Source organism: Canis aureus, chromosome 1 (genome assembly GCF_053574225.1).
Source record: "Canis aureus isolate CA01 chromosome 1, VMU_Caureus_v.1.0, whole genome shotgun sequence".
NCBI lineage: Eukaryota > Metazoa > Chordata > Mammalia > Carnivora > Canidae > Canis > Canis aureus.
Genome location: NC_135611.1, coordinates 113,497,071 through 113,940,390, shown reverse-complemented (window position 1 = coordinate 113,940,390; position 443,320 = coordinate 113,497,071). Strand labels below are relative to the sequence as shown.

Below are 443,320 nucleotides of genomic sequence, written 5' to 3'. Positions count from 1 at the left end.
CACCGGGCCTTCGCCTCAGTTGTCAATCTTGCCCCTCACACCAGCCCCCTGGCCCCTCTATGGACCTGTACCCCACCCTACACCGAGAGCTGGGAGCTACTCCCGAGGACATCAGGGACCAGGCGCAGGTTGGCAGGATCCCAGAATGCTAGGGACCTCCCCCCTTCTCTCCAAAATGCCCCCTGCCCACTCTCAGCCGCCATGGAAGGCAGGAATGTGCTGAGCTCTGGGAAATACCTTCCAGGCCTGGCAGCCACCAAGGGTTGGGGTGTGGCCAGGACCCCGCCAGAACCCTTCTCCTGGGAAGGGTAGAAGGAACAGCATGATGAGGGCTGCTGACGGACCTGAGACCCTCACCCCAGTGCATTCTCTCTCTCTCTCTCTCATTGATTCATTCAACCATTCATCTGTTCATTTATTCATTCAATAAACACTCATGAGCCCTTGGTGGCAACCCCTTTGCTGGGCATTGGCAACACTGCCAGACCTAAATTTACCTTGGAGGGTAGGCTCAGGGAAGGATTTCTGGAAGACATGACATCGAAGTTAGACTGGTTGGTTGAGAAGGAGGGAGCCAGGTAAAAGTGCAGAAAAGGCTTCCAGGGACAGGGACAAATGCAGGCAAAGTACCAGAAGGGAGAAAGGGAGCAGGCTTTAACCAAGGTCAGCAGTCCGTGAGCACCTGGTCTTGTGTCCAACCCTGTGCTGGACGGTACCGAGGACACAGTGTGACTTAGATAGCCTGGGCCTGCTTTCACAGAGTTCATAGTCCAACAGGGAGATAGATCCAGAACGGCCAGGATTGTGATGAGAGAGTCACAGGCAGAAAGGTCAGGGCCTTGATGGGGGAGCCCAGGAAAGGTGCCTGCTCCAGCCTTAGCAAGGGAGGTCAGAGAAGTCTTCCTGGAGGGGGAAACATGTGAACTGAGACTAGAAGACCCACAGGAACTAGGCAAGAGAAGAGGGAGACCAGTTTTATGGGCAGAGGGACCAGCCTGTGCAGGGGACCTGAATTCAGACAGCGCCCAGCACATGTGGAATTTTTAGAAGTTGAGAACCATGTCTTTAAAAAAAAAAATATATATATATATATATATATATATAATTTATTTATTCATGAGACACACACACACACACACACACAGAGGCAGAGACACAGGCAGAGGGAGAAGCAGGCTCCATGCAGGGAGCCCGATGTGGGACTCGATCCCAGATCCCAGGACCACGACCGGAGCTGAAGGCAACTGCTCAACCACTGAGCCACCCAGGCATCCCGAGAACTGTGTCCTTGTTCGTGGCTGTGTCCCCATGGCCCAAACATCCCTTTTCCTTATATCTGCTCCTCATTTATACATTTATTCAGCAGTATTCACAGACACTTCTGTATCCATCCCTGAGCTGGGTAGTGCTGAGGACACAGCAGTCACCATGATTCGGGCCTCATGAGACTCACAGTTGGGGGCTGGGGTATGGGGGCAGACATTCAAGAAGTGATCGGTGACATGAGTGTACAATTCACACTGAGCTAAGCAGTACGAGGGACAGATCTAGGTCTGTGAGAGGGGCCTGGCTCTCTGGTACTATCACAAAGGGCAGGGAGGGCTTCCTGGAGGAAGTGACATTTGAGCTGGCACCTGAAAGATACATAGGCGTCCGTGCACGGCTGCTCAGCCGGTAGTGGATCAGTGAGAGTGGGTTTCAGGTAGAGGGCGTTTCTCAAAGGGGCCCCTTGAGAACTCAGTGAATGTGAAAGTGTGGGGAAGCAGAGGGGAGGCCCGTGGTCAGCCAGAGGAGGGCCCGAGACTTGTCCTAAGGGCCTTGCAGGCTTTGTGCGTGCTATTCTGTCTCTGTCTGCGTCTGGAGCGCAGATACCCTGAGACTGGGAGCAAGCATTCGGCCTTTGGCCTTGTCAGCTCTAAGTGTTTTGTGGTCGCCCTTCAGCCGGTGAAGGAAGCTTCTTTTCCTAGCTGGCTGTGTTTTGTCACGAAGGGTGTGTCTCCCCCTGTGTCTCTCTACCTCTCTGTTCCTCTCTTTGTCTCTGTCCTCATTCCTTGTCTGTCTCTCCCCACACGTCTCTCTGTCTCTCTCTTTCTCTGTCTCTCTCTGTGTCTTTTGCTTTCTCTCACTTGAGAGGGTGTGGCCATGGGAAGTTGAGTTCAGGGGGTGGCACCAGTGTCCCGTTCCGGCCAAGGTCACCTCAGTAAACACAGGACATCCTGTGGGGCTGGGGAAGGAGGTGGAAGCTTGTCCTCAGGGACCACCCTCTCCAACCCACCCTGAGCCAAGTGGCAGCCGGGTCCCCAGCAGTGCAGCCAGTATGTCCCTCACTCCCATCCTCTCTGCCGGCTCCTGCCTCTCACCTCCCCACTAAGCTCCAGCCACGGGCCCAGCAATCGGGATGCCTTCTCCTGGGTGTGCCCCCCTGAACCCCTCACACCCACTGTGTCCCTATCTGGCCTCAGCGTCAGCCCCAGAGCTGCTTGTCCTCCCAGCCACCATGGGACCACCAGTGGGACCAGGGCAATCCCACTGTCCCCCCCGAGTTCCCCAGTCAGAGCCTGGGCCTCGCCCTAGGCCCCTGCCCCATCAAGGCTCATCCACCCCAGAGCCTGTCCCCGCGCTTGCTAAGCGCCTCTCCCTTTCTTCCCCACCACCCTGCCATGGGTGCGACGCCCCTTCCCAGCTTCTCCCTCAGGGCTCCCAGCCTTTAGGGTCACCTCTGCACCACCACATCCACGAGGCAGTCCAGGGGATTCCTTCACCTGGTGACTAGCACCCTAGCAGTAAAGTCTTCCTCCCAGGGCCCCTTGTGTGCTGGTGCCCGCAGACCCCTCAAGCCCCATCACTCACCTCACTTCTGCTGCCTCTTTCTAGCCAAACCCGGAGCTTCCAGATCCCTGAAAACATTGTAGGGTCCCTCACAGTCCTAGCCCTCACCTGTGCTGTTCCTTCCGCCTAGAACACTCCCCTTCCCTGGGACAACAGCCCTGCGAGGTGGGCACTGTTACTGTTCCAGTTTACAGATGAGCTCCCTGAGGCCCAGAGAAGTGAAGTACCCTGCCCTGGGTCACACAGCCACAGAATGGCAAAGCCGAGGCTCAAATGCAGGCGGCCTGGCTTTCAAGCACAGCCTCTGCTCAGTGGCTTATTGTGTCGATAATAACGACTAAGCATCATTAGATTCTACACGGGACAGCACTGTAGGTGCTCAGTAAAATGTTCATTAAATGTTCGAACGGGGCAGGGGTAGAAGGTGAGCCTCGGAAGGGACAGAGCTCAGACCTCGGAGGACCGAGATAAATCCTGAGGCCCAGAAGCAGAGGAGAGAACTATCGGGTTTGCCTTTTACAGAGGGCCAGGCACACAGCAGTTACTCATAAATCTTTGCTGAATGAGAGAAGGAATGAAGGAGGGAGGGAGGAAGGGAAGGAGGAGGACAAGGATAGCCCTCCCAGGTGTCCAAGGAGGGAAATGTGTGTGTCATGGCGCTGGGGGGGTCCCTGTGGATGCCCCTGGAGGGGAGCTAGGCTGGGGAGTTTCCAGAAGGGAACACACAGAGGCCCTGTGAAAAGCCACAGTCGCGCCAGGGCTGGCAGCTCCGCTAGGAATGGTGTGGGCCCTGGAATCTGCTGGCTGAGGTAGTGTGGCCTCTTGGGGTTGAGCCGAGGGCGGAGGGGCGCGCTAGAACCAGGGAGCCTGCACAATCATCTGGGGGTCAGACATGGGGAGCCTGGGGTAGGTCCTCAGGCATGAGCTGCTCATAAACCTGAAGGCACCAGAGGGAAGGGAATAGCGCTGATCTAGCCCATATGGTGCTTTTATGCAAAAGGCATGCCCCTTCCCCAAGGCACTTGACCTCCATCTGCTGGGAAACTGTTGTAGCAAATATGTCAATGAATGGTGCCTGAAATACGCACGGTAGCCCCTTAGATAGGGAGTCTGCGTGCAGTGCACAACCTGTGCAACTGTCTGCGGAGGCTCTGGGGAGAGGGGGCATCGCCGAGCGAGCAGGCACAGGGGCAGATGGGAGCATCGTCGACAGATGGGTAGGCTGTCTGCACCAGTATGTATCACAGATTATTTCCCCGATTTGGCACCCAGAGACATCAGAAACAGGCTCCCAGAGTGCTGTAAACAGAGGGCAGTGCTGGCCCCACACGGGGACTCCCTGACCCCCCCCACCCCCACCCCAGGGCAGATTTCAAGGAAATGTGAGGCAGCGGCATCTCAGACCCCCAGACTGAGCACCAGGGGGCATTGCTGAGCTCAGCACCCAAACTCCCGAGGTCTGGGTCTGGGTCAAAACCGAGTCTGAGTCCCACTGCCCAGAGCTGGGAGTCACCAGGTGCTGGAGTCCGGCACCCGAGGACCCTCGGCCTCCGCACCGGCTCCGCTCGGGCCACCCCCGCTCCCCCGGGGCCGCCTCATCCACTTCCAGAAATGGGCACGACTTCCTCTCCTGCTCCAGGAAGCTCGGCTCTGCCCGCCCCTTCCCGGCCCGAGGGCCACCGCAGCCGCCCGCCTCCCCCCGGTTCCACCCCAGCCTCAGCCTCCCCGGAGCTTCCGGCCGGAGGGGAGGCCCCGGGGCCCAGCGATTTTGGTGTCCTGGGGCCGGCGACCCCGCGATCGAGGCCCAGCTGGGCCCCGGGCCGCCGTCCGGCCCTCTGCCCCTCCCCGGCCCCCGCCCCCGCCCCCGCCGCGCCCCTCCCCCGCCCGCACCGGGCGCTGCCCTGCCCCCAGCGCCAGGAAGGACGCCGCCTGGGTCCCGTGCCAGGCCTCTGAGTGTGCGGCCCCTCCCAGCCGGGCCAGGAATGCGGCTGGACGGCGGGGGCGGCGCAGACACCCGGCGCTCGGGCCAGCCCTATCGCACAAGCAGTCTGGCAGGTGGCCTCGGCCCGGGCCTGGGTTTCTTCTAGAAGGAAAAGCAGGACCGCCGGCCTGGCGGTCAAGCCACTAAGCCCGGTGGCTTTATTTCAGAGTCACCCTCCAAGGTGCCCTATCCCCTGCTCAAAGACAGATGTGAGATCCCGAGTGGATTTTTTTTTTTTTTTTAACTTGCTGGAGTCTCGTTATCTTTCCCCATTTTCCTGCTCTCCGTGTTCTTTGGAGAGGCTCCATCCAGCTTCCACCTTTGGGCTTTTATTTCTGGCTCATTCTGAAAGCTCCCTTTTGCCCACCTCCACCCCCCACCCCCCACCCCTCGCCAGCTCCAAGACACACAGGTACACTCCAAGCAAGGAAGGACACGACTTCAAGGGGCCCAGGTTCCTCCATGGCCACCACCACCATTATGTACACACACAGGTGCATCAGGGAAACCTGGCTGGGTATGTTCTGGGGAGTTTTCTAGAGGGCCAGTTACCAGAGCTAATTGATCTGCTTATCAAACCAATAAAGCAGTAAAGCTCACGATTTGAAACCCACCTCCGCACGTGATGACCTCTCAGAGCTTCTGGGCTGTAAAGTGAGGATAGTAATAATGCCCACCTTGTTCAGCTGATGGGAAGAGTTAACACACGTCCAGTGCTAAGCACTGTGCCAGGTACACACAGTCCATGCTCACTAAATGTTGGAGAACATCATGATACCCTTGCCTTAGCCCAGAGACAAAGCACACAGACTTGAAATTTCCCAGGACTGGTTTTTAATTTCCATAAAATGGTGCGGTCTCTTCCCACATCAGGGAAAGAGTATCCCAGGCTATAACCCCTGGGGATTCGTGATCATGGTATCTCCCCTGCCAGGTAAGTATCCCCTGGGGATTCAGTCCAGTACAGGGCCCGGTCCAAATCACATTCCAGCCACCAGGCCCTGTGATCCCATCCCAAGGGCCAATCCCAGACTCCCCTCATTAGTCCTAGACAAGAGGACAGAGGTGAAGTTGCTCAGGACTGGATTCTGTCTCTCCAAAGGCCCTCTCTCTGCTCTAAGGAAGCCAGCTGTGTCTTTCCAAGGAGAGTTGGTCCAGCCACCAGGCTCAGTTTGGACACCAGACCACCATCCCAGTTGTGGGGATCAGCGCCCTGGACCCGGTGGCCGCTCCAGTGCCTGTGTGCCCACCAACACGTCCAGGAGGTAGTCCAGCTCAGCCTCATCCAGTTCCAGAGCCTCCTCCTTGCCAGGCCCATCCTCAGGGCCAGGTTTGAGGCCCTCGGAGGCTGGTGCCCAAAGTTCACTGTCATACATAGAGGTGTCGATGTCCTCAAACAGACCCTCAAGCTCATCGTCCAGCAGACAGCCAGTGGCTGGGCCCAGCAGGTCCAAGGCACCCAGGTTGGGTGGGGATCCTCCAGTGGGGCGGCCCGGTGGCCCCTCGTCCACCAAGGGCTGGGGGGCCTGGCTCAGGCCCTCGATATGGCTGAGGTCCTCCAGAAGGCTGGCCATGGAGGCTGAGAGGGCAGCGTCTGAGCTGGCCAGCAGATTGTCAGCCACACAAGGGGCCGCAGGCGGGCTGGGCACAGGTGGCAGGGTAGGTTCAGGTGCCATGGATGCCTGGATGCGCCGCAGCGTGTTCACTACCAGTACCAGGTGCCGCAGGTCCGGCTCACTCTGCCGCAGGCTGTGGTGGAGCTTGAGCACAGAAAGGTCCAAGAGGGAACTGGAGGCCACGGCCGGGGGGGCCTGTGCCACTGCTGGGAGGCTGGGATCCAGCCACCAGGAGTCCACTGCCAGGGCTTCCTTCTCCCGCTCCTCCTCCCGCTTGCGCTTCAGACCTTTGCTCAGCATCATCTGCAGGGAGGGAGGAGTCATTCAGTTATGGAAAGTCAATGTTAAGTTAAAAACCCTGTCTCTGATAACTTATGTCTGGTGTGATCTTGAGCAGGCCATTTAATTTCTTGAACCTGTGCTTTCTTAGGGAAACCTGAAGATATGAGTGATCATAGTATCTACCTCATGGAGCTGTTATATAGAGTAAATGTGGTAACGTACAAAAAAGCACTTACAACAGTGCCTAGTACATTGTAACGATTCTTATTAACAAATACTCTTAAAAGCTATTATTATGTATTTCTTCAGTGAACCATGTGAAATGCCCAAAATTCAATCTTCTTTTTAACTCATGAAAGCAGCTGTTTTACATAGTTCCATCCGACACTTACTGTCTACTACCCATCAGACAAATAAATAAATAAATACAGGAAATGTAGAGGTGTGCTAGGAAGATATTCAAAGGTTCTGGGGAGTGGTCACGGAAGGCTCCTCCGAGGTGACATTTTAGCTGACCCTTCCTCAAGCAGGAGGAGCCACCCACAGAAGGACCAGGGGAAAGCATTCCGGGAAGAGAGAACAACAAGGGCAAAGAAAGACCTGGAGGCTGGATGAGCATGAACTGAAAAAAAACAAAACAAAACAAAACAAAATAAAACACCAGTGTGGTCAGCGCAGAGTGACACGGAAGGGGACCGGGTTTGGAGAGCAAGCAGAGGCAAGGAGTTTGGATTTTACTGTGAGTGTCATTGAAGGATTTTGAGCAGGGAACAGGGTGGTGTTGTGAACTGATTAGATTTCCAGAAGATCCCCCCTCGGCTGCTTCGAGTTAGATGAGGGTGAAAGGAAGGGAAACGGGGAAGAGCGCGGTCCTGAGCTCCATTCAGAGGCCACCGCGCTCTGGGGCGGGTGATGGTGGGGGCCTGAAGTGGAAGGTGGAGGGCAGTGGACATGGAAAGAAGTTGGTTGCTTCCGGATTTCTTTGGGAGGCAGAGTAGACATGGCTCGCTGGGAAATCCTGACCGGCACCGGGGGGTCACCAAGAGAACTTTGAGGACCCACACTCTCCCCGAGATAGGGGCCCCTGGCGTTCTGGACGCCAGGCCCAACTTACTTTCTTGAGCCTGGAAGCTTGAAGGCTCCAATCCCCTTGCCCAACAGGACCTTAAAAGCGACTCCTCACACTTCTCAAAACGGTCCTCGCCTCCTTCCCCGAAGACCCGGGAGTCCAGAACCGCAGGAATTCAGGCGCCCCCCCCCCCCGGACTCAGCCCCCCCGTCCCGGCGCCCCCTAGCGGCGCCAGAACGGCTTTCCCCGGGGATTCCGGCCCCTCGGACCCCGGGATCCTCGATACGGCCCCACGTCCTGGCTGTCGTTCCTGCCCGCAGCGCAGGGCCGTGCGGGCCGGGAACCCCGAGGGCTGTTCTGCTCTCTCGGCCTGTGCTCGCTTCCGGCAGGCAGTGGAGGCGGCTCCTCCCGAAGCGGCGGCGGCGGCGGGGGCGGGTGAGTCACGCAGCCGGAGCCAGAGAGCCGGCGCCTCCGCCCCCTTCCCGGGCTGCGGCGTGATTCACCCAGCCCGGCCGGGCGACACTCGGGGGCCCGCGCATCTCGATCCCGGGCAGCCCCGGCGCGCACCGGCCGGACCCGGGGATCGAACCTGCCAAACGACCCCCTCGCGGGTTTCCCTTCTCGCCTCGGCCCCCTTCACTTCATTTACATACCTAGCTCACCCGCTGCCAATCAGAACGAAGAGGGATCCACGCGCAGCCAATCAGGGAGCGGCGACGGCAGCATCGCTCGCTCGCTCTCCTTCAGCAGCCGGCGCCTGGGTCGGTAGACGCAGTTCTGACTCGGGCGCACGACTCCAGGCTCCTGACTCCCCTTAACTACCGCCCACTCCCGCGGTGGCCCCGCCCTCGGCCCGCGATTGGCCTTGGGCGGTGATGGGCGGGGCCTGGAGAAGGAAGGTTCGAAGGGAGGGGAGGGTGGCTTCAGGGCGCATGCCTGGCGACTGTGTAAGGAGCCGAGGCCAGGTGGGGTGGCTGTGTTCACTGCGGGGCAGTGGCTGGGAGGGGTTTCTTCCTTCTCAAGGTGTGAGCCCCTCACACCTGCCCGTACATTTGCCAAACCCAGCAATTGAGCAACTTACAGACCCAGTCCTAACAGAGGTCTGCACTCTAAGCCAGATAAGCATGGGTTCAAATTCTGACCACTTACTCAACGTGCGATCAAGGGAAAAAAAAATCCTTGGACCTCTCTGAGCCACACACAAAGTCTGTTAAATGGACAGCTTCTTGCCTACCTCTTGAGAGTCGGGAAAATTAAAATAAGGTTGTGTCTTTAAGAGCACCATAGCGCACTAAGCAAATGCTGAGCAGTTGGACTCAATAGTGGTTACAGGAGGGGGAGGGGGAGCCGGTGGGGATAGGAATAGAGCCACTGGAGTCACATCCTGGGCTCCATTCCCTAAGTAGCTGTGTGACCTTGGGCAAGTATTTTAATCCCAAAGGTCTCAGTTTCCTCACCTTTTTAAAATGAGAGTATTTTGAGGATTAAAAAGAATAATCACACAGGGGCCCGAGGCAGGCTCAGTCGAGGAGCATGTGACTCTTGACCTCTAAGTTATGAGTTCAAGGCCCCCGCGCTGGGGGCAGAGATTCTTTTTTTTTTTTTTTTTTTTTAAGATTTTATTTATTTACTCATGAGAGACACAGGCAGAGGGAGAGGCAGGCTCCCTGGTGGGAGCCCAAACAAGATTCAATTCTAGATCCCAGGATCATGACCTGAGGCAAAGGCAGATAGATGCTCAACCGCTGACCCACCCAGGCGTCCCAGGTGTAGACATTTCATAAAAATAAGATCTAAAAGAAAAAAAGAGGGGCGTGTGGGTGGCTCAGGTCATGATCCTAGGGTTCTGGGATCAAGTCCCACATCTGGCTCCCTACTCAGCAGGGAGTCTGCTTCTCCATCTCCCTCTACCCCTCCCCCTTGCTCATGCTCTCTCTCAAATAAATAAAAAAAGAAAAAAATAATCCCACAAAGTGCTCAGAATGGTGCACAACATGTCCTTTTGTTGGTAGTAATAGCTGTTGTGGTTATAGCACAGGTGCTTAGTTCAAGGCAGGACACCTGGGGTCGGGTATGGGTAGACAGGAAGTTAACGCTTGTCTGGTAAACTGACAAGGGGACTTAACTTCTCCAAGTAGCTCATTTGCTAACTCTTTTTGAATTGTGGGAAGAACTGTTGTGAATAGAGTTCCTGGCCAAAGTAAGCTCTAGAAAATGCTAACTAAACTAGTTGATTCAGGTAGCAATTATCAATGGATGTTCAAACCTTAGGGTGAAAGGTTAACCGGATCTTGGCAGGCTCCCACACATACCTCTACTAGGGTTACCTAAAAACTGCAAAGGGGGAAATAGTCTTTTATGATGTGGAGATGTGATGCTCACCACCTTAACCATGCAATAAAACTCTACATCCACCATAATGGGACACCCTGACACTGGGTGCCACCTGACATGATGCATTAGGAAGTACATGACATTCCCTATGGAGTCTCCCTGTTAACTTTCACAAACTGAATCTCATGGAGCCTCTAGACCTAATCTTCAGCTTACAGGAAACAGAGAGGAACAAATTTTACAGGAACACAAATACAGAATGTGGGACATCTGCAAGCACAACTAGGCTGTTCCACCAAAAATTCAATTTTGAGAAAACAGAGAAAGGGACTGGTGGGGTTGGTGGTGGAGAATTTTCCAGAATGAAAGTTACTATATGATTTCTTTATTACAACCAAATAAGCATAGGAACTCTTACTAAATCCTGATTTGGGAAGTGGTAGGGGGGATAGCTACATGCCCCCCCCCATGTTTAATATATGCTTAAAATTTTTCATAATAAAAACAGAGTAAAATGCTAATTAGAACCAGGCCCCTGCCAGGCAAATTCACAGAACTTTCTCCCTAACCTATCTTCATGACCTGGGAAAAAAAGGTGGCTCTGAGTCTCCAAGTGGCTTGCTCCGGATCACATGCTGGAGAGCTCACAGGAGTCTCAAGAGCTTGATTAACATGTATTTATTGAGCATCTACTGTATTCTAGGCACCGTGGTAGACACTAGGGGTACAGTACTGGATAAGCCTCACACGGTCTCTCTGTTCATGGATCAGGAGAGGGGTAAGCAGAGGAAAGAAGTGTGAAAACAAAAACACTCATGGATGGAACACCTTCTGTGTGCCAGGCACTCTGGCAGGTATTGATGATAGGGCAGCAATATTATAGACAAAAATCCCTGATGTGAGGAGGTGGACCATACACTTTATAATAAAGAAATAATTTAGTATCTTGGAAGGTGACCAGTGAAAAGGAAAGGAATAAAGCAGAGCAGGAGAGGAAAGTGTGTGTGGTGTGCGGTGTCTGTAGATAGGGTGCTGGTGCTGGTGCTGGTAGAAAGTTCCCTGAGGAGGTGACATTGAGTAGACCCGGTGAAATGAGAGAGGTAGTAAAGCTCTGGAAGAAGAATCTTCCAGCCAGAGGGCAGGGCCAAAGCAAAGGCCGCGAAGCCCGAGCGGGCCGGGAGCGGGGCCAGTGTCCCCGGGCTGCAGGCTGCCTGGCGGGGTCGGAGAAGCTTTCAGGCCGTTTAGAGCCCTCGGCGGAACGTTAGGTTTTTATTCCGAGCGGGACGAGACCCTGCGAGATGAATGAGGAAGAAGAGAATTTCGGTCTCCGCTCAGTGCCTCGAAGAAAACAAAATAGGGGCGGAGACTAGGGAGGCCTGTGCCAGGGTGGTCCAGGGGAGCGTCCCTGAGGAGGCGACCCCGGAGCTGAGACCAGAAAGCGCAGAAGGAGCCAGGAATTCAAAGGGCTGGGGGAAGGGAAAGGGAGAGAGGTCAGGCCTTGGGAAATGAAACCAGAAGCCAGAAGCCAGCCGGCGTGCCCGGCAGGCCCGGGGAGGAGCCTCCGCCCGCGGGGAGGGGGAGGGGCGCGCCCGCCCCCGGCCGGCCGCCGCACCCGGCCTCTGGGGAGCCAGCAGGCGCCGGGCCGGCTCCCGCCGCCGCCGCCGCCCGCGGGGCATTCGGCCGCGCCGCCAGCTCCGGGGGGAGGGGCGGGTGGGCGGGGCCCGGCGCGGCCACGCCCCCGAGGCGGCCGCGCCCCCTCCCTCCTGCCGCCCCCGCCCCCTCCCTCGCCGCGGGCGGGAGGCGGGCGGTTTGGGGAGGGTGGACTCTGCCCTCAGACCCGGTCACTGTGCGGGCCAGGCCTCTCCACTGCTCTCAGTTCTTCAACCCGGCAAGAGCTGGGCCTCTCCGAGCCTCAGTTTATCTGGAAAGTGGGGGTGCTCCTTAAGCTGCCCCCCACTGTGCTGCTAGCAAGCTACACGATGCCTTTTCACTCGGTTATCTGTGGGGCAAAGAGGGCCTATTAAAAGGTGAGTGAGGTCTCGTCCCTCCTCTGCTCAGCAGCCTTCCATGGATTCATCTCATTCGGTAAGGCTCAGTCCTTCCTGTGGGACACCCGTAAGACCCTACATCTCATTCATCTCATCTCCTAGGATGCCCCCTTCCTGTACACTCTGCTCCAGCCACACTGACCTCTTCAGGGTCCGGCAAACACTCTATTTGTGCTCCGACCTCAGGGCCTTTGCACTCACTGTTACCTATGCCAGGATTATTCCTCTACAGACTGACGTTGACTCATTTCTCACCTCCTTCAGGTCTTTACTCAAATGTCACCTTGTCAGTGAGGCCTTCTTTGGCCATCTCATTTAAGTAGCAACACCCCCATCCATCACTTTTCTGCTTTCTTTTTCGGTATAGCATTTATCAGATTGCATATTTTACTTATTTTTGTGTCTATTTCAGCCTTCCCCCACTACGATGCTGTATGAAAGCAAGAGCTGTGTGTTTTCTTCCCACGCCTGGAAGAGGACTAGGCCCATAGTAGGAACTTAATACATTCGAGTGACAGTTGGAATCCTTGGGGTACATCAGGTCCTCCTTTTCCTGGCTTACGCAATTGCTCAGTGAGGCAGGTATTACTGCAGGCTTGAGGTTGGGACATGCTGGGGTGTCTGAAGAACTGTAGAGAATGTTATAAGCTGGAGCACAGGAGTGGTGGGGTGGGGGTTGGTGTGAGGATGAATTCAGAGAGGTAAGAGGGAGAGAGTTGACGGTTGTAAAGTCAGGAGTTCATTTTTTCAACGATAGCAAAAATAATTGTTTTTGAGTGCACACCTGTACTGAGCATAGTTCTAGGCACTGGGCATACAGCTAGGCTAAGACCAGCAAAACTCCTCTCTCTCAGAGTTGCTAATAGACCAGGAGGCTAGTCATAAATAGGTAATAAATAACTTGAGATAGGATAGCTGCTACTAGAAAATCAGAGTGTGGTGTGTGTGGGGGGGTACACCTGGACATGTTGAGATACTCAGGGTAGGGAAGGCCACTCTGAGAAGGGGGCATTTGATTTGGTGAAGCTATAGGGGAAATGTCCTCTGGGCCACTAACAAGTGCAAAGGCCCTGGGGCAGATGAACTTGGGGTCAAATGAGACCAATGTGACTGGAGGTGAGGCAGAGTGGGAGATTAAATTGCAAAGTTAGGAGCAAGGTTATGTCTTACACGCCCTGGTGAGGTTGGGGTTTTGAAGTCACTGAGACTTTTAAGTAGGGATAAGACATAATCCAACAGGCATCCATATTGAAACATATGCACCTTGAGGTTCTCATGACCGTCTCTTCTGCTTGGCATCCATCTGTCAGCTACCCAAGGGCTTTTAGACTTCGACGCAAAGCCCCTCTCAGGGCAAGAATCTTGGCTTTGGACCTGAAAGCACAGGCAAAAATCCCCCTTTCCTGGCCTGCGGACTCCACCCTGGCATGGTTCCTCTTTGCAGACCTTCCAGAAAAAGTCCCTAATGCTGTGTAAACTCACCTGCTAAGGCTTCAAAGGTCTCTGCAGAGACTTAGCCAGTGCAAGGATGTATCACATTGCATCTCCCTGGGCCTCCCTCTCTTCTCCACTCACCAGCCTGGGCTTGTACCTCCCAAGTAAATCCTTAGCACTGTAACTTGTCTGGTCAACATTTTTCTAGAAAAATTTACTTTTTTAAAAAGTAATTTGTTTAAAAATTTTTTTTCTTGAGAGAGAGCAAGCATAAGCCGGGGGAGTGGCAGAGGGAGAGGCAGGCTCCCTGCTCAGCAGGGTGCTCAACATGGGGCTCCATCCCAGGACTCTGAGATTCTGACCTGAGCCAAAGGCAGACGCTTAATTGAGCCACCCAGGGGCCCTTAGAAAGCTCTCTTAATGCTGGCTATCTCTGGGCCTTTTTTTTTTTTTAAGATTTTATTTATTCAAGAGAGACAGAGAAGAGCAGAGATACACAGGCAGAGGGAGAAGCAGGCTCCATGCAGGGTCTCCAGGATTACGCCCTGGGCTGAAGGCGGTGCTAAACCGCTGGGCCACCAGGGATGCCCTGAGCCTTTTCTTTCCACTCCGGACTCTAGCAATACATTGCATACAATGAAAGGAATGACTTTTTAAGTGCTAAAAGTGACCTATCCTTTTGGTTAATGCATGGGACTCAGTTTCTCCCTCCTGTGTGCATCCACGTGGCTAGGAACTCTAAGTTTGCCAAGAAGAAAAAACAAATAGTGAAGAACCAGTCTCTGGAAGACAACTTAAGAGTCCAAACTCCCTGGTCCTTGTTTTTCTTGCAGTGTGACCCAGAGCAACGATTTGGCCCCTCTGAGCTTGAGGTTCCTCCCATGTAAAACCAGGTAACAGAAATATTATCACGAAGATTAAGTGACTTAATTAAAACAAAGTGGATAGAATAGTACTCTTAAAAGGACTCAGCAAATATTATGTTTAATAATATGTCTGCCCTCACTTCGGCAGGTAAAGGGTACAGGTGTCCAGAGAGCTTGCCAGGTCCCTCCCACTGACCCAATGAAAGTTTAGAAACTTTTAGGCAACACCATCCCTCCCAAAATACTTTTATTAAAAAAAAAAAGTAATTACAAACAACTGAAAAACAAAAACAAAACCCACCACAAAACCCGCCTTTCTTTTAAATAACGCGGCATGGAGCGGTTTGGTTTCCACCCTATTGCACGTGGTCCGGCCTGGTTATGAATCAGGAGACTGCTGGGACTGGGGTCTTGCCAAAGAGGTGGGGGCTTGACCTTTGGGGGGAGGAGGCCAGCCCCTCCTGCTCCCTTGAGGTGCAAGAGGCAAAATCTGAGTTCCCATAGCAACCAGGCAGCATATCCCAGTCATCATCTGTCAGGCCCAGCTTTATCTTCCCTGAGGCCCCAGTGGTCACAAGGGGAGTAGGAACTGGAAGGAAGGGCAGAAGAGATGTGGGAAGTGGGAAATCAGACTCCCTGAAACAGAGTCGCGTTAAGGCATTTGGAACAGATAAATTACTTCAGGAAAACCCACCTTCACAGAAGGCTGTGGTAACCAGACACACACACATGCAAGATGGTTTGTGGAACCCTGAAATGGGAAGAAAGGAGGCCAGAGTCACGGTGTAGAGCCCCCACCAAGACACACACACACACACACACACACACACGGAGTTGCATCCAGGAATCCAGCCCACTGAGGCTAGGATGAGGAAAAGAGCCCCCCAGTCAAAGTTTCAGGACCCCAGAATGATTTCCATAATGTGATCTAGTTCATTCCACTCCCAGGACCCTGGGGCACAGAAGAGGTTGTGAGGCTCTGGTGGGGCCGGTGCAGGCTCCTTCTCCACTGCAGATGTGTCAATGTCCAGAAAGAAGTCATCCAGACCAGAGTCCCCCAGGTACCGGGAGCTCAGGGCTTCTAAGAAGACTGGATCAGGCTGGGGCAGCACTTCGTTCTGGGGGCCTGGGGGAGCCACTGGATTCTGAGGGGGCTCTGTCTCATCCATGGACGTCTCCAGTTCCCTGAGAATAGAGCCGATGGTGGCTGACAGGGAGAAGTCCTCTTCGCCCAGGAAGAGGGGCTCAGGGGGCAAGGCAGGTGCTGGAGCCAGGCAGAGTGCGGCCTGGAGCTGCTGGAGGGTATTGTGGATGAGGACATGCCTGCGTAGGCTGGGTGCTCGGGGGCCCAGGCTTCTCTGGACTTTGTCTAAGGAGATTCGAAGCAGGGCTTGCTGGTAGCTCCGCAGGCCTGCTGGACCCCAGTCCCATTTCTCATCCTCCTCTTCCTCCTCTAAATCTGAGTGTTTCCTCTTCAAGCCTCCTACCATGATGCCCTGTAGAGAGAAGAGGGGGCAAGTCAGACGCAGCGGGGCTAGTTCAAATCCCAAATCTATAAAATGGGCATAATGTGAATCCTGGAGGGCTGCAGAGGAGATTAAAAGGACTAGAAGAAAATGATGAAGAGAACAAGATCTGGACTGAAACATAGCTGGGTTGCCTGTGTGGTGGTGAACTGTGAATTTGCCTCCTTGGGGCTCAATTACCTCATCTCCAAGACAAGGATCCTGATTCAAGTCACAAAGCTGTTCTTTCTACAATACTCCTCTCTTCCAAAGTGTCACACAAGGACAGATGTGGAGTACGCGGACCTGGACTGGAGGCAGGGAAACCTGGGTTTGAATTCTGCCCTTGACACTGCCCCACTGCTTGATCTTTGTAAGTTACAGACATCACCTCTCTGGGTCTGTTTCCTTCGGTAAAATGAGGATTGTAAAAATTCTCCCCGTATTCTCAAGGAGATCCCACGTGTAATATGCACGGGGCCCATCTACAGTTAACCTTAACCAACATATTCATTCAATATTTTTATCGATTAACTGCCTATTATACTCCAGTCACCTGGAGCCCTGTAGGACACGTATTTGTCCAGACTCTTTTCACAGGGAGGATATTTCTTCTTTGTAAAAAAAGGTTTTATTTATTTGAGAGAGCGAGCGTGGGGGATGGGGAGAGAGGGATGGGAGAAGCAGACTCCCCATAGACCGCGGAGCTGGAACCAGGGCTCCATCCCAGGACCGAGATCTTGACCTGAGCCGAAGTCACTTAACGGACTGAGCCACTCGGGCGCTACAGGGAGGCTATTTCTTCCCTTGTCCCGTTCCTAACCGACTGGAAGCACTCCCAAGAGCTGCGAAGGAGCCTCCCTCCTCTCGACCGCTCCTTCGGCTTCCCCCAAAGCGCGCCCCACAGGAAAACTTGCTAAAACTCGACTCACGCCAGGCTCCGCCCCCCTCCACGGATCTCCATTCAGCATCCCGGCCCGCAACCATTTAGCCCAGGGGCTTCTGGGAAATGTGGGCCCAGAGCCGGCCGGCACGTGCGGGGACACGGAGCGTGCACTACAATCCCCAGAGGGCTCCGCACGCCACAGGGCGGACTCTCCCCCGCCCTCCCTCAGGGCATGCGCACAAGGGCCCGGGGCAGGTGGGGGAAGGGAACCCGGACGTCCAGCTGCCCGGCGCCTGCCGAGCCCCGCCCTCCGCTGCCTCCAGGGCGGCGGGTCTGAGCTCCACGCCCGGAGCGCCCCTCCCCCACTCCAGTCTCCGGCCCTAAAACTGCTTTCTCCCGGTCCTTCGAACCCCAAGAAGGCCCTAGATTCTTCCCCCAAACTGCTCTCGGGTCCAGAGACCCAAGGCCCCAACACGTCGCTCAAAAACTACAAGTGCTCTCCGACCTACTCCGTTCGGGGGACTAATTTTGATACCTTCACCCGTCCACTTTCCCCTATTCTCCCGTCTTTCAAACGCCTTTCGACTTCACCTCCAAACTCTCCCTCTGACTCTAAGACCTGAACGCGGGATTCTCAGCACCTCCTCTCCGCCACTGCGTCTCCCTCACCCAGATTCCTTGCACGTAGTTCTCTCGCTTTTCCAAAGGTCCGGGATCCCAGCCCCAACCCCTCACCCTTTTTCCAGAGCACTCGAGCCCCGAATTCAACCCGCCCGGGGGACCCGAATTGTCCTAATCTTCAGATTTCCTGCCCCAGAAGTTCCTTCCTTGGCTCTCTCGCTTCTCCAAACACCCTGGGTCCCAGCTTCAAAGTCCCTCCACTTGAAGATACTGCCCCCAACAACTTCGCCTTCAGGCCAGGATCTCGAATTCAGTCTCCAGCCCCCAAACCCCACCAACCCGCTCAGTCACCCTCATCTGCACCCCCCGACCCACGCCCAGACCCCGCCCTCACAACTCTCGGGGGCGCGTCTCCACCTCCCCTAACCCAAGGCGAATCTCAAGCCGGGTGGCCTTTCTCTCTCTCACCTTAGCCACCAGGTTCGCAATGACCAAGTCCCGGACCGACCGCAGCACCACCAGTGCTGAGTAGCAGCCTCGCTCACCTCCCCAGGGCCTCTCGGTCTGGCCTCCGGCCCACCCAGCCCCGCCCCGGACCCGAACCGCGAGCCGCGATTGGCTGGAGTCCTGCCCGCCGCGGGGCGAGGATTGGCTGGGCGGAGCCACCGGCCGGTCGCCAGGAGACGCCCGCCCCGCCCTCCCTTTTCCTTCCACCCGGGACCTTTTAAAGGATTCCGACTGGCCCGGGGGGGCGGGGCCTCGTCTCTAGGGCGGAGGGCGGCGAGGACGTCAGAGCCGCTTCCTTCACCGCAGTCACGCTCCTCGCTCCAAAATCGTCAGCCTTCTCCCAGCGGTCCCTTTAGAGCAGGTGAGGACCCCCGTCCGAGGGCGAGGCTGCTTGGCACACCCCTCCCCTCCCCTCCCCTCCCCGCTGGCGGAGGCCGCGCCCCCGGGGCTCCGAGGGCGGACGCTGCGGGGCGGAGGATGACGCAGCTCAAGACCAGCCAATAGTTCGGCGCGGCCTACGTTGCCTGGGCGATCGCAGCCGGGTTCCCGTCTCCCTGCCCCCCCAACAGTTTGCCCCGCGGCCTTTCTTCAGCCTCAGGACTTCGCCGCACGTCCTGCGGTCGTCTCTCCTGCCGCCTCCCCTCCCACCCCCGGCGCCCCATCCTTCCTCGCTCAGGAGGGATGGCACCTCCACGGCTGGGAACTCGTTCCTTGCTCGCCACTGCCCTGGGGACAAAGTCCCAGCTCCTCCCTTTTTCCACAAAGCCCTTCACGGACTGGCCTGATGCACACTCCTCCTCGCTCCTCGCCTCCTGCGATGCGGCCCCAGTGATTGAGTTTCCATTTTTCCAAAATGACTTCAAGGGCCCGCCACCACCGTAAACCCTGAGATTTTTGTCCATTTTCTTCCCTGCCTTATCCCCAGTGTTTTAGGTACCATAGCAAGTCCTCAAAAATGGCAATAAAGGGCCTCTGGATCTTTAAGCTTGCTTCCCACATCCTTCAATTCCCAGGCCGCCGCCTCTCCCCAGAACTCCTCTCAAAAGTTTCCTCCTCCCAGAAGCCCTCCTTTGATGCTCCAGAGTGGGTTAGGCCCTCCCATTCTGGGCTGCTCCCGTGTCCCGGGCTTCCCCCGTCCTGGCCCTGTCCCCTCTGCCCATGCCTTCCATTCCTGGACCTGGGCGCCCACCGTGGGGACTGTGGGCCCTGCAGGCACCAAGGTTGTATCTGGGTCGCCCAGCGCTTGGTCCATAGCACCACCTAGCACATGGCTGGACACAAAGAAGGCACATTAAATGCCTAATGTGACAGAAAGAGAAAGAGGGCAGGAAAAAAACAGCGCTAGTGCCCTGAAAGCCTGAACCAGTCAGTAATGCCCCACCCCCATGTTTCACCAAGAGGAGGGAGGAAGGCTGTTTTCTCCAGGCTACCCCTGTGACGGGAGTTAGGCTTCTCAGACCAGTTATTACCGGTTGGAATTTGTCAACCAGTCATCCTGCTGCTTGCAGAAGCAATATAGGATTGGAATGGAATTACTATTTTTTTTGAGGAGAAGGGAAAAGATGTTGGGTGGGTAGGTGGGGGAAGCTGGAAATAGGGAGAGAGGACTGGCTCACTCAGACCAGGGAAAGGTGTCTCTGGGGAACATGGGCAGGGGACAGTAGATTCCAAAAAAGGACAGGATGAAGAAGGGATCATTCTTTCCCCTCCCCCTCCCAAACCTGCCCCTCTTCCAGGGCTCCCCTTCTCACCATGGCCCCACTCTAACCCTGTCTCCAGGTTCCAGCTCTATGCTTCTTTCTGGGTGTCTCTCTCCTTTCCATCATGGACTGTCCAGTCTGCTCATGCCCACCCTCGGGCCCCACTCAAGGCCTCCGTCTTGGTACCCTGGGGCTCCAGCCCTTACTCTTGCACTCCTCTGATCCACATTCACATGGCAGCCAAGGGCAGCTTTATAAAACACAAACCTGGCTGTGCCCCCCACCCCACCTCTCTCCTGCTCCACTCCTTGCACAGAACCTCAGAATAAAGCTCAGGCTTTTTACAATGATTCTGCACAGGTTAGCTTCCATGTAACAGCCTCTTGGGGATGACCACTCCTCCCCTTGGAGCAAAGTATTATTAACTTGTTGGCTCCTCAAGCTGGGTCAGGTAGCTCCCTCACCCCTCTGGGCTTCCTCCTTCGGAGCTGTGGCCACTCTGGGTTGTCACTGTCATGGGCTGGGGTGTCTTCCTTGCAGGACCGTGAGATCTGTGAAGGTAAGGTTGCCCCCTGGGTCCTCACAGTCCTCCCTTGATTTCTAGCACAGGGCCAGACGAGGAAATGAGTGCAAATCTTACACAGAGGCAGATAGAAACACTGAATCACCCAGACAAAACTGGACAGAGGAAAGAGTCACAGAGTTGGGGCTTCTAGAATAATTTGAAGCTCTTGACTCAAGATTTATTGCTTCTTTCCTCTGTTCTCCATTTGCCAGAATGCTGTCCTCCTGGACAGGGTCAGAGCCCCTAGTCGTACTGGTGGGAGGGGTAGGTGCAGTGCCCGTTGTACTTATCGGTGGTGAGGCAGCTCAGCATGAAGTGGCCCAGGTCATGTTTGGAGATGACCCTAGAGGGCCCGCGTCCATCCAGGGTTACTGTGTAGGCCCCAGTCAGCGGCTGGTCTCCTGAAAGTGTAAAGACACTGGGTGAAGCTGAGGTCCTAAGACACTGGGTGAAGCTGAGGCCCTTTCCCCTTCCCACAACACGTGGTCGCTCCAGGGTGCTTACAATGTGCCCAGCCCAGAGGGCATAAGAGTCCACAATGTGGGACACCTGAGTGGCTTAGGGGTTGAGCGTCTGCCTTTGGCTCAAGGTGTGATCCCGGGATCTGGGATCAAGTCCCCCATCGGGCTCCTTGCGAGGAGCCTGCTTCTCCCTCTACCTGTGTCTGTGCCTCTCTCTCTGTCTCTCTCATGAATAAAATCAATCTTAAAAAAAAAAAAAAGTCCATGATGTATGAAACTCTTCCCATGTGCAGGACGCCAGTCTATACCCCTTATTTGATCCGTTTGACAAATCCTTATTGACAGCTGTTATGTGTCAGGGGCTGGGCACCCAGCAAGGAACCAAATGAACAAGAATCCCTGCCCTTTGCATGCAGACACTAGCTGGGAAAAGGCAACAAATAAAGAGAGTGAAATAGACAGTATGTTACAGGGAGAGAAATAAAGCAGGGAATAGGAACTATTATTAATTCAATTTTACAGATGGGCAAACTGAATCTGGAAGAGTCACTTCCCAGGGTTGCAAAGGATGACTTCCCAGTAGCAAAGGCTAGATTTTCTCTGGGTCCTTCGGTCTGGAGGCATAAGTTGGCCAGTAGGAGGGCATCTGTTGGCTTCATTATGATAATTAAAAATCTCTGACTGTGACCAACTTAGAATCGTTTGGAGCCTACTGGTACAGGTGTCCCTATTTTATTATTTTTAAAAAGATTTTATTTATTTATTTGACAGAGAGAGAGCACAAGCAAGGGGAGCAGCAGAGGGAGAGGGAGAAGCAGACTTCCTGCTGAGCAGGGAGCCCTAGGTGGGGCTCAGTCCCAGGACCCCAAGACCATGACTGGAGCTGAAGGCAGACACTTAACTGAGCCACCCAGGCACTCCTATGAGACATATTTTTTAAAAATGAGATGGAAGATTGTTCTAGATTCAAGGTGACATGGCAACTAAACACATGATCATGATTTTGCGGGGAGGGGACGTTGAAATAAATAAATAAATAAATATACACACACTATAAAAATATATATACTACACATGTATTCACATATAAACATTGGATGCATGCATAAATGATAAAGCAAACAGGGCAAAATGTTAATTGATTCTAGATGAAGGATTTATGGATATTCATAAACCTTTAATTTCTTCAAATTTCCTGGAGATCTCAGTTCTTACACACATACTACCAAAAAAAAAGAAAAGAAAAGAAAAAGAAAAACTGGGATGCCTGAGTGGCTCAGTGGTTGAGCATCTGCCTTCAGCTCAGGACTTGATCTTGGAGTCCCCAGATCGAGTCGTGCATCGGGCTCCTTGCATGGAGCCTGCTTCTCCTTCCTCTGCCTATGTCTCTGCCTCTCTCTCTCTCTCATGAGTAATTAAATAAAATCTTTAAAAAAAAAAAAAAGGAAAAAAAAAACTAAAGAAAGGTACTCTCTGTTAAATAATTTTTAGGCATGATGTATCTGGGCTTCACTTCAAACCCAGGAGGTCAGGGATCCCTGGGTGGCGCAGCGATTTGGCGCCTGCCTTTGGCCCAGGGCGCGATCCTGGAGACCCGGGATCGAATCCCACGTCGGGCTCCCGGTGCATGGAGCCTGCTTCTCCCTCTGCCTGTGTCTCTGCCTCTCTCTCTCTCTCTCTCTCTCTCTCTCTGTGAGACTATCATAAATAAATAAAAAATAAAACAAACCCAGGAGGTCAAGAAATAATATCACTTATCTGTTCAGAGATAAGAAAAACAAGGCTCAGAGGCCACAGGCCTGAAGTCCACACGATGCTGGGGCTGGGATTCCCACCCAGCTTCTCCACCACGGGGCCTCACTGCTGTCGATTCAAAGCTGAGGATTCTAGTCCCAATAGGGCCCTGAACTGAACCTTCTTTGACCCTCTAGAAGGTGTAATGCCTCTTCCTGTCAGGTCAGGGGCCCCAGGAGGCAGAGGGCAAAGCAGGGGCACCTGGGTGGCTCAGTGGGTTTGACATCTGCCTTCACTTCAGGTCATGATCTCGGGGTCCTGGGATAGAGCCCCAGTGTCGGGCTCCCTGCTCAGTGGGAAGTCTGCTTCTCCCTCTCTGTTCCTACCCCTACCCCACTGGTATTCTCTGTCTGTCTGTCTCTCTGTCTCTCCTTTCAAATAAATCAACAAAATCTTAAAAAAAAAAAAAAAAAAGAACTGCTCTTGCAGTGAGCAGACAAATGTGAAGGAGATACAAGTGTCTGGCCTTTGGGCTTCCACGCTGCTGTTCCCTTATCGCAGTTCACCCTCATCTGTCTCCTTCCCTCAGTGTGTGAGACCATCTCTTTAGGGAATCTGTGCTTCATAAATGGCTCCCCATTATTCCCTTCTCTGTGCTTTATAGTTTCTCCATTCCCCGCAGCAGACCTAACAGAAAGAACATCTAGCTTCCTTGTCTCCCTGGCAGAAATGTGAGCCTCATGAGAATACACTGTGTCACCAGTGCCTGTAAGGGCACACACTCCCTATTCAGGAGACATTGTTGAATGAATGAATGAACAAATGAACGTCTCCTTGCGTCTGACTCTGTGTCTCTCTCCAGAACGGATTCCAGACGGAGAGAAGAGGGTGTAGGTGTAGTTTACTGCTTCTCTTCACGATGCCACTGTGAAGCATGGTCCCTGGGATCCCTGGGTGGCGCAGCGGTTTGGCGCCTGCCTTTGGCCCAGGGCGTGATCCTGGAGACCCGGGATCGAATCCCACATCGGGCTCCCGGTGCATGGAGCCTGCTTCTCCCTCTGCCTGTGTCTCTGCCTCTCTCTCTCTCTCTCTCTGTGACTATCATAAATAAATAAAAATTAAAAAAAAAAAAAAAGAAGCATGGTCCCCCTGGATTCGTTCATCCGACAAATATTTACTGAGCATCTACTCTATGCTAAGCCCTGTTCTGGGCACTGGGAAACATAGTTGTGATCAAAAACAAGACAAAATCCGTGCCTTCAAAGAGTTGACATTCTAGTGATAAAACACCCACTAAATAAAATGGAGAATGATATGCTCCATGTGGTGAAAGGTGAGTCCCCTTCCCTTGAATATGGGCTAGCTCCACGAACTTAATAATAATAATAATAATTAATAATAATAATAATAAATAGGTTGTGGTTTTACATTTCTCAATTTGGGGTGGTTGGCTCAACAGAGAGAGCTGAAAGGGTGTTAGAAAGGGGATAAAAATCAAGCAGGAAAGAGGATAGAAAGTGTAAGACGAACATCTGCGATTTTACACTGGCCAGGATAGGCCTGGCAGGTCTCCCCAGCACACAGGAGGGGGCTGGCTGTTGGTGACCCTGCTGCAAGTCCCAGTCCCACTCACCTATGTGTGGTGGCATCACAGCCACGTACTTCAGGCCCGATTCCTGCAGCACCTTGTGCATCCGGATGTGGTCATCGGTCACAGCCTGAAGTCGTGGGGGCACCTTGGACGGGTCCCACAGAAGGAAGGCTGGGGGGGGACACAGGGCACAGTGAGCCAATGCTTGAGGACAGATGGCCAGGCAACACACCCTGCTGGGCTTATGCCAGGACAAAACCCTATATGGGCTATCCATTGCCTTCCAATGGATAGGCCTCCCAGCCTGTCCCAGCCTCCTGTCTGATGGCCATAGAAGGGCTCACCCCTTCTCTCCCCACCTGCTCCTGTCTGGTTACCTTCTATCAGGATGGTGACAGCAGCCTCCTCCCTGGACTGCCTGTCTCTGCCCCCCCAGTCTGCTCCCCACGTGCAGCCAGATGGAGCCTGTGCACATCCAGAGGGTCAGAGCTGTGTCTGTGGCTGTGTCTCACTCAGGGTGAAAGCAGAGTCCCCACCAGAGCCTCTAAGGCCCCACAAGATCTGGTGCCATCAGCCTGCTGACCTCAGCACCCAACATTCTCCCCTTCGCACGCTGCCCCAGCCTCACTCCCACCTCCGAGTCTTCACAACTGCTGATCCCTCTGCCCTCCCTCAGGTTGTTTCCCTTCCTGGGGAGGATGAGACACAGGGGCAAGGCGTGGAGACTGTAGAGACAAGACAGCCTGGTTTCACAGCCTGCTGTGCCAGCCACAAGCTGTGTGAACTCAGGTCAGCTGGTGGGCCTCCTTGCACCTCCATGGCCTTCCATCCAAGGGAGGCATAAGAACAGCTACTATTGGGATGCCTGGATGGCTCAGTGGTTGAGCATCTGCCTTCAGCCCAGGGTGTGGTCCTGGGCTCCCCTTGAGGAGTCTGCTTCTCCCTCTTCCTATGTCTCGCCTCTCTCTGTATGTGTCTCTCATTAGTAAATAAATAAAAATCTTAAAAAAAAGAACAGCTACTATTAACTGAGCACCTGCCATGTGCCACTAGGAGCATAAACACTCAGAATTTTGTGAGGATTCAGTGGCATTCATCCCTAGGCACTCAGATGGCACCTAGCACATCATAAGTACTAGTAAATGCTGTTAGCCTTAACTGTTCCTGTATGAACCCTGTACCCCATCTTGGGTTATTCGAGGCAGCTAGTTGTTTAATGCCCATCTCCTCGTAAATGGGGAGCTCTGTGAGGGTAGAGACCTGGCTGTGTATGCCCGGCTCTGTCATTTCCTCTAGAAGGCTCTCCCTTCCCCCTCGGGCTGGGTCCGGTGCCGCTGCTGGGCTTCTCTGCTTAGGACCCTGATCCCTCTGCCTGTGCCCCTGCATCTTGGCCCTGACTATTCTGGCCTGTCATGTGAAATGATGGGCGTGTTCACTACTTCTGTCCCATCTATGAGACCCCTGAGTGCAGGGCGCAGGGCTGTACTGGTCACCACTGTGTCTCTGGCATCACCTGGGAAGGTTCATGTACACAGTTAGTGCTCAGTAAATCCTCAACTTGGGATGGCTCTGATGCCACTTGGCAGAAGCCCTTTGGCTGCCTGTCCACTGGCTACCCCCCCTTCAGTCCCATCCCTATGACCCGCCACCCACCCGAGGTGCAGGCCACGACCTTGTCCACGCCATGGGCCTTCATGGCCATCACAATGTTCCGGGTGCCCTCCGACATAACTGTGGTAGGACCTTAGAGGGGATAGAGAGTGGCTGTCACTAGCAGGTGGTGGTGGTGGCAAGGGTGGCAGGGGCGGGGCCGGGGGCGGGGGTGGTGCTGGGGGCCGAGGCACGGGGGTGGGCCGTGGGCAGAGAGGGGGCCCAGTACTGAGGTCATTGCGGGTGCCCAGCAGTACGATGACAGCATCCTGTCCGGCCACAGTCTTGTCTACATCGGCCGCATTCAGAACGTCACCCACTACCACGTGGGCCGGCTGGGGCCCCTCTGGGGGCAGCCTGGAGGCGTCCCGCACCAGCACTGTCACCTCGTAACCTGTGGGCAAAGAAGGCAGAGAGGCAGGTCAGTGGGCTTGTGGGCTGGCACCCCCAGGCTCCAGGAGCTGGGTCTGGGAGGGTGCCACAAACCCTCAAATCCATTCCCCAGGTCCCCGGTGATGGGGCAATACCCTTCATGCTGGGTCATAAATACCCTGCCACTAAGGACCCCCCTGCCAGCATGCCCCAGACTTCTCCACTCTCCAGCAAGTAAAAGGTTAAAGCCTGGCATCACACTGATCTATGCCCCCCATCCATGGTCCTGGAGGAAACTGAGGTACAGTAGAAGATGTGAGTTGCCCAAAGATTGCCCAATGCTGGGACTGGACCCCAGGCCTACTTTTGAAGGGTTGGGCCGGGTTAAAGTGGTCATTAAGGATTTTGAACATCTTCTCCCCAAAGAATTTTGAGTAACTCTGTGTCCCACACATACACACCCATTTTAAGGTTTACAACCAACATGTTTCTTCCTTTGTTCTAAACAATGGCAAAAGATGTTAATGTTTGAGTGTATGGAAATGATGATGTAAAAAAATTGTTAGGGGATACATGGGTGGCTCAAGTGCTTAAGCATCTGCCTATGGCTCAGGTCATGATCTCAGGGTCCTGGGATAGAGCCCGGCATTTGGTTCTCTGCTGAGCGGGGAGTCTGCTTCTCCCTCTCACTCTGCCTTCAGCTCTGCCTACTTCTTCTTCTCCTCTCTCTCTCTCTCTGTCAAGTAAATAAATAATTCTTTTTCTTTAAGATTTTATTTATTTATTCATGAGAGACCAAGAGAGAGGCAGAGGCACAGGCAGAGGGAGAAACAGGCTCCACCCAGGGAGCCCGATGTGGGACTCGATCCCAGGACCCTGGGATCATGCCCTGAACCAAAGGTAGATGCTCAACCACTGAGCCACCCAGGTGTCCCTGAATAAATAATTATTAAAAAAAGAAAAAAATGATTAATTGTCTCTGTTATGGACTAAATGTTTATGCCTCCCCAACCCCACCAAATTCATATACTAAAGCCCTAACTTCCAATGTGAGGGTATTTGGAGATGGGGCCTTTGGGAGGTAATTAGGTTTTGATGAGGTCATGAAGGTGGGGCCCATGAAGGGGTTAGTGTCTTTTACAAGAAGAGGAAGAAGGGCATCTGAGTGGCCTGGTCAGTTAAGCCTCTGACTCTTTTTTTTTTTTTAAGATTGATACCTTATCTTGGACTTCTCAGTCTCCAGTACAATGAGAAACAAATGTCTATTGTTTAAGCCACCAGTCTATGCTATTTTGTCATAGCAGCCCAAGCTCACTAAGACAGCCTCTACATATCACCCTTGTGGTAAGTGAACCAGAGCTCCTTTGAGAAAGGGCTGATTGCTGGCCTGCGACAGGGAAAGGACAAGATGAGCCTGGAAAAAAAAAAAAAAAAAAAATATATATATATATATATATATTCCAGTGCCCCAAGCCTGGAATATCTTGTACTGTCAGCTGCTAAGGCCGCGCTTAACGAATGATGAGGCCATACTGAAAGGACACAGGAGCCACTTGAAGGGGTTCTCATTGGAAAAATCAGGGACAATATGATTTGTCCAAAAGAATATTGATGACAAAGAATCAAAACACATGAAATACTTTAAAATCTGTGAGTTCATAATAAACTAACAAAGAAACCTCATGGGACATCACAGCTATCAGAGGATTGATTCATATTCAGAAAATGAGAGAAGGAAAAACAAAATTGTTTCACTTCTGTCATCATGTATTTCAAAAACAAATAAGGGGGGGCACCGGGGTGGCTCAGTGGTTGAGCATCTGCCTTTGGCTCAGTTCATGATCCTGGGGTCCTTGGGGTCAAGTCCTGCATCGGGTTCCCTGCAGGGAGCCTGCTTCTCTCTCTGCCTATGTCTCTGCTCTCTCTGTGTGTCTCTCATGAATAAATACATGAAATCTTAAAAAAAAAAAAATGGGCTAGGGTCCCACGTTGGAGAGTGGAGCCCCCATACCAATGCCATGCCGGGCAGCTTGGACAAGGACATGTATGCACCCCAAGCCCCAATGCCACATGCTGGTGCCTCACCGCAGGCCTTCACTCCCCATATTTGATGAAGGCCTTTGACCTCCTTCCGAACCGCCCAGAACCCTAGTGAGAGTTTATACAGCAGTAGCATGCAAAGAACAGGTATTACTACTACCACCAGGAGTTCCACCAGGATGCGACACATCACAGGATGCCAGGAATTGGATGTTCTGCACATGTTAGAAGCAGAAATGCAATGGAGAAGAGACTATGAAGTTGATCAAGAAAATTGTCAACTGGGGATCCCTGGGTGGCTCAGCGGTTTAGCACCTGCCTTTGGCCCAGGGTGTGATCCTGGAGTCCCAGGATCCAGTCCTGCGTCGGGCTCCTGGCATGGGGCCTGCTTCTCCTTCTGCCTGTGTCTCTGCCTCTCTCTCTCTCTCTGTCTATCATGAATAAATAAAATATTTTTAAAAAATTGTCAACTTATTCAGAAAAGGTTGAAGGCCTGTCAACAGAGGGAATGTGAGAACTGAGGACAGGACTGTGCCAAGTAGCTGGAGCAGTTCACCCAGGTAGCCAAGGCCTACCAGAACCCCGTATCACAACCGGGGTGGGGGTGGGGAAGGCATTACTCTTCCAGGAAGTGCCTGGCAAAACAGAAGTAGCATATGCCAGCAGATAGAAAGGCTGCGAAAGAAGCCACCACTGTCTAAGGCAGTACCCAGAGCTCCTTCACATGACTATTATTAAAATAAAGAGTAATATTAAACCTGTTTCTGGTATCGCCTTCAGCTCCCAACCTTGAGATACTGATGAGCTTTTTTTGTTTATTTTTTTTTAATTCATCTCATTGACTATCTCCCTTCAAATCCAGCTACTGCTGAACTTGTAAGAGAAATAAACAAAAGGCAATATTAAAAAACAAATGATGGGTTATGTGAACACTCTGGAACAATGATGATGATAATAAGGATCATGTTTACACACTTTACATATATTAACTCATTTAATGCTCAAAGTAACCCTGGGTTTGAATTACAGCCCCACCACTACCTAGCTGTATGACAATGGGCAAGTCACTTAGCCTCTCTTGGCCTTAGGACCTTCATTTATAAAGTGACACTAGTAGTTGTCTACCTTACAAGGTCAATGTAGGTTTAAATAATGTATCTAAGTGTTTAAGGCAGTCAGTTGACTTTTGGAAAGGGTGCCAGGACAATTCTATGGGGGAAAGAATAGTCTTTTCAACAAATTGTGCTGGGACAACTGGATACGCATTTGTAAAAAGAATGAGGTCAGATCCTTACCTCACACCAATATGAAAATAAACTCAAAACGATCAAAGACCTAAATGCAAGAGCTAAAACTATTTTTATTTTTTTTTTTAATATTTTATTTTATTTTTTTTAAATTTTATTTATTTATGATAGTCACAGAGAGAGAGAGAGAGAGGCAGAGACACAGGCAGAGGGAGAAGCAGACTCCACGCACCGGGAGCCCGACGTGGGATTCGATCCCGGGTCTCCAGGATCGCGCCCCGGGCCAAAGGCAGGCGCCAAACCGCTGCGCCACCCAGGGATCCCCTAAAACTATTTTTAAAATCTTAGAAAAAAATGGGATCCCTGGGTGGCGCAGCGGTTTGGCGCCTGCCTTTGGCCCGGGGCGCGATCCTGGAGACCCGGGATCGAATCCCACGTCGGGCTCCCGGTGCGTGGAGTCTGCTTCTCCCTCTGCCTGTGTCTCTGCCTCTCTCTCTCTCTCTCTGTGACTATCATAAATTTAAAAAAATAAAAATAAATAAATAAATAAATAAATCTTAGAAAAAACGTAAGTATAAATCTTTGTGAGTTTGAATTAGGCAACAGTTTCCTGGCTATGGCATGAAAAACACAAGCAACAAAAGAAAACACAGACACACTGATATCATCAAAATTAAGAACTTGTGTGCTTCAAGGACACCATCGAGAAAGTGAAAAGATAATCCACAGAATGGGAGAAAATTTCTGCAAGTCATATATCTGTATTTAGACTATATAAAGAACTACAACTCAGTAATAAAAAGATGACTAACCCAATTAAAAATTGGGCAAAATAATTGAATAGACTTCTTCAAAGGGGATACACAAATGGCCAATGAATACTCAGAAATATACAACATCATTGGTCATTAGGGAAATACAAACCGAAACCACAATGAGAGGGACACCTGGGTGGCTCAGGGGTCCTGGGATCCCTCCTTTCCACATTCTAGGGCAAGCCGCTGAATTGGCCAAGGGGTCATGGTGTCCAGACAAATTGTACCCATGTCATGATTGTCCACAACAGATTAGGGAAGCTGAGGCCCTGAGCCTGGGAAGAACATGCTCTGGTGTGGTGGGACTGGAACCAGCCTTTTCTGCCAGAGACACATGTTCACTCACAAGCCTTGCCTGCCACACATACACACCCATACACATGGGGGGACCCAGCCCCACCCCCACAGCCAGAAACCCACCAGTTCTACCCAATGGCAACATTAGTTGAGCACTTCCTGTATACCTAGGATTGTTCTCGGTGCTTTCCAAGAAGCCATTTAATATTCAGTGAGCCTGGGACACCTGGGTGGCTCAGTGGTTGAGTGTCTGCCTTTGAATCAGGTCCTGACCCCAGGGTCCTGGATTGAGTCCTGCATCAGGCTCCCCACAGGGAGCCTGCTTCTCCCTCTGCCTATGTTTGCCTCTCTCTGTGTGTCTCACATGAATAAATAAATTAAATAATAAAAAAAAAACCATAGCAAGATACAAGTTCAAACCCACTAGAATAGACAGACAATAAATGTTGGTGCACATGTGGAGAAATTGAAACCCTCATACACTACTGATGGGTGTATTGAATGATGCAGCTGCTTTGGAAAACCGTCTGGTAGTTCCTCAAAGGGATAAACATAGAGTTACCATATGACTCAGCCTTTCCACTCCTAGGTATATGCTCAAAAGAAATGAAAACATACGTTCACACAAAACTTGGACATTTAAGTCCATAGGGGCATTATTATTCATAATGGCCCCAAATAGAAACAATCCAATGTCCATCAGCTGCATGGATAAGGGATGCCTGGGTGGCTCAGCGGTTGGGCATCTGCCTTCAGCTCAGGGCGTGATCCTGGGGTCCCGGGATCGTGTCCCGCATCAGGCTCCCTGCATGGAGCCTGCTTCTCCCTCTGCCTGTGTCTCTGCCTCTCTCTCTCTGTGTGTCTCTCATGCATAAGTAAATAATGCCCAGTGCCCCCATCCTGTGTGACCAACTTTCATAAGGGAATGACACAAAGCCTGTGTTGTACTCACACATCAGGGAACGGTGGGGGCTTCCAGGATGCCAGTGTGGGCATCGGTTAACTGCCCATGGTTAAAGTGGGCCCTAGTAAGTTGTGGGTATTCTGGGGGAGAAAAATGTTCTCCTAGAGAGTAAGAGCTTTGACACAAGCTCTGTAAAAGGGTGCCATTAGTGTTCTATTTTTGCTGATTAGTGACATTTATTGAGAAACTTATATGCCAAGTGCTGTGCTAAGCTCTTTCTACTGATGAATGGTATTTTTTTTCCAAGATTTTTTTAACACAATCCACATTTAAATGTAAAATTCAATAACCAGATGTGCATGTACCTAGTGGCTACCATCCCAAACAATAGTGGTTTAGAATTCACAGATTTTAACCTTTAGAAAAAAGAGTGTCTTTAAGGTACTTCCAAAAATCCCTTACTTTATATTTTTCTGTCAATTTTTCATTTTGAAATAAATTCACACATATAGGAAAGTTGTAAGACTTCAATTCTCATGCTTGCTTTTGTTTTATCTTTGTGTGTGTATAATATATAACATACATAATTGTATACATGTGTATATAAATACATTTATACACAAACATGTTATATATGTGTGTGTGTGTGTATATATATATATGTTTATTCTTAACTATTTGAGAGTAAGTTGCAGAGATCATGCCCCTTAAAAGCTTTTTTTTATCTCAACCCATGGTACAAAATGGATTTCAAAGCCTAACCTAGTACATAAAAATCCATGCATATATAATTGAAAGAAGTTTCATAAAACCAATATTCAACATGCAATACACTCTGACACTTTTATGACCAATTAAGTATATCTCAGAACTCACTATGACCCACAGTTTGAAAAGCCCGCCCCAAATTGCAATAAGCCTAAAAGGTATTATTACATGCCTATTTTGAAGATGGAGAAATTGGGGCAATTTTAGGCAACTAAGCCATGGCTATGAGTTCACTTAGTCAAAAGAAGGCTTATTGGGCACCAACTATGTACTGGACACGGTTCCATGAATTTCCCATATATTATCTCACTTAATCATCGCTAGCACCCCTCAGGAAGTACTACTAGTTTTAGCTCCACTTTCCAGCTATCTAGGCACACAAATGACAAGAGATTTGACAACGTAGTAAATGGTAAGTGGTAGAGCTGGGATTTGAATGCAGGCAGGCTGGTACCAGCCTATAGAATCACTGAGGTAAATAAAACTCTAGCTCAATGAAGCTAGAGTTTCCTTTTTCTGATGGGGACAGGGAAGCTCAGAGGTTCACTGTGGATCTGAAGAGACTTGTCAGAGCCACAGGGAGAAGGTAAGGGCCTCCCCCAGGCCTCAACACTCAATTCCCTGGGGTGCAGTCCCACTGGTGACCAGCAGGGTGGACAAGTGCAATTCAGTGGAATTCAGGATTAAGGTTAAGGTAGTAACATGGGAATCCACATCCTCAGGGTGACTCAGCATCTCTCAACTTCTCCCTCTTACTTCCTCCTCCAGAAATGCTTATCCACAAATTTCTTTCTCCTCCCACCCCCTCCCCCAACAAATCAAGATCCTAACTAGGTCTTCTTGGAGAAGGGGAGAGTAGTGGGCGGGATGAGGAACTGTTAGGCAAGTTCGAAGAGGGTGGGCTGGGCTACAAGACTACAGAGAGTGGGATCCTGGAACCCTCCACCCTGTTGGGGCACCCAGATAGTCGAAATCTTCAGAGTCACTGAGACTAGCAAGGGTGGGGCCCTATATCTGGAAGTCACAGGCCCCAAGAAGGGTTGGTGAAGTCTGAATGGCAGAGGCAGGAGGGGAGGCTGCGGGATGTTCATCCCCTCTCCTGAGACAACTGAGAATTTCCAGCTCTCATCCACTTTCCCAAGACCAGCGCCCAAGTCTTCACCAATGTCTCCGCTCGCTGTCCTCTTTCCATTAGGTGCTCACAGCAACTCCTCCCCCAGCCTTCTCAATTTCCAGCCTTGGCACCCAGGCCTGGAGCCGGTGGACTTTGGGCAGTTAAGAGCGCAGGCTGGGTTCAAATCCCAACATCACCACTTTCCAGCTGTCTGATAGTGGGGAAGTCAGTTTCTGGGCCTCAGTTTCCTCTTCTGTCAAGTGAGGCGATCCTCCTTCTCACCGCACATGAGCGCTCTGAGGATTTAATACCGGTGAAGAGCGGTAGGTGCTAGGAGGCAAGCCGCTCCCCGGCTTAGTAAGCCCTCGCTGGGTGCGCTAACCACCACCCCAATTACAACAACGTTTCATAAGAGCACGGTATTTAAACCTGTCACTGGAGTCCCCCTGCCTCCCAAGGCCAATCCCTAGTCCTTGGACTCACATAAAATTGGATCTCACAGCGTCCCCCACTTCTGTCCCCGTCGCCACCTGCCTTGCCCCTAGGTCACAAACCAAAGCACTGATGGCCCAACCAGCCTCACCCGGGTCCCAGGGTGCCCCTTCCTAATGCGCTGCCTGTGCACCCCGTGACATCCCCCGCCCGCCCCAGCTCATGCCTGCTTGCACCGCCTGCGCCAGGGTGGTGAGCCCGGTCCTGCCCGTGGCACCGAAGATGGCAATCTTCTTGACAGCCATTCTGCGGAGTCGTGGGGGTGCGAGGCCACGGAGTTGCACGACGCGCGGGAACCAACTGGCTGCTGGGCCGCCTTCTCAGTCCCTCTCGCGCGGGAGGGACGGGGCGGGCCAAGCAAGAAGGCCACGCCCCCACCGCCTGCGGGCCCAGCAGGCCACGCCTCCAGCCGGGGAGAACGCGGGGGGCGGGACAGCAGGCTGCCCGCCTCCGCCGGCCGCCCAGCACCGCCCCCTCTGCCGGCCGCTCGGCCTGGGAGGCGTGGCCGCACCGGCCAGCTGGGAGGGGCGTGGGTGGGCCCGATGCCCCGCCTCTGCGCTCGAGCCGGGGGCGGGCCGAAGCCCGGGCCACGCCCACCGACCTCTCCCAGCTCACGCCCCCTCTCCCAGGGCCTGACGCTGACCGGGGACTCACGCTGTGCCCCAAGGCTTTCCGGAAGCTACTAGGGTAGAAAGTGAGGCAGGGTGTGACACTGTAACCGTGTGTGCCCCTGTGCCTCTGTGGGACTGTGTGAGTAACCCCGAGGGAGAACAAGATTGTGGATGACACCATGTGCCATTCTCTGTGTAGCACTATGTTAATACAATAGGAGACGGTGTGTGACACCCCGTGTGGCAAGCATTGATGCTGTTCCTTTGTGACCTTGGGGTGCCACTGTGGGTGACACTGTCAGTCTGTGATGCTGTATGCATTCATGAAGCTGGGGAATATGGTGTGGGACATGTGTGAGATGTGTTTTATGGGAGTGGGCGACTGTTAGACAGTGACAGTGTATGACACCCATGTGTCATGTAAGGATGTGTGACTGGTTCCCTATTTGAGTGTGTGGTAGTGGGTATTAACTGTTGTTGTGATGCTGTTTGTGACCTCTTGTGACTGGATGACGTATGAGAGTGTGACAGCACAGGACGTGTGACATGTGAGTGTGTGACTGATGTGACAAGTTTGAGTGTGTAAAAAAGTGTGTGACCTGTGCGATTGCGAAGCTGCGTGTGACCTGTGGGTATATGACACTCTCTGTGACCCCACGGGAGTGTGCGACAGTGTATGACATCCGCGTGCTTGTGTGTGACACGGCGTGGGTGGTGGTGGCACTATTTGAGTGTGCCACTACGTGTGATGCTGTCGGGCACTGTGCCAGTGTGGGAGCCCATGTGAGCGTGTGACTGCGTGTCAGTCTGAATGTTTGACTCTGCGTGACCCTGTGGGGGGTGATACTGCGTGAGTGTGTGGCTGTGGGTGATGTTTGCGACGCTGCATGTGACCCTGGTGTGTGTGTGTGCCCGTGTGGGAGTGTGTGACCCCGGGAGAGTGCGTGGCCGTGGGTGACGCTGCCTCCGGCCCCGCGAGCGCCGTGGCTCGGAGTGTCACCGCGCGTGGGCCAGCGCTGCGGGCGGCCGAGGCGGCGGGGGACCGCGGGCGGGAGGGGGTCCCGGGGGCGCGCCGAGCGCGGCGGCCGCGCGAGCGGGGGAGGCGCGGCGGCGGCGGCGGCGGCGGCGGCGCATGCGGATCTGGTCGAGCGGCGGGGCCGGCGGGGCCGAACGGAGCCGGACCGGGCCGGGCCGGGCCCCGGACGCCGACACGCAGGGCGGTCGTCGCTGCGAGCAGCGGGGACGGCGGCACCGGCGGCCGCGGGCCCAGGTGAGCGGCGTTGGGGGATGGCCCCTCCCTGCAGCATCTCCCCACCTGCCCGAGCATCCCTCCCCCGCGCGCTGTGGGCTTGGCCTGAGCCCCGAGGGTCTCCCGGGCTGGAGGAGGGGAGCGGTCCAGGGCAGAACGAGCCCCCCACCCCTCAGCCCTTCAGCCTCCGCGCCATGCGTGGGTCTTCCACCCAGGCCTTGTCCTGCCCGGGCCCCCTCCTTGCGGAGCAGTGACTAGACTGCAGGGAGAGAAAGGCGCGGCCCTGGAAGGGTTAAAGCATTGATTTCCACCCCCAGCCTCGAGCCTTTGCTGGGGCCGCAGGACACCTCTTTCCACCTCCTCCATCTCCTTCTCCTCCCTTCCTTCTCCATTCAACCGCGTAATGGCCAGTCCCTTCCCGGACTGACTGCTTACCAAGTGCTAAGTGCCTCCCCATCCCTAAGTATCCTTCACTGAGGAAACAGTTGTGATCATCTCTTAACAGGGAGGGAAACTGAGGCAGAGAAGCCAAGTGAAAGATGGATTAAAAATACCGCGAGAATAAAGCAGAGCTTGAACTTACTTCTGTCTGACTCCAGCATAGGCACTTTGATTTGCTAAGATAGGTGGCCAGAGGATGAATAATAATAGCAAGGACCATATATCAAGGGCTTGTATGTACTAGATACCATGTACCCTGCATTATTAACTCATTTCCTCTATAAACATCTGTAGGCAATGGGCACTGTTATCATTACCATTTTACAGATGAACAAACTGAGGCCTAGAGAGAGGGTGACTGGCCAAGGTCACACAGGTGGTAAGTAGCCATGCACTCACTTATAGCTTTCCATGGAAGGAGAGAAGAATAGCAGTGGATTTTGGAGTGTCCACCCAAAGGGATAGTCTCCACTACACTGACCAAGACTGGACCCTGCTTTCCTACAATCTGGTGGGTTATCAACTGTCGGAATCTTTGTGAAGAACACTGATCTTCCCGCAATTCCCCCCTTTCTTAGTTTTGGAATCAGGGGGCCTGGAGGGAGGAGGAGATGAATCTGATGTCGCCCACCCCCTTAAATTTCATATTTGCAATCCGGCAGTGTTCTAGAGCCTAGCTCTGGATCAGACAATATGTCAGCTAGCTGTTGCCACAATAATGCTGCATAAGGAACCAGCCCTAAACTCAGTGTCTTAAAACACTGAGCATTTATTTAATTATCGAGTTTAAAGTCAGTGACTGAGACTGGGCTCAGCTGGGCAGTTTTGCTGATCTGAGCTGGGTTTATTCACATGTTGGGATGCGGGGGTTGGGAGTGGTGTTGACTATTGGCTCCTGGACCTGGCCTTGGCTTTGGTGACTGGAGCCTTACACCTGGACTGTGCTGACACTATTTTTCTCATGGTCCCAATCAAGCACAAGCAAAAACATGCAAAGTCTCTTGAGTTTCAGGTTCAGAATTCACCAGTACTTCCACCTGATTCTGTTGGTCAAAGCTAGTCATGTGACCAAACCCGGAGTCAAGGTTGCGAGGAGATGCTCTTCCACTTTTCTCGTCCCTACGGTAGAAGAACACTCAGGAGTTATATGGCAAAGGGTGTGGTTATAAGGATGAAGAACTGAGGCTGTTTAATGCAATCATTTGATCAGAGTACTTGCATTTGAACTCTGGCTACCCACGAGCTTTGCAACTTTGGGCTTGACTTTCTTCCTCTAGTGCTCAATATGTGTTTATTCCTGTTCTTACTGTGTTGGAGAGTTTTACTGATAACAGTGTCATCATTCTAACAATAATACAGGGACAATGTACACTAGACACTACTCTGTGCCAAGTGCTAGGCTGGATGCTTTAGCACAGTCCTATGAAATGGTCAGGGCCAATGTTACTGTCAGTGGTATTATGTCCATTTGAAAGACAGGGAAAACTGAGGATAAGGGAGTGGACAGGACTCACAGTCAGTCACTGTTAGAAGTGGGACCTCTGTGCTCAGGCTGTGTCTCTAGTCTAACATGCCTCTGCTCCTCCCCAGGTCTCACCTTCCCCGATGGCGCAGATACCAGGGGAAGTGGACAACATGGAGGGCCTCCCGGCCACTAACAACAACAACCCTGCAGCCCGCTGGGAGAGCCCTGATCGGGGCTGGGAGCGGGAGCAGCCAGCAGCCTCCACGGCAGCCGCCTCGCTCTTTGAGTGCTCCCGGATCAAGGCCTTGGCAGGTACCTGGAGGAGGGCTGGGGTGGGAGGAAGAAGAGAGGGAAAGAAGAAGGCTGCTGGGGTGTCAGTGCTTGAGAATCTTGGTGGCCTAGAGGATGGGAAGAGAGTCACAGGCACTGCACGTGAATCTGTAGACTAGCACGGTCCAGTGGAACTTTCCATGGTGATGGGAAAATGCTATCTGGGATGGATGTCCAATATCTTAACCACTAACCACTAGTACTTGAGGCTGTAAGCACTTGAAATGTGGCTAGTGCTTCTTGAGGGACTGACTTTTTCATTGTATTTAGTTTTCATTCATTTAAATTTAAATAGCCACATGTGGCTTGTGGATACTGTATGAGGCAGTGCTGCCTTAGAACCTTAGAAATGTAGAGTCTCAGAAATGTGGGATTTTATAATTTCAAGATGCTCAAATATTGGATTTTTGGACCTTGGAATGTCATATTCAGAGATTCTTCAAACTTGAGGCCTTAAAATGACACTCTTAGAGCATAAAACTTTATAATCACAAATCTTAGAATTTTTTTTTTTTCAAATCTTAGAAATTTTAATCATTGATATCCATTGCCAGGATCTTAGACCCTTAGAAACCTAAACTCTAATACACATAGATCCTTAGGGCTTTCTAATCCTAAAACTTTGGAATTTAAGATAGAAATGCAGATCCTGAGAATTTTGAGATAGAATGACCACACCTTCCAGTTTTTAGCACTGAAACCCTCAGTCTGGGACCAACCAGGATGGTTGTTCACCCTACTTCAATGTTTTAGAACAATATAAGCCAAGACTAGAGAACTGTATAGACACAGAATCTTAGAACCTTAGACCTTTGGAACTGTAGACCATTGAAGTTGAGGACTTCATATCCAGAAGGATTTAGAACCTCAGAAGTATTTAATTATCATCATTGAAACTATGAGCAAGGGGGATCCCTGGGTGGCTCAGTGGTTGGGCGTCTGCCTTCGGCCCAGGGCGTGATCCTGGAGACTCTGGATCGAGTCCCGTATCGGACTCCCTGCATAGAGCCTGCTTCTCCCTCTGCCTGTGTCTCTGCCTTTCTCTCTTTCTCTGTCTCTCATGAATAAATAAATAAAATCTTAAAAAAAAGAAAGAAAGAAACTATGAGCAAAAGGGCACCTGCATGCCCCAGTCACTTAAGCATCCAACTGTTAGTTTTGGCTCAGATCATGATCTCAGGGTCATGGGATCAAGTCTCGAGTCAGGCTTCATGTTTGGCATGGAATCTGCTTGAGAGTCTCTCCCTCTGCTCCTCCCTAACCCCCTGCTCATGCTCTCTCTCTCTCTCTCAAATCAATACATAAATCTTTAAAAAAAAGAAAAGCAAAAAATAAAACTATGAGCAAAGACCCTAAGAACCTTCAGAGACATGTAACTTCATAATCATAAGGCTTTTTAAAAAAAGATTTTATTTATTTATTCATGAGAGACACAGAGAGAGAAAGAGAGACAGAGAGAGGTAGAGACACAGGCAGAGGGAAAAGCAGGCTCCTTGCAGGGAGCCAGATGTGGGACTCGATCCCGGGACTCCGGGATCACACCCTGGGCAAAAGTGGTAAACTGCTGAGCCACCCAGGGATCCCCAGTCATAAGCCTTATTAAGCCTTTAAAACACTAGACCCTTGGGACCTTTGTTATCTCGGGAACACGAAATGTTATAAACTATAGATTGTGGTAATCATGAAATCTTAACCTAAGGTTAGAAACCCTAAGATCAGAAGCAGTTCCCTCAGAATCTGAGAATTTTAATAACTCAACATTTGACAATTGTGGGATCTTTGATACTAAGATTCTTGGAACTTTATAATTATAAGATGTTGAGGAGTAGTGTCAAACCCAAGGGCCTCTGGGAAGCAGGCGACATAAATGAGAGAATAGGGTAGACAGGGGGCCGTGGTCAACTGTAGAGCATTGTTTTGGTCATCAGCTCCAGCCATGGGGAAATGTGAGTCTAAAATTACTAGTTCTGATGTTACTTTGCAATTTCCCAATTCTAAAAAAAATTATCTGTATGTGCCACAAAGGATGAACCAGAATGAACTCACAGATTGCCAGCCTCCTCTGATTTAGAAATTAGAATGGTATAAAATATACTCTTGGAAACTTAAAATCATACTTTCAGACTCTTAGAACCATAAACACTTGGGATCATATCAACTTGGAATTCTAGAATTTATTATTCCATCCACAAAATATTTATTCAGTGCTTGCTTTGTGCTTGACCTGTGCTGGACAATACAAGGGATGTGAGAGTGACTGAGCCAGCCCACAGGGTTCCCAGGCCACTGGGAGAGTTAGATCGAGCCAGAGTCATGACCCAGAGTGGTCAGGGTCCAGATAGTGAGGCAGAGGCAGAGGACTGGGATGGGGAAGCCCAGGGACTATAGGAGCTCAGATGATGTGCTTGATTCAGTCCAGAGGGTCAGAATGCTTCCTGGAGGGGGAGATACCTAAGCTGAGCTCAGAAGGATGAATAATAGTAAACCTTGGGGTGGAGAGGAGAAGAATATTCCAGGCAGAGGGACCAGCATATGCAAGACCTCCAAAAGCTGGGAGTGGCTAGATTGAAGTAGGGAGCAAATGACAATGCAAAAGGAGGCAGTAGGAGTCAGATCCTGAAGGGCACCATAAACCACCATGAAGGGCGTAAGGGCACTGGGGAGCTAAGGCAAGATTTTAAGCAGAGGTAGATTGTGATAGTGTGGGGATCGAGGACTCTTCTCATCTGAGAACCACTGACTCCCAGAACATCAGTGCTGAATACCACAGACAGATGAACACCTAGACCAGAGAAATGTAGGGATCCCCCATAAGAAAAAAAAAATCTCATAGGCTCCCTATGTCTACTTAAATGATTATATCTATAATAAATAAATAAATTAATTAATTAATTAATTACTGTATCTACGATTTTCCTAAATGCAGCACACCCACAACTCTGTGTATATCTCTTATGCCTACAGTTTTCTAAAGCTAAAGCATGTTTTATTGGACTCCAGAACCATGCAAAAGCAGTTAACATTCAGCTTAACAGTAACTTTAAAATGCTGTTGATGCTGGTCTAACGATGTTGCAGCTTGAAAACCTAACATGGTAGACCGCTAGGGTGCATTTTCTTTTGCATCCCTTTGCTTACTTCCCTCACCCTTTTTCTCTTTTCAAACTAAGGCCAACCCTTTGAGCAGAGTCCTGCGTAACATGCTTTCCTATGAACATCTTTGAAAAAGCTGTCTGGACCCCATGCTCAAGAGAGTGCCCTTAATTATGCTCTTCAGTTTATGGCTCACCGTCCTCCTCTTTCTATGTGAGGACCCTCTCCTCCTCTTTATCTATTCATCTACTCTGTTTGCTTTTTAACATTTTAAAAAATTAATCTCTACGCCCAACACAGGGCTTGACCTCAAAACCCCAAGATCAAGAGTCACATGCTCTACCAACTGAGCCAGCCAGGCACTCCTATTTGCTTCTTCTCTTTTATTCCCACATCTCACACCAATGCCTTCCTGTGGATAACCATTCTGATAGTTTGTTTGTTTTAAAGAACAGATTATTTCTTTTAGAGAGTGTGCATCTACATGGGCAGGGTTGGAGGAGGGGCAGAGGAGGAGAGAATCCCAAGCAGGCTCCACATTCAAACATGGTGACTATCATGGAGCTCAATTCCAAGACCCTGAGATCAAGACCTGAGTTGAAATCAAAAGTCTGACCCTTAATGGACTGAGCTACCCAGGCTCCATTTGATAGTTTTATTTATTTTTTTTTTAATTTTTATTTATTTATGATAGTCATAAGGAGAGAGAGAGAGAGAGAGAGGCAGAGACATGGGCAGAGGGAGAAGCAGGCTCCATGCACCGGGAGCCTGATGTGGGATTCGATCCCGGGTCTCCAGGATCGCGCCTTGGGCCAAAGACAGGCGCTAAACCGCTGCGTCACCCAGAGATCCCATTTGATAGTTTTAATGCAAATTATTTTCTTTGCATGCCAATGATTTTGCAAAACGTGCATTGCTGATTAGTGTGCATGTATACATATATTTTAACCGCTTATGAAAATATTACATGCACACTAAAAGGCAGATAAATCGTGAGAGTCCAGTGTTTCCACAAGTGAGCACCCCCGGTAACCAGTCTCCATATAAGGAAACAGAATATGACAACCCCAGAGAAGCCCCCCTCAGGCTGCCTCTCTTGCTATACCCCAAAAGTAAACACTATCCTAAGTTATAACAGCACACGTTTGTTTTGCTGGTGTTTGAACTTCATATAAATATAGTATCCTGAAGCATGTACCCCTTTGTGTCTGACTTCATTCACTCAACACTGTGCTTATGAGGGTCATCCATGTCTACCTGTATTTGTAGAATGTTCCTTTTCATCACTGTATAGTATTCCACAGTGTGAATATGCCATAGTTTATCCATTCACCTGTTGATGAGCATTTGGGTTACTCTTCATTTGTGGCTATTACAAGCTAGACTATTGCATACTAGTAATTACTGATATTTCAAACTGTTACGAACTGTTGTTGCTTTAAACTTTCTAGCACCTGTTTTTTGGTGGGCCTAAGCACTGATTTCCATGGGGAGAAAAGTGCTGGGTCATAGGGGTAGGTGTATATCTAACTTTAGTGGAAACTACCAGTTTGTATCATTTTATATTTCTGTATATGAGGGATTCAGTTACTGTACATCGAACCCTTAGTATGGTCAGTCTTTTTAGTTTTAGTCATTCTGATGGGTGTGCATTTTATTGTGGTTTTAATTTACATTTTCCTGGTGACTAATAACAACTAATGAGGTGGAGCACCTTTTCAGGTGTCTAGTGACTATTTGGATAGCTTCCTGTGAAGTGCCTGTTCGGGTGCTTTGCCTATTTGCTTATTAATTTTCCTGCCTTTTTCTGATTGTTTTGTAGGAGTTCTTATATATCCTGATACAAGTCCAGGATCTGTCAGATCTGTGTGTTGGGAATGTTTTCTCCTACTATGTGGCTTGTCTTTTTATTCTTTTAAAGTTGCCTTTTGAGGGAACCCTGGGTGGCGCAGCGGTTTGGCGCCTGCCTTCAGCCCAGGGCACGATCCTGGAGACACGGGATCGAATCCCACGTCGGGCTCCTGGTGCATGGAGCCTGCTTCTCCCTCTGCCTATGTCTCTGCCTCTCTCTCTCTCCATGTGTGACTATCATAAATAAAAAAAAATAAAAAGAGAGAGAGAGAGAGAAGGTGCATGAGCAGGGGGAGGGGCAGAGGAAGAGGGAGAAGCAGACTCCCTGCTGAGCAGGGAGCCTGAACTGGGGGTCTGTCTCAGGACCCCTAGATCACAACCCAAGTTGAAGTCTTAACCGACTGAGCCACCCAGGTACCCTGATGAACAGTATTTCGTAATTTAAATGTAGTCTAATTGGATAATTTTTTTTTAAAAAAGATTTTATTTATTTATTCATGAGAGACACACAGAGAGAGAGAGACAGGCAGAGGGAGAAGCAGGTTCCATGCAGGAAGCCCAATTCAGGACTTGAACCCAGGACTCCAGGATCATGCCCTGAGCCAAAGGCAGACAGACGCTCAAACCCTGAGCCACCCAGGTGTCCCTAATTTGATCGTAATAATTATTTCCTGTGTGACTAACACTTGGTGTCTTAAGAAATCTTTGCTGGGGCACCTGGGTGGCTCAGTGGTTGAGTGTCTGCCTTTGGCTCAAGTCAGGTTGTGATCCTGAGGTCGAGGGATTGAGTCCCGCATCGGGCTCCCTACATGGAGTCTGCTTCTCCCTCTGCCTGTGTCTCTGCCTCTCTCTCTGTGTCTCTCATGAATAAATAAAAATAAAATATTAAAAAAAGAGAAATCTTTGCCTACTTCAAGGTCATGGAGATTTTTTGGTTTTCTTCTAAAAGTCATATTTATTCCTTTCACATTTAGATTTATAAGCCAGATGACATTTACTATATTTATTACTGTGTACAATGTGGAATGTCGTCAGGGTTTGTTTTCTTTTTCCACATGAATATCCAGTTGACTCAGTTCCATTTATTGGAAAGGCTTTCTTTTCCCTACTGAACTGCAATTTCACTTTGTTATAAATCTGAGAGCCCTGTATGGGCTTGTGCATGCAAGTATTGCTAGTTGATGCAGGTTAGCATATTCTAGATTGCAGGTTTTTGTTTGTGTTTTTACATAAGCTCTAGGCCCAACATGGGGCTTGACCTCACAACCCTGAGATCAACCCTGCTCTGCCCACTGAGCCAGCCAGGTGGGCCTAAGTTTGAGTTTTTGCATTGTTCTTATTCAGCACTATGCCTTAAGACTCAGCCATGTGGGGGTGCCTGGGTGGCTCAGTCAGTTAAGCATCTGACTCGATTTCAGCTCCAGTTCATGATCTCAGGGTTGTGGGATCGAGCCAAGGGCTCCCTGTTGAGCATGGCGTCTGCTTGGGATTCTCTCTTCCTTCTCCCTCTGCCCCTCCCTACTTGTGCCCTCTTTCTCTCTCTCCCTCTAAAATAAAATTTTAGGGATCCCTGGGTGGCACAGCGGTTTGGCGCCTGCCTTTGGCCCAGGGCACGATCCTGGAGACCCAGGATCGAGTCCCACATCGGGCTCCCGGTGCATGGAGCCTGCTTCTCCCTCTGCCTGTGTCTCTGTGCCTCTCTCTCTCTGTGACTATCATAAATAAATAAAAAATAAAATAAAATAAAATAAAATAAAATTTTAAAAATCTAAAAAAAAAAAAAAAAAGAAAGAAAAAAGACTCAGCTGCTGCTCCTAACTGCTGCATGGAGTCTATTGCGTGAACTCACCATATTCGATTTTCCTAACAATGGACAATGAGGCTGTCTCCAACCCCCAACCTGCCTGTACCCCTTACCCCCCAGTAGCATTGGATGGAACACCTTCATACATGCTCCTTATGTGTAGAAGAGTTTATGGGACATATGCACAGAGAAAGAACTTCTGTGTCATGGGGGTATGCCCTAATTTGACTCTGATCACTTCCCAGTTAGCTGCCCTAGTCTATAACTCCCACCAGTAGGCTTGAGGGGCAGTTATGAGGTCCCCACATTTCCTCTACTTGGTATCCTCCAGCTTCCTAACTTTCCTCAGACCAGGAGCCAAGCATCATTAACATACTAAATGTCACTATATCCTTTCCCCTTAGCCAACAATGGATAAGAGTTAGTTATTTTTCAGCTTTACAAAGGTCTCCGTGTATTAAAGATACAAATACATTGAAATCTTATTCTAAGGAAATGTATTTTGCTTGTGACTGGTGATTTCCACAGTGGAGAAGAATATATAAATGACAACTCAATGTGAGCACAATGGCAGAGGTAGGACAGTTGTCATTTGGCTTGGAGCCTTGACAACCCAAAGGTATGGGTGCCAGCTAGAGTCCCAGCAGGAAGCAGATGGCTCTCCTCAAGGGGGTAAAATTGAGGAGAACTAAATGAAGGGACTAATTACAGAGGTGTGGCCAGGGCTACGGGAACCTACAAACTACGAGGCCAGTGGACACCCCAGGGACTGGAGCAGGTCAGGGAGTGGTGAGAGGGCCGAGGCCTCCCGAGCTGGGGATGTAGGGAGAGAATAAGGCACTGCTGACAGCTTTCAGTTCATGTAGAGAGGTATTAAATTCCTCAGCCCTTCTTTCTCCTCTTTTTCCCCCTATTTATTTATTTATTTATTTATTTGAGAGAGAGAACGTGGAGGGAGGAACAGAGGGATAGGGAGAAAGAATCTCAAGCAGACTCTGACCTGAGCACATAGCCCAACTTGGGGCTCCGGGCTCGATCCTAGGACCCTAAGATCATGACCTGAGCTGAAATCAAGAGTCAGACACTCAACCCATAGAGCCACCCGGGTGTCCCATTCCTTTCTCCTCTGATCTCTTTCTAGTCAAACCCAACAGAAAGTCTGAGGCCTTTGAGGGCCGTGGAGCCCATTCATAGAGTCTGCACCAGCAGCCTCCCTGGGCCCAGAGCTCGAGCAGAACAGTAGGGGTGGTGCCAGAGGGGCAACGGAAGACACCCTACATGGTAGCCAAACACACTCCCCAGCACAGTAAACATTCAGTGTCATCTTAGGTCAGAAGTGGCACTCTGGGACATATCTGGTTTCACCTCCACTGTGTGGTTTTTTTTTTCTTTTTTTAAAGATTTGTTTATTTATTTTAGAGAGAGAGCAAGGGAGAGTGCATGCACATGGGAGTGCGGGGAGGGGCAGAGGAAGAGAATCTTCCAGCAGACTCCCTGCTGAGTGTGGAGCCCAACAGAGGGCTGATGTCACAACACATGAGATCACAAGCTGAGCTGAAACCAAGAGTGTGAGACTGAGCCACCCAGGCGCCCCACTCCCACTGTGTTTTCTACAAACACAAATCGGTTGCCAGTTTTTAAAAATAGGGAGATTTTTGGGGCACCTGGGTAACTCAGTGGTTGAGTGTCTGCCTTCAGCTCAGGTCATGATCCAGGGGTCCTGGGATCGAGTCCCTCATCAGGCTTTCTGCAGGGAGCCTGCTTCTCCCTCTGCCTATGTCTCTGCCTCTCTCTGTGTGTCTCTCATGAATAAATAAATAAAATCTTTGGGACACCTGGGTGGTTCAGTGGTTGGGCGCCTGCCTTTGGCTCAGGTTGTGATCCCGGGATCCAGGATCGAGTCCCACATCGGGCTCCCTGAAAGGAGCCTGCTTCCCCCTTTGCCTATGTCTCTGCCTCTTTCTCTCTCTCTCAGTCTGTGTCTCTCATGAATAAATAAATCTTAAAAAAATAAAATATTTAATAAATAGATAAAAAATAAGGAGACTTTGTCTTTAAAAATCCAGATTTGGGAGATCCCTGGGTGGCTCAGCAGTTTAGCGCCTGCCTTTGGTCCAGGGCACGATCCTGGAGTCCCGGGATCGAGTCCCGTGTCGGGCTCCCTGCATGGAGCCTGCTTCTCCCTCTGCCTGTGTCTCTGCCTCTCTCTGTCTCTATGTCTATCATGAATAAAGAAAAAAGAAAATCTTTTAAAAAATCCATATTTGGGGCTCCTCGTGGAATATCAAATGATACAGCAACTCAGGGATACAGTTCCTGGGAGGCTGCAGTCACAGGGGCTGTGTGTGGCCACTGCCCCTGATCTAGGGCCTAGTTTTCTCAATTTCAGGGCCTGCCTGGCCTGTGTGGGTGTTTCCACTCTGGACCCCTGTTCCATGCTAGCAAGACTATAGTCACAAGACCCAAAATTTCATGGTATCCTGCTTTATGAAGTCACCATCCGGATGGTCCAGGAAATGTTTCTATTAGTTTTCTTTGGATATCATCAAAATGAAATTACAAAATAAAAAAAATATTCTCATGGATCTCTGTCTTCCAAGTATGAGTTCCCAAACACTCAGGATCCCTCAGAATCCATTGACTTAGTCCAGACCCCTCGTTTTGAAAATGGAGGCCCAAAGAGGAGACGTGTTCACTTGAAGTCAAACAGTGCCTTATCAATAGAGGCAGAATTGAATGCACTTGTCCTCACTCAGCGCCACACTTGGGGGGGGGGGGCGGTGCACAGAAGGTCCACTTTGGCTTCAGCATTGGCCAAAATCTGTTATTTGGCTAGGGCACCAGTGATTGGAAGGCAGCATAACCCAAAACTTAATTCAGCGTCTATTCTGTTACCACTTCCTGGTGTGTGATTGATGTTCAGGTGCTCACACGAGTCCCCATCCTCTCCACACAGCACAAAACGTGCATTTAAACAAACAAGATATCTCACATGGATTTACTATTCATTTCTGCATATTCACTTTCAAATTACAGGTAAACATTCAAGATCTGGTTTCAAGTAAAAAAAAAAAAATACAGGTCCCTCAGTGGATATTTTTTAACAATGTATATATATTTTCACTGCCAGATTCAAATGCAATATTTAATATTACAAAAGAGGATGCCTAAAAAAACAAAAAACAAAAAACAAAAACAAAAACAAAAAACAAAAGAGGATGCCTGGCTGGCTCAGTCGGTAGAGCATGAGACTCTTGATCTTGGGGTCATGAGTTTGAGCCCCATGTTGGGGGTAGAGTTTATTTAATACAAAATAATAATACTACGGGGCGCCTGGGGTGGTTCAGTTGGTTAAGCGTCTGACTCTTGATTTTGGCTGAGATGATGATCTCCGGGTCATGGGATCAAGCCCCTTGTTGGGCTCTGTGCTCAGAGGGGAGTCTGCTTGAAATTCTCTCTCCCTCTACTCTTCTCCCTCACTACTCGCTAGCTCATGCTCTCTCTCTCATAAATGAATAAATAAATAAAATCTTTATAAAAACAATATTACAAAAGGTAAATTTTATGCAAAAAATTGTTGAGAGATTTTTAAATGGTTAAAAAGGGAAAGAGACTGGCTCTACAAATCTTGCTTCCTGCACTCATAGGAAACTTAAAAGCATGATAGCTAAGTTATTTAGTAATGAAATGCTAAGCATATGGTGCAGCTGAACTGCTGCAACAAACCGACCCAGCGATGCAGTGGCTTAAAGGAGACAGAAGCTTACTTCTCCCTCCTGCATAATCCTGACAGGAGCAGCCTCGTGGGTTAGGGAGGCTCTGCTCTGAGCAATGAGTATGGCTTCCAGCTTTCTTCTTCTACTCTGTGCCCTCTGGACCTTGTGTTCAAGCTTGTGCGAGTTAGGGAAAGAGAAAGGAAGGCCAGGCATTAGTTTACTGTTCTGGTAACACTTTATTTTTTAAAAAATATTTTATTTATTTATTCATGAGAGACACAGAGAGAGAAGCAGAGACACAGACAGAGGGAGAGGCAGGTTCTTTGCATGGAGCTCAATGTGGGATTTGATCCCAATGTGGGATCATGCCCTGAGCCAAAGGCAGAAGCTCAACCGCTGAGCCACCCCAGGCGTCCCTGGTAATACTTTAAATTAAGAAATAATGATAGATTCACATGAAGTTGCAAAGGAAGTACAGATGATAAAAAGACTCACCCAGGGGATCCCTGGGTGGCTCAATGGTTTAGCACCTGCCTTTGGCCCAGGATGTGACCCTGGAGTTCCGGAATCGAGTCCCACATCGGGCTCCCTGCATGGAGCCTGCTTCTCCTTCTGCCTGTGTCTCTCTGTCTCATGAAAAAATAGATAAAATCCTAAAAAAAAAAAAAAAAAAAAAAGACTCACCCAGGGTGCCTGGGTCGCTCAGTGGGTTAAGCATCTGGCTTTTGGTTTCAGCTCAGGTCATGATCTCATGGGTCATGGAATCGAGCCCCACGTTGGGCTCCATGCTCAGTGTAGAGTCTGTTTGTCTCTCTCTCTCTGCTCCTCTCTGGCTTGTGCTTTCTCTCTCTCATACTCTCTCTCAAATAAATAAAATCTTCTTTAAAAAATTGAAAGACTTGCCTAATTTAAACTTTTTATTTTATTTTTTTTAAAGATTTTATTTATTCATTTATGAGAGACACACACACAGAGAGAGAGAGAGAAAGAGAGAGAGAGAGAGAGAGAGAGAGGCAGAGACACAGGCAGAGGGAGAAGCAGGCTCCATACCGGGAGCCCGATGCAGGACTCAATCCCGGGACTCCAAGATCACGTCCTGGGCCAAAGGCAGACTTAGACCACCAAGCCACCCAGGGATCTCCTAAACTTTTTTTTTTTTAAAGATCTACTTGATTTGGGATCCCTGGGTGGCGCAGCGGTTTAGCGCCTGCCTTTGGCCCAGGGCGCGATCCTGGAGACCCGGGATCGAATCCCATGTCGGGCTCCCGGTGCATGGAGCCTGCTTCTCCCTCTGCCTGTGTCTCTGCCTCTCTCTCTCTGTGTGTGTGTGTGTGTGTGTGTGACTATCATAAAAAAAAATCTACTTGATTTATTCATGAGAGACACACAGAGAGAGGCAGAGACATAGGCAGAGGGAGAAGCAGACTCCCTGCGGAGAATCTAATACGGGACCTGATCCCAGGACCTCAGGACCATGACCTGAGCTGAAAGCAGATGTTCATCCACTGAGCCACCCAGGTATCCCTAAACTTTTTTAAAAAATATTTTATTTACTTATTCATGAGAGACACACAGAGAGAGGCATAGACATAGGGAGAGGGAGAAGTAGGCTCCCTGTGGGGAGCCTGATGCAGGACTCTATCCCAGGACTTTGGGATCACAACCTGAGCCAAAGGCAGATGCTCGACTACTGAGCCACCCAGATGCCCAAGACTCACCTAATTTAAGAACAGGCGAGGGATTTGCATAGATGTCTCTCCCAGGAGGATACACAAATGGCCAATAAACACATGGGAAGATACTCACCATTATAGGTCACCAGGGAAATGCAAATCAGAACCGCATTGAGACACCACTTCATACCACTGGAATGGCTGTGATCAAATGGGAAATAGCAAGGAGTGTTGAGGACATGGGGACACTGGGACCCTCATACCTCACTGGTGGGAATGTAAGATGGTGCAGCCACTTTGGAAAACAGTCGGCAGTTCCTCAAAAGGTTAATCATAGGGGCACCCAGGTGGCTCAGCCGATTGAGTGTCTGACTCAATTTCAGCTTAGGTCATGATTTCAGGGTTGTCATATCGAGCCCTGCATCAGGCTTTGCGCTGAGTGGGGAGACTGCTTGCGATTCTCTCTATCCCTCTCCCTCTGCCCCTCTCCCTCCTTGTGCACTCCTCTCTCTCTCTCAAATAAATATTTTTTTCTAAAAAAAGGTTAATCATACAGTTGCCATTGAATCCAACCATTTCACTCCCCAGCATATAGTCAAGATTGTTGAAAACACAAAGACTTGGGGATCCCTGGGTGGCGCAGCGGTTTGGCGCCTGCCTTTGGCCCAGGGTGTGATCCTGGAGACCCGGGATCAAATCCCACGTCGGGCTCCCGGTGCATGGAGCCTGCTTCTCCCTCTGCCTGTGTCTCTGCCTCTCTCTCTCTCTGTGACTATCGTAAATAAATAAAAAAAAAAAAATTAAAAAAAAAAGAAAACACAAAGACTTGTATGTACATAAATGTTCACAGCTGCATTATTCATAACAGCCACAAAGTGGAAACAACCCCACTGTCCACTGGTGAACAGATGAGTAAAATGTAGGATGTCCAGAGAATAGAATATTATGTAGCCATAAAAAATAAAGTACTGATACATGCCACAATGTGGATAAACCTTGAAAACATGCTAAGCTAAATAAGCCAGACACCCAAAAAGCTCATATAATGTATGATTTCATTCATATGAAATGTCCAGAATAGGTAAATCCATAGAAACAGAGAGTAAGTTAATAGCTTCCTAGGGCAGGATGCCTGGGTGGCTCAGCAGTTGAGCGTCTGCCTTCGGCCCAGGGTGTAATCCTGGAGTCCTGGGATTGAGTCCCACATTGGGCTCCCTGCATGGAGCCTGCTTCTCCCTCTGCCTGTGTCTCTGCCTCTCTCTCTGTGTGTCTCTCATGAATAAATAAATCAAATCTTAAAAATAATAGTTTCCTAGGGCTGGGAGAAGGGGGAGTGGGGGAGTGACTGCTCGTGGGCACAGGGTTTTTTCTTGGAGGGTTGAGCATGTTCTGGTATTAGATGGTGATGTGAAAATACTAAAAATCAGTGAATTTATACTTTGAAAGGGTGAATTTTATAGTATGTGAATTATAGCTCATAGTAAAGCTGTTATAAAAGAGAGAGAGAGAGAGAGAGGGCAGCCCAGGTGGCTCAGCAGTTTAGCGCTGCCTTCGGCCCAGGGCGTGGTCCTGGAATCCCGAGTAGGGCTCCCTGCATGGAGCCTGCTTCTCCCTCTGCCTGTGTCTCTGCATCTCTCTCTCTGTCTCTCATTAATAAATAAATAAATACATACATACATAAATCTTTAAAAAAATAAATAAGAGAGAGAGAGAAGCCCCTGGATGGCTCAGTTGGTTAAGCATCCCGCACTGCACTTGATCTCAGCTCAGGTCTTGATCTCAGGGTGGTGAGTGGTGAGTTCGAGCCCCACCTTGGCCTCCATGCTGGTTGTGGAGCCTACTTAAAAAAAAAAAAAAAAAAAAAAAAAAAAAAAGATAGTAGGAGCGGCTTCCAAGCAATGTTTTTGTCAGTGAGGCAGCAGTTGAGGAGTTGTACACATTCTCCCCCCACCCCCGTTGGCAGTCACATGCCTACTACTATGCACCCTAGGGATGTGGGAGACTCAGGATCTAGCTGGCAGTCTAACTACCGCAGAGTGGGGAGTTCGAGGGTGTGTGTGACATGGTCCCTTGTCATGGAGGGGGCATTCCTTCTAGCATATTCCTTCCTCTTCATCCCCCACACCTCGTCAGTGCCATGTCTAATTTTTTCATCAGTGACTAACTCTCCATTGTGTCCCCTTCCCCCATCTCCAGCTTCTGCCCTGATTTGTCCTCTCTTTCGAGAGTCACTTCCCCAGTGTCCCCCGAGCTGCCATTCTTGCCCTCTCTGACCTACCCTCCCCACAGTAGCCAGAGGTGTTCCTGAAACACAACTCTCATTCTGTCCTGCCCCCCTCCTTAGCTTTCCACAGCCCCCTAGTGTATTATCTGGGTCCCACTAAACTGAGCTCTGGGAGGGAAGGCCTCTGTCTATACTCAGAGCCTAGAACAGTGCGGAGCACATACTAGGTGGTCAAATATTTATTGATTGCATGAATAGGGCCAACTGGGATGAGGATCAAGGAAGGCTGGGGGGCCTGGGGGGCTCAGTCGGTTAAGCGTCTGCCTTTGGCTCAGGTCATGATCACCAGGTGCTGGGATCTAGTGTTAGGATCCGAGTCCCTGCTCAGCGGGGAGTCTGCTTCTCCCTCTCCCTCTGCCCCTCCCCGCTGCTTGTGTTTTCTCTCTTAAGTAAATAAATAAAATCTCTGGGGGGAAAAGAGAGAGAGAGAGAGAGAGAATCAGGGAAGGCTTTTTGTGGAAGTGATATCTCAGGAAAGCTCTAAGACCTGTCTCCAGGTGCGCAGGGAAGGGTAGGCAGGGCGTCCCAGGTAGGAGGAGCCGTCCGTCGGTGCCAAGCCCTGACTGTTGTTGCAGAGCTGGGGTCTGGGCGGGAGTGGAGGGCTGGGGAGAAGCTGCGGGGGGCGGGTACAGGGGTGCGGGGGCTCATCAGAGCCTGTCTTTCAGACGAGCGCGAGGCCGTGCAGAAGAAGACCTTCACCAAGTGGGTGAACTCGCACCTCGCCCGCGTTGGCTGCCACATCGCGGACCTCTACGCCGACCTCCGGGACGGCTTTGTGCTCACGCGGCTCCTGGAAGTGCTGTCCGGGGAGCAGCTGGTGAGGGGACCCGGGGCCCGGCGGCGGGGGGCGGCCCTGGGATCCCGGGCAGGGCTGTGACCCCGGGCGGCTAACTTCCCAGAAGGGCGGGTGGGCTAGCGCCCCCGTTATCCAGGGGGCGGGGCTAAGGCGCGGGGCGGGGCCTGGTGAGCCTGGGGGCGTGGCTGGGAACTGCCGCGGGTAACAGGGACCGTGAAGGCCGCGGTTCCTGCGGACTCGGGGCTTGGGATGGGGAGTAGTGCTGTTGCAAGACGTCTGGCTATAAAATAGGGGCAGGACCCTGTTGCAGGGGGTCTATGGATGAGGGTGCCGTGGTCATCGGGAGGGGAGGCCCGGGTCATGGAACTATGGGGAACGAAACAGGACCCTGGTATGAGTCTGGCTTGTGTGGGTTGCAGCTGTATTTCTGGGCTTGGGTGAGGCTTCATCGCAAAGGGTGGGATTCTGAGGGAGCTAGAGATTTATTAAAGGAGCTCAGAAACCGTGAGTGGCACGGCTATAGAACAGAAACAAACGCCCCTGGAAGTAATAGTGCAATAAACGAGGGGAGACCTGGGGGAATGGGCGTGGCTCCAAGCAAGGGCCCGGCGGGGAGGCAGGGGGTGTGTGGCCATGGAACTGGGGGCCACGCCGAGGGGGCCTGGACAGAGATCCAGGGGGAGGGACGAGTTGCAGCAGATTGCTGAGGCTTCTTAAGAGGTGTGGCTACCAGGTCGGAGGCGGAGCTTCAGTAGAGTGGGTGGGGTCAGGAACTAGAATAAGCCTAGAAGGGACGGACCCTTGAAAGGGGTCTGGCTCTGGGAAGGGGCAGGGCTCCTTCAAAAGGATTGGGTCCTAGGTCTTTGAAAAGACGGGGGGGGGGGGGGGGGGGCGTGGCTTGGGCTTGGCCATCCAGGAGGCTTGGCCGTGAGGGGCGGCGTCTTTGGAAGGGGTGAGGCCTGGGGCACAGGGGACTTGGCCAGGCTGTCCACCTCCCAACGCGCCTGCCACCCTAGCCGAGGCCCACGCGCGGTCGCATGAGGATCCACTCGCTGGAAAACGTGGACAAGGCGCTGCAGTTCCTGAAGGAGCAGCGCGTGCACCTGGAAAACGTGGGCTCGCATGACATCGTGGATGGAAACCACCGGCTGACTTTGGGGCTAGTCTGGACCATCATCCTGCGCTTCCAGGTGATCCCCAAGTGACCCCTGCCCGGCCTTCCCCCCACAAGGTGTGGCCTTAGGAGGGCATCTCCCACTCTCATTCATTCATCTCAAAAATTTTCCCAGTATGATGCGGGAATCCTATTCCAGGTGGTGGGGGTGAAAATTATGATAAAAATAACAATCATTATCACTACCGTCACTATGATAATTTATTTATACGTTTTTTTACTCCATTCCAGGCACTGTTCTAAGCACTTGGCATTTAATACACACAACAACCCCATAAATTAGGTACCGTTTATTACATTTTATGGTAAGGAAAGTGAAGCCAGAGAGGAGAAATAATATGTTCAAGGTCATACAGCTGGATAGTGGAGCTGGAATTCAAATCCAGGCAATTTTACTGTTCAGAAGCAAAATGGACAAATTTTCTTCTCTTTACTTTCTTTTTTTTTAATCAACAAGCTTTCTGCCTTTATGGAGCTTACGTTGTGGTGGGTGAGACAGACAATAAACCAACCCTTAAGTAATTAAACTGGAGGTATATGAGAAAGGCATCAGCTCTAGGTAAGAGCTTTGCAAAAAAGAATACATTATGATAAGGCAGTAAAAGGAATACAAAATATCAGGTTGACGAGATTTTAGACTTGGTTGGAGAAGGGCTCTCTGAGAAGCTGGTGGTTGCATAACATGAAGATGAAGGGAGAAAGTATCCCAGGCAGGAGGCACAGCATATGCAAAGGCCCTGACTGGGGCAGGAAGGAGCTGGAATATTGGAGTTATAGAATGACCACTATGGCTAGAGAATAGGAAGCAAGGGGGAACCTGGGAGGAGATGAGGTCAGAGGAGTTGACAGGGTCTAGGTGATCTGCGATTAGCAGATTTTATTCTGTTTGAGATGGGGAGAAATTAGAGAGTTTTATCAAGAGGATGGCATAATCAGATTTAGACAGATCTCTTTGCATTGGGGGTGGTCGTCAAAATTGGGGGCTGGGAGGCCAGGGAAGAGACTGGAACTGGACTGGGAGATGCTGGGGCCACCCTGAGACAGTCCAAGGAGGAGGAATGGGTTTGAGGGACAACTCGGGACATGATGGTGGTAAAGGGTCTAGGACATCAGGATGAACATTTAGCAGTTCATTGGATCATGGGAATAGAGCTCAAGGGACGGGTGGGGGCTGGAGACAGACATGGGTATTGCCAAAACAAAATCAGGGAACAAGACTGGGGGTGAGGGATCACTGCTGGTGGCTGGAGCCCTTCCCTAGAGGTTGGGACCTCCTGGGAACCTAGTTTTTTTCCCTTAGAATCCAAATGCCAAACTCAGCTCTTGAGTCCAGGACCAAAGTCTCAAATACCCATTTGAGGCTCTTGAACCTGCTTTAGATTCTGGGTCACTAAGGACTTTATTAACACCTACTAAGTGCAATATAGCAGGAAACAAACATCCTGTGGTCCTGGAGCTTTTTTTTTTTTTTTTTTTTAAGATTTTATTTATTTATTCATGAGAGACACAGAGAGAGGCAGAGACAGGCAGAGGGAGAAGCAGGCTCCCTGCGGGGAGCCCAATGGGGAACTTGATCCTAGGACCCCGGGACCATGACTTGAGCTGAAGGCAGACACTCAACCACTGAGCCTCTCAGGTGCTCCTAGTCCTGGAGCTTTTACAGGTTAGTGAGAGCATTAGTTGGCTAGGGCTCCTGTAACAAAATACCAGACTCAGTGGCTTAAACAAACAGAAATTTATTTTCTCAAGTTCTAAAAACTGGAAGTTCAAGATCAAGCTGCCAGCAGGGTCAGTTCCTACTGAGGCCTCTCTTCTTGGCTCACAGATGGCGACCTTCTCTGCATCCTCACATGGCCTCTTCCCTGTGTGTGCACATTTCTTGGGGTCTCTTCCTCTTCTTATAAGGACACCAGTCATTTTGGAGCTCCACCTGTATGGCCTTACTTAACCTTAATTATCTCCATAAAGGCCTAATTTTCAAATATAGTGATGTTTGGGGGTCAGAGCTTCCACTTATAAATTTTGAGGGGGGCACAATTCAGTCCACAATGAGGAGACAGTAAATCAGATGAATAAAGAAAATGTAGAGATGATGATAGATGCCAAGGAGATAATAAGGCAGAAAAGGAGGACGTGAAATTTGAGTAGACATACTTTGATTTAAAATCAAGTGGTTGGGGGGATTCCTGGGTGGCTCGGCAGTTTAGTGCCTGCCTTTGGCTTGGGCGCGACCCTGGAGTCCCGGGATCAAGTCCCATGTCAGGTTCCCAGCATGGAGCCTGCTTCTTCCTCTGCCTGTGTCTCTGCCTCTCTCTCTCTATATATATATCTATCATGAATAAATAAATAAAATCTTTTAAAAAATAAAATAAAATAAAGTGGTTGGGGCTCAATCAGTTAAGCAGCTGCCTTTGGCTCAGGTCATGATCTCAGGGTCATAGGATTGAGTCCCACGTCTGGCTCCCTGCTCAATGGGGAGCCTGCTTCTCCCTCTCCCTCCGCTGCTCCCCCTGCTTGTGCTCTCTCTGTCAAATAAATAAATAAAACTTAAAAAAAAATAAATAAGGGCCCCTGGGTGCCTCAGTGGTTGACGGTCTGCCTTTGGCTCAGGTCATGATCCCAGGGTCCTGGGATCCAGTACCGCATCAGACTCCCTGCAGGGAGCCTGCTTCTCCTTCCGCCTATGTCTCTGCCTCTCTCTATGTGTCTCTCATGAATAAATAAATAAAATATTTTTTTTAAAAATAAATAATAAAATAAAATAAAGTGGTTGGCAAAGCCCTCACTGAGAGGTGACAAGTGAATCAAGACATCAAGTTGGGGTGGAGCCATGTGGGCCCCTGAGGGAAGGAATGGCCAGTGCAAAGGCCCTGAGGCAGGAGGATGCTAGTGATTTAATGAAGAGGACAGCAGGTCTCTAGAGCAGAGTAGGCTGCTCCAGAGTAGGTTGAAGATGAGGTCAAAAACTTCCTGAGGGGAAATTGACTTTTGCCATGAGTGAGATGGACACCCTGAGGGTCTTGAGGCTGAGAGGCATGTGATCTGATCCAGGTGGTCACAGGGTTCCTCTCTGCTATTAGAATAGACTGTAGGGGCAGGAGCAGGGAGACCAGCCTGGAGGTGACTGCACTAGCCCAGGCTGGAAATGATGGTGGCTTGAATCAGGGAAGTGGCCCAGAAACCAAAGTATGGAGGCCTCCCTAGAAACTGAGACCCTAGTCCACAACTACCTCCCCTAATTGTAAACATTGCAAAACACTCCAGATCCCACTCTCCTCCTCCTGAACCCCCAACCCCAGCCCAAAGCTGCCTCCCTCATCTCCTCTGTCACCTACCACCCTCCCTGGCCGCAGGGTACGCCCGTGGCCCCCAGGCTCGTGTCCTCCAGGTCCCGGCAGCCATGTTGTGTCTCCTCACAGATTCAAGTCATCAAAATCGAGACTGAGGACAACAGAGAGACCCGCTCAGCCAAGGATGCACTGCTCCTGTGGTGTCAGATGAAGACAGCTGGGTAAGCACACATTCCCCCTGCCCCACCAGGCCCCTAACCTAATCTTGAGGGTTCCTTCTGGGACTGGAGTATAGGGGACAGCCCAAGCCCTCAGGGTCAAAAGTTACATCTGAAGTTAGTGAACTGGTAACTCTTCTGACCTTGACAAATAAACCCCTGTAACAATCTGGAAGGTCTGGTTCAAATGTCCAACTTGGGCTCCTCGGAGCACCATGCTGGATAGTAGTGGACTGTCCCCATCCTGCCCCCTTCGGTCCCCCCACCTCAGGAGGCCTCATGTGCACCTATGTGGACACCCCAGCCCTATTCCTGAGCTGTGGCCGACCCCCACTCCGAAAGCAGCCACCTCTCAGCCTAAGAGTGTGCACAATGGGGCTCGGGCAGCTCCCGTGAGGAGTTCAGGCTTCTGGTACCTTCAGTGGGGCTGAGAAGGGAGCTGTGTAGCTCTGCTGGGGAGTCCCCAAGAGCCCCAGCTCTCCACCCTCTGCCCTGGGGGGGGCCGTGGCCTGGAACTCAAGGGCTCCTGGAGAGCTGCCCCTGGGAGGAAGAGGGGGCAGGTATGGATGGAGACTGGGCTCTCTGGTGCTCAGCCTTCTGGGGGCCGGCTGGCTGGCTCTTTCACTGTGTCTTGTGTTTACTTCTATGTCTGCTTTCCCTTGTTCCTATCTCTCCCTCCCCCTACCCTCTCCCCCCTTCTCTCTCCCTTCTCATCTCCTCCCTTCCCTTCTTTCTTTCCCCATCTCTGTCTGTATCCTGTTTTCTCTCCGTCTCTCTTTCTATCTCCCTGCCATCTCCCTGCCTCAATTGATCTATCTATCTATCTATCTATCTATCTATCTATCATCTATCATCATCATCATCTATCCACCCTCCCATCCATCCATCCCTGTCTATCTCTCTCTCTCTCTCCCTTCCTCCCTCTTTTTCCTCCCAACTATCTCCATCTCTGCCTCTGTCTCTCCTTTCTATGCTTCCAGTTACCCTGAGGTAAACATCCAGAATTTCACCACCAGCTGGAGGGATGGCTTGGCCTTCAACGCGCTCATTCACCGGCACAGGTACCCACTGACCTGGCGCAGCCCTGCCCTGCCCTGCACCCCCACTCCGGGTCCCTTGGGTACACACATGCCTGTACATGTGTGCATGCAGATGACACACATAGATGCGAGGACCCATCCCTTCATACGCACGCCCTTCACACTTATACAAGGCACACACCCCTGCAGAACCCCATCCAGGCCATGTACTCTGTGTGTGCATGGAAACACATGTACGTACCATCATGCAAATGTGTATACACACTTATACTCATGCACATACACAGCCCATGCCTGCTACTTCCAGGCCCCCAGGGCAGAGAGCTCACTCCCCCTGGACTGTCCTCTCTGGTGTGGGCACAGTGCCCCCTCTCATCAGAAAGTCTTTCTTCTAGGGGAGCCCCAGAGCCCCCCTTCTGTTTCCCTACACACCTACCTTTCACACCTGACGGCCTGCCGCTGAATTGGCTGAGGGGTGGGTATCCAGACAAATTGCCCCCATGTCATGATCATCCACATGACAGATTAGGGAAACTGAGGCCCCAAGCCTGGGAAAAACATGCTCTAGTGTGGTGGGAGTGGAACCCAGCCTTTTCTGCCAGAGACACATGTTCACTCACAAGCCTTGCCTGTCATGCATACGCACCCATACACTTGGGGAGACCCAGCCCGACCCCCACAGCCAGAAACCCACCAGCTCTACCCAATGGCAAGATTGGTTGAGCGCTTCCTGTATGCCTGGGATTGTTCTCGGTGCTTTCAATAAGTCATTTAATATTCAGTGAGCCTGAGGCACCTGGGTGGCTCAGTGGTTGAACGTCTGCCTTTGAATCAGGGACTGATCCTAGAGTCCTGGGATAGAGTCCTGGGATCGAGTCCTGCATCAGGCTCCCCACAGGGAGCCTACTTCTCCCTCTGCCTATGTTTGCCTCTCTCTATGTGTCTCTCATGAATAAATAAATAAAATCTTAAAAAAATATATTCAGTGAGCCTGTGAGACAGATGCTAGTAGTCTAGTAGTATTATCTCCACTTTACAGATGAGAAAACTGAGGCATGGAGAGACAAAATAGCTTACCCAGTGTGACAGCCAGGAAGTAGTCGAGCTGCAGTGTGAGCCCCATGGGCTGGCTGTAGACCTCACACTTTGAACTGCTGTGTAATAATACTGTTTAGAAACATGCTCAAGTAGACATGTGTGTTGTAAAGTCATTGTACACATGCCCTCATGCAGTTGTCACAGCCACAGAGGAATGCACAGACATGTACTGGCACACACCTTTCCCCTGGGCCAGGTGGCACCCCTCCTGCCCCTCGTCATGGTGGGGGGCGGCGCTCAGACAAGGATGGTGGCTCTCTGCCTGCTTGCCCACTGGCCCTGGAGCCTGCCTGCTGCCTGCCCACTCTGTGTCCCCACCCAGGCCCGATCTCGTGGACTTCAGCAAACTCACCAAGTCCAATGCCAACTACAACCTGCAGAGAGCCTTCCGCACAGCTGAGCAGCACCTGGGGCTGACGCGTCTGCTGGACCCTGAGGGTAAGCCCTGCACAACCCCAGCCCGACTAACTCTTGGGGGGACTTCTGACTCCAATGCCCACATCTACTCCATCCTGCTGCAACCCCATCCCAAACCCAAGGCGCTTGAAGTCCCAGCTCCTAGCCCCTCCCCTTCCTCATCTCCAATGCCTCCTCCTCCCTGGCTTCCAGTCCCTTCCTTGGCATCTCCATCTCCAACCTGAATCCCACCTTAACCCTCTCCCCTTCCCACGCCCACTCCCATCCCCAGTGAGCTCCCCCAAGCCCAACCCCCTTCCCTCCCTAGCCCCACCCCCAAGATTATCCCCCATCCCCATCCCCTGACTTCAGCCTCCCTCCTAATCCATGATCATGCCAACACCAATCTCCCCAGTCTCTGGAATAACAGCTGTTCCCTTTCTCTGAGCATCTGATGTGCCAAGCACATGGCCAGGGATTTTATTGAAACTTCTCCCCTTCATCCTCACGCTGACCTGGTTGGATAGAACTTATCTATCCTGTTTTTTTTTTTTTTAATTTTTATTTATTTATGATAGTCCCAGAGAGAGAGAGAGAGAGAGAGGCAGAGACACGGGCAGAGGGAGAAGCAGGCTCCATGCACCGGGAGCCTGATATGGGATTCGATCCCGGGTCTCCAGGATCGCGCCCTGGGCCAAAGGCAGGCGCCAAGCCACTGCGCCACCCAGAGATCCCTCTAGCCTGTTTTAAAGTGATAGAGATGAAAGGCTCAGAGATATGAAGTCACTTGCCCAGCATCACACTGCAAACCAGCAAATGGGACTTCTGTAGTCTGTGCTCAGTGCCTGCCTGGCACATAGTGTTTGGTGGCTGTCAGTTTCATGAGTTGGTGAAGAGTAAAAGGCCAAGTGTAACACTGTGCATTCAGTGGGCAGATCAAAATGATCATTGGAATTCATTGAGTTTCTCCTCTGGGCCCAGGGTATTCTTTCTAATACTTATAGGGCTCCCAGGTGGCAGGTACTGTCCTTACTGTTATAATGGAGAAACTGAGGCTTAGAGAAGTTAGGCCTATTTCCTAAGGACATGCAGTGAGTAAGTGGTTGAACAGGGATTCAAGCACATGCTTCCTCCAAAGCCCATGTCCTTGACCTCTGACCTCATACACCATTAATACATTTAACAAATATTTATTGAACTCTTACAGTGTGCTGGGCATGGCTAGAACAATGGTGAAAAAAGATAGGCACAGGGAGGCCTGGGTGGCTCAGTCGGTTAAGTAGCTGCCTTCTGGCTCAGGTCATTATCCCAGAGTCCTGAGATTAAGCACCCCCCCTCCCCCAGTCAGGCTTCCTGCTCAATGGGGAGTCTGCTTCTCCCTCTCCCTCTGCTGCTCCCCCCTCCCCCCGCTGTGCTCTATCTTGCTCTCTCTCTGTCAAATAAATAAATAAAATTTTTACAAAGATAAATAAAAAAAATATTTTAAAAAAGAAAAAGACAGGCACAGCCTTTGTGCTCATGAAGCTTGAACTCAAGATAAGGGCATGATCGCATAAATGAATATTTAATTGAAAATTATAAGTTCCAGGAGGAGTTCCAGGATAAGATGCCATGAGGAAGACTAACGGGGGGGGGGGGCAACTCTTCACAGGCTGAACAGGGAGGCTTATCTGAGGAAATGTGAGTTGAGCCCTGAAGGATGAGTGGGAGTTAGGCACACAGAAGAGGGAACATTGTTCTATATAGTGAAAACAGCATGTGCGGGCAGCCTGGGTGGCTCAGTGGCTTAGCGCTGCCTTCAGCCCAGGGTGTGATCCTGGAGTCCCGGGATCGAGTCCCACGTCTGGCTCCCTGCATGGAGCCTGCTTCTCCCTCTGCCTGTGTGTGTCTCTGCCTTTCTCTGTATCTCTCATGAATAAATAAATAAAATCTTAAAAAGAAAAGCATGTGCAAAGGGCCTGAGGTGGAAGGTAGAGTGGTATGAAATAACTATGGCTAGTTTCTCTATGGTGGTTTGCATATGTTGGGTACTGTTTAATCTCATGAGGTAGATCCCTATTTGGCAGATACAAAAATTAAGGAACAGAGAGTTTAGTTATCTTGCCCAAGGTCACACAGCTAGTAAGAGTGGGCTCTCCCTCCCTCCTCCCAGTCCCTGTCAGAATGCTCACCGACATGCTTCCCCGCTCTCCTTTCCCCCCAGATGTGAACATGGAAGCTCCAGATGAGAAGTCCATCATCACCTATGTGGTGTCTTTCTACCACTATTTCTCCAAGATGAAGGCTCTGGCTGTCGAGGGGAAGCGGATCGGGAAGGTTTGGGGAGCCAGGGGAAGGGGTGGATGGGAGCTTGGGAACCACCTGGGGGCACATCTGGGATGAAGCTGACCCCATCTTCCTTCGCCGGGCCAGGTCCTGGACCAAGTGTTGGAGGTGGGGAAGATCATTGAGCGCTATGAGGAGCTGGCCGCCGAGCTGCTGGCCTGGATCCACCGCACCGTGGGCCTCATCAGCAACCAGAAGTTTGCCAACTCATTGAGTGGGGTGCAGCAGCAGCTCCAGGCTTTCACGGCCTATTGCACACTGGAGAAGCCAGTCAAGTGAGGCCCAGCTGAGGAGGGAGGGCAGCAAGTGGAGGTGTGGAGGCGGGGTTCCTGAGCTCAAGCCCCTTCAGGTTTCAGGAGAAGGGGAACCTGGAGGTGCTGCTCTTCAGCATCCAGAGCAAACTACGTGCCTGCAATCGTCGCCTCTTTGTGCCTCGGGAGGGCTGTGGCATCTGGGATATCGACAAGGTGAAGTTGAGAGTATGGGGAAGAGGCAGGGTGACTCTGTGCGGTTGTGTAGGTTGTGCACTGCTCAAGGGAGCCATTTATATTGTAGACGCCATGGATTGGGTATTTGTCCTGACAGCCTTCCAGCAGGAAAGTGTCATGAAGGAGCAATACATTTTTCCCCCAGTTTACACGAAGGTGCTGTGAATGCTAGGAGTCACCTCTGACAGAGAAGCCAGGGCCATCAAAGTGGGGGGCGTTGTTGGGGTCTGACTGCCTCCTCCCATCTCCCTAGGCCTGGGGCCAGCTGGAGAAGGCAGAGCACGAACGGGAGGCTGCTCTGCGGGCTGAGCTGATCCGGCAGGAGAAGCTGGAACTGCTGGCTCAGAGGTTTGACCACAAGGTGGCTATGAGGGAGAGCTGGCTGAATGAGAACCAGCGCCTGGTCTCCCAGGTACGGCATTCAGGGCTCGGCTCTGGGGGCAAAGGAGGGAGGGGCAGGGCTGGTGGCCCTGGGACCAGAGAGGGAGTCTCCCTCTCCTAAGCGAGACAGAAGTGTTGGATTAGTCTCCTAGGTGGCAAGTGAGGGTGGGAAGGGAGAGCTGGTCTCCTAAGTGAGCGGTGGGGGAGGGGTGCGGGCCAGATCTCCAAGGTAACAGGAGAGTGAGGTTGGTCTCCAGGGTAACTAGAGAGGACAGAATTAGTCTCTTCAGGGATAGGGAGACTATTTAATTAGACTAAGTGACTGAGGAGGTTGTATCTGGTGTCCAGGGTAACTTGGGAGGATAGACTTGGTCTCCTAAGTAACAGGGAAGGGTAGGCCTGGTCCCCAGGCTCTAGGGCAGTGGTAGGATGGGGACCGTTTCCTGGGTGATGAGTTTAAGGTTAGAGATGTGATGAAGAAGTGCAGGGCTGGTCTCCAGGGTAACCGAGGAAGATGGAGCTGGTCTCCAAGGTAACCTGGGCTGGTGCAGCAGGGGCAGGGTAACAGGTGCATGGCTGGGGCAACATGGGTGAGCACCCGTGGCCTGCCCTGCCCTGCCCTGCCCCAGGACAACTTCGGGTATGAGCTGCCAGCAGTCGAGGCAGCCATGAAGAAGCACGAAGCCATCGAGGCGGACATTGCGGCCTATGAGGAGCGGGTGCAGGGCGTGGCCGAGCTGGCCCAGGCACTGGCAGCTGAAGGCTACTACGATGCCCGGCGCGTGGCGGCCCAGCGTGACAGCGTCCTGCGCCAGTGGGCCCTGCTGACCGGGCTGGTGGGCGCCCGGCGGACACGGCTCGAGCAGAACCTGGCCCTACAGAAGATCTTCCAGGAGATGGTGTACATGGTGGACTGGATGGAGGAGATGCAGGTGGGCAGGACCTGGAGCCCAGGGCTGTAGACACTGAGTGTTGTCGGGGAGCTGAAGAGGGTTGGGGAGAGAGATGGGAAGAGATGGAGACAGAAAGGCATAGGTGAGAAAGAGGTGGAGTCAGAGGGAGGGAGATGCTAGAGCCCAGGAACATGGAGAGAGGGGAGGTGGAACACTCAGAGAGAGAGAGAGAGAGAGAGAGAGAGAGAGATGCTGACAGGGACAAGGCGATTGAGACAGAGATCAGAGTTCAAGGGATGGGTTGGAGGAGCTGAAGAGTAGTCCAGACAGGGACAGTGCGGAGTGGGCCTGGCCTGAGGGCCAAGGCCAAACATGTGCTCAGTGCTGCCCCCTCTTGTAGGCTCAGCTGCTCTCCCGCGAGTGTGGGCAGCACCTGGTGGAGGCCGAGGACCTGTTGCAGAAGCACGGACTGTTGGAGGGGGACATCGCGGCCCAGAGTGAGCGGGTGGAGGCACTCAACGCTGCTGCCCTGCGTTTCTCTCAGCTGCAGGGTGAGTTTAGGGTGGAGACTTTCAGGGCTGGAGCTAATAGAAACAGAACGACTCTGTAAGAGACAGTAAGAAGGAGTGAGCTCCCTGTCTTTGGAGGCATCCAAGCACAAAATATATTCACATTCCAGCAGGGATATCATGGGGGAAATTATTGCCTTGGGTGGAGGTTAGACCACATGACTCCTTCCTGCTTTGAGATTCTGCAGTAACATTTACATTTTTATCAAGCACTTGTGTAAAACGAAGCCCTTCACAGCCAAATCTCAGTGAATGCTGTAAAACGTCTGTGTAAGGTAATATATAGTCAGGGCCTGTTTGGCAGCAAATAATAGAAACTTGGTTCCGTTAGCTTCTGGGGAAAGGGGGAGTGTCTTGGCCAATGTAACTAAAAGTCCAGCCAGGGAGGGGCAATTCGGCTTCAGGCATGGCTGGATCCAGGGATTGTCCAATAATGCTTTGAAGACTCCATCTCTCTGATTGTCGTATCTATGTTTGTATCACTCATGGGCGGTCCCTCCCCTTATGTAAATCTGGGATTATTCAGCCCCATGTTTACATCCTAGCAACTTAGTGGACCGAACAGGAGACAAGCCCCTTTGCCCCAATATTTCTGACAAATGGTTCAAGGAGAGCTTTCATTTCCCCACTGGGGGTTCCATCCCCTCCACTCAGCCAAGCATTGTAACTCCAAGCCCTACAGTGAGCTAATTGGCCACATCTATGTGACATGCCCACCCCAGCGCCAAGAGTGGGGTCGGCTCTTTCCAAAGACTTGGACTGAGGAAGAGGAGGGTGGAAGCCATTACCAGCAGCAGGGGGTGGATGCTGATAGGCAAAACCAAGACTCGCTCTAAAAAGGTTGTCATTGTACTGATGTCAACTTCCAGTCACAGTCCACCAGGAATCCCCCTGTTGTCAGACTGAGTTGGGGTTGTTGGCTCTTTGCACACACCCTGGGGAACCATGGGGCCTCTCAGCAGGAGGATGTCAGGATGGGCTTGTTACAGGTTGTGGGCTTGTGTTAGGTGATTTGGGGAATATTTATGCGGTGTGTTTTGCTGCGGATTGAATACTTCTAGGAGGTGGGAATAACTAGGTGATGGCTCATCTTAGTCATCGTTGTCCAGGTGGGGGGTGGGAGGAGAGGAATTGGCAGCCATCATTCACCTGAGCTGGGGCGGGGGGATGGGTGGTGGCTTCTGTGGCTTGCACAGTGACCTCTTTTCTGTGTGTGCTCAGACACAGTTATGGGAGGGTCTCGTTTCCATGCCACTCCCTCGTGGTCACAGAGTGGCCTTGCCTGAAGTTGCTGTCCTGCGAAACCGTGTATGCAAGCTGTGAGTGCAGACAAGACTGCTTTTTGCTTTCTTGCAAAAGAAAAGGAAAGGAAAGGCCCAGAGCCATCGAGCTAAGAGGCTTCCAGGCACCTGTTGCACTCCTGTGTCTGGAGCCACAGCCCTTTGGAATCCTGAAGCATCAGTAGAAAAGGCAGGGCCTGTCTGGCTTGCAGACAGGGGGTGGTTCTCACTCTTACAGGCTGGGTCAAGTGTTGGAGTTTCCTTCCACGCCCCATAGGACATGCCCACCCTGGCTCAGCCCATGTCCCAACCTCAGGAGAGGCTGTTGGGACCCTCTCCTTCTCCTTAGGGATGTTGTCTTAGAAGGCTCCCTCTGTCTTCTCCTTGTGAGATCTCGATGCCTGGTGGCAGCCAGTGGCACCATACCAACAGCAAAGAGGCTGGGGAGGGGGGTATGTTATGGTGATGAGAAGCAGCGCTGCCTGACATGTGGTTTAGAGGGTGGCCTCCCTGATCTGTCACTTCTCAGCTGATCCTGTGCAAGTGGCTTCCTTCCCAGAACCTCAGTTTCTTCATCTGTAAGATGGGGCTAATAAGGATACTGCCCCACAGCGTGGTTGTGAGGATGAGATGACGTTATGCCAGAGTCAGGCCTGGATACACGAATGCCTTGTTGCTGTTGATTTTTCAGTTGGATGCTTTGGTATTTGGGTCAGTTTCAGTGAATGTCCAGAAATCTGGAAATGGCACATCCCATCTAGGGCAGTGGCTCTCACAGTGTTTTGACCCACTAAGAAATACGTTTACCTCCTGACCCAGAGTTCACACGCACATGTGCATACACAGGCACAAAGGTTTTATGAAACAATGCTTCCCCTTGCCTTCTGTGTTGCATCCTGATATTTTCTTTTCTTTTTTTTTTTAAGACTTTATTTATTTGAAAGAGAGCAATCACAAGCAGGGGGAGCAGCAGAGGGAGAGGGAGAAGTAGGCTCCTCACTGAGCAAGGAGCCTGATGTGGGACTCGATCTCAGGATTCTGGGATCATGACCTGAGCCAAAGGCAGATGCTTAGCTGACTGAGTCACCTAGGTGCCCCACATCCTGATATTTTCTGTTCATTCTATTCTTATTCCATTAAAGAAATGCTGGCTGTGAGCCATTAAGTTATTTTCATAATTCTCTGGTCACAAACCAGAATTCTAGGAGGAAGGTGAACTCTTTGAATAAAAAAGGGAGTTCAGGTCATCACTGGAGTTAAGAGATAAGGCAACAAAGGATAAAAGGGGGAACCCAGAAAATGACTCAAGAATAGAGATATTTCCGGTTGCTTGGCTGGCTCAGAGGGTAGTAAGTTTGAGCCCTAAATTTGGTGTAGAGATTACTTAAAATAAAAATAATAGAGATGTTTCATTTGGTCCAGTCCTGGAGGAATACAATTAACCCTAAAATATACAGATTTTAGGATTCTCTGAATCTCAGTTTCCACCCATCATTCAATCAGTACTAAGTCACTGTTTTTTTTTTTTCTTTCTTTTTTTTTTTAAGATTTTATTTTATTTAATCATGAGAGATACAGAGCAGGAGAGAGAGAGGCAGAGACACAGGCAGAGAGAGAAGCAGGCTCCATGCAGGGAGCCCGATGTGGGACTCGATCCAGGCAGGGTCTCCAGGATCACGCCCTGGGCTGCAGGCGGCGCTAAACCGCTGCGCCACCCGGGCTGCCCTAAGTCACTGTTTTAATCAGGCCACACTGTGCTGGGCAATGATGGGGACACAGTGTGACGGAGACCCTGCCCTCATGGGCTCCTGCCTTGTGGGGCTCCCAGTCCAGGTCCTGCCCTCATGCGACTCCCAGTCCAGTGGGGGTGACAAAACAGGCAGTGATAGCCAGAGGGGTCAGGGCTGGGATGGTGGGGAGGACACAGGCAGAGGGGTCAGGGCTGGGGTGGAGGAAGAGGAGAGGCCTGGGGGAGCCAGAGAAGGCGCCTGCTCCAGACAGCCTGTCTAGGGCTGCGGGGCCGCGCAACCTCGCACCCCATGAGGCCTACCTAGCCAAGGACAGGGCAGGTAGCCTGCGCCTCCGTCTCGGCGCCCCCTGCCGGTGGCCAACCCGGGATCCTCCCCTTCTCCTGGCCCAGGCTACCAGCCCTGCGATCCGCAGGTCATCTGCAACCGCGTGAACCACGTGCACGGCTGCCTGGCGGAGCTGCAGGAGCAGGCGGCGCGACGGCGCGCCGAGCTGGAGGCCTCGCGGAGCCTGTGGGCGCTGCTGCAGGAGCTGGAGGAGGCCGAGAGCTGGGCCCGCGACAAGGAGCGCCTCCTGGAGGCGGCGGGCGGCGGCGGCGGCGGCGGGGCGGCGGGCCCGGGGGGCTCGGCGGGCGGCGCGCACGACCTGTCCAGCACCGCGCGCCTCCTGGCGCAGCACAAGATCCTGCAGGGCGAGCTGGGCGGGCGGCGGGCGCTGCTGCAGCAGGCCCTGCGGCGCGGCGAGGAGCTGGCTGCGGCCGGCGGCGCCGTGGGCCCGGGCGCCGACACGGTGCACCTGGCGGGGCTGGCGGAGCGCGCGGCGAGCGCCCGGCGGCGCTGGCAGCGGCTGGAAGAGGCGGCGGCGCGGCGCGAGCGGCGGCTGCAGGAGGCGCGGGCGCTGCACCAGTTCGGCGCCGACCTCGACGGGCTCCTGGACTGGCTTCGCGACGCCTACCGCCTAGCAGCCGCGGGCGACTTCGGCCACGACGAGGCGTCCAGCCGCCGCCTGGCCCGCCAGCACCGCGCGCTCACCGGGGAGGTGGAGGCGCATCGCGGGCCCGTGGGCGGCCTGCGGCGTCAGCTGGCGACACTGGGGGGCGCCAGCGGGGCCGGGCCGCTGGTGGTGGCACTGCAGGTGCGCGTGGTGGAGGCGGAGCAGCTGTTCACCGAGGTGACCGAGGTGGCTGCGCTGCGGCGCCAGTGGCTGCGAGATGCCCTGGCGGTCTACCGCATGTTTGGCGAAGTGCACGCGTGCGAGCTGTGGATCGGTGAGAAGGAGCAGTGGCTGCTGGCCATGCGCGTGCCCGATTCGCTGGACGACGTCGAGGTGGTGCAGCACCGGTGAGCGCGCCCTTGCGGGACCCCCGGGGCCCCTTCCTCGTGCACGCAAGTCTCGCCTCCCTTAGTTCAACCGGCCTCACCTCTGCTCAGCTGGGGCCAGGGTTCCAGGGAAATGGGACCGGTAGTAAGTAGTTCCCACCTCGTGGGTGCCGAGGGATGAGTGCTTGTAGGACACTTAGCAAAAGCCTGGGCGCAGGGAGCGTTTCAGGAGCGTTTGCTGTTATTATGAAGCTTATGTTCACCTGGTGGGAAATTAACTGAAGCTTCTCCAGAGACACCCCAGCCTGGCCCCTCCCCTGGGACTGCCACAGCTCCTGCACAACTGTCACCTCCCTGGCTAGTGTAATAGTTCCGACCGTGTCATTTTCTCTTCCATCACCCTGCTTGACATTTCTTCATAGCACTTACTATCCTGTGACCCATGAGATACTGATGCCTCTGTTGGCTAAGTTAGTAACAGTTGTGAGATGAACGGATGTCCCCTTTTATGGATCCACTCATTCATTCGGTTGGTGCTTAATTACCCAAGTCACAGTTTTGGGCATTGCTTTAAAAAGGGGAGGACTGTACCCAGCTTTAAAAAGATCTCCCTGGCTGCCATGTAGAAGGTGTGTTAGAGGGGTTGAGGATGGTGACTGGGAGCCTAGAGAGGCAGCTGGGGTGGGGACCCAGGTAGGAGGGGACAGGAGTTGGCCAGGCTAGGAGGCCAAGTGGCTAGACCATGGGGGCGAATGGTCTGGGGAGAAGCGTTGTCCAAAACGGAGCCCAGAACTGTGACCTTGAGGATAGTGGGGCTGCCCCTGAGATGGGGGCCAGAGGAAAACCAGATTTGGGGTAAGATGCTGATGCTGGTTTGAATCACAGAGGCTGTGAGGAGCCCCAAGGAGGTGTACGGCAGCTTTGAGGTTGCAGACATGTTCAAAAGGAATGAAGTTGAGGCCGCAGAGTGAGATGTGGGGGTTATGAGACCAGGGTCACAAGAATTGAGACTGGGGATTGATAGGATGGCTCAGGCAGGGTGGGAGAGAAAGCTAAGGGGGCCCAAGACAGAGCCTTGAGGAATATAACATTTAGGGGGCAGGTGGAAGGAGGAGGAGCTGGCACAGGGTCCTAAGAGTTAGAAGGAAATCCAGGAGAAGGCTGAGAAGTGGGCAGGTCCCCAGGGCTCAGGCTGCCTGAGCACGACCATCCTCCTACAGATTTGAGAGTCTGGACCAGGAGATGAACAGTCTGATGGGCCGTGTCCTGGATGTGAACCACACAGTCCAGGAGCTGGTGGAAGGAGGCCACCCCAGTTCAGATGAGGTGCGCTCCTGCCAGGACCACCTCAACAGCAGGTAAGCGAGCCTGAGGCCTCATATCGGTCCTCACGGGTTTTTTCCATCATTCTTTTCCTCATTTACTCAACTGTTGAAATCAAGAATGTGCAATTTTGACCCCCTGAGGTGATAATGGCCACCCAGGAAATTGGCAAAATCTTGAGGGGGAAATGGTAATACCCGCTGCTAGTGATGATGTGGTAAAATGAGGATACAGTATATTTTAGTGGATTATTGATTTATTTGTATAAAAACTAAGTATCTACTATCTGCCAGGAATTTTTCTAAGCAGTTTATATGCCTGGTTTTATCTTCCGATATCCCAATTCCATACTAAAATCTCCAGAATTCAGAAATAAATTTTAAAAAATAGTAACAAATTAATATCTTTCCCCCTACCAGCCATTCTTCCAATGTGGGTAGGGTTAATGGAAGAAGACACAGATACAGGGAGGTGAAATCCTTAACATGATTACTCAATTCAGTAAATAGGAGCCAAACCCAGTTCTGTCTGAATCCAGAGCTGGGGCTCGTAAGCACTTAGAGCGTCTTCTCAGCCACCCTATGGGGCAGAAATTGCCGCATGTTAGAGAAGGGCAAGCTGGGACTCAGAGATGTGAAGACACTGGCCCAAAGTCACACAGCAAGTTAGGGGGTCAAGCCTGGGTCTGAAGTTGAATTTGACTCCTAAGACTGTAGTCTAAGATTTTAAAGCCTTTGTAGCCTTGACAAGCATCAGGGCCTCAAATGATAAGAACAATAGTGATTTACAGTGCTTAGTAAGAATATACACCGAGTGCTATAGCCACATGATATCATTAAATACTCAGTGAAATGGACACTATTTTCCCCACCTTCCAGATGAGAAAACTGAGAATCAGAGGGAAAGTTTGCCCAAGGTCACATGGTGAATCCAGCCAAAGCAGAACTTGAACTTGGGTCCTTTTAAAAGAGAGAGAGAGAGCATGCACAAGCATGGGGCAGGAGCAAAGGGAGAGAGAGAATCTTAAGCAGGCTCTATACCCAGCATGGAGCCAATGTGGGGTTTAATCCATGACCCTGAGATCATGACCTGAGCCAAAGTCAAGAGTCAGAGACTTAACCACCTGAGCCACCCAGGTGCCCCTGAACTTGGGTCCTTCCGATTTCAGAGTTCTAATCTCTGCTCTGTGGTATGTCCATTCTAGGGGGACAGAGAGACAGTGAACAAGTAAACTAATAAATGAACAAGATCTTTAGAGAATTATCCTGACCCAGTAGAACATAACCGAGGGCTGAAGGTGATTTTAGATCTTGTGGTCAGCCATGACATTTGAGCAGGGCCCTCAAAGGGGATGAGAAGGAGCCAGCCATGGGAAGGGATGGGAAGGTACAGAGCACTCCAGGCAGGGAGCACAGTGGAGGCAGAAAGGAGCTTGGTATGTTCCCTCAAATTGTCCCCACTCAATAATAGCAAACAAGTACTGTTGGACCCACTTCATAAATCATAACTCATTGGACTCTCACAACACTCCTGTGAGGTAGGTGCTGTGCTAGGATCATGTCCATTTTACTGATAGGGAAACTGAGGCACAGAGAGGGTTACTTGCCAAAGGACAGACAGGTTAGACTTGACTCCAGGACATCCAGCTTGGGCCACACACAGCCTATGAAGGGGAACTGAGGCACAGAGAAGTATTATCAATTGTCTGAGGGCACAGAACAATATATAATTTTTCCCCATTAATTTATTTTGCTATTGAACACATTTGCCTTTACACCATTTGATCCTCAGCACCTGGCCAGTGGAACATGCTCAGTTTCTATTTGCTGGACCCAACACAGCATCTAATGTTGTAAGCCAGCACTTCTTTCACTCTGGCTTCAGTATTCCTTTGCACTCTTAAAAACTGCTGCGGGGGATCCCTGGATGGCTCAGCGGTTTAGTGCCTGCCTTCCGCCTGAGGCAATGGTCCTGGGGTCCTGGGATGAAGTCCCACACGGGGCTCCCTGCAGGGAGCCTGCTTCTCTCTCTGCCTGTGTCTCTGCCTCTCTCTCTCTCTCTGTCTCTCATGAATAAATAAAATATTTAAAAAAAAACTGTTAGGGACCCCCAAAGAGCTTGTTTTTGTGCATTGTTGCTATCAATATTTACTACGTTGGAAGTTGATATGAGAAATTTATTTTTTTTAGATTTTATTTATTTATTCACGAAAGACACAGAGAGGCAGACATGTAGGTAGAGGGAGGAGCAGGGCTTGATCCCAAGACCCTGGATCATGACCTGAGCCAAAAGTAGACGCTCAACCACTGAGCCACCCAGGTGCCCCGATCCGAGACATTTAAAATCATTAAGTGGTTTTAAAATTACAATAATAAACCCATGATGTTAACATAACATCTTTTCTTATTTATGATAGTCACACACACAGAGAGAGAGAGAGAGAGAGAAGCAGAGACACAGGCAGGTTCCATGCACCAGGAGCCTGAAGTGGGATTTGATCCCGGGTCTCCAGGATCGCGCCCTGGGCCAAAGGCAGGCGCTAAACCGCTGCGCCACCCAGGGATCCCAACATAACATCTTTTTTTTTTAATGGAATATAACTACTTTTCAAAACAAAACAAAACAAAATGTGAGAAGAGTGGTTTTGGTTTTGCATTTTTGTAGATCTCTTTGCTGTCTGGTTGAGGAGAAGGCAGCTGAGTTCTCGAGTCTGCTCCTGCCTCCGGTCTTGGTCACAAAGACTCAGAACTATGGACTCTGGGGACAGACTAGGAGTGAGAAGGCAAATGGCATCTTAGCGTTATTATAAAGATAGTTTTGACCTCGCTCAGATTACATTTTGAGAACCGCTGCTCTAAGCAAGTGTGCCTTGTAGGGTTTTATTTTACACAGGCAGAAGCCGGGGCTCGATGAGGCAGAGTGACTTTCCAAAGTCACACAGTGGCCCGGTCCTATCCCAGGACCCTGGGCCTTCTAGGCCCAGGAGGAGTCCCTGTCGTCGTCCTCAAGTCGCCCTCCTTCCCCTGGGCAGGTGGAACCGCATCGTGGAGCTGGTGGAACAGCGCAAAGAGGAGGTGAGCGCAGTGCTGCTGGTGGAGAACCACGTGCTGGAGGTGGCCGAGGTGCGCGCCCAGGTGCGCGAGAAGCGGAGGGCGGTGGAGAGCGCGCCCCGAGCCGGCGGCGCCCTGCAGTGGCGCCTCAGCGGCCTGGAGGCGGCTCTGCAAGCGCTCGAGCCCCGCCAGGCGGCCCTCCAGGAGGAGGCCGCCCTGCTGGCTGTGCGCTTCCCGACGCAGGCGGCGCGGCTGCACCAGGGTGCGGAAGAACTGGGCGCCGAGTGGGGCGCGCTGGCGAGCGCGGCTCAGGCCTGCGGCGAGGCGGTGGCCGCGGCCGGGCGCCTGCAGCGCTTCCTGCACGACCTGGACGCTTTCTTGGACTGGCTGGTGCGCGCTCAGGAGGCGGCGGGCGGCGTCGAGGGGCCCCTGCCCGGCAGCCTGGAGGAGGCGGACGCGCTGCTGGCTCGCCACGCCGCGCTCAAGGAGGAAGTGGACCAGCGCGAGGAGGACTACGCGCGCATCGTGGCAGCCAGCGAGGCGCTGCTGGCATCCGACGGCGCCGAGCTGGGCCCCGGCCTGGCGCTCGACGAGTGGCTGCCGCACCTCGAACTGGGCTGGCACAAGCTGCTCGGCTTGTGGGAGGCGCGCAGGGACGCCCTGGTGCAGGCGCACGTCTACCAACTCTTTCTGCGCGACCTCCGCCAGGCTCGCGCGGTGCTCCGCAACCAGGTGGCCGCTTCGGGGCTCACGGTGGGGGCTTGAGGCCACGGGGGATCGTGGGGACAGGGAAACGTACGCACGAGTGTGTTTGCAGGGACCACTGGGTTCGTGGCTTATCCGAGGGCAGCGGGAGTGGCGAGGGTATCTGGTATGGAGCGCTGGTTTGTGGATCATCTGGAGTGAACACGTGTGGGCGTGCTGCCAGGATCTGAGGAGGATGACGGGTGGATCGGTGATTTATCTAAGGTGGCTGACACTTTGTGGACTATCCCAAGCGAGTAACGCACTTGGATATACATTGCAGTGACTTCCCGGGTGCGTGTCTGGAAGGAAGTTGAGACCTCGAGGGTTGATTGGTGATGGTTAATGGAGTTCAAAGATCTTGGGGTGGATGACGGGAGGATAAAGATTATGGAAATAGGTAATTCAGGCTGAGAGGTTATCTGGATCAGCAATTGATTGTGGATTACATGGTTGTGGGTGCCCAAATTAGCAGATAATCTTCTTATTGGGAGTGGTAATTTGCATGCCCTCTGCAGAGGGGAAATGTTTATGGTTTGAGAAATCAACTGGCTTGCCATGGTTATCTGGGAAGAGCTGATCCATTTGGAGATCATTCTAGGAGGGCAAGCAAGATTGAGGATTTGGACAAGATAGAAGATTCCGTTTCCCCCCAGTTGTCCAAGAGTAGCTACCAAGCTTTGGAGATCATTTTAGAAAGGGCCCCTGCCTATGCTAGTTATCTTAGAGAAAGCTGACCCAGTTTGAGGATTATCTGGGGGGACAGACAGGGAGCCCCAGGAATTCTGAATATGGATGCTGAGGGAGCCTTTAGAGAACCTTTCTGACCTCGCTGTTTTACAGTTAGAAAACTAACCCCAGAGAGGGAAAGAACTTCCTGGAGGCCACCCAGCTCCCAGTTCAGGCTTAATGGATTAACCAAATATTTACCGAATGCCTCCTCTGTGCCACGCACTATTCTGGGACTGACCAGACTTTAGAAAACAGAACACAAAAATCCCACTCTCCTGCAGCTGGCCTCTGTGTGTGTGTGTGTGTGTGTGTGTGTGTGAAGATGATAAACAAGTAAATGCATACAAAAATAATATGTCAGGTATACGCTATGAAAAATAATAAAGCAAGGCAAAGGGACGTAGCTGGGGCAGCAGGTGGTATTTCTGGCAGATGGTCAGAGGACCTGAAGAAAGTGAAGGAGCCGACCATGGAGGTATCTGGAGGGAGGGACTGCCAGGCAGAGGGCCTAGCATAGGCAAAGGCCCGGAGGTTGGGTCATACCTGGCATGTTCCATGTTAGAATGAGGTGAACAAAGAGAGAGGACATAGAGGGGAGGTGGCAAGCCAGGCCAGCAGCCTCTCCCAGGTCCTGGCACCAAGCTGACCTGAACACCCCCATCCAAACTCCTCCCCTCCCCAGGAGATGGCACTGTCGGGTCCCGAGCTCCCAGGCACAGTGGAGTCCGTAGAGGAGGCACTGAAAAGGCACCGGGATTTTCTCACCACGATGGAGCTGAACCAGCAGAAGATGCAGGTGGCTGTGCAGGCTGCTGAGGGCCTACTGAGGCAGGGCAACGCCTATGGCGAGCAGGCCCAGGAGGCTGTGACCCGGCTGTTGGAGAAGTAGGTCCCTCACACCCCAGGGGCACAGAGGGAGGGACGAAGAGGCCAGGGCTCCCCTCTCCTTTCCATCCCGATTTCTGCTGCTCTGCCCCTCTCTGATTTCTATTTAATTCCATACTGTTTCAGATTTGACTGAACTTGATATTTTGTGAAAAGGTAACCAACTGGTGGTCGGAAACCCAAAAGATACGGAAAGGATATACAGTGAAGTTTCTCTGCCAAGCCTGCTCTCAGCAGCCTGGGGTAGCTGGACTGGTTGTTAAAATGTTAACTTCTTTTTCTAGATGCCCGGCGTCTGCCCTGTTTTCTGGGCCCCAGAATCCAGCAGCTGAAGGCCAGACACAGGTTCCGGTCTGGCTTTCCAGATGGGATACTGTCCCCTGCCATACTGGGTTTTGGATATTGTGAATGAGCACCTCCAGCAGGCCCTGAAGGCCCAGTTCCCTAGGAGGCACGCAGAGTGTGTGCATGTGTCGGTGTCTCTATCATGCTTCTCTTGCACACCATCAGTCACCATCTGTCTCTCGCCACTACCCCGTCTCTTGTCTGCCCTTGCACTAATTGAGCAAAGACATTTACTGAATATCCAGTGTGTGCCAGGCATTCTTCTAGGCCCTGAATGAAACACTATCCCCTACTCCCCCCTGCTGCCCACCCAAAATCCCATCCCTCAAGTTGAGTCTTTTATAGGGGCTCCTCCAGCCTGATTTCTATCATCATTGCTGTTTCTGCCCCTTATGGTGAGCCATGAGGACCCAGTGCCCCTCCCTCTGTCTTTCCACTGTCTGATGGAAAGCATGCCTGGTCACTCCACCACCATCGACAACCCAGAGACCCCAGCCCTTCCTCTGTCTGGGGCTCCCCTAAATTCATCTGGGACAAGGCTGAAATTTTCTAAGGGAAGCTTTCATGGGGATTCTGGTCCTAAGGGTATAAACTCATGATCTAGCACTCCCAGTGGCATGCTGGGACCCACCCTCCCTTTTCCACCCATTTCTTAAACACCTGCTATATGCCGGGCTCTGCAGAATGACAAGGATGGAACCTAGGGGACTCCTCATTCTGTGATTCCTTCTTCCTTCCTCCCTTCCTTTTTGGTCATTAATTGCTCCTTTCATTCTATCATTTACTCAGCTAATTAAAACAGCTACTGAGTCCATCCCCTGTTCCAAGGCCCTGTGTGGGGCGATGCTGGGCACACAGTAGTGACCAGGACAGCACACGATTCCTGCCCTCACAGAGCTCACATGCTGTCTGACAAGGATGGCCCGGAATGGTCAGGACCGGGATGGAAGAAATACAGGGGTTTGTGGGAGCCCCCAGGCTTGTGCTGGGTGAGGCTGGGAACACAGCAGGAACCCAGACAGTCCGGGTGCCTGTCTTCCTACCAACCCCTGCACCTTCACAGTTCGTTTGTCTAGGGACAGGTTTCCTACCTGCTGGAAGTCATAAAATATCCACTCTCTGGGGACCTTGGAGAGGGTTTTCCACACCCACAACAGGGGATAGAATGGTGCAGAGCTGGGGGCTGCGGTCCTGGAGTCAGGCAGTCAGATGCTAGTCCCAGCTCTACCCCTTAATCTGAGAGATTCAAGGTGAGACACTTTGCTCCTCTGTGTCTGGCCTCACCTGGAACCTGCCCCATCCTGTGTCCTGTGTCCTGTGTCCTGTGTCCTGTGTGTGAAGTGTTCTTCTTATCTGCATTTTGCAATCTAGAGACTCAGTTAGGGGAAGTGACTTACCCAAGATCACAGCCAGGAAGTGACCCAGCTGGGATAGGAAGGATGTGAACATTGTTGTTGTCTCGATCTCTGGGAAAAGAGGGATTTTCCTCATTCCTAGCACTGATGCTGGCAAATTGGCTGGTGAAGACCTGGAGGAATTATTTAAGTTCAATTTCAGAGGCATTTCCTATTTCCTGGCTCCTGAGCTGGGTCTAGGCAGAAGGGAATTGGTACTTTGGTTGTTGGTCTCTGGCTTGTCCTGTTCCTTCTTCCAGTCATGCCCCTGGTTCTCTGTGACTTTTCTTTGCCCCTTTGCCTCCACTTGGGTGTAGATCTCTGAGTCTCTGCTTCCTTTTGTGTTTCTCCCTGTTTTTCTCTCCCTCCATCTGCATCTCTCTGATTTTGTGTTCTCTTCTGCTCCTCTGTCTTTCTCACTTTACCTTTGTTTCTGTCATCTCTCTCTCTCTGCTTTATGTCTCATTCATTCATTCATTCATTCAGGAAATGTATATTGAGCACCTGATGTGTGCGAGGCTCTTTTTCTAGGCATTTGGGATATATCTGTGATGAAAACAAAGATTCCTACCCTTGTGGAATGAAATCCTAGTGGGGGAGATGGCCAAGATAAATAAATAACATATAGTGTGTTAGTGCTAAGTGCAAGTGAAAATTAAAAAAGAAAAGAAAGCCAGAAAGTCTTGGAGAGCCATCAGAAGGGGCTTCACTAAGAAGGTGGTATTTAGATAGTAGATATTGGGGGTGGGGGGAGCATTCCGGGCAGAGGGAACAGCCGGTGCCAAGGCCCTGAGGTGGGAATGGCTTGTGCAAGACAAAGGAAAATGGGATGTCCCAGCCCCCCTCCAGACTCTTGGGCACTCTGTACTGTGGGCAGGAGGCCAGGCTGCCTGGGGCTGTGGTCTGGGCTGGCTCCGGGGTGCTGGGGCTTGGATCCAGCCCGGCCAGTTCACCTAGGCCAAAGGTCTGGCCTTGCTTGCCAGTGCACCTGCCCACACTCTGTGTGGCTGCAGCCCCATCTTTGCCCACACCCCACTCTCTTCCCTTTCTCTAGCTCTGCTGCACCCTCCTCCCATCTGGCTAGCTGCATCTTTTACTGGTGTCATCTTGCCACTTCTCTGCCTTTTCCTCTCCCTGTGTCCCTGCCCTGACCCCATCACTTTCCCTCTCTCTGCCTCTTTCTCTCTCTCCTTGTCTACTGCTCTTGGTCTCTCTCTCTCTGCCTCACTACCCTGCTGCATTTCTTTCCTTGTCTTTCCTCATTTTTTTTTTTCTCCCCGGGGTTTCCTTCTCTTTGTCAATCACTTCCTCTTGAAGTCTGCTTCTCCCTGTCTCTGGTCTTGTGTCAGTGTGTTTATTTCTCTCTAGGCCTCTGCATCTCTCTCTCTCTCTCTCTCTCTCTCTCTCTCTCTCTCTCTGAGTCTATCTCCCCCTCCTGGTGTCTTTTTCTCTCCAGGTGTCTCTTCATCTCTAAATTACTATCTCTCTATATTTTTTACTCTGCATGTCTCTTATCTCTCTGGGCTTGTGTCTCTCTTTCTTTTTCTAAGTGTCTGTATTTCTTTCCAGGTCTCTGTCTATCTCTGTCCCTCTCTCCCCCATTCTCTCCTTCCCTCTCCCTCTGCCCCTCCCCAGCTCACTGGCTCTGCCCTCACTGATGTTTCTTTGCTCCCCGCCCCACACTCCCACTTTGTTCCCGTCTCTTCCTCGCTCTTACATATGCCCCGGGTTCCTAGCCCTGCCAAGCCTGATGCCCTCACAGCCCTACTGCTGGTGTCGCCCCACAGACTTGCCCCAGCCCCTATCTCCCCATCCCCAGGAGCCAAGAAAACCAACTACGGGCCCGGCAATGGATGCAGAAGCTACACGACCAACTCGGGCTGCAGCACTTCCTCCGAGATTGCCACGAGGTAGGAACTCCAGCTGTGCTGGGCACAGTGACTTCTTTCCTAGGGAGGGAAATGCTCCAGGGCTGAGTCGCCATGGGGGCGGGGACGCCCCGTCTAAGTGGGTCGCGGAGCTATGTTCACTCGGAGCCGCCAGGGGGCGCGCGGGTTCCAGCCTCAGTGCGCAAGCTCCGCAGCTTCCACCTCCCGTCCCGCCGGGGGGAAAGGGAGGGGCCCTGGGCGCCCCTGGCAACGGCGCGCGTTCGGGCCTACGGGTCCCGCGGGGACGCGCGGTGATCTCACCTTTCTCTCGGGAGATTTGTGAGAAGCGCTTTGCTGGGGAGAGTGGTGGGAGACCGGCAGGGACAGGAGGGGGTAGACCAGCTGTCCAGAGCGCAACTTCGCTCAGAGAGACGGCCTGGAAACAAGCTTTCACCCCTTTAAAAGTGTCCAGGAATCAAGCTCTATCCCCTTTAGGGATGATCTACACATCTGTAAGGATCGCCCCAATCAGAGATAGTTCAGGTCCCCTGCCCCCTTAGAAACAGTTCAGGAGGCAAGCTATCTCCCCTCCCTTCCCCTGCATTCCATAGAAGCAGTTCTGGACCACATAAAAGGTCGCTCCCATTAGAGATGGCCCCATAAACATCTCCTAACCCCCAGAGATGATCCCGGCCTCATCCAACTATCCAGGATCATCACCACCCCTCTCCTAATAATCCAGTGCCTAAGTTTAACCCAGACAAGGATGGTTCAGGAACCAGGCCCTAATTCCTCTTATTAAAAGATGGTTTGACACCCTCCGCGGTGAACCCCCACGGGAGAGTGTTCTCCCCACATATGAAATGGACAAGGGCCTCCGTACCTCCCACCCCCTCATAACTCAAGTCCATTAGAGGTGGGTCTGGGACTCAGTCCCACGCGAGACGGCTCTGGGAACCCCTGTCTCCCTCCTTCCCGATGGAGATCATTCTGGCAGTCCCTGTTAGAAGTCCATCTGGCCAACATCTTCTGAGATGTTCCGGGACTCCTCCCATATCGCCTGTCTATATTCCTGAGATAGCCGGGAATCGGAATCCCTTCTCGTTCGAGATGGTTCAGGAGCCCACCCCACCCCCACCCCACCCCATACTTCACGTAGCTGAGGGAGCCCGGGCCTCAGGCCCCCCCCTCCTGTCCTTCGATTAGGTCCGGGAGCTCCTTCTCCCTCCCGTGGGATCGTTCTGGACCAAGTAGCAGTAATCTGAGATGGCGCAGAACCACCCCCACTCCAGGCCCCCCATGCTTTAGGGAGGTGGTGAATCCTCCGCCACCCCCCGACTGAGGCCCGGCAAGGAGGCGGGCACGGAGGCAGGCAGGGGGCGCGCGCGGGCGGGCGCGCTGCCGCGGCGCGGGGGCGGGGGCGGGGGCGCGCGTCCGCCGGAGTCTCAGCCGTCGCCACCGCTGCCACCGCCGTCGCAGTGGAGGGGCGAGAGCCCGCCCGCCGCAGGGACGCTCCGCCAACGCCGCTGCCACTTCAGGTCCCCGGGGCGCCCGGGGGAGGGGGCTGGCGCGCGTCCCCGCCGACGCGTGCGGGGGAGGGGGCTCGGGCGCGTGCTCGCCCGCGGAGGCCGCGGGAAGGAGGGGCGCGGGCGGCGCGGGGACCCCAGCCCTGGGGAGGGACGGTGCAGCTGGGAGCTGTCCGCGGTGCTGGTGCGGGCGGGACTGAGGGGCCGGGTCCCAGGGGAGGGAAGCGGCACAGGGAGGACTTCTAAGGCTACTCCGGGGGTAGTCTGGATCTGCCCTGGGGCTGAAGGAGGTCTCATCCTCTCTAGGGGGCTCTCCTCTGGGTTTTGGGGGAGCTGATTTTTGCCCTGGGGCTGGGGAGCTCTCCGCCTTTTGAACGGTTTCTTCCTTGGTTCTTGGGCGATCTGTGTTAGCCTTAAATGATGGGAGCAAATCACTTTTCCGGGGAGGGGGGGTTCTGCTTTGGGCAATGAGGGACTTGCATCCGCTCTGGGTTTGGGGGCTCTGATTTTGAGGGCCATTTCCTTGGTTGTTCGGGACTCTAGTTTGGCCCTGGATGATGGGGGTCAATCACTTTTGGGGGACTTTACCTTGATGACGAAGTACCATCTCCTTTAGGGCTTTGCCTTCACTGTGTGGCTGCCATTGGCGAGCTCTTCCTTGTGTGTCAGAAACCTGTGAATTGAGTTGGAGGGTTCAGTGTTTGACTTGGCTCTAGTGTGTGTGTGTATGACGGAGTCTGAAGCTGACCCGGACCCCTAGGGAGCACATGCTCCGGGGACACGGGGTGGGGTTTGGCTGGCTCGGGATTTGTCCTTGGCTTTGACTGCATTTGCCTCCCAGGCAGGGCTAGTCTGTATTTTTTTTTTAATTTTTTTTTTTTTTTTTTTTTTGCGGGGAGGGAAGAGGAGGATCTTGTGACGGGGGTGGGGGGGGAGGGAAAGGGGGAGGAGCAAAATGTCCCAGGTGCTAGGTTTGGTCATGAGTGGGTGGGGAGATTCCGGTTTGGGGGACAGATCTTATTTGGGGGACTTCAGAAAGCAGCTTTGCAATTGGTCCTGCTCAGGATAATGAGGGGGGCCCTATTCTGTGCTTGCATTTTGGATGACTGGTCTTTCTGGTGAGTGGGGGAGGGAGTAGAAATGGCTTTAGTTTGGGAGGGGGCTGGCTTAGGAAGTTCTGTCTGATTCTCTTGGGGAGTCTGGGACTAGATTTTGGGGTAGGCTCATTTGGGGAGCCAGCAGGCAGCCCTGTTGCTTACATTTGGGAGGCTGGCTTTGCCTAGGGGCTGGAACTAGTCATGGTTTGGGGGAATTGCAGTCTTGGTGTCCTGGGGCTGAATATGGGAAGTCCTGTGGGCTCATTAGGAAAGCTGGATTTGGGTTGTGGGGAATGGGTTTATCCCAGATTGGAGGGCTGGTCTGGAGGGTACTAGACTTGGCTCTAATTGGGAAGTTGCTTAAGAGTTCATCCGGCCATATTGGGAGGTTAAGGCTAGGTACCTTCTTCATTTGATACCCTTGGGAATGGGTTGAGAATCTTGAATTGGTGGTTATTAGAGGCGGTTAAGACTAAACGGTAGGGTCAAAGTGTTGCTATTGGGAAGATGGCGCGGGAAGCTGAGGCTAAATTGGAAGTTGGTTAAATTAGGTGGAGATCTAGTTTTGGAGGGTTTCTTTGCCCCTGGGTGGGAGGAGGCTGACTGGCTCAGAAGCTGTACCTTTGGGGGCTTATGAGGAGTTGTGAAGGGCTGCCCTGAGGTCAGGGCAACTAGAGACTGGGCATTCTGGGGATGCCAATCCATCTTCCACCTGTAGGAAAGAGCTTGAACTGTGCCCCCAAACACCCCCAATAAAGGCCTTACTTGCAAAGTTTCTTCCATCCCTTCCTCCCTCCCTACCCCTAAATCTAGCAGTCTAGGTTTTGAATCTGGGACCTTTGGAGGAGATAGGGGTACTGTGCCAAGTTGGGGGATTCAGCTGAGCTCCTCCCCCTGTCCTGCACAGCTGGATGGCTGGATCCATGAGAAGATGCTAATGGCGCGGGATGGCACGAGGGAAGACGGCCACAAGCTGCATAAGAGATGGCTCCGGCACCAGGCATTCATGGCCGAACTGGCTCAGAATAAGGAGTGGCTGGAGAAGATCGAGAGGGTGAGGATGTAGAAGGTCCCTCTGCCTGTGCCAGGTGCTGGAGGCCTCCAGGGGGACCCACATCTCAGTTCCTGAACCCTCCACTGCCGCCCTGCCATTCCTACGCCCTCTGAACCCCTTCAGGTCATTTGCACATCTGCTCCTAGCAGTATGGCCTTGAGCGATTCACATAACCTCTTAGAGCTTCGGTTTTGCCATCTGTAAAATGGCTAGCATCTCTTCTGCATGGTGCCCTTACTCTCCTGTAACCTCTCCCACCAAGCTTTCTCCCACTCCACTTGAAGCATCTAAGATGGGAGGTCAAGTAGACAGGCTGGTGGAGCAGTCCAGGGAAGCCCAGGGTTAATGGGAACTTTGGATTCCTACAACCTTGGGTTCCAATTGTGTCTTTGCCTCTTACCAGCTGTGAGCCTTGGTGAATTGTGCTAACCCCTTTGAGCCTCAATTTTCTCCGCTTTAAACTAGGGGTGCCTGGCTGACTCAGTCAGAAGAGCATGTGACTCTTGATCTTGGGGTTGGGAATTTGAGCCCCACATTGGGTGTAGAGATTACTTAAGCAAATAAAACTTTAAAAAAGAAAAGAAAAGAAGAAAATAATAAACATTGCTACTTCCCTGTGCTCTAGTGCATGTAAAGTCCTTAATAGAAGGCCAAGCACCCAGGTGCATAATTGCTATGGCGTTGTTATTCTTAATATGTACTGTACCCTATGTAGCTCTAGGCTGCCAAGGAGCTTGACTCCAGTCTTGGAGGAACCCAACCTCAACCCCCAAAACTGATTCCTACTCTTGTTGAACCCCTAGCCCTATAGGCCTCAGTACCCCCACTCCTCTAACTCAAAGGGGGACACTCAGGTCAGCCTTAAACCCAATGGTGCCCCATAAATGGTGGCATGGGGCAAAGCCACTCTTTGAGTTTAATGGAAGTTCACTCTCTCTACTTCTTTTGCTCTTTCTGTATCTCTTCTATCTCTGTCTCTGTCTCTGTCTCATCTGTCTTTCTTATGGTCCTCTTCCCATGTTTCTGACTTTACGTGCATATCCTTGTGTCCATCACTCTATATCTGTCTGTCTCTTGGCTCATCTTTCTTCCCTTGCGTTGGTCCCTTCCATCTCTGGGCCTGTCTCTGTCTCCATGTCTCTGTGTCCCATTGCCCCCATACTTCTCTGTCCCTCCCCACCACCTGCCCCCTCCCTTTCACTTCCTGTCTCCCACTCCTCTGGGACAGGAGGGCCAGCAACTGATGCAGGAGAAGCCGGAGCTGGCGGCCTCAGTGCGGAAAAAGCTGGGTGAGATCCGGCAGTGCTGGGCCGAGCTGGAGAGTACCACCCAGGCCAAGGCGCGGCAGCTCTTTGAGGCCAGCAAGGCTGACCAGCTGGTCCAGAGCTTCGCCGAGCTGGACAAGAAGCTCCTTCACATGGAAAGCCAGCTGCAAGACGTAGATCCTGGAGGGGACCTAGCCACCGTCAACAGCCAGCTCAAGAAGCTACAGGTATGGCCTGGCTGACCCAGATAGGGACTCCTGATGCCATGGGGTGGCCTGAGTCAGGATCAGACTGCACTCAAGGTATTCCACACAGAAGAGATTTAATACAAGGATTTATTTCAAATGTGTCTAGAAGGAAGAGCAGAAAGGGAATACTGAGAGAATCCAGTTAATAGTCACTCACGCCTTCCAGCAACCCTAAGGGATTGGTACCATTATTATTCCTCATTCTACCATTGGGGAAAGCAAGGCACAGAAGGTAAAGCACCTGGCCGAAGGACACACAGCTAGCCAGCATCTCCCTTAGCAAGTGGGGAGGGCTCAGGGAACAGACACGGTGTCTACATTATCTCTGCTCCTAGCTGGCAGCCAGTCAGTGATCAGTATCTGATCACTTGACACGAATGAATGGCTGGAGGTGCGAAAGTGGGTGTTGCTTTTCGCCTCTTAAGATGTAACAGCTCCTGCCTTTAGGTGCCAGGAACAATGCCTGACCATGACCCATGGGAAACTGAGCCTCCAAGAGGCGAACCTGCTGGCCCAGAGTAGCAAGTGAGGAGCTTGGATTCAAATCCAGAACCCTTGGCTCTTCACCATTCCTTTTGATATACCTCCTGCATAGTTATGCTGCTAAAGGGCTTGGCATAGGGCCTGGCAAAAAGAAAGAAAGAGAGAGAGAGAGAGAGAGAGAGAGAGAGAAAGAAAGAAAGAAAGAAAGAAAGAAAGAAAGAAAGAAAGAAAGAAAGAAAACTAATAATAAAAGCATAAAAACACTAATTAAAATCCATTCATCTATGCAGCAAAACTTTATTGAGCACCTGCTGTATGCCAACTGCTTTTCTTGGTGCTGGAATACAGCAGTGGGCAAAACTGACTCAAAACCACAACCTTCATGGGGCTCACGTTCTGTCAGGGACATAGTCAAAGGAGCAAAGAGACAAACAGATCTGAATCTGATGCCAGTGATGTCATTGCTTTATGCGCAGCAGCGGCCTCAGATGACTTGGTCTCTTTACACTCTTAGAAATCGTGGAGATCCCCAAACAGCTTTTGTTCGGGTGAATTACACGTACTGATATTTACTGCACTAAAAAATAAACGATTAAACTAAAAGCAACAATAACGGGATGCCTGGGTGGCTCAGTGGTTGAGCGTCTGCCTTTGGCTCAGGTCGTGATCCTGCAGTCCTGGGATCAAGTCCTGCATCAGGCTCCCTACAGGGAGCCTGCTTCTCCCTCTGCCTGTGTCTCTGTCTCTCTCTGTGTGTCTCTCGTGAATAAATAAATAAAATCTTTAAAAAAAAAAAACAACGATAACAAATCAATCACATATTAACCCCAAAGCATTCCTTTATGAAGAATAACTTTATTTTCCAAGCTGAAAAAAAATATTAGAGGATTGGCACTGTTTTCAATGCCACAGCTCTTTCACGTCTGGCTTAATATAAGATTCTCACCTTTGCTTCTGCGGCCATTCTGTTTTCTGTGGCAAAAGCACGGGTCATATGGTCCCTGCAAAACCACCCTACACTCTTGGGAGAGAATGAGAATAAAGGCAAGTGGCGGGGCAGCCCCAATGGTCCAGCGGTTTGGCGCTGCCTTCAGCCCAGGGTGTGATCCTGGAGACCCGGGATCGAGTCCCACGAAGGGCTCCCTGCATGGAGCCTGCTTCTCCCTCTGCCTGTGTCTCTGCCTCTTTCTCTCTCTGTGTCTGTCATGAATAAATGAATGAAATATTTTTTTTTAAAGGCAAATAACGCCTTAGTATTTTTATAAAATAGTTGTAACCTCTCAGACCCCTTGAAAAGATGTTGGCGATGTGGTAAGCTCTCAAGAAACAGGGATCTGTGACTGTCAGGGCACCAGCCAGAAACAGAAGGCATGCTCTGCTGAGGACAGCTTGAGGAAGTTGGTGTAATGGTCATATGCTCTGCCATCACTGTCTTGAAGTTCTTAATAATATTTGAGTGAGGGGCTGCATTTTCATTTTGTACCAGGCCCCATGAATTCGGCAGCTAGTCCTGAGCCTAACCCATCTGGAAGCCAGAAGGCAGGGGGCAGGGGGGCGGATCGGGGCAGTCTGGACTGGGCAGCCCCCTGGGCCACAGAGCAGGGTGGAGAAGCTTAGACCATGGATCAGGAGGGGGAAAAGAAGGCATCCGGTGCCCCAGCAGCTATCACCAGCATTGTCAGTGGTCTCACCACGATTGCTAACGCCTCCCTGGCAGCACATCGCAGTGGGTAAAGGCACAGACTCAGGAATCAGACGGGTCTGGGTTTGAATCCTAACTCTGTGTCTTACCAGTCCGGTGATGTTAGGCAAGTGGCTTTGCCTCTGGCTTTGAACCTCAGGTCTGCAAACGGGAAGCACCATCATACTAAGTCACTTGGCAGCGGGACTGTGGGAGGCAATGTGGCACCATGGTCAAGGCCATGGATGTGGGAGCCTGGCTGCCTGGGGTCAAGCCTGGCTCTCTGACGTACCAACTCGGTGACCTAGAAATTACTTCTCTCTTTGTGCCTCATTTTCTCCTTCAGTAAAATGGGCATAATGATAGTACTGTCCTCATGTGGATATTGTAAAGCTTAAAAGACATACTTTACCAAGTAGTTTCAGAATTACTGACTCAACAGATCTGAGTTTCAGTATTTGTTTAGAGGTTTTTAACATTTTTATTTTATTTATTTATTTTTTAAAGATTTATTTATTTATTTATGAGAGACACAGAGAGAATGGCAGAGACACAGGCAGAGGGAGAAGCAGGCTCCCTGCGGGGAGCCCGATGTGGGACTCAATCCTGAGACTCCAAGATCACGCCCTGGGCCCAAGGCAGATGCTCAACCACTGAGCTACCCAGGTGTCCCAACATTTTCATTTTAATTGTCTTCAACTGGAGGATGTATATCATCACTGTGCTGTGTTCAAAGTTACTTGGGTCATTATTTCCTGACCTTCAGTGTGGTTCTTATTTATGTGAAGTTGTTTCCACTCAGGGCATTCCCCTCACACACACTCATTTTGCAGTTTAAAAATGTATTTTGGAAGGTTATATATGGAATGTTAATATAGTGCCAAAAGTTAGAACGGTCTTCAGTTCACGTGATCTTGCCAAATAGCTTGCCTGAAGCCTGCTGCCAGTTAATGCTCTCTCCGCAGCAGCGAATGAGAGTTCCTGTTTCTGCCCATACTCACCAGCACCTGGTATTGTCAGACTTTTTAGATTTTTTCCCAATCTGATGGATAGATGTTTGCGTTTGTATTTTTTCTGGTAACTGGCGAGCTTGATCATCCCTGTCCTTCTTCCGGCCATTCAGGTTTTGGAGGGAGGATCTGGGGCCTCGTGCTCTTCCCTCCCCATGAAAGGGAGAGGTGTTGAAGCACTGTTCCAGGGAGAGAGGCTGAGGCCCAGCAGAGACATGGGTCTGGCTGGAGTTCACAGAGAGACTGGGAGGCAGGGCCAGGCCCCCTCGTAGGACTTTCCCCAGCAGAGGGAGCCCGAGGCGGTGGGGAGTGGCTCAGGAGGCCACGGCCCCCAGATGGAGCCCAGCTGGGCCTCAGGAGCTGCCCAAGGCCCCCGCTTGTCCCCTGGGGCCGCCTGAGAGCTCAGACACTGGGCACACGCTGGAGGGCGGGCGGCTGCCATCCAGCCGGCAAATTTCCTGGCTGCCGCACCCTCAGGCCCTGGGGCCAGGCAGGGCTGGAGCAGGCTGGTTCGGGCGGAGGGGGTGCGGACATGTGAGCGGTCTGCCCCCTTGGCCTCTCTCCCCGCGCCTGTCTCAGTCCTGCTCCCCGAGTTCCTCTGAGGGCAAATTCTGGGAGTTGCTATCTCCAGTGTCCGTGTCTTTTTATTTCTCTTACTTTCTCATTCTCTTTTCTTTCTGTTTCCATTCTGCATCGCTGCCTCTATCCCTTGATTCCTACGTCCTCCAGCGTTGTCCCCCCTGCCCTCCCCCTCACCCCGCATATGCTGCAGCTGGCTTCCAGGGAGCCCACCTGGGGTGTAGGCCATGTGACCCCCCAGTCCTCACTCAGAGCCTCCTGTCCAACTGTCCTTCCTGGCCCGGGGGCCAGATGGCAGAGTTCCAAGCCCCCGCTTGCCAGTCCTCAGGGGCTGACCAGCTGGTCTGGCTCAGCCACGGGGCTCCTGCCTGGGGAGGGTGGGGGTGGCTGGTCTCCTGCCATCTGAGGGGGACCGGCCAGGGGAAAATGCACTGGAGGCTTTGCAGCTGCTGGGCTGGGTCCCTGGGGACTCCTTACCACCCACTCCACCCCTGCACCCCACCCCCAAGCAAGGCTCTTTCTCTGGCAGAGGAAACACAACACCCCCCACCCCCCATTCTTTGTCTCACATTTCTTCATGAGCTCAGCACAGCCTAGGGGGAGAGTCAGGATACAGAAGCAGCACATCCAGGGACATCCAGGGTTTGAAGCCCTGTTCCATTACCACATGACCCAGGGCAGGTGACTCCACCTTTCTCAGCCTCCATTACGGAGAATTGGGGTGATGGAGAACCACTGGGATTTTGTGGTGCCACGGCACAGCCCCAGGCTCAAATTCGGGCTCTGGTGGTCTTTACTCTGGACCAAGGACTGCTCCTCTGAGTCTCAGTCCACTCAGCTGGGAAATGGGAAGGCAGCAAAGTGGATCCAAGTGGGGATCAGGTCGATGGGTGGGGAGGGGGGGTGTCAAGAGCTCATGAGCTCTTAATATGAGCTCATGTTATGTGTCACTACCTACCACATGGCTAGCGCCTGAGGCTTTTCTGGAAGTAGGCCCTGCTGGTTTCTCCTTTTTGGTTTTGTTTTGTTTTACATTTAATGTCTTTTTAAAAATTAAGGTTTAATTCCATACCATTAAATGCACCCTTTTAATGTGTACAGGTCAGTGGTATCCATGAGTATTTGCAAATCACCCCCAAAAGAGATTCCATTCCCATTAGCTCCCTCTACCAATGTACTCCCTCTACTCATGTTCTCTTTGACTCTATAGATTTGACTATTTTGGACAATTCATATAAATGGAATCACACAATATGTGGTCCTTGGTGTCTGGCTTCTCTCACTTAGCAACGTTTTCAAGAGGAATCCTTGTGGTGGCGTGTATCAGTACCTCATGGCTCCTCTGATTTTGATGTGTAAAGCTGGTTGACTTTTTAAAATTTTTAATTTTGGGGGTGCCTGGTGGCTCAGTCCGTTAAGCATCTGCCTTTGGCTCAGGTCATGATCCCTGAGTCCTGGGATCAAGCCCCACATCGGGCTCCCTGCTCAGCCAGGAGTCTGCTTCTCCCTCTCCCTCTGCCCCTCTTCCCCGCTTGGGCTCTCTTTTTCTCTCTCAAATAAATAAATACAATCTTAAAAAAAGAGAGAAAGAAAATAAAAGTCTTAATATTTAATATGGCCCAGCATCATAGCCTGGTGTTCAGTCCAACAACGAAGTTAGCACACATTTACAGAGACCTACTCTGTGCCAGGCACAGGGCCAGGTGCTGGGATCCAGCAGTGAGCAAAGCAAACATCCCCATCTTCCCCCAGCCCCTTATGCTGTCAGGATTACAGAAATTAATCCTGGTCCAGTGCTCAGAGCAGTGCCTGGCATGGGGCAGGCATCAGAATGTGTTACCTATTATGGCTGTTACGGTAGGAAGTATAATGTGAAAAGTGAAAAGGCTTTCTTCCTCCTCTCCCTACACATGGTCCCACCCCCCTCCGGGGGTGTCACTCTTGTCACGGTTTCTGCTGTGTCCTGGAAATCTTCTATGCATACACACACATGCACATGGCATAGAGGCAGACCATACCGAAGCTTGCGCTTTTCACTTGACAAAACACCCCAGGTGTCCTTTCTTGTCGAAGAATGTATGGATATCCTGGTTGCGTGGTATTCCATGGGGTGGTTCAACAATCTATCTTTAACCAGCCCTCTGTTGAGAGACCTCTGGGCTGTTTCTAATCTTCTGCTAATATAAATAGCACTGTAGGAGACATCCTTGTCCATACCCATTTAAGCCTATGTGCAAACATTTCTGTAGAAAAGAGTCCTCAAAGTAAAATTTCTAGGCCAAAAGGTGTATGCATGAAACTTTGGGAGGGATATGGCCAAGTATCCCCATGAAAAGGCAGTGGACACACCTGCAAGTGACAGCTCTCTTCTCCCTGTCGTCACCATCATTAGGCATCATTAAGCTTTCTCATTCTTTGCTAATCTGAGAAGCGAAAGATACTGTCTTACAGTTATTTTAATTTGCATTTCCCTTAACATTGAAGGTGGCTGAACATCTTTTGTGTGTTGAATGGCCTCTGTACTTCTGTATCCTTTGCTCATGCCTGCAGGGAAGGATCCACAGCAAATGGGTGTTCAAAATATGTGGCATTCTTGCAGAAGTAGAAAAGTGTTAGTCCTGGGATGATTCCATTTCGGGTCATACGGCCTCTTGGTGGGCAGGTTATGGAGAGGTTTTCATCTAGTGGAGAACTGGAACTTATTAGCATTTCAGATTATATTTTAAGAGTTTCCAGAATTTGAATGCATTTAGATTTTCTACGCATTGCTGCAGTGATGTTCTTAGTGAAAAAAAGGTTTTGGAGTGACTGTTTTACTTTTCTTTGATTTCTGCAGCTTGTAATTGCGCCTTTTGAACATTTCCTTTTATGTGCTTTTGGCTTGTTAACAACGTTTGATTTTTATCCATTTTTATGACTCCTACAGATTGTGAACTGCATCAGCTGGGGCTCTTTGGGGTGCAGTTCATAGAACTTCAACCCACATTGACTTAGGCTAAAGGGGGAGGCTCTTGGCTCACACATTGCTGAAAAACTCTGGGGGCAGGCAGCTTCAGGCGTGGCTGGATCAGCTACTCAAATTATGTCCTCAGCAATCTGTCTCCATTTCTGGGTCCTGCTTTCCTCTGTGGTGGCCTCATTATCAGGGAGCCTATTTCTGCCTGGTGGCAAGTTGGCCCCCCAATACCCCAGGCCTGTGTCCTACCAACCGAGGAACTGCATGGGAATCAGAGCACCCTCCTGAGCTCACACACTTTTCCTGCAAACGTGGGAAGAATTTCGGGTGCCTGGGTGGCTCAGTGGGTTAAATGTACCACTCTTGATCTCAGCTCAGGTCTTGAGCTCTGGTCGGGAGTTCAAACACCAGATTGGGCTCCATGCTGGGTGTAGCACTTATTAAAAAAAAAAAAAAAAAAAAGCTGCTTTTTCTTTTAGAACTTTATTTATTTAAGAGAGAGAGAGCACAAGCAGAGGGGGCAGCAGGCAGAGGGAGAGGGAGAAGCAGGCTCCCCGCAGAGCAGGAAGCCTGAGGCGGGGCTCCATCCTCAGACTCTGGGATTATGATCTGAGCCAAAGGCAGACCCTAACCAGGCTGAACTACCCAGGCACCTAAAAAAAAAAAAAAAAAAAAAAAAAAAAAAAAAAAAAAAAAAAGTTTAAAAAGTGGGAAGAGTTTTCATTGGCTGATCCTAGGTCACATGCCATCTCTTACCCAATCCCCACAGCCAGGGTGGTTTTCAGTGTTCTGATTGGCTAGCTTGGCCCCTGAGGCCTCTTGGCGCTCTAGGTTTTTTTTCAGTCGGAGCTCAGGCCTCAGGCCTGAGCTATAGCCTCTCTGCGTACAGAACTTTGGAACAAAAGTCTTCACTTGGTTCTTGGGTTTTGACTATTGAGTTGCAATCCTTTGCTCTAATCTGTTACCACTTGACTTCATTGCTGTAATACTGAATTCTTTCATGGCTTTCCCCCATCTGTTCAGAGTCACACAAGTAATACATAAGTATATTCTTTTGGTTAAAGATCTTACTAACGTAGAGGTCTTCAGTGAAACATAATGTCTCCCTTAACCGTACCACCCATTCACGCACCCCAAAGAAACCTCAGTTGTGATTTGGCGTGCAGGATCCCTCTGGACCTTTTTCTGTGCATTTACTGACTACCTGTATGGATTTTTAATATTTTAAGATTTTAATTCAAAATTTTTACAAATTACACTTTATGGTTCAGACATCAAAAGCTATATAAAAAAATCCTATGTGACAAGTCTCTCCTTCACCCCAGTCTCATCCCCCCTGATAGGTACCATCTGTGATTAATTTCTTGTTTATCCCCGAGAATTTTTATGAATGTGCAACCCATGACAAATATATTCAAATGTGTGTTCTAAGTTGCTTTTTTCTCTTAACAGCAACTCTTGGTCATTATTCCATACTGATGTGGATTTGTTTAACCGTTTCACTCTTGTTGGGCATCATGTTTGTTTCCAATTTTTTGCCATTATAAACTCTGCAACAGTGTGATCCTTGGACACACATCTCAGCTACAGTGAACATCCTTGGGCAAACATCTTTGTGCACATGTGCCAGTATTTCTTTAGTTGTATTCCTAGAAGTGGAAGTGCAAGCGCTGGGTCAAAGCATATAAATATTTTTGCATTTTGATAGGATCTGCCAAGTTGCCTTCCAAAAAGGCTCCACTAATTTACACCACCACCGGCCGACAGTGGCTGAACATGCCCATCTCCCTGCATCTTTGCCAATAGTAGATATTATCCATCTTTTACATGTCTGCCAATCTGGCGAATAGGAGAGGGTACCTTGTTTTAGTTTGCATTTTCCTGCTGATTAGTGAGACTAGGCATCTCTTCCATGTGCTTATTTTTATTTCTTCTTTTTTTTTAAGGTTTTATTTATTCATTTGAGAGAGGTAGAGAAAACACGAGTGGGGAATGGGGGAGAGAGGGAGAAGCAGGTTCCCCACTGAGCAGGGAGCCCCATGCCAGGACCCTGGGATCATGACCTGAGCTGGGCCACCCAGGTGCCCCTGTGTGCTTATTTCTACTTCTCTGTGTTGCCTATTCACTGGGAGTGGTGCCTATTCGAATTGGGGCAGTCTTTTTCTTTGCCAGTGACATTCATTTGTGCATTGAACAAATCGCAACTGAAGACCTGTTACATGCCAGAGACTGTTCTAGGCGCTCAGAAATACAGAAGTCAATTGACATAAACCCTTCCCTCATGAAGCTCCCATTCTAGAAGAAGGAGGCCAATAAAAAAGCCACAAGTAAAGACAGAATTGTCTGATGGTGCTAAGTGGATACGAAGGAAGCAGGATAAAGGGAATTCTTTGTCAAAGAAACTAGTTCCTTGTTCTATTACGTGTTATGTTAAATTTTTTTTTCAGGTTGCCATTTGCCTTCTAACTACATCTAGAAATGTGGGTTGCTGCAAAAGTATTTTATGTGGCCAAATTTATAAATCTTTCCCTTTATGATTTTTTCTTTGCCTTTTTTTTTTCTTGGAAAGATTTTCTCCATCCTAAGATTATAAAAGCATTTGCCCAGGTTTTCTTCTGCGCCTTATGGATTTACTTATTCCATTTAAGTCTTTAATCCATCTGGAATTGTTTTCAGCATAAAGAGCAAGGAAGGGATCCAGCTAAATTGGTTAGCCAGTTGGCCCGTGACCACTCATTGAATAATCCATCCTTTCCTTGGGGATTTGAAATGGCATCTATAAAATGTATGAATTCTCCAGGGTGTTTGGGTCTGCTTTTGCACTTTCTGTCTATCCCTATAGCATACCAACCATTTAAATCACTATCACTTTATATTTATGACATTTGGGAAAGTTGGCTCTTTGGACAAATTACCTAACTTCTCTGGGCCTCAGCTTCCACCTCTGTAAAAAGAGGATATCACCAAATTTGAAGGGTGGTCCTGAGAATTAATGAATTAATGGCCTTTACCCCAGGGGGGCAGGTAAGTCTCTTTGAGAAGGTAACGTTTGAGCTGAAATCTAACTGACTTGGAAGAGCATGCCCGGTAGAGGGAATAACAGAGGCAAAGGCCTGGAGGCAAGAACTAGGTTAGTGTGTGGCAGTTATCAAGAGAGGAGCACAGCGCTAACGGCGGGATTGAGCAGGGGCCGAGTGAAATGGGGGCGTCTTGGCGGTCACCCTAAAGGTACTGGAGAGCCACAGCAGCATTGGGAGGGAGGGTGGAGCCCGTTGACTCCGCGCTGCCCCTGTCCCCACAGTCGATGGAGTCGCAGGTGGAGGAGTGGTACCGCGAGGTGGGAGAGTTGCAGGCGCAGACCGCCGCGCTGCCGCTGGAGCCGGCCAGCAAGGAGCTGGTGGGCGAGCGGCAGAACGCGGTGGGCGAGCGCCTGGTGCGCCTGCTCGAGCCGTTGCAGGAGCGCCGCCGCCTGCTGCTCGCCTCTAAGGAGCTGCACCAGGTGGCGCACGACCTCGACGACGAGCTGGTGAGGACCTGCGCGGGGACTGGGGCGGGGCCGCGGGATGGGCTGGGGAGGGATGGTTGCGGGCGGCGGCGGCGGCGGGACCGGACCCCGCAGGGGAGCCCGCGGCCGGCGGGGGCGTGGAGGCCACGAGTGGGGGCGGGGCCGGGGGGCCTTGGCGAGTTCACCGGCGGCTCTGGCTGGGAGACCTCCCACTGACCCGCTGCCGGACTAGTCACCCATTCACGCCTTCACTTCTCCATTCATTCATTCATTCATTCATTCATTCATTCATTCACCTTTCCGCGTTTACTCATTTGCATTCATTCGTTGATTTATTCATGAAGTCATTTAGTTATTCATTGACTCATCTTTTATTCTTTCCTCCACTGATTTATTGCTATTCATTTATTCACTCACCCCTCATTCATTCCTTTTTCTCATTCAGTTCCTGGCTTCCTGACTTGCTCATTCATTCTTCCGCTCATTAATTTGCTCATACACTTGATCATTAGGGGCCCAGCTCTGTACTTGAATGATGCAGGGGTCACAGGGGGGACCCAGCAGACCCCATTTCCCCCATAGAGGGCTCAAGAGTCCTAGGGAGAAAACAGACTTATCTCCAGACAATGACAACTCAGGGTGGTTAGGGCTCTTATGAGGGAGTTTAGGAAGCTGTGGGAGCCCAGAGGAGGCAACTGGCCAAGGTCCAAAGTCAGGGAGTGTTTCCTAGAGGAGGGGATGCCTGAGTTGAGACATGAAGGGAGAGTCTCCGTGAGCCAGAGCGGGAAGGGAATTGCAGGATGCAAGACCTGTCTGTGCAAAGGACAGAGGTAAGTGAGCATGAACCTGGCTTGAGTGCAGAGTAAAACAGAGCATGTCGAGAGAGAGGAGGCCAGGCAAGTGACCAGGCTCTTTAATGAGGAAGGGCCTTAGATGCTGTGCAGGTGGCTTACAGTTTAATTGGGATGCAGGGGTCCTTGGGTGTATTCTCCCCTTGACTTTCTCCCTGTATCATCTCCAGGCATGGGTCCAGGAGCGACTGCCATTGGCCATGCAGACGGAGCGAGGCAATGGTTTGCAGGCTGTCCAGCAGTACATCAAAAAGAACCAGGTGAGCAGAGCCAGGGTGAGGGTCTGGGTTAGGATACATTGGGATACAAATGAAAGAAACAGCTCAAAGTGGTTAAAGCCAAAAACAAAGGAGGGGGAGGGGAATCTGTTTGCTCTTGTCATTGAGAAGACTGTGGACAGCAGGTATAGATGCATTCAGGTACTTCCATGATGTCATGAATCTCTCAACTCCCCTGTGTGTGTGTGTGTGTGTTTCTGTGTTAGCTTTGTTGTCAGGCCAATTATCCTTTCTTGATGGTAAAAGACCTTCAATAGATTCCAGTGTACATCCCATCAGTGGGAGTGAAAAGGATTTCTCTCAATAATTTCAGCAATAGTCCCAGGGATAACTCTTATTGGCTCAGCTTGAGTCACATGCCCATCTCTGAACTGATCGTGGTGGCCAGGGATTTAGACTGCTGTGTCGGCCCGGTCTGGACTCAGGCCCACTCTTGGAATCTGCAGGTAGAGTCAGTCTAACTTAATTACCTGGGCTGAGATGGAGACACTGAGGGTTCCCCAGAGGAAAGTCAGGGTCCCATGAGTAACAGTAGGAGAATGGCTATTGGACAAGGAGAAATAAAAGCAACAAGAAGAAAGAACCCAAACCACCCACAGGGAGAAAGGATAGAGATGATCAGCGAGAGAGCTCTGACTCCTGCTGGTGTCTACTTCACTCATTGTGGGGGGAGCTTTTGAGCCTCTAAGATCTCTGGATCTCTGTTCATCTCCCTGGGCCTCAGTTCTACATCTAAATAAGTAGAGCATTGGTCTAGAGCAGTGGTTTTCAAATCACTTAGCAGAGGAACTTTTTGGTCAAAGCAACTCATTCACCAAAACCTAGTGTAAGACACACGAGAAATACTACCACTACTAATTACACATTGATTAAAGACTTGCTGTATACTAAGTACAGTCCTAGGGTATTATACGTGGGTTTAAAAAACAATTTAATCCCCACAACCCTATCAGATAGGTATTCTCATTATTCCCCTTTACCAAAAAACAGGAATTGGGAGAATGGGCCCTGAAAGATGGGGAGGTGGCTTTACAAATTATTCTCAAAAGATTTGTGACCATCCAGCCCCAGCTAGGGTTCTTTAAGAGGCTGGAGGGTTTTGTTTTCGTTTTTCTATTTTGATGAAAACACTCTTGGCTGGTGTTTTTTGTTTGTTTGTTTTGTTTTTTGTTTTTTAAGATTTTTTTTTGAGAGCCTGTGCACCTGTGCATGGGGATGGGGGGGCCAGAGGGAGAGGGAGAAACAGACTCCCTGCTGAGTTGGGAGCCCAAGTAGGAAGGCAGATGCTTAACTGACTGAGCCACACAGGAGCCCAAAAAAACACTCTTGGCTGTTGACTGTTTGGGGACAAGAAGAACTGGTCCATCCCTTTTACAGTTGAAGGAAAGAACCAAGTGCACTTCATGCTTAAGGCAGGGGGAGCTCCCCTGTGCGTGTGCAGGAGTGCTGGATGCTCCAGGGCCGGCAGAGGAGTAACAGAATCTAGTATTGATTGAGCACCTACTGTGTGCCAGGCACAGTTCTGAGTGCTCCAGGGTACAGCAACCCCCTGCGGTGGACATTAAGCACGCCACCACCAGCCATGGGAAGTTGGCAAGTTCCTTAACCTCTCTGTGCCTCAGTTTCCTAGAGAACTGGAGCTGCACTGAGGACTAGATGAGTGGCGGCATCACGCAAGGCCCCTGCATAGCAAAGTGCCTGGCAGGTGGCAGGAGCTCAGGGTTGCCTATTATCACCTCCGTTTGCAAGTCAAGGAAACTGAGGCACAGGAGAAGCTAAGTAAGGTGTGCGCCAAGTACAGAGCTGATTGAGGGAACCTTCTGGGCTGATAGAAGTGTCCCATATTCTGACCTGGGTATGCGTGTACCCACGTGTAAATACGTGTTGAACTCTACCCAGATTTGCACGCCTCATTGCACGTGAATTACACACCCACTGTCCCCAGCAGCCTGATTCTCAGCCCGATTCGGCCATGAGTGGGTATTTTACACCACCAGGGTCTTGGTTAAGAGCAGTGTCTGGAGCCTGCGTCCTGTGTTCAAATCCTGTTGCCCCCTTCTAGCTGCTTGCTCTCAGGCGATGAACTGCGCCTCTCAGTCCTGTTTTCCCACCTGCAACATGGGGGTTTGAGTGAGCGAGGAACAGTAAACTGCCTGGGGGTGCCTGGCGCAAGGGGGGCGCTCTGCGGGGGTTTCTGATTCCCTCCGTGGGGCCGTGCCAGTCTCCCGGGGTGCGGGCAGTGCCGGGCCTGGGAAGGCCCCTCTCCACCCACGCCCCAACCTCTGCCCCCAGGGCCTGCGGCGGGAGATCCAGGCGCACGGGCCGCGGCTGGAGGAGGTGCTGGAGCGCGCGGGCGCGCTGGCGTCGCTGCGCAGCCCCGAGGCGGAGGCCGTGCGCCGCGGCCACGAGCAGCTGCAGGGCGCCTGGGCCGGGCTGCGGGAGGCGGCCGAGCGGCGGCAGCAGGTGCTGGACGCCGCCTTCCAGGTGGAGCAGTACTACTTCGACGTGGCCGAGGTGGAGGCGTGGCTGGGCGAGCAGGAGCTGCTCATGATGAGTGAGGATAAGGGCAAGGTGCGCCCGGGCTGGGGGTGCGGGGGGCCTGGGGGCACTGGAGCCCGGGGCCGGCCGCTGCAGCCTCATCGCGGGCGCCGTGTGCCCCCAGGACGAACAGAGCACCCTGCAGCTGCTCAAGAAGCACCTGCAGCTGGAGCAGGGCGTGGAGAACTACGAGGAAAGCATCGCGCAGCTGTCGCGCCAGTGCCGGGCGCTGCTGGAGATGGGGCACCCCGACAGGTGGGCGGGGCCCGTTCTTAAGGAATGATTCAGAAGGATCTGAAACTTCGCTCTTGGAAATTGCGATAGGGCTCCACTTGGACTTTAGGGTGGGAGGGGCCCTCACTGCCTACGAGCTGGAGCCCTCGGATTTCAGCATGTGGTTGGAGCCCCAAGTGGCCCGGCAATGCCCCAGGGATGGTTAAGAGGGTGATCCACCAGGGGTACTGGGATTTGAGTGTAGGGGTGAGAGGTGATGTCTCAGGCTCAGGAAAGAAGGAAGAGCTCAAGGGATCCCTGGGTGGCGCAGCGGTTTGGCGCCTGCCTTTGGCCCAGGGCGCGATCCTGGAGACCCGGGATCGAATCCCACGTCGGGCTCCCGGTGCATGGAGCCTGCTTCTCCCTCTGCCTGTGTCTCTGCCTCTCTCTCTCTCTCTGTGACTATCATAAATAAATAAAAATTAAAAAAAAAAAAAAAGAAGGAAGAGCTCAGGACAAGGAAGGGTCCTCTTCCCACCCAGTGTCTGGGCAGCTTCTGGAAGGACAGAAAAGCTTGGAGTGCCGTGACTGGGGATAGCCCCAGACCTCCTGGGTGGCCAGGCGTGGGGTCTCCCTGAGGCCAGAAGTAGGGGTCACATCTGGGAGGCCTGGACTAGGGGTGAGACCTGAGAGGGGGCACAGGGCTAGACCTCTGTCCTCCAGAGCTGGAGGTGAGATGGGTTGGCCAGGGATTCAAGTAGGGAGTTAGGAGCCCCACTCAGGTCCCTGGAGAGTTAAGCACTGGGACCACGGAGAGGCTGAGGGAAGTGGGAGCAGTGAGCTTGTGAAGCTTAGGGAAGCAAAGCTTTCACTGAGTGCTAGGATGCAAGTACTGGATTCACTGAATCCAAGCCTTGTGGAAGAGAGGCTCCCCACGAAGGAGTCTGAGTAGATGCTACCCTGGCTGAAGGTTCAGAGGAAACACAGCCTTGCCCTGAGAGAGGATGGCAGGGGGTCACAGCTCTGTCCTGGAAGTCTCCATCCCTGCCCCCTCCCTGTCTTCCATCAGCGAGCAGATCAGCCGTCGGCAATCGCAGGTGGACCGCCTGTACGTGGCCCTCAAGGAGCTGGGTGAGGAGCGCAGGGTGGGCCTGGAGCAGCAGTACTGGCTGTACCAGCTCAGCCGCCAGGTGGACGAGCTCGAGCACTGGATTGCAGAGAAGGAGGTGGTGGCTGGCTCGCCTGAGCTTGGCCAGGACTTTGAGCACGTCACGGTGAGCATCATTAGTAATAACATCAATACCCATGGCTCCTGTGTATGCTACTAGGGTTCTCTGGTCCTCAATTTCCCCAGCTGTCAGATGAGGATAATAAATAGCCCCCACCTCCTGACTCTTTGTGCGCCCAAAGAATTGCCATAGCGTAAAGCACTTAGGATAATACTCCGCGCACACAGCGCCTAACATAGGAAGTGGTAGTTACTGTCACCTGATTATTTTTCTTGTTGTTGTTACTGTTATTGCTACAGAGAAAGTGCTCCATAAGTGTGAGATACTACTTTTCTTAGCATGACTGTCATCATCATCATCATCGTTACGATTATTACTCTTACCTGCTACAAGATGGTGGGCCGGGGTGGCGGGGCTCGTGTGTGCAGGACCTTTGCTCAAGCCGTGTTCCCCGGGGGCAGGTGTTGCAGGAGAAATTCTCAGAGTTCGCCAATGAGACGGGCACTGCAGGGCGGGAGCGGCTGGCGGCCGTGAACCAGATGGTGGATGAGCTGATTGAGTGCGGCCACACGGCGGCGGCCACCATGGCCGAGTGGAAGGACGGCCTGAACGAGGCCTGGGCCGAGCTGCTGGAGCTTATGGGCACTCGGGCCCAGCTGCTGGCTGCCTCCCGGGAGCTGCATAAGTTCTTCAGCGATGCCCGAGAGCTTCAGGGACAGATCGAGGAGAAGCGGAGGCGACTGCCCCGCCTGACCGCCCCGCCTGAGCCGAGACCCAGCGCCAGCTCCATGCAGCGGACCCTGCGCGCCTTTGAGCATGACCTGCAGCTCCTCGTGTCCCAGGTGGGGTGCCGGCGGCCAAGAGGGGAGGTGGGAGGGTCTGCAGTGTGGCCAAGGGGCGTTGGGCAGCAGGGCAGGCAAAACTCAGGCTACAGAGCAGGCGGAGATTTGACAGTGGAACAGGTGAAAACAGACCAGAGAACAGAGAGAAGGGAGATGAGGGGGGCAGGTAAAAACCCACTGACTGCATGGTGCCTGGAAGTCAGACAGTGCCTGAGAACGCTGGTAGAGTGTGTCTAAAAGAGATGAGACGAGGTTTCCAGTGGAGACTGGGCAGGGGGTCTCCTAGAGGCTGTGAAGGGAATCTTACCCAAATCCAGATGGAGAGCCTAAGAGAAATTTCAGAGGGTTCTGAGAAATCTGGCTGCGGGGCAGATGGAAATTAGATAGCAGGTCTCTGATGGAAATCGTATGATTTTCCTGAAAAGACATTTGATGGGGGTGGATTTCATGGACATGGCAACAGAGCTAACAGAAATCAGGCTGTGGAGCTCACAGGAATTGGGAGGCAGATCTGAGAAATCAGATGGAAACAAAGCTGTGGGCCTAATAGAGCTCGCATGGCCAACTGGAGAAATTGGGCTACCAGTCCAGTGGAAGGTAGAAACTGAACAGTCATCGTCATATGAACCATAGAGATGACTGTTAGAAGTCAGGCAGAAAGTGGGCATGTCAACCAGAAATCAGGTGGCGGGTAAGAGGGAGACCCCGCTGTGGGGTTGCAAGGGTGCAGGGTCCTGGCACCCAGCCAGCACGTGGGGGCAGGAGGGCAGGGCTGGGACCCCATGGAGGGCCGGTGCTGGAGCTAGCATGCCCCTCAGGTACGGCAGCTACAGGAAGGGGCGGCCCAGCTGCGGACGGTGTACGCGGGTGAGCACGCAGAGGCCATCGCCAGCCGGGAGCAGGAAGTACTACAGGGCTGGAAAGAGCTGCTGGCCGCCTGTGAGGACGCCCGCCTGCACGTCAGCTCCACGGCCGACGCCCTGCGATTCCACAGCCAGGCCCGGGACCTGCTCTCCTGGATGGATGGCATCGCCAGCCAGATTGGGGCCGCTGACAAGCCCAGGTGCCCCTCATCCCACCTCGGGCTTCCTACCTGCTTCTGGGCGCCCACCCCCAACCCATCAGAGTCCCCTTCCCATAGGAAATCACAACAGCCAACACCTGGGTGGCAGGCACTGTACTAAAACCTTCATGTGTATTATGACCCCTTGTCAGGCCTGGCCTTGGCGACTCAGAGCACAGGGCATCCTCCTGCCTTCGGGCCTTCCCAGTTGTGGGAGGGTCACAGCATGGGATAGGCCACAGCCGGGATAGGGACAGCGATGTGTGGCACTGTATTAGCGGCTCAACCCAGAGGGTAGCGGGCACTGATTTATTGCTGATGTGAGGGTCCAGCCGAAGCCTGTGTCTTGGTGATTGGGACCCACGGTCTTTCCATCTCTCAGCCCTGGGAGTTACATTCAGCTGCAGAGGAGGAAAAAATCACATGGGAACTTTCAGGGACTAAACCTCCGCCCAGTAGTCCCAACCTGTCTGCCAACGAGGCTGGGAGACAGTCCAATGGTGTGTCCGGAAGACAGGGATTTCGAGTGTGGTGGACACACAGCATTATTTCTACGACTGTGAGGCCTTGCCTATGTTCATTTGCCCAGCAAATATTTATCAACTGCTTACCAGGCGCTGGATGGTGAGCAAGGGCAAGCTGCTGCCCTGATGCAGCTTACATTCTGAGGGTGGAGACAGGCAACACATAAATTGAAAAGCATCTACTATTATTTCAGATAGCAGTAAGTGCTCTGAAGACAAATAGAGTAAGGGAAGGGGGTGAGGGGTTGGCTGGCAAGGCCTCTCCGAGGATGGGATGTTTGTGTGAAGACCTAGGTGAAGTGATGGTGAGGTGGGTAAAGACTGCGGGGCAGGGTTTTCCAGGTGGAGGGATCAACAAGTGCAAAGACCCCGCGGTAGGTTGTGGTTATGTGTGTCAGAGGCAGAGGTAGACAATCATTATGTCTGGATGGAGTGAGTGATGTGGGTGAGAGGCAGAAGATCACCCCAGATGTTGCGGGAAAGAATATGGAGGGCAAGGTAGAAACAGGTGGACCAGCCAGGAGGCTGCTGCTATAATGCAGATGAGAGGTGGGGGTGGCTTGGTCCAGTGTGGAGGTTGTACAGATGGGGAGAAGTGATTCGTTTTAGGAGTTAACATCTTTTTATTATGAAAAAATTCAGATATACACAGAGGTAGCAATACCAGTATAGGGACCCCACATGTGGAGGGTGGACACCCATCAACATTTGGCCCATCCTGTTTCATCTGTACACTTCCCCACCTCTCGCTGAGTTCTCTTAAAACCCAGTCTCAGGCTTCACTCATTTCACAGGGTATGTTTTAAAATTATAAATGTCCAGTGTAACTGCATTAGCTTCAGGGGCTGAGAGAAAAAAAAAAAAAAAAAGAGGAGTTATGGATGAATGATGGGTGAATTTACTGAGGTGGAGAACTTCAGGGGAGGCACTTCTGGGAGATAGAGAATCAGAGATCATTCTAGATACACTAAGTCTTAGGTAGGCATCATTATAATGTGGGAGCTTCAAAAATAAGTTTGGACCAAAAAAAAGAAAGAAAGAAAAGTTTGGACATATTAAGTCTTATAAAGCTATACTTGCTGACTGTTGGGACCTTCAGAAATTTGGGATTTGTTTCAGACCTATGATAGCTGAGAACAGTCCAATGGTTATATAATGCAAGCTATGAATGTGAGCCACATATAGAATTTAAGATCTTCTTGTAATCACATCAAAAAAATACAAAGAAGCAAGTGAAAATTAATCTTAGTAATTCATTCTATGTAACCCCATAGACCCCAAATATGATCACTTTAACAAGAATTATTGAGGGGGGCCAGGCTGGCTCAGTCAGGAGAACATGTGACTCTTGATCATGAGCTCAAGCCCCACACTGGGGATAGAGTTTACTTTAAAAAGAATTAAAAATATTATTAAAAAATAAATAAAAGTACTGAGATATTTTACATTCCTCAAAATATGGTGTGTACTTTACACTTCAACACATCTCAGTTCAGACTGGCCGCATTTCTAGGGCTCCATGGCTTACCCATGTTTAGTGGCTACCTACCGTTTGGATAGCACAGACTTAGAATGTTCAGATCGCTGACTAGTGGAGCCTTCAGAAGCATAGCTGGAAAAAATCAGGAAGAAAATGGACCTTGAAATCTGAGGTTAGAATCATCAAAGTGTGATATTCTAACCCCTTGGAAAAAGTTGGAATCACTGAGTGAAGAGCCTTGGCCTCTCAGAACCTGGTCTGAGAAGGTGGGTGCCCCAACATGCTCAGCGATTTAGGCTCCTCAGGAGTCGTATCTGTCATGGGGGCTGGGGGAGGCTACCTGAGACTCAGATTCCTGCCCCCTGCCCCGAACACTGTAGGGACGTGTCATCAGTGGAGGTGCTCATGAACTACCACCAGGGCCTGAAGACTGAGCTGGAGGCACGGGGGCCAGAGCTGACAGCCTGCCAGGAGCTGGGGCGCTCTCTGCTGCTCAACAAGAGTGCCATGGCTGATGAGGTGGGAAGGGGTGCAGGGGCTCCCCCTCCGCCATCCAGGCCCATTGTGGTGGGAGTCATCCTTGACGCCTTTCCTACCCATCTGCCACTCCCAGATCCAGGCACAACTGGACAAGCTGGGAACCAGGAAGGAAGAGGTGTCAGACAAGTGGGACCGCCATTGGGAATGGCTGCAGCAGAGTGAGTGGGGGCCCAGACACATGGGGCTCAAGGGCACAGGGACCTGCTCCGGCACATTTGGAAAGGGCCAGAGGAAAAAAAAAAAAAAAAAGGGCCAGAGGGTGACACAGCAGGTTTTGGACACCACTCATGGGTGCCCAGCAACATGAAGGCCTGGGAGGGTGGACAAGAGGACTGCCTTGCCATTGAACCCCTGCTGCCAGTCACCTAGAGGAGAAGCTGGTGCCCTCAGAGAGGCCCCCAAGCCCTCTCATTCTTGCAGAGCCCAGAGTGGTCAGGGCTGGGATACAGGAAGCCAGAGGGTGTGGAGGGTCAGAGAAAACAGCCCGTGCCCGTGAAGGCCCCACAGGCGCCCCCATCCCTCTGACCCCCAATGTCTCCCCTCAGTGCTGGAAGTGCACCAATTTGCCCAGGAGGCGGTGGTGGCCGACGCCTGGCTGACAGCCCAAGAGCCACTCCTGCAGAGCCGGGAGCTGGGCAGCAGCGTGGATGAGGTGGAGCAGCTTATCCGGCGACACGAGGCCTTCCGCAAAGCGGCCGCAGCCTGGGAAGAAAGGTTCAGCTCCCTGCGGCGCCTGACCACGGTCAGCACCCCACACCCTGCCCGGGCCACCCCCCCACCCCCACCAGCCATCCCTCTATGTGAGACAGACACAGATCCTGATGGGACTCCCAATCCAGTGGGGGACGAGGGAACAGAGCCTGTCACCTGACAGTGACAGCCCAGGGCTGGGATGGGGGGGAAACACAAGGGGCTGTGGGAGCCCAGAAGCACTTGTCCTGGCTTAGGGGGTTCGGAGCCCATCTGAGACTTGAAGAATGAGAGACTATTGTGTTAAGGTCCTGGGTTGGGAGGACATTCCGGAAGGAGGCTACAGGGGTCAGAAAGGCAGCTAGAGAAAGTGATGATTTAGCCCAGTCTTAACACTAAATGTTTGCCAAGGAAAATAGGAATTAAGTTCCCGGCAGGGAAAAGCATGGGCCCAGGCCTGCACAAACTTGCTTTTTCAATAATAGAAACTGCTAAACTGCGTGGGGAGGCGTGGGGAGGCCGACAACCCAGAGGCGGGGTTCAGACTACCCCCAGCCCCCCAGGCCCCCCTACCTGACCCTGGCCCCTCCCTTCCCAGATAGAGAAACTCAAGGCGGAACAGAGCAAGCAGCCCCCCACCCCCCTGCTGGGGCGCAAGTTCTTTGGAGACCCCACGGAACTGGCGGCCAAGGCAGCGCCCCTCCTGCGGCCAGGGGGGTACGACAGGGGCTTGGAGCCCCTGGCTCGCCGGGCCTCGGACACACTGTCGGCGGAGGTGCGGACCCGGGTGGGGTACGTGCGCCAGGAACTCAAGCCCGAGCGCCTCCAGCCGCGCATCGACCGGCTGCCGGAGATCCCGGGGAGGGTGGAGCCCCCGGCCCCGCCGGCCGCACCGGAGAATGTGGTGGAGACCCCCGGGGCCCTCGCCGCGGTGGCGGCGGTGGCGGAGCAGGTGCGGCCGCGGCCGGAGCGCCAGGAATCAGCTGATCGCGCGGAGGAGCTGCCCAGGAGGCGGCGGCCAGAGCGGCAGGAGTCCGCCGATCAATCCGAGGAGGCTGCGCGGAGGCGACGGCCCGAGCGGCAGGAGTCGGCCGAGCACGAGACAGCGCATAGCCTCACCCTGGGCCGCTACGAGCAGATGGAGCGGCGGCGCGAGCGGCGTGAGCGGCGGTTGGAGAGACAGGAGTCCAGCGAGCAGGAGATGCCCACCCGAGGAGAGCTGGCCAAGGGGTGAGGCCCCAGTGTGCCCGGGGAGTGAGGGAAAGCGGGCTCGAAGGGCTCCTGGAGCCACACAGGCCCAGTGGGGGAGGGCTTCCGGGGCTCAGGACTGCTTAAGATACTGTCCTGGCACCCGTTTTGTGGAGGGGTAAGCTGAGGCTGAAAGAGGTTAGGAGGGATGCCCATTGTCCCACAGCTAGGTGGCCTGGGTGGGGATTTTGTGCCTTTGCACCTTAGTTTCTCTGTTGGGTTAGTGGTAGAACCATATTCTCCCTAATAGGACATAAGACCCTTTATCACAGTTTCAGCCTGATAAATGGGGGGTGGGGGGTTACCATCATCTCCTTTTTGTGGATAGGGCCCCTGTGGCTCAGAGAGGGCAAGTCACTCAGTTTGGATCAAGTAGGCCTGGAACCCAGGCCTTTCAGACCCGTGTGAGCCAGAGTGTGAGGAGCAGATAGATCCAATCAGCGGCATCTCCAGAAAGAGGCCTTTGGCCAAATACATTTTGGAGACAATGACTTCTTCGTTTTAATTTTATATATCACGAACAGTTGCCGAGTCCTCAATCAGCGTGTGGTTTGTGCTGGGGAGAGCAGTGACCAAACCAGCCTCAGCCCTGCTTTCATGGAGATGGCAGTCTGGTGGGGGAAACAGACTTGTCACCGGATAGTGATGACCCAGAATGATCAGGGCAGGGATGGGGCAAGTCCAGGGGTCTTGGGAACTCAGGGGATGAATAGAAAAAAGGCAACACAATGTTCAGAGGCTTAAAGGCACCAGTTTGCATTTTCCTCTGGTTAAAACTCAAAGAGGAGGCTCTGTCCTCCGTTCAACAGACATGTCCCAAGTACCCGTGGTGTATAAGGCAAGCATCTGAGAAAGGCAGAGTGGACAGGGGCCTGGCACCTCAGGCTAAGAGGTGGAGGCTCCTCCAGCCAACCAGGCTGGTCCCTGGGAGAGGGCATCCCAGTTCCATTGGGTCTTTCCGCCTCCCTCCTCCCAGGAAGGCCACCCTGGCTGACATTGTGGAGCAGCTGCAGGAGAAAGAAGCAGGCCCAGGGCTCCCTGTTGGGGTAAGTTGAGCCTTAGGACCGGTTGGCGGTATGGGGGGAACCCCCTCCTCGGAGCAAGAATCAGGACCCAGAAACACCAATGCCTAGCCCTCCTTCCCCCGGATCTGAACCCTGCAGTTTCTCAGGGGATGATAGAGAGGGCCCCCAGGTGCCTCCCACAGTCTGAAAATTTCTCCTTTAGAAAGATGAGGCCGCCAGCCTAAGGAGACTCCTACCCCCCTCTACACACACTTCCCACATCTGTCGTGGGGTCTCAGATATCCTCACAGACAGCCGCGCGCACACACCCTGCCTGCACCCCCACCTCCATAGGGCTAGGGCTTTCCTCCCCAAGATCGAGAGCGATTCCAAACCCAGGAGTCCTGACAGTCTCACTCCCAACACCGATGGGGCCCCTAAGAGTTAAGCCTCCAGCCCTGAGGTCTTCCTTCCGGTCCTCGCCTCCAAGACAGATGGGACCCCCCCACCCCCGACCCGTGAGTCCCCCAGACAGAGGGCCCCAACACCCCCCCATGGACAGCACCCCTCTTCCCCCTCCCTTCACACAGCCGTCGCTGCCTCAGCCTCGCGAGCTTCCCCCAGGCCGCCTGCCCAACGGGCTTGAGCCGCCCGAGCGGACACCTCGGCCGGACCGGCCGCGGGCGCGGGACCGGCCCAAGCCGCGCCGGCGGCCGCGGCCCAGAGAGGGTGGTGAGGGCGGGGGAAGCCGGCGCTCGCGCTCCGCCCCGGCCCAGGGCGGCTCCGCCCCCGCGCCTCCGCCACCGCCCACTCACACAGTGCAGCACGAGGGCTTCCTGCTGCGCAAGCGCGAGCTCGACGCTAACCGCAAGTCGTCCAACCGGTGAGCGCGTGGGCGGGGCTTTGGAAGGCGGGTCCCAAGCTCAGTGTCCAATGAGTGAATAGACGGGGCTGAGGAGGGGGGTGGTACTAACCGTCCGGGAATCCGGAGGGTGGCGGGAGTAGGCGGGGCCTGGAGAGGGGCGGGGCTTAATGTCAAGAACTCAAACCTACTAACGGGACGTGAACTTAGCGTGTCGGATGGGCGAGGGGGTGGGGCCTAGGTGGGAGCCGGAATCGAAGAAAGTATTCCCGGCGCAGATAAGCTGAGATCCAAGCTCATAGCGATCAATTCAAGAGTCAAGTAGCGCTAATAGCAAGTTGGACTTGGGGTCCGGCCTACAGGGTTCCAATGGCTTGTGAGGTGGAGCCTGGAGAGGTCATCCAGCCAGGGAATGGGGTGGGTCCACCCTCGAAGTTGCGCATCGTGGCTGGGGTGGGCGGAGAGGTCTGAAAAAGGGGCGGAGACACTGTTCTGAGGTCTGAGGTGGGGGGCACATCTAGGGGTCCAGATAGTGATGTGCTTACTCTTGGTAGTCCAACCCTTAATTGTCCAGTTGGACGGTAGAATCTAGGGAGAGGTGGAGTCAAAAAGGGAAGCGCTGGCCAACCAACAGAGTGAGGCAGAACAGGTTGAGATTATGCCCTGAGGCAGTCTTTCTTCCTTGTGGTGAGGCCAAGGTGCTAATAAAGGGGCGCCTTTGGTGTATTTTACTCTTGAGGGACTTCCTCCTCCGTTGAGGCTTTGGCCAAATGGGGAGATAGGAATTCCACATTCCAGACAGTGGACCAGTCCATATATTCTTTCAGGGGATTCCATGGTGGGTGGAGGAGTGCCAGGGAACATGCCCGAGCAAAGGCTTATGGAGAAGACAGCTTAAGTCTTGCCTTCAGGAAATTCAGCGTGGGAGGGGATGTGGCAGGGTAACCCCAGCAGGGGCCAGCATCAGGCTTGGAACTGAGAGTCTTAGATTCTCCCCTCAGCCTAGAAACAGCCATAAGGAAGAGGACCCCGGACATAGGACCCAAGCAGAGCAAAGGCCCAGAGGAAGGAAGGGGCAGGCATTTTCAGGGTATTCATGAAGAGTTCCCAGGCAGAGTGCTGTAACTCTGCCTTGAGCCCCGTGTCGTCGCCCCAGGTCGTGGGTGAGCCTGTACTGCGTGCTCAGCAAGGGGGAGCTGGGCTTCTACAAGGACGCCAAGGGCCCGGCGTCTGGGGGCACACACGGCGGGGAGCCACTGCTCAGCCTGCACAAGGCCACCAGCGAGGTGGCTAGTGACTACAAGAAAAAGAAGCACGTCTTCAAGCTCCAGTGAGCCCCCAAATGGGCCAGAGGGAGGGATCCAAGGCCCACCTTCCCCCTCCCAGCAATACCCTGCTTCCCCCAGAGGAGAGTTGGTGGATGGGTGGGCCGGGCCCCTGCCCCAGATTCCCCAAGTCCTGTCTCCCCTTCTACAGGACCCAGGATGGCAGCGAGTTTTTGCTCCAGGCTAAAGATGAGGTGAGATCTGGTCCTTTCTCTCCCCCATCTAGACCTCAAGAACTACCTTGGCTTGCTGGTTCCTGGCCCAGAGCAATGGAGCTGTGAGCCAGAAACACAAGCCAGAGTCACCAGGCTGTGATGGGAAAGCCCACTAGCAGTGAGAGCCTAGAGGAAACCCCTAACCTATGGTGGGGGGGGGGGGGAAGCAGGGATCAGGAGGGCTGCCTGGAGGCTCCAGGACAAAGTCCAGCTTCCTTGCCTTGGCCACAGAGATGACACAGGAAAGATAAGAGGTGGAAGTTAGTTAAAAAGGAATGATTCAGGCAGAGAGAACTGCCAAGTGCAGAGAACCAGAGGTGCAGAAATGCAGAGCATTGACTGTGCTGGTGGAGGGTTCAAGGAGAGAAGATCCCAGAAAGGTTTCCAGGGGCTAGATCTCACAGAGCATTGTGGGCCATTTGGAGGAGGTTGGAGTTTGTCCTAAAGGCACTGGGGATCCATGGCAGACTTTTAAGCAAGATTGGGGAGGGGGGTCACAGCAATATATAAGAAAGATCTTTTGTCAATAGGGTAGATTGGGAAGGGGGAGAGGGGAGGTGTGGAGCCAGGAGGCAACCAGGACAGGGACCCAGGTGGGAGGACACAAGGCTGGACACCAGCTGACTTGTGGGAGGGGCATGGAGGTGGTTTAACGAGATGTTGAAAATAATAATACTTGTTATCTCCTTCCTTTTTACAAAGGGCTCTGGAGTATTCCTCGGAGTATACTCAGGGAGTATTCTCTCCCTGCCTCCTTATTTTTAAAATGGGGATAAAAATAGTTTTCCATTTTAGGGTTCTTGTGAGAATTAAGTTGATACACACAGAGCCACATATATGACCTGGCGAATATCAGTGCTCTATAAATCTCTGCTGATGTTGTTGGTTGTTATGTTTATCTCTATAGTGGGAATTTGATATAATGCTATTGCACAGGATTAAGAGAATTAATCCACAGAAGCACTTAGAACAGAGCCTGGCACATATTAGGGGCTATGTAACTGTTTGGGTTATTATTATTAACCCATTTAATAGATTGGAAAACTGAAGTTCAGAGGGCAGTCGGATTCCAGGGTCATCTACTGCGCGGTCTCCCTTCTTCCAAAAGCGGACTCTGTTGCCCTGTTTCTCTCTCCAGGAGGAGATGAACGGCTGGCTGGAGGCCGTGGCCGCTTCCGTGGGCGAGCACGCTGAGATCGCCCGCTGGGGACAGACACTACCCACCACGTCCTCCACGGACGAAGGCAACCCCAAGCGAGAGGCGGGGGAGCGGAGGGCCAGCGGGCGCAGGAAGTGACTTCCCACCTTCTGGGCCTGACACACATCCCCGCCCCTCTCGCCACACTGTGGGCAAAAAGACACTTTCTCTTCCGCAGGGGCGGGCGCCTCTAGTTCCACCAACACTGCGGACGCGCCAAGATGGGCACTGGAAAGGAGGGGACTTCTCCTGCACTCCAGGAAGTGGTGGGGGGATTGCTGCCCCTATAGCCATATCTCGGCCCCTTCCTGCTCGCCACCCCACCCCAGGTGCTGGGGCTCCATTATTTTTATGCAATAACTGAGTTGGAGGGGGCGGGTAAAGGGGCCAGTTGAGCCAAGCCCCCTGCCCGGATCTCCAGATCCTGCCCCAAGAAGCTGGGGTGGTAGGGGGCGATAATTCCTGCCCCCCTCTCCGCCCTAGGGATGGGCATGGGGCCGCTGGTGAGGTCCCCTGGACCATCCAGGGTGCTAGGGGGTGGGGAGGGGACGCCTCCTCCCCGCCTTTACCTCACTTCCAATGCTGCCTTGATCTCTGTCTGGGAAGGGGGAGTGAAGGGGCTTTGGCCCCTGCACTCCGCCGTCTCAGAGCCATGCGGTTAATTCCTGACTTAGTTTATTTTTGCAAAACGTCGACCTCCTCCTCCCCCCCCCCCCCCGCCCCGCATCCGCGAAGGCTTTTTAATGGGAGGGGCGTCAAAGCTCAAAACTGTCTTCCTCTCTCCTCCCCCCTCCAGCTGTAAATGCCACTTGGTGAGGGGAGGGGCGAGAGGAAGCCCTCCCCCCTGCATGCTTCTGGCCGGAGCACCTCCCTAGGGAGTGGGGGAACAGGGTTGTGGCAGCCCCCATGGTCGCCTGGAGGAGCCGCTGGGGCCTGGGGGTGTGGGGCGGTGTGGCAGGCGCACACTGTATGTACCTATAATAAATCCTTTGGCTTTGACGGTCTATGCCGGTTTGTTCGCGTTTAATGGGCCGCGCCTGCGAGGATGTGTGGGGCGGGGGAGAGGGGGGCGGCGCAGGGAAAGACTAATGGCAGCAGAGAACTTTTAGATGTTCTCTTGATGTGTACTAATTTCGGGATTTAAACACACGTCCCTCACGAAACACCTAGATTCTAAAATTGGGAACCAGAAGGCTAGAGGAATGTTTTGCTGGCCCTTCTATCTAAACTTCCCCAAAGGGGCCTTGCGGTACGCCCCGTCCAGCACAGGAAAGGCGGGGCCCTTTAAGGAGGCGGAGAATTAACTGCTACGAGTGGGCGCTTTGTCCAATCGCCGGCGGCTCCGGGAGGCTCCAGGCCAATGAGCAGGCAGTGGGGGCGGGGCCCAAGTACAGACCCGGAAGCGGGTGCTGGCCGGCCGGCTCGCCCCGGGGCCATGGCAGCCGCGGCGCCTGCAGCCGACGGAGTCCCAGGTCGGGGGCCTCCCGGGGAGGTGATTCATCTGAACGTGGGAGGCAAGAGGTGAGTGTAGGAGATTCCTGAGGCCCCCACCTCGGGGGCGGGGAGCGGAGTGGGAGTACCCGCCTCTCCCGCGGGGAATCCTTGTCCATCAAGGATTGCTCCGCCTCCTGCTGAAGGCGCGAGTGCCCGGACTGACGCCCGAGGAGGGCCGGGTGGGGGGGGAGTGGGGGAGGGTAGGGGGCCGCGTTCCTTACTCTTCCTCCAACCCTTCGCGTCCGCTCACTTTCCCCCCGTAGATTCAGTACCTCTCGCCAGACTCTCACCTGGATCCCAGACTCCTTCTTCTCCAGGTGACCGGGAGAGCGAATTTGGGGCGGGCTGTGGGTGGCGGGAAGAGACGGTATGGGGAGACTTAATCCCCCCACTCACCCTCCCCCCGACCCCCCGTGCGCCCACACACACCCTGGCCCGTGACACCTGCTCTGTGTCCCCTCCCTGCAGTCTTCTGAGCGGACGCATCTCAACACTGAAAGATGAGACTGGAGCCGTGAGTAGGGCATAGAGCTTAAATAGGGCAGTGGGTAGGAGGAGGGACTGGAGCCTCACTCAGCCCCGCTCTGCCCCATCCATCCTCGGCCTCCCTCCCCGCAGATCTTCATCGACAGGGACCCCACCGTCTTCGCCCCCATCCTCAACTTCCTGCGCACCAAAGAGTTGGATCCCAGGTCTGCATGGGGATAGAGGGACCCCACCGTCTTCATCTTCTTACCCTCAGAATGTTCCCTTAAGCCCCTCAATCCGATTTGAATTGTGTCCTTAGAGTTTAACCCAAACACACACACACGTTTTCATTGCCCATCTATTTCATCGCTCCTTAGAATCTTGATCCAGTCAAAATTTGCTACCTCTTGCAATTCTCTGTGCAGTTTTGAAAGCTTCCTCCTCAGAATTCTCGACCAACTCCCACTCCCCAAACTCTAACCCCTGGTGAATTCTGCTACTCAGGGGTGTTCATGGTTCCAGCCTCCTCCACGAAGCCCAGTTCTATGGGCTCACTCCTCTGGGTAAGTGGGGGGCCCCATTAGCTTCCTCATTGCATAGAAAACGAACTCCTGCTCTCCTGATGCTTCTCTCCTGAAAGAAGTTAGGGGTAGCGCTGAGAGCACTGGATTTGGTCCTGGGTCTCAAGGGGGATGGGTGTAGAATGAGCTGGGGAGGGGGATAGGATGTGCCTCAGTACTCCCCAAGTCCCAGCCTTCGAGTTATTCCGCCTCAGTTCGCCGCCTGCAGCTGCGGGAGGAGTTGGACCGATCTTCTTGTGGAAACGTTCTCTTCAATGGTTACCTGCCTCCACCAGGTGGGCACAACTAAGGGATGGAGGGGAGGGAGGGCTGATGGAAGACTACATTTCCCATAAGGTCGAGGCCCTTGGTCGCCTGTGCTGTGAGCCCTGAGACACTATGGGAGTTGTAGTTCTATATCAGAGGCTGGATTGAGGGAAAGGAAGTAGGAGACTGCATTTCCAATGAGGCAGTCAGTGGGCCAGCTACCTGCCCTGAGGCTCAGAAGTGTGCCCTAGAGCCTGAAGGGGGTCTCAGTCCAGGTTTGATTTCCTTGTGGGGAAGCTTAGGAAGAACTGGGGTCCTTTGCAGGGAGGGGAGAAATATAAAGGGGGGGTTATTGACTAGAATCTTCATGGGACGTTAGATCAGCAACCCCCGCAACCCCAGCTGGCCATGGACAATATACCCCAGTGGTTATTGGGAACTGTAGTCTATGAGGCTTTGCTGATGAGAAAAAAGAATAAAATGGGGAAATTCGACTTACAACTACTTCCCTAACCTTGCTCAATACCTTCATGATGTTTGTCAAATATGGAGATCTGTGCTTTTGTTTTCTTAGTTTTACTGTGTTGGGTTTTTTTTAAGTCTTTTTTTTTTTAATAAAAGTAAATTTTTAAATAAAGATTTTATTTATCGATTCATGAGCTCGTGGGGCTTTGGGGGAGCATGACACACACAGAGGCAGAGGGAGAAGCAGACTCCCTGCGGGAAGCCTGATGCAGGACTCATCCCAGGACCCCAGGACTATGACCCAAGCCAAAGGCAGGCATTCAAACACTGAGCCACCCAGGTGCCCCTAAAAAGTCATTTTTTAAAGTTTACTTTTGTAAGTAATCTTTATAATCCATGTGGGGCTCAAAATTCACAACCTCAAGGTCAGGAGTTTCAGGTTCTTCCAACTGAGCCAGCCAGGTGCCCTGTACAAAAGTCATTTTAAATAGAAGCTTTTTATCACTACCTTTATACCTTGAATAAGTAAACGTGAATATAAAATCCCCAGGGCTCCTGGGTGGCCCAGTTGGTTGAGCATCTGCCTTCAGCTTGCGTCAGGCTCCTTGCTCAGCAGGAAGTCTGCTTCTTCCTCTCTTCTGTACTTGTGCACGCTCTCTCTGCCTTTCAAATAAATAAATCTTTCAAAAAAAGAAAAGAAAATCTCCAAATACAAGTGTTGGGATGCTGCTGCCTGCCAACGAGGTAGGCTTCCATTTCTTAAAGCAAATACTGAAAAGGGAGCACTGTTTTGGCAGCACCAAGCTGATTTGTCCTTTGTGTGCAGCTCAGAGGAATAGAAAAGGGAGTAGCTTGCTGTGTGATTCAGTGTCGTTCGTTGCCCGCCGTGTCCCCACACCACCTAAAATCTTTTTGGCAGGAGACTGTGCCCCACATGTGGGCAAGTCAGTATCTGGCATATTTTAGGTGCTTGTGACGTGGCAATTGCTACAGTTATTACAATCATTGTCACTCTGCTCCTTCTCCCTGCCATAGTGTTTCCAGCAAAGCGGCGGAACCGGCACAGCCTGGTGGGGCCCCAGCAGTTAGGGGGACGCCCAGCCCCCGTTCGACGCAGCAACACAATGCCCCCCAACCTGGGCAATGCAGGGCTGCTGGGCCGAATGCTGGATGAAAGAGCCCCTCCCTCTCCCTCCGGTAGGCTTCGGTCCCCTGGGAAGCTGGAGCAGCCAGCCTGGGGGAGGGGGTGCTGTGACCCTGCCCTGATCATTCTTCTTCCCCCCACCACCCCAGGGCTACCGGAGGAGCCGGGAATGGTACGCCTGGTGTGCGGACACCACAACTGGATCGCTGTGGCCTATACCCAGTTTCTTGTCTGCTATAGGTGCTCAGGGAGGGTGGTGGCCGGAGGCTGGAGCCCTGTTGATGGGAAGGGCTCACACTGAGGGTTGATGATATTGCCCCAATCCCCAGGTTAAAGGAAGCCTCTGGCTGGCAGCTGGTGTTTTCAAGCCCCCGCCTGGACTGGCCCATTGAGCGACTGGCACTAACAGCTCGGGTGCTCGGTGGGGCTTTGGGGGAGCATGACAAGATGGTGGCAGCGGCCACAGGTAGCGAGATCCTGCTATGGGCTCTGCAGGCAGAAGGTGGTGGCTCCGAGATAGGTATGGTACCAGAACTTTTCCAGAACCTTCTGCCCTTTATTTTTATTATTTTTTTTTTTTAGATTTTTTTTTTAATTTATTCATGATAGAGAGAGAGAGGGAGAGAGAGAGAGGCAGGCAGAGACACAGGCTCCATGCAGGGATCCTGATGTGGGACTCAATCCAGGGTCTCCAGGATCACACCCCCGGCCAAAGGTGGCGCCAAACCACTGGGCCACCAGGGCTGCCCCCTTCTGCCCTTTAGAATGATGCTTCAACCCTGTTGTCTGTTGGAATTCTCTACCCCATTGGAATTCCTTGGTCTGTTAAAGTAACCCACCCTATATACAGTTCTCACACTTTTGAAGATTCTTTGCATTATTAAGATGTTCCAACCCTTTAGAATTCCGTATCCTGTTAGATTCTTTGGCTTGTAGAAAAATCCACCCACATAACGATTCTCCCCTCCATCAGAATTCCCTGCCCTGTTAGATCTCCCTGCCAGTAGAATCCCAAAACCTGTTAGAATCTGTATTCCCATTAGAAATCTCTGTTTGCCTTGAAAATCTCTACTGGAGTCCCACACCCCATCTGGAATCTGAGCCACGTAATCCTCTGTAATTCCTCCTGGATTCCTCTATCCTGTAAAGATTTTACGGCCCAACTGAATGAATCCTCTGGCCCTTGGAGTTCTTCCTGCCACCTCTCTTCTGCCCCATGAAGTGGGGTCCTGGCTGAGTTCTCCTCGCTCTCTGCAGGAGTCTTCCATCTGGGGGTGCCCGTGGAGGCCCTCTTCTTCGTTGGGAACCAGCTCATCGCCACAAGCCACACGGGGCGCATCGGGGTCTGGAACGCCGTCACCAAGCACTGGCAGGTCAGAGCGCTGGCCAGCCTAGCTCCTTCTTTCCCAGGTGTCCCAGGGGGGCTTCCTCTCTGCCCCACCCTCTGGCCAAAGCCAGAGACCCTAGCTAGCACTGGGCCAGATCCCTCTTGGGGCGCTGCGGTTATAAAGGCCTAAGGACATCAGATCAGGGACACCTTCTGGAAGGTCTGCTGAGCTGGGGGCTGCTGAGCTGGCAGGAAAGGTGTGGGCCTGCAAAGGACAAGAGAGGATTCTCTAGGCACTGGACGGGGGAGAGGGTGAGTGGAGCTGCTATAGGAGGCTGAAACCCAGAGAGAAACACGCAGATGTCTGTCGTTCCCCCTCCACCCTCCTGGGCCATGTCCAAAATGGGAAGAAACATATATCTGCAGTGTTGCTTCCTCCTGCAAAGTGCATTTGGGAGAGTCAGGCAGGGGTGGAGGGAAACAGACAAATAGGAACAGAGGAAGTCAGGATGGGGGCACCGAGGGAAGGATGGGTAGAGACAGAGGCCAGGCCGAAAGGTGGTGGTGCATGCAGGGATGCAGAGAGGCAGACAGAGGTGAAGAGAAACAGCTAGAAATCCAGACTCAAAAGAGAGGCCGAGAAACAGAACCGCTGACCCTGAGATTTCCTAAGATGGAGAGACACAGGTAGAGATAGGCCTGGAGCAGGCAAGGCTGGAGAAGTAGGCCTAGAAACCCCGGGTGGGTTCTGGAGTTGGGGCTGCTGGGGAGGCCCTGAGGGGAGCTGCTGAGGCGGACGCAGGGTCCTGCCCCTACCACAGCCCGTCCCGCCGGCCCCCAGGTCCAGGAGGTGCAGCCCATCACCAGCTACGATGCGGCGGGCTCCTTCCTTCTCCTGGGCTGTGACAACGGCTCCATCTACTATGTGGGTGAGCAGCCCCTGGCACCCCTTGAGCCCGAGAACCTCCCCCAGGAAATGGGAGCCATGGGGAAAGGCTAGAGGCCTAGAACAAGCCCGCTTTACCCTCCCCACCCATCGCAGATGTCCAGAAGTTTCCCCTGCGCATGAAGGACAATGATCTCCTTGTCAGCGAGCTCTACCGGGACCCAGCAGAGGATGGGGTCACCGCCCTCAGTGTCTACCTCACCCCCAAGACCAGTAAGCTGTGACCGGCTACCCTGATGCTGCATCAGCCCCAGCCCCCAGTGGGGCTCCCTGCCACTCGCCATTCGTGTAGCTTGACCTAGTGACATTTAGTGGCGGCAATGGGGGAGAGGGGGTTCAACTCTCATTTAGTCATTCAACAAACACTGGGCCCCCCCTTGTGTGTGAGCACTGTTCCAGGGTCTGCGCTGTGGCAGGCCTCTCCAGCCAGGGGCAGAATTGGCCACTAGCTGGTCACCTTTTTGTTTCTTTTCCACCTCTGCATTTAGGGCATGATGCTTGCAGGCTTGTAAAACAAAGAGAGTGTGTCCTTTTTCCGCTTGGGACAGTTTTTTAATTTGGTTTCTTGACTTTAAATGCAGAGAAATAGGCTCCTCTGTTTGTTTGTTTTTTATAAATGTATTTTAAATTTAATGAGCAAATCTTTTTTTATTATGTTATTTATTTATTCATGAGACACACAGAGAGAGAGAGAGAGAGAGAGGCAGAGACACAGGCAGAGGGAGAAGCAGGCTCCATGCAGGCAGCCCGATGTGGGACTCGATCCCGGGTCTCCAGGATCACGCCCTGGGCCAAAGGCAGGCGCTAAACCGCTGAGCCACACAGGGATCCCCCTGTTTGTTTTTACTGAGGTGTAATTCACATACCAGAGCATTCACTGTTTTAAAACATACAATTCAAAAAAAAAACCAAAACATACAATTCAGTGATTTTTAGGAAACTCACAAGATTGCACAACCATCACTACTGTGTAGTTCCAGAACAGGATTTTTATCGCCCTAAAAAGGAACCCTGAACTCGTTAGCCATCATACCCTATTCTCTCTTCTGACAACCCCTGGAAACCTAATCTACTTTCTGTCTCTGGGGATTTGCCAATTCTGGACACTTCACGTAAATGGGGCCATAATAATACTTGGCATTTTGTGTCTGGCTTTTTCACTGAGCATAATGGCTCTTTTTTAAGTTTATTTTTTCTTTTCTCTTTTTTCTTTCCTTTTTTTTTTTTTTTTTTTAATGGTTAGTGCTTTCTAGATCTTAAGATGTCCTTGCCTACTCCCAGGTTGCAATGATTTGCCCTGTGCTTTCTCCTAGAGGCTTTGCAGTTTTAGCTTTTTTTTTTTTTTTTTTATGATAGTCAGAGAGAGAGGGAGAGAAAGAGAGACAGGCAGAGGGAGAAGCAGGCTCCATGCACCGGGAGCCCGATGTGGGATTCGATCCCGGGTCTCCAGGATCGCGCCCTGGGCCAAAGGCAGGCGCCAAACCGCTGCGCCACCCAGGGATCCCAGTTTTAGCTTTTATTTGTACATCTCTGCCGCTTTTCACATTACCTTTTATGTATGGTGTGAGGTAAGGCTCAGGGTACAGTTTTCTCCCAGCAGCCGTGAATTAAGTAACATACCTACCCTCACACCTCTCTTCACCTTTCCTCCACGGAAGGCCCCTTGCTGATTTCATATAGTTATTCCTCTCTTACCCCCACCCCTACCCCTCCCCACCACCACGCTGTCATGTTTACCATTTCTCTCTGTATTTGTCCCTGTCCTTACAAAATGAATGCACACAAATGGTCCTGGGCGTATATGTCAATTATCCCCTTACTTGTGCCCACCCTGCCCTCAGTTTCGTGTCCTTCTGTTTTGCTGTGCACAACCCTAACCCACTGCTTTGAACCACTGTACAAACTATGAAAACCATGCTTTACCTACCCACATTCCTTAAGATGGCCCATTAAGTTTCTGACAGTTGCAAAACAATTTTTCCCCCGCTCTGGAAGGTTGGCGAGGGTGAGAAGTCCCTTAGATGCGGGTTACATTTTCTTTCTTCTTTTTGGGGTGGGGGGTTACATTTTCTTATCTTGTCGTGTGTTCATATGTCTTCATGTGTTTCAGCCTTTTGCTCTGTCATCCCACCTCCCTCTATGTCTGTCTGTCATTATATCCTTGCAGAGATCCAGTTTCTTGGCTCCCTTTGCCTCCCTGTTTTTCTATTATTATTTTTTTTTTTTGTCTCTGTCCTCTGTCTTATTACTGCTTTCTCTCTCTCTCAGTCTTATTTTCTGTCTCTGTTTCTCTCTCTCCGATCTGTCCCTCTCTCTTTTCTTTTTTCTTTTTTAAGGAATGTAGTTTAGGGCAACCCGGATGGCTCAGCGGTTTAGCGCCGCCTTCAGTCCAGGGCGTGATCCTGGAGACCGGGGAGCAGATCGAGTCCCACATCAGGCTCCCTGCAGGGAGCCTCCTTCTCCCTCTGCCTGTGTCTCTGCCTCTCTCTCTCTTTCTCTGTGTCTCTATGAATAAATAAATAAAATGTTTTTTAAAAAGGAATGTAGTTTAATTTTTTTTAAGATTTTATTTATTCATGAGACACAGAGAGGCAGAGGGAGAAGCAGGCTCCCTGCGGAAAGCCCAATGCGGGACTCAATCCCAGGACCCCGGATCACACCTTGAGCCGAAGGCAGATGCTCAACCACTGAGCCACCTGGGTGCCCCTGATCTGTCCATCTCTTCATCCTTGGCCCCTCCCTAGGTGACAGTGGGAACTGGATTGAGATTGCCTATGGCACCAGCTCAGGGGGCGTGCGGGTCATCGTGCAGCACCCCGAGACCGTGGGCTCGGGGCCCCAGCTCTTCCAGACCTTCACCGTGCACCGCAGCCCCGTCACCAAGATCATGCTCTCGGAGAAGCACCTCATCTCAGGTGGGCCTCGCTGTGCTGCCCCAGCTGCCTGTCTCCCTACAGGACGATGACCCAGATGGGAACGTGGGACCGAGGCATGAGGGTGTCCCCTGGGGAGAGAATTTTAACCTGGGCGGTAATTGCAGAAGTGGGAGAATGCTGTAAGGGGACCCATCCAGCCAAGAGTGAGCGATTTATCAGTTCTGCAAGCATCGACTGAGCACCTACTGTGTGCCCAGCACAGGGGGTAAGGTGATGGACAAGACAGGCCAAGTCCCTACCCCTGTGGAGCTGGTGTTCTGCTGGGGATGGCAGATGAGAAATAAATCAGAATAGAAGTCACCAAGAGGCATGATGAAGACCATGGATAAACACAGAGCTGTGTGAGCGGCTAGAGAGTGGTGGGGTCACTGGGGAAAGAGCTTTGAACTGAAATGAAGGAATGAGCAGTGCAGCATGGTGGGGACAAGCCTTCCAGCAGACAGAACAGGCATTGCAAAGGCTCTGAGCAGGGAGGATGATTGGTGCCCACCCCTGGAGTAGGGTGGGCAAGGGAGAGCGTGGAACTTTGTAAGCCACACAGAAGATTCTGTCCTTGACCCTGATTGGGATGGAATCTCAGGAAGGAGTGCTGTGAGCCGAGGAGGGCCTTGACCTGACACAGGTGTGCACAGGATCCCTCTGGCTGTGTGTGGGGATAGACTGAGGGGGCAGGATGGGAGCAGGGAGTCTAGATAGGAGGTGATGACAGGCAGGACCAGGGTGGGGACCGTGACAGGGTTGGGTGGAATAAGGCCCTGAAATGATTTTGGAGGCAGAGCCAGTAGGGTTTTTAACCATGTCGAGTTCTGGGGAAGAGCGAAATTGTCTGAAAGGGAAGAATTCAGAGGGGCCTGAATCCTGCCACCTTTGCAGGGGTCATCGTGGGGCTCAGGAGGGTTGGGCAGTGGGGATGCTGCGGCTGGCCTGACCTGCTGCTGCCCATGTGCTCCTCAGTCTGTGCCGACAACAACCATGTGCGCACGTGGTCCGTGACTCGCTTCCGAGGCATGATTTCCACCCAGCCCGGCTCCACCCCGCTCGCCTCCTTCAAGATCCTGGCACTGGAATCGGCCGATGGGCATGGTGGCTGCAGCGCTGGCAACGACATCGGTGCCTACTAGCCCCTGGACCCCTGCCCCATGCACCCTGCCTGACCCCTGGCCCTTCACCCGACCCACCCAGCTGACCTCCTTGACGTCCATTCACTCCCAGCTGCCCCACCCCACCATTGAATTCTGTTACCCCATCAATTCCTCTGACTGCCACCTGACCCAGGACCCCCACCCCACATCCCTGAACTCCGCTGACCGGTGGCTGACCCCCAATCTTCTTGGAGCTCGCCCAATTCCAGAAACCTGGGAATGGGGACGTAGGGTCCTGAGAGGGATTCATCCGTGGGGAAGGAGGCAGAGCCTTGGGGCCCAGAGTCGCAGGCTACCCAGGTGGCCCTGACTCCCACCCCCAACACTGTCCTGGCCCAGGCCCATACGGCGAGCGGGATGACCAGCAAGTGTTCATTCAGAAGGTGGTGCCAAGCGCCAGCCAGCTCTTTGTACGCCTTTCATCCACTGGTCAGCGGTGAGGACGGTCCCATCCAGCAGGGGGGCCAAGGTGGGGGGTGGCAGTGGTCAGAGGAAGAAGGCACGATACCAGCTGGGTCATGTCCTGGAGGCCAAAAGAGGGTCCTAGCCAAGGGCCATTGGAAGGAGCAAAGGCTAGGAAGGAGCATGAGGATCCTAGGTTTGGTGCCCCAAGGAATCAAAGGGATGACACATGGGGGTGGCAGTGAAGCTGGAGAAACCCCAGATGCCCATGCTGGATCCCAGGGTGGTCAGGCCCCAAGGTGGGGCAGGAGGCATGGGCACAGGCATTGGTGCCAGGGGGTGAGGACACAGGCACCTGTGGGGGCCTAGCGGAGAGGCTGGCTGCAGGCCTCTGAGGATTTTCTTGAGGAGGGACCCCCCCCCCCCCCGAGGTTCCCAAGGTTGGAAATGACCAAATAGGACATCAGTGAAGCGCCCATGGTCTGGGGCTTGGAGCACTGGCTAGGGCATCAGTGGGGGGCGGGGCCTGTCGGTCGATCACGTGATTGTGGGAAGCACTGAGATCCCCTGAGCCTGCTGGGGGGCCGTGGCCACTGTGGGAGCTGGACCTGGAGTTGGACAGGAGTCCAAGAGCCCAGGGAGGAGGCTGGGGGTGGGGGTTGGGGTGTCCCTGGGAGAGACCCCACCAGAGGCTGAGGGGAGGTGCCCAGGATGACACACACAGGCCTTCCCTGAGCCAGGCCTTCCCTGAGCCGGGACCAGGGGACAGCAGATGTGGGGGAGCATCCCACTGGGGACATGTTGCGGGGTGCCGGGCAGGAGCGTGCCCTGGGGCAGGAGAGGGAAGCCTGTGGTGGTGGTTGCAGCGGCAGGACCCAAAGCCATGGCTGTGGGGTCTGCGGCCCGGGAAGGGTGTTGGGGTGACCCGGCTCCCCTCGGTCTCAGGGTGTGCTCCGTGCGCTCCGTGGACGGCTCCCCCACCACGGCGTTCACGGTGCTGGAGTGCGAGGGCTCCCGGCGGCTCGGCTCGCGGCCACGGCGTTACCTGCTCACCGGCCAGGCCAACGGCAGCCTGGCCATGTGGGACCTGACCACCGCCATGGACGGCCTCGGCCAGGCCCCCGGTACGCCCTGCCCGCCTCGGGGTCCCCCCTGCCCCCAACCCCTGCCCCTGCCCTCTGCGCCCTTCATCTGTCCCCCTGCCCCCCCCAGTCCCTTGCCCAGTGATCCTCGTCTTGACCCCCTGACCCCCTTCCTCGCCCCCCAGCCGGTGGCCTGACAGAGGAAGAGCTGATGGAGCAGCTGGAGCAGTGTGATCTGGCCCCCCTGTCTTCCTCCAGGGGCTCCCTCCCCAGTCCCTCTCCCCGCACTTCCCTCACCAGGTAGGCACAACTCCACTTCCCCCTCTGTGCAATGGGAGAGGGGGCAGGATGTGGTTGCGGGGCTGGGGGTGCTGCTCGCCTGCCCGGGATGACCCACACCGACCCCCATCACCCCTCCTAGTCTTCACTCCAGCAACACCTCCCTGGCTGGCCGGCGTGGGAGCCCGAGCCCCCCACAGGCTGAGGCCCGGCGCCGCGGGGGAGGCAGCTTCGTGGAACGCTGCCAGGAACTGGTGCGGGGTGGGCCAGAGCCCCTTCGGCCGCCGACACCAGCCCCTCGGCCCCCCACGGGTCTCGGAGCTCCCCTCGTGCCCCCCAAGGTGAAGCTCAATGAAACTTCCTTCTGAACATAACTGCCATGGTGCCTTTGGATACCCAGGTCCTGGGGGTCTCTGGTGCCTCCCTGCTTCCTGTCAGAGCCCCGGATTCAGGGCCAGGGCCTCCTTGGAGTGGTCACTGTTACTAGGCCCCCACTGTCCCCTCTTGTGGAACCAAAGTCACCCTCCCCTAATAAAGTTCTCACTGCCAACACCTTGCTGACATTCTTAGAGGTTTCGGGGGACCCCCAGGGAAAGGGTAGGAAAGATGTGGGGACCAACCAGATGTCTGGCTGTAGATTCAGGAACATCTGGCTCTCGGTTCAAGCAAAGAAGGGGAACGGAATGATTTACCCCTGGCTTCAGGGATAGTTGGATCCAGGGATTCAAAAACTCTTCCAGAATGTCTTTCCATCTTCTGGGTTTGCCCGCCTCTGGGATGCATCATTCTCAGTCAGGTTTTCCCTTCTGGGTGCCAAGATGACTCCAGGTACCTCCTTAGCAACTTCTTTTTTTTTCTCTTTCTCTAGCAGCAGCAGCAGCAAAAAATAATAATAATAATAATAAAAATCACATGACTGATTCTTAGTGGCTTGAATTTAGTCAGATGGCTGTCCCCTGAACCAATCACTGTAGCGCATGTGATGGAGGCCTTCCACTGTTCCAAGGGTCACCTGCCCTCACACGCCAGGAGGTGAAATCAGCCCCATGTTGACAGACTGGAGGAGTTTCTGGAAGGCGAATCAGGGTACTGTTACCACAAGCAGGGATGAATGGCTACCTGTCAACAGAGACACAGATGTTGGCTCTGTGATCACCACATCCTTAACATTTGTACCCTAAACTTCACCATGCCAAACACCTTGCCTACATCCCTGGCTGCCCAGTCTCATCCCTTTCTGTCTTTTCCTTGGGCCAATGAAGAGGAGAGAAAGAGGGCCAGACTAAAAACAAGGGGTCTTAGAATCTGTTCATTTGAGAATTCCAGGGTTTCCGGAATGCCAGGGTTTCTAACATAGTGGAAAGGGGTCCAGAATGTTAGGGAATCTAGAACACAGAACCATTCCAGAATGCTACTGGATGGATGACATTAAGGTTCTTTGCATTTCAAATAATCCAGACTGCAGAAGTTTCTTGACAAAAGGGCCTGGAAGTCAATGATTCTAGAACAGAGGAGTGTTCTAGAATATATGTGACTCTACATTAGTAGGAATATTTTGCATGCCAGAAATTCTGGAATGCTGAGAATTACAGGACACAGAAAGCAATCTGAAGTACTAGAATATCTAGAGCATAGGGTATTCTGGGGTGTCAGCTCCTCTAGATCACTAGAGGGTTTGCTTGCATTCCAAGAAATCCATAATGGCCGGGGGTCTGGATTGTCAGAGAATCCAGAACATAATTGGGAGATAAGGGATCCTAAAACATGAGTGTTCTGGAATACCTATGAATCTCAAGCCCTGGAAATATTTCTACATGCTAGGACATTCAGAACCCGGGGGATATTTGAATGTTAGGAAGTCTAGAACAGGGGATCCCTGGGTGGCTCAGCGGTTTGGCGCCTGCCTTTGGCCCAGGGCGCAATCCTGGAGTCCCCGGATCGAGTCCCGCGTTGGGCTCCCGGCCTGGAGCCTGCTTCTCCCTCCTCCTCTGCCTCTCTCTCTCTCTATGTCTATCATAAATAAATAAAATAAATATTTAAAAAAAAGGAAGTCTAGAACATAGGAGGGGGTGTCTGGGATGTCTGGGAATCTAGAATGTGGGATGTTTTATAATTCTCACAGATCTAAAATATTGAGATAGTTTTTCCTTGCCAGGGAATCCAGAACACTTGTGTTATTGGAATGCTGGTGATTCTGGAACTGAGAGAATGTCAGAAAATCTGGAACACTAAAGAGATTTGTCTGTTTGTTAATACTGGTGGTAATACCCTGTGTGTGAGCACAGGATGGGAGGAAGCTTCCAGAATGCCACAGCTCTAGAACTCTGAGGGATTCTGAAGGGTTGAGATCAGAACAGGATCCAAAAGATGACATAGAAACGACCCTGGAAGATACTGGCACTGATGGGGAGAAATTGGGAGCTGGGGACTCCAAAGTGAAGGGGGATGGGAAGCCGATACCATCCCCGGAAGTTGTAGTGGTGAGCCAGAGGCTGTTGCCTAGCAACGAGCATTGAAGATGCCCCGGATCCCTGGCAGAAAGGAGAAATTTCGGCAGCGCCCCCAGCAAATGCTCCAGCCACAGGGTAGGAGGTGAGGAGGAGGGCAATGGGGGTAGGGATGGGGGTGTCAGGACACGCTGTCCTGCAGGGCCATGTAAACCGGGTTGCGGGGGGCCTCACAAAAACAGGGATACAGAGCACATTCAGTGGGCAGCAGGCACTCCATATCATCAAGCTAGGACAGCCCACGAATGCCCGTGAGTGGGGCTTGAGTGTCATCGTTACTGCTCTAAGGGGCTGCATGTCCCTGGGTGGTGGGTGGGCCCAGATTCTAGGTGTCAGTGTGGGAGGGAGGCGTGGATTGCTGGAGGTGGCAGTAATAGTGTGAGTGTGGCTGTGTGAGTTACCCGATGATGCCTCTCTGTAACGGGGGAGGCTGAAGGGGTCGCCCATCCACCCTGCACACCCTCCACGGGAAGAAAGCGCAGGAGTAGGGGACGAGGATGAAGCTGGATCGGTTGATATTCTTAGCCTAGGGTGGGGCCCTATGGTCGGGGCAGGTGGCTTAGTATCCTGTGGGGGTGGAGCCTGTGATTTGCTGAGGGCGGAGCTAAGGATCCAGAACTGGAAGTCTTGAGATCCCTCACTCTGCCTCCAGGGATGGGGCCTGGAACCCGGAGGCGGGGCGAACACAAAGGGGTGGGGCTTGAAACCCCAGAGGCGGGGCGAACATGAAAGGGGTGGGGCCTGGAACCTGGAGGCCGGGCTAGCGTGAAAGGGCTGGGGCTTGGGATCCTAAGTAGGGGTCTGGACCGGCGTTCGCTGTGGAAAGGCGAGTGACCTGAAACTCAGAGAATCGTGCAAGTAGGAAGCCAGTTCTGAAGCTCAGGGGGCGGTGACTTTGGGAGAAGTGCAATGGGAGAGGGGGCAGGATATGGTTTTAGGAGTCTGGAACTCCCTAAAGAGTGCAGGTGACCCCCTAAGGGGGCCTCCCCCGTGGCTTGGCGCTCCCGAAGGATGGTAGAGGGCCCTACGCAGGGAGGGGACTGGAATTCCCTAAAGAGAGAGTCTGTAACTGTCAGTGGAGGGGTGCTGTTGGGAATCTTTAACGATTCTGGCTAGGGAAGGGGAGTCTGGTAAGCTCCAGGGGCAGCAGTGGATGGAGAGGAGTGTGAGAACAGCTCTTTGAGAACCCCCCCCCCGCCGGGAGCAAAATCTGTGGGTCAGAGGCTACAGCCTTCTGAGGAGCAAACTTTTGCTAGTTGGACCCGGAACCCCTGAAGCATAGGCCCTCGAGAAGGGGAAATCCTTTGGGACGTTAGAGGCCCTCTAACGCCTGGGGCCTTAGAGGTGCCAGACCTGGGGCTTACTGTAGGATTAGCGCTCCTCCCCCAGAGTCCTGAGTCTCTTGCGTGAGAAGTGGATACCTCTAGAGGCTTCCAGCGTTTACACCAGTTGGGCAGCAAATTCTAATCAAATTCTCCCACAACGGTGAGCAAGGGATGAGGCCTGTGAGAGTCCAGTTCAGGGGACCCTGCCCGCTGCCTACGCATCCTTCCCAGCCGCGGGAGGGGTCCCAGCACCTCCACCCTCCGGCGTCTCCTTCCCACGTCGGTCCCCGACTCCCCGATCTACCCGCCGGCACCGAGACCTCCAGGCCCCGGCGCCCCCCGCCCGGCACCTGTCCCTCTAGCCCCTCCCCTGCCGCCTTCCGATTGGCCGCGCGGGCAGCGCCCCCTGGCGGCGCCGGGCTCTGATTGGCGGGAAGTTCGCAGCCGCTAGGACTGTGGAGAAAATGAGTCGGCCTCGGGCGGGGGCGGGAGGCGGGGCCGCGCCGAGCCGGACCCGCTGGACACACCGCCCGCCTGGAGCGGGACTCCACGCCGGACACGATGCGGCGGCCTGGCCCCAGCGGCCGCCGCCCCCTTCTGCTGGTGCTGCTGCTGCCGCTCTTCGCAGCCGCCGCCTCCGCTGCCAGCCCCAGCCCCAGCCCCGGCCCCAGCGAGGCCGTCGAGGTCGCGGGGATCCCGGGCCGCCGGGCCGGGTAAGCCCCGCTGCGACCCCTTCTTCCCTGTGCCCCCTCCACCCAGTAAGCCTGGTGGCCCGGAAGGACAAGGACTCGCGGGTTTAGGGGAATACGAACCCAGTGCTTCGGGGTAGGGATGGAAGAGCCAGAGCCCTCGGGTTTACTAGGACCCTCTATTTTTGCAGGGGTTAGAATCCGGGGAGTCCTGAAATTTTGAGGCGAGGGATTCGCCGCCGGTGTGGTAGATGGATACCATGGCCGCAGGGAATTCTAGGGTTTTTTTTGGGAGAAAGGTCCCAGCCTATATGGGGATGGGGCTTTGAGTTTTCCTACGCTGATAGATGGGTGGGGCCCTCCAGCTGGGATGGGGTTCCCAAGCTTCTTGGGTGCTTAAGGAGGAGGAGTATCGGAGGTTACGAAGGGATTCTATGGTGGGGCTGAGACGTCCTGGTTTTCTAGGGTTTGGGAATAGGCCTGGATGAATTAAAAGGGACACTTGGATTTTCCTAATGACTAAGGAAGACGTGGACTTCGGGCTTGATGGCGGAGGGGCTTGCAGGGGGTTGTGCGGGGGCGGGGGGTTCCTCAGATTTCATGAGGGCTGAGGATGCTCTGGTTTCCTAGAATTAGGATTCCAGGCTTGAATGAAGGACCAGTGATTTCGCGGCAAGAGATCCCAAATTTCCTATAGATTTGGGGGGTTATAGCTACCCTTCCTGTCTGCGGGTGACGAGTTCCAAGGAAGCAGTCTGCCCAGCACCCCCCCCCCCCCCCGCGGCCCAGCGCTCCGTTACAAAGGCCCCGGGCTCCGCTCCCGCCTCGGTCTCTGCGAATGCGTTTAGTAACCCGAGCCGCGCCGGGGGCGGGGCCGGGAAGGGGTTAACCCGGAGAAAAGGCGGGAGGGAATACGGTAAGATCGGGGGTCCCGGGGGCTCCCATCCGGGCAGCCTCCCCTCCCACTGGGCCCCACCCGTCTGGAAAGAGTCCAGGCGCCCGACGTCCCCTCCGCAGCATCTCCCCACTGCCCTTCTCTCGGGGCCAGAGCGCGCGTCCTCGTCCCTCGCCCCCCTTAGCCTGCGGATAATGGATTTGTCTGGGGGGCCCCCTCGTTGCGACGCACTTGCGCTGGAGCTGAGGACTCCGCTCTCCAGAATCTGAGACCCTCTGGGCGCGGAGATTTCTCGAAGAACGACTCCTTCCTCCTGGTCAGGCGGGGAACTGAGGCCCAAAGACCAGGAGATGCTGGCTCCAGGACGCAGCGCGTGGAAGGGCAGGAACGGGCTAGACCTCAGGCCTTGGGATTCCCAGTTCTGGGCTGTGGCTCCTTCGGTATCCCCCTCCACCTCAGCACCCTGCTGGACCCACAGTCAAAAGAGGACCTCCCTCCCCAGCTGCTGAGGCCTGTGGAAGTGGCGCCACCTGCCGGCCACGCTCGGGATGACGGCTGAGTCAAGGACAGGGACGTGCGGGGAGGGCGGGTTCTAGATTCCCAGACAGTCGGGGCTTGGAAATGCGCTTAGAAATCCTCTTTGCGTCTTTAAAAAAAAAAAAAAAAAAAAAAACCGTTTAAAGAAAGACTTTAAGATGCCCTTACCAATAAGACTTTACCACTAAACACCAGTAAATAAATAAAAGTAGGGTTGCTGTGACCTTCATCCCCAGAGAGTCTAAGCCAATTTGCCTCTCACTGTTTAGATGGGGAAACTGAGGCATCCAGCTTAGCGCCTCCGATTGATCAAACATCCATTTCGAGTGCTCCCAAGCCTTCTCTTGGCTCTCCCACCCCTATCCCCCATTGCCCTCTTTGGGGAGTCCTAGGGGGCTAGGGGCCTGAGTGACTTCCACCCCTGTTTATAGTCTTGCTGTTTGTCGGTGCTGCCCAGGCCGATCGCCCAGGAGAAGTCGCTGCTTCAGAGGTGGGTTCTTCTAGGTGGGGTACGGGTAGGGAGTGAGAGAGGGTAAGAGCAGAGGGGTCGGGCTCCCTTCCTCACGCCTCATCCCAGCTGGAATGCCAGATGCACTTGGTGGAAAGACAGACTCAGTCCCTTCCTTCTCCACTTAGTCCCTGGCTGTCTCCGAAGCCTCCTGCAGGGTCGAGAGCTGCCCGCCCGAAAAGTGTGCCGGCCCACAGCAGTGCCTGACCTCAGTGCCCCTGGTGGTGCCGAGCCCCAGCCCCAGTGTGAGGAAGAGACAGGTGTCCCTCAACTGGCAGCCACTGACGTGAGTGTGCGATCCCTCCCCTACCAGACGCGCAGGAGCTCCCAGCTCTGCCTCCGTCCCGCACACCTTTCTCTCTGCTCCCTGCGTCTCCTCCCTTCTTCTCTATCTATCTGTGTCTCTCAACTTCTATCTCTGTTTCTACGTCTCCTTTGCATGCCTATCCCATCCTCTGGCTTTTCCGTCTCCATCTCTCTGCCCTCTCTCCATGTCCCCTCCCTGTATTTGTTCTTTGCCATTTCTGTCTGTTTCTCCCATCATTACCTGTCTCTAGTCCTCTGTGTCTCTCTTTTTCTCTTTCTCTCCCTTCCTCATCTGTTTCTCCCCCATCTTTGTCTCTGTTTCTCCCAAGCCTGTGAAGAACCCTCAAGGTCTGGCCCCCGGAAAGGGATTGGGAGGAGGGAGGGGGTGTTGGGAGAGCTGCTACCGGGAGATCCCCTGGCAGGGAAGGGCCCTTCTAGCTGCGGTGGGCGTGGGGGGAGGGGGCGTCCGTCTAACCGCGTTTGTCTCCTCGGTCCTCTGCTCCCCAGGCTGCAGGAGGCCCGAGCTCTGCTGAGACGCAGGCGGCCCCGCGGGCCGGGGGGCCGGGCACTGCTGAGGAGGAGGCCCCCACAGCGCGCCCCTGCCGGCCAGACCCGGGGTAAGAACATCCGCCTTTCCTCTGCCGGGGGGCAGGGGGTGGGTTCCGGGCCAGATAAAGCCGTCTGGTTCCCACGGTCCAGCCGCCGCCTAGCTGCCCCCCGTTGTAGTTCAGCCCACCCCCCAGCCCCTCAGGACACGGACCCTCTAGGGACCCTGGCGTCCGGCCGCGAGAGGTGAGCCCGGGACAGGGCCAGACGCCGGCCAGAGGCGCTGACCCGCGGGGGTGTGGCCGGGAAGCCAGGCGTCCGGGCTCCCTGCGGCCGAAGAGGGGGGCGCTGTCCCGGCAGAGAGCGCAGCCGAACTAGCCCAGACAACAAAAGCGATTGTGCGGGTTGGCGCCTGCCCGGTCACCGAATGCCCAAAATTGCGGGGCGGCTGGGAGCCAAAGGCCTCCCCCTGCTTCCCCGACCCTCCCCCTGCCCTCCTCCCACTCCAGCTCCCGGCCCCTGGGTTAGCACACCCCCTAGTCTCCACCACCCTCTAAAGTCCCCCTCCTGCTGTGGCCTTCAGCCCAGATGTGTCCCCTTCTCCCTAAAGTCTTCCAGATGTGGGCATCCGGCCAGATGTGAGGACCCCCGCCCACAGCCTCAATCCGCCGTTTGCTCTTATCCAATTCTGACTTCTCCTACCAGGTGTGGGGGGTCCTGGCCAGATGTGACTGCATCCCCAATTGTGCCCCCGCCCCAGCGTCCTGCCCACATTCAGACCCCCAATTCCTTCATGGGCCCAGGTGCACCGACCCTTCTCTCCCCCAGATGTGCCACCTGGCCGCCCAGATGTGCATGACAGCCCCCTATCCAGACGAAGCCTCTTTCTGTGTCTAGGGCGGTGGAGAATCAGCCTTTACCGGCCTCCCCAAATGTGGCCCCCACTCCTCTTTCCTCTTTATGGAGTCAGCCCCGTCTGGGGGGAAACCGGCCCGCCCCCACCTGTTCCCTTCCCCGCTGCTCCCCTGCGGGCCCCATTCACTTGTTGGTGCGAGGCGGGGGCAGACGGGGCGCCCCCCTCCCCCCTGCGAGTCTAGCGCCCAGCCTGCGCGCCTCTGGCTGCGCGCCCAGCCCCACGCGCCCCCGCGCGGCCGCCGGGGAGGGAGTGGTGGGGAGGGGGGGCCTGAGCGGGGGCGCGGCCGCCCTCCCCCGCAGGCGGGCGGGCGCGGCCGGGCCCCTCGGGCGGGCTGGGGCGGCGGCGCGGCGGAGCGCGGCGCTGCAGCCATGGCGGGCGGCGCGCGGGTGTCGCTATTGGTGCTGCTGGCGCTGCTCGGGCCGCAGCCCGTGCTGGGCCGGCCCCGAGAGCGCCTCCGCGTGCGCTTCACCCCGGCCGTGTGCGGCCTGCGCTGCGTCCATGGGCCAACCGGCTCCCGCTGTACCCCGACCTGCGCGCCCCGCAACGCCACCAGCGTGGACAGCGGCGCGCCCGGCGGGGCGGCCCCGGGGGGACCCGGCTTCCGCGCCTGTGAGTGCGGGGTGGTGGTCCCGAGGGAGGGGCTCCCCGGGGGAGGAGGGTCCCCGGGGACGGGAGAGACAGTCCCCCGGGGAGAGGGAGCCCAGATGCGGTGTGCAGGAGTGCTGGGGAATCCCTGGGGTATTTAAGGCAGGGGGACTTCAATTCCTGGCTTTGGGGGTTGAGTCCTGAGGGCCCCGATTTTGCAAGCGACGAGGCTTCTCAGTGACCTGTGGCGTCCCACGTGAGGGGATTGGGGCCGGCTTTCATGCCTCTGAGTCCAAGTGGGAGATACCAGAGTGGAGGGACCGGGAGCTCTGGCGAAGGGGACCCCAATTCTGAGATTGTAAGGAGTCCCTGGAGACCAAGGGAGACTTTCAGGGCCCCGAGGGGTGTCCCAGTTTCTGTATCTTGGGTGGGAGGGATTAGGAAAGCCCAGGATGAGAGTGCCTGTGAGGAGGGGGATTGGGGTGAGAAAAGTGGATCCCAAGAGCTGAGCGGGAAGGGGTCCCTAGGAGGGTCTCTGCAGGCCCCTGAGTTGCAAAGGTCGCACGTGGGAGAGAAATCCACATAGGAGGCCTAGGGGGAGGGGCGCCCCCTGGGGGCCGAGGGTACAGGAGGGTGCGCACCAGGCACCCCTGCAGTAGGGAGCCCCCCGCGGGCTCAGGTGAGGTGGGGAGGGTGGGCCACCTGTTGGCCCCAGGGTGCAGGGATGGGCGGGCCCTCCGGGTCGGGGCCTACCTGCCCCCAACCCCAGAGGCCCTCTGGAGTGGGGAGTGGGGGCCCCTGGCTCTGAGAACTCGCCCAGCCTGGCCCCCAGCCAATCCAGCCCTGGCCGGCGTGAGCTCATCTCCCGCCTGAGCCCCCGCCCGCTGCCACTCCCTCTCTCCTCCCCTCCCTCCCTCCTTCCTACACTCCCTCCCGGCCCAGCCCCAACGCGCCCGTGCCAGGCGCCGTGCCCAGGCGGGTGCCAAGCCCCTGGAGGCACAGGAGGGGACTGTGGAGGAGGGTTGACCCCGGCAGGACCCCGATGTCCTCAGCTCCTTATTCATCCAGAGGCGTGGGGCATGGAGTTGGCTGTGCCCAAGTAGCGATCCGTCGCGGGTGTGGGAGCCCCAAGGGAGCTGGGTGGGGGGCCGGCAGTCAGACCGAGAGAAGGTGGAGAAATGCCCGTGGAGGCTGAGAAATGCCCTGAGACCTAGCTGGATTACCCTGACCGCCGGCAGAGACCCTTCCTATTTTGGAATCCTGACTCCTAGTTAAGCCTCTCCTGCTACTCAATTAAGGACCCTTATTAGGACACTCTGGAGTCCTGGCCTGACTCCCCTAAGTAGGGGAGCCCAGAATCTCAGCCATCAGACCCTAAGCCTCCTCCCCACCCCTATCAACAGACTCCAGAGACCAGCCCCTCCAGTGAAGTTCCCTCCCATTCTTCTGATGTAATCCCCCCAAACTGTGCCCCTCACCAGAGAACTCTGTAGTATTGTCCCTCAGCTACTCCTCCCTACTTTCCAGAGAAACCCCAGATTACAAACCCTATATAGTGATAACTCCCCTCCCTAGCTGAATTCTCTTTCCACAAAAGACTACCATTCTCTTATATTTCCAACTGAGTGCCATCAGATTCCTGATTCCTGTCTTTCCAAGCCTTGCTTTTCCAGCTGACCCCCTCCCCAGGAACTTCTGATTTATCTATCTTCAGAGAAGCCCAGAGTTGGTCTTGATCAGCTGATTCTCACAAGAAGACTCTCCAGACACTGTGCTCCCCCTACGTAGCCATTAATCCAAAGACTCGAGCACCTAATCCCTTAGCTGGGAGGGGACGGGGATCCACAGTATCCTAGAATCTTCCCAGAGGATTGAGGCTCTTGTGTGCTGGGGACTCCCAGGGAAACCCATTTCTCCACCTAAGCCCTGTTCTCAGCACCTTCAATCTAGCTGTCCCCTAGAAGGCACTAGAGTCCTGTTTTCTAGGTAACTCTCCCCAAAATAATTTAGCAGACTTCTGTTGAAAGGGAGCTTCGGTTTCCTGTGAGCTAGGCTCTCTTTCCATTCTAGAAACCTTGAGCCGTCTTTGAATCCCAGAGTACTGCACTCTATGTGATCTCCTTCCAGGAGTCCAGTCCCTTCACCCTTCTAAACTGAAGGGGCTCCCTCTATGCTTTCCCTCTCTCCAGTGTGTGGCTCAGAATCCCACACACGCCTTCCTGGACGGCCCCAGCCTCCTGCCCCCTTCCTCCCCTCCGCACAGCTGTCTCCAGCTGTTCCCTGCAGCCCCGGGGGAGAGAGGGAGGGGGTGCCCTCGCAGGATACGTCCGGCCTTCTTTGGCTCAGAGGGCTCGGGGCTCCCCAAGGGTCCGGAATGCGGAGCCGCCGCCCTACCCCCGCCGCACCCCTCTCTTTGTTTACCCCGCCGCACAGCTGGCAGTGCCCCGCCCAGAGGTGGCCGGGGGCCCAGCGAGGGCGCGCAGCGGGGAGAGGAGGCGCGTTCCCGTCGCGGCCCCGCCCCGGGGCTACAGGAGGCGGGAAGGCAGGGCTGGAGCTCCGCAGCCGGAGCCGGAGCGGAGGTGGGCGGAGACAAAGCGCGGTGGGTGGAGCCAGGGCACCCGGAGAGCCAAGGAGGTGGGGCCGGAGGAGCGCCCGCCGGGGGGGGGGGGGGATCCGCGTGAGGGAAGGAAGGTGGGCGGGGCTAAAGGCGCAGGTTAAACACCTTGACAGGCGAGGTTTAGAATCCGGCGGATAGAGGGTACCGTGCGCGAGGACCTCAGCAGGGGGACGCACAACTAGGGGGCAGAGCTTGAGTGTCGCGGACCCGGCCAGACGGGGATGTGCGTGTACCTAGAACGGTAAAGAGACAGAGCTGGGAGAGGGGAGTGGTGCCCGGGGCGGGGCGGGGGGCAAAATGTCGATTTAGTCCATGGAAGAGACCAGCGCCGGGTCTGCGTAGCTAGAACAGCATGCGACCCAGCCAGATGATAGATGGGCGGGGCTAGATGCTAAGGAAAGAGCTAGAGTGGTCGGGCTGAGCCAATGGGCGGAGACAGCGCCGTCGGGGTGGGGCTGGAACGCCTGGACTCGGCCTCGAAGTGGGACGGGGAGGAAGGGCGGAGCGACCTGAAAGTGAATGAAGAGCCCGAGGGCGTAGTGAGCGGACCCAGGGGGCGGAGCTATACCGGAGGGCTGTACGACAGGACCCTGCCAATGCAGGTGTCCAGGGTTGGCGGGGGTGACACAAGACGGCTCAAGGCGGAGCGACTTACAGGGAGGCGATACTTGTATAACGTTAGGGTCTGAGCTAGCCTCTCTCTCCCCCCAGTCCTGTGTCCCTTGATCTGTCACAACGGCGGGGTGTGCGTGAAGCCTGACCGCTGCCTCTGTCCCCCGGACTTCGCTGGCAAGTTCTGCCAGCTGCATTCCTCGGGCGCCCGGCCACCGGCCCCGGCCATGCCAGGCCTCACCCGCTCGGTGTACACCATGCCACTGGCCAACCACCGCGACGACGAGCACGGTGAGGAGAGTGCGGCCGGGGTCCCCTCTGACCCATCTTTCCACTATCTCGCTGTTTCTCCGACCCTCATCTTTCCTGCCTTCCCCTGGGTACCCTTCTCCCGTGCGCCCTTCCCCCATTCCTAGTCCCAGTCCGTAAGGACCCGTGTAGACACGCCTCTGCCCTGCCGTGCCTCCCTCCAGGCGTGGCGTCCATGGTGAGCGTCCACGTGGAGCACCCGCAGGAGGCGTCCGTGGTGGTGCACCAGGTGGAGCGCGTGTCGGGCTCCTGGGAGGAGGCGGACGCCGCGGCGGTGGCGCGGGCGGAGGCGGCGGCGCGGGCGGAGGCGGCGGCGCCCTACACCGTGCTGGCCCAGAGCGCGCCGCGCGAGGACAGCTATTCGGATGCCTCCGGCTTCGGTTACTGCTTTCGGGAGCTGCGCGGAGGCGAAGTGAGTCGAGGCGGGTGGGGAGGGGCCCCGGAGCGTGCCACCACGCGGGGGCGCGCTCACCCAACGCTTCTCCGCAGTGTGCGTCCCCGCTGCCCGGGCTCCGGACTCAGGAGGTGTGCTGCCGAGGGGCAGGCTTGGCCTGGGGCGTGCACGACTGTCAGTCCTGTTCGGAGCACCTGGGTAAGCCCCAGGACGTCCCTGAGGTGCTCGGAGCTGGGGAGAGGTGATAACCCCGTGGCTCCTGGTACCCGGCCCGTAGACCAACCGTGTTCGCAGGTTCTAGCCACACCTACCCCGTTGTGGGGATCATTTCCACTCTGGAGCTATCCATGCCGCTCTGGGACCGCCCACTCTACTTTCGGACTTGGCTACTCTGTTCTCACCCCACCATTACGCCCAGACCGTACTCGTGCGTTTCCGGAACCTCCCACTTTGCCTTCTCTCCCACCGCCTAAGGTTCCTCCTGCACTCAAGCCACACCCAACATCTTTTAATCTCTCCCATCCCTCTTTTGTCCCCACCCATCTATTGTCCGCTCCGCCCGCCCCTGGCCCACCCCTCTCTTCTCTCTGCAGGGATTTCCGACCGAGTAGGGACCCCAGATGGACCGTGTCCAACCGGCTTTGAAAGGGTTAATGGGTCCTGCCAAGGTGAGGGGGTGGCAGGAGTGGGAAGGGCTCGCTTGGCTTTGCCCGCTGGGCTGGCAGAGAGCTCATCCCTGACGCCCCTGAGACCACTGCGTTCCTCACAGATGTGGATGAATGCGCGACCGGCGGACGTTGCCAGCACGGGGAGTGTGCGAACACGCACGGCGGGTACACCTGCGTGTGCCCCGACGGCTTCCTGCACGACTCCTCCCGCAGCAGCTGCATCTGTGAGCCATTGGGAGGGGGCCGAGGCTGGATCCCGCGTCTGCGCCCCCAGCCCTCAGGCCCATTCCAGAGCATCCCTGGGCCTTAATTCCCTAAGACTCCCCAGATCCTCCCAGATTTCCCCCCATCACTCTTATTAGACCCCCCTCAGAACGTCTCAGACTGACACACCCTCAGACTCCCTAGTCCTGCTTCGGTCCCTCTTAGAACGCTTCAAACTTTTAGATCTTTATCCCTTCAGATCTTCTTTCTTCAACTCTTCTCAGACCCCCGAATCTCTTCAACTCCCTCGACCACCAGACCTTCTGCAGACCCTAAGATCCTTCCCAGAATTCTCTCATTCCCTTCTCAGGCCCCAAACCTTTCTCAGACCTCCAGACCCCTCACCTCTCCTTCAGACCCTCTCCGACCTCTTCCGAATGGCTTTTACACCCACCAAGACCCCCCCCCGCCCCGCCCCGGGACCATCCTCCGGTCTCCCAGACCCCCTAGTTCCGTCACACTCCCAAGGCCGCCCTGAATAATCGACTCCCCCACCCCCAGCCCAGCACGTGATCTCAGAAGCCAAAGGGCCCTGCTTCCGCGTGCTCCGCGACGGTGGCTGCTCGCTGCCCATTTTGCGCAACATCACCAAGCAGATCTGCTGCTGTAGCCGCGTGGGCAAAGCCTGGGGTCGAGGCTGCCAGCTCTGCCCACCCTTCGGCTCAGGTGAGCGCCCCCTGCCTGGTCTATCTCTAGACTCGACTGCCGCGGCGCCCGCTCTAGGCCCCGCCCCCGGGCCGCGGGACTCCAGGCCCTCAAACCAGACTGGGCCCTAGCCTTGGCCACGCCCCCAGCCCGAGACGCTCAGGCCGCCTCCGGCCCGGCCCACCCCACCTTTGGCCACGCCCACCGAGACACACCCCCTGAGTCGCCATCCGCCTTGACTACCGCTAGCCCTTGAGAGACGCTGCCTGCCCAATCTTGTCTCCCAGCTTTGGCCAAGTCTGGAGTTCCTGAGACCCTGCCTTCAGCTTAGGCTCCTTCTTGGGCACCACCCCAGATGCCCCCCTTTCCTGAGACACTTCCCTGGCAGTCCAACTTCTGCCTAACACTAGACCCTTCAACAGACTAAACCACACCCACCCTCAACGCCTGTCCCTATCCTTATCCCTACCCAAATTAGGAAAAACACCCTTGGTCCCCCCCTTAGCCTTTAGCCCATTCTTTGGCCGGGGTACTACCTCAAGCCAGAGTCCAACCCAAACCTCTGACCCACACCCAAAGTCAAGCCCTGCTCCCCAGTCAAAGCCAGATTCTAGACTCCTCTTCTCTCATTGCCTCCTGCTTTCTCTCATTCTCTCTGCTTCTCTCCCTCCCTTTCTCGTTCCCAGAGGGTTTTCGAGAGATCTGCCCTGCTGGCCCTGGCTACCACTACTCAGCCTCTGACCTCCGCTACAACACCAGGCCCCTGGGCCAGGAGCCACCCCGAGTGTCCCTCAGCCACCGGGCTCCACCCTCCACCCCTAGGCCACCCACAGGTGAGCTGGCTTCTGGAGGAGGATATGTCATCTCCAAGGGGCTGGCCTAGCCTTATAAGGAAAAGAGGAGAGAGGAGGGGGGACACCCAAATCCAGGTCTCTGTTCACTGATACCTCTTCTTTGCCAGGCTTTCTGCCCACCCATCGTCCAGAACCCCCACCTGAGCCCAGGCCGGGCCCTGAGCTTCCCCTGCCCAGCATCCCTGCCTGGTCTGGTCCTGAGATCTCTGAATCAGGTGCAGTAGAGGGAATCATGGGCATTGGTGGAGGTATTACAGGTGGGGATTCTAGGAGGTAGCTCCAAGGTGAAGATTCCAGGATAGGGATGTTAAGGAATGAGTGGGAAGAGAGAAAAGTTTGGAGAGCCAAGTGTTGGGTAACATTAGGAGCTGATGTCAGGAGGCCTGGGTTCAAGTTCTCTGTCAATTGGGCAAGTCATTTAACCTCTCTGAACCTCAGTTTCCTCATTTGTAAAATGAGGATCATTGTGAGGATTCGTCGAACCATCTCTGAAGACTCTGCCACTTAGTAAGTGCACAGTTAAAGTTAGACAATTTTCATGCAGAGGATACTAAGACTATATCTCGGGCAGATGGTTGGAGAGCAAAATAATCAGAAGTAGAGACTTTGGGGTGGCCATAAAGGGAATTCAGGTGGAGCATCTGATGAGTACATCCCAGAATAAAGGAAAGGAGGATCAGACTGGGCTGGGGGGTGGGGGACATCCATAAGGGTGTCTTAGGCAGAGGGGATTGTACTGGGATGAAAGGGACAGAGGATTCAGAGATGGGGGAACCCTGGCTGTCTGGACCCCCCAGGTCCTTCTGCGGGCGTGTGTCAGCGCAGTCCCCAGGTCTGCGGCCCGGGACGCTGCATCCCACGGCCCAGTGGCTACACCTGCGCGTGCGACTCTGGCTTCCGACTCAGCCCGCAGGGCACACACTGCATCGGTGAGCCTGGCAGAGGGGGTGGGCGGAGGCGGGGCGGTCGGGGGGGCTTTGCCAGTCACCTCCTGACCGGCCCCCTCCGTGCCCTCAGACGTGGACGAATGTCGCCGCGTGCCCCCGCCCTGTGCCCCCGGGCGCTGTGAAAACACGCCGGGAAGCTTCCGTTGCGTGTGCGGCCAGGGCTTCCGAGCGGGCCTGCGGGCTTCGGAGTGCCTGGGTGAGAAGTCCGGCCCCGCAGCTGCGGGCCCCACCCCTGCCCCGGTCCGGCTCCAGCAGCCCCCCCCCCCAGCTTCCCCGCGCCCCTGCTCCCGCCCCGAGACCTGCTCCCGCTCTCCCTTCGGCCCCACCACTGTCTCTGCCGCGCCCGCCAGCGCCTCCCGTCGGGGCGCGTCCCCGCTGCACCACCGCCCGGCTGCTCTCGGCCCGCGCTCGGCTCCGCTCCTCCCCTGGCCCCGCCTCCTCCGTATTCGGGACCGGCTCCCGCGCTCCCCAGGCACCGCCCGGGTCCTACGGTCCTACCCAGGCCGCGACCTCTCACCTGACCGCGCGCGACCCCAGATCCCGCCCCGCCGCGCCCGAGCCCCGTCCTCACCCCGCACCGCCCCTTCCCTTGCTCCTGCCTTCCTTTTGTTCGGTCCGCGTAGCTGCCCTTCCCGCCCTGCCCCTGCCCAGGTCCTGCCCTCCCCAGATTGACCCCCTCGCGGTCCTCTCCCCGCCTCCGCCCTGGCCGAGTCCCCAGTCCTCGTCGGGTCCTCCTCTTTCACCTGCCCGCCCTCCAGCCCTCCCTCCGGCCCTCCCGCCTACGCCTTAAACCTAACCGCTCTGGGCCCTCCTACTGCCCCTGGCTCCCGCCCCAGTCTGGCCCGGGCCCGAGTTTGGCTCCACCCCCGCCTCCCCACCTCCCATCCTCCCTGAGTCCGCCGAGGGCGGGCGTGGAGGGGAGTGAGGGGGAGTGTCTGCCCCAGTCTCACCCTCCGGGTTGGTGCCTGCAGACGTGGACGAGTGCCACCGCGTGCCCCCGCCGTGTGACCGCGGGCGGTGCGAGAACACGCCGGGCAGCTTCCTGTGCGTGTGCCCCGCTGGGTACCAGGCTGCTCCCCACGGAGCCGGCTGCCAGGGTGAGGAACTGGGAGAGACAGAGGGGAGGGGTTTGGGGGAGTAGGGGAAAGCGGCAGTGAGGAGGGGTGGAGAGACTGAGCAATGAGGCAGGGGGAGGCTGATTGCTGGGAGAGGAGGGGGGGCGCCACAGGTTCTAAGAACCAGACACACAGCCTGATGGTCGTAGAGACCGAGTGACAGGGGGATGGAGAGGCCAAGTGATGGGAAACAGAAAAGCTGAGTCATGGAGGATGGAGCTGTCAGTTACGGAGAACAGGAGAACAGTGCGGAAAGAGGCCGATTGATGGGGACTAGCGTTCCAGGAGGCCAACTGGAAGCTTAGGGATTGAGGAGGTGGAGGGATGGATGGCACGTTTGAATAATGGGGAAGGGGGGGTGTTGAATGAGGCAGACAAGGAGGCTGAGTGATGGGGACAGGGAGGCAGAATGATGAGGAGGGGAAGTCAAAGTGATGGAGGTCAGGGAGGCGAAGCAGAGGACAGGGGTGTGGGGCAGCATAAACGTGTGACTCTGGGCCCCTTGCCCCGGGCAGATGTGGACGAGTGCACGCAGAGCCCAGGCCTTTGTGGCAGAGGGGTCTGTGAGAACCTGTCCGGCTCTTTCCGCTGTGTTTGCCCGGCTGGCTTCCGGGGCTCGGCGTGTGAAGAAGATGTGGATGAGTGTGCCCAAGAGCCACCGCCCTGCGGGCCAGGCCGCTGTGACAACACGGCTGGCTCCTTCCACTGTGCCTGCCCGGCTGGCTTCCGCTCCCGAGGGCCGGGGGCCCCGTGCCAAGGTGAGGGTACTGAGTCTAAGCTCATGCCATCCCCATTGGCTGTGGGGATGGGAGAGGGACATGGCTGGGGGGCAGAGAGACAGGGTGATGGGACTGGGTGATGGAGAACAGAGGCAGAGGAGTGGAGGTACTGAGAGGGTGGGGAGGGTCTGACTCCAGAGTCTTCTCGCCTTTCTCCACCTATGAGGATGCTCTCCATTCTGCATTCCTTTTGGAATGATATTCTTGTGCTCATGGCAGCCCGGGGTGGGGGACAACTCTGAGCTGGGGAGGGCAACGTGCAGGAGGTGGTACCCTAGCTTCACCCTGGCAGCTGGACAGACCATTAGTGGGGGAACAGAGAAGGAGTCTGTACTCCCGGGAGGTGGGATGAGCCTGGCCCAAGAGACTGCCTCCAGACTGGAATGTTGGGGTAGATGGTGATAGCAGTGGGGATGATTGGGTCCAGGCCCCTTTCTCAGCCCCACTGGTTCCCTCTTCCCCAGATGTGGATGAGTGTGCCCGAACCCCCCCGCCCTGCGCCTATGGCCGGTGTGAGAACACAGAAGGTGGCTTCCAGTGCGTCTGCCCCACAGGCTTCCAACCCAACACGGCTGGCTCCGAGTGCGAGGGTGAGGCCGGGGAGGGAGGGAGGAGTGTGGATGGGTGAGGGAGGCTTTGGGCTGCTCCTTCAAAGCCACCTTTTCCCCTGCTCCCCAGATGTGGATGAGTGTGAGAATCACCTGGCATGTCCTGGGCAGGAGTGTGTGAACTCGCCCGGCTCCTTCCAGTGCAGGGCCTGTCCTGCTGGCCACCACCTGCAGCATGGCCGGTGCACTGGTGAGACCAAGCCCTGGCTATGACCTTAGACCCGCATCATGACCCCTGACCTGGCCCTCAATCCCCTGGACCATGACCCCCAGCATCTGACTGTGACTCGACTTAGATTATGGGTCCATGACCCATATTGCAATCCCTAATCTGGACCTTGAATCTTGACCCTGAATGTGACTTCTGATTCTGTGACCCTCAACTTGACAGTGACATTTGACCCTATTTCTCCTGCTGATAAACCCTCCCCACAACCCTGAAAGCAATTGTAAACCTTCTGATCCTAACTGTCCCTTGACCTTGAATGTGACCTGTGACCCCTGAACCTGACTGACATTTGACCTAGCCATAACTCCTGCTATAACCCCTGACTCTCTGTGACCTTTGATCCTGTCTCTCTCACTGCCCCTACCCATTCTCAGAATAACCATCTCTGGGGCCTGAGTGGGTTCATGACCCCTGGCCCTGACCCCCAACTTGAGGCAGAATTCTGGACCCTGTTACCCATGACCCAAATTGGCCTCAGATGCCAGTCATCGACTCTAATCATTCTCCTGATTTGGCAGAATGCCACAATATCCTGGTTTATAACACCTGACTTGTTACCCTGATTAATTTCTGACCCCAGTGCTAGTCCAGAGGCCCTTCACTGATTCCAGGATCCTGGCATAGGGAGTTCCCAGAAATCCGGACCCACAGGACACCCAGTTATGGTCCCTAGAATCAGGGACTCTTGGTCTCCCCCACTCACTTCTGCCACGGAGCCCAATATCCAACCCAAGACACTACCCACTCACTTCTCCAGACCCCTCAGCCCCAGGGGAGAATCCTTGCCGTGTCCCTAGACCGGACCCCTTCTGAAAGCCCGGTACCCACAGATGTGGACGAGTGCAGTTCGGGTGCCTCTTGCGGCCCCCATGGCCACTGCATCAACACGGAGGGCTCCTTCCGCTGCAGCTGTGCACCGGGCTACCGGGCGCCGGCGGGTCGGCCTGGGCCCTGCGCAGGTGAGCAGGAGGGGAGAGGTGGGCAGGGCGGGGTGGGGGTCGGGGAGCCTGGGAGTGGGGTCTGGGTTCTCGGGCAGAGCCTGCTGGGGTGATGGAAGCGAGACCAACAGGCTATGGGTGGGGCTTGCGGGCGGAGCTGCCCTTTGGGCGACGACCCCGACCACTCCTGCACCCTAGACGTGAACGAGTGCCTGGAGGGCGATTTCTGTTTCCCCCACGGCGAGTGCCTCAACACCGACGGCTCCTTTGCCTGCACCTGCGCCCCGGGCTACCGGCCCGGACCCCGCGGAGCCTCTTGCCTCGGTCGGTACCCGAGCTGAGCCTGGAGCGGGAAAGCGTGGGCTTACCCCAAGAAAATCCGGACTGGGAGAGGGCGGCGGGCGGAGTCTGAATTCTTGGACGGAGGTCTCAAAGCCACGGGGTCTAAGCCGGGCTGGTGGAGCCTCCTGGCGGCGGCCGGGGAGGGGCGGGGCCTGGGCCGCCTGGGGCGGGGCTTGAGGGGAAGGCGGGGCCTGCGGTGGGCGGGGAAACGGGGGGCGGCCTCAGCCAGGGGGCGGGAGGGGGAGGGGCGGGGGAGGGCGGCGGAGGGGCTCGGCCTGCAAGGCTGAGCGGCGGCGGGGCACCGCGGTCTCGGACGCTGTCCCGCAGACGTGGACGAGTGCAGCGAGGAGGACCTCTGCCAGAGCGGCATCTGTACCAACACCGACGGCTCCTTCGAGTGCGTCTGTCCTCCGGGACATCGCGCCGGCCCCGACCTGGCCTCCTGCCTCGGTGAGGCCCCCGCCGCGGGATCCCTGCCCTCGGCCTCCCCTTCTCTCGCACTCATCTGCCCTCCGCTGCCTGCCCCCTTCCCCCCTTCCGACTCTCCACTCCCTTCCTTAACTCCCTCAACTTGTTCTCCTTTGCCTCCCAGCCTCCCCGGCTTCCCCCATTTGACTGCTCTGCCTCCTTCCTCAGACGTGGACGAATGTCGCGAGCGGGGCCCGGCCCTGTGCGGCTCCCAGCGTTGTGAGAATTCCCCCGGCTCCTACCGCTGTGTCCGAGACTGCGAGCCCGGCTACCACGCGGGCCCCGAGGGCACCTGTGACGGTGAGACTCTTCTCCTCCCTCTCCCCTGCCCCTGGGACAAGTGGCTGGAGCCAGCTCCCTGAGGGGTGGAGGAGGAGCACCCTGCCTTCCGGCCTTGAGGGGAGGGAAGGAGCCCCCAACTGACGCTCTTAACCGTGTCCCCCTCTCTGTGGTGCAAATAAGCCACCATTGTGCCCTTGCATCCCCCCCGGGGAGGTGAGCTGGGAGGAGAGGAGGAAGACCTTTCCAGAGCAGCCCATGCGCCTCTGCTGCTCTAGCACGGTCTGCATTTTAGGCTATACCCGAGTAAGACATCCCCAGGCAGAGCAGTTAGTTAGCATTCTGTGCTTTCCCCAGTTTTCAGACTTCTCCAGCCCTTGGGAACGGGTACAGTAGGGGTGGCCAGTGTCCTTGCTTCACACCCACCCTTGTCTGGTCCTCTTGTTCCTCACACCTTCCCATTCCAATCAACGCAGGGCACCCCACCCCACCCCGGCACCCTAATCTCTTGCCTGATTTCTCCACCAGGCTCCCAAAGACTACTGATGAGACAGGAGGCTGGGGCTAATCTAAGATTTGTTTTTGCCTAGTGTGTGGGTCAGTGTGGGTCAGCATTTTGGGGAACAAATGAAATGACTGTGGGCTGGCTATCTTTGGCTCTCTAGCTGCCAGACCTCTGATCCATGGAAGCCCCGTTTCAAGGGACCTCATTCATTAATTCCACAAGAATTTGTTAATCACCTACTGTGTGCCAGACACTGGGGGGTACTATAGGCAAGGGGTCAAACAAAATCCCGCTCTCATGGAGCCAATGGTGGGGAAGGGAGACAGGTGGGAAGAGATAGACAATAAACATGTAAATAAACTCAAGGTTCATTCAGCAGTTTGGAGGCACCTACTGTGTGTCAAGCACAGTTCTATACCCTGGGGATACGGGGTGGGGGGGGGGACGGACAAGATAGACACATGTCCCTGCATTGTGGAGGGGGATGGTGGTGTACCAAGAAATACATGGATAATATAATATCAAGTTTAGGAAGGAAAATAGAGCAGGATAAATGGACAGAGATGACAGGGCAGTGGGGGGAAGGGGTGCTGGGAGGGCTTTACCTAGACACTAGTGAAGTGAGAGAGGGAGCCACGCAGATAGCTGCAGGAAGAGTGATCCTGACAGAGGCAACAGCAAGTATAAAGGCCCTGAGGAGGGACCACATTTAGACTATGTGAGAAATGGCAGGGAGACTTTAAGCGTCTCAACACTTTAGAAGCTCAGACTCCTAGAATATCAGGTTTATAGACTTCTCAGGCATGGGAACTGGAAGCAGCCTCAGGAACTTGTGAATCCAGCCCTGCGACTCCCCTCCCCTCCCTCACCCCACTCTTTTGCAGATGTGGATGAGTGCCAAGAATATGGCTCAGCGATTTGTGGAGCCCAGCGCTGTGAGAACACCCCTGGCTCCTACCGCTGCACACCGGCCTGTGACCCTGGCTATCAGCCCACGCCAGGGGGCGGCTGCCAGGGTAGGTGTCCATCAGGCTTTGGGTGAGATGTGGAGGGGATAGAAGGCTCAGCAATGGCCTGACTGTCTGGTGGTTGCAGATGTGGACGAGTGCCGGAATCGATCCTTCTGCGGGGCCCATGCCGTGTGCCAGAACCTGCCTGGCTCCTTCCAGTGCCTCTGTGACCAGGGATACGAGGGGGCCAGGGACGGGCGTCACTGCGTGGGTACGGGGCTCCCCGGGGTGGGTTTGGCTGGAGGGTGGGGAAGAGGTTGGTCAGGCCCTGTTCCTCTCCAAAGCCCTGAACAAATGTGAATTGACATTTGGTGTGAACAAATGTGAACACACACAGTAGCCTATGGAATTTAGACCTTACATCATTTCCATATCAGTCAGGAATCTCTTGTTTGCAAGCAAGAGAAACCCTATTCATTCAGATCTTGTTTGGGGGAGAGCTTAAAAAAATACATGCATAAAATGTAGAAAATGCACACTAATCTTTTTTTTTGAATGCACACTAATTTTAAGTGTACATAAACATTTTCTTTTTCCCCAATGTTTTTTTTTTTTTAAGATTTTATTTATTTATTCATGAGAATACACAGAGAGGAGAGAGAGAGAGGCAGAGACACAGGCAGAGAGAGAAGCAGGCTCCATGCAGGGAGCCCATTGTGGGACTCAATCCCCGGTCTCCAGGATCACGCCCTGGGCTGAAGGCGGCGCTAAACCGCTGAGCCACCTGGGCTGCCCCTTCCCCAATGTTTTGTGATGAAAGTTTCTAAACATACAGCAAATTGAAAGACAATACAATGAATGTCCACACACCCATGATCTATATTCCATTATCATTATTTTATTATACTTATCTCACATAGCTGTCTGTAATCCACCTTATTTCTGGGATCGGCTTAAATTTAAGTTGTAGGCATCAGTACACTTCTCTCTAAATTCTTCAGTCTACATAGTATTAACTAGAGTCCAGTAGGTGTTTTCTATTTTCATTTGAGGTTCAATTTACCTACAGTGAGCTGTATGAATCTTAGTTATACATACATATATTTTTTAAGTAGGCTCCACACCCATCTTGGAGCCCAACACAAGGCTTGAACTCAAGACCCTGAGATCCAGACCTGAACTGAGATCAAGAGTCAGATGCTTAACCGACTGAGCCACCAAGGAGCCCCAGTTATATATTCTTTTAATTTTGACAAATTCCAACACAACAGGCTTTGTTTCCTTGAAAAGAATTAAAACAGTGACATGCTGGAATGTGTTTGAACTTAGGCATACTTGGATCCAGGGATTCCAACAAGGCTAGCTGTCTCCCTCTCTCAGCTCTGCTTTCCTCTGTTGTATTTATTTTCAGGCAGACTCTTTTCACATGACAAAGAAGGCCCTAGCACTTGCGGACTAACATCCTTAGCCTGGCAACCCTTGAACTAAAAAGGGAGGCTCTTTGATATTTCTAGCAAAAGTGCCAGGCCTGGCTTTGGCCCAGCTTGGTCACCACCTGTCTCTCAGAGCCAGAGAAATACAGTAATCTGGTTGGCCATGCCTGGGACTTGTGTCCACCCCTCGAAGTAGATTTAGCCCTACTCAAAAATACACGAGTTGAAAATGGAAGATCAAAGAGCTCCCAAGGGAAATTCAGGGTTTGTCACCAAAAGATAGTGAATGATGGGGTCTAGGTGACTAAAAATACCCATTATTTTTGGATATTTCAGACTTTTAGAGTTTTAGGATCACAGACATTTGCAACCATTGACTTTCCCTCCCCTTTGTCTCTTGCTCACAGATGTGAATGAATGTGAAACGCTACAGGGTGTGTGTGGAGCTGCCCTGTGTGAGAATGTCGAAGGCTCCTTCCTCTGTGTCTGCCCCACCAGCCCTGAGGAGTTTGACCCCATGACTGGACGTTGTGTTCCCCCACGAACTTCTCCTGGTAAGACTCATGTGTCTATTTAACTTATGGCTGCAGGGCTTACAGGAAAATGATGTGGTCTAACCATTCTGGGCTTGGACAGCTGCCATCAGTTAAATGTTGTTGTTTTAAATAGCAATAAACAGGGGATTCCTGGGTGGCGCAGCGGTTTGGCGCCTGCCTTTGGCCCAGGGTGCGATCCTGGGGACCCGGGATCGAGTCCCACATCGGGCTCCTGGTGCATGGAGCCTGCTTCTCCCTCTGCCTGTGTCTCTGCCTCTCTCTCTCTCTGTGACTATCATAAATAAATGAAAAATTAAAAAAAAATAAATAGCAATAAACAATAGAGAACACATGGGTGGTAGGACTCCGTGTCAGCCCTGTCCCTGACTCTACCAGATTCTTTTATTCAGCAGATGTTCACAGGGCATCCACTATGTTTAGGCCCTGGGTACTAGGGACACAGTGGTGACCAGGAGAGACCACTGTCTTTAAGGGGCTCACAGTCCAGAAGGGGGCAGGCAGAGATATCACCAGATAGCGACAACCAGAGAAATCAGGGCTGGAAGGAGGAAATCCAGGCGAGAGGGAACAAGGCCGTGATGGGGGAGAAGACAGAGAGAGAGATGCAGAAATGGCAAGAGGTGAGAATGGGAGAGACAAGGATAGATGGTGAGAGGTGTGGAGTCTGGTTCTGCCTCAGTTTCCCCATGTATAACATGGGGGTGGGAGGCTCAGCCCACACTGGGCTAAAGCCCCTTGCTTCCCCAGGCACATTCCCCGGCTCACAGCCCCAGGCACCTGCCAGCCCAGGTCTGCCTGCCCGGCCACCTCCACCATCCCCACCCCGCCGGCCCAGCCCACCCAGACAGGGCCCTGTGGGCAGTGGGCGCCGGGAGTGCTACTTTGACACGGCGGCTCCGGATGCATGTGACAACATCCTGGCACGGAATGTGACATGGCAAGAGTGCTGCTGCACCGTGGGTGAGGGCTGGGGCAGCGGCTGCCGCATCCAGCAGTGCCCCAGCACCGAGACAGGTGGGCATGGGCTACTGGGTGGACAGAGGGCTGAGGGTTTGGGTAGAAAGAGGTGAGCATGGGACTGGGACAGGGGACACATTTGGACATGAGCTGGGGTCCTGGGTACTGCAAGGGCAAGATCAAGCTGCCAGTCAGGTGGGTATGAGGCTGAGAGGTGGACACAAACAGGCAGGGGGCCCGAAAACTTGGGTGATGAAGGGTAAGTGGTCAGGGGGCAAGAGTAAGGCCAGGGCGGGGGCCGGTTGTTGAGGGTGTCTGGGCTTAGCCTTGTGTCTGTGTGCAGCCGAGTACCAGTCACTGTGCCCCCACGGCCGGGGCTACCTGGCACCGAGCGGAGACCTGAGCCTCCGGAGGGGTAAGGCCAGACTTCGAGCCCCACTGCTCCTCAGGCCCCAGGCCCAGCTCCATCTCACCCTTGGCCCTGTTTTCTCTCTCACCCTCTTTCGGTCTCCCCCATTCCTCCCACCCGCTCTGTCTCTCTACCGCCACCTCTCCCTATCTCTCCACCTCTGGGTCTCTGTCACCACCTTTGGGGTCCCTCTCTTCTCTGGTCAAGCCCTGGAGCCACACATTCCCCCCATCCGGCCGCCCCACACCCTGGCCCGCCCCCCTCTCTTGGTGTGGGGCGCCCTTCTGACCATCCTTCCCGCAGACGTGGACGAGTGCCAGCTCTTCCGAGACCAGGTGTGCAAGAGCGGCGTGTGCGTGAACACGGCCCCAGGCTACTCATGTTATTGCAGCAACGGCTACTACTACCATGCCCAGCGACTGGAGTGCGTCGGTAGGAGCCTCCCTCCACTTCCTTGTTTACCCCGCCCCCCACGCTCTACCCCGCCAGCCCCGCTCCGGAATGCGGCCACCGCCAGCAGGAAGTCCTCCTGGAGTCTAGACTCCATCCATCACACTGTTAACGCGCTGGGGAAGTGGGAAAGGATAGAGGGCTGCCTCCTAACCGCTCCCTCCTCGCCTCCCTAGATAATGACGAGTGCGCGGACGAGGAGCCGGCGTGTGAGGGCGGCAGCTGCGTCAACACCGTGGGCTCCTATCACTGCACGTGCGAGCCCCCGCTGGTGCTGGACGGCTCCCGGCGCCGCTGCGTCTCCAACGAGAGCCAGAGCCTCGGTAGCCCCGCCCCCGGGCCCGCCCCGCCCCCGCCCCGGGCCGGCCCCGCCCCCGGGGCCCTACCCTGCACAAGGCTCGGCCCCGCCCCCTCACGCCCCGTTTCCTCGCCGAGTCTGAAGCTCAGGGGCGGCCGGGCCTGGTGGGCAGGGTTCTCCCGGAGGAAAGGTTCCAGAGGAGCCTGCCGCTTGCTGGCCGTGCGTCCCTGCACGTGGCGGATAGCCTCTGGGCCCCCGGCTTCCGTTCGGCACACTGGGTGCGCTGGCGATTGCCTCTTACAGGGTGGCCCAGGGGGATTTTATTTCAGGACCCTATGGGACCTGGTCTTACTAAGTTCTAAAGCTGTGCTTCCTGCTATTATTTCCCTGTGTGTCTCTGTCTCTTACCACCTCTCTGGGATGTCTGTCTTTAGGTTTGTTCTCTGAATTTCTGCCACCCTCTGAGTCCTTGTTTCTAGGTCTGTTTTTTTTTTTTGTTGTTGTTGTTGTTTATTTGTTGTTGTTTTGGTCTCTCTGAATCATTGGTTTCCTGTTTTTCATGGAGTCTCTTGACTCTTGGGATGTGTTTGTCTCTATCTCTTTGGGTCTTTTCTTTTTGCCCACTGGCCCAAACTCCTTTGTTTTTCCACTTTCTGTTCTTACACACACACACACACACACACACCCCAAACACCCTGAGACTTCATTCAAACAATGCTCAGAGAAGAAAAAGCGACTGCCCCAGGTCCCAGAGCCCTTCAGAGGCTGGGCGTGGAGAGAACCCTTTCAGACCCTCTCTCCCAGCCACTGGACCCCTTCTGTTTTCTCCTCCTATATGACAGCCTCATGCCAGACCAAGCTCACACTTACCTGGCACTACCTCAGAGGGCTCCTGGGAGTCAGATCACAGCTGAGGAGAAGCACCTGGTGTTAGGCATCAGGTGGCTGGACTGCTCTCAGCATTTGGGAGGACCCGATCCCACTTGTCCCACCCTGATGCATGCTGTCTCTGCCCTCAGATGACAATCTGGGAGTGTGCTGGCAGGAAGTAGGAGCTGACCTCGTGTGTAGCCGCCCCCGGCTGGACCGCCAGGCCACCTATACAGAGTGCTGCTGCCTCTACGGAGAGGCCTGGGGAATGGACTGTGCCCTCTGCCCTGCCCAGGACTCAGGTACTGCCATCTGCCTGGGCCACACTCAGGCTTAGATAGCTCCCTTAGGAGCCCATAACTCCTCCCAAATCCTGGACCCTTAGACTTCAAATACCAGTTGCTCAGACCCCACCGTCCTGGCCCACAGATCTCCAAATCCCAGTGTATTAGACACTCACTTCCAGGTGCCTAAGACCCCAAAGCATAACCCCAGAGATCCCCAAAAGCTTGGCTCTTAAAACCCTTGAGTCCACCTTGGGAACTCAGCCCCAGGCCTTAAACCCTGGTCCTTGGTCCTCAGACCTCCAGGTCCTCTGTCTCAGATTCCCTCCTGTGCATCCTGGCCCCTTAGGCCCCCAGTAGCAGTTCCTGGTACTCCCCAGCTCTGGTCCCTAAAACACCCCCATCTTATTTCTCTAGGTCCCTAGTCTAAGATTCTATGGTTCCCCCAAATTCCAGCACTTAGGAGTTTCAGTCTCAGCCCTCGGCCTCCTAATCCTTGCTCCAGAACCCCTGATCCTGACCCCACCATCCCAGCCCCTCTCTTTGAAGCCCCTCCCATGCTTCAGCCCAAGCCCCTCCTCACTCCTCTGGGAGCCGTTCCCCACACAACAGACACGAGTGGTGGGTGCTGAGGCAAGCCAGGGCTAACCATGAGGCTCTGCTCCTATTTACAGATGACTTTGAGGCCCTGTGCAACGTGCTACGCCCACCAGCATATGGTCCCCCGAGACCAGGTGGCTTTGGACTCCCTTATGAATATGGCCCTGACCTGGGTCCACCCTACCAGGGCCTTCCCTATGGGCCTGAGTTGTACCCACCACCTGTGCTACCCTACGACCCCTACCCACCACCTCCTGGGCCCTTTGCCCGCCGGGAGGCCCCATACGGAGCACCACCCTATGACATGCCAGACTTTGAAGACGACGGTGGCCCCTATGGTGAATCTGAGGCTGCGGCGCCACCTGGCCCAGGAACCCGCTGGCGCTATCGGTCCCGCGACACCCGGGGCTCCTTCCCAGAACCCGAGGAGTCACCTGAAGGGGGAAGCTATCCTGGTGAGCACTGCGGGCAAGCCGATGTAGGCTGAGATGAAGAGTTAGGGGTGCACAGGGGTGGAGACAGGGAAGAGGGGGAGGGAAAGAGAGTGAGACCCAGAAACAAAAAGAAACCAGGGGTGAAGATTGGCTCAGAAAGACGGGAAAACACAGATACAGTCAGAGTGAGCGACGAAGCAGCACAGAAACACACCTGCAGACCGAGAAAGAGGACAGGGAGAAGAGCAGAGCCAGGGAAACCTGGCCGCATAGCGCCCCCGACAGCCCCGGAGCGGGCCGCACAGTTTAGGAGAGGTTACAGGCCAGGGGCAACCCCACGGTGGGGGTTTAAGCCATGGAAGGCAGAGACCCTGAACCATGGAGTCCCCGCATTCTCCGCAGGCACCCTGTCCGGGCCCTATGAGGGACTGGAGGCGGAGGAGTGCGGGATCCTGGACGGCTGTGCCCACGGCCGCTGCGTGCGCGTCCCCGAGGGCTTCACCTGCGACTGCTTCACCGGCTACCGCCTGGACATGACCCGCATGGCCTGCGTCGGTGAGGGGTGACCAGAGCCTGCCTGCACCGGCAGAGGGTGGAAGCCCTGACTGAGTGGTGGGGGTGGGGGTGGGGGGGTTAGAGGGGCTGGTCAGAGACGTTGAGGGGTGTCCAGGGGTCCGGCCAGACCAGAGGGAACAGGAAATAACTCCTGCACAGGGACGGGGCTTGCCAGCAAAGAGTGAGGCCAGGGTGAGAGCTTGACCCCAGGGACCCGGGCTGGGCTTGAAGCAGAGCTGAGGAATCCTGTAGAATCCTGCGGTGCTGATGTCTAAGGACCCCGTGCTACCTGGGGCAATTTGCTTGACCGCTTTGGGGAGCCTCAGTCTTCTCGTCTGTAGAATGGGAATATGTGTCATGCTGCCTAGTTTAGACAGTAGTAAAGCAAAGTGGCTACGATCAAAGACTCTGGGGGAGTTGGACAGACCTCAGGCTCAGTCTAGCAACGTGCTGTGCGACCCTGGACAGGTCACTGTGCCTTTAGTTAATCTCATCCAAAAAAAATGAGCCGAGTTGGAGAACTCAGTCCATAGAGTTGTGACCATCATCGATACTGGTTTACAATGACACTGAGGCCTCCGTATAAATAAACCAAGGCTCGGAAAAGAGAACGAGTTTCCCAAGGACCCACAGCCAGGAAAGAGCAGGGGAGTGGGCACTCAGAGACCCCGAGAGCTGGTCTGGGAACTCACTGGGCTGAAGAGGCGCTTGTGGGATGTTGCACTGGTCCTCAGTTTGCCCATATGTAAATGGGATCACGGTACCTACTGCCTAGGAGGATAAATACACGTGGTGTGCTTTAAATAACGCCTGGTACAGAGAAAGCATTGGTTGTGATAGCATCATCGGTGTTATTTTCCTAACAAAACCCTAGCCACCTAGGGGCTACCATCCCCACCTCACAGAACACAGCTGCGGCACAGAGAGGCCAAGCCACCTGCCCGGGCTCACACAGCCAGCAGGGGGTGGCCGCGGGGCTGGATTGACTCCAAGCAGGAGGCTCAGCGTTCGCACCCTTCGGCCCCGGAGGCCCCAGGGGTCAGAAGGGGGGGGCTCCAGGGCCCCCAGGCCTGAGCAGCGCCCCCTGTACCTCCTAATGCAGACATCAACGAGTGTGACGAGGCCGAGGCCGCCTCGCCGCTCTGTGTCAACGCACGCTGCGTCAACACCGACGGCTCCTTCCGCTGCGTCTGCCGCCCGGGGTTCGCACCGTCGCACCAGCCGCACCACTGCACGCCCGCCCGGCCGCGGGCCTGAGCCTCGGCGGCCCCAGGCTCTTTGCTCGGTGCCTGCGCCCGCGGGTCCCCGCCGCCGCGCACCCTCCCGTCCGCTTGCGCCCAGGAGCGCCGGGTGCCTGCGGGGCAGAGAGGAGGGACCCGAACCATGGAAGGGGCGAGGCCCCTCGCTGCCCCTGCCGCCCTGGCCCGTCCTGCCGACGCCGCGGGGCCCCGGGACTAGCCCACCGCCCCTTCACGTTCCCTCTCCTTTTTATAAAAAATTTCAATTAAAAAACACCTATTTTGTACCTTCTGCCTCTGTCTGCCTGTGTTTCTCAAAGTCTGGCTCCAGAGTTTGTTCTTGGAGCCACTAAATTACATCCTCTTTGCACCCTTGACTCAACCCCTGCCTGTGTCGCTTAGCCTGCCTCGGTTTCTGCCCTTTCCCTTCTATGTCCGTTTTTCTCTTTGTCTTTCTGTTTTCTCCCTCTTGTCTTTCTGCTTCCTTTTCTCGGCCCAGAGCTCTATGACACGGGGACATACTTTCTGTTTCTATGCCTTTAGTTTTTTCCTATCTCTCTTGTTTGCTTGGCTTGCTTTGTTTTTGAATTTTATTTATTTATTTGAAAGTGAGAGAGAGCACAAGCAGGAGGGGCACCAGAGGGGGAGGGACAAGCAGGCTCCCCGCTGAGCAGGGAGCCAGATGCAGGGCTCCATCCCAGGACCCTAGGATCTTAGCCCCAGCGGATGGCAGATGCTTAACTGACTCAGGCACGCAGGCGCCTCTTATCTGTTTTATTATCTCTCTAATCTCTGGAGAGATCCCCCCCTTGTGGAGACCTGCTTCCTCTTTTCTCAGCTAGAGGGGACCCTAGATTCCCCTTACTCCCCAAGGTCAAAAGCTATCCTGGGACAAGTGGGAGGTGGTGGGAGAAGGAGTCCCTGGAGAGATGGCCAGAGATCTGGATCTCCAGTTAGGAGTTGGCTGTGGCAGAGCAGGGAGTGGCAGTCCTGGTGGGTGGCCTGGTGTGCTAGGACATGTGGAAACAAAAGTGAGCTGTGTGCGTGTGATGTTCAAGTATCAAGCACAGACTTCCCTACCGCAGTGACCCCTGCCTACTTCCTGGCCATGGTGGTGGTGGTGGTCGGATGGAGTCCAAAAGAACAAAAAACAGCCTGGAAAGGCATAAGTTCAGGGTATAGGGAATGGGTGGGAGTGGAAGGGCTCATTGGGACTGAAACAAAACAACAAAATTCTCTACCTGAGTCTTTCTTCACCCACCTGTTAGTGTTAGGACCTCAAAGTCAAATGCTTCAGGCAAATGATGTTAAAGGGGAGCAGGTGCAGGATAAAACTGAAGTGCAAAGGTGAGGGACATTCTCCTCTAAGGGCTGGGGTGGATGGGTGGACAAGAAAGGGAAACATTCCTGTTTAAAATTATATCTTTTAGGGATCCCTGGGTGGCGCAGCGGTTTGGCGCCTGCCTTTGGCCCAGGGCGTGATCCTGGAGACCCGGGATCGAGTCCCACGTCGGGCTCCCGGTGCATGGAGCCTGCTTCTCCCTCTGCCTGTGTCTCTGCCTCTCTCTCTCTCTCTCTCTGTGTGACTATCATAAATAAATAAAAAATTAAAAAAATAAAATTATATCTTTTAAAAAAATTTTTTTTAGAGATTTTATTTATTTATTCATGAGATAGAGAGAGAGAGGCAGAGACACAGACACGGGCAGAGGGAGAAACAGGCTCCATGCAGGGAACCTGACGTGGAACTCGATCCCAGGACTCCAGGATCACTCCCTGGGCTGAAGGGAGGCGCCAAACCACTGAGCCACTCAGGGATTCCCCCCCATAAAAGATTTTATTTATTTATTCATGAGAGACACACAGAGAGAGGCAGAGACACAGGCAGAGGGAGAAGCAGACTCCCTGTGGGGAGCCCGATGAGGGACTCTATCCTGGGACCCCAGGATCATGCCCTGAGCCAAAAGCAGACGCCCAACTGTTGAACCACCCAGGCATTCCTTAACTTATATCTATATCTATATTTTATCCACCCCATGGGACATATCTAGCCCATGAGCCACCAGCAGTAGCACAGCACATACACTTCAAGCAGTGTCAGTGGGGGACAGGGGCTCCTTGACCTGAGCCCCCACTACCTACGGCTGGAGCTTCAGAAGGATCCAGTTCCCAAGAGCCCCTGGTGCCACATGGAGGATCACACTAATAGTGTCTGCTCTACAGAAGTGTCAGTGGCAGTTACATAAATCGTTCTGTCAAGTGCTTAGAACGGCACCTGGCACATAGCAAGTGCTCAGTGACTGTTACAACTGTGGGCCTCTGGAGAAATGCTGAGCATCGAGGCTGGTCAGCTGGTGAGGGCAGGCGGCTAGATCTTTACCTGCCCTGCCCCCTGGGTGACAGAGGAGGGCAGACTCTATCCCCTTCATAGGACAGTGAGGACCACCTACCAGAGCGCCTGGAAGAAAGCGAGCTCAGATCACAAGGGGCTCAAATCTCCACCAACTGGGAGATGGCTGCACAAATCCATACTAACACCATTGAATCGTATAGTTTGTTTATTTATTTATTTATTTATTTATTTATTTATTTATTTATTCATGAGAGACAGAGAGAGAGAGAGAGGCAGACACAGGCAGAGGCAGAAGCAGACTCCTCCAAGGGAAACCGATGCAGGACTTGATCCCAGATCCTGGGATCACACCCTGAGTTGAAGGCAGACACTCAATTTGGGACACCTGCTGAGCCACCCAGGTGTCCCAAATTGTACACTTTTTTTAAAAATTTTTATTTATTTATGATAGTCACACAGAGAGAGAGAGAGGCAGAGACATAGGCAGAAAGAGAAGCAGGCTCCATGCAGGCTCCATGCACCAGGAGCCCGACGTGGGATTCGATCCCGGGTCTCCAGGATCGCGCCCTGGGCCAAAGGCAGGCGCTAAACCGTTGCGCCACCCAGGGATCCCCCAAATTGTACACTTTAATGAGTTAGTTGAATTGTAGCTCAAAAGCCATTAAAAAGGGGGGGGCATCCCGGGTGCCTCAGAGGTTTAGCGCCACATTTGGCCCAGGGTGGGATCCTGGAGATCCAAGTTTGAGTCCTGCGTTGGGCTCCCTGCATGGGGCCTGCTTCTCCCCTTTGCCTGTGTCTCTGCCTCTCTCTCTGTGTCTTTTATGAATAAATAAATAAAATATTTAAAAAGGGGGGGAACCTCTACAAAAGGGGTCAGGAAGTGATCCTCTAGTTCATACAGGTAACCCCACCCAAGAAGTGACCTTTATTTCATTTGTTCATTCAACAAATATTTTCTGTGGAATATCTACTTTGTTTTTTTTTTATTTTTTTTTTATTTTTTTTTTAATTTTTATTTATTTATGATAGTCACAGAGAGAGAGAGAGAGAGAGAGAGGCAGAGACACAGGCAGAGGGAGAAGCAGGCTCCATGCACCGGGAGCCTGATGTGGGATTCGATCCCGGGTCTCTAGGATCGCGCCCTGGGCCAAAGGCAGGCGCCAAACCGCTGCGCTACCCAGGGATCCCTGTTTTTTTTTTTTTTATTTAAGATTTATTTATTTATTCATTCAGAGAGAGTGAGAAAGAGGCAGAGACACAGGCAGAGGAAGAAGCAGGCTCCATGCAGAGCCTGACATGGGACTCGACCCTGGGTCTCCAGGATCGCACCCTGGACTGCAGGCAGCGCTAAACCGCTGCGCCACCGGGGCTGCCCGGAATATCTACTTTGTAATAAGTTGGGGTCACAAGCAAACTTTAACCCAGCCTTAGGGGGTGGGAGCTAGGAAGGGCTCTTGGAGGAGGCGATGTGTGAGCTGAGACCTAGGTGATGTGGGGAAATGAGCCAGATAAAGCAGTAGAGTGTTTGGGTGGTGAGGACATCTGTAAAGGTCTACAGGTAAGGAAGGCAGGTATCTTTTAACTGCCTCCTCCCCCCTCCCGCAGGTGTTTCAGTTCCTGTGCTGGACAGTGCTGGTGACGTTTTTGGTGCCAAAGAAATCCTGGTCCCCTGCCTGCATGGAGCTCCAGTGAGGGACAGAGACATTGCCAGACATGACAATCTATTCTTTTTTTTTTTTTTTTTTAAGATCTTATTTTTTAAAAATTATTTTATTTTTCTAAGATTTTTATTTATTTGACGCTGCAGAGTAGCAGGCAGGCAGGGGGAGAGGGAGAAGCAGGCTTCCTACCCAACAGACAACAGAGCCCTGGGATCGTGACCCGATTGGAAGGCAGACAACCAAGGACCCTGAGATTTTATTTATTTATTTGAGAGAGAGAAGGAGAGCACAAGCGGGGGGGGGGGGGGGGGGGGGGGGGGGGGAAGAAGCAAACTCTCCGCTGAGCAGGGACTCGATTCCAGGACCCTTGGATGATAACCCCAGCCAAAGGCAGTCACCTAACAGACTGAGCCACCCAGGTGCCCCGACAATCTTTTCTGGGGTAACAGAGGGCTCAGGACCCAGATGGGGAAGATCAGAGGCGGTGGATGCCCAGAGAAGGCACCTGACCCAGTCTGAGAGAACATCAGGGAAGGCTTCCTGGAAGAAGAGACAGGGTTCCAAACAGTCTGTGTTTGGGGTCGTAGGTCCCTTTGAGAATCTGTTGAAGCTTTGGACGTTCATGGAAGAAAAACACACAAGCAAACTAGGAACCCCATAATTCTCGTTCCCTCAAGCACCGCTGCCTGGAAGCCCACGTTCACCCCACCTAACCCTCACCCTCCCACGACCACCTTGCTGTTATAAAAGTCCGAGGAATGGGGACGGGGTGGGGGGCGGGCAACAGTGCGGGAAAACTTTGAGGTCAAATTCCGGCACCCCTCTCACCCCTCCCCTGAGGCCTGGAAGGTGTTCCAAGGCTCTAGCCTTTATCCTGCCTACATCCCCCGCACTAATCCTCGGCCCCGGCGCTGTGAGGCCCTTGGCACAAGTCGGGGACCAACGCATTCTCCTCTGGAATGTCCAGAGGGCAACAGTCCAAGCGGCCACCGCGCTCCCGGGACGAGCGCCACAGCGCCCCCTGACGGTCACCGCGCGCCGGCGCGCCCCAAGCCGCTCGTGCCCCCTGGCGGCCGGTGCTCGCACGGTCATCGGAGACTCCCCGTCATCAGGGACTCCCCGCCCTCCGGTCTGCACAGTGGGGTCACGATCCAAGCAGGGCCGGGTATAATGGTTACACTCTTAATTAAACCTCAGATTTGATTTTTTTAAAGTGTGCCTGAATTGCAAGGATTGCAATCCGCTGCCATCCAAAATTTCAAGGATTACTACTAAAAAAAGTACAAACGATGCATAGATTGGAAGCTAGTGGAGGGAAAAGAAAGGGTAAAAAAGCCTAAAACAAATCCAAACCAAATATGCAGCCGCTTCAAAAAACCTAAATGAGGGCAGCCCTGGTGGCTTAACGGTTTGGCGCTGCCTTGGGCCCAGGGTGTGATCCCAGAGACCCAGGATGGAGTCCCCCATCGGGATCCCTGCATGGAGCCTGCTTCTCCCTCTGCCTGTGTTTCTGCCTCTCTCTCTGTGTGTCTCTCATGAATAAATAAATAAAATAAAAACCCTAAATGTGAGGGGGTGGGATGCATAGCAAAAGTGGGAGCAACAGAATCACAAAGTTAAAGGTAGAAGTCAGGGATGACTGAGCCCAGGTGGCTCAGTGGTTGAGCGTCTGCCTTTAGCGGGATCCAGGGGTCCTTTGATCGAGACCCACATCGGGCTCCCCGCAGGGAGTCTGCTTCTCCCTCTGCCTATGTCTCTGCCTCTCTCTGTGTGTCTCTCATGAATAAATAAATAAAATCTTAAAAATAAGAAGGTAGAAGTTAATAAGGTATATCCTAATCACAAACACAAAAGTGTATTCCGAGTCTAAACTCTTCTGATTGCCTCCACTGCTTCTACCTACCCCTCTGCCCCCCCCCCCTTAGGCTTCTCACTCCTGCCCCTGGGACTCCCAATACCCAAGTCAGATCAGATCCCTCCCCTGCTCAGAAACTGGCTCGATTTCACTCAGAGTAAAAGCCAGACTCACCACTGTGCCCCTAAGACTGCACCATCTGCTTCTTTTTCCCTGTCTGACCTCATTCTCCACGCCCCTCACCCCCACCCCCAGTTGCTCCTCTCTAGCCACACAGATCCTCTTGTTTAAAATACCAGACATGTTCTCCCTCAGGACCTTTGCACTGACTGTTCCGTCTGCCCAGAGGACTCTTTCCATTTGGCACACTCCCTCATTACCAATGGAGAACGGACAAATAAACTGGGTACAGTCACACAACAGGTTCTGCAGTGAGAATTACCTCTGACTACCCGCGTTAATGAGACTGAATTTCACACGGTGTTGAGTGGAAAAAGCCCGACACTAAAGAGAGTGTATTTTCTGACTCCATTTACATGAAGCTCGAGGCAGGAAAGACCCATCAATTCAGCCAGACGTCACAATGATGGTGGCCTTGAGGGGAGGGGGCATGGCCTGAAAAGAGCCAGGAAGGAACTTCTTGGGGACTGGAGATGTTTCTTGGTCTGGAAGCCGATGGCACGAGTGTATTCAGTTGGTGAAAACTCACCCTGCTGTACACTGATGGTTTGGACTGTTTTGTATGTGTGTCTACTTCGATAACCAGTCAAAAAAAAAAAAGAAAAAAGAAAAAAAAAGAAAAGAAAAAAGAACCTCCACCTTTCTCTCCTGCAACAGAAGCACATTTCCCCAGGGCTGATCCAGGCAGGCCCCACAGAGAACTCAGGGGCGGGTAGGGGCTCAGCCAGCTCAGCACTGGGGGTGCGAAGGGGAGGGATTGAGTTTCCAGAGGGATCCAGGGCCAGGGAGGTAAGGTTTCTGTGATGCTCTTGTCCTAAGTCCTGGGGTGGGGGTGGAGGCTTTGGAGAGTGCCTCCCCCTATAAGTGCTCAGAGCCCAGTGTCTGGAAGATGGGACTCAAAGGTGAGCCTTTCCTGTAAAGCAGCCATTGGAAATGCAACCTGTATTCTCTGCATGCACACACTCTCTCTGGTCTCTGTATTTCTTTCTTTCTTTTTGAGATTTTATTTATTCGTGAGAGACACACAGAGAGAGGCAGAGACATAGGCAGAGGGAGGAGAGCCCAATGCAGGACTTGATCCCAGAACCCCAGGATCATGACCTGAGCCAAAGGCAGACTCTCAACCACTGAGCCACTCAGGCGTCCCGCTGTCTGTGTTTCTGTCTCTCTCCCTCCCTCCCAGTCTCGCTCTCCTCAAGAAGAAAAAAACCCTCACAATTATTTCCATAAAGCTTTATTACATCAGACTGTAACCAAAAGACCCAAGTTCAAACTTTGAATCTTGCCATAAACTTTGAATAAACAGTAGTGTTTTTTTTTTCTTTTTTGTACTGTAATGTTTATTTTTAAATTCTTTTTTACTGGCATGATTTTATATATATGAGGTTCAAGAAAAGAAAATGTCCACTCTGCATTTTTTTGGTGGCCATTAATATTGTTCGTTTCATTTTCTGATTCTTACTGGAAATAATTTTGTCATATAGGGCATGAGGGCACTTGGCAGGCCTCTGTGATATCCCGTTGGACACGGAAGGGTGTGGTGTGATTTAGGAAGGGAGGGAGGGGAACTGGGTTGCAGGTGAAACAAAGGAAGCCTAGAGGCCAGGCAGGGACCCAGGTGGGCCAGCCCCTGGGGTCTCTGCTTGCTGGGAGTCTCACTGAAGAAACCACAGAACATAGTGTCTGGATGGCTTTGGGGAGAGAGGTGGGAGGGGCCCAGGAGTGCTGGGTGCTCTGCGCAGGTGCAGTGCCTGGATCAGGTGAGTTAGTCTAGGGTGCTGTAAATAAAGGAGGGGGACCTGGACGGCTCAGTGGTTGAGCGTCTGAATTCAGCTCAGGTCATGATCCTAGCGTCCTGGGATGGACTTGGCACATTGGATTCCCTGCAGGGAGCCTGCCTCTCCCTCTGCCTATGTCTCTGCCTCTCTCTGTATCTCTCATGAATAAATAAATGAAATCTTTAAATTAAAAAAAAAAAATAAAGAAGGAAAGGCAGGTCAGGGCCCACCCTCCCCCCATATCACTGAGAGCTTCCTGAGCACCTTCCTAACTCACTGGATCTTCATAGCCTCCACTTTATACATGGGAAACTGAGGCTCAGAGAGAGGAAGGCCCCAAGCTGGAGAGAGTGTACCTGGAGCCCAAGTCTCCTACCTAACCCAGTGCTTGGTAATCTTAAATAAGCTCAGGCCTTAAATCACCTCTGATTATTGCTTTCTCTCCCATTAGGGAAAGAAAATATGTACAGAAACATAAAAACCAAACATATTGACTACAAAGCCCAAGGGCATTTTGGGAGTGATTGAACTCCATGAATCCTGCTTCTGATGGTCATTAACATGACTCTGGATTTGTCAAAACTCATAGAACTGTACACATACCTACACACACACACACACACACACACACACACTTGACTTTCACTGTAAATAAGAATGTTAAAAAACTGAGAACAAGTGTGTCTGACTGGCTCAGTCGGTAGATCATGTGACCCTTGATCATGGGATCCTTTGACTGAGCCCCACTTTGGGAGTAGAGATTACAACAAATAAATAAACCTAAAAAAAAAGAGAGAAAGAAATGTGTTAATTTCGTTAGATGTGATTAGGCATTGTAGTTATGTAAAGAAATATATCCCCTCTTTAATTATTTATTTTTTCAATTTTTAGAGATTTTTATTTATTTATTCATAGAGACACAGAGAGAGAGGCGGAGACACAGACAGAGGGAGAAGCAGGCTCCATGCAGGCAGCCTGATGTGGGACTCGATCCCAGATCTCTGGGATCAGGCCCTGGGCTGAAGGCGGCTCTAAACCACTGAGCCACCTGGGCTGCCCAATATATCACCCCCTTTTAGATGCTCTTTGTATTAAATAAGTGATGTCTGTCACTTGTATTTTTTTTTTTTTTTAAGTATTGAAACAATAGGGAGGGGAAAGAGGATGAAATGGCCAGAACCGTTGATGATTCTTGAAGCTGGGTGATGGGCCCGTGTGGGTTTACTGTCTCTCCGTTTTTTGTTTTTGTATCTGGAAATGTTCATGATCTCAGTTACAATTTTTGAAAATAAAAGAGTTTCCAGACACTCAGCTGGCTCAGGGGAGAGTGCAACTCTTGATCTTGGGATTGTGAATTTGAGCCCCATGTTGGGTGTAGAGATTACTTAAAACTAAAATCTTGAAAAATACTAATAGTAGTTAACATTGCTTTAAAACAAAACAAAGCAAAACGCTTGTTGTCTGTTAAGCAAAATTTGGAAAATACAGAAAACTAGAAAGACAAAGATGCTTTGCCTGCAAATTGCACGTCACTACTGTAGTTAATATTTTGATGTATTTCCATTGAGTCTTTTGTATTTTATGCAGGCTTTAAGAAAATGTGTGTGTGTCTGTATTTTACATAACTGTGTGAGCAAATTGTTTATACAGCCCTACTTTTTCCCTTCTTAAAACGTAAGCTGTTCCCCTGTTAAAACATCTTTGTGTAAACACAATTTCTAATGTTTGCATGATGTTTACTCAACGAGGCAGCGTTGCCAGACATTGAAGCTGTTTCCAATTTCCTCCCATTATAAATAATGCCCCGATCCACATCCTCGGACGTCCCAGAAGCGGGACTCCTGGGCCAAAGGGTGCGGACCCTGGCAGTTCAGTCAAAATCTCCGTAGAGTTTCCGCCTGACCCAAAGCTGAAATGACCTCATTCGGTTAAAGTGAGATCTCACTGCTATTTGTTATTTCCTAAAGGTTTGAGTCATGACTCAGGTTCATGAAAGGATGTCTTTTTTTTTTTTTTTTTTTTTTCCACTTGCAGGAAACAGAAATCCATTCACACTAGCTTGTGTCAAAAGGAGGTTGCATCAGTCAGCAAGTAAAGCGAACATTCAGCCTGGACTATTGTGCTATGAACATTGTTGAGATGTTAGGTTATTTGTTATGATATTTTTAAAAAGATATATGCTCATGAGAGACACAGAGAGGGAGAGACACGGGCAGAGGGAGAAGCAGGCTCCTCGCAGGGAGCCCGACGCGGGACTCGATCCCAGGGCCCCGGGATCGTGACCTGAGCCGAAGGCAGATGCTCGACCACGGAGCCACCCGGGCGTCCCTAAAATATCTGTTTTGGTGAACCACGCGGCCTCAAGGCCCGCCAATGCCCCTCACCGTGACCACTCCAACTGCCCTGGTGTCCCCCGCAGGACTTCCCAGGCCTCCCCCACAAAGCAGCAAGAAAAATGTCACTGTCGGGCACAGCAATGCACCCAGAGTGCTGCTGGTCAAACATTCTGATTAGTCTCATGCGCATCACAGAAAAGCTGCCTCAAATGGCTCATGCTAGAAGGGGAGATTTGTAACTGGAAAATCCACCCTCGGCTGGCTACAGCTGAAGTTGATTACGCCAGGTCAGCAACGGCCCTATTCCTTTCCTGCCCGCTGCAGGATGGGCATCATTCGGATGCAGCAGCTCCCAAGATGGCGGCCACCAGCCTTCCGGTCACGGGGTAAATCCGAAGGTAAAGGAGTGCGCCTCTGGCTCAGAGTTCCCCGCCCCAGGAACGAGGCCGACGCTGATTGGCTGGCCCAGGTCACATGACCCCACCAGGTCTAGTCACATGCCCACCTCCGAGCCAATCACCGTGGCCTGGGAGAGGCGGGGAGCCGACTGCCCAGAATGGCTGAGCCACGTCACATGCTCCTCATTGGCAAGGTGAGTGGTCAACGCCGGCTGCTGCAGCTACGGCCTGGGTTCAAATTCCGTTGTTTTTTTTAGCCAATTCCGGTTGTCTTCCCTGCCACGTTTCCCGTCTGTAAAACGGGGGTAATTATGACGCTCTCCTCCTAGGGTTGCTGTGCAGGTTAAATTAGCTAGTTAATGCCAAGCACTTAAAATGGTGCCCAGACACAGAAAGCACTTTCGTGTTATCTGCTGTTGCTGTCATTATATGATCATCCCCAGCGCTGGAGGCTGCAATTCTCCGCAAGCTGCTTATTTTCTGCACTCCACCCTTTCTAGTTACTATTGCTGGGTAACAAATCACTCCAAAACATAGTGGCTTAAAACAATAGCCTATTATCTCTCACCATGTCTGTGGTCAGAGTTTGGGGAAGGATCCAGCTGGGCAGTTCTGGCTTGGGATCTCATGTGGTTGCAATCAGTTGGTGGCTGAAGCTGGGACAGAGAAGCAGCTGGGGGCCCGGTGCGCAGCTCTCTCTCCCGTGTTGTTTCAGGGCTGCTCCACGTGGTCTCTCCACCTGCACTGGGTTGGGCTTCCTCACATGGCAGTGGCCTCAGGGCAGTTGGATTTCTGTCTGACCCAGCAGCTCAGGCCATCCACCGTGAGTGTTTCACAAAAGAATCAGAAGCAGCTTCCAAAGAGCACACAAGCCTCACTTCTCAACGAGAGGCCTGTTGGGGCTCTCGGAAAATGTGCGTGATGGGAAACCTTGTTACAGCCATATCTGGACATTGCAGTTTGGCTATCTTGGTACAAACTTAAAACCCACTTGTGTACAACCAGTGCCCAGTACCATCCACCGAGGTCATGGCCTCCACTTCCCGATTCTGAATGGAAATAGTTTACTGAGAAGTTTCTTTTTTTCTTTTCTAAGGTTTTATTTATTCATGAGAGATACAGAGAGAGGTAGAGACAGAAGCAAACACCCTGTGGGGAACCCAATGCGGAACTTGATTCCAGGACCCCAGAATCACGACCTGAGCCAAAGACAGACACTCAACCACTGAGCCACACAGGCATCCCTATTGAGAAGTTTGAATTCCTTAGAATCAAAACATGACAGTTTCCTTTTGTTATTTAGCTACTATCCCCACCTGAACTCTATGTTAATTTCTTTCTTCCCTGTTGGTTAAAGGCTGTAGACTTTTTTTAAATAAGATTTTATTTATTTATTCATGAGAACCACAGGCAGAGGGAGAAGCAGGCCCTCCTCAGGGAGCCTGATGTGGGACTCCATCCCAGAACTCTAAGATCACAACCTGAGCTGAAGCAGATGATCAACTGCTGAGCCACCCAGGAGTCCCTTATTCATTTTTTTTATTACATTTTTTCTTGAGTATGGTTGACACACAATGTTCCACTAATTTCAGGTACACAACACAGTGATTCAGCATCTGTGTATGTTGTACTATGCTGACCACAAGTGTAGCTACCATCTGTCACCATACAATGCTATTACAGTATCATTGGCTATATCCCCAATGCTATATCTTTTATCTCCTGTGACTTTTTCACTCCCTAACTGGAAGTCTGTATCTTCCACTCCCCTTCACCCATTTGCCCATTCCTCCACCCTCCTCCCCTCTGTTTTTCCCCATCAGTCTGTTCTTTGTTTCTACTTTTTGTTTGTTCGTTTTGCTTTTTATATTCCACATGAGTGAAATCATATGGTATTTGTCTTTATCAGTCAGTTTTATTTCATTTTTATTTATTTTATTATATTTTTTAAAGATTTTATTTATTTATTCATGCGAGACACACACAGAGAGAGAGGCAGAGACACAGACAGAGGGAGAAGCAGGCTCCATTCAGGGAGCCTGACGTGGGACTCCATCCTGAGACTCCAGGATCACGCCCTGGGCCGAAGACAGGTGCTAAACCCCTGAGCCACCCAGGGATCCCTCATTTTCATTCATTTTAAAACAGAAGCTGGGATACTATATCTTTGTATGGAATGATTGCTCAGGTTTTTAGGTGTGATAATGGTATTCTCATTCTGTGAGCAAATACCCTTATTCTTAGAGAATATCTGAAAGAAAATACATAAAGTTTTAGGAGCCAAGACTCAGGATGGTTCAGCAAAGATCACATATGTAAGCATGTGTGGGTATTTATTGAGAGAGAGTGGAAACAAATAGCATGCAATGTTAGCAACTGCTGACTCTAGGTAGAGGATATGAGGGAGTTTGTATTCTCTCAACTTTTCCATAGATTTAAATTTTTTTAAAATATATGTATTTATTTTAGAGAGAGGAGCAGGGGCAGAGGGAGAGAGAAAGAGAATCTCCAGCAGACTTCTTACCAAGCATGGAGCCTGAAGCAGGGCTTGATCCCACGACCCTGAGATCATGACCTGAGCCAAAACCAAGAGTCAGCAGCTTAACTGACTGAGCCACCCAGGCGCCCCTAAACTTTTTCATAACAAATATTTGAGGGAAAAACAACCCAAAAAATTTCTGCTGAAACCTGATTCAGAGTCCACAAAAGAGAGAAAGATCTTGTTAACTGTAGGGAACTGTTTTCCTTTCCTTTCCTTCCAAACAGGCTGGCACTTCCTTACTCTGCTTCATCTTTTTTAGCGGGAAGTGGGGGTTGCTGGAAGTTGGTCAGCCTTGTGACCTTTCAGTGAATTCTTTGGGCAGGTGGCTGGTTCCAATTGTGGAGACCTTGAACTTAAGCTATGGGGTAGTTAGCCACTTTGGGGCCTCCAGCTTTGGGGGTTAGTAGCAATTTGGCAGTCCTGGAAAAATCCAATTCAACATCCTTTTTTTTTTTTTTAATTTTTTTTTATTTATTTATGATAGTCACAGAGAGACTGAGAGAGAGAGGCAGAGACATAGGCAGAGGGAGAAGCAGGCTCCATGCACCGGGAGCCTGATGTGGGATTCGATCCCGGGTCTCCAGGATCGCGCCCTGGGCCAAAGGCAGGCGCCAAACCGCTGCGCCACCCAGGGATCCCTTTTTTTTTTTTTTAAAGGAAAGTTACCTTTTTATTTATTTTTTTAAATTTTTATTTATTTATGATAGTCACACAGAGAGAGAGGCAGAGACATAGGCAGAGGGAGAAGCAGGCTCCATGCACCAGGAGCCCGACGTGGGATTCGATCCCGGGTCTCCAGGATCACGCCCTGGGCCAAAGGCAGGCGCTAAACCGCTGCGCCACCCAGGGATCCCCAACATCCTTTTACAGAAGTAAGAGAAAAAGGACAGAGACTGCAGTTGATTTTCTGCTGCTGATGGTTGTGATTTGCACCCAGGGCATTGGCTGGGCAACATTTGGAAATTTGTAGGATCCTTTGGTGACTGTCACAGTGACTTGGTAAAGGTTTGCTGTGGGCAGGTGTTCTGGAAGTTTCTCATCTCAGGATCCTTTTCTTAAAAGTATTGAGGACACCAAAGAGCTTTTATTTATGTGGGCTACAACTACTGATATTTACTATATTAGAACTAAAAAACAGAGAATTTTATTTCTGAGTGGCAGACACTCAACCCAGGCGTCCCCAAACAGATAATTTTAAAATATAAGAACCTGGTGTGGGCACCCAGCTGGCTCAGTTGGTAGAGCATGGAACTCTTGATCTTGGGCTCATGAGTTCAAGCCCCATATTGAGTATAGAGATTACTTAAAAAAATAGATTAATAAAAATAGGGGCACCTGGGTGGCTGTCAGTTAAGCATCTGCTTTCGGCTTAGGGTCCCTGCTGGACAGGGAGTCTACGCCTCTCTCCCCCTCCCCACCATTCATGCTCTCTCTCTCTCTCTCTTTTTTTTTTAAAGAGAAAGCTAGCTTTCTTTCTTTCTTTCTTCTTTCTTTCTTTCTTTCTTTCTTTCTTTCTTTCTTTCTTTCTTTCTTTCTTTCTTTCTTTCTTTCTTAGATTTTATTTATTTATTCATGAGAGACACACACACACAGAGAGGCAGAGACACAGGCAGAGGGAGAAGCAGGCTCCATGCAGGGAGCCCCATGCGGGACATGATCCTGGGGCCTCAGGATCATGCCCTGGGCCAAAGGCAGGTGCTAAACTGCTGGGCCACTGGGGCTGCCCTCTCTCTCTTAAATAAATAAAGCCTTAAAAAAAATGAAATCCTACTTATAAATAAATAAATAAAATACAGGAACCCACAAGCACACATTCCATGAGTGAAATAAGCAAAAAAACCATATTAATATTATGGAGATAGTTTTAACTCTGCAATCATAATGTCTCAGGGTCCTCCCCAGGGGACCCTGAAGCAAACTCTGGGATGGCTAGGAATGCTGAATGTGCTGCAGCATGTGGGGACAGTGCTGCCCCAATGACAAAAGTGCCCCTTTGGATGGTATCCCTTTGGCCCAGTTATCTGTGGTCTGGAGGGGGTCTTTTACGTACAAACAGAACTGGGGAGTGGATGTGGTGGGAAAGTATCTAAACTTGAAACAGTCCCCAAATTACGATTTTTTTGAAAATTTTTTTTCTTTAGTTTTTATTTATTTATGATAGTCACACACAGAGAGAGAGAGAGGCAGAGACATAGGCAGAGGGAGAAGCAGGCTCCATGCACCGGGAGCCCGACGTGGGATTTGATCCCGGGTCTCCAGGATCGCGCCCTGGGCCAAAGGCAGGCGCTAAACCACTTGGCCACCCCAGGGATCCCATTTTTTTCATTTTTCAATGGTACAAAAGTAATATGCATTCAATAGAGACAATACTTCAAATTTTGAATTTTGATCTTTTTCTGGATTTGTTTATATGTGGTACAGGATGCTGTCTTTATGCTGGGCAGTGATAGTGAAGTGCCCAGTCAGCCCCATGATCATGAGAGTAAAAACTTGACTCACTTTTAACCACTATGTACTCAAATAACCATCTATTTTTCACTTTCAGCACAGTATTCAAGAAATTACGTGAGTTTTTCAACACTTTATTATAAAATAGGTCAGGTCACTTATCAAATGTTTACTTCTCAGAGACATGCTCCCTGAACACCTTGTCTAAAATTACACCCCATCACTTTTTTTTTTTAAAGATTTATTTATTTTAGAGAGTGAGTGCAAGAGCTCAGTGTGGGAGAGGGAGAGGGAGTGGGAGAGGGAGTCTTTTTTTTTTTTTTAAAGATTTTATTTATTTATTCATGAGAGAGATAGAGAGAGAGGCAGAGACACAGACAGAGGGAGAAGCAGGCTCCCTGCAGGGAGCCTGACATGGGACTGGATCCCGGGTCTCCAGGATCAGGCCCTGGGCTGAAGGCACTAAACTGCTGAGCCACCCGGGCTGCCCGGAGATGGAGTCTTAAGCAGACCCTGTGCAGAGCATGGAAGCCAAGGCAGCTGGATCAGGACCCTGAGCTCATAGCCTGAGCCAAAACCAAGAATCCAACACTTAACCAACTGAGCCACCCAGGCACCCCTCACCCCATCACTTTCTATCCCTTCCACTGGTTTATTTCTCTTTATAACACTTAACTAGCTATTGTTTCACACATCTTCTTGTTTCTTTCTTTCTTTTTTTAAAGACTTTATTTATTTATTTATTCATGAGAGACACACAGAGAGGCAGAGACACAGACAGGGAGAAGCAGGCTCCATGCAGGGAGCCCGACATGGGACTTGATCCTGGGTCTCCAGGATCACGCCCTGGGCTGAAGGCGGCACTAAACTGCTGAGCCACCCAGGCTGCCCTCCCCCCACTTTTTAATGGCTTTTGAGCTACAATTAAACTAACTCATTAAAGTGTACAATTTGGGACACCTGGGTGGCTCAGCAGTTGAGTGTCTGCCTTCGCCTTTGACTCAGAGTGTGATCCCAGGATCTGGGATAGAGTCCTGCATCGGTTTCCCTTCGAGGAGTCTGCTTCTGCCTCTGCCTGTGTCTGCCTCGCTCTCTCTCTGTCTCTCATGAATAAATAAATAAATCTTAAATAAATAAATAAATAAGCCACTTGGGCTGCCCTATTTCTTTCTTTTTATCCTCTCATTAAAATATCAACTCCAGCAGAGCAGGATTTTTGCATCCCCCCACCCCCACTGCTCTATCCCTAGATCCTCAGGCAGTACCTGGCACATGGAAGCCACTCAATAAACATCAAATACTTTTGAATGAATGACTGAGCAAGTGAACATATTTTACCATTAGCCATTGCCCTAGCCAGACTTTGACTTCCCTGAGGGCAGAGCCTGTGTGGGTCATTGTGTATTCTCAGCACCTAATATCTGATGGAAGGAAGTATCCAGCAAATGCATGTAAAATGTACAAAAGAATACATACATGAGGAAATGTAGATCAGTGGTTGCCTGGGGCTGGGTGTGGGAATGGGAAGTGACTGCAATGGGCACCAAAAAATCTTTTTAGGGGATCCCTAGGTGGCGCAGCGGTTTGGCGCCTGCCTTTGGCCCAGGGCGCGATCCTGGAGACCTGGGATCGAATCCCACATCGGGCTCCCGGTGCATGGAGCCTGCTTCTCCCTCTGCTTGTGTCTCTGCCTCTCTCTCTCTCTCTCTGTGACTATCATAAATTAAAAAAAAAAAATCTTTTTAGGGTGATAGAAATGTTCTAAAATTGGATTGTGGTGATGGCTATACAACTCTGTAAAATCAACCCCACAATATTAAAGCACTTAAAATGGGTGAATTTGGGACACCTGGGTGGCTCAGTCAGGCATCTGCCTTCGACTCAGGTCATGATCTCAGAGTCCTGGGATAGAGCCCAGTGTCAAGCTTCCTGCTCAGTGGGAGTTGGCTTCTCTCTCCCTCCCTTTACCTCTGTGCGCTCTCTCTCTCTCTCTCTCTCCCTCCCTCCCTCTCTCTCTCAAAAGATTTTATTTATTCATGAGAGACAGAGAGAGAAGGCAGAGATATAGGCAGAGGGAGAAGCAGGCTCCCAGTAGGGAGCCCGATGCAGGAACCCCGAGATCACGCCCTGAGCCAATGGCAGTGGCCCAACTGCTGAGCCACCCAGGCATCCCTCCCCTCTCCCTCAGATAAATAAGTAAAATTTTTTTTAAAAAATCTGAATTTTATGATACGTAGATTTTACTTCAATAAAACTATTAAACAAAACAAAGCAAAATGTGTATTGGGGGAGTAAGTGAATGCTCCCTAAGAGATACCTTGCTGGTCATCAGAGCCTTACTCTGTGCCCTGATTGTGGGGGCTCAGTGGTGACTGAGACGGCCCTTGTGTCTGCCTTCACAGGCCGGCAGTGACAGCCCAGGAGTTGATGTAGAAAAGGTGTTAGGGTTCAAGTTCGACATCCAAGAAAGAGTTCTTGAGATGTCTTTGGTGCAAAAAGCTGATTTTCTGAAAGCATAGGGACAGGATCCGTGGGCAGAAAGAGCTGCACCAGGGTCATGAGGAGGGGCCCATTGTATACTTTCATGTTGGGAGGAGGTTAAGGGAGGGACAGCATAACTCTCTGAGGAATTTTGGAAGCAAGCTGTCCAGGACCTTGAGGGGCTAGCTATTTTTGGGAAAAGGTTACTCATTACTGTATAATAAAACCTTAGTCATGACACCCTTCAGATGTATGTCGGTGGGCCATGTGCTTGGGGATGATTGCCAGTTTATACCTTGGGGGGTAGAGATAAAGGAAATTTTTAAAGGAATTTCTATTTTTTTAAAATTTTTATTTATTTATGATAGTCACAGAGAGAGAGAGAGAGAGAGAGGCAGAGAAGCAGGCTCCATGCACCGGATCAGAGAGAGAGAGAGAGAGAGAGAGAGAGAGGCAGAGAAGCAGGCTCCATGCACCGGGAGCCCGACGTGGGATTTGATCCCAGGTCTCTAGGATCGCACCCTGGGCCAAAGGCAGGCGCTAAACCGCTGCGCCACCCAGGGTTCCCTAAAGGAATTTTTATATGTTAAAGTAGACTCACAGGATCCTGGGGGTTGGGCTTAGGTTGCCTTTTGCCTGTAGTAAACTGTGAACATCGAGGCAGTTGAGTCCGTAGAGGAATGTCCCTCTGCCTGTTTCATGGACTTGTCAGTGTGCTGTAGGGAGTAAGGAAATGTCATAATTTCTCTTCTGCCTCTGTTTCCCACATCAGGGGCCAGGATGGGGAGGGACTGGCAGGGTGGTCAGGGATGAGATGGAGGAAGCCCAGGAGACTCCGGATCCGGATGGGACGAGTCAGGGAGCACTACCTAAAGGAGCAAAGGGCTGAACCAGAGAATGTTGTTCATGACCAATTTCTTGCTCTTTTTCCTTTTTCTTTTTTGTCTTCTTTCTTTCTTTCTTTCTTTCTTTCTTTCTTTCTTTCTTTCTTTCTTTCTTTCTTTCTTTCTTTCTTTCTTTCTTCCATCCATCCATCTCTATCCATCCAACCATCCATCCATTCATTTTAACACTCATTCACCTATTCATCCACCCACCCACCCACTTTTTCTGCCTTAGCATCTGTCCTGAGGTCTCTCCTGCGAGCCCAGGATCCGGCCCGGTCCCCAGGACACGGCCACAAGGGGGAGCTGCTCTCCCGCGCTCGCTCTGATCCACGCGGCTTTGGGGGGGGGGGCTCTGGCAGGGGGTGTGGAGGGCGGGGGTGCCCTGGGCGGGGGGAACGTTTCCGCAGAGACCCGGGCCGCCCGCCCGGCGCCGCGCGGTAGGGTCTGTCCCCCGGCCTCGGGGGCGGAGCGCCCCTCGGCTGCGGCGCGGGCGGAGCTTTCCAGAGAGCGCGGGGGCGGGGGGGGGGGGGGGCGCTTGGCACTACCAGGCGTGGAACGGTCCCGAAGGGTCCTCACCGCCTCCCGGGTGCCTGGAGGGAAGGTGTCTCGAGGGGCGGAGCCCGGGGAGGATCGCACGTGGCCTGGGCCCCCCAGGGGCGCGCGGCGGGGCCCCGCTGTGAGGGTGGGCAGGGCTTTCCCGGCAGACCTGGAGAGGAGGCGCCGACCCAGCGTGGGCCGGAGGATCCCCGCAAAATGACCTTGGTGACGGTGGGGATGCAGCGCGCGGCGTCAGGTGGGAGGCGGCTCCCGGAGAGGGCGGGGGCGTTGCCCCGGCGTCTCGGCATCTCAAGGTCTATTCTGAGAGCCCGAGCTCCGGGGGAGTGGGGAGTGGGAGGCGACCCCCACATCTGTGGTCTCGTGGAGAGGGCAGCACCGGGAAGGGCCAGGCGCGTCGGCTGTGGGAGGCCGGGGAAACGGGCCAAGAGGAGCCCGCGGGACGTGCTCGGAGATCATGGGCCTGCGGGGCCCTGGGGACCAGAACATCTGAATCTCTGGGGACCGCTGGGAAGGGGGGCAGTGGAGGAAGACTGCCCCGGGCGCAGGAGCCTGCCACAGGGAAGAGGGTTTTTTGACTCTGTCCCTGATTTTCTGGGTGCTGCGCGGCCTGTTTCCCCATCAGTCTGAAAGCTCACATCATCCCCGTCCCAGTGCTGGGCCCTTCATGCCTCCCTCCCTAGCCGCGGCTTGCGGAGTCAATTGCTGAGGTCGCCTCCGCTGTGCCCACCCTATGCTGTAACGCTTAAGTGAAGGAGACTCACCCCTCACCACAGTCCAGTGGGGGCCCAGATAGGGACAGCCCAGAATGGGCCAGGGCTAGGACTGAATTAGCTCCGGGGGAAGGGGGGCAGGAGGCCCATGTGGGGAGGGGTGCTCCTGACTCAGCCTGAAGGGTCAGACTTTGAAAGGATTGCAAGGCGGTGGGTGGGAAGAGGAAGAGGCTACCTTTCTAGGAAGAGGTGATATTTGAACCGAGGCTCAAGGCTCGACAATTAAGGAGTAGCACTCTCTGGGCAAAGGTGCTGTCAGGAAAGGTGTTTTAGGCGCAAGGAATTTGCAAAGTGTGGCTCATTTCCAGCAGAGTCCTTTGCTCCATCCCTGGGGATCCCTAGTGCCCTGGAAGAGCCACCTGGCCCAGGTGCCCTAGTTCATGGTCCACACCTGGTTGCTGGGCTGTAAACTCTTGAGGGCGGACCTTAAGCTTATTCCCTTGCAGCTGATGGTTTAATGATTGGCCTTGAGGTTGGCCAGGAGCTGGTGGTTCACCCCAACTCCCCCACGCATCAGGTGTGCGTCCTTGGCCACCTGGCTGAACTTCCCAGTCCATCAACCGGGCATATGATATTGGGTTTCACAAAACCAATCACCTCATTTTCAAGGGCTATAAAGAATTAAATGTCTAATTTTGTCTGTTACGTATTTCAAAATATATAACCTGTCGATTATATCAAGGGACCCAAGAAACAAGAGACTTAAAAAACATGCTGCCAAGTCCGAGGATACTGTGGCCTCAGTTACAGAAAATGCAATCGGCCAAACGAGACTTTTCCAGCTCAAAGATACTACTATTCCAAACCTGGTTATTGAAAATTTCCGTATTGAACTAAAAAATTAAAAAAAAAATACAATTTCAATACTGAACTTACAAGAAGCAGATTTTAAGTTGTTTAATTCCTTGGTTTGAAATCTGTAAGAATTAGAAATGGAGGGTGGTTAGTTTTGGAGCCCCTTCACTACCCGCCTCTCAAAATGCTGGATCAGCGTTCCCTGCTACTATGTTAGGACTCAGAGGTTATTGTGCGGGGAGACCCTTTCCATTCCCACGTTTTAGATGATTCTCGGGAGGAAGGGCTCTGCTGTTGCACCCCACCCCCCCCCGACACATCTCGCTGTTCCGAGGGGCATTATTATAGTCTTCCTTTATTGGCTGTCCTTGTATAATACAAATCTGTAAGTTTAGATACAAAAAAATCTGGAAATAAAAGATAGAAAAGTACCCGCTAGGCGCCCCCCATTCGTCCCGGACCCCTCCCCAGCGGGCACTGACGTGAGGTAACTGAGCATCTCCTTCCCCTTCCCCCTACCCCACCTCCTGGGCCCCCAACTTGGCCCCCGCCCCCATGAGACCTTGGCCCAAGGAAGATGTGGGCCCCCAAGCGGGGGGAGTGGGGTGACGGGGGTGGGCACAGCATTGGCAGTGAACGCAGCAGATGGGCAGAGGGAAGCCCTTTGCTTGTGCTGTGTATGGGAGGGGATGACCAGACCTGGGGTGGGCCCTCATATGGGGCTCAGAAGGGCCCCTAAGCAGGCATCCCTTTTATATCCCACCCAACACCGGAAGGTGGAAGGTCAACAACAGAAACTGGGAAATGTCGCTTGAACAGAGGACATTCCACTGGAGGGAGGGAGAGGGGACTGTGGCCATCCCGCTGTGTCTGGGGTGCCGAGTGGGGGAAGGGCATGGCCAGCCAAAGTCTGGCAGTGAAATGGGTCCCTTAGCCAGGCCAGGTCCATCCCTGAATTCCATCCTGTTGCAATCTGGGCGCACGTCGGTTCTGTAGTGGTTGTGTGTGGGGGTGGTCAAAAGAAGGGGCTAGAGGGGGTGTTGAGGGGGCGCAGCCCCAGGGAGCGGGACTAGGGAGAGGTTGGGCCTCCACTCCCAGGTGCGGGGCACCTGGAGATGCTGAGGTGGGCAGGGCGGCTCGGGCTACAGTTCAATCTCGAAGGTCTTCTGCAGGTCGCCCGAGAAGGGGTTGGAAGGTTTCTCTACGGCCGGTTTGCCTTCTAATGCTGCCCACTGGGCCTCAAAGGGGTCCAATTCAGGGGCCGGGGCTGGGGCCGGCTCTGGAGGCCAGGGGGCCCCATTGGGGCGCGGGCGGACCTGGGCCCCTGGAGCAGTGGGCATGGCCGGTGGTGGGAAGGCTCCAGCTTTCCCGAGCAGGGTGGCGGGCTGGGGCTGGAGCTGGGCAGCTGAGCAGAAGGCGTTGGCCACCATCTGTGAGGGCGTGATGCCCACCACGGGCACGCGGGGCATGGGCGGGTAGCCCAGGCCCGGGTAGGCGGGCACAAATGGGGGCTGCATGTGTGGGGGCGGCAGGAACACGGCCACCTGGGCAGGTGTCGCATCGAAGGGCCCCACGGGGGCGGGGAAGGGCTGCAGGGCAGGAGCCACGGGGGCCACCGCAGCTGCTTGCTGCTGCTGTTGCTGTTGCTGCTGCTGCTGCTGCGCTTTGGCCACCTGGGACACCTCCTCTAGCCACCTCTCGGCCTCTGAAGGGGTCCGCTTGTGCCCAGGCTGGAAGGCAGCTGCAGGGGGCACAGAGGACTCACCCCAGGCAGAAGTCCCTAGAGAGAAGAGAGGGGCAGTTGAGGTGCATGGGCTGCAGCAGAGAACCCTAGGCTGGAGTGGGGGTCAGACGATGCAGCCAGGCCAAGCGCCATGTCTGCGGCTCTGCTCCTCACCAGCTGTGCCAACTCTGGGGCAAACAGCTTAACCCCCCTGGACCACTGAATGGTTCCGAAGTGCTAAGAAAATACCGTTCTGAGCTTCTGAGGTCCTAAGATGGAAAAGCACAGGTGAGGCTGACCCTCACCAGCCTGGCTTCCCTTCTCATTGGGCAGTACCCACCCTGTTACTAAATATTTTTAACACCACCCTTGGTTTCTGATATTTTGACCACATTTGCTTTGGGAGGCTAAGATTCTAAGATTGCATGGGTCTTTCTCAGAGTGTACGATTTGAACACAGTGAGTGAGGTTCAATGGTTTTAAGGTTGTGCTTTCGAAGATTCAAGAGCTCTAAATTTCTGCTGCGGTTCCCAGTGCTTCCAGGGTCCTAGGACAAGCTCATGACTCCAAGGTGATTCCAAGGTTTCATGGTTCCAAATCTGGAGGGGCTAATATCCTGTGATTCGACGGCTGTAGGTTTCTAAATTTTATGATTCTGAGACAGGAAGTTGTAATATTGATCCAGTGGTTCTAAGTTGACCCCATAATTCTAATGTTACCTCGTGGTTCTAGGATGAACCCTTGGCTCTGAGACGACCCTAGGATTCTAAGATGATCCAAGGCTCTCAACTGATTCCAGTGTGCAAGGACGGGCCCATAGCCCTTAAGTGATCCATAGTTCTAAGCCCGTGGGATCCCAAGGTTCCTGGTCGTCTTGGAGGTAGCCCTGAGTGAAGCAGGGGACTGCAGGAGGGGCACTGCAGGGTGGCTTATGCAGTAGACGGGCTGAATTTACCTGCTGAGGCTGCTGGTGGCCCTGGCGCTGGCGCCCCAGCACTGGCGAAAGACGAACTGATCTGTGTGCACAGGGCATTGATGCCGTCACTGTCACTGGCCCCAGGAGGCTCCATCTCAGGCACTGGAAGTCAGGGAAGGGTGGAGGTCAGCGAAGAGACCCAGGCGCTGCCCTTGACCCTGTACCCTCAGGTGGCCCCCTCTTACGATTTGGCATATGGACACAGGAGGGTGTGTGCAGCCAAGAGCACTGCCTGGTCAGGATGGATGTTGGCCACATTGCTGTGTGCTGCCTGGGGATCATTTGTCCTATTCGGGGCGGAGAAGTGGGGCCCTGTCCACCACACCTGGTCTGGCCAACAGCATACATCATGAGGGCAGAGATGCACCTGTGCCAGCAAGACCGGAAATGCTGAGCAGGTATGGAGACCTCACAAGCACTTGGGATTAACAAAAGTGCCATCCAGATAAACAAGAGAGAGATGCAAGTGTAGCGTGACATCTCGGCAAGTGGCTATCTCCAAGGGAACATGTGTGATGCTCCAGTGAGCATGAGAAAGAAATTGACTATAGGGCTTAGCAGGTGTGACGTGGGGGTGTCCACATGGGTGGGTAAGTGGTCTCCAAGTCAATTCTATGATGACTCTGTTTATTAGTCCAAATAGGTGTGACATCTAAGCATGACCAAAAGCCAGGCATGTGGCACCTGGTTTGTGATTCCCAAGTGTGAGCCAATCCAGTCACCATGAGTGACATATGAACATTTTTGCAGGTGCGCATAAATCTGCAGAGGTGACTTCCAAGTTTGCGTGAATCCAGGTATGTGGCTTGTGAGTGTGTGGAAATCTGCGTGGGATATCTGGAAACGTGCCTAAGTGTGTGTTCATGGAAACATCTGCTTCTGTGACTTCCAAGGGTGTGTAATTTTTGAGTCACGCCGAGTGTGTGACTCCTGTGTGTGGCGCCTGAGGCAGAGCATGACACCCATGGATCTGGAGGTTCTGAGTGGCAAGGCACATCCAAGCAAGTGTGTAACGGGCTACAGGCACATGAAGCTTCCAAATCAAGGCTAGGGAGCCTGCTACCTCTCAGGGAGGGCGTGTGACAACCCCAGGGTGTGCTTCATGTCGGGGTGCATGAGGACAGCAGACATGAGGGTGTGTGACAGCCAAGGGACGCTGCAGGACATGAACCACGTGTGCATCACCTTCAACAAGCACTGGTATCTGCTCAGCAGTCACCTTTGGGAGCAGCCCGGCCTTCTGGACACAGATCAACACCTCCCACGCCAATTCCCGAGGCCATAAGAGGTGGGTGTCTCTGATTTGGCATATGGACGCGGGAGAGCGGGCCAGACCATGTGACCTCACTGGCAGCTGGGAGGAAAGGCAGCCCTCTTGCCTGTCTCCCTCGGGCAGAACATGGTACCATGTTCCCCCTTTCCCATGACAGACGTTGCTTTTAGATCACGATCTATGCCACCTCTCTCCTTTCTGGTCCATGGCAGACATTAGTGATCAAACACGATGCTCCCCCCAAACCCCCCAAACTCTTTGCTCACCTTCCCACTCACCTGGCCAGACCTCATGGCTGACCGGCCAAATGCTAGGAGAGAGCACTGGTCCTTGTAATTCCATCTCCCCTCTAAGGGAACAGGGCAGCTACACTGCCTCTCCCATCAGCACCCAGGGCAGACACTGCTAATCGATGATGATGTGCCGCCTCTGTCCTTGGCACTGTCCCTGGAAGACATGGCTACTCGATGATGGGTGCTGCCTCTGCTGATCCTTTGCCCGCCAGCGACATCGCAGGTCCATCACTATGCTCCTTGACCCCTGACCCCTGCGCTCATGTGTGCTCTTCGCCTCATGTCCCCACGGGCCAAATTCTGGGAGCCTCTCCTTGGGTTAACATAACTTCCGCTGCTCTGTCTTCTCCCTTATCCATGGCAGCCTTCACTAATTAATCACCTGGGGTGCCACCCCGCTCCTCTTTCTTCCTCATGGCAGACCCTGTAAGGAGACAGTGTCATGTGCCACCGTTCTGTTCTCCTGCCCTAGGCGGCCTGGTAACCCATCACAATCCTCCCTCCCTCTGAGCCTGTTTCCTTCGCCTAGCTGGATCTCATGGTGCCACAGGCCCAACGCTTGGAGTCTCGGCCTCCTCCTGAGCAAACAATGGCACCTAGGCAGCTTCTCTCCTCTCCGGAGCCCAGAGCCCGTGGCTGACTTTGCTCATCAGTCATGATGCATGTCACCTCTCTTGTTTCCCTAACTACAGCAGACATTACTAACAGATGGTGGCTTGCACCACCTTCCTGCTTTACCTTACCAATAGCAGACATTGCTAATCGATTGGATCATGATTTCTGCTACCTCTCTCCGCCTTGCTGCCGGCAGACACTGCTAATTGACCACGATGTATTCCACCTCTCCTTTCCCAGGGCACAGGGTGCTAATCAATCAAGGTGTGTACCACCTCTTCTCTATCTGGTGACAGTGGTATGGTATTGATCCTGACGTTCCTTCCCACTGAGCCCACAACTCACCTGTGCCCTTCACCTGGAAGTCAGTGCGGCGCTGCAGCGTGGATGGCAGCTCGTTCAGCCGGAGACTCAGCTGCCGTTTGAAAGGTGAGTTCTTCTGGCTGAGTGCAGGGAACCCACGGAAGGAGCCCTGGCGAACCAGCTGTTCCAGGGGGGCATGGCGTCGGGGGATGGCGGCTGCACTGGTGCCTGCGGCCACCGGGGTGCCTGCCTCACCCTTCTCACCAGGGGATGTGGTGGCCGGTGTCGGGGACACGTGCCCAGGCTGCGCAGGGCCGGGAGCTGCAGTTGGGGCAGCTGCTGCCTCTGCTGGAGACATAGGGGAGACAGGTGGTTAGAAACCCCACCTAGGCATGTGCTCCCCCTCCCCCAGACCCCTTGATCACCTCTCAGTGCTGCCTTCCTCACCCAGTGTGTCCTATCCTCACAACAGGCTGGTCAGAGCCCTGAAATGTCTCCCATCCCCCCACGCCAGTAGCGCCTGCCCCAGGAGGCCCTCGGAGATTCCTCCCCCTGCCTGACCTGTGTCTCCCTAGCTTTCTGTCCCCAGTCTGGCTTTCTTCGCTGCTTCTGCTGTTTTCCCTTCTGAGACTTTCTGTCTCCCTTTCTGATTAATTTGATGCACACGTGTTTGGTGCATCATGCATGTATCAGGCATCGTTCCAAGTGCCTTGCAAGTATTAAGTCATTCGATCCTCACAACTACCCAGTGAGGCTGAAATGACCATTAGCCCCATTTTGCAGATGTGGAAACCGAACCCCAGCAATGGTAAGTGACTCTGCGGAAGCCAGGCTGCTAGGAAGGGGCACGCTGACCCCAGTCGATGTCCCCAACGAATACCCTCACCTGCCTCTCCCTCTGGCCTGCTCTCTCCACATCATGCTGCCTTCCTGTCATTCCATCTGCTCTTCTATTTCCCACCATTCTTCCCAGCTCAGGTGCTTCGCTCCTTCCTCCAGTTGCTACTTATCGCTCTAGACCCAGCCTGGCACACTTCTTCCTCTGGGGGATTTTCCAGATTGTTCCAGCTGCTCCACTCCAGGACTGCCCTCTGCCCTCTGGTGGGACCTGGTCTCCCCACCCAGCACAATATGTGGGCTCTCCAAAGGCAGGGTCCCCCCAGCCCTGCCAAAACACAAATACACACCCATCCTCCAGTCGGCACTTTACCATAGCTGCTGCTCAAATATGAGGTAAAAACGGGCTCGGAGAGGATAGGGAGGCCCCCGAGCACTGCTTCTCACGTTTTCCAGGTGGACACGGTGAGGCTCTCAGCCAGGCCTGGCTGGGGGCAGCTCGAACAGCCCGGGACAAGTTAGAACCAAGAAACCACCTGTCCCCACCTCATCGTGTGACCTCAGGAAGCCCTTTCCCCTCTCTGGGCTCAGTCTCTCGACTCAGCCTGGGGTAAATGCCCCTGTGCCGCCTCCTCAGGCCTCCTGACAGGATCAGTTGAGGCAGTGAATGTTCAATGCTTTGGAATCCGACAAAAGCTCTGTGGACAACTTTGTGGAAAGTGCACTGCTCTGTCACTCCTAAATTGGAAGGAGTGCTTTGTCAAAGGGCAAGCGTGGTACCTTAGACTGTCAATCAGTGCATCTATAGCAAAATGCTGGGTGGTGTGTTCAGCAAATCATACCACATGCTGTAAACTCTCACTTTCCTGTGCAAGCTGTAAAGTGCCTCCTATATCACAAAGTACCTAGAAATTACCACATTCCTTTGGAAAGAGCAAAATCCTTTGCAAACTCTAAAGCAAATGACATCTTTGTAAATTCCAACAGTCTCTATAAACGGTAAAGGAATATCTGTACACTGTGAAGAACTAACTGTGGACCCAACGTGTTCTTTCGTAAACAAGAAAACATCATATACTTGCTCAGGCCCTCTGTTAACTTCATTTCATAATCTGCTTTGTGGATGGGAAAATCCTTTACAAATTCAAATAGATGATGTTAAGAGAAATACTTTGCAAACTGTGAAGAACTTGTGAGTTGGTCAAGAGGGATGTAAATGGTCATGTAATTCACAAAAAGAAATGTACTCTGTATGCTCTAATATTCTAGTAAGTGATAAAAATTTCTGTGTTCCTAAATTTTAGTTAGAAATATTTTTTACTTTTTACTTTTCTTCATTAAAAATGTTATAAACTTACAGATAAGATGTAGTAATGGAACACTGAGTGCACATGTTCTCTTAACCTATGCTCCCCAAGGTTAACTTATTTGATCTCTCTTCCCTTCCATAATTTTTTTTTGTACTATTTAGGTGTAAATTGCAGGCAACATACTCGAAACCCTAAAACCTCCAGCATACACCTCTGAAGAACAAGGCCAGCCTCCTTCAGAACCACAGCACAATTAAATTTAATGTGTGTATAAGACGATTAGCTAATCTACAGTCTGTGTTCCAGTTTCCCCAACTGTCCTGATCATGTCCCTTAGAGATGTTCTTTATACATGGAGATAATCTAAGATCCAGTTCAGGATCATACCTTGCATTTATTACTACTTGCCAAATCTCTTTAGTCTCCTTTAATCTGGGTCAGTTCCCCACGGTAAATTCCTTGTAAATTCTAAGCAGTGTTTTCCAAAAATTTAAAACTAGAATCCACAATATAATTAATTAATTAAAAAAACAAACAAACTGTGACTCGGAACACAGTAGACTTGTATCTTAAAAAACACACTGTTTTTTAAATGTGTTTATACAGCTGTGTCAATATATGGCGCAGTCAATCACCTGACTCTTGATTTTGGCTCAGATCATAATCTCAGGGTTGTGAGATCGAGCCCCATGTTGGGCTCCAAGCTGGGCATGGAGCCTGCTTTGGATTCAATTGCTGAGCCACCCAGGTGTCCCTCTCTCTCTCTTAAATAAATAAAATATTAAAAAAGAAAAAGAAGAAGAAGAAGAAGAAAAGAAGAAGAAGAAGAAGAAGAAGAAGAAGAAAAGAAGAAGAAAAGAAGAAGAAGGAGAAGAAGAAGAAGAAAAGAAGAAGAAGGAGAAGAAAAGAAGAAGAAAAGAAGAAGAAGAAGAAAAGAAGAAGAAGAAGAAAAGAAGAAGAAGAAGAAGAAGAAGAAGAAGAAGAAGAAGAAGAAGAAGAAGAAGAAGAAAAGAAGAAGAAGAAAAGAAGGGGATCCCTGGGTGGCGCAGCGGTTTGGCGCCTGCCTTTGGCCCAGGGCACGATCCTGGAGACCCCGGATCGAATCCCACGTCGGGCTCCCGGTGCATGGAGCCTGCTTCTCCCTCTGCCTCTGTCTCTGCCTCTCTCTCTCTCTCTGTATGACTATCATCAATAAATTTAAAAAATTAAAAAAAAAAGAAGAAGAAGAAAAGAAGAAGAAGAAGAGGAAGAGGAAGAAGAGGAGAGTAGCCCGGGTGGCTCAGCGGTTTAGCACCGCCTTCGGCTCAGGACGTGATCCTGGAGACCTGGGATCAAGTCCCATGTCGGGTTCCTTGCATGGAACCTGCTTCTCCCTGTGCCTGTATCTCTGCCTCTCTCTCTCTCTCATGAATAAATAAATAAAAATATTTTTTAAAAAAACATGAAAGAGGGATCCCTGGGTGGCGCAGCGGTTTGGCGCCTGCCTTTGGCCCAGGGCGCGATCCTGGAGACCCGGGATCGAATCCCACGTCGGGCTCCCGGTGCATGGAGCCTGCTTCTCCCTCTGCCTGTGTCTCTGCCTCTCTCTCTCTGTGTGATTATCATAAAAAAAAAATTAAAAAATATTAAAAAAAAACATGAAAGAGAGCAAATGTGCATAAGCTGGGGGAGGGGCAGAGGGAGAGGGAGAAGAAGACTCCCGGCTGAGCTGGGAGCCCACCCAACACGGGGCTCGATCCCAGGACCCTGGGATCAGGACCTGAGCCATAGTTGGATGCTTACCTGACCGAGCCACCCAGGCTCCCCCTGCTTGAGATTCTGCTTCTTCATCTGCCCCCCTCACGCTCGCTCTCTCTCTCTCAAAAATAATAATAAAATAAACACACTGTTTTAGAACTTACATAGCACTTGCCACTTACCTAGAATGTTACTTAGAATTTTTCTTGATGGCAACCCAGAGTAAGAAATCCGTCTTACATAGTAACCTGTCCCCCACTGCCCACTGACATATGCACACGCACATACATACGCTGAAATAAAAGTACCAGTAAACTACACTTACCTTTACTACATTCAGCTAATCTGATATTTTCTATTCCTTCCTATTCCATTCTTTTCAGCACCAGCCACAATCCACCAAGCTGCCTTCACAAGCCCTTAACTGGCCTGGATGCACAATCCGAAATGCCTCCCAGCCTCCCTGAGTTAGCAGATAATGAAGCTCTGGTGAGCTCTGCTGTGATCTGCGGCCTGCAGAATATTCCCCAAAGAACTCCTCACACCGAAGTGAGCTTTATAAACTATAATCCAACCTCGTGCCTGGTGCTCTGCTTTGTAAGCTGCCCAGTCCCCGTGTCTCTGCACCTCTCTTCCTAGACGGGATCCCCAGTCCCGCTGGGGGCCGCTCTGTGCCCAGCCCTGCCCTCTGGGTTGCACCCACCTTTCTTTTTCTCGGGCGCCTCTCGCTCAGTGGGCCGCCCACCCCCCGACAGACGGAAGGAGCCCTCACGGGCGAAGCTGGTGCGGCTGGCATCGAAGGCGGCTGTGACCCCACATTCCTTCTCCCGGCGCTGTTTCCGCTCCAGGCAGGCCGCGAAGGCACAGCCCACAGCGTGGCTCAGCCTCTCGCCCTGTGGGAAGAAGAGGTCAGGCTGGGCTTGGAGAGGCTGTGTCATGCAGGCCGGACGCCAGAAGCCCTGGGTGCCAGCAGCTCAATGTTGGGTGATCCTAGACAAGTCCCCCACCCCCACGGCTGGGCCTCAGTGTGCATCAGGAAGCAAACAAATGACAGCTTGGAGTGAAAAAAGCCAGAAACAAGAAGGCAGTGCTGTATGGCTCCATTTGTATGAAGTTCTAGAAGCAGCAAAACAAATCTATGGTGAAGAAAGTCGGAGGAGTGGCTGTTTCTTAGTGGGTGGGGGTGGGGACTAACGAGGAAGGGGCAGGGGGCTGGCTGGGGTGCAGGTAATGTTCTAGGTCTTGATGGGGGCTGGGGTTACACGGAGATATGCAGTTGTTAACATACGTGGGTCTGCGCATGGCACTTATTTTAACTTGAAAGAAAATGAGCTGAAGCGGATTAATTCTACTTCATGGTATGCACACTGAAATGTCTGGGGGAAACATCTGATATCTGCAACTCAGAAATGCATCAAAAGTGAGATGGACAGATAACTGACAGAGTAAGTGCAGACAAACCTAATGGCAGGAGCGGGGCGGTGGGCATGCAGGTGACTGGTTCTGTACAAGTCGGCTTTGCTGCGTGCTTGAAAACATTTGTTATAAAATGCTGGGGATGAAAACGGCGGCACCTGTTTCTTCTTGAGTGCCTACTTCAGAGGATCCAAGGTCACACTGATGCTGGCCACTACTCCCCAGCTGTGTGTTCTCCAGAAATCCACTTTGCCTCTTGGTGTCTAAGCCTTCTTGTAAAATGTGGGCCCTAACAACTTCACTTAACAGGGTTGTTGCAAGAATTAGTAAATTTGGAGCACCTGGGTGGCTCAGTCAGTTAAGCAGCTGGCTTTGGCTCAGGTCACCATCCCAGGATCCTGGGATCGAGCCCCAAATCTGGCTTCTGTTTCCTACCAAGATGCTCAGCCACCTTTTAAAGAGAAACTTGGAGACAAAAGTCCTCAACAAAATACTAACAAGCTGAACTCACCACAGGAAAAGGGTTATGCACCATAATCAAGTGAGATTTATCCCAGGAATGCAAGGTTGGCTCAACATATGAGAATCAATCAGTTGTTATATGCCACATTAACAGAAAGATGGAAAAAAAGCCACACGATCATCTTCACGAATGCCAAAAAAGTACTTGACAAAATCCAGCTCCCTTTCATGATAAAAGAAAGTTTAGCAAATATGGAATAGAAGGGAACTTCCTCAATGTGATAAAGAAGTTGATAAAAAAAAACTCATGGCTAACATCATACTCTATGGTGAAGGAGTGGAAGCCTTTCCCTAAGAAAAGGAACAAGATAAGGATGCTCATTTTCATCACTTCTATTCTGTACCGGAAGTTCTTGCTAGAGTAATTAAAACAAGAAAACTAAATAAAGGCATACAAATTGGAAGTAATAACATCTCTATTTGCAAATAACATAATCATAGTCTTATAGATAGAAAATCGTAAAGAATCCACAAAGGAGGGGCACCTGCATGGCTCAGTCAGTTAAGCATCTGCTTTAGGCTCAGGTCATGATCCCAGGGTCCTGGGATTGAGCCCCATGTCAGCAGGGAGCCTGCTTGTCCCTCTCCGTCTGCTGCTCTCCCTGCTTGTGCTTGCTTGCTTGCTTGCTCTCTCTGTGTCAAATAAATAAAATATTTTTAAAAAAAGAATCCTCAAAGGAACTACTAGTGGTAATAAATGAAATTGACAAAGTTGCAAGATCTAAGATCAACAGAAAAATCAGTTATACCTATCTACACTGACAACAGACAATCCAGAAATGAAGTTACAACAATTTCATTTACAATAGCATCTAAAATAGTAAAATGGGGGCGCCTGGGTAGCTCAGTTGGTTAAGCATATGATTCTTGATTTTGGCTCAGATCATGATCTCAAGGTCGTGAGATCGAGCCCGGTGTCAGACTCTGTGCCGAGTGTGGAGCCTGCTTAAAATTCTCTCCCTCCCCTTCCCTCTGCCCCTCCCACTCCCCCACTCCCTGCCGTGTGCACCCTCTCTCTTTCTCTCTCTGTCTCAAAAAAATAAATAAAATGAAATGAAGTAACAAAATGGCTAGGAATAAATTTAACCAAGGAAGTGAAAGACACCTATGCCAAAAGCTACCAAGCACTGCTGAAAAAAAATTAAATCTTTTTTTTTTTTTTAAGATTTTATTTGGGGCACCTGGGTGGCTTAGTGGTTGAGTGTCTGCCTTTGGTTCAGGTCTTCCCGAGGTCCCAGGATTGAGTCCTGCATGGGGCTCCCCGCAGGGAGCCTTCTCTCTCTGCCTGTGTCTTTGCCTCTCTGTGTCTCTCATGAATAAATAAAATCTTAAAACAAAAACAAAAAAAAGGGCAGCCCCGGTGGCGCAGCGATTTAGCGCTGCCTTCAGCTGGGGGCGTGATCCTGGGGACCCTGGATCAAGTCCCACGTCGGGCTCGCTGCATGGTGCCTGCTTCTCCCTCTGCCTGTGTCTTTGCCTCTCTCTCTCTGTGTCTCTCATGAATAAAAAAATAAAGCAGAGAGAGAAGCAGGCTCCATGCAGGGAGCCTGACGTGGGTCTCGATCCTGGGTCTCCAGGATCAGGCTGTGGGCTGAAGGCTGCGCTAAACCACTGAGCCAGCCGGGCTGCTCCTTTTTAAATCTTCTTTTTTTTTTTTAAGATTTTATTTATTTGTTGAAAGAAATTAAAGAAGACCTAAATAAATGGAAATACAGCTCATGGATTGGGAGATTTAATATTGTTAACAGCAATATTTCCAAAGTGGTCTACAGATTCAATGCAATCCCTATCAAAATCCCAACAGACTCTTGCAGAAATAGAAAAGTGACCCTAAAATTCACATGGAATTGCAAAGGACCCAGAACAGCCAGAGTAATTCAGAAAAAGAGCAAAATAAAAGAACTCACACTTTCTGACCTAAAATAGTACTCCAAAGCTACAGTAATCAAAATAATGTGAAACTGCCATAAGTATAACATAAATCAATGAAATAGAATTGAGAGCCATTGTGAGATGACCACACATCTATGGTCAATTGATTTTCATTTCAGTAAGGGTACCAAAACTATTCAATGGAGAAAGAACAGTCCTATTAAAAAATGGTGCTGGGACAACTGGATATCCACATGGAAAAAATGAAGTTGGACCTGTACTTCATATCACTTACAAAAATTAACTCAGAATGGATAAAAGGCATTTTGAAATGTAAGAGCTAAAACTATAAAACTCTTAGAATAAAACATGGAGTAAATCTTCTCAACCTTAGATTTGACAATGGATTCCTAGATATGACACCGAATGCACAAACAACAACAACAAACAAAAAAAATAGAGAAATTGAACTTCATCAAAACTAACTTCAAAAGATACTACCAAGAAAGTGAAAAGATAACCCATAAAATGGGGGGGGGGGTGTTTTTGCAAATCATATAACTGATAAAAATCTAGTATCCAGCATATATAAAAAGTTCTTACAACTCAACAATAAATGGACAACCCAATTTTAAAAATGGGTAGGGCAGCCTGGGTGGCTCTGTGGTTTAGCACCGCCTTTGGCCCAGGGTGTGATCCTGGAGACCCAGGATCGAGTCCCGCATCAGGCTCCCTGCATGGGGCCTGCTTCTCCCTCTGCCTGTGTCTCTGCCTCTTTCTGTCTGTGTGTCTCTCATGAATAAATAAATAAATAATAAAATAAATAAATAAAATAAAAAATAAATTAAAAATGGGTAAAGGGGGATCCCTGGGTGGCGCAGCAGTTTGGCGCCTGCCTTTGGCCCAGGGCGCGATCCTGGAGACCCGGGATCGAATCCCACATCGGGCTCCCGGTGCATGGAGCCTGCTTCTCCCTCTGCCTATGTTTCTGCCTCTCTCTCTTTCTCTCTCTGTGACTATCATAAATAAATAAAAATTTTAAAAAAATGGGTAAAGGATTTGAACAGACATTTCTTCAAAGAAGATATACAAATGGCCAATAAATACAGAAAAAGAGGCTCAACATCATGAGCCATCAGGGAAATACAAATCAAAACCACAGTGAAATACCACTTCACCCCTATAGGGTGGCTATAATTCCAAAAAAAAAAAAAAAAAGAAAAAGAAAAGGGGGAAAGTAGTAAGTGTTGGCCAGGATGTGGAGAAATTGGAACCCTTGTACTTTGCTAGTGGGAATGTAAACTCCTGCAGCCGTGGTGGAGAACAGTTCAATTCCTCAAAAAAGCTTATAGATTTACTATATGATCTAGCAATCTAGCTTCTAGGTCTAGACCCTAAAGTATTAAAAATACGTATTCAAACAAATACTGGCACACCAATGTCGATAGCAGCGCTATTCACAATAACCAAAAGGTAGAGACAAACCCAAATGTCCATCAGTAAATGAAAAGATAAACAAAATGTAATACAGCCACACACTGGACTATTATTCAGCTCTGAGTACTGAGACATGCTATGACATGGGTGAACCTTGAAAAGATTTTGCTAACTGAAAAGCCAGTGGCAAAAGACCACATACCGTATGATTCATTTTGTATGAACTATCTAGAGGAGTTAACTCCACAGAGACAGATAACAGACTAGTGGTTGCCAGGCTTGGGGAGGAGGGTGTGGGGAACAGGGAGTGATGGCTTAATGGGTCTGAGGTCCCTTTGGGGTGTGATGAGAATTTTTTTTAAAGATTTTTATTTATTTATTCATGAAAGACACACAGAGAGAGGCAGAGACATAGGCAGAGGGAGAAGCAGGCTCCCTGCGGGGAGCCAGATGCAAGACTCGATCCCAGGGTCCCGGGCTCACGACCTGAGCCGAAGGCTGATGCTCAACAATTGAGCCACCCAGGTGCTCCTGGCGTGATGAGAATATTGGGAACTAGAGAGAGGTGATGAACAAGCAAGGCTGAGAGCATACTAAATGCCACTGAATTGTATGCTTTAATGTGATGAATTTTGTGTGAATTGCACCTCAAAAAATAAAGTTACACTTGGGGAATCCTGGGAGTTCTACTGCTTAATGTTTAAAACCTGAGGCTCAGAAGTGGAAGGGAATTCAGAGAAGGTCACACTCTTGCCCCAGAGGGGATGGCCTTGCTCTTTTCTTGCTTTGATTCTCACCCCCAAGTACTTTTCAAATGATAGCAACTGGGATCCCTGGGTGGCGCAGCGGTTTGGCGCCTGCCTTTGGCCCAGGGTGCAATCCTGGAGACCCGGGATCGAATCCCACATCGGGCTCCCGGTGCATGGAGCCTGCTTCTCCCTCTGCCTGTGTCTCTGCGCCTCTCTCTCTCTCTCTGTGACTATCATAAATAAATAAAAATTAAAAAAAAATTATTCAAATGATAGCAACTGGTCCTAGTGACTGAACATGTGTTAGGGGACTCTGTGTAGAACTTTCTCCAGGTTTCTGCGACACACCTGTGAGCAGCCACTGCTAACACCCCCGTTCCATGGGGGAGGAAACTGAGTCCCAGAGAGGAAAGTCACTTGTGCCTAATGTCCCACAGCTAGGTGGTGTGACACTGAATCCACGCTGACCATGTGGCAGCGTGTCTTCCAAAAATAACCGCAACAAATTTCTGGCAACCGCACACTCTTTCAGAATTTTGTCACTCCCCTGTCAGAGGTGGAGTCTGTGTTCTCTCCCCTTAGCCTGGGAAGACCTCTGTGACTGCCTAGACCAAGAGAATAACCACAGAAGCAATGCTGTGTGGTTTCCAAGACCAAGTGCACGCAGGTGACACAGCTTCCTACTGGTGCGAGCTCTGTCACTGTCTCTCTCCCAACTCACTTTGGAACCCGGCACCACTATGTAGGCAGTCCAGCTCTCCTGAAGCCCCCCTTGCTGGAGAGACCTTGAAGAGAGGTCCCAAGATACATGAAGAGTGGGGATATCTGGCCGGTCTCCTGGGGTTACAGCTCCAGACACCATCAGATTGGAATAACGTAAGAGACCCTGGATCCAGCTCTACCCAGCTGAGCCTCGTCCAAATTCCTGACCTACAAAAGTCCTGAGAGATAATAAATGATTGTCATTTTGAGCCACTAAATGTTGGAGCAATTTGTTATGCAGCAACAGATAACTGATACAGTATAGCATGCTGTGCTCAGGAAATAAGCCGTTGCTAGGGGCTCTGGGTTTCTAACATCTCCATGCTAGCCCCTGGGGGGCACTAATCAGAACTGACTAATCAATCCTGACACCCTCACATTTGTTTTCCACCCCTGATTGAGGTCTGAGACTGTGTGTATGAGTGAGGAAGTAGGAGGTCCTGATCAGTTTTGGGAGTTCAGAGCTCTTGGGGTGGGGATTCCTGAAACAGGACGGAATCCTGTTAAAATCTGGGAAGGACACATGTCGTTTTACCTGCCCAGCATCCATTCCCCCTGCTTTTGATAACAGCACCCCAAATTCCCTTTGGGGAGCTCCTCTTCAATGTTGAATAAGTCAGTCTGTGTGCTCTACCCTCCCCAGACTAAGGGGAGGCCTGACCCCCCAGCCAGGCCAATCCCATGCCCTCTTGTCAGAATTTTAACCCGGGCCACTGGGAGGCTGGATTTATCTCTGCAGCAGTGAAGAGGGGACCTGTCCCCTCGTGTGGCATCTCCAGGCTGCTGAGCTCCCTGACCTTTCTGTTGCTTAATGCTCTGGTTGCCCTTTGATTCCTGAGATCCCTTCTGTATAACATTTTGGAGTTAAGTTAGCCAGACTGGTTTCTGTTCCCAGCCACCAAGAAACACTGGCTGAGGCAGGGAGCTGAGACTGTGCCTTCCTACCAAGTTGAATGAGGTCTGATGTCAGGGTCCAAAGGATAGGATAGAATAAAGATATTTTCCAACATTTTTTGCAACAAGCGATGTCCATGGACTACGTTCTGGCCAGTGGGATATTATTGTTACATGGCTCTTCATGCCTCCCTCTTGTATGTAGCTGGAATGAAGATGTGATGGCTGGAGCATGTGCACCCATTTTGGATGATGGAGTGAAGACCACACTCCAGTTTGGCAACAAGGTAAAGGAGCTGCAGCTCTCGATGAGCAGAGAGGAGCCACACTGATCCTGCACTGCCCGCCTCTGGATGTCTTTCACATGAAACAGGAACAGTCTTCTATCTCACTGAAATGACTGGCAGCTGTGGGCTTTCTGTCACAGCCTCAGAATCCTTTTTTTTAAAGATTTTATTTATTTATTCATGAGAACATGGAGAGAGAGGCAGAGACAGAGGCAGAGGGAGAAGCAGACTCCTGCAGGGGGCCCGACATGGGACTCGATCCTGGGACTCTGGGATCACGCCCTGAGCTGAAGGCAGATGCTCAACCACTGAGCCACGCAGTTATCCCACAGCCTCAGAATTCTAACTATGAGAATGTTTCTGAGAAGACAGGCCATTTATGGCTTTCATCAGATTCTCAGAGGGGACCTTGATGCCCCAAATGTAAAGAACCACAGACATAGTGAATCGAGGCTAAAAAAAGAATGGGTACCCTGGGGGTATCACTGAGAAGGGCCTGAGAGAGCCGGCTGGGGGCAGAAAAGTCTACAACTTGACCCAGGTGGGATTTTTATATAAGCAAGAATTTATAGAGCTGTGCCCAGACTACCTCTGCATATTACTATACGCATAATGACCCTCATAAAAAAGAAAAATAAGAGAAACATGTAGAACTATGTATGGAGGGCAGCTTGGGTAGCTCAGCAGTTCAGCGCCGCCTTCAGCCCAGGGCATGATCCTGGAGACCCAGGATCGAGTCCCACATCAGTCTCCCTGCATGGAGCCTGCCTCTCCCTCTGCCTGTGTCTCTGCCCCTCTCTGTCTCTCTCTGTGTCTCTCATGCATAAATAAATAAAATCTTAAAAAAAAAAAAAGCTGTGTATGGAAAATGAGGAGGATGATAATTAATGTTTTCCTGAGCGCTTTTGATGTGCCAGCCATCGTTCCAAATACTTTGTATTAACCCACTCAAGCTTCCCCGTGACCCTAAGTTAGGAGCTGTGAGGACACAGGGCACAGAGAGGAGAGGTGAGTGGCTGGCCCAACCCCGCAGGACAGAAGAGTCAGCCAGCTTCCTCCCGGCTTTGGTGATACTCACAGAGTCCTTGAGTGCCAGGAAACAGTGGCAGATCCAGCGACGGGTGGTCCCATCACGGCAGATGTAGGAGAAAGCCTTGTCGAGGTTGCGGTCAGGGGCACAAAAAGAGACCTTTTCGATGGTCTGGTCTACCAGCAGGTCCTGGGAGGTGGCCGGGGAAACCAGGAAAGGGACTTGACTTATCTTTCACGGATTCATCCAGGACTCCCTTAGTGTCTGCTCTCTGTCCTGTCCTGAATGGGGTGGGGACCCTGACTCACTGAAACAGCAGTGGGTCCTGCTCACATGGGGCTTCTGGGTTAGTGTGCGAATCAGGCCCATCAGCAGAGAGGCACAGGCACGGGGTCAGGCCCAGAAGTGGGGGAGGCACAGGGACCCGTGGGAGCCACAAGAGGTGCCTGACTCAACCTGGTGAGGAGATGGCTAGAGCTTCCTGGAAGAGGTATTAACTAGGCAAAAAGGCAGGGAACAGTCTTTCGGGGTGAGGGAACTGCCTGTGCAAAGTTGTCAATCCTGTTTAGTTGTTAACCTAACTCTTGTCCTGTGCTGCTGCCTCCTTGGGCAGTCTCTGGGCGGGGAAATCAATGGTGAGCAAATAGCTACTCAGATCCGGGCCGCATGATGCTCCCTGCTGGCCGGGCACCCCGACAATAAACACAGAACAGCAACATCTACTGATCTGAGCACTTAAGCTGCACCTGGCAGTGTTACATGGCGTGAATGTACCTTCTCATTTATGGGGAGAGTCCATGTTTATCCACATTTTACAGATGAGGCAACTGAGGCATGGAGGGGTTAAGTCTCATACTCTGGGTCACCCAGCAGATCTGTGGGTGAGCTGGGATCTGAGCTAAGGCGGCTGCTCCACAGCCTGTGCTCTCACCCACTATCTGTGCCAGCTCATAATAACTGCAGGACTCACTTCTGAATTGTGACTACGAGGTGTGCCAAGATGTTGCAGGAGCACACAATCTAGGAGGCCTGGGCGGGAGGGACATCCTGGAGGTGGGTGAGAAGGCGTCCTGACCCCCAATTCAAGCAAGGGGTTAGAGAGGGGCCCGCTGGTGCCGCCTCCCACCCCCCACAGGCCTCCTACCTTGGTCTTGTCATCCACCACTCGGAGCCCATCAGCCGACACCCAAAGGACAGACTTCACGGACTTCCGGCCCATCTGGGATGGAGGAGGAGGACACAGGGCCTGGTCAGAAGGCTGCCTCTTCTGGTCTGAGCCCCTCCCAGCCTCACCCCTCACTCACCGCCTTCAGCTTCTTCACAGCATCTTCACACACATGCATCCCCCGGGACTCCTCCACCTCCACATGGCCCAGGTACTTGGCGGGGGAGGAGATGGGAGGACAGAAAATAAGCATGGTAATCAATACCTTCCCAGTGTCCCCGGAGCAGCTGCGATGGGTCACACAAGGTCCCTAGCCCATGATACATATTCATTCACTCTGCGCCTCAGCTCTGTGAGGTAGGGACTCTGATATACAGATGGGGACACTGAAGCAAGCGAGTAGTACTGATTCCCATCTTGCCTCTCTTCCTGGGCCTTAACTCATTACTTTCTTCCTTCTGGGCATCAGTGCATCTCTGGGCCTCAGGACTGGCCCATCAATGACTAGGGGGAACTGAGGGATGCTCACCCCAGCTCGCTCACCCCGTGGGTGTGATGGCTCATTTGCCAGCATTTTCCCCAGGGGCACCAAGTTCCAGTATCCATAGCTGCAGGCCAGTGACACACCCTTTACTGGCTGCCTTCCCTGCCTCAGCCCCACCAGCATTTCCCACACCTCCAGATGGACCCCTTCATGCTCTATGCATGCTTCTGGGGGAAGGAGAAAAAAAAAACACACAAAAAATGGAGGGGTTGTGACCATCCGCTGAGGTCACTCACTCAGCCAGGCAGGGGCAGTGTTGGGATTTGAACCTGAATCCTGCTGTCTCCCTCACGGAAGTGCAGCATGTGTTGTAAAGAGGCGTGGTGGTTTTAACCAGATGGGACTGAACAGTAGAGAGGTGTCCAAATGCTACAGACTTTTGTGACCCTCCAGTACCTTTTGGAAGTTGTGAGCTCCTGCAGAATAGGGTGACTCCAGGAGAAAGATAACCGGGTACAGGAGAATGTGTGTTGGGGTTTTTTTTGTTGTTGTTTTGCTTTCTAAAGATTTTAATCTATTTATTCATGAGAGAGACACACAGAGAGAGGCAGAGGGTGAAGCAGGCTCCATGCAGGGAGCCCGACGCGGGACTCGATCCCGGGACTCCAGGATCACGGCCTGGACTGAGGGCGGCGCTAAACCGCTGAGCCACCCGAGCAGCCCCTTGTGTTGGCTTTTGATCCCACCTTTGAAGGGCCCAGGGCGTGGGGTCCTGCTCCAGCAGGATCCACGGTTCTTTGGGAATGTGACGTCTCCTCCACACAGAACGTGGCCTCAGCCACCTGGCCCGGCACCAGGGACCCGCAAGCACACAGCGGAAGCCGGTGCCCCGCCCCCAGCCCCGCCCAAGCCCCGCCCCCGCCCGCTCAAGCCCCGCCCACTCACCCTGACCGGGAAGCTGCACGTGCCCTTGCGCACCGCGTCCTCGTCCGCTTGCCACTGGTGGGGGCGCGACGCCTCGGGCACGTAGGCTGGTTTCCGCCGCCGCAGGCTCTGCCGTAACTTATTCATGGTGCCCGCCCCTTCTGGTAACACAGGACAGGGGCCAGATAACGTGGGATTTGGGTTACAGGGTTAGGAGAGGTCACTGGGCCAGAGCACATGGCAGTCGGGGGATACCTGGGAAAGGGGACAAGGGCAGGCAGGGAAATGCCAGAGTCGGCGGTGGGGATCCAGAAGAAAAAGTTGGGGCAAAGGTGCCTGGAGGTCTGGGAGGGATCACAGTTTTTAGCGGCCTGGAGACTGGGAATGTGACAGTCAAGAGGTAGGAGGATCTAAACTAATGGGAAGTCAAGACATAGGACAGTGCACAGGGGTTAGAAGGCATAGGGGACACGGGTTTTTAGGGGTAAGAGGTCAGGGGATGAGACGGTCAGCACAAGAGTTGGGAGTTGCATGGGCTGATGTGGGGGGTACTCAGAAAGTCCAGGGATTGAGGTCCAGAACCCAAGCCAGAGGGTATAGGGGCTGAGGGCTCATCTCCGTGAGGTACGCCCCTCTGACAACCGCGTCCAGTCTAAGGCAGGAGCCCCTGGGGCAGTGTGCACCTGTGACCATCAGAGGAAGGAGGGGGAAGTGGGGTGGCCACAATGGAGATGGGAACAGTCTTCATTGACTAAGACAGTCTCCACTGATTGATAGGCCATACTGACAGTCCCGGGAGGAGCATGAGGGGACAACCAGGATAGAGCACCGCCAGCAGATAGGGACTCTGTGTGTGTGTGTGTGTGTGTGTGTGCGTGTGTACAATTGGTATATTCCTGAACAGTGTCTAGATCTGAGCATGCAACAGTTGTCTATGAGTGTGTGTATTTCTGAAGACTGTATGTACAGAAGGACACAAGTCTGAGAATGGTTGTCTGTAAAAGTGTGTGTCTGGGAATGCTGTCTGTGAGGGGGTCTGTATCCAAGAGTGTGGTTGTTGTCTATAAGTGAAGGTCCCTGACAGTTGCTGCTGAAGAGTATCCAAGTGTGAGAGTAGTTGTGGAATGTGTGTCAGGGAACATTGCCTATGAGGTTGTGTCTGAGGGTAAAGCTGTTGTCTTTGAGGCTGTGCATCTGTGTGAGGGTGTGGCTATTGTCTTTCATGGCTGTCACCTATGACAGTACGTGATGGTGCGTTACCCAAGAGCCCATGCCACTGTTGGAGGTGAGGCTGTGTGGCTGTGGCTTTTGTTTGAGAGGATGTGTCTATGTCAGAGCATGTGGTTGTTGTCCAGAGTGTGAGTTCATGAGCGTTGTTCTGAGGGTTTGTATATGCAGCCAAGTGTCTGGGCAGATGTGTGAGAACATGAGATTGTGTCTGTGAGAGTGTGTTCACACGTATTATCTGTGACTGATGGTCACTGAGTGTGCAGGGAAGATGTTTGAGGGCATCCCCTCGTGAGTGTGATTAAGCCTGTGTGAGCACAGGGACAGTTCCTCTCGTCGTCCTGGGCAGACCCACGCACTCACTCAGCCCTTGCCTTGGCCCCAGCTGGTCACTCACCTGGCTCCGTCCTGGAGGTTTCGGGGGGCCCCGGGGCCCCACGGGGGGCTGGGGGCAGATGCTGCTCAGGCCTCCTGGGTCCGCCCTGCCCAAGGAAGGGAGGAGAAGGTGAGAAACTGGCTTGGGTTGGGGCTCAGTCCCCTACTTCACCCCCTCTTTGGCCAACAGCCAACACCCCCCTCCATCTCAGGCTCCCTGGGGAGAGCCCCGGTTGTCATAGCAACTGTTACTAGGGAGACCAGCCACCTGGTAGCAGGGGCCCAGGAATGAGTAGGTGTGTTTCCTGGCACATGTGTGGGGATGCCCTGGCCTCAGGAGGTCCTCAGTACCCAAGGGGATGGTGGGAGGAGGGAGTGGCCTTGACCTCTAGACACTTGTCCAGGCTCCACAGAAACATACAGTCACATGCATGCATGCACGTGGCTCATGTCTACAGTTGTCCCTGGCACCTGGTCACAGCTTTGCACGTGTGGTTATACACAGACACCACCACAGCTGCACACACCAGATCACACAGATACACATCCACAGTGGCAGCCACTATAACCACCTGGTCACATATCCATGTTCACAGACACAGGCATTTGTCCGCTTGAATACCAAGTCCCAGCCCCGCTAGGCACTGCCACAAACATCTGGTCACATCAGCTACTGGGTATTTGGTCACTTCTATTTTCTCCACATACCCAGAGCTGGGTCCAGGCACACCCGCCAGAGCGACACGCGTACAACCGCTCCCAATGATGTTTCCCCAGGCCCCTGCCCAAGGTACTCCTGTCGCAGCACCTAGAATCACACCTAGAATGTCACCTCCCCAAGTCAGAGGTCGCCCACCAGCACAGAGTCACACACAGACACAGTCACAGCCACACACACTTGTCACACACAGCTCCACTGGTGTATGTTGACATCTGGTCATGGGTGCATGCAGACGACACCGACACACATTTGGTTCCACGCTGCCACACCCGGTCACAGCCACATGTGCTTAATCATCTCCAGGCACAAGGCTGCACGTGGATACTCAGCCCCAACCATAGCAGCCACACCAACACACTGTTTTGGTCACATGCTGTCACAGTCACACACACCCAGTCATGGGGACACACATGTGGTCACAGTATCAGCCACACTTACATGGATAGTCTCCCCTAACCAATCACCAGGGACACAGATGGCCGTGGCCTATGAGTTATAGAGAAACAGGCACGCACACTGAAGACGTGCACAGAACCACCCAGAGACAACTGTCCCTAAGGATGGCCACACTCAGGTACAGCCAGATGGTTGCTGGCTCAGAGTCACAGCCATACACCATTTCAGAAATGGCTGTGTGTGTGAAGTCACACAGCATCAGTGTCCACATTACCCAGCCATACACCATGGCCATTATACAGTCACCCAATGTCCCATACCTGGCGGCACCACGTCACCCCACTGTAAACACATAGTCTTTTCTCATGCAAATGCACAGGTCACAGGGATAAGCATGTGGCCACGTACAATCACAGTCCCATGTGGACAGACACACAGTATCTCACAGAGAGACATCAGCACACAGTTTCTATGTCACACAGAATTTCTAGCTGCGTTTACACAGAAGACACGGTTCCTAGTAGAGCCATATACGCAGTCAGGATAGTCACCCCGTCACCAAATCACACAGATGGAAACACATGCAGCCCATCGTGCACATAGGGACACACACACACACACACACACACACACACACACACCAGGCAGCCACACGGCTATAGACACACACACTCTCATAGGCCATGACACAGACACAGTACATATATTCACCCAGGGTCACAGACATGCAGGTCAAGCACAAATATAGAAGCCACAATCACACATACCCCCACCCCCACAACACAGTTACCTGGTGCCATCTCACATAAACACAACTAGAGCTTGAGTCACACGCGATGAAATAACCCTCTAAAATAATCAGTCAGGGGTTCAGACCCCTACTCTGATATTTAACCCAAACCACACACAGACACAACTATAAAACCGCACAGTCACTTAGTATCAAAACACAGAGCTAGATGGAGACATTTATACCTGGTCACGTACCTAGATGTGGTCGTGAACACACAACTACTGTCATACAAGTCACAGTGCCATCACACAACCAGGCACAATGTGACTCCATATGCAATGGCAGGCACTACCCAGAGTTGCAGGGACAGTTGTGTGTCATACAGACACGTGTGACCCACATATACAATCAGTTAGAGACGCAACCACAAACATTCACAAGTCATTAGGAGAGAGGCACATGGACATAGAGTCAGAGACACAACTCTACATACACAGTCCCAACTCCACCTATAGAGTGTCAGCCACACACTTGCCCAACCCCAAACCCAACACACACACTGTCACAATCCAGATATAGTTACCGAAGCACATGCCAGGGTCACAAAAGGTGTAATCACAGACACAACCACACAGTCACAACCATGCACACACACACTCAAATACAGACTAAAAAGTACAGGGTTCTGCACAAGGAGCAGCTGTCACACACACATATAGTCACACAAATGCTAGGGTCACATACAGACACAATCGCACGCATTATTAGACACAACCACAAGCACAAAACACACGCACAGGATTCCTCAGCTCCAGCACACATGAGCGCGCACACAGAGCCACAGTCACATAAACACCGGGTCACACTCCTAGCCACCTCCCCATCGCTTGCTTCCCCCCTTCCCCCCAGGTACCACACACAAAGCCGCCGACACCCGCAGACGCTGCAGACAGATAGGGCTTCGCTCCATCCCTGGGGAGCCACCCCCCACCCCCAGCCTGAATGGTGGAGCCTGGGGGGCCATACCCAGGAGGGGGAGGCGGCGCATTGTCTGTGGGGGGAGGGGGGCGCTCCCAGGCAGCTGGGCAGCCCCAGGGACACTTGACAAGCCTTTGGGGGTTGCCTGAAATTTCCCTATTTTATTCAGGCTGGGTGGGGGGTGAAGTCCCAGGCACAGGGACCTTGCTTCGAGAAGGGCTATCCCTGGGACACCGCCCAAGGACTGGGGGAGATGCTGTGGCCAGGACGTCTCTGAGGCCTGGGCACAGACTATGCCCGGAATCCCCCCACCCTGGCCTTGGCTTGGTGGGGAAGCTGTGCCCAGGGACCCCATCCTCAAGACCTTGTCTAGAGGGCTGTGCTCAGAGACCACCTCAGGCAGGGAGGGGTAGGGATTGCGTCTGCTCTGGAATGGCCTCCTGGAGGCCTTGGCTTGATGTGGGGGTTGTGTCCTGGACCCCTATCCCCAAAACCTTGCCCAGGGAGTTGTACCTAGAATCTGTCCCCCTGTCCTTGATTTTTTTGAGGGCCAGGTCTACATCCACGAGCCCTATCTCCAGGGCCTGGGCAAGAGGGGGCCTGTGCCCCGGACCCCCGTCTCTCAAGCTTTTGCTTGGTGGGGACCCGTTCTGGACCCCCACCCGGGCCCACCCTCCCCAGCCTTGGCACCCTAGCTCCATCCGGGCGCCGCGGCCGCCTCCCACCCTCCGCCACATCAGCAGCGGCGCCGCCCCCCACCCGAGTCCCCCTCTCCCGCCCTTCTCACGCTGGCCGCCGCGCTGCGGGACATCCAGGGCCCGGGCGCCCCCGCCTCCCGCGGCCCCGGCTGGGCCCGGATCCCCGAGCGCTGCTGCTGCGGCGGCGGCGGCGGCGGCAGCTCGATCTGACGCGGGCCGGGCCGGGGGCCGGGGGATGGTGCGGGATGCACGCGCGCGAGCCTGCTCCGCTCCCCGGAGGATTCCGTTCCGGGGGCGGGGGAGCGCCCCTCCCGCCTCGGCTCCCCGCCCCAGCCCCGCCCATTGGCCCGCCGCCTGCGGGATCTGCAAGAAGGCCCCGCCCCGGCCCGGCGCCCGGCCGGCCCAGGCCCCACCCCCTGGGCCGCAGGCCCCGCCCACACGCAGATTCGGCCCCGCCCTCCCTGGTGCGGCCACCGCCCCGCCACGCCCATTGGCCAGTCCCGGGCTGAGCCAGCATGTGAGCCTCGCCGAGACCTTCCCCCAGGCCCATCCAGGCGTGGGCTCTCTTCCCCTCGGTGACCCTTGACCCCAGGTCCCCTTCTGTTCCACGTCCGTGAAAGAGTTGCTTCGGGAAGCTCTTTGCCGCCCCACATACCCAAATCTTCCAGCTAACCCCACGATTTCTCCCAGCCCAGCGGGGGCGGGCAGAAGCGGTGACGAGGCACTTTTTGCAAGGAAGGGGAGAGGAACGAGGAGACCCCGGCGTCCTAGCGCGCGAGCGTTTCGGCTTTGGGGGCGGGAGCACCAGGCTGGGACCCGGGCGCGGTTCTGGCCGCCACCGCACCCCCGCTCCCACTCAGTCCTGTGGGTTTGGCAAAGCAGCTGGCAGGGGCATTACGGCCCATTAGCAAAGGCGAGGTTGCTGGGAGCCGAGGGGAGGGAGCGCGGAGCCTGGGGTGGGGGGGTGGGCAGGCCTTCTCAGCTGCCACAGCCACAGCCCTCCGAGCAGGTGGTCAGCACGTGCGGGAGGGGCGGGAGGGTGGGAGGGAAAGGGTAGAAGGAGGTTCCCGGCAACAGATGGCCCAGGCTGGGCTGGGGCTTTCAGACCAGAGGATGGGAGGGGGCTGGCCATCTGCACCTGGAGGCAGGCTGAGAGCTCCTCCCCCCACCCCCCACCCCCACCAGCGCAGAGAAAAGAGCCGGGAAGGGGAGGGCCGCTTTTATTCCGTCTGAAGTTTCAAGCACCCTCCCTACCCCCTCCCCGACACACAGAAGGGATGGAGCCACGGAGAACTGCGAGAACGCAGCTGGCGGAGGGCTGAGGGCAGCAAAGGTGAGGGCTGCCTCCACCAACCACCGTCCCTCCCCTTTCATTGGCCAGATCCCTGGGAGACCTGAGGCAGAGGTGAGGGGCCTACATCTAGATGAGTCTGGATCTGCACATCAGCGGGCAGGGGACCTAAGGCTCTTCATGTTGGCAAAAATAAGTTAATCCCTGGCGCAGAGTTCCTGGATGCCCACTTTGGAGTGTGAAGAGCAAGATATGGGAGTTCCCTAGCCTGAGGGTTCCCCAGCCCCCAGGAAGGGAGCTAGGGCAAGACTGGGAAGCCCAAGTGGGTGGTCCCCGACCTGCAGGAGAATGGAAAGAAGGCATCCCAGCAGGGGATGGCCGGCTTTGGGGCCGGAATCCGGGGATGGAGGTGGTCTAAGGGGTCTGATCAGATGTCTCTTTTGGTCCGGAGGCTGCAGGCAGTGGCTATGCCTGGCGACTGGCCCAGTAGTGGTGGTAGGTGTCCTGGAAGAGGTCCCGGCAGGCGATGTGGGCACGGAGGCGGGCACAGGCCAGGAAAGCCCCTGCCAGCTTGCGGTGCAGGGCATAGGTCTCCTCCGGTGGTGGGCGCAGCCGATGCTGCAGCAGCACGGGGATGAGGCCCTGCACTCGGCGGGCAGTGTCACCTGCCCCAAAGTCATAGGGGCCCTGGGTGGCAAAGGGCTCCCCCAGGATCATCACTGCCTCCACGTGGGCATCCGAGAATGCCTATGGACAGGACAGAGCAAGAGGCACGCGGTATGGAGGTACAGCCCTCCACTTAACCCAGAGGGACCCTCGTTTCCCTCATACTCTCAAGTATAAACACAAGCCCCCTGCTCCCTGAGGAGTAATAAGCAACCTCCACTTTCTTCAGAGCCCCTAGACCTCCCCAAAATGTCCCTTTATTTCCTTTCAGAGCCTCCAGTGGACAAATAACCCTCTCTCTAGAACTAACAGCCTCCACTTCCCCACCCCCAGTACCCACTAGGAGTCCCCCACTCCCTCCCTCTAGAGTAGATAAATGGGGCCCATTTCCCCAGGGTCTCTCAGTAGCCAAGCAGTCTCCACTCCTCCCCAGTCCTCGGAGCCCCCCAGTAAAAATAAGCAGCCCCGCCAAGCCCTGCAGTGTTTCCAACCTTGGTTTCAAAGCCTGTGAGGAATTTAAGGTCTCGGGATTTCTTCAGGACCCGGTCTCTGTCTCCATTGGCTGCTGCCATCACCACCTGGGGAAATGGGTGTTTGACAGAGGTCAAAGGCTAAGGGAGTAGGGTTCAAGGAGGGGTCTTGAAAACTGGCCTGGCCCTTGCTACATTCTCTTCTACTTAGGCCCTCTCCCCTAAAAGCCTCTCCCTCCCCACCTTGCCCCTGTCTATATCTCCCTCAGGACTGTTCCAGAGCCTGGGGTATGGAGGGGAGGTAAGAGGGTGGTCTGGAGTTCTGCCCACCTGGCCTAGAATGTAGAGCCTGCCTAGAAACCAGCACAGTGAAACAGCCAGAGGAAAATAAATGTCAAGTGCTATTTGTGGGTGGTCCAAACACTCAACTGTACAAGGATGTGACCCTGGCCCGGAACTGCATCTGAGGTTGCCACTGTGCATCTCTGTAAATGCCTGGTGGACATCTGTCTCCTACACTGGGCTTGGAGCCCCAAGACAGCAGGGATCCCCACTGGCTTTAGTCCCAGCTGGACTTGTGGCACAGGGTCTGGCATTCAGGAGACCCTTGGTGAACCTGTTTGGCAAATCAGCTGTGGAGCGACGCCCCTCTCCAACCACGGGTGCATTTAGTGAGAGCAGGAATCAGGTTGAGGGCAGATAGAATCAGAGGCAGCCTCCTGGGGCTCTGTCCCAGCTCTGCCACTTGCGGGCTGAGAGATTCTGGGTAAGGTGCTTTGCCTTGGGCCGCCTCTTTGCTTATCTGTGAAGCAGGGGTGGTGAGAGTCTCTTGCTTTTGGATGGCTGTAGGGAGGCAGGAGGAGCTATCTGCCTGCATGTAGGGAGAGCCATAACCATGATGAGCTACCATTATTAGGAGATGGATGGGAAGATCCCTGCTTCACAGGAAAGTAAAAAGGCTGAGTGAGTGGGGAATGGCAAACGAGAAGTGAAAACCTTAACCACTTTCTTCGGAGGAAGGGGAATACGGGATTCAATCTGGCAGTTCTAGTCTGTCTCGGCTCCCCCTGCCCGAGCCTGTCTGGCCATCTGTCAGGCCTGCGGTCCTCAGGGACTGGTGTGATGGGGCTTTTTTAAACTGGAAAAGGCTGGGGAGCCCAGAGGACAGCCATGCCAAATAGGCCTGGGGAGGGAGGGACACACAAAATGCTCCAGCTACCCAGAGACTGGGGCCCTGGCTTTGTGCCTCAAGTGGCCTGGAGGGAGGGCCCAAGGAGCCTGTGCGGATGTGTGTGTGTGGGTAGAGGGGCTGCCAGCTCCTCTTTCCTGTCTCTATGTCAGGGGTGGCCCCACCATCCCCCAGTCCCCAAGTGAGAGCCCTGAGCTTTGTCTTCTCTTCTCTTCTCTGGGCTCCCAGCCCCCAGTCTCAAAGGCTACTTGCTATCCTGAGAGTTGTCTAACTCTCTGTCCCACCCGTGGGTCTTCACAGCACCTGGAGAAAGTATAAAGCGCAAAGCATGGCTTTTCAGACTCAGAGTGATTTGGCTGCTGGGTCCTGCCCCATCCCTCACCTGCTGGCCCAGTCAGAAATGAATTTCCTTTTGGTCCTCTAGGACCGACTACTCAGTGTGGTCCCTGTACCAGTAGCTTTGGCATCACCTTGGAGTGTGTTAGAAACGCAGCATCTTATGCCGGATTCCAGACCACATTTAGTAGGACCATGCCGGTAGTGGGGGTGGTAGGTGTCTCATAGACACTAAAGTTTGAGAAGCGCTGCCCTACTGGGACTATCCCTTTTCTCTTCTTGGCCTTTGTATGTTTATCAGTCTGGAATACCCACCTTGCCTCTTCCTAATTGGTCTCCTCATCCCTTGGGTCTCAACTATACCTCTTCCTCTAGGAAGCTCTCCCTGACCCCCTAGGCTGGCTCAGGCTCCACCTCTGGGCTTCCACAGTCTGCTGTGCTTCCCTGATCCAGCCCTGACCACTCTGGGTCCTTACAGTCTATCCCCGTCCTGGTCTGTAAGATCTGTAAAGGCAGAGACTGGGTTGCGTTGCTCACTGGGTTGGTACTGCCCAGAACAGGGCTGGGCACAGAGGGGTGTCAGAGAATTCTGGAAGTGATGAGTAAATGAGTAGAAGACCCAGGTCAAATAGCCAGACTCAATAAATTAATGCGATGCCTTAGGCAGGTGGGTGGGAAGGATGGGTAACAGACGTTCCTGAGGGGAGAGCTGCCCCCCAGGGAGCAGTTGGCCAGGGAGGTATGTGAGTGTAAGGCCAAACACCAAGGCCCAGGGCAGCCTGGGGTGTGGGGAGGTGGCAGGATGGCCACTCTGGGCCATCAGGGGCCAGTGAGAGTTTGGGAGCATGGCTTCTGGACCTAAGCTCCCTGAGTCTGGATCCTAGGTCTGCTGTGACCTAGGGCAAATGACTGAACTTATCTGAGCTCCAGTAACTTCATCTGTAAAATGGCACCAAAGATGTTCCTAACCTGGGGCACCTGGGTGGCTCAGTTGGTGAAGCATCTGCCTTCAGCTCAGGTCATGATCTCGGGGTCCTGGGATTGGGCCCCAAGTTGGGCTCCCTGCTCAGTGGGGAGTCTGCTTCTCCCTCTGCCCCTCCTTCCCTTCCACTCGTGTCTCTCTCAAATAAATAAATAAATAAATAAATAAATAAATAAATAAATAAATTTAAATGCTTAAAAATGGTCCTGGCCCCACAGAGTTGCTCTATAGTTTAGCTCAGTTACCACATGGATAGCACCTAGAGGAGTACCTGACATCATATTGAGAGCTTTTGTTTTTAAATTTGTTTTTAAAGATTTTATTTATTTATTCATGAGAGACACAGAGAGAGAGGCAGAGACACAGGCAGAGGGAAGAGAAGCAGGCTCCATGCAGGAGCCTGATGTGGGACTCCATCCCGGAATCCCGGGATCACCTCCTGAGCCAAAGGCAGATGCTCAACCGCTGAGCTACCCAGGTGTCCCGAGAGCTTTGCATTTATTAGCTATTACTATTACTATTATTTATGATCTCTTGCTTCCAGATACTATATTTCCCCTTCTCACCCTCACCTCAGTATCAGGGTTGAGGCCCTTCAAAAACCCCAGGGTTGGAAGGACTCACCTCGATGTAATGGTCTGTGAATTCGGTCCCAAATTCCCGGCTTGCACCAAAGTCCAACAGGGTCACCTGGGACGAAGGATGGTGAAAGGGATGCTGGTAGTCCACCAACAGTCCCCACTGTCTGAGGTGAGGATGCCCGGTCCATCCCTACACCCTACCCCTCTTGACAGAGTCCCTGCCTGGCTGCCTGCCTGGGTTCCTGGCTTCCGGTCTGCACACTTCCCATCCACCCCCACATGAAACTAAAGGGACCTGACTTTTATATGTTTGGCCCTAATTATTTTTATAATAGCATGTTCTAGGCATAGAAAACATCTAAAGGATAATAAAAAATATGTGGAAAAGTAAAACGAACACTCACAAATCCCACCACCCAGCTTAATTTTAAATATGACCAATCCGAGTGGAGCCTCCCGCAGACCCCGGCCTGATCCGACCTCCCCAATGTCCCCATCCTCTCTTCCAGGGTCATCACTCTCCTGAGATTGTCAATACTCAGGTATTATTTCCCGAAATTCCCATGTGTGCATTTCTACATTTTCTACATACGTGTGCACCTGGGAACAACAAATAGTAATACTCTGTGTGTTTTAAAACTTCACATAAATGATATTTATGTTATCCTATGGCTTGTCTTTTGTGCTTGACATGGTTTTGCAATTAATTCCCATTGCTCTGCGCAGCCCTCGCTCATTCATGTTTTCACTGCTGTGTAAGGACTTCATCGTGTGAATACATCACAGTGTGTTTATCTGGCCGATGGACACTGGTTGTTTGCTATTTAAAACAGTACCCAATGGGCAGGTGTTTAAGAGTTTCTCTAGGGCAGTGGAGTTCACACTATTGATCACAAACCGCAGTAAGAAATACAGATTGAACTGGGTGCCAGTGCCCAGCCACACACAAATATAAGGTCAAACAAAAGCGTCCCGAAATAATGTGGATCTCTCCCATCTGTGACACACTGATATCTTCTATTTTATGGCTTTAAAACAAAAAATGCCATTGAGACCCAATAAATTGATGTCAGGACTCCTATAATCACCCCCCTCACCCTGAGTTAGAAAAATACTTCCTAGTGATGTGAGCCCAGCAGGGACACAGGCTATCTATGTACTTGGCACGGAGGGGGTGGCAAGAGGCTGAGGCTGGAGACTCAGTGAGACCACATTGTGCTCAGCAGAGGACTCAGACCTGCTCCTGAGGTGCATGGGGAGCTGTGGAAGGGACAGCTTGGCCAGATTTGTGTTTTCAAAAGATTCTTCTGGGGACGGAATGGGTATAGACCTCTTTGGAGAGCCACCTGGCAGCCAGGCTCACTGAGTCTTTCTTACCCCAGGCCTTTGGCCACCCTGTGCCCTCTGCCGGGGACATTCTTCCCTGCTCTTCAGGTAGCTGACCCCTTCTCATCTTTCTGGTTTCAACTTTAATGGCACTTTCTTCCAGAAGTCTTCCTTGACTTCACCTATCCTGTGCTGAGTCAGGCATGTTTCCTGGGTCCCCACAGCCTGCCTATGTCCCCCCTCCCCATCACCGCCCACTCTGGCCTATGCTTGCCCGTCATGGTACTATAACTACTTGGTCATCACCATCTGGTCATGGGTCCCTCTCCTGGACTGGGAACTCTGAGAAGGTGAGGATCAGGGTTGTCCTGGCATTACTGTCAAGGGGCAGCAGATGCTTGGTGTGTTAAATCAATGCAGAGTGCGACAGTGATGACTAACTGCCTTCCAAAAATTGTGCCGCTAGGGTACCCATTTCCCAGCAGATTCCATTTTCCAGCATCCCTTGCATCTAGACAGGCCTTGTGACCAGTTCTTATCAATGAAACAGTACAGAATGATGTGTCACTTCTAGCCAAAGCAATTAGACAGGGTGCTACCCTCTTGACCTCTCTTCCCCCTTTCACTGGAAGAAGAACCGTGCAAGACCTAGGGGATGATGCAATCACAGAAGGGAAGGATCCTGGGTCCCTGAGTCACATGTAGAGGACAGCCACTCTAGCCTGTTAAGTGGGTTATAACTACTACTGTGTTGAACTACTGAATTATGGGGAACTTATCTGTTAAAGCATCTCCTATGTACCACGATACACATCACAAGGAACCAACCTGGTGGCTGGAGGCATCATACAGGAAGTTGGCCCAGTTGGGGTCTGTCTGCATGAATCGGAACTCAAACAGCTCCCGCAGACACAGCCTCAGGAGCTGGAAGCAGATCTGGAGTGGGGAGGAGTAACAGACATCTCAGAGTCATCTGCCCCTATAGAGCTCTCTCTGGCTTGGAGAGGGACTGTGGGTCTATCCACCCTACTAGACCTGCCCTCCCATCCTGAGACCCCATACCTGGTTCCGGATGTCCTGGCTCAAGCCTTGGCACTGGTCCAGGGGGACCCCTCCAGCCAGCTCCATGCCCAGCACCCGCGTTGTGCACAGCTCCTTAATCACAGCAGGCACCCGGAAGAAGGGGTCATTTGCCAACAACTGCCTGGGGCAAAAGGGGTGGGACTTCATGCGTCAGGCCTCAGTGGCCCACTCAAGGCCTCCTCCTCTTCCTTTGAGAAGTACTCTGAAAAGTCTAGGTCTTGCCTTCCCTCCTTGTGCATGTCTGTCCCAAGCGATGGTCAATATCTAGCCAGACTGACATTAATTCAGACATTTCAATCATTCATCAAATATCTCCTTAGAACCTACTCTGTGCCCACCCCTAAGGTGGGTGCTACTGGAGCCCCAGTTACCACTTCCCTACCGGAAACATTTCTATGACTTCCGGTTGCCCCCAGGATAGAGCTCAATGTATTAAGCCTGATGAGCATTACTTTTTCATCAATTAATTATGTAATCCATCCAAAAAAAGAGTGGCCGATATACAAATCTCCAAGTCCATAGTGATACTCCTTGGCTACTCCTTGGCGTCATTACTCTGAACACTGTTAATACTGACTCCTTGGGGGCAGCCCGGGTGGCTCAGTGTTTAGCACCGCCTTCAACCCAGGGCCGGATCCTGGAGACCCGAGATCGAGTCCCGCATCGGGCTCCCTGCATGGGGCCTGCTTCTCCCTCTGCCTGTGTCTGTGTCTCTGCCTCTGTGTGTGTGTGTCTCATTAATAAATAAATAAAATCTTTAAAAAAAATACTGATTCCTTGGTGTCTATCTCTGTGCTAGATGATGCTGGGTGACAGAGCAGTGGATGAGCTCTGGGCCTGCATCCCCTAGACACAGAGACCATATTCTAACAAATATACAAATGGACCAATAATAGATTGAGTGAAGTGTGTCAATATGAGATTTGGGAGGCAAAGAATATGAGCAAGACCCATGGTTGGGAGCTGTGGGATGGCTGGGGGGGCCAGGGGGCAGGGAGATGTGCAGGGCCTGGGGAACGATAGGAGTTTTATTCTAAGGGCACTGGGAAATCCTGGAAGGGGCTTCCATACCCCACACAGGAGTGCCCTGGCCCAGCCCACTTCATACCCTTCAGGGTCCCACTTGGGGGCGTATATTTTTGTCCTTGTTTATAAAATCTCTGATATTTGAACCGCTCCGCCTGGGCCAGGCTCTGTGCCAAGCATTTAATCGACACAATCCCCTTTTTTCCCTCACTCCCATATAAGAAGGATGCTCTCCCGAGTGAAGATTCAGGCCACCCAGCCAACTGAGGGCTGACCTGGGACTGGATCCCACATCTGAGTCCAGGGCTCATGCCCTGAACCACTGCTTTCTACTGCCCCTTCTCTCATTCTGCATCTACAGACCTTGGCTCCGTACACCCGTGGGCCATGCCGTGGAGGGTCTCACTGGGTGTAATTAACTGCTGCATGTCACGATGCTTCTAAGATACAAACACATTGTTCTCTATAGCTGAGTCCTGCATTTTCGCTGCTGTATCATAGTCTGCTGTGAATATACGGTAATTTATTTATCTATGTTGCTGGATGAATTTGATAGATTTGGGTTGTGTCCAGTTTGGGGTGATTGCTGCTCCAAGCATTCTGGAAAAGGCTGATGTATATACCAGCCTAAGTGTCCCTAGAACATTTGTTTGCAAGGAGGGCGGTTATGAGGTTTTATGTGAATACTGGGCCTTGATGAGGCCAGACTGTTCTCCAAAATGCTTATCTCAATGTCTCCTCCTGCCCAGTGTATAAGGGATGACCTGGAGCCCCGTTCTTTCCCCCTCATGACACTGTCACGCTGCTTATGCTTTGTCCATCCAACAGTGGGGGTACCTCACTGCATAATTAAGTACCTGCTGACAAATCCATCTCCCCCACCAGACCATGGTGGTTGTGCATCCCATTTAACAGATGAGAAAACTGACAGAGAGGAAGTGATGGGCCCAAGCTCACGGAGGACACGGAAGATAACTCACGTCAGGAGTAAACAGAGGGATGGATGAGCAAATGAAGAGAAAAAGAGTTTGCCAGCCCCAGCCCAGGCCTTCAGCTGCCAGGCCTTCAACTTCCCCTTCCTCCTGGGAGCGACGCAAGGGATCCTGGGGGAGCCTGCAGAGGGCTCAGCTCACCTGAAGTTCTGGGCACAAGCTGCCTCACGACGGTAGTCACACTCCCAAGCCAGCTCCTGCTGTAAGGCCTGCAAGCTCTGCTCAGCAAACAGGCCTGAGGGGGCAGCTGCATCAGCCAGGGGAGGCCAAGCCTGTCCCCATAGGACAGCCACCCCCCAGGCTTCCACTCAGCGATGTCTTCTCTTGCTAATCAGGTCTCTCCCTGTCTGTCTGTCACAGGTCCTCACACCTCTGCTCTTTTGTAGGTCTTTTACTACATTGTCCATCCAAACGCACCTCCCCTCTGTCCTTCATATAGCTACAGCCTCTCCGGAAGTCTCTCTCCGGGGGTCTCCTTCTCAGGCACACATGCCAGTCCCCAGGCATCTCATTCATGGTCACACACACCATCTCTCACACTGTTCTCACGGCCTCAAAATCTTACTTCCAGACCTAACACATGCACACACACGTGCACACACACACACACACACACACACACACACACACACGGGGTCCCGCTTACCCCCACCTCCTGCTTCTGTGGCTCTTTTCCAGACCTCCAATCCCTCTCTGAGCACCCTGTGTGTCTGTTTCTGAACTTCAGGGTGGGCTTCTGTCCCTGGGACTGTTAGATCTCTAAGTTTGTCTTTTTCTGACCCATTCAAACTCTGGGCTCTCCCTGCCATAGCACCCCTGCTTTCTGTCTCAGACTCATGGACTTACACACTTGCCCACACTCATACATATGGGCATTCCCCACCCCGAGCTGGCCTCTCTCCCTCCATCCAGCCCCACTTTCTCCTTTTGGGGCATCCCTCCCACAGCCAAGGGTAGACCGGCACCTCACCCTCTGGCAGGGCCACGCTCATCCTGAGCACCGCCAGCAGGTTCTGGATATCACTCTGGATGCTCTGGGCCACACCTGGGTACTACGAGCAGGAAGGGACAGGGGGTACAAGTCACTTGGCTGGGATAGCAGGGTGCCCACTCCTACCCCTGCCCTGCCTCCCCGCTCACCTGGATCTTCACGGCCACCTCCGTCCCATCCCTCAGCGTGCCCTGGTGCACCTGCCCGATCGAGGCAGCAGCAAAGGGCACCTCCTCCAAAGAGGCCACCTTGGCCCGCCAGTCCCTGCCGAGCTCCTCTTCGAGAACTTTCTGGGGACAGTGGTTGAAATGATCATTACTGGAATTACGGGCAGCTGAGTTCACTACCTGTGCTGAGTGCTTCATCACATGCTGAGCTCTGGGCTAAGCTCCTGGCTACTATTCAACTTTACAGATGAGGAGACTGAGGCTCTGCCAGAAGTTTCTTGGCCAAGGCGACAAGCCAGGCGCCAGTGGATTGGGAGGCCTGGCCTAAGCCTGTACTCCCAAGGCGATGTGGGCTATTGTGGGGATTGCTATTATGTATATTTGAGACTGATATAATCCTTTGTTATACTCCTAGATTATATTATCAACTCGAAGTGAATGTGATAAAGAAGAACTAAAATGTACAGAGGGCTTCCTGTGGGCCGGGACCTGTCCAGAGTGGCTTGGAGAGAGGCACTAATGACCCAGGGACACATGGCAAGTGAGCAGAGCAGAGATCAGAAGGAAGGTAGGCAGGCAGCTGGATCCGGATTCCACACCCTTACCTAGTAATTAGAAGTTACTAATTGCCAGGTGCTGTGCCAACCTATTTCCATATACAGTCTCCTTTAATTAAAAAACTAGTACTGAGGTGCCAGGGTGGCTCAGTCAGTTGGGTGTCTGACTCTTGATTTCAGCTCAGGTCATGATCTCGGGGTCCTAAGATGGAGCCCCTTATCAGGCTCCATGCTTAGCATGGAGTATGCTTGAGATTTTCTCTCCTCTGGTCCTGCCCCACTCCCCACGCTCACATGCACGCTCTCTTTCTCAAGTAAATAAATCTTAAAAAACAAAAACAAAAAAAAACCCAACTAGTACTAATAATATCAAGAACTTGCATGTCACTCATGGTGTGTCAGGGGCCCTTTCTAAGTGCTTTACGTACACTAATTTATGCAATCCTATGATGTGGGTGTTACTATCACCATGGCCATTTCACAGGTGAGGTAACTGAGGCACAGAGAGGTCTGAGATCACACAGGCAGTACCTGGCAGAGCTAGGATTTGAACTGATAAAGTCTGGCCCCTATCCATTGTACTTCCCTGCCTCTTTAGTAGCCATGACAGGGCCCAGAGCCTGCCAGGAGCTGGACTTAGCACTGTGCACCATTCTCTCATGTAATCCTCTCAACAATCCTCTGAAATATGTGCCTTAGTGATCCCCATTTTACAGATGGGAAAACTGAGGCTCAGAGTCAGACAGGGGGATCAGGCAGGTGGAGCACGCCTCCCTCACGAGTCTTCCTTGGCCAGGCACTCACCAGCATCTGCCAGCGGGGCATGAAGTCGGCGCTCTGGCGGACCCGCTCAAAGATGCGTTGTAGCTGAGGGCTGATGAAGCTGTTGTCTTGGGAGACAGGGGGACAAGGGAAGTAGTGAGGGAGGAGGCGAGGTGGGGTCCCTGTGGGAGTATCTGTGGGTGGGTGGGTGGGGTGGGGAAGAAGTAAGGTCGAGGGTCAGGAGTTGAGGGTCATGCTGTACCCTGGATGCTGAGCATTTGGCCAACTTTGAGGGCGGCCCCCCGAACTGTACACAAGGTCTGCACAATCCGCTCGGCATTGGCCTCTGACAGGAAAGGGCTGGAGCCTGGCCGGGAGCTGCTCTCTGGGGTGGAGAGAATAATCATAAGTATTATGATCACACAAAAAATCATGATAGCACCACTGCATAATGGCTAAGATGAAACAGACAATACTAAGTGTTGACAAGGATGTAGAGCAGCCTAATACCCATATTGCCGATGAGAGTCATGGCACAAGCCCTTTGGGAAGCTTCCAGAAGGCACACACCTACAGCCAATGTAATTTCTCTCCTAGGTATATATGGCATATGGGTGTCCACTGACAGTTATTCCAAGACGGTTCACAGCAGCACTATTCATAACTATCCCCAAATGGAAATAACCCAAATGACTGTCAAGAGAATGAACAAAGGGATGATAGACAGTGACTCCTACAGCATTGACTGAACAACCTACATCCATGCACAGCAACATGGAGGCATCCCTCAAACAGAATGTTGAGCAAAAGCAGCCAGACATGCATGAGACTATGCTGTCTGGTTACATTGGTGTAAGGGGGAAAAACAGTCAAAACTGATCTTGGGGGTCTGAAGCCAAGATAATGGTTTCCCTTGGTGGGATGAGTAGCCAAAACAGGGCAGATCGGAGCTTCTGGAGAATGAGGCCAGTCATTCTCAAACTGTGGTTCTGGGAACACTGAGGGTCCCTTGAGACCCTTCAGGAGGCTCTGTGAGATCAAAATTATTTTCATGATAATATTAATGTTATTTGCCCCCTTTTTACTCTCATTCTCCCATAAATGTCTAGTGGAGTTTTCCAGAAACTCCATGACCTCTGATGATGCCATTGCTTTGATGGCTGATGGAATCACCTGTGTGTATATCCTTGTGTTTTAAAAATTTGTTTTCGGGATGCCTGGGTGGCTCAGCCATTGAGCGTCTGCCTTTGGCTCAGGGTGATTCTGGTCTAGTCCAGTTCCCTGCAGGGAGCCTGCCTCTCTCTGTGTGTCTCATGAATAAATAAATAAATAGGGATCCCTGGGTGGCTCAGCAGTTTAGCACCTGCCTTTGGACCAGGGCTTGATCCTGGAGTCCCAGAATCGAGTCCTGCATCAGGCTCCCTGTATGGAGCCTGCTTCTTCTCCCTCTGCCTGTGTCTCTGCTTCTCTCATTCTGTGTCTCTCATGAATAAATAAATTAAAAAGTAAAATAAATAAGATAGATAAAATCTTTAAAAAAATAAAAAATAGAAATTTGTTTCTACTGAAATTAATACATTACAGTATATGTTAACTAACTGAATTTAAATAACAACTTGAAACATTAAAAATATTCTATTTGGGAACCCTGGTGGCTCAGCGGTTTAGCGCCTGCCTTTGGCCCAGGGCCCAATCCTAGAGACCTGGGATCAAGTTCCACGTCGGGTTCCCTGCATGGAGCCTGCTTCTCCCTCTGCCTGTGTCTCTACCTCTCTCTATATATATGTCTATCATGAATAAATAAATAAAATCTTTAAAAAATAAAAATAAGGGATCCCTGGGTGGCGCAGCGGTTTGGCGCCTGCCTTTGGCCCAGAGCACGATCCTGGAGACCCGGGATCGAATCCCACGTCGGGCTCCCGGTGCATGGAGCCTGCTTCTCCCTCTGCCTGTGTCTATGCCTCTCTCTCTCTCTCTGTGTGTGACTATCATAAATAAATAAATTAATTTAAAAAAATAATAAAATAAAAATAAAAATAAAATAAAAATAAAATAAAAATATTCTATTTTAATCTCTAATGCAGTAAATATCCATAAATATAACCACAAAATATAGTCCATAAACAGGTTCTTTGGGGTCCTTATTCTATTTTTTATTGAGATAGAATTCACAAATCGTGTAACTCACCCATTTAAGGTAAATAATTCAAGTTGTACAACTATCACCACAAGCAATTTTGGAACATTTTCACAGCCCAAAAAGAAACCCCATACCTATTAGCAGTCATCCCCCATTTCTCCCAACCACCTCAACCCGAGGCCCCAGAAATTACTGATCTGTGGTATCTATGCATTTACTTATTCTGGACATTCATATGAATGGAATCATACAATATGTGACTTGCTGCGTATGGCTTCTTTCACTTAGGATAGTTTTCAAGATTCATCCACACTGTAGCATGGATCAGTACTTCATTCCCTTTTATAGCTGGATAATATCCCATCAGGTGAATATAACATATTTTGTTTATCCATTCCTAAGTTGTAAGGGTGTGCAGGGATCCGGAGACTGAAAAGTTTGAGAACTGCTGTCTTAAGGTTTCTTTTTTTTTTTTTTTTAAAGATTTTTTTTTTTTAAGATTTAATTTATTTATTCATGAGAGACAGAGAGAGAGAGGCAGAGACATAGGAAGAGGGAAGAGAAGCAGGCTCCATGCAAAGAGCCGGATGCGGGACTCGATCCCAGGACTCCGGGATCATGCCCTGAGCCAAAGGCAGACGCTCAACCACTGAGCCACCCAGGAGTCCCAAGATTTTATTTATTTATTCCTGAGAGACACACAGAGAGAAGCAGAGATATAGATAGAAGGAGAAGCAGGCTCCTCACAGGGAGCCTGATGCAGGACTCGATCCCGGATCCTGGGATCACGCCCTGAGCCAAAGGCAGATGCTCAACTGCTAAGCCACCCAGGTGTCCCTGTCTTAGGGTTTCTTGATCGGGGTACACAGATGTATCTACTTTGTGAAAATGGACCAAGCTATACGTTTAGGATATGTGTATAGCTCCGTATACAAATTATATGCTTATTCAATATAGCATTTATTAAGCTTTTATTTATTTGATAAAATATTTATTGAGCTCTTTGGGGTGCCTGGGTCGTTCAGTTGGTTAAGCCTCTGCTCAGCTCATGATCCTGGGGTTTGGGATTGAGTCCTGCATCAGGCTCCCTGCTCATCCCTGCTCCCTGCCTGCTTCTCCCTTTGCCCCTCCCCCCTGTTTGTGCTCTCTCTTACTTGCACTCTCTCTCAAATAAATAAATAAAATCTTTAAAAAAATTTTTTATTAGCTCTTTATCTAGCTAGGGCTCACTCTATGCCAGGCAGAGTTCCAAGTGTCTCTGTGGATTCTCTGGCTGAATCCCCACAATTAGCCCAGAAGGAAGAACTACCAGTGCCTCAATTTTCAAGGTGAGGAAGAAAGACATTCTTCCAGTACCTGGCCCTGAGTCACACAGCACAGAAGTGGCAGAGCTGGAGCTGGGTATAGACCCAGTTTGGCTTTACCTAAAGCCTAATCCTCCACTTAAACCCACCTTTTAATTTAATTTTTTCTTTTGTAAAAACTTGTAGGAACTCAAACTCTAATTGTTTTTCTCACACTATAGGCTTCTGCCCATCATGACCCTGCTGGCAGCTTCATGAAGACCCTGAGAAGTGGGTACTTTTTTTTTTTTAAAGATTTTATTTATTCATGAGAAATAAAGAGAGAGAGAGACAGAGACAGAGACAGGCAGAGGGAGAAGCAAGCTCCCGTGGGGACCTCGATGCAGAACTCAATCCCAGGACCCCAGGATCACGCCCTCAGCCAAAGGCAGACGCTCAACTACTGTGCCACCCAGGCACCCAGAGAGGTGGGTACATTATCAGCCATTTTCTTCAGGAGAAAACTGGGCTCGGAGAGATGAAGTCACTTGCCTCAGGTCACACAGCAAGGCCAGGATCTGAACCCAGGCAGTGTGGATCACTCACCTGCTGGTAGACGTCCTCCTGGCAGGGACTTCTTGGCCACCTCAGTCAGCACTCCCAGCCCCAAGCCCACAGCCAGTCCTGCAGAGTAAGACAAGAGCCTGGGTGCCTGCCTGCCCACCCCTGGGCCTTGTCCCCCGACCCCGTGTGCTCTCAGTTTCTCCCTAAGCAACCTGACCACCAGCTCTCTGTCGGCAACTCTCTGCTTATCTCTTATCAGTCTCTTACTCTCTCTCTGCTTGGGGCTCCCTTGGAGGTACAGCTACCTCTTTCTCCATCATTCTGTCCACGTCTGTCTCCCGGGCTGACGGATCTCACCCCTGGCTGCACATCTGAGTCCTCTGGGGGACTTTGGTCAATATGAGGCCCAGGCCCCTCCACTGAAGTTCTCCCTAAATGTGACCTGAGATGAGCCTTGGAATTCATGTATGTATTTTAAGCATCCCAGATGATTTTAGCATGCAGCCAAGGGTAAGTAGGCCCTGAAATGACCCTCCTGGGTCTCTCTGTGTTCCTATTACTTCCATTTCTCTGTCTACAGTTCATCTTCTTCAGGCCCACCTCTCCTCATATAAGTTGGTTTTTCTGTCTCTCCCCCTCCCCCTCCCTCCACCTGGCACAGCTGTTCAGGCTTCTCTGTGTCCCTCCTTTTGATGTTATCTCTCTGGCTTTGCTTTCCTCTGCCTCCTCTCTCTCCTTGTCCCTAAAGACACCTTGAGTTTCTCTGCCTTTTTTTTTTAAGATTTTATTTATTCATGAGAGACACAAAGAGAAAGGCAGAGACATAGGCAGAGGGAGAAGCAGGTTCCCTGCTGGGAGCCTGATGCAGGACTCAATCCCAGGACTCAGGGATCATGCCCTAAGTTGAAGGCAGATGTTCAACAACCGAGCCACCCAGGGGTCCCCTCTCTGCCTCTTTCACCATCACCATCTCTGTAAATCATTGTAGCTGGCCTTTTCTGAGCGCTTGCTATTGCTTGGATCCATTCCTGGGGTCTTATATGCATTAACTCATTTTATCCTCACAGAAAAGGAAATCTTAAGGCTCAGAAAAGTTAGGTAACGTGTCCAGAGTCACGAAGTGAGAATGCCGCAGAATCATCCCTTGAACCCTGAGCAGTCTGGTATCAAAACTCTAACCAGTGCATTTAACTCCCTCTTTATACTGTCAACCAGTACATTTAAAATTTGAACCATGATCCATACTAAAGACATATGCCATTAAATAAGAATGTCCTTTACTTGGGACACCTGGGTGGCTCAATGCTTGAGTCTCTGCCTTCAGCTCAGCGTGTGATCCAGGGCCAGGGATCGAGCCTCGAATCGGGCTCCCTGCGAGGAGACTCCTCCCTCTGCCTATGTCTCTGCCCCTGTCTCTGTGTCTCTCATGAATAAATGAATGAAATCTTAAAAAAAAAAAAAAAAAAAAGAATTTCCTTTACATGTGCACCTATATTTTCCATTCTTCTTCTTCTTCTTTTTTTTTTTAAGAGTTTTTTAATTTGAGGGGCGCCTGGGTGGCTCAGTTGGTTAAGCGTTTGCCTTCAGCTCAGGTCATGATCCCAGGGTCCTAGGATGGAGTCCTGCATCCATTGGGCCCCATGCTCAGTGGGGAGCCTGCTTCTCCCTCTCCCTCTGCCTGCTGCCCTCCTGCTTGTGCATACTCTTTCTCTGTCAAATAAATAAAATCTTAACAAAAAAAAAAAATTAAAAAAAAAATCCCAGAGTCCCTCAGATCATGACCTGAGCCGAAGTTGCTTAACCAACAGCCACCCAGGCATCCACCATTCTATTCTTTTTAATGCTGGTTCCAACCCACTAAACTATTTCATGCAGACTGTGACCTGAAGTTTGAATAATCCTGCTGCATAATTTAAGGTCAAGTAACTTTGGTTCCCTTCACCTCCATTTCCTCATATATAGAGTGGAAATTAACACTCATTAATTCAGTGCAGAGATATCAAGTATACATGGGGCCTTGTACATGCCAAACACTCAATAAATGTTTCCTTCCTCTCTTTCTCTTTGCTTTGTAGGCCTCTGCTTTCCTTCTCTTTCCATCTCTCACTACTCCCCCTGTCTCTGATTCACCCTCTCCCCCCTTGCTTTATTCTGTAAATGTGGCCTCCTCTGATCTAGGTCACAATTTTCCACAGTCACACCTACCCCCAAAGTTGGCCAAGCGGCTGATACGGGAAGCGGGCACCTTGCGTTCTCGAGAGCGGTCGCTCAGCTGGGAAATGGGGAGAAGGTCTGAGGCTGGAAAGGTAAGCATAGTGCCCAGGGAGTCCAAGCAACCTGCCCCGATACCCTTCCCCAAGCTTGGGAGATCAGCTGCCTTGACGGGGTGCTGCGGGGTGGGTGGGAGCCAATGATACCTGGGGCCGGGATGTCTTCCTGACCCGGGCCTCCCGTATCCTGCGAATGTCCTCCTCACCCAGGCCTCTACCAGGCCCATCCTTATGAAGCATTTGGGCCCGCGAACCCCCATATGGCCCCTGCAAGAAAAGTGGATATCGGTAAGGAGTGGAGGACATAGGATCCGCCTGGCCCTTTGGGGCCCCTCCCTGTCACTTTAAGGCCTAACACCTCCCTCAGCCTCCTCCCCTAGGAGACCGCTCCCCCTCTTACCCACCAGTGGGGCCCAGGCCCCAGGGCCCCACAAGGCAGACCAACAGTCCGGCCCAGCTGTCCACAGGTCCCCCGCAGTAAGCCCCCCACCTCCAGCCACATCGCCTGTGGGAGAACGGGAGGGATTACTCGAGTAGGAGTTGGCACTGACCTCCCTGCTTTGCCCTTGTCTCCGCTAAGCCCTCACATTCCTCCGCGTCCACTCTAAGATTCCCACCCACCAAAGACTTCCTTTCCTGCTACTAGTTCCCCCAGTTTCTCCTGGTTTCCTCTCCGGTTGCTAGGAACCCATAGCTCTTCCTGCGCACCTCCCAAAACCCACTTTCCCCTTGTCCCACTCCCCGCCGTTGCTAGGGTCCTCCCCCGTTGCTAGACACCCACAGATTCTCCGGGGCTACCTCTCCACTCCTCGGGGCCCCCCTCGTTGCTAGGCACCGCCTTCCTCTCTGTTGCTAGGCACCCACAATTCCTCCCCCCCACCTCGCCCGTTACTGGGCACCTCCCCCCGTTGCTAAGCACCCACTGTTCCCGGGATCCGGGTCCGCTACTAGCGGGAGCCTCCAGCGCTTCCGGGAGTGTCTGCACGCCCGCCCCCTCCGGTCAGCTAGCCAATGGCGGAGCAGCAGCTCACTCCCGGGCGCGTAGCACGCTCCGCTGTGCGTCGGGGGCGGGGCTGGGGGCGGGGCCTACGGGGGCGTTGGGGCCTGCTGGGATTGTTGGGGCGCACACGTGCCCTTTTATGCCCCTCCGCGCACTTGAGTGCCGCGTGCGTGGCAGACCTTTCTTTCCCCCACGCTTTTTTGCAAACGCCCCATACAACCTCCGCATCTCTTCCCTGCGCGAACATCTTGCCGGCCTGCTTTCTTATTTTGACCCCCTCAGCGGACTGGACGCCTCTCCTTTGAACCCACATCTCCCCAGCAAACGCTTCCCTTGCACTGGGAGCCCCTCCACTTTGCACATCCACCCGCTGTTTCAGGCACCCACACCCTGGCACCCAGCCTCTTCTCTTGCACATATAAACCCTTTGCTTTGCTTGCCAACTGTCTCCCTCTCATACTCTCAACCCCCCCCCCCCATATAAACTCCCTCTTGCTCAGCCCCTTGCACACTGGCCTCCTGTTCTCTCATACACCCTGCTCTCTCTCCACTCCCCGCCCACCTGCGGGATAGTGTGAGTGGGAGCCCTCTGTTTCCTGTAGGCCTGACATTTCCCAGAACACGCTCAGCCAAGATTCCCAGTGCTGAGTCAGGAGCCCTGGCATCCCAGAAAACCAGCTCCCAGTCCATCTGGGTGTGTGTTTGGGGGGCGGGGGGGGGGGAGGCAGGCCGGCTTATAGCCCGCTCCCCCCACAACAGGCTGACTCACCCCTCCTCACAGTCTGGAATAGAAGCAGCTGGCTGGGGCATCTCTCCCACCGCTGGGAGAAGGAGGGATGTGACGCTTTCGTCGCAGAAATCCCCCCGCCCACTGTCTAACTCCTTTTGTTGGAAATCAGACCTCCCTGTCTCCCTCCCTGTGCTATGACCTCAGAAGAGCCCCAACTCTTTCTGCACTTTATCTTCCCAGCCTGTGTGATTTATTAGGGGGCTCTCGCTATGATTTCTTACTGGTCTGTGAAGAGATGACTCATTTTAGAGCCCTGGGCCTGTGCGCAATGCCCTACCCCCAGATGACTCAATTTCAAGACAAAACACCCCCTGTCACCCTCCAGAGTAAAGGTGTGACTCAGGAGCTGGGTGACAGCTCACCCTTGGGGGCAAAAATATATAAAAAACACCTATGACGATAATTAACCCTACAGGACTGTGGCTGATAGTGCCAAGCCCAATGCCACATGCTGCACCTTTCTGAGGTCATACCAAAGGCTACAAGCAAGGCTAGAGACTGGAAGATTTCTGAGCCTCAGTGTACTATCTGTAAAATGGAGCTGTGGCATCCTATCTTGCTCAGTGCTAATGAAAGAAAGAGATGTAGTGAAACAGTGTCTGTAATGAGCTCAGCACAGGACCTGGTACAGGACAAGAGCTCTATACATGAGAGAATTTTTTTTTTCTCATGAGAGAAATTTCTTATGGAAAAGTCACACTTTCCAAATTTCCTGTTAAGCACTTATTTCTAAGCATTTTTAAAAATATATTTTATTTATTTATTCATGAGAGAGAGAGAGAGGCAGAGACATAGGCAGAGGGAGGAGAAGCAGGCTCCATGCAGGGATCCCCATGTGGGACTTGATCCCGGGACTCTGGGATCATGTCCTGAGCCGAAAGCAGACACTCAACCACTGAGCCACCCAGGCATCCCTCTAGGCTTTTCTAGGGGACACAACAAGGAGTAATTCAGCCAAAAATATTTGCTCTTTTGGCAAATGTGCTGGCTTCCAATGGGGGGGGGGGGATAAGTAAGTATATTTAAAACAATGACATGTGTTAAAGAGAAAAATAAACCAGGGAAGGGGGGCAAGGAGTAGAGATCTTGCGTTTAAACAGATTTTGAGTGGTCAGGGAAGACCTCACTGAAGAGGTATTTGAGAGGGTAACATTTGAACAAAGATCTAAAAGAGGCAAGGGGAGGAGCTATTGGAATATCTGAGGGAAAAATATTCCAGGCAGAAAGAACAACCAGTGCAAAGGCCCTGTGGTGGAAAATATGTCAGAGAAATAGCAAAGAGACTGATGGACATACTTAGTGAGGGGGAAAGACAGGAGGTCTGGGATGTAACTAGGGGCAGATCACTTAGGGGATGGTGAGGCACAGTGAAGACTATCGTTTTTACCCTGTGGGATGGGGACCATGGACGGTTCTGAGCAGAGGATATGATCTGATTTAGAGAAAATACTCTTTTAACCTCTGACTCTTTCTCTAACACAAATGTAAATGCTGTTATAAATAAATAAAAACTCCCATAGTGGTCCTGTGAGGAAATTATCCCTGCTATCCCCTTTTTACAGATGAGAAAACAGGCTCAGAGAAGAAGCGAGTGCTGGAGTCAAGATTTAAAGCTAGGCATCCTCACTTCAGGGTTAAGGTTCTGGCTTGCCCCTCATCTAACCTCACTTTGTCTCTATTTTTTTTAAGATTCTATTTATTTATTTGAGAGAGAGAGAGAACAAGCAGGGAAGCAGCAGATGGAGAGGGAGAAGCAGGCTCCCTGCTGATGATAGTATCCTCTCCCCTCCCCATAGATATGGGGCTTGATCCAGGGACACTAGGACCATGACCTGGGCCAAAGGCAGATGCTCAACTGACTGAGCCACCCAGGTGCCCCTCATTTTGCCTTTTTTTTTTAAATTTTATTTATTTATTCATGAGAGACAGAGAAAGAGAGACAGATCGAGGCAGAGACACAGGCAGAGGGAGAAGCAGGCTCCACCCAGGGAGCCCGACGTGGGACTCGATCCCGGGTCTCCAGGATCACACCGTGGGCCGAAGGCGGCGCTAAACCGCTGAGCCACTTAGGGATGCCCTCATTTTGCCTTTGGACAAATTCTTTCACCGCTCTGGGACTCAAGATCCCTGTTGGTAAAAATACTTGGCTCTTGTAGCATCCAGCACACATTTTCTGAAACAATAAGTAATATTATGTATCCTCGTTTTACAGGTGAGAAAATTGAGCCCTGGGACTGGGGCAGGTGGGAGGGAAAGAAAGCCACACACTGCAGGTAAAAGTGGCAGAGGCAGGTCTTGAACCCAGGTCAGTAGGATTTCCAAGTCTTTGCAAGCCAGTCCATGCTCCATCTGAAGAATGGGCGCGCTGCTGGACTCGTCACCGAGGGCTACGGGGAGGCTAAGTTGGTCACTCGAGGGTGCAGGTAGGTCGGATTAGTTGCGGGGTCTAGGAAGGGGCCACACCGCCCCGCAGCCGGGAGCCCGGTGGCCCATATCCAAGCTGGACCAGCTCCGAGCGCTCGGAGCCCCGCCCCTCTCATTGGAGCGGGCGGGACCAGGCGAGGCCCGCCCCCTTGCGTCACGTCCGGTGGGGCGGGGCTTCGGGGCTTTCCCGGCGGGGCGGGGGAGAGTATCGGTTAACCCCTGCGTGGCCGATCGGGCAGGACTCCGCCGGCCGGAACCCGCGAGTCGGGGCTCCCCAGCCACACCCCTCGCGGGATTTAAAGGGGCCGGAGGGGCCGGGTCGGTGGAAGCCCGAAGCTAGGGAGCGGGCATGCGGCGCTGCCCGTGCCGGGGGAGCCTGAGCGAGGCAGAGGCCGGGGCGCTGCCGGGAGCGGCCCGCATGGGGCTGGAGGCGCCGCGAGGGGGGCGGCGGCGGCAGCCCGGGCAGCAGCGCCCTGGGCCCGGCGCAGGGGGCCCGGCGGGGCGGCCGGACGGGGGCGGGCCCTGGGCCGGGACCGAGGGGTGCAGCCTCCACACGGAGCCCGAGAGGGTCGGCCTCGGGCCTGAGCCGGGGACAGACGGACAGGGTGAGCCTGAAGCAGCTGGCCTCGGAGGGGACACAGAACGGCCCGGCCGAAAGACGGAGCCAGACAAATCCAGCCTCCGGACGTGTCCAGAAAGGAGCAGCCACTGGTCAGAGCAGGAGACAGCCGGTCCCTGGACGGAAACGGGGACAGATGGCTTTTGGACGGATCCACACAGGTCTGACCTCCAGTCTCAGTCAGAGAGGGCCAGCCTCTGGACGCAGCGCGGTGTTTCGGGGCCGTGGACAGAGACAGAAATTCATGGGTCACAGACCCAACCAGAGAGGGCCAAGACCTGGGCGCATAACCTCTGGACCCATAATAACAGGTCCAACCTCCGGACTCAGCCAGAGGGGGGCCGTACCTCAACAGAGCCAAATGCTGGGGGCTCTTGGAAAGAACTGTACACTGATGGCTCCCAGATACAACGGGATACTGGAACAGCCCGCACACAGGTTGGCACTGATGGTTTCCCAACACAGCAAGATACTGTTGGCTCCTGGACACGGCCTGGCACTGATGGTCCCCAGACAGAACCTGGGACAGACTGTTTTTTGGGCGAATCCAAGCAGGATGGCCCATTAGAGGAACCAGAACCTGGGGAGTTGGGGACGCACCTGTACTCTCACCTGGAGTGTAGCCTCCTGACCTCTGTACCCCGCCTTATCATCACTCCTGAAACACCAGAGCCCGAGGCTCAGCCAGTGGGACCCCCCTCCCGTGCTGAGGGGGGCAATGGCGGCTTCTCCTCTGCCTCCTCTTTCGACGAGTCTGAGGATGATGTGGTGGCCGGGGGCGGAGGTGCCAGCGACCCCGAAGACAGGTCTGGGGTGAGTGGGGACCATCCTGCCCTTAAGCCACATCCCCCCAGACCCCTTACCCTCCCCCCCCCCCCCCCCCCCCCCCCCCGCTTTGGCTTTGAGAAGTTTTCTAGCAGCCACCAACAATTTCATCTCCCGGGTACCGCTTCCACCTGTCGACCTCCTCCCTCTGACAACCGGATTACCAGCCCACTCCAGGCACCCTCCTAATCCTTTCCTTTTCTCCTCCTCCACGCCTCTGGTCCTAGGGCCTAAAATGGGCAGCCACTGGCTGACTTAATGGTGCCCAGGAACTCCTGAAATTGTGTGATCGTGTGAGTCTGTGTGCATACACACATAGATTTTTGCAGCAAGTGTGCATGACTTCTGTTGGATCTTCTAGAAAGTATGTAACCTCAAAATCTGAAGAGCTCTAGTGTAGGAAGACAGAAAGGGTACACCTTTTACCCCAAATTTTTTAGTCTAGGGCCTGTGGCTGTCTTAAGGGGTCATGAACCTTTGCTACCCTTGAGCCATTCACTTTTGTAGGGAGTAAGCCCGCCCCCCCCCCCCTGCTTTTATCAGATTCTTAAAGGGCTGTGTGAGCCCAAAATGCTAAGGACCCCCAGCTTAACCAAGGACCTTCCTGGTCTCCCCCACACCCCCCAGCTCCCCAGAGGGCCCTCTGCAGATTCTTGTTTACATCCTCCACCTTCACTCCCAGCTTGGGTGCGGTTCTTCCCTGGTGAATCAGGAGGGCTGGCAGGGCAGGTTCAGGGAGGGTCAGCACAGAGGCAGGTGTGAGAACCTCAAGTGGGTTGGCCTACTGGGTTCTCCCATTCTCCTGGGGCCTCTGGCTGGCGTCTGCCCTGAGCCCCCCTCACCCCATAGGCCTCCCTTAGGAACATGCTCACACATGTATGTGGCCATGGGTAGAGACAGACCTGCCTCAACCTGCCTGTGCCAGAGGAGAGGAGCTAACTCTCTGGTCTTTCTGCCTTAACTATTCCCTCCACCTACTCTCTCACGTTCTTGGCATTTCAAAACAGCTGATCTGGAAGTGAATGGGGAAAAAAATAGCAGCTAGCTCTCACTTATGCCCAGCTCTATATACTAAGCTCCTCACTCGAATTAACTCACTTAATCCTCATGGCAGCCCTATGAGGTGGATACTATTATTATTCCCATTTCATAGATGGGGAAACTGAGGTCCAGATAGGTCATGACGCCTGTCCAAGGTCACACATGTTGAAAGGCACAGACCTGGGATTCAAACCCTTGGAACACCAGGCACTTTTCTAAGTGTCGTGTATGTGTTAATCCTGAGTCCTCATACCAGCACTATGAGATCGGGATTATGATCGTGTGTCTTTCTTTCTTTCTTTCTTTCTTTCTTTCTTTCTTTCTTTCTTTCTTTCTTTCTTTCTTTCTTTTTTGTTTTGATCGTGTGTATTTCATAGATGAGGAAGCTGGTTCAGAGAGGTTTGGTCACTTGCTCAGGGTCGGCCAAGGCTGGTTGGAGCCAAGATTCTAACTCAGTTTTGGCTTGGCTGAGTTTAAAACCCTGTTATTTCAGCCTCTGGGGTGTATGGATGGATCCGTCCCTAACTTGCTTTCCTCCCAGACCTCCCTGTCTCCAGTTTTTCTTCATCCTTCCAGAATCTGCCTCAAGACCCACTTCTGATCAACTTGTGAACTTTCCCTGCTTTCCGTGCCTTCTGTGGTTCCCCAGAGCCTTCCAGATAGTGATCAGAAGTTCAGTCCTGTGTTCAGAGCTTCCTGTCTCCAGGCGGCTTCCCGGCCTCCCCTCCTGTCCCTTTCCACTGCCACAAAGCCGAAGGCCACACTGTTCCTTGAACACCCTGCCACCGTCCTGCCTCCCCTCTTTGCTCAAGCTGTTCCCACTGCCCAGAAAACAAACTCTTGCTTCCTTCCTGCTTAATTTTGAAATCCCATCCAACCTGAAAGTCCCACTACTTTCTTCCTTTCCTCCCTGCTTCCCTTCCTTCTCACATCCCTCCTGTCCTCCTAATCAGACAACCAACAGTCCTTGAGCCTCTGTTATGTGTCTGGCCCTGTGTTGGCTTTGCGGGGGACACAGTGGGGACAGAGACATTACCCTCCTGGGGCGCCCAGGCCAGTGGAGAAGACAGACCCATCACCATACAGAGTGGTCAGGGCTGGGAAGGGAGAAGCTGAGTGTTGTGGCAGACCATGGGGTGAGTGTGTGTGGGGGGGTGTGATTGGCTGCACCTGGAGTATCAGAGAGGGCTTCCAGGAGGAGGGGGCCACAGTGGTGATGAGACCACTGTGAAACCATCAGAGAAAGCCTGGATTAACCATCAGGTCCAAGAAAGAGACAAGATACTGAGTCTGCTTACGATTAAAAAAAAAAAAAAAAGACCATTATAACTAACCTCTTTCAATCCAAACAAGGTTTTGGAGTGGCTATTGTGTGCTAGGCCTTGGGATGGAGACACAGGCATAACCATGATAACCCCAATCCCTGCCTTCAGAGTTCATAGTCCAGCCAGGGGTATAGTGTGTAAGCCCAGGGCAGTGGGTTCTAAGTTAGAACCCTAGCACTGTACTGTGTGACTTAGGCAAGTGACTTCATCTCTCTGAGCCTCTGTTTCCTCTGTAACACATAGTCAACAATCCTCCTGGAGTTGTGTTTTTAGGATTAAGTAGGTTATGGCTCACCGAGTCTTTGTCATTGTGCCTGGAATGTTCCAGGTGCTTAGTAAACAGGAACTTTTATTAATCACCTCCTCTCCACGGCTGGCAGTTGGAGGGTAGAAGGAATAGCCCTTCCTGAATCCTACATTTCCAACACCCTGCCTCTGCTTGACCTTCCCACCATCAGTTCGATGTCTGCTAGGTAGCTGGGCTCTGAGCAGATGGGAGAGAACATGGCCGATGCCAGGGTAGTGGGGTCTCCTCCTAACGCTTGCCTAAGGGGCTGTCATGTGTTTGGAGCCAAGAATATATTCTTGTATGTGCATGTGTGCTCATGCATGTGAATCAGACACTGACCCTTTTCAAGAACCTCTTGACTGAGTCAACATGATACAACCGAATCTTTGTTTTCAGTTTGCTTTACTGGTTTTCTGTTGCTTGTTTGCTCTCTTTCTTTGCTTCTATTTATCTTTTTCTGTTATTTTGTATCCCTGTCTCCCTTTCTGGGTTTTTATATTTTCTTTCTTTGTCTTTTGGTAACCCTGTCTCTGTATTAGTCAGGCTCGGTCAGGGTTTGCTATAGCAACAAAGAACCCCCAAATTTATTGACTTAGAAAGCACAGGATTATTTCATATTGCACATGGACCATGGGCCACTGGTGGGTGAGGAGGCTCTACTCCATGCTGTCTTTACTCAAGGCCCAGACTGAGGAAGCTTCTATTTCTCTTTCCACGGTCCCTACCCCCTTCTATAGCAGGGCAAAGGACACAGAGAATCATGTACTGGCTTTAACGCTTCTGCTCACATTTCACTGGCCACAGCAAGTCAGTAGCCTAAGTTCAAGATGGCAGGGACATCCTGGCAGGTGGGGACTGGGGCTTTTTGGTGAGCAGCTCCCATGACTATCCCCATTTCCATCTCTGCCCATCTCTGTCATCACCTTGTCATCTGCTTCTGTTTTTGTCTTTCTCTGTGGTTCAGCCTCCCCTCATCAACTCCTGCTTCTGTTATCACCTCTAGAAGGTTTGACTTGGTTTTGGGACAGAAGTGAGGTTTCTAAGTGTTTGGTGTGTGTCTGTGGAGGGGAAGACTTGGGGGCTGCTTGTTACTACAGCAAGACCTGACCTATTTGTACTCATTTGAGAAGGACAGAGAAAAACAGACAGACTCTTCCCCATCTTCGCTGAGGCTTTTGGGTGATCTCTAGATGATTGAAGTAGTGGGCCTTGCTCACCCCAGTGAGCTTGGGAACAGTGATCTCCTGGCCCTGGAAAGCCCCCTGGTCCACCTGGTTTCCCTTAGTGCAGCATCTCCACCCCCTTCCTTCCCCAGCCCTGGCATTGATCCTACCCTGCTTTGCCTCACACAGAATAAACCGTGGAAGAAGCTGAAGACGGTTTTGAAATATTCGCCCTTCGTGGTTTCCTTCCGAAAACACTACCCTTGGGTCCAGCTGTCGGGACATGCTGGTGAGAGCAGGGGTGCAGGGGATGGTGGTGGGGGCAGGTGGCAGACTGTCTGGGCAGAGACACCCAGGCCAGGGAAAGAAAGTTCTAAAGTCATTCTCTGGAGTTCAGCTTGCCCCGTATGTCAGATGGGTGGAGAGCGTCCACCTTATGAGTCTGTTATGGGAAGTGCTTAGGGCTGGGCCGAGCCATCCTTACACCAGGGCTGAGGGCTGCTCCCTGTTGTCTCAGTGCCAGGGGGATGGGGGAGCAAATCCTCAACCCTGGGGAAAAATGGTCCTGGGCTCAATTCCTCATGCTGCACTTTATATATGGATGATCCCAGGCAATTTACTTTCTCTCACTGGGCCTTAGTTTTCTCACCATACCTCCCTTGCAGGCTTAACTGAAGGGTTAAAATAAAAATGTATATGAATGGGTTGCCTGGCTGGCTCGGTTGATAGAGCATGTGAGTTTTTTTTTTTTTTTTTTTTAAGATTTTATTTATTTATTCATGAGAAACACAGAGAGAGAGAGGCAGAGACATAGGCAGAGGGAGAAGCAGGCCCCCTGAGGGGAGGCTGATGTGGGACTTAATCCCGAGACTCCAGGATTACAACCTGAGCCAAAGGCAGACGCTCAACCATGGAGCCACCCAGGTGCCCCAAGCATGTGACGCTTAATCTCAGGGTTGGGAGTTCAAGCCCCACATTGGGTATGGAGCCTACTTAAAAATAAAATATCTTTAAAAAATAATTAAAAAACCCAAAATGTATATGAAGATTGAGACATGGGCCCCTCGTAAATATAAACAATCATTCTTTGTTCTCTCCTCATGTCCAAAGTATAGTAGGCTCTCAATAAACAGCAGCTCTAATGGCTTTCCCCAGAACCTAGCATGATGTCTCAGACACAAAGTAGCACCGTGCCCATCATCATATAGCATTTTCTGTAAAGGGTTAGATAGTAAATACTCTAGGCTTTGTGGGCCATACAGTCTTTGTCACAACTACTCAACTCTGTTGTTGCAGCACGAAAGCAGCCATAGATAATACAGAAACACACAAATGTGTCTGTGTTCCAATAAAACTTTATTTACAAAAACAGTACTGGTGGCAACTAGACAAATTGGGCCCACCAGGAAAGAAAGACAAGAAGGGAATTTACCTAACTTGTTTGTCCCTAGATCTGAGTCATTGAAAAGGCCAGCTCCCCTGCTACCGAAAACACAGGGCTGCCATCTCTATGCGTTCTAATTATTCTAACTGGGTTAAGATACCAAAACAAAACAAAACAAAACAAAACAAAAAAACCCCTCATAAGTTAGTGGTGGTTAAACAAAAACTTAGTGGAATAAAAAAAAAAACACTTTATTACCCTTATAGGTTTTGGGTCAGGATCCAGACAGGGCATGGCAGGGGTCGCTTCTTGCTGCTTCATGGTATCTGAGAACTCAGCTAGGACAGCTTGAATGCTGCAGGGAAGAAACTTTCGAGATTTATTCACTCATGGGCCTCATGATCAATTGTTGGCTAGGTCTCAGGGCCACTGGCTGGAAAGCTTTTTTTTTTTTTTCATTTTATTTACTTATTTATTCATGAGAGAGAGAAAGAGGCAGAGATATAGGCAGAGGGAGAAGCAGGTTCCATGCAGGGAGCCCGATGTAGGACTTGACCCTGGGACACCAGGATCATGCCCTGGGCTGAAGGCAGGTGCTCAATCACTGAGCCACCCAGGCGTCCCCAAGTAGTCCGCTTTCTTACGTGGCTGCTCAGGACCACGAAGCAAACATCTCTGCCAATAAAGTGGAAATCACATCTCTTGTGGCCTAGACTCTGAAGTCACAGTATCGCTTCTGCCATCAGCCCTTCCAGATTTAAGGGGAGAAGAATTAGATTCCACTTCTTGATGGGGAGTGGTGAAATTCTAGAAGAACATATGGGGCAGGAGCTATTGCTGCAGCCCATCTTTGGAGAATATAACCTGAAAATACAATTTGCCTCAATAAGAATTTGTAATTCTGGGCAGCCCGAGTGGCTCAGCAATTTAGTGCCATCTTCGGCCCAGGGTGTCATCCTGGGGACCTGGGATCGAGTCCCACGTCGGGTTTCCTGCAAGGAGCCTACTTCTCCCTCTGCCTGTGTCTCTGCCCCCCACCCCGTCTCTTATGAATAAATAAATAAAATCTTTAAAAAAAAAGAATTTGTAATTCTAATCTACACAGTCTGCATGGTCCAGGAAATGCCAGAATTATCATTTAACTTAAATGGGCCCCAGTTAGCATTGTGGGACTCCAGGCAGAAACAAATGCAAATCTGCTCTAGAGCGTCATGCTCTCGACTCAAATCACGAAAAATTCCCACAGCTGATCATGAGCTCACAATCTGAAATGACAAAACAAATGAAAAAAAACAAACAAAATAAAAAAACAAATGAAGACATTAGGTGCTATGAACAGGACTCTTTAAACAAGGAGCAGCAGTATGGTCATTCCCTTGGCACATCCTGGCCGAGACTGTGAGAGTTGTAGGGAGGGAGAGAAAGCCTTTCAGAAGGGTCAGGCAAGATGAGGGCAACCAGGATCTGATGAATGGGGAGAGAAGATTCTCTGGCTGATCCAGCTTCTGACCCTCTTGTTGGCTGTGCTGCTTCTAGGGAATTTCCAAGCAGGAGAGGATGGTCGGATCCTAAAGCGTTTCTGTCAGTGTGAGCAACGCAGCCTGGAACAGCTGATGAATGACTCCCTGCGGCCTTTTGTGCCCACCTACTATGGTATGGTACAGCGGGATGGCCAGGCCTTCAACCAGATGGAAGATCTCCTGGCGGATTTTGAGGGCCCTTCCATTATGGACTGCAAGATGGGCAGCAGGTAGTAGGTTCAAGGGCAGCCATGGGGCAGAGGTGGAGGGTCAGGAAAGGGCATTTTTGAAGATGGTACTACTCAGTCTTCAAAGTGGTTGTACCAACATACATTCCCACGAGCAGTGTGTGAGAGTTCCAGTTGTTTTATCTTCTCATCAATATTTGGTATTGCCTATTTTATTAATTTTAATCATTCTGGTGAGTGTCTCATTAGGATTTTAATATCTCTTTATCTGATGACCAAAGAAGTTGAATGTTGGTTGGTTGGCCATTTGGAAATCCTCTTTTGAAAAGTGCTGCTTTGAATATTTTGCCCATTTTTCTATTGGGCTGTTTTTTTTTAAATTTATTTTTATTTTTTTATGACTCTACATATTCTGGATACAATTTTTTAAAAAGATTTATTTATTTATTTATGATAGACATAGAGAGAGAGAGAGAGGGGCAGAGACAGGAGGAGGGAGAAGCAGGCTCCATGCCGGGAGCCCGACGCGGGACTCGATCCTGGGACTCCAGGATCGCACCCTGGGCCAAAGGCAGGCGCTAAACCGCTGAGCCACCCAGGGATCCCGATACAAGTCTTTTATTGGAGATTCACACACACATTCTCCAGCTTTCCTATATCAATCTTTTTTTTTTTTTTTTAGAGAGAGAGAGAGAGAGAAAGATAGAGGATGGAGGTGGGTATTGGCAGAGGGAGAGGAAGGGAGAATATCCCAAGCAGTCTCCATGCCCAGCACACTGAGATCATGACCTAAGCAAAGATCAAGAGGTGGATGCTCAACCAGCTGATCCATCCAGGCATTCCCCATTTCACTCCTTAATAACAGAAGCATTTTTAGTTTAGGTCCGTTTGTCATTTTTCATTATGATTGGTAGCTTTGTATTTAAGAAATCTGCCTACTCCAAGATTGTAAAGATCTCCTATGTTTTCTTTTATAAGCTTTATTGTTTAAACTTTCACATCTAGATTTGAAATCCATCTAAAATTAATTTTTGTACATGGTGTGAGGTAGGTATTGAAGTTTCCCCCACCTCCTCCATATGGCAATCCTATTGACTCAGCACCATTTATTGAGAAGACTTCCCTTTTCCCATTTTTTTTTTTTAAAGACTCCATTTATTTATTCATGAGAGACACAGAGAGAGAGAGAGGCAGAGACACAGGCAGAGGGAGAAGCAGGCTCCATGCCGGGAGCCCTGAGGGACTGAATCCCGGGTCTCCAGGGTCACACCCTGGGCTGCAGGCGGCGCTAAACTGCTGCACCACCGGGGCTAACCCCCTTTTCCCATTGAATTGCTTGGCCTTCTTTGTCATAATTTGGGTGAATGTACGTGTGTGTGTCTGTTTTTAGACTCTCTTCTGGTCCATCGATCTGATTGTCTATTCTTGCATCATGCTGTAGTTTTATAACTTGTCTCGATATCAGGGAGTATGTCCTCCATCTTTGTTTCTCATAGTGTTCTTTGTCACATCCTCTGTGTCCCAGGACCTACCTGGAGGAGGAGCTAGTGAAGGCACGAGAAAGGCCCCGGCCCCGGAAGGACATGTATGAGAAGATGGTGGCTGTGGACCCCGGGGCCCCCACCCCTGAGGAACATACCCAGGGTGCTGTCACCAAGCCCCGCTACATGCAGTGGAGGGAGACCGTGAGCTCAACTTCCACCCTGGGCTTCCGGATTGAGGGCATCAAGGTGGGGGCCAGGAGCCACTAGCCTGTTGCCAGAAGGCTGAGAACTAGATCAGAGGCTGGGCTTCTCGGGGAGCATGGTTGTCAGGGAAAGCTGGAAAGAACCGGACATGGAGAAAGAGCAGAAGACTGTCAAAGATGAGTAGACAGGGGCTCAGGAGGTCCTGCTTCTCTGTCACCCCCATCAGTGACCAAGATTTGTTTATCTGTCTCTCTGAGCAGCTCCTGAGTCCATCTGCTCCCCCTCCCCATGACCCTGCCCTAGTCTGCCCATCTCTCCCACCCTGACCTCCCTGGCCTCTCCCGCCCTAGTCTCCCTGGGCTCCTGGGTCCTGGTCTCACCCCCTCTGATCCTTATCCAACACAGCAGCTGGAGGGATCCTTTTTCCCCCGTATGGAGAAAGATTTTTTTTTTTCTTTCCTTTCTCCTTTCTCTCCTTTGTTATAAATTACATCTAATTGCTTGAAGAGGAATTTGCACAGTTCAAAAGTCAAAATAATAAGAAAGGGTATAATGTCTCTCCCAGCCCCACTGCGGTCCTTTCCAATCTCTCCCTCTACCCCCGCCTGCTCCTGGAGAACCACTTTAGGCTTTCTCCTGGTTCTTCCCGCAAATACAAACCAATGCAATTGCATATCCTCAATTTTCTTCCTCCCATTCTTACACAAAAAGTAGCAGAACCCTGGAGAGTTTTTCATATTGTTCCATAGAAAATATGCCTGCCTTTCTTTCTCTTCCTTCCTCTGTTCCTATCTTTCTTAGCTGTGTAATAGCTTTCTGTGGGTGAGAAACAGTCCCCTACAGATGGCCACCTGGGTTTCCATTTTTTGCCATTACAAATAGTGCCTCAGTGAATCACTTTGTACATAAGACACTTTGTTAAGTGTGTATAGTTGGCTGTAGACGAGATTCTCAGAAGCAAGATGAGGTGCAATGGGAGTTTTGCGAGAGATTGTCAGACTCCTTTCACAAGGGTGGAAACATTGTGCACCCCACCATGGGGTGCCTGTTTTCCCACAGCCCCATGAACCATCTTTCCGAATTGTACATCTGACTCATTCTTCTCTTCAAAATCCTTCCATGGCTCCCTAGTCCTTTCGGGAGAAGTTTCCTGGCCTAGGGGGCCCTCCGGGGTCTAGCCTAATCTTTTCCCCCTCTCTTCCTCCTTATCTACCTTCAGGCCACTGTGAAGCACTTTCATTTCCTTGAAAGAGCCCTGCTCTTTTCTGCCACAGAGCCTCTGCACATGCTGTTCCCTCTGCCAGGATTGTTCTTCCCACTACTGTTCCCCTGATTGACTCCCAGTCATTTTCCTGTCTCCTTTCAAATTTCACTTCCTCCAGGAAGCCTGTCTTGACTTCTATCCTTCTACATCAGGGTCCTCTCTTTACTTCTTATTCCATACCCGCCTTGTTCACCTGTCTGTCTTGTTACCTCCGTGTTATCAGTGCACACATGGCACCTGGCACACTTAACTGTGTGCCAGGCACTGTGCCATGTATCCCACACATCCAGTCTCTTCTAATCCTTGTACCAGCTTGAGGTAGTAAATATCAACGTAATCCCCATTTTCCAGATGTGGGAACTGAGGCTGAGGCCGGTGAAGTGGCTTGTTTAAGGCCGCCAGCTAGGAAGTAGCAGAGTCACTGTTCAAAGCCAGACCCACCCCTCTCCAAAGTCCATTTGGCTAGACTGGCTAGACCAGGGGGTTCAAGGTTAGACTGGGAAGGACCGGTTGCTCTGGAGTGTGCCTTAGGGCTGGGTGGAGCTGGGCTGGCAGGTGGGCTGGCTCCTCCTGAACAGCCAGGAATGCTGGGACAGGCAGGTGGTCCTGGGAGGTGCCTGAGGCTGCTTGGTGTCAGGCATAAGAAGGAAAAGGTATGACACTCTGCCTTCCCGCCTTGCCCTGCAGAAAGCCAACGGGATCTGCAACACCAATTTTAAGAAGACAAAGGAGCTAGAGCAGGTGACAAAGGTGTTGGAGGACTTTGTGGACGGGAATCGTGGAATCCTGGTGAGCAGGATACCCATGCCCTGAATTTGAGCAGCTTAAGATCACCACAGTCATTGTTCCTAAGGCAATGGCCTGCTTTAGGCTGAGGTTGGCCTCTACTGGCCTGCATTGTGTACCATCTGTGGTCAGCTGGTGTCTTGGCTGGAGCAGACTGGTCTAGGAGGGGCCTGCGCTCATATGTCTGGTGATGGGCTCACCATCTTGCCTCACAACTTGGCCACTTGTGTCTCATGATCCAGCAGGCTAGCCAGGGCTTGTTCCCAGGGTGGAAGCAGGTGGCCCAGAGAACAAATGAAAATGTAAGATGTCTTGATGGCTCAGAATGGCCACCATCATTTCTGCCCTGTTTTATCAGCCAGAGCACGTCCTTTGACCAAGCTGAGATTAAAGGGACTCGGACTCCACCTCTTGGTGGGAGGAGCTTCTAGGAATTATGGCTCTTCCTGTAATCTCCCAACCAGGCTCTGTTGCACCCAGAGGCAACCAAGCCTCCACCCACCTCCCAGTGTCCCCGGGGTGGCTCCCCTGATCCCATGCCGTTGGGGGTATAAGATGTCAGATCTCAAGGAGGGTAAGGACCCACGAAGCCCCTGTGCTAACCAAGAAATGCTCCCTCTCACACAGAGAAAGTACGTGGCACGCCTGGAAGAACTCCGAGAAGCTCTGGAGAACTCCCCCTTCTTCAAGACCCACGAGGTGCGAGCCCCAGCTGCCATTTGAGCAGAAGGCCCTGTGTGTTTGGGGGTCGAGGGGGGGATGTCAGCATCCAGGTGACACTGAAGAGAAACCACTCACAGAGTTACAGGGCAAAGCTGAACTCCCAAGTCTTGGGGTTTGCTCTTTTAGGGTAGGCAGCAAAGGGGATTTCAGGGAGATGGGACAGTTAGGAACATGGGCTTGAGCCAGGTGGTCTGCAATGAAGGATGTTCAACACTGGGCACATGACTTACCTTCTAGGGCCTTGGCCTCCTTCTCGCACGGGGAAGAACAACGGTATCTTCCTCACGGGGCTGCTGAGGTGTTAGACCAGCAGACTTCAAGTGCCATTTGGAGCACAGAAGTGCATGTAACTCCTTGCACCTAAAATTACTTTGTAATAATAATTATATCCAATTATGGGAACTGCCTTCCTGTTTGGTGGCTCTCCCCCCTCCCCTCCTCCGTCCCCTCTGCAGTCTGTGTCTCATTTTCTGGGCTGTCGCAGGAAGTCTGTGAAGTGGTGACCTCACTCATGTGTCTTCTCCCTCCTCTCTCCTAGCTCCTCTACCTCTCCTCTTAGGCCCCCCTCACTTCTTTTTCCTGGCATCCCTGACTTCTGATAGATTCCTGAAATGGGAGTTGGGCCTCTAGGTTCGAGTCCCAGTCTGTACCCCCCAGCTACCTGGGCCTGCGACCTGCCTCCTGGGGATGGTGAGGACAGAGTGGATTAATACGTGGAAGCACGGCCCATATAGTAAACCCTTAGGTGCCAGCTGCTACTGTCATGTTGATTGCCATCAAACGTCATCCTCATCGTCCTTGTCACTACCTTTGGGCTTTACACGCACGTCACAAAGAGGAGGCCTCGGGACCTCATCCCTTTTGAATTCATGTTTCACTCACCTGGTGACTTGGCATTTTAAAAAATAAGTTGCCAACGTCTATAACATAAGACTTGACACCAAAATTGGGACTTCTGGTTTCCCTGGCCTGCTGGCAATAACTGGGTTGCTCACCGTACACCAACCGCCAGAGTGGGGCGGCAGCTGCCCCTCCTGACAGCCACCTGCTCACCTTCCCAGTCACCTGGGTTCTCTGGGAGCAGTGGGGTTTGAAACCTGACTAGAAAAGGAGAGGAGCTTGCGCATTTGGAGTTCCATAAAGGCCACGAAAGTACTATTTCTAATTATAAACACCCCCCTCCCCCCTGCCCAAGCCAGCATCTACTGAGAGCTGTGTGTCAAGCACCACAAGGCACTTCAAGAGTGTGTGGGTTGTGGATTGCTGCCAACGGCCTTAGCGGGTAGAGGCAGTCACCTTTCTCGGCCGGAGCTGAGCAGTTCTTCCACGGGGAAGGCATTATCCACTTCATAGTGCCCGCTGGGCTCCCTTGATCCATGTAAGATCCCGCAGGCATTTGAGTTTATACCCCGGCTTGTAAAAGGGTGATGGTGGGACTCCTGGGTGGCTCAGCGGTTTAGTGCCGCCTTCAGCCCAGGGCGTGATCCTGGAGACCCAGGATCGAGTCCCACGTCGGGCCCCCTGCGTGGAGCCTGCTTCTTCCTCTGTCTGTGTCTCTGCCTCTCTCTGTGTCTCTCATGAATAAATAAAAAAGTCTTAAGGAAAAAGGGTGATGGTTAACATTTGCCGTCCACTCGCTATACTGGCAGCTACCCTCAGAGCTGTATGTGGATGAATTCCCACACGTAACACGCACAGCAATCTTTGAGGCAAAGGGTACTGTTATGCCATGATTCCCACTTTGTATATGAGCAAGTAGAGGCACAGGAAGGGTAAGTCACCTGCTCAAGGCCACCTAGCCCCAGTAGTGGCAGAGCCAGGATTTGAACCCAGACAAGCCTGGCTCCAGAGTTCATGGTCAGCTGCTCTGCTCAGCCACTTGCTGGGTGGGGAGGGCCCTGAGCCAGTGCTTGCTCCTCCCCCTAACCTCCTACCTCTCTCCCTGCAGGTGGTGGGCAGCTCGCTTCTCTTTGTGCATGACCACACTGGCCTGGCCAGGGTCTGGATGATTGACTTCGGCAAGACAGTGGCCCTGCCTGACCACCAGACGCTCAGCCACCGATTGCCCTGGGCAGAGGGCAACCGCGAGGATGGGTACCTCTGGGGTCTGGACAACTTGATCCACCTCCTTCAGGGGCTGGCCCAGGGTTGACCCACTTGCCCACTGCCAGGTTTACTTATTGGATGGTGCCCATCTGGCTGGTGGTGCCCCGGGATTGGCCACGGGGTGGACCTTGGGGATGGCAAAGGTGGTGTTGTACACCACCACAAGACCAGAGCGGAAGGTCTTTTTAAGGGTCTTGGAGACCACGTAGTGCCCGGAGGTTTTAGACTGGAGAGGGGGTGTGACATGGCCGCATCTCATGGTGAATCAGAACCAGACTGGGTCCTCCCACCAGCCAGGAAAGTTTCTGAGGGGCTGCTGGAGATCATAACTAGCCGTGGGCCTCAACAGAACACAATTCAGAAGCCACAGGGTGTGGGTGTGAGATGGTGCCTCTCACTGTAGGAATGACTATAGTCACTGCCTCCTTGCCAGCCTGCTTCCAGGCTCAAGCTGGCTCCTAGAGGCCAGGGGAGGGTCAGTTTCATCATTGGTGCCCCAGAGAACCAGCCCTCACCTGCGAACAGACGTAGGAGTGCCTGCCTGGGGGAGCTAGGACCCCAGGAGCACCTGCCTGCCTGGGAGAATTAGGGCCCCATCTGTTCATCTGGGAGCCATCCCAGGGCTGAAGGACTCTGGGGAGGGTGTGACACCATGGGGGCTGGTCTGAGAGCTGCTGCTGTTGGGTGGGACCCAGTTCCCCCAGTCCTGCCCTCCCCTGGCCCCATGAGATCTTCCCCACTCCTGAAAGAACTATGCTGATCGCCTGCAGACCTAAACCACAGCCACATCCCATGTCAGCACTGTGACTAGCACAACCTCATTCCTCGGGCACCAGCCTCAGCCTTGGGACTTTCTCCTTTCCCCCCACCCCCTTGCCCTTGCTCCAAGCCAGCTGGTGGCAGGAAGGGCTTTCAGACGTGGAAAAGCGGGTTTGGGAATCAGAGGTGCAGACTAGGTAGGTGGGGCCGCTGGCTGTGACATGGGGTTTGCAGCCTGGTCCAAACCAAAGACCTTAGCACCCTCAAGCATGGGTGATGCTCCTCCATCCCCCTCCTCCTGCACCTGTCCCTTCAGCTTCCTAGCCTGAGCCTGGGAACCAGGCACCTCCCTCTTCCCTAAGCTGAAGCTCTAATGTGTCTTCCAGACCTGAGGAGGTGTGCTCCTTTTCTACTGATCATCTTTATACTTATTTATATGAAAGAGATAGTTGTTAGCTGGGGCAGCATTGGGGAACAGGAGGCAAAAATCGCTTCACATCCTTTCCTCCTGTGGTGATGCTCCAATAAATCACACATTCAAAGTCAACTTTGTGGACTTTTTTCAAAACTCGCCACTAGTGCTGGGTGGGGTCATGTGATAATGACTAGTTTGGGATATAGATGCAGAAACAGAGCAGGCTGGTTCATCCATTCAGCATTCACCGAGCTGCTGCTCTTGTGCCTGGCTCTGTTGGACAACATGGGGAACATACTACTGACCAAGGTAGTTCCACACTGTGCCCTCAGAGGCTCCTAGGATGGTGCACTAGACACTGCCAACCAGGTGCCAGGGCTGGGATGCTTTGGCGCACAGGTGACTGGGGTGTGTGTGTGTGTGTGTGTGTGTGTGTGCATGCGCGTGTACACACACTCCTCTTTAGGGGAGAAACACCACACGGTACAGCATCTCCAAATCAGACCCTTCGCTGGGCACTGGGTACACAAGTGACCAAGACAGACCTTTTCTTCCCCTTTCACAGTGGAAGTGACAGGTATTTATTCAGTTAATAACCTCTTCCTCCATGTCTGCATAGGTACTAACTGCTGGGTTTGAGTCCTGGCCTGCCACTGGCCAGCTCTGTGACCTTAGGCCAGTGAGTGCACTTCTCCAGGCCTTGGTCTCTCCATCTCTAAAATGGAAGGTCTAGTACCTTCCTTATTACCTGGCTGGAGAATCTGAGGAGTTAAAACAGGCAAACGGGGGATCCCTGGGTGGTGCAGCGGTTTAGCGCCTGCCTTTGGCCCGGGGCACGATCCTGGAGACCCGGGATCGAATCCCACGTCAGGCTCCCGGTGCATGGAGCCTGCTTCTCCCTCTGCCTGTGTCTCTGCCTCTCTCTCTCTCTGTGTGACTATCATAAATAAATAAAAAATTAAAAAAAAAATAAAACAGGCAAACGGGGTTGGCACATAGACCTGCTTTCAGAGGCACTTACTGTGGGTTTCTAAATCAGAACACAGAGAGGTTGGGAAGCAGCTGTGCCTGGGGCTGGGGAGTCTTCCCTGAGGAAGATGAGCCAAACAAAGAAGGAGTTATCCTTAGCAGAGGATTGGGTACAGGGGAATATGACACTTTAGGGACTTGAAGGGCCAGTATGGCTCGTGGCAGAAATCCCGGTGAGCTGGAGCTGGGAGAGTTTAATCCCTGTCCTGTGGACAAGGACCTGCTGGAAGCTTCTCTGGAGATGAGTGGTTAAGACCTGGTTTGCATTTTGAAAGGCAAGGCTCCCTAGGCTCCATGGAAACAGACATGGGGGCAGAAAGGGGTCCAGAGAGGAGTGTGCTGTAGAAGATGGTGGTCACCAGTGGGAAATGGCTGGATGCAACACTCAGGTGTGGCAGGCGGGACCTGCGGGCTGAGCTGTGGTCAGTTCCCTCCCTAGAGAGGGAGCTTGTCTCGCTGGCTCCTGGCTTTAACCCCAGCCACACAGCAAGAGCCCAATACTGGGGGGTGGGCGTGTTGGAAGGGGATTGGACTGGATGGACTGGGGTGGGAGGCGGCCTCCACATGGAGGATCTCTGGCTGGAGGTTCCCCAGAACAGTCCACACCCATGGGCCGTCGCAAAGGGAGAAAATGGTGCATTGTTCAAAAGGTGAAAGAGCCAAGTGGTGGCCGGGGCCCTGTCACCCCCGCTCAGGGCTGCAGCAGGCTAGCGGCTGAAGTCCTGTGGTGTGAGGAGCAGGGCCTGACCACAAAGGCCGGCCTGCACCCCACCCGCAGGCACTACGTACGCCCTGCCGTCGGTGGCCCTTGAGGGCGAGAAGTCCGTCAGCTGCAGGTTGCTGTCCCGGACCTGGTCGTAGTCCCACAGCTGGTAATGCCAACTCTTGCCTTGCTTGGAGAGAAGGTAGACGGCTCCCGAGGACCCGTCCTCTGGCAGGGACGGTGGCTGGTGGAGAGTGCTGGGCGCCGGGTGGAACAGACCTGGCAGTTCGGGGTCCTCAGCATAGCCTGGGCTTGGCACAGCCTGCACACCCAGCAGAACCCCTGGGAGGAGAGGGGAGGCTATGAGTGGGAGTGAGCCCTGACTCGGTGCTGGGGCTAACCAAGCTCCCCACAGCCCTTCAGGGCAGGTGTGGGTGCTGCCTCCACACTGCGTCTTGGAACAGTCAGCAGGGCTGTGGGCCCACAGCTGGGCTGGGAGGTGACCCTGGGTGTCTGGTTCCAGGGCTGCAGGCCTTTAAGTCTTGCCTCCAACAGTCTGGCAGCACAGGGAGGGGAGATGGCATTAAGCAGAGCAGGCATGGTTACCCGGTTGTTTCCTGCTCTCTAGCAAAAAAATGCTCAGAGGATCCCTCGAGGCCACAGACCTGGGCACGAGGGAGCCTCATCCAGGCCCCCCAACATGCAAATCAGCCTTCGTGCAGGTGGGATGGATGACGACAAGGCTGATCGAAGCTACCACTTACTGACATGTGCAACGTGCCTGCGCATTCAGACTTGTATACATTTTGCCCGTTGTCACCCCAATTTCCAGACAGAGGAAGGAAAGCCCAGATTCACAGAGCCAGGAAGTGGCTGGGCCAGATCTGGAGCCCACACTGATCCTAAACTCAGTGTTATGAGCTTGTCTGTGGAAATCCCGATTAGCAGATACTGAGGCACCTGCTGCCTGCCAGGTCCCTACTAAGTACCCTGTGGGGACAGGGAAAGTCCAGCCCTGGTCCCTGCCTCGAGTACAGGAGAAGCGTCAGGGTCAGGTTGAGAATGTGGAGGGTGGTGAGGGTAATGGGACAAACAGGGTGAGCACACAGGGGTATGGGAGGGAAGACCCACCTGCGCTCACTGCCCAGTGGGCCTTGTGACCCTTCCTCTGACATGGCTCGTGGTTGAAGTCCTCGTCGTAGCTGGTGCTGGGGTTAAGGCCAAAGCTGCGGTGTGGCCCTGGTACCCACCCTTCTGTCCCCACCCAGCTCCCTCCTGGGCCCCGGGATACGGGATTAGCAAGGGATGTCCGGAGACAAGGTGCTGCAGGACACGGGCTCTGTTGGGACCGCCCAGGCCACCGCAAAGATGCTCAACCTGGCAGCCCAATGCCTCCTGGGCCAGCTTGCCCATGTCGGCCACTGCAGGGGTGACACAGACAGAAGGATCACTGTGTGCCTGGCTCCAAGCCATGGGCTAACTGGGGATCGGCTCCTCTAATCATCACTGCAGCCTTGACGTCTTTGTACAAACACATAAAATGAGGCACAGAGAGGGTAAGCTGCTTGTCACAGCCACCCAGCAGAGGGTAGGGTGGCAGAGCTGGGCTCAGAATGAAGACAACCCGGACGCCTGGGTGGCTCAGCGGTTGAGCGTCTGCCTTCAGCCCAGGGTGTGATCCTGGAGACTTGGGATCGAGTGCCACATCAGGCTCCCTTGCGTGGAGCCTGCTTCTCCCTCTGCCTGTGTCTCTGCCTCTCTACCCCTCCATGTCTCTCATGAATAAATAAAATCTTAAAAAAAAAAAAAAAAAAAAAAAGAATGAAGACAACCCACCCCATACTCTACTGGGTGGGGAGAAAAGGGTTCCCTCACACATGTGGCTTGAGACCTTTCTGCACCCAACTCACCGGAGAACATCTCTCCCTGGGCCGTGTAGCCTCTCTCCATGGCCACCTGCACAAGTTTCTCCAGCGGGATGCCACTGGGTGGTGCCAGGAGCGTGCCTGCCATCCATAGAGCCACGAGCCCGCACCTGGGGAGACACAGGCCCAGTCCCCCAACCCCTAAGTCATGTCTTTACGGGGTACCCTCTGCCCCCGAAGCTGGAGTGTGGGGAACAGGTCTGCTGCACTGGGTGAATTTCCCTCCCTCCCATGCCTGACAGGGAAGAGGGTGACCTTGGCCTGAGGCTAGGGCTGCAGGGAGAGTGGGAGAGTAGGGAGAGGTCACCTGAGCTTCTAGGAGGAGGAGATACCAAAGCAGGGTCAGAGCTGAAGACTGTTCCCCTGCTTACTCGCTTGCTCATGCATTCCAACAGTTCACTGCGTATGCACCCAGGACCCCACTCTCCACTCCCCTGCTTCCCCTCCCCTCCACCTCCTCTTAAGCTGCCTGGGATGTACCCACACCTCCCACCCTACAGATGGGTCCTCAGGAAGCACAGCAAAGTTCAGGGTCCCAGATCAGGGCACGTACTGAGGGCCTTCCTGGATGAGGGAGGGCAGGTCGGCACAGAAGAGGATCCATTGCAAGTCACTTCTGAAACTGAATCACAGGGTGCTCAGGTCACGTGGACACCAGCTCCTAGATCCCCCCCTTGAGGTGTGACTGGTAGTGTAGCGTTGAGGGAAGGGGAAAGGAACCCAGGCCTAGCTGTCCTAAGGCCTGAGGGCATCTCCAGGCTCTGATGCAACTGTATTCTCCCCAATGAGGCTTATTTTCCTTCTCCAGACTTCAGAGTCCTTATCTGCTCAGTGGGGATCATCCTCCTACCTGCTGCTCCCTGTGCCTTCTTTGTTACTGAAGGGGCAAAGAGCAGATGTGCAAAAGCTCTGCAACTTGGAGCCAGAAAAATGGATTAGGGGAAATTTCTCGAAGGGCTGTCTCTATATCCAAACCCTTCCTGTGATTTCCTTCCCTTCTCAAGCCTGTTAAATAGGGATGAAAATCCCGTAACTCAGCCTAGAGAAGAACCAGGTAACAACATGCTCCAGGGCTAAGAGATCACCTGCATGATGAGCCCCTGCAGGCCTGCTCAGCCCCACCCTTGGGGAAGTCACTCAGAAAATTTTGATCTCTGCCCTGCTGCCCCAGGGCTCAGGAGGGGCTGGGAAACTTGCTTATCCAGTATTTCTTTCCAAGACCAGTTAAAGAGCAAGGCTGGGGGGAAAAATGTTCCTAGTTCCCAGCTTGGGGCAGCATTCTGATGGAAGATACCACACGACAGTGATTAAAAGCACGAAGCCCTGTGCAAATCGAGCTCTTTCTAAGTGCTGTGGCTAAGTGACTTCACCTCCATGAGCCTCAGTTTCCTTGTCTGTAAAATGATGTAATAATAGTTCTTATTATTAGAATCACCAAGAGAATGAAATAAATACCTAAAAACACTTAGAATAATGTTTGATATACAATAGACGTGCACTATTGGGTGATGGTCAATATTTGCATTCAATTTTCCTCACTTGGGTTAGGAAAAATATTCTAACCAAACAGATTATAAACTTGTCTGGAGAGTTGAAAGTTTCTTCTGAGTCTGGGCAATCCACTTATTGTTAAACTGGGTCGCCCCTGCCGGAGTCTAGCCCCTTCCGGCCTGGGTCTCTGGGTGCTCCAGCTTCCCCCTGGGCTGTCAACTGTGTCACCACCTCCACTCCCCACAGGGAGCCCTGCTGTCTGTGCAAAGCCCTCCCACAGCTCCCGGGCGCCCCAGGATAGACCACCTCCCTCCACATGGTGCCCATGCCCTGTGTGATCTGGCTCCTGTCCACCTGTGAAACCCCATGTTTACCAACCGCCCCCGCCCCCAGCCCCGACCTGTTAAAGAAATATTTGCAGAGCCTTGAGAAGAACAACTCTTCATTTCAGCCTGGGCCTCTACACAGGCTGTTGACTCTTCTCAACACGGGGGACTTCTCAGGGGTCCCGTTCTCCAGGCAGGCCCCACTAACCCCCAGCCTTGGCCAGGCACGCCCTCATCACAGCTCTGATGCTCTGGGCTGCCACTGCTGAGGGAGGGATGGGTCTCTGCCACCAGGGTAGGTGCCCGTGAGGTCAGGCTCTTTGCTGAAGGCGCATCCTGAACAGGCCTAAGTAGGGGGCTGAGGCATGCAGGCTCCTTGACCTTGAGGAAACAGGAAACCCCAGGATGCAATGACTGTCCCCAGGGACAGGTGGTTCAGGGAGACCCTACCGGTCCTTGTGCAGCTTCAGGAGCCTCTTGACGTCATCTCTGCTGCTGGGGACTGGGCCAGCTTTCTCTAAGGCTTCCTTCAGGAGCTGGCTCTTCTCCAGGCCAAAGACATGAGGGGGAGCCAGCCCCCTGACAGGGGGTGGAGGTGGCAGAGGAGGGGGTGGGATAGGGGCCTGGAGACTTGCCTGGGGTGGAGGAGGAAGTGGAGTGATGGGGGCTTGGGGAGCAGGGGTCTGAGGAGCGGCTGGGGGCTCTTCAGGAGGAGGGCACGGAGAAATCATTTTGGGGGTCTACAGCATGCAAGTGCTGGGAGGTCAAGAATGGGAGACGGTTGGAGCCTCTAAAATAGGTTTGTCGCTGGGATGGACGTTCTGAGGGTTTTAGAGCGAAGTTCCAGAACTTGACTGCTGAGCGGTGGGACTCAAATCATCAGGGGATTTAAGAAGTTAACAGGGCGGGTCCTTTATCCGCAACTAGATCTTGGTGTGGGGTTGGGCTGCAAGGCTCAAGGTGGGGGGGAGGGTAGTTAAGAGTTACTGTATTATCCGGAACGAGGTTTGGAAACTCGCGAGTCAGTTTTGGGAAAAGGCAGGCCCCGCTCGGGTGGGATTCGGGGGCCGGGGCTACAGACTAGGGAATTTAGGCTCTGAAAACCCTCACATCCCGGGCCCCAGTTCGGAACCTTGGAGCTGACCTTTGAATCAGCGCTCAAGAGATCAAAAAACACCCGGCAAGGAGAATGACTTAGTCGTGGAGAAGGTGCTGGAATCAGCGCAAAAGGAAAAGTCCTCTGGGTTGGGGAAGGCACAGAGACGGGAGGGCGCTGGCAGCCGCGACACCGCTGGGAGCCGCAGGCGAGCCGGAAGATAAAGCCCGCCTCCCCTTCCACCAAAATGGCGGCCGCAGCACACATTTTTCCCGTATCACGTGGCGGGGCCCGCGGCTCGTGCCCTTGGAGGGTCACGTGACGAGAGAAGGCGGGGCGGGAGAGGAGAGGCTTTCAAAGGACTGCCCCCGGAAGAGACTGAAGCGCGAGCGGCTTCCCCATTGGCAGGAAGCGCGTGAGGGGGCGCGGCCTTCGCTGATTGGTCCGTAGACCCTCGGTGCAGCGTCGGGCGGGGCTTTCCTACCGAGGCGGGAACCCAAATGTCGTTTTGATTGGCAACCTTTGGACCCAGGGGCGAGGCTGGCTCTGATTGGTCAGGCTACTGAGTTTCCGCGCGGGATTGGCCTGCAGAAAGCTAAAGGCGGGACCAAGAGAGGAAGCTTTTGTAGTCGGCTCTCAGAAGCGCAGGAGGCGACGCTTGCGGGAGCTGCGACTCTGTTGGTGAGTAGTCCTCGGGCGCACGCGGCCGTGGACGCCGGGCGGGCGGAGCGCTTGCCGCCTGGGCTTTCTCGTGCCTCGTGTGGGGAAATTCACTTGCCGCTGCGCGAAGTTAGGGCGCCAGAGCCGTCTCCTGAACTGGCTCATGTATCCGGGTTTTTTCTCCTGGGCCGCCCTTTGAGCTCGTGAACCAATGAGAGTCTCCGCTTAGGACGCTCCGCCTACTGGGCCCCGTAGAGCATCCTGGGACTCGTAGTAAGCCTCTCGAGATTTCCTTCTGGTAACCACGCGGGGAGCAGCAGCGGTGTCCTGCTTTCGCTTTGTTTCCTAGCTGTACTTCCTTCCCTGCTCTCCGGACTTCCTCCTGGAAGGAAGATCCCCATCCCCGAGCAGCTCGTTAAGCCTGCTTTAGGGCAGAGGATTTGGAGAAACCCGGGGCTGAAGTTAACCTTTTCCCCCTTCTTTCAGCTCTACTTCGGCACCTCTCTCCATGGCAGTTCCCGAGACCCGCCCCAACCACACTATTTATATCAACAACCTCAACGAGAAGATCAAGAAGGATGGTGAGTTGGGATAGTCCAGACTCCAGGTTGCCTCGCACGAGCCGCCCCCCTCTTCCATCCCTCGAATTAACTTCTCTTCCTTTTCTCCAAACTGTCGAGTTAATCCTGAATTCAGCCTTTGCACACGCTGCTTCCTGTGTCTTTAACGCTCTTCCAGCCCGTCGTCTACTCTGGCCATTAGCCTGGTCGCTTTTGTTCATCCTTCAGGGTTTCAACTCACAGGACTCCTCCAAGAATCCTTCGCCGGCCTCTTTCCCCCCAGGTGCCTTGCCCCTGACTTCCCATAGGCCCTGGATATCTCCCGCTCAAACCCTCAATTGTTTTGGGCTGTTGTGGGGCTGTCTGCACAAGTCTGTGAGCTCCACGACGGTAAGCGCCTGGACGGCCTTGTGTTCTCAATGATCAGCGCACAGTGGAGGTGTTTCATTTCAAAAAGAAAATGAAATGATAATACGATGGCTAACATTGTCCTTAGGCACTGATACATACGACTTTATTACATTGAATTCTCGACAATTCTTCAGTAAGGAGCTATTACTCCCTATTTCTCAGGCGGGGGTGATGTGAGTTGCCCAAAAGTCACACAGCAAGGTAAAGTGGTTGAGGCCACCAGCGTGGAAATACTGCTTAAGAACTCGATTCTTAACGTTCATTGGACATATTTTTTCGTTTCATTTATCATCTCATTGAATTTCATTTTTTATATTTGAAAGTTGAACAAATCCCCGGTATTTCTGTGCGTGAATGCTTTGTGGATTAAATTAGCTGAATATCTGTCTGTTAGTTAAGTTTGGATAAAATTTGTCTTTTTTTGTCACCTTAAGAAAATTCTCAGGAGAACCAAAGGAAGGAGTTTGCTGGGATTAATTTTGAGGTTACCAATAAAGTTAACTGTTGAGGAAAATGGACCAAGCTATGTAAATCCCCATGTGCTCTTAGAGTATCATGTGCAGCCAGTACCATGTGGTGCTGGAGAAACACTGGTGATGGACAGTCCTGGTCCTGCCTTCATGGAGCCACAGTCCAGTGGGGGAGACTGACCTTCCAGTGATTGCCCAGAGTAGCCAGGGCCATGATGGGGAAAGCACAAGCAGAGTGGTCAGGAGGGATTTGGCACCTAGACAGAGGAGTTTGGACTCTTTCATAGAAAAGGAGACATTTAGGGGCACCTGGGTGGCTCAGGTTGTGTTCCTGGGGTCCTGGGATCGAGTTCCATATCAGGCTTCCCACAGGGAGCCTGCTTCTCCCTCTGCCTATGTCTGCGCCTCTCTCTCTCTCTTTTTTTTTATGTCTGCCTCTCTTTGTCTCTCATGGATGAATAAAAAAATCTTTACAAAAAAAAAAAAAAGGAAAAGGAGACATTTCAGAAAGCGTTTCCAGATAGAGGAAGGAGTATATATATTGTGCAGAAGAAGAGTGTTCCGAACCCAGATCTATGTGTCCAGGTGCCTAGGGGCAAAAGAGAGCCTGGGGCATTCTGGAAAATACAAGTAGTTTTGTGTGACTGAGGCTTGTGACACAGGCAGCACCTTCTAGTGAGCAGTGCACTGATGGTTCATGGGATCCTGTGGGCAGGTAGGCCATTAGACTTTGTCATGAGGCCATCAAGGAGCCAGGTAAGGGACCCTCTGGTGTGAGGACAACATCAGGAGGGTGAACTTGAGTGGGCAAGAGGGGAGGAGGGAGAGAGGCCCAGGGGAATGTCGAGGGCCAAACAGATCATGTGGGTGGAGGAGGGAGAGAAATACCAGAAATGGAATCAGGAGGGTGCCTGACTGGTTCAGGTGGTCGAACATACCTTTCGGTATGTCCTGGGATCCAGCCCTTATCAAGACTCCCTGCTCAGTGGAGAGCCTGCTTCTCCCTGTTCCCCTCATCCTGCTCATGTGCATGTGTACTTCTTTTCTCTTCTCTTCTCTTCTCTCCTTTCCTTTCCTTTCCTTTCCTTTCCTTTCCTTTCCTTTCCTTTCCTTTCCTTTCCTTTCCTTTCCTTTCCTTTCTTTTCCTTCTTTCTTTTCTTTCAAGATTTTATTTATTCATGAGAGAGAGAAGAGCAGAGACATAGGCAGAGGGAGAAGCAGGCTCCTCACGGGAGCCTGATCTGGGACTTGATCCCGGGACTCCAGGATCACACCCTGAGCCAAAGGCAGACGGTCAACCACTGAGCCACCCAAATATCCCAAGAAATAAAATCTTTTTTTTTTTTTTAATTTTTTTTAAATTTATTTGTGATAGTCACAGAGAGAGAGAGAGAATGAGGCAGAGACACAGGCAGAGGGAGAAGCAGGCTCCATGCACCAGGAGCCCGACGTGGGATTTGATCCCGGGTCTCCAGGATCGCGCCCTGGGCCAAAGGCAGGCGCCAAACCGCTGCGCCACCCAGGGATCCCAAGAAATAAAATCTTAATTAAAAAATAAGGCAACAGAATTTTTGGCAAATCTCGCCAAAACACCTTTGGCCTCCTTCTTTACCCCACCTTTTTTTTTTTCTTCCCTCACCTAGTCTTTCAGCAAGCGTCTTCAGCTCAGGTGCCGCCTTTTCTTTGAAGAAGATTGGGATTCTTGTCTGTCAGGGGTGGCAGTTTGTTAGTGAGATATGGTGGTGTAGGGTTCAAATGGAGGTGGGTCCTGGTCCCAGTCCCAGCTCTGTTGGTTCTTTTTTTTTTTTTTTTTTTAAAGATTTTATTTATTTATTCATGAGAGACACACAGAGAGGCACAGACATAGGCAGAGGGAGAAGCAGGCTCCAGCAGGGAGCCCAATGTGGGGCTTGATCTGGTGACTCAGGACTCATGCCCCGAGTGGAAGGCAGATGCTTAACCGCTGAGGCACCCAGGTGTCCCTCTGTTGGTTCTTTCTAAGAAGTACCTTCTGAGCCAGTTACGAATCCTCTGAGAGCCTGTTTGCATGTTAGTAAAATTAAGACCGTTACAGTTGCTGCCTTGTGAAGTCATTGTGGGAATTTAGTGAAGTCTTTTCCGTAAAAGACATTTCCCCCCAAAGATTTTATTTACTTCTTGTTGAGAGAGAGGCAGAGGGAGAAGCAGACTCCTCGCTGAGCAGAGATCCCTAGGTGGGACTTGATCCCAGACCCCAAAATCATGACCCAAGCTGAAGGCAGATGCTTAAGGACTGAGCCACCCAGGCACCCTGAAATGTCTCCTTTTCTATGAAAGGGACCAAACTTTTCTGTCTACATTTAATGGTATCTTTAGGGTGCCTGGGTGGCTCAGTTGGTTGAGTATCTGCCTTTGGCTCAGGTCAAGATCCCAGTGTCCTGGGATCGAGTCCTGTATTGGGCTCCCTGCTCAGTGAGGAGCCTGCTTCTGTGCCTCCCCCCCCCCCCCCCCAGTTTCCCCCGTGAGTAAATAAGTCTTTTTTTTTTTTTTTTTTTTTTAAGTATCTTTAGTTGTGTAAATGTGTTTGAAGAAACGTGGGTGCTAGAATCTGCACTGAGCCTGGGAATACTGCAGTAAATTGGAGAGGCTTGTAGTTGAGGATAGCTAAATAAGTCAGCAACTCTGGAGTTTGGAGGTGGGAAATACCGTGAAGGAAAAAGAATGGGGTTGAGGAGTGGGAAGAGTGATGATGGGAGACCTTTATTTAGACAGGGTGATCAGAGCAGGCCTCTGAAGCGGGCACACTTTGCTGAGACCCGGTGACTAGAAGGAGGCAGCCGGGTCCACATCTGGAGGAAGGTCCTTCTGGTGGAGGTAGCAGCCAGGGCAAAGGTCCTGAGGCAGCTTCTGTGTACTGGCCTGAGAAAGGGCTATGAGGCCACTGTGACTGGAGACGGGAGTGGGGTGGAGTGTGGGGAGACCGGGTTGGAGAAGCTGGCCGGGGCCACATCACACAGGCCTGGGTCAAGGTGCTGGTGACAAGGAAAAGCATACTCATTTATTGAGTATTTGCCATGTGCTGTTGTTCAGTATGCGTCCTGTTCGTCCTGTTCTTCATCTGGCAGCCCTGGGGAGTTGGGGTGGGCAGGTACCTGTGCCTTCTGTGCTTAGGAGGAGTGCGCATAGCCCGGCCCACCCCAGTGGTGCTCAGCTGTCACTGGTATTGCCGGCTCTTGAGGGATTCCTGACCTGTAGCAGTTGTGTCAGGTGGCCGATGGTTTCCCTTCTGGGCGTCACTTGGCTCCAGAAAAGAAGCTCCGACCCCAGGAGCAGGTACCAAGAGCTCTAGTCACCCATGGGCCTTCCCTTCCTCCCCCTGCAGAGCTGAAGAAGTCCCTCTACGCCATCTTCTCCCAGTTTGGCCAGATCCTGGATATCCTGGTATCTCGAAGCTTGAAGATGAGGGGCCAGGCCTTTGTCATCTTCAAGGAGGTCAGCAGCGCCACCAATGCCCTGCGCTCCATGCAGGGTTTCCCCTTCTATGACAAGCCTATGGTGAGCACTGTGGGTGTGGAGGGTGTGCGCTGCAGAGCGCTGGGCGGGCTAGCTGGGTCCGGACCTGTCTCACCCCTAGTGCAGTCCCCTGAAGTCGCAAGGCTTTCTTTGTTCCTTTATCAGCATCCACTGTTCTTTGTACTGGGGGCGGGGGATGAGGGATACAGTGACTGAGGGACCCCCCCGCAGCCCTGCTCTTTCAGACCCCAGATGGTGATGAGGGGTCAGGGCCAGGATAGGGGAAGTGCACAGAGTTCGGGGAGCTTAGGGGAGACACCTCACCCAGTCTAGGAGTTCGGGGAAGGCTCTCTGAATGTGAGGCTCACGGGAGGAGTAGCTGGGGGAGGCAGGGGAGAAAGTGTTAGGTAACTGAGAGCATTTGTCTTTGAGGAAGTGAGTCAAGTCTGGCTGGAGTGAAGGGTGGGGGTGGGGTGGGGTGCTGGGGAGCCATGGGAGGGTTTAGGGAGATGCCTCTAGCCATTGGGGAGAGTGGATTAGAGCAGGTAGGTTACAGGAGTCTGGGTTGGGCTCTCAGATGTGAGGGCTTGTGCCAGGCCTGGGGCAGGGCCGAGGAATGGGTAGAGATGGTGGGTTGCAGGGGTTCAAGAGGCCAAGTGGACAGCTGAGGGGGCTGTGTTCTGGGAGGTGAGGAGTAGCTTAAAGTGCCTGCCCTGAACTAGCATTCCTGCCGGATCACTGGCAGCTGTCTTTGGTTCTTGGGGTCTTTTTTTTCCCTCATCCCCCTGTCAGCTGACTTTCCCCTGATTGGAATATTCTTCCTGAACCAACTCTTTTTTTTTTTTTTTTTTTTAATTTTTTATTTATTTATGATAGTCACAGAGAGAGAGAGAGAGAGGCAGAGACACAGGCAGAGGGAGAAGCAGGCTCCATGCACCGGGAGCCCGATGTAGGATTCGATCCCGGGTCTCCAGGATCGCGCCCTGGGCCAAAGGCAGGCGCCAAACCGCTGCGCCACCCAGGGATCCCCCTGAACCAACTCTTTTGGGGAGGGAACAGCAAATGCTGGTGTGTTCAGGTCCCAGGCGGGTCACTTGCTGTCGGAGACAGTGGACCTGGGGGCCGTGGGGTGCCCTGGGACCCTCCGTGTAGCAGGGGAACTCATCTGCCTGCTGTCACCTCTAGATGGTGTGAGCCCAGACTTGCCACATCTCCCATTGCTTTTCTGGAGCAGCAGGAATTAGGTTTTGAATTGAAGCATAAAGACCATGATCTTACTGTGTTGATCCTCCCTCCCCTCTACTCCCCAAATCACCGCTCAGACCATTTCAGACACTCAAGCATGAGTGAGTTCTATCAGGGACAGTGGGGACCCTGCCTTGGAGACATCCACCACTGCCTGTTTCCCCCTCCTCCCCTGTGGCTTCCCGGTCTCTGCTTGGACCCCTGCTCCCCGTGGGCTATTCTCCACACACAGCCCCAGGGCTGCTTCTGGCACACCAGTGAAATCTCACTCTGCGTAAGATACTCCATGGCTCCCAGCTATCTCAGGAAAAAAACCCAAGTTGGACCACCCTTCCCTCTGTGATCTTGTCTCCTCCCTCCTCATCCCCATTGATCTTGAACACACACTGCACACCTTAGTTCTACTGTTCCCTTTACTGAAATGCTTTTCTCTTAACAGGCCTTCCTCCCTCTGTCTCTATGCCAGTGTCACTTCACTGAGGCCTGCCTTAGCCACACTCTGAAATTTTCAATTCTGGGGTTATGTTTTATTTTTTTTTATTTTAAGATTTTATTTATTTGAGAGAGTGAGCAAGCGAGAGAACATGAGCAGGGGGAGGAGCAGAGAGGGGAGAAGCCATCTCCCCATTGAGCAGGGAGCCCAATGCAGGACTCGATCCTGGGACTCTGAGATCATGAGCTGAGCCGAAGGCAGACACTGAGCCACCCAGGCGCCTCTGAAATTTTCCATCCCCTTTTCCAGTTTTGTTTTTAATCTTTTTCATCATATCTTTCTCACCAAGGAGATCATGAGGGCAGGGACCTTTGATACACTCGTTGCTGTACCCCAGAGTATAGGTTCTCCGTAGACCACTGAGAATCAGCTTTCGCCTGGGAATCTAAACTCCTGTGTGACTAGAACCCCCCTGCATAGTGTTCCTCTCCTAGCCTTGTTTCTTCAGGCATCTGCCTTTGGCCTGATGCTCGGGACTGTCCCATCTTCCCTTCAAAATCCCAACAACTTACTGACTGAATGCCTAGTTTGTGCCAGCTACTGTTCAGAGCACTTAAGCTTATTTAGTTCTTACAGTCCTCCTTTCCAGTGGAAAATCTCAGTTACCATTTTACAGATGAGGATATTGAGGCCAAGTGATTTCCATAACATTGCTCACTGAGCTTCTGGTAAGATCTGCTTTTGTACCCAGGCGATTGGGCCTTGATACACTCCTTAACCTTCTGCTCTTTGTTTGGCAGCGCATTCAGTATGCCAAGACTGACTCGGATATTATTGCCAAGATGAAGGGTACCTTCGTGGAGCGGGACCGCAAGCGGGAGAAGAGGAAGCCCAAAAGCCAGGAGACCCCAGCAGCCAAGAAGGCTGTGCAGGGTGGGGCCGCCGCCCCTGTGGTGGGGGCTGTCCAGGGCCCTGTCCCGGTAAGCCAGGGCCGAGAGACCCTGCCCTCTCTCCCATCAGGCCTTCCTCAGCTGTGTGGCCTGGCGTGTGGGCATGGTGGAGGGTGGAGGTGGTCTCCCCAGGGGTTTGGGCACTCTCCCCTTCCATTTTCTGATGGAAATTGTGCACCTCACTGTGAGGGATTATGCACCTGCGTGATGGAGTCTACATTTGGAAATGCCTTTGTGGTTGCCTGTTTTTCAGATCTTTCTTTCTGTCTCTCTGTTCCTTAGTTTTTTTCTTCCCTTGACTTTGATCCTGTTGTCTGTGTTTTTTAAGTTAATGTCTATGCGGAAAACCCAGAAGAAGCCATGAACCAACTTTTTGGGATTAATTAGTGAATTTAATTTAGCAGGGTCATCAGAGAGAAGGTCAGTGTGGAAGAAGTCAGTTTTATTTCTGTGTGCTAGCAGCAAACAGTAGCCTCCAAATTTAAAAATGGCTCAGGAGTAAATCCCATGAAGGGTAAGCAAAATATACTCACTGAAAGTACAGAGCATCTCTGAGAGAAATGGGAGGTGAATTCAGCAAATGGATGGGAGACTCAAAACTTATTAGGAGGGGAAAAATTAAAGAGGAAGACAAACCATGAGAGACTCCTAGCTTTGGAAAATAAAGGGTTCCAGGAGAGGAGGTGGAGGGGGATGGGGTAGCTGGGTGATGAGCTTTAAGGAAGGCACATGATAAGATGAGCACTGGGTGTTATACTATATATTGGCAAATTGGATTTAAATTTTATTTATTTATTCATGAGAGACACAGAGGTAGAGACACAGGCAGAGGGAGAGCTGCAGGACTCCATCCCCAGATCCTGGGATCACGACCTGAGCCAAAGGCAGATGCTCAACCGCTGAGCCACCCAGGTGTCCCTGAATTTAAATTTTTAAGAAATACTTACTTACTTATTTATTTATTTATTTATTTATTCATGATAAACACAGAGAGAGAGGCAGAGGGAGAAGTAGGCTCCATGCAGGGAGCACGATGTGTGGGACTTGATCCTGGGACTCCAGGATCACGCCCTGGGCCTCAGGCAGGCGCCCAACCACCCAGGGATCCCCCCTGAATTTAAATTTTAAAACAAACTTGTTAGGATGTCAGTCCTCCAAACTGGCCTAACCCTCAGCACAATTCCAATCAAAATGCCGACAGGAATTCTGGGCATGCTGGCAGTCTTTCCACAGGTATGTGGAAAGGCAAGGAGAATGAAGCAGGGAGGCTGCTGTAGTCATCAAGATGGTGAGATGTTGGCCTGAGGGGAAGAAGAGGGACCAGGTGGCAGAAGAGAGTCCAGAAGTCAGTCCGGTCCACACAGGCATGTTTGTCAGCCAGTGAAGGCACCATTGCGTTCCCGTGGTGAAAGGACTTTATCTTGCTAATAAATGGTGCTGGACGAATCAGATGTCTTTAAGGCAAAGTGTTAGTCCTACCTCAACCATAGAAGTTAGTTTGAGATGAATAGTAGACCTCAGTGTGGCCGTTGAAACAATAAAGATTCTAGAAGGAAACAGGAAAATCTCTTCAGGAACTTTGTGAGGGCATGAGAAGTAGAAACATCCTGTTTTGTAAAACAGAATCGAGAAAGCACGAAGTACTTAAGATAGATGAATTGCCTCTACTCATTTCTGAGTCCCCACAGTGGCTCTGCTGACCGGATCACACCGTACTTGTCCTTTCACTGATACCAGTTCTCACTCTTTGGTGTCAGCAGTGATGTCGGGGTTTCCCTCTGTCTAGTTTCCCTCTTCTTCCCCACTCTCCTCCGCTGCACCCAGCTATATGTGCACCTTTGAGTCCTTAGCGGTGGCTCCAGCTCCAATGGCCCTGTCTCCCTTGGGTGCATGACCTTGTGCCCTTTGGCTGGCTCCCACCTCCCTGCCACCCCTCCATTGCTTTCTCCATCTGTCCTGACTGTCCCTGTCCATCTCTGCCTTCCACTGTCTGCTCCTTTTTTCTCTGTAGGTCTCTTCCCACCCCCCCCCCCACCCCCAAGTGTATTTTTGGAAGTAAAACTCCAGCATACTCATTATAGTGTTTATTTTCGCTCTTTTTGTTGACTGTTGTTAGCATTCGATTTTTTCCAGTGTTGTTTTCTTTCTTCTATGTCAACAGAGCTGGACCACACTGATTAGTTTTTCTTTGTTAGAAAAATTTTTAAGTTTCTGGTTTGATGTCTCCCTCGAGCCTGAGTTGGGTCTGTTTTGCTCCATCCATTTTCTTTTGGATGACCTTTGTCTCCATGGGTGCCTTTTTTTCCACCTTGCAAGTCTGAATCTCTCCCTGGGTCTTCTGACACTCTCTTCTGTCTGCTGACACCAGACTCGATCCCTCCTGTCTGCTGGGTGCCCCACTCAACCCTGTCTTCCCTCTCTCTGCAGGGTATGCCCCCAATGACTCAAGCCCCCCGCATCATGCATCACATGCCAGGCCAGCCTCCCTACATGCCGCCTCCTGGCATGATCCCGCCTCCAGGCCTGGCACCTGGACAAATCCCACCAGGGGCTATGCCCCCACAGCAGCTTATGCCGGGGCAGATGCCACCAGCCCAGCCTGTAAGTACCTACTGCTCCTGGGGTCTCCTATGAACAGTCAGAACATGGGAATAGAAAGGGATGGGTGGGGGTGCTGTTTTAGAGCCAGAGAGGGATTATATGTATGTCGGAGGAGCTTCAAAAGGTCGGGGTGAGGCTGGAGCAGTGACCAGAGCCCAGCTTGATTCAGTGAACTTCTGTGCAGCATCTGATGAAAACAGCAGTGTTCTCTATGGTTCTTAGTCTGGTGGGTGCAAGGTGGTGTAGACAGGCAACATCAGGCGTGTCAGGTGAAGGGGCCAGAAGGAACTTACGAAGGGACAGGGGTAGAAAATAGGAAGGCAGTAGGTTCTCCCACTAGACTCACAGGCTCTGTCACTTCCTTGCAGCTTTCAGAAAATCCACCAAATCACATCTTATTCCTCACCAACCTGCCTGAGGAGACCAATGAGCTCATGCTGTCCATGCTTTTCAACCAGTAAGTGGGGCCAGTAGCTGGGCAGGGTCCAGAGGGTGATGGCCCAGGAGTCGGCACCGTGGAGACAGGCCTTGGAGTTCTGCTGGTGGAGTCTTGAGTCTGCTTAGGATTTGCAGGCAGAACAGTGGCTTGGAGGCATAAAGGGTGGAGGCTGAGGCTCACAGCCTGAGGAGGTGTGGCAGTGGCAAGCCTCAGACATAGCATGGCCAAGGGAGCATTGGACCTTCCTTGACTTCGTGGGAGGTGCAGGGGTCCCTGGGCCTCTTCTTTCCAGCCTCTAAATCAGAAAAATGCCAGGTGTGTATAAAACAACAGTGCAGTGGCATCGAGCACTGGCTAGGCTGGTCAGAATCGGCACACTCAAACTGCACAGTAGGAGGTTAGGGATGTTGGCAACCCCAGTGCTGGTGACGGGGTGTACACCACTATGGCTATTGCACAGGGTAACACATTCACTGTTCAGTGAAGGAAGGGTTGTGTGCTCACCTGGTGGCTCTGCCTTCTGGTCTTCTAAAAGTTTTTTTTTTTTAAGATTTTATTTAATTATTTATTTGATAGCCAGAGAAAGCTAGAGAGCACAAGTTGGGGGAATGGCAGAGAGTGAGGGAGAGGAAGAAACAGACTCCCCACTGAGCAGGGAGCCTAATGCAGGACTGGATCCCAGGACCCTGGGATCATGACCTGAGGCGAAGGCAGATGCTTAACTGGCTGAGCTTAACCCCTCCTAAAGCCATTGTTAACAGAAGTCCCAAGGGGTGTGGATGGACATGATTCCTCTGGGTGGTAGGGAGTTGGAGGCAGCCCCAGGGGAAGAAGCCAGAGGTCAGAAGGGCTGCTCACTGTGGCCTGCTCTGTGGCAGTTGGGGAACAGTGCAGTGCCGATGGTTCTCTGTAACAGTGCTGGGAGGGAATTTTGAGAAACTCCGTAAGAGGGAAAATACAGTATCATACGCATATCTTTCTGTGAAACAATACAGACTCCGTAAGAATAGGTGCAGAAGAAAGTGTACCCAGCAAACATGAGGATGGTTGCCTAATGGGGAAGGAAGTTGGGGAAGAGGGAGCGGAAATGAGAGAAACAGCAGATCATAAAAAGTCAGGGTAGTGTTTATTTCTGGAACCCGGTGGTGGGTATGATCAGGGAGGGACATGGGGGCAGTGTCCTATTCCTTGATCTAACTTATGGCTGCATAGGTGTTCACGTTAAAATATTTCCTTAAATGACATGTTTACATCGTGTGTACTCGTTTGTGTCCGGGCTCTTCAGCTTAGGACTGTATACACTTGGGCCTGGATGATCCTCTCTTACTATGCATTGTAGTGGATGTTTAGCAGCATCCCTGGTGGCTTCTACACTTCAGATGCCAGAACATTCGGGGGAGATGCCAAGTCTGGATCCCTGAGGTCTCTTCCCTTCTCCCCAGGTTCCCTGGCTTCAAGGAGGTACGACTGGTCCCCGGGCGGCACGACATTGCCTTTGTGGAGTTTGACAATGAGGTACAGGCAGGGGCCGCTCGCGATGCACTGCAGGGCTTCAAGATCACCCAGAACAATGCCATGAAGATCTCTTTTGCCAAGAAGTAGCACCTTTTTCCCCCTGCCTGCCCCTGCCCCCTGCTCTGGGGCCACCCCTTTCCCCCTTGGCTCAGCCCCCTGAAGGTAAGTCCCCCTCAGGGGCCTTCTCAGAGCCGTGTGTGAGTGAGTGGTCGCCACACAGCATTGTACCCAGAGTCTGTCCCCAGACATTGCACCTGGCGCTGTTAGGCCGGAATTAAAGTGTTTTTTTTGAGGTTTGGTTTTTCACAACCAATTGTCGTTTTTATTTTTCATTTTTTGTCTTCTATGCTGCATTTTCTTGCGTATCGGAACATTCTGGGTATTTGGACCTGTTAGCGTGTTGGGCTTTGCAACTTTGGGGAAACACAGAATAGTGTAGTAACTTTCTCTAAGCCTCAGGCATCTTTATTTAATCCTTTGGAAAAATTTCTGTTTTGTCTCAATCAGCATTCAGCAGGAAATTAAAACCCATGCTGCCATGTAATCTTGGACAGGTTTTGTACTAAATAAGGATGCCACCTTTAAGGGCATGCCATTCACTTTGTAGATTCATATGTTTTTTTTTCAAACATAATGGAATGTTAGAGGTTTTTTGTCTTTTTTGAATCTTCACAAAAATTGTTCCATCCTAGCAACAGTCCCCAGAATCCATGCTAGATACTTCAGGAAGAAAAGAAAGGGAACTGAGTGCTCAGGAACTCATTGGAAGAAGAGAAGGAGTGGTAGCCTGGGCTTGAGACACTTGAGTTGAAGTTTGCAATCTCCTCCCTCTGCCTGTGTCTCTGCCTTTCTCTCTCTCTCTCTCTCTCTGTGACTATCATAAATAAATAAAAAAATTAAAAAAAAAATTTAAAAGAAAGAATGGGGATCCCTGGGTGGCGCAGCTGTTTGGCGCCTGCCTTTGGCCCAGGGCGCGATCCTGGAGACCAGGGATTGAATCCCACATCAGGCTCCCGGTGCATGGAGCCTGCTTCTCCCTCTGCCTGTGTCTCTGCCTCTCTCTCTCTCTCTGTGACTATCATAAATAAATTAAAAATTAAAAAAAAAATTAAAAAAAAGTTTGCAATCTCTGATTGAGCTGTAGTCTGGACTAGAGGAAGGTGCCACTGCTGCTGATGGAAGTGCCCCATCCCACATGGAGAGCTGCTGACCGGGCACAACGGGTGTAGCCACTTCAAACACTGCTAATCTTCCCTTCTGGCCACCTGCTATTCAGCCAGGAGCCTCGGGCAGGTGGCTGAACCACGTTCCTTCCCCTCCAGTGCTCTGGCTGCAGGGGAGTCTAGGAAATGGAGTTCTGGTTGGACAGTCATGAAATAACAGCTGAAGCTATGGATAAGAAGGGAGATGGAAGGAGGAACCTTTTTCAGTCTCATACACATCTGATCTGGAACAAAAATTTTTAAAAAGATTTTATTTATTTGAGAGAGAAGGGAGCAGACTCCCCACTGAGCAGGGAGTCTGATGCGGAACTTGATCCCAGGACCCTGAAATCATGACCTGGGCTGAAATTAGATGCTTAACCAATTGGGCCCCCCTGGAAATTTTATTAGTTAACTTAAAAAACATGTATATATTGCTTAAGATCTTTCTCAGGCCTTGAACATGATACCCCTGAGATCATTTGCCAGAAGTAGAATATAGAAAACAAAAAAATAAATACAAGAAGACAAGAGTGTTGGGATGCCTGGGTGGCTCAGCGGTTGAGTGTCTGCCTTCGACCCTGGGTGTTACCCTGGAGCCCCAGGATCGAGTCCCACATCGGACTCCCCACAGGGAGCCTGCTTCTCCTTCTGCCTGTGTCTCAGCCTGCCTCTCTGTCTCATGAATAAATAAAATCTTCAAAAAAATAAAAAGACGAGTGTTGAGTAGTGTCTATCTTTTGTGAAGGCTCTAAGCTAAGCCTACTCTGGCTCTGCTCTTTTCTGTTAAAAAGGAAGATAAGTGTTTGCAATGATAAAGACTTACGGCACCAAATAGTCTTCCTTCTTGTAGGATCTGAAAGACTTCACTAAGAGGCAAGTATTATTGCAGATGGCAAATGGAAACATCTCACCCAGCACACCAGGTTCTGTGGTCAGTGGGTCCTGGTTTTTATTGTCTGCCTGGTGGACCTCCTATGTTCCCTATGAGCAATTGACATGCCCACTCCGAGCTACATTTTATTCCTGTGTAGGGAAAGAATTCCTGTTACGTTTGGGTGTTTTTTAAAGAATTTATTTGAGAGAGTGAGCACAAGGAGGGAAGGGGCAGAGGGAGAAGCAGAAAGCTTCTGGCAGGAAGCCTGCCACTGGGCAGAAAGCCTGATGTGGGGCTTGATCCCAGGACCCCTGGAATCATGACCTGAGCCAAAGGCAGATGCTTAACTGACAGCCACCTGAGCGCCCCAGAATTCTGGTATATTCATACTGTGGTACCATTGGTGTAGGTCACTATCCCCAACGGCACTCAGTAAGCCTATAAATTCAGCAAATACTTGCCAAGTACCCATTATGCTAAATACTGCTCTTTGCATAGGACACACAGTGGTGAATAAAGCTAATTGCAAATACCGTGTTCTGATACAACAGGTGGCCCAGCTGGGGAATGGTCCCCGGTGATCAAGGAAAGCCAGTCATTGGTGACTTGAGCAGAGCTGACTTGAGCATCTCCCAGCCATGATGGTGCTGGGTAATTGGGTGCGTAGAGATGGCTGAGGTCCAGGCTTTGCCCTGATGAATTCTTTCCCAATCCCCAAGCCCATGTGTGCCTGATCCACTTCCCCTGCACAAAAGTTTGGACTTGAGGCCAGAGGTGAGAATGTCCTATGACGGAGATGGCCACGCAGGCGAATGATCTTGGCACGTGGAGCTATAGGAAACAGTTTTATTTTTAAGGTTTTATTTATTCATGAGAGACAGAGAGGAGCAGAGACATGGGGCAACCCCAAGTATATATAGGCAGAGGGAGTAGCAGGTTCCATGCAGGGAGCCTGATGTGGGACCCCAGGACCCCAGGATCATGCCCTGTGCCAAAGGCAGGTGCTCAACTGCTGAGCCATGCAGGTATCCCAGGAAACACAGTTTTAGAGTTTGAGAATTGAGTTCACATCCCTCCCCGCACCTCCACTTTCTCCTGACCTGCAGCTGCCAACTCCATGCTCAGTGAGTGACAGGTGTGGGCCTGGAGCCAAATCTGGCCCCTCTGCTTCCTGGCTCTAGACTTCAAGTTTCTGAAGGCTCTCCCCTACCATTTCTATGTTCAGTGGGGTTATAACAGCCCCCTTGAGGTGATGCAGTCCATTTGAAATTATGTGCCGAGTGCTCTTTAAATAACTGTTGGCTTTCATTTCATGGTCCCTATTTTACAGAGGAGAAAGGCGAGGCTCTCAGAAAAGAAATAGCTTAGCCAGGTCACCCAGTCAGGAAGTGGCTTGTGAAGATAAATAGTGATTATGGTAGAGCCTTGCTAGCCTTAAGACCCAGCATATAATACTTGGTCCTTGAGAGTGAGGGCTGTTCCTGGCGATCAAAAGGCCGCCTTGTTCTGTCCTTGAACACAGGAAATTCCAAGATAGTTTTCTGTACTAGCTGCCTGTTTCTGTTCTTGGAGGGGCCCAGGTACCCAAACAGCCTAGAATTGACAAAGATGGAATTGAATATCTCAACCTGCCTATCTGGGCCTCTGATGGTTGAGGTGGGGGCAGGAGGTAGGGGTTGCTGTCACTTGGAGCGGCCTGGGCTGCTTTGGGCCTATTTGGCGCCACCCGGGGATCCCTTATTTGGGCATTTTCTTGGGCAGGCTGCCCTCACCCTGTCTTTGAAATGGTTCTGGCTGGGCAGCAGCCTCTAGGTATTGTGGGTGAAATTTGGGACCGGTTAAGGGTGGAGACAGGATGGAGAACACAGGTTTCCTTGTGTTGCTGGAGAGAGGGAGGGCAGAAGGAAATTGGAGACCCCATTTCCCCCTCAGTCACTCCCTTGCTCAGTCCATGATGGCTGGGTCGCCAGTGTTCCTCGGTATCATTGTTTTGCTGTCTGCCTTCCTAGCGCCTAGTGTCGGGGGCCGTGCCATGCCCAAGCTGGCTGACCGCAAGCTGTGTGCTGATGAGGAATGCAGCTGTAAGACTTGGGGGCTGGGGGGCCTTGGGAGCTTGGGTTGCCAGCCTGTGTGGAGGGTGGTCATTCCCTTCTGTTCCTTCCCCAGACCCCATCTCCATGGCTGTGGCCCTTCAGGACTACGTGGCCCCCGACTGCCGTTTCCTGACCATACACAGGGGCCAAGTTGTGTATGTCTTCTCCAAGCTGAAGGGCCGGGGGCGGCTCTTCTGGGGAGGCAGTGTGAGTCTTGGGAGAACAGAAAAAGAAAGGATACGGGGCTAGGGTGGGAGTGCATCCTAGTTTTCCACCCAAAGGGAAAGTTTGAGGGTGTAGACTGAAATAGTTTGGCCGGGGGAGAGGGTATTGTACTCTTTTTTGTTTATTCATGAGAGACATAAGCAGAGGGAGAAGCAGGGTCCCCATGGGGAGCCTGATTCGGAACCCAGGAGCCTGATGCCCAGGACCCCAGGATCATGACCCAAGCCAAAGGTAGTCTCTCAATTACTGCAAGCCATCAAAAAATAATAAGCAAATCCGTGCTCCTTTGAGAATTTTTTTTTTTTTAAAGACTTTACTTTTTGGGATCCTTGGGTGGCTCAGCAGTTTAGCACCTGCCTTCATTCGGCCTGGGGTCCCACCTGATGTGGGACCCGGGATCGAGTCTCATCAGGTTGCCGGCATGGAGCCTGCTTCTCCCTCTACCTGTGTCTCTGCCTCTCTCTCTCTCTCTCTGTGCCTCTCATAAATAACTTTAAAAAAATAAAGATTTTACTCTTTTCATGAAAGACATGGAGAGAGAGAGGCAGAGACAGAGGCGGAGGGAAAAGCAGGTTCCCTGTGGGAAGCCTGATGTGGGACTCAATCCCAGGACCCCAGGATCATGACCTGCACCAAAGGCAGATGCTCAACCACTGAACCACCCAGGGGCCCCTCCTTTGAGAATTAATACCCATTGAGTGGTTGGCTACTTCAGGTGGTCAGGCAGGGCCTCCACACAGTGACTGTAAGAGAGTTGAGTGACAAGCATGGAGCTAGTCCTCTAGAAATCAGGAAGAGGAAAAGTGCCATGGTCTTCAGCAGGAACAAGTTTGCCATCCTCCCAGAACCCTGGCTTTGAATTCTTCCTCTCCAGGTTCAGGGAGATTACTATGGAGATCTAGCTGCTCGCCTGGGCTATTTCCCCAGTAGTGTTGTACGTGAGGACCAGACCCTGAAACCTGGCAAAATCGATGTGAAGACAGATGTGAGTGTCTTGGGGGGCTGGCAGGGATCCGGAGGGAGGACCCTGAGGTTGTGATGATGGGCAAAGATGCTCCTGCCCTTGGCTCCCTGGCAGTGTAGCTGTGTGCACTGGGACAAATTCCCTGCCTCGGTTTTCTTATCTGTAAAATGGGGGAGTGATTTTTTTTTGAAGTCCCTGTTAGATTGAGAGGTGCAAAGATTGGAGGACTCTGGACTAATTTGCATAGCACATGTTTGGCCAAACCTGGCCCCTGCCACAACAAAAACCACTAGATCCTTTGTGGTGTGACCGCTGGTTTTCTCCCCACTGTTTACCCTTTCTCTTTTTCAGAAATGGGATTTCTACTGCCAGTGAGCTCAGCCTACCACTGTCCCTGCTGTTTTTTTTTTTTTTTTTTCCTTCTGGCTTTATGCAAATATATCAGCCAAGTGCAAAATGCAGGTCTCCGTGGTCTTTTTTTTGGGGGGGGCGGTGTAACAAAGGAAATGTTTCCCCAGGTTCCTGAATTTAGCCAGTCAACTCATTGACTCTCGTGACGTCAGTGGTTGCTAGGCAGACTTCCACTAAATGCTCTGCTCCGAGCTGGGTACCAGAGGTGGGCTAAACTTAGATACACAAGCAAATGAGAAGGCGGAATAGCCTGAACAGACCGGTTGCGGGTTTTTTAGTGTCCTCTCTAGACCAAGGGGAGGGAGTTGAACTGTTGGGAAGGAGCCAATAAGGCCACGAGAAAGACATAAATCACAGAATAACAGAATAAGAGGTTATCGTGGAAGACCATCTGCAAAGGGAAGGGGGAGGTTAGCCAGCGCGTACCCCCCACCCCTCCAGTTTTCGTCTTTCTTGTCTTTGAGGTCTGAGAAAGCGCTCCCCAGCTCGATACCCGCTCCTTTTCGGGTCTTTCTGTCAATCCTGTCCATGCCTCCTTCTTTGCAGCCGTGCCCCCGCCCCCAGGTCCGCTCCTACCCAATCCGGAGTCTCGACTCTGCACCCGTACTCCTGACCAAATCCGTTTCTCAGCGGGGCTAAAGCATCTCCGTACGGTCCCTTCCCACCTGCTCCGCCAATCGCTCGTCTTGGTCCCGCCCCCCTTGGCCCGTCCCCTCTCGCGCGGCCAATCCGCGCCCTTTGTCCCGCCTCCCGGCCTCCGAGTTCACCAATCCCTGCCCTCGGGAAGCGTGGCCTGGTATCCCGCAGCCCTAGCGGGTCGCGCTGTGGGGGGTGGAGGCGGAAGTGGCGGCGCCGGTCCCGGGAGTAGGAAGGAGCCGGGGCTGCAGCCGGAGTGGAGCGGCTGCCAGCCGAGGAGCAGGCGCGGCCGCGGCGCCATATTGCGGCCCCGAGCGGCCGCGACCGAGTCATGGCCGAGACTTACGGTGAGGGTGGTGGGCCGGAGCCAGGGTCTGGGGTCTGGGCCCAGGGAGGATGCGGCCTTTGGGGAGTGGGGCGGGGCCTTATGTGCCAGGGGGCGGGGTCTGGCATGGGGCAGGGCCTAGTGGCTGCTGGGAGGGGTTTAATGGGTACGAGGCTGGGCTTCATGGATTTGGGCGGAGCCTGAGGGTCTGGTGTGTGGGTTAAATAGATCTGGGGCGGGATTTGAGGGAGCCAGTCTTGATGGACTTGGGCAGGCCTTGAAGGAAAGGATGGTTCTTACTGTGTCGGGGCGGAGTCTGGATGGATGGGGTGGGGCTGACCGTGTGAATGGCAGGGCTTGGGGATGGTGGGCTGGGAGAACCCCGAGGGGTTGCTGTGGATCCTGGGATTGCTCTGGCTGGAGAGGGCTGCAGTGGGGTTGGGGATGCGTCGTCCTTGAATTAGGTGGTGGGAGGGACTAGTGGCAAGGGGTAGGTGGGGCTTAAACTTGAGAGGGCCTCGGGCCGAGGAAGGGATGGAGGGACTGAGAATTGGAGAATCCGGATGGATGGATGAATAGGAGGTGGGAGGACAGGGTGCCGTAGAAACAGCACTGGTGTAAGAATCAGAAGGAGCTATATTCCTTCAACGAGTAGAGAAAAGCCGAGGGAACAAGTGCAAAGATCCTGAGGTGAGAACCAGCTTGCCATTTTCAGGGAATAGACTGAAGGCCCCAGGCTAGAATAGAGTGAATGAGAACGTGGTAGGAGGTGAGGTCGTGATGGGCAAGGGCAAGGCTGTCACCCTGGGTAACATGGATCTTGAGAGGCTTTAACAACATCATAGCTAAGCTTTTGAGCTCTGGAGCCAGTTGAGCTGGGTTCGAATCCCAGCTATGCCCAGCTATGGGGTCTTGGGTAGACCAGTTAACCTTTCTGGCCTCAGTTTCCTCATCTGGAAGATGGAGATACTTGTTGGTATACCTCCCTTGTAGTGTTTTTCTGAGGATTAAGTGAGCTTGCCGTAGTAAAGAGCTAGAACTGTGCCTGTTATGGGTAAGCACTGTATATGAATCGTCTGTTGTTACTGTTGCTCTGTTTCTGCCTGTGTCTGTTTGTCCCCTTGTAACTGTGATGGTCTCTTGGTTTCCATCTTTTGCCCTGTATCATTCTCTCCATATGGGTTTCCCTGATTTTGGCTCCATCTGCTCAGACTTCCTCTTCAAATTCCTGGTGATTGGCAGTGCAGGAACTGGCAAATCATGTCTCCTTCATCAGTTCATTGAGAATAAGTGTGAGTTTCTGGGAGTGGTCCCGGGAGCACTGAACTGTGGGTGTGGGCATAGCGTGGGCAGGGGCAGGGCTGGCCGTAGGTACAATTTCAGTGCTGGCTGCCTGGCCCTCGCCTTTGCTAGATCCTCCTTGAGGATCTCAGTCACCCCAGCAATGAGAATGGTTTTGTATAGGCTGAGGAGGCTTGGGAGGACAGGGAAGCTTCTGAGCCCCTGCACTGCCTCTTCTCTCCTTCCCACTCCCAGTCAAACAGGACTCCAACCACACAATCGGCGTGGAGTTTGGATCTCGGGTAGTCAACGTGGGTGGGAAGACTGTGAAGCTCCAGATTTGGGACACAGCCGGCCAAGAGCGGTTTCGGTAGGTGGGCCGGGCTCCCAAGGGAGGGGGACAGAGGAAAGAGGAGACAAAATGAGATAGAGGGACAGAGAGAGAGGTGTGTGCAGTCACTTGGAGGTATGACGGAAGCACAGAGACAATGAGAGGGCAGGCGAGGCTGCGGGAGAAAGGCAGAGACTCAGTACAGGTGCCTATTATAGCCAGAGCTAGCAGGGGTCCTGGAGAGAGAGCAAGGATTGCAAGGGAGAATGAGGCTGAGAAAGAAGCATAATGAAAGGAGAGACCCACAGACCCTAGAGAGACTGCAGTAGATCGAGCCATAAGGCTGGAGAGATGGAGATTTGTGCCTGGGGAAAGGCGCTTGGGGTGGGGGCCAGGGGTAGAGGTGGAAAGAGAGAGATTGAAAGAGAAGGAAACTGCGAAAGAGATACACTCAGAATTAGACAGAGAAAGACAGAGACTGAGAAGAAGAGCAAGGGAAGGATGATAAAGAGACACAAAGAGAAATAGGTCCAAGCCGGAGACAGGGAGGGTGGGACAGGAGGAGCCAGAGAGGTGGAGAAATGGATGTTGTGTGGCGGGGGAGAGAGAATGGCGGAGGGCTCAGCATACAGTGTGTCTTCAAGAAATGGCTGCGGACAAGGTGGTTGGTGCACAGAAACCCTGAGTTTAAGAGACAGAGAGGAGGGACATGAGGGAATCGAGTCCATGGAGAAGTGTGGTCCCTAGCCAGCATGGCGTCGTAGCTGCTAAGTTAATATTGGTGATATTGTTGATATCACCATGTGAGAGAGACAGAGAGAAGGCGAAGGGTGAGTGGCTGGCGCTGGGTTTGTGCTAAGTGCTTAGTGAGTGCTTGTGGAATGGTTGAATTTGAGGAGGACCCAGACAGGTGACACGGAGATGCAGGCAGATGCAGCCACCCTGGGAAGAGGGCCTCCCCAAGATGCAGCAGGAGAGGGACAAGCCAGTGTAGTTGCAGAGCACTTGGCCAGGAATGGGCAAAGGGAAGAAGGCGAAATGAGGCATGAGTGAATGCATGAGAAACCAAGAGTGAAGAAGAGGGACTCCTAGGTGGCTCAGCGGTTGAGTGTCTGCCTTTGGCTCAGGGCCCAAGGGGTCCTGGGATCGAGTCCCACATCAGGCTTCCCGCAGGGAAGACTGCTTCTCCCTCTGCCTATGTCTCTGCCTTTCTCTCTGTGTCTCTAAAGAATAAATAAAATCTTAAAAAAAAAAAAAGGATGAGAGAACCAGAGCCAGAGAGACACACAGAGATAGAGAGACATAAGGGAGTGAGAGAGACACACATGTAAGAGAGATGGACGGAAAGACACAGACCACTGAAGAGAAAGGGAACACAGGGACACAGAGTCAAAGACAGGGAGAGCCTCTGAGGCCGATGGACAGACAGCTAAGGGAGATTGAGGGAGACAAGGAGAGAGACCAGCAGAGAAGGAAATTGTGGTGAGACCAGAACACCGCTAGCTTCTGGGGGATAGGTCAGCAGTAAAGGCCAGGGAGGGGGGGCCCTCTGAACCACCAGCATCAGTCTCTCTTCGCAGAGGGGGGCAGTCTCAGGGCAGACCCCAGCCTTGGGGGTGACTGGGTCCCCCTGGCCCCACAGGTCGGTGACACGGAGTTACTACCGAGGGGCGGCTGGAGCCCTGCTGGTGTACGACATCACCAGGTGGGTGCACGGAGAGGGTGGGGCAGGGCTGGGGTGGGGGCCCCCTATCCTGTGCCTGCCCTCCTCCTCTCTCCCTTCTTCATAGCCGGGAGACATACAACTCGTTGGCTGCCTGGCTGACGGACGCCCGCACGCTGGCTAGCCCCAACATCGTGGTCATCCTCTGTGGCAACAAGAAAGACCTGGACCCTGAGCGCGAGGTCACTTTCCTGGAGGCCTCCCGCTTTGCCCAGGAGAATGGTGAGGACCTGCTGGTGGGCCAGTGGGGGAGGGATTGGGCTGAGGAGCAGGGGGTGTCCCCTGGGGCCCATGGCTCCTGGCCTCTGTGGCTCTCCCTAGCAGGGGAATGCGGAGATTTAGAGGTCTGGGTTCAAATTCGAGTGTTGGCCACATGTGAGCTGTGTGACCACTCTGGTCCTGTCTCCCCATCTGGAAAAGAGGAGTCACGATGTTTCTGCCTCACATAGCGTGTGATGCTTAAGGGAGTTGGTCACGGAGAGCCCTTGGCACTGCCTGGACACAGTAGCGGGCGCTTGATGAATGTTGGCTGCTAAGAGGGTTTCGGCCAGTGCTGGGTATTGGTGTAATGTGGAGGTTGCAAACTCCGATGGCTCGAGGGGACAGGCCTGTTTTGTGATTAAGGGAGACAGGATAGGGTGGACCCCAAGTTAGCAGGCACCAGCATTCGGGGTGTAGACAGGCCCCACAGCCACGTCAAAAGGTGTGCAAATATAAACTCATTTGAAAAGTTCGTGTTGGCCAAACATCTACTGGCTCGGGGTCTGTCCATGTTCCTCCAGCTTGTAACCTCCAAGTTGAGACGATGTTTTGCCATCAGAAAGATATGGCTTTGAGGCTAAAGGTTTGTCTGTGGTGGGCCTGGGCCTGTCCCAGATGGTGGTGGGGACATAGCGTTAAAGACACCCTAGGCCCAGCTCTCACAGGCTCACAGTCCAGTGGGTAGGGAAGGGAGACACCACCGTTTCCAGTGATAGCCCAGAGAGGTCAGGGCTGGGATAGGGGAAGCTCTCGGGGCTGTGGGAGCCTGAAGAGGGGGGAGCACCTGATCCATGCTGGGAGGTCAGGGAGGCCTTTCTGGAGGAGGAGGCGTATTAGCGGGAACCACCTGGGGAGGGGGTCCCTTGGTGGCAGACCAATGGTAAGCGCAAAGGCCTGAAGTAGTAAGGGCAGAGGTGGTAGGTCAGAGTCAAGGGAAGGGCAGGGACTCACCGAGGCCCTGCCCCCCAGAGCTAATGTTCCTGGAGACTAGTGCTCTCACGGGTGAGAACGTGGAAGAGGCTTTCCTGAAGTGTGCCCGCACCATCCTGAACAAGATCGACTCAGGTGAGGCCCCTGACTGCCCAGAGTGGGAGTGGGAGTGGAAGGCAGGGCCCGGAAGTCTTCAGGACACTAGTCCTGACCTCTCTCCTGTCCCCCTCCCCTCAACCCCCAGGTGAGCTGGACCCCGAGAGGATGGGCTCAGGCATTCAGTACGGGGATGCTTCCCTCCGCCAGCTGCGGCAGCCTCGGAGTGCCCAGGCCGTGGCCCCCCAGCCCTGTGGCTGCTGAGACATGTGGAGCCAGGTGGGAGCCCAGGTGGGAGCCTGGGCCCGGGGATGGCAGGGGTGGGGTCCCAGCAAGGGGGAATGTGGAGCAGAGACAGAGACACAGAAAGGGAGAGGTGACAAGAGAAAGGGTGAGAAAGAACGATGCAGAAACAGTTGCATGAAAGGAGCCATCGTCCTGGCCTCGGGGACGTCCTTTCCATCTTGCCACCAGCTCCCTGCCCCGGATCTCTGACCCACCCATTCATAATTCAGCAAATATTGAGCTTGTGTCTGTTGTGTGCCAGATCCTGTTCAGGCAGTGGGCCAAACAATCCCTGCCCTCATGGAGCCAACATGCTCTTGGGAGGAGGCAGGCAATAAACAAGACACATAAGAAAATGATACAGTAGTTAAGAAGATAAGAGTTATGGAGAAAAATAAAGGAAAGTGAGGGGTAGGGAGGTGAGGAGTGGAATTTTCCATGATGAGGGAATCCCTCCCTGAAAAGGTGACATTGGAGCAAAGACCTGAAGCTAGGGGAATGAGGTGGGGGGTGTCATATGGGTCCCTGGGGGCTAGTGTTCTAGGCAGAGAGAACAGCCAATGCAAAGGCCCTGAGGTAGAAGCATGCCTGAGCTGGGTGAGGAGGTCCAGGGAGGCCAGCATGGCTGGAGTGGAGTACATGTGTGTATTGGGGGGTAGGGGAGGTAAGGAAGAGATGAGGTCAGGGGTGGGGGGGAAGATCAGATAGGGCTTTGTTGTCCGTGAGGAGGCTCTGGGTTATATACCCCAGTTGGGATGGGAGCCATGGGAGGGCTCTGAGCAGAGAAGGGACAGGACCCGACGCAGGTGTTCCCAGGATCCCTCTGGCTGCATATAGAGGAGAGGAGGGTGTGGGCAAGGGTGGTTGCTGAGAGACCAGTGAGAGACTACTGCAGAGTCAGGCTGAGAGACCATGGTGGACAGGACGTGGGGTGGGGGTGCCCGTAGAGGACGGACTGAGTCTTGTCCCTCTTGATGTAGCCACTGGGTCTTTCTAAAGCACAAATCTATTCTGTCCCTCCCCCGTTTAAAACCACCCATGGCTCCCAGGGTCCATGGGACACAGCCGGAGGCTCCTAGCCTGGTTTTTGCCCCTGCCAGCCTCACCTGTCTCAACTCACACACCCCTCCTGACCTCTCAGGCTGCTGTAGCCACCCTGAAGTTCTCCCCGTTTCTCTGGGTCTTTGTTTACGCTGTTCCCTCTGCCAGGAACACTGTTCCTTCCCTCTCTTCCCTCCTCTGCCTCCTCCTGGAAGCCTTGCTTCCCCTATGCTTGGTCCACACTCCTTTCTGGGCTTGCAAGGTCCTGCAGGATGAGGTCCCCTCCCCACCTCTTTGAGAGCGTGTGTGTCTTGCCAATTCTCCTGTGTGCTTCACGCCCCCGGCCTCCCCTGCTTCCAGCCCTTGGCGGCTCCAGGGTGGCTGTGGGGAAAAGTGCTTAGACCTTGGATACACTTTGAAGGCAGAGCCAACATGATTTCCTGATGAATGGACATGGCATTTGAGAGAGAGGAGTCAAGGGTGAGTGTGTCAGGCATCCCTCTTTTCCTCCCGTGCCTCTGCATCTGCTGTGCCCCGGCCTCTTTTCTTATGCCAGCTGCCACTCCTCATCTGGTCTTCACTAAAATGACTTTTCCTGCAGGACACCTTTATCAGCTTCCCGGATGGGGGGGTCACTGCCTCCAACTGGGTGGTCTCACAGCTGCCCCTTACTCTTTAAAGCATCCAGCTCTGCACACTTGGTCGTGATCAAGTTTGTCTTCCCCATCTGGGAAGGGAAGGATCGGTGATAGGTCGAAAATTGCAGAGCCAGGCTGCCTGGATTTCAAATCTGACTCTGTCACTTCCTACCTGCACAACCCTGGGCAAATTATTTAACCACTCTGGGACTTGTTCTTTTTCACCTGTAAAATGGGGTTAATAATAGGGCCTACCCTCCTGTGGGTGTTGAGAAGATTAATGATATCAAGTCATGTGAAGTCCTTAGCACAGAGCCTGATGCTTAGTAAAGACTTGATAGATGAGAGCTGTTTATTATTTTTCTTTTTACTATCCATTTTAACGAATCTGGGCTGTGGAGAAATGGATGGGTGGGTATTCTTCACCCGAGGGCTTAGTATATAGCATCCGTTTCAGAGTTTGCCCTCAGTGAATCAAATGTAGTAAGACAGTGCTTTTTCAAACATTGTTGACTACAATCTTCAGGATAAAATACATTAAATTAAATCAGTTAATTTATTTCAGATTTTTATTTATTTGAGAGAGAGCCAGTGAGAGAGAGCAGGAGCTGGAGGAGGGGCAGAGGGAGAAGCAGTCTCCCCACTGAGCAGGGAGCCCCATGCAAGACTCGGTCCAGGACGCTGCCATCATGACCTAAGCTGAAGGCAGCTGCTCAACCCACTGAGCCACCCAGGTGCCCCAAGAAAATACATTTTATGTCTCGATCTGATGCAGTTACATGCACATAAAGCTGAAACATATTTTTCTAGCACTAATATTCTTTGCTTTTTTTTTTTTATTGAGATGAAATTCACAACGGCATACATTTAGCCATGAAAATGTTCCAAAACATTTTCACAGTCACTCCCCATTCCCCCTGCCAGCCTCTGACACCCACCAATCTTGCCTGCTATGTCTGTGGAGCAACATTCTTCTTACATATGATGCCACTCTGATATTTTCTATTCTATTTTATTCTATCTCATTGGAAAAGTGGCCAGGGCCCACCAAACTGATTTCCCAACCCACTAATGCAGTGCTGCACACTGAAATCACCTGGAGAGCTTTAAAAGAGTCTGATGCCTGGGCCTCACCCCAGAGATTCTGAAGGGATTTCCGGATTTCTAGAAGCTCCCAGGTAATGCTATTGTAGCTGAAGCAACAACTACTAACCAAAGGTGTCTCCTCAGTTTGGAAAACATTGGAATGAGCTGGGGTGATCCAGGAACATAGAGGGACACAGAGATACAAAGGTGGGAGTGTGAAATTTAGATATTGAAATATCCTGCTGCAGACTCACTGGGTCAGCTCTCTGAGACAAACAGGGAGATGTAAGTACCCTCAGAGAGACAGCCACAAATTGCAGACAAGAAATAGAAAATCAGACAATGTAGAAACTCTGGAAGAAAGAGAAAAGATACGGACAGACACAGATAGGAAGACAGGAAGATACCCAGAAATGAGACAGAGACACCGGCTGGACAGACCCAGGATCTCTCTAGTTCACTACACACTTTTCTTTCAGCTCACCTGTTCTCCAGGACCAGCCCTGCCCTTCTGGCCGGGGCCCAGACCCAGGCCCTGGGAGGCCGAGCCCCTCACCTGTCCTGGCCCCAGAGAAGCTGCCCCGCCACCTGTTCCCCTTCCCTGGCCTGGTGGGGCCTGGCTGAGGGGCAAGACTGAGCCACGGGGGAAGGGGGAATCCGTACCTGCTGCTGCTTCCTCTGTCTTGGCTAACCCCTATCCCCCCGGAACCCCTAACCATACTCGAAGAGTTCCCAAAGCCTGAGACCTGGGCATTTGGCCCCAGCTCCCCGCCATTGCGAGTACGTGTTATTTATTGCCTGGAGGCCTGTCCAGTCCCCACTCCACCCCCATAAAGCATTGTTTACACCTGTGTCTTGGCCTCTGTTATTTTGGGGTGATGGGGAGGGAGGGGAGATGGAAGAGGTCCCTGATGGAAGAACCATGTGTCATGGTGTTTGGGGGCCATGTTTTTGGATTGGATATGGTGTGGGGGTACACCATGACTCCAGTGGTCTTGTGGAGGGAATTTTTAACTGCACATGTTGTGACCAGGCATGCTGGAAGTCCACCTGTGGGGCGCTGATGTCCTGTGTTTGTGACCTGTATGATGGTACCTGTAGGAATATGTGCTGATTGTGTGTGATACTGTTGCCTGTGACTACTTTGTGTCCTTAGTGATTGTAACCATGAGGCTGGTGTTGTTTGGGACCAAGGCCAGGGAATGAAAATTAAGGCCAGGAGATAATACCCATGCATGTTTGATGCTAGAAAGTCCCAGGCCGTGTCTGACTGTTGTGTGTGTGACACTGTGTGTATGCCCCTGAGGTCTGTGTGTGTCTTGTGTGAATTTGGCACCCTTGACACGCCTGCGTGTGACCATGAACCCTGAGTATGCTCCCGAAGACTCTGTGGGCCTTTGTGCAACTTGCGCATATTTGAGACTTGTGCATACTTGATACTGGTGTATATCTCTTGTGTCCTGGTGAACTGACATACTTGCAAGTACTCTGCCAGGGACAGGTGCAGCCCCCCCCTCAGGACACTTCCAGCTTCTCTGCCATCCCCAAGTCAGCACCAAACCACTCACAAGGTAGGCCTGATCCCTGAGCCTGCGGCCTCTTCCCCGCACCCCCCCTCCGCCCTGGCGATGGTGGAGGGGGCAGGGCATTTAGATAACCTCATCTGCATAGTCCTTCCAGGCTAGGTCACCTAAGATGTTCCGAGACCCGAGGCTGTCAGACAAATGTCCTGTCTGCGAACTCTGAGTAGCTTTCCTAGGTTGCTTTATAGATTCTCACAATTGTCCCGACAGGGCAGGGTGGAGCTGGTCTTACTGTGGCACATCCCTTCCAGTCTTTCTCCCTTAGGGACCTTCCACGGTTTCTTTCCCTCCTTTATAAAAAGTACTTAAGTAAATGACTAATGTGCACGTTTCTATACGTTTCTCTACCAAATGCGCAGACATTTTCTTTTTTTTTTTTTGACATTTCTCTATCACAGTCCTATTCTGGGGCTGGGAGAAGGCGGGACTGCCCATGTAAATAATATTATTTGCATGTCACTTTCCACCGCTCGGTGCTCCGAGGGGTGGGCCGGCCCATGCAAATAACGCTATTTGCATGCCCCTCCCACGTCGTTTGGCCTAACCGTTGAACTCCCTCAGGCCTTCCCGCTCCTCGCCCGTAAGGGGCGGAGCGCAGCACGCAAATGAGCCTCCCGTTGGCGACCGACCCATTTCCCCTCTCTCGGGGGGCGGGGGGGTTGTCCTGCGCTACCTTGCTCCGCCCCGCGCGGCTCGCGCCTGCGCACGCGCGGTGTCCTCCGCGGGCGCGGTCACGTGCCCACCGGGCGAGGCGGGGGCGGAGCGTCGCGGGAGGTGGGGGCGGGGTATGGCGCGCTGTGCGGCGCTGGGCGGCTGGCACAAACGGCGGCGCCGAGGCCGGAGGAAAAAGCTCGGTGAGGAGAGCTCGGGGAGGGAAGGGAGCGGGGAGCGAAGGGAGCGAAGGAGGCTCTCGGGGCGGGGCGCCGGCGCGAGCCGGGCGGGGTGTGGGGACGCGCGGCGGCCCGGCGTGGCGGAGCGCGGCGAGCCGGGGGAGGGAGGGAGGAGAGAGGGGGGAGGGCGTGGGGGAGGGAGCGCGCCCGGCTCGCTGAGTGCCGGCCGTTGGAGCGTAGGGGTGGGGGCGGAGGGCGCGTGCCGGCGGACGGGAGGGGGGAGGGGAGCGGGCGCGGGGGCCCAGCGGTCCCCCGGCCCGGCCGCGATCGCCTCCAGCGCCCCGAGCGGGGAGGCCCGCACCGAAGGCGGCTGGGAAGGGGGCTGGGAGGGGCCGCCTTCCCCCGTCCTGTCCCCGAGTGCGTGAACCCTCCCCCGCCCTTCCCCCGCGTCGCCGTGGACCCTCCTCCCGCGGCTGCCTTCCGTCTGTCTGTCTGTCTTAGGCCCTCCCTTCCGTCTGGGTGTGTGTGAGCCGCCGGCAGGCTTCCTCTCGTTGGGCTCAGGTTGACCCCTCCGCCCCGTTCTGTCCCGCTGTCTCAGGCCCGCCCTCCCAGCTTCTCCCCGGTCGGCTTTTCCGCTTCTGGGCCCCCCATTCTCTTTGTCTCTGGACTCCCCGGTTTGCTGTGTGTGTGGAGCCCCCCGTTCCCGCCGTGCGTGTCTGGAATCCCCAGGCCGATCTCCTGCTCCCCACTGCTCCCCCACTGCTCCAGCATTCTTTTTCTACTTTAGGTCTTCTCTGTCCTTTCTGTTTTTCTCTCTCTCTCTTCTCAGGATGCTCTCCCGCAGCCCCCACCACAGTTCTGTGTCTCTGGGTCATCTCCCCAGCCTCACTCCTCTCTCCGTGATTGTCACCCCCCTCCCCAATTCCCATGGTTTTCTCTCCAATGTGGCCTCGGGTTTGGGGTGTCTGTGTAGCCAAGTCTGCCTTCCTCTCTATTGCCCCTGCTACCCTTCACCTCTACCCCAGCTGGAGTGCCTCTAGCTCTTCTCACATTCCTTTTTCTCTTTTGCCCTTCAGCCACCCTGACGGGTCCTTTCCCAAGCCCCTAGGGGCAGCAGAGGACTTGGGGACCAGCAAGCACCCTCAGGGCCCGAGAAGAGCCTCTGCTGCCTGCCCTGCCTCACCCTGTCGTACACCAGGCTCAGCTGCCCCGGCCCCCGGCTGCATCAAGTGGAGGAGGCGGAGGCGGAGGAGGGTGGCACCATGGGCCCGGGCCGTGCCCTCCATGCCCGGGGGATGAAGACACTGCTGCCATGGACAGCCCGTGCCAGCCACAGCCCTTGAGTCAGGCTCTTCCTCAGTTGCCGGGTTCTGTGTCAGAGCCCTTGGAGCCTGGCCGGGCCAGGATGGGGGTGGAGAGTTACCTGCCCTGTCCACTGCTACCCTCCTACCACCGCCCAGGAGCACCTGGTGAGGCCTCGGCGGGGAGTGGGACCCCCAGGGCCACAGCCACCTCCACAACAGCCAGCCCCCTGCGGGAGGGCTTCGGCGGGCAGGATGGTGGCGAGCTGCGCCCGCTGCAGAGTGAGGGCGCTGCAGCACTGGTCACCAAGGGGTGCCAGCGACTGGCCGCCCAGGGTGCCCGGCCTGAGGCCCCCAAACGGAAGTGGGCAGAGGATGGTGGGGATGCCCCAGCACCCAGCAAGCGGTCCTGGGCCAGGCAGGAGAACCGGGAGGCAGAAGCCGAAGGGGAGGGCGGCATGGGCTGCAGCAGTGGCAATGGAGAGGCCAGCGTGGGGCCGCGGGAGGAGGTGCTGCCCGCCGCACCAGAGCGCCTGGCCCTGGACTATATTGTGCCCTGCATGCGGTACTATGGCATCTGTGTCAAGGACAGCTTCTTGGGGGCGGCATTGGGTGGCTGCGTGCTGGCTGAGGTGGAGGCCCTGAAGCGGAGCGGGCGCCTGCGTGACGGGCAGCTGGTGAGCCAGCGGGCTATCCCGCCACGCAGCATTCGTGGGGACCAGATTGCCTGGGTGGAAGGCCATGAGCCGGGCTGCCGAAGCATTGGGGTCCTCATGGCCCATGTGGATGCTGTGATTCGCCACTGCGCTGGGCGCCTAGGTGGCTATGTCATCAACGGGCGCACCAAGGTAAGACTTGGAGGGCCTTGTGTGGAGGGGGGCCCCCCAGTACTTGTTTGTTGGAGACCTGGTGCTTTGAGCATCAGTGCCCTTGAAGATAGGCTTCTGGGGTCACAAAAGGATTTAGGCAGCTCTAGTGGAGTGAATGTTGGTGTTGGAGTTTGATTTGGGCTCTCCCTCCCTGGGAGGATTTTGGGGGTTGTGCACTTATTCTTTCTCCTATCCCCTATCTTTTCATCCATCCCTGTCTCATCTCTCCTTTCAGTCGTTTCTGGTCTGTCCTCTGGTCTGTCTGTTCTGTCTCCCAGGAGGAGTGGGGGGGGGGGTGGCGGTGGTGAGGCCAGTGCCAGGCTGAGGGAGGAGGTGCTGCCTGCTGCACTTGTGCTGGACTACATTGTACCCCATGTGCCGTACTGTGGCATCTGTGGCAAGGACAGCTTCCCGAGGGTGGCACTGGCTGCCTGTATGCTGGCCTAGGGGAGGAGGGAGGGTCCTGTCTTCCATCTTTCTTATGCTTCCCATCCTAATGCTTGTCTTGTATCCTTCCCATCTTGTCTGTCCGTCACTTTATTATTTTTGGTTCTGATTTGTTCTCTTGATTTTTTGTTTTTTTGTCTTGGTACCTTTTCCTTGTTTTGGAGTAGTTATTAATCTTTTCTTTTTTTGAACTCGGCTTTTTTGAGAATTTGCCAAAACCACAGACCCTGTTTTAGAAAAAATGCTTATTTGTCTATTTATGAGCAGTTGTCAGCACCTCCTGAATCTCCAGCTGCCCATTTGAGAACTGAGGGTCAGGAGCTCTGCACAAGACAGTGGTCTATTGGGCCTTTCTGGCCTCCTGATACAATAATTCTCTTCATAGAGGGGTGAGAGGGCTCTGGCCTTGAGTCCAAGGCCAGTATTATTTGGCCAAGGCCCTGTAGGGAATGCCTGCTGCACACCAGCGATGCCTGGCTGATGGCAGGGCTGTTTGCTTCCCAGCAGGCATGAGGCTGTGCTCCTGATTCGCCTCCCTCCTCCCTCTGGTCCCATCTTGGGTTCTGCCTCTGTGCAGCTTCTGTCTCCAGCTGGAGCTGGCTCAGGGACCCATGCTTCCTCAGTCCGGGGCCAGCATCCTCTCCACGCAGCTAGAACTTGTCCTACTTCCCTCTTCCTCCCATTTGTTGATAGCTTGAGAGCCAGAAGAGGCCCTTTCCTGGTCTTTGCTCCTGTGCAGGCAGGAGAGATGAATGGGAGTTTCCCTGGCCACCAGGTGCTCAGCATCTTCACCTCAGGTCACCCAGCCTCATAGGAGGGAGTTTGAGGGGAGACTGAGAACTGAAGCACACTTTCCTGAGCCTGTTTGCTAATCCACCAGATGGGAAAATCGGTTAAGTCCCCAGCTAGTCTTAGCAGTTTAGGAGGTGAATGGAAAGTAAAGCATACAGATCTCTTCCCCTTTGGTGCCTTGGATGTGGTTGGGGACAAGACCCTGGCTAAGATTGGGGGCTGAGAGTGTTGGGACAATTTTAGCTTTGGGTGACTTCTGTTGCCCTGGGAGGTTAAGAGCAAACCAGCCTAAACTGAGAAAGGAAGGGAGGAGCGAACCCAATCACTGGAGTTCCTCTCAGTGCCCCTGCCCCAGTGAGATGCCCACTCCTTCAACGGCCAACATCTGGACTCTCTCCCCACGCTCTGAAATGAGAGTGTGGGGTGCTGAGGTGTGGGTGGAGCGGGCACAGATCACCAGTGTGGCTCAGGCCAGCAACAACCTGTCTCTTGGTCATTCCTGAATGTCTGAATGGAGCTGCTTTTTTAATTTTTTTTTAAGATTGATTTTTTTACCCATGGGAGAGGCCGAGACATAGGCAGACGTACCGCTCCCTTCAGGGAGCCTGATGCGGGACTCAATCCCGAGACCCTAGATCACAGACCCTGAGCCAAAGGCAGACGCTCAACTGCTGAGCCACCCAGGTATCCCCTAGATTGGAGCTTGTATGTTCTGTTCTCCCAACTCTCTAGTTCCTCTGCTGATGGGACTGCAGGTGGGAGAGAGTGGACTCCTACTGCCATCAAGGACAACCATAGGGAACCGCAAGGAGGGCCTGGCTGGCTTGGTTACCCCTTTAAGAGCAGCTCGGAGGTGGGGCCTGCTGTCATTGGCTCAGTCCGCAGTTTCTGGTGTGTGTGTGGGGGGGGGGGGGGGGTTTGGCACCGTGTCACCAATAGCTTTTAATTCTGTAGTCTCTCGGTGCTCTGACACTAGCTGCCCCTTTCCTGAGATGGGTGAGGAGCAGGCTTCCATGTCACTCTGCTTGTTATCCCTTTCCCTCATGTGGGCAGGAAGTAAGTGTTTTTTGGGGGCCAGAGGATGCTCCCCTTCCCTCCCAAAGCCTGTATGTAGGGAGATTAGTGGAGTTTAAAGGGTCTCTGTCTGTGCCTAGCCTTCATGCACGATTCCCATTCCAGGCCAGAATACAGACGCTGTCCCTGCCTGCATGGCGGGAGACCCCGTGTGAGGGTGAGCAGGACAGGACTCCACGGAGCTCTGAGACCTAGAGGAAGGAGGATTTTCAGTAAGCAGCTACTGCTTGGGCACTAGGGAGACACGCCTGGCCCCAGGGGCTTCCACACGGCTGCTCTGCTCGTTGGGCCAGAACTAAGTAAACAAGTACCTGGACTGATTTCCTTTCGGGAGGGGTGGAATGGAAGATCAGCCCGGATGCCTTCAGCTGGAATACTCAAGGTGCTCTTTGACCTGAGACATCAAAAACAAGGGAGGACCAGGGGAAGTATTTCAGACAGGGAAGAGGCCTTGTGGATGAACGTGGCCTGGTCAGAGAGCAGTCAGGTGGCCTAGAGAAGCTGGAGCGGAGTGAAGGGAGTAATAGTTGAGATTGGTGGCCTTGGAGGCTGGGGCTGTGAAAATATGAAATGTGTGTTTTGTATTTTCTCCTGATGCAATGGAGTCTTGAAGCAGGTTGAACAGTGAAGAGCTGGAGGAATGGGTCTGTGGCTGCTGTGTGGAGATGGACTGGCGGGGAGAGGCTGCAGCATGGGACCCCTCTCCCCACCACATCCTTGTGCAGAACCAGCAAAATCTGCTTGGATTCGATCCGGGGAGGGCTTCAGTGATTCACTGATGGCAGGCCACCCGGGCATAACCACGTTCTTTCCTCCCAGTGAGATGGTTGCTCAGAGCACTGACCCATTTATAGAGAGTAAGCAGTGCGAAGAAGGTTCTCCTGAACCCAGGGGATGTGGGGGTCAGGGTCTTGCCCTGTTCCTGCCAGAGAGAAGCATGGCTTTCCAATGCTGGCTGGCCTTACCTAGCTGCGGCCCTACTGGCCTCTCCTTTTCCAGGGCAGGTACTGTGGAGCTTTGGGTACACATGTTTGATGGAGAGCTGCTGACCGTTCATGCCCGTGTGAGCCCTGGGAATAATGTGTTGGAAGAAGGCTGAGAAGTCAGTCTGGCCTGTTCTGGAGTGCTAGGCAAGCTTCCTGTTTGGGCAGTAAATGCCCATCTTTTTGATGTGGAATGTTTATCTCAGGGCTGTGACCCACAGATGTAGCTGAGTGTTAATGAGGAGCAGCAGCCGGCTGTCTCTGGCCTGGAATGGGTCACGGTGTCAAGACAGATGGTCCAAGGAGCTGGAGGGTCTGCATGCCAGGACTCCCCCTTTGGCCTTATGCAGCCCTCCCAAGTGGCTTAGACAAAGAGTAGAACAAGGACTTTTTTTTTTTTTTTTAAACATCATTTCAGCCTGCGCTTTGGCTTTCAGTCACGTGGCAGGCACTGTGCTTGGTGCCTTCCCAAACGTTTGTCGTACTCAATTCCCACAACTGCCTGGGAAATAGTTTATCAGCTCCATTTCACAGATGAGGAACCGGAGACCGGAAGCAAAGTCTCCAGCATGATGTTACAGCTGATGTGGCTGCCCTGGGCCTTGAACCTGGGAGTTAGGGCTGAAGGAACGCCTGGACCCTTTCCCTCACCCCACATCCACTTTTCTGTTGGCTCCCCGATGAAAAACAGGCCCCATGAGCAGCTGAGGCCCAGGCCTCCACATAGTCCAGGGGGATGGCAGCCAGCAGGGAGAGGAAGTCAGAACCCTGGGGCTAGACCTGTACACACACTGGCCAAGGTCTGGGGGAGTCAGGAATCTCCAGAGGGCTGTTCTCAGAGGAGGTGTTTATTAGTCTATTTAATGGATGAGGCGTTTGCGGCCCATTCAGGTGATGGGACGGTCAAGAACTACCCAGCAGTTATCCTTGGAGTGGGGGCTAGAGGGTCAGGTTTTAGTCACATTCACGGTTTTGGTACTTGTTTGTAGGATTCACAGAAGTTATTTAGTGGGGATTCTTTGTAGTCAAGGGCAACAGTTCTCAGCATTGCTGCACATTAGAATTATTTGGGGAATCTTTAAAAATTCCAGGTTCTACCTTAGATCAGGTATTTCTGAATGTGAGATGGGCCTGGGCATCAGCATCCCAGGTGATCCCATACTGAAGCCAGGGTGAAGAACCCCTGGTGCAGGGCTATGAGGCCACATCCCTCCTTACCAGAAAATATGTACACTGGTTTTATTCTGATGGGTCTGAAGTAGGGGGAGGTTGGGTTATCTTTAAAAAATAAAACCCTGAGTTACTCATTGAGCCCCATCTGGGTGCCAGGATCTGGGGTGCAATGTGCACGGGTGTGTGTGTGTATGTGTGTGTGTGTGTGTGTAATGACCACCACCTTTTCTTTGGTGATGACAATTTGAAAATACAAAAGTGTCCTCATGTGCAGTCATGTAGTGGGCTATCAAGGCCCAAGAGCTGTTTCTGGTAGATGGTGGCTTGGCTGATGAAGGTCTGGCCCCTGGAGAAGCCTTTGGCAGTGTCCAGGGAGAGAGAAGGGGCTGGGAGGGGTGAGAGAGGAGGTAATGGCTGCTTCCCCAAACGTCCTTGCCTAGCCCCGTAAACCCATTCCCATCTGTCTCTGCCAGGCTATGGTGGCGTGTTACCCAGGCAACGGGCTGGGGTACGTGAGGCATGTTGACAATCCCCACGGCGATGGGCGCTGCATCACCTGTATCTATTACCTGAATCAGAACTGGGACGTCAAGGTAGGGGGTGGGAGTGGGAGTGAGGGTGGGGATCAGGGTGAGGTGGTTGCATGCACTCCTTTTTGCACTCCCAGCTCAGTTTCTAGCATTCTCCCATTCCTGTTCTCAGCCACAGCGGGGCAGTGCAGCCAGCCTGCTGGCTGGTTCTTCCTGGGAAGTGGGCCTCCTTGTCTCCAGCTGACCGGCTGGTGGCAGCACCCCCCAATCCCTTTTCCTGTCTCTAGTAGCTTCCTACCCTGCTCCTTGGTGATGCAGACTCTGGGCTGTCACTCACTATTAAGAGCCTGAGTGGTGGGAGGGAGTGATATGAGCAGCTGCGGCATCCAGAGCATGGGCTCCAGAGGGCAAGGCAGAAGCTCCAGGCTGGACCAGCCAGCTTCCTGCCTCATCCTCTGGCCTGCCCTCAGGTGCATGGCGGCCTGCTGCAGATCTTCCCTGAGGGCCGGCCTGTGGTTGCCAACATCGAACCACTCTTTGATCGGTTGCTCATTTTCTGGTCTGATCGGCGGAACCCTCATGAGGTGAAACCAGCCTATGCCACCAGGTATGACGGATACTTGTGGGGATGTGCTCAGGTGTCCTGCTCTGTGCCAACAAAGTCTTGTCAGACCCCAGGAGTGGCTAGGAAGTGAAGTGCTGAGAGGGGCCTAGGCGGGAATAGAACCAAGCTCAGAAGGGTGGACTGCAGTGTCATCGTGGAGGTGGTGGCTGGAATTGAACAGTGATCCCTAACTGCCCTTTGGGGCTGCTCTGGTCCCCAGGTACGCCATCACTGTCTGGTATTTTGATGCTAAGGAGCGGGCAGCGGCCAAAGACAAGTATCAGCTAGGTACCTGCTTCCCAAATGGCATCCCTTCTCTCAGGCCCTTCCTAGTCTGTGTACCTCACAAGGCCTCAAGTCCCTTTATTCGCTTTATCATTCTCTTCCTACATTTTGTGAGTCTTTTTTTTTTTTTCCTCCCCTCTGCCCATCTCCCCTAGACAGCCCTTTCTCCTGGGACCCCTGGCATGAGCCCCATCCCTTGTGGTCCTCTTCATATTTCCATGTTTTTCTTGGCCTCTGTGTCCCTTCCCTCATGACTGTCTCCTCGTCTCACCCCTAGCATCTGGACAGAAAGGTGTGCAAGTACCCGTGTCACAGCCGACCACACCCACCTAGGGGCCAGCCCCAGAGCTGCATGGACAGACAGCTTGCCCTGACTTCGGGAGAGCCTTTGGCCCCGTGCTGCAGGCCCAGCAGCCCACCAGTCTTGGTGCCTGCTCCTTTTCTGCCACCGCTGCTGCTTCCAGCTTTGCCTCTGTCCTGCCTGGTGTGGAGGGCTCCGTCTGACGCTGAGGACCAAGGAGGAGGAGAAACCTCTGCTGCCCTGGGTTGGGGGCTGAGGTGGTGACCCGGGCAGGGGCCGGTGTCGGGAGCTGCCATCACTGGAGCTGGGGCCCTGTGGCTTGCCCTGTCTGGTTGTGCTCCTCTTATGTGGAGAGTTGGAAGGAGGCATTGCCACCTCCCACCAGGATGCAGGATTGGGGGTTGGGGGTGTCATGGCCTCTTGCTGGCAAAGGTTTGTTGGGGGGACAGTAGCCCCAAGCCCCCCACTCCTCCAGCCTGGAATGTGAAGTGACTCCCCAACCCCTGTGGCCATGGCACCTGTGGACTAGGCTGCCACTGTGTGGGCAGGAGAAAAGGTGCCAGGAGGAGCATGGGCGTGAAGAGTCCTGTCAGCCAAGAAAGAAATAAAAGTTTACCTCAGAGCTGCAATCCTCTGATTCTCCTGCTTCCACTTACTGGTAAGGAGACCCGTCCATCTGCAGTTAAGGGCCTTTATTGACCAGACGGGGTAAGGAGGTCTGGGAGCCAGTGAACAGAGGGCAGCTAAGCCTGCCCTCAGCGGGCCACCAGACGGAGCTGGAAGGCTGGGGGGATGTTGCCCAGGCCAGTGCACTGTGGGCTGAGGTCGATGTTGGCAGGGTTCCCCACTGGGAGCAAACAGAACCGCTGCAGGATGGCGGTAAAGAAGAGGAAGATCTCCGATCGCGCCAGGCCTGCTCCCAGGCACATCCTCTTTCCTGAGGACACAGGGATGCAGGGTGGGAACCAGGCACCCTGGGGTCTGCCCAGCCTTGTCCCCTCCCTCCTGGCCCAGACCTGGGGCAAAGGGCATGAAGGCATCATTGGTCTGAAACTCGCCCTTGTCGTCCAGGAAATTCGTGGGGTTGAAGCAGTCTGGGTCTTTGAATTGGGTGGGGTCCCGATGTGAAGACACAAGCAGAGGAATCACAAAGGTACCCTGGGGGGTGGTGCACAGGGGTTACCCCAAGGACTTGGTTAGCCACTGCCTTTTATCCACCCAAGCCCCCATTTAAAAGCCATGGGAAGGTGGGCCTTCTCTCCTGCTCCCACGGTTGTGACTTAACATTGCACATGCTCAGAGCTGACAATTTCAATTATAGGTGCTCCCCAGCCCCCCGCAGAATCCCCATGCTGAGTAGGCACCTTGGGCAGGAAGTAGCCATGCAGGTGGGTGTCACGCGTGAGGGCACGTGGCAGCCCCAATGGCAGCACACTGATGAAGCGCTGAATCTCATGCAGCACGGCGTTGGTGTAGGGCAGGTGCTCACGGTCCCCCAGCCTTGGGGTGCGCGACTGACCTACCACAGCATCCAGCTCGGCCTGCACTTTGGCTGGGGTGGGCAGAGGGTGTGAGCTGGGTGGGCCCTGGCCCCCAGCCACCCCCAAACGCCAGCCCCCTCACCCCTTAACCGCAGGCTTTCCAGCTCACCGACCTGCCACCTCTGGGTACTTAAGCAGAATGAGGAGCCCGTAGCGCAGAGTGGTGCTCGTGGTCTCTGTGCCACCGAAGAAAAGGTTGTGCGTCGTCATTACCAGCGTCTCTTCCTGGAAATGGCTCTCCGGGTCATTCTGCTCCTGTGGACAGAGATGGGTGCTGTGGCATGCCGGGCTCCTCCTGGTGGGCAGCATGGGTAGAGTTTAGGGTCGCAGGGGCCTGAACCTTATCCATCTGATCGAGGAAACAGTCGATGAAATCGCGGGGCTTCCCAGGCTGTCGCGTCTGCTGGTGCCGCTGGATTTGCTCAGAGATGAAGACACGAAGTTCCGTGAAGTTTTGAAAGATTCGGTGGTGTGGGCCCGGGAGCCAGTCAAGGAGGGTGGGGAAAACGTTGTACATCTAGGGGGACACGACCTAATGATCCAAGGTCGGTAGGTCTATGTACTCTGGGTTTGGCATAGGTCGGGCACAAGAGGGAGGGCCTGGGGCTAGCCCTCTCACCTCGCCCCATCTGGAACTCATGATGCGGAAGTTGTCATTGAAGAGGTCCAGGAGTCTCTGGAACTCTGGGTCCTCATAGCCATAGCGGTTCCCAAAGACCACGGAACAGATAACGTTAGATACAGCATTACCTAGCAGCCGCCGGGGGTCGAACGGTGCTCCTGGGGGTGGGAACAGCACGGGATCTTAACGCTGTGGTTTGGCAAATGCCAAGAAAGCAAATACCTCCCTGTGCCCCGCGCCCCAGCTCCCCACTTATTAAGATTTGAAAGATTTTATTTTTAAGTGATCTCTATACCAAGCCCGGGGCTCGAACCTACAACCCTGATGGAGAGTCGCTTGCTCCACTGACTGAACCAGCCAGGAGCCCACCCTGCCCCTTCTTGATCATTGGCCACATCCACAAAAGTCCCCACTCCTTTTCCGACCAGGCCGCACCAGTGGTGGCTTGAAATTCGCCAAGCAGACAAGCCGCCTCCTCCAGGATGCGCTCCTCTATGGTCCGCGTTCCCAGTCCGAACTCCTTAAGTGCTCCCAGAGCAAAATTGCGCAGCGTCCGCCAGCGCGGCCCGTTGGAAAACACGATGCCTGGGGGTGGGGCAGGGGAGGGGCGGGCCGCGGGGTGGGCCACGCCCCATCCGGGAAGCGTCCAGTTGGGGGGCCGGCTTCCTCGCAACCCCTCTACTGCTTTCCAGACTCGTTGGTTGCAACCCCAGCCTTCGCGGCCCTACCCGCACCTCGGCCTCACCCCTGCAGGTCTCCTTCCGCCCCCACCCCAATTCGGCCCCTACGCTTTAGCTCCGCCCCGCCTCTCGCTCTTTGCCCTCATTGGCCGCCTCATTAGGCTCCGCCCCTCCCGGCCCCGCCCCTTATCTCTCGAGCTGGGTGGTCCCGGCCAGCGCTTCCGCCGCCTGGGACTCACCGTTTCCGTGAGTGAAGCGCTCGAAGACCGCCATGGCCCCGCGGCCGGAGAAGGCGTCCGCCTGCAGCACTAGTGCGTCCCGCAGCGCCGAGTAGCCGCACAGCACCACTGCAGGGCGCGGGCCCAGCCGCACGGTGAACACTGGGCCCCAGCGGCCAGAGAGCTACGCGGAGCCGGGGCTCAGCGCTGCGGGTCGGGGCTCCCGACCTCCCTCTGCAGCCCGGAGCCCCGACCCCAGCTCCCTCAGTACTGGCGGAGGAGAGATCAGATCCCCACTTCCTCCCTCCCTCCCTCCCTCCTTCCTCTGCAGGAGTCCAGGCTCCCAGCTCCCTCTTCTCTCGGGATCTAAACACCAGGTCCCGAGCCCTCCGCACCCTCAGAACTAGGCGTCTGGGCCCTCGGTACTCTCCTCTCCACTGAACCAGGGGAGCGGACCCGACTTCCCACTCTAGGCTCCTCCTCCCTCAGGACCCGGGAGCGGGGGCGCGGGATGGGGCGGGAGGGAGGGATCCCAGGGCCATTCCGCCAGGCCCACTGTCCTCTCCTCTCTCAAGCAGATGTCCAGGCTCCCAGCTTCCACCTCTAGCCTACTTCCCTGGGACACAGGCCTCCAGACCCCTCCACCCTCCTCAGAACTCATGGGGTCAGAGCCCTCAGCTGTCTTCATTCAGAGAACCAGGAGTTCCAGACCCCTCCCCCCAAAAAAATCAGGGCTACCTCCATGAGCGCACGGTCCAGGCGTCGAGACTCCAGCTGCAGCAAGTTCCCAAGCAGTGGGAGAGGCATCGGCCCCGGGGGTAGGGCCCCCTGAGTCCGAGTGCCCTGGGCACCCCAACTCCGCCTGGCTAGGGCCAGCAGCAGGAGCAGCAGCAGCAGCAGCAGCAGCGCGGTGAACATCATGACCTCTATCTTCCCTGCCTGCCCTCTTTGCCTTTATTTGATTCCCTTTGGGTCCTTGGGTGGAGCAGGGCGGATACTGGGAGTGGGAGAGGTGGGTGTCGCCAGGCTGCTCATTTTGCAGATTCCCCAACCCAAGGTCTCCACCCAGTCCCCCAGCTCTGTCACTCTTGTGCCAGGCTCAGCCTGCCCTATTTTTTAAAAAAATGTATATTTTATTTAAATTCAATTTGCCAACATATATAACACGCAGGGTTCATCTCATTACGTGCCCCCTTTAGTGCCCGTCACCCAGTCACCCCATCCCCCCCACCTCCCCTTCTGCAACTTTGTGTTTCCTAGAGTTAGAAGTCTCTAGAAGTCTCTCGTGGTTTGTCTTCCTCTTTAATTTTTCCCCATTTTTTCCCCCTTAAGGTCCCTTTCACCATTTCTTATATTCCACATATGAGTGAAACTGTATACTAATTGTCTTTCTCCAATTGACTTATTTCATTCTGCAGAACACCCTCCAGTTCCGGCCACCTTGAAGTAAATGGTAGGTATTCATCCTTTCTGATTCAGTCTGCCCCATTTGGCGTCGTTGTTGCACTAGCATCTCCATGTCAATACACCTGACCAACAGGTGCACCCTACTGAGCCTTTGGGTCCTTTGCATCCATCATCCTTGGCCTGTAGGTGTGCATTTATGAATCCCCTGGCCACCTTCGGGCCTGTGACACCCTGAATGCTGTACTCTATACTTTTGATTCCTAAACACATTCCTCACTTCCAGTTACACTTCAGAAACACTCCTGTGCCCTGTGTTCGTGATTCCTGGTGGCTCTTGCCTGAGCCCTTGTCACTTTCATGCCCCTGCCCTTGGAACCGTGTATGCTGTACCCGTAAAGTGCTCAGGAAGGCGGCCCACCCTCCTGCAGGCCCCTGCCTGGCCGGATCCAGCCTTCCGCCAGGTGCCTGGCACAGGGCCCAGACCTGGGAAGAGGGTAGGGGCTGCACAGCTTCTAGGGAATGGCCTTGTCCCTGGGAGTGTCTCTCAGGGTCTCTATCTTTATTTCATCTTTCAGTGTCTTCCTCTGTGTTTCTTTGTTCATTTCTCTCTCTCTGTCTCTTTTTAAAAATATTTTATTTATTTATTCATGAGAGACACACAGAGAGGCAGAGACATAGGCAGAGGGAGAAGCAGGCGCCACGCAGGAAGCCCGATGTAGGACTCAATCCCAGGACCCCAGGATCATGCCCTGAGTCAAAGGCAAACACGCAATCTTTGAGCCACCCAGGCGTCCCCCCCCCACTTTTTTTTTAAGATTTGTATTTATTTACTTGACAGCGCAGGCTGGCAGAGGGGCAGAGGGAGTGGGAGAAATAGACTGCCTGCTGAGCGGAGAGCCTGACGGGCTTGATCCCAGGATCCTGGGATCATGACTTGAGCCGAAGGCAGATGCTCAAACAACTGAGCCACCCAGGAGTCCCTAGTTGTTTTTTAAAAAATGATTCATGTGTTTATTTGAGAGGGAGAAAAAGTACGTGCCTGTGAGCAAGGGGATGGGGATAAGGAGGTGCAGAGGGAAGAGGGGGAAGCAGAGGCACCCCCACCCCCCACCCCCAGCTGAGCAGGGAGCACCCAGCAGGGCTCGATCCCAGGACCTCAACATCATGACCTGAGCGGAAGGTAGACACTTAACGGACTGAGCCACCCAGGCGCCCCTGTCTCTCCCTTCTTGTCAGTGCCTCCTTGTCTCTCTGTCTCACTCCCAGTTTTTAGTCTTCGGGATCTCTCCTGTCTCTCTCCTTTTTTTTTTTTTTTTTTTGTACTTCCATGTATTCCCGTTTGCTGTCTCTTCATTGTTCTTCCTCGGGCCCTCTGAATCTCTCCCTCTCACTCTCCACCCCTGCAGCCCTGCAATGGCCCCTGGAGCAGACTCTGGTTGGCCTGTGGTGGGAACAGCATGGGGATTAAGGAGCCAACGCCTGGCGTGGGGACCGCCTATAAGTCTCAGCAGAGCATGTCCCAGCTTCTGGATGGCCTGGGGGAGACCCTGTTTAGGGCAGGATCACGCAGGCCGCCTCTGCCCATGGCTGGGAGGCCACCACTGCTCTGCCTGACTCTGGCTCCATAGAATTTAAGACGCCTATTCGTCTATTCACCTGTTTGTTGAGAAAAGCTGTCAGCAGGATGTCAGGCTGACAAGCCCAGCCCCAGGTTGGGAGGCCTTGTGCCTGGGACTGCTTTCCGCACCCCAAAGGGAGTGCGAGACAAAGGAATAGTCTTCCATCTTCTAGTGCCTTACTTCTCTCCATTCATCGTTCTTCCTCTTTGGCCTTCTCTGGCCATTTCTGTTTCTTTCTTTGTCTCTCCTTTCTCTTTTGTCTCCCCATTTCTCCATCCCTGTACCCCTTTGCTTTCCTCTGCGCCTCTGACTTGTGAGGTGGACGGGGGCAGTGTCGGAGTCTGCATTCTGTTCCCAACCTTGCCCTGCTCCCCCTGCCCTGCTCCTGGCTGGCTCTTGGCCAAGTCCTTTCAGCCCTCTGAGTTTCTAAACGTGTGTAATGCTGCTTTGTCTTATAGGGAGCTTTATTCTTTTTTAATTTCTATTTTTCTAATTTTATGTATTTATTCATGAGAGACACAGGCAGAGACATAGGCTGAGGGAGAAGCAGACTCGCCATGGGAGCCCAATATGGAACTTGATCCCAGGACTGTGGGATCATGATCTGAGCCAAAGGCAGACACCCAGCCAGAGCCATCCAGGTGTTCCTTATAAGGAGCTTTAAATGGGGGGTGTTTGGAGTGAATGGGAAGCGCTGTGCATTAGTGTTATTTCTCAGTCTCTGTGGCTGTCTCCCAGCTGTCACATTCTCTCTGCTTCCATCTCCATCTTTGCACAGCACCCTGCGTCTATTGCAGACCTATTCTGTCTACCTCTGGGCTTTTTCTCTGCTTCTCTGTCATCAGGCCCTCACAGCCCTTACCCCAGGAAACAATGTCTCCCAATTTCTAGCCACTCTAGAGGTTGGGAGTAAGACTGATCAGTACAGTGACTCCTTTCTCTGCAGCCAGACATCCCTTCTCCTGATCCGGGGTGTGTGTGTGTCCTCCTCCCTGTCATTCAGCCCAGGCAGGTTTGAATCTTTTTTTTTAAATTTTTAAAAATATTTTATTTATTCATGAGAGACACAGAAAACAGAGGCAGAGACATAGGCAGAGGGAGAAGCAGGCTCCATGCAGGGACCCCGATGTGGGACTTGATCCCGGGACCCCTGGACCACGACCTGAGCCGAAGGCAGACGCTCAACCACTGAGCCGCCCAGGCGTCCTAGGTTTGAATCTTTTATAAAGACACTTTATTAGAAAATGATACAAATAGCCCCCCCCCCCCCCAAAGGGCGCCCAGTAGAACGAGGCAAGCTCTCCTCCTTTCCCCTTGCGTTTCTCCGCTTCTGGGGGCGCAGAGCAGGTCAAGATGGGGGATGGAGGATGACGGGGGGCGGCAGGCACGGGTGCGGGGAAGCGGTGTGTGCGCGAGAGGGGCGGGGGCACAGGGTAACGGGCCGGGGGACCCAGCCCCGCACAAGGCGGGCCTCCCCGGGAAGGGCGGCGGGGGTCAGCGCGTGCGCAGGCGCAGCTGGAAAGGCCGCGGGAGGTTGCCGAGCCCGGAGCTGAGCGGCGTCAGGTCGATGTCCTCGGGCGCCCCCAGCGGCTGCAGCGAGAAGCTCTGCAGGATGGCGGTGAGGTAGAGGAAGAGCTCCATGCGCGCCAGCGACTCGCCCAGGCACAGCCGGCGACCTGCGGGGGCGTGGGAGGGTGCGGAGGAGCGGCCAGGTAAAGATGGGGTGAGCGGCTCCGGTCCCGGACTCTCGGAAAAAACTGATTGGGTCACAGAGCCACTCCTCTAAAGGTCTGGGAAAGATGCTTAAGTAAATCCTCCAAGGAGGGTCTGGCCCATACAAGGACAAGTTCATGGGTTCGAATTGCAGCTCTGTCGTTACTAGTTCTGTGATCTTGGGCAAGCCAGTTTCCGAGTATTTAAAATGGGGATGGGGACGCCTGGGTGGCTCAGCGGTTGAGCGTCTGCCTTTGGCTCAGGGCGTGATCTTGGAGACCCAGGCTCGAGTCCCACATTCGGGCTCCCTGCATGGAGCCTGCTTCTCCCTCTCCCTGTGTCTCTGCCTCTATCTCTCTCTCTGTGTGACTCTCATGAATAAATAAATAAATGACATCTTAAAAATAAAAATAAGATGGGGATGATGGGCAGCCCGGGTGGTTCAGCGGTTTAGCGCCACCTTCAGCCCAGAGTGTGATCCTGGAGACCTGGGATCGAGTCCCACGTTGGGCTCCCTACATGGAGCCTGCTTCTCCCTCTGCCTCTCTCTCTTTCTGTGTCTCTCATGAACAAATGAAATCTTTTTTTTTTTTAAAAGATTTTGTTTATTCATGAGAGACACAGGGAAAGAGAGAGGCAGAGACACAGGCAGAGAGAGAAGCAGGCTCCATGCAGGGAGCCCTACGTGGGACTCGATCCCAGGTCGCCAGGATCAGGCCCCGGGCTGAAGGCGGCGCTAAACCACTGAGCCACCCGGGCTGCCCCACAAATAAAATCTTTTTAAAAAAATAGAATGGGGATGATGAAAAATAAAATTTAAAAAATGGAGATGATAGTAGTGCCTTAGTAATTGTGAATGGTACATACAGGTAAAGAAATGAGAATATGATGCTATGTAGGTCATACTGCGTGTCATATGTTAGTCTAGGCACTATATTGATAGTCATTAATTTAATCCTAATTCCAAGAGGTGGGCCTTATCATTCTCCATTTTATAGATGTGGAAGTTGAGGCTCATAGAGGTGAAGTAACATATTCAAGGCCGTTATAGCTAGGAGATGACAGAGCTAGGTTCTGGCTGGAAAACCCAAACTCTTAGCCACTAATAGCTCTAATAGCTCTTCTTAAAAGTAGCGCCTGGAGCACAGTAGGCAGTAAGGTAAGTGGCTTATTATCTCCCCACCCCACCCCCGCCTCCCGCCTTTTAAAATTTCTGCCCCTGGGTTAAACAGGAACGATTTTTTTTTCCCCAGCGGGATCAAGACCACAGGCATGGAAAACTAGAACTGCTCACCTGCGCCACCCAGTGGGGAGACTGATGGTGACCACTTCCAAGTTGAATTTTTCTTTTTTCCAATTTGAATTAACATCCTGCCTCCCCACTTCCCTCCGTAAGGATTTTAGCCATTATCTATCAGTCTATATAGGAGCAGAGATGAGAGGGAGAACAAATGTCTCCGCACACCCAAAGCTGAGGATTCGGTGGGATGAAGAAGCGAGAGGGTTTGGACAGTGGAATTAGGACTGAGGAATGCAGATAGGAATGGGGCCCCAAAGACCCTGACTTGTCGCCATGGCTCTCACCAGCTGAGAAAGGCATGAAGGCTGGGCTCTTCTTGAAAGACTGATTGGCATCCAGAAAATGCTCGGGGTTGAATTCCTGGGGCGTCAGGAACTGGTTGGGGTCATAGTGGACTGTGTTAAGAAGGGTGATGATATCTGTGCCCTGTGTGGGTGGGGAGGCAGGATCAGTACGGTAGAAGATCTAGGAGATTCTCAAGCTGAAATCTCCACCCCACAGGGCTGGAGGTCCTAGGGACTTGATAATGAATGGGGCATGGAGCATAGGACTCCAGCGGGGATTCAGGAAACGTGTGTCCCTGTCTGGGGTCCCAAGTGATGGGTGCTGGAAGCTGTGTTGACAGGGATGGGAGCTACCTCTCTTGTCAGAGCAGATTTGGGGTTTCTGGGAATAGGGAGTGTTCTTTCAGAACAGTGTTTAGGCACAGGGGTTCCCCAGGATGAAGTCTTGGGGATGCTGGAGAGAGATCCTGGGAAGTGGAACTGTCATGAGGAAGGGGTCTGGGGTTCAGGTCAGGATCCAGTCCATTATAGTACTGAATAGGGTCCTGGGAAGGGGCTGCGGTTCTGGATTTAAGAGCCTCAGATGTTTGTTGCTAGGGGCTTGGGATGCCGATCACTAAGGCCCGGGGTACTGATTGCTAGGGCCGGGGATCCTCCTTGCTAGAGACGCGCATGCCATTCGCCAGTCTGGGATGCCTCTTCCTAGTGCCCCAGACGTCCGTTGCCAGGTGCCCAGCACACCTTGGGTAGCAGGAAGCCGCGAAAGGGTGTGTCCCGAATGACGCGGTGCGGCAAGTTCATGGGGATGACGTCGGCGAAGCGCTGCACCTCGTGGATCACCGCATCCGTGTAAGGCATGGCCGCTCGGTCCTCCAGCGCCGGCAGCCGCGCGCGTCCCACCACGCGGTCGATCTCCTCCTGGACGCGGGCTGCAGGTGGAGGAGGGACGGGGCAGCGCAGTCAAGGGCACCCAAGGGCTCGACTGGGCTGGGGAGAGGCATGTGTGGGCGGGGGTCCAGCCAGCGCTTCCCAGTAGGGGCGCCGCCGCTGAGATGCCCGTGATGGTTAGCGGAAGCCTCGAAGGGAAGGGTTGGTTTGAGAGACGTAGGTGAGGGCGAAAATTTGGTTGGTGCAAGGGCTCCTAGGGGCAGGTTGTGCTGGGGGTGGGGGGCCTAGGGGCTGCCTGGAGTCAGGTCCCGGATGGGGCTGCGGGGGAAGCTGAAGGACCAGGTGGGATGGAGGGTGGGTCGAGTGCGTGGGCTTGCGAAAGCCCCGGGAGACTGGGGGTGATGCAGGCGGCGTGAACTCCGATAGACCGTGCGGAAGGCCAGGGTTCCACGATCCGCCCACAGGCTGGGTTTGGGGAGCTGGGGTCCCAGACCATGCTGTGTGGGCGGTGGTCAGGCTGACGGTTCCTGGCTGGCCCTGCGGCGGAGGCTCGGGCCCAGGCTCTAGCCGACTGTGAGATCGGGGCTCGAGGCTGGATGCGTGCTGTGTGGACCCGGTCAGAGGTGGGCCGCAAAGCAAGACCACGAGGGCGGGGTGCGGGTTCCCCCAGGCTGTGCGGGCCACGGGGCGGGGGAGGGGGATGGGGTCGGCCTTCGTGTGGGCTTGGGAGTTTGGCTGGGGGTCTCAGGCTACCCAGGAGGCCTGGGCTAAGTGGCATGCGGGGCGGGGCCGTGCTCTTTGGTTGTGGGCAGGGCTTAGAGGTAGGTGAGTGCCAAGCAGGTGTGCCCCGCGGCGCTGGGTGCAGGCTATCCGGGTCAGGCTTGGGGCGCGCGCACCTTGCACTTTCGGGTACTTCATGAGCACAAGGAAGGCGTGGCGCAGCGTGGTGCCCACGGTCTCGGTGCCGCCGAAGATCAGGTTATGTGTGGTCATCAGCAGGGTATCCATGTGGAAGTGGCTGTGCGGGTCCTGCTTCTCCTGCGGGGGGAGAGGAGTGGGGATCTGAGCCCTGAGAGATCCCGCCCGGATGCTGACCCCAGGCTCGGAGTCTGTGCGACCCGCTTTCCACAGCCCTGCACGACACCTGCTGGGTCTCACTTCAGTCCCTCCTTGGTTTAACTTTCTTTCCTCGGGGAAGCTGGGGAGCGCGGAAGGGCTGGGTAGAGACACTCTTAGCCGCAAGGCCCACAATTAACAGATCCTTAAGGACTTCTTAATGAGCTGTTAATTGGCAGTGGCCCCCAGTGGCTCCGGGGCTCCATCCGGGCAGAGCTAAGTGTTTCAACTTCACTCCCCAAGATGCAGGGAGATCATTCTCAAACCTGCTCAGCTCGGGATCCGCGTTGGTTTGAGGCGGGGGCAGCAGGTCAGACCAGAGACGACACTTCCAGGCCAGGCTTACTTGTGCCATTTTGTTGAGGAAACAATCAATGAAGTCCCGGGGACAGCGGGGATCGAGGGAGTCCTGGTGGTCGCGGACGCTGCGGGCGATGAGGTCTTTCATGCACCCAAAGTTCTGGAAAAGGCGCCGGTGTGGCCCAGGTATCCAGTCCAGGAGGCTCGGAAAGATGTTGTACAACTGGGGATGAGGGAGAGTGGGAGGGGCTTGGGGGATCAGGCAAGGGGTGTGTGTGCGTGTGGCTGCCAGTGAGGTCAGGTGGCGCAGGTAGGCACGGGCGGGATCTTGTGGGTCAGCTGGGTTCCGGAGAGACCGAGGTGGGACGCGGGCTCTGGGCGTCTACGGCAACGTGGTGGGGAGACCGAGCTTGGCAGGACCCGGTGGTGCGGCGCGGGGGGCGGAGCCAGACGGGAAGGGGCGGGGCCAGACAGTCCATCACATCGTCTCCCAGCCCCTGTTTCCCCTTTCCCAGGACAAGATGAACCCCAACCCCCAACTCCGTCCCGCCAGAGCTAGGCCTCCTGACCTCTCCCCAGGGGCCGCTCATGATTTGGAAGTTGTCATTAATGAGGCGGATAATGGTGAGCAGACGCTCATCATCGTAGTCAAAGCGGCTGCCGAAGATCACCGAGCAGATGATGTTGGACACGGAGCGGCTGAGCACAAACGTGGGGTCGAAGGGCTTGCCTGAGAGCGAGGGGCAGAGTGGGTCAGAGGGTGCATTGGGCAACACACCAGACCCCGTGCGGCAACAGCGCTAGAGGGCACAACACCCTGCCCAACAATGACAGTGTGACTTGCAGCACAGATGGTCACCGCCATCTAACATCTAACACCCCAGGTGCTACTGCATGTTAGATGTACTTGGCAACACGCCAGGCAGGACAGAACCCACAACATCCTGTCCTGGTGGACAACACCACTGAACAACAGAACAGACTGTTCTTTACTGTAGGACACACAGCACACACCAAACAATGTGCACGCAACATACAACACAATATAATATCCCATCAGCGCCTGATAACACTACAACCTCACCCAGTAATGGCACAGCAACACAACATCTAACACCCAATGATCTGAAGACTGAACAGACCACAGAAAATAACAAGTTAGCCATTATAAGGACAGCTTGGGCCAGGAAACTGAGTCTGGAATTAGAGAGACGTAGTTTGGATTTTGGCTTGGCCTCTCAGTCTCACTGTGGACCTGATGAACTGACTTCCCTTCTCTGAGCCTCATTTTTCCTGTCTGTAAAGTGGGCTTGATGACAGTCTTCTCGTGGAGCTGTTATAAGGCGTCAGGGAAAGTGTGGCTGGCTCGGATACCTGGGTGGCTTAGTGGTTGAGCATCTGCCTTCGGCTCAGGTGGTGGTGATCCCAGGGTCCTGGGATCGAGTCCTGCATCAGGCTCCCCATGGGGAGCCTGCTTCTCCCTCTGCCTGCCTCTGCCTCTCTGTGTCTCTCAAGAATAAATAAATAAAATCTTTTTTTTTAATAAAATATTTTTAAAAGAGAGAGAGAAAAGAAAGAAAGAAAAGAAAAGAAAAGAAAAGAAAGAAAGAAAGAAAGAAAGAAAGAAAGAAAGAAAGAAAGAAAGAAAAAGAAAGTAGCTGGCTAAGGGCCTGGCTCATCCAGAGCCTGTATAAATCAGGGTGGTGTGGTAGACTGAATAATGCCCCCCCCCCCAATATCCTTGTCCTCAACTCCAAGGACCTGTGAACACGTGATTAAGTTAAGGATTTTGAGATGGGGAAATTATTATTCGAGTGGGCCTAATGTAATCACAAGGGAGGCAGAAGGGTCTGAGTAACGAAAGGTGATGTGATGGAGAGAAGGAGAGAAGAGAGGGAGAGATTTTGGAAGATGCTATGTTGCTGGCTTTGAAGATGGAGGAAGGGACCACGAGGCAGGGATGCAGAGAGCCTCTTAGAGCCTGGAAAAAGCAAGGAAATGGATTCTCCCCTAGATCTTCCAGAAGGAGCCAGCCCTACCAACCATTTTAGTTTTATGGACTTCTAGAACTATATGAGAATAAATTTGTGTTGCTTTAAGTCAGTAAGTTTGTAGCTTTTTTTTTAAAATAGCAGTCATTGGAAACTAACTTAGGCAGTCATTATTCCTTTATTTATTTATTATTTTAAGATTTTATTTATTTATTCATGAGAGACCCAGAGAGGGAGAGATTGAGAGGCAGAGACACAGGCATAGGGAGAAGCAGGCTCCATGCAGGGAGCCCAACGTGGGACTCGATCCCGGGTCTCCAGGATCAGGCCCTGGGCTGAAGGCGGCGCTAAACCACTGAGCCACCTGGGCTGCCCTATTCCTTTATTTATATTGTATCATTTAATCCTGCAGCATCACTGGCCACATTTTCTCCCCCACCCTCCCAAAGCCAGCAAGATTTGGAGATCAGGGTAGAGAGCTGTTTACCTCTCTGCTTCAGTTTCTTCTCCTGTAAATTGGGGTTTATAAGAGGATCTCCTTCTTAGGTTTGGGTGATTGTTCAAGGAGGTAGTATGCACAAAGTCCTTAGAACAATGCTGGCATATGGTAGGCACCATGTAAGTGTTGGCTATTTTCATTTTTTTAAGTAAGCTCCAAGCCCAGCATGGAGTCCAATGTGGGGCTTGAGCTCATGACCCTGAGATCAAGATCTGAGCTGAGGTCAAGAGTTGGATGCTTAATCAAGTGGGCCTCAGGTTCATTGCTTGTAATAACTTCCCAGGATTTTGGGGGGAGGTGACATGTGTTCATACATATGAAGAGTTTAGTATAGTGCCTGGTATCTAGGAAGCGCTCAGTAAATGGGCATTAGTGTGTTGAGGGTGGACCTTAGTGTCAGTAAGACACAGGTTTAAATCTTGGCTCCTCCACTGGCTAGTTTTATTATTTCAAGCCAGTTAGTTGACCTCTCTGTGCCTCAGTTTCCTTATCTGGAAAAAGGATCGCTCAGAGGCTTTAGGGGGTTATGCATGTAAGTGTGCTTAACACAGGGCCCCACAAGTGTGCATTCTCAAGAGTGTCATCATCATCATCATCACCACCACCCACCACAATGATACACACTGCATTCAAAATACCACACAGAGGGGGCACCTGAGTGGCTCAGTGGGTTAACTGGTGGACTCTGGGTTTCCACTCAGGTCAGGTCACGATCTCAGGGTAGTGAGATCGAGCCGCGGGGTAGATTGCCACACTCAATAGGGAGTCCGTTTGAAGATTCTCTCCCTTTGCACCTCCCTGCCCACTCTCCCCCCACCCTCTTCATGATAAATAAATCTTTAAACCAGAATACTTTGCAGAGACAGCACAGCAGAGCGGCTACCATATAACCTATCCTGTCGCTATACATCAAGGAACACAGCACCTGAAACCGATCCACCTGCAGGGGTCACCACTCTTATTGCGCGCCAAGTGAGGAGCCTCCAGGAGTTTTGAGTTCATGCCTACGCTATCTGGCAGTCCTGACCACTGAGGAGGATGGATGTGAGTTAGGGGTATCCTACTATGTTCGGGGACCCCAACCTTCAGTTTTCCTTAGCTCTGCCAGCAGGAAGCTGCCTTCCTCCAGGATCCGCTCCTCAATGCTTCTCTTCCCCATCCCGAAGTTCCTCAGAATCTGGACGGAGAACCTCCTCAGGACTTTCCACCGGTCCCCGTTGGAGAAGGCGATCCCTGGGGAGAAAGGGAGGGGCCAACTCAACTGATGACTTGTCCCCAAGACTACTGCCATCCGAGTCTCCTTTCCTGGTGACTGCTGGGAGAGAGGCTGAGAACTTGGAATCAACCCCCTATGTCCACCCTGGGAAGTCCTACCTAACCCTCCAGCCTGGGTCAAGTGCCACCTCTGAGCTTCCAGAGGGTCCTGGGCTTCCTCACCATGGTCCTGATCACTCTGCCTCTGTTTCCTTCATCACAGACCTGATCTTTCTGAACTATCACCATCTAGCCATGGGGCTATCTCCTTCCATAAGCTGTGAAGGTGGGGGTGAGAATGGAGGGAGGAAGGGGGTGTCTTGGTCATCACTGTGTCCCTAGCATTGTCCACAGTGTAGGGCTTACCACACCGGAGGTGCTGGTGGTGATTGCTTAAAAATTAATGAAAGCACAAATAAGGGAGAAAAACAAGGGAAATAAACACTGAGGCATTGGGACCTCATTCAGGAACAAGACAGATCCTCTTCGCTTCTTTCCCTGGACTCAGGGTCTTTGCACAGGCTGGTCCTTCTTCCAGAACACTCTTCACTCTTTGCTCCTGACTAGTGATCTTCATCTTTTAGGTCTCAACTTAGAGGTCCCTTTCTCCAGAAGGCTCTTGCTGGCTCTCCCTCCCTGGCTGGCTCAGGTGCTTCCTCTGGGCTCCCACAGTTCCCCTGGCATCCCGCATTCCACTGTATGTGCCATAGTCTGGTGGTGGGGCTAACAGTAGGATAAGGTCTCTGATGTGTTTGTTTCTGATTGTCCTAGAGCAAGCAGAGAACTAGATGCTAAAGAAGAAAAAACCTCAGTGATTGTCTTGGATTGCCTGTATTATCTCATTGATTTGTAACAACTTTCTCATGCTAGCGGACTCAGGGTCAGAGAGGGGAAGCCACTTATCCAAAGCTACACAACCAGTAAGCAGCAGAACCCTGTTGTTTCTTATCCTCTGTGGTATGTATTGAATTAGATGGTAGTTATTTTTAGTAACAGGTAACATATGTATCCAGATGTCCTCTGTGTGAAAGTAGCAAGGTGACTTTCTCAAATGCTCTGTGTCCACCTCCTTGCATTTGGTGTACCTGGACAGGTGAGGTCATAAGGTCAAGTCCAGGAAGGGGACATGAAGGTGGAAAGTGTATTCAATACACAATAGGTGGATTTTTGTTTTTAACCAGAGCTCTTTACTTCCAAATCCTGGAGCAGCTGGGACCCATCTAGTGAAGGGGACGGGGGAGCCCTAGGTCTTCTTTAGGGGGAGAAGAATAGTCCAAGGTACAAGTCTCCAGGATCTCCTTTCCAATCAGAGAAACGTTCTGTCAACTTACTCTTTCTTTATCTCCTTTGTCATTTATTGGTCCCTGTCACATGGCTTTCTTTGAATAAAAGATTAATGTTAAAAAAAGAAAGAGGAGATCCCTGGGTGGCTCAGCTCAGTTTAGTGCCTGCCTTTGGCCCAGGGCGTGATCCTGGAGTCTCGAGATCAGGTCCCACATCGGGCTCCCTGCATGGAGCCTGCTTCTCCCTCTGCCTGTGTCTCTGCCTCTCTCTCTCTCTCTCTCTTTCTCTCTCTCTGTCTGTCTCTCATGAGTAAATAAATAAAGAAAACCCACAAGACAAGGTGATTTCCAAACCTAAGGAGGACAGGATATTGAGATAGAAGAGGTTTGGGGTTGATATGAGTTGCTGGATGGGTGGATCTGGGTTTGGATCAGGAAAGGGGTGACAATGGGGGATGAGAGGTGATTATGGGACTCATGATAAACTGAGTGAGGTTGCTGATGGGAATGGAGTTGTGTAGATTGGGAAGCAATGGTAGATGGGGTGGAGATAGAGCTTGGGCTTGGGTAGATATGTGCCAGGGTTGGTTTTGGTGATGGTAGTTTGATTGGGGTTGAAAATGCAACTGGGAACTGAAAACTTCAATAGGTGATGAAGATAGAATATAGGGCTGCAGAGAAAAGTGATGGTGGAGTTCAGTTTGAAGGGTTAGGATGGGATTGATAACAGATTTTAATGTGGGTACTGGGAGAGGGTTCATAATGGGAATGGAGGGAGGGAGATGAATCAGTGTTGCAGATAAAGATGAAATTGAAGATGGAATGGGGAACATGGAGGTAGGGTTGATGAGGACCGGGTTGAGGTGGGCAACGTGGGCTGGGCCAGATAATTTGGCCACTTGACTGAGATGGAAATTTGATCATGTGGTTAGGCTGGAGGTAGGGATTGGAATGAGAATGGGATTGGAGTTGGATGGGGATGGGGATAGGGATTGATATAGAAGTGCATTTCAGGGACGCCTGGGTGGCTCAGCATTTGGGTGGTTGCTTTTGGCTCAGGTTGTGATCCCGGGATCCGGGATTGAGTCCTGCACTGGGCTCCCCACAGGGAGCCGGCTTCTCCCTCTGCCTGTGTCTCTGCCTCTCTCATGAATAAACAAATAAATCTTAAAAAAAAAAAAGAAGAAGAAGTGCATTTCAAGATGGTGGTGGGATGTGGGGATGGAGAAGGTGGAACAGACAGACTCTAGACTAGCGCTGTCTGGCTCCACCCAGCTGGTGTCATCGGTGAGACCAATAGCCCTGAGTATCACTAAAATTGGGAGGACATTCTCCTACCCTTGTCCCTTCCCTCAGTGTAGAATGAGTTGGGGTGGAGAAGATGGGGAGCAGGCTTACCATTGCCCTTAGTGAAGTTGAAAAAGACAGGGTAGTCACCACGGCCACTAAAATCCTCCCCTTGGTCCACAAGGGCCTCCTTCACGGCTTGGTACCCACTGAGGACCACCACGCGTCTCGGCCCCAGGTGCACTGTGTACACCGAGCCATACTCCTTGCTCAGCTGGGGGTAGGAAGACAGACGTCACAGGGGTGTTTGGGGCCCTGAGACCCCTCCCCCAGTTCCTCCCTCCTCTTCCAAGCCTAGATCCTTGCACCTTGGTGAGAGAGGTCAGCATGTCTTGGGAGCGAAGCTGCAGCAGGTTTCCCAGGAATGGGAGGGGTCTGGGGCCTGGGGGCAGCTGGCTCTTGCCCCTTGAATTGAGGATCAGGAACAGAAAGGCGAGAGCCAGGAGCCCGAGCAAGATGGCTGTGCTCACACCATCCATGGTGAAAGCAGCTGCAGGTATCTGGGGGTGGGGCAGAAGAGGAGAGGGTAGGATTAGGGAGAGAGTGAGACCCCCTCACTCCACATCTCCTGGGACTTGCCTTCCCCAGGCCCTAGAAGTGATGGCAGGCAAAGAGAAGAAAGGAGGTAGAGAGAGGTAGGGATGGAGAAAGGCTAGGGGATGAGGGAAGGGAAGTGGGGAGGTGGGGAGGGAGAGAGGGAGCACGCACAGAGACAATAGAGGTAGAGACAGTCAAAATACAGAGAGATTGACAGCAAGAGAGACAGCAACAGAACGGAGACAGACTGAGAGACAGAGCGAGACACATGGAGATAATGAGGGATACAGGGAAAACCAAGTGAGTTATCTGAGTATCTATAGATGTCTGCCAACCATCTAGCTATCTGCCTGCCTATCATCATCTATCATCTATCATGAGACCGAAACTTATGCAGAGACAGTGATAAGAGATATAGACACACAGGGGGCAGAGACAGACAAATGAAAACACAAAGCTAGAGGAAGAAGAGGGAGATAGAGAGACACACACTTCCCGGGAGACATAAAGACAGACACGGAAAGAGAAAGGACAGGAAAGAGAGACAGAGCTATACTGAGACTGAAGGGGAGAAAGTGACAGAAAAGGGAGATGCACAGATAGACAGACAGACAGGCACATGGAACATTAGACAGAGACGCACAGAGACAGAGAAAGAGGCAGAAGCAGAAGCGGAGGGAAAAGAATCGGAGTCCAGAGAGACATACCACCTGCTGGGTAAAGCACAGTCCCTGGAAGTGCCGGTGCTCAGCCCCGCTGAGAGCTCTAAAACGTGGCAGATGAACGAACAGAGAGCCAGGAAAAAACCCGGAAAGACAGGCCCAGAGACCTCGAGACCCCTCGGAAGAGGTGATAGGGAAGATCCCGGCCAGTCTTAGCGACGGAGATGAAGCCGGTGACCCCTCTCTTGAGAGCCATCCTCCTCTGTGACCTGCACCAGGTCCTTTACCTGCTGAATTTTGGGGGGCAGCTGAGGTGTGATCTGCTCCAGATCTGTGCCCTGCAGCTCTGGGTATGCCTAGGGGGTGGGGGCTGCTCTTAAATCATCTCTGTCCACACCCCTTGCCCCCCGCCCCTAGGTTTTCCAGTGACTTTTAATCCCTTCCATTTTCTTGCCTTACCTTTCCAGTGGCCCAGGGCTCGGGGCTCTCAGCCAGCTGGAGTGATGCCTCGGTGGGTGCCACCCCTTGGGAGCCCTCCAGTGGCCTCTTTGGGGCTGACCTAATCTCTCCTTTACTGTGATCAATAGTAGCCATTTGCCCTACAGTAGGGCGAAATCTTTTCCATTTATTTCTTTAAAGATTTTACTTATTTATTTTGAAGAGAGGGGGGGGTGCAAGTGGGGAGAGGGGCAGAAGGAGAGGGAGAGGGAGCATCTGAAGCTGGCTTCATGCGGGCTCACACTGGGCCGGATCTCACCACCCCAAGACTGTGACCTGAGCCTAAATCAAGAGTTGGAGGCTTAACCAACTGAGCCACTCAAGTACCCCAAACTTTTCCTTTTTTTTGCCATTTGGGGCCCTGGGTCTCATTTTGGGTTGGATCTGGGGTTTCGGGCTTGGCAGAATGAGCCAGGGATTGGGGCAGGATCTGTTCGGTGTTTTGGGCACTTGGTCTGTTTCTCTCGGTTCAAGTTCTTTCCTGCCCCTGACTGGTCATGTGACCCAGGCAAGTTTCTTTCTGTTCTGGAGTTCTCCCACTCTCTGGCACCTGTTCACAGCTCTTCTGGCCATCCTCTGTCTCTCACGGTTGGTCTCTGAAATTCTGTGTGTGTCTCACTTTGCTTCTGCTTCTGAATCCTTTGGTCTCTCTTTATGTCTCTCTCATTCTTGCACCCTGTGTGTTTCTGGGTCTCTCATCTCTGTTCTATTTTTTAAAAATTATTTATTTGACAGAAAGAGAGAGAGAGAGAGAGAGAGAGAGAGAGATTGAGAATAAGCAGGTGGAGCAGCAGAGGCAGAGAGAGAAGCAAGCTCATCCCTGAATGGGGAGTCCGATGCGGGGCTTGATCCTAGGACTCTGGGATCATGACCTGAAAGGCAGATGCTTAACTGACTGAGCCACCCAGGTGCCCCTCTCATCTTTGTTTTGTCTCTAATTCTCTCTGTGATTTTTCTTTTTCTCTCTGCTTCCCTCTCCCTGTAAGTCTTTCTCAGTCACTGTCTCTTCCTTGACCCTCTGGGTATCTTTCTCTTTCTGTCTCTCATGCCTCCATGAATCCGATTGCAGTGGGCAGTATTGAAGTGGGCTGAGATTGAGGGAGGATTTGGAGGAAGTGGAGAACAGACCTCAGATTTGTTTGCTTTAAGCTTTTATTTTATTTTAGAGAGAGAGTGAGAGCGGGCTAGGAGGGGCAGAGGGAGTGGGGGAAAAAGAATCCCAAGTAGACTCCACACTTAGCATGGAGCCCGATGTAGGGCTCCATCTCATGACCCTGAGATCATGATCTGAGGCAAAATCAAGAGTGGGGCAATTAACCAACTGAGCCACCCAGGTGCCCCTAAAGATTTTATTTTATTTTTTTTATTAAATATCTTTTTAAATTTATTCATTCATGAGAAAGAGAGAGAGAGAGAAGCAGAGACACAGGCAGAGGGAGAAACAGGCTCCACGCAGAGAGCCTGATGTGGGACTCGATCCTGGGTCTCCAGGATCATGCCCTGGGCTGAAAGCAGGCACCAAACCGCTGAGCCACCCAGGGATCCCAAGATTTTATTTTAAATCCCGAGATCAAGAGTCTCATGTTCTCCCAATTGAGCCAGTAGGTTCGACCTCATACTTGAATGATTCCCCTGCAGCCTTCTGCCTACACTGTCTCCCCCCACTCTCCTCAGCCCCCACCAGCGGTGCCTGCTCTGGGTTCCTGCCCCAGAAACTGGCAAGGTCAGGAGGGCAGGCTGCAAAACATGGATCTAGGCTAGGACTCCAGTGCTAGGAGTTAGGGTGGGGAAGAGAGCCCCTGAGGTTAAGAGTCTGGGAGGCCAGGTGGTATGTGGGTGCCCCCACAGGTCTGTGGGTATACACAATGTTTGCCTTTCCCATGAAGATGAGGAAGTGCTTGAAGGTCCTGAGAAACTTGACACCTGAGGTCTCAGGCACATGGCAGGATGGAGGTGGGGCCCATGCTGTTGTTTAAGTTCCAGAGAGGCTGGTTAGGGCAAGCCCTGGAAGAAGGGTGAAGGCTAAATTATGGGATTATATATCTCCAGTTTCCCTTGGCATCTACTCCTACTTCTGGGGCAAGGGGCAGGACTGGATCCATCTGAAGCCTATAAATTACTTTTCCCTGACCCTAAAAGTGAGTTGAGAGGGTCCAGATGGGACTGCCTCACTGGGGAACATGGCACTCATAAGAAGGGATTTTAAGGGGCTTTGAGTTCTTATAGTCTGACTTGCTCTCCTGCTACAGAGAAAATGTGGGATAGGGGGGCTGTGTTGTAGGGTTTCTCAACCCTGGTACTATTGACATTTGGGCTGGATAATTATTTGTGTGTGTGTGTATGTGTAGGGGGGAGCTATCCTGTGCATGGTAGGATGTTTAGCTGTATGTCTGGTCCCTGCCTATCTCTCTGATGCCGAAAGTGAAATTAGAGGTTGACCTACATGCAAGCTAGATGGTTCTAAGAGGTTCCAAAAGTGGCCTCACATTTTGCCTATAAGCCATCCTACTATGAAGGGGGCTCAGGGGAAGGTTACACAAGACTGGTCAATAACTATGATACAGAAGAGCTGTGGTTTAGGGTAATTAATGAGGGAAATTATGTTAAAGTGTTTCAGAAGTCCCTTTTATTATCTGATTAAAGCTTTCATGCAGTGGAAAGATACCGAGGAAGATTAAAAAATGGCAAGTATTCGAAGAGTCTTAAAAAATTATAAATTTTGGAATGCCTGGGTGGTTCAGTGCCTAAGCGTCTGGCACAGTACCTTTGGCTCAAGACATGATCCCAGAGTCCTGGGATTGAGTTCCATGTTGGGCTCCCCTCAGGGAGCCTTCTTCTCCCTCTGCCAATGTCTCTGGCTCTGTGTGTCTCATGAATAAATAAATAAATAAATAAATCTTTAAAAAAATAAAAAATTATAAATTTTGAAATACTTTCAGAAGTGCAGAGAAGTTGGAGAGTACAGAAAAGTTTTGCTTACCCTTCATCTAACTTTCTCTCATGAGAACATATTGCAAAATCATGGTACAGTGAGCAAAATTAAGAAATTAGCATTGAAAAAAAAAAGAAATTAGCATTGATACAATACTACTGACTCAGATTTTATTCAGACTTATCAGTTCTTCCATGAATGTCCATTTTCTATTCCAAGATGTCATCTAGAATTTCACATTGTGTTTAGTTTTTGTGTCTCCTGAGGCTCTTCCAATTTATGAATATTTATAAATTCCCCATTGTATATTCTTAGAATGAGGATTTTTTGAAGTTTATTAAGTAATCTCTATACCAAACATGAGGCTCGAACTGACAACTCCGATATCAAGAGTCACACATCAAAAAAAAAAAAAAAAAAAAAAAGAGTCAATGGTGAAAAGATACTCTCTTTAATAAATGGTGCTAGAAAGACTGGACAGCTGCATGCAAAAGAATGAAACTGGACCACTTTCTTACACCATACATGAAAATAAACTCAAAATAGGTTAAAGACCTAAAGTTAAGACCCCAAATCATAAAACTCTTAGAAGAAAACATAGGCAGTAATCTCTTTGATATCTGCCTTAGCAATATGTTTCTGAATATATCATCTGAGATAAGAGAAACAAAAGCAAAAATAAAGGGACGCCTGCGTGGCTCAGGGTGTGATCCCGGGGTCTAGGGATTGAGTCCCGCATCGGGCTCCCTGTGTGGAGCCTGCTTCTCCCTCTGCCTGTGTCTCTGTCTCTCTCTGTTTCTCATGAATAAATAAATAAAATCTTAAAAAGAAAGCTAAAATAAACTATTGAGACTATACCAAAATAAAAGCTTTTGCACAGCAAAGAAAACCATCAGCAAAAAGGCAACCTACTGTATAGGAAAATATATTTTCAAATTATATATCTGATAAGGGGTTAATATAAAAAATATATAAAGTGCTTATACAACTGAATGCTAAAAAGGAAACAATCTGATAAAAAATGGGTCGAGGACCTGAACAGACATTTTTCCAAAGAATACATCCAGATGGCCAATAGACACATGGAAAGATGCTCAACATCACTCATTATCAGGGAAATGCAAATCAAAACCACAATGAGGGGCAGCTGGCTGGATCAGTTGGAAGAACATGTGACTCTTCACCTCAGGGTGGTGAGCCCCACGTTGGGTGTAGAGATTACTGAAATAAAACCTAAAAAAACATAATAGGTTATCACTTCACACCTTTCAGAATGACTAGTATCAAAAAGATAAGAAATAGGAGTACCTGCGTGGCTCAGTTGGTTAAGTGTCTGCCTCCTGCTCAGGTTGTGATCCTGGGATCCTGGGTTTGAGCCCTGAGTCATCCTGGGATCCTGTTTGAGCCCTGAGTTGGGCTCCCTGCTCAGTGGGGAGTCTGCCTCTTCTCCTCTGCCTCTCCCCGCCCTCCACTCAGGTTCAGTCTCTCTCTTTCTCAAAATAAATAAATAAAATACCTTTTTTTTTAAGACAAGAAATAACAAGTGTTGGGGAGGATGTGGAGAAAAAGGAGCCCTCATGTGCCATTGATGAGAATGAAAATTGGTGCAGCCACTGTGGACAACATTATGGAGGTTGCTCAAAAGATTAAAAATAGAATCGCCATATGATCCATCAATTCCAGTACCAGGTATTTACCCCACAGAAAATGAAAACACGAATTAAAAAAGATATATATACCATTGTAGCATTATTTACAAGGCCAACATATGGAAGCAGCCCCAGTGTCCATCAATGGATGAATGGATAAAGAAGATATGGTATATATAAAATGGAATATTAGTCACAAAAAAGAATGGGATCTTGCCATTTGTGACAATATGGATGGACCCAGAGGGTATTATGCTAGCTGAAGTAAGTCAGACAGAAAGACAAATACCATAGGATTTCACTTATATGTGGAATCTAAAAAACACAACAAAGAAACAAAAAAAAGCAGAAACAGACCCATAAAGACAGAGAACTAATGGTTTATGGAGGGAGAAGGGCAAAATGAGAGAGGGGCAGTGGGAGGTACAGGTTTCCAGTTATAAGTCATGGGGATGAAAGGTACAGCATAGGGCATATGGTCAAAGGTATATTTGTGCTCTGCACTCTTCTGTGCAGAGCAGCCTGCTGGTTTCCAATGCTGAATGGCTCTGTCCAGGTGTGAGGTTCTGGAAAAAAGTCTCATGATAGCATAATAGCATTGTTTGGTGACACACGGGAGCTACACTTGCGGTGAACATAGCATCACATATAGAGTTGTCCAATCACTATGTTGTATACCTGAACTAATGTAACATTGTGTGTCACCTGTGCTTCAATTAAAAAAATAATCTGCATGCTGGGTTTAGCTTCACAGACTGCCTTCTCTATTTTTTTTTTAAAGATTTATTTCTTTATTCATGAGAGACAGAGATAGAGAGAGAGGCAGAGACACAGGCAGAGGGAGAAGCAGGCTCCACGCAGGGAGCCCAATGTGGGACTGGATCCCGGGACTCCAGGATCACGCCCTGGGCCAAAGGCAGACGCTAAACCGCTGAGCCACCCAGAGATCCCCCGCCTTCCCTATTCTTTAACTCATCTGCATGGTTCACTCCTTCATTCAGATCTCAAATCAAATTCTCTTCCTCATGGAAACCTTTCCATCCACCTTGTGGAAACCAGGCAACTTCATTCCTCTGCAGCTATTAACTGCTGTATCTTCTTGAGACACTCACCGCTCCCTGATGTTAGAATATATGTGTGTGTGTGTGTATGTGTGTGTGTGTGTATTCACAGCCTCTGCCCTCCTAGAAAGTGGCAAGAGGACAGGACTTGAGCTGTCTGCTACTATGTCCACAATGCTTGACTCATAGTAGGTGCTCAAGGAATGTTTGACGAATCAACAGACATTATAGAGGTTTGGACTCTGGAATCCGATAGACATGGGCATGAATCCCAGCTCTACCTTGTCCTTTCAGTATGTCCTGGGTAAGTGAGCCACAGTGACCTCATCTGACAAATGGGGGGTATTTGTCTCTGCACCACTGGGCTTTTGAGAGGGCTCTGGAACTCAAGCATGTCACATGCTTAGCAGGGCACCTACAGTGTAAAAACCTGGTACCTGAGAACTGTTCTTTTTTTAATTTTTTTATTTTTATTTATTTATGATAGTCACAGAGAGAGAGAGAGAGAGAGAGAGAGAGAGAGAGAGGCAGAGACACAGGCAGAGGGAGAAGCAGGCTCCATGCACCGGGAGCCCGATGTGGGATTTGATCCCAGGTCTCCAGGATCGCGCCCTGGGCCAAAGGCAGGCACTAAACTGCTGTGCCACCCAGGGATCCCTGAGAACTGTTCTTAATGTCCTTCCTGGATCTCCTAAAGCCCATGGTAAAGGCACCCTGATATCTTCTTCCCAGCTGGGGTACTGATGAAAAGGGAGGAAGAGGGACGCCTGGGTAGCTCAGTGGTTGGTCGTTTGCCTTTGGCTCTGGCGTCGGGCTTCCTGCAGGAAGCCTGCTTCTCCCTCTGCCTGTGTCTCTGCCTCTCTCATGAATAAATAAATAAAATCTTAAAGAAAAAAAGGGAGAGAGAATCCCAAACAAGAGGCTGAAGGTGGTTTGTAGCATTGTTGGCTTACAGTTGGGTTGTGCCCAGTCCTGACCCTTTCCTGAGTTAGTGGTAGGTGAGAGAAAGGGACGGCGGTGGAGCAAAATGAAAAGCTCCTGTTCTACCAAGGGCCAATCCAGTTCTGAGAGCCCTTGCCATTCCAGGAAAGATTAAGAAGGGGTTTGAATCATTGTGTTCGAGAGCCTGAGAATCTCAAACCCACTCTCTTAGCATTAATACCTGGATTCCTGCAGAAGTGAAAGAGAAGAAATTGCCCCCACTTCCACCAAGTCCTTTGAGGAGACTATTTCCTATCTGTCTGCATGTTGGAATGCTTGGTGGTGCTCTCTCCTCCTTTGCTCTTGAGCACATCACTCACATCCCTACAGAACCTTCTCCATGTCAACCCTGGGAACTCAGAGACACTCCCCCTCATTATCCCTTCAGTCTCCCTTTGGCATGCAAAGCATCAAGGGCAGTGGGAACATGATTTCCTTATTGAGTCAAAGACCTGGAGAGTTGACCTGGGGTTCGAAGCAAAGATGGGGGAGCTGAGGAGGTAAAGATAGACTTAAGAAACTGGGGATTTGAGAGTAGAGCAGAAGGGGACGAACCCTCTCTCCTCCCCCAGGCACATCAATGCAGGTGAGAGCACTGCATGAATCAGGTCCCTTAGACAAAGCAGTTAGCGGAGAAGAAGCAAGAGTTTGGAGAATAAGCAAAAGAGAAACTGAGAGGAGGACACCTGTGGAAGAAAGTTACAAGCAGAATCAAACAACCACAGACATTCCGTGTTAGTGGAATAGATACCATTGGGGGAGGGGAGAAAGCTTCAAGGGCTTCTAGGAGAGGCTGGTTTTATAGGAGAAAACACTGAGAAGCTGCAAGCACAGGAGCTCTGGAGAGGAGCTGCCTGGGAAGAAGGGCCACAGTCAGGGAAACACAGCTGGAAGACATTGGGAAGGGAGTTCTCCCAGGAATGGGATATGGGAGGCAGGCAGACATATACTCCTGGTGGGGTGTGTGTGTGTGTGTGTGTGTGTGTGTGTGTGTGTGTAAGATCCCAGAGGTGAGAGTGACAGAGCAGGTCAGGAGGACTGTCTCACTGTCTGCTGGGCTGGCGGTGGCTGCCCACTTCAGATGGGGCACCTGCTCTCAGCCCCCAGTCCCCTCCCAGCCCAAATCACTTGCTGGTGGCCCATCAGGCCCCTGGGGGCATTTGAGTGTAGGGAATGATAGGTATTAAAGGGTATTAAATGCCAGGCTGAGGAACTCGGACTTTGTTTCCTAGGTCCTGGAACACGGTTGCTGAATGATGAGACCCATTGCACACAATGCTTGACTCTCGGTTTACTAAAGAAGAATTTACGAATCTCCTGACTGAGGTCTAAGGCAGAGACCCTCAGGCTGTCTGTGAGAAGAGGAGGAAGGAGATGAGCTTACCAGGGAATAATTGAGTGTGCAACTGGGACAGTCACTCTGTCTGAATTGGTCTTCATGATAGAGGACACTGTCACTTTCCACCTATAGCATTGTACCTCTCTCCTCCTGCCTCTAGTCTCCACCTCCTTGATGGAGCTTGGAGCAATCTTCCCCAATATCACCATGTCTTTAGTTCATTCATTAATCAAGTCAACAAATGTTAACCAAACATCAACTAAGCATAAGCACTGGAGATAGAGCAAAGAATAAAACAGACAAAAATGCCGTGCTCTCAGGGCGTGGACATTTTAGCCGGGCTACCTCATGTGCGTGGCTGTGGGTGTTTCTCTGGGGTCCATCACTAGAGGTAGAACTGCTGGCTTGGACTTGGCATTGCCGAATTGCTCTGCAAAGCAGTTGAACTAATGTATACTCCCACCAACAGTGGATAAAAAAAAAAAGATTTCTGGGGCACCTGGGTGGCTCAGTCTGGTAAGCAGTTAAGCGCCTGCCTTCAGCTCAGGTCATGATCCTAGGACCCTGGGATTGCCCCACTTCGTGTCAGGGCTCCCTGCTCAGCGAGGAACCTGCTTCTCCTCCCTCTGATCCTCCCCCCTTGCTCGTGCTCTCCCTCTTCTCTGTCAAATAAATAAATAAAATCTTTAAAAACAAGATTCCTGTGTTGTCATTCAATACTCGATCCTGTCAGTTATAAAATTTTGCTAATCCAATGAGTGTGAAATTCTATCTTGCTTTCATTTACTTTTCTCCAATTGGCGGGCTGCTGAGTTGAGTCTGTGTGTTGGCCAATTTCCTGCCTTGCGACTGCCTCTGAATATCTTTTGTGGTTTTTTTCCTTATTGGTTTATAGGAGTTTATTATTTAGTCTAATCACAAATTCTTGGTTGGAAGGTCCCCTTTGAAGGACTCAACCCCTGGCTGGGTCAGGCCCCCCCTAGGATGATCTTACTTTATGATTAACCTCAAGAGCAATGCATTTGGTACTCTAATTACATCTGTAAAATCCCTTTTGTCATATAATGTAACATAGTCATGGGAGTGACATCCTATCCTATTCACACGTCCCACCCACACTCAAGGGAATGGGATTATATGAAGGTGTGTCCTTGGGGATCATTTTTAGAATTCTGCTTACCACACATATTATAAGAAGTTTAACAATTTTTTTTCTTCTTAAAGGAGTAGTATTTGATTTCTAGATCCCCTCCACTGTTTTTGTTGTTGTTTTGTGCTTCATTCATTGCCGCTATGATATTTATTATTTCTTTCCCTTCCCCTTTTAGAATGGATTGGTCTGTTATTTTTTTAATTTCCCTATATTGGATGCTAAACTCTTTAATTTGCAGTTTTCCTATTTTCACATATAAGCACTTCCCTTGAAAGTCTGCTTTACCTACTTCCTCTAAGTATTGAGATGTAGATTCATCTGTAAACATTTCTGATTTCCAATATGATTTCTATTTGGTCCATCCATTATAGAGCAGCATGCTTTAACATTTTAAAGCATTTTGGTGTGTGGTCTTCTCTCTCTCTTTAAAAGATTTTATTCGTCTGTTTGATAGAGCATGAGTGAGTGAACACAAGCAGGGGGAGCAGCAGGCAGAGGGAGAGGGAGAAGCAAGCTCCCTTCTGAGCAAGGATCCTCAGGACTCCATCCCATGACCTGAGCTGAAGGCAGACTCTCAACCAACTGAGCCACCCAGGCACCCGTGGTCTTCTCTTTATTGTTAATGATTTCTTTCTTTCTTTCTGTATTGTGAGTAGACTCTATTGTCTATAATATTTCCTCAACATTTATGAAGGTTTATGTCCTGGCCTTGTTTGTGGCTAATATTTGTAAAACCTCAAATGTGATTGAAAGGAATGAGGACGGGACGTCTAGGTGGCTCAGCGGTTGGTCATCTGCCTTCGGCTCAGGGCATGATCTCAGAGTTCTGGGATTGAGTCCCACATCAGGCTCCCTGCGAAGAGCCTGCTTCTCCCTCTCCCTGTGTCTCTGCCTTCTCTCTGTGTCTCTCATGAATAAATAAATAAAATCTTAAAAAAAAAGAAAGGAATGAGGATTCACAAATGAAGAGGAATCTATAGGTGTTAATTGAGTCAACCTAATTATCTTTTTCAAATATTCTAACCTTTATTAATTTTTTATCTGTTTGATTTCTCAATGACTGATAGCATTAAGATCTTGTAATTTAGAGCTATATTGTTATATGTCAGGATTTGTATATTTTCATGGTGCATTGTTCCTTTTAACACAATATTCCTGTTTTTCCTAATAATTCTGCTAAAATAAAAAAACAGGGATCCCTGGGTGGCGCAGCGGTTTGGTGCCTGCCTTTGGCCCAGGGCGCGATCCTGGAGACCCGGGATCGAATCCCACGTCGGGCTCCCTGCATAGAGCCTGCTTCTCCCTCTGCCTATGTCTCTCTCTCTCTCTGTGTGTGTGACTACCATAAATAAATAAAAATTAAAAAATAAAATAAAATAAAATAAAAAAACAGAGACCAGCCCTGAAAACACCTTGACCAGTCAAAACCAGTGCAGTCATTAAAAACTAAGCTTCATGCAGCTTATTTTGCAATATCAACTTGACCTGGGTTATTCCTTGCTTATGCTTCTGGAAATCATGTGTAGAACTTGACCTGTCGCCCAAGGTTGATATAAGGTAACCACTGACCAAGGATTAAGAAAATCTTGTGACGGTCACTGAGGGGGGCATTTGACGGGATGAGCACTGGGTGTTATTCTATATGTTGGCAAATTGAACACCAATAAAAAATAAATTTATATTAAAAAAAAATCTTCAGGAGGGGATCCCTGGGTGGCTCAGCGGTTTGGTGCCTGCTTTCGGTCAGGCTCCTTGCAAGGAGCCTGCTTCTCCCTCTGCCTGTGTTTCTGCCTCTCTCTCTCTCTCTGTCCCTCATGAATAAATGAATAAAACCTTTAAAAAAAAGAGAGAGAGAAAATCTTCAGGGGCACCTTGGTTGACATCTGACTTCGGCTTAGGTCATAATCCCAAATCCTGGGATAGAGCTGCCCCACCCCAGTCTGACTCCTTGCTCAGCGGGGAGCCTCCCTCTGCCCCTCCCGCTGCTTGTGCTCTTTGTCTCTCTCTCAGATAAATAAAATCTTAAAAAAACTTTCAGTCCTTTAAGAAAATTCCAATATTATAACCAATCACTGTGAAGAATAAACAGTCACTGCTGTCTCTTTTTATTATTATTATTATTATTTTAGATTTTATTTATTTATTCGAGAGAGAGAGAGAGAGAGAGAGAGAGAGAGAGGGAGGCAGAGACACAGGCAGAGGGAGAAGTAGGCTCTGTGCAGGGAGCCCAATGTGGGACTCAATCCTGGGACTCCAGGATCAGGCTGAAGGCGGCGCTAAACCACTGAGCCACCAGGGCTGCCCTGCTGTCTTACTTTATAAGCTGCTTTTCAGCAATATACCCCTGAGCTTCATTCCATATTTGTTTTGGATGCTCTTGGTTTGCAAACTCTTTCTGGTGTGTGCACAATAAACTTCTATCAATTGCTACTTCAGCAATTTATTGGTTTTACTTCTTTCATTCCTGCACTTTTGACATTCCCTTTTGCCATAATGTCAACTTTATATTATATAGAAGTATAGTCACACTCTCTTTCAGGGGACATTAGGCTGTTATGTCTTCTCCTACTTACTGATATTTATCCTTTCTGTGCCCTGTGAGTTTTATTTTTTAAATAAAATAATATAATAAAATATATTAATTAAAATAGCTTTATTTATTTATTTTAAGGATTTTATTTATTTATTTATAGCACAAGCCGGGGGAGGAGCAGAGGAAGACTGAGAGAGAGAGAATCTCAAGTATATTCCCCGCTGAGCACAGAGCCTGACCTGGGACTTGATCTCAGAATCCTGAGATCATGACCTGAGCTGAAATCAAGAGTCGGACACTTAACTGACTGAGCCACCCAGGAGACCATTTTATTCTGTCTATAAAGGGGATCATGCAGAACGTACTTTATGGCTGATTTCTTTGGCTCAATATTATCCCAGGGCAGTGCAGTGAATAAGAGTGTGGGATCTGGAGCCAGTCTGCACTGGCCCGAGTTATTAAATTTCTCTGTGCCTCAGTTTACTCATCTGTACAATAAAGATAATAGCAGCAACTAACTCTTAGGGTTGTTGTAGGGATTCAATCAACTGAAAATTTAAAAGCACTTAGAACAGTGCTTAACATGTAGGGACACTTTCAAGGGAGGGAGAAACAGCCATCATCATATGCAAGATTACATAGGGACTTGTGGCAAAGCCTGGGCAAGATCCGTACACCCCTGCCTTCCCTAACTATTCTTTTCCCTAAACCCCAGAGATGCCTGAGATTTCAGTTGAGAGCTGAGCTGGTTTAGCTGCTAAGTGGAGAGTAGCACTTCCAAAGTGTAGATGGAGGTTGATTCCTTTCATGGCCTCAATACTATTTGCAGTCACATCCATGTTCTCTGTTTGCTTTCAGATTTGGGGCTTAATCTTCATTCCTTCTTCTCTGTTGTCTCTCCATGTGTAATGGCAGTCAGCCAACCTCAAAACCTTCTCCTTCAGGAGCTCTTCCTTAGCAAACCAAGCTGGTTCCAGCCATCCTCTTTCTCACAAGCAGGGACTAGGAAGGATTTATGATGACTGGTGGAAAGAAATATCATTTTTTTAAGAAGAGATTTGCTACCAAGGAGAAGCTACGGATGTCATTTGTAAAGATGGATGCAGAATAATCTTGGAGTCTAAATTTTTGGGTCCCTCATGATTCTAAGATTTGGGAAGTTTGAGATTCTCTGATGCTTCTTCTAGGACTAAAATTTGTTTCTAAGTGTCAAGGGATGTCTCATCTTGAAGAATTATAAAATGAACAATTTGTGAATTGTCGAGGGTGAAAGTGCACTGATGTCTGCCACTTATTTTGAAATGTATCAAAACACAGATGAATTAGTGGAAGGATCAGAGTATGTATAGATGGATAGGTGTGTGATAAAGCAAGTATAGTAATACTGACTATAGAATCTAGGTAGTAGTTTACTGTATGATTCTTTCAACTTTTCTGAGTATTTCCAAACTATCATAAGAAAATGTTAGGAGAATATGATGCTATTCACTTCTGACTCTTAGTAAAGAGACAGCTGATTGCCTTGGAAGAGTTAATTATTTGAGATTTTCTTTCTTTCTTTTCTTTCTTTCTTCTTTCTTTCTTTCTTTCTTTCTTTCTTTCCATTTTTTTTTTTTTGAGAGAGAAAGTACAAGCAGGGAGTGGAGGAGCAGAGAGAGGGGGAAAGGTAGATTCCCTGTTGAGCAGAGAGCCCGATGCCGGGCTTGATCCCAGGACCCTATGATCATGATCTGAGCTGAAGGCAGGTGCCCAACTGACTAAGCTACCCAGGTGCCCTGATTTGAGATTTTCAAATGGGAGTTGAGCCAGCACTCAAGTCTGCTGGAAGGATGTAATGGAGCTTGACAAAGGCTTTTCTCCCCAAAGATCTGGGGTTAGGGCTTCTTTTTTTGGGGGGGGGGTTAGGACTTCTGTTGCCAGTGGTGAAAATCTAACTCAAGCTAGTTTAAACAAAAATGGGCATCTATTTTGGGAGCTCTGGATTCAGGCTTTCTGTGATGCCTTCAGGATTCTGTTTTTCTTAATCTCTTTGTACTCTGTTTGTTTGTTTGTTTATATTAAGTAGTCTCCACGCCTAGCATGGAGCCCAATGCAGGGCTTGAATTCACAACCCTGAGCCGAAATCAATAGTCAGATGCTTACCCGACTAAGCCACCCAAATGCTCCATTTCTTTCTAACTTTACTGTCTGATAGGTATTATCTCTGCCATGAGAAGAGAGGTACTGGAAGTATGAGGCTTACCTTGTCTTTGGTAGATTGTTTCGTTTTCAAAATGTCTTCTTCCTTCCCACTGGCCTTTTCCTTAGGAGAGGATTACACTTTCCTGTCCCTGCTGACACGCTTGGTCATGTAACTCACTTTGACCATGTCTCATGTTGGCCCTCTTTGTGCCTATAGGTCTTGTCAGGTTCCAGCAACTATTCCTTCCCTTTGTACCTTCAAGGATACAATACAGCCTCACTGTGGCTAGTTTACAGGTATTCCACTATGCCTTGCTGGATTTCCCTCAATTTTGTTAATAGTCCTTTTATTAAACTCTAATGACCCCATTGGTGTGTGACTCACCTTTCCTGCTGGGGTCTTGACTGACACAGCATTCCATTGTATGGCTGCTCCATAATTTGTATGGTTGGTCATCTGAGTACAGTTATTTCCACTCTTTCTCTATTACACAAAGCTGCAACACATAAACTTGCACAAAGGTCATTTTGCACACATTCGTGTAAAACTGTAGGATAAACTATTAGATGAGGACTTGTTGAGTCAAATAATACATATCTTTATAATTTTGGATGATATTGTTAAATCACACTCAGGGGTTGTACCAACCCACAACTCCACAAGCAGTGGATAAAAGTGAGGGTTGCTGGTTTAGACTAAGTCTTTAACCCTAAATGTTTTGAAAACTGTCGTGGAGGCTACTAAGAATTCTCAAGATAGGGATACCAGATTTCTGGTTAATAATAGACAGGTATCTGGAATAAACTGAATAAATGAGGTGTGTGAATGTATTTGTTTTCCATCTTGGAATCTCTGATCACAGTAGTTAAGAGAAATTTTTGAAGGTTCATATTAGAACATTTTTATTTATTTTTTAAAAAAGATTTTATTTATTTATTTGAGAGAGAGAGAGAGAGAGAGAGAGAGAGAGAGCCAGAGAGAGCACAAGCAAGGGGAGCAGCAGCGGGAGAAGGAGAAGCAAGCTCCTGACATGGGGCTATATCCCAGGATCCCAGGATCATGACCTGGGCCAAAGGCAGATGCTCAACCAACTGAGCCACCCAGACACCCCAGACATTTTTATTTTTAAGGGACTATGATTTTGTGTACAATGATTATAATATTTCAAGTCTCTGGTACTGAGACCATGGTTCCCAGATTTCATGAATCTTTATGCCATCTATCGAAGATTGTGAAAGGGAGTTTGTGAGTCAAAGGTTTTCAGCTTCTTCCCAAGAGACAGTGCACATGGATGATTATGGTCCGAACAGGCACTTGTTATTAATGTGTTTGTTATGAAACAAGACATGTGGATTTTGGGTTTCCTCCTATTCTCCCACCTTCCCCCATGGAAAACATCTGAAACTGGAACCTGAGCTGTTCACACAAATCTGAAAATGTTTGGAACCGGATAACTATGGTGTAATATGAAACACACAGGGCTCTGGAGGTTAAGTTACTACTTTACACTTGACTTTTCTTTTGCCTGTGTATAGAATGAGAAAGGGCAAGAAAGAGCCAAAAAGATCTAGTTGAAGTCTGGGTATGGCTACTTTTTAGCTGTGTAATCATGGCTATGTTATTCAATGGCTCTCAGACTCCATTTCTTCACCAACAAAATAAAAAGAGGGACATCTGGGTGGCTCAGTGGTTGGACGCCTGCCTTTGGCTCAGGTTGTGACCCCAGGATCCGGGATTGAGTCCTACATTAGGCTCCTGTGAGGAGCCTGCTTCTCCTTCTGCCTCTGTCTCTGCCTCTCTCTCTCTTATATGTCTCTCATGAATAAATAAATAGATCTTTAAAAAATAGTCATAGAGAATCAAGAACCCCAAAGTCATCGATTTGCCTGCCCCACCATATGTTTTGCTATCCCAAGTAGGTCTCCCCAGCATGGCACTCCTGTCATCTCAGAAACTTCTCAACCAAGTTTGGTAAAATTTGGCCCTTTCCCTATGTATGGAAACCATGGTGCCTTGGCACATTATCCTTACCACCATATCCTCCTGGCTCTGATATTTATATTTCCTTCTACCACTACCAAATTGCATGGTTCTTTTTCCCTCAACCAAGACCTTAGCTGGTTTGGGTCATTTATGGGTGATGTGACCTTAAATTTTGTATCTGAATTATCTAAATCTTCAATAGCTTGATTTTTTTTGCAATTATTGTAATTTTCCATGAATGTTTCCAGTTGGACATACAAGTCTTGAGGAGTACCCAGAGACTCATCTAAGTGACAGATATGTTTCTTCATGCCCCACTTGTGTATCAGCAATCCAATCTTTCCTTCCTAATCAGATCACCCATCCCATCTAATAGTGTTTTTTTGCCCATTGGTATAGTAGGATGAGAAGCCCAAAATGTTGAGATATAATTTCAACCTCCCCTTTTTAAAAAAAGATTTTACTTATTTATTTGAGATAGAAAGAGAGAAAACATGAGTTGAGGGGGGCAGAGGGAGAAGCAGGCTCCCCACTAAGCAGGGAGCCTGATGGGGGGCTCGATCCCAGGACCCTGTGATCACCACCTGAGCTGAAGGCAGACACTTAATTGACTGAGCCACCCAGGTGTTCCTCAACTTCCTTTTCAGTTGAATCAATGCCAGGTGCTCTGTTGAAAGCTTTCCTCTTTTGGGAAGTAAGCTCTCTCAAACTGCAGAGCTTAAGATTTCAGGGGGTAAAAACCTGCAAGTGAGTTATTAATGAAAGGTACTATGCTCCATTCCACCACTGATTCTTGAATCCTGTAGGAGAAATAGGATCATATATCAGTCACTTATTCAAAGTATCTACTTGGTCTCTGCTGGTGGCAGGCTAGGCTCTCAACACTGGAAGTAAGGAGGTTAGCTTCACTGAGGTTAAATCCATGTTGTTCAGTTCATGCGTAGTCCTCACTCTTGACACTGTCTGTTTTGATGTGGGCCTACTAAGGAAGCACTTAGGTGGCTGGAGGCAGAGGCTGAGTGAAATCCACAGTATGGATCACCCTGTACATCTGATTACTGAGCATAAACTACACTGGATGTACTTTACTGAGCATTCATATCAGGAAAAAAAACAAAAACAAAAACAAAACTTCATATTCTAAGGCCATTCTGAGAGTTCTGTCCAAATGCCTCTTCCCCAGATCTGCTTTTCATCAATCTTTTTGTTTGTTTGTTTGTTTGTTTGAAGTCCCTGAGCATTTGGTTAAATGATCCACAGCTTCCCACTAATTACTATATATTCATACTTCTGCCCATCTCCCAGTCAGGTCAAATATACTGCTCAAAGTTCTCACTTCCTCGCTTCCTTTCAGGAGCAGCTCTAACTGAATTTTAATGCTTTGGCAAGCAGTCCATTTTCAGTTGGTATCAACATATCATTTAGAAACATATTTAAACCAGGTTTAAGGTGTTTTTCTTTTGTGTGTGTGTGTGTGTGTGTGTGTGTGTGTCTTTGATCAACTGATTGTAAGAAATCTCCCCATGAAGCCAAAGTTATAGATGAAAAGAGAAGACAATTCACTAGGAGTTGGTGTCAACCAAACTGGAGCCAACTGCTCCTACAGCTACCTTGTTCATATATCCATATGTCATTTCCACTTGACAATAGATTATTGCTGCATACATCCAACTTTGTGGTTTGAGAGATTAGATAATACTCATCTTTGAACACCTGGGTGGCTCAGCTGGTTAAGCATCTGACTCAATTTTGGCTAAGGGCATGATCTCAGGGTCCTGGGATCGAGTGCCATATAGGGCTACCCACTCAGCAGGGAGTCTGCTTGTCTCTCTCTTCCTCTGCCCCTCCTTCTGCTCACTCTCTCCCTAAAATAAAGAAGTAAATCTTTTTTTAAAGTTTTAAAAATTTTTTATTTATTTATGATAGGCACACAGTGAGAGAGAGAGGCAGAGACACAGGCAGAGGGAGAAGCAGGCTCCATGCACTGGGAGCCCGATGTGGGATTCGATCCCGGGTCTCCAGGATCGCGCCCTGGGCCAAAGGCAGGCGCTAAACCGCTGTGCCACCCAGGGATCCCTAAAGAAGTAGATCTTAAAAAAAAAAGATAATACTCAGTTTATGATAGCACAGATTATGTGGTCATTTAATGTTCCAAAATCAGGCCTTCAGTCTTCATTAGGGGTCACTAGCAAGCTAGGGACTGTTTCTCCAGGGAATAAATCTGCTAATTCCTCCTAGTGGATAATCTTTATGGATTATCTCTAGTCCAAGGGGGAACCCAGCTTAGAGAGATAGTAGAGGACAGTGATGAAGAGTCTGGCTTTGGGACACCTGGGTGGCTTAGTGGTTGAGTGTCTGTCTTTAGCGTAGGGCCTGACCCTGGAGACCTGGGATTGAGTCTTGCATTGGGCTCCCACAGGGAGCCTGCTTCTCCCTCTGCCTGTGTCTCTGCTCTCTCTCTCTGTGTCTCTCATGAATTAATAAACAACATCTTAAAAAGAAAAAGCCTTACTTTTTCTTGTTGTAAAATGAACATAAACCAGTGGTGTGCTGGAACTGGCCAGTACCAACTCCCGAGAGCCACTGTGCATCTTTTCTCAATTCCACTGTTTAGTGACTTTATGTTGAGTCAATAGCTTGAAATCAGCCAGAAGACAGAGCATCTCCCTGCCCCGACTGCTGAAAGTCAGCTATTAGACACTTCCCAGTAGATCACTGATATGGTCCATTCCTTTCACATTTGTTGTAAAGATACGATGATACCACGCAAGAGATATGGTTATCATGTCTACTGACATGCTCAATAAATGTTAACCCTTATCATTATTATTATATGGATAAGACAAAACAGTCACCCCCAAATTTTTATTATTATTATTTGATTGCTATATTTTAGGACAGCCTCAGATGGCATTTGAGTCTCAGGCCTCAGGATGCCTGAGGGCTCAGGATGGCGGAACCTGGGTTGATGAGACATATATGACTCAACAGATAAACCGGTGTTGAGCCTGAGCCCCTAAGATGTGTAATGCACAAGAGCAAACACCCAGAGGCCAGACTGCCCATGTGACTCGGCAAGTTACTTAACCTCTTTTTGCTTTGTGTTATTCATGTTGTCGTAAAATGAGGGTAATCACAACATCTCCTTTGGGTGTTGTAAGGATTAAATAAATGAATTGAGAGGGCAGTGCTTGACAGGAGGCGCTCAGCACGTGTTAATGGTTCTTTTATCGCTCCTGTCACTGGCAGTTTTCCAAGCTTTTACCATCTGGTTTCCATTTTGACCTAAAAGTGAGACTTTTGAATGAGGAGATAGAAGTCATTATCATCCCCACTTCACAGAAGGGGAAACAGTGACCAACTGTGGGAGCTAGGATAGTATAGGGTGTGGTGACAGATCCTGGGCTAGAAGCCAGCACTTTTGCCTCCCTGACAGCTAGGCCTCTTAGAGCTACTTAGCCTTCCAACTAGTATCATGAATTGAGATTTTCATTAAGTGGGGAGTAGCTTTTCGAAATTCTGGAGCTGGGCACGGGCAACAGTTTGGTCAAAGAAGAGCAGGACTGTTGACTCAGAAGGTGATTCAGCTCAGCACCTCTGCTGAAATCTGGTCACACCTACTTTCTCTGTTAGCTCTGCCATTATAGGATTAATTGTTTCTCTCTCTTCCCATCCATCCTCTCCCACCTACTAATCAGCCAGTCACACATCCTTCTCTGGGATGAGCCCTGGGCTTACAGAACCAAGCTGAATTTAGAATAGCCTCCTCCTTCTTTATAAGCAGTGGTGGGAAGGATTTTTGATGGGTGTTGGGAAGAAATACCAACCTCTTCGGATAGAAATCTGCCATTCTAGGGGATCTTCTAATGTAGTGTCTAGATATGAGTGAGAAAGAATTCCTGATTCTAAAATTCAGTGTTCCTGATGCTAAGATTTAGAGGTAGTGGTTCTTTTTTTTTTTTTTTTAAAGATTTTATTTATTTATTCATAGAGACAGAGAGAGAGAGAGAGGCAGAGACACAGGCAGAGGGAGAAGCAGGCTCCATGTACCAGGAGCCCAACGTGGGACCCGATCCCGGGTCTCCAGGATCGTGCCCTGGGCCAAAGGCAGGCGCCAAACCGCTGCGCCACCCAGGGATCCCCTGGCTCATTAGAGAGAATGAAGAAGAGAGGTTGTTTGCTTCTAGGTGTCTTAGTGGTCATGTTAACATAGATTCTAATTTGAGTTGAATTATCACTCAAATCTGTGGTAGAGGTATAGGTGTAGGTCAGGGATAGACAAAAGCCTCTCAGATAGCCCTGGGTCAGGACTCTTCTGTTGCAAGTGGTAGAAATTAGATTCAAACCAACTTTAGCAAAAATTGTAATTTGTTAACTCACACTGAGTTTGAATTCAGGGGCTCAGATGAGTCTTCTGGACGCTGTCCATAACTGCATTTTCTGGATCTACTGGTCTATGTATGACTTTGTTCTCTTCTAGGGGTTCCCCAAGTGGTTGTAAGATGGACTTTTACAGTCTTAGGCCTACATTGTCTTTGGCAGATTATATTCCTTCCCTACTGAGCCTTACCCTATGGGCAGATTATATTTCTCACCCTCCTACTTCAGGTTTGCCCATTTAACTTGCTTTGGGTGATAAATTGTGAGTGAAAATGAGCTGGTAAGCATACACTTTAAGGATTATCTCATTGCTTTGATTTTTCTTCCCTCACATAGTACTGGCCTGTCCCAGGCAAATGCTCCATCTTCAGCATTGGTCCAGCAACGAAGGGGATATGAAGCAAATCCATAGCTAATCAGCAACAAGTATGACTTTGTGAGTACTGTACCCTTGTTGAGTCATTTGTTGGTGCTGGATAACTTAGTCTAAGCTGACTGATACATTGTATTCATGGTTCTAGTTTTCAGAAAAGCAGCAACTCTTTCCCCAGCAGCTGAAGCGAACATTTCAGAAAGAAACCTGAGTAGATCATGTGGCCATCTCTTATGAAAGAGTGGTGGCAGGGAGTGGTGTACTGTGATTGGTCATGTCTGCATTATGATCCCACCACTACCTTCTCCATCCCAAACCACACATGAACTTGAGCAAGTTCCCAATGGAATAAGGGAAGCACTGTTCTCAAAGGAAGGGATATTGATAGACTGTGTCCAGTGCAGATCTCTTCTTCAGTGGAGAGCTGGTTTCCAGGTTAGAATGAGATAAATTTGCCTAGGGATCAAGGAATCTGCTAGGACACTCTAACCTTTCCCCTTTAGAAACTCATTTTTCTTAGAACCCCTCTCATAGATTGGGATGTGTCTGGTTTAAGTCTGATGCCACAAAAAAGACTCCAAGGACCCGAGAGGGAATCTCACTTTGAGGGCAGAAGGGACCTGTAGTAGATAACTTTGCACACATGTTGATGGAAAAGGACTGGTCCAGGCAGGTGCAAGGTAAAAGCTAGAAGAGCCTTCAACTTCACTCATCATGACTTGGGAACTACATCTGAACATGTGATATGTAGTGGAAGAGCCATACTCCTAGAAGCTCATTTTTGGGATTGTAAATATACGTTGCTTGTCAAGAGAGGCAGCCCAACACCATGGTTGAGTGCACAGCTCTGAGATCAAGCTGTCAGGCTCAAATTCCAGGTCTGCCTCTTGCTCTCTGCTCTCTCTTGGCAAATGACTCAGCCTGGCTAGGATGTAGTCTAATTATCTGTGAGATGGATGTAATAACTGTATCTACTTCAAAGGATTGTTGAGAGGATTAAGTGAATCACTAAATGTGAAGCCCTTCAAATAGAACCTAGAGACCGTTAGAAACCTGTGACCATTACTTGTGATTATATCAACCAGGCTAAGGCCCCACCAGTTCTCTTGGGCTGATGGCCCAATCATTTTTCTTTCCTTCATTTGGAAACAGACACACCCTCTGCTCAGACTTGTTAACTTATTCTTTTTTTTTTAAAGATTTATTTATTTATTCATGATAGACATAGAGAGAGAGAGGGAGAGAGAGAGAGAGAGAGAGAGAGAGAGAAAGGCAGAGACACAGGAGGAGGGAGAAGCAGGCTCCATGCCGGGAGCCTGACGCGGGACTCGATCCTGGGACTCCAGGATCGCACCCTGGGCCAAAGGCAGGCGCTAAACCGCTGGGCCACCCAGGGATCCCTAACTTATTCTTTTGAACAAGTAACTCACTTGATTTCAAATTCAAAATGGATATAAAGTGAAATTACCTTGCTCCAACCTATCCTCCTACCCTTGACACCCCTCAGCCAAAGGAAACTACTTTAAAAGAGAAAGATTTTATTTATTTATTCATGAGAGATGCACAGAGAGAGGCAGAGATGTAGGCGGGCGGGGGGGGGTGGGGTGGAGCAGGCTTATGGGGAGCCCAATGCAGGACTTGATACCAGGACCCCCCCAACAAGATCACGCCCTGAGCTGAAGGCAGATGTTTAACCGCTGTGTCATCCAGGCATCCCTAAAGGAAACTACTTTAAAAAAATATTTATTTATTTTAGGTAGGCTCCATGCCCAACTCACGATCTGAGATCAAAAGTCGCATGCTCTACTGACTGAGCCAGTTAGGTGACCCTAAAGGAAGCTACTTTAAATAAACTATTATTCTTGTATATATTTTGCTATTTCTGCTCAATTTTTTTCCTTTTTTCTTTGATAACTATAAATTACATGCAGTAATGGGCATGGATATTGAATGAATGGGCTTGAAGAATTTCTACACTTGTATAGACCATGTAGATACTACTCAGAATGTTTCTAATACTTTGAAAGATTCTTCTGTGTCCCATCCAGTCATTTTCACCCCTGTCCTGACCTTCACAAATTTGTTTTGCCCATTATTTTTGAAATTCACATAAATGGAATCACAGAGTGAGTATGTTTTCATTTTTGTATGTTTGCTTTTTTCACTTAACATATCTATGATAATAATTCACATTGTTGCAGGTACCAGCACATTGTAGTGGGTACTTTTTAAAATTGCTATGCAGAATATCATTGTATGAATAGGCTATTATTTCTTATCTACTCTACAATTGATGGACATTTGGGTTGTTTCCAATGTTTGGCCATTTTGAACAACTCTGCCGTGAACATCCTAGTACTTATCTTTTGCGGGACATGTGCACGCATCACTCCTGGGTTTATACCAAGGCTTTGCTTCCACGCTGGTTAAGCATATGTTTAGTTTTAGTAAACGGCCAGTTTCCTAAAGGATTGTATGACTATACATCCCCAACAACAAGGTATGAATCTTCTTATTTCTCCACATCAATGGCAAATCTTGGACTTGCCTGCTCATTCTAGTTTAGCTCCTCTGTTGGTGTAAAGTGGCATTTATTCCTGCAGTAAACCCATTTGTCTTTGAAATATTCCATTTATATATTGCAGTATTAGATTTAATATATTGTTTAGGTTTTTTTGTGTCTATTATCATGACTGATATTCACTTGAAATTTCCCTTTCTTGTAAGCCTTTGTCAAGCTTTTGTCAATAACTTGAGAAGTATTACCTCCTTTTGTATTTTCTGTAAGAGTATTTTTCTCCAAAAATTGTTATTATATATTTCTTAAATGTTTGGACAAATTGTTATTCTTATTTATTTTAAAATTTATTTTAAAATTCCAGTATAGTTAATATACAGTGTTATATTAGTTTCAGGTGTACAATATAGTGATGCAACAATTCTGTACATTACTCAGTGTTCATCATAGTAAGTGTACTCTTGATCTCCTTCACCTGTTTTCCCCATCCCCCCACCTTCCATCCCTCTGCTAACCACCAGTGTGTTCTCTATACTTAAGAGTCTGTTTTTTTGGTTGGCTCTTTTTTTTCTTTGTTGATTTGTTTCTTAAATTCCACATATGAGTGAAATCATATGGTATTTGCCTTTCTCTAACTTTCTGACTGACTTATTTCACTTAGCATTATACCCTCTAGATCCATTCATGTTGTTGCAAATAGCAAGATTTCATTTTTTTACAGCTAAGTAATATTCCAACATACATATACATATAAAATTTACAGCAGCCAAGATATGGGATATATATATATATATATATATACACACACACACACACATTCCAATATAAATATATATTTAAATATATGTAGTATATACATACACCACATATATAAATATATATTTATATTTATTAGTACCTATATATACATATATACCAAATATATATGTACCACACATATATTTAAATATGTGTGGTGTATATATATTTATACCACATCTTTTTTTTTTTTATGGTAGTCACACAGAGAGAGAGAGGGGCAGAGACATAGGCAGAGGGAGAAGCAGGCTCCATGCACCGGGAGCCCGACGTGGGATTCGATCCCAGGTCCCCGGGATCACGCCCTGGGCCAAAGGCAGGCACCAAATCACTGCGCCACCCAGGGATCCCTATACCACATCTTTTTTATTCATTTATCTGTCAGTGGCACTTTGGTTGTTTCCATTTCTTGTCTGCTGTAAATAAACATAGAGATGCATACATCTTTTCTTTTTTAAAAAAATATTTTATTATTTTTAATTGATTTCTACACTCAATGTGGGGCTCGAGCTCATATCCCCAAGATTAAGAGTCCTATGTTCTACTGACTGAGCCAGCCAGGTGTACCACATATATCTTTTCAAATGAGCATTTTCATATTCTTTGGGTAAATACCCAGTAGAGGAACTAATGGATCATATAGTAATTCTATTTTTAATTTTCCTCCACACTGTCTTCCACAGTGGCTACACCAGTGCGCATTCCCACCAACAGTGCAAGAGAGTTCCGCTTTCCCCACATCCTCGCCAACACTTGTTTCTTGTATTGATTTTAGCCAAATTGTTATTCTTTACTCAAGCTTCTTGTAATAGTAGCTTACATCACTGGTTTTCAGTTGTTCTTATCTTCTAGCATATGCTTTTACAAGTATAAATTTCACTCTGAATACTATATTTACATCCAGCTTCTCTAGATGTGAACATCTAATATAAACATAGCACAATTATCAAAACCAGGAAATTGAGATTGATGGTTTCTGTCCTTAAACTTCATGAACCAACCTCTGCTAGCTTCACACTTTTCTTCTGCAGCTTCCCCACCTTTCTCAGCCTACAAAGAACTGAAGGAAGTTAGGGCCTTGCCCTGGATTAGGCTTTGGCTTAAGGGACTGTTGTGTCTGATTTGATCTTCCTTCCAGACCACTAAAATTTCCTCCAGATCAGCAGTAAGACTGTTTTGCTTTCTTATCACTCATATGTTCACTGAAGTAGCACTTTTCATTTCCTTCAAAACTTTTACTTTATCTTCACAGCTTGGCTAACTGGCACAAGAGGCTGAGCTTTTGGACCATGTTGGTTTTTGACATGTCTTCCTCACGAAGCTTAATTATTTCTTAACTCTTTCTTTTTTTTAAAGATTTTATTTATTTATTTGACAGAGAGAGAGAGAGAGAGCACAAGCAGGGGAAGCAACAGAAGGAGAGGGACAAGCAGACTCCCTGCCAAACAGGGAGTCCGATGTGGGGCTTGATCCCAGGACCCCAGGATCATGACCTGAGCCAAAGGCAGATGTTTACCAACTGAGCCACCCAGGCATCCCCTTAATTATTTCTTGATTTTTTTTATTTCTTGATTTAAAGTGAGAAATGTGCAACTCTTTCTTTTACTTGAGCACTTAGAGGCCACTGTAAGGTTATTAGTTGACCCAGTTTCTTCCTTCCTTCCTTCTTCCTTCCTTCCTTCCTTCTTCCTTCCTTCCTCCCTTCCCCCCTCCTCCCTCCCTCCCTCCCTTCCCTCCTCCTCCCTCCCTCCCTCCCTTCCCTCCCTCCTGCCTTCCCTCTCTGTCTTTCTTTCTTTTTTTTTTTTAAACATTTTTTTAAAATTTATTTATGATAGTCATACAGAGAGAGAGAGAGAGAGGCAGAGACACAACAGGCAGAGGGAGAAGCAGGCTCCATGCACCGGGAGCCTGATGTGGGACTCAATCCCGGGTCTCCAGGATTGCGCCCTGGGCCAAAGGCAGGCGCCAAACCGCTGCGCCACCCAGGGATCCCTCTTTCTTTCTTTTTAAAGTAGGCTCCATGCCCAGCAGGAAGCCCAATGTGGGGCTTGAACTCATGACCCTGAGATCAAGACCTGAGCTGATATCAAGAGTCAGATGCTCAACCTCTTGAGCCACCCAGGTGCCCCTAATTGAAATTAGGAGCCTAATTTCAATATTTTATTTCAGTGAATAGGAAGGCTCAGAGGAGGGAGATAGATGGGGATGGACTTGACAGTGGAGTACTCAGGACCCACAAAATCTTTACCGATTAAGTTTGCCACCTTATATGGGCATGGTTTGCAGCACCCAAAAACAACTATAATAGCAATATCGTAGGTAACTAATCACAGATCAACATAGCAAATATAAGAATAAAAAACAGTCTTGAAATACTGTGAGAATTGCCAAAATACGACACAGAGACACTTGTGTTCTCACAAAGTGAGCAAATGCTGTCGGAAAAATGGTGCCAAGAGACTATCTCCAGACAAGGTTGCCACAAACTTCAGTTTGGAAAATATTCAATGTCTGTGAAGGACAACAAAATATGGTATGTCTAGATAGAGATTTGGGGGTTCCCCCACTCTGGATCTCCTCTTTCTGAGATCCTACAACCTCTACCACCAGCTGCTGTAATCACCCTGCACTCTGTCCTCTGATTCTTCAACTCAGAAAACTTACAAGCTTCTGCTTCAGTTTCAGTCCTCCTCAAGGCACTGTCCTCACCTGTCTTCAGGCCCAAAGCTTTCATAACAGGAAATTCCCTTCTGATCCCCTTCAGTATCTGCCTGCTTTGATCCACTCCCCAGTGATGTCAAGGAAGCAAGTGGTTGTTCTTTTGAACATTTTCTGAGTTGATAGCTATGATTTTCAGGATGCTTGATCTAGTAGGAGCTTCTCAACCATTACCAGAGTCAGGAACTCTCCAGAGCACTTCTAGAGTATGACTCTCCTCCCTCTCATTAAAACCCTTCCTTTATGAATCTGTCTCCTTTGGCTTTGTCTTCTATCAAACTTTCTCCCTCTCTCTCCTCCAAGACCTGCTTTGCCCCTGTAAGAAGGCATGTGAGTGGCCACAGGTATGAGCTGTCCCAACAACCTGACAGAAAGGACCTTGACTTTTGTCTGCTCCTTGTCCTTCCACTGACTCGATTTCAGCCACACTCCCCCAGCCCACCCTGATCTTTGCTGCCATCTGAAACCTGAACACAAACATTTCGCTCTCTGTCCATAACCCTTGTTCTGCTCACTCTCTGTCTTACTGCAGTGACTCTGCTTGGCCGGGTCTTTGGTTACTGTTCCAAAGAATGCCAACTCAACAGAAGGTCAAGTCTCCCTCCTACTGAAAGAACTGTTTTATTTTTATTTCTTATTTCACACTCAGAATCTTCTGTTTTAGGCTTATAGGGAAGCATTTCAAGAACCACAGGATTATCAGAACAGTTTCCTGATGTCTCATAAAGAATCAAAGTTAAAAAAAAAAAAAAAAGAATCAAGGTGAGGTTTGGCAGCCCAGAGTGGTGGTTAAGAGCATGAAATCTAGAGTCAACACAAGCCCATGCCAGGCTCTACCCTGATCAGCCATGGAGTCCCAAACAACTCACTTCCATCTCTTTGGGTCTTGTTTAACTCATCTGCAAGTGGGGGTGCAGGCTTGCTGTGAGGGCTTTAAAAAGATAATGCTCATAAGAAGCTTCACAGAGTAAGAGAATAAGCTCACTGAATGCTATCATTATCAGCAATACGAGTATTTACATTTGAAAAAATTTTTTTAAAGATTTTATTTATTCATGAGACACACACACACACACACACACACACAGAAAGAGAGAGGCAGAGGGAGAAGCAGGCTCCATGGAGGGAGCCTGATGCAGGACTCGATCCCAGGACTCCAGGATCACATCCTGGGCACAAGTCAGGCACTAAACCGCTGAGCCACCCAGGGATCCCCACAAACATTTACATTTGAACCAATAAAGTTTACCTAAGATTCTCACTTGAGAATGTTTTAGAACTAGTTGGAGGTGGTTGGTTTTTCAGCTCCACGAATGTACTAAATGCCACTGAACTGTTTCCGTTAATAAGGTTAATTTTTTATAAATATTTGCTGATTTATTTTTTAACTTACATATTTATTTATTTAAGCCATACATCCAATGTGGAGCTTGAACTCACAACCCCTAAGATCAAGAGTTGCATGCTCTACTGACTGAGCCAGCCAGGCACCCCTTCACCTCAATTAGAAAAAACATTCTCATTTGGAAGAGGGGTCATAGATTTCAGCTGCACTTGTGAGCATGGGCCAAGTTTTCCTGAGGGTTTTGGGTCAGGATAAGGGGTAGAGGACAGCAAGTTAACTGGTGAGGTTGGCAGAGGGAGCAGGCATGGCTGTCACATATGTCTGCTCTGTCCTGTCATCTCGCAAGTCTAAATGTGGCTTGCCAGAGTCTCTCTGCCCTGCCCTCTTTCATCCCCCACCTGTGAAACTCATCCTGCAAGACCCAGTTCAAATGACACCACCTCTAGGAAGCCCTCCCAATCTTCAATCCCAAGTACTCAATCATTACAAATAATTTCTAATGAATACTAATGGGATCATTGAAGACTTCAGTTTATTGGGGTCCGCTGTCCCACTAGTCTAAGAAAGCCCTAGAAGCAGAGATTGTGCCCAGTTCCCACCATGTCTAAAGTGGAACTCATTATCTCCTTCCTCAAACCTGCTCCTGATCTGTGTCCCCAAACCAATAGACAACATTACCATCTACCCCCACACTGGCCTCCTCCCTCGCACAGCCAACACATAACCAAGTAAGAATAGGTTCTTCCTTCTGTATATTTTCCAAACCACGCCTCCTCCCCATGCTCATGGCCATGTCCTCTGTGCCCTGGAGCCTATAGAAGCCACTTCTGTGTCTTTGGACCTGCAGTCTCATCTCCAAAAATCTGAACAATCTCCCTGAAACTCAAATTTGAACATTTTGTTCCCCTGCCTAAGACCTTTCCGGGGCTCCCCATCATCTTAGGACAGAGTCTACACTCCCCACCAAGTCGCATAAGGTCCAGCAGGTCTGACTCCTGCTGATGACTACAGTCTCATCATTGCCCAGCCCAGATCCTTCTAGCCTAACAGCTCCTGACCATGCTCCCCTGCCTTGGCACTTGGATTCCTCTGCCCAGCATGCTCCCTCCCTAATCTCCCCCTCCTGCCTCAAAAACTCTTATTTAGTCCTCTAGTGGCTCATCCTGAACTTACAAGGTTGAAGCAAACGCCATTTCTGGGTCCCTACAGATGCCTGTGCCCCCCATCCCCATCCTGATCCCTCTGTCTGCTCCACCATCCCCATCCTGACCCCTCTGTCTAGGTCTCCATCCCTCTGATGCCTTTACCTGACCTGCCCTGACCTTTCTGCCTGTGTCCCCTGTGCCCACGTTGACCTCTCTGTCTCCCCTACCCTGCCTTCCCCCTCTGTCGGTGCCTTCTCACACCAGCCCTGTACATTCTGAGCTTCACTGACTTGTGGCTACTCTTTCTCCCTGTGGAGTGAGAGCTTCATGAGGGCATGGCCCAGGGTCACCCCTGTGTCCTCAGCATCCCTCAGCACAGGCTGGCACAGAATGACCAGTTGACTGAGCGTAGGTCAGATGACTGGTTTAAGTGTGTTGAAGGCTCAGGAGGCTGGGGGACACTGTGGGAGAGAGAATTTTCAGAGTGGATATTTGAGTTGATCCTCAGAATACTCTCAGGACACACCTATCACATGCAGGCCTTTTCTGTCTACTGTGTTTGAAAACTGAGAGAGGCAATACCCTGGAAGAGGCAAGAAATACTTGGTGTTCCAGGAGGGAAATGGAGCTGGGCCAGGGTTGTGTTTGAAAGCAAACACAGGCACAAGCAGATTTCAGACACTGTACATAGCGTGGCCCACATGCCTACATCTCATGCCAGAATGCCCAACCACACACATACATACATAGTCACCAGCACTACGTGCATACATACACATGTGAATGCACAGTCAGACGTCAGGGTGGACACACAGACACACATGCAGACGCCCTCCAACAGGCATACTGCAAAGCATGTACTCAGTTGCTCACAAACAGATACAGAGACTGGCGTGCATTCAGGCACACTGGCCTGCACACACGCACCCTGTCATAAGCTCACACAGGTGTACACGTCTAGACATAAACAGGTATGGATACCCACTTGTGTGTACACGCACACTCCACAAAGACAGGGGTGTTCATCAATACAGGTATCAACATCGACACACTGATACATACGTGTACTCAGACAGGCAGAGACCCCCAGCATGTGCCCGGAATGACACACCTACACAGATGTATAAATAAGAAGAAACGTGACACAGGCCTCCAGGAGAACCTGATGTACACACTGGCATGAACAGAAAGATCCAGAAGCACACAAGAGAGTTGAAAGGTAGGCTGACTTGCAGGGTGAACATGACAAAGGGAGACACAAAGATATGGATGGGCAAGGTGCTGTGCCCCCATCAACCCCCAAACAACCTGAGGGTTTGCCCCTGATGCACCCTCCTCACACACTGCCCTCTCCACCGTCCCTCCAGGAGGCCACCTCTGAGGTCAAAGCTCCATTCGAAGCTCCAGGAGAAAGGCTCAGCTGTGCCCCAGAAGGAAGGGCAGGCAGATTCCCACAAGGCTTTCTCTCCCTTTCCCCTTTCCCAAAGGGGAAGTATTCAGAACTTCAGACCAGAGAACATAAAGTCCAGAAGGGGGTTTAGAGAACCGCTTCCTCAAGTCCTTCATCCTGAAGATTAATAGGAATAGCTATTACTTATTGGCACTTACTGCCATGTACTTCACAGCCACTAACCCACTGACTCTTCCCATAATGGGGGAAGAGGCAGGTCCTGTCATTGGCCTCAGGAGGCTCAGAGAGATGAGGTGAGTTGTTCAAGGTCTCACAGCAAAGAACGGATAAGGGATTCCAATCCACACCTTAACTGTGCTCTTAACTGCACTCTTAAGTGCTGTACCATTGTCCAGAAAGGGATATTGAGTCTCAGTAAGGGAAAGAGATTTTTCTGAGTGCACCACTAACTCATCCTAGAAGCTGATCCCTGGCCCTTGTACACTTGCCTGGAATGCTCCTGCCTCTGGGGGAGATAGCATGATAAAAGCTGACTTCACTCTATTTCTAGTGTTACCAACAAGGCCAATCTCACTTGACCTCTCTGTTGCCAAATACTTCCGTCTGCCACGTGCCCTACTCCCCGCTTCAACTCCCAGTTAACGACAGCCAGTCTGAACACTCAGTTCCCTGCCTGGTGCCAAACTCACTGAAAACAAACTCTTGAAATTCTACCTCTATCCTTGCCAAGGAAAACCGGTGGGGGAGGGAGGGGAAGGTGTGGCCTAGGCTTGCAGCCAGCCCAGGTGTAGGCTGCCTTTTGGGATTAAGGAGACTCATACCTGCCAAGCCTGTGCTAATCCTTCCCTCCACTACTCCCTCTAAAACCAACAAAAAACGTTCCTATCTCTGCTTTGTTCTCTGCCCTCTGTTTCCTCCCCAGAGGACTAAGGCTCAGCGGCAACATGCCAGTCTGAGTGCCAACCTCACCCACCTGCTCTCATCCAAAGTTAGGTCTGGCATCTGAACAGGTGAGAGGAAGTTTTGACCATCAGATGCTGCCTCGTGCCCTATGGGGCCCACAGAAGATCAATCCAAGACCCACATGGTGCTTATGTCAGAGCCAGCTGGGACCAGCCTCAGGGCTACATGGTGCCACCCTTGTGACCCCCTGAAGTCAGCCCCAGTGGCCGCCAGGGCCTACCGTCAGACCCTCCTGGCACCAGGGCTGGCTTCGTTAGTGTTCTCTTGGTATCAAGCTCAGTGTCAACTGGCTTTCAATGCTAGTGTCTACTGGGGGCCAGCTGATACCAGCAGCAGAAGTTGCTAGCGCATCTCTGTGCACTAGCAACTGTTTATTAGCACTTACTGCCATGTACTTCACAGGCATTAACCCACTGACTCACACATGCCAATCCCATGCCACCCCTTGCTACACTTGGCCTCCACTTGGCCCTCACGGTGGGCTAGGCCCGTCAGTGGAGGTAGGAGAGGACAGGGTTCAAATCCCAGCTCCCTACCTGCCACCTGTGTGACCTCAAGCAAGTGCCAGTAGAGAGGCTTGATCTTCTGAACAGCAAAACGAAGATGATATGAACAAGCCCCACTGCTAGAAGGATTCCATGAGCTCACACATCCACACACTGGCTCTTCACAATTAGTGCTCACCAAAGGATAGTGCCCTATTGTTAAGGAAGAAGGTCACTGAGGAAGGACAGCAAGGCCACCATGTGTTCTCACTCCCACCCTCAGTCTCCAGGGCTTGGCTCTCTCCCCACTCAGTTTTCCCAAACCTCTCCCACTGTGGGTCCCTCTGTGTGCCTCCAGCAGCCCTGCCGAATCTGCAATCACCCCAAAGGGACCTCACACGCCCTCCCCCTCCACCTTCTCTTCTCAGGTACTCCCTTTCCACTGGCGGGGGAAACCCAGCCCCAGAAAGGGGAGTAAGCATGCAGAGGAGACACAGGAGCCCCTGCCCACCCTCTGTTGTCTCTCCTCAGTATCTCACATACGAAATCGGGAACACTAGTAACCCCACTACTAACAACAACAATGGGAATGATGATCCTAGTGAGCTCCCCAGGGACCTGGGTAGAACCAGTGAGGCTTTCTGTAAATTACACCCCTTGAGACACTTGGGACTTTTGGGCACCGTACTGGTGGATGTCATTACTATTTCCAAGTCTTGCCCAGTCCCTCTGCCACTCAGACCACAAGTTACTCTTCTTTGCTAAGGGAAGTTCCACTTAAATGTGGCTCTGGACTTCTACCTCTTTCCCAATCACAGAGAGGCAGGGACACTGATCCTGACCTTGCTTTGATGTCCCTGTGGGGATTCTCTGTTCAAAGCAATGGCAGGGCAAAGCCTGGGGCAAGTGCTACTCTTTGATCCTGCTGGACTCCCATATACTCCTCCCAGGAACCCTATCACAGCCAGGGGTCCTCCCTCATCACAAGACCCTCAAATCCACTCCCTGGGATCTCTCAGTCCAAGACTTTTTAAATTTTTATTTTTAATTTATTATTTCATTTTTAAAAAAATATATTATTTATTTACTCATGAGAGACAGAGACAAGGCAGAGGAAGAAGCAGTCAGGGAGGGCAGCCCCGGTGGCGCAGCGGTTTGGCGCCGTCTGCAGCCTGGGGTGTGATCCTGGAGACCCAGGATCGAGTCCTGCATCGGGCTCCCTGCGTGGAGCCTGCTTCTCCCTCTGCCTGTGTCTCTGCCCCTCTCTCTGTGTCTATGAATAAATAAATAAAATCTTAAAAAAAAAAAAGAAGCAGTTAGGGAGCCTGATGCGGGACTTGAAATCAGGACCCCGGGATCATACCTGAACCAAAGGCAGATGCTCAACCACCAAACCACCCAGTCTCTCCTACCTTTTTTATTTTTTAAGTAAGTTCTACACCCAGCCTGGAGTTCAGCGCAGGGCTTGAATTCACAACTCTGAGATTAAGAGCTAAGCTGAGATCAAGTGTCCGATGCTTCACTGACTAGCCACCCAGGCACCTGATCTCCTCCTAAGATCTTTAAACATGTATCCCTCCTTACCAAAACCCCCAAATCTATATCTACAGACACACAGGCTGTCCCATTTGAACACTCTTTAAAAAAAAAAAAGATTTTATTTTATTTATTCATAAGAGACACACAGAGAGAGAGAGACAGAGCCACAGAGGAGAAGCAGGCTCCATGCAGGAAGCCTGATGTGGGACTCGATCCCAGGACTCTAGGATCACACCCTGGCCTAAAGGCAGGTGCCAAACCGCTAAGCCACCCAGGGATTCCCTCAACACTCTTTTTAATCTAACTTTCCTTCTTTTTTCTTTTTTCTTTCCTCTTTCTTTCTTTCTTTCTTTCTTTCTTTCTTTCTTTCTTTCTTTCTTTCTCTTTCTTTCTTTCTTTCTTTCTTTCTTTCTCTTTCTCATCTTTCTTTTTCTTTCTTTCTTTCTTTCTTTCTTTCTTTCTTTCTTTCTTTCTTTCTCTTTCTCATCTTTCTTTCTCTTTCTTTCTCTTTCTTTCTTTCTTTCTTTCTCTTTCTCATCTTTCTTTCTTTCTTTCTTTCTTTCTTTCTTTCTTTCTTTCTTTCCTTTTTCTTTTTTCTTTTTTTTAGAGAGAGAGTGAGGGAGTGCTTAGCTGGGGTAGGGGAGGAGGAGGGGCAGAGGGAGAATGGAGAGAGGGTAGGGGGAGGGGCAGAAGGAGAGGAGGGGCAGAGGGAGAAGGAGAGAGATAATCTTAAGCAGCCTCCCCAACCAGTCCAGTCCAGCTCAGAGCCTGATGCTGGGCTTATCTAATGATCCTGAGATCATTACCTGAGCTGAAATCAAGAGTTGAATGCCTAACTGACTGAGCCACCCAGGTGTTCTCTCTTCCAACACTCTTAAACCCATATCTCTGGATTCTTTTTTCTGGAGACCTCAAATTATACAATGTTAGGGTCCCTTCTCTGAGACTGAATATTCAAACCTCAGGGTGCTCCACATCCAAGTATTCTAAACTCTTCAGTTCTGGAATTTGTCTACTGCTTCACTCAATTCTACCGCCCTGGGGTGGGCCCTCCTGAGGGACAACACACTCTGTCTTGGGGCCTAATCCCTGTTAATCTCCCTGGAGTCCCCTCCTCCTGCCTTGTTGGCTGTGTGCCAAGCTCAGCAGTGAGCCCAGAGTGTCTGTGTGTGGGTGTAGCTGGAAAGCTGAAATGGCACAATTATATAATCGGCACCAAACTCCGCCTTTCCTAGGTGGTATAAAGGTAAACCACCCCAGCCAGCACCATCTGACTGTCTCTCTCAGTGCCACCATGTTGGCCTCAGGGCTTCTTCTGGTGGCTTTGCTGGCCTGCCTGACAATAATTGTCTTGATGTCTGTCTGGAAGCAGAGGAAACTGGGGGGGAAGCTCCCTCCAGGACCCACCCCACTGCCCTTCATCGGAAATTACCTGCAGCTGAACACAGAGCAGATGTACAACTCTCTCATGAAGGTGTCAGGAGGCAGGGAATGGGTGGAATGGGGTAGCGTTGGGGACCTGCCTAAAGGAGCTGGGACTTTGTGGCAGGGGACGGGAAAGGTTGGACAGAGTCTTAAGAAAGTGGAAATGCGCAGATTGGGCATAAGAAAGAGCAGATCTTGGGATGTCCAGTCCCTTGAGTATCAGAACCTGGGGGAAATGCATGCAGTAGGTGAGGACTGCTCTCAGGGCCAGGTCCCAGTGGGGGGCCGCAGCCTCTAAGCACTCCCACGTCCATCAGATCAGCGAGCGCTATGGCCCGGTGTTCACCATCCATCTGGGGCCCCGGCCTGTCGTGGTGCTGTGTGGACACGAGGCGGTGAAGGAGGCTCTGGTGGACCAGGCGGAGGAATTCAGCGGGCGAGGCGAGCAGGCCACATTTGACTGGCTCTTCAAAGGCTATGGTGAGGAGGCTCTGGGTGGGGGGCACATGGTCAGGCATGCTTGATGCCTCAGTTTCTCCAGTTTTTCTCCTGACTCATTTGCCCAAGGCTATGGTGGGGTTCTACCCCTGCTCCCTCTGTCCTGTCCTTGGTTATTGTGGTCTTTCTCTGGTCTTCTCTAGCTTGACTCAAGGGTCTATGTCTCTATTCCCCCAGCTTCTCGGCCCACCTCCCTGTTCTCTCTCACGGATGCCTCTTCTTCTCCCGGGTCTGGGAGGAGCTCTTGGGATTTCTGCTTTGGAACTCAGTCCTCCACCTCTGTGTCCTTCTTTCTCCTTCCCAGCTTCGATATTTCCCCTTGCTTCTGCCTCCCTCTGTCTGCCTCTTGGTTCTTGGTGTGAGAATCTCACCTTGTTTCTGCTTCACATCCCATGCTTCTATCTCTGGAAACAGCTTCTCCTCTCTCCAGACCCTCTCTGTTCTTGCTCTGTCTTCTCCCCTTTCTCTGGCTCAGCGTTAGAATCCTTAATGATTTTTACTGTTACTTCCCAGATCCCCAGGAATATCAGATTCCTCCTCCCACCCCATCGCTTTGTGTTTATGTGTCTCTGTATCTCGTTTTCTCTGAGCATCTGACTTGTCTCTCTCCTTCCAATTCTTTTTTTCCAACCCAGTCTCTGTTTCAGTATTGCTCTGACCTTGAGTTGTATCTCTCTTCGTCTCCCCTACAACCCATCCTTCCCCACCTCCTGCTCTCTGCCCACCTCTGTCCACCTCTGTCCCCCATCTCCCCCCCTCACCTCCTGGCACCCCCATGCTCCCTCCTCAGGCGTGGCGTTCAGCAATGGGGAGCGGGCCAAGCAGCTCAGGCGCTTCTCCATCACCACACTGCGGGACTTTGGAGTGGGAAAGCGCGGCATTGAAGAGCGCATTCAGGAGGAGGCAGGCTTCCTCATTGAGGCCCTCCGGGGCACACGAGGTGAGTGAGCAGGAGGGAGAGAGAAGGAGGGCTACACTCACACAGACATGAGCTTTCTCCTCCAGGAAGGGGACTGGATTGGAAGAAGGGATCCAGGCTCTGGGATCCTGTGCTAGAAGTTTGGCTCCTCACTCCAGGGCCCTCCCCCAATTCTCAGGCTGGCATCAGACCACCCAGTTGATGCTTTCCCAAACTGCTGTCTCTCCCCACCCCCAACCCATTCCCCAGGTGCCTTCATCGATCCCACCTTCTTCCTGAGCCGAACAGTGTCCAATGTCATCAGCTCCATTGTTTTTGGGGATCGCTTTGACTATGAGGACAAAGAGTTCCTGTCACTGCTGCGTATGATGCTGGGGAGCTTCCAGTTCACAGCTACATCTATGGGGCAGGTAACCGATCTCAATCTGGCTCTACAACACTACCATTGCCAAATGCTCCCCCACGTGGAAAACAGCTGCTCCAAACTGCATCCTCCTCTAGACAGGGTTCCGTCAAAGCCATCTTTGACAGTGGAATAGTTACACCAGAATACCCAGTTTTCAAGGACACTTGGACATCTCAACAGATGCTCCCCCCACCAAAAAAACCCAAAACTGAAACCAAACAAAGAACAGTCTGCAGGCAAGATACACGTTATCAGCCCAGCCATACTGCCTGGGCATGTGTTCCTATCCCAACTTACCTACTGGCTCCCTTATAAGATAGTCCATTTTTCTATCTTAATATCTTAACACCTGAACAAGTGACCACCTCAGCCCACCTCCCGAATACATGAACACCTGGTGTTCTAAAACACAGCCCACCAAAATCATTTGGTATTTACACAGGTCCCACACCAGCCCACTTGGCTACCTAGATAAGTGTCCCTACAGAGCCCCTTGAAACACCTGAACATCTGGACAGGTGCCCCAGCTAAGAAGATCCCAACACATCTAAACACTGGATAGATGGTTCCTCAAACACCCAAATCGTGTCCCCTAACCCAGCTGACTCACAGAAGTGCCCCCCCATCAGCCCCTGTGAATATCTGAAATACATGAACTACCCCACCTCATCACTTGCATACCTGCCCCCACTTTAATACCTCAACACCTGTACAGAAGCCACCATTCCATATCCCCTAAATATCTGGATAGTTAAAAAAAAAAATATCTGGATAGTTGTCTCCAACTGAGCCTACTTGATACCTAAAGACCTAAATAGGTGACCTCCCCTGCCCATATCAGTCAGAAATAAAAAATAGGCACCTGAATAGTCGTCTCCCAATTCAACCTCACCTGAATATATGAATACCTAGATGTGTTCTCCAATCCAACCTCACCTGAATACCTGGAACCTGGATGTGTGTCCCAATCCTTCTCACTTATATTCTGAGACAGGAGCCTCACACTTAACTCACGTGAAAACTTAGATATCTCCTCCCATCAAGCCCCGTATAAATAAAAGTCACCTGGACAGGTGCCTTTAATCCAGTGCCTTCCTTGCCCCAAGAAAGGTCCTGCTCCCATCAGGACCTACCCACTGACAGCTTCCCATCCCTTCTTCTCTCCCCATCCTCAGCTCTATGAGATGTTTTACTCAGTGATGAAACACCTGCCAGGGCCACAGCAACAGGCATTTAAGGAGCTGCAGGGTCTGGAAGACTTCATAACCAAGAAAGTGGAGCAGAACCAACGCACACTGGATCCCAACTCCCCTCGAGACTTCATTGACTCCTTCCTTATCCGCATGCAGGAGGTACAACCCAGCAGCATTCCTCTTTTGCGGACAGCCTGCAAAGCCAGGCAGAGGGAAACCAGGCTGGGATGGGGAGAGCAGAGGCCCATTCTTATCATCCCCCTGATAACATCCTCACCATCCCAAGTGTAATAACCCTGGCTGCTCCATCTATGAGCACTTGCCCATGGTTAGGACCTGCATGTGAACCATTAAGCAACACTTGTGTACCGTGTGCTTGCTGTCTGCATCCCTCTCCTTCTAAATATTCCTTACCATAAAATTGTGACGCCGGGGCTGATGAGTAAAGGACAGATAGGCAGCCAGGTAAAGAGTGTGGAAGGGTGTTTTGGGCAGAGCCAGCAGCCTGAACAAAGCCCTGGCTGGACTGAGGTCTTCTCCCCACCTCTGGTCTGGATCTAAGAGAGGTGGGTCCACACGGAAAGATCCTGGAAGGGCTCTGAGAGCCCTGAAGGGAGTGGGTCTGGCCTGAAGCCGTCTCTACCTGCAGGAGCAGAACAACCCCAACACGGAGTTTCACTTGAAGAACCTGGTGTTGACCACACTGAACCTCTTCTTTGCGGGCACTGAGACAGTCAGTACAACCCTGCGGTATGGCTTCCTGCTGCTCATGAAGCACCCAGATGTGGAGGGTAAGCCAGGGAAGGGGGGCAGGCAGTGAAACAGTGGCCACAGATCCCAACACTTCCTCTGAGTCCACTGTAATGTCCCCACCTTTCCCAGGGCCCAGGACCCTAGGGATGCCCTGTTATCCAGCTATAGGTGATATTCTGCTGATAAGCATCAGCTGAGTTTCACTCGCTGTGAAAATGTTGAAAATACCTGAACTGACTGGCAGATAGTTCCTGTGCCGAGCCAACTGTATGTGAGACCACATACAGCTTGAGACCAGGTGAATAGGATGCTTCACCAACAATGTTTATGGCCAAGATCTGTTTGAATGGTCTACATCCATGTTACAGATAGATATACATATTTGGACTATCATCCCCACCCTGAGACCCCCAGATACCTAAACACTTTCCCCCTCCTCCCACAGCCAAAGTCCATGAGGAGATTGATCGGGTGATTGGCAAGAACCGTCAGCCCAAGTTTGAGGACAGGGCCAAGATGCCCTACACAGAGGCAGTGATCCATGAGATCCAAAGATTTGGAGACATGATCCCCATGGGCCTGGCCCGCAGAGTCATCAAGGACACCAAGTTTCGGGAGTTTCTCCTCCCCAAGGTACTTTCCTGTCTGGCCTACAGGGACCTCCAGCCTGCTCCTTGTGACCTAGCATCTCCCATTCCCCTTAGAAGCTTCCCAGCCCCTGTCCCACTGTCTCAATCAAACACTCCCCCAACCACCATTTATTTCCCTTCAACCCACCCACTCAGAGATTCTTGAATCCTTTATGTTCCCCAGAGCTCCTGCCACAGGGCATATGAGCCCCATGTCCTCAAAATTTCTCTTTTAAAAGACATGAACCTCATTTCTAGACCTCCTCTCTCAAGGGCATGAATCTCATGTCCTCCAGACATCTCACCTAGAGAGGCACAAACTTGATATCTCTCAAACTTCCTGTCTCTGGGAGCATGAACCCATATCCTTTCAACTTTCTGCCTTGGAAGACATGAGCTCCACATCCCCCATACTTTCTGTCCTAAGAGACACAGAATCTGTGCTTTTCAAACTTCTCTTGTCAGGAGACACGAACCCCATGTCTGCCAAGCTTCCTTCTAAGCACCCACATTCCCACACCTCCCATTTCTCATCACCTAGGGCACTCCAATTGTCCCTCCAACCTCCATGCACTTTCAGCACACAATACCCCCACTCTACCTTATCAGATCCCTCTCTCCTCCTCACCAGGGCACCGAAGTGTTCCCTATGCTGGGCTCTGTGCTGAGAGATGCCAAGTTCTTCTCCAACCCCCAAGACTTCCACCCTCAGCACTTCCTGGATGAGAAGGGGCAGTTTAAGAAGAGTGATGCTTTTGTGCCCTTCTCCATTGGTAAGAGACCACTGTCTGCTGCCAAGCCACTGCTCCCACCAACAGGGCCTCCTTCATCCCAGCTCCCTCTCTAAGGTGTAGCCTGGTGTCTTTCTCCAGCTTGGAAGTCCCTCTCATGCTCTACCTTGCAGCCCATAAGCTGCAACCACCATAACTGCTTGAGCTCAAGTAAAAGGATAGAGGTGATCATACCCGTTTCAGAGAAGCAGAAAAATCAAAGCCCTTAGTGAATCAGAGATTTGTCCAGAGTCATTTACATTCTTCTTTAGGTTCCTTGGGAGGAGATGAGAGCCCAGCAGCCATATCTGAGTGTATACTTGGAGGGAAGGGGCATCTAAATTTCCCATTGCTACAGACTGCTAGCTCACCCTATCTCCTGTGCAAGGGAAACTGATGCTCAGAGAGGATTAGAGATGTCTCTGAAAGTCTCTCAGGCCACGATATTGCAGCACCTCCTCCCTGGGTAATGCAGCTGGGGATGGACAGTGGGGCAAGAAGGCAGTGAGAGCAGGCCTTACCTCCAGCTCTCCCATTCTGTGTCTTCAGGAAAGCGATACTGTTTTGGAGAAGGCCTGGCTAGGATGGAGCTCTTTCTCTTCCTCACCACCATCTTGCAGAACTTCCACTTCAAGTCCCCGCAGCTGCCTCAAGACATCGATGTGTCCCCCAAACATGTGGGTTTTGCGACCATCCCACGAAATTACACCATGAGCTTCCAGCCCCGCTGAACAAGGGCTGTGCAAGGACCGGGGTATGGGGAGAAGCTAAGGGGAGTGGGGAACAGGGGTGTAGCTACTGGGGGGCTGCAGGGGTGGGGCTAGTAGGAGGGAGGTGGCTTTTGGAGAATTATAGGGCAGGGTGAATAGGAGAGGTAGAGGAAAGGAATTGACTCCATCTATTGATCTTGTTAGAGATGGATCCTTAAGAGGTGGGGTAAGAGGAAGGGAAACTTTATACTATACTGTTGATAATAATAATGCGTATTATTTATTGAATCAAACTCTGTGTTAGTTCTGTGCTAAAAGGTCACACTCTTACATCACTTAATGCTCACAAACCCATCTGCCAGTGTTCATGCCCATTTTACAAGTGACAAAACTTAACTGATTCCCAAGGAATCTACAGCAAGAACGAAAAATTCTTTTAATAAATGAGTTTAGTAAGGTCACTAAGCACATAAAAGTCTTTTTCTGTTGTTGTTTTTCTGTATATTTTAGGACATAAAAATTACACAATAACACGTATAGTCACTGAAATACTTAAGTATAAATCTGACAACACATGTGCCAAGCCTGTACGGCGAAAACTACAAAATACCGATGAAGGAAATAAAATATTTTTTAAATAAAAAGAGATACCATGTTCATTGATTGGCAGATAAGTACAGTAAAGAAGAAAGAAGAAAACTGATGTATAGGTGTAACATAATTACCATAGAAATGACAGCAAGATTTTTTTGGTATGGATTTAGACATTTATTTGAAAATTTATATGGAAAGGGCAGCCCTGGTTGCCCAGTGGTTTAGCGCTGCCTTCCCCCCACCCGCGGTGTGATCCTGGAGACCCCGGATGGAGTCCCACATTGGGCTTCCTGCATGGAGCCTGCTTCTCCCTTTGCCTGTGTCTCTGCCTCTCTCTCTCTCTCTCTGTCTGTCTGTCATGAATAAATAAATAAAATCTTTAAAAATATTATATGGAAAGGCAAAGGAAGAGAGCTAAAACAATTTTAAAGAAGGATGAAGTGGAGAATCACACTTTCCAATTTGTTCCCTTGGGAATCAATAAAAGCTCTGTTTAGAGATAAGTTTGTAGCCTTATATTTTCATATTGGAGAAGAAGGAAGTTTAAAAATTAATGTACTAAGTGTCCATCTTTAAAAGTTAGGAAAAGAACAATACAGAAAACTCAAAGATAGTGTAAGGAAGGAGACAATAAATATTAATGCAGAAGTTAATGGAAAAAACTTTTAGGTTGTTATGAAGAGTATGGATTCAATATCTATTGTCAACTTGGCTACACTACAGATTCCCTTCTTTTATTTTGATATAGTTACAGACTCATAAGAAGTTGTAAAAAAAAAAAAAGTACAGGGAAGTTCTTTGTATTGTTTCTCCAGCTTCCCCCAATGGCAACATTTTGCATAACTATAGTACAATATCAAAAGCCAGGAAATTGATGTTGGTAGATCTACAGAACTTGTTCAGTTTACAAGTTTTATATGCACTTGTGTGTGTTTCCATGCAATTTTATCACACCTGTAGATTCAGGTAACCACCACTCATAAAAAACAAAGGTCTGATATACAGGGTATGTAAAGAACTTTCAAATGTCAGCATAAGAAAACAACCCAGTTTAAAAATGGGCTGAATTTTTGGACATGCGCTTCACTAAAAAGATATATGAATGACAAGCTCACAAATCAATGCTCAACATCATAGTCATTAGGGAAATGCAAATTTAAACCTAATGAGATACCCACACACCTATTAGAATGACTAAAATAAAAAATACTAATAATACCTCATATTGGCAAAGATGTGGAGCTGCTGGAATTCTTATTATTGCTGATAGAAATGCAAAATAGTACAGTTAACTCTAGATAACAATTTGGTGGTTTCTTTAAAAGCTAAATGTACATTTAATCAGATGACTTGGAATCCTATTTCCAGGTATTTATTCTTAAAAAGTAAAAGTTTATGTGCACACAAAATGAATACTTATACTTATATAAGTATACTTATATACTTATATATATATATATATATATACTTATATACTTATATTCGAATACTTATAGCAACTTTTCCACAAACTAGAAACAACCCAGATGTTCTTCAGCGTTGAACAGAGGAGCTGACTGTGCCACATTCAGGCAACAAAACTACTCAGCAATAAAACTAACAAATGTTGATACACAACTTGGATGAATTACAAAGGCATTGTGCTAGGTCAAAGAGCCCAGTCTGAAAAGGTTATATACTGTATTATTCCATTTATATGAAATTCTGGAAAAGGCAAAAATATTGATGCAGAGAATACATCTATGGCTGTCAGAAGGTAGAGGTGGGGTAAAGATATGAATAAAAATATAACACAAGATAATGCTTTGGGCTGTTGAAATTATTCAGCATCCTGTCTGTGGTGGTAGTGATAAGAATCTACGCATTTGTGAAACCCCATAGTAAAAAGCAAGTTTTACTGCATGTGAAAATATATATTTTTTAAAGAGTAACTAGGACTTTTTTTTAAGTGAGCCAAATCTGTGGGGAGATTATGGGACAAAAATCTTAGCTGCAGATGATCTAAAACGTTTTGTTAGTTGAGGTCACTTGAGTCATGTGAATTTTTTTTTTTTTTTAATTCACAGAAAGAGAGGCAGAGACACAGGCAGAGGGAGCAGCAGACTCCCTCTGGGGAGCCTGATGTGGGAATCAATCCCAGGACTCTGGAATCATGTCCTGAGCCAAAGGCAGATGTTAACCATTGAGCCACCCAGGTGCCCCCAGTCATGTGACTTTTTAAAAATGATTTATTTGTTTATTAGAGAGAGAATGCACAGGGGGAGGGACAGAGGGAGAGAGAATCTTAAGCAGACTCTGTGCTGAGCATGGCACCCGACATGAGGCTCAGTCTCACCACCCTGAGAGGAGAGCCCTGAAACCAAGAGTCAGATGCTTAACAGTCTGCACCACCCAGGTGCCCTGACATGTGGCATTTAATAATCCTATCTATAAAGGCTTGACTATAGAGCCTCATGAAACTGTGAGACAACAGATATTGGAAATTGAAAGGACTTCCTCCAAAGCTCACTTCAATAGAGTTTATGGAAGGCAAAGGTTAGGCTTTGGTGTGATGCCATGTTAAGTGTCCTTCCAAAGGAATGAAAATTGTGCTAGAAAAAATGTACAAGAAAACATTAAGCAACTCCAAATTGAAGTCTGGACAATTTCCAAAATAATTATTCAATGCTATTCAAAATATCAAGGTCAAGAAAAACAAAAGCTGAGAATCTATTCCAGATTAAAGAAGACCAAAGACATTACAACTAAATGTAATGCATGGGGTAGCCCAGGTGGCTCAGCGGTTTAGTGCCGCCTTCAGCCCAGGGCCTGATCCTGGAGACCTGGAATCGAGTTCCGCTTTGGGCTCCCTGCATGGGGTCTGCTTCTCCTTCTGCTTGTGTCTCTGCCTCTCTCTCTGTGTCTCTCATGAGTAAATAAATAAAATCTTAAAAAAAATAAATGTAATGCATGGTTTTAGATTAGATCCTGAAGGGAGGAAATATTTTGGATATTTACCCCTTATCAGGTATATGGTTTACAACATATTTTCTCCCATTCTGGAGGTTCCCTTTTCATTTTATTCATTATCTGTTTGTTGTGCAGAAACTTTTCAGTGATGTACTTCAACTTATTGATTTTTGCTTTACAACTCAGTGAATGGAAAATATATACACACACACACATACACACACACACACCGTGGACTGTCACTCAGCCTCTCTCATACCTCAGTAGCAAAAAACCACTCAAAATAAAAAAAGAGCCCCCCAAAACAAAAAATACCCACCAGATTAAAAATTGGACAGAGGACATGAATAGATGTTATTTAAAAAAAGACATACAGTGGTGCCTGGGTGGCTCAGTCAGTTAAGCAACTGACTCTTGATCTCAGCTTAGGTCTTGATCTCAGGTTGTGAGTTCAAGCCTTGTATTGGGTTCTATGCTGGGCATGGAACCTACTTAAAAAAAAAGACATACAAATAGCCAACAGATGTATGAAAAGGTGTTCAATATCACTATTTATAAGAGAAATGCAAATCAAAACCACAATGAGATATTATTTCAAACTTTATGGCTATCATAGAGATAAGAGATAACAAATACTGATGATGATGTGAACTCGAACCCTTGTGACACCATTGGTATGAATGTAAATTGGTAAACTATCAATTTATTTCCACAATGGAAAACAGAATGGCAGTTCCTCAAAATGTCAAAAATAGAATTACCATGCAATCCAGAAATCCCACTTCTGGGTTTATATAAAGAGGAAATGAAAACACTATTTCCAAGATATCCAAGAGATATTTGAATTCTTGGTTCATTGCAGCATAATTCATAGTAGTCAAGATATGGAAACAACCTAAATGTCTGTGACAGATGAATGGGTAAAGAACCATGGCGGTAATTACTTTATAACACTTCAGTCAGGTTGAATTAATCTCCTCATGTGCCAAGGGGTGCATTGGACGTTTTACCCTATAACCCAGAGGATCAGGATCCTCGCAGTAACAGAGGCATGGGCAGCAGTAGCATAGGAACGTGAGGGTTCTGGTGAGCAGTCCACTCTTAGAGTGTGGACCTCAGTATGCCACCTAAAGCGGCTTATTTCCTCTTTTCCCTCTCTCTCTTTTTTAGCTCCCCAGAGATGACTCTTCCCTGAGTGGTCACTCAATGGATCCACAAATCACAGAGTATAGTTCCTTCCTCTGAGTGCTCTATATCTGGGGCCAAAGCCTGGTTGGGACATACAACTAATCAGTTACAGGATATAGTCTTTCCCCTGAATCTCACATGAATCACAGCTTCATTCTGAGATGCACAAATAAACCCAGGCCAAGACACATGGTCCATGGCCACTTAAGGAGACCCTGTTGCCATAGTCCTGTCCTGAAATGGCTGTTAGTGGGACTTTCAGCTTAGGTCAGCTATATCAGAGTCTCAATAGTACTCAACAGTGCAACATAAGACAGTACAGCTCTGCTTACCATCAATTTATCTTGTGTGCCAGTCCTTAGCCTGTCTTTTGATTTAGTGATTAACATGATAAAAGGGCAAAGAGAGGGAGGAAAGCAAAACTTGAGTTGGCCCCAAACCAGTCCAGCTCCTAGAATACCCAAACCCACTCTGGCAAACAGTAGAAAGAAGGGGGATTCCCTTTTAGGAACTCACAACCCTCAATTAACTCACACCCAGAAATACCTGGAGCAGAAAAGGCACCACATTCACCAACTTCTTTTCTGAGTCTAACTTCTATCCCACTTACTACTAGAACCTTCTCTTCTATTTCTAGGCACAGAGAGTGTCCTGGGGGTGGAAAAAATCCATTCTTACTTCTCCATGTTTTCTCCTGGGCCATGGGATTTCATACCTCCTGTCCCTATAGCATTTTGTCAAAGGATCATGACCATATCCAGCATGTGGTTTGTTTATTCAACTCTGAACAGCTGGTCAGGCAAGAGAAGAGCTGGGCCAAAGAGCAGTGGATTTGAAACAGAGTGACTCAGAAAATGCTGGAGGAGTGGAGGCCCCCATAGCACCTAAAGTGGAGATTCCCACATGTATCCATGCAACTCCATGGAGGAGACAACACAGCCCAATTATCTAGATGAGGCAGCTGAATGGGATGTGATGGAGAGAGAAATACGTAACAGAATTTAGGAAAAGGATAAGCTAAGAGGGAAGAAAACAGGCAGACTCCAACAACACAGTGCCTAAGGTGTACCGAAAGACAGCTACTACAACTGGGCTGGATGGATTTCTAATAATTATGCAACTCAGGTGTAGTACTAGTTCCTGAAGACCTAGTAAGCTAATAAGCCCAGCATGGCCAGGAACAATGACTCAGTTGGAGGCACCTAGGACCTCCCTCCCCATCATCTCCCTTGGACTTGATGCAAAAGGTCCTGATAAAACCTGGGGGCAGCTGTTGGTGGTGATTCAAGAACCTAATAGACCTGGTCACTGCTGTGTGGTTCTCAGGTGTCTTTCTCAGGACCTTCAGGCCATAGCTCATCACCTCTGTAGCCAACCATTTTGTAAGAAATTTCCTGGGTGTAAATACATGATAATGCAAAAAGGACAAATGCTCATAGCTGCCACCTGAATTCACTGCATAATTTTTTAGAATTTCTGTTTAATTTTTTTCATAATAAAATATTTGGGAAAAAAGCAGCAATGAGATGCTATCTTACACCCATCAGATTGGCAGAGATGAGCATTAACAGTGTTGTGTGAAGATGTGGTGAAATGTGGTGGAAGTATAAACTGGGACGACTACCTTGGAGAGTAATTTAGCAATATCTAATAAAGCTAAAGATGCTCATATTTTATGACCTAGAAATTACACTTATAGTATAACCTAGATTTTCATGTGTGCAATGAGATATGTGTAAGGGAAAAAAAGATATGTGTAAGGATGGTTCTTCCCCCTAATTTTTTATTTTGAAACATTAAAAATATTAAGTAGCAAGAATAGTATAACAAATTCCTCTATACTCTTTTTTTAAAATTATTTATGATAGTCAAGAGAGGGAGAGGCAGAGACACAGGCAGAGACACAGGCAGAGGGAGAAGCAGGCTCCACGCACCGGGAGCCCGATGTGGGATTCGATCCCGGGTCTCCAGGATCGCACCCTGGGCCAAAGGCAGGCGCCAAACCGTTGCGCCACCCAGGGATCCCCCCATCCCAATCCTCTTCGTCAAAATACACTCACAATTTTCTTCCAATTTCTGGCTCCATCTTCTATCCCAAATACTCTCCAATTTGGCCGGTCTCCAATACTTATTCTCCATCTAAATTCTACAGATCCAGGGTGCCTGGGTGGCTTAGTGGTTGAGCGTCTGCCTTTGGCTCAGGTTGTGATCCCAGGGTCCTGGGATGGAGTCACTTACCCAGCTCCCCACAGGGAGCCTGCTTTTCCTTCTGCCTATGTCTCTGCCTCTCTCTTTGTGTCTCTCACGAATAAATAAATAAAATCTTTGAAAAAAAATAAAATAAATTCTACAGATCCAATCACCAAATCCAACACATTGTGTAACAACCCAACCTCAAATCAAACTGAAATTCAACTTCATAGGTATGCTAAGGAGAGACATGTTACATGTGAAAGAGTTCAAATTGAACTTTATCAGTTGAAAATTACAATGTCTGAAATAAAGAACACAACAGAAGGGATTTATACCAGATTAGAGAGTGTATAAGAGGGGCACCTGGGTGGCTCTGTTGGTTAAGCATCTGCCTTTGGCTCAAGTCATAATCTCAGGGTCCTGGGATCAAGCCCCATGCTGGGCTCCCTGCTGCTCAGTAGGAGTCTGCTTCTCCCTCTCCCTCTGCCCCTCCACCCCACTCATGCTCTGGTTCTCTCAAATAAATAAATAAAAGCTTAAAAAAAGAAAGCGCAGAAGAAAAGATTAGAACACTCAAAGCCATATTTATCAAAACTATAAAAATAAACATGGTGCTAAACTGTGAGATGATTAACATGTGAAATTGAAAGTCTCTAAATAAAAGAGAAAACAAAGTTAAATGCAAAAAGTATGGATAAAATATTCCATAATTGCTCAAACTGAAAACTCATCGTAAGCCTCAAGCACAGGGTATAGAAAGAAAACTACATCAAGGCACAACACAATCAAATTGCTTAAAACTAGTGATAAAGAGAAAAATCTTGGGCAGCCCCGGTGGCTCAGCCATTTAGCGCCGCCTTCAGCCCAGGTTGTGATCCTGGAGACCCAGGATTGAGTCCCACGTCAGGCCCCCTGCATGGAGCCTGCTTCTCCCTCTGCCTATGTCTCTACCTTTCTCTCTCTGTGTCTCTCATGAATAAATAAATAAAAAATCTTAAAAAAAAAAAAGAAAAATCTTGAAAGTAGCCAGAGGGAAAAATACCTGTTACATACAGAAGACTAAACAAGAGGAAAACCCGCTTATAGTTGGAAACAATGCAAGCCCCTGGACTGTAGAGTAACATCTTTAAAGTCCTGAAAGGAAAAAGTCATGAAACCCCCCAAGACCCAGAAAAACCAAAGGCCATTTATCTAGAATTTAAGGCCAAAAGAAAAGTGTCAAAAAATGAAGGAAAGTAGACTTTGTAAAGTCTACAAAATTGGAATGAAATCCTCACCAGCAGATTTGCACTATAAAAAATTATCAAAGGAAGTCTTTCAGGCAGAAGGAAAATGGTACTAATGAAGATATGTGTCTACAAAGGTCATAAGAACTGCAGAAATCGTAAATATGTATGTAGATATAAAGGGCTTCTTTTTCTTCTTCTTCTTTTTTTTAAGTAGGCTCCATGCTTAGCATGGAACCCAACATGGGTTTTGAACTTACAACCCTGAGATCAAGACCTGAGCTGAGATCAAGAGTCTGACACTCAGGAGTCCGACATTCAACCGACTGAGCAACCCAGACACCCCAACTTCTTATTTTTAAAAACTCTTTAAAAAGTATTTGTGTGTTAAAGGCAAAAAATAATGATGATATATGTAGGATTTCTAACACATGCAAAAGTCTTGACAATAGCACAAAGGCAAGGAGGAAGATAATTTCACAATACTATGTTCTTTTTTTTTTTAATTCTTTTTTATTTATTTATGATAGTCACAGAGAGAGAGAGAGAGAGGCAGAGACACAGGCAGAGGGAGAAGCAGGCTCCATGCACCGGGATCCCGAGTGGGATTCGACCCCGGGTCTCCAGGATCATGCCCCGGGCCAAAGGCAGGCGCCAAACCACTGCGCCATCCAGGGATCCCTATGTTCTTACAGCATGCAAGACATGGTACATATTACCTGAAGGAAGACTGTGATATGTTCAAGATAGATAATATAAACCTAAAGCAAACACTTGGAAAACCAGATTAACAACTAGTAAATAGCACTACCGTGTATTATGAATTACCCTTAGGGTTTTACATTTATAAAATGAATCATCACCATAACATATGAGGTAGATACTACTTTTACCCTCATTTTATTTCTTAGGTAGGTTCCACATCCAATATGGGGCCCAAACTCATGACCCTGAGATGAAGAGTCTCAGGCTCTACCAACTGAGCCAGCCAGGCACCCCAGCCTCATTTTAAAAATTTATTTATTTATTTATTTATTTATTTATTTATTTATTTATTTATTTATTTAATTTACTTATTGGGGGGGGTATAAGCAGAGAGAGGAACAGAGGGAGAGGCACAAGAAAATTCCAAAATGAGCATGAGCCCAATGCAGGTCTGATCCCATGAGGTCATGACCTGAGGCAAAATCAAGAGTTGGATGCTCAACAGAGCCACTCAGGTGCCCCTCTAGCCTTATTTTATTAAATATTTTACTCATTTATTCATGAGAGACACACACAGAGAGAGAGAGAGGCAAAGACACAGGCAGAGGGAGAAGCAAGCTCCATGCAGGGAGCCAGCCCGATGCGGCACTTGATCCCGAGACCATAGGATCATGCCCTGAGCTGAAGGCAGATGCTCAACTGCTGAGCCACCCAGGCATCCCTCTAGCCTCATTTTAAAGAAGAAAATTAGATAAAGAAATCTATTATCTCTGTGCCTTGATCTTTGATCCTTCATAACTTGTGGGTAGACAAATGTATCAGGTGACCCTGTAGGGTTTAGTTAAGTGATGTTTCATTGTTGTGTGTCATTTTGATGTTATTACATCGCAAATTGTCTTTTGGTTTTGCGCTGTGTGACAGATTATTCCAGCCACATGCTGTTATTATTCAGCTCTGTATTTTGTACTGTGACACTGTGTCTTATGAAGTGTTCTGGGCTTCCCCGTAGTTACTCTTACTGTTGGGTTTTGTTGTGTGCCAAAATACACAGTTGTCATATTTGCTGTGTTTGGTTGCTATGTGTTCTTATGATGTTTTGTGAGGCCTTCTGAGCTACTACATACTTACGAGGCTTTGTTGGGCTATATCTTGCACAGCCATGTACATGTTCTGTGCAGCCAGTGATATTTCTGTAGATTAGTCCTATATTATATGAACCAGTTTTGTGGCTGCACAGACTGTTTTGTTGTACACTGGGCCTCCTGAGTGATGGGGAAACCAAACAGCATCCCACTTTCCTTATCTCCCACCCATAGGCCAACCTTAGACTCCACTTCAGTGCTGAATCACTCTTTGTGCAACGCCATCTGCTCTGTGTTCTTCAGTGGATGCTTTGACCATGAGAATAAGCATCTGGTGTTGATCACTGGCTCCTCTAAGACAAATTCCAGATCATCAACAACCTCTAGGGCAAGATTGGCCATCTTCTGATCTTCTGTCCAGGAAAGGTTGGAGATCTCTGAGAACCTGAGGACAAAAGTTATGGGACTGCTGGGTAGGGCAATCAAGAATGGGGAACAGAGAGTTTAAGGTAGGGGGAGAAGGCACTAAGGATCAGGTGATACTGGGATAGGGAGACACAAGAGTCTGAGGTGGAGTGAAGATTAACCCCACAGAACAGGTGTTGGAGACACCTCAATGATCACTTCTTGCACCTCACCTCTAACATTCTGACTGACTTCACCATTCCTCACCTGATATTCCAGCACCTCTTTCCATGTCTTACCTTTCCACTCTCTCCCTGCCCCCACCCTTTTTAATATGATAGAACCCTTCTTTTTTTTTTGGATCCCTTGTGTTCCCACCTGCCTCTCTCGCCCCTGCCCCACCCCCAGATGTACAGCCTCTTCCCTCAGGCTGGTGGCCCAGGCCACATCATCACCTCTTCCAGAGCTGGGAGTGCCTGAAGCACCTCATCACTCAGTGTTCTTGAACCTCAGGCCTCCGTCTACCCTCTCCCCGGGACTCCATCCACTGCTTCCTTGCCAACATTGCACAGGTATTAACTGTTTGGCAGTCCCATCTCTCTGCAGGCTCTGCCACAGGGAGGGTATTGGGAACCCAACCTCAGGTTGAGCAAGCTCAGAAAACAGGATGAAGTGTTTTGAGATCTTCCTTCTCACTACCCTCACGCGGAGCCCGAACTTCGAGCCATTTGGGTCTGGAAAAATCAGCCAAATCACCCTGGTCCTGGTTTACCAATTCACACCTGATGAAGAAGTCATTAAGGCACCCTTTGAGTGGGATGTATTTAGCCATACACCTCCACATTCCTCAATTCCGCCAAGGAAAGGTGTGTGTGTGTGTGTGTGTGTGTGTGTGTGTGTGTGCTAAAAGACTTTATTTATCCTTCAGGAAGCACTAGAAGTGCAGAAGCCCCACCCACACAGCATGGAGACAGTTACAAGTCTCCCACTCAGGGGGCCTTCCCAGCTCCCCTACCACACGCCTAGAATTTCAAAGGCTCCTGCTTTTCCCTTCTAACATACCCCCTTATCACAACCCATATTCCCCAGGACTTCTTCAGATTCTGCCCACAGCCAAGTGAAGTATCTGACACTTCCTTGTCCAGAAGCCCCACCCACATACCCAATTCTAAGCTCCCCAAACTCACCCATATTTCCAGGACTTTATGACCTGTCCACCCACACACACTCCCTAGAAACAACCTGGTTTCTCAGCACTGTGACCCAATGCAACCACCTACCACCATACTATTTGTGAATCCATTAACCCGGTCATCACCATCCCTTCCCTCCCAGTCTGTGGCAAATCCCAATAAGTTCCTATGGGCCTGCCTCCTGCTTCTAAAAACAAGTACAGATTCCCTCTAGCTACCCTACATGTCCCTGAAGAGAGGCCTAACCTCAATGACACCACCTGCCTCCTCCAGGCCTCCACCCACAGTTCTTAAGCAGCAGGATATCCACCCCATGGTGGGGCATGCAGAGCTTTCGGTGCTGAGGACCACCAGGTCTTGCCTTACATTGATCCTAAGATAAATCAAGAGGTACAGGGCTTGCAGATGTCATCCCTCTGAACTTTCCATCTGTGTCTCCAGGGACACAGTATTCTTCGTCTTCATGCTGCCCAATGTGTGTCATGTACCAGCCTCCACTGGGAACCTGTCAACTGGAACCTGGGCCTTGGCACCTAGCATCCCAGGGCTCCTGGGGCCTTGGCAACTGGCATCCTGAGACATAGCAACCATACTCTTCCCCAGGATCCCCTCCTGTGCTGAGCAACCTGGAACCCATTCTGAAATCTCACCCCTCCACAAGGCCAGGTTTCTTTTCTCAGGACCTTTCTCTAGAACTTGGGGCCCATGGACTATCCCTAGGTATTCTGAGTCTTCTCCACTACCCCAGGAGACCAACTCAGGTACCCAGATGCTTTTCTTCAGGAGAGGGAGCTCAGACTCACACCTCAGACCCCCCCACTCATACATCTCAGCTTTAGACCTGCACACAGCAGGTCTTGAGACCCAGACACCAGCTCCCTTGACACTCTGCTCAGGTCACATGCTCCATTCCCCTCTCAAGTTCCAAGGCCTCCAGCCCTGGCAAATATGAGAGCTCTGCTTCCAGGAGCTTGTCCCTCACATCATACCACTGATTTCCTCCTCCTCTATAGCAGGGCTCAGATGTCATCACCCTTCTTGGTACTGTTTGCCACAACCTCAGCCAATTCTTGATGCCCCAGGAGTTCAACTGCGAGCACTTTGTGGATGCTAGTCAGTCTTTCAAGAAGATCCCTGCCTTCATGCCATTCTCAGCTGGTGAGTGTGGTCAGAATGGGAGTCACAGCCTTGGAATGTCCAGATTCCCATTCTCCTACCTCCACCCCAGCTCTTATTCCATTCTCCACTCTCACTGCTTCGTTTCAAGCTAGGGAAACAGAAAGCTTCAAACAGTGTCTGCTTCCTGTGCTCAGAGACACTTCCAGCTCTGACTGTCCAGTTCTGTAGTTACAGGCAGGGAATGACAACTTTGAGGTAGAGCTTACATGGACATTATCATCTGGCGCAATAGAACTGGTTATAGTTTTTCATATTTAGTACACTACTAGATTGGGAAAAAATATTGATGTTTACATAGTTGCGGAAAAATGGAATAATTGTAAGAGGTAACACGATATTGCTAGCTGTGTGCACCTAGCACATATGAGAAAGACTATAGAGGCCAGGTCTCTGCTTCTGCATCTTGGTTCTGTCGCTGTTAGCTGTATGGCTTTTTTTTTTTTTGTAAATTTATTTTTTATTGGTGTTCAATTTGCCAACATATAGAATAACACCCAGTGCTCATCTCATCAAGTGTCCCCCTCAGTGCCGTCACCCAGTCACCCCCACCCCCGCCCACATCCCCTTCCACCACCTCTAATTCGTTTCCCAGAGTTAGGAGTCTCTCATGTTCTGTCTCCCTTTCTGATATTTCCCACTCATTGTCTCTCCTTTCCCCTTTATTCCCTGTCACTATTTTTTATATTCCCAGGATGAATGAGACCATATAATGTTTGTTCTTCTCCGATTGACTTACTTCACTCAGCATAATACCCTCCAGTTCCATCCATGTCGAAGCAAATCGTGGGTATTTGTCATTTCTAATGGCTGAGTAATATTCCATTGTATACATAAACCACATCTTTATCCATTCATCTTTCAATGGACACCGAGGCTCCTTCCACAGCTTGGCTATTGTGGACATTGCTGCTATAAACATCGGGGTGCAGGTGTCCCTGCGTTTCATTGCATCTGTATCTTTGGGGTAAATCCCCAGCAGTGCAATTGCTGGGTCGTAGGGCAGGTCTATTTTTAACTCTTTGAGGAACCTCCACACAGTTTTCCAGAGTGGCTGCACCAGTTCACATTCCCACCAACAGTGCAGGAGGGTTCTCCTTTCTCCACATCCTCTCCAACATTTGTGGTTTCCTGCCTTGTTAATTTTTCCCATTCTCACTGGTGTGAGGTGATATCTCATCGTGGTTTCGATTTGTATTTCCCTGATGGCCAGTGATGCGGAGCATTTTCTCATGTGCTTGTTGGCCATGTCTATGTCTTCCTCTGTGAGATTTCTCTTCATGTCTTTTGCCTATTTCATGATTGGATTGTTTGTTTCTTTGCTGTTGAGTTTAATAAGTTCTTTATAGATCTTGGAAACTAGCCCTTTATCTGATATGTCATTTGCAAATCTCTTCTCCCATTCTGTAGGTTGTCTTTGAGTTTTGTTGACTGTATCCTTTGCTGTGCAAAAGCTTCTTATTTTGATGAAGTCCCAATAGTTCATTTTTGCTTTTGTTTCTTTTGCCTTCGTGGATGTATCTTGCAAGAAGTTACTGTGGCTGAGTTCAAAAAGGGTGTTGCCTGTGTTCTCCTCTAGGATTTTGATGGAATCTTGTCTCACATTTAGATCTTTCATCCATTTTGAGTTTATCTTTGTGTATGGTGAAAGAGAGTAGTCTAGTTTCATTCTTCTGCATGTGGATGTCCAATTTTCCCAGCACCATTTATTGAAGAGACTTTCTTCCAATGGATAGTCTTTCCTCCTTTATCGAATATTAGTTGACCATAAACTTCAGGGTCCACTTCTGGGTTCTCTATTCTGTTCCATTGATCTATGTGTCTGTTTTTGTGCCAGTACCACACTGTCTTGATGACCACAGCTTTGTAGTACAACCTGAAATCTGGCATTGTGATGCCCCCAGATATGGTTTTCTTTTTTAAAATTCCCCTGGCTATTCGGGGTCTTTTCTGATTCCACACAAATCTTAAAATAATTTGTTCTAACTCTCTGAAGAAAGTCCATGGTATTTTGATAGGGATTGCATTAAATGTGTATATTGTCCTGGGTAACATTGACATTTTCACAATATTAATTCTGCCAATCCATGAGCATGGAATATTTTTCATCTCTTTGTGTCTTCCTCAATTTCTTTCAGAAGTGTTCTATAGTTTTTAGGGTATAGATCCTTTACATCTTTGGTGAGGTTTATTCCTAGGTATCTTATGCTTTTGGGTGCAATTGTGAATGGGATTGACTCCTTAATTTCTCTTTCTTCAGTCTCATTGTTAGTGTATAGAAATGCCACTGATTTCTGGGCATTGATTTTGTATCCTGCCATGCTACCAAATTGCTGTATGAGTTCTAGCAATCTTGGGGTGGAGACTTTTGGGTTTTCTATGTAGAGTATCATGTCATCTGTGAAGAGGGAGGGTTTGACTTCTTCTTTGCCAATTTGAATGCCTTTAATGTCTTTTTGTTGTCTGATTGCTGAGGCTAGGACTTCCAGTATTATGTTGAATAGTAGTGGTGAGAGTGGACATCCCTGTCTTGTTCCTGATCTTAGGGGAAAGGCTCCCAGTGCTTCCCCATTGAGAATGATATTTGCTGTGGGCTTTTCGTAGATGGCTTTTAAGATGTTGAGGAATGTTCCCTCTATCCCTACACTCTGAAGAGTTTTGATCAGAAATGGATGCTGTATTTTGTCAAATGCTTTCTCTGCATCTAATGAGAGGATCATATGGTTCTTGGTTTTTCTCTTGCTGATATGATGAATCACATTGATTGTTTTACGGGTGTTGAACCAGCCTTGTGTCCCAGGGATAAATCCTACTTGGTCATGGTGAATAATTTTCTTAATGTATTGTTGGATCCTATTATCCAGTATCTTGTTGAGAATTTTTGCATCCATGTTCATCAGGGATATTGGTCTGTAATTCTCCTTTTTGGTGGGGTCTTTGTCTGGTTTTGGAATTAAGGTGATGCTGGCTTCATAGAATGAATTTGGAAGTACTCCATTTCTTTCTATCTTTCCAAACAGCTTTAGGAGAATAAGTATGGTTTCTTCTTTAAACGTTTGATAGAATTCCCCTGGGAAGCCATCTGGCCCTGGACTCTTGTGTCTTGGGAGATTTTTGATGACTGCTTCAATTTCCTCCCTGGTTATTGGCCTGTTCAGGTTTTCTATTTCTTCCTGTTCCAGTTTTGGTAGTTTGTTGCTTTCCAGGAATGCATCCATTTCTTCTAGATTGCCTAATTTATTGGCGTATAGCTGTTCATAATATGTTTTTAAAATCGTTTGTATTTCCTTGGTGTTGGTAGTGATCTCTCCTTTCTCATTCATGATTTTATTAATTTGAGTCTTCTCTCTCTTCTTTTTAATAAGGCTGGCTAATGGTTTATCTATCTTATTAATTCTTTCAAAGAACCAACTCCTGGTTCTGTTGATCTGTTCCACAGTTTTTCTGGTCTCGATTTTGTTGAGTTCTGCTCGAATCTTTATTAACTCTCGTCTTCTCCTGGGTGTAGGATCTATCTGCTGTTTTTTCTCTAGCTCCTTTATGTGTAAGGTTAGCTTTTGTATTTGAGTTCTTTCCAGTTTTTGAATGGATGCTTGTATTGTGATGTAGTTCCCCCTTAGGACTGCTTTTGCTGCATCCCAAAGATTTTGAATGGTTGTATCTTCATTCTCATTAGTTTCCATGAATCTTTTTAATTCTTCCTTAATTTCCTGGTTGACCCTTTCATCTTTTAGCAGGATGGTCCTTAACCTCCACGTGTTTGAGGTCCTTCCAAACTTCTTGTTGTGATTTAGTTCTAATTTTAAGGCATTATGGTCTGAGAATATGCAGGGGACGATCTCAATCTTTTGGTATCGGTTCAGACCCGATTTGTGACCCAGTATGTGGTCTATTCTGGAGAAAGTTCCATGTGCACTTGAGAATAATGTGTATTCAGTTGAGTTTGGATGGAAAGTTCTGTAGATATCTGTGAAATCCATCCGGTCCAGTGTATCATTTAAAGCTCTCGTTTCTTTGGAGGTGTTGTGCTTAGAAGACCTATCGAGTATAGAAAGAGCTAGATTGAAGTCACCAAGTATAAGTGTATTATTATCTAAGTATTTCTTCACTTTGGTTATTAATTGATTTATATATTTGGCAGCTCCCACATTCGGGGCATATATATTGAGGATTGTTAAGTCCTCTTGTTGGATAGATCCCTTAAGTATGAGATAGTGTCCCTCTTCATCTTTCACTACAGTCTTCAGGGTAAATTTTAGTTTATCTGATATAAGGATGGCTACCCCTGCTTTCTTTTGAGGACCATTCGAATGGCAAATGGTTCTCCAACCTTTTATTTTCAGGCTGTAGGTGTCCTTCTGTCTAAAATGCTGTCTCTTGTAGACAGCAAATAGATGGGTCCTGCTTTTTATCCAGTCTGAAACCCTGCATCTTTTGATGGGGTCATTGAGCCCGTTCACGTTCAGAGTTACTATTGAGAGATACGAGTTTAGTGTCATCATGATATCTATTCAGTCCTTGTTTTTGTGGATTGTTCCACTGAACTTCTTCTTAAAGGGGAATTTTAAGAGTCCCCCTTAAAATTTCTTGCAGAGCTGGTTTGGAGGTCACATATTCTTTCAGTTGCTGCCTGTCTTGGAAGCTCTTTATCTCTCCTTCCATTTTGAATGAGAACCTTGCTGGATAAAGTATTCTTGGTTGCATGTTCTTCTCATTTAGGACCCTGAATATATCCTGCCAGCCCTTTCTGGCCTGCCAGGTCTCTGTGGAGAGGTCTGCTGCTACCCTAATACTCTTCCCCATAAAAGTCAGGGATTTCTTGTCTCTTGCTGCTTTAAGGATCTTCTCTTTATCTTTGGAATTTGCAAGCTTCACTATTAAATGTCGAGGTGTTGAACGGTTTTTATTGATTTTAGGGGGGGATCTCTCTATTTCCTGGATCTGAATGCCTGTTTCCCTTCCCAGATTAGGAAAGTTTTCAGCTAGAATTTGTTCAAATACATATTCTGGCCCTCTGTCCCTTTCGGCGCCCTCGGGAACACCAATTAAACGTAGGTTTTTCTTCCTCAGGCTGTCGTTTATTTCCCTTAATCTATCTTCATGGTCTTTTAATTGTTTGTCTCTTTTTTCCTCAGTTTCCCTCTTTGCCATCAACTTGTCTTCTGTCACTCACTCGTTCTTCCACCTCGTTAACCCTCGTCGTTAGGACTTCTAGTTTGGATTGCATCTCATTCAATTGATTTTTTTTTCAATTGATTTTTAATTTCTGCCTGATTAGCTCTAAATTCTGCAGTCATGAAGTCTCTTGAGTCCTTTATGCTTTTTTCTAGAGCCACCAGTAGCTGTATAATAGTGCTTCTGAATTGGCTTTCTGACATTGAATTGTAATCCAGATTTTGTAACTCTGTGGGAGAGAAGACTGTTTCTGATTCTTTCTTTTGAGGTGAGGTTTTCCTTCTAGTCATTTTGCTCAGTGCAGAGTGGCCAAAAAGCAAGTTGTATTGGGAAAAGGAGAAAAAGAGAGGAGAGAAAGAAGGAAAGAAAAGAGAAAAAGAAAAAAAAAAGGAAGAAAAAAAGAAAAAAAAAGAAGAAAAAGAGAAAGAAAAAGAAAGAAAGGGAAAAAAAGGGTGGGGGAAGCAAACAAATCAAAAAGCAAAACAAAACAAAACAAAACAAAAAACTCACGGGGGAGTATCTTCTGCTTCTGTATACTTTAAGTCCCTTGACTCCCCTGGAACTTGTCCGTCTAGCTGGTCTTCTGGGGGAGGGGCCTGTTGTGCTGATTTTCAGGTGTTAGCACTTGGGGTAGCTGCTCTGCCACCTGCCTGGTGCAGGGCTCAGTGGGGGTTGTTTACCCCGTGAGGCCACAGGAGGAACAGCCCCAGTGGCGGGGCCAGCTCTGGAAACCTGGATTCAGCTCCCACAGTAACTACGGAGCTCTCCGTCTGCAGGACCTGGAGGCTCCGGGGCGGGCCGCTGATCTGCTCAGCTCGGGGCAGGAGCGTCCTTGCTGTCCTTGGCCCTCCCGGCCTCTGCCTGTCCCTGGGGAGGCTGGATCTTGGGCTGTGTCCCAGCGCCCTGTGCTCCCGGTCTGCGCTGTTGGATTCGCGCTCCCAGGCGCGCAGCCCCCTCTGCGGAGCCGCTGCCCGAGCCCCTGCGAGCTGCTCCGGGTCCCGCCGTGTGCGCTGCAGCCCTTAGGGAGCTCGGCGCACTCTCCTGGGGCGCAGTTGCTGTTACTGTCCCGGGGAGCCCGAGGGCACCCCCGCCCTCCTGGGGTCCTGCTCCAACTCCCTGCGAGCCCCTTTCCGCCCGGGAAGGTTGGTGCAGCTCCTGCTTCTCCCGGACCGGGCTCTCCTGTCCTGGGGACACTCGCCCCGGCCTCAGCCCGGCTCCTCGCGGGGCCCCTCCCCCTTGGAGGCCTTTGTGTCTTTATTTCTTTTCTCCCCGTCTTCCTACCTTGATAGAAGCGCGAACTCTTCTCACTGTAGCATTCCAGCTGGTCTCTATTTAAATCTCAGGCCGAATTCATAGATTTTCAGGGTAATTTGAAGGTTTTCTAGGTAATTTGGTGGAGACAGGTGATTTGGGGACCCTACTCTTCCGCCATCTTGCCCCTCCTCTCGCCAGGGGAATTTTAAAAAAGAAAACCATATCTGGGGGCATCACAATGCCAGATTTCAGGTTGTACTACAAAGCTGTGGTCATCAAGACAGTGTGGTACTGGCACAAAAACAGACACATACATCAATGGAACAGAATAGAGAATCCAGAAGTGGACCCGCAACTTTACGGTCAAGTAATATTCGACAAAGGAGGAAAGACTATCCACTGGAAAAAAGACAGTCTCTTCAATAAATGGTGCTGGGAAAATTGGACATCCACATGCAGAAGAATGAAACTAGACCACTCTCTTGCACCATACACAAAGATAAACTCAAAATGGATGAAAGATCTAAATGTGAGACAAGATTCCATCAAAATCCTAGAGGAGAACACAGGCAACACCCTTTTTGAACTTGGCCACAGTAACTTCTAGCTGTATGGCTTTGAGCAAGTCACAACCTCTCTTCTTATCTGTCATTTCAACTCAGACCCTGTTCTCACGCCAGGGAGTCGGATGTGCCCTTGTGGCTTGGGCAAGCCGCTGACGCACATGGAGTTCTTCGACTACCTACCTCACCGTCATTCTGCACAGCTTCTCGCTGCAGCCGCAGGGGGCGCCCAAGGACAACGACGTGACCCCAATTGATTCTTGCCGCAACAGGCTCGCCTAGGCTCTTAATGCGCCTGCGCAAGAGCTGAGGTTTCTTCCCCCCCCCCCCCCCCATTGGCTACTTTCCCTCTTGTCACGCTCTCTTGGCTGCATCATCTTTGCCATTAAAACCTCCTACCCTCTCCACAATCAGTCTTCCACATGCTCTGCCCCCCTCCCATGGTGACTCGCCACCCTGAAGTCAACAAAAGACCCCGAGGAGGAGAAACCTATGTTTTAGCCACTTGGAGACCCTGAAACTTGTGTCTCTCATCTTTCTCTGGAGCTTTTGTTTGGTTTCCTAGTAAAGTTACCTTGGGAAGGAACACGACACAGTGGGCCTGAGTTTAAGAAAGGAGGATCATCTGTCGCCAAAGAGAGTGAGGTCACCTCTGCCGGTTCTGGCTGCAGGGAGAGGGATCTCATGGAGCACAGCTGGAACTCGCGCTCTCACCTGAGGAAAGCCATGGTGCAGAATCGGGGTCCATGGAGGCAGGCTGGGGTGGGGTGGTGGTAAGGACTGTGAAGGACTAAAGAGGAAGGGCAGAGAAAGGAGAACCAAGGTGGAAGCGGGGCGAGGGGGCGGGCAGGGAACAGCAACCTACGAGATATTCTGGTTAGAGAGAGGATAGGAGACAGAGGGAGAGGCAGAGAAAGAGGCACGTGGAAATCGAGAAACAGAAAGCGAAAAATTGACACAACAGAACGAGAATAAGAAGTCACCTGTTACCCCTAACAAATCCCCTAGGATTCGAAATGCTTGAAACATATGTCCCCAGACAGACTCAAGAGAAAATGAGCCACCCAGGGACTGAATCACTTGCAGGGTTACACAGTCAGGGCTGGGATTTAAAAACCCAACTTGTCTGACACCAGTGTCCATGATATTAACCCCTGCTTCTCAATAGGAAAAGAAAAGGCAGGGCACATGCATGGTTCAGTTGGTTAAGTGTATGCCTTCCCCTCATGATTCCCGGGTCCTGGGATCAAGTCCCCCATTAGGGTCCTTTCTCAGAGTGGAGTTTGCTTCTCCTGCCTATCTGCCCTGCTTGTGCTTGCTCTTGTGCACTCTCTTTCTATCAAGTAAATAAAAAAAATATTTAAAAAAAGAAAAAGCAAAGGCAAATAGTATTCATTTTCATTGGTCAGCACCTTGTCATACCAGAAGGTTAATATTTAAAACATCACCCTGCAGCTAATAGGTGCTGGGCACTCTACTAGTTAGTAGAGTTATGTTGACGAACTTCTTGCTTTTTTTTCTTTTTGAACTCTGGCTTGATTTTTTAAGGGTTTATTTATCTATTTGAGAGAGAGATAAAGAGAGAAAGCAGGAGCAGGGGGCAAGGGAGAAGCAGGCTCTGAGCTGAGCAGGGAGCCCAACACAGATCTGAGGGCTCTGGGATCATGACCTGAGTGAAAGGCAGATGCTCCACCAACTGAGCCACCCAGGCAACCCTCTGACTTATTTTGGGTAACATATTTATTTGAGTAAGAGCCCTTTTTGTCTCCTCAGAAACATATAGTCTTTTGGAGACAGGGTAGGGACTAGACTTGGGTGCCTTCAATCCTGACCACAAAATACAGCATTCTTTTTTTTTTTTTTAATTAAGATTTTATCTTTTAAATCAGCTCTACACCCAATGTGGGGCTTGAACTCACAATTCAGAGATCAGGAGTCACATGCTCCACCAACTGAGCCAGCCAGGTACCCCTATAGCTACCTCCATAAGAAGAAGAAGAAAAAGAAAAAAAAGCTAAAACTCTGTGCTTCTTGATTAGGATATCTTGCAGGAATGGGGAGGGAGGATGCTCACTACTAAGACCAGGCCAAACCAGTTTGCACCAAGAAGGACCCCCCAGTGCCGAAATTTCAGCAACTTTTCCCTTCATTATAATACTAAAAATCACACAAGGGTAGAGGTTTTTTTTAAAGATTTATTTATGTATTTGAGAGAGAGAGAGCGCACACACGTGTGTGAGTGTTAGTGGGTGGAAGGGCAGAAGGAAAGGGAGAGAGAGAATCTCCGGCAGACTCCCTGCTGAGTGCAGAGCTCTACATGGGCTTGACCTCAAGACACCCAGACCATGACCTGAATTGAAACTAAGAGTCCAACACTTAACTGACTAAGCCACTCGGCACCTTGAAGGGTAAGATTTAACATGTTAATTAGACATGTAATGTATGAAGAAACATAACCTTTAATATGCAGGTACTAAAAAATCCCCACTTCTACCTGCATAGAAGTCATGCTTTTCCCACCTAAGTTTCTTTAAAAAAAAACTTCCTGACCTCAGAGAGTCAGCCTGAGGATTCTTTCCTTTGTGTTGCCTCCTTGGTGCTCCAGCATAAGCTCTGATAAAGCTTTGCTTGTGCCTTTAAATTTTGGGTTCAGCCTGGTTTCTCTTGTTCCTAGGTCCAAGGACCCAAGTCCAGTAAACTTTTCAAACAATATTACATCACAATTGAAAAGATCTGACAGTTTGGTACTCACTAATATTCTCAGGAATTCAAAGTACAGTATAACTAATCTCCAAAATTTTCCTACACATTCAAGTATTAGATACACAGATATCTTCGTAGTTTACAGAAATTATTTAAAAGGATTTATAAGGGCCTCCTGGGTGACTCAGTGGTTGAGCACCTGCCTTCCGCCCAGGGCATGATCCTGGAATCCCAGGGATCGAGTCCCACATCAGGCTCCTGACATGGAAACTGCCTATGTTTCTGCCTCTCTCAGTGTCTCTCATGAATAAATAAATAAATAAAATCCTTTTTAAAAAAGGATTTATAAAACATTTCTAAACATCTAAAAATGATCCTTGTGATGGCTGTCCCACCTTCATTATGTGTTGCTTCCAGTTGTGAACATTCTTTTCTGAGGAGGTTGAGCTGAGTAAGGTATAAGAAGGTACTTTCTTTAAACTATAATAGGATACAGGAGAACTTGATTCTTGTTTCATGGAGTTGAAGAATGAATCTCACCGACAAGAAAGCGAGCAAAGCCATAGAGGTTTATTAAGCAGAGATACAGAGAAAATTCCCAAAAGTGAGAGGGGTCCCCATAGGGTTGCCACTGAGGACTTTTATGGTCTGTCTTTTATAGGAAAATGACAAGGGAACTTGGTAAATTTCTCATCAATATCAGGGTGGGTTTGTAAGTATCATGTCTGTATTTAGAAAAAAAAAAAAGGTGGGCTTGTAACAACAAGATTTTTTTTTGTAAATGTCATGAGCACAAAGTGTTCCCTTCTCTACGGTCAGTGGTCAGTATCTCCTCCACAACATTTCTCTACATCTGGGATTTCTGTGATTACTTAGTAGCCATTAAAGGGGGATACTCCCTAACATTTTGGAGCTAGAGAGCTGGGTTTATTTTTTTCTGTTTTTACTGTCTTATCTGTTTTCTTGGAGTGGATAGGAGCCTGACTCTGGGGACTTTTCCTTATCTTTCCCTGCCTAGCCCTGTCTGCCCCTAACTCGTTCCTACATCATGACTTTTATTTCCAGACTAACTTTTATGCCATAATTCCTATATTTTCAACCGAATCATTCTCACTGGTATGCACACTGTCACCTAAATTAAATATATGTAAAATAAATGTCATTTTGGTCTTACCAAACTCTATGCGATTTATTAGGTTGACCTGAGCAATCACAAAGGCCAGGTTATTCATGACTTTGAGGTAACTTTTTTTTTTTTTTTAAGATTTACTTATTTATGATAGAGAGAGAGAGGCAGAGACACAGGAGGAGGGAGAAGCAGGCTCCATGCTGGGAGCCCGACACGGGACTCGATCCCAGGACTCCAGGATCATGCCCTGGGCCAAAGGCAGGCGCTAAACCTCTGAGCTACCCAGGGATCCCCGAGGTAACTTTTCTTTTTAAAGATTTTACTTATTTATCCATGAGAGACACATAGAGGCAGAAACATAGGCAGAGGGAGATGCAGGCTCCAGAAGCCTGTGTGGGATTCAGTCTTAGTACCCCGGGATGATGACCTGGACCGAAGGCAGACACTCAACCACTGAGCCACCCAGGTGCCCCTGAGGTGACTTTTAATCCTCTTTTTTAGGGTGTCAGTAAATCCTTCTGCTTTTTAGTTTATACTTTTTTGTTGTTAGATCTTTTTTTTTAGTTGTGGAAAGAACGTTCAACAGAACTACCTTCTTAATAAATTAAGTGTACAGTATTGCCAACTATAGACACAATGTCCTGCCTCAGATTTCTAGAATTTACTCAGCTTTGGCAAAGGAAACTATTCACACTGAAGACCAATGCCTCTTTTTCCCCTTCCTCCAGCCCCTGGCAACCACCACTCTACTCTCTGCTTCTATGAGTTTGACTATTTTAGATTCACCCTACAAGTGGATTCACATATTATTAGTTCTTCTTTGATTGGCTTATTTCACTCAATAAAATCCTTAAGTTTCATCTATGTTGTCACATATGCAAGGATTTTCTTCCCTCTTATGACTGACTAATATTCTATTGCATATTGCATATTGCATACACACACATTTCCTTTATCCATTCATCTATCAATGGATATTCAGATTGTCTATATAAAAATTTTGATCTTTTGGGGATCCCTGGGTGGCTCAGCAGTTTATCACCTACCTTCGGCCCAGGGTGTGATCCTGGGGCCCCGGGCTCGAGTCCCACGTTGGGCTCCTTGCATGGAGCCTGCTTCTCCCTCTGCCTGTGTCTCTGCCTCTCTCTCTCTCTGTGTGTCTCTCATGAATAAATAAATAAATAAAATCTTAAAAAATTTTTTATCTTTCTTCAGTGTTATGTAGCTTTCAGCATTTAAGTTCTGTGAATGTGTTGTTAGATCCTGTGCATGTGTTGTTAGATAGTTACGTATATTATTTTTTTGGAGTGACTGTAAATGGTATTGTGTTAATTTTGATTTCATAGAGTTCTTGCTAGTGTATAGAAAGCAACAACACAAAAAAAAATTTGGTATGTTTAGTGACTTTGCTAAAGTCATTTATTAGGAGTTTTTTTTTTGTTTGTTTTTTTGTTTTTGTTTTTTTTTGTTTTTTTTGGTCATTGTTGTAGATTCCTTGGGAATTATTTAAGATTTGCCACCTGTAAAATGGGCATAATCAGTTTTCTTTTGCATAGAAAATCATAATCATAATCAGTTTTCTTTTGCATGTGAGTATTAGGTGAAGTAAATGTGTTAACACTTTTGCATGGACCCGACAGAGAATATTTGCTCAATAATTTCCCTTCCTCTCATCCCACCTCTGAAGAATCTGTTTTCCAAGGTGAATAAAGCCCATTCCTTTCCTCTTCCTCTCCCATCCACTCTGCCCCTCCTATTTCATTAATCCACCTCCCTCCTGCTAGCCCCGCCCTCCAATAACCCCGCCCCTCTCAGTAGCCACGCCCCTGTACCTACCCCTGCTTTTCTCCCCCTACCTGCCCTACCCTCCCAAAGCCCTTGTTCAGCGGGGCTGGAAGCTCATGGTGTAATTTCGTGGGATGGTGGCTAAGCCCACGAGCTTGGGGGACACGTCGATGTCTTGGGGCAGCTGCGGGGACTTGAAGTGGAAGTTCTGCAAGATGGTGGTGAGGAAGAGAAAGAGCTCCATCCTAGCCAGGCCTTCTCCAAAACAGTATCGCTTTCCTGAAGACACAGAATGGGAGAGCTGGAGGTAAGGCCTGCTCTCACTGCCCTCTTGCCCCACTGTCCATCCCCAGCTGCATTACCCAGGGAGGAGGTGCTGCAATATCGTGGCCTGAGAGACTTTCAGAGACATCTCTAATCCTCTCTGAGCATCAGTTTCCCTTGCACAGGAGATGGGGGTGAGCTAGCAGTCTGTAGCAATGGGAAATTTAGATGCCCCTTCCCTCCAAGTATACACTCAGATATGGCTGCTGGGCTCTCATCTCCTCCCAAGGAACCTAAAGAAGAATGTAAATGACTCTGGACAAATCTCTGATTCACTAAGGGCTTTGATTTTTCTGCTTCTCTGAAACGGGTATGATCACCTCTATCCTTTTACTTGAGCTCAAGCAGTTATGATGGTTGCAACTGATGGGCTGCAAGGTAGAGCGTGAGAGGGACTTCCAAGCCGGAGAAAGACACCAGGCTACACCTTAGAGAGGGAGCTGGGATGAAGGAGGCCCTGTTGGTGGGAGCAGTGGCTTGGCAGCAGACAGTGGTCTCTTACCAATGGAGAAGGGCACAAAAGCATCACTCTTCTTAAACTGCCCCTTCTCATCCAGGAAGTGCTGAGGGTGGAAGTCTTGGGGGTTGGAGAAGAACTTGGCATCTCTCAGCACAGAGCCCAGCATAGGGAACACTTCGGTGCCCTGGTGAGGAGGAGAGAGGGATCTGATAAGGTAGAGTGGGGGTATTGTGTGCTGAAAGTGCATGGAGGTTGGAGGGACAATTGGAGTGCCCTAGGTGATGAGAAATGGGAGGTGTGGGAATGTGGGTGCTTAGAAGGAAGCTTGGCAGACATGGGGTTCGTGTCTCCTGACAAGAGAAGTTTGAAAAGCACAGATTCTGTGTCTCTTAGGACAGAACGTATGGGGGATGTGGAGCTCATGTCTTCCAAGGCAGAAAGTTGAAATGATATGGGTTCATGCTCCCAGAGACAGGAAGTTTGAGAGATATCAAGTTTGTGCCTCTCTAGGTGAGATGTCTGGAGGACATGAGATTCATGCTCTTGAGAGAGGAGGTCTAGAAATGAGATTCATGTCTTTTGAAAGAGAAATTTTGAGGACATGGGGTTCATATGCCCTGTGGCAGGAACTCTGGGGGAGATAAAGGATTCAAGAATCTGAGTGGGTGGGTTGAAGGGAAATGGTGGTTGGGGGAGTGTTTGATTGAGACAGTGGGACAGGGGCTGGGAAACTTCTAAGGGGAATGGGAGATGCTAGGTCACAAGGAGCAGGCTGGAGGTCCCTGTAGGCCAGACAGGAAAGTACCTTGGGGAGGAGAAACTCCCGAAACTTGGTGTCCTTGATGACTCTGCGGGCCAGACTCAAAGGGATTATGTCTCCAAATCTTTGGATCTCATGGATCACTGCCTCTGTGTAGGGCATCTTGGCCCTGTCCTCAAACTTGGGCTGACGGTTCTTACCAATCACCCGATCAATCTCCTCATGGACTTTGGCTGTGGGAGGAGGGGGAAAGTGTTTAGGTATCTGGGGGTCTCAGGGTGGGGATGATAGTCCAAATATGTATATCTATCTGTAACATGGATGTAGACCATTCAAACAGATCTTGGCCATAAACATTGTTGGTGAAGCATCCTATTCACCTGGTCTCAAGCTGTATGTGGTCTCACATACAGTTGGCTCGGCACAGAACTGCCAGTCAGTTCAGGTATTTTCAACATTTTCACAGCGAGTGAAACTCAGCTGATGCTTATCAGCAGAATATCACCTATAGCTGGATAACAGGGCATTCCTAGGGTCCTAGGCCCTGGGAAAGGTGGGGACATTACAGTGGACTCAGAGGAAGTGTTGGGATCTGTGGCCACTGTTTCACTGCCTGCCCCCCTTCCCTGGCTTACCCTCCACATCTGGGTGCTTCATGAGCAGCAGGAAGCCATACCGCAGGGTTGTACTGACTGTCTCAGTGCCCGCAAAGAAGAGGTTCAGTGTGGTCAACACCAGGTTCTTCAAGTGAAACTCCGTGTTGGGGTTGTTCTGCTCCTGCAGGGAGAGAGGGCTTCAGGCCAGACCCACTCCCCTCAGGGCCCTCAGAGCCCTTCCAGGATCTTTCCGTGTGGACCCACCTCTCTTAGATCCAGACCAGAGGTGGGGAGAGGACCTCAGTCCAGCCAAGGCTTTGTTCAGGCTGCTGGCTCTGCCCAAAACACCCTTCCACACTCTTTACCTGGCTGCCTATCTGTCCTTTACTCATCAGCGCAGGTGTCACAGTTTTATGGTAGGGAATATTAGAAGGAGAGGGATGCAGACAGCAAGCACACGGTACACAAGTGTTGCTTAATGGTTCACATGCAGGTCCTACCCATGGGCAAGTGCTCATAGATGGAGCAGCCAGGGTTATTACATTTGGGATGGTGAGGGTGTTATTAGGGGGATGATAAGAATGGGCCTCTGCTCTCCCCATCCCAGCCTGGTTTCCCTCTGCCTGGCTTTGCAGGCTGTCCGCAAAAGAGGAATGCTGCTGGGTTGTACCTCCTGCATGCGGATGAGGAAGGAGTCAATGAAGTCTCGAGGAGAGTTGGGGTCTAGTGTGCGTTGGTTCTGCTCCACCTTCTTGGTTATGAAGTCTTCCAGACCCTGCAGCTCCTTAATTGCCTGTTGCTGTGGCCCTGGCAGGTATTTTATCACTGAATGGAACATTTCACAGAGCTGAGGATGGGGAGAGAAGAAAGGACGGGAAGGACAGGAGTCAGTGGTTAGGTCCTGATAGGAGCACGACCTTTCTTGGGGCAAGGAAGGCAGTGGGTTAAAGGCACCTGTCCAAGTGTTTAGGTTATTTATGAGGCTTGATGGGAGGAGATATATACATTTTCATGTGAGTTCAGTGTGAGGGCTCCTGTCTCAGAATGTAGGTGAGAGGGGATCCCTGGGTGGCTCAGCGGTTTAGCGCCTGCCTTTGGCCCCGGCCGTGATCCTGGAGTCCCGGGATGGAGTCCCGTGTCGGGCTCCCGGGCATGGAGCCTACTTCTCCCTCTGCCTGTGTTTCTGCCTCTCTCTCTCTCTGTCTCTGTGTGTGTGTGTGTGTGTGTGTGTGTGTGTCTAGCATGAATAAATCAATCAATAAATAAATCTTTTAAAAAAAAAGAATGTAGGTGAAATGGATTGGGACACATCCAGGTTTCAAGTATTCAAGATTTGATGGGAGACACATATCTAGTTGTTTAAGCATTCATATGATCTCACAAGTTTGAGACAATTATTCATAGTGGATCTGAATTGAGGTCTTCTGTCTAGGTTTCAGGTATTAAGTGGGGCTGGTGTGCAGGTGTTTTAAATGTGGGTGGAGACATCTATTCATGTGTGTGAGTTATTCATATGGGCTGATAGGGGGCATATCTGCAGGTGTTTGAGTGAGCTGGATTGGGGGATACTTTTTCAGTGTTTGGGGATCAGTTTAACCAGGTGTGTTTACACATTTAGGGGACCATTACTGGAGCCTGTCATGATGTTTAGATATTTATCTGGGCTTGTAGGTGGCACTTACTGGCTATTCTAGTGGGCCAGTGTGGGACATCTATGTAAATATCAAATTATTTTAATGGGCTGGATTTTACAGCACCTGGTGTTTGGGTGTTTGGGAAATGGGCTGAGGTGGTTATTTGTCCAGGTGCTAAGATACTCAGACGGAAAGATGGAATATCTTAATAGGGAGCAACTATTAGATATTAAGGTTAGGTCGGGATGAGAACACCTACCCAGGTGAGAGAGCTGGTATGAGGATGTATTTCTTGTCTGCAGGCTCTGATGGTCTTCTTCTTTCTTCTTCTTCCTCTGTTCCTCCTCCTCCCCCTTCCTCCTTTCCTCCTCCTCCTCCCCCTTTCCTCCTCCTCCTCCTTCCTCCTCCTCCTTCCTCCTCCTCCTCCTCCTCCTCTTCTTCTTCTTCTTCTTCTTCTTCTTCTTCTTCTTCTTCTTCTTCTTCTTCTTTCTCCTTCTCCTTCTCCTCTTCCTCCTCCTCCTCCTCTTCTCCTCGTCCTCCATCTATTTCCACTTTACTGTCCCTTCCAACTCCTCTTCTTCCTATTCCTTCCCTCTCCTCCTTCCCTACCTCCTGTTCCTTCTCTTCCTCCTCTTTCTCCTTCTTCCCCTCTTCATTCTCCTCCTCCTCTTTTTTTTGGTGAGGATCTACTGTTGAGATATCCAGGTGTCTTTGGAAACTGGGTCCTGGACACATGTCCTGGGTTCTGATGCAACGTTCAATTGTCCAAGAATGGGGGCTGTTTTTGAGAACACCCTACTAGAGGAGGATGCAGTTTGGGGCAGATGTTTTCCACGTGGGGGAGCATTTGGCAGTAGTAGTGTTGTAGAGCCAGATTGAGATCGGTTACCTGCCCCATAGATGTAGCTGTGAACTGGAAGCTCCCCAGCATCATACGCAGCAGTGACAGGAACTCTTTGTCCTCATAGTCAAAGCGATCCCCAAAAACAATGGAGCTGATGACATTGGACACTGTTCGGCTCAGGAAGAAGGTGGGATCGATGAAGGCACCTGGGGAATGGGTTGGGGGTGGGAGAGACAGCAATTTGGGAAAGCATCAACTGGGTGGTCTGATGCCAGCCTGAGAATTGGGGGAGGGCCCTGGAGTGAGGAGCTAAACTTCTAGCACAGGATCCCAGAGCCTGGATCCCTTCTCCCAATCCAGTCCCCTTCCTGGAGGAGAAAGCGCATGTCTGTGTGAGTGTAGCCCTCCTTCTCTCTCCCTCCTGCTCACTCACCTCGTGTGCCCCGGAGGGCCTCAATGAGGAAGCCTGCCTCCTCCTGAATGCGCTCTTCAATGCCGCGCTTTCCCACTCCAAAGTCCCGCAGTGTGGTGATGGAGAAGCGCCTGAGCTGTTTGGCCCGCTCCCCATTGCTAAACGTCACCCCTGGGGAGGGAGCATAGGGGTGAGAGGATGTGGGTAGGAGTGTGGACAGAGGTGGACAGAGGTAGTCAGAGAGCAAGAGGCAGGGAAAGATGGGTTGGGGAGCGATTGGTGGGGAGACAAGGAGAAATACAAGTCAGAGTTAGAGAAATACGGAAAGATTTAGAGACCAGGTTGGAAGAAAACAATCAGGAGAGAGTAAAGGACGCAGAGATGAATGACCTGGGTTCCAAGCAAGAGCTCCTCCCAAACCCAGAGGAAGAAGAGGCATGGGTGAGAGAGAACAGGGAGATAGGCCGAGAAGCAGGAGGAGTAGAGACACAGACACCCCGAGTCAAGCTAGAGAAGACCAGGGAGAGGCCACAATAACCAAGAACAGGACAGAGGGGAACAGGGGTAGAACTTGGCCATAGCTCTGGGCAGGCGAGTCAGGAGAAGAAGAGTGGAGAAATTGAGGCATCAAGTGTGCCTGACCATGGGCCCTCACCCAGAGCCCCCTCACCATAGCCTTTGAAGAGAGTGTCAAAGGTGGCCTGTGCGCCTCGCCCACTGAATTCTTCAGCCTGGTCCACCAGAGCTTCCTTCACCGCCTCGTATCCACACAGTACCACGACGCGCCTAGGCCCCAGGTGGATGGTGAACACAGGGCCATAGCGTTTGCTGATCTGATGGAGGTGGGAGTGCTTAGAGGCTGCAGCCCCCACTGGGACCTGGCCCTGAGAGCAGTCCTTACCTACTGCATGCATTCCCCCACATTCTGTTACTCAAGGGGCTGGACATCCCAAAATCTTCTCTTTCTTGTCCAGGACCCTGATGCCCAACCTGCACATTTCTACTTTCTTAAGAATGATTCAACCTTGCCCATCCCCTGCCTCAAAGTCCCAGATCAATTAAGCAAGCCCCCCAGCCCTACTCCATTCCACCCATTCATTATGTCCTGACACCTTCATGAAGGAATCAGACATCTGCTGTATGTTCAGCTGCAGATAGTTCCCGATGAAGGGCAATGGAGTAGGTCCTGGAGGGAGCTTCTCCAAGAGCTTCCACTGCCTCCAGACAGACATCAAGACCATTACTGTCAAGCAGGTGAGCAAAGCCACCAGAAGGATCCCTGAGGCCACCATGGTGGCACTGGGCAAGACGGTCAGATGGTGCTGGCTGGGGTGGTTTGCCTTTATACCACCTGGGAGAGAAGGGTGGACTTTGGTTCTGTTTGTTAATTGTGCCATTTCATTTCCCAGATATAGAAATACGGAAAGAGTATTTCCCCCCACCTCCACCCCTGGACTCCCCACCTCCACCCCTGGACTCACAGCTGAGCTTGGGACAAGACAGCAAGTCAGAAGGATGGGACACCTGGGAGATTAACAGAGTGGAAGGACCCTTAGGAAGGGTCACCTGAAGTCTATAGACTTGGGTGAAGCAGTAAGCAAATTCTGATTCTTAAGATTTTGGAAATATGGATTCAGACTCCTGGACTTTGGATTTGAGGTAGAGTGAGAAGTGATCCAAAAATTATGGATTAGGGCATCTTTGGAGACAAGAATCCAGAGAATTGGGTTTCTGTTGGAATGGGACAGCATGTATGGTTGTAGATTTGGGGTTTTTTGAGGGAAGAGGGATGTATGGTTAAAGGCCATGGGATGAGAGATCCCAGGGACTGGATTTGAGGGTTTTGTGAGAGGGAGGACCCCTGTCTGTGATAGGGTTCCTGGGAGGAGGAGTATATGGGAGTCTGGCAGGATCAAAGAGTAGCACTTGCCCCAGGCTTTGCCCTGCCATTGCTTTGAACAGAGAATCCCTACCAGGACTTCAAAGCAAGGTCAGGATCAGTGTCCCTGCCTTTTTGTGATTGGGAAAGAGGTAGAAGTCCAGAGCCACATTTAAGTGGAACTTCCCTTAGTAAAGAAGAGTAACTTGTGGTCTGAGTGGCAGAGGGACTGGGCAAGACTTGGAAATAGTAATGACATCCGCCAGTACAGTGCCCAAAAGTCCCAAGTGTCTCAAGGGGTGTAATTTACAGAAAGCCTCACTGGTTCTACCCAAGTCCCTGGGGAGCTCACTAGGATCATCATTCCCATTGTTGTTGTTAGTAGTGGGGTTACTAGTGTTCCCGATTTCGTATGTGAGATACTGAGGAGAGACAACAGAGGGTGGGCAGGGGCTCCTGTGTCTCCTCTGCATGCTTACTCCCCTTTCTGGGGCTGGGTTTCCCCCGCCAGTGGAAAGGGAGTACCTGAGAAGAGAAGGTGGAGGGGGAGGGCGTGTGAGGTCCCTTTGGGGTGATTGCAGATTCGGCAGGGCTGCTGGAGGCACACAGAGGGACCCACAGTGGGAGAGGTTTGGGAAAACTGAGTGGGGAGAGAGCCAAGCCCTGGAGACTGAGGGTGGGAGTGAGAACACATGGTGGCCTTGCTGTCCTTCCTCAGTGACCTTCTTTCTTAACAATAGGGCACTACCCTTGGGTGAGCACTAATTGTGAAGAGCCAGTGTGTGGATGTGTGAGCTCATGGACTCCTTCTAGCAGTGGGGCTTGTTCATATCATCTTCGTTTTGCTGTTCAGAAGAGCAAGCCTCTCTACTGGCACTTGCTTGAGGTCACACAGGTGGCAGGTAGGGAGCTGGGATTTGAACCCTGTCCTCTCCTACCTCCACTGACGGGCCTAGCCCACCGTGAGGGCCAAGTGGAGGCCAAGTGTAGCAAGGGGTGGCGTGGGATTGGCATGTGTGAGTCAGTGGGTTAATGCCTGTGAAGTACATGGCAGTAAGTGCTAATAAACAGTTGCTAGTGCACAGAGATGCGCTAGCAACTTCTGCTGCTGGCATCATCTGGCCCCCAGTAGACACTAGCATTGAAAGCCAGTTGACACTGAGCTTGATACCAAGAGAACACTAACGAAGCCAGCCCTGGTGCCAGGAGGGTCTGACGGTAGGCCCTGGCGGCCACTGGGGCTGACTTCAGGGGGTCACAAGGGTGGCACCATGTAGCTCTGAAGCTGGTCCCAGCTGGCTCTGACATAAGCACCATGTGGGTCCTGGATTGATCTTTTGTGGGTCCCATAGGGCACGAGGCAGTATCTGATGGTCAAAACTTCCTCTCACCTGTTCAGATGCCAGAGCTAACTTTGGATGAGAGCAGGTGGTTGAGGTTGGCACTCAGACTGGCATGTTGCCGCTGAGCCTTAGTCCTCTGGGGAGGAAACAGAGGGCAGAGAACAAAGCAGAGATAGAAAAGTTGTTTGTTGGTTGTTTCTGTTTTGCTTTGTTTTGTTTTTGTTCATTGGCTAGGAATGTTTGTTGGTTTGTTTTCTTTTTTTTTTTAATTTTTTTTAAAATTTTATTTATTTATGATAGTCACAGAGAGAGAGAGAGGCAGAGACACAGGCAGAAGGAGAAGCAGGCTCCACGCACCGGGAGCCCGATGTGGGATTCGATCCCGGGTCTCCAGGATCGCGCCCTGAGCCAAAGGCAGGCGCCAAACCTCTGCGCCACCCAGGGATCCCGGTTTGTTTTCTTTTTTTAAGATTTTATTTACTTATTTGAGAGAGAATGTACACACAAAAGTAGGCAGATAGCAGGGAGAATGAGAAGCTGCTGATGTGAGGCTAATCTTAGGACCCCAGGATCATGACCTGAGGTGAAGGCAGATGCTTAACCATCTGAGCCACCCAGGTACCCCTGTTTGTCATGAAAAGCATGGCTGGACTATTAGCACAAGCCTGGCAAGTGTCAGTTCCCCTAATCCCAACCAGCAGGTTGCACAGCAGTTAAGAGCACAGTAAAGGCGTGGATTGGAATCCCTTACCCGTTCTTGCAGTGGGACCTTGAACAACTCACCTCATCTCTCTGAGCCTCCTGAGGCCAATGACAGGACCTGCCTCTTCCCCCATTATGGGAAGAGTCAGTGGGTTAGTGGCTGTGAAGTACATGGCAGTAAGTGCCAATAAGTAATAGCTATTCCTATTAATCTTCAGGATGAAGGACATGAGGAAGCGGTTCTCTAAACCCCCTTCTGGACTTTATGTTCTCTGGTCTGAAGTTCTGAATACTTCCCCTTTGGGAAAGGGGGAAGGAAGAGAAAGCCTTGTGGGAATCTGCCTGCCCTTCTTTCTGGGGCACAGCTGAGCCTTTCTCCTGGAGCTTCGAATGGAGCTTTGACCTCAGAGGTGGCCTCCTGGAGGGACGGTGGAGTGTGAGGAGGGTGCATCAGGGGCAAACCCTCAGGTTGTTTGGGGGTTGATGGGGGCACAGCACCTTGCCCATCCATATCTTTGTGTCTCCTGCAAGTCAGCCTTTCAGCCCTCTTGTGTGCTTCTGGATCTTTCTGTTCATGCCAGTGTGTGCAGCAGGTTCTCCTGGAGGCCTGTGTCATGTTTCTTCTTATTTATACATCTGTATATGTGTGTCATTCTGGGCACATGCTGGGGGGTCTCTGCCCGTCTGAGTGCACGTATGTATCAGCATGTCCATGTTGATACCTGTATTGATGAACACCCCTGTCTTTGTGGAGTGTGCATGCGCACACAAAAGGGTATCCATACCTGTTTATGTCTAGACGTGTACACCTGTGTGAGCTTATGACAGGGTGCGTGTGTGCAGGCCAGTGTGCCTGAATGCACACCAGTCTCTGTATCTGTTTGTGAGCAACTGAGTACATGCTTTGCAGTATGCCTGTTGGAGGGCGTCTGCATGTGTGTCTGTGTGTCCACCCTGACGTCTGACTGTGCATTCACATGTGTATGTATGCACGTAGTGCTGGTGACTATGTATGTATGTGTGTGGTTGGGCATTCTGGCATGAGATGTAGGCATGTGGGCCACGCTATGTACAGTGTCTGAAATCTGCTTGTGCCTGTGTTTGCTTTCAAACACAACCCTGGCCCAGCTCCATTTCCCTCCTGAAAAACCAAGTATCTCTTTTTTCCAGGGTATTGCCTCTCTCAGTTTTCAAAGGTCACAGTAGACAGAAAAGGCCTGCATGTGATAGGTGTGTCCTGAGAGTATTCTGAGGATCAACTCAAATATCCACTCTGAAAATTCTCTCTCCCACGGTGTTCCCCAGCCTCCTAAGCCTTCAATACACTTAAGCCATTCATCTGACCTACACTCAGTCAACTGGTCATTCTGTGCCAGCCTGTGCTGAGGGATGCTGAGGACACAGGGGTGACCCTGGGCCATGCCCTCATGAAGATCTCACTCCACAGGGGAGAAAGAGTAGCCACAAGTCAGTGAAGCTCAGGATGTACAGGGCTGGTGTGAGAAGGCACTGACAGAGGGGTCAGGGGAGGGCAGGGAAGACAGGTCAACGTGGGCACAGGGACACAGAAAGGTCAGGGCAGGTCAGGTAAAGGCATCAGAGGGATGGAGACCTAGGCAGAGGGGTCAGGATGGGGATGGTGGAGCAGACAGAGGGATCAGGATGGGGATGGGGGGCACAGGCATCTGTAGGGACCCAGAAATGGCATTTGCTTCAAACTTGTATGTTCAGGATGAGCCACTAGAGGACTAAATAAGAGTTTTTGAGGCAGGAGGGGGAGATTAGGGAGGGAGCATGCTGGGCAGAGGAATCCAAGTGCCAAGGCAGGGGAGCATGGTCAGGTGCTGTTAGGCTAGAAGGATCTGGGCTGGGCAATGATGAGGCTGTAGTCATCAGCAGGAGTCAGACCTGCTGGACCTTATGCGACTTGGTGGGGAGTGTAGACTCTGTCCTAAGATGATGGGGAGCCCCTGAAAGGTCTTAGGCAGGGGAACAAAATGTTCAAATTTGAGTTTCAGGGAGATTGTTCAGATTTTTGGAGATGAGACTGCAGGTCCAAAGACACAGAAGTGGCTTCTATAGGCTCCAGGGCACAGAGGACATGGCCATGAGCATGGGGAGGAGGCGTGATTTGGAAAATATACAGAAGGAAGAACCTATTCTTACTTGGTTATGTGTTGGCTGTGCGAGGGAGGAGGCCAGTGTGGGGGTAGATGGTAATGTTGTCTATTGGTTTGGGGACACAGATCAGGAGCAGGTTTGAGGAAGGAGATAATGAGTTCCATTTTAGACATGGTGGGAACTGGGCACAATCCCTTCTTCTAGGGATTTCTTAGACTAGTGGGACAGCAGACCCTGATAAACTAAAGTCTTCAATGTTCCTATTAGTATTCATTAGTAATTATTTGTAATGATTGAGTACTTGGGATTGAGGATTGGGAGGGCTTCCTAGAGGTGGTATCATTTGAACTGGGTCTTGCAGGATGGGTTTCACAAGTGGGGGATGAAAGAGGGCAGGGCAGAGAGACTCTGGCAAGCCACATTTAGGCTTGTGAGATGATGGGACAGAGCAGACATATGTGACTGCTACACCCCCTGCTCCCTCTGCCAACCTCACCAGTTAACTTGCTGTCTTCTACCCCTTATCCTGACCCAAAACTCTCAGGAAAACTTGGCTCATGCCCACAAATGCAGCTGAAATCTATGACCTCTCCCAAATGAGAATGTTTTTTCTAATTGAAGTGAAGGGGTGCCTGGCTGGCTCAGTCAGTAGAGCATGCAACTCTTGATCTTAGGGGTTGTGAGTTCAAGCTCCACATTGGATGTATGGCTTAAATAAATAAATATGTAAGTAAAAAAAAATAAATAAACAAATATTTATTTATTTTTAAAGATTTTATTTATTTATTCATGAGTGACACACACACACACACACAGAGAGAGAGAGAGAGAGAGGCAGAGAAACAGGCAGAGGGAGAAGGAGGCTCCATGCAGGGAGCCCGACGGGGGACTTGATCCTGGGACCCCAGGACCACACCCTTGGCCGAAGGCAGGCGCCAAACCACTGAGCCATCCAGGGATTCTCCCAACAAATATTTATTAAAAAATGAACCTTTTCAATGGAAACAGTTCAGTGGCATTTAGTACATTCATGGAGTTGAAAAACCAGCCACCTCCAATAGTTCTAAAACATTCACAAGTGAGAATCTGAGGGAAGCCTTCTTGGTTCAAATGTAAATGCTTGTATTGCTGATAATGATAGCATTCAGTGAGAGCTTATTATCTTACTGTGTGAAGCATCTTATAAGCATTGTCTTTTTAAAGCCTTCACAGCAAGCCTGCACTCCCAGTTGCAGATGAGTTAAACAAGACCCAAAGAGATGGAAGTGAGTTGTTTGGGGCTCCATGGCTGATCCATGGCTGAGCCTGGCATGGGCTTGTGTTGACTCTAGATTTCATGCTCTTAATCACCACTCTGGACTGCCAAACCTCACCTTGATTCTTTTTTTTTTTTTTTTTTTTTTCACCTTGATTCTTTATGAGACATCAGGAAACTGTTCCTGATAATCCTGTGGTTCTTGAAATGCTTCCCTATAAGCCTAAAATAGAAAATTCTGAGTGTGAAATAAGAAATAAAAATAAAAGTTCTTTCAATAGGAGGGAGACTTGACCTTCTGTTGAGTTGGCATTCTTTGGAAGAGTAACCAAATACCCAGCCAAGCAGAGTCACCGCAGTGAGGCAGAGACTGAGCAGAACAAGGAGTTTGGCTGGAAAATGAAGTGTTTGTGTTCAGGTTTCAGGTGGTAGCAAAGATCAGGGTGGGCTGGGGGAGTGTGGCTGAAATGGGGTCAGCGGAAAGTCAAGGAGCAGAAGAAAGCAAGCTCCTTTCTTTCAGGTTGTTGGGACAGCTCATGCCTGTGGAGATGGGCAAAAGACACAGTCATGTCACAGAAAAGGAAATATAGGGATCCCTGGGTGGCGCAGCGGTTTGGCGCCTGCCTTTGGCCCAGGGCGCGATCCTGGAGACCCGGGATCGAATCCCACGTCGGGCTCCCGGTGCATGGAGCCTGCTTCTCCCTCTGCCTGTGTCTCTGCCTCTCTCTCTCTCTCTGTGACTATCATGAATAAATAAATAAAATCTTTAAAAAAAAAAAAAAAAAAAAGAAAAGGAAATATAAATGGCCCATAAAGTATGGAAAGATACTTAACCTTACTAATAATCAGGCAAATTAAAAACTATAATCAAATTGAGACACCGTTTTGGTGGCCACTAAATCAGCAAATTCTGAAAGTGTCTGATAATGGCAACTGATGGATATGGCAGGATGGAAACTCTTTTCACAGAGGGTAGAACTATAAATTATGTGATGTTGGAAAAGTTTGCTTTACTAAGGAAATTTGACTCAATCTTCCTCCTACATGTATATATCCTGAAGATATTTGTGCAAGTTTGCACCAGGAAATGTATAAAAATATCATGAAATCATGGAATCAGAAAAGATCCTGAATAGCCAGAGGAATATTGAAAAAGAAAACCAGAGCCAGAGGCATCACAATGATGGATTTCAAGTTGTACTACAAAGCTGTGATTATCAAGACAGTGTGGTATTGGCACAAAAATAGACACCTAAATCAATGGAACAGAATAGAGAACCCAAAAGTGGACCCTCAACTCTATGGTCAACTAATATTTGACAAGGCAGGGAAGAATATCCACTGGAAAAAGGATAGTCTTGGGGATCCCTGGGTGGCTCAGCAGTTTGGTGCCTGCCTTCGGCCCAGGGCGTGATCCTGGAGTCCCGGGATAGGGATATTGAGTACCGCATTGGGCGTCCTGCATGGAGCCTGCTTCTCCCTCTGCCTCCATCTCTGCCTCTCTCTCTCTCCCTCCCTCCTCTCTCTCTCTCTCTCTCTCTCTCTCTCTCCCCCCCCCCCCCGTCATGAATAAATAAATAATCTTAAAAATAAAAGGACAGTCTCTTCAATAAATGGTGTTGGGAAAATTAGCCACATGCAGATGAATGAAACTAGACCATTTTCTTATACCACACACAAAGATAAACTCAAAATGGTTGAAAGATCTAAATGTGAGACAATCCATCAAAATCCTAGAGAACACAAGCAACAACCTTTTTGAACTTGGCCACAGTAACTTCTTGTAAGATACATCTATGAAGGCAGAGGAAACAAAAGCAAAAAATGAACTATTGGGACTTAATCAGGACAAAAAGCTTCTGCACAGCAAAAGCTAACAAAACTAAAAGACAACCTACAGAATGGGAGAAGATATTTGCAAATGACATATCAGATAAAAGGCTAGTATCCAAGATCTATAAAGAACTTATTAAACTCAGCTGCCAAGAAACAAACAATCCAATCATGAAATGGACAAAAGACATGAACAGAAATCTCACCAAAGAAGACATATACATGGCCAACAAGCACATGAGAAAATGCTCTGTGTCACTTGCCATCAGGGAAATACAAATCAAAAATGTAATGAGATACCACCTCACACCAGTGAGAATGGCGAAAATTAACAAGACAGAAAACAAATGTGGAGAGGATATGGAGAAGGGGGAACCCTTTTGTACTGTTGGTGGGAATGCCAGCTGGTGCAGCCACTCTGGAAAACAGTGTGGCGGTTCCTCAAAAAGTTGAACATAGAGCTACCCTATGACCCAACAATTGCACTGCTGGGGATTTGCCCCAACGATACAGATGCAGTGAAATGCCAGGACACCTAGACCCCAATGTTCATAGCAGCAATGTCCACAATAGCCAAACTGTGGAAGGAGCCTCAGTGTCCTTGGAGAGGTGAATGGATAAAGAAGATGTGGTGTATATATACAATGGAATATTATCCAGCCATCAGGAAGGACGAATACCCACCATTTGGTTCAGTGTAGATGGAACTGGAGAGTATTATGCTGAGTGAAGTAAGTCAGTCGGAGAAGGACTATCATCATATGGTTTCACTCATACTGGGAATGTAAGAAATAGTGAAAGGGATTATAAGGGAAAGGAGGGGAACTGAGTGAGAAAAATTAGAGAGGGAGACAAACCACAAGAGACTCCTAACTGGGAAACAAACAAAGGGTTGCAAAAGGGGAGGTGGGCAGGGGGTTGGGGTAACTGGATGAAGGGCACTGAGGAGGGCCCTTGATGGGATGAGCACTGGGTGTTATACTATATGTTGGCAAATTGAACTTCAATAAAAAATAAAAAGCATCATGAAACCACTCCAAATGCCCATCAACAATAGGCTGGACAAATAGACTATGATATTTTCATAAAGTGGGCTCATTCCAATGGTATATTTATCCATAAATAAAAATGAATTACAGCCATACAAAACAACATGGAATTGTAGAAACAATATTGAGCAGGGGGGAAATCACAGAAGAATATGTATCCTATGATTCTGTTTATGTAAAGTTTAAAACAGGTAAAACTAATGTAATATCACCATGTATTAAGGATGATTCATATGTGGGAAAACTTTAAAGAAGGACAAGAGAATGATAAATAGTAATTTCAGAATGGAAATTGTTTATCAGGGAAGGCAAGAGATATGATTGGAAAGGGACAGAGTGGATTTCTAAAGTTGTAATGTTTTATTTCCTGGGTGAAGAAAGTGTTCATTTTCTTTTCTTGAAAAAGTTCTTGTATATTTTATACAATAATTAGTATGTATGATAGGTGTAGTGGGTTGAATGGTGGCCCTTAAAAGGTATGTCTTGTGTTCTAATATCCAGATCTTGTGAATGTTACCTTGTTTGGAAGAAAGACTTTGCAGGTGTAATTAATTTAAGGATCTTGAAATGAGGAGAACATTGTGGATTATTTGAGTGGGCCATAAATCCAATGACAAGTTTCTTTATAAAAGAAAGGCAGAGAGAGGGATGAGACAGACAGAATTGAAGACAGACACACAGAGGAGGAGGCAATGAGAAGACAGGAAAAGATTGGAGTGATGTAGCTAACAAGTTGAGGACTGCCAGGGGTTGCAGGCAGCTGGTGGAAGCTAGACCAGAGGCTTGCAATGCATTATGGCAGTCTTAAGAACTCATTCAGTAAGCTTTGCTGAAAAAACCATTTAAAAACTAGACAATAATAAATATATGTATGTTGTTGGGCATCTCTATTCTCTTTTGTTTATTTTCTAAATATTTAATTTTTATTTTTTTTTAGAGAGAGAGAGAGAGAGAGAGTATGCATGGGGCGAAGGGGAGAGAGACTCCCAAGCAAGCTCCAGGCCCATCAGGGTTCAATTCCACAACCCCAGAATCAAGACCTGAGCCAAAATCAAGAGTTGGACACTCAACTGACTGAGCCACCCAGGCATCCCTGTTCTCTTTTGTTTTAAATTGAATGACTTTATTACTTTTTTTCCTTAATGTTGAAATGATACACACTGGTTATTAAAGTAATTTAAACAACACAGAAAAGGCTAAAGAAAAAAGTAAAACTCAGAGTAAGTTATCCTTCAGAAACATTTGCTCCTTCTCCACATCCTCATGGATAGAGTGTATGTCTTCACATTTTGACCTTGGGTGTGGCCCAGTGACTTGCTTTGAGTTACAGATGTGGAGTGATCAAAGATATGAAAGGCATTTGTATAGTTGAATTTTCACTCCTGCATCTCTGCCATCACCATGAGAACGGGGCGGGGCTAGGCCACTGGGCATGAGGAAGTGATGGCCATAGGGAGGGGAGCCACCTAGCCAAGCTGAGCCCATATTGACAAACCCCCAGCTAACCCTCAGAAACCCAAGTTCAATAAATACTTATCCTGGAATGAAATATTGTGCTTTGTTACCCAGGAAAAGGTAAGCAGGTCAACCCTAAATCCCCTCTCATAGATATAAGACTTTCTATTTAGATGAACTCTCTTCCAGAACTTCCTGAGTGCACATAAATATATGTTAGTACACAATTACATTTACTGTTCCCTTTGCCTGAAACCTTGTTCCCCAGCATCTTGTGACAGGCTGCTTCATAATATTCAAGGTTCATCTGAAGTTGGGTTTCTTTTCTTTTGCAGTTTCATTTATAATTGACGTGTAGCACTGTGTAAATGGAAGATGTACTACATGATGATTTGGTGCACATATATACTGCAAAATTATGGGGACTAGGATAGAGCAAATTAACACATTGCCCCATATAATCACTATTTTCTTTGGTGGTAAGAGCATTCAAGATTTATTGTCTTATCAACTTTCAAGTATGTAATGTAATGTACTGTTAAGTGTAGCCACAATGCCATACATGAGATCTGCAAAACTTGCTTGTCTTATAACTGGAAGTTTGTACCTTCTGATCAACATCTCCCCATTTCCCCTGGTCTCCAGCTTCTGGAATCACCAGTCTAACCCATGTTTCTAGAAACTGGGCTTTTTTAGATTCCACATGTGAGTGAGATCATGCAATATTGATCTTTCTCAGAGTAAACCCTAATGAAACTATGGACTGGAATTAATAACAAGGTAGCAAAACTCCCTCATCAATTGTGATTTCTTCTCACTAGCTACATTCCAAGCACTCACTTGTCACATATAGCTAGTGGCAATCATGCTGGACAGCGTAGATCTAGAGGAAGACTAAGTAACACCTCCACTCCTGTTCTGTTGGCCAATATGGGAAAGGGAAGTTTGTGATTAGGTATCATTAAAGTCATTTTTTTTCAGTGGTTAAAGAAAGTCTTGATAGCTCACCCCTTGGGAGTGGTGATGTGGTCATCCTCTTTCAACGAGTCTGTTTTGCACACCCCTCTTACATTGGGAGAGTTCATTAATGCTCAGAATGTTGAAGTGGAGGGAAGAAACCCCAGCTGCTGAGAACCAAGAAAGTTGCTCAGGTAATATCTCCTTTTCACTTATTATTATACCAAGTGGAAAATAAAAGAGACTTTGTTGAAACATTTTTAGTAGTTTTTTTCAAGTTCTAGATCTTTTTCTTATTGGAGGAAAAGCACAGATTAATTTAGTTTCGGCTTGGTAAGAAAAATGGAGTCTTCTGTTTGTCCAAATATTTCCAGAAGATAGTTTCATAACACAAATATTACACTACAAATTATGATGTAATTCTACGTGTCTAAATTTCAGTTTTGACTTTTTATTTGTTGCTTAGTATCTTATTGTATGAGATATTTCAGTCCCCTATAGATGGATGTTGGAAGAGCCTGTCTCAACATGCAGTCTTTTTTTTTTTTTTTTTTTTACATGCAGTCTTTTGACCTCTGGTCAGTATAAAATGATTCTTGGGCTTGGACACTTCCTTACTAAGAGATAGGAAGCCTAAATAGCTTGTGCTGGGCTTATCACTTTGGCTAGGAATATCTGTTTCTGTTTAAGTTCAATGAATACTCCTTTGTTCTGCTTAAGCATGTGTCAGATGACCGCTGGCCAACCCCACTGCTGTATCTGTCTCTACTGGATGGGGACAAGGTCTTTCCATATGGCAGAAGAGAGGTGAACCAGAGGTGAATCGTCTTGTATCACCTGCTAGAAGACATCTGCTGGCCATCGGGGATGAATGGGCATCTTAATGTCTCTCCTCTATGTCAATTCACCATTGTTCCATCCAGTACTTGACTGCACCGTATTTTCCTTAGCAACTCTGATACCAAGATTCAGTTGGCAAATGTGTTGTTTGGACTTTTATTCTTGGTGGTTGTCATGGCAATGGTTTTTCCTAATGTTCATGTAGTTGAGTCCTTTCCTGAGATTGGTAACCAGTGCATGGTGTTCTGCTCCCTTGGGATTGATAACCAATGCATGCTGCTCTGTTAGAAAATGCATATGTGGATTATTTATTTTTGTCTTTATAAACACAGTTGAAACAAACATTCTTGTGTTTCCATCTTTGCACATTTTTCTGAAGTATAACTGTTGGGTTAAAATGTATGTACAGAGAAGATATTTCTAAAACCAGAGATAATTAGACAAATCACCAAAAATTAGAATTTTATTTCAAAAGTAGTAATTTCATTATTTTTTTAAAAACCTGAATCCAAAAAAAAAAAAAAAAAAAACCTGAATCCAAGGACAAATGCACGATGAAATCTCTTTACCCAAAACCAAGAATAAAGGTCAGCATCTTCTTTGCATGACAGGTTTATAGAACCAATGAGAAAAGTTCTAAATATAGAGTAGGTACATGGGTGAAGGATATAAACTAACAACTCATAAAAGTAGAAATGCAAGAATACACACACAAAAGTCCTCATTACTAATCAAAGAGACAAAAACTTAAACCATAGTGCATCACCTTTTCTTGATCATTCAATTGACAAATTTTGAGAACAATACATATGTCTCATAAGGGAGCAGTATGGAAAGTTCAGGTAAGGAAATGATAAATACCAAACATGAAGGTGGTAAGGATAGTGACAGATATGGATAGCAAGAGCCTTTCACACATGACAGAGTTCAAATCTCAAGATCTCCTGGATGATTCCATAAAGAATTCAATTTGTTGGGCAGCCCGGGTGGCTCAGCGGTTTAGTGCTGCCTTCAGCCCAGGGTGTGATCCTGGAGACCCGGGATCAAGTCCCATGTTGCGCTCCCTGCATGGAGTCTGTTTCTCCCTCTGCCTGTGCCTGTGCCTCTCTCTCTCTCTCTTTGTCTCTCATGAATAAAATCTTTAAAAAAAGAATTCAATTTGTTTTTATTGATGATCCATCTAACTACTCAAGGGCAGAACCAGCCTCTAATAGCTGCCAGCTCATCAGCAGCCCACTCAAGAAAAGAAAAACAAAGTTCAGAGTCCCCACATTGTGTAACTTTTCCATCTGCCTCTATCACCTTTCTGTTATATAACTCTAGTCTTTGCCTTTGTTAGATGAAACCCATCTAATTACTGGTTTTCCTTGAGACCAGTAAGTAACATGCTGGACTGTGAGCCATGTGGCTAGTGACTGGCTGTATCCTGATTACCTTAGTGTCAGTAGATCCCAACAGTATGTAGGACTGAAGAAGGAATGTGTCTGGAATCACTGGGTGGCTTGTTACCCTGGGGATGTCTCCTCATGAAAGAAAGTAAAGAGCCTTTGAGGGTCTACAGCTCTTCTGTACTTCACATATTTCATGTATTGGACTTGCACACAGGAATATTTGGCATGGGATTTTCACAGCTAAGAATGTGTAATGACCCTTGGACTATATACTTGCTAGGTGAGTTGATAGCTCTAAAACTACTCATGGAAAGAGCAGTAGGGCTATAGTGATGTGTGTTTGTGTATGTATGTCTGTGGTAAGCATGGAGACGTGTATCCCAATCCCCCTTCAAGAAGAATTTACCGTTCAGCTGCAAGGAGAGCAGTAAGCTGAAAGCCTCCCGCTCCAGCACCATCAGGATCTACCTTAGCTTGGAGCAGAGTCCACGCTCTTCCAAGGAAGCCCCAGCCAGTGACTGAAGACAGTTGGGGCATGGGGCATGACCATTTGTGCCCAACATGAGGCACCCCTAAAAGACAATCTTCAATCCCGATGTACTTTTTTGATGGAATGAGACTGTCAGCTCTGCATGGAGATCCGTGTCTCTTCTTGCCCAATTTTCCTTCATTTTTCATTCCACAAATGTGTTGCATCTACACCTGTGTTTGAAGATCTTTCCGACCCATTCTGTTTCTTACCTCTCTTATCCCTCCATGAAACACTTTCCCTCGTAACATCAAGCCAACATCTGCTTCCCAGAAGACCCAATGGACATATTGTGTGTAAGGAATGACATTTGTTGTTACTTCCCTACCCCATCTCAAAATCCCTTCCAATTCTGGGAGAATCTCCTATTGTGAGATTCTTGGTTAAGGGCCAGGCTTTGTCATCCACCACAGCAGCTAAAGGGGCCATTTATTCTTCTTCACCAAACCCTGAGCCCTAAGGCTTTAACATGTGACTAATTGGATAGTAAGTCCTTCCTGGAACTTTGAATCATGAGGAAGTAACACAAAATCACAAATACAATGAGGAAGTTGTCCATAGTGACAGCAATGAGTCAAGAGTCCCATAGCAGTGGTTCGGTGTCCAGGGTCACAGGGGTCATGGGGGGTGGGGGAGGAGGCAGTGACAGCAGCAGCTGCTGGCTGTAAACTCTTTTTTTCCCACTCATATTCTGAGCCAAGGTCTCTAGAATTCACAAAATAATATGAACTTATTGAGAGTCTTACAGCAGCCAGCAGCCTTATATACTTAAGTAGCCAAATTTTGTTCATGTTCCCTAAAATTACAAAGCCAATTATTATGGGGACTCATGTGCCCAGAACACCTGAAGTTAAAAGAGATTCCAAAGGATGAGGTTTCGTCTCTGCCCTCTTTCTTTCCCACCCCTCATCCTATTCATCAGCAAACCCTGTTGGCTCCATCTTCACAGCAGATTCCAAATCCACTCACTTCTCCCTGCCTGTACAACAGGTATTTCTGGGCAGCCTGGGTGGCTCAGAGGTTTAGTGCTGCCTTTGGCCCAGGGTGTGATCCTGAGGACCCAGGATCGAGTCCCGCATCGGGCTCCCTGCAGGGAGCCTGCTTCTCCCTCTGCCTCCATCTCTGCCCCCCCTTTCTCTCCCTCTGTCTCTCATGAATAAACAGATAAAAATCTTTTTAAAAAAACAAGTATCGGGATCCCTGGGTGGCGCAGCGGTTTGGCGCCTGCCTTTGGCCCAGGGCGCGATCCTGGAGACCCAGGATCGAATCCCACGTCGGGCTGCCGGTGCATGGCATGGAGCCTGCTTCTCCCTCTGCCTATGTCTCTGCCTCTCTCTCTCTCTCTGTGACTATCATAGATAAAAAAAAACAAAAAAAAAAAAAACAAAAAAAAACAAAAAAAAAAAACCAAAAAAAACAAGTATCTCTGCTTCCTTACTCTCAGCCTATTTTTATGCAGCAGCTGGAATTTGCTTTTAAAATATGAGTCAGTGTAGTCACCCTATGCTCACCATGAACCATCATCTCACTCAGGCTAAAATAAAAGCCCCAAGTCCTTACTGAGGACCACAAAGCTTTACACAATCTGGCTCTGTAATCCTCTGCCTTCTTCCCATTTACCTCTACTCTTCCTCTTCCACTCCAGCCAGAATCCCCTTTTGGATTCTAGAACATGCACACATAGCCGCCTGCTTTACAACTTTGTTATTTTTAATCTCCATGCCAGAAATGCTTCCTTTCCAGATACCTGCATAACTTGCTCCTCCAACATCTTGTGAGACCTACCCTATCTTGATTCTAATTCCAATTCCAGAATCTCTTCTGTTGTAACATACTATATCATTTATTTGTTTATTATGTTTATTCTTCATTGTCTACCTCTCCCACTAGAATGAAGTTCCACCATGACAGGAGTTTTGGTCTGCTTTGTTCACTGATGGATCCTAAGTACTTGAAGAGAGTATTGGCACAAATTGGGTATTCAGTAAACATTGGTCAAATAAAATGATGCATGAGGGAAGCATGTTGATGGAGTTTGGAAATATGATAATAGAAGTTGGAGTGGCTAAACTCTTCTTCAAAATAGAATGAGAAGAATTTGGAACTGGGAGTTGTGATAGAAGTTCTCTCCAGACCAGGAAGGCACTTTTAGAGGGAGAGATGAGTGATGGGGGTGGGAGGTAAGGAGGCAGGAATATGGTTGAGAATGGAGTATTAAGGGAGTGGACCATCAAGTGGGTAATCTCTGTTAGTGGACTGCTAGGAAGGATAATAACAGGGATGTCTAAAAGGTCATTTTAGTTTTTTCTATGCCCTACAGTGATGATACACACAACACACAAGAAACCTGCTACTCACAACAGCCTTGATACCATGGTTGCTTTTATTTTATTTTGTTTTGTGTGGGAGATGATAATTAGGAAGAATGGTCAACTACATTTGGGTCACTATCACATAAAGACAGAATCTACAACAAGAATTTGGTGGATACCAGAAACACACGTAGAGGGGGCTGAAATCTTGGACAGTGCATTCCTTTTCCACTGGATGCAGCTGATGCACATCTCTATATTTGCAGGTGACCCTCACTGACCCGCAGTCCCATGACAGTAGGAATAGTGCCTTCTCTTTGAGCTGTTGTTGGGATTTTTTTTTTTTTTTTAGATTTTATTTATTCATGAGAGACAGAAAGAGGAAGAGACATAGGCAGAGGGACTCGATCCCAGGACCCCGGGATCACGACCCTAGCCAAAGACAGACGCTCAACCACTGAGCCACCCAGGTGCCCTGTTGTGGGAATTTACGGAGATGATGAGGTGGTGCACTTGTACCGGTGGACAGAGCTCTGTTCTCTGACGGTTCCTTCTGCGCCCAGTAGGGGGCGCTCAGCGGGCCTTGAGGCAGAGCTCGTAAGTCGGAGGGATGTTGCCAAAGCCTGAGACCCTGGGTGTGATGTCGATGTCAGCAGGCGGCACCAGCGAGTGTAGAGAGAAGTTCTGAAGGATGGAGGTGAAGTAGAGAAAGAGTTCCATGCGGGCCATGGCCTCACCAAGGCAGATACGCTTTCCTGTGGACGCAAGAGAGGGTGGAAGAACGGCTCATATCTGTATTGCTATGAGGAGGGCCTGGGGAGCGTTCTGGCCCCATCACATCTCAGAACGTCCGCAGCATCTCTGGGGTCATGATAATACCATATCTACTTTGTGGGGTTATTATAAAGACTCAGTGGGCTCCGCTAGGATCTGCCACTTATAGGGGCTCAACACGTGGCAGCTACTTCTCTAATGGCTTGGTTTCATCAGATCCCACGATGGAATGGTTCTAAAAAAATCCTCGAATTTAGGGACACCTGGGTGGCTCAGTGGTAGAGCATTTGTCTTTTGGCTCAGGTTGTGATTCCGGTGTTCTGGGATGGAGTCACCCATTTGGCTCCCCGCAGGGAGCCTGCTTCTCCCTCTGCCAGTGTCTCTGCCTCTCTTTCTGTGTCTCTCATGAATAAATAAATAAAATCTTAAAAAAAAAAAAAACCCTTAAGGGGCACCTGGGTGGCTCCGTGGTTGTGTCTGCCTTTGGCTCAGGTCTTGATCTCCAAGTCCCACATCGGGCTCCCCACGGGGAGCCTGCTGCTCCCTCTGCTTATGTGTCTGCCTCTTTCTCTGTGTCTCTCATGAATAAAAAAAGAAAAAAAAATATTGATTTTGAAGTTTCTGTTCATTTAAATTTTTCAAAGGTTTATCAAATGCCTACTAGGTGCCAGACACTGGTGAGGAAAAAAAGAATAGAAAAGAAAGCTCACACTTAAATAATGCTTACTATTTGTTGGTCATCCTTTCAATGGTTTGGAGAAATAAATCTCCATTTTACAGACAGAGAATGGAAGTAACTCACCTATGACTCTACACTTTGTAAAGAGAGGGGAGGGGTAGGTCCTGTTTCCTAACCACTGCACTGACTCAATATGGCTTATACTTAAAATACTATTGTAAGGGATTATGTCATGGGTCACAAGCTACTGTTCATTAGGCAAATCCACCTGCTGCCTTTTTTTTTTTGTACTGCCTGCAAACTGTTAAAAAGAAAACCACAGGCCCCAAATAAAGTCACTTATGTTAGATCGAGTCATCAAACCAGAATCAAAATCTAACCTTATTGCAGTTTCAACCTCGCCCAGAAATGTAGTCTTAACTATTTAGTCAGAGATTTTTTTGATCAACATCAGTGAAGTGATCTGTCACATGTGCCCTCTCCAACCCAAAGGAAGATGAGGTAATCCATCTAATAAGATCTTGCCATCTGCAATGACATGGGTGGAACTAGAGGGTATCATGCTAAGCAAAATAAGTCATTTGGAGAAAGACAAATATCACATGATTTCACTCATATGTAGAATTTAGGAAACAAAACAGAGGATCATAGGGCAAGGGAGGAAAAAATAAAACAAGATGAAATCAGAGAGGGAGACAAACTACAAGAGACTCTGAACTCTAGGAAACAAACTGAGGGTTGCTGGAGGGGAGGGAATTAGAAGGGATGCAGTAAGAGGGTGATGGGCATTAAGAGGGGCATATGGGGGCACTTGGGTGGCTCAGTTCGTTAAACATCTGTCTTCAATTCAGGTCATGATCCTCCGGTCCTGGGATAGAGCCACATATCGGGCTCCCTGCTCAGTGTGGAGCCTACTTCTCCCTATCCTCCATGCTTGTGCTCTCTCAGTCGCTATCTCTGTCTCTCTCTTTCAAATAAATAAAATCTTTAAAAAAAAAAAAGGAGGGAATTTGATTAATGAGCACTGGATGTTATATACAACTGATGAATCACTGAACTTTACCTCTGAAACTAATGACATACTATACATTAATTAACTAAAAAAAAAAAAAAAAAAAAAAAAAAGCTCCTGCCCTTCCTCCAGGGGATTGTGACCTTTCCTTTAACAAGCCTTTCGTTTCTTTTGCTAATAACTTTTTGCTCCCCCTTCCCATAAAGAACTTCCATTTCTACAACTCCCGAGGCTCCCCTCTACTAACCAGGTGGAATGCTGCTTGATTCATGAATCATTTAATAAAGCCAATTATATATTCAAATTTACTCAATTGAGTATTTGTTCTTTAACAAAACTAAGGATTCTTTTCTCATCTTTAAATGGTTGAAAACAATTGAAAGAAAAATAGTATTTTGTGACATGTGTGAATTCAATGAAACTCAAGTTTCTATGTCCATAAGTGAAGGTTTTTGGCATCACAGACATTCTCATGCATTTTCATACTGTCCATGGTCACTTCTGCAGTACTATGGGGCAGCTGAATAGTTCAGATTGCATAGTTCAGACTGAGACATTATGGGTGGTGAAATTTAAAATATTTTCTATTTGTTCCTTAACAGAAAAAGTTTGCTGATCTCTGTTTAGTGCTATTCCTTTTCTAATTATCAGAGTCAGTGGTTTTAATATGATTCTGGGATTCTGGGAAATAACATTCAACTTCCCATTCAAACCTGAATGTCAAATACAGACCAATGGTTGGGGTGAGGGTTATATCTAGCATGTTCCTGGGGGTGGGGAGCAGGGGACTCAGACCATAGAAACCTACCAGAAGAAAAAGGTACAAAGGCTTCATTCTTCTTGAAGCGGCCCTGCTCATCCAGGAAGTGTTGTGGATAGAAGGCATCTGGGTAGCGGAAGTATTTGGGGTCTTTGAGAACAGAGCCAAGCAGGGGGAACACATCAGTACCCTGGGGTGAAAAAGGGGGACAGTTAGGAGAAATCAATGTTGGAAGATGGAGCAGGGAACTAGGAAGAGAGGGGAGGGAGGTGGAGGGAGAAGGAAAGGGTAACAATGAGACCCAACTCCACCTTGGGCAGAAGGTAGCCTCGGAAATGAGTGTCTCGGATAACATTATGGGGGACACCCATGGGTACGATATCTGTCAGTCTCTGTATCTCATGGATCACAGCATCTGTGTAGGGCATCTTGGCTCTGTCATCCACACTTGGGATCCGGTGTGGTCCAATCACCTGGTCAATCTCTTCATGGATCTTGGCTAGAAGGGGCCAGAAAACATAGCAGACAAGGACACAGGAGGTGTTTATGGAGGTCAAGGCTAGGCTACGGGTTTGTATCTTTAGTACCTGTGGATTCCAAGGGACCACACCGTGTATGTTTGCATTGCCTCTTTATTCTTAACACCTGAGACATTGGTGGGGTTAAAAAATACTCATCAGCCTACTAGGAGGCACACAGCTTGGGAGCCTTCCGTGCCTGCTGGGATGTTTGGTCTTTATCTTAAAAGATCTAAGGAGCAGGGCAGTGTCCTGGTCCCAGATGAGCTGTCATACAGGTTTTTAGCAGGATGGGGAAAAGGTACAAAATCAGGACAGGACTGAAGCAAGTGACAGCAATTATGAAACAGGAATTAAGAACACTATTGGTGTAGTTACCCCTCCCTGTACTTCCTGGATGAGTGACTTTGAGGCAAATGACTTTACCTTCTGAGTCTCTGTTTCTTTACCCTCTAAATGGATGTGATTGTCCAACAAGCTCATAGAATTGTAAAATTTACATAAAATCCAGTGTGCAAGTAACTAGAACAGTGCCTAGCACATACCAGGTGTCCTTTAAATATCTGATTATTTAGATATTTAGTTATTGTTATGAATATTATTCTTATTTAGATACTTAGTAAAACACAACTTGGACAATGGGGGAAAAACTAGTAAAGTTTGATGGAAACAAGTTAGTATTTTCCATCTTCTATACCAGGAGAAATTTGTTGGCTTGTTTTGGGGGAAGACTTTATTTGTAAGTTTCTGCATTAGAAGAGAGAACTGTCAAAATTGGGGGTTTTCCTTAAGCAAAGAATGAGTTCCTCATCACTAGTTAACCAACGAGATCAGATTTTAATTTATTGGAGATGGATCCTATTGGATTCTGGCACTACAGTCAGCTAAATAATGACCATCAAAGATATCTACCTCCTAATCCCTGGAACTTGTGCATGTTACCATAGAGGACAAAAGGGACTTTGAAAACATTATCAAGTTAAGGCTCTTAAGATGGGGAGATTATCCAGGTTGGCCCTAAATATAATTACAAGTGTCTGTATAAGTGCAAAGCAGAAAGGTCAGAGTCAGAGGAGATATGGCAATTGAGGCAGAGAGATTTGAAGATACTACGCTGCTGGCTTTGAAGATGGAAGAAGGGTCATGAGCCCAAGAATGCAAGGAATACACTCTTGATGCTGAAAAGGCAAGGAATCTAATTCTACCTTGGTTCCACCTAGTGAAAGCCCGTGTGAACTTCTGAAATCCAGAACTATAGGATAATAAATCTATGCTACTTTAGGCTACTAAGTTTCTGGTAATTTATTACAGTAGCCATAGGAAACTAACACAGGCACAAAGTAGAAGATTAATTAAATGACCTTCTAAATCAGAGATTGTAAGATCCCATAGCCTGAGATTCTTAAGTGTGAAGAGTGTAGGGCCCTGGGTTTCTAAGGTTTCAAGATTATGTATTCTTCCTCCTTGGGAGTGAGAGTCACCAGGTAAGCAGCTCAGGTGGACACTCACCTTCTACCTTAGGATGCTTCATCATTAGCAGTAATCCATAACGTAGTGTAGAGCTCACAGTCTCTGTGCCAGCAAAGAAGAGGTTGAGAGTGGTCAGGACCAAGTTCTTGAGGTTGAATTCTGTGTGGGGATTATTTGTATCCTGAAAACAAGAGGGATAGGACACAGAATCACCCTCTTCTGTCATTATCTTCTTATTTTCTCCCTTTGTTAAAACACAATAGATGAGTAAACCAAATGACTATCTGGGAGAAGAAATAGCCGAGCAAAGGTCCTGGGGCAGGAGTGTGCCTGGTATGTAGCAGAACAGCAAGGAGGAGGCCAGTAGTGGTTGGAGTAGACAGTGGAAAGAATGTGAGGAGAAAAAAGTAGAGATTTGAAAGTTCTAGGACATTAAGCTATATAATTATACATTTCCAAGTTTATAACAAAAAATCAAGAAAGGTTTGTATAATAAAAATATACATAAAAATTTCTAAAATTCTAAGACTTTATGATACAGAAGTTTCTAAATTTCTATATTAAGCTTCTAAATTTCTATATCTCTAAGACTTTTAAATTTAAAGCTTAAACTCTTAAGCTTCTCAAATTCTTAAAGCCTAAGCTTCACAGATTCTAAGACTATAAATACTCATTCTGGTTTTCTTTATTTGTAAGTCTCTGGCAGTTGTAATCACAAATGATTTAAAAGGCTTAAGTTTCAAGGATCTTTGCTCCTGCAGTTTTGAGATTCAAAGTTTATTTTAAAAGTGTAAGACTTTATGTATGCCTTTACAGTTTCTAGATCTCATTTATAAATAAAAGTCAACCATGTGAAACAATGCTTGCTCTTTGGCTCCAACATGTTTGCAAATTAAAGTTGCAGGTGCTAGGGAATAAGATGATGAGAAAAAAAGGATTGGAGAAAGGGGAGGAGGTACCTGGTGCATCTTGATGAGGAAACAGTCAATGAAGTCCCTAGGGTTTTGTGGATCAAGAGATGCTTCATTGATCTTCACTCTAGAGGCAATGAAGTCCTTGAGTTCTTCTATCAAGTAGTAGATGCGATTGTGTCTTCCTGGCAAATATTGCATGATTCCAGAATACATGTCATATAGCTGTGGGGAATAGGCAAAGGGGGTTTGTCAGCAATGGGTGCCTGGGGCCAGCATAGGCATCTGGAGTCAGTGACCTGGGCTGAACATCCAGTTCTGGGTCTGAGGATTGGGTGAGTCCATTTGCTTCTTGGAGACTTGGGATGTATTGACACTTGCCTCCCAGGATTGTGGGGGGAGGATTAAGTGAGGATTGGCAGGTGATTAGTTAACTGAGATTGGGGGTGGGCAGGGAGGTAGTTGGTGGGCACCTGTGCCCAGGGTGTGCTCATCTCAATGAAACTCTCGTTGATCATTTGCAGCAGCTTCAGGAACTGCTTGTCTTCGTAGTCAAAGCGGCTTCCAAAGACGACAGAACTGATGACATTGGAGACAGTGCGGCTCAGGAAGAAGGTGGGTTCGATGGGAGAACCTGGATGATGGAAATTATCTAGGTTGGAGACAATGATTAGAAGCATGGGATGGGGAATCATTCAGGGATGGATATGAGTCCTGGCTCCACTGCCTAATAGCATGTGTTAGTTACTTCATTTTTGTGTTTTGAGTCTAGATCTCCCAGTCTGCAAATTGGTTTAGTAACCACTCAGCCTGAGGCTTCGATGTAATTATCCATGTGAAATGCTTGCACAGTCCTTGTCATGTTTAAGTAAGCACTCAAGAAATGTTGATGGAGTTTAATCATTACTTTTTGGTATTAGTATTTAACTGTATTTGTGCTGTAGAGTCACAGATTTGGGAAAGAAGTCATGCATGGGACACATTTTTTAAAAAAGGATGGCTGGATTCTGAGTATCTCTATCAATGATTCCATTTGAGCTATTCAGAAAATTCTTCTGTTGGCCTCAGCTGCACATCTAAAACAGGATCCTAGATCAGGGATCAATTTCTCCAGAACAATGCTCATATTCACAGATACACAATTTTGCAAATAATTTCTGGGGGTACATGGACATTCAAAGCCTTTACATAGACTGTTTAATCAGCATCCATGAAAACTAGGAGAAAAACTCTGATTTAGAGAAATTTATCTCTCTATACCTTATTTATTCGTATCTATATTGCTTAGCTGCTTTGTCTTTTTTCCTCTAAATCCCATTGGTTCCAGACCTTGTTTGGGGACAAGGATCAGATTCCTTAAAAAATAGAATCAAATGGGCATAGAATTTCAGATTTGCAAGATGAAAAAGTTCTAAAGTTCTGTTTCACAACAATGCAAGTACACTGACAAAGACACTTAGGAATGGTTAGGATGGTAAAATTTTATATTATGTGGTTTTTATGATAATTGTATGTATGTATTTTATGTATACATATATATGTAAATTAAATTTGATCCTGTCACCAGAAAAAGACACTAATTTACATATTGCAGAAGTCCGCACATGATTTCAGGAGCTCACAAAATCCCGGAAATCCACTGATTAAATCTTCTGAACTAGTGGTCTTTAAGGGGCTTCATGTTAATTTTAACGTGGAACCTAGCTGGAAATCTCAGTAAACCCTTAGTCTTTTTCATCCTCTACCATTCTAGAGCTTTCCTCTGCCAAGGCCTATCTTCTCACTACTGAACTCTATATAGCCATTCAGTCACCTTTTAGCCCTGTCCCTGGTGGCCCCCATACCTTTGGTCTTCCGTAATTCCTCTAGTAAGAAGCCAGCCTCCTCCTGGATTCTCTCCTCAATGCTCCGCTTTCCCATTCCGAAGTCCCGAAGAATGGTCAGGGAGAAGCGTCGGAGGATCCTCCATCGTTCTCCATTAGCCAGAGCTACACCTGCCAAAATCTCTGTGTCAACCTCCTGCCTACCCTCCCCTTCCTGTGTCTAACTCTATGCTACACAAGGAGGACAAATTATGAAAGCAGTATTAGAAACAAATATTAGACTCTTGTCTCAGGGAAGCCCCTCTCAACCTCCCAGGCTTGATGGATTGATTATGGTTCCCTCCCTACAAGACTCTCAAAAACAGGAAAGGAAGTCAGGCTAGGAGTGATTGGGAGAGATCAGGAGTATTTCTTATAGGATAAAGACCTAGAACTGGATAAATAACTGGTTAGATGCATAGGAATGTGGAGGAAGGTATAAATATAATGTCATATACAGTACCCTGGAATGGAGAACTACTTCTATTTTCTATGTACCACTTGGATTCTGTAGATATATGCATACATGTACGCAGAAGCTCACACCTGTACGTCAATAGACCTACCCAAAAGGAGCTACCCTGTAGTAAGAAACATTTAGAAATTACCAGATGTACATGGATTGATAATTAATGTTTGGAAATTTAATGAAATTATTTTGGTGGCTTAATGAATGGAAGGAAGAATTTTTGACTGGGATGACTGATAATGACTGATAGTGGATGAAAGGCTCAATGGATGAGTAAAGGATTAATGGATAGATAGTTTGCAATGAATGGATAAATGATTGGAAAGATCTGTGCATTGAAAGACTAAAAGATCGGTAAATAATGTAAGGGTTAATGAATGGATGGGTGGAATGATGGATAGATGGGTAAATGGAAAATTAATTCATAGATGTACAGATAAATTGGATAGAAAGAAATTTGTACAGAAAGGCAAATTAATAAATGAATGTTTTTGGCGGATGTATGGATCAATGGAAAATTAGATAAATGGAAGGAAATATATAGCAATAGATGGGTGGATGGAAGTAGAGAAAGAATAACATGAGGCTGCTTGGAATTGCAGGGCGTGAGCAGTTAGAGATGGATATATAGGACACACTAGAAAGATATCAACCTAAATGGAGGTGGCAGAGATCTATGGGCTGGGTATGTGTGTATGTATAGAGAAATGAGAAGTAAGGTTGGCTGTAAGGGCTTCAGTGGGTACACAGTGTCACTAATCCATTAAAAACAAATAATGCAGCAGATACTGAAGAATCAGATGGTTTGGGTTGAAAACAAAATGGTTCTCCACTTACTGTGTAGTATTACCTAACGTTTCCACCCTCACTTCCTCATTTGCAAAATTAGTAAGACATTAATAGTTCTTTCAAAGGAGTCAATGCAATAATGCAGGCTATGCAACACTGCAGAGTACTTATCAAAGAACCTGGGACATAGGAAGTATATTATCATCATTTCGTTGCTGTTGTTGTTGCTGTTGTTGTTTTTACTTACCATGACCTTGGAAGTTTCGCTCTATTGAAGCCAATTCTCCACGGCCACTGAACTCATCTGCTCGGTCAACTAAGGCCTCCTTCACTGCCTCATGTCCACATAAAACAACTACTGGCCGGGGACCCATGTACACGGTGAAGATTGGGCCATACTTCTCCCTGAGCTGAGAGTGAAGGAAGGCATAAGAGAAGGGAGCTGATTGGAGCACCAAGTACAGACCAATCAAGGACTTTAGGGTGGAAATTTCAAGAGGTACAAATGTAGGTGAGTCTTGGGCTTGGAAGGACCATTGAGAAAAAAAGCACAGATGTGTTGGCTTCTATGATGCTGTGTAAGACCCCCAATGCCTCTAAAGTCTTAGTTTCCTCATCTGTAATATGGTGGACCTGGATGAGCTGAACTCCAAGATCTATGCTTCTTTCTCTGCAATGCTCAATTTCTAGAACCCTAAGATTTCATGATACTAAGTGTCAAAGTTCTAAGTCCAAAGGAGTGCACAAGTTCTTGTGTTTAAGGGTGTAAGGTGCTATGATTCCAAAGTCCTGAGTTTGTGAGAGTCTTAAGGTCCAGTGTACCAGGAGTCTGTATTCCTAGAGTTTAAGATTTCAGAGTTTCAGTATTCTAAAGTTTATGGAGTCTAGTTTCCAAGAGTCTGTGTTTTAGATGCTAGAAGGTCATACGTGTGTGTGTCTATATAATTAGTTGCTTCCAATTCTGTGAGAAGAGTAATTAGACTTACCTTCATAAAAGACTGAAAAGTGGCATCAGTACGGACTTGCAGCACATTCCCCAGGAAGGGTATTGGTGTGGGACCAGGGGGAAGCTTCCCCCCCTTGCTGTTCCGTTTCCAGGCAATGAGGATGAGTAGACAAGACAAGGAGAGTGCCAAGAAGATGGTGAAGGCCCCTCCTAGCTCCATGGTGCCAGGTTGAGGGGTTGTGTCCAGGACACCAGATCCTGCTTAAATATGTTCTGGGAAATCAGCTGTACAGAAATCTGAACACCCTGAGATTCATGTTTTCCGGGTATGGAGGCCATTAGAGAGGATATTGCTTTATCTGGGGGAGGTGGTGGTTATATAACTTATAATCTCCCACCTGAATAAAGATGGATTGAATTCACCCAGGGAAATCCGCTGGGGCCATCCCTCTTTCTTCATATTTCCAGTCTCTCAGCTTGATCCCTAGTTCAAAAAGTCTTGGCAGGATATGGGAGGCTGTTGAACATCATTTTTAGGCTATTGCATTTAGGAATCAGACAATCTGGGTTCAAAATTCCGCTTCACCTTTTCTTCATTGGTGAGTTGCCTAACCCTCTTGGCCTCAGTTTCTGGAATCTATCAAAAATAAGGTAGTCATACTGTTTTAGAAAGTTTTTGTAGGGACATCTGGGTGGCTCAGTGGTTGAGTGTCTGTCTTTGTCTCAGTTCATGATCCTGGGGTCCTGGGATCAAGTCCTGCATCATGCTCCCTGTGGGAGGCCTGCTTCTCCTTCTGCTATGTCTCTGCCTCTCTCTGGGTGTCTTTCATGAATAAATAAACAAAATCTTTAAAAAATGTTCTTGGTAGAGAACAAAGATGACTCCTTTCTCTTTGCCAGACCCTAATTAATAATTAAAAAATATAGTGAGATGAAGATTCAGAATAGCAAAAGAAATAACTCAATTGAAAGGATTTTTAAAAAAGATTTTATTTATTTTTAGAAAGAGAAAGACAGAGTGCAAGCAGGAGGAGGAGCAGAAGGGATGGGAGGGGGAGGAGAAATAATCTCAAGCAGATTCCACACCAAGCACAGAGCCCAATGTGGAGCTCGATCTCACCCCCTGAGATCATGACCTGAGCCAAAACCAAGAATCGGATGCTCAATCGATTGAGTCACCCAGGCACCCTGAAAGGGTTTTATTCAGTCTTGTTTTTCCTCCAGGTGATATTAAATAGTGATAATCAAAGATTACTCATGTTTGTTTATCAGGACCTTGCTGGTATGTGTGTGTGTGCGTACATTGATTTCCAAAGTCTAAGATATAGAGACGATCTTTGAATCCCAGTCTCCAGAGGGGAAGACCATCTCTAGAATCATGGTGAACTGATTGTTCTCTGTATTAACCTAAGTAAATGATTTTTAACTCTTTTTGTACCAAATATTTGTAAATTTGTACTGTCCTGAAACAAAATTCTAGGGTATTATAACCTACCTATATGTGTTATTAAAATCAAATGCCCTTCTCATATGTCCTGATTCTCAGATATGGAAAATGAATCCCTTAGGGAACCTGCCAGTTTTGGAATAAGGCCTGGCTGGCTGATTTGAGGCATCTTGTGTCCGAGAGAAGTGGTAGGGATTCTGGGAAAACAGAGTGACTCACACAGCACCATCTTTTAGATTTTCAATGGGCTGCTATGATGTCTTTTCTGGGATAAGAGTTAGCTCTAGGCTGCCTCCTAGGACCCTCCCAGCTCTGGCTTCTCCCTTCCATTCTGACCTCCCCCACAACACACACACACTTACACCTTCAGGACTAGTTCCTTAATTGTCTGTGATGGTGGTGGTTGAGTCTTGTCTTCCCATTCAGACAGGAAAGGAGAGGTGTCCTTAGAGCAGTCCCTCTCACCATCCCACTCTAGGCAAGAAGCCAGGAGTGAAGGCGCTTGAACTCAATGGTGTAAGCAAGTTAAAGAGTCAAAATAACTGCAGAGAAACATAAGGAGAGGCTGATTGTGCCAGGTTTCGTGTGATGGAGATAGAGACCAAGACTAGAGAGAAACAAAGAAAAAAGAAGGGTACAGGGGAGCCCTGGCGTCAGCTCTATGCTCAGCCTGGAGTTGGCTTATTCTCCCCCTACTCCCCTCACCACCCATGCATGCACACACTCTCTCAAATAAAAAAAAATAAGTAAAATACTAAAACAAAAGAAAAGAAAGAAAAAAGAAAAGAAAAGAAAAGAAAAAAAAAGAAAAGAAAAAAAAGAAGAAAAGAAAAGAAAAGAAAAGAAAAGAAAAGAAAGAAGTGTGCAGAGAACTAGAACTAGAGTGAGACCAAAATAGAGCAGAGAGAGGGGGAGAGTGGGAGAGAGAATGAGTCAAAGATAGGTATCAAGGAAGACACAGAGACAAAGAAAATTCAAAGAAACCGAGAGAGGGAGAGACAATCAGAAAAAAATATATATATAGGACAGGAAGAAAAAAAAAAGCTTCAGTGAGACTGAGAAAGAGACATATGGTCAAGGAAGAAGAGACAAGAGGAACCCAGAGAGCTAGTGCTCTCTCTCCTCTTTTCCTCCCTCTCTCATTATTAAAAAACCATTGACTCAGAGGTAGAGATGAACAGGGAGAGAGAGACAAAGACACAAAGAGATACGAAGAGAGACAAACACAGAGCAAAGTGAATGGAGAGAGAATGATTTGGGGTTCATGGGATATAAGCATGAAATGGAGCCTGGATCATTTTATGTCTAGTCACATGGCTCTCCTCTGGGACCAAGAAATACTGTGATGCTACTGAGGATGTCATTATTTATTTATTGTCATCCTGTGCCAGGCACTGAGCTGTGTGTTTGACAAGCAGGGTACCTTCTAACGCAAATGTCCAGCTTACAGGATAGGGCATATGGACAATGCTATACAGGAGGCAGCACTCTAACGTGTCTGGAGACTGACAGACATGAAGCCCCTAGGAAAGTGAACCTCCCTCTTGGAGCCTTTGTCCTCTGTATTTGGGAGATGACAATAGTACTTCCCTCATAGGGTTTTTAAAATTTGGCCCAGGATAAAGAACTCAAGTAATGTGAGGTTTTTAGCATCATCTGACAGTTATAAAATGGCATGATTCTAAGATTCCCTGAATACACCTTGGACAGTATCTGTGCCTCAGTTTTTTTATCTAGGAAATGGGACAAATGATTGTTTGATCTTTTGGGTTTGGGGGACTACTTGGTGAGTTATGGCACACAACAAGCACTTAATAAATATCAGTTCAAATGAAAATTAGTGCGCCGCTGGGCATGAAGCCAGGATTAGGAAAAGCTGAGTGGAGAAAGGACACGGGAACCTGAAGAAATCTATTAGCCTCTCTTTTGGCTGTAGTACAAGGGAGAGTACCTAGAATTGAATACTTTTTTCTAAGGAGATAAGATTAGGGCCTGGAGAATTTCATGCATTGTCCAAGAAGACCCATTATAGGAGATGTTTTATGGGATCATTCCAAGACTGAGCTTCTTGAAGCTGGCTTTTTTTTTTTTTTTTTTTTAAGATTCCATGGTTCTCAGAATCTGTTGTTCTAATGTTTGAGGATTCCAGAATTCTATGATTTTCAGCTTTCAGTGTATAGATTCTTCTAGTTGGGAGTAGGGATGAGCTTTAGAAAAGGGAGGAGTTGGGACGCCTGGGTGGCTGGGCAGTTTTTGGTGCCTGCCTTCAGCCTGGTGCGTGGTCCTGGAGACCTGCGATCAAGTCCCATGTGGGGCCGCCTACATGGAGCCAGCTTCTCCCTCTGCCTGTGTCTCTGACTCTCTCTGAGTCTCTCATGAAGAACTAAATAAAATCCTAAAAGAAAAGGGAGGAATGTGGAAAAAGGGGCAGGATGACCTCTCATTCCATTCTGGATGTTTTCATTCAGAGCAGAAAGGTACAGCAGGTACATACCTGTTGTTCTCAGTCACAACCAAAATAAACTTGTAGAATCTTAGGAACCAAATCCTGGATGGTGAATGCGGCACAGAGATCATTTTTTTTCTATTGGAAAGTGGGAAGGATAGTGAATGGAGCTCCAAATTTCTTTCCTTCTGCTAAGAAAAATTATTTGAAACATGTGAATAAAGAAAAAAAATGATTTATGGGCCCTTTTCATGTCAAGTTAGGCGTATTTTCTAACAGGCCCATTTAAAGATAATCTCATCCCCAAAATGGAATGTTACTTTGTTTGCACTATTAATCAAGGTCTAAGCTTTTTACAGTTCTGCAAAACTGCTAAGTCACGATGACTATCTTTTCTGTTTGGTAGAGAAGGTGACCTTCCACCAAAATTTAAAAAAATAATAATGCCATTAAATCAGACATTAGCTAGTTTTGTATTTAACTCAGAACTTCTTTTTTTCCTATAAAAAATCCTAGTGTTTCATTTGTCTTTTTCTTTTTAAATATTTTATTTTTTTTATTTTTTTAAAAACAGTTTATTTATTTATTTATTCATGAGAGACACAGAGACAGAGGCAGAGACAGAGGCAGAGGGAGAAGCAGGCTCCATGCAAGGAGCCCGATGTGGGACTCGATCCCGGATTCTGGGATCAGGACCTGAGCCAAAGGCAGACGCCCAACCTCTGAGCCATCCAGGCATCCCAAGATTTTATTTATTTATATTTATTTATTCATGAGAGACACAGAGAGAGAGAGGCAAAGACATAGGCAGAGGGAGAAGCAGGCTTCCTGCAGGGAGCCCTATGCAGGACTCCACCCCAGAACCCCAGGATAACGCTCTGAGCTGAAGGTAGACATACAACTGCTGGGCTACCCAAGCATTCCTCATTTGTCTTTTGAATCAGCTTTGTTTATATCTAGTTCCCTAACTAATGGATTACATAATCTTTGGCACATATTCATCTATTTTGAGAATTATGTTTTTATCATTTGAAAATTATCCTTCCTTTATTTCCCTCATTTTCTTCTTCTCTTTCTTCTTGTCTCCCTTCACTTTCCCCTCTTCACTCTATTACCTCTGTTTTCTTCTCATCTTTTTCTCTCTCTATCCCCTACTTCCCCTCTCTTTCCTCTTTCAAATACCCTCCCCTCTCTTCCTTCTTTCTTCCTTAATTCACTCTCTCAACGTACTGCTTCCCTCATTTTGTCATTTCTCTCTTCTTTCTTTCTTTCTTTCTTTCTTTCTTTCTTTCTTTCTTTCTTTCTTTCTTTCTTTCTTTTTTCCTCCTCCTCCTTCCTCTATCCCTCCTTCCATCAAATAGTGTTACATGTGCACGACTGAAATACCAAAGGAAGACAAAGAAGAGAGAGACATAATAGGACAGTAATATTACAAGAAAGGACAGTTGGGTTTTTTCCAATTGTGATGACAGACACCAAACCACAGATCCAAGAAGATCAAAAACCACCAATGGATTAAAAAAAAAAAAAAACACATGTAAGCATATTCTATTCAAATTTCAGGAAACCAAAGACAAAGAGAAAATTTTATAGGTAACCAGAAGAAAAAATGCACCTTACCTATGAGGAACAAGGATAAGCATCATAACAAACTTCTCTTAGAAATCATGCAAAGAAGAAAAAAATGGAGGGACACCTTTTGAGTGTTGGAAGAAAAAACTGTCAGGCAAGAATTCTATATATAGCAAATACATCATTCATAAATAAGGCAGAGGGCAGCCCAGGTGGCTCAGCAGTTTAGTGCTGCCTTTAGCCTAGGGTGTGATCCTGGAGACCTGGGATCAAGTCCCACATCGTACTCCCTGCATGGAGCCTGCTTCTCCCTCTGCCTGTGTTTCTGCCTCTCTCTCTGTGCGTGTGTGTCTCTCATGCATAAATAAATGAAATCTTAAAAAAATAAGGCAAAAATTGTATTAGTGATACATGGTGACAGATGGTAGCTGTACACATGGTGAGGATAGCATAATATATAAACTTGTTGAATCACTATATTGTACACCTGAAACCTAACATAATGTTGTGTGTTCACTATACTCAAATTAAAATAATTTTTAAGGAAAGGAGAAATGGAGAGTTGGTTTTTAAAAAGATTTTATTCTGGAGCAAACTGATACTGAAGACAGTAAGTCTCTCTGAGGTGGTCCACAGGTCAATACCAAGATATTATTTATGCAAATACATAATGCTCTCATTATTGTTATCTTAAATGGATTCATAAATATTTTAAAATTTTCTCCATCTCAATTGTCACTACAGTAAATAAAAATAGACCTCACCCACATAAACTAAAGCTCTTTGGGTTCCTCAATAAGAGACTAAATAAATAGTAACCTGAGAATCATCGCTTTTGAACAAAATTACTTTTTTCCCTAAAAAACACCCAAAAGCACATACACAATTGTATTTCTCTGTAATTACTGTCCCTAGTCCAAACTATTCATATTAATTCTAATTTTTAACCAAAGCAACTACTGTCTATTTCACAGAGAAAACTGGCTGTGGGGAAAGAGATAGTTGAGAACTGTCTCTCTCATATCGGCATTTCAGCCGATCAGTAAAACTTTCAATACAACTTCCTACAACCCTGTACATCCCTTTTACATCTTTTTAAGTGACAAAACAGGGGTGCCGGCGTGGCTCAGTTGGTTAAGCATCTAACTCTTGATCTTGGCTCAGGTCTTGATCCCAGGGTCTTAATCCCAGGATTTGGAGGTCAAGCCCCATGTTGGGCTCCACACTGGGTGTGGAACTTACTTTAAAAAAACTAAAAAGTTACAAAATGAACCTGTTTATTAAAGTGGCTGTAAGGGGATCCCTGGTTGGCTTAAAGGTTTAGTGCCTGCCTTCGGCCTGGGGTGTGATCCTGGGGTCCCAGGGTCAAGTCTAGGCTCGAGTCCTGCCTGGAGCCTGCTTCTCCCTCTGCCTATGTCTCTGCCTTTCTCTCTCTCTCTCTCTGTCTGTTGTGAATGAATAAATAAAATCTTTAAAAAAATAAAAATAAAGTGGCTATAAGTCAGAATAGCTCCATAGCATGTAAAAATAAAAATAAAATTTACGTACTTTTACAGTCATGCTTAGTAACCACTATTGCAAGATTGTGACTATCCATTAAATTTTAATGTAAGTCCAAGGTTTCAAGACTTCAGAAATTACTTCAAAATAACATACAAAAGACATTATTACTATTGAAATAAAGTTTTTCAGAATAATGATTCAATTTAATTGAATAAAAACTTACATTTTTAAATATCATAACCAATATGTGGGAAGTAATGCTAGTTTTGACCCAAACGGCTATGTGCTTGGATCTGCAAGTTATTGCCCTCACTGCTATAACAAACAAGTCCAAAATCTCGTTAACTCAAGACAAGAAGGTTTATTTCTTACTTACATGAAACACATTCTGATGTCCCTGGTCCTAAGCTAGCTACAAAGGATATTGGGAAATGTAACCTTATATACCCATGAGAAAGAAATGGGATTGGTGAACACTTAGTCAGTTTCTATCACAATGCCTTTTTTTTTTCTTTTCTTTTTTTTTTTAAGATTTTATTTATTTATTTATTTCAGAGAGCGCATAAGCATGAGTGGGGGAAGGGCAGAGGGAGAGAGAGAAGCAGGCTTCCTGCTGAGCAGGGCACCCTATGTGGGGCTCAATCCCAGGACCCTAGAATTGTGACCTGAGACCTGAGCCCAAGGCAGATTGTTAACCAACTAAGCTACCCAGGCCCCTCATAATTTTCTTTTTTAAAAAAAGATTTTATTTATTTGAGAAAGAAAGCACAAGCCAGAGGAAGTGCAGATAGATAAGCAGACTCCGTGCTGAGCCTGACTCGGGGCTTGGTCTCAGGACCCTGAGATCAGGACCTAAGCTGAAGTCAGATGCTTAACTGACTGAGCCACCCAGGTGCCCCTCCTTTTCTTTTCATCACGGTATTTTTTTACTGTCCTGATAGAAAGATAAATAATAGTTTCAACATGCTTTTAATTTATTTTGAAGCAGGATGATGCTTTCCGGAATGTGACACTATTTCCAAACTGGACTGCATGGGTATTTCTTCTTTCTTTTTTTTTTTTTTTAATTTTTTATTGGAGTTCAATTTGCCAACATATAGCATAGCATGCATGGGTATTTCTGCTAAGAGGGTTTTGCACGCAATTTCAGGGATTCCACAGAGACCCTCTAATTCTAGTTATGGACCCTAGGTAAATATTTTCCTGGCAAGAGGAATGTTAATGACCTCTCCTATAAAGAGGCAGCCAGGGGCTATAGGTTGTATCTAGGAACACCAGCCCAGAACTTCCCAAGAGATCAGCCTGCCTCAGACTCAATGGGACTGCTACCATGTGATTTAAGCTTCTCAGAGCTGAACCCATAATCTTTATATTAGTTTCCTAGGGGTGCTCTAATAAGTACTACAAATGAGGTGACTTAATACAACAGATATTTATTCTCTCACAGTTCTGGAGGCAAGTCCAAAAGCAAGGTATCAGATAAAGAAGATGATGATATATATATATATGATATATATATGATATATATCATATATATATATATATATATATACACGATGGAATATTACTCAGCCATTAGAAATGATGAATACCCACCATTTGCTTTGATGTGGATGGAACTGGAGGGTGTTATGCTGAGTGAAGTAAGTCAATCAGAGAAGGACAATCATTATATGGTTTCACTCCTATGGGGAATATAAAAATAGTGAAAGGGATTATAGGGGAAAGGAGAGAAAATGAGTGGGTAAAATCAGAGAGGGTGACAGAACATAAGAGACTCCTAACTCTGGGAAACGAACAAGGGGTAGTGGAAAAGGAGGTGGGCAGGGGGATGGCATGACTGGGTGACGGGCACTGAGGGGGGCACTTGACGGGATGAGCACTGGGTGTTATACTATATGTAGGCAAATCGAACTCCAATAAAAGAATATACAAAAATACTCCACTATATACTACATTCAAACAAACAAACAAACAAACAAACCAAAATCAAGGTATCAACAGTGCCATGTCCTCTCTGAACGCCCTAAGAGATGATTATTGCTTAACTATTCCTAGCTTCTGGTGATTGCTAGCAATCCTTGGTGATCCTTGGCATTATTCCAATCTCCACCTCCATCATCACATGACATTCTCCCTGTGTGTGCATGACTACACATTGTATTCTCTCTGTGTCTGTGTCTCTGTTTTCTCTTCTTATAGGATGCCAGCCATTGGATTAGGGCCTACCCTAGTCCAGTAGGACCACATCTTAAGTAACTGTATCTGCACAGACCCTGCTTCCAAATAAGATCACATTTTGAGGCTCTGGATGGGCATAAATTGGAGGGTATGTACTATTCAACCCAACACAATACCATATCCTTCTTCTGATCCTTTACTGCACCCCATGCACATAATCTCCTGGGACACCTCCAGCAGGAAACCAGCCTCCTCCTGGATCTGCTCTTTTTCCCATTCTTCTTGAATTTTTTGCAGAAAATTCAAGAAATAGTGAAAGATCTTCCCATGTTCCCTGTTGACCAGTTGCATCTGCTAGCACCTTAAGGTCTGGTTTTGTTTCTTCTCACTCAAAAGCCAGGGTTGGGGACATGCTAGGAGCTATCTTAGATCCTTCTTTTAGGAATCTCCCTCTTTCCTTCATGTGCCCAGCTTCATGGCCAGCCATGCTGTAGGAAGAGTGGAGTGGGGGCAGCGACAGACCCTTGTATCAGATTTTTGAGGGGCCCCTTCTTCTTTACTCTCTTTCTATCCCTCACAGCCCAGGAGGCTGAAACCCGGGATAGGAGCCCTTCCAGTAGAGAACATAGAGTGGTGGCTCAGGCAGTGATAGGGAGTGAGCATATGTGTTGGGATGAGACTGGTGTATGAGTGATGAGGAAAAGCCCAGCCTAGGTCATCTGGAACTGCCTGGAATCCCGTTTTTTTATTCTTCTTGCTGTGCCTTCTCCCCATAAGAGCCCAGCTCATTGGTCCTTCCCACTCTTCCTCTTTTCTTCTAAAATTGGACAAAGAGACCAGACCTCAACATTCTCATTCCTAAAAAAAAAAAAAAAAAAAAAAAAAAAAAAAAAAAAAAAAGATAGCTCAGGACTCAGTGATAGGGTCACACTGAGAGGGAGGGAAAGTGAATCAGTTAGTGTGGAATGTCCTGATGAAGGTGACATGGAGAGGGGGAAGGATCAAAGCTCGTAGGGATAGATTCAAACAAAGACTGGGTGGAAGGATGTATTACTGAATGATGGAAAGGAGGATGAATGGTTGGGGGGATGGATGGATGGACAGCAGGATGGGTGGACAAATGGAGAAGAATCACGGGATGTGGGTGAATTGATGGATAAGTGAATGGGAGGGTGGCAATGGCAAATATGTAGAGGGTTGCCTGTACTGGTGAAGGGAAGGATGAAGAAATAAATGCACTGAGAGATGGATGAAAGGATATAATTATTGAAGAGTGGACAGATGGCTAAATGGATGCCCAGTAGGAGAGAGGAATGGAGAAGTGTAGGATGAGTGTATCAGAGGACAAAGGATAGAAAAATGGATGGTACTGGAAGCCAGTACTGATGTTTGCCTTGTTGGATGTGAATGGAAGGAAGTATGCCTGGATGATGGGCAGACTGAAGGGAAGGCTTAATGAACCAGAGTGGAGGGGAAAGGCTTTTTGAAACTGGTGAAGGGCAGTGAAGGATGAATGGATAGATATTAGAGTCTGGAGGTATATGGTTCCTATAGATTTGGGGTTAGGGACGATCAGTTACAAAGTCACAAGAGAAACAAATGTGGTATCTGTTAGTATCAGAGACCCAAAAATAGCGGTGGTTTAAGCAAGGTAAATATATCTCTGACATGTCACTATGAATGTCAGCAGTCAGAGGCTTATATGGCAGCTCCAGCATCAAGAACTTATGTTTCTTTTGTCTTTCACTCCACAATTTCCCAGGGCAATGCCCTGATCCTCTCAGCTCACTATATCATGTGCTGGGTCTGCATACCCACTAGCAGGACGATGAGGCCCAGGAGTGGAAGGCACAACCTGGAAGTGGTCACACCTCACCCTCTCATCCCCAAATCTCATTTGGGCACAGTCTCAATGTCATGCCTAGCTGCAAAGGAGGTTGGGAAATGTAATATTATTTTGGATGGTTCTTGAGTTGAACTCAAATTCAGAGATTCTATTACTAAGGAAAGAAGTGGTAAATGGGTGTAAGGAGATAATTAATAGCATTTGCCATGGGTATCAAACCCGGGGCTGATAACGAAACAAAAGAAAAACAATCTGCAAATAGCATGGCTGATATTCAGCTGATGCACTCATCGTTATGAAGCTCTGGGATAGGAAGTGGGGGTCCCAGACAGGTTCCCAGACATGGCAGAGACGAATACTTACTTTGAGCATATTGCCGCTTTTATTCACATGCTTCCAGATTATAAAGCTCACCAGGACGGACACGTGGCAAAAAGGAAAAGGGTGAGGACCTCTCAGATCTCCAAGTTACCAGGAAGAAGGAACTGTCCTTGGCCATGGGCCCTGGCTAAAGAGATCCTGGGACTCAGATTCTTTAGTAACCTAAATACCTTTGGATTAAAATCCCTGGGGGTTGGATCCCACATGGGAGCTTGCCATGGCTGTGGAGATTATGTAACTTCTAGTCTCCTCTGAGCTCACCATTGAGTGCAGTGTCTTCATCCCTTCAGACCCTCTTTGCTAACATCCACATACTCCAAGTTTGTCCCCTGAGAACATGTCCAAGGTCATGGACATTCTAGGGTCTGGGAGAACCAGGTTTGCATTGTACCTCTGCTCCTCTCTTGGTAAGTGTGATCTGGAACAAGACACCTAATTTCTTTGAGCCTCAGTTTCCATTTCCATAAAATGAGAATGCCCATAACAGTACCTCCCTTGCCAAACCTGGAGGTTTTTACAGATTAAATGTATTTAAAGCCACAGCACAGTGCCATTACTATCATTCAACCATCAACTCTGTAACCCGGGCTCCTCAGCCTTTTGAAATCTCTTCTCAGGGAGGAATTTACTGTAAGTGGGGCTGATGGTTCGGTCAGGGAGGCTGAGCAAGGCTGAGTGAAGGCTGTGGTAAGTGGCAGGTTGTGGGGAGACGACAGGATATACTGTCAATGGGTGCTGGACCAGAAGGGAGAAGTGGTGGGGGCTGCCCGTTGCTGGGCCTCCTCTGTGCGCCAGCGCTGTGCTAAATTCCTGACTGTTACACTCTCACAGATCTTCATGTGTTTGTGCATCATTCCTATTTTATATACAAACAGGCCGAGGCTCCCCCAGGTTACTAGTTCTCAAGGGCAGTTAGGATTAGCATGCCCATTTGCCCCTCCAGGAACTATCTCCCACCAGTGACTTGCCTGGGGTCCTCTCCTTGAAGAGGGAAGGTTTGGGGATGGGATCGGCTGGTATGTATCAGAGAGGGGGTAAGAATTAGGGAGGCTGTGAGTGGGGTGAGGGGTCCCTGCAGCTGAAAGGAGGTTTGGGATGGTAGTTGCTTACAGTTTTTCTCCAGTGGGTGGGACACTGACCTACTGAATTTTCAGGAGCACCAGGGTGGACCAAGAGTCCCCAGGAAGCAGGGAGACCGTAAGCATTGTTTCCCTTGTTGAAGCCCCATAACAGCAGGCTGGGCAAATACCAGACATCCTTCTTCTTCCTCTTCTTTTTTTTTTTTTTTTTTAACCAGACATCCTTCTGTCCTCAAATTCCTCAGCTCAGCTGAATTGGATGATTCCCCAAAGTTTCCATCACCACCTTGTTTGCACTGCTTCACACTTTTTCTAGGGGCTAGGGGAGAGCCCTTGTGCCTGCCTGCCTGTCTCCTCTGGGGAAGCTCCCCATGACTATAGCCTCTGACCTGTTTATTCTGTTTCTATGTGAGGGAGGCAGTTATCTGATCTCTGTACCCAATCCAGGAAGAATGAGGCTGGGTTGGTGGGCTGAGAAAGAAAAAAAGAGAGAAAGCTAAGAAAGGTGAGACAAAAGAAAATGTTCCTTCCTGGTCACCTCCTCACCCCCCAACGCCCCTATTCATAACAAACAATTACATAATCAGCCCCATCCTACACAGCAGGAGCCAGAAGGGGAGGGGTCTGGGCAAAGAACAAGTGTAAATAAGAACGGAGCAAAGAAAATGATCTTAGGGTGACAGAAAAGCAAGAGAGAGAAAGAGTGGCAGGGGATGGGGAGAGAGGGAGAGAGAGAGAGAGAGAGAGAAAGTCTCAGAAGAGAGAGATAAGAGAGAGGTGGGGGGATTCCTGGGTGGCGCAGCGGTTTGGCGCCTGCCTGGAGACCCGGGATCGAATCCCACGTCGGGCTCCCGGTGCATGGAGCCTGCTTCTCCCTCTGCCTATGTCTCTGCCTCTCTCTCTCTCTCTCTCTCTCTCTGTGTGACTATCATAAATAAAAATTTTTTTTAAAAAGAGAGAGAGGTGGGGAGAGGACAGGAGGGAGGGGGCAACTTGGACCCAGAGCAATGGGGAGAAAGAATCAGAAAAACACATGAGACAGAGACAGAGCCCTGGAGGGAAAGACACAGAGAAAGGAAGAGCCAGAGCAAAGGACACTCACTCAGAGATGTGCAGACAGAGAGAGAGATGTGGACACAGGGAGAGATCTAGAGGAGCAAGAAACAGAGCTTCAGAGAGATGATCCCATCAAAGGCCTGGCGACCTGGCCAAGCCTTGTGAGCATCCAGCAGACATTATTTTTCTAGTCCATGTTGTGTGTGGGACTGGATCCCTTGTAATCCCAACCACAAGCCTCATTGACAGAGGGCACCAGCTAACGCTTACAGAGCATTGACGATGTTCGGGATGGTCTAAGCACTCTAAACACATCGACCTAGTCCCACAGCAACCTGACGCCGTAGGGACAACTATGAGCTCCTTTTCACAGACAGGGAGACTGAGGCATGCAGAGGGTTAAGTCAAGGTCACCAGCTAGCAGTCAGGAGTCAACACCCAGGCAGTCTGGCCCCAATCTGCCATGTTGAGTTCTCCAGTTTAAAGAGAGAGCTGGGGACCCTAAAGTCCTGGTCCCCAAATTTGCAAAAGTGAGAGTTCTTAGCCTGGAGTCCCAAGATTGATGGAAGGAGCTTCTTTCTTCTTTCTTCTTCTCCTTCCTCCTCCCCCTCCTCCTCCTCTTCTTCTTCTTTTGTTTAAGAGGAAGTGTCAGGTTTGATCCAGTTGGTAGTGACATGAAATAGACCAGGCAAAGGTGGGTCGAGGCAAGCTTTTAATGGAAGCACTCTTGGGCGAGGTTCCGCGGCTCCACAAGGGAGTGAAGCCAGGGAAGTCACGGGGCCAGCGAAGTCACTGGGCCAGGGAAGTCGCGCCCAAAGGGAGTACATGCAAGCTTTTTAAGGGGAGGGGTAAGGGATTGTGTCTGTATGGGGTGATAGGTATTAGGGCATATTACTAGTGGAGTCAGTACGGGGCGATAACTGCTTATGCCCATATAATGAGGGTTTGGGTAAGGTGCGGTTCCTGTTTCCTGCATAGGTCTTGTTTTTCCCGTGATGACGTGTCCTTGGGCGGTCTGCAAGTGGCGGGAATGTTCCGAGGAGGGGTAACAAGATGGAAGGTCCACCGCCATTTTGTTGGTGTCTCCCAATCCCCCATGATCCCGATGGCCCAACAGGAAGAACCCAATTTTTTTTAAAGGTTCTCTGCTTTTATTTTTTTTTTAAGATTTTATTTATTTATTCACGAGAGACAGAGAGAGAGAGGCAGAGACACAGGCAGAGAGAGAAGCAGGCTCCCTTTGGGGAGCCTGATCTGGGACTTGATCCCAGGACCCTAGGATCACAGGATTTGGGACTTGATCCCAGGACCCTAAGTCAGAGGTAGACACTCAACCACTGAGACACCCAGGTGCCCCTCCACCATGGTTATTATGAACCCTACATGTTGAGCACTGTTCTGAAGGATAGGGTGGGGGTCCACAGAGACCAAAGCAAACAATCACCCCAATGAATAAATTGGTGAGAATCTCTGTCCTCAGGGATGTTATTTGGACAGGAAGAGACACTGAATGCTCCCCGGGAGTTCTTCTTCTTCAGAGTTCTTCGAGATGGCTTGCTCTTGCCTCAAGGCTTTTGCCCTTGCTGTGCCCTCTGCCAGGAATGTTTCTCCCTGTACCTTCCTAAGGTTGACTTTTAGAAGTCACCTCCTCAAAAAAGCCCTCCCTGACTACCCAATCTCCAGCAACCCTCATCAGGCAGCATCCAACATATTTCCTCGTTTCATTTTCTTCACAGTGTTTAACGCAAGCTGAAGTCATTGTATTTATTCAATGTGCTGCTTGCTCTCCGTAAGCCTCCCTCACCTGCTAGAATTTAACAGCCTTCACAAGGGAAGGGATTTTTTAGTGTCAGGTTCTTTGCTACAGCCTCTATGCATACAGTAATATGTAGTATGTGCTCACTTAACCTTTGTCGGTTGGTAATGGCAATAACTCATGTATAAACTCATGTATAACACTATAGACCACGAGAGGCTCTATCTGCCTTTCTCAGGAGTTTTAACTCAGTTAATCGCTCTGCAGGCCTTGGAGGAGGGGGTTGTGGATGGAGACAGTGAGACAAAGAGCTTAAGAAACTTGATCCAGGGACACCTGTCTGCCTTCAGCTCTGGGCGGGATCCTGGAGAGCCGGGATCGGGATCGAGTCCCACATCTGGCTCCCTGCATGGAGCCTGCTTCTCCCTCTGCCTGTGTCTCTGCCTCTCTCTCTCAGGCACAAATACAGAATCTAAGAAAACACAGAACAAAGGTTAAGAACCAGATCCCAAAATATGGTGGATTAACAAAGAATGCCCAGGCTGGAAATACTTTTGGGAAGGAAACTTCCTTCCTTAGATTTCACCAGAATATTACAGGGCTGGGTGCTGGGGACACAGCAGTGACCTAGGCAGCCTAGCACCTCCCTCTCATGTTGCCGGTAGGGAAGACAGCTGTTCCCCAGGCAGGCGAACCTCTCTCCAGGTCTCACTCCTGCTGACACGGGCTTGCTCAGGGACACATATCCAGCCCTCAGCTCTCCTCACCTCATATTTCCTGGCTTGGGGAAGATGGGAGTGAAACTGCCACTAGGCTCAGAGATACCTCCTTAGGGGAGGAATGAGAGGGAAAGGGACAGGATGGAGGAGTCAGGAGACAGGAGGACAGGGAGGAACAGAGGGAGGCTGGCTGTCCAAACTCCCGGACATCTCACCATCCCAGCCCACCCGCCTCTGCCTGTGCCTCCCATCCCAGGCCTGACCACTCTGTACTGTCGCTCTTGGGGGCAGGTTTGTGTGCTCTGTAAGGGCAGGAACCCCGGCTGTCTCCCTCTTTGCTGTGTCTCTGCTGCTCCAAAATAAATACTAAGGGACAACTTAAAAAGCAGAGAGCAGACTCCTGGAAAATTCCAGGGGAGAGATGAGGAGGCCTGAGTTGGTGCTGGAAAGGTGCGCAGCGGTGAAGGCAGGTGACCCTCTCTTTTCCACCTCCCAACTCCCTGGCACCACCCTCACCACCCCACCTCCCATCCCTCCTGTGCCCCGCCTTCCTCACCCATTCCCGACAAGGCAGGACCTCTGATTTCATAATCTCATTTCTGGCTCCTGCTGTTGACACTGTTTCCTTTAGAAACAAAACAAGCACCAACCTTGGCCGAGGCTGGCCCCTTCCCCACCCACACACAGTGCTGGCCCTGCGGGGAGGAGAGCGCATACCACAGCAGCAGAGTGGGCTGTAGGGCAGTTAAGGCCATTGGAGGTTCTCCCGGCCGGCAGGCCCGCGGCCGAGAGGGTAACCCGGGGCTCGTGTGCGCCCTGCAGTAGGAAGGCTGCAACCTCAAGGCCCGCGGCGCGGAGGAGGCGGGGAGGAGGGGGAGAGGCTGAGGCGGGTAGATCAGCTGCGGCTGCCAGGTTTCCCCGAACAATCACCAGCAATCACCACCGTCTTTGCTGTGTCCTGATGTTTAGAAGGGCCACACCTGACTTCTTTCTCTGCAGCCTGCCTTCCCCCAAGTGAAAGGGCCATTAGGTACCCGGAGGGTGGGGGGAGAGGGGAAACCATGAGGAGACAAGAGGGAGAGGCTATCCAGGGCAGCAGGGGAGGAGTGCTGAATGCTGGGACTACCATAGGACCCAATGAGTTTTTAATATCTTTTTATTGTTTTATTTTGGCAAAATACACATAACAGGGTTTACCATTTTAACTACCCGAAAGTGTACAATTCAGTGGTATTAACTATAGTCACAATACTGTGAAACCATTATCACCTCCTAGTTCCAGGACATTTTCACCACCCCGAATGGGAATCCCAAACCTATCAGACAGCTTCTCCCCAGTGCCCTCCCCAGCTCTTAGCAACCACTAGTTGAAGCTCTGTCTCTATGAATTTGTCTATTATGGACGTTCTGTGTAAATGAAAGCATATATAGTTGGCCCTTGAACAATAGGTTTGAATTGCATGTCCACTTATATGTGGATTTTTTTCAGTACAGTACAGTGCTGCAAATGTGTGTTCTCTTCCTTATGATTTTTGTAATAACCTTTTCTCTAGCTTCCTTTAGTGTAAGAATACAATATATACTGCATCTAACACCCCAAGTATGTGTTAATCGACTGTTTGTGTTATTGGTAAGACTTCTGGTGAATAGTAAATATTAGTAGTTAAGTTTGGGGGAAGTCAAGGCTATATATGGATTTTCAACTACAAAGGAGGTTTGGGCCCCTAATCCCCATATTGTTCAAGGATCAACTGTGATATATGGTCTTCTGTGAGTGGCTTCTTTTACTTAACATGTTTTCAAGGCTTTTGATATATTGCAATGTTGTAGCATGCATCAGAATTCTGCTCCTTTTCATGGCTGAATAATATTCCTTTGTATGGATAGACCACATTTTGTTGTCAACGGCTGTTTGAGTTGTGTCCACTCTTGGTTGTTGTGAATAGATCTGCTACAAACATTCATGTTAAAGCTTTGGTTTGAACATCTATTTTCAAGGACCCAATGCTTTTTGAATTATTATGTTGGGTGAGTTGGCAAGTGAATTCCACTGATGTAGATATTAGTTTGTATGTTGTTATTTCCATCTCTGTCTTGTTTTCCTTTACTCTGGAACTAATGTCAACTGCCGGTCTAGTTCCAGTGCAGGAAAATAGAATTAGCAAACCCCATTTATTTTTTTCTCCTTTTCCAGCATTGTGTTTGTTTCTGTAGCAGCAGTGTACCAATCCTTCCTGTATATTTCCTTTTTGCTGGAAAATGTATGTTGAATCCAACTTTCTATAAAAATTAGAGAGGTGGGGTGCATGGGTGGCTCAGTTGGTTAAGCATGAAACTCTTGTTTCAGCTCAGTTCATGATCACACAGTTGTAAGATCGAGCCCCAGATCAGGCTCTGCATTCAGTGCAAATTCTGCTTCAGATTCTCTCTCCCTCCCACTCACTCTCTTTCAAATAAATAAATAAAATATTTTAAAATATTAAAAAGAGGGAGGAAGAGAAAGAGGGCCACCTCACCCAAGGTCATGCCCTTCCTGGGACAGCCCACTTCAGTGAATGATGGAGATGTGGGGCAATTCTAATGGTCTGTATTTGCTCCCGAGAGCCCAGGAGTTGGCCAAGGCTGATGTTGTATCTACAATAGAGCTTAACTTCTCCCTCCACCCACTCCTGCTTCCTTCTCTCCCTTCTAAGTTGTTGGCTAATCCCAATAACACTCCCTAATAGATATCCTGCAAACAAAACTCCATATCAGGATCTGCTTCCCAAAGAACCCAACTTGCAATACCCATGAACTTCATGAAGACAGTCATGTAAGTAGTTAGACGTTAACTGTGTTTTCCACTGGGAGAGCACCCATTGTTGTGGACACATTAAAAAGTACACTCAGGACTTGCTTACTACCTGCTGGCTGGCTGGCTGTCATGTGTCTTTCATGTTGTTATGTACCACATCTAATTCATACACGGAGGGAAACATAGAAGGAATCTGGAGAAAGAGTCTGAGAACTGATACCATTTCAGGAACTTTTAAGACCTTTGAGATCTTCAGAAGCCACCAGTTTCCTTGGCCTGGATTGTGATGACCCAAATGAATTCAGGTGAGCCCAGGTGAGCTTGCCAAGGATATCACTTCTGTGTTGTTCTGTTCTCATATTCTAAGCCATGTAAACTGTAAAACTTGTAAGTATGAAATAGTTGAGACTAGGTAAACTGGGTAGCTAGGATACAGGTGGAAACTCAACTATCACCATACAAACAAACATGCCTGATGGGTGCAGCTAAACCATACCCGCATGGCCTATTTCATCAGATTAGGATGTGAGCCTGATACATGTTATAATCAGCTCCAGGTGACATAATGAAAGACAACAGACTGTGGGTGAAACAACATTTATTTCTCACAGTTCTAGAGGATGGGCAGTCCAAGACCAAGGTGCTAGCAGATTCATTTCTCAGTGAGCACCTTCTTCTGGCTTATAGATGACTGCCTTCTCCTATCCTCACACAGTGGAGAGAGGATACATGGTGCCTGCTGTGTCTTCCTCTTTTTTTTTTTTTTTTTAAGATTTTATTTATTTATTTCAGAGAGAGAGCATGAGAGCCTGCACATCGGGGGAGAGGCAGAGGGAGAGAGATAGGCTTTAAGCAGACTCTGCACTGAGCATAGAGCCCATCATGGGGTGATCTCACAACCCTGAGATCATGACCTGAGTCCAAACCAAGAGCTGGACACTTAACTGACGGCACTACCTAGGTGCCACCCAGGCACTCTGCTTCCTCTTCTGATAAGTACACAAATCTCCCCACTGGGGGCTCCAATAACATGAACTCATTTAAACCTAATATCCTCCTAATGGCCCCATCCCTTAATACCCTCACAATGGTAGTTAGGACTTCAACCTTTTAATTTGGAGAAAACGTAAACAGTACACTATCAGTGTTTTCTAGTTAATCACTTGAGATCTCACATACCTATAATAGCAAGAATCCAGTGTTTACATCTCCTTCCCAAATTATCAAGGAATCCAGGGGTTTTTCTCCCAAAGACATCAGTTTTTATTCCAGAAGCCAGGCAGAAAACAGGATTCTCCCCTGGGTTCACTCTCAGGGGGTATGCAATGGGAACTGCTGTGGCAATGCCTCCTCTGTCTGCATCAGCCAGGTTCTAGCATGGTGTAGATGGCACACTCACAAGGCTTCACCAAGGGGAGCTCAATGGTGGGCTTATCTGTGGACGTGTGGGCATGGCTAGGGGAGCCAGTGCTCAAGTAATAGCAAGAGCCAGAGGTGGTAATTATCTCTAAACCTGAGGAGCAAAGAGAGAGACCCATCACTGGAAGCCAGCAAGAGCTGGAGCGATGGAAAAGAAGCCAGGGATCTGTGACTAGACAAAGATGCAGCTATTGCCAAAACCATGGTGAACCAGGGAAGGACCTCTCTTTTCTTCTAGGACCTTCCCTTAGCTGAACCCAATTAGTAGAACCCAAAAGCCAAGGGGTGCAGTGGATGATCAGAGTCAGCTCTTGATTTTGCCCCAGCAATTCGGGCTCCCTGTGAGGAACCTGCTTCTCCCTCTACTTGTTCCTCTGCCTCTCTCTTTCTCTCTGTGTCTGTCATGAATAAATAAGTAAAATCTTATAGTAAAAAAAAGACTCCTGGGTGGCTCAGTGATTTGAGTGTCTACCTTTGGCTCAGGGCGTGATCCCAGGTCTGAGGATTGAGTCCCGCATCGGGCTTCCTGTGAGGAGCCTGCTTCTCCCTCTGTCTGTGCCTCTGCCCCTCTCTCTCTGTGTCTCTCATGATCTTGCCCCAACATTGAGGATGCTCTTCTTGGCATGCAGACAGCCACCTTCTCCCCGTATCCTCACATGGCCGAGAGAAGAAGCTCTAGTGTCTCTTCCTCTTCTTATAAGGTCACTATTCCCATCCTGGGTCTCTACTCTCATAGCTCCATCTAAACTTACTTTCCTAACAAGGGCCCCAGAGAACAGGGTTGAGGGAAGGGGCCAAGCGACTATCTAGCACACTTACCCACTAGTCTATAGACAGTTGTGCACACGCTTGGTCTCCAAGATTATAGCTCTTGAAGTTCAAACTCCCATCCTCTGCTGTTTCCTCAGAGTACGCTCATCGTGCTTGAACGCTGGGACGGAAGTGTTGCTGGAAAGCACCAATGATACACCATGTTGGAACAAGTCTCCACCACACGTTTCCATGTCTTAATATTGAGAGCTTCACCCAGATTTCATTCATCGGAATGCTACAGCACAAACAGCCCTCAATTCTCAGCAACTCACTGAACAACGCAGGTTTGTTTCTCACTCATGTTATGTGTCTGAGGCTGAGCCTCAGCTCTATTCATCTTGTTGTGCTGGCACCATGCTGAAGAAATGGCACCAAGGTGAGGCATGCTCTTTAGGATGGAGAGGTGGAGATCAAAGACTGAGATGAACCACAAAGCATGGTTAAAGCCTCTGTCCAGAGGTGGGATACAAAATCTCCTTTTTTTTTACACTGACCAAAGCAAGGCACATGACCAAGCCAGACAGTGTGCATGGGGAGGTAACCACACTCACAGAGGCCCTTGGAGTCATGTGGCATCTGCTGAATGGGCATGTTCTCACCAAGGAGATTGGGTGGCTGTGAACAATAAGAGTCTACCACAAGTGCCTTGCAAATTGCCACCTTCCCTAGAATAGTTCTGCCTACCAGCAATTTTGGAGTGAGACAGCCTTCCATGAAGCACAAATGAAACTGTTGAATGCTTCTGTCAGAACACTGGCTGCCTATTCTTTCATATTTGTTTAGTTGAGAAACATGACTTAGGGGCACCTGGGTGGCTCAATGGTTGACCATCTACCTTTGGCTCAGGTCATGATCCCAGGGTCCTGGGATTGAGTCCACAGCAGGCTCCCCACAGGGAGCCTGCGTCTCCCTCTGCCTGTGTCTCTGCCTCTCTCTCTCTATGTCTCTCGTGAATAAATAAATAAAATCTCAAAAAAAAGAAAAAATAAATGTGACTTATGGTGCACATGGATGGCTCAGTCAGTTAAGCATCCTTGATTTAGGCTCAGGTCATGATCTCAGGGCTGTGAGATTGAGCCCCATGTCGGGCTTCCTCCTGGGCAAAGAACCTGCTTAAGATTCTCTCTCCCTCTGCCCCACTTCATCCCTTTCAATCAATCAATCAATCAATCAATCAGTTAATATCAGGAGATATTTCAATTCTAGGAAATGTAGTAACATAAACCATCACATTAATAGATCAAAGAGGAAAACCATATGCTCTTACTATGGCTAGACAGTGCTCCCGGTACTGCAGATACTACAGAGAGTGACATCGTACTGTAGAGGAAGTAGACAAGAAACAAATTAACACAGAAACAAGGTGTTGGCCAGTGAGTGTATCAATAAAATAAGACAGAGTAAGAAAATTAAAAGTAATTTAATTGGAGGGCTACTTTAAATAAGTGTATTCAATCTTACAAAGAGCCTTTATGCAGAGGTCTGGAGGATGAAAGTGAAGGCAGCTGAGAAATGAAGAGGAAAGAGAATCACAGGCAAAAGAACATCAAGTGCAACAGCCCTCAGCCTGAAAGGGCTCTCAGGGTTCAGGAAACAGAGAGATCAGTGGGACTTGAATGTGGTGATTGATGAGGGATGAGGCAGAGGATGACTCTGGCTAGGTCTGGAAGCCATGGGAATGAGTCTGGGTTCTTTTGTTTGTTTGTTTGTTTGTTTTAAAGATTTTATTTATTTTTTTCATGAGAGACACCCACAGAGAGAGAGACAGACAGACAGACAGAGACAGAGACAGGCAGAGGGAGAAGCAGGCTCCATACAGGGAGCCTGACGTGGGACTCAATCCCGGATCTCCAGGATCACACCCTGGGCCAAAGGTGGCGCTAAGCCGCTGAGCCACCCCGGCTGCCCAGGGTTCTCCTGTTTGAATCACTCAACCCCTCAAAATTCAAAATCCAGGAAGGAGTACTTAATGGATCTGATATGGGTCATGTGACCCAGGGGAACATGTATGGGCAACTTGGCCAACCCCAAGTAGATTTTATCTAATAGGGATTGGGAGGTACCCAGAGCTAAATACAGGTGCTGATACCTGAAAAGAGGGGAATGGGATCTGGGAAAGCCCAAACCAAAGACATCCATTGTATTACTTCAGTGGCACAAGAGCTTCACCCCCAGTGAGTAAAAATACATATTTCTCCATAGGAGGAATTATTGGAAAATGATATCAACATGAATCTCTCCTTCCTGGCTCTCTGTGATGCTGCCACCTCATCAGCCTTTGTACATTTGTTTCTCCCTCTGTTCAGGCACCCTTTCTTCTCGTTCCATAGAATTCCTTCCTCTGCAGCATCAGATGGTTTGGAGAGGTTGTGGAAGTCCCCAGTTCTTCAGGACTGGGAGAAACAGCCAACTGCCAGAAAGGCAACCACTCCTCAGCACCATGAACAGTGGCCCACAAACCTCCTTTTCCTTCCCAAACTCTTTCAACTTTATATGTCCCTAAGCCGTTTGACACTCCTCCAGTCAGAGGGAGAATCTGATGCCCCTTCTCTTAAATATGGGTATGACTTCCCAACTTGCTTCTATTTGAGTTTGGTGGATGAAGGGTCTGATTGGGCTGGTGAGGAAGCAAGGTCCAACTAAAATAATCTCCCTTTTGATGAACCCAGTTAAGGAAATGCAAGTAAAAATACCAAAAGTGCTTTCATGGAACCCATTATGGGAATTAGGACTGTATCTAAATATCTCCCTCTGGAAACTCATAGCCTGTTCTGCTTCCCTCAACATACCAACTTATTCCCCTTTCTGTAGATCAACTTCTTCTAGATGGTTTTTAAAGATTTTATTTATTTATCTGAGAGAAAAAGAGAGCATTCCATTGTGTGCAAATGGGGGGAGGAGCAGAGGGGCGGAGAGAGTCCCTGTTGATCATGGAACGTGACCTGATGTTCAGTCTCATGACCCTGAGATCATGACCTGAGCTGAAACCAAGAGTTGGATGCTTAACCAACAGAGCCACCCAGGTGCCCTGTTCTAAAAGCTTTCAATTTGTGAACCCAGAAACTATAGCTCAGTGTATCTCTGGCTTTCCCTGACATTGCGTCTTACTCAAGCAAAGTGACGTTGGGTACATAGTGTCAAAAAAAGAGAAATTGACTGATCTTACCCATGGATTGGTTCCTGTCCTGTCACCATGTCAGGTCATCCTTAGTCCAAATCACTGTGGCCAAAATGGTGTGGTAATATAGTAAAAATTATATCAATGGAAGAGACTAGGGGTGGGGAATAATTTCAAAATGTCCCTCTGGCCAAATTTTTGTTAGTCTCATTGCCCATCCAGCCTCTAGATGGTTGCTTTCTTTTGGCGCAGATGTGGAAACTTTGACCAAGAGGACAGAGTCACATGATATAAATCACGGAAACTTATGCAGAGGGAACCATCCAGCTTTTTTCTCAGAGGCAGATACTGAGACTTTGATGGCTTCCCTTTTGGCACACTTTTCCAAGTATCTTCTGGACTCTCTCCTAAAGTACTGAATCCTTCAGGGTCCCTAAAAACTGTTGTAGCAAGAAAAACCTGGGGCAGGGGGCAGGGAAGGAGTCTACAAGGATGGACTCTGGCAGAACTCATGTTGCTAATGGCTTAAATGAATGTTTCGATGTGTGAATAAAAACAAACAACAACAAGTGGACGACTTAGGAGGAATGGATACTCTAATACATGTGGAACTGGTGGAAAGTGTGGACCTTTGGAGAAGAGTTGCTCTAGAGGTAAGAAGTGGTAGAAGTGCTCAGAACAAGCTATAGGTGAGACTCTGCCATCTTGAGCAGAGAAAGATGTCTTGGAAGGCTATAAATGAGTCATAGGCTCCATAGCTGCTGATAGTTGACCTCCAAACATTCTATCCTTCCTTGTCAGTCACTCAAGACTCAAAGTCCAAGGAATGAGCGCTTGGTGAATATAAATTAGATCATGTGCCTGCCTCTGGCTGTACAGTGGCTGGGTGAGGGAAGAGCCTTACTCCCTGGGAAAGACTAAATTGTTCCAAAATTTCATTATTCTGTTATGAGACTATACACCCACATCCCTTGCCAAGTGCCTTTGCAATACCTGCCATTTGGGACAGAATATATAGCCCAGCCCCACTGATGTTGAGCTTGATCCTATGACTTTCTTTAACCAGTGGAATGCAAGCAGATGCTTTAAAACTGCTGGCCCAGGTTGAGTAGCTTCTTATGCTACTGTCATCTGCAAGAGAGAGTATGCCTGAGGTAGCAGCTTCCCTTTCACCTTGGGCCCCAGAAGGAAGGACTCCAGATTTTCAGTTGGATTCAGGTCTTAATAAACAGACTTTCTGGCAGATATATACACATTATGTATATACACATATATATGGTTTGAAAATGAATTATATATATAATATATATAATGTTTATATGTATTTTATATATATATGTATTATATATATAATACATTATCAAACCATATGGACACACCTACTACCTTGCCTGGCACATAAAAGGTCATTTCATTCATTCACTTATTCATTCATTCACTATCTTCCTGAGTCTTTTTGTCACACTATTACCCACTATTCCCCCTCCTTCTAGTCTTGCCCTTCCTTTCTTTAGTCTCTCCTTCTCTCCTTCCTCCTTACCCAATTGTTTTCCTCCTCCTGTTGCTCCTGTGTCCCTCTTGTCATCCATTCTCTGACACCAGTTCAGTGTTCTGTAATTTGATTCCATTCTGATACTAATTGCCTGGGGTTAGCATCAGATTTCACATATTTAAGGGCTCTATCCCACAAGACTGCCCCTCTTCAGACACTGCAAGTTTTGGGTGTCCCCAAGCCACCCAGACTTCTACCTAGCTGGCTACAAATTCAGGGCTTCCTACAACCCTCTCATTAATTCACTAATTCACCAGAACAACTCACAGAACTTACTGTACTTAGGACTACAGTTTTACTATAAAAGATACAACTCAAGAGCAACTAAATGAGGAAGGCACACATAAGGCAAAGTCTGAGAAAGAGATGCAGAATTTCTGTGCCATCTCCTTGTGGAATATGGGCATCCTCCCAGCACAATAGTATGTTCATCAACCAGGTGAGGACAAACTAGTTAGTTTTTATCTGGGTTTCATCATAGAGGGGTGGTTGATTAAATCATTAGCCATGTGATTAAACTCAGTCTCCAGCTCCATTCTCCTTCCCAGAAGACAGGCTAGTTTAAAGTTCTAGTTATCTAATCATATAGTTGGTCATTCTGGTTGACCAGCCACCATCCTGTCTCAGGGTCCACTAGGAGTCACCTCATTAGCATAACAAAGTCCCAGGAACCAGGGATAACTACTATATATATTTTAGCATACTTCATCTCATTTTCTTTCTTTAAAATTTGTCCTATTTGTTTCCCATAAAGAGACTGAATATATAGGGAAGAAGGACCCAGTTCCTCTCCCTGGTCCAGTAGGAGGAGGAGTCAGTCTCCACACCAGGTCCCTATGGGGGCAGGAGGATTTGATCTGCTTATTCAAATGACAAAAATAAAGGCAAGATCATCTTTGAATATCTCTTCCTCATCTAAGCTAAGAGAATTGTCTAACTTTTCAGCAGTGAAGCTATAAAGGACTAAGTTCCAGGTAGAGAATATCCTGGGGTTAAGTGATCTTAGGAGCTTTATGCAAATCTCTTTCCCCAAGAGAGTCTAGAAGAAAACCCTCTGTGCACTTTAGTGAACAAAAAAAATCTCTTTTTAGAATAAAGACTCTCATTCCAAGTTTTCCTGGCCCTAGCTAGACTTGTCTTGGGGTGAATTATTGCTAAAACTGAGACTTCTGCAGGAAGCACTTCAACAAGAGGGAGGTTACAGGGGAGGTTCCAAGTTTTGCCCACCCCACTGATCTCCTTTGAGATATTGGAGAACCACTTCCTTTCTTAGATCCTAATGTCTAAGATGTAGGGTTGGTCTAGATAACGTCTTCCAGAATCAAGACTAGTTTAGGATATTTACTATTCTCCCAAAGCTATTTTAAGAGTCAAGTGTAATGATAACTTCAAAAGTGCTTTGTAAATAGAAATGCACTGTAGATGGCCAGTGAGTTGGGGATGTCTTTTGCAGTCCCCTTGAGTGAAAATCTTTGCCCTAAATCAGTTCTCTATGTCTTCCCATTTGTTTCTTATCTTTGCCAGTTCTGCTCTCTCCTCATAGAGTTTATCAGTGTCTGTCATGATTTTGTTCATTTATTTTCTCTTCCACTGAATGTCAGTTCCAGTATGGCAGGGGTGTCTCTCGAGTTTGCTGCCTAATCCCCACCTTGACAACCTAACATTTATCTGATGAAAGCTGGAGGCCTTATAAACTCCTCCTCTCCCCCAAGTACTTTGGAAACGTTGAAACCTTCATCAAGTGTTGTTTTGTTTTGACTTGTTCTATAGGCAAAAATAACGTCCCTTGTGAAAGGCAATTTCTTTGTGAATATTACAAAGGAATTAACAAATATGCACTTTGTAAAATGGAAAAATCACTTTATTACAATGCACCCTGCCACTCTGCTAAGATCTTTTGTAAAGAGAAAAATTTTTGTTACAAAATGGAATTCTTGTAATTGCTGACGTGCTTTGTAAATGTGAAACTATTTTAAAAACTACAAAATGTTCTGTAAACAAGGAGTTCTGTATGCTACAGAACACTCTGCAAACTTCAAAGAGTTTCCTCAAGGCAAACAATATTCTTCAGTGCAAAATGATCTGTCCACATCAAATTCCTTTGCAAGTATAAAGTGCTCTTCAATTGCAAAACACTTTATATTTTGGAAAGATAAATAAATTGCTATATGCTTTATAATAAGTTATTGACAAGGGGCGAAGTCTCTTACATAGTATAAAGTACTGAGCACACTAAACTACAAAGTAATTTGTAAATAAGTACGTTTGTTGTCCTGCTTTGTTAAATATGAGATTTGTTGGTTATTCAATGTTATCTCTTTTCCCTCCTCTGGATCCTGCGTAGAATTCATAGCTGCCTTGGCCAATGGAATGCACAGGAAGTAACACTGCTAGAATTCCAAGGCAAGGTGCTAGAAGGCAGTAGTTTCCACCTGGCTCTCTCTGTGCTTCACACTCCACTTAATGATTCCCTGTGAGATTCACTGCCAGCAACCCAATCTCATCCCTACTGAAGGATCTCTGGACTATTCCATCAGCTGCTCTTGAGCAAACTCAATCCCACAGCACAGTCATCTGCCAGAGCCCTTGGAAGAAAGACCAATGTCCTGTGTTCCTCCGAGTGTTAGAGTGTAGTTTCCACAGCTTTCTTTCTGACTACCTGCTCCCATTGAGCCTAAATCTTGCTGTCTATGGCCCCGATAGCGAAGGGAAGAAACACTGGTTAGGTCCACATGTGACCTCAACCATGATCCATCCCTCAGTTGGGAAGGTGCAGCTCAGACTCTCTAAAGACCATAATGCGAGATACAGTAAGCCCCTCACCCACCCCAGACCCCAGCCTCCTTTCTCCTGAGCACTGGTGTGATGCAGCTGCCTGGAGCTGAGGCAAAGAGGATGGAACAGGGAAGGGGGGATACTCTGGCTGACTAGGACCCCCTATCCTCACATCCATCCTCTCGGATATAGGAACTAGCTACCCCTCCCACCCTGCTCTATGAAATTGCCTCACTCCAGACATGCCTTGAATGGTCCCTCAGCATGGGGCAGGAGGAAAACCTAAGCACGGGGCTGATGGGACAGGTCACCCCTCTCCATGGAACCCCAGTGTCAAGAACTCAGCTTTGGGAGTCATTGGGCTCTAGTGTGTCAGGCTCTACCTTCAAGACAGTGATTTCACCTCCTGGAGGATTTATTTACTTGTCAGACACTGCAATGATACTCACTTGGTGCCAAGCACTGTTCTTGACACTGTCACTACTGTCTCATTTAATCTTCAACACCACCTGTGAAAAACATCTGGGAGGGGAGGTCTGGCCCTGTCCTTCCAGAGCCTCAAGTGAGAAAGCAGAAACTGAAGAACACCTGCCTTCCATTCCCTGATGAAGAGTAAAGGGTCACCTTGCACACAAATGTCCACAGCAGCACTGTTGACAAGACCCAAAAGGTGACAACCCACATGCCAATTAGCTGATAAAAGGATAAACCAAATGTGGTATTTCCATACAGCAGAATATTATTCGGCCCTCAAAAATACAGTTTCCTTTTTTGGGTGATGGAGATGATTGGGAGCTAGACCAGAGACAATGGTTGCATGACACTGTGATTGTACTAAATGCCATTGAATTGTCACTTTAAGATGGTTAGCGGTTAATTTTATGTTATGTGAATTTTACCTCAAAAAAGCAAAAACAAAAACAAAAACATGGTAGCACAGATACCCATTTGGTCCAGAAAGAGTGGAACTTTATTTTGATCTAATTGGTTTTGGTGAATAATATCGGAGAAATATGGGAGATATTTAGGAGTCACACAGCACAGGGTGCTGAGAGCTGAAGTGGCTTTTTCAACTCAAGGAAAGAACGGGAGGGTTGGGGGGTGGTTGGATATAGGTGTGGGCCTCAGCTTCCCCAACTATGCTATGGATGGTGATAACACCAAGTTAGTGAAGGCATTTCTTGGCCCTGAAACCCAAGATTTTACCCTCCATCAACGGTGTAGGCCATCTGGGGATTAATGGTGAAGATAGCAGGCTGGACAAAGGAGAGACTAGAGAAAGGACTTTCCCCAGGGGAGAGTGAGCAGAGAGGAGTCAGGATGCCTCCACAGATTTCCTGTGGGCAGAGGTGGGGGCTAGATGGAAGGGCTGTGATGGGATCTGCATCCTTTCTCCCACTCACTGGAGGGCAGGAAGCAGAGCTGGAACTCAGGGGGCATTTGTGCCAACTCATTCCTCTGAGGTGTGATGTCAATGTCTTCCAGGGCCTTGGGAGATCCCAAGGTGAAGTTCTGCAGCACTGAGGTCAAGAACAGGAAGAGCTCAGAGCAGGCCAAGCTCTTGCCCAAGTAGAGGAGTCTTCCTGAGGGTGTGATGGGGGGATGTGTCATTGGAGGAGCCCTTGGGAGCACTCTGTTGCTCCACCCGCACTCTCCTGGGATATTTGCATGTTCATTTACATAACTTTACATGTGAAGTACTTCTCCTTTTCTTGTCCTCAATACTAAAAACACCAGTGTATGCGTGCACACAGGTTTCTATCTGGTCCCGCCTCTTCTCAGCCTGTCCCATACTGTGACCTCCCCTGTGTCCCTTGGTCCCCAGTCTTGGCCTGTTAGGAGTTCTCTATCTTTCTACATGCTCAGCTGAGCCAATCTTTTGAGAAAATGTGCAAATAGTGGAAAGAATCTTGCTAGTATGCCCTGAGTATGAGGAATCATGAGAAAGATAGAGGAGAATTGAAATCTCTGGGGTCCTGGGCCTAGACCAATATGCAGTAGGTGGGCACAGTATTGAACAGGTTATGAAGATATAGAACTACTTCTGAACCCCCAGTGTGTAGCCACTGCTCTAAGCTTCTGAATGTCCCACTTTTCTGGTCACTTTGGCCTCTTCCAAGCCCCCAGACCCTGCCCACAATCAGCAGCTAACAACATAAGCCTCCCAGACCCAGTCTCCATATCCCAACCGGTGGCAGTTCTGATTGGTCAGTGGGCCCCATAATGTTTGATAAACATTCAGAATCACACCCCTGCCTTTCATATCTCCCTGCAGGATGGGGCCAATGACACAAAAATGTCCTGTCCAGATGGAGCCTTCAATATCCCACTGACTTTAGCACAGGCCTGTTTCTACTGGCATAGCCAAGGGTGGGCAGCAAACATGTCCCTGGGCTGAGCCACAGTGTGTACTGCATCCTGTTGACCCACACCCTCAGTGGGAGAGGGAGGTGGCCCAGAGAGCTGCCTTTCACAGTGTGGTGAAGGGAACGGTAGTTCACAAATAGCCATGGCCCATTTCTGGGTGCATAAAACATCTCTGCCATATTGAATTTGGATACGACTTGCTTTGTCCAGTGAAATCAGGGCTAAATTGATGTGTGTCATGGAGGTGTGCACATGTCAGGACAGGCTCCAATTTCTCTCATCTCTACAGGACTGTGATGGCCTGGGGTGGGCATGTTGCCTGAACATGAAATTCACATGGTGGTCTTAAACTGAGATGTTCATGTTGTTTATCACAGCCTCACATGTCCTGACTTGCCTCTACAGGACAGCATGATCCAACAGTAAAACACCTATTTTTTTTAACATTTTTAAAAAAGATTTTATTTATTTATTAATGAGAGACACACACAGAGAGAGAGGCAGAGACACAGGCAGAGGAAGAAGCAGGCTCCACCCAGGGAGCCTGATGTGGGACTTGATTCTGGTTCTCCAGGATCATGCCCTCGGCTGAAGGCGGCGCTAAACTGCTGAGCCACCCAGGCTGCCCCTATTTTTTAAACAGATCAAAAGAGAAAAACAATTTGACCATCATGACAGGAGCAGAAAAGTTATTTTAGAATACACACACACAAACTCCTGATTAAAATGTTTAAAAATGGGGGTGCTTGGGTGGCTCAGTCCAACTCTCGATTTTGGATCAGGTCATGATCTCAGAGTCCTGGGATGGAGCCCCGGGTTGGGTTCCACTCTCAGTATGGAGTCCTCTTGAGATGCTCTCTCTCCTTCTGTACCCTGCACCCTGCTCTTTTGCGCATGCTCTCTTTCTCTAAAATAAATAAATAAATCTTTTAAAAAATGTTTGAAAATGAGTAACCTGATGTAAAGTAGAGGCAGAAAGGGTTTTTCCTTAATTGGATATAAGATGGAGAAAAATATATGATAGAATAACCAAGGGCACTTGGGTGCCCAAGGAGGTTAAGAGTCTGCCTTTGGCTCTGGTCATGATCTTCAGGTCCTGGAATCCAGCCCCATATCAGGCTCTTTGCTCAGCGGGAAATGTGCTTCTCTTTCTCTTTCTCCTGCCCCTCCTCACTGCTTCTCTCTCTCTAACAAAAATTTTTTTTTAACTTACGAAAGAAAGAAAGAAAGAAAGAAAGAAAGAAAGAAAGAAAGAAAGAAAGAGAATAACCACAAAATACCTGGAAAGGGCTATACCCAGCAGTAAGCTTAATAGAGGAAAAGAAAAGATTCCTTCAGAATGTTAAGAATTAGACAAGATTGCTCACTATCACTACTATTATTTAACATGATTCTGGAAGTCTTGGCCCACGGAATTAAGGAAAACATATGGATTTACATAGGAGAATACTAAGTCAAATATCCTCAGTGCAGATTCTAACACCAATTATCTGGAAGACCTAAGGGAATAAATGAAAAGCTGTTCTCTATAAAAGTGATATAAGGAAATTGTCGAATTTTGACAAAAATATCCTACCAAAAAAAGCCCACGGGATTTCTGATATACTAATTAAAACCATTTAAAATACTATATTAAAAGAGTGCTATGGGCTAAATTGTGTCTCCCTTCCACCCCAATCCATATGTTGCCCCATACCTATCAGCATGATGGTATTTGGAGAAGAGAAATTCCAGAGGAAACTATGTTTCAGTGAGGTCACAAGGGTGGGGTCTGTATGATGGGATTAGTGTCTTTAAAAAAGAGGAAGAGACACCAGAGCTCACTCTCTCTGCCATGTGAGGACACAGCAAGAAAGCAGCCATGTGCAGGCCAGGAAGAGAGGCTTTGCCAGAACCCAACCATAGTGACACCCTGATGTTAGATTTCCAGCCTCCAGAATTATGAGAAAATAGGTTTGCTGGTGAAGCCCCCCAGTCTGTGACATTTTCTTTAGGAAGCCTGAGCTGAGGGATACCTGGGTGGCTCAGCGGTTGAGCATCTGCCTTCCGCTCAGGGGTGGTCCCGGGATCAAGTCCCACATCGTGCTCCCTGCATGGACCCTGCTTCTCCTTCTGCCTATGTCTCTACCTCTCTCTCTCTCTCTCTCTCTCTCTCTCTCCCTCATGAATTCATGAATAAATAAAATCTTAAAAAAAAAAAAAAGGAAGCCCAAGCTGAGTGAGACAAAGAGGCTGTATGATCAAGAGCCACAATCTCCTCCTGTGTTTCTTAGAAATAAATTTAGCAAGAAATATGCATAACTTAATTAAGAAAACAAAAGTCCAAGATGCCACCAAATAATACAAGAGTTGATTCAATGGACATACTATCTTTTTGTCTCGGATATATCAAATTTCTGAAGTTGTCAAAGCCATCCAAATTAATCTGCAAATTAGAATAAAACTCCAGTGGGATTTTTTGAGACCTTGAAAAAAATTTCTGAAGTATACTTGGAAGAAAAACAAGGGCAGCCCGGGTGGCTCAGCGGTTTAGCGCTGCCTTCAGCCCAGGGCGTGATCCTGGAGACCCGGATCTAGTCCCACGTCGGGCTCCCTGCATGGAGCCTGCTTCTCCCTCTGCCTTTGTCTCTGCCTCTCTCTCTTTCATGAATAAATAAATAAAATCTTAAAAAAAAGAAAAAAAGAAAATGCGTTACAAAAACCATGTAGGGGCATCTGGGTGGTTCAGTGATTGACTGTCTGCCTTTGGCTCAGATCACAATCCTGGGGTCCTGGGATTGAGTCCTGCATTGGGCTCCCTGCAGGGAGCCTGCTTCTCCCTCTGCCTATGTCTCTGCCCCTCTCTCTGTGTCTCTCATCAGTAAATAGATAAAATGTTAAAACAAACAAACAAACATGTAACTATCCAAGTTAGAGGGGTACCTGGGTGGTTCAGTGGTTGAGCGTCTGCCTTTGGCTCAGGGTGTGATCCTAGGGTCCTGGGATGGAGTCCACAATCAGGCTCCCCAACAAGGAGCCTACTTCTCCCTCTGCCTGTGTCTCTGCCTCTCTGTGTGTGTCTATCATGAATAAATAAATTAAATATTTTTTAAAAACTATCTGAGAAGTAAGACTAATGGAGGGGGACTAGCCCCTGTAAAATATTAGAACATATTACACAGGTATAATAATCCAAATAGTATGGTATAGCTAGAAAAGACAGATCAGTGAATCATTGTGGATATGGGTCAGTGTAAGTAAGCCAGAAATAGACCTAAGGAGATTTAAAATGCTAGCATATGATAAATTTCAAGTCAGTGGCTAACAGTCAAATTATTTGATAGGTGAATCAAGGCACTTGCATAGCCACAAAAGTGAGTGGATACTGCTTCCATTTTTATGCCCTAGGGCTTGGATTTCAACAACTGGCTAATAAGAAATAAATCAAAAAAAATTTTAATTAAAAAAAAGAAATAAATAAATTCACTATCCTCTTTTCCCTTCCCTACTCTTCTCTTTTTCTTCTTACCTTTCTTTTATCTACCTACCTATTATCTAGCTGTCTAACCATCACCTACCTTTGTGTTTGTGCATATATTTAACAAAAAATGTGGAAGGACATCCTCTATGATATTAACAGGTTTGGGGTTTGGAGCTCCTCTCTACTTGCTAGATGGGATGCTTCCCAATTCATGAATCACTTAATAAAGTCAATTAGATTTTTTTTTAAAGTCTGATTTTGGTAGTGAATTACAGGTGATTTTCACTTTCAATTTTATAGCTTCCTTGCTTATGTAAAAATTAGAAAAACACAATAAAGTTATTTTTATTTTGAAAGAAAGGCTCAAATGCCTTTCCCAATTCTTGGCACATAGCAGATGCTCAGTAATGGATCATTCATTTGTCTATTCTTTGTGTGTGCATGTGTGATTATGTGCATGTCTTTGTCTTTCATTTCATCTCCGTCATTGACTTCGTCTCTATCTTCTCCATTATACCACCTCCTTTTCCTTCTCCCCACACCATCTTTGTCTTTGTAGATTTTTTGCATTTCCCCCCTCCCCCCCCGAATCCTCATCTTTTTCAAAAATCTTCACCCAGTGTTTGGGGCTGGACAAAGGGAGAAAGTTACACAAAAGGGAGGTGGCGAGCAGGAGTTCTAGATAGGTGGGGAAGGGCCCAGCTTACCCAGGGAGAATGGGCTAAAAGCCTCTTGTGTCTTGAAGTGGCCTTCTGCATCCAGGAAGTGGCCAGGGTGGATTGCTTCTGGTTTCTCAAAGGGGCATGGGTCATGGAGGACAGAGCTCAAAATGGGATACACAGTAGTATCCTAAGATATCATCAAAGCCAAGAGGACCCAAATGGGCATAAATAAGGAGTGGCTGAATCAATTATGGCACATCCACAGTTGATAATGAGCTTCATTCACTGGATGGCTCTACAGCTAATGGCTGATATATTGAATAATTTTGGCCCATTTTGTTAATAGCTGTGTCCCAAGCCTTCAGGTATTCCCAAAGACTATCCTGTCTCCTCTTCCCCAAGACCCTTTGGGCTTCTCCATAATCCATCAACTAAAAGGTTCACATTTGGCCCAGCAGAAGCCTCCAACACCCAACTCAAAAAAATAAGAGCCAGGATTTACAGGTATACCTCAGAGACATTACAGTTGTGGTTCTAGACTACCACATTAAAGTGGATAGTACAATAAAGTAGATCAAATGAATTTTTTTTATTTCCCAGTGCATATAGAAGTTACATTTACACTCTGCTATAGTCTCTTAGGTGTGCAATAGCACTGTGTCTGAAAAAGTTTAATAGTAAAAATTAATTAATTTTGGGCAGCCCGGGTGGCTCAGCGATTTAGCACTGCCTTGGGCCCAGGGCCTGATCCTGGAGACCCGGGATCAAGTCCCACATCGGGCTCCCTGCAAGGAGCCTGCTTCTTCCTCTCCCTGTGTCTCTGCCTCTCTCTCTCTCTCTCTCTCTCTGTGTCTCTCATGAATGGATAGATAAAATCTTTTTAAAAACTAATTAATTTTAAAACACTTAATTGCTAAAAAATGATAACCATCATTTGAGCTTTCAGCAAGTCATAATCTTGCTGATCAAGAGTCTTGTGCAATGTTGATGGCTGCTGACCAATCAGGGGGATGGTTGCTGACAGTTGGAGTGACTCTAGAAATTCCTTCCTTCCTTCCTTCCTTCCTTCCTTCCTTCCTTCCTTCCTTCCTTCCTTCCTTCCTACTAAAGTAAGCTTTAGTAAGCCCCATTGTGGGGCTTGAACTCAAGACCCTGAGATCAAGAATCACATGCTCTACCAACTGAGCCAGATGGGAGCCCCTGGTTGTGGCAATTTCTCAAAATAAGATAACAATGAAGTTTGCATCACTGATTGACTCTTCTCTCACAATTTCTCTGTAACATGTGATGCTTTTGCATATCATTTTATCCACAGTAGAACTTCTTTCAAAATTAGAATCAATCCTCTCAAACCCTGCCACTGCTTTATCATATAAGCACATGAGTATAAGAATATGTGATATTCTAAATCTTCTGTTGTCATTTCAACAGTTTTAACAGCATGTTCCCTAGGAGTTGATTCCATCTCAGATCACCTGAAAAAATATAATAATGATGAAAATATTTCAAATATTTAAAAAATTACCAAAATATGACACAGAGACGTGAGGTGAGAAAATGCTGGTGGAAAAAATGGCACTGAGAGACTTACTTGATACAGAGTTCCCACAACTTTCAATCTGTAAAAACCCAATATCTGCAAATTGCAAAAAAGTGACATGCAATAAAGTGAGGTATGCCTGTATTCTCATGGGTTAGTGCTCATTAGGAGATTAGATATTGTGACTATTACCCCTAGGTATATCTATGCTTGAGAACACGTGCAGCCACAGAAAAAAATGACTTAGAATCATAGGTATTGACTTGCAAATATATTGACAGCATACTGTTGATATATTATAAAAAGGAAAGACACACACACAAACACACAATAAAAGATAAGTTGCACATTGCAATGATATGCACATGAAGACAGGAGGGAAGAAGACAGGCACACTGGACACAAATATCAAAGTGATAGATAAAATAGGAACTGATATGGGGCACACCTGGGGGGCACACCTGGGTGGCACAGTCAGGCCTCTGACTCTTGGTTTTGCCTCAGGTTGTGATATCAGGGTCATGAGACAGAGCCCCGTGTTGAGCTCTGCATTCAGCCCATAATTTGCTTAAGACTCTCTCTTCCTCTGCTTCTTCTTGCTTCCTCTCTCCCTCTCTCTCTGCCCCCCCCCATTCTCTCTCTCTCTCAAATAAATAAATAAATAAATCTTTAAAAAATATAAGCTGTCTTTGTATGTGTATATGTAAGGTACATGTTCATATAAACTTAAAGAAATTATGGAAAGAGAGACATCAAACTTTGAATTTTTCTTATGAAGGAGGAAGGTAGGGGAGATGACAAATGGCTTTTTAAAATGACAGCTCTATTATATGACATATATCAATAAGAATATGGGTTTTTTTAAGCATATCGAGGCAGAAGCAGAAGAAGAAGGTGACAAAGAAGAGGAAGAGGAGGAGCTAGGAGAGGACATTTATAAAATCTCTCTCCCTCCCATAGAAGTCTGGAATTTAAAATTCTCATTGTAGTCCAACAAACCAGAGACATAAGCCATAAGACTGCACCAAGATTCTGTGGCCTCACCTTAGGGAGATGATAACTGTGGAAGTGAGTGTCCTTGGTGACACAGTGGGGAATGCCAAGGGGGATGATGTCACTGAATCTCTGAATTTCCTGGATGACAGCATGTGTATAAGGCAATTTTGCCAGATCTTCAAGGGTGTGGGCCAATAATTCTGTCAATCTCCACCTCGACTTTCTTTAAATATAGCAAGGGTGGAAGGGAGAATAACATCAATGAATGCCAGTGATGGTGAGCTTAACAAAGTCACCCAAAAGATGTCCTGCAGGCTGGCGGGTGTGTGTGTATGTATGTGTCTTGAAATCTTTCCTAAGATGTTGGGTTATTATTGTTCCTTCTTAGTAAAAGCATTGAGAAAGAAAGTCAATGGCTTCATTGTGGAAAAGTCTTGCCTGATGTTTCCATTCTTAGTTAGGAGTGGGGGTCACTTGGGTAAGGATGGATGAAGTTCATTCAACACTTAAGGCTAATTTTTTTAAATGGATGTGGCTGGGACTGTCATATCCTTTTGTCCCAGTAACTTGTTATATGACTTGAATAAGCCACTTCCTCACTCTGGCCCTGAAATTGATTACCTGCAAAATAGGGGAATTTGATTAGATCAGATTTTCTCTAAGTCTGATCTGCAGACTGTCAGAAGAAGAACCAATTCAGGGGCTTTTTAATTAGTTGTACATCAACAGCATACTCCAAAGAGTCACGTTCTTTGTCAACCTCCAAATGTTCTGCCTAGAGCCATGTGCCTTTGTAGACTGCAAAATGCTTTGTGAATGATACTCCTTGTGACTGGAGCACACTTCCTAAACTATAAAGCATTTTACAACTCACCTTAGATAATTTATAAGTATGAAAGTACTTTTCTAACCATAGGGTGCTCACTGAATGAAAAACATTTTGTAAACTGTAAATTATCCTGTCAACCTCAAAGTCTTTTGTTAGCAGCAAAGCTTTATAATAAGTTGCTGATCCCTACAGGAGTGGATCTTTGCTGACAGAAGTTGTTGGTCACCCATCACGTGACCACCTTCCAGCAGGGTTGCAAGACCCTCAACTCTTTCTGACCCTCATTCACCATAAGTCCAGCTCACCTAAAACATCAGGTTCTTAAGAAGAACCCCATACAAGAGAGTGGTACTGGAGCTCTGTGCTGGCGAAGAACAATGAGAGCATTGTGTAGATGAGGTTCGGTTCATATAGTGGAACTCACTCTCAGGATCAGAGCTTTCCTGGGGATAGTGAGAGACAATCTTTAATATCTCCCCTTGCAAAGATTCCCAAATTGATCCACCAGGGCCTCCCTCACTGCTCTGTACCCACACAGGATGATGACAGGCCGGGGTCCCAGGTAGACTGTGAAGACATCCCCATACTTCTTCCGCAGCTGTGGAGGCAGGGTCCGGCTCTCACTCATTCACTCAAGACAAGAGTCTCCACCCTCACACCTGGATCACAACCTCCAGCCTAGCCTAACCACTGTCATCCTTCCCCATCACATATTTATCAAGGAAGAATTGAAACCTGAACTCAGTGGCCTCCTTCAAGCCTCCCTCGTAAGCCCTTGCCCAAATGTTCTCTTAGCTTCTCCAAGAACTCTCAGCTTTGAATTTTCAAAATGACAGAGACTCCTTACATGTGAGCTCTGGTACCTCTCCTTTCCAACACCTGCAGGACACAGCTCAAAGCTTCATGTCTATCATCATTTCTCCTTCCAATCTACCTTCCCTGCCTTCCTTCTTTTTTTTTTAAGATTTATTTATTTATTTATTTATTTATTTATTTATGATAGACAGAGAGAGAGAGAGAGAGAGAGAAAGAGAGGCAGAGACACAGGCAGAGGGAGAAGCAGGCTCCATGCCAGGAGCCCGATGTGGGACTCGATCCCGGGACTCCAGGATCGCGCCCTGGGTCAAAGGCAGGCGCCAAACCACTGAGCCACCCAGGGACCCCCCCCCCCCCCCGCTTTCCTTCTTATAGAAATTCCAGAAGCTTCGTTAGTGGGCATATTGTGCTAGATGGCAGATCAAGGCTGGAAGAAGACATTCCCAAGCTGGCCTGCGAAATCCCACCCACAGTTTGACCCCGCACTCCTGCCTTGCTGCCTATGAGCTGTTACCTGTCCACCCACTTCTTCCTTTCCACCCCCTTTCCCCTCCCCATATCACAGCCTGGAAGGTCTTGAGAAAGCCCTTGTGGTCTATTTGCAAAATGTTCCCCAGGAAGAGCAGAGGCCAAGGTCCTTGAGGTAGGCAGCCTCGGGAAGCTGGGTGAACCCAGAGTAACAAAAGGCCAATGAAGACAGTGAGGAGCAGGAGGGCTGATAGTGCCATGGTCCTGGTTGTGCCTGCCTTCCATCCTGCCATTCCTCTTAAAAGGGAGACTGATCTGTTGCTTGTCACGTTTTTTTCCCTGTGGTCAATGGGGGCGACTGTGCCATAAATCTACCTTGGCACAGCTCTTGATAACTCTCCAGTGCAACAGGAGGTCCAAAGCTGGCAGAGGCTTCAGAAGCCAGGAAGTTTAACATCTCAAATGGGTCCCAGAGTCAGCTTTCCATTGGCCCTTGGCTAGCTGGAAGTGTCCTAGCAGGCAATGCCCTTGAACCTGGAGTCCTTTCATGAAGGAAGGAAGGGTAGTGGTGCCAGCTGGTGGAACATGTAGATTCTGGTGAAGGATGGTTGCACTGCAAGGATGGCTCTTGGCCAGCTTTCTC

At 50.2% G+C, this 443,320-nt stretch overlaps 19 protein-coding genes and 7 long non-coding RNA genes across 65 annotated transcripts; 14 read left to right on the top strand and 12 right to left on the bottom strand.

The window, feature by feature from the left end:
- Nucleotides 1–5,755: 5,755 nt before the first annotated feature.
- SERTAD1 (SERTA domain containing 1) lies at nt 5,756–8,590 on the bottom strand. Of its 2 annotated transcripts, none has more exons than XM_077851402.1 (2): nt 8,431–8,590; nt 5,756–6,729 (listed from the first exon to the last, which is right to left on the bottom strand). In XM_077851402.1, the coding sequence occupies exon 2, from the start codon at nt 6,727–6,729 to the stop codon at nt 6,016–6,018; it is 714 nt and encodes a 237-aa protein (XP_077707528.1). In that variant the 5' UTR covers nt 8,431–8,590; the 3' UTR covers nt 5,756–6,015. The 2 variants fall into 2 exon arrangements, with proteins under 2 accessions (XP_077707528.1, XP_077707539.1); XM_077851413.1 differs by lacking the exon at nt 8,431–8,590 and adding an exon at nt 7,823–7,978.
- A 6,099-nt stretch (nt 8,591–14,689) lies between these two features.
- On the bottom strand, nt 14,690–20,291 carry SERTAD3 (SERTA domain containing 3). Of its 6 annotated transcripts, none has more exons than XM_077851365.1 (3): nt 20,143–20,291; nt 16,166–16,275; nt 14,690–15,955 (listed from the first exon to the last, which is right to left on the bottom strand). In XM_077851365.1, exon 3 carries the CDS (start codon nt 15,947–15,949, stop codon nt 15,356–15,358), a length of 594 nt encoding a protein of 197 aa, XP_077707491.1. In that variant the 5' UTR covers nt 15,950–15,955; nt 16,166–16,275; nt 20,143–20,291; the 3' UTR covers nt 14,690–15,355. The 6 variants fall into 6 exon arrangements, with proteins under 6 accessions (XP_077707491.1, XP_077707496.1, XP_077707481.1 ...); XM_077851370.1 differs by lacking the exon at nt 20,143–20,291 and adding an exon at nt 18,193–18,346; XM_077851355.1 differs by lacking the exon at nt 20,143–20,291 and adding an exon at nt 17,940–18,039.
- Nucleotides 20,292–20,396: 105 nt separating this feature from the next.
- BLVRB (biliverdin reductase B) lies at nt 20,397–34,083 on the bottom strand. The gene is made up of 5 exons (XM_077851333.1): nt 33,895–34,083; nt 25,909–26,073; nt 25,683–25,772; nt 24,072–24,200; nt 20,397–20,644 (listed from the first exon to the last, which is right to left on the bottom strand). Exons 1-5 carry the CDS (start codon nt 33,971–33,973, stop codon nt 20,487–20,489), a joined length of 621 nt encoding a protein of 206 aa, XP_077707459.1. The 5' UTR covers nt 33,974–34,083; the 3' UTR covers nt 20,397–20,486.
- Nucleotides 34,084–35,501: 1,418 nt separating this feature from the next.
- SPTBN4 (spectrin beta, non-erythrocytic 4) lies at nt 35,502–112,109 on the top strand. Of its 2 annotated transcripts, XM_077851242.1 has the most exons (37): nt 35,506–35,609; nt 36,435–36,540; nt 37,620–37,806; nt 52,910–53,061; nt 54,057–54,230; nt 57,634–57,725; nt 58,703–58,783; nt 60,183–60,298; nt 62,460–62,572; nt 62,669–62,856; nt 62,931–63,048; nt 63,323–63,481; nt 64,080–64,382; nt 64,744–64,894; nt 68,333–69,281; nt 70,481–70,618; nt 73,615–74,365; nt 75,792–75,994; nt 79,553–79,643; nt 83,132–83,278; nt 84,507–84,770; nt 94,802–95,026; nt 96,027–96,116; nt 98,427–98,705; nt 98,797–98,927; nt 99,955–100,159; nt 100,576–100,956; nt 101,775–102,019; nt 104,404–104,542; nt 104,637–104,721; nt 105,109–105,305; nt 105,852–106,483; nt 107,478–107,547; nt 108,096–108,388; nt 109,524–109,697; nt 109,844–109,886; nt 111,046–112,109. In XM_077851242.1, the coding sequence occupies exons 3-37, from the start codon at nt 37,635–37,637 to the stop codon at nt 111,202–111,204; spliced, it is 7,710 nt and encodes a 2,569-aa protein (XP_077707368.1). In that variant the 5' UTR covers nt 35,506–35,609; nt 36,435–36,540; nt 37,620–37,634; the 3' UTR covers nt 111,205–112,109. The 2 variants fall into 2 exon arrangements, with proteins under 2 accessions (XP_077707374.1, XP_077707368.1); XM_077851248.1 differs by lacking the exons at nt 109,844–109,886; nt 111,046–112,109 and having other exon boundaries at nt 35,502–35,609; nt 109,369–109,667.
- Nucleotides 103,162–105,303, bottom strand: LOC144285768 (uncharacterized). The gene is made up of 2 exons (XR_013354009.1): nt 104,093–105,303; nt 103,162–103,388 (listed from the first exon to the last, which is right to left on the bottom strand). It is a non-coding gene; the product is annotated as an uncharacterized LOC144285768 (long non-coding RNA).
- A 358-nt stretch (nt 112,110–112,467) lies between the features above and the next one.
- SHKBP1 (SH3KBP1 binding protein 1) lies at nt 112,468–124,169 on the top strand. Its single transcript, XM_077851292.1, has 18 exons — nt 112,468–112,626; nt 112,863–112,916; nt 113,068–113,113; nt 113,218–113,291; nt 113,572–113,630; nt 113,843–113,923; nt 115,395–115,556; nt 115,653–115,743; nt 115,833–116,023; nt 116,761–116,876; nt 117,672–117,759; nt 117,873–117,989; nt 120,521–120,691; nt 121,667–121,822; nt 122,194–122,290; nt 123,202–123,380; nt 123,524–123,638; nt 123,760–124,169. Exons 1-18 carry the CDS (start codon nt 112,541–112,543, stop codon nt 123,983–123,985), a joined length of 2,109 nt encoding a protein of 702 aa, XP_077707418.1. The 5' UTR covers nt 112,468–112,540; the 3' UTR covers nt 123,986–124,169.
- LOC144285760 (uncharacterized) lies at nt 121,905–141,265 on the bottom strand. 4 transcript variants are annotated; one of them, XR_013354005.1, is made up of 4 exons: nt 140,692–141,265; nt 129,265–129,679; nt 124,238–124,736; nt 121,905–122,377 (listed from the first exon to the last, which is right to left on the bottom strand). It is a non-coding gene; the product is annotated as an uncharacterized LOC144285760 (long non-coding RNA). The 4 variants fall into 4 exon arrangements; XR_013354008.1 differs by having other exon boundaries at nt 124,310–124,736; XR_013354004.1 differs by lacking the exon at nt 121,905–122,377 and having other exon boundaries at nt 124,168–124,736.
- LTBP4 (latent transforming growth factor beta binding protein 4) lies at nt 126,121–154,331 on the top strand. 5 transcript variants are annotated; one of them, XM_077851272.1, is made up of 33 exons: nt 126,121–126,209; nt 130,002–130,060; nt 130,226–130,364; nt 130,892–131,001; nt 135,760–135,951; nt 136,134–136,381; nt 136,459–136,561; nt 136,957–137,031; nt 137,133–137,255; nt 137,797–137,961; nt 138,627–138,773; nt 138,902–139,009; nt 139,592–139,723; nt 139,812–139,937; nt 140,713–140,838; nt 141,372–141,614; nt 142,100–142,225; nt 142,314–142,433; nt 143,270–143,431; nt 143,609–143,734; nt 144,080–144,202; nt 144,389–144,520; nt 145,889–146,020; nt 146,100–146,225; nt 147,795–147,941; nt 148,692–148,958; nt 149,245–149,316; nt 149,614–149,742; nt 149,937–150,083; nt 151,078–151,230; nt 151,887–152,267; nt 152,649–152,801; nt 153,904–154,331. In XM_077851272.1, exons 1-33 carry the CDS (start codon nt 126,136–126,138, stop codon nt 154,056–154,058), a joined length of 4,821 nt encoding a protein of 1,606 aa, XP_077707398.1. In that variant the 5' UTR covers nt 126,121–126,135; the 3' UTR covers nt 154,059–154,331. The 5 variants fall into 5 exon arrangements, with proteins under 5 accessions (XP_077707398.1, XP_077707391.1, XP_077707386.1 ...); XM_077851265.1 differs by lacking the exon at nt 126,121–126,209 and adding an exon at nt 127,996–128,162 and having other exon boundaries at nt 143,303–143,431; XM_077851260.1 differs by lacking the exon at nt 126,121–126,209 and adding an exon at nt 127,996–128,162.
- Nucleotides 154,332–164,361: 10,030 nt separating this feature from the next.
- On the top strand, nt 164,362–187,435 carry LOC144285718 (uncharacterized). 3 transcript variants are annotated; one of them, XR_013353951.1, is made up of 4 exons: nt 164,362–164,794; nt 178,531–179,068; nt 180,202–180,390; nt 181,558–183,218. It is a non-coding gene; the product is annotated as an uncharacterized LOC144285718 (long non-coding RNA). The 3 variants fall into 3 exon arrangements; XR_013353949.1 differs by lacking the exon at nt 181,558–183,218 and adding an exon at nt 184,532–187,435 and having other exon boundaries at nt 164,585–164,794; XR_013353950.1 differs by lacking the exons at nt 164,362–164,794; nt 181,558–183,218 and adding exons at nt 173,513–173,751; nt 184,532–187,435.
- On the bottom strand, nt 175,419–201,089 carry NUMBL (NUMB like endocytic adaptor protein). 2 transcript variants are annotated; one of them, XM_077851211.1, is made up of 10 exons: nt 200,908–201,089; nt 197,315–197,399; nt 195,712–195,851; nt 194,422–194,496; nt 194,262–194,336; nt 193,166–193,306; nt 184,852–185,041; nt 180,307–180,609; nt 177,760–177,882; nt 175,419–176,861 (listed from the first exon to the last, which is right to left on the bottom strand). In XM_077851211.1, exons 1-10 carry the CDS (start codon nt 200,929–200,931, stop codon nt 176,224–176,226), a joined length of 1,794 nt encoding a protein of 597 aa, XP_077707337.1. In that variant the 5' UTR covers nt 200,932–201,089; the 3' UTR covers nt 175,419–176,223. The 2 variants fall into 2 exon arrangements, with proteins under 2 accessions (XP_077707337.1, XP_077707327.1); XM_077851201.1 differs by having other exon boundaries at nt 180,307–180,612; nt 200,908–201,084.
- A 932-nt stretch (nt 201,090–202,021) lies between these two features.
- On the bottom strand, nt 202,022–220,551 carry COQ8B (coenzyme Q8B). 5 transcript variants are annotated; one of them, XM_077850996.1, is made up of 15 exons: nt 220,418–220,551; nt 219,895–219,999; nt 219,642–219,761; nt 219,430–219,496; nt 217,267–217,344; nt 213,500–213,622; nt 213,280–213,365; nt 211,901–212,041; nt 211,731–211,812; nt 210,902–210,995; nt 208,722–208,863; nt 208,488–208,595; nt 206,377–206,442; nt 203,267–203,353; nt 202,022–202,856 (listed from the first exon to the last, which is right to left on the bottom strand). In XM_077850996.1, exons 2-15 carry the CDS (start codon nt 219,994–219,996, stop codon nt 202,575–202,577), a joined length of 1,578 nt encoding a protein of 525 aa, XP_077707122.1. In that variant the 5' UTR covers nt 219,997–219,999; nt 220,418–220,551; the 3' UTR covers nt 202,022–202,574. The 5 variants fall into 5 exon arrangements, with proteins under 5 accessions (XP_077707122.1, XP_077707126.1, XP_077707136.1 ...); XM_077851000.1 differs by having other exon boundaries at nt 220,414–220,465; XM_077851010.1 differs by lacking the exon at nt 220,418–220,551 and adding an exon at nt 220,293–220,311.
- A 3,353-nt stretch (nt 220,552–223,904) lies between these two features.
- On the top strand, nt 223,905–239,935 carry ITPKC (inositol-trisphosphate 3-kinase C). The gene is made up of 7 exons (XM_077850995.1): nt 223,905–225,140; nt 229,160–229,259; nt 231,891–232,104; nt 233,588–233,792; nt 235,702–235,803; nt 236,428–236,499; nt 238,472–239,935. Exons 1-7 carry the CDS (start codon nt 224,058–224,060, stop codon nt 238,673–238,675), a joined length of 1,980 nt encoding a protein of 659 aa, XP_077707121.1. The 5' UTR covers nt 223,905–224,057; the 3' UTR covers nt 238,676–239,935.
- A 410-nt stretch (nt 239,936–240,345) lies between these two features.
- Nucleotides 240,346–247,134, bottom strand: ACTMAP (actin maturation protease). Of its 8 annotated transcripts, none has more exons than XM_077851080.1 (6): nt 246,422–246,445; nt 244,014–244,082; nt 243,446–243,570; nt 242,827–242,956; nt 242,667–242,737; nt 240,346–241,877 (listed from the first exon to the last, which is right to left on the bottom strand). In XM_077851080.1, the coding sequence occupies exons 3-6, from the start codon at nt 243,546–243,548 to the stop codon at nt 241,540–241,542; spliced, it is 642 nt and encodes a 213-aa protein (XP_077707206.1). In that variant the 5' UTR covers nt 243,549–243,570; nt 244,014–244,082; nt 246,422–246,445; the 3' UTR covers nt 240,346–241,539. The 8 variants fall into 8 exon arrangements, with proteins under 8 accessions (XP_077707206.1, XP_077707172.1, XP_077707234.1 ...); XM_077851046.1 differs by lacking the exon at nt 246,422–246,445 and adding an exon at nt 245,728–246,147; XM_077851108.1 differs by lacking the exon at nt 242,827–242,956 and having other exon boundaries at nt 242,667–242,743; nt 246,422–246,559.
- SNRPA (small nuclear ribonucleoprotein polypeptide A) lies at nt 246,913–259,462 on the top strand. Its single transcript, XM_077851123.1, has 7 exons — nt 246,913–247,054; nt 247,520–247,614; nt 251,836–252,008; nt 254,445–254,624; nt 257,022–257,195; nt 257,564–257,652; nt 259,077–259,462. Exons 2-7 carry the CDS (start codon nt 247,542–247,544, stop codon nt 259,234–259,236), a joined length of 849 nt encoding a protein of 282 aa, XP_077707249.1. The 5' UTR covers nt 246,913–247,054; nt 247,520–247,541; the 3' UTR covers nt 259,237–259,462.
- A 148-nt stretch (nt 259,463–259,610) lies between these two features.
- MIA (MIA SH3 domain containing) lies at nt 259,611–264,971 on the top strand. Of its 3 annotated transcripts, none has more exons than XM_077851190.1 (5): nt 259,611–262,808; nt 263,238–263,309; nt 263,395–263,528; nt 264,421–264,531; nt 264,862–264,971. In XM_077851190.1, exons 2-5 carry the CDS (start codon nt 263,261–263,263, stop codon nt 264,883–264,885), a joined length of 318 nt encoding a protein of 105 aa, XP_077707316.1. In that variant the 5' UTR covers nt 259,611–262,808; nt 263,238–263,260; the 3' UTR covers nt 264,886–264,971. The 3 variants fall into 3 exon arrangements, with proteins under 3 accessions (XP_077707316.1, XP_077707308.1, XP_077707298.1); XM_077851182.1 differs by having other exon boundaries at nt 259,611–262,897; XM_077851172.1 differs by lacking the exon at nt 259,611–262,808 and having other exon boundaries at nt 263,047–263,309.
- A 768-nt stretch (nt 264,972–265,739) lies between these two features.
- On the top strand, nt 265,740–274,405 carry RAB4B (RAB4B, member RAS oncogene family). Of its 4 annotated transcripts, XR_013353926.1 has the most exons (9): nt 265,740–265,904; nt 267,094–267,174; nt 267,419–267,533; nt 269,137–269,199; nt 269,285–269,439; nt 270,448–270,543; nt 270,653–270,783; nt 273,503–273,646; nt 274,034–274,405. XR_013353926.1 is itself a non-coding variant. In XM_077851147.1 (8 exons), exons 1-7 carry the CDS (start codon nt 265,889–265,891, stop codon nt 270,766–270,768), a joined length of 642 nt encoding a protein of 213 aa, XP_077707273.1. In that variant the 5' UTR covers nt 265,740–265,888; the 3' UTR covers nt 270,769–270,795; nt 274,034–274,405. The 4 variants fall into 4 exon arrangements, 3 of the variants coding, with proteins under 3 accessions (XP_077707273.1, XP_077707285.1, XP_077707263.1); XM_077851147.1 differs by lacking the exon at nt 273,503–273,646 and having other exon boundaries at nt 270,653–270,795; XM_077851137.1 differs by lacking the exon at nt 273,503–273,646 and having other exon boundaries at nt 265,741–265,904.
- Nucleotides 274,406–275,869: 1,464 nt separating this feature from the next.
- Nucleotides 275,870–284,955, top strand: EGLN2 (egl-9 family hypoxia inducible factor 2). Of its 4 annotated transcripts, none has more exons than XM_077850927.1 (6): nt 275,870–275,991; nt 277,044–278,116; nt 283,080–283,199; nt 283,607–283,743; nt 283,961–284,028; nt 284,303–284,955. In XM_077850927.1, the coding sequence occupies exons 2-6, from the start codon at nt 277,280–277,282 to the stop codon at nt 284,356–284,358; spliced, it is 1,218 nt and encodes a 405-aa protein (XP_077707053.1). In that variant the 5' UTR covers nt 275,870–275,991; nt 277,044–277,279; the 3' UTR covers nt 284,359–284,955. The 4 variants fall into 4 exon arrangements, with proteins under 4 accessions (XP_077707053.1, XP_077707060.1, XP_077707070.1 ...); XM_077850934.1 differs by lacking the exon at nt 275,870–275,991 and adding an exon at nt 276,241–276,384; XM_077850944.1 differs by lacking the exon at nt 275,870–275,991 and adding an exon at nt 276,341–276,486.
- A 42-nt stretch (nt 284,956–284,997) lies between these two features.
- Nucleotides 284,998–297,237, top strand: LOC144285630 (uncharacterized). The gene is made up of 8 exons (XR_013353876.1): nt 284,998–285,284; nt 285,398–285,479; nt 285,648–285,807; nt 285,963–288,297; nt 288,806–288,840; nt 292,725–294,645; nt 295,958–296,200; nt 296,530–297,237. It is a non-coding gene; the product is annotated as an uncharacterized LOC144285630 (long non-coding RNA).
- Nucleotides 285,004–288,320, bottom strand: LOC144285613 (cytochrome P450 2F2-like). The gene is made up of 9 exons (XM_077850897.1): nt 288,126–288,320; nt 287,409–287,571; nt 286,925–287,074; nt 286,487–286,647; nt 286,208–286,384; nt 285,981–286,122; nt 285,691–285,878; nt 285,343–285,484; nt 285,004–285,263 (listed from the first exon to the last, which is right to left on the bottom strand). Exons 1-9 carry the CDS (start codon nt 288,306–288,308, stop codon nt 285,082–285,084), a joined length of 1,488 nt encoding a protein of 495 aa, XP_077707023.1. The 5' UTR covers nt 288,309–288,320; the 3' UTR covers nt 285,004–285,081.
- Nucleotides 291,300–304,014, bottom strand: LOC144285614 (cytochrome P450 2F5). The gene is made up of 10 exons (XM_077850912.1): nt 303,875–304,014; nt 302,697–302,888; nt 302,440–302,602; nt 299,588–299,737; nt 296,584–296,744; nt 296,061–296,237; nt 295,495–295,636; nt 294,452–294,639; nt 293,711–293,852; nt 291,300–292,089 (listed from the first exon to the last, which is right to left on the bottom strand). Exons 2-10 carry the CDS (start codon nt 302,865–302,867, stop codon nt 291,908–291,910), a joined length of 1,476 nt encoding a protein of 491 aa, XP_077707038.1. The 5' UTR covers nt 302,868–302,888; nt 303,875–304,014; the 3' UTR covers nt 291,300–291,907.
- On the top strand, nt 297,654–300,234 carry LOC144285638 (uncharacterized). The gene is made up of 2 exons (XR_013353881.1): nt 297,654–299,548; nt 299,671–300,234. It is a non-coding gene; the product is annotated as an uncharacterized LOC144285638 (long non-coding RNA).
- Nucleotides 304,015–304,612: 598 nt separating the features above from the next.
- LOC144285632 (uncharacterized) lies at nt 304,613–312,743 on the top strand. Of its 2 annotated transcripts, XR_013353880.1 has the most exons (4): nt 304,618–304,673; nt 308,547–308,706; nt 309,920–310,031; nt 311,941–312,743. It is a non-coding gene; the product is annotated as an uncharacterized LOC144285632 (long non-coding RNA). The 2 variants fall into 2 exon arrangements; XR_013353879.1 differs by lacking the exon at nt 308,547–308,706 and having other exon boundaries at nt 304,613–304,673.
- A 26,079-nt stretch (nt 312,744–338,822) lies between these two features.
- Nucleotides 338,823–345,973, top strand: LOC144285606 (cytochrome P450 2A13). Its single transcript, XM_077850883.1, has 9 exons — nt 338,823–339,047; nt 339,316–339,478; nt 340,287–340,436; nt 340,665–340,825; nt 341,997–342,173; nt 342,664–342,805; nt 343,213–343,400; nt 344,028–344,169; nt 344,716–345,973. Exons 1-9 carry the CDS (start codon nt 338,868–338,870, stop codon nt 344,895–344,897), a joined length of 1,485 nt encoding a protein of 494 aa, XP_077707009.1. The 5' UTR covers nt 338,823–338,867; the 3' UTR covers nt 344,898–345,973.
- Nucleotides 345,974–367,832: 21,859 nt separating this feature from the next.
- LOC144285597 (cytochrome P450 2A13-like) lies at nt 367,833–376,543 on the bottom strand. Its single transcript, XM_077850863.1, has 9 exons — nt 376,339–376,543; nt 375,897–376,059; nt 375,248–375,397; nt 374,860–375,020; nt 373,007–373,183; nt 372,376–372,517; nt 371,786–371,973; nt 371,023–371,164; nt 367,833–370,475 (listed from the first exon to the last, which is right to left on the bottom strand). Exons 1-9 carry the CDS (start codon nt 376,516–376,518, stop codon nt 370,294–370,296), a joined length of 1,485 nt encoding a protein of 494 aa, XP_077706989.1. The 5' UTR covers nt 376,519–376,543; the 3' UTR covers nt 367,833–370,293.
- On the top strand, nt 370,248–389,718 carry LOC144285599 (uncharacterized). Its single transcript, XR_013353867.1, has 3 exons — nt 370,248–370,503; nt 387,845–388,014; nt 388,541–389,718. It is a non-coding gene; the product is annotated as an uncharacterized LOC144285599 (long non-coding RNA).
- Nucleotides 389,719–392,988: 3,270 nt separating this feature from the next.
- Nucleotides 392,989–443,067, bottom strand: LOC144292818 (cytochrome P450 2G1). 3 transcript variants are annotated; one of them, XM_077863705.1, is made up of 9 exons: nt 442,773–443,067; nt 402,384–402,546; nt 400,861–401,010; nt 399,490–399,650; nt 399,065–399,241; nt 398,145–398,286; nt 396,429–396,616; nt 396,166–396,307; nt 392,989–393,647 (listed from the first exon to the last, which is right to left on the bottom strand). In XM_077863705.1, exons 1-9 carry the CDS (start codon nt 442,968–442,970, stop codon nt 393,466–393,468), a joined length of 1,503 nt encoding a protein of 500 aa, XP_077719831.1. In that variant the 5' UTR covers nt 442,971–443,067; the 3' UTR covers nt 392,989–393,465. The 3 variants fall into 3 exon arrangements, with proteins under 3 accessions (XP_077719831.1, XP_077719913.1, XP_077719985.1); XM_077863787.1 differs by lacking the exon at nt 442,773–443,067 and adding an exon at nt 403,123–403,305; XM_077863859.1 differs by lacking the exons at nt 402,384–402,546; nt 442,773–443,067 and adding an exon at nt 403,123–403,305 and having other exon boundaries at nt 400,861–401,020.
- Nucleotides 443,068–443,320: the final 253 nt, after the last annotated feature.

Coding starts and splice junctions, on each gene's coding strand:
- LOC144285613 (XM_077850897.1), bottom strand. CDS start 288,308: ATGATGTTCACCGCGCTGCTGCTGCTGCTGCTGCTGCTCCTGCTGCTG. Junction 287,572..288,125: donor TGGACCGTGCGCTCATGGAG/GTAGCCCTGATT, acceptor GGCTCCGCGTAG/CTCTCTGGCCGCTGGGGCCC. Junction 286,123..286,207: donor TCCTCGATCAGATGGATAAG/GTTCAGGCCCCT, acceptor CTCTGTCCACAG/GAGCAGAATGACCCGGAGAG.
- LTBP4 (XM_077851260.1), top strand. CDS start 128,011: ATGCGGCGGCCTGGCCCCAGCGGCCGCCGCCCCCTTCTGCTGGTGCTG. Junction 138,774..138,901: donor CACCCCTAGGCCACCCACAG/GTGAGCTGGCTT, acceptor CTTCTTTGCCAG/GCTTTCTGCCCACCCATCGT. Junction 149,743..149,936: donor CCAGCGACTGGAGTGCGTCG/GTAGGAGCCTCC, acceptor TCGCCTCCCTAG/ATAATGACGAGTGCGCGGAC.
- SPTBN4 (XM_077851242.1), top strand. CDS start 37,635: ATGGCGCAGATACCAGGGGAAGTGGACAACATGGAGGGCCTCCCGGCC. Junction 100,160..100,575: donor AGGACTTTGAGCACGTCACG/GTGAGCATCATT, acceptor CCCCGGGGGCAG/GTGTTGCAGGAGAAATTCTC. Junction 100,957..101,774: donor TGCAGCTCCTCGTGTCCCAG/GTGGGGTGCCGG, acceptor CATGCCCCTCAG/GTACGGCAGCTACAGGAAGG.
- LOC144285597 (XM_077850863.1), bottom strand. CDS start 376,518: ATGGTGGCCTCAGGGATCCTTCTGGTGGCTTTGCTCACCTGCTTGACA. Junction 375,398..375,896: donor CACTCTCTTCAAAGGCTATG/GTGAGGGGGCTC, acceptor CTCCCTCCCCAG/GGGTGACGTTTAGCAATGGG. Junction 372,518..373,006: donor TCCTCATCCGCATGCAGGAG/GTACAACCCAGC, acceptor CTCTCCCTGCAG/GAGCAGAACAACCCCAACAC.
- SHKBP1 (XM_077851292.1), top strand. CDS start 112,541: ATGGCAGCCGCGGCGCCTGCAGCCGACGGAGTCCCAGGTCGGGGGCCT. Junction 116,024..116,760: donor AGGTGGTGGCTCCGAGATAG/GTATGGTACCAG, acceptor CGCTCTCTGCAG/GAGTCTTCCATCTGGGGGTG. Junction 117,760..117,872: donor CGGCTCCATCTACTATGTGG/GTGAGCAGCCCC, acceptor CACCCATCGCAG/ATGTCCAGAAGTTTCCCCTG.
- LOC144292818 (XM_077863705.1), bottom strand. CDS start 442,970: ATGGCAGGATGGAAGGCAGGCACAACCAGGACCATGGCACTATCAGCC. Junction 398,287..399,064: donor TCCTCATCAAGATGCACCAG/GTACCTCCTCCC, acceptor TCTTGTTTTCAG/GATACAAATAATCCCCACAC. Junction 393,648..396,165: donor CTTTGTACCTTTTTCTTCTG/GTAGGTTTCTAT, acceptor TTGCGTCCACAG/GAAAGCGTATCTGCCTTGGT.
- SNRPA (XM_077851123.1), top strand. CDS start 247,542: ATGGCAGTTCCCGAGACCCGCCCCAACCACACTATTTATATCAACAAC. Junction 252,009..254,444: donor CCTTCTATGACAAGCCTATG/GTGAGCACTGTG, acceptor TTTGTTTGGCAG/CGCATTCAGTATGCCAAGAC. Junction 257,653..259,076: donor CTGTCCATGCTTTTCAACCA/GTAAGTGGGGCC, acceptor CCTTCTCCCCAG/GTTCCCTGGCTTCAAGGAGG.
- SERTAD1 (XM_077851402.1), bottom strand. CDS start 6,729: ATGATGCTGAGCAAAGGTCTGAAGCGCAAGCGGGAGGAGGAGCGGGAG.
- ACTMAP (XM_077851046.1), bottom strand. CDS start 246,008: ATGATTTCTCCGTGCCCTCCTCCTGAAGAGCCCCCAGCCGCTCCTCAG. Junction 244,083..245,727: donor CTGAAGCTGCACAAGGACCG/GTAGGGTCTCCC, acceptor CCTGTGATTCAG/TTTCAGAAGTGACTTGCAAT. Junction 242,957..243,445: donor CCAGGGAGAGATGTTCTCCG/GTGAGTTGGGTG, acceptor TCACCCCTGCAG/TGGCCGACATGGGCAAGCTG.
- BLVRB (XM_077851333.1), bottom strand. CDS start 33,973: ATGGCTGTCAAGAAGATTGCCATCTTCGGTGCCACGGGCAGGACCGGG. Junction 26,074..33,894: donor GGCGCAGGCGGTGCAAGCAG/GCATGAGCTGGG, acceptor CTTTGCCCACAG/GTTACGAGGTGACAGTGCTG. Junction 25,773..25,908: donor GGGCACCCGCAATGACCTCA/GTACTGGGCCCC, acceptor ATCCCCTCTAAG/GTCCTACCACAGTTATGTCG.
- ITPKC (XM_077850995.1), top strand. CDS start 224,058: ATGCGGCGCTGCCCGTGCCGGGGGAGCCTGAGCGAGGCAGAGGCCGGG. Junction 232,105..233,587: donor GACTGCAAGATGGGCAGCAG/GTAGTAGGTTCA, acceptor TCTGTGTCCCAG/GACCTACCTGGAGGAGGAGC. Junction 236,500..238,471: donor CCTTCTTCAAGACCCACGAG/GTGCGAGCCCCA, acceptor CTCTCCCTGCAG/GTGGTGGGCAGCTCGCTTCT.
- NUMBL (XM_077851201.1), bottom strand. CDS start 200,931: ATGTCCCGCAGCGCGGCGGCCAGC. Junction 177,883..180,306: donor CTTCCAGGTGAAGGGCACAG/GTGAGTTGTGGG, acceptor CCTGACTTCCAG/TGCCTGAGATGGAGCCTCCT. Junction 176,862..177,759: donor GCCACCAGCAGCCTCAGCAG/GTAAATTCAGCC, acceptor TCTTCTCTCTAG/GGACTTCTGCCTGGGGTGAG.
- LOC144285614 (XM_077850912.1), bottom strand. CDS start 302,867: ATGGATGGTGTGAGCACAGCCATCTTGCTCGGGCTCCTGGCTCTCGCC. Junction 299,738..302,439: donor CAACTTCACTAAGGGCAATG/GTAAGCCTGCTC, acceptor CTTTCTCCCCAG/GGATCGCCTTCTCCAACGGG. Junction 296,745..299,587: donor AGAGCTAAGGAAAACTGAAG/GTTGGGGTCCCC, acceptor CCTCGCTCTCAG/GCAAGCCCTTCGACCCCACG.
- SERTAD3 (XM_077851365.1), bottom strand. CDS start 15,949: ATGGTAGGAGGCTTGAAGAGGAAACACTCAGATTTAGAGGAGGAAGAG.
- LOC144285606 (XM_077850883.1), top strand. CDS start 338,868: ATGTTGGCCTCAGGGCTTCTTCTGGTGGCTTTGCTGGCCTGCCTGACA. Junction 340,826..341,996: donor CAGCTACATCTATGGGGCAG/GTAACCGATCTC, acceptor CCCCATCCTCAG/CTCTATGAGATGTTTTACTC. Junction 342,806..343,212: donor GAAGCACCCAGATGTGGAGG/GTAAGCCAGGGA, acceptor CTCCTCCCACAG/CCAAAGTCCATGAGGAGATT.
- COQ8B (XM_077850996.1), bottom strand. CDS start 219,996: ATGTGGCTGGAGGTGGGGGGCTTACTGCGGGGGACCTGTGGACAGCTG. Junction 211,813..211,900: donor AGGTGGCCGTGAAGATCCAG/GTGAGCGGGGAG, acceptor TCCTGCTCGTAG/TACCCAGGTGTGGCCCAGAG. Junction 208,864..210,901: donor GCTTGTGCCCAGAACTTCAG/GTGAGCTGAGCC, acceptor CTTTTGCCCCAG/GCAGTTGTTGGCAAATGACC.
- MIA (XM_077851172.1), top strand. CDS start 263,084: ATGGAGAACACAGGTTTCCTTGTGTTGCTGGAGAGAGGGAGGGCAGAA. Junction 263,310..263,394: donor TGCTGATGAGGAATGCAGCT/GTAAGACTTGGG, acceptor TTCCTTCCCCAG/ACCCCATCTCCATGGCTGTG. Junction 264,532..264,861: donor AAATCGATGTGAAGACAGAT/GTGAGTGTCTTG, acceptor TCTCTTTTTCAG/AAATGGGATTTCTACTGCCA.
- EGLN2 (XM_077850927.1), top strand. CDS start 277,280: ATGGACAGCCCGTGCCAGCCACAGCCCTTGAGTCAGGCTCTTCCTCAG. Junction 278,117..283,079: donor TCATCAACGGGCGCACCAAG/GTAAGACTTGGA, acceptor TGTCTCTGCCAG/GCTATGGTGGCGTGTTACCC. Junction 283,200..283,606: donor ATCAGAACTGGGACGTCAAG/GTAGGGGGTGGG, acceptor GCCTGCCCTCAG/GTGCATGGCGGCCTGCTGCA.
- RAB4B (XM_077851147.1), top strand. Junction 267,534..269,136: donor GCCGGCCAAGAGCGGTTTCG/GTAGGTGGGCCG, acceptor CTGGCCCCACAG/GTCGGTGACACGGAGTTACT. Junction 270,544..270,652: donor CCTGAACAAGATCGACTCAG/GTGAGGCCCCTG, acceptor CTCAACCCCCAG/GTGAGCTGGACCCCGAGAGG.